The 414,112-nt window shown below is 40.6% G+C and overlaps 19 protein-coding genes and 1 long non-coding RNA gene across 37 annotated transcripts; 5 read left to right on the top strand and 15 right to left on the bottom strand.

Moving 5' to 3' along the window:
* Positions 1 to 55,896: 55,896 nt before the first annotated feature.
* stk33 (serine/threonine kinase 33) lies at positions 55,897 to 68,523 on the bottom strand. 4 transcript variants are annotated; one of them, XR_005097591.1, is made up of 16 exons: positions 68,424 to 68,523; positions 63,746 to 63,850; positions 63,205 to 63,318; positions 62,860 to 62,964; positions 62,624 to 62,762; positions 62,152 to 62,234; positions 61,201 to 61,288; positions 60,946 to 61,021; positions 60,386 to 60,498; positions 60,158 to 60,243; positions 60,000 to 60,072; positions 58,936 to 59,069; positions 58,311 to 58,394; positions 57,771 to 57,890; positions 57,206 to 57,304; positions 55,897 to 56,583 (listed from the first exon to the last, which is right to left on the bottom strand). XR_005097591.1 is itself a non-coding variant. In XM_037248198.1 (15 exons), exons 1-15 carry the CDS (start codon positions 68,472 to 68,474, stop codon positions 57,316 to 57,318), a joined length of 1,449 nt encoding a protein of 482 aa, XP_037104093.1. In that variant the 5' UTR covers positions 68,475 to 68,523; the 3' UTR covers positions 55,897 to 57,315. The 4 variants fall into 4 exon arrangements, 3 of the variants coding, with proteins under 3 accessions (XP_037104093.1, XP_037104094.1, XP_037104095.1); XM_037248198.1 differs by having other exon boundaries at positions 55,897 to 57,393; XM_037248199.1 differs by having other exon boundaries at positions 55,897 to 57,304.
* A 1,186-nt stretch (positions 68,524 to 69,709) lies between these two features.
* Positions 69,710 to 71,298, top strand: LOC119120200 (uncharacterized protein DDB_G0283697-like). Its single transcript, XM_037246860.1, has 3 exons — positions 69,710 to 69,819; positions 69,954 to 69,998; positions 70,164 to 71,298. Exons 2-3 carry the CDS (start codon positions 69,959 to 69,961, stop codon positions 70,895 to 70,897), a joined length of 774 nt encoding a protein of 257 aa, XP_037102755.1. The 5' UTR covers positions 69,710 to 69,819; positions 69,954 to 69,958; the 3' UTR covers positions 70,898 to 71,298.
* A 596-nt stretch (positions 71,299 to 71,894) lies between these two features.
* On the bottom strand, positions 71,895 to 88,197 carry trim66 (tripartite motif containing 66). 2 transcript variants are annotated; one of them, XM_037246856.1, is made up of 19 exons: positions 88,093 to 88,197; positions 87,011 to 87,321; positions 84,262 to 84,464; positions 83,471 to 83,654; positions 80,917 to 81,046; positions 80,518 to 80,634; positions 79,842 to 79,956; positions 79,477 to 79,623; positions 79,262 to 79,379; positions 77,918 to 78,735; positions 76,268 to 76,486; positions 76,039 to 76,168; positions 75,883 to 75,958; positions 75,634 to 75,802; positions 74,714 to 75,558; positions 74,503 to 74,626; positions 74,341 to 74,415; positions 73,746 to 73,898; positions 71,895 to 73,655 (listed from the first exon to the last, which is right to left on the bottom strand). In XM_037246856.1, exons 3-19 carry the CDS (start codon positions 84,268 to 84,270, stop codon positions 73,419 to 73,421), a joined length of 3,666 nt encoding a protein of 1,221 aa, XP_037102751.1. In that variant the 5' UTR covers positions 84,271 to 84,464; positions 87,011 to 87,321; positions 88,093 to 88,197; the 3' UTR covers positions 71,895 to 73,418. The 2 variants fall into 2 exon arrangements, with proteins under 2 accessions (XP_037102751.1, XP_037102752.1); XM_037246857.1 differs by having other exon boundaries at positions 75,634 to 75,799.
* A 30-nt stretch (positions 88,198 to 88,227) lies between these two features.
* On the bottom strand, positions 88,228 to 120,292 carry dennd2b (DENN domain containing 2B). Of its 2 annotated transcripts, none has more exons than XM_037246859.1 (20): positions 120,153 to 120,292; positions 109,533 to 109,631; positions 104,986 to 106,260; positions 104,509 to 104,654; positions 101,020 to 101,141; positions 100,662 to 100,877; positions 100,132 to 100,228; positions 99,966 to 100,010; positions 99,488 to 99,672; positions 97,983 to 98,092; positions 97,602 to 97,671; positions 95,808 to 95,885; positions 95,409 to 95,549; positions 95,098 to 95,246; positions 90,749 to 90,926; positions 90,418 to 90,459; positions 90,181 to 90,292; positions 89,293 to 89,532; positions 88,908 to 88,994; positions 88,228 to 88,594 (listed from the first exon to the last, which is right to left on the bottom strand). In XM_037246859.1, exons 2-20 carry the CDS (start codon positions 109,604 to 109,606, stop codon positions 88,560 to 88,562), a joined length of 3,402 nt encoding a protein of 1,133 aa, XP_037102754.1. In that variant the 5' UTR covers positions 109,607 to 109,631; positions 120,153 to 120,292; the 3' UTR covers positions 88,228 to 88,559. The 2 variants fall into 2 exon arrangements, with proteins under 2 accessions (XP_037102754.1, XP_037102753.1); XM_037246858.1 differs by lacking the exon at positions 120,153 to 120,292 and adding an exon at positions 117,458 to 117,666.
* A 1,450-nt stretch (positions 120,293 to 121,742) lies between these two features.
* On the bottom strand, positions 121,743 to 127,373 carry tmem9b (TMEM9 domain family, member B). 2 transcript variants are annotated; one of them, XM_037246854.1, is made up of 5 exons: positions 127,140 to 127,373; positions 126,232 to 126,323; positions 126,044 to 126,152; positions 125,425 to 125,559; positions 121,743 to 122,731 (listed from the first exon to the last, which is right to left on the bottom strand). In XM_037246854.1, exons 1-5 carry the CDS (start codon positions 127,209 to 127,211, stop codon positions 122,576 to 122,578), a joined length of 564 nt encoding a protein of 187 aa, XP_037102749.1. In that variant the 5' UTR covers positions 127,212 to 127,373; the 3' UTR covers positions 121,743 to 122,575. The 2 variants fall into 2 exon arrangements, with proteins under 2 accessions (XP_037102749.1, XP_037102750.1); XM_037246855.1 differs by having other exon boundaries at positions 127,227 to 127,371.
* Positions 127,374 to 128,075: 702 nt separating this feature from the next.
* On the bottom strand, positions 128,076 to 149,708 carry scube2 (signal peptide, CUB domain, EGF-like 2). Of its 6 annotated transcripts, none has more exons than XM_037247890.1 (23): positions 149,437 to 149,708; positions 148,962 to 149,081; positions 147,848 to 147,973; positions 146,804 to 146,938; positions 144,848 to 144,973; positions 144,622 to 144,738; positions 142,854 to 142,943; positions 140,139 to 140,255; positions 139,877 to 139,999; positions 139,391 to 139,507; positions 139,080 to 139,202; positions 138,688 to 138,804; positions 137,421 to 137,510; positions 137,181 to 137,303; positions 136,267 to 136,434; positions 135,718 to 135,921; positions 132,620 to 132,790; positions 131,598 to 131,765; positions 131,319 to 131,480; positions 131,045 to 131,242; positions 130,705 to 130,857; positions 130,478 to 130,557; positions 128,076 to 129,244 (listed from the first exon to the last, which is right to left on the bottom strand). In XM_037247890.1, the coding sequence occupies exons 1-23, from the start codon at positions 149,522 to 149,524 to the stop codon at positions 129,098 to 129,100; spliced, it is 3,063 nt and encodes a 1,020-aa protein (XP_037103785.1). In that variant the 5' UTR covers positions 149,525 to 149,708; the 3' UTR covers positions 128,076 to 129,097. The 6 variants fall into 6 exon arrangements, with proteins under 6 accessions (XP_037103785.1, XP_037103783.1, XP_037103784.1 ...); XM_037247888.1 differs by having other exon boundaries at positions 135,718 to 135,924; positions 149,437 to 149,707; XM_037247889.1 differs by having other exon boundaries at positions 135,718 to 135,924; positions 148,962 to 149,078; positions 149,437 to 149,707.
* A 1,023-nt stretch (positions 149,709 to 150,731) lies between these two features.
* On the bottom strand, positions 150,732 to 156,038 carry sinhcafl (SIN3-HDAC complex associated factor, like). 2 transcript variants are annotated; one of them, XM_037248147.1, is made up of 6 exons: positions 155,915 to 156,038; positions 154,870 to 155,038; positions 153,771 to 153,870; positions 153,163 to 153,277; positions 152,638 to 152,806; positions 150,732 to 152,469 (listed from the first exon to the last, which is right to left on the bottom strand). In XM_037248147.1, the coding sequence occupies exons 2-6, from the start codon at positions 154,995 to 154,997 to the stop codon at positions 152,277 to 152,279; spliced, it is 705 nt and encodes a 234-aa protein (XP_037104042.1). In that variant the 5' UTR covers positions 154,998 to 155,038; positions 155,915 to 156,038; the 3' UTR covers positions 150,732 to 152,276. The 2 variants fall into 2 exon arrangements, with proteins under 2 accessions (XP_037104042.1, XP_037104043.1); XM_037248148.1 differs by having other exon boundaries at positions 152,638 to 152,788; positions 155,915 to 156,037.
* Positions 156,039 to 156,577: 539 nt separating this feature from the next.
* Positions 156,578 to 180,215, bottom strand: dennd5a (DENN/MADD domain containing 5A). 3 transcript variants are annotated; one of them, XM_037247395.1, is made up of 24 exons: positions 179,968 to 180,215; positions 173,108 to 173,179; positions 172,194 to 172,303; positions 171,455 to 172,130; positions 168,148 to 168,335; positions 166,982 to 167,293; positions 165,986 to 166,201; positions 165,656 to 165,890; positions 165,187 to 165,337; positions 165,011 to 165,104; positions 164,741 to 164,845; positions 163,649 to 163,780; positions 163,372 to 163,524; positions 163,162 to 163,249; positions 163,002 to 163,089; positions 161,031 to 161,159; positions 160,031 to 160,152; positions 159,808 to 159,953; positions 159,442 to 159,560; positions 159,177 to 159,358; positions 158,988 to 159,070; positions 158,618 to 158,741; positions 158,363 to 158,531; positions 156,578 to 157,958 (listed from the first exon to the last, which is right to left on the bottom strand). In XM_037247395.1, the coding sequence occupies exons 1-24, from the start codon at positions 180,065 to 180,067 to the stop codon at positions 157,775 to 157,777; spliced, it is 3,978 nt and encodes a 1,325-aa protein (XP_037103290.1). In that variant the 5' UTR covers positions 180,068 to 180,215; the 3' UTR covers positions 156,578 to 157,774. The 3 variants fall into 3 exon arrangements, with proteins under 3 accessions (XP_037103290.1, XP_037103288.1, XP_037103289.1); XM_037247393.1 differs by lacking the exon at positions 164,741 to 164,845; XM_037247394.1 differs by lacking the exons at positions 164,741 to 164,845; positions 173,108 to 173,179 and having other exon boundaries at positions 157,775 to 157,958; positions 179,968 to 180,214.
* A 1,156-nt stretch (positions 180,216 to 181,371) lies between these two features.
* Positions 181,372 to 186,537, bottom strand: tmem41b (transmembrane protein 41B). The gene is given in 8 exon segments (XM_037247953.1): positions 181,372 to 183,339; positions 183,414 to 183,455; positions 183,458 to 183,551; positions 183,913 to 184,017; positions 184,575 to 184,668; positions 184,975 to 185,103; positions 185,533 to 185,644; positions 186,289 to 186,537. Coding segments are annotated over 8 exon segments (840 nt in total). The 5' UTR covers positions 186,386 to 186,537; the 3' UTR covers positions 181,372 to 183,172.
* A 1,009-nt stretch (positions 186,538 to 187,546) lies between these two features.
* ipo7 (importin 7) lies at positions 187,547 to 202,101 on the top strand. The gene is made up of 25 exons (XM_037247302.1): positions 187,547 to 187,793; positions 190,023 to 190,104; positions 190,866 to 191,019; positions 191,719 to 191,877; positions 191,946 to 192,102; positions 192,618 to 192,707; positions 192,803 to 192,897; positions 192,972 to 193,056; positions 193,131 to 193,265; positions 193,545 to 193,644; positions 193,726 to 193,802; positions 193,948 to 194,064; positions 194,947 to 195,036; positions 195,185 to 195,350; positions 195,454 to 195,614; positions 195,887 to 196,015; positions 196,961 to 197,027; positions 197,135 to 197,260; positions 197,389 to 197,486; positions 197,577 to 197,672; positions 197,780 to 198,000; positions 198,732 to 198,940; positions 200,546 to 200,752; positions 200,840 to 200,956; positions 201,046 to 202,101. Exons 1-25 carry the CDS (start codon positions 187,710 to 187,712, stop codon positions 201,141 to 201,143), a joined length of 3,120 nt encoding a protein of 1,039 aa, XP_037103197.1. The 5' UTR covers positions 187,547 to 187,709; the 3' UTR covers positions 201,144 to 202,101.
* An 816-nt stretch (positions 202,102 to 202,917) lies between these two features.
* swap70a (switching B cell complex subunit SWAP70a) lies at positions 202,918 to 208,941 on the top strand. Its single transcript, XM_037248187.1, has 12 exons — positions 202,918 to 203,079; positions 203,953 to 204,093; positions 204,671 to 204,844; positions 204,927 to 205,151; positions 205,782 to 205,928; positions 206,162 to 206,270; positions 206,343 to 206,524; positions 206,971 to 207,078; positions 207,706 to 207,872; positions 207,971 to 208,169; positions 208,321 to 208,417; positions 208,613 to 208,941. Exons 1-12 carry the CDS (start codon positions 202,984 to 202,986, stop codon positions 208,729 to 208,731), a joined length of 1,764 nt encoding a protein of 587 aa, XP_037104082.1. The 5' UTR covers positions 202,918 to 202,983; the 3' UTR covers positions 208,732 to 208,941.
* On the bottom strand, positions 204,582 to 206,454 carry LOC119120927. The gene is made up of 2 exons (XR_005097590.1): positions 206,321 to 206,454; positions 204,582 to 205,177 (listed from the first exon to the last, which is right to left on the bottom strand). It is a non-coding gene; the product is annotated as an uncharacterized LOC119120927 (long non-coding RNA).
* A 5,758-nt stretch (positions 208,942 to 214,699) lies between the features above and the next one.
* Positions 214,700 to 275,982, bottom strand: sbf2 (SET binding factor 2). Of its 2 annotated transcripts, XM_037246873.1 has the most exons (42): positions 275,827 to 275,982; positions 271,388 to 271,473; positions 255,792 to 255,929; positions 252,501 to 252,635; positions 252,303 to 252,413; positions 250,904 to 251,009; positions 247,799 to 247,931; positions 247,439 to 247,547; positions 247,136 to 247,249; positions 246,789 to 246,866; positions 246,442 to 246,555; positions 245,878 to 246,006; positions 245,652 to 245,750; positions 244,851 to 245,055; positions 244,653 to 244,762; positions 243,458 to 243,607; positions 237,354 to 237,422; positions 231,834 to 232,004; positions 231,350 to 231,615; positions 230,102 to 230,274; positions 229,779 to 229,852; positions 228,026 to 228,221; positions 227,741 to 227,868; positions 227,115 to 227,290; positions 226,798 to 226,931; positions 226,505 to 226,706; positions 225,918 to 226,114; positions 225,608 to 225,748; positions 224,858 to 224,941; positions 223,748 to 223,822; positions 222,339 to 222,517; positions 221,942 to 222,118; positions 221,655 to 221,756; positions 218,993 to 219,178; positions 217,891 to 218,017; positions 217,536 to 217,663; positions 217,044 to 217,268; positions 216,863 to 216,970; positions 216,514 to 216,704; positions 215,960 to 216,047; positions 215,758 to 215,889; positions 214,700 to 215,662 (listed from the first exon to the last, which is right to left on the bottom strand). In XM_037246873.1, exons 1-42 carry the CDS (start codon positions 275,879 to 275,881, stop codon positions 215,564 to 215,566), a joined length of 5,700 nt encoding a protein of 1,899 aa, XP_037102768.1. In that variant the 5' UTR covers positions 275,882 to 275,982; the 3' UTR covers positions 214,700 to 215,563. The 2 variants fall into 2 exon arrangements, with proteins under 2 accessions (XP_037102768.1, XP_037102769.1); XM_037246874.1 differs by lacking the exon at positions 223,748 to 223,822.
* A 2,723-nt stretch (positions 275,983 to 278,705) lies between these two features.
* On the top strand, positions 278,706 to 281,022 carry adma (adrenomedullin a). The gene is made up of 4 exons (XM_037248215.1): positions 278,706 to 278,830; positions 279,447 to 279,549; positions 279,671 to 279,784; positions 279,881 to 281,022. Exons 2-4 carry the CDS (start codon positions 279,455 to 279,457, stop codon positions 280,182 to 280,184), a joined length of 513 nt encoding a protein of 170 aa, XP_037104110.1. The 5' UTR covers positions 278,706 to 278,830; positions 279,447 to 279,454; the 3' UTR covers positions 280,185 to 281,022.
* Positions 281,023 to 284,325: 3,303 nt separating this feature from the next.
* ampd3a (adenosine monophosphate deaminase 3a) lies at positions 284,326 to 290,896 on the top strand. The gene is made up of 15 exons (XM_037247836.1): positions 284,326 to 284,383; positions 285,654 to 285,876; positions 286,294 to 286,480; positions 286,721 to 286,886; positions 286,959 to 287,178; positions 287,393 to 287,522; positions 287,607 to 287,801; positions 287,866 to 287,997; positions 288,155 to 288,318; positions 288,393 to 288,519; positions 288,697 to 288,860; positions 288,931 to 289,051; positions 290,044 to 290,217; positions 290,352 to 290,462; positions 290,720 to 290,896. The coding sequence occupies exons 2-15, from the start codon at positions 285,656 to 285,658 to the stop codon at positions 290,870 to 290,872; spliced, it is 2,265 nt and encodes a 754-aa protein (XP_037103731.1). The 5' UTR covers positions 284,326 to 284,383; positions 285,654 to 285,655; the 3' UTR covers positions 290,873 to 290,896.
* A 71-nt stretch (positions 290,897 to 290,967) lies between these two features.
* Positions 290,968 to 293,448, bottom strand: lyve1a (lymphatic vessel endothelial hyaluronic receptor 1a). Its single transcript, XM_037247837.1, has 6 exons — positions 293,263 to 293,448; positions 293,018 to 293,195; positions 292,800 to 292,939; positions 291,710 to 291,853; positions 291,555 to 291,627; positions 290,968 to 291,463 (listed from the first exon to the last, which is right to left on the bottom strand). Exons 1-6 carry the CDS (start codon positions 293,345 to 293,347, stop codon positions 291,397 to 291,399), a joined length of 687 nt encoding a protein of 228 aa, XP_037103732.1. The 5' UTR covers positions 293,348 to 293,448; the 3' UTR covers positions 290,968 to 291,396.
* Positions 293,449 to 295,883: 2,435 nt separating this feature from the next.
* On the bottom strand, positions 295,884 to 313,323 carry mrvi1 (murine retrovirus integration site 1 homolog). Its single transcript, XM_037247556.1, has 38 exons — positions 313,229 to 313,323; positions 312,817 to 312,905; positions 312,200 to 312,319; positions 311,939 to 312,122; positions 311,353 to 311,414; positions 311,219 to 311,279; positions 310,993 to 311,151; positions 310,748 to 310,865; positions 310,619 to 310,669; positions 310,352 to 310,429; positions 310,223 to 310,279; positions 310,079 to 310,138; positions 309,952 to 310,007; positions 309,706 to 309,799; positions 309,498 to 309,626; positions 309,339 to 309,424; positions 308,356 to 309,064; positions 307,834 to 307,969; positions 307,272 to 307,300; positions 303,979 to 304,185; positions 302,916 to 303,022; positions 302,651 to 302,712; positions 302,291 to 302,464; positions 301,985 to 302,016; positions 301,821 to 301,862; positions 301,270 to 301,671; positions 301,100 to 301,178; positions 300,799 to 300,916; positions 300,685 to 300,715; positions 299,814 to 299,954; positions 299,217 to 299,348; positions 298,373 to 298,526; positions 298,195 to 298,244; positions 297,979 to 298,113; positions 297,537 to 297,601; positions 296,593 to 296,718; positions 296,273 to 296,401; positions 295,884 to 296,152 (listed from the first exon to the last, which is right to left on the bottom strand). Exons 2-38 carry the CDS (start codon positions 312,833 to 312,835, stop codon positions 295,996 to 295,998), a joined length of 4,551 nt encoding a protein of 1,516 aa, XP_037103451.1. The 5' UTR covers positions 312,836 to 312,905; positions 313,229 to 313,323; the 3' UTR covers positions 295,884 to 295,995.
* A 223-nt stretch (positions 313,324 to 313,546) lies between these two features.
* Positions 313,547 to 321,748, bottom strand: ctr9 (CTR9 homolog, Paf1/RNA polymerase II complex component). 2 transcript variants are annotated; one of them, XM_037247559.1, is made up of 24 exons: positions 321,592 to 321,748; positions 321,139 to 321,237; positions 320,817 to 321,056; positions 320,617 to 320,734; positions 319,940 to 320,029; positions 319,608 to 319,864; positions 319,421 to 319,528; positions 319,066 to 319,302; positions 318,565 to 318,783; positions 318,196 to 318,379; positions 318,022 to 318,110; positions 317,756 to 317,941; positions 317,106 to 317,193; positions 316,879 to 317,027; positions 316,685 to 316,801; positions 316,239 to 316,384; positions 316,070 to 316,141; positions 315,683 to 315,818; positions 315,465 to 315,611; positions 315,227 to 315,378; positions 314,927 to 315,005; positions 314,307 to 314,416; positions 314,123 to 314,234; positions 313,547 to 314,083 (listed from the first exon to the last, which is right to left on the bottom strand). In XM_037247559.1, exons 1-24 carry the CDS (start codon positions 321,634 to 321,636, stop codon positions 313,724 to 313,726), a joined length of 3,540 nt encoding a protein of 1,179 aa, XP_037103454.1. In that variant the 5' UTR covers positions 321,637 to 321,748; the 3' UTR covers positions 313,547 to 313,723. The 2 variants fall into 2 exon arrangements, with proteins under 2 accessions (XP_037103454.1, XP_037103453.1); XM_037247558.1 differs by having other exon boundaries at positions 313,547 to 314,234.
* A 741-nt stretch (positions 321,749 to 322,489) lies between these two features.
* On the bottom strand, positions 322,490 to 328,564 carry eif4g2a (eukaryotic translation initiation factor 4, gamma 2a). Its single transcript, XM_037247466.1, has 20 exons — positions 328,457 to 328,564; positions 328,306 to 328,362; positions 328,079 to 328,204; positions 327,885 to 327,987; positions 327,650 to 327,781; positions 327,494 to 327,560; positions 327,261 to 327,412; positions 326,783 to 326,893; positions 326,508 to 326,690; positions 326,268 to 326,421; positions 326,022 to 326,188; positions 325,832 to 325,939; positions 325,607 to 325,714; positions 325,424 to 325,528; positions 325,098 to 325,313; positions 324,748 to 325,006; positions 324,230 to 324,434; positions 323,948 to 324,156; positions 323,753 to 323,874; positions 322,490 to 323,597 (listed from the first exon to the last, which is right to left on the bottom strand). The coding sequence occupies exons 7-20, from the start codon at positions 327,342 to 327,344 to the stop codon at positions 323,532 to 323,534; spliced, it is 2,097 nt and encodes a 698-aa protein (XP_037103361.1). The 5' UTR covers positions 327,345 to 327,412; positions 327,494 to 327,560; positions 327,650 to 327,781; positions 327,885 to 327,987; positions 328,079 to 328,204; positions 328,306 to 328,362; positions 328,457 to 328,564; the 3' UTR covers positions 322,490 to 323,531.
* A 4,680-nt stretch (positions 328,565 to 333,244) lies between these two features.
* Positions 333,245 to 378,124, bottom strand: galnt18b (UDP-N-acetyl-alpha-D-galactosamine:polypeptide N-acetylgalactosaminyltransferase 18b). Of its 2 annotated transcripts, none has more exons than XM_037247722.1 (11): positions 377,609 to 378,124; positions 357,516 to 357,711; positions 356,468 to 356,634; positions 350,862 to 351,045; positions 350,332 to 350,529; positions 349,941 to 350,055; positions 340,294 to 340,479; positions 338,558 to 338,695; positions 335,526 to 335,621; positions 334,125 to 334,289; positions 333,245 to 333,984 (listed from the first exon to the last, which is right to left on the bottom strand). In XM_037247722.1, the coding sequence occupies exons 1-11, from the start codon at positions 377,850 to 377,852 to the stop codon at positions 333,838 to 333,840; spliced, it is 1,836 nt and encodes a 611-aa protein (XP_037103617.1). In that variant the 5' UTR covers positions 377,853 to 378,124; the 3' UTR covers positions 333,245 to 333,837. The 2 variants fall into 2 exon arrangements, with proteins under 2 accessions (XP_037103617.1, XP_037103619.1); XM_037247724.1 differs by lacking the exon at positions 377,609 to 378,124 and adding an exon at positions 374,036 to 374,276.
* Positions 378,125 to 414,112: the final 35,988 nt, after the last annotated feature.

Raw genomic sequence — 414,112 nt, 5'->3', positions numbered from 1 at the left:
TGTTTCAGATTTACAGCCATCATTCTCTTCATCGAGGTGTGAGTCCATGACTGTAGTGTGGTGATATTCCGAGGTGGGCGAGGCTACGGCGCACGGGGCTCATATCACACCTCTCGGAGCTGTCTGCACAGGCACCACTGGGCCATGACCTCCAGTCTGCAGTGTTAACTGGTTTAGCCAGGTGGCAATAGCAGGGGGGGGGGGGGTACAGGATTTGGTGGGCTGTGCATTAAAATCACCTCCTGTGAGCTGATGAACCTGGGACAACACTTTCTCCTTAGTGAGATATCACACATACACACTTGTTCAAATGCCAAATATACAGTGCGTACTGTATACTAATAGAAATCTTTTGCGTCTGTGGTGTGTTACTGGACTGTTTTTGGCAGTACACGCCCTACAGTAAAATTGGCATTGGGAATCCTGGTATTACATGATCAGATATATTATTTTAGTCCATGATATATGATGAAGATTGCTTGATATACATACATTGCTACATTTTCAAACTGGGGGGAAAATTGTTCACAATTAGATATGATTCCAAATGTGTTTTAAAGTTACAAGGTATATCAGACCCTTGCCAAAACCACCCAAAAATGAGTTGTTGTATACAAAACAAGGTGACTGGATCTGCACAACTTCACTTGTTTGTTTTCAGTTTGAAATTAATTTACATTAGTGACAGAAAAATTTCAAAAGAATGGTTTGGTTGTGGCGTAGAGTTGAAATCTCAGCATCGTTGCTATTTTGCTTTATTTAAAAAAATATGCTTCTTATGTAACTAAAAGACATGGTATCTCTGATATTTATCCATGCTACTAACTACAAAATGTGCCGTCTACAATTTTCTGTTTACATTTTGGCTTCTCTTTTTGCTGCATAGCTGTTGGGTGGAATCCTCATGTTCAAAATCATTACTTTTTAGTTTTTGTTTAATCCGTCTTGCTTGAGTTAGCACCACGTGGTTACTATCAGGGGCGCGGTGACCATCGGGAATTTCGTGAAGATGTCAATTTTGGGCCGGTCCGGGTGCATCATGGCTGCCATCCAATTTGAGGAAAACTATTGAATGGACCACATTTGAAAAATGCCCAATCTCAGCCTGACAGTGACAATATGATAAAATAAAATAAAATGAACGTAAACATTTGAGAATGGGCCTCAAAGTGGATAATTTTGCAAATGCCCACATAATCATTACAAGCACTCTAAATAGAATAGAAACATTGCGCGAGTACATCACAATCAGCATAACAATGGGCAAATGCAGGTCAGTTGTTGCGCATGTTCTGCTCAAAATAATAAACTTAATGGCCCTTCTCCAGTGAAGTGCCCATGACTCAAATGTATTCATCCACTATTGGAAATGCACTTTTAGGTAAGACCAAGTGCACAAGCAATTGGTGCACATGCACATGATACTCATAAGGCACAGCCAGTGTTTTGACAGCTCAGTGTGAATGTGAATTGTTTTGACAATTCAAAGAAACAAACACTAGAGGCTCTACTTTCGTAGACAGGCACACATAAAAACTGGCACATCTTTATTTTCTTCCCGGGGCAAGTATAGCTTACCATGTTTGGGAATTATGGCAGACTAGATTTTACCATGCTGGGTCTTCCAGCAGACTGAGGCTGTTTCAATCACATGCTCCTGGTGCACACCTGCCAATTTGGTGTTGTGACGGACGTGGATTTGGTGGTTTTGGTCAAAGTACTGGCAGACAGATTGTGCGCTCCACTGATATGTGAGATTTAAGTCATCACATCTCATTCATATACTATGTGACAACATCGTACAGGGTGGAGGGACAACTGTCTCTGGTAGAATACGTTTCGTTTGCAAGTAATGAATTCACTGTCGTATTCAATAGGACCCGCCCTATATACATTTTTGTGGTGGCGGATGCCAATTCCAATAGTGTTGTGATAACTGATAAATCGATTATTTGAAAATGTGTGCATAAAATTGGACGCTGAATGCTAACACCCAAGATATGAATTAACAGGCACAATATTTGTATTGTTTTACAGTACTTTAGTATTTTTATAACTCAACAGTAATGCTATAAACGTATATGTACTAACAGTGTCCCAATGGACATATGAGATGTATACAAGTATATAAGATGGAGAAGGATGAAATTCACATGGAATAACATCGTGTCAGCCATGTATGTCCTTTTCTTCCTGCCCTTACCTACTGAACTGATTTTACGGTTTTATTAAAAAGTAAGATTCTATCAGTATGTAGTCAGCAACACTGGCTGATTTTTTTTTTTGGATTTTTTGAAAAGGCCTGGTATCAGCCAAAACAACCGGCCAGGTGATTAATGTTTGGCACTGAGGAAAGCCTGAAGAGACTCCACCTTAGCCAAATGTAGCGTAATTGTGTTTAAAGATGTTCAATTTAAAACAATAAGTTGAAATGCGGAGCCCCGTGGCACCTGGGGCATGCCTCCGAGAGCTTTTTATGAAATCTCACGTGTTAGTTTAGTCCTGCAAAGGATCCTCCACTGCACTCTGAGGCATAAGTGGATACAACTTATTGATTTTCTTTCAAGCCAGATTGCATTGATTGCCTCGGATATGGCAGACGAATCCAGCTGGTTGCGCGTCCACCGGGACAAAGTGGGGAGGCCGACACGGAGCAGCGAGTGAGCACGCCACTGTGGGGGGCCAGGCTTCATTACACCAACTAAGAGCCCACTGGCCCAGTGTAACCCCCGCCCAACTCTCTCCATCCTCTACTTAGCTCAAAATTAAACAGAGAGCTTTTTAATTATTTATCAATACCATGCACTCATCGCAGATCAATCAGCGTGAATGGTTTTCAAGCATAATGAAGGACACCGCCTCAATGAACTTGTGAACATTGATCGTGATCTTTGCCTCTGCGCCCTTAGTAAAGATGAGCGGTGGCGACAACAGCGGTGTTGGTAATTTGGGGTTTGGGCGAGGATGAAGTGGAGCACGCCAGGAGCTCTCTCCTGCCTGAGCACACGAGTGTGCTTCAGTAAAGGCAAACAGTATCCGCGTTGAGAGGCCCTCTCGTCCGCCGCCATTAATCAAGTCCTTAAAGAGGACACCTCATCTTATCATCACCTCACACCGCAGTCACAGAAGAAGAGGAGAGGCTCCTCCCGGAGCATCACGCGTCTCCTCGGAGGACACTTCTCGCAGCAAATTACGCAGCTTCCCATCCCTCTCAAGCTTTCGTAAAGTTTGATTCATTGTGTTTTTCGGGCCTCGGGATGAACTGAGCAACCTTAACTTTCCCTCTCCGACGCCATATTTTCTGCACGGGTGCATGGTGTCAAGCTGAGTGAGGGGCTATTCCACGTGGAGTTATTAGAGACACACAATGCAATCTAATTTCATTCCGCCACATTCAAGCGCTGTGAAGTCAATGTGGCAGGCCGGTAAATAAGGCATAGGCTTCGGGCTTCAATATGAATTAACCCTTTGAGATGACTCTTTCGTGATATTCGAATAATCTCATCGCCGTTTGCTCACATTTCTGTCCATTGAAGAGCTTCCGGTAAATGTAAGTGATATTGAATTTGGAACAAGGCAGCGTAAAGCAAGAGACTATAATGAGATTCTTATTTCATCCTTATTTGATACGTGGTGGGGGTGGAATTGGATTATGGAGGACTTATTTGTATGTGATATTGAGCACTGCAAAATAAATTCACAGCTATTCAAATTGAAATCAAAGCTAGGTGCATCAGATAATCCTATTCAAGATAGTAGGAATTGACGGTCCAAACCCACACATGCACACACTGTGGAAAAAATATATATATTTTTTTCCTCGCAATACATACATAGCCAAGAGCATCTCAAGACTTTGTTGTTTTTTTTTGTTGTTTTTTTAAATATTTACCACTCAAATATTCTTGATTTTTCTTCCCCTTTCCTGGCAGCATAAATAGTTGCATCCATATTCATAGGAAATTTGAGTCAGTGTCTCTGACTCATCTTGTCACAAAGAGTCTTAGCTAAAGCGCCTTCCCAATGGCTCAGTTTGTCGCTAGATCAGGAAACCAGAATTTGTTTTGAAAGCCAGAGCCTTTTGAGACGTCAGGCTGAAGGAGCCTGTGACGACGACGTTGCTACGCCACCGTGGCTCCAGCTGCTCATAAATCTTTTTGAAATAGCTTATTTGCGAAGGAATGCTGCGACGTAAGCCTGAAAGAGGGACACGGTTTTAGTGTGAAGATGAGTGGCGGGGAGCTGCCATGGAAGATGTGATGGTGTCACTGGTGAGGTTGTGAGAGGCTCTAATGTGAGAAAGGATGAAGAAGAAACAGTGGAAGGTGCTGTTGATGCTATGTAACCTTTATGTGAACCGAAAATAGATGAGACATTTCCTTTGCAATGCAGGTGGCAACTTGGCTACAAACAAGATGTCCACTCTGGGGCCGTGTGAGTGCAGAGGTGAGCTCTCAAATTTGGTGGCCCGTCTTTCATTTCCACCATTTGTGTGGCACTGGAGTGCTTAATCCATTCATGTGTTACAACTGGGAGCAAGTATTTTGGAACAAGGGGACCTTTATGAGAGCATCACCTTTTGCTGCCATGACAAACCTTTGTACATTATGCAGTGTGTTGAATTTTTTAGAGTAGCCCCAACACTTACTCTTCGTCCACCAAGAGCAGGCCCATAGACTCGGGAGGACAGGCAGGAGGATGTTGTCCGAGAGTTTAAACATCACAGCATTCACCTGCATTAAAATTTCAGCTCCTGTTTGTTTATTACAAGTCCACACAGTCGTCAGCAACATGTTGTACCCCTGGTCAGTGTTTTACTTTGATATCTCTTCTTCCTATAAATATAATGATTTGTATTCATAACAGTAAAGTAAATTGTACTTTAAAGGTGTAGGGAAAGCTTTTCAATTATTCCTTACTCTGAAGCACAATGTAGCATTTTGTTGAGGTTAAAGAAATAAATGAGATCTTGGCATAGACACAACTTTGTTACCAAAGGCCTGCATTCAAGAAACAACACAGGCTGCAGAAAGTCGGGGATGCAAGCCACATCCACATGAAGAGAAAATAGGGTGAGAAAGTGAGCGAGAATGAGTTCATCTCATCAGAGACGAGGCAACAATTGGAATCCTCAGGAGCCCTCTGCTCAAACTTTGTTCCGTCTCCCAGTGTGAAGTAGCCGGCAACACTTTGAGCAGCCCACACCAACAAAACGGGGGGAAAAAAGTTATTTGGGTTATAACGAGTGACCTTTCCGCGAAGCAGCCAAACATGCATTTTTATGCCAGGGCATAAATAGCTGAGCTACATAACAATTAAGGTAACCTTTCTGTTTAAATAAGAGGCCATTGCTCAGAGAAGTGAAACAACATGAATGATAAATTATTTCTGCAAACCGGTGGAAAGAATAAGAAGAAAAAGGAGGGATGAAGTGGGGGAGGGAGCACAAGTGTCTTGTCTCAATTGTAAATCCCAGTTATAATGCCTCGTTAAAAAGATTTGGGAAGGCGAAACAGAAGCAGACTCAGTCTCTTTTTCTTAAAGGTAGACAGGTCTCAGTGGGATTCATTAATGTGTGTCCCGGCGGTAGTCTTCCTCTTACAGCACAATCGCCTGGGTTAGCACCAATCCCGGAATTACACCTAATTGGACAATTACTCAAACTCAGAAACCTCCTGCAATAAGCCAACAAGGCCGCTAATAAACACCTTGTCTTCTAATAAAAACAAGGAAGTCATTTGCGTCGCCCAAGAGGCCCAATTCTTTTTCTCTACGCTACATTTATTTTCAAAAATAATTGCATGTGCTATGAATGAGAGTATAAAAACAGAGCCAAGAAAGTGGTGTCTACCTTAGGCCCTGTGCTGAATTCTGCACCTGGGGGACAGCTCATTTGTTCCAAAGATAAGCTCACTGCACACCGTACGACTGTAATATTATTACTGTCCTGCTATAATAAAATAATTACACTTTTGTCTTACTTTTCAACCAACCCCGCAGATTAGACCGATGCTCTAAATACAATGGCTAGAGATAAACATGGGTGAAACACTAATTAAAGACAACACTTGTCATAGAGTTTGTCCTTATCCATTTTCGGTCCCTGTTTTGACAGGCGGACATTAAAAGGCTGGAGATAATCCTTTGAAAATAAATGAATTACAGATGACACATGTCAAATATCTTCATCTTTGTGCTATAAAAGTCATTCCATTTTTACATTTGACCACACGGTGACCTCGCGACAATATTCACCGCAGAGTAAAGTTAGCAGCCATTTACACATCTTGCTACGGACACTCAAACAGACAAATGAATAAATAATCACGGGTGACCTTGCGCAAGTGGGCACAGCAGTGTCACGCCTTTGCTCGCAAGTGATCACCAAAATGGGAAAATGAGGGAAAACAGGAGGAAACAGACGATTCACAATCGGTGGACAGTGACAAATGGTGTGGAAAATACAACACAGGCAGCCGAGGGAAGAAAAGAGTAATACTCACAAATAATTAACTGGATAAATATTGGAGAGCAGGCTGACTAATTACTTCACACGTCTCACTGCGCTCACATTATTGTTACTGTTGCCGTTAACCCTTTCCCATGCGGTGCAGCTCCGCAGGGAGCCGGAGTTGGTGTAATAGCTTCATTTAGGTGTTCTGTGCAAGCGCATGGTTGGAAACAACTTATCTTTAGACATGATTCTGAAGAATTATATCACTTTACAGTGTTCCAAAAAATGGGTCTTGTTCATCAACTGCTACTTTTTTCTAATTATATCCTAACTACACACGTTTGGCAAGGCACATAGCATTTACCTACAAACAAATTATTAAAATATATTAAAAAATATTCCTGCTCATTCCTTCTCTCTAAGCATCTGCCCCGCCCGACCAAGGAAAACTTTCAGGCAACACGCACCCGGTTTCTCAGAGCAGCTGTCCCTGCAACTTGAGTCGAGTTGGCTGTTCTGATTTGGGTGAATGAAATAAATTATATTATGTTTCCAGTAGCTTCTGCCATATGCTCAATTACTAGTCATTGCTGTGTGGTGCACTGAATTAGTATTTGACTTGCGTGTTATTAAACTAGCAACCAGAATAACTCGTATTTCATAAGACATTGGATCGCCATTATGCCAAAGGTAATACAGTACATAATCATATATGCCTACAATTAACTGAGGAAAGCTTAAAATACAATGATGCAGCTCCTTAAAAGTATCGGTACGACTTGGCGGTGGCCCACTGGACCTGAAGTCATCTCCAGAATGTAATTTTTGTTGCGAAAGGTTGCATGCATTTCAGCGACTCGGAGACTCTCCACGCTTTGCTTTTTGACCATGAAATCTAGTTTCAGAACCCAGCAGACTGCAGTCAGCTCAGTGATGTTTGGCCGCGTTGTTTGGTGTGCAGTAGGCCAATATCTTGTGAAATGCAATGCTGTACCTGAGTACAAGAGTGATATGGATATCTTTTCAAACAAGCCTGAGAAAAACATACAGTTGGTGAATAGAGCCCATTATTTCACAATTTTTGTTTTACATGTAGCTCACAGAGTGTAACTGGTTGTTATCAGATGGGTTCCAGACGTATCAGAGCAAGAAAATTCATGGTTATGAGTACGCTGCACAAGTGCAAACAGTTGTGGGGTAAAATGTCACTTGCTTTAGAATGAGGAGGACCGCTTGTTCCTTTCTGCCAGTGCGCTTTGTGACAGGCGCTCCTCGGGAAAAGTGGCAAATCTGTTCGCACAAGGACGTTTCTCCAATAATCTGCAAGGCGGTGGTTAATAACAGCAACTGTGAGGCAGGCATGCACCACTTCCAAGCTGATTTAAGTTTAACGAGCCACTCCAGAGTGCTATTGATTCAAATCTATTTTTGACAGGATACACTGTGAGCATATATTAAATGGATAAGAACACCTCTTCGACACTCGGATAGTATTGCCATCTGGAGGAGAAGACATTAAGGAAAGAGATGGGGTGTCTTTTCTTCGTGATGCGACTTGATTTTTGACACTGTCTTTCAACCAAGAAACACTCACAATAGAGTATTTGTTCCAGATGCTTTGCATTAACAGACTTGCATACAAACAGGCGTCTTTTGAACATTGGATATTTTGAAACTCTTTTTAATCAGGTAAAAAAAAAAAAAAAAAGTGTTGTGATGACACATGGAAAATGAATGTCTTTCTCTTTTATTCTTCTTCTACAAAAGATTTTTTTCAACAATTAAAGTAATTAAAGCTCACAATAATTACATAATTTGTGTTTGAAGATTGCTTTCTTCTAAAACAGCATAAATAAGCAAGTTGTAATTGTAAAAGCATTAGTAAGACAGATGGTTATGATGATTGAATTGGAGTGTAAAAATTAAAGTAATTGTTTTCATTGGTAATAAAAACAGTTATCAAACAGCCTTGTTCCTCTTAAAAATAATTTCTTATGTTTTTTTTAAAGATATTAAAGAAAGGACAAAATGTTTCGATGTTATGGCTTAACTTTAAGGCTATAATTTCACTTTAGAAAAGGTGGAATGAATTGTGCTGTGATTTATGATGGGATTTTTTTCTTTAGAAATAGGTACAATGATTTGATTGCGATATTAGTCATTTTATTTCCTCAATTGGCCTTGTCATGTTATTCTTGTTTCAAAACATAAGGAAAGCCTCTGTCAGATAACACACCTTTAAAGTGAACTTTTCACTAATGTAATACACAAACACATGCACTCAACAGTAGCTGAATCCTAACAAGAGTAAACATGATAAAATAACAACCCACTGCATGACATGAGCTCCGTGATCCTCATGGCTGAGCGAGGCAGCAGAGGGTTATTGCAAAGAGCAGATGGCGCATGCTAAATTTCGGTTCCGTACTGTCACTTTTATGATCTTTAAATATTTTTTCCTCATGGTAGGTTGTGTGAAATTAAATTTCAAAATTTCGGTTCCGTACTGTCACTTTTATGATCTTTAAATATTTTTTCCTCATGGTAGGTTGTGTGAAATTAAATTTCAAATGCCTGCTTGATTATATGCATCTATTTTTTTTTCTTTGAAGAGGACGATGACAAATGTTTTGAAAATTTGGAATCTGTTTTCTCCACCAAGCCAACTGACAGCTTCCTAATGCTGCCACATTAAAGTGGTTTTCTAGTGCGTGTGATGCAGCTTTAACTAGGTCCCCAGGGCATTGTTAGTTATCATTGCTTACTGCTGGAGTGAGCCCCGGTGAAAGCAATTTTAGCTTTCCCCCGAATCAGTGGTGCAACATGAGAGATGGCCAACGAGAACAAACGGCTCACTACTTTCCTCCGCCGATCTTATCTGTAATGCGGATCTCGTCCCGAAAGAGGCGCAAACGCAACCCCCACCCTTTAAAAAAAAAAAAAAAAAAAAAACGTGAGACGGTTGGCCCCAGGCCCTCCCAATTCATGCAGATATCCTTAAATTAGACTCATACTGATGCACCAAAACATCCTCTCAGGGCATTAGACGTGAGCACTTATGCCACAGAGTGTGTGGGAGGCTTTCTGGATGCGAGCAGATCAAAATACATGAGAATGCCATCATCAAGTCCCAACACTGCCAAGTTTCCCTTCTTTGCCATCAATGCACTCAATCCCAAAGGCAATAGGCAAGGTTATTTACATTCAAGGAGTGTAACGAAAACCGATTTGAATTGGAAAATCGGTTTTGATTGAAAAGATGCGAAATGATTTTTTTTTTAACCTGCTGTCTGCAATGCACTCACGGGTCACTTCTATTTAGCTAATAATTAGAAGTGCCTTTGAGATTTCCTCATTTCCCTTCCAAATAGATTATCATCAAGCAGCATATTCAGTCAATTAAGTAGATGCTACATTGTGAGGTATGAATATTGGTCAAGCTCTCACAGCAGACAACATGCATGTAAACAGCAAAATATGTAAACTTCATAACAGGGTGGACATTTTTCACCAAAATTATCACATTTTATGAGATATATATAATTGTACTGCTGGTATGTGTGCAAATGTTTGGCGTAAGACCTCTGGGTTTCATTTTTCGGCTACATTTTCATGAATGGATGATACCAAAGGCACTTTATAGTGTTGTTCAATCTAAAATGCATTATGTGAAATATTCATGTAAGTCCTCAGTATCATACTAACAATCATCAAAATGAATGTATTGATTAACAAGAATGGCAATGAGTAGAGCACAGACCTCCACCACGGCAACCAAGAGCCAGGAAAAAAATGAGACGATAAAAGCCCTGGAGCTGACGTCAAGCTTGTGTCTTTAAAGGTTTCGTATACGTTACATCTGGAATCGTCGTACGGACACTAAAGTTTTTGCGAAAACGATGTAGAGAGATTTTTTAAAGCTCTGTGTACTCAGCAAACGCGGCACCTTTTGTGTGTTTTAGGCCGCGAGTGGCTGAGTGAATACGAGCCATGCCTCAGTCAAAACAACCAATTTCTCTGCTTCTCTGAACTGAATCCAAATGTGAAGGAATCAATTAATCTCGGTGAGGACAGTCCTTTATGTGTTTTATCCACCAGCAAGCAGGAAGCACCTCTGGTGTCCTAGACTTTACAAAGAACACACACACTAGCAGAAGCCACAAATGACGATGCCTATTTTCATATTATAGCCTAACTATAAATCGCGGGTGCTTAATTGCTCATCATTTCCTAAAGCCGTAACATTTAGATGGGTGCACTGGTCTCAGTCAGGAGGCCCTACATTATGTAAATCAATGTATGTTATCATTTTGTGCCGCTGCAGCTGTAGACAAGACACTTTAACCCGTGCCAACGTGCTAATGGGAAGAACATCTCAGATGGCGAAGCTTGATTGGCCCTGTCAAGAGTCAGGTACTGACACTTTTAATCACGGGCTAAACAACTCAAGGTTTTGTCTCTGGGGTTTTCATTTCTACAAAGGTTTTGCCTTTGTTTTGCACCACTTTAAAGATCAAGGATTGACAAAGAGGCTCTCACATGTAGCTAAATGAAATAAGCAACATAAAATAGCTTTTAGTATAATGCAGCACATTTGTATACTACAAAAACAATACCAGTATTGAAAGACAGATGGACTGTGTTGAAATGACTGTGTAAAGCATAAACCACAACAGTTAATTTGGTGCAGTCGTAGCTGCCATCTAATACATTTCTGTGTAAAGGTGAGAAAATTCTGAAATCACAGCTATCTCTATTTTAAAAAGGGAAAAAATACAATGCATTCTAAAGTCTACTTCTTTATGAACACCGGGATCTGGTTCAAATTTGCGCAGGGGTGAGCTACACTGAGTTTTGAAATGACAATTACATGCTGTGTATTTAAAACAACCACATATTTGTCTTCAGAAACTTAACATGGACTCTTAACATGGATATTGGTGACTGTTCGACTTGCTGAACATTTTCCTACAACTTCTACTACCTTAGTCTTACTACTTTAGTCACCATTATGTTATTTCCAGCAGTCCTTCCACCAGTATCATATGTCAGATAGTCCACTCGGATGAAAACAAGAGTGAGAAAGTGTCTTATTACCACTACACTGCCTACAGGCATTCTTGCCATTAGGGATTACACCAAGCATCGCTCATACATTAACTCAATTTAAACAGCTGATCAATACAGGATATATTGGCGTGCTCTCCCAAATCAGAATCACAACATGACAATAACTATGTGGTTCACCCTGTTCTTTCTTTTACGTACCTTGTTTCTCCATTGCCCTGCTCTGATAAAGTCACTGCTGCATGTACGGTGGGTGTACCAGATATTTTCCATGTTTTTTAATGGTTGTATTGGACAGGTGTGTATATATGTATATATATACTATATATATATATATATATATATATATATATATATATAGTATATATATTTTTTTTTCATTATTATTTTTTATATCACTGGACTGCCAAACCTCTCACCACAATATCACACCGATGTGAGCAACACTTCATTGTCTTGCTGATATCAGATCTTTAAATGCGAAACATGTGCCGCCGCATGTGCCAGCATCTCATATGCAGAGCATTTAAACTTTAATTTTGTAGCACTGCTTAAAACAGCTGGTGGTTTCGGTATGCATATCCGTGTTTACTGCTGATTATGTGCACCAGAAAAAATAATCATTCTTGGCACAGCGGGTCACGAGTGAGCTTGTGGAGGTGGATGATTAAGATGAAAACACATTGTGTTGGATGGAGGTAAGTGACCTGCCACTCTGTTCAGATAAGACTCCAATTAATCCAGAGTGAATTGCAGTAATGTAAAATACAGATAATTACTAAATCACCAGGCTGCATAGCTTTGATAGATTTTTGTTACTCAGTGTTATTGCTGCGAGGAATAAGAAATTAAATGGGTTATATCACAGCATTTTCAGATGGATTACAACTGCTTTTAAATAACCGCAAGAGCAATTTCATCAGCCCTGCAATTCGAGAAGCCACTGACAGGCGCTGCATGATTCAAATTGAACTTGCTCTCATCATTTTAATAAAGCGCTTCAGTCTTCACCCCCAGCGGGCACACACGCGCACAAGCACACATTGGCGCATAGACTACACAAACAACTTACGCTAAAGGAACACATAATATCAACACAACATTTATAAACCCAACAGAGTGTTGCTCCTGTTTTGGAAATGTGTTTAAATCCTCTTAATAAGTAATCTGGGATTTCATTTTATTAGATTTTTTTATACTCCCAAAGAGTGAGTAGTAAGTAAATTGATGAGACAGAAACCTCAAGTTCATTTAATTTATATAAGTAAGTATGTCAGTCAATGCACTATCTCACCGTCTTGAGACTTGCTTGAAATCGACTGATTCACCTTTCGGTTTACCAGTTTAACAAGTGTGACCTTTGATCTAAAGTTCCCCAATGGCCCTACAATGAATTATCACATTGGAACTGAATGACATTATTGTTATTATTCATCTTGTTTGTTTATACATTTTTAATAGGAACTAACAGGATGTCATATGTAAATTGATTTTAAAATACAAACACTCTCATTACAGTAAAATAAATGTCTTTCAGGATATGTAAGTAAACCGGGGTGTGGACCCTTTCGCCAAATGTCCCTATGAAGAAGACAATGTCAAACAAATCATGCATTTTGCCACATTTGAAGCAAACCGAGCCGACAACAGAAACCAGTGGACAAGTAATCAAAGGCACGTGATGAGAGATTTCATGGGTGGTTATCTCAAGGTCCTTGCTGCACACTTTTGTGTGAGATTGTGAGCAAGTGGCGGTGCCAAGCGCCAAGGGCTGCTGCAGAGATTGCTCTCCTTTAAAAAGCATCCTGGCACCGAGCCCCCGATCCAAGCCAAGGCCCGACTCTGTGAGCATTCATTATTGCGTCAATTAGAACAAACATCTCAACCTCCCCCAGCTCTCATGCTTTTAGCACAATTTGGCAAGGCTGCATCCAGCCAGTAAGATGAGACATGCCCAAATTTGATGTCGTTATTCAGTTCACTATCTAGACTTTTTTCCAAAGTTCTCCCAGGGCTATTGCATGAAAAGCTTTTAAATGTGCGTAGGGAGAAACTGGCAGCAGTATCAACAAAAAGTGGAGGAGGTTGCTAATCTGTGCTCTTCTTAAGCACAGTGTTTGAGTTGATGCCTGACAAATGTCTAAAAAATATACACAAATGTATAAAAAAAAAATAAACACAAGTGTTGCATTCATGCATGACATGGGGAATCCAATACTTTGCTGATACCAAGCCACATAACTTGTTCAACTAATTTAAAAGGGTCCAGAAAGTCTTTGTTCTAATCTGAAGGACATATCTACTCACTAATTTTATTCAGAGTAGGCTCCAGAATGCCATTATCTTATTGATGAAGCACACAAAAGGAATCGATACAGGCGAGCTGATGGTAAATATTCCACAAAACCGTGTGAAAAGAGCCTGCCAGTTTACAGGAATCAAAGTCAAGTGATTTATTGGAGTGGAGACTCAGACAAAGATACACGGGAAACACTGCGGGAGGCGTGTCAGCGCACTTATGAGGTGTGTCAGACAAGGTTCAGGACACGTCTAATTAAAGATATATTTCAAGTCTAATCTACAAATTGTAAGGTTGCCCTCATAAATCAATCAGTACATCGACAAAGAGATACTAAGACGTTTTCCTCGTTCAGAGCGCGAGAAGAAATGAGAAATGAGGGCCCTTTAATTCCAAAGGGATTCTCAGGAAGGGGAAAATTGTTTCGATTTGAACTAGAGTATCTTTAAAGCCATTCTTTTGTGATGGCAGTTCTGGAAGTTTTCTGACACATCTTGCATGAGTTCACAAAAGATAAGATGTTCGTAATTCCTCCACAAATCTACAGTACTCCCTAATTACTGAAATACTTAATTTTAGATATGGAAGAACTTTCGTATGATTTATTACAGGAAAAAACTGACATACAATACAGAACCTTAAAACTACTAACCAGTACTAACCAGTAGCAGGGTGTGGATTACTTTACCTTACATAATTCATCTCCTAATACCAATTCTAACTTTTGTGACTTCTGTGCATCTGTTTGACAAGACAGAGTTGTGAGTATATATGTGGACTGCTGAATTAGCTTCCTAATTACACTAGCCACAACTAGATAAAGAAATAGCCAGCAAAGATGACCGAAATAAGTTTGCCATTGTTTCATTGTGGTTCAGATTGACTTTTTTGTCCAGTTTAGCAGCTCAGTCACTTATTCTACTGCTGCTCCGAACAAATGGGCTCTACGCATTTTGCATAGCAGGGTGCAAAATCTTATAACTAGGAATGAAGAGCAGAGACATGTTTTGCAGAGGAAAGCTTTGAATCTCCCACCACATCCACAGCAGGGTGTGCATAAAAAGATGCCACTTGTGTTTTTTTAAAGACACATATACTCAAGAGGTGCATTTTGTGTCCTATGTTTGGTTCAAAGAAGTTCGTGAATGACAAAGAGTGATGGATTTGCACACACTCCAGGTTAAACAACAAAAAAGAAAGAACAGAGTAACTACTGAAAGAAAACATTATTGCCACCATTATTGACCAAAAAAACAACAGAGTCTCTTGTCATATTAGTGTTCACATTTGTTGTATGGAACAAAGCATAATATGGCTGCCTTTCCACTTTCATTTTTAGTGCTTGAGTTGTCAACTGGGCTCGGACGTGATGGTTTTCATCAGCTCCTTTTTTTAACTTCACTTTCAACCTAAGTAGGCCAACAGAGTTGACACTTGGAGTAGAGAAGCCCAACATCACATAAGCAAAATTCAGATGATTGGTAAAATGATATGCTACACTAAAGCAACTATCATCAGTCTGTCATGTCTGCGTCCTTTGGTGTGTAGTGGCACGCCTTGGGCCATGTGGACTTTCCAACAGCGACTGTAGATGACTGACAGGCACCAGGGATGGTGACAAAAAAGAAATAAAGAGAGAGTACAAGTCAACAGCTTTAAGTTGATGCCTTCAGAAGTCAACTCACACCACCGCTGTGAATCTAAGACTTTCAGGGGAAGGATGGAGTTTTTGGACAGTGAGTTGGAGTTTGGAAAACTACTTTCTACTTGTTTCAGTTATGTGATTTTTCTTTTAACAGAATCATACAAGTTCCATTGAGTCAACTCATCTTTTTGCATATGTTTAAGTATTGTACAGTGGTTCCTTGACATACAGGTGTAAATTCCCGAACCCTACACCTCTGAACTGTGCTGGACGTGCTAACCAGTAGGTCGCCCTAATCATCGATACATAACCTCCAAAGTGCTCATCCTCTGCTTGTTTCGCTTGACAAACAATAGAGGGAGCAGTAACAGTAGAGTGCTGGTTGTGTTTGTTGGAAATTAAGCTAATTGGTTCATTTGCTGCTTGGATGCAGCACAATGATGTTCTTCCTCTTCAAATTTACAAGTAAAGCAGCCAGTAATGCCAAGCAATTAGAAAGGCCTGCCACCACACAACATGGACTGGAGTGATTGCTAATGTGGATTAGGCTGAATTATCTAGCCAGTGGAAAGAGATGGGGCAGCACTGAAAAATACTGTAATACAAGCGCCAAGGACAATGTCCTAAATGCCACACTTGAGCAGCTATGAGGGATTTGTCTTTGAATAAAATTCAAATATTCAATCCTCCAAGTGCCATCTGATGAAAAGTCAATGTCAGTAAAGGCAATATCAAGTGCATCTTCCTTCTTATTCCACGATGGACACTCAGAAATATTAGCTCTTAAACAAGGATCCAGAACGTTGATGGGGAAGAAAAGTCCCTCTTTCCCCGCCTCTTAAAAGCTTTTCTTTGAACGCATAACCTTATGCAATGTATCAGTGAGAGCAAACCAATAAGGAAAATGATAAAGTATCTATCTATCTATCTATCTATCTATCTATCTATCTATCTATCTATCTATCTATCTATCTATCTATCTATCTATCTATCTATCTATCTATCTATCTATCTATCTATCTATCTATCTATCTATCTATCTATCTATCTATCTATCTATCTATCGCTCTATCTATCGCTCTATCTATCGCTCTATCTATCTATCGCTCTATCTGTCGCTCTATCTGTCGCTCTATCTATCGCTCTATATCTATCGCTCTATCTCTCTATCTATCGCTCTATCTATCTATCGCTCTCTCGCTTTCGCTCTCTCTCTCTCTCAGAAGAAGAACTATTAGAAATTAAATTATATCCTCACCATGGCACAAGTTCCTCCAAGTCACATTTTCTGCTCAATACAGCACTGAAATTGTAACCCCCTTTTTCAAAACAACCAATAGTTTGTCAACTCCAGTCAGTGTTAGTTGATACGCTTGAGTGGTTGCTTTCATAAAGGATTCTTGGTTGCTTTCAAATCCCATGTATCCATTAAAACGTGTAAACTACAACTGGGTGAAAAGTGATTGGATTGTCTATTTACCATTTATATTGTCTGTTTACAAATATTCAAGTAATTGTGCATTTAATTTAAAGGGTTAATTGTGAATATGTCTCCTTCCCTATCCAAGGCAAAAGGAACTGAAGTTGGTTTATGCATGTTCAAGGTAAATATCTCAAATATGTGTTTAGTACTTTGTGAAATGTTAACACAAAATTGATTTTCCTCTCTTCTTGTACTTTATATTTTCTTTCACTGTGAGTCAAACATTTTACTGCCAACATTGGTTGGCTTCACTTCTTGATTTACTTCACGAGAGCAGGCATAAAAGTAAATATGGTCAGCTGTGATACACTCAGCTTTAAAGTCCTGTATGCCAGGTTAGACGAGTGTGATGCTCAGGCCAACAACAGAGCGGAGCCGAAACATTTCCACACAAAGCACAGAGTGGAGCCTGAAGAGCCACATTCTCATTTTTGTGTAGTCGCAGCCTGCTGGTCCGTAGTTACATAGGCATTTGGGCCAGTGGCTGGGAGAAGCGCAGTGTGAATGATAACAGCCAGGACAAATTACATGACGAAAGAGCAGGCCTCTCTCCCCCACTCAGCCATGGTGGCATCACAGGGGTGGAAAATGACAATTCCTTGAAAAGGTCATACATGACGCCTGCTCTGTGATATGAGCTTACAGGCAATCTGACAATCTTAATTCAAATCATGACATTCGGCACCAAAAAGTGGGATGTTTTCATCCTGCCATGTCGGAACAGAAGTCTGACCTTTTCCATGTAGGAGTTTTAACAAATGCTAATCATCTCTTTATTAATAGGTCTCACAGGTCAGACCTCCCGTAATGTGTGCACCTCACACAGACTCTTAAAATGTTGCTCGTGTTACTCTAATATTTCCTACTAAATTAGCACATTTAAATGTATAGTAAATTAGTCATGGTACAATCGGGATTTTATTTCATTCTTATATTTCAAAACGTAATCAATTACTTTGTATATCTTCTTTTTTATATTGTGTTTCTTTTTTGGGGGGGTGTAAAAAACCCTTAAATCAACCTTGAAATCAATTTCATGCTTCAACCAACCACCAACCCATACCTGTCGTCCCACACACAAGATACCACAGGAAATAAAATGTCTTTCAACAACTCTGCAGCAAAATGAATGCCATTTATTTCAATGATTGAATGATGTTCCTACCTGCTGGTTTACCCATGCTGAATACCGTCTATGTGCAGGAATGGAAATTGGATGACATCTATTCCTCTTTAGTATTTGGGCATTTCATTTCTAACGCCTTGAGCAGAAGTTAATTGAGCCTTAGTTTGAACGGTCCCCTGTGCAGCCGCATATATTGCACATACCAGGAACCGCCAGGACCTGGGTTTTTGTCTTGCTGTAAAATGTCTGGGTTGCCATTTTAGTAAAACAGGACAGGATTGAGTTTCTGCTCAACATAACAGAATATAGATGCAAATCTTTTGCAATGAAAGTTGGAATCGAGCATTTGCTCTCTGCAAGTTGTCTGGAAGCTGTATCTTGGTCCCAAAGTCGACTCGAACGCCATCGGCATAAAGTTGAAATATTTTATTGGCCTTTCTTCGAAAGTTGATAACTGAAATGCCTGTTTCCTTCCTACCTTGTGCAAAAAAAGCAAAAGCATATTAACTTCAGTTGACTTCCCACTTTCTATTGAATGTGCTTAGTGTCACATTTTGATGGTAAGCGGTCTCATTTCATCATTTCATCTACGTCTCCGTCTGTCTCTCCATCATCTTTTACAGGCTTAAAGGTTAAGATGCTCATGTATCCAGATCTACAAGAAAAGCTGTCAGCTTCAAAATATTCAACAAAACAGCCACTTTCATTGGGCTCTGATCTGTGCTTCCTTTGCAAAAACCATCCCGGGTTCTCAATAAAATCCAAACAGGAGGCGACACCGACGGGCCGCTATGTGGACCGACGCAGATATGGCCGCTAAGCCTTCCTCACAGTTGGCTGCTCAGATTAATAGGCAAGATAGACATAGCGTATGTGTTTACTCATCACTCTGATTGCACCTGCCTGCTACAAAGCCTTTATTTGAACTGGTCAAGATTATAGGCGACGGGATGAGATGCTTTAGAAATTAAGATAGGCGGTAAGGCGTGTGGTGACAACGTAATGATGTCATAGCTCACATCAGCCCACCTCCATTTTGTGTGTGTTTTGGGGATTTTACATTTATTTTACTCCTCAGTCAGCTTCCAAATATTACAAGCTACCAATGACTGATTTAATTGATGGGTGCCTTGGCATATACTGTACATGTTTATTCCATATGAACAAAAATCACCTCCTTTTGATATTTAAAAATAATTTACAGCATAATGGATGACTCCCCATTGTCCTCTCATCCCACCGGCCTTGGACAAAAAGGGCTAATATAAGAAATGCCAGCGGTGCTGTGTCAGTAGCTGAGTTCAGCTTTGACAAGGAGCTGCTCTTCAGGATGCGATCCGATGCCACGCATATCTTCTGGTTTCTTGTAGCGTCTCTTTTGCCGAGGTTAATGAGCTTGACTTGGAGTATCTTTGCGCAGCGCTACCTTGCACCCTCATTCTCTTTAAGCGTGCGCCGCCGGTCCTATCGTTGCTATGGCTGAAAACAGCAATTTCATTCAGTCCGTGCAGTCAAGGGAAAAGTTATCAAGTAGCAGAGTGGTCAGTGTTCAGCAAAGGTCATACTCTCGCCAATTAGCTGCGTCCACCAGGTTTGTCAGCATTCAAGGGATTAATTGTCCTCATTTTGCTTCACTCATGGTCTTTGGCAGACTAATCCATGACCGCTCTCTCCCTCAAAATGGGACCTCGGAGAAACATTTGCAAGACAGCGCTTGTATTTTGTAACAATCCTATTACTTTCATGGTGATTTGAATCTGTAGCTTCATACATTTTTAATTGAACATGGTTGTCGCATTAACAGCTGGATATGCAGCCAGTCTTTTCTCACATTCTCAAACCAGCCTTAAGTGAGAAAGCCTTAAATTAAAAAGCCCATAGAAATCAATAAAAGAGTGAGCACGTATCGTCTCCTAATGCATCCCTCACGACATGCGCTGCCTGCTCTTGTGTCTAAAAGCACTTAATGTGCAATAAGAATCAGTCCACCTCAGATGTTGCCAAACATTAGAGATAGCTTGCCTGAAGAAGCTTGAAAGTTTGCTCTTTGTGAAAAAAGTGTACCATTAAGCAAAAGTATTTTATCCCGTTGTTTGTACGATTATATTATGTGAGCCAACTCTAGGATATGTGCAAGATATGTTTTATAAATATACAACATCCAGCCACGCCTATTCTGTAGCGCTTGCCAGTTAATCGCTGGTCATCAAATCGCCACAATACAAATATACATTAAGGGTAGTGTTGACAAAAATAGGTCTTTTGTGTCATATATGTAAAATCTGTCTGCGTGAATGTTTTTCAAATGAACTGTTGGAAAATCAGTCTCAGCCACGCCCTTTTAAGGCTCGCATCGTGGTATAGTTGTTGCAATTTTTTGACGCAATTATACGTTATACTTTTATATTATACTTTGTTTTCATTATTATTTTCATTCATTATAGTGTTTAATCTGTTAATATAGCAGGCTGGAGCGGCTTTCATTATCAGTCAAGGTGCCGCTATGCATCCAGCCGCAACTCCCTTTAATACCTATGCAATGTTCCAAGCTTTGGAAATTCCATGGATTTTGCAAACCTCTTTTATCCTAAAAAAATGGACCCAAATTACCACATGCAGACAGCCTCCAAAATCTTTCACAGTGTAGAGTGGTGCCTATCCTTTTGCCCATCTAATGGCATTCTAACCATATCAAAAACACATTTGAGCAAAAAACAGAAGGGGTTATTTGGGAGACTCAGAAGTTAAGCTGTCTGACATGGACAGAAATGGAAATTTGAGCTGTCCACTCTTTGTAGGTCACTCCCCCAAAACTATTTTATACCCTATTTTGTCCTGCTTGAAGATTGTTTTCTTCCTCTTGAAAATGCTGTTGCTGTGTAAGTATGTATCCTTCCTTTTGCTGCAATTGGAGGCTTTATCCTACGCGCGAATGTACGAGCTACATGGTGAATCTCCAGCGCCAGCGAGCGAACCTTTGGAGGACTGCATGAAAAGAACTCGTTAAAAGTAAAACTCATACACAGGGGTGCGCAGCGTGTGTCGAGCTGAGATCATTTGCGAGTGGCCCGACAACATGCTTCTAATTGCCCCTGGTAACTCTCTCGTGCAGACACCTGTCCGCAAACACAGAGGCACATACCATTTCCCCCGTCAGACAGTGAGCGTCAAAACTAAAAAATGGATGAGATCTTTGTTCCTCAAATGGATGTAGGTTTCTTAAGTGCTGTCAGAGTAGCGAAGGGGCCAACATGCATTATGGAAGATGGTGGCTCGCTAAGCGTGTGGCTCCCTGCCTCTCCCTGGTACCAAAAAAAAAATCTAATGGAGTTGATGTCTGGTCACTTCAGTGGCATCTCATATTCTTTAATATACGTATAAAGTTGGAAGTTAATTAATCTCTGAGGTATACGGAAAGCTTACGGCTTCACATTTCTGTCTGGGGGAGCTAATTCCTTCCATCTCGGGTGTTCAAGAGCATAAATGGGAGTTTACCGGCTTAGCGCCCAACATAGGATCTTAAAACGGAACTGCTTGTTCTCCAAGATTGCAGCGCTGTCCTCCTTGCAAAGCATTGGGAGAGATGAGCTAACAAGCCCTAATTGTCTGCTTATGTGACTGCAGTACTAAAAATGGAACCCGTTGCACGATAGAAAGTCTTCTCTCTTAATGATATGTAAAGCAGGATGTGCGCTATCCACTTAAATCCACATTGCTTGCATGCCTTTCCAATTACTCCTATGCTAAACTTCGTTCCAGGATATACTTCCTTCAGTGGTAGATATTCATCTGTGTAGCACGCAATACATTCTGAGAAGACACTCATCTTAAATGTATTGTTGCAACAGATTAGATGGCAAAGATCTCTGACATCTCATTATCGATATCATACTGAGGGGGTTTATGTGGCCTAAATTGTGCCACAATGACAAATGAACAATGCGATTTGTCGGCTTGCAACAAATATATGGAAACGTAATGTCATGCTGCTTTCGCTTAGATCTCGAACCTATCATGATAAGCCCAAGGTCATCTTTTAGTTAGAAGTGTCTGCATAAGTAATGAGTGTTCCCTGTAGACTCAGCAGAATGGGTTAATCGTCACTGGCCAGGGTTTTAACTTCAGAGAAGTGGAAGTCAGAATTTTTTGTTACAAGCTTTAACATCAGAATAAGGAAGCCTGTTCATGTGGCACAGTCATCCGTTCCTTGCCTCTAATCAGTTTCAAGTCAAGGTTTTACACACGAGAAATTCAAATAAGTCAGCAGTGAGGACTGAATTCAGAGTTGACTACAGTAGTTAAGTGAATTTCTCCAAGTGCCATTTTGGGTGGGAGCGAGGAGCCGAATCACCCGCAGTTTGTGTCAGTCACGCGGGGTCTGCAAGTGACAAATTATTAAGGTGGAATTGACATGAAATGTAGGACGTAGTCACCCTCTACCTTTTCTCCAACCATTAGTAGTATGAACGGGGTGCTTGACAGGGTGCGCCATCAGCGAGCATCAGCTCAAGCAGGCCAGCTCTCCTCTCTCCTCCCCCGCAGATGCACCTTGGGCCCACAGTGGTCTCCTTCTCTTCTTTGTTCCATGCATCTGCTCAGCGTCACATGACAACATTGATTAGCCTCACCCGGGTTCTTAATAAGACAACGGAAGAGGAGGACAGACAAACACAACAGATCAGTCGTGTGTAATCACTTCATACACATGCCCGATGCTGCCTTGACCAGGACTTGTCCATATTGTGAGTTAAGGGTATTGTCGTTAGTCCTAATGAGGTCTGGAACATCTTCCTTACTGTATGAGAGGAGAGCCAGATCCTGTCTCCTGCATCTTGGCCTCAAGATCACTATGTTTCAACCAAGAGTGATAATGCAACTCTTTTTTCAATATGTCTCTGCAATATGTCAAATTTTAATGATGAGATAGTGAGTTCATACAACATGGAATGTAACGTTGGAAACGGGCATTCTGTAGTACTCAGCACAGACTGAAACAATCCTCAGCAAGTCCGTCTAACTTGATGACAATGAAGGCCATACTCTAGTGCTAAAGGTGTAACGCTATCTGCTAAGTGGACTGTAACAGCAACCAGGAATTACAGTCATCTCTTGCTATATCACGATTCAGTTTTTGTGGTCTCACTGCATAGCGGATGTGTTTTTATTATTGACTTTTATTATTCTAATATCAGAGATTGTTGCAATATCCCTGGTCCCCAATCAGTGGGCCGCGAACCGCAGTTTCACAATAACAAACGGTTCATGAGTGCTCAGCGTGGGATCGACATTTTTTTCTCTGATTGGCTCTGGTAAATAGTCTGCTTTCTTTACCCCTCTGATTTGGTTGTCAAATATTGATTCATGTGAAGGACATTAAAAATTCAAACTTCAGTTTCAAGACGCACTTTTCAAGAAAAATTGGACATTAGTTGTAACCTGTAGTCTCAGTAATTTGTAGGGAGTTTATCGTCCTGTAAGAACCAAGTGGTGTTTTTCTGTAAACAAGAGCATAGCAATTGTGTGCTGCTGTCAAATTAAAGGGCAAAGTCTGTGCAATGCCACTACAAATATTCAGAGGCAGCTTCATAACAGGCTTGCAAATTGTATCTCACCCTGCATTCGTATTCCGTTCCGTTCTAGAAGTTTGTTGACATGGATTTTAATCTGTAACAAAAACAAAATAGAAAAAATGACAACAAAAACAGGCAATTTATTGTGTAGGTGTTTGATTGCTAACTGGCCAACTGACACGTTTCCACAAATGAAACAAGTACCTCTGTGATTCATTAATTTGAAATAAATCACTCTGTTTCCCAAACATGTGCCTTTTAGAGCAGAGTTCAGGAGAAATAAACATGCTTGTGGTGTTCTTGGTGCTTGGGGCGAGATGGGTGTGAGCCCGAGTGGGTGGGCCGCTCTCTTTAGGGCCGCGTTCCTGCAGGGTGAACTTCAGCGTCTCTTCCCCTTCTGCATCCTGGCGGATGCTCCTCACTTTGATGTGTGTGTGTCCCAGCCCACCTGTTCAGGCCTCATTACTGTCAGGTCTGTGTTAATAAATATCCAGGTGTAGAGCGGTCCTCTGTGCCTGTACTTCATCACCAAGGAGCACCAGTCTACAGGGCGCCCCCTCCTCTCTTGCAGCAATGCTGACAGGAACCATGATTACACTGTAAGCACTGTAGTTATTCACCTTCTGCCCAAACTACGACACCGCACTCCATCTTACACCCCACCATGCGGCACACACACATACAGTGTGTGCACATCCATGCGGTGATGCACACTGACAAACAAACAGATATTTGTGTTTTCGTTCCCATTATTTTTACCTTCAGTTCATTCCCAGGCAACACGAGTGCATCCTTTTCATTTGCGCTGTAAGGAATATCCTGCCAGCAATGTGGACAATGTATGTCATCGGGGAAAGTTGCAGAAATCAACAGAGCAAAAGGCTGAAAATGTTGCCAACAAGTTTCTCTTTTTGTCCTCCACTTCTTTCACTGCATGGTTCCGTTTTGAAGGATAGTTTAATCAATGTAAAAAAGAAAATCCACCACATTGGTATTTGAGGAGGGGGAAATAGCAAAAGCAGAGTCCCGAAAGTCCCAAAATGTTCTTAAAACATTGATTGAATTAACATAGATGACAAAGATGACATACATTTAGATGATATCAAAATATAAATTAACAATAGGCACTAAGATAGCAGGATAATACTACAATGCAACCCCAAGAGAAACGAGAAAATATTTGGAATGCATGCCGATGTGACATGATAATTATTGTTTCATTTGACAAGCAATTTATTTACTGATGCTATCACTGAATTATGTGATTCCACCAGAGCAATGCACCTCATTAAGTCAAATAAGGTACCCTAAATATTTAACAGCACTATAAACCATGGGAAAATTCAAAGCCAGCGATACACATCTTGATAAATTAACACAAGCGAGATGGTGCAGGTGGTCAAAAGAGGTTTGTGCTATCAATACATGTGACTAATTATTTGGTTTTAGCTGCTTATTAACCTAAATAAGAAATGAAAATGACTGGTAGAAAAGTACACGGATTGGGGTCAAAAACTGTATTTCAAATCTAAATTCCAAACAGCCCTTTCTGTAAGATCTTCATGCACTCCGAGAAAGATCTTCTGACACCTCATAGCATAATGTGTTAGGCATGAACAATCAGTCAAATAAGAGTAGTATGTTTATTTCTTAACATAACTGAATGAAGACCAACAAAACTGTCCAATGGAAAATCAAGTGTTAAATTCGGCCGGTTATGGTTTTTGGACTTGGGAATCCTTTGTCTACGTATTTGCATTGTAGTCTATAAATGGGATCAAAGTGAATGGGTCGGAAGGGCCAGCGTGAGGGTCCTCATCTCGACGGCCCAGGAATGACAGAAGCACTTGACTCTGGAGCAGCAATCAGATGCTGAGGGCTTTAATGCACCGCCTTGGGTCTGAGCCACAACAATTGGGCTTGATAGGCCAGTGAGAGGAGGGCTGCTGGAGGTCTTCATTGGCCAGGGATTTGTGGACAAGGGTGAAGAATGTTGACACCGAACGGAGGGGATCTTACAGCGCGGGTGGTGCGTTTCTCTATGTTGGACGCACACCTTTGTCACCTCCTTGACTGGCTCCTTGTCACTCACTGATTTTAATGCCACAAGTGTCCAAGAGGCGACCTATGACAGGTCAATACCTGTGATCAATTTTAGTGCTCACACCATTTTTATATGTAGACCAATTACATAAGTGCCATCCAAAGGTTCTTTAACCGTTACTGAAACCATAGCGCCAAGTCCAAGATCCTAAACCTGAAAGGTAATCCTCACCATCCCTCTAGTCTAGATGTAATGGTCAAGTGTCAAAATCCACTAGGCTTCATAATGTACAGTATTTGAGATTAACCCTAAACATTATCCCTAAAAGCAACCCCACCTATAGCACGTAAACATAATCTCCAGTCTGAACCATAGATCCTAACCCTGGACATTATCAGTATATTGTATAATGTAACATATAATGTATGTGGATCAATCCATTGATCGTCATTGTTCATGTGAGATTATTCCTAATCATAACTACTAACCTCAATCCTCACCCCTAAACACCACCCAACCGTAACCCTAACTCTAAACCATAAACCGTAATCCTTGATCCTAACCCTTGAATAACATTCCTGTAGATATAATGGTTATGTGTCCCAATCCATTGGTCTACATTATGTATGTAAGATAAACTCCAACCAAAACCCTCATTTTAGCTCCAAAACTCAACCCCAAACAGGAATCACTAACCCTAAATCTGATCATTTAAAACAACAAAAATTCCCATGCATTAGCCTTTATTATGGATATAAGGTTAACCCTATGTCCACAATCTAACCCTCAATTTCTATAAATTGCAAAAGTCCTATCCTGTTCCTCTCAGATTACAATTGAGTGAGAGCTCATTGTGCAGTGTTAATGTGAGTGCAGGAGTCAATGCTAAATGCATGCCATGACAGATGCAGGGTGAAGAGCACTCATTAGCATTATGGCGATTTGTTGATGAGAGCCAGGTGCAAGGCCGATTTGACTGACTGTGGCTGTGCTGTTTGACACCGCACAGCTTTGATTAGCTCCTCCATGAAAATGTATGCCCCATGCTCAAAGAAAAGTGGGGGAGGAACTACCTGTCAGGGAATTCACAAACAAGGCTATACTCGGAGCACAGGGAACTGTATATTTTAAAGTGTAATATCCCTCGCCATTTCCTTTCATTTCATTGCAGGGGCGGTCCCTTCTGATACCCAACCGCACCCTTGAAAAACACACCCAAATGCTGAGGATTTACACTGCAACCCTGCCAACAAATAAGTGAGAGAACCTGCGCTCCATCCACACAACAAAGGCTCACTGACAGCTGCTGTGAATACCAAAATTACTTGGGGGGGGGAGAAGTATATAAATTAATCAGTGCAGGTAAATAAATAAATAATGCATATGAGGAGCTAATTAAACGTGTTTATTCCCGTTATCATATGCTGCCCTCATTTCCACCACTTGAAGCCATAAATCATTAAGCGGCTGCTAAATTGGTCTCTGGGGCCAACCCAATGGCAGGGGGCGGTCAAATCTTGTCTGGCAGAAGGCAGGTGTGCGGCGGACGGACGGATGGCCTCTGCTCTCGTGGTCCTTGGACAGTGGCATCTGACTGAGGGGAAGCAGGCGTCATGCTGGGAGGTGAGTGGCCGGAGGAGAGCTGGTAGCAGAGAGGCTGACAGCGCCGCCCGTCACTGGGCCAGACCCGCTTTGATTAATGAGGGCATTTGAAAGACAATTAGCGGGAGCAGATTTGCCTTCAACTACCTTATCAATCAGAACCTGTTTAATTCAACGTGTGGCGCCCTCTGCACCAAAATGAGATCGTGAGCACTGCGTACTATGGCAGGAACAGCCTGCACGTCCACAGGAGGTACAGTCGGGTTGCACATAGAACGAGTTGCTGTTGTTTTTTTCATATTAGAACATTTCTTGTTAAACTTGGAGCACACATCTCATAAATTGCATGAGAGTGAGACATCCGTAATGCTAATGTGTACGGCTGTTTCCATCGATCTGTATGCTTTTGTCCTTAGTTGCCAAGCTGTAGTGGCCGATTTAACCTGTAGTGGCCGATTTGGCTGGAGTTTGTTTTCGCTCCCTCTCCCCAACCTCCCTCCCCCCACCCCTCCCCGGCTGGGGAGGTGGTTAGGTGGCACCCAAGCTGACAGCGGGTATCTGGATTCTCGTGGACCAATTCAGGATGGGGGAACTGCAGCTCAACCTCCTCGAAGACACTGCCAGGACAATTGAGGGCACCTCCAGCAGCTCTTCGCTTTGACTTGGACATCCACTTTTTCATTGATTTTCATATTATGTATTATTTGTGCCCTCTCTGCATCCATTGCAGCCTGGTGATCCTGAAAGGGGGATCCTTCCATCTGTGGTCCCTTCTCAAGGTTTCTCATTTTCCCCTGGTAGGGTTTTTTTGAGTTCTTCCTTGCCCTTTTGGGAGCTTAAGATCAGGGGATGCTTTGAGAATAATTTTGTCTATGTGAAGCCCTTTAAGACTGCTTGTGATTTAGGGCTATACAAATAAACTTGACTTGACTGTGCAAAACTTTTTGAAATGTTTCAGGGGGGTGAAGATAGTTTAAAAAAATGGAACAACACATATTTTGATTGATACGTTTTCAAGTAATATCTGTCGTTAAAATGTTTTGGGCGATGTATGGTGTGGATAAGCACCATATAAGTCTGCTGCAATATGACAGATTTTATATATTTTCCAGGAAATATGATGTTAATTGTTAAAAATAATAATAATTTAAAAAAATACATGAACAAAGAGGAAAGCTTTATATGCTGCATCATAAAATGACATTCATGTCACTATTATTTTATCTGAACATACATGTCTGTGCCATTTGATCTTGTTCTAGCCTGCAACCTTCATGGCTTGTCAATCATTAGAAGTCAAATTGTTTGAACCACAAGAGAACCAGAGGTTGAAAGTTTTCATGAAGCTGTAAACACACAGGTGAGGAATAGTCTCTATTGATTCTGCTGCCTGTAAATAAAATAGAGGCAGTGGACAAAAAGCAACAAACAACTCCAGCAGAGTGAGCATGGGGAAACAAAAAAAAATCAATAGGGTCCCTTCACTGGTGGGTCTTCTCCGGTCAGACAATTCTCTCTGGGTTTTTCTGCAGCGAGTAAGGACGAAGAAAGCAAACAGTCAACAAGCTCTTGATTTACACAATATTTCTGTTGGTGGCTTCTATAGGCAATGTGCTCGGCGTAGTTAACCAGCACAGCCACCTGAGAAAAAAATAAGATAAATGTTTGCACTCCCTTTTTTTTTTCAAGACAGTGTTTCTAATTCTCATTAACTTCAACCTTGAACACATGGACTGTCAAAAGTACATATCTGAAAGAAAATTGGTCATTACAAAACATTATACCCTTACACACGACATATCCAGCTTGATGCATAAACCATTTGCCATTATCTGATATGAAAAGAGAAATTTACGGTCCAGGGTATTGATTGACCAAAAAATTAATAATTGTGGCAGGAAATTCTGTTGTTTTCACAGAGCAGTGCTGCCTGTTTAAGTACACATTTGATTGTATTTCTTTTGAAAAGGCTCCCAGACAGAGCTTGACTAACTGTTTTTATTAGAAGCACAGTGACCCACTAAAAAAACATTTTAGGGATTTATTTAGGGGTAAATTTAAGGATGCACATTGTGAATCAACTTGCAAAGTAAATGCTCACATACATTCATTTCCACTTAGTTACTGATACATAGGCTGGACGTTTTCCAGCGACAAATGATATTAAAGAAATCTGATAAATTTATGACTCACAGATATGCAAGTGCATGAAAACTTTACTTCCACTGTCCCTACCTGTGCTTTTCAATTGGTCAAGACAGATATCACCGTCTTAACGGCATCGGCGATTGGCTAGGCTGTGCGGTCAATTTATAAATCGAAACACAATATTGTAAAAGAATATGCACTTAACCAGCGAGTAAAAAGTCATAGATATAAAACAATGTTTTAATAAAGTTTTGACTCCCAACCCTTTAGTGGGTCATCAAACGACACGGTAAAACCAGTCGGCCGTCTGAATATGACTGAAACTTGTTCCCGGTTGATTATGAGTGTGATGAGCATTGTGCTGGTATGTGTGAATTCAATTTTATTATTTTATTTCTTCCTGGTCTTAAAAAAGACAAATGTCAAGAAAGTGAAAGATGGCATAGCCCACTGAGACAATGTGAATATAAAGCAGCATCATGACTAACTCTGGGTTCATTGTATTGTTCAAGGACAGGAACTCCAACACGTGTGGCCTTCAGTCCCTAATTCTATTTCCTTTAACCGCAGATTCAAAATAAAGACAGCAGCAGAAACATTAAATGCCTCATTCAAGCATGGACTGTAAATAACATCATAATGAGAACATATTAAGCACCCAGTTTTTCTGTGAAAAGCCATCTGAAAGTTCAACGAGTCTGCCTGACTCCCTTCCTTGTTCCACCTTAGTGGGCAAAAAGGAATGCTGCTTTTCGCCCTCCATTTCCCATTAGCTGTTTTATTTCACGGGAAATTTGCTTCCTGCTTGCTGTAATAGGTATGTAGGCACCTCTTGATGTGGACATTAGGAGTTTTGATACAATGTTTTATGCAGGAGAGAATATGCATGTATTACCCTTTTAGTAGGACTTCACAGTAACATATTATGTGACTATTTAGTAGCTCAATCATTTAACTCAAATGCGTTTTCTTTACATACTTGCTAATGATGTGGATGTTTGCTCAGCAACAGCAAAGAAACTGACCCAAAAACCCCAGCGAGTATGAGCACAGCTTGAAAACAAAAAAGAGCAATCAAGTCTTGTCAATTTTAAGGCAGGTCTTGACACCTCATAAATTGTATACAGCGGTGCTTTGAGGTATGAGTTACACGACTAACTGTACATTTATTTTAATTTTATTTTATTTTTGATTTAAGACCTTTGATTTTTTTTTTTATTGAATTAATTGCTACAATGCAACTTGTATATTAGCATCACATCCACATGACCTGGAAACACTAGCCATTGCAATTTGTAATGTTGCAAACCCAAGTCAATTGTATTCTCTAAATTGGATGATCAGCGTTGCCATGGCAATCATAAATGTATTCTGTTCTCGGTGCACTCATCTCAAGCCAATGTAGAATCAAAATGTTCTCAATAAGGTAAGATTGTGTTTGAAAAGGACACATAATTGTGAGTAAACAGAGCAAATGGCAGCCAAAAAACAACAAAAAAAGGAAGCTTGAACCTTGTAAGTGACTCCGACTGTGTCCTATTTTAATTCGTGGAATTTCTCCGTTTGCTTCCAGAAAATTGCTCATTAATTGCATGTTTGCAATTCAGGACATGCAGTATTGAATGGTGAAATTGCAGTAAGTCTTTCTCGAGCAGACACCAGAACCGGTTGCCATAATGACATTCATTTTCAAACAGGAGAACATTCTAATGGGCAATTAAGATGATCAAGCCTGCCAAGATACACGTGCAGAGCAGAGAGCAGGTGCCAGTGCTTGTGTGTCCTTCGCCCCTGCCTCCTTCCGGTGCTGGCCCAGTCTCAATCTTCTGCATGCACATAAGTAGCGGTGAAGGAAAGTCAGAGAGAGAAAAAAACGGCTCCAAAAGCACAATATAATTGAACTTTCCACATTATTTCTCACTAATATGTGCTGCCACTTGGTCTCATTAGTGGAATGATGTGCTCTGCCATTCTGGAATGAACTCTTTGCCCGAGTAATTAAGGCTCCTAAAGTTTCTAGTCCTTTGTTTAAAGAATTCGTCCTTGTGCTCTCCATGCCCCATCAGCTGCCTAATTAGCAGGGTCTTTGTGTGATTAAAAATTCTCACAGAGATTCCGTTGGATATTTTCCTCTGTTAATGAGTGTTTGTGGACAGCTGGGAACGAAGTGAGGATCCCTCCCCGTTGGACCTCCTGTGCGTTGGGTGGACCTCTGTCAGGGCCCAGGAGTGAGAGCTGTCATTTATGTCATGCGGATGGAAATTGGTCAAAACCTAGCAAGGCCCCCGCAGGAATGGAAGCTCTGAAATATGAATGAGAATGAATATTCATAATGAAGAAAGTGCTGAGTGTTAATATACGTACATGTCTGTCCAGCACTAAGAGCTGCTTGTGCTACAGATGTCCATAAATGCTCATGGCTGGACTGGTTATCCTTTCATTCCTAATGCTGGGGTGACCCACTCCAATGAGATAAAGAATATTGGAGCCATTCCTTTTGTTCGATTTTTCCCACTTGTAGTGAGTGTCCGTAAGCCTGCCATGCACCCAGCGACGCGGTCGAACCTGACTAAACCAATGTGCAGCATGCAGGGTTCTGCAGCGGGGTTGCAACTCGCTGTCCGTTGGCAACTGGATTTAATGTGATTCCAAATTTGAACAGCAAATGAATGTTTTTGCAACTTTGCAGACGTAACGGCCAATCAAAAATGCTTTCCCAACAGACATGTTTCATGGTACGAACAAGATTCAGTTAAGCGAGATAAAGCCGGCATCTACCAATCTTTAACAATATACAGTGTATTGTACAATTATATAGTGAGTTTTCCAATCATACGTAAAAAAGCGAAGTGAGTAGAGTCTCTGTTATATACAAATAAACTCAATTAAAGAAACCAATGTTTTTCATGATTTTCCAGTTCAGCCGCATTGCTCAGTGTGCGACGGGCCGCAGGAGAAAAATGCGGCTTTAAAAGCTGCACAGAGTTGTCAAATGATACGGGGTGCCTATTCAGATGGGAAAAGTACTACTTTGTTGTTTTGTGTGCGTTTCATTCTCAGCATGATGTCATACATGTCTTTCGAAATAAAAGTGTCCTTTCACCATTAACATATTCAAGGTTTTGTACCTGTCGATGTCACGCACAGGAATCATTCCACAGTTAAAAGCTCTGGGGGATTTGTTTGTTTTTAATTAAAATCTAATGTAGCTTTCTCAGAGCCTGGCAGCTCTGCCCAGTGACTGGGATATTTAATAAGCTGCAGTGCTGAAAGTTGTTTCATTAGTTGTGAAAAGGCCTGATAACTCAATAGCCAACAGCCAAACATCCTCTATGTGTCGGTTTCCTACCTCTTTAATCTGCTTTTCATTCTGCCTGGCATGCCGCAGCGGTACAGGGACTCCACAAAGAGGGGGGAAAAAAAACATCCATCACCATTGGGCCTCCAACCAACCAGAGGGTGACAGAGCGAGACAGCCAGTTTGCTTGAAGAGGGCAACAATCACTGGAGTGAATGCACCTTTTCAGCCTGCATGCACGGAACAACACGTACACTTCTAGGAGTGTTGCCATTAAAGCTTTTAATCGTCATCAATTTGTAACTATGTTTAGAGGATTAGTCCGCTTTCCCACCGCTAAAGTGCAAAATCACAGCTGCATTCAATGTATCGGTTGAAACAAGATCAAGGTAACAAATAACAGTAATGGAGTAGAATGAGAGTCTTGTAGTGATTTTTACTTTATGCTGCTATCATGAGCTGGTCCACTAGTCTTTCCATTTCATGCCAAGCTAATCCTAATGATCTCACCCTCCGACATGGACAAATACCAATTACATGATCAAAAAACAACTAGCCTATATACGAACCTTTCCTTATGAGACTAACAGGATTTTATTGAAAAGAGTACCTCGCATACCTGATTTTGAATAAGGTAATTTACTCACAAGAAGCTTGTTTATGAAACAAATTTTGGGGAGCAACTAAAAAAGTATTTATCTATTGAACAGTAAAACTTCTCCAATACTTTCTTGCGTTAACAAAGATGTTGTCTGACAAGGTGGCTTGAATGTCTCATCTTCTGTTTTAGATTGAACCCTGTGCTCATAATTTGTTCCTTCCTTTGCTGCTTTAACTTGTGAACTTTCCCACTGTGGGACTAATAAGGGATCATATCTTAGTTCCACCACCCACATGCGTAAGGATCTCGGAGTAATGTCAAATGAGAACCAGGCCATTAATTTCTTGGTATATTTAGAAATTTGTGACATAACAGATGAGTGACCATGTAAACTAAAGCTAAATAAGATTAGTGGGGCAAAATGTAATGACTGCACGATATTATTAGGAATATTTATTGCTTTTGTAGTCATAGGTTTAATACATTCTGTGCTTTTTGTACTCTGCTGCGCGCTTGGCTTATTACTTTTCCCCCGCGATGCCTTTGATTTGAGTTTGACAAAATAGTAGGAATTTATAAAACAGTGAAATGCATACCTCTAATAAAAAGTTGTCGCTTCTACACAAACCCGAACACACTTTAACACGCACGGCACTGCTTCCGTCGAGTTCTCTAGCGGCAGAGATGCGGTAATGATCATTAAAGTAAGACTCGGCTACCGAGTTATTTTCCCCCTCCTGAAAAATGTGACAAGACTCGTATCTCATGCCCCTTTTTTAACATATTGAATAGATAATACAGTACCTAATTTGTGGAGTAGCTGAGGGTCCCTCACACCTCCCGCTCTCCTTCAAGGAGGACATGAGAAGCTCTTAGGGTAATAAGGCGACATGTATTCCTTCATGTGTACTACATCAAGCCCATTAATCCTTGTAGATTGAAGCCGCCCACTGATTTAGATTGTCATTACGTGTTTCACAGGCGTTCCACTCTGAGGTTTTATATTCATAAAGTCTGAAGAGGTGGATGTGGGAATTGTTCTTTCATTACCCCATCTGTAGGCAGAGTTTCAAGTAGATGTGCTCACTCAACAGCCAGACATGAAAGGCTATTTACGTCCATCCATGGTGATGACAATGATGATGGCTGAGGGGGCAGCAAGGTTTCCAAGTGACTGGATTTCCCAGCTCGCCTCCATTTGATGAGCTCTGAGCACTCTGTTTAATCTCTGCAGACATTGTGACCATTGGGCCTAATTGAGCAGAAGAGCTGCGCCTTGAGTGACACGGTGCCCGAGGGCGCAACCAGAATTACGTCTACCAAACGCGCTGAATTGCCGTGCATTTTATTTTGCACCTCGTGGTAAGAGTATATGCAAATATGTGAATTTAGCATGCGTAATGTGATTGATCAAACCTGAGATGAATGGCGCTGGCTGATTTTGCGTCTATAGATAGGCAGCATAGCACAGGCACAACGAGAGGCCGTGAGAAGAACCTTTCGCCCCCTTGCAGACATTTTTGAAATATGATGCAATTTTAGAGATTTTGAAAGATCTAAGGCTGTGATTTACAAACATGGTGCCATGACGCATCGATGTGTCGTGTGAGATTTTAAGGTGTGCCGTGTGAAATTACCCAACCGCCAATCACTACGTCACAAATCTGAAGTTTGCAACAACTTGGTCTTTTAGTGACTCTGCCCGTGGAAATTCTAACAAAGTACAGAAAATGGCTCGATGGATACTTCTTATGTTTATGTACTTTGCATGTTTGAATCTCAAGGCTCTCACATGAATTTAAACCACACCTATTATGGAGCTCGTCTCTCGCCCTGCCTCACCACCGACACATGGATTTTGGCTTGTTTTATTCCCACTCCTCCAACTTTGGAGCAAGACACAAGGGCTCATGGAAAATCACTTATGATAAAGGACCTTTTGAGTGCATTTCTCTGTTTAAGCATCATTTCAGTGGAAGAAATTGACTTACCTTAGGTCCAAATGGGAAAGTAAGCCCCAAAGAGTATAAAATGAGTGGTGACATCTGATTCTTGGGTGTTTTGACCCAAACATGTCACAACGGTGTTAAGACACTTGAGAACTGTTTTACTGTTCTCCAGTTGTATGACTTCAGGGGCATTCAACTTCAGAGGTTGCAGCGACATTGAAATCAAACAGAAAGTTTGGGATGGTCATGTTCATTCTTGTTTTGTACAGCTTTGATAAGCTGATGGCTGATAAGTGCAATTATTTTTCAATGAGTATGCCAATTAAAAATTAAGTTTTATCTGCTGTTATGGTGAGGCATAATTTGCAAAAGTTTAGACTGAAATTATCCAGATAAGCACATTATTTAAATCAGCTAGTGTTCTACTTTTATTTATGTACCATTGGATTAAAACTGTTGAAGCTTTGTCTTTCTTACGACACAAATCTATTTGGTAATTTAATTAGACGTTTTTGCTGCTCAGACATGCGCATAAAGCCAAATCCCATACCCTACAAAATAAATGAATAATTAAAATAAATGTAGGCTTCAAGGCAATTATAGTGATAACTGCTTGAGCAGCACATTAATACCATTTGTCCTGCAAATTATCTGCGAGGGAGCATAAATGTGCACGCTGTTAGCACTTCAGGTGGAAAACGGTTCCACAGCAAATAAGAAGGAAATGGAACAAGTGAATCAAGCTCCTCCATTTTTCATGAATAAGGTCACTTATCAGTGAATGTAATGTCACCAAGTTCTCTTCATCAATTCAATAACAGTGCAAAAGTAGAAAAAAAAGTAGTCAGGTCATTTCTATATAATACACCCCTGGGCTTTTTTATTATGACTTCATTTCCCACTGTAATATTGGAACGTCTCTATAATTGTAAAAGTGTAATAGACTCTAATATAATTTCATTTTCAACCCAGAATGTTCTATGCCATCGCTGCTCAATTTGAGAAGAATAATGATTTTTAATGTCCACACATGGCTTCCTGTGACCTTATTCAATCTGCGGGCTGATCAGGAAATATATTGATTCAATTACATTGCTGATGACAAGCGAACAGCGGAGAGGAGGGAAAAAAGGTCAGCATATATTTGAAAATGTAAATCTTAACAATGTCTTTTGGGTGTCCTGAAAAAAAAAGCCATTACCAAATGCCATTCAGCTCCAGTGGCATCTCCTTCTTGCTGTCTTTTTTTCCCCCCATACCAGCGGGCGTACTTGGAATATTCAAGCTATCCGGGGCAGACTTTTTCTTTGTCAGCATTTGAGACATATTCAGAACATGTGTCTCTATTTGTGGAATATAACGGTTCACATCATTATTTTATTTTTTCTATTTTGCATAGCCTACCCACTGCTGGCCTTTGTGAGATTTTTTCCAATGACTTTGAGATAGTGACTTTCAAGTCATTTTTGTAAGTTGAGCATGGTTCTTCTGTAGCCAAAGCTAGTCAAGAAGTAAATTAGCCACTCTTTGTTCAAACACTGAACAAAGCTCTTAAATTCATTCCAGCCCAAATTACATGCACACCGGGCGCCTCTAATTATTTGTTTGGTCATTAAAAACTCATTAAATTTAAATTGTTCATTTGCATACCACTGAGTGTTGCATCATACATTATTAATTGAAGACAAATAAATGAATCCAATTATCCAAAGTAAGTAATGCAACATATGCAGCGACAGAGATGTCGCACTTGTCTTTCTTTTGACATTGAGGCTGTACTTCAGCCCGCATTAAAAGTGCAGACGTGAATAAACATGAATATTATTGTCGTTGCTGTGGTGTATGACTGCACTGTGCAAATGTGTTTATAATATTTTACCCCTCTATAGTACAGCAGACAGTAGAATTTAAAGTCACCACAATAAAAAGCCATTGGCGTCTTGAGAAAGGATCAAATCAAACTAGCATTTGAATAATAGGGTCTTGATAAAATCCTACAGTAATGACATAATTAAGTAGAATGCAGAAGAAATTAAACCACCTTTGAGTCCTTTGCTCCAGAGCACTGTAGCCCCACCCACTTTTTTTACCTCCAAACATGCATGCATTCAGTTGCCAGCACCGTGTTCTGATGAAATTACTTTAATTGGATTTATTTCATACAGTAATAATGAAGAAAGAAAAGCTCTTCAAATTGTAAGTGTCGCCAGAGTGTTGTACGTCATCACTGGCCGACGACACTATGTAAGGCCTTTTCAAATTTATAGTGTGCTTTATCGTTTTTTTTTTTATGGATTTCAACGACATTTATAAGTGAGAAAAAGTATACATTGTATGATTTCCATGCAGCCTCGGTTCTCAGTGAATCATGCCTCTCTGTTGTTTCACAAGTCTGAAAGTAAGAATATGGCCTTTAGTTGGGAAAGCAGATGGCGCTGTAGTGAAATAAGTTTTTTCATAATGCCCATTACTGTCACCCGCAGGACTGGAGTTGAAATGCACATTTTCAGGATTGTTCGACCTTAACTGAAGTCAAATAGAATTGAGATGTAATTGCTTTTTTGGGGGTTAGGGTTTTTGGTTGGATCACATTAGATTGTTTAGGTGAAGTTATATGGCTGGAGAGAAAATGTTCCATCATCTTCAATCTTAAGTGAGAGGCAATTCTTCTTATGACCTCTTTGTTTGTCTGTTGCTTGTGGTTGATCTTTTCTGAGAACTAAAGTTATGTTATTGTGAACAATTACCCAGCAACCCGGGTGGAAAGCACTCTTGCTCATTTACTTCTGACTGAGGCTGTTGTTCTTCTGGACGTCACAGTTATTTCTGTTAGTTTCTCTGCCCACTATTTTCCCAGTTGCAGAGATTGATAAACACTCACCTATTTAAAATCACTTCATTAATTAAACGGGATTGAGGAAGTTTCTGAGCTAATGGATTAGACTGGGGCTGGCTGGTTCAGGCCTTTTTAGCCGAGGTCACATTTCATTTGCTGCCTATGTCAAACGACCAGCATTGGGACCTCGGAGGCAATCTAATCAATGTCTGTGTGCCGGAGCCCTCGACTGAATTCATTAAAGTTATGCGGATGCGTCCTACGGCTGAAGAAAAAAAGCCTCTCGATACCGCTGATAGAAATTAGCCATGAATTAAGATGGAGGCTGTGCTCATTCTGGATGCTCGCCAAAGAAAGAATTAATTGGCCATTAGAGCTTCTTGTGCGTTGAATCCCCATTTGTTTGCCGGCATCTTATGAAAGCACCTCCTCTGGTGCACCTAGTACTGAGCGAGACCCCAAACAACCACCCAAAAACTTGTTTTGTTAAATTCGGTGCTAAATTAGGTGTTAGGGCAGGGCAGTCCAAGGATTAAAAAGACATTTTTTTAAACATAGTTTCCACCAGCAATTGAGTTTGCCATGGTACTCCTTTTTTTGTGGTTTTATTTTACTAGTAACCAGTGTGTGATGGTAAGAACTCAGACTTGTCTTGTGTGTGTCTTGTGTGTCTGCTATCTGGTTCTTGAAATTGTGAAGTTTTTTCGTTGACTTTAGGAAGTGATTCGTTCACTCTTCTTCATTGAAACGATTCGTTCTTTTGAACGAATCGTTCACTCACGAGCCAACACTGACGTCAATGTGCCCAACCGTTCGGCCATCGGTGCTTCGAAATAACTTCGTTCAATGGCTCCACATGTCCTCAGCACTGCAAACCTTTATGCCGGTACACCATATGAAGTAAATGACGGGATTTTTTATTTTTTTTTACCTCATCTAATATGTATCAAGCATACGAGCTGATGTTTTAGAACAGCCTAGACAAGTAAATAACAAAAAAGAAAAAAAGAAAAACCTTGCTAAACTTCTAAAAAGTTACTGTCTTACTTTTTTCCCTGTTGAGAGAAGCGCGCAATGCAATTCGGATAGTGCTGCGGGAAAAAGTTCGACAAGCGTTAGTATTTTCATGCTTATCATAATCCGCAGAGGTGGGGAGTCGAACGCCAATTCTGAGGTGTTCGAGCGCAGCGACGGAACCACTCGTCTATCGAGGGGAGCTCCGAGGATCTCTTGCTTTCACTTGGACTCATTCCGACCCGTTCAGTATTTCGTGCCCCGCGCGTTGGGTAAGTACAAAATAGTGTTGGCTCGTGAGTGAACGATTCGTTCAAACGAACGATTTCTATTCCGTGAACGAGCGTGAACGAATCACTTTCGTTATTTTTTCAGTTCATATGACTTCAACCAGTAGGTGTCGGTAATGCGCATTGAAGCTGGTGCCACCTCGCCGTAAAACAAAACGATGAAGAACATGACGTAACTTCGCGTTCACGAACGAGTCGTGAATTGCATTTCCCGTTCCTCAGCTGAACGGATCTGTGAGTGAACGAGTTAGTGATTTGCATTTCCAGTTCAACGCGAGAACGGATCAGTGAGGGAACGAATCCTGCCTTTCCCGTTCGCGAACGAGTTAATGGGTTAAATGCCTTCCCGTGCATCAACGGATCAGTCAGTGAACGTGTAGCGTCTCCTGGCGTGAATTATGTAAACCAGAATGTAGATTTATGATTTGCCAAGGAAAGAAAGAACAGTGCACTCACTGAAACACCACTTCTTTTATGCACGTTTTCTCCAAGCTAACGGCTAACTTTATTGCATGAAGGGATGCGCCGTCATGCAACAACGGGAAGATTATGCTTCTCTTTGGGTCATCTTGATTTTATAACACTTATAGTAGTTTTTAAATAACGTGTATGCATATATACGCCTGAATATTGTTATCCAATATATCTACTGCAATTTCACATTAGATTGCTGGTTTGAAATGTACTTTTATTATTATTATTTTAATAAACATTTATGTTCAAACTTGTCTGGTGTTATATTCCTTGTTTTTATATTCGCCAATTAAAACAAAAATCTGACATTTGGTTAACTGCTTTACATGACGATATGTATGTGTTTTACGTTGTTATATGAGTTGGAGTCCCCCTAAATAACAAATGTCGGCATAGCGGATTTTTTTTCAACCTTTTATTCAAACACAAACACATTCAGTATAATAACACCATCCACTACAATCCAACAAATACAAAATTAAAACATCAATGTCGGCATAATGTGTGTCGGCTGGCATAGTATCGCGAACAAACCTGAAAATGGTGGTGTACCTAATAGAGTGTCCGAGTGACGTCACAGATCAGACAGCCAATCAGGAAGTGGCCTGTTATTAGGTACACCTGAAAATGGTGGTGTACCTAATGGAGTGTCCAAGTGACGTCATAGATCCAACAGCCAATCAGGAGGTGGCCTGTTATTAGGTACACCTGAAAATGGCAGTGTACCTAATAAAATGTCCAAGTGACGTCACAGGTCAGACAGCCAATCAGGAAGTGGCCTGTTATTAGGTACACCTGAAAATGGCGGCGTACCTAATGGAGCGTCCGAGTGATGTCACAGATCAACCAGCCAATCAGAAAGTGGGGGTGAGGGCGGGTGTGGCACTTTTCACTTAAACCAGGGGTGTCAACCTCCAGTCCTCGAGAGGCCGCGTTCCAATATGTTTTCCAAGTTACCCTCGTTAAAAACACCTGCGCGAAAAGATTTAGCTCCTTTCACGTTCCGCAGTAGCTAAAACTTTTCACGCAGGTGCGCTTAACGAGGGAATCACACGGACACTCCATTAGGTACACCGCCATTTTCAAGTGTACCTAATAACAGGCCACTTTATTAGGGAAATATCATGGTCAAAGGTCACAGGTGTCAAGCTCTAGTCCTCAGGGCCGCGTTCCAATATGTTTTCCAAAGTTACCCTCGTTAAAAACACCTGCGTGAAAAGTTTTAGCCACTTTCACGTTCTGCAGGAGCTAAAACTTTTCACGCAGGTGCGCTTAACGAGGGAATCACACGGACACTCCATTAGGTACACCGCCATTTTCAAGTGTACCTAATAACAGGCCACTTTATTAGGGAAATATCATGGTCAAAGGTCACAGGTGTCAAACTCTAGTCCTCGGGGCCGCGTTCCAATATGTTTTCCAAAGTTACCCTCGTTAAAAACACCTGCGTGAAAAGTTTTAGCCACTTTCACGTTCTGCAGGAGCTAAAACTTTTCACGCAGGTGCGCTTAACGAGGGAATCACACGGACACTCCATTAGGTACACCGCCATTTTCAAGTGTACCTAATAACAGGCCACTTTATTAGGGAAATATCATGGTCAAAGGTCACAGGTGTCAAGCTCTAGTCCTCAGGGCCGCGTTCCAATATGTTTTCCAAAGTTACCCTCGTTAAAAACACCTGCGTGAAAAGTTTTAGCCACTTTCGCGTTCTGCAGGAGCTAAAACTTTTCACGCAGGTGCGCTTAACGAGGGAATCACACGGACACTCCATTAGGTACACCGCCATTTTCAAGTGTACCTCATAACAGGCCACTTTATTAGGGAAATATCATGGTCAAAGGTCACAGGTGTCAAACTCTAGTCCTCGGGGCCGCGTTCCAATATGTTTTCCAAAGTTACCCTCGTTAAAAACACCTGCGTGAAAAGTTTTAGCCACTTTCACGTTCTGCAGGAGCTAAAACTTTTCACGCAGGTGCGCTTAACGAGGGAATCACACGGACACTCCATTAGGTACACCGCCATTTTCAAGTGTACCTAATAATAGGCCACTTTATTAGGGAAATATCATGGTCAAAGGTCACAGGTGTCCAACTCTAGTCCTCGGGGCCGCGTTCCAATATGTTTTCCAAAGTTACCCTCGTTAAAAACACCTGCGTGAAAAGTTTTAGCCACTTTCACGTTCTGCAGGAGCTAAAACTTTTCACGCAGGTGCGCTTAACGAGGGAATCACACGGACACTCCATTAGGTACACCGCCATTTTCAAGTGTACCTAATAACAGGCCACTTTATTAGGGAAATATCATGGTCAAAGGTCGCAGGTGTCAAGCTCTAGTCCTCGGGGCCGCGTTCCAATATGTTTCCAAGTTACCCTCGTTAAACACACCTGCGTGAAAAGATTTAGCTATTTTCACGTTTTGCAGGAGCTAAAACTTTTCACGCAGGTGCACCTGTTATTAGGTACACTTGAAAGATGGTTAACTGGAATGCACATCACTGGTACAAAAGAGTGCAGACGGCCATTAGCCGCCAGGTCGAAATAGCCGACTGGTTAGTGACACGGGCTCTCACTTGGTGAGATCATGGTTCGATCCCAGGTGTGAGCATGTACCTCAATGTGCTTTTAGAATTGGAACCTCGCTTTGTATGCATTCAAATGCAAGTATTTATGTGTAAATCCATGAGGTGGCCCCGCCCCTAAATTGGCGGAGCAAACCAATGCATTACGCCCACTACCTCGGAAGCTGGGTGGAATTCAGCGTTGCTGCTATGCCAGCCGACACACGTTATGCCGACATTGATGTTTTAATTTTGTATTTGTTGGATTGTAGTTGATGGTGTTATTATACCGAATGTGTTTGTGTTTGAATAAAAGGTTGAAAAAAAAATCCGTTATGCCGACATTTGTTATTTTGAGGGACACCAACTCATATACGTATATGTAAAACACATATTGTCATATAAAGCAGTTAACCATTGATTTTTGTTTTAATTGGCGAATATAAAAACAAGGAATAAAACACCAGACAAGTTTTAACATAAATGTTTATTAAAAAAATATATATATATATTAAAAGTAAATTTCAAACCAGCAATCTAATGTGAACTTGCAGTAGATATATTGGATAACAGAATTTAGGCGTATATACGCATACACGTTATTGAAAAACTACTATAAGTGTTATAAAATCAAAGATTACCCAAAGAGAAGCATAATCTCCCCGTTGTTGCATAACGGCACATCCCTTCATGCAATAAAGTTAGCCGTTAGCTTGGAGAAAACGTGCATAAAAGAAGTGGTGTTTCAGTGAGTGCACTGGTCTTTCTTTCCTTGGCAAATCTACATTCTGGCTTACATAGTTCACGCCAGGAGGGAGACGCAACACGTTCACTGACTGATCCGTTGATGCACGGGAAGGCAGTTCACTCGGTCATTTTCTTCTTCGTTTTGTTTTGCGGCGAGGTGTCACCAGCTTCAATGTGCCTTACCGACACCTACTGGTTGAAGTCATATGAACTGAAAAAATAACGAATCACTTTAGGAAGTGATTCGTTCACTCTCGTTCATTGAAAAACAATTCGTTCTTTTGAACGAATCGTTCACTCACGAGCCAACACTACTGTAAAGCTCCAAGGTTGTTGGTCAGACATTGCCATTGTCATGAAGTTTCATGTTTTTTATCTACTAAGTAACATTTGCGGTTGTCAGTGTTAAGACTTGACAAATAGATTGCAATGAAATTTACTCCTGGCACTCGTGTCCTCCTCAGGCTACTGCTATAACTTTGCAATCCATTAAATTTTCCTTGAGCACCACCATCATTCAAAATGTTAATTTGCCAGCCTTTACTTTAGAGACCAAATACGTGAATGGCCTTCCCATGGGTCCTAACTACACTATACATTGATGTTAAATAAATTTTTGTTAAATCAATTTTTGGTAAATAAAGAAAATGTGATTAAATTACTGTAATATCTTCTTGGAAATTGCATTCATCTTCCTCTGCATTTTCATAACACAAATTGATTCTGAGTATCCATCCATCCATCCATCCAACCCCACCCTTCCATCCATCCATCCATCCATCCATCCATCCATCTTTCCATCCATCCATCTATTTTCCAAACAAACATTTTTAAATTTAAATACACAGTAGAGCAGCAACATATTATACACTTTTGTGGCAGCTAAGCGTGAAGTCGGCTGCCTTCTACAATCTGCATTCCGCCTTAAACGCAGCATCTCGCATCATTTACTTAATTTTTGAAGTTTGTAAAGCTTTAATAATTATTTCAATTTCTTTATTTACAAGTGTGAATATTTTTTAAATGTATCTATTAAATCCCCAGTCATTCAGCATTTCAGAAAAACTTGCTCAGTTAAGATCATTCAAACATTGCAAATGAAATCAAAGACACCTGCTAATACATGCCACAATAATGATGAACACGGACGCTCATGCTGCTCCATTTGAGCACAGACTCACCTTGACAAACTATGAGTACTAACAACTTCCAAAAGCGCCGGCTGCTCCCAAATCATGCAGTCAAGCAAAATAAAAGCGAGCTCAGAGGAGAGGCCTCAAAGTGCTGCGGCGTACAGAAGTTTGCATATTGAACCCACTGGAGGGCCATTACAGTTCAAACATTCTCTCCACTGCACTGATAAACAACAATTCCCACTTTGCATGAGGTTTGGAGGCTTCGGCTCATGTAAGTGCTGGAGGTCAGAGAAAGAGTGTGTGCACAAAACACACGCAAAACACACGCAAGTCCCAGAATGATGGCCATCAGTTCTTCCAAGGTGGTGTTGATGCTTGTCAAAGTTATTGTAATAGACGCAATCATTCTTTGACAATATTTTTTTCAACATACGTCCTATACTGAACAGCTTAGTTGTCTCAGTTTGATTTTTTTTGCAAGCACTCTACATAGATGCTTGATGGATAGAATGAATGCTATTAGTCTCAAGCCAGCGTGACTGTGCAGAGCAGAGTAGATAGGAAACAACATGAAAAGAAATGTCTAAAATAGAAGAACAAACCTGGATGCACAGTTATTATAATCATCCAATCAAGGATTTCTGTTACTTTCATGGAGCTCCACTCACACAATCTTGTACAGTATAGTATGTGGATGAGATCTCAAATGGCGCTCGTGCTTGCCCTCTTCCTCCGGTGCCAGAGTCACGCATCATTGTCAGCCAGCCAGCAAAACAAGATGAAATAAAATTCTAAGCCGTCCTGGCAGTCAAGGACACCATTCCCTCACCGTAATAGCCTGTATCGCCTAGCCACTCCATGTGTAGCTTTTCTTCATTGCTCTGGGCTTTTATTCCTGGCAATAAGCTCTTTATCACTCCTCAACACAATTCATTTAAAACCAGCGTCAAGAAGCAATCAAACCTTAAGTAAGCGGATTCAAAGTCAGTGTGTTATTGTTAAGCATAGGAGCGTTACTTCATTTCCATAACGCAGCTGGACGGCGATGCCAAAGAAGGTAATAATAATAATAGTGATAATCGCAATAATAATAATAACAACAGTATTTTGTGTCCCTAATTAAAATGGCACTATATTGGTGCTTCTGGGTTAGGGTTCACCTCTTCTCATACTGCAGAATGACTTTAGGCTTGGGCTTTGTTGTCTCCCCATCTTGGATGCCGATGATTTAGCAATTCTTGACATATCTATTACACCTCGCAGATTGGCTGCTCTCCTTTCCTGGGGTGAGTTGGTCACCTATAGAAATGACATGTACCTTTCCATTTTTTTCCCCTCAGACGTCCTCGATTCACAGGTGGCACATTTAGGAAAAAGTGGATTCTAATTTCAGCAGTGTTCCCTCACTATTAACCATAGCTACAGGAGACACATCAATCTTGACAAGGTCTTTTTGCACAACGTCTAAAACTGCAATACCACGGTGTGTTTTTCACCTGCTCGCCACAACGATGCCCCTGTATAGGCATTTCTGCTGCCGGGTTTATGATTAACTATCTGCATTATTTTGCTCTGGCTGTGTCCTCACTGTGGAGATTTACATGCGGGAATATAGTGGCAGAGATAAAATCACATAAACAATCATCTTTGTTCTGGTGGTCGGCTTCATGCGACCGCTCAGATGGATTGAGCTTCACCTGAATGTTTTTACAATTGTTTTCAATCTTGCCTCTGTATTGATGATGTCCATCAATCAAGTGAATAGGGAAGACCATCCGGAAGCTAATGTATGAGTGGAAGGATTTCGGCAAAACTGCAAGGTCACAGCAGCTCGGCCTTAGTCTGGAATAGTCACATGGTGTGACTTTAGTATTATTATTGCAAATGTGACCCAGTGATTATAGTGAGTCATATACGTACAATGGTAACTTGAACACCAAGTTTAAATAGTTCTGTGACCGAGCTTGTCAGTCAGTTTACTTGTATATCAAATCAACGTTCCCCATTCAAATGAATTGAAGATTTTAAGGTTACACTGTAAAGAATTTATCAGTAAAATAACTGTTATTATTGTTTACTGATATTATAGAATGCATTGAAAATAGTCAATACAAGCTATGAGAGCAATGTGATAATTTCATTCTTGCAATAGACATGCCATACATTAACCAGGCCAAATAATCAAACAAGTATTAAAAACAAGTCTTATTAGCCTGGTTATTAAATTAAATTAATTCGGCGTAGAGTGAGGTCAAACTGCACTGCAACATACTGAGAGCTGTTTGTAATATTTTGGTTAATATTTTGTTGATTTACCAACATAAAAAAAGGCACAAAAAGATTCAAAACGACAAGATGTTGCAGTACACTTCCACCACTGCAAACATAATTCTGTTATAACAGATTCCTCTCTCTAGTGTTTCCTAGTTAATACGCCTACTTCATTACCAGGGGAATAAAGGCTAATGCCAAAAGAAACACAGCCCCAAATTGAAAGGAATTAGTGTAATTAGCATGCTACCAAATGGCTAATGTGATTTCAATTGTAACATTTCATTAGACAACATGTAATCTTACTCTTGAGAACCTCATTTTTAAATCATGCCTGAAGATGTAGCTTCATTTCGCATGTGACCATACCCGCGGCTAAACAAGCAGGTAGTAAAAGGTCTGAGACCACCACCCAGAGTTGTATCAAGTACCCCAAAGCAATACTTGAGGAAAAGCACAAGTATCTTAAACTAAAAAACTGGTCATTTTGAATATTGTATCTGACATTAAGTCCAACCTGGTACCAAAATTATATTTTTGATATTAAATGTAACTAAGTATTGAAAGTGAAATATTAAAACAAGTGATTTGAATTTATTATTATTATTATTATTATTTTTCATGTCAGTCATTTGCTTTACGTTACTGGTGTGGTGGTCAAAGGCTTTGTTCATTGTTAACAGTTACTGAATGGAAATCAGTAAGGCAAAGCAATGGCATTTGGTTAAATACAAAACTTGAAATTCTCTTTGTTTTATGTTTAGTTTGGCAACAAACTTCAACTGGGAGTGGCAGTAAACAGATTGGAACCTCTTTCTGCTGCTTGTTGTGAAATGTGTTGATTTCATTACCACCATAAAGCGCTCATATTTCTTACCAACAATTCAAAGCAAATAATTGGTTGAATGACAGCTCTTATCCTGGCAAAAATAGTCGGTTAGCTCGAATCGTCTCTGCATTTGTGCTGCGTAACATTACAAGACTGCCACCACCACAGCAGGGAGCACAGCAAATAAAAAGCTGTGCTAACTGTTCTTTTGGCTCATAAACTCAGCTAATTAACACTAGCTTCAAGCTCTCTGTATTTTGCCAGCTCTCTGTATTGGTTTTTTTTTTTTCTCTCTCACAAGGCCGCAGGACGTAAGCTGTGCAAGGATCTGCGAGCCAATTGTCACCGAAAGAGAACGTGGGACGGTTACTCGTTTGTTGGCTGCGATCATGATTACATGCAGTGTTATTGTCCACTTTTCCCACCTTCTGCTCAATGCCGCCGTCGCTCTCATCTTTTTGCACCAGCCGGAATGAAAATAATAATAATAACGCTTAAGAATAGCACCACGTCAATCTCACTTTCAGTGATTACATTGTTCCAGCCGTTTCCTTTTCCGCTTAAATTATATTTAACTTCATCTGCTGCGCTTTGCAAACAGGATTACGGGTACTTATCTGAAATGAAAGTGCGTTTTTAACGCAGTTTAATAACGAGAGTGGAAAATCCAGTCCGTCGCAATAAAGCTGAAACTAATTCATTGCAATGGCTGTCAGCGGAGAGCGCTGGGAATCTCCCTCACAGGCTACATGCTACAAACAGTGAGAGAAAAGCGGCAGAGGGCCACTTGTGTAATCTGACATGAGCGTTGTGATCACAGCAACACTGAGGGATCTTCATCCCCCGTTTAAAAGCCTCTTCAAAGAGCCAATAAAAGGGACAAAGACAGCGATAATCAAAGTAGGCAACTTTTCTTAAGAGTCTGGAGGTGGCCGCTCGGCCTCATGCATCTCAAGTGGACAGCGGCTTGGAGCTCTCCGTGCGCGCCGTTCCATTATGGTAATAGTGTAGCGGGCGGCCTGTTTGTTCGCCAAACACAATTAACAAGGTTTCTGCTGCACATCAATAGTGCCATTTGCATAGGATATTGATCTGCAGTCCTTATAATCACAAAATGTTAATTGCACCAATTAATTCTCAATCTGTTTGTGCCCTTGTCTGGCCGCCTGGAGCCCTGAAGGTCAGCGTGAAAATGAACTGCTCTTTGATTCTCCTCCAGGAAAAGATTTTTTCCCCAAGACAACAGAGTTTGCTACTCCCGAATCAAAAGGCCTGACCATCCTTTATCGTTATTATCATTCCCTGTGAGTAGCAGCTAATGGGTTTGAAATCGTCTGATCTGATTTGTCCTTTTAAACAAGGTTTTTCTTGTCTGCTTCATTAAGTAGGGCTGCCTCCTCTCCTCTGCAGAGCGTATTTACACCTCAAACGCCCACTATCCGCAGCCTGTGGAGCTGCTGCTGCACCATGTTATTACAGTACATGCTGAAACATGACCTCCTGCTTTATTCTTTCTTTGAGATGATCACAATAATAGTGGTCAGAACTGTCTGCTTGGCTGCTCCTCATGTGACACAGAGGAGGGTTCTGCGAGACTCATCTTTTTAATGATGATACTATGTCGCCGTAATGATTGGAAAATACATGCACTGGCAGCACATACTGTATCTACGATATAACGAGATACAATGCAGGAGATGTGTGGGAATTCCTTTTGTTACAATTGGAACTGGAACAGCACTCAACGCACAGACCTCTGCCAAGGCTACATACTTCTTGTTAAATGTATTTTTGGGGTCAACAAAAGAAGACTCTATAGTCAGTGATGGTGTGGCCTAGTGTGTGATGTGAGGAGCTCTGACTTCAGCTCGGGTTGGCTATTTACCAAGTGGCGAGTTCATTGGTTGCATCTGCTCCATGCGCCTTGTAAATAATTTCAGTTTGTATTTGTGCATTTGATCATCCCGTTCAACAAATGGCACAAAATGTTGCATCACTTCACTTTTTTTTATTATTGGTTATTTGTTACTATTGATTACTATACATCTCTTGAATTATATGTACGAAGGATTGGGGCCTGATTTACTTTTTTAATACGATCAGTAACACTGATGGTATTGCACACCCCCACCCCATACCCCTCCCACCCCCATCATCAGTCCGTATCAGAGCAGGAGGACCTTTCCAGTGGCCGTCACCCATGCCTGAACAAAATGACAAATGAGGTGCACTGCGTGAAAGATGAATTTCAATCCACTACACCTGTGCAGCCCAACCAAATCAAAGGACTGATTGCCTCAAATTGCATATTTAGAATGCTTGATTCTTCCATTATGAAACCTATTTACATGAATTAGGGACAATTAGCATTTTCAGACCCACTTCAACTTTGTTCGCCCCCCATCCATTAACATTTGAAAGTGTCGACTGCCAGACATCAGAAAGCCTCGCCATCTGATTTGCGCTGACCCATATGTCGACTGCCTGGAAAGACATTTTATATTGTAACACCTTGCTAAATGAAGGGGCTGGCTCTTTACTGTGTAGGCATTGTGTTTGATTGACAAAAGTGTGGGAGCCAGAGGTGGGGAGAGAGTAGCCAAAATTTGCACTCAAGTATATGGTTGCTTTAGAATGATGACACAAGCAAAATTAAAAAATAGTCTCCAAATTATTACTTGAAATAACAGAAACTAAGGCATCTTCATCCACAATAATTTGTTTTAAATGAATGTCATCGGGACTCGTGCACATCTCGTGCACATAATAAACATTATGCAGCATTTGAGTGCATTTATGTCTGCATTGAAAGGATGACGCCCTCTTACTATCATAATTGTGCTATTGATTACACATAACTCACTTTGTCTTATTATGATTACATTTTAACATTGACTTTCTGCGTGAAAGGAATTATCTCCTCTGGTGTCAGTCTTGTTGACTTGTATGATCTATGATTCATCAATACCATTGATTTTCCTAAAGTTCATCCAAAACGTTCAATACAACCGCATCAGTATTTTACATAAAAAAAGATGGTAGGCAAGGCCAATCTGCATGTCAGCAAAATGTCACCATAATTGAGGCCGGCTGATGTTATTGTCCCTTAACGAAGTTCTGACTGTTTTATAAACAGGGTTGGGACAGGAGACATCAGTCACCAGGGAGCCTGTTAACATTACCAAGGACAGGAACATGTTGAATTAAGCATCTAGGCGCAGATGTACCTCGCTCAACTCTCATGTGGAATTTTAATGTTCAATCGTGCGACGGTGACCAACACTGAGTGCATGTGTGCTCAGTAACTGGTCACATTATTAGTAGGTATTTTTAGGCACTAATGTCAGATGTCATATATATAAAAGTAACTAAACCAGTTTTTATTTTTCCCAAAGGATAAAGAATATATGATTGTGTTATAATGTCTGTTCCACCATCATTTGTGTTCGAATATCCATAGTTTAAAGGTTTCTAACACCGAGACACTAATGTTACTCATTAGCTTGTCTATGGCAGTTTTGCATTGTTTGTTTAGCTTTAAGCTGAGCTGACTTTTATAAGCAAAGCGTCCACTGCCACTATGCACTGCTCGAATCTCAAGTTTTTGTTTGCAAGTATTAAAAAAAAAAAAAAAGAAGAAACGACATCTTGTAGCTCGAAAAATATGAGTCTGGTCATTGGTATCTCAAGGCACCACTGTAATTTGTTTTGCCAGCATTAAAGGATAGATTTAAATCACTTATCATTTTCAAAAAGTTTTTCATTAAGAAGTCTTTCAAGTTTAAATGGGCTCCCTTGAGCCAAGAACAGATTTGTATCTCCCGTAAACCAATCTTTGTGAATGAAGCACGTTCGGGGAGTCAACAACATTGTTGATCTACAGGATAAAGACACGGGGTTGACCCATGTGGAACCCCGTGCAGTTTTATCTAATGATTTTTGGCCTTTCACATTGTTCACTTATATTTAGGACGTTGCATTGATATCCAGACCACAATCTTTCCTCCTTGGCTGAGGTATGCCTTGATAGTTCTTATTGTTATGGTTGAATTTTTGACACAGCTTTTTTATCCCATCTAATTAGCTTGTGAAAGCGAATCCAGCTAATGAAATGGCCAGGGACCGTATAGTCACATCCCTGCTGTGTACTTTGCAGGGGTGCGAGACTATTTGGTGCACGCCCATCTGGATATCTATGGCTGTTGCTCTGCTGGTGGACACTGCGGTGGCAGCAGGCTGCCCTCTGAGGGCTCTGGATATCCAGTGTAAATCCAGCCCAGTGGAGCTGTGAAAAAAGCTAATAATATGTTATTGCAGTCCAGGTCCCCCTGTCGCCTCTCCATCAGAGCACCACTGTCACTTTACACATGGACCACGGTGTGATAATGGACAATAATGCCGAGTATAGCTGAGAGTGAGAACTCCAATCTGCCTCCTGAGTGGTAAAAGGGTTGAGAGAAAGTACAGCCCTCTGCTGTGTGAGAGCACGCCGTATGTCACACTAACACGTTCCTCTGGACATCAGTAAGCATACTTTTCATTGTCGTCTTATTCTATAAATCATGAAGTTTCCGTGTGAGCTGCATGGGGCTTTTCCCCATTCAAAACTCATAATTACCCTTTGTTGCAGTGTGGGAGCTCATTATTGTGCTTTGTTTTTGTTATTATTACAGTTTTAGGCCTCCATATAGCAGCTACTCTGAAGACCATTGGACAATTGTTTCATCATGTGTTTATTCATATTTAATGTAGATGCATTTTAGCCACAAAGAAACACGGTCATTAGTTGGAGCTTTGCAAGCATATAAACACAAAGATTAGTAGGGATAGAGTTTAAGTTTCTCAAAGAGAATTTTAAATTACGTGATCAGCAGTGACTGCAGGCGCTACCGGACGCACTGTGGGCACATTGTTCAATAATAGTTGTGAAGTAAAAAAACAAATGAAATCCAAAGCGAGAATAAAAACTCTGTTTTTAAACATAAACATGGTAAACAGGCGTGCTTTGAACCATGCATTGTTTCTCTACATAAGAACTGAGAATGGGGGAAAAGAAAAAAAACAACAACTCAATGGTGAGACATGAACATGACATGAGACTTGAGAGTTGCAAGTCCTCCTCTATTACTGTTAGCAAAGGTGACAAAAAGATTGCATGGGTAGCTAGTTTAGGCGTGATTGTTAAATGAGGTTATATATTGCTTGTGAGCATTTGGCCTCAGCAGGTGCAGCATTTACAAGCCCCTTTAAGAATGCTTCCAGTCCTCACACAAGCGTTTCTAAATTCATCAGCTCTGAGTAAATTGCAGCCCCCTTGTAATTATTGCAATGTTGAGAGGGCACTGGGGCCATTTTATTTTCTGTCCGATGATTGAATTTCTGCCCTTCCTCGACGGAAAGTTGCATTTGGTGCACGACACCAGCCTTTGTGCTTTTCTGAGCCTCATGGGTCCAATTCCCATTATTTACTTGACTGTGACCCCGTATCGTGAACCCTGAAGTCTCTCATTCTCGACAAGTCTACTTTTAAATTACCCGCCTAATGGCAACCTGCATTTTATACTGAACTGTAATGAACGCTCCAATTATGCTGAAGGTGATGGAGGTGATTTGGATATGAGAGACGGGGTGATTGGATCCCCCACACTTCATTTCACTATCTCTCTGCTCTTCTGGCATTCCCACAGACCTGTGGTCAGCACTTTCAGTTGGGAGGAAACTAAGCCTCCACTTGTGGTAATGCACCCACTCGGTGCGCTGCCAAGCCGTGCACCAATGAGGTGACTGCAGAATTAAGTGCTCGGAATAAATGAATTCATTCTGGCAGAAATGTGTCAAATGACCTTTCTGCTGCTCATTACACATGGCGCACATTACACCAGAGAAATGCTTCTGTTGTCGGCTCTCCTTTGTTTCCCTCATCCTCCCCCCTCCCCTTGTCAAAGGGGAGTGGTAATTAATTGAAATGATTTCCATGTGTTAGGTTGCGTGGATCCCTCCGCAAGGTGTGTCACAGGGGTCGATAGATATTTGTGTGTATGGGGAGTCAGGTGCTAAGTACTGCAGTCGCACAACACTAAATGACTGCCCAAGCTCTACAAAACCAATTGGAGTGCAGAGGCGTTTGAGGGCAGGAAGTACCCGCGCAGAGAAAGGGAGACGGTGCGCGGGAGGCGCTGAGGCGAGGGCACTGCCCCCGGCTGCTGCTGCTGACGACGGCGAGGGCAGTCGCCGTCTGAAGAAATTGAAATGTTTTGTACCATTCAAGGCCGGCCACATTTTTCATTTGCCGCCATTTTTCTCGATGATTAAAAGGCTGTTTATGAGAAGTGAACAGTCGCCTTGGAGGAGATATCCTCCAACCTGCCTGAGCGAATGCGCACAGTAGAGGCTGAGGAGAGCTTATCCTCATCCATAGGTTGCTTGGCAGGGAGCGCTGTGGCTTCATGAGGCCCATACATGCTGATGATGATTGCTTTTTACAGAGTGGCTATGCAGAGACCAATAAATTAAATATGAATAAATTAAAAATGTACTCTGGCAGAAAATTGCTTGGAAAACAACCATCCCGCCATTAAAATATGTAGAATGCTTTTATGTGAAGCAACGTGGGATTAGATATCACTGCAAATTAGCACACCATCCAACCATAGTCAAGAACTTTTCACTTTCTTTGCTGGATTTTAGTCAGTAAAGTCCCTGTAAAGCAAAAATGAATGCCATGTAAATGTGAGACACCACAGAGAAAATGCTGGTGATAACAATTCAAATTTGATATAAAAAATCTGGTTTATAAAATGAACTCTCAAATTCATGGGCGTTTTGGCATACAGAGCCGGTGCGCCCCCAGCTCCTGACAATTTGCTTGTTCAGTGCTAGTCTATTGCATCAATGTGGCTTACATTTCTGAGAAAATCATTTGCTCTTCATTGTATGACTTGATAATCATCTATACTGAGTAACGCTGATGAAAACCGGTTCAGCCGGTTCTTCCATCACCATGAGTCGCCTTTAAATAAAAATTCTTAGTTACATCCGTTAATTATTTGCAGAGGATGGACAGAAGCATATGAACGTGTTTGTCTCCGCTCGGAAGGCAACACAAACATGGAAGGGGATCAGGATCATCAGCATGTGTGATGAGCTCACACAGATAACGTGGCCACAACACTTCCATGACATTGTAGTTGTTTTACCTCATTACCGCAATGTCACAGCAGCAGCGTGGGGATGTTGTGTTTGGGGAAGTGGAGGGAGGGGGGATGAATGGGGGCATAATAAAGCCAAAGTACGAGGGGGTTGGGGGTCCGCTGCAGGTATCGGGCCTCTGCAGATGAGCTGATTAATTAAAAGGAGCTCAATTAAGGTTACTGAGCTGATCCCCTCCCCACCCCTCACTTTACTCATTGGAAAGAGGAGGATGGAGCAGAGGGGGGTTCAAGGGACGGGAAGCATCCTTGCTTCTTTTGACATTAACGTGCCTGCACTCACTACACGTGCACACATGGAAACACACACAAACACACACACACCACCTTGGCAGGAGTGACAGTCTTCAGGGTCTCAAATGGGGCCCACAGTGTTTTAATCCCTGCAGCCCATCAAGCCACCCACCCACCCACACTTCCATCTGTCAGGGTGGAAGCGTTTGGGGGAAGGGGCACATGGTCGCATCTCGTTCCATCCCGGCGAATTTCCTTCGCTTCCTTGCTTTAGCCAAAATTCACACCCCTAAACTAGTCACCATAGCCTCAAGTCACTGAAAGCCAACATTTTTACAAAATACAATTTGTAAGTACCAGTATACATCTGGACCCACTTCAAAGGTGCAGGTTCTTCCAGATTCCCTCGACATCATCTCAAGTTAGATATTTTTTTTTAGCATGTCAAAACGAAAACAATATGCTGATGTTGTAAGACGTAAACTTTAAAAGGGAAGTCAAGTGAAAACGTTTTACAATATTATGTTCTGCGCAGCCCCACTAGTTTAAACACAGCAATCTGATTAATATTGCGCTTGTGGAATATGAAATAAGCAGCAAAATCCAGCCATTTTCATCCATCTTGGGCCATTAAAGACAAGATCACGGTTCCTATAGGGCTCACCTGAGCAAACTCAGAATACAGGTGAGACGTGATTACCGTCGAACGTATTATTGTAAAGAACATTTCTGACTTGAGTTCGCCTTTAAAATCGGTAAAAAAAAACTTTAAATTATTTATATCAGTCTAATTTTTTATATTACAATAACCTGGCATTCAAACTAGGATGAATAGACATTTTATAGCCACTGTAAACTTTAAAAAGTACAATTGTTGGATTATATATCACTCAATATGTAGATAACGTGCAATTCATTGTACAGTAGCGTTTTACACTGCGCTCAAAGTGGCATAATCACTTTTATTACTGAATTTCAATGTGATTGGCTGTTGTAATAAGTCAAAGGCAGCTACTGCATATCTCAGCCATTTATTTCGTTTGAAGACCCAAAAGGCTTACCATTTGTGAGACAATGCACAGCATCACAGTTTTGATGAGCAATTTGTAATTAAACAATGTCCAAAAAAAAACAGGTCGTAAACTTAAGCAACATCTCCAGGAAAATTCAGCATCTTATAACAATCACAGCTTAGATGTGTTTAAACCAGTGAGAAAAAAACTGCTTCACAATTGCAGTACAATCTTATCTTCATATTTGATGGTTTACTTCCTCAAACCAGTGGGGAGAAAAAGACAGTTGAACTTTTGACGAACGTCTTAGTCATTTCTTGTGCGCAATACAAACAAATAGGTGGAAGAAAAGACGACAAGCAGCTTGTTTTTGAACACGGGAAAAAAAGGCCCCGTTGCTGGCACTCATTCACTTTCAAGATGCAAATGGGCGGATTTGAAATTCAGCCTCTGTGTGTTCTGCTTGGCTACTTTAATGTTGTATCTATGCGAGGGATTATTCTCTCTACGGCGTGAAAAAACTGTGCTTGAATGGAAGCGCCCTCAAAGTAGCTACGGCTGCATTCAATGGCCTCCAAACAAGATTAGAGTCGTGGTGCCCTCCGGTCCCAATCCTCTGCATTCACACAGAGCAGAACCAGCCTGTGTGACAGTCTTTCTGTTTTGACACTGAGTGGGAGCAGTCGCTGTATTTGAAATTGAGAGGTCACAGCGTCAGAAGGAAAATCCTCATCGCCCGCTGTAGTGTTGGGGTATCATCTCCATTCAGTATCTGAATAACTGGGCGAATATAGCTTAGAAAACTATTATTTCTTTTGATGTAATAAAAGTGAAATTGTTCAACATTTTGGCACTACCATGAGATAAGCACATCATATCTGCTACACAAAAAGTTGCTCTAAAGTCTATAGATAGAGGTAGCGATGGCGAACTTTGACCTCAACTAACTAGAGTGGCCTTGCTTTGAGAGGAAAAAAAAGGGGCTGAAAATTTGGTACAGTATAGCACTGCCATTGAACCACCAGACTGAAATAGGTCTCAAAGGCACTATATGGTGAAAATAACTCAACTAGCAGAACTCCATCATCACGTCCCTCAATATGTACATGACAACAGACATTTATGGAGACCGGGACAGAGTTGGATATAGCGGCCATTAACAGTAATATCTACTCATTTTGTAATCATTTCCCTACTTCCATAATATCAACACATTTCTAATAAATGGACTTTGCTGCTTTATAATGAAGAATTTGAAATGCCACCATTGATGTATATTTTCTGTATGTGCAAAGTGTGTTTGAATACCTTCAGCGAGCCTGTATTGTTCGGGCAGCCCGGCAACAGCTGGTGGTGAAAAAGTAAACATTTGCGCAGTCAATCTGCTCTGTCCCACAGACCGAGGTCCTTTGGCAAAATCAAGACAGGAGAGGAGAGATTCTGGATTCATACCGGGAGTTACAAAGTGCACACACCGGCCACATCATTAGGTACACCTGAAATGTTTACAGCGCTTAGTATGAGATAAAATGTCCTGTACAAACAACAATAGTAACATTAAAGTGACATTTTCAAAACAGAACATTTTAATCTTTGCAACAAAGGCAGAATTTGAGCAGGTGTACTTAATAAAGTGTCCACTGAGTGCATAGTACTATTTATTTGTCACTGTCATCACCAGTCTCTACTCATTACTGTCACATTGCACTATTTTTTCACTTCCCTGCTAAGACCTTATTATTAAATATAGGAAATCTCTTTCAAATCTTTTCTTCATCAAACACTAAATCTAGTTTTTGAGGTCCTTCTTTGTCCCGCGAGGCATCTCTGTGCCTTTAGTCTTGTTTTGACAGTCCCTGACAGTCAGTCATACTTTTAAAGGAGATGGAGATCTCTGTCCGTTTTCATGGGAGGCTGCTTTCTTCGGTGAGTTGACGTTTGTCTTGCATTGAGACTTGCGCGAACGTATACTTGGGCGGGGTTTCACGGCAGGCTGCAGGAATCACATTCATATTCATATTACATAAGACAATTGTCAATCATATTCATTTCAAAGGGGAAGAAAACAGCAACATGGTCCTGTCTTTAGTGCTTATCGGTGAAAGGCTATTTTGGCACCATCTAGTGGTGAAAACCAAAGTCTGCAACATGGGGACTACTTCAATCCTCCTCTAACATGGTTAAAAAAATTTAATGAGATCTTTTATATTGTTGGGGAGAAACGAACCTCAGCATGAATAAAATAGGTTAGAAAATCTGTGTCTGGTACACATGTATGCAATGTAGCACGGCAGCCTGATTCTGACCGTTGCTTGAAAACGGCCTTGGCCAGTCTAGCTGATCATGCTTGACTATCTTTGCACCTAAGTAATGCAGATGACAGCGGAGCTGAAAAAGACAAGTGACAACATACTTGTGGTATTCTGGGCTTAAGTGTCCCGGCAATCATTTTCTCCTTGTCCTGTTGATGGCCGCAGCCCTCTTTGGTCTCTTTGGGCTAAAAAAGGTAACAAAAAAAGATGACAACCATAAATTAAAAACAATCCATATTAAAAACTAAAATATAAGATTTAACACTGTTTTACCAAGTTGGCTGGTATGGTGTCATAGTTGAAATGTGTGTGTGTGTGCGTCAGGTTGTTTCTTTTTCAACATTTACCCGTATTCATCCAGCTTCTACGCTGCACAAACTCTTGTATGACATTTGCTTTGGTAGTTTAGTGCATACGCCTATGTAGAGACAAATAGACATATGCTTTAAGTGAACCCGAATAAAGTTTGTCTTCTCGTGTAGTTTTTCCACTTTCAGAGGAAACTTCAACGTTATCTGGTTATGTACTTTACCGCCAGTGGGAAAGTGACAAATTTTGTTTACGAATTGGAACTGCTAAGCACAGCGTCCTTTATCATCAGAATGTAAAATGTGTACACTCCCGACTGAAACGCAAATCCTTTTTTAATAGAATGTTTACATGAGTGCCATACAGATCGCCAGTAAGGAAATGCATATTCGGGTCTAGTGAATGAGTGTCAAGTACCAGTTTGTTGGATGTGGAGGGTGAGCCGCAGAGATCATCATGGTTCAAGCCATTGCTTTGGCGCTCGGGTGACACTGGTGAAGCTGCCCTGGGAACAAGGATGGGGTCCAGGGTTTTGTTTGGCTCCTGTGTACCTGTCATGGGCAGCAGCAGAACAAGGTCTTGAAACTGGCTGATTTGTTGGAGGCAAGATGGTGTGTGTGTGTGTGTGTCTGGCGATCCTCCTGTTGCTTTCAATTTATTTTCGGTTTTCAACCCCTTAATGGAAGTAATAACTTTTTGAATGACTATTTTTGACGCTTTTAGTGGGAGATTTTGACTCTTTCATTTCCGGTCCGTTCTCTGAGGCTTTCGATGGGGTGCGTATTCCTTCTTCAAACACAGAGGAACTCAGCTCTTGGTTCCACTCGTGCTGCCGTACTATCATGAATTTGGTGGCTCCATTAAAAAATTGTGCAGTCCAAAGTCACACCTGAGCCTCGGTTAAAGACAGAAATCATGCAGCTAAACACGAGTGCCACAAAGCTGAACGTATGTGGAAGAGAGACAGCTGCAGGTTTCTTATCACATTTTAACAGAAGCAGAAGAGAGAACGTCTGTCTGGTCAACCCTTATACAAGCTAACCAGCACAATCCACATGTACTATTCAAAACTATTGACTCTGTTCTCACCCCCCCTCCTCAGTCTATTTGCACAGAGTCTTCTCCTGAAATGTGCAATTTATTGGATTCCTTCACTTTTGCATTGATAAGGTTGCACAGCTTGGGCTCTTATTTCAAACAGCACATTTAACCCCTTTGTCCATATCCCTTGTTTGGCTGCTTGAAATATTTGGAGGGTGATTCCTCTTAAAAACGCTTCACAATGTAAAGTAAAGAAAAAGTTTGCACACCCCTGCTCAAATGCCAATGTTTTGATATATAAAAAAATTATCCAAAAGTAATTTCAATCATTATTAATTTTTTTCACAAAGAGCCGGCGATAATCTCCAAATAATATTCCCAAATTTGAAAAGGATTTGCAATGGATATTTTTGATTTACTTAAGAGTTAAAAGTTCTTACTCTTCTCCTGTTCATGGAAGTTGTGCATCATCTCCAGCGCATTGAGAGGCATCGCGGGTGTGTTGGTGTCACCCTGTAAACAAAACACCCAGTGAGCGCTCCTTGTTCCATTCACTTGGGTGCTTTGGGAATGCATTGACAAGAGGCGGGTTTCTTACTGTAACCCACGGGTTGTCTCGTAACTGATTAGCTGACATGCGGTAAGCGGGGTTTTCTTTCAGGAGGCACGTCACTACCGTTTTTGCTGTTGACAAAAGTCAAGTCATTCGGAGCATTTGTCATGTCTTTTGTCAATGACACAAATGTTTCCTTTTTATTTTAAGCCCAATGTATTGTACATTTAGCTTGTGGGTATTTTGGAAATGACATTTGCGATAAAATGTCACCTGCATCACTGACTGTGTCCCAGATGGCTGAAGAAAATTGGACTCCTATTGTTCTAATCTCCTTAAGTCGGTTTTCTTTTGATTTGGATACAAATGGAGGCTCCCCACACAGCCTGTTGGAGGACACAGATGAGGCTCATGGATTCATGGTGCATGGTGCAGGGTGCATGAATAGTTTATACGTGTGGATACAGTTAAGCTCATGATTGTTCATACTCAAAACAATTTGCGCATTGAAGACTGTTTTGATTAATTGAGCGGATGTCTCGATCATGGAAATGACACAAGAAAATAGTAAAAGTTGTGAAAGGTTCCCGTCTTTAGCACCATTCTACTGGATATCCACACATGGCGTTCTAGTCAACTGCACCATTGCAACATTGCCTGTAGCATGAATAATGTGCGACGCGACTTTTTATGCGCCTCATGAGTGCATGCATGTCCTAAACAAAAAACAAAAGGGTTGAGAGAAAAGAAATCAAGATGCCACAGCAGGGATGTCTACCAGGGCTTAATTCCAAATTTGGCCTGAGTATGCATAACAGGAAGTGTATACTTACAAAATATACATAATGACTCCTACGCTCCACATATCACACCAGTGTGTGTAACCACGTTGGCTTATCATTTCAGGAGCTATAATTAGAAACGTGGAATCATGTGAAAATGACAATGTCACATTTGCAACCCAAGCTAATTAAGTTCCAGCAAAGGCCCCCCGGCGGGAGAATCAAAGAAAGCCGACGACACACCGCAGCTCATACCACCCTTGCTATCCCATCATCTCGATGAGGGGATACAATTGTCATACCTACCCATGTACACGGGTGTCCCACAAACGTCTGACAGAATGCTTTCACTTCCAACACCCAAGGTTTTCACCGATAATCCGAAGTCTGCAACCTGGTTGGAGAAAAAAAAGCAAGTGACATCATCTCATTGTTCCAAAGGAAACTTGCATCGTGTAGTCCACCAAACTTGCATAATTTCTCACAGAAATGTGCCACTGCTGGTATGGAAACAGTCAAAAAGTAAAAGTGCATAAGAATGATTCTGGATAATTCACATAGTTTGATGGTAGATGTTTTTATCCCAAAAAAACAATGGTGGATAACAAAAAAAAAACCACCTTGCGCTGAAATATTGATTAGGGATTTATCCTCCTGAAAAGATCTGTCATTCAAAAATTGATACACACGAGCTACCAAGATACTATACTCGTCTCAAATCAAACCATGAGTGAGAAACGGTATAAATAACCAAATCACTGACCATACCTCAGCTACGAGGTGTCCAAGAAGGTGCAACATTAAACAGCAGCAACAACAGAGACCCGTAGCCTCAGAACTTTAAATACAAATCACTTAAATGCTATGTGTCGTCAAAAAAGATCACCATTCAAGCCATTTATTTACTGTGTTTGTTACGTTCACAAATCGGAGCATGCGACTCAAGTACACACGGATAACAAGTTTGACTCCCAAATTGGATCTGTTTAGAAAAGTAATGTAGCCAAGCTCCCTTTCAACCTGCACGGCACATATTGCAAAGCTGGCTTGTTATGAATACACAACATGCTGAGCTGAGCTGGTAGTTTGTTTTAAGTCACTGCAACTTTACTTTCGTTCAGGTGTTTGAGACCAGAGGGGGGCTGTCCTAATGAGATGTAGTTATTGCTAAATATAGTGGGAATGGTGGGTGCACCCCAATGCCACAGGAGGAGACAGAAACTTTGATGTAAAGTTTTGGAATAATTGTTACCTTACCTTGATGTCAAGCTTGCCATTGTAGTCATCAAGAGAATTTTTCACCAAAATGTTCTCAAGTTTCAAATCCCGATGCATGATATCTGCAAATAAAAAGAAGCCTATTATTACATGCAATATACCTTGCTGACCTAAAAGCACTACAACCTAACAACAGTGAGTGGCCATTGAGGTCAACAAACCAAATGGGACCACACTCAACTAAAGGGAGTCTCTTGACACTTGAATACAACATTGTTAGTATTTGTAGAGCACAGTTGGATTTGCTGTTCAGAAAAACCCACGTCCAGCCGGTAGCAATTTGGTCTCGAGGCACATCCAAATGTAATTAAATGCAATGTTTGTTTTCAAGGGGGTTGTTGTTTGCTGTTGGTCTTTAAGAATCCAAGCACTGGGGTGTCACAAAGCTTTATATCAACGCTTAAGAAGAGGCGCATTGCTTTCAAAGTAACAATATAGAGAAAGGTGGTACTTTTTTTGTGAAGGTAGGTGATGGCGTCAGCTAAGCAGCCGATGATGTGTCTTGCCTCCTCCTCAGGAAAGAACTGTTTTTGCTGTAACACCTGCTTCAACTCACCTCCCACACACAGCTCGGTGATCAGATATGTCATCTAGGGAAGAAGCATGGATACACCTCAGCACCCAAAGTGTAAATGTACCTGAACGTGCCCGTACACGATAATAAATGTGAATGACGGCGAGGCCTACCTGAGCTGTTTCGTAGATCTCCACCAGACGTAATATGTGAGGGTGGTCCACTTGCTTGAGTATTTTTATTTCTTGCTCCAGCATCTTGATCTTTGTACTTCCCGGCTAAAACAAAAAAAAAAAACAAAAAAAAAAAAACATTAAAATGGGATCTTGTTTTTTCTCCCAAAGCAATAAAAAAAAAAAACAGTAGCGTAGTAGGCTCAAGTGTACATAATCAAAATGAGCCAAAGGTATGGGACACTATAAGACGATGCTGAGTTTGATAAATTCATTGAGTTTGTCACATACTGCAGAATTACTGGATTAAACGTTTTATTCAAAAAAGTATTTATCAAAACTCACCTCTGCCTTGCAAACCGTCTTGATGGCCCACTTGGTCTGTGTCCTAATATGTGTTCCCTCATACACCACCCCATAAGTTCCGTGGCCCAGTTTCTTTCCAAATATGTATATATCCTTTAGGGATGAAAAAACATCAACATATCTAATGTTTAACCTCAAACAGGTCAAAGATAGCAAAGGACTTTTAATGAGATTATGTCTTGGGTTCATTTCAGATAAATCATTAACCAGAATTGTGTTGTGTATTGTCTCAATTTAAGATGCTGACAACGTACTGTTTTTCTCCCCCCTCAATCAGTGGAACTACAGAATATAGTAATTTCTATTCAAATGACAAATGATGAGTTTGCCTCTGCATTTGGTTTCAATCTCAGGTCTAATTAACTCACTCATTATCTGTGTGCACGCAAGGCTAGTCACTAGTGCTTTGTGTATTTGAGCTACTGTATACTGCCACAAAATGAACTTTTGATACATATGGTCTGTATTGCAGATGTAAAAAGTGCGTGACTGTGACTGAGAAAGAAAATTCCCACTTTACCTCCACGTCGCCATCACCAATCAGACGAATGTGAGGCACATCCCTCTCAGAGATGCTCTTGGTCCCTGTGTTTTTTCCTAAGGCACTAAATGCTGCTTCTGCCATCTAGAGACAAAAAAAAGTGTTGTTATATTTGTCATAATTGATCAACAATAACTGCTTGGTTGCAATTACAAACGTAACTGAAAAAATCAGTGGGATTGGTTTTCAAGCTACTTGTTGATTAAATAGAGTCCCTCCATAAAAATTGCAAAGACAATTGTTTTTGTTGTATACTGAAGATATTTGTGTTTCAGACCAAAACATAGAAGACAAAAGTCCAGAATTCCATCATTTACTTCATAGTATTTACAATTAGATGCGTTAAACAACTCAGGACACACCAGCTTTAAGCATCTTTTGAGAATCCAATACACAAAATTTTTATTGAGAATGCATTCATGATGGCAACCATGAATTCTGAAGTCGACAAAACCATTTTTGTCTGACATTTTTCAGAAAAACTCCTCCATGGTGTTAATTTAATTTCTACAATAGATCTTGATGGGTAGATGATTACCCATTATCCAATTTGTTGACTAACCTACTATAAAAAAAAAAAAAGGAACTGTTCGCCCCTATGCATGTAACTTATGCAGGTTTACTTTTACAGGGTTTTTTTTTATCATCTCAAGCAACATTCTTGTGTTAGCTATGTTAATTAAATGAGTAACTCTGACTCAATCTCACACTTAATACCTTTAGTGTAGCTTGTCATTTTTTAATCACTCGTCTATGACCAAACTGCTGTCTCTGTCTGAGCCCATATTAACTTCAAGCGCAATTTAACCACCTTGAAAAACAGTCTCTGTAGCCAAATTAAATGTAAAGCAATTATCAAGTGATGACTGGGCGCAATGAAGTGGATCCACCACACGCACAGCAATTAATTATTAACAAGGAAGCTGTGTCTTTAACCTCTTCACTCTGGTGCATCATTTTAGCCCTGACAGGGCTCTAATAACAGGCCTGTCTTTTCCATTATCTCCTGTCTATTTTCACATCAAAATGATTGTGACAGCCTTTGGAAATTGCAATCACCACAATCATATCTTATTTGTGGAAGGTAGATGTATGTAATGAGTGTATCAAGGGGAGGTGAAAGATAAGAAGAGGCAGGTTCTGGTTCTGGGTACTTCCGATGTCACTACAGACATAAGCTCTTTTAGACCCAGATTCTCATCAAAGGGGAGTAAATTGTCTATTCAGAATTTCCTGATTAAAATGACACCATCAGAAAAAATATATATAGAATGGTGTTCTAATCCAAAAGCATCTGCATCCAAACGACATTAATAATCCCATCCATCAGGTGACAAAAAGATGATTTGTTACAAGGACGAATCCACCTACCAGTCTTATTCCAGCTCGACTTTCCTCTAAAACAACAACAACCCCAACAGGAGAACACCAAAATGTTGGCATGTTTCACATTTCTTGGCCAGCCAAAACGGGTCTGGGAAAGGCGCTTCCCTCCCGAGCAGAGGCAGCTTTGGGTCGGCTTTAAAGAGCCGTGATCTACATGAGGAAGCAATGTGCTGCAATTGTCTTGTCTTCTGACGAGAAGATGAGATGCGAGCAAAATGAATAAATAAGAATTTTAAAAAAGCGCAAGAGAAAGACGGGCATGACGTCATAACCAGGTTGCGTCAACAAACTGCTTTTGTGATCGTTTTGCCCTTCATGAAATACATCAGGGCGGTGCAGCGACCGACTAAAACGAACATACCAGCTGACTTCAACACACATTAACCAGGTAAAGTTCGATTGGCGTTTATTATACACCCCACCTCCCTTGAAAAAAAAAAAAAAAAGTATACGAATAACTAAAGAGAAATTACTTTTTCCAAAATGAAACTAAAACAAAGATAAACACATCGTTGGCATTGTTACGTGTGCGAGGTATATGATCCGATAATTGATCATCCGAATTACGAGTTTAATTTGTTTTTAAGTCAAATCAATTTCCCGTATTGAAAGAAGTTTAATTGTTGCTTATTTTTAAGTCAAATGAATTTACCGCATTGAAAGACGTTAACATTGTTAATCCGTTCCAGCCACTGAAAAAAAACAATATTTTCTTACATGTTTTTAGAATCTGAATATTTATTGCGCAACAAAACTAGAAAATATATATTTAAAAACATTTGTTGGCTCAAATTTAGTTCAAGATGTGAAATGACAAACTATTTACCATTGATTTAGTGTTGAGCAAAAAGGGCCAGCAAGCTTTCTGTGCTGACCTACAAGTACAACCAAAATGTTGAGATTGTTTCCACGAAATTATATTAATTAATTCCCAAAAGCCTACTGTCTTAATTTCTTAGTGTTCTTGGCTGCACCTCTACTAGTGGTTTAAGTAGTGTCTCCTGTCTAATTATAAAAAGTAATAATGAAAATGAGCAAAAACCTCAATAATAAGGCAACACCTTACAATCCAACACAAAAAGTATTTCTTGTCGCCATTAAGTTTTGAACAACACCCTCCAAAATATGGTCAATCTTTAGTGTTAGTGCCAAATATTTAGGAATTACAGTGGGAAAAGTTTTGAAATGTTTTATCTTGGTCTAATGGAAAAAGAAAACAGGCATTTGATTGGTGAGTAGAATTTTCCTATCCAATGTAATTGATCAATCTCTGGCATATCTCTGATCCCATCTGGCATATGGAAATGAAACTTCAGTCTTGTACTGGCCACACCAACTGCATTTCAATCTCAGTCACGTTATTGAGCTAACACTTTAATTATTGCACAGACTCTCTGGAGGTTTGTTTTCTTTAATAGCTGAACACATTTGGCTCAAGCAGCACTTTGGCTGTAAAAAAGCAGCCACTAAAATACAGCGACATCAAACAAAGTCTCTCTTCCGAACTGCAATTAACGTGTAAGCTCAATCAATTTTGCTAGAGACCAAAAGTTACATTTTTCAAATGTGGAACTTAATCATTTATTGACAGCTTGGCTTTGATGACAAATGATAAACTTCACAGTCCTAATGAAGCGTGGAATTACATTACCTGATGAGGCAAGAAATTGCATGTTTAGAATGCAAATATAGCACTCATCTTCGTCACCAAGTGATGAGGTGAAACCTAATATCATGCAGGCAGATTATCAAAGCTTGCCGTCTAAATCTGATACAGCGAGGACGTCACGCCGAAGCGCAGAACACATCACTGAGGAAAATGTAGTGGACACTTCATTAGGTACACCAGCACAGTCAAATTCAATGGATTTCAATTTTTTTGCAACAAAAAGAAAATGGAATAATAGCAGTCTATAACGTTATACCATATATAAGGTAAGGCACAGGTGTCAAACTCAAGGCCCGGGGGCCAGATACGGCCCGCCACATCACTTTATGAGGCCCGCGAGGACAAATTGTGCATCAAATTCGTGTGTCAGTACTAGAATTGCAAATTGTCTTCACTTTTAATATCTTTTTTTTTTTAAATATTTGACCAGTTTTTAGTCGTCTGATTTGAAAACGAGTTATTTGTTTGTTTGTTTTGTAGCTTTTACTGTATATAATATGAGGTGCTCATACATTTATTTGGGTTGACAGTCATAATGGCAATCCGAAAGAAGCTAAGACGACAATGCGGCCCGCGAAAAAAATGAGTTTGACACCCCTGGTCTAGATGTTTCTCCACCCCGGGTGTTCAAATATCTGTTGCTTAAATGATTATTTTATAATATGACACTGATGCTATTCGCTAGCTCATCTATGCTTCCTTGTATTGTTTCCTTATGTTTTGTGGTTATTTTACATACACACGTGTAAATCTTGATTTAGATTGATAAACCTTTAGTAGGAATGGGAATAAACAGTTTCAAGCCTTTTCTTTGAAGAACTTTTGGATGCCATTATATCGTCAAAACCTAACTCATGTTTTGACTTGACTTTTAGACACCACTTGCCCACAATGCTAAGAAAATGAATATACATCACCACCCTGACCCCCGCCCCCTAAAAATTCCCTGTTTCTAGTGGCCTTGTTTGCTAAGTGTCATCTGGCATGAAAACACGCTTTGCCAAAAGGGAAGCGAAAGATCAACTTGTGCCATTTGCTCAGAGCCCTCCACATGTTGCTGGGAGATAAGGGCCAACAAATTCATTTTTTTTTCCTCATTGGTTTAATCCCGGTTAAAGCCAATCTGTGCCCTCAGCCTTTGGGACGCAACGCGGGCAGACGTCTGGAGAAATGTGGGCAGTGGCAGAAACAAGTCCAATTCCATTGCAATGACAAGCCAGAGAAGTCAGCACATTTCTAGATCAAGTCGACCGCACAGCAGCAACAACTTGGAGCTTTTATTAAAAATCATTCAAACTGACTAGCCCCTCATGTACCACAGCGAAAACACGTAAAACTCCATAGAGTAACGTTAATCGCACAGTTTGCAGACATTTTTCACCTTTTAACAACAGCCGAAAGAGAATAGACAATTTGATCGGATTTCCTAACGGGTGCGTTCGCTGGGAAACGTCGTCATGGCAACGACTGTGAAGCAGAACAAACGCTTGCTATGGACGCTTTTGCAGTGTCCCCAAAACACACATTTGCACGAATATTGATCTAAAAAGATCACAAAAGTGGCAATGGGTAATTCTAAACAATCCGATAAACGCGCCTTACCTTGTGGGAGTTCTCATTTTTGAAAGACTTCAAACGAGAAGTCGACAGCATACGGTAAGGGAAGAGGGACGAAAAATGTCGCGTTTAGCCCGTCTCAAGACGCGGTTTACAGCGTCCCGATGAGGTTATGTGTGTTACTACAAGAAATCACATCCATTAGAACCACATCCATCTTTACTTTTGTCCCGGTCAGTTGTCGCCCTCCCGCGGATACAATTGCTACTGCAGCTATTCAATTTAATGCCTTTTTCTCGGCTTGTTTGATCATTGGATTTATGTAAATTAAAAGCATTTTGATAGAGGTGACAAAATTACTCACAGGCTATTTAAGCACAAATTAAAAAAATAATAATTTAATGTCAGTTATATTCAATGACATTTTGATAACGTGGCACAATTGGGAAAACAAATCACTCAATGAGTAGTTTCCGTATTGTTTTTTCTGGAGCAGTGTGGTTTCAAGGTTGGCACATCTGCCTCACAGTCCTGAGGTTCTGGGTTTGAATCTGAGCTCTGGTTAGCATGTTAAGGCCGTGTTTCAAACAGCTTCCTCATTTCAAAACCATGAATACTACACATTAGGTTAAGATGAGCCGCCCCCCACAAAAAAAAATATAAAACTAAATTGTCCATGGAAATTGCATGGTTGTTATTATATATATGATATAAAACTGGCTGGATAGACATGTTCATGTTTTTCCAATACCCCAATGCAATCATCTCTTGCTTTTCAATCAACATTATTATTATTTTCAGATTTGAGTGACAGTCACAACAGCTACATTATTAAAAGAATAGGATTGTCAATATCAGATTAGCCGTTACCTTGGAAGTTTACTTCGCCCCCAGTATTGCTTTTCAGTTCAATGTTGGTTCCATTTCTCCACCCCCATCAAAAGTATATAATAATAACAATTTTTACAAGGCCAGCGCAAGAAGTTTGTGTATTCTTTTCTATTTATTTTGTAGCCTACACATAATGTCTTATACTTTAAGTTTCTAGGGTCAAATGTCATCCTGGGACATGAATTTAGGAAGTTAGACTCACTAGGTTGTGCCATGTCAATGTTATTGTAGCTGTTGTTATTGAATGACTACCCCGTGTGAAAAAAATGACTCATAGAATTTTATCATCATGATGATGACATCATGTGTGCTGTCCCAATATGCTTTAATCAAAGCATTTTGATTCAATGCTTACAAAGATTGTGTGATGTCACTGAGCATTTATGTCTCCACTGTATTAGTATGCGTTATATTGAACCATGTTCAGATTCAGTTCTGGGGCGCGAATTAAAAGTTCATGTTTTTAAAATGCCACAATTTGGAAACCCGTACCAAATTACCTCCGACTGCAGTCTGAAGTCATCTAATTGAGCAGTCTGCTGAGCTGAAGGTACATGTAGGGGACTACACATAATGCGGTGGGCAAACTTGTGCATGAGGGCTTATTGACTTTGCGTTTGTATAAGTATCAGTCTTATTTGATGTTTTACTTGCTTACTGAACCAAGTGTTTGATTCCTTTTAGATAAAATGGACGGCCAAGGAGACGGAGACCACAACGGTCCAAATCGTAAGTGGATGAATCCTGATTTCTAGAGCATTTTGTCTCAGCTACACTATATTTGCTGGTTTTGGTGTTGTGGGGCAGTCCCCAGCTCCGGCCGCATAGCAAGTGGCAAAGCTAACATGGATGGATGCGTGGAAGAATCATCTCCAAGTCTTAATTATCTTGCAGGCTATCGTACGTCCATACCACTAGGAGATCTACCGCCAACTGATAGTGACGATGATGTTGATGATGATAATGATGACCATGATGATGTTGGCGGTGATGAGGAAGACATGGATTCTGTTTTCCTCATGCATTTGTTTGTGAATCATTACATGAAATTCTTTGTACATCCGCAAGCGTCACTGCAGCAAGCTAACGCTGACAATGAAAACATTGTGCGTGATTTCAAGATTGAAAAGAGTAACGCTGATGATCTCATTGACCATGAAGATGAGTTGGACGTCACAGTCGAGGTCGAGGCCGAGTTGGAAGTCAGCCACACAATGGAGGAGGAAGAAGAGCCCCAGCCGGGACCATCGAGGAACAGAACCAGAGATGATGAGGAGGAAGAAGAAATGAGGAGCAGCAGCAGATATTTCCGCTGGTGGCACGAATTTGATAACAGTTCCGATGGCAGCACTGATTTAGATAATGACGAACAAGACCCCGTGCCTGGTGGAGCTAAGAAAAGGTCACGGGATGACTTGGACGGGAATTTGAGACTGCAGGGCGACCTGTCCCTGATGACTCTGAGTGGGCATCACATTCACAGTTTCAAGAATACCGTGAACGAGGAACGAGGAGCTGCCAAGGTGGGCGACTTTCATTTTGGTGCGCAAGAGACGATGGAAGACACGCAGTCCAGAGAAAACTATGATAAAGAAAATAAGAGCGGCAAGAAACGATTCAAAAGATGAGAAATGTTGTCAGAGGGGGGAAAAAAAAAAATGACTGCACATAAGGTTTTTACTTCATTTTAGAGCCACTTTTCATTGAGAGAATTGTTTTGAGTGAAGCAAATAAGTGATTTTTTTTGAGTAGTGATGCAAGGAAGACATTTGGTGCTTCAAATTATAGCCTACATATATCAAAGTCTAATATAAATCTGACTACAGCGGATATTTTGGTACACCATATTTGTAGCGAGCATGTACATATGTAACACTGAATGTCTACATGATGACTAAAATATGGGTTTATGTCATAATCTGGGAAATACTGTTTTTATGCTTTACAAATATACTGAAACTGGATGCCAACTTTGGTACTGTGGACATTTTGGTCTGCATCTGTTACAGGTCTGAAGATGGCATGCAAAATACACTTTGAGTCGAGTTATTAAATGTTTTTCACTTCATTTTGGAGCCACTTTTTTTCGTTTTGTATACGTGTCCACGCAGATGCTGGTACGTTTATCAACTGTCACCACTACTAAAATGTAAACAAATAATGGGACCACCTTAAGAAATAGCACAATCAGCACATCAAATAGAATAAATAATCATGTGATTTTTAAGCCACAATCTTATCTTGATTTCAGAGACTGCTGCACTTGTCAGGAATTGTTTTTCTCTTATTGCTTTCCTGTCCACCCTTTTCATTGTTTACCAAAGGCTACAGTTGTGTCTAATTAGCATTTGGCAGTATGACTCTGCTGACTGAAAGGTCACCAACCTTGTGCAACAATGAAACTTAGCAAGTTGCCTGCTGACCATAGCGGTGTGCCACTGCCTTGTTCCTGTGGCGCGTCTATAAAAGGAAACACAAGAATAGCATCATCATACCATGTTTGGGAACAATTATATAAAGCTTAAAAGATTGACATGTCTCCCCCAAAAAATTTTCTACTGAAAGGGAAACTGATCGAGTAATTTTTTTTTTTTATAACTTCATGCAAGCGCAAACTAAAATGAATGAATTTCATCATTGTAATAACTTTATTTCTAAAGCACTTTTCAAAATAGGTTACAAAGTGTTGTGCACACAATATTGTGAACATATACTGTAAAGGTCCAGCTACCATACATTGAAAAAAGCAAAACCTAATAGGAAATTGTGCTACAGCTAAAGAAAGTGGCTTAGAATAACACAAGAGCAGGTCTGATTATCAGGAATAAATAGTAATATTGTATCTTACACAGTTACTGCATGGGCCTGAGATACTTGGGCTTACTGGGTAAACCATTTCCTGCAAATCGGGTGAGACTGAAACATTAAGAACAGACAGAAACGTAATATGGCACTATTAAAATGCACCCAAAAATGCACCGATTAAATACTATTGGTAAGTGGCACTCATCGTTTCATCCAGATCTAAGTAAAGTCTCTGGCATCTATTGTTTTAGTGGACGAAACACCCAGCAATTATTTCGAGCAAAACATATACTGTGTCATTACGTGAAGAAATAAAGTACAGTATATACAATGTATGCCACTACTATATACGCCTTTATATGCCACGGGCTATAAATGACATTACAATTTGAATCAGGCAGGAAGCTTGACTGTCTCTTATATATAAATAGTATTTACATTAATCAAGTACAATCCTTTTAGCAACTATTATGAAATCTTAATATGACTTGTGTAAAGTTACACATGTACACGTTTACTCAGACAATCTCAAAAGACAAGATTTTCCAAACATAACAGATCAAGGTACTGCGTATAATACAATTTAGAAGTGGTTGTTAGTGCATAAAGGGTGGGGGAATCTTAATGAACAAAATATCATGTAATATTTATAGTACTATTATCTGCAACAGGTTACACAACCTAACCCTCAAAACACTGAATTCGTTTCAACATGTTATTATCACGTTTTCTGATTCTTCCAAGGATGCTCCCAGCACATTCCTTAACAACCCAAATGTTGAGCTAAAATATAATAAATCATTAAATAAATACAAATCAAAAAAATATGTACATTTTTGGTGAATCCAATTCAGTGTTGTTGGTTGGATCGTATCAGATCAGGTTTTGGTTTGTCCTTATGTATGATATTCATAGCTATAAGGAAGTGAAATTTGACCAAGATCCAAAATTCCTTCTCGCTGCCAGGGAACCAAACATCAATATCACAATCAAAGCCACTTAGTGATTTTGTTACTGGAAAAGGTTTTAACCTTAGCACTCTCAGAGTGCTTTTGTTGGATCCATCAATGCATTCATTTTCTACACCACTTGAAGGCTACCCCAGATAACCTTGCGTTAATGGCAGGGTACACCCTGGACTGACTCACGCAAAAACCGTTCATTCTCACGTTTTAGAGGCAATAACGACTCAACTTTACAGACATACCTTTGGACTGTAGAAGAAAGCCAAAATAACAAGGCAAATACCAGCTCCACAAAAAGTCCAAACCTGGATCCCAACCCAAAGCAGATGCCCGCTCGAGTTATTTAAAGAAAACTCAATCGAAATCCACCATTAACAGTTTACATGTGATGTCTCCTTGACTTAAGTGATTGCCTCCTCTTCCTCTTCCTGTGGCACTGCTCCCTCCGCTCGGGCCAGGAGCAACCACCCTCGGTTGCTCGGAAGGCCTCATCATACTCATCGCTGTCACTGTCCGCCTCAGCCAGTGGGAAAACTCTGCCTGGGAACACTTCTTCCAGCTTGGTCACGAAAAAGGCCTCGAGATCGCGGCCCGCTTGCGCCACCTCCGAATCGGGCTGAGGTTGGACAGGATGACAAAACGCTCACAGCAATCAGCAATAACCAGAACATAAAGCCAACAGATGGAAGTTAATCTATCAACTTACATAGTTGAACTTTGCACAGTTGTGGAACATGAGATAGACATCCGCCACAAACTGCTCAGGTGAGTTGTAATGTTGTGTGCTCCTCTTGTTGAGTCGTGCTCGGATGATGGACAAGTCGATTGGCCTCTTGATGATCTGATAGTAATGACGAGCCTGCAACAAGAAGTATCGACATTTGATATTTTGACTTCAACCCTCAACCCAGCACCACTGATTTCAGATTCATCAACATTCATCCATCCTCTGATTGGTTGGTGAGAGCAAAACTAATCGACTTCTACAAGCAAAACATGTCCGTGGTGATCTGCATGATTACGTTTCATAATCTCTATCTCTGTTTGACTTTTTTATGTTTTTGCCACATTAGCTAAATATTGATTAAGAATTGATTGTGTATGTGGCGCAGTTGCATATTGCCGATGCTATTTTGCAATCTGATAGCAATAGCTCCATTCACCTTGATAAGCGCAGCTAGATTCTCGGTGCCTCAAGGACAACATTGAAGACATAGCACAAATATTTCAAGAACTTCACTTTTTGCATGGAGGCTTTTGACTTGCATTAATTTTCATGAAAGAGGAAAAGCGGCACTCACAAGTGGACTGACAGGCTCGTGAAAGGGCGCACTCAGGATGTTATTGAGGATCAGGAGGGTCAAACGTTCACATTTCTAAAAGATAGTTTTTAAAAATAGAGCAAGAGCACAAGTGAGCGTGTGAATCATCAGCGATGGTTTGTAAAAGGATTTCCCACTTACTCTCTGATCACATGCAGACAAGCCATGCCCTGATGTGTGCTCCCCAGATGTTCTTCTATTTTCACAGTCATACTCAACTTCTGGTTGCACGACATCTCTGCACAAGCTGCAAAGCCAGTCACCTCTGAAAATCACAAGTAAACAGTTGCTTTGGAGGCTAGCACTGAATCGATGAAAACTTGTATTCTGAGCAAGAGAATTGGAAACTTACGAAGGGAAGCTTAGCAGAGGTGGGATGTGACACGACAAATGGTAAACCTTAGGACAGCGATCACAGCATAAAAGGTCCCCACCGATCAGACACACTCCACAGAAGTCCTCACTCTCAGTTTCCTCATTGTCCGCCTCAACTTCTTCTGTCCTCCTTGGCAGGCCAGGATTTGCAATTAGAAGTGGCCTCTGAGCAGGTCCAATGGTGAAGTCTTCCTCGAGGTCAGAACGCAGAGGCTGTGGGTCATCTGGAGTTTCATGCTCAGATTCTATGTCAAGTTCAGACTCCACAGAGTCCTGAGAATCCACATGCTGATCGGACAAATGCTCTGAATCTTTTTCTGCGTCCACCATGGCGTCAGCTTCTGGTTGGGCATCTGATTCGGTTTCTGCGGCACCTGAGTCTGCATCAGCACCTAGTTCTCCTTGCCCGTCTTCAGATCCTGCTCCTGAAGCTGATTCTGAAAATGCGTCACATTCAAGACTTGGATCAGAAGCCTCCATAGACTCGTTTCTGTTGCAGCTTTTCAGAACTTCATTATCTTGGCTTGGACCTTCCAGTTCTGTCTCTGAGGAGAACTCCGGTGATGTATCCGAGTCGAATTGTTCTTCGACTTGAGAGGCGACAGCCTCTTCTGACACTGACTTGGGGTCAGAGTCAGAGTCAAAGTCGAGTGCAGAGGCATTATCCAGAGGGTCATCAGGTGGCAATGTGGATGCTTTTGGAAAGCTGGCCCTTGGGCGAGTATCCCACTCACTGTCAACTGTGAGCCACTGATGATTTTCTGGAGACCGTGATGATGTGACTGCGTGGGTCTTTATGGTATCAGGACCTCTTGACACAGCCTATAAGAAAAAGGATGAGAAGAAATGTCAGTACTCTGTATAGCTTTAGACATCCTGATAATACTTGTATGTTACATTGTGCCAGGTTTGCTCCTGCAAATTATCCTTCTCCATCGTGCCTACAGGTAAGGGGTCGCTCTGCCTTCGTCCATGTGGGGGAAGTTGAGAGATAAGAACTTTCAGGCGTTCGAGGCAAACCACTGGAACTCTGGCTCTTTCGGAGTCTCTCTCAGAATCTCTGATGCTTCACAAGAACATGAGTGATAAAGTGTAAAAATTGTAAACACATCAGCTTATATAAATACCACGCTTGACTCTGCATACCCGTTATGACCGTTTCTTGACACACTGTGCCTTTCCTTGGCATCATGACGACCCTCGTCATTTAAGTATGGAGGATCTAACAAGGGGGTAAATACGGAGCTTAAATCGCATCATCAGTGATGTTAATAAGTTTAAGAATTTGTCACTTCCCATCACCTGGCTCAGTTTTATAGGAGAGTAATGGAGCCCGCCGACTCCTGGTCAGGATTACGTCGGCTGAGGTTTCCTTGACAATGCAAAGAACACCATCTGAAGCTCTTCTCTGCCTCGAGTCTGCACCGACATACTAAAAACAAAATAATCACCATTACAAATTGTTTCAAGACTTCACCAGACACTTGAACTTAAATCTGTATGTGTGGAATCCTATGTATGAAGTATCTACCTTCCTTGTTGTCATATTTGGAGCTCCCACATCAGGACTGTGAGTAGATCTGGTTGGCCTTTCAGAATAAGAGCCGCCGGCTGGCGCTGCTAGCTCTACAGGGATACTCTGTGAACGTATCTTCCCGCCTGTGCACGCTGAACTTGGGTTGAGTCTGCACTGCTCCACATTAGAGCCACAATTGTTGGCTGTCACCGACACCTCCAGAGACGTAGATCTCTGTGGGGAACACGCATGAGCATAACTCAACAGTGTTTCAAGCTGTGCCACATGCACAGGTGCACCTGTTTGTGTCATGAACAGCAGACAGAGCGAGGATGTGCAGACAACAAAAACATCAGTCAGAGCCTAGCCTGGCACTAATTCAAAGCAAGTGGTCCTTCAGAATCACAGCCGCATAGATTACTCTCATTGTTTATGCAATGAAAGGATTGTTTACAGCAATAACTACGGCATGTAAATACCTCATTTAGAAAGCAGTGTGTTCCTTTCATGAAAGTAGAAGCAAGGAATTGCCCTTAGGTTTTGGGGGTGTTTTTTCTTTGCTTTTGTTTCTTGCTGCAGAAGTAAAGTTGAAAGAAATCTGAACAACAAAGAATGTTTTTTTTTTTTTTTTGCTTTGACTTGAGGTGCTAGTATTGTATGGTGGCATCATGTATTGCATTTGTCTGACATCAAATCGAGCGTCTTCAAAAAATTGAGACGAGTCTTTAGCTGGTGCAAGTGGGAGGCTGGAAAATCATTTGCTTTTTATACACGCCCTTCTTTCCAAATTGAGGTCAGGACGATACAGAGCACCTGCTCCTGAGGATCATGCGATTAAAACAGTCACCTGCTCCGTACCTCCTCAGCAGATATAGTATGAAGGATTGTGACTGCTTCAGAACATACTTTAATCCTTCTCAGAAATGGTGGAGAAATTTGTCAGAGTGCTAACGGAAGCTGAAATGAGAGTTCCACTATTCCCTGAGTGGCTCATTATCATGGCAGGTTAAGTTACGGGAGTCATTACACTCAAGTGGTTTTATGTCATGTTCACAGGCTGTGAGACAGAAATAATGCATCTCGGTGCTTCTGTCGCTCTCTTTGTGATCAAGCATCCTGAGGATTTTTAGAGGGATCATTATTGTGGTTGTGTCAGTAAATTGTAACTGTGTTTTTGGATGCTTTGATGTGAAATACGAAAATTCTGTGTCGCTGTCATCCTTTTGTCATGAAAGCAGAAACTACTTTGTGTTGCACCATCTGTTATCAGGCAAGCTGTCAGCTGTGAGATGTGATCATTCTGGCAATAAATTAAACTGTGCGTTTTTAGTTAAAGGACTTTGTAGATTGTAATTAAAATAGACTAATCTTGCTCTCTCTTAAAATACAAGTAAATCAGTCACTGCCTGGGTGCCACCATCATATTTGGGTATTAGTTTAATAGAATTTCGTTTGTGCCAGTAAGTGAATGATATGAATAATAAGAAATGGTTTTGAATCTGTGCAGGTTTTTGAGAAGTATCTACGTACAGTAAGTATTTTATTCACTCACTGAACACATCATGTGCAGAACGTAATTCATTACTATTATGATTGTGCTGTGTTATTTAGTATTTTTTTAATTCCTTATTAAACAATGCAGTAGTTGGAAAAACTTTCTCTCACCCGGCCAGTCGTTGGTAGTAATAGGGCAGGAGTGATTCGCTGCTGTTCTTTCCTCAGATCTGCTGCTGAAGAAACCTGAACCTGTTGATGTTGGACAGAACTCTTCTCGCTTCTGTTGGGAAGTGGCCACTCATGTTCTGCCACAACTCTTTGTCCATGACTCTTCTCCACTCTGCATCGCTCATCCTGGCTTTCCTCAGCCACGACGTCTTGCTCCACAATCGTATCACAGAGTACCTCCTGCAGACTTGCGCTGCTCGATAACGTCTCCTGTGATGGGACGTGGCTTGGGTTTGATTGAGGTTGGTCTGCACTCTGCAGACCATTGCTGACTGGAAGCGACCCTCTCTGGTGATGGTGACGGAGATGAGATTCGGGAAGTGACTGGGGCTCGGAGGTGCTTGCATGTGGCTGGGATGTAGGCCTACGACTGCAATTACTCTGGATTGGTCCTCTGAGGGGGGCATGTGATGGAGGCGAAGGGCATTGGGAAGATGTTTGCAAGGCACAGGAATCACTTGAGTCCCAGCACCTCAGCAGCTGCTGGCTCTGCACCTGGCACCCCGGGCCAGTTGGAACATAGCTGGACTTGTAGAGTGGACCTCCGACCTGGCTCTTGTCCAGATCTGTCTGAGAAGGCATGCCATGCAGGCAACACACTTGGGGCTCATAGCACATCTGGCAGCCACAGGCAGGCTCTCGTCCTCTGTGGCAAACGGGTGGCAGAGCCAAGCATGGGATAGGCTGGGGCCTTAGAACGGTGGAGCATGCCAAGCCCTGAGGGTAGTGACAGTTTCCACCTTCAACAGTCAGCTGACCTGCGTAGTTACAGTTACAGTAAAACACATGCAGAAAAATGGCCCACTCAATCATTTATTGTCAGTAAAGAGTATGATTCAGAAGGGCTTGAAATGGTGCCCTGAAGTAAGGGGACTTTTGTAGTTAATAGCATTGAAATTAGTAGTATTAATTCTTACTTTATTTGTTTAATGTTTGTAACTTTTAAAAGAAAGTATTATTTTTGACAACTATTCAGTAAGACTCAGTCTTACTCAGACAAGTCTCAGCTGCGACTGTTATTCAAGGAGCATTTGAAATATGAGCCTGTGAGAAAGGTGACTCTCCTGTTTATGTTCACATTTATACTTTAGAGCTCAATCAGTCATTTTCTTGCAGTTAGCTCAGTAAAAAGAAAATATTTAGAAACTGGATCATTTATAGTAGGTGTTATTTTACATGAAAATTTTAGCAAAAATCTCATCTCATTCTTGTGGACTCAATCTCGTGAGACTTTTTGGATTTGTATCTCGTCCCATCCCTATCGCCGTCTTGTTAGTATCTTACCTAAAGAGGACATCTGTTTGGTCCAGTAGCTGGCATCCCAATTGAATTTGATTTTCACAGGATTCCAAGTTTCAGACTGCAGTAACGAGTCACGCAATTGTTGCATTTGCAGAGAAATCTGAAAGGAAAAATAAATCGTCACGTAAAGGGATTTTACCATTTCATTTCCTTCCGCTTTGCTGGAACAGATTAACATCAGGATCCTGTTGGCGTACCAGTCTCCTGCTGAAGAGCACTGGGCCCCGGCAATGGTGGGTCGTCGCCCAACTGATGAACTTCTGCAAATGGTTGAGTTGGGCACATGTCTCTATTGCCCCCTGCAGCTGGTCTTCCAGAGGCTGCTGTAAGTCCTCTGAAATTTTCTGCAGAGAAACAGTAACATCTCTTGTGGCCACTGGCACACAGGGACCAATCACCAAACGACTCTCCACTCAATTTCCGTACGTGTTGTCTTAAGATAATTTGATTGAGCACACTGGGTTTTCGTTTGCTTCCTTTAAGGACTGATAACTGATTCCTTACACGTACAAATGCTAACTGGCCGAGAGATAAGAAGGAAAGAAAAAGAAAAAGTAATTACCTCCAGTTGCTCTATTAATAGGTTAGCTCGTTTGTTAAGCTCGTTCATCATAATCATCTTTGCCATCTTAATCTGGTTCTCAGCCTTCCTGTGTGCAATCTTAACTCCATGAACTCTGCAAAAAGACAGAAAATGGGAAATAAAGCTCATTTGGTAGGTCAAAAAAAATCCCACTTGCATAAGATTGTAAAATAAATTCACAAAGCACAATGTTCAGTCTACAATGGATACAAAAGATCAGCAAAAGCGTGTGTTTTTGTGATGGAAAAAAATCAAGACACTTAAATGATTTCAAAACTTTTTTCCACCATTGATGTGACCTTATAACCTGTACAACTCCAATGAAGAAAAAAAAATCTTGTTTTTCTGACTATATTTTGCTTTCTACCAGAAGCCTAAAGATTGTGTTCTAACCCTGAGTGCTGAGTTGTTGTCAATGCCTTCACCTTGTGAAAATCCTGAGTTCCACCTGAAGAAAACAGCCCCAGAGCATACTTTGATTCCATCCCAGGGTCGAGGAACAACAACAGGAGATTCATTTATGCATGCCCTAGCCTTACCTAATAAAAACAGTACTTTGCCACCATTTAAAATGAGGGCATTTGTTATGTTAAATTCTTGCTGTCACAATATGACACACAAGTGAAGTCACTCATTTCTTTTGACCCGAACCAACCTGTCCTCTATCTGCTTTGCATTGTTCTCCACTGCAGACCTCCTCTCTTCCACTTGTACCATTAGGCTTTCAAAGAGCCATCGCTGATCCTGGAGAGCCTTCCCAATCTGCACCACCCTGCACACATTAGGTGTAGCATTCACAGCAGGCACCGCAGACGGGAAGTTCATGAATAAACAACGCCAGAAGGAAATGCGTTTCTCCCGGGATGCAGGTGACCTTAGAGCCGACTGCAACATCACCGAAAAACAAAAGCATATGAATACTGAATAGATATGAGGTGAGCCAAGGGGAGTGTTTATGCAGATAGTAATGATAAAAGTGGAACTTTTTAACCTGCACTAAGTCCTTCTTTGCCGTGTCCTTGTGCTATCTGAGCGTGCATGTGTGAGGACTGACCTGTGGGTTTTGTGGGAGGACAGGTGACAGCCGCTGCAGCAAAGGAGGTCACATGACTCACAAAGCAGCTCGAGGGGCTGCTGTCCATGGGAGTGGCACATAAGGAGGGAGCAAGGATATGACCCTGTACCTGACCAAAAAAAAAGACAATATAATATATAATTACAAAACAGGCAACTAGGGATGCACCAAGCAGGAGCATTTGCGCAACAGGTGGGGATGCATGCTAACTAACCACCTCATTAGGGACTATATGCACACAAATATCTGGAAAAATAGTTTTGAAGGACCTATTAATTTAACATTAGTGTATTGTTAACGGTGGCACGGTGGAGCACTGGTTAGCACGTCCGCCTCACAGTTAGAAGGGTGCGATTCAAACCTTGTGTGAAGTTTGCATGTTCTCCCCGTGGCCGCGTGGGTTTTCTCCGGGCACTCCGGTTTCCTCCCACATCCCCAAAATATGCTTGGTAGGCCGATTGAGCACTTCAAATTGCTCCTAGGTGCGAGTGTGGAAGATTGTTCGTCTCTGTGTGCCTTGCGATTGGCTGACAACCGGTTCAGGGTGTCCCCTGCCTACTGCCTGATGACTGTTAGGATAGGCTCCAGCATGCCCGCGACCCCCGTGGGGACAAGCGGTATAGAAAATGGATGGATGTATTGTTAACCTAGGAACATACTTGCCAAAGTTAGATTTGTCTCAATGTCACAACATCAATTAAAAAGAAGTTAATTCAGTTTTGTATTCTTTTCTTTGTTAATGTAGATTCTTAATAATCTAGGAGTTGGTAATCCACAAATATTGAATCAAGTCAACTGTCTTGCTTGTCAAACTGCTTTGTTTCTTGCATTGAAAAGAAAATATGCTATGAGGCTAACAATATGTTTATAATGGCTGGTGTAGTGTCATCGTAATATACCTTCACAAATGGGGCTGTAAACACAATATACATACAATACATCGTGCATATTTGCGATTGGACACTTGTGACTCACTTATTTGCAAATATTTGTATGCACCTATACTATTCTGTTTTTGTGTAATATAAATGTATTGTTTTGGTGCCACCCCGTTGGTATCTTTGTGCTTAGGAACTATGTTGAAGTAAACTGAGAAGCTTTACGTACTGCTTTGGTGCATCTACAATATGTCCTTACTATTCATTGCTACAGATCATCCAACTGCATGAATTCAGACAGTTATTTAAGTTTGCCACTACAAAACCAATCTGAGTGAGTCAGCGACATAGAAAGTGAACAATATCTCAAGCGATCCAATCAAGTGTTTGATGCCGCAGCCAACTGCACTCCAAAATAACTTTCATTCGCTTGGAAATAGGTCAGCATGGAGAGTGCCAAATACAGCCGTACTGCTCTTTGTTGGCCACCTCACCTCGGCTGACCCGCTCAGGCGCTTGCTCACACTTGCGTGGCTTATGAGCGCAACGTTGTTCGGCGTTCACAAACCTAATGTGACTGCCCACTTCCTGTCTGCCAGCTCTTCTCATACTGCACACGTACTAAGACGAAGGGCTCATCAAGAGCGAGCGCAGAGGACAAACGAGTGGTCTACAAAAGCTTCTACACCACTTGAGACTCTTTAAATAGCTGCAAGCTAATATTAGCAAATAATGAAACCTTACAGCCTCTTTACAAATCTGGGACACTTATTTAAATAAAAGTGTGATTAAAATAGCGATCTTCAGGAACCATTTACTACTTTTACTAAAAGGCATACCTTAAATAATGGCCTGTGGTGTATTTGAAGTACTGTATGCCTTTTGTGTTTTTAAAGAAGAAAAATAGGATCTCCATAATGTATTATTAAAAAGACTGTGAAGAATGAAACACCTTTTTTCAAGTCAGACATTGTAGGTGTGCTCATCTTGGCCACCTGAGACAGTAATAAAGGCAATAAAAGTTTGTCGTTGACGTTTGATGTTTACTAACGATAGTTTTCTTGGTAAATAAAGTGGACAGGAATTGGTAAACATAATTTTTTCGATGGGATGCAATATTTTAAATGAACAGCATTTCCTACTACAAATACTTTACTTACAAAGTATGTATACGATAGCTGATAAAAAAAATAGGCACATTTAAAGTATAACAGCAAGTTTTGATTGCGATTTCACTGAGAAATGATACTACTTTTACTTGAGTATTTTTTTCACTGAGTTGTTAAGTAATTATTTGGAGGACTTCTTTCCACAAGTAGTAAGTCATATTTTTGTAAATGTACAGTATTCTACCAACCTCCACTTGCTGAACCTTATTTTGCTGATTAGTTTTATACCATACACTTGAAAACATACTGTATCTGTATTTTCACTTCCTTACTTTGTCAAAAAAAGACAATGATAGTTTTCCCCAACCTCCACAAATCATGACACTATCTTAAAACACTTGAATAGGAAAAAAATGTGTATTCAACTAGACTTCTGATTGGGATCCGGGGCAGAAAACACAGGGACATGGAGGATCCGGAACACCAAACTGTCAGACGGGCCAGTAAAGAAAAGTAGAATAAAGGACTCAATGAAAGAAGGCTTGCCTGGTCCAGAGCCGGAGCCTCTCTGGTGCAATTCGGGCCTTTGCTGGTCGTGCAGGTCTGTGCACTGGGATGATGCTGTGGCTCTCTGATGCTGATGCACATCTGTGCACTGGTAACACAACCACTTGTTGCACAGTGTGCACAAGCTCTGTGCAAGTGTCATCTCTGAGCACTCTGAGCAACTCTGATTAAGGGGAACAGAAGAAAACAACACTTTTAGCAGATAGAACAAAAAGAGTTGAGATCTTTTTGCATACTCTCACTCGATTATAGATTTCTTGTCACCCTGTAGACATGTTTTATTTGGATCACATTCACGTGTGTCTATGTTCGTAATCAATGTTAGGGCTAAACAATTGACCAAATTCAAAACAACATTGCAAGTAGTAGAATGTAATTTTAAAATCGCAAAAGCTACAAGTTGGGAAAAAAAAATCAATTAGTCAATACACTTTATTTTTTTCTATTTGTGTTGTGTATTTTACTTATTTCCTTATTTATTTATTAAGAGTCAAGTTAGGTTTATTGCACAACTTTATTGTCTATGAGCATAACTTTTAAGTGTTTATTGTAATCCTGAAGGTTAACTTCAGTGAAGCTTTCACCAGAGAAGATTCATTGATTAGATCAGCATGAATAATAATTTTGAAGAATATAAAAATATTTCTGCATGCATTTAGGAGTGCAGACAGAAACATACTGTCAAAACCTTAGCAAAACCCCCGTATGTGGTACACCAAAGCAACAAACCACACAGCAAAACAAATTATCAATGCAGTCCAAAACCTTACCTTCTCCATTTCCGTGCCTTGGCAGAGTGGCGTCGCCTTTGCAAAGAAAAGCGTGTGCCGCCTGGCCCCTCCCTCGGCAGCGGGAACACTGAGAACGCTTCTACCTGAGGCTGGAAGCTCTGTACCCCGGAGGAGACCGCTTAGATGACAGCCTCACGGCACGCTCTCCTCCTCACTTCATCCGAGCGAAGGACCCCCCCTCGCTGCTGCGGAGGAGAGAGAGAGAGCGAGAGGGTGTCACACTTAAATTCATCCCCTGCTTGCACCGCACAAATTGGGAAAATGTCCCTTTTTAAATAAGACCATGCATAATAATTGGGAATTAGGGAGATGAGATAATTATGTTTTTTTTTTTTAATAGGGCAAAATTTCCCCGGAAGCTCTTTTCATGGAATGGAGGAGAGGACATTTGTTTGCCAGCAGGTAGGCAAGTCCAAAAGAAGGATGTTTGGGACAAGACAGAGGCAGCTGTGGCCTTCTTCCGCAGCCCTGTGTCAGCATGAGTGTGAGGGCATACAGGAGCTAATGTGGCTCATCAAAAGCAGGTCAGCCTCTGATAAACTCCAGATGGGACCGGGTTACATTCCTGCAACCCGTGCTAAAATTATGAAATCAATTAAGATTCTCGCGCAGACTGAATGAGATCATTACAATCTAGACCACGGCCCGGATGGGTGATTACATCAACCGATATTAGGGCTTCTCAAATTAATAATTATCATCCGGAGTTTTAACAATTTTAAGGTTGACATAATCTCAGGTTCTCATAAAAAGGGTAAATGCAACTCTGTCAAAGACGTGGCCTCTATGGTTTTTATATGGAAGTCATCACTTTATGGCAAAGCAAATGGAGCAGAAGATATGTGGTTCAAGGTTAAAGGAAATGAACCACAGATTCCGTTTTGACAGTAATTTCACTCTTTAGGTTTCTTATGTACTGCATACATTTATGGTCTAAATCTAAAGCAAAATTCATCATACACCCAAAGTTGGGTCAAATTATTTTGTTTTTTCTGAAACATTATGGTCACTGTATCAATTGAAACACAAGGTAAAATCTGCACTGTGCAAGCTTTTATAAGTAAAAAAAAATAATTATCTCAAACACCTGAATAAATTAAATACATATTTTCAGTTAGCTTCAAAAATATGTTTGGAAACACATAAGGCTATCTTAAATTTGCTGACCATCTTAATAAGCCAATTCAGTGGTTATCAGATTTTTTTTCACAAATTCCGATTGTGTTGCAAAAGCTCTCTGAAGGAGTTATTTGTCTGCCTGACAACAACCTCTGCAGCAGGCTGACCTACAAATGTGGTAAATTTCACATCCTTGGGTGCTTCAGTAGGGTGCTCAGAGCAAATCCCTTCCCCGCAGTGTGCCCATGGACCCAATTTGAAAACACAATTAGTCGGTCGTCATTCACTCGGCTTTTAATATGGGCACAATGGAACAAAAAGGGCACAGAGCTGTCTCCTGTTAGCTTCCATTGCACAAAGCTAGAATAACATGCCAAAGGCATCACAGTTTGTTGACTGCCTTTTACTAAAGACCCCTCACGAGAGATTAAAAATTTGCAGTCTAAATTGTGGAATGCACTTCCTTTTGAAACGAGAACTGTTTCTTCATGGAGTATTTTTCAAAAAGCAGATAAATGAATAAAATAAATACACAGGATGTTGAACTAGATTGGTGTGATTTATTTTGGAGTTTAATTCAATTTAATTGTATTTATTATTTTATTTGTATTTTTATTGAGTTATAAATGTAATTAACATTTTTTTATTCCAATGATTCAATTTGATTATTTTGATTGGAATTGTGTTTTACTATAAATGACTGTATTCCATAAGTAGATTGCTTTTTTTATTTCGTATTTTACTTTTAATGTAATTTCATTAGATTTCCAATGTTTTCATTTGTGTTTTCATTCTGATTTAGTTTTGCCTTTTTATCCTATTATTGGTATTATTTTCTACTTTTTAGTTATATTCCTACATTTATTTTTTATTTGATTACACTCATCTGCGTTTTTGGTTGTGTTAACTGTAAAATGTATGATTGATGATGTAAGACTGTATTACACAGCCAAATTGTTTTGATTCTTTTTGGATTTTATTTTATTGTTCCCAACTGACTTTGGGTGAGAAGTTGGCTACGACGTAGTAGCTCTAAGTGGTATTAATTGTACCAGTAGCGTGCAGGTATCAACTATTGGATGCACAACTTTGCCTCACCAGTAACATTGTTGTCCTACTAATATACCCAAGTTGTCCAACAACTGTGCAGAATTATCATACAAATGATCAGACAGTTGTAAAAGGAAGTAGAGCAGTGCAAAACTATACGAATAGGACATATATGTGACTAGCGCGCTGTGGACAAATGACGTTCTGTTCTCTAACTGTTCAAATGTGATAGTGAGAAAATACATTTCCCCCTCGTCTTGTGACAATGATCCACCTGAGCATTAAAATGTCTCAAATGCAAAATCAGGATAGTGAAGCGACACAAGCCCCGCCTCCCGCATCAAGCGCCTGCAGCTTCAGCATCGGAACACATTTTGGGAGATGACGCACCTATCTATCGTGGCAGCGTGGCGCAGTATAATAAAAAATAAATCAACATTACACAACAACCCCCGACAACGCCGATCACGAACATTAGGTTTATCACTAATGCTGGCAAAATAATGTTTGGAGTAGTCCGAATCTGTTAGTTAAGTGCACCCTGAAGTAAACATCCTACCAGGTGTGCGTCAATTCCCTGTGCGCAGCTCCAGTCCCGCCGAGACTTCCTTTCTTCTTCTTTCCTGAGTGTGTCACAGCTTCAATGTCAGCCTCCCAAATCTTGCTTCGTGCACCCTTCTTCGACTTGTTTGTTAGTTTGTGTTTTTGAACCTTGCTCTCATGCAGCATCTCAAGCGTCGGTCACCGCCAGCGGATGTCGCTCTTTGGGCCGGTCAAATTTGGGAGCTTCACATCTCGCGAATCTATCGCGAGACTCCGTAGTTCTCGTGGATTACTTCTGATGTCTTGTATAACGGGACATTTTCTTTCCTAATAAAAACAGAAATGTAGATCATTCACGGGTGATTATTTAGGCACTAATGTTGTAATACTGGCCACTTTGATCACTTCAACACATCATCATGGTCAACAGCAACACTCTCATCATGAGGTTGAAACTTTGTGCTTAATTTCTCACTTCCTTTCACCTTTTTTTCCACTAAACCACAGGTGTCAAACTCAAGGACCGGGGGCCAGATACGGCCCGCCACATCATTTTATGTGGCCCGCGGAGACAAATTGTGCATCAAATTCGTGTGTCATTATTAGAATTGCAAATTGTCTTCACTTTCAATAGTATCTTTTTTTTTAAATATTTTACCAGTTTTTACTCATCTGATTTGAAAAGGAGTTATTTGTCAGTTTGTTTTGTAGCTTTTACTGTATATAAAATGAGGTGCTCATACATTTATTTAGGTTGACAGTCATAATGGCCCTCCGAAAGTAGCTATGACTACAATGCGGCCCGCGAAAAAAAATGAGTTTGACACCCCTGCACTACACTGTGCTAATTCTGCTTCACTTAGGCAACTGCCTATAATAATTGCCCAATAGTAAGATTACCTCTGAGTTGATGGTACGGCTACCATAGTTGCACACAGTGATTTCATCTTACTTGGAGTGAAGAGTTAAGTGCAGACAAGCAGTGGAAAAGAAACATGTCAGCCCGAGTCAACAGGGAACTAATGAGAGCATGGCAGTGACAGCCACCAGTGATGAAACCAGACATAATTAGGTTAACATAGCTGCTGTTAGACTTACCAGGCCGTATGGGATTTCTGCAGAGGCCTCGGTGGATGCTGGGTGTAACCTGCTTCTCTTTGGGACACTTGAATGATTTAGAGGAGACAACCAAAGATAGTGATGAAGTTTAACATGTACAGCATGCATTCGGAGTTGTTTTAAAGAAGATTTTTATTGAAAGATTGCAAAATATCTTTACAGTTCACCTTCTTGATGCACTTTAGAATAGATTCCGATGCTTCTGCCTTGAACTGATGCAGCATGGAAGCATACAAACTGTACATTTCATGCCATTGTCGTGTCACATACACTCTTTACAAGTCTACCAGTGGTTTCAGTATGGCCAACCTGCTGTGTACCCTCCTGCCATGGTTATAGTTCATACTCTGACCAGTATCAAGGCCAGCTCACATTGAAATATGTACTGTACAAGTTTACATAAAATAACTGCAGAACGCCAGGCTTGAAATTGGGACGTGGCCACTTCAGTTCTTCTTGTGGAGAAACTTCATTTTGCTCCCTGGAAACGTCCAAACAAACCATAGTAATTAGTTTTTATGTAACGCGACTTAAATCATTTTGATAGCACACTTAGAATAAATAAATAAATGATTAACGGCTAGTCATAGTTTTACATTTCCCCATAATTAGGGTCGTGGCTGAGCTGGAGCCTATCCGAGGTGGCTTTGGGTTCCACAGTCAATTACAGGACACATATAAACAACCAACCACATTGAAAAACACACCTATGAACAATTCCGTCTTGAATTAAACTAATACTGCATGGATTTGAATTGCACTCATTCTTTTAAGAAGGCCTTCAGAAACCTCACCAAGGCCTTTGAGGAACTTGTTGACGCCACTCTGTTCCGTGTCTGGCAGCTCCTCCAGATACTGATCCACCCTCTGCTCGAACAGTCCTGTCACGGTATAGCCACAAGAGGTCAGTATTACTCCAGCGGTAAGCAGTACAGCTTGAACACAAAGGAGGTCAACACTCAAAACAGAGTGGGAATATGAAAAGCTGTTTGAACGTATTCCTTTGCTAACAACATGGAGCCAAAGTTGTCAAATATACAGAAGGGGAAAACTGTTACTGGTAAGACACAGTCATCCTACTAGCCAGCCCACTGGACTAGTATTATTATCTCAAGTAGGATACAAAAGATATCAAATAAATGGTCCAATTGCATTCCTTATGTGACAAATTGAGTCTACCTTTGGCACGATTCTTCCTGAGCTCTCGGTCTTGGATGAAGCCTGCGAACATCTGTGACTCCATAAAAACCCCCAGGAAACGGCGAATGCTCTTGGACGCCACCGACTTGCGGAAGGCGTCCCTCTGGAAAAGGCGCTCGCCGCGTTCGTTCTGGGTGATGAACAGAGAGTAGTGGCCGATTGTCTCCAGGAAGAAGCGAATGAAGGCCTCCGACACCAAACTGTTTAAAGAGTTGTACTCTGCAAACACACAAAAGGAGAAAATAACTTTGGATGGCAGGCTGACGTGTTTGAAAGGAAAGAAGAGGTCTTTTAGTTGCTCCTATTTTAAGGAGAAACAGAAGTTTGGCTCGACTGGGCAATAAAATGCACCCGCTGCTCTTGACAGCACAGTGCAGATTGAGCTACACGGCTCGTAAACTTTCCGTCCACTGGGCCTGAAATTAACGAACAAGTGATCCCAATTAATGGACACTGTAGGTTTATGACCTTCAAGTCATTCCCCCAGTATCTCATTGAGCTCACAAAATCACAAAGCCACACAGATGGTCAAAAAGACTCCTCTAGAAACTGCCTGAGGTCAACATTTGACATTTTGCTGCCTTTCAGAGACACTTTCCTGTTATGCGTACTGTCTTCTTATACTTACTGCATCACACTAACTGATGTGAAATCCTCCGAATAAATTAAGTGTTCTACAATAGTGTTTGAATTTATTAAAATGTGCCTTTATACTACTTAATGTCATTGGGTCATGGAAAGAACATGTCATCAAGCAGTGCAATTTCTTTTTAACTACGTATACATATTTGTATATAGAAGGTATTGTTGTACTAAACATGGAAGGCATGTTCAGTGTCACAGTGAGATAGTTTGTCGCTTCTTTACCTTCGTCCGACTCGCTGTCTGAGTCCTGACTGATGATATCGTTCCTCTGCTCCAGCGCTTGTTCCAGAGCTGCTTGAAGTTTCCGTGGCAACAGCGAGGCCTCGTCATCCATCTATAAACATACGTATAAAAAGACAAACAGCACAATCACTTGAGATAAACAACATTTTACGGGATGATTTTCAATGTGTTTTACAGCCTTGTTAAGGCTCTTGCGCCACACGTTAAAGGACAAACCTGTCTGATGAAACGGTCAGTTCCGAGGTCCACCATTAATGCCTGATGAGAAGAAGAAAAGTGTCAGAAAACAACATCATCGCATCGCTATTGTTTACACTCACTAAGGACAACGTGATGACAATAGTGGTATCAAAATATTTGTCTTTACAAAATAGGGGTAAAAAAATTGTTTGTGACATAACAGATAGAATAGAAAACCAATGGAAGTATAGAATTGTGAAAAATGGTTTGATACATGTGACAACTACAACATACAAATAAAACTGCTTTACCATCTAATCATTTTATGAAATTGGTAGTGAGGTGAGGACAAACACACTGTACTCACTTCTTCTACAGGCAATTCTTTGAGCTTGGGCAAGGAGTTGGACAGCAGCCCCACCAGGAAGGGAGTAGGACAGCAGACGATGTCCAACATGGACCCGGGCAGAACGGGGATGAAGGTGTGTTGCCAGGAGAAGGGGTAGAGTAGCGCGACCACGGCATGCATGCAGCTGGACAGCGTACTGGCGGAGGGATGGGACAAACACGCACAATTACATCACTGCATTGCAGTAAATGAATCTGCTATGAAAATGTTGCAATATGTGTTGTTCCCTATTGGGGCTTTGTGGTGACCACCATTGGACAAACAAGGGGAAAAAAAACTGAATTCTGTCACCACAGAATTTGTCAGATACTAAACTACAGTAAAATGATACTCGGAAGAGGTCAGACCTCTACCAAGGCTAGGGTTGCTAAATTCTGAAACTTTTCATGTGAAGAAAATTGCGCAATTGCATCTTAGTCGAAAACAAGTGTCTTAATTGGAGGACCTGTAGTTGAAAATAAATGCTGAACACTCAAGCAAATTTTTATACAAACCCAGTTGACCTTTTACATCCCAAAAGTGACTTGGGCAAATATTAAGCTATTAGTGTTATAAAGTTGCTGATCCTTTATACTTTGTCATTTTGTGGGAATTTTGTTTTATTTACATACAAATTTTCATGACATTTTTTAATCAAAAAATAAATACTTGTGATACCTTATAATACTAAACTTGTTTTAGTATACTATTAATTTAACAAAATGTTCCAATATTTTAATTTCTTTCTAGTAACTTTCTTATTCAAGCCATGCTTTTTGTTTTATTATTAAAATATGTGACAGGCCAAGACAAAAATGTGCAGTGGGCCGTACGTATAGCCACACACTTTATTGACTGCTATGATAAAACGAACTACATTTGTGTGTGAACCCATGTCGAGGCACATGGACACAGAGGAGTTAGCATGATGAATTATTGAGTCACAACCACTGAACATGCTGCAACAGTTAAATCGGAGCCCCGTTGACGCAAATAGCCCCAAAAATGCAGCAGTTCTGTTCCCTTTTGACAGCTGCGGTATAACATCCAGATCCCAAATAGCAGCCCGTCTTTCTCACGATCCGTCACTTGTTGACAGTGGCTGACCCTCCTCCTCTTCCTCCCTCCCCCTCGTCCGCTACGTACACTGCAGTGTGTTTCACAAGAGAGTGAAAATAAACTGCGGCCCGATCAGATACACACACACACACGCACACAACAGACGACCAACAAATCAGTATGGATCAAGAACAAGACCCGAGGATCAAACATGGTATGCAAACACGCCCCACTTGAGATACACTTTTAATGAGAAATGTTTATCTGTGCTGGCTGTCATCAACAGTCAGCATAAACAAAAGCTGCTCTATCCTATCTCACTTCACACACACACACACACACACACAGCCCAGTGAAACATAATCAATCTGCACTGATAGACTATGATAGCATGTTTGGTCATTTCGAGTGAAATGATCATTGCTAAAATATGTTTTCTTGACAGGGTAGAATTAAATTCCATTGGTTGATACCCACATTGCAGCATTTTCAGTCAATAAATAACAAGGAGCGCTGGTAGTTTTGTTTTGGCCGATGGAAAGCTTGATAATTCCAAACAGATCAGGTCCCAACAGGGGCAGATGGGGCACAGATCTCAAAGGAGCTTCCTCACAGGCTAAACACAGACACACAAATGGTGATACCAAAAAGATCACTTACATTGAACCGCCCCCATACCACCACCACCACCACACACACCACGGGAGAAGATGAACTTGCAGTGAAAACACTCGGCACTGCCTTTGCGGGCCACATAAAATGATGTGGCAGGCCGTATCTGCCCCCCGGGCCTTGAGTTTGACACCTATGCTCTAAGTGGTAGAAATATGAAGTATCTACAGGTTGTAAACAGTTCCGACTATTTCCGTATCAAACATGTTTAGGGCTTATAATTGGACTCCAAGTCAAACTGTTTGTATATTTGAAGAAAATGTTGGGAATGTTCCGAAGCTGTATAAGTCACATATCATGTGGGTAGAAAATCAGCTTCACTCCAGTGAGAAGCTATTGTCACTGGTGATTTAAAAAAAAAAAAAGTACTGTTTGCAGGTTGTACAGAATTCCAATTTCTGAAGTAATTGGGTGAGTTCAGTTAGAAGAAGGGTAAAAATAAATTGTACCCTTGTAACAACAAGCAGTTCTGACTCTCTGCTCTCAGGTTCCTAACACAACTACAGCCATCCTTAACATTCAAATAGCTTCCCAGTGCGCGCTCATCTGAAAGCAACCAGAGAATGGGACTCCCAAGAGGGAAGGAGGGGAGGAGGTGAATAGGCAAAGGTTGTCGTTAAGTGTGCGGGCGTAAACTGTGATGAGTGAGACCAACTGATGTGAAAATCAGCTGGTCCGCCTCCTCCCGTCTTGTCTCGTTTTTTGGACAACACCACATTTTTTTGAGTGTGTAGCTTTCAAAAAGATGTCTACAATATAAATAAACATTCAATCATACTACTAATCGTTAAATGCAGTAAAGTGCGGTGATCCCACTCAGAAAATCAAACACTATCAAACAAAGTGATCTGCTGCAATGGGTTTTATTACTAACACAAGGGAAGGCAAAGAAGTCTGAAGTAATAAAAATAAGCTGATAAATATGCTGACAGTTTGAGAAAAAAAATGTATAAGTAGGACGACTATTTTTTTGCACACAAGGCAAAAAAAGTCCATTACATTTATGGGGTGGGAGGAGCTTTATTTTGTCTCTATTTTGTGATGTGTTCTGTTGTATTGTTGTTTTACATTATACGTTCTGTCAAGTGCAAAGTAAAAAGTTCTGTTGTGTAAGCGCTCTATAAATAAACGTTTATTGTGTTGTATTGTATTTATTACGGAGCAATAATAATTTTACTATATACATTTATTATATAATTTTATTTCTTCATGAGTGTTTAGCATTATTAACTAATTGAACTTGACAACAGAGTGTTCACTCACAGTCTCTTCAGTTTACCGAGTCAAAGGTGGCATAGCCGATGGTGATGTCATCCAGTTAAACATTCGACATGTAAGAACAAACAATACGTTGGAAATAAATTACCCTTAAAGGAATGTAGGATAACAATGTCCTTGAAAGTGTGTGAAATTCCAGTACAATAGTAACATGCAGACTGAATGGCTACAAAACAAAGAACTATTGTCCAACAGCTTTTCCTCTCACTGTTTCTCTCTTTTTTTGGATGTAGATTTCTAGGGAAAGACGCATACATAATGTTCCACGGAGGAGCTATTTTGGGAATGAATAACGTGCCAAGAGCCCAGAGGGAGCAGCCCTTTTATCATGGCAGCCATTAATACGACATTGATGCAAGGAAATAAGGGCCCTGCACGTAAGCATGCTTACTAATCCAAACAGAGACCCGTTAGTCAGCAGCTCCACTGACTCTATCATTAAGTCTTGTAGATTTTGTAATTACAGACATGATGCACGTTTCGTGACTCACGATGTTATCTCCTCTGACATCGTCCGTTTGGTTTTGTGATTTCGTGTCAACACTTGCACACGTGGGCTGACGGGTACGGCGTCAGAAGACAAACGGTGACGGCCGAGCAGCACACAGGAAGTGCATTCTGTCCCCTGCGCAGTCACTGCCCTCGCTGATGTTTGTTTAAAGTGGCCTATTTTGTGTGGGGACTCTTTTGCATCTCCTCCCTCGCCGCCAGCGTTTGAAAAACGCCTCACTAGCTTGCGACATGTCGACATGCCGGGTCTCTTGAGACTCCTTGCGCCTGACTGAGAGAATATAATTGCCGTACTTATCTTCACTCATCTATTTGTTACTTACTCCTTCCCGGTTTGCAGTGGATGACGTAGGAAGTTACAAATGGATTCGAATGGCATTTGTTTCCGAGTGAATGCTGCATTTGTGTCACAATGACGTACGTGGCAAGCAGTCAAAATACATTGTGTAATCAAATCTTTTATCTGGAGCTCCACCTTAATCTAACAGCTTTTCCCTGGCCCCTCAAATAAGTTTCGTGGCAGTAACGTATGAATTTGTGTCACTGTGCCAATAACTATATTTCAGCCAAATCTGGGGTGAAAGGGAATTTGAGCCTTTTTTTTTTTATCATGGCTAGTTCAATGAGGTTCTCACAAATACTGTATCAATTGAAACTAACCCATACCAAATACTGCAAATATTTTCAAAGTAAATGCTTCTGATTATGTTTTTATTAAATATGGATAATAAGAAAACATTCCACCTTTTAAGCAACAATCAATCTGACATTGTTTTAGAGTGTTTGCGAACTATGGCAGGGAGCCTCACCTGAGTTTATCAGCCACAAAGATGACCCTGCGCTCCAGCAGAAGCGAGGCAAAGACCCGAACAACCTGCCGAACGCCCAGGCAACCAAACAGACTGTCAAAGTCCACGTGCTCCAGTCTGGAGTCGGTGGGCCGCCTAAGCTCGATGACCTGAACAACCACAGAGTTAACATCTAAGAGTGTAGAGTCAGATAATATCACGCATTAGAAACGAGAAGAGGCTTTCACCAACTTGCCGTTTCAATGACAATTACAATGGACATTTAATGTATGTGATGAAAGTGCTAAAACAAATGAGTTGACTGTTCTGACCTCATTTCCCGCACCGGGCAGAAAAGTCTTGACTTTGATGAGCTTTCCGGGCGCAGGAAAGGGAGACTCCATCAGGCTCCTCATGAAGGGATAGACCAGCGCTGCTGATACCCCTCGCCGCCGCTCGACCTCATCTAAGATCTAGACGGCAAGAGTGTGTAACATTAAAATGTATTTTTAACACTAAGCCTGTTGCACTTTGAATTATAACATTGTTGTCACCATACACCATAATCAAAAGTGGGCACATTTAATTTGTCTGAACAAAGAATAACTCTGGGAATTCTGAAACTAAAATAACTAAACAAGAACAAACATAGAGCTGTTTGAAATTGAACCAAAACCACCCACACCGCTTATCTAGGGTACATGTGCTTGAGTGTGTTTGCATGAACTCACAGTGGAGAACAAGTCAAAACAGCCTAGCCTGCTGATGACACAGTAAACTTCTGGAAGCCGAGGTCCTTTCCCACTCGGCTGCAAGAGAAAAGACCAAATTAAACAGCAGCGATGACAGACTTATCAGCTTAGGCTGTGTTTTTTTATGAGTGAAAAAAGGAAGGGGTAGCAGCAAAGGTTAAAAGGCGTGGAATTCACCTAAAAATAGAACCCTGGCTTTTTTTTTTCTAGATTCTCACTGACATCTCGAATCTATTTGAGGTGAGCCGCTTCCTAAACACAGGTGCTTTATCTACGCCTGCTGATGCTATCTACCTTCCAAACATACACTCATCGGATGAGACGTTCCTCGAGACACTCGCGCAAGGCCTCAAGAAACGCCAAACCTCTTGTCCATATTAGGTAGAGCATTTTCCCTTGTTTCTTCTCTGCCTTTCCAAATGGATGATTAAATCAACTGTGTGGAGCTTGATTCAAGTGCTCAGGAATGCTCGCTTGCTGCCAACTTGCTGGACAGACAGGAGGGAGGAAACAAAGCCACCGAAGGAGAGCGGCTAACCTCTTGTTCTACCTTCATTAAAGTCTTCGATCAACATTCACTTGGCTTCAAAGTACGAGTGAAGGAATTCACTAGATTGACCTTGCCAGTGACCCTTTGAAAATGTACATAAACATTCGTAGAATGACCAAATTGCAAATTCTGCATCATGAAGCTCAGTACCCACAAACTATAAACTGGGCAAGCAGCTCAATCAAAACGCTCAATCAAAAAAAAAAGTTCTGCGGTCTCATTATGCAGAAGAAATGTCCTAAAATTACTAAGTTAAAAACTTTTATGGTTTCAGTTGGTTTTGCCTTCGCTCCTTATATGCTTATGAATTTAAAAATCTCAGCAAATCTGTCCTGAAGAAACACTAGTGACAGCTTGTAAAAACTCCCCACGAACAAGACGAAGCCACGCAGACGGGATCAGATGGCCCATCTGACTTGATCAGAATGAAAATGGCAGGCCAACTCCAGCAGCATCTTTGACTTTGCTATTTTTATGACAAATACCACTATGGCAACTTCACTATTCAGACATTATGATGAGAAAGACAGCATGTGGTCCTGACCAAGCGTGTACTGACGTTTAGCTGTAGTTATTTTGGCCATCTTGGATCAAAATTTCTTTGGTAATTTCCTTGTTTGGGCACAAGAGCAACAATCCCTGAAAAAAAGCCAGAAAGCCATTTAAGCATTGAATTGAAAGTCTTGATATGCATTTTAAAGTTCAATGTAAAAGTACGCTCTCTGTTTGTTCTCACCAATAACAGAACCTTTGCCCCATTGTCTAACAAAGCACGTACTAGTACTTTTTTTTTAATCTTATTTCTAATCGTCCTATATCAGCTGTTGTAAAATCAGCTACACTTTCCACACTATTTGGAAAACGATTTTATAGTATTTCTTAACACACACACATTCGCGTGATGCCTGATTCAAAGTTTTTTTTAAATCCGATCTTTTTATGTACTCGTGCACATCACCTAAAAATACATCTTCTATTGTGGATGATGTGACACACATGCGCACAAAGCACGACATCACAAGGCATGGTGTTAACGAACGGAAGCAAATCTTTTTCATTGTGTTCGTACGTTTATCTTCCTCCAAGCCCTGAAATTCAACTATGACGTCACCACTGGAAAAGCCGAGCTCATGTGCAAATGAAAAGGTCTGTCACAACAAACAAGGCTCAGCAGGATGTGCACAGAAGCACAGAGAGGGAGGGGAAGGTGAACGGTAGCTGACCAGCAAGCGTCTGCAGTAGCCGAACCTCCTGCTGCCGTCTTCTCCGGTCAACATGAAGGAGAAGGTCTCGCTGTAGCATAGAACAATTCACACAGGGTAAGGCATGACAAAGAATATTTTCTAAAGGCTTCATATGAAATGCAATGTAAAAAACGGACAAATTCCAATCCTAAAAATAATAGGCCAGAATCCTGCAACCGTTTTGAAATTATGGTCAGAAATGCTTCTGGGTCAACATACAGCAGTTTCAGCTTGTTGCTTATAGTCAAGTTAGGAATAAAGGCTTACAAATATATATGTATTATTTATATATCCATCCACCCATCCATTTGATACTTTTTTATGTAATGCATGTGTTTCTAAACACACAGTCAGCCATACCTGGAAAACTCCGTGACAGGATTCCAGTCTTTGGCATCAGGGAAACAAAACTGAGGGATAGCTTTGAGCCTTTGTTCTGCCTCTCTCATCTGCTTGGTGAGCCTCCCCAGCTGCAGGTCCAGTGGACAAGAAAAGACATTTAGATGGTTCTACCCACAAAGATCTGTGTGACATCTGTGTTTAATACAACAACTAAACATGGGCATTGCCGTTTTGACAGACGGGTTGAAGTATGTAAGAAAACAATCCCTTATACTACTTTGGCACGACTGTATTGGTATAGTACTAGCGTGAGTCCAAGGGTGTTAAGCTGATTGTCTAAGGTTAATATAAACTATATCATTTCCTGTATCTTTGTAACTCTTTATTTTACCATTTTTCTTTATACCAAAAAGGATAATAATGCATCCATTTTTCAAACTGATTGTCCTACCCCAGCTGACTGACCTGAACTAGTTGCCAGCCAATCGCCGGGCACACTTAGACAAACAGCCATTTGCATTCACAATCACACCTACGGACAACTTGGAGTGCTCAATCTGCCTACCATGCATGGTTTTGGGATGTGGGAGGAAACCCACGCAGGCACGGGGAGAACATGCAAACTCCACACACGAAGGCTAGAGTTGAAATGAACCCAGGGGTGAACGTGCTAACCAGTGTGCTACCGTGCCGATAATAATAATTATAATATTAAAAAGAATAAAATAAAATAATTGAGTTTTTGTCTAGAAGCAATTCGGTAATATTTGGTGGGCTTTTTCGCCTTTATCGTGCACACGCACAAAAGCGCATAAGGCCCGCTACGCACCATGCGACACGGCCTACATGACTTAAGTGGAACGTCATGAAATAAAATTCCAGTTGCTGACTTTCCGCATCTAAAAAGACATGCCAGCATAATGCAGGCAAAATGAGAAGCAGCTGGAAGAACATTTCCGCTTGTGTAACCATTTGTTGAAATCCGAGAAACAAAAATTATCAAGGTCGTTTCAACACGCTTCGACAATTGGGGAAGGCCTCTCCCAGGCCACAGTTTTGGCAGTGCTGTCCCAAATTTCAAACCATCCTGGATGGGCACAAACTGTACAACCAATTGCCACCCATTTGGAACGAGATGAAACAATACAAAACAAAACAAAAAACATGACTTTCATGTGGTTGCTGGCTTCCCCAAATGTATTAACTGCGGGAGAGTTATTCCCAGTTACTGAGTAATGCTTGTTTGTATTCCATTAACATTCCCAATTTCACCCTTTTGAATTTCATTTTGCAGCCCTCCACTTTTACACCTGTTGCCAACACCATGTGCAATCACAATCAAGTGGCCAGTATTTGGGTTACATGTGAATCAGGCCTTAGGTGAGACGCTAGGTTGCTTTTTGTCGGACCGAGCATGAGAGAAAATAAATCACGTGACTTCAAATTCTTGTCACGTCAGATAAAAGTAAAATATGTCTGAGAGAACCAGCAGCAGGTTTTAGTTACGATGTTCATACCCTCACCTTGGGGAACTGGTAAGTGACCTCTGGGGAGTAAGAGTTCTTGCTCTGCTTCTTTTTCAAAGACACAACGACAAAATACTCAAAGAGTTCTCTCTCCTGCCACTCAATTAGTTGCAGCTCCAGCGTGCGGTAGCTGGGGGCCCGTCGAAGGATGGATTGCAATTTCAACAACCTCTGGGTGTGAGCTGAGGAGGCAATGAAAGAAAATACAAACAAAATATTGTTCGATCATTTATTAGTAAATTAACAAAGGCAATCTTATGGTACCTGCTGGAACGCACTAAAGATGCTCATGGCATATTGGAAACTTTCTGAAATCTTTGTCAAAGTTCTGTGAACTACTGAAATCCCATTCATTTGGAAGAATTTGTAAGGTCAAGACAGGTCCCATCATAAAAACAAAACTGACATGGGAAACTGCTCCACCCTCACACAAGTCTAGCACCTCAACCTGGAAACTGCCGATGTGGTCACTCACCTTTGAACCTGTCATCAGAATCGCTCTCACTCTCGCTGTTGTCATCTGGGGGGGCAGACATGAGACAGACAAGAAGCTTTTCTTTGGGCAATTTCACAAACACGTGTTAAGGCATTGGGAAAGACATAGCAAGTTGAGGCTGTTTTGATGACAACGTTCTCCCTACCTCTCAAAGATGAGGTGTCGAGATTGGTCATGGACAGCTTTTTAAGTCTCTTCTTTCCACGTTTACTGCAGTAAATGGAGTTGATTCTCTGGACCAACTGTAGACAGAATACACTGTAGCTTAATCTCAGCAAGAAAACAAAGCACTGGTGTCACAAGTTATAGTTTATAAAACTATCATTACTCCTGAAATGAATACCGTACTCTATGATTTACTCTAAACAAGCCCCATCGTTAGACATGCTCTACTCTCTCACTGAGGGAACTAAACAGCGACGCATTTTCCTTTCACACTAGTCAGGTTACAATTTTATATTGACACATTTAAAATGTTCTTTATTTGTATCACTTAAAATGTGCTTTATTTTCATCATGCTGCTGCACGTTACACTGAAATCATCTGGCACCCCTCACGGAAACCGCTGATCTGAACCAAAGCAATATAAGAATCCTAGAAGCGTGGAACGGAACACAAGTGGGGCTCTGCGAGGGCTAAGTGGAGATGTTTGTGTTGGATCCAGCGACGTGTACCTTGGGAATCCGCCAATGCCTGTGTGAGGCCAGGTTATCACCGGTCCCGCAAAGGCTATCATCCAGCAGGCCACAAGAGGAAGCTGATACACCCATCTGCGGGAGGAGCAACGCTTCATCATGACTGTGGCGTTTGGACAGCTCTGACACTCGGTGACTCTTCCGGTCGTTGGTGCTCAGAAGGCGAAGGGACTGACTGCTGGGTTTGGACGGCAACTAATGACAGAAAGTGGAATATGAAATGATTAGTATTTGGTCGAATGACAGCTCCTCTCTTGAAAACCTCAGGTCACTTGAACCCCATATCATAAAAGAAAAACAACATGTAGTATTCTGAAAAGTGAAGCCTTTGGTTTACCTGAGGTGGAGAGTTTTGCTTCCGATCCATGGCAGTCCAGGATCTGCTGCTCTCCAAATGACAAGTTTTCCGACCCAAGCTCCTTCGCTTTAGGTCAACATCCTCATATGGGTTCTCCTTCTCTGTGGACAGGAATATTTATATTCAGTAAACATTAAATTATAATGAATTTACTCAGGCATGAAGTCCAAAAGACAAATCAAACTGTGCGCTCAAAAAGGGCAGCTGAGGGTGTCAGGAGAACCAGAAGATCCTACTCTGGTTTGTGTGTAAGGTAAGAAATCAGGGAAGGTAAGTCAAAGGTCATTCTCAGCTGGATCATACTGTTTCAAAACAGTTGTTGGCACTGGGCCCCACAGAACCCAGTGAGCCGAGCTGAAGCAGATGAGTCACTGTCCAGGCATGCAAACTGTCTGCTCTACTGAGGAAGAGGAGGCTCATCTTCGAAAAGATTTTTTTTTGTGATGAAACTCCTGAGATAAATAATTTCCTTTCCTGGGAGCTGGGAAATCAGATTAGGTCTCGCAGTACAAATATAAAAAAGTCAAACAAGCTTCTACCCCATACTTTGTTGGTATTGCATTGCAACTTCAGAAAGGGCAGTATCTATCTATCTATCTATCTATCTATCTATCTATCTATCTATCTATCTATCTATCTATCTATCTATCTATCTATCTATCTATCTATCTATCTATCTATCTATCTATCGCTGTCCGTCCGTCCGCCCGGGCCAATGTCAGTTGCTTTCACCTCAAAGGGCCGTCAACAATGAGTCTTAGGTGTTCTGTTCTGGTCACAGTTTGTGATGTTCCACCACTGTTCTGTTATCTCATACTACGGCAAATCATAAGCCAACAAATTCCCAGTTTGACTTCCGAGCCGGAAAAAAAGCAGGCAAAACGCCAGCTTCCGTCTGCATGACCTCAAGTGATTAGAAAGTATAGGGCACTTTTTCTGACATGTCAAACGTGACACTGTATTAAAACTTTAATGTGCACACTGTACTTACTGTATGTCTCAGCAAGTAAATTATACGACAAATTATGCACATTATAGAGAAATGCAGCCTGACAGAAGGCCAACTTAAATAAAGGGAACATTTGTCATGAGTCCAGCTCAACTCGGCTGGTTACACTGAGAAAAACCTTTTGGCAGCATCTGACAACTGTGAGAAAGTAAGGGAGTCAAATCAACCAGATGGGAAAATGAGGACTGAATATACAGTAAGTCAGAGCCTATACTTCACACTCCAAAATAATAGGGCGCAACATTTCTGGCAGCTCATTGGACGTGTAATCATTCAGTGAGTCGCCTGACTTAACACAATGGCAAAGATGACAATCACTTCTTCCAAGTTGTGTGTGACATTTATTTTGGCGATGTGAGTAGCACAAACAACATGCAATCTCGTCTTTTCCGGGAACAATTTAGGATGCTTCAACATGTGGCCCCAAACGTGATATCTGTCTCACAATGCAACATCAGTCTGAACCATTCATACAGAAGCAAAACTTACAAATGGATATGATATGACAGGATGGGCTGGCCCCGGTTGCTAACACGTTTTAAATTTCATACACAGCATCCTTAAAAGAAATAAATGTAATTGTAACTTACAAAGGATAAGAAAAGAATGTTTTGCTACTTCCAGAGGGTGAACTCTCGTGTACTCAAGATGTCAAACAATGAGTGTACAGAGACTGTGTTAACCTGCAACCCGATATTTGTTTTGTTATTTTAAGGTTAATTTTTAAACTTTAAGGGTAGGACAGAGACAAAAAGATTAGTTTTCCTGAGTTACGTGTATCATCAGAGTTGAGCAAAATGAAAAAGACGTGCAAAGCTCCATGCTGGGCAGCAAGTCTATTAAAGTGAAGCAGTGCTGTAATGAGAGCCTGCTGGGAAAATTACACGTCTGGGAGGCAGCTAATGTACTGCGGGGTACAATTTACTCCTCTCCAACATAGTATAATGCAGAGGGTGGACACACCTCGACTCTACTCTGTGATTGAACATCTCTGTGTACACAATGGAATCTCCAGCCAGGGTGAGGCACTGAACAAACTACGTCTGTATCCGCTTACCCGGTGAAATGGACACACTACAGTATCGAGCCCTGATTATACGTGACAAATAAAGTACATTTGGCAGCACACAATTCCGTTTGTCTTTCCTGAAATCATTATGCCTCCAATCTCATAAGACAAACCACATTGAGCAACGGACAACTTTTCTTGAACATAACTAGCGAAATGATACAATTGCAACCTGATCCTGTGTATTCCAAAAACCTTTGGCAGATGTATTTACAAGAGTCTAAGCAGGAAACTACGTCAATGACGGTAACACATAAGACGTGTCGTTTAAATCAACAACACAGATGGCTGAATCATAGTATCAATGTTGTAAAGAGTGTGATTCATCCTTTGCTTCAACGATTCCCTCACTGACACATCATTAATACATTGCACTCGTCTGGCCGCTTTACCTCAGTGATGCAACTAAACAGTCACAGCAGGACAACAACTGACTTACAGTCGGATGTCTAAAAAATAGTAAGCGAAGACCAGAAGCTTGTACTTTTAAGATCATTTAAAGTGAAGTCAGAAATCTGTTACTACGTTTGATACGCTCTGGAAACAAATGCAAAGACCGAGACCTAAATTATTTCACCATTTCAGTTTCTCAAATTTTTGGGGTTGTGGCTACAAAAGGCCCAGTAACGCCCTTCCTTCATTTTAAAGTACTAGCTCAACTTCTACTTAATGTGGCAAACAATAAGCCCTTAGTTGTGATTTCAATGTTCTTATTATCTCTGGAAGATTCATCCTCATAGTCAATCATTCAAAAAGAACTTGAAAAAATAATATGATCATGTCCCAATATTTGGATTTTATTAGGAATGTATCATTCAATCATTTTCTTTTAAACCGAATCTCACACAATATCCATGCTATTCCAAGCCAGGCTTTACTCACGTTGACACTCATTTTCAGCACATTAAATACGCCCATGGGAGCTGACAACGGGAATTGGGCAGAAGGCCTGGGGGCATTTTCTTGTGGAAAGGAATTTGGGCTTCAACATGTCCAGCATTTCATGCGCACATGATCTCACAAGTAATGACTCAGTGCAGTTACAGTAAACTACTCAAGATCCATGTCAGAATGCCTTCAGCTTTACTTCTGTTTTTGTGGGCAGATGGAAAATCAAGATAACTGATTACAAAGTGTTATTCAGTTCTAGTTTGGTTTTAAAATGTAAACTGTAAAGAAATTCAAACAATCTGTTCAGTAGGCAAACTGATTAAGTGCTAATTTCATCAATTAAAGTCTCAGACTTCACGGACCAATTCCACTTTTGTTTGATTTTATATACTTACTCAACAACTGTCACTTAAATACACATATCAGCGACTTTAATCATTTACATCCAAAGGTGTAGTTAGTAGGAAAAGGAGGCTTTCCCTCCTTCAAGTATGCTTACCTATTATATCCTCATACGCATTCTCCTCTAAAGTGCTTTTGGAATTGGGTTGAATCAGCGTCTCTGTGGTTACTGTGCCATTCTCTGTCGGCAAAGAGGGTTGTGACGACAGCAGACTTGTCGATTCCGCTGATTCACAAGGCTCTCTAAAGGATAAGAAAGTAAAATTGAGCAGATAGCAATGGGGTGGATTGAGTATTGATAGAGAGCATATAAATTATAAAAATGTAATCATGCATAAAAGAAGTAAAAACTCAAAAGGTTGCCAGACATAATCGTATTTTAGTAGCGTGGATATTTACTTGTTTTTCTGACTACTCATTCCACATAGATGTACACATACCAGACATCTTGGGTATGTTTTTGGTGCATTAGCGCTAAGGTCGACATTATGTCACTGCTGAAAGCACGTGGCTTTTGTCCTTAGGACATAGATGAGTGAGTAGAAAAAGAAATGCTAGAAGATGCCCATCTCACCTGTTTTGTGATGGGCTGGAAGTGCCGCCCACCAACTTCACCGTCCGTGTGGTGCTTGGTGCAGGGGTCGAGGGAAGGGGGGGCGGAGACTCACAGTCTGGAGGTAGTCCGTTCATTGACAATGTGCCCTTCTCCTCACGTTTGGCGTCATACTCAAAAGTTCGCTTGGGTTTAGGTAGGGGATTGATGGGAGGTCCACCAGACATCTGTTGGCTGGCTGGTTCTGGGCTTATCGACCTGACTGAAGCCACGCTGAACCTTTGCCTGTGTTTTGCCAACTTATCAGGTACCGAAAGAGAATCCGGTTCCGTGGCTATGGAGCAAATACTACTACGCTTGCTGGTGCATGTGCTATCAAAGTCTTCACCAATCACAAAAGATTTTTGTCTTGTCTTGTCTGAAGCGTAGCATTTACTCAGATAACGAGGAGGGGGCGGGCTAGGATTTTCCTTCAGGGCTTGTTCTATTTTTTGTATCCTGTTGAGGACCGCCGAGGTCTCCTTACGAGCAGACGGTGAGCGTACAAATGCCCCGAATGATTCAGTCTTTGTTATCCGTTTCTGGAAGCGGCCTAAGCCATCTTTGTCGGAAGCTCCTTCCTCTTCCTCTGTCTCTGTGTAGGAGCATTCTGAGAAAGCTGTGCTCATCCTGCGAATCCCCTTAAAGTCAAAAGCCTTCTCGCTACAGGGAGAAGAGAGCAGACTTGGGCAGCCCTCACTGCCTCCGATGCGCTCTCGTCCTGACCTTTTATCCAGACACAAGCTCATCCTAGGCAAAGTGACCCTTCTGCACTCCCATTCTGAAATCTTTTTGCGGACTGTGGTGGGAAGAACACCCGTTAATGGCCTGTTAATAGAAAGGTTGCGCTTGTGATCTTGGTTAGAGAGAGACCCGAGTGAAAGGGTACTCCAACTCAGGGGTCTACCATTAAATCCCTCCGATGGAGAAACCCCCCCTTGGTTCTCTTTTTGCTCCTGAGCGTCTTGACTTTCGCAATACTCCTTAGCTTGAGGCTTATAGATGGAGAGACGGTTGTCCAGGCAGCTGATGCTCTTTGACTTTGTCAGACGGTGTCGTGACTCAAAATCACCCGTGAAGGACGATCCGCTGCCAAAGTTTGCGGTCTTGCTGTTCCAGCCAACACGTGCCAAAAAGCGTCCGTCTGTCCTGAGGTACTTGCTCTGTTTCTCGTAATGCTTCCCGTCACCGAGGAGAGGTGGCTCGCTCGGACCCTTGCCACTGGACACAGCAGGAGAGGGAGATGCAGACTGGCACCTAATAAGAGACATGAATGAATAAGCAATTCAAGTCTTGAAATATTTATTGACAGGAGTACTCAATAGAGCACCAACATTTGTCCACAAATTGGACTCTTTCTTCCTTCTACTTTAGGAAACAGTCCAAGACACAAACCATTTTCAAGAGTCAAGAGCTTTTTAAGTTTGAACTTCCTGAGGAAAAACTTTTTAATTGATTGTAAACAAACACTGGTGTCTTCTCATCTATCGAGGGACATCAATATCACACAATGATACTTTATGAGTTGCTTATTTCTGAGAATGTGTCTGTGATCAAACTATTGTGAATGTTGCCAGAGGGTGACGTAGTGTGGCAAACTTAATAACTAGTCAAGCGACAGCTCTAATGACTGAAACTCTCTGTGAAGTGGTTGACAACTACCAGGCCAATGATTTCATCCTACCATTTGAAGGCTGTCCCATATCAAAGCCTTCCTAAATGGAGCCCACGTTTCTTGCAGAATGCAAAAGATGGGTACATCTTCCATGCCCTCCCATCTAACAAGGGATGGCACAGCTACTGAAGGAGCATAGGCCAGATCCTCCAAAGAGTGGAGCTCCTAAATTGGGTCACAGCAAGTGACACATAAAACGCCATCTTTTGTGTCTATCCACAACTAAATTTAACGACTTCCTCTTCAGCCCATCCCACACCTTTCCATAAAGTTATGGAAACTGGTTTTGTAATTTGAGTTAGATTGGTGACGACATGCAGTGGATACAAATGCAGGCAGGTAATCAACCACAGATGTGGAAGAAGTCAAATGAGCGACAGAATTAGCGATTCTGACATTAGCAGTACATTTCCATTTCCTTTTTAGTATAATCACAGCAAACTATTCAGTATCTTGCATCAGGAGTGTAAAACTGTTGCCAAAACAAATCCCCCTGCATTACAATGTCAACATAGGTTTTTCCAAATCTCAATCTATCTGTAGACCTCACAGAATAAACGGTTTACAGATTTAATCAAATGTATAGCGTGTTTTACCTGTCAGTGTCTTCTCAATCCTCTACCGTCCAAAGCTGAGCTGTTTAGTGATACTAGATGCTTATCCTAATGCTGCCTGGACCTGTCGCTTTCTCATCATATTTCATTCTTCAGCTTTCTTCAGAACGGCAAACATTCCCTGTAGACTGTGACCGTACGTCACGCACCGTACGACTCATAAATGTCGAGTCGACATAATGACTTGGAAGCTGGGTTAGTATTGCAAAAGTGAAGCGTTATGAGATCTGATGTCACAGCTTTGGTTAGAATAACAAGCAACGTGGGAGGAGGAGGCTGGGAGCTGTGGGACTGCGATCCGACAATGCAGGTTGGGACAAATCTCTCCTCACACCTGTCTGCCCTTCCCTGGTTTCGATCCTCATGCTTCAGGGTGGGAGAACACTTTGAAACCTGTTTGCTCCTATGAGATGAAGCCTTTAAAAACATCTATGTTTACACAGACCAAAATCAATTCAGAATTATTCTATAAATTGGCTTTGGGTTGATTATTAATTAATGATAATACAAATTACGCATTACAAATTTGTTGATCCAACAGAGGACATGATGGATTGGAGTCAAAGGGGGATAAAAGAATGTATTCTGATGTCGCTCTGGGTTCTTGGAAAAGTTCCAAACTAAATGACCAAATCAAATGTCTACCATGGGAAGGCGACAGTGAAGTTAAATATTAATGAGAATGTTTAGGAAGTAACAGACACAAAAGTTCACTAACATATGTTAGTTGTTAATCATTCACTTTTTCACAAGTGAAGTTTACCTTTTGAGATGTTTCGTTAGTCATATGTCTCTTATTTGACTTCAGGAATGGGGTCAGTTTACATTTGTGCCCAGCAACACAGAGACTGATGTCTGATGACATCATCTTACAGGCATAAAAGAATATATGAGCAAAACAACAATCGATATGATATAGTAAATGCATCCATTTTTACACTGTTTAACCTCACTCGGGTGACAAGTCTGGTCACAGACTTCATGCTGTATACACTTCTATACAGTGTAGTTAGCTTCCATAAGGCTGTGAGGGTGCGCCTTCAACAAAGATCAATTCAAATCAATGATTTGGCCTAACTACAGTATTGAATTAAAACAAAATCAAAAGATATGAACTTTTTTTTCTTTATTCACAAAGTAATTTAAAATGGCCAATCTGTACCAACAAGGTACTACATGCACTTAAAACCATTTTGCTTAAATACAAGGTTGAAAAGCCATCCATCCATCCATCCATGGAGGTTGCAAAGCAATCCTAAAATATATCATGACTCAGCACGATATGACTGTGTAGCCATTCAGCAACCACATCCTATACAGTGCCATGTAATTACATTGAATGTGGTATGCCACCTAAAGTGGGCCAACTCTGTCATGCAAGTATAGTGAAAATCTTCAGGTCATTTGAGGTTGCGCTGTATGATAATCTACGGAAACATGCATTTTAAATTGAGTTAATTTTACCGTCAAGCACCAACGAGTGTTAAGACGAATATCTTCAATGATTCCTATTTACGGGTTGAGCGCAAGGCGCAGCCTAACTGTCTGCATGGGTGGAGTTTTCTTTGTTTTGATATATTGTTCTCTAAAAAGTGAAGCATGGAGAGTCTCTGTCACTTAAATATATGAATGGGGCAATCGCTGCAAAGAGGCTCTCATCATCTTTCTCTTTCACTTACTCTTTTTTTACTCTCGATTGTTTCCTCTCTGTATTATCACAGAATCACAGCGGTAAAAGGTATTGCAGTTTGCGAAGTGTTGCCTTGCGCATCAGGCCCAGACTTAAACCCACAGCTCGAGCACGATGGTGCCTACAACTGTGATATGTAACCCGTCAACAAGCATTCCAGCTTGAGTACTGGCTGATTTTTGCAAACCAAAAATCAGCCAGTCCTCAAGCTGGTATGCTTGTTGACATCATAGTTGTAGCCACCACTGCAAATTTATCTTTCTGTTTGAAGGAGTTTTCAGAGTCTGGAGCAAACAGATGACAGGATGACTGCCAAGCTAAGCAAGATATCCTGTATCATTCCTGGAGCTTGTTTCTCTCATCAGCTCATAACGTGCTCGCACAAGATGCAGCTCGCTACTGGTAATAGTTGGATAGGGCCCTTGTCCAAAATCTCGCAAAAGCTTTGGAAATTGTTTCCCAGGAGTAAAAACAAATACTCATTACATCCCAAGAAGCAGTTACGTAGTTTGGAGGCAGGACTGTAAGAAGATGCGGAGGTATCACTAACCTGTCAGGGGGATCCTGTGGAGCTTTACCCCCTCCTGCCTGAGGCACAGCCTTTGGACTCTTGTTGGCAGTCATACTTGCCTGCAAACCACCCACTCACCTAGTTAAAAAATACAAGCATTGTCATCAGTTTTGGAGTCGATTCACAGACCAAAACATAAATCATTATTAAATGCCAACTTAAATTGCCGTTTTTTTCAACAAGGTATACACAGTGGTTTAAAACTGTCAAATGGCAAGAATGTCAATTGATTAATACACTTCAGGGTGAGGGGAAAAAGCAGTTTCTCCTCCCCATGTGTTTGCCCTCAGACAAGAGGCCATTACTCATGAAAATCACATTTTCCAAAGTACAAATATGCAGAGCGCTGACAATAATTGCTCAACAGCACAATGAGGTCAAACGGAGATCCTCAGAGATCAGAGATGGAGGATGGGGAGGCGCTGAGTAGCATGTCATGTTTACAGGAAGTTGTTATATGAAGAAGCCAGCCAACCAGAAGTGCGGCTGAGTCCTATAGAGACAGATGAGAAGAAAGAGGGAGCATTCCCGCTGTCAGCGGAAATTTAAAGCATTTCCTGTGACTGTGCTGCGGGGATGCCATATGCATCATGATTAGATTGTTGTGAGAGAAACGATGCTCTCATGACACTGCAAAGGCGAAACAAAAATTGGACATGGGCAAGTGTGATGTTAAACAATGGAAAAAAATTACGAAATGTGGGTTATGTTATTGTAATGAATATTATAATAATATTTGTAATATGTGCACAAGGCCACGTTTACCTGTCATCTTTTTTAAGTCATGAAAAATATCTTGGATTGATTTTCTACTTCATTTTAAGAAATATAGTAACATGACAAACTGGAAAGAATTCTATCAAGTGTCATACAGATGTTTTTAATTGTGGCAGGATTCATTGTCTCATACCTGTTTTTTTTAATATTTAAAGTTAGACTATTGGTTTAACATTTATTTATTTATTTATTTATTCATTTATTTATTTATTTTCTGAACGCTACAATCAGCGAGTCACAGGGGCCCAGGATGGACCTTTCAGTGTAAACAACAAGGCGTTAGCCAACTGACTTCCTGAACTCTGATAGCATCTCCCCTCGCAAAATCCCAGCCAGAAAAACAACAAACCTTTGGAATACTAATGCACTCCATTGACACAGACCTACGGTGTTATTTGAATAATAACTGAATAATTCATATGCTTGTATGACCGAATGAACTTAACTACAAATGACACATTTTATCAGAAACACGTTAAAATTCTTACTGTCCACTTACAAAAAAATTATGCCTTGACTTACAAGTTTAAGACCTCTGGGAGTATGGGTGACGAGCTTTAAAGGTGATGGTTTTTTTAAACCAGCTCGGAGTTGGTTCGTGTGACTTGTCCCTTTAGAAAAAAACATCAAACGCAACTTGATGATAACAAAATTGCATTGTCTGAGATTGCAATTTCAATCCCAAAACAACACATCATTCGGCCACTACAACAGAACTTAGTGAATTGTATATTCGAAGATTTCCCAATGAGAAAATAGCCTGATGACATCAAAATATGCAGATCAAGGCCATATATACATGAGGTTCTCCTCAAAACGACACACCGACCAGCTTCTGGCGGACGTTCGATCGCTGGACATCAACATGCCTGCTGAGTTCTGCGGACCGGACAGTGCGTAGCTGCTGTGCGTCTGGAGCGGATGGCGCGCTATCGGGCGGACCGGGCCATTGTACGAGGGGGAACATCGCGTGGAGGTGGACTGTGCGTCTACATCCGTGACGAATGGTGCCGGGACTTTGTTGTGGGATGCCAGCACTGCTCGCCACTGGCGAAGTTTGTGATCTCCAGGCTGTTGGGGTCCTGAACTCTCTCCCCGTTGTTTTACTTGTGTGTTAATCGTGTGCTGTGTCTCGTCACCGTGGGATAGGGGGAACGGTATTTCGGTTTCTTTGTGTGTCCTAGCATGAAGGAATTGACAATAAAGCTGACTCTGACTCTGACTCTCTGACTCTGACAATAGAAATCATCAGCATCAAACAGTGTGAATGTAAAAAAAAGCCAGAAGAAATGTTCCTGTTTTCAGAAAAACACATCTCATTTGTCAAGAGCGACTGGGAAAAATCCCCCAATCAGTCATCATCACAATGACTTAGCAAAGCCATTTCGAGTTTTTTTCCCCAGGTCTTGCCATGCTCTTGTCTACAAGTGCTGGAGAGGCTAATGAATTTTCCCTTACACGGGAAAGAGGAGAACAACGACGTCTTTATGAAACAAACAGATATTGCATAGAAGAGCCCTTTGTGTCTTTGAAAGGGAGGCAGGGCAGGGAAAAAAATGTCTTATCAGCTTAGCTTATGTGCACATAAGTGTGTATAAGACAGAGACTTAATTAAGTTGACTGTCTTTCAAAAAAGGGCCAACGTGCCCTTGACCCTGTCACGTTTGACAGATCATCTGATATGCAGTTCGCCGCCCAACATGCAAGAATGTCCTAATATTTGCCCAATCCATCAAGCTGCCGCAGCTACACTGAAATGTATCAAAGACTGTTTTCATAGACTGGAAGCAACAAAAGAGAGAGATGAGAACACATCATCAACTGCACAAACAAACTCCATGAAAGGGCACTACGACTTTTTAATCGTTTAACAATGATATGATATCTCAACATTTCATTAATCAGTAGTTCTATTTTCATCCCAAAAGAAAAACAGAAGGACACAGCGGCGTCTCCAAAGGATTAAAATATTTTAAATTCCCCTCACTTGTCTCAAGCTACTCAACAGCTCAGGCTAATCTTGTCCACAGTTTCTGCTGATCAGCAACCTGCTTGTTAAAAACCACAATGAAGCTGTGCAAGGGAAGCCAAGAGTCAGTGGGAATTGGAAGAATTAAAATGCTCAGCTATTTCCAACTCTAACCATCCGCTCTCAAACTCATCTGCGCCATTGTTTAAGTTCCTTGGAGATAAATTAAAAAAACGACAGTAAATATTGGATTGGTACCATGCAGTGGAAATGGGGCATTAGTCAAATTTCCATCCAGTGACATGTTTAAGCATTGACAGTACACATCAACTTTGTATGACAGATTATTTATGACAGGAGCCTTGTTCCGTTCATAGCCTGCGTCTCGAGAGGACAGTTTAAAGCTTCTATAATGTCTAAACGTCAAAGAAAAAACAACCGCAGTTGACGTTACCGACCATATATAATCATACCTATATAATTATCCCGGTTGAACATATGCTTTGCCTTTTTATGTCCATTTTAGCTTTAGCAGTGCAGTCACGGTGTATTTTGGTAATCGCGGCGGGGGGGGGGACCCTCTGAGTAACCTAGATATGAGCATGCACAGCTGCAGAAGCAGGCATGTGGAAAACAGGCTTTTATCCATCTGTGCTGCAGGGGGTCAAAGAGTGTGTGTCATCTGACTTTTCCAAGGACATTAAGTGGATAAGATAAATTTGTGTTGCTGTCTGGAAGTCTGAGTTCAGATGGTTTACTGAAAAGAATGACAGACATTTTGACAGATGTTCTTTTGATGTTGATGGCCTGCTGTGTTTTAACCGTGTGACGGGTTAAATTATAATCAATTCACAGATTAAGAGATTGTTAGCCTTACAGCATAATTGACAAAGTCACAATATCAACAAAAAAATACTATTGTGCTTGCTCTAAAATTTGGTTTTGTTTGCAGACATTCTCAGTCATACAGGTCATGGTCATCCACAAATCAAGGCAACTTCATTCTTCTTTGTAGAATTTGTTGCTGTTCTATTGCTGTTTATTGTTCAAAAACATTCACAAATGACTTTGGCAATCATGCCATTAGGCTACTGAGATAAAGAAATTACCTAAGGCCTAAAACACATCAGAGCACAGCATAACAATCCATAAATGCCATACAAATAAATATGCAGTCTAAAGTCTGTGAAGAATGACATTAAAGCAATTTGATTGGAGGACGGGTAAACACTTGGATGCCATGCCGTGACTTATCTGCTGCATCAAAGCTTTTCTGTCCTTTATCAGTCTTGGATCTTGGACTTGAAAAGGTCCAATATATTTTAGAAGCGTTGGAGAAAAGTATTAGCGTGCCCTCAACAAATAAACTTCATATAATTATCTTTCAGTTCAAAAGCTATACTCATTCAATGCCACCGACAGCTCCAGTACAGTGGCCCTAATTTTGGAGGCAGGCGCACATGCGGACAGCGTAAAAACTGGTTGTCACACACACAGGCGCATGATGGATGGTGGAAGGTGGTCTCCGAGACCGCCTATCGCAGCATCTGCAAGTTGCCGTTTCTTATAAATGTACTTTGCATGCTCCAATGAATACTTGATACTGTCATGTAGACTACCCGTTTCTCCTGCGCTGAATTTAAAAGGAATGAGCTGAAGATAGTCCTCAGTGTTCACTCCCACAACGGCGTAGACACCCGTACTACATCCGTTGGCGAAAATACCCATAGAAAACTCCACCCATGCGCACCACTACACTGCACTTTGCATTAGACATGCACTGTGGGGAAAAAAGTAGCTAGGACGGCGAGCAGTGAATGAGCGACAAAAACAAGAAAATTGTATGACTGTGAAGGCTTGCATTCACACAGCTGTCCACCACAATTTGGATGAAAAAAAAATCAAATTTCACGCAACATCAAAGAGTTAATTTAAAAGTATGTTTTGACTGGCATTTTTGTACCATAATCCAACGGAAAGTCTAGAGGTGTTTAAAGAGGGTGTTTGCACTTGTTATTGTTGTTTTAAAGAAATCGCTACACCTGACAAGAACAACTTATCAGAACACGTGACCAACGAGGAGTCAATCATGGTGGACAGCATTCTCTGTGAGTATTTATGCACTTTCATAATAGCATGCCATGAACGGTCATGCTTGAGACTCATGCTCATACATGTCAGTGAAGGGGCACGGCTGGTCAGAGGTGCAACTACATCCAAATCTGCAAACTCCCCGTTCAAGAGAAAAATGAGAAGAAATAGTGGAACGTGAAGGAGAATATTTTGTGACCGGGATGCTACTATAAATGTGTTTCTTCAGCATTAAAGCGGGCATTGCACAAGAATCAGAGCTGTACTGCAAAGCTCACATTTCACTAGTCATTATGGGTTCTAACCTCGCCTGTGGTCAAGACCTTTGGGAAGTGACCAAAAGAATGAGACTGTGGATCCAAGCAGCTGACAGGAGTTTCCTCTGTGAGGTAGGTGGGCTTGCGTTTAGACATCTGGAGGGAGGCTTGGAGTCGAGCTACTTGAATTTCCATCCAGAGGATTACCGAGGTGGTTTGGGCACCTGATTGGGATGCCGTCTTACTACATGGTGCTAATGCTATAACATTAACAAAGTTCCTGCTTGGTTAGAGCGGTAAAGGGGAGCATTCCAGGAATTGAGAGCAGTATCAAAACATTTCACCACTTTCTTCCCTGACGTGCATGACACTCCCATTTTTACTTTTAGGCTTTCGTAACATTGTATGCATGTTTCAAACTTGCTGATTTGCACAAACTGCACATGGAATGTGGAACTGGCGATAATTTGCCATCCTTGTGAACATGAACAGCGCAAAAGTGCCAAAAGCCTTAACCATCCTTCCAAACATTCCCCTCAAAAGCCACCAATGTCAACCAGCGCCTATGAAAAATCCACAGGATTCCTCCTCTTGCAAACATCATTTTCAGCACATCATATCATATTTAGCTACTCATATTTAGTGATATGGTTATGTTTGGTGCAACCAACAAACGGAAAGAAAAAAAACAAGGATTCTTAGTGTGGTTTTTAAAAGGCTCCTTTCCGTGGAATTATTTGAAACCCAAAACAAGGCATTCTTTCTGAAGACTATAATGATCATGCACCTCATATTTTCACAAAATCAGATTTTAATTCGACAAATACATTTACTCAATGACTAAAAAATAAAGTCTGTCCCATTAAAGTGTCCTCTTCCATCAACAACTATATCAGCAATTATTTCAAATATGTATTAGTTAACAATCATATATTTCTTTAAGAAATTCTGCATGTAGTGTTTTGTTAAATGAATCACAATCTGGATTAGAACAAAAAAGAGCTGCATCATGCCCAAAAAGCATTTGACCCTTTTTGACACATTTGGCATATCTTTAGTATGGATAAGGAATCGCTTTGGGCCCAATACAGACCCCTTGTGGGACACCACAGTTTATTGGTGATTCATTGGCGTTTAGTGTTACTTATATCTAAATTGATCACCATCCTTACATAATGACCAAGGTATTTTTTTCCAGTTTTTACAAATAAATTATCGCTTGAACTAACGATATAGATGATCTTAGCAAAGGCGGCCACCATCTTGAGATGTTTATTAATTATTTTTTTTGGGGGGGGGGGGGGGCTAATGGGGGATGATTTTAATTCTTCAATCAATCTACACTAAAAATGTTCTTTCATTTCCACATCTACCGGAAAAAGAATCTATACATGCTACTTGTGAATTGGGAGTTTAAAAAAAGTATGACATGATTTACAGGTGTGCGTAGCCGGACACGCACGCCTCAGCCTTGGAAAGAGATCTTTTATTGTATTTTTTTGAATGAACAAGAGTCCCTTTCAGGGAAAATGGGGAAAGGCCAAATTCTCTCTTGAATTACTGAAAAGGGACCAGCAAAGAATCTTCTCAATAGATTTTGTTGTGGGTCCTTTCTAGCAACACGGGACAGTGTTCAGAGAAAATGCATTATCATTCCCTATAAAGAAAATTAATTAACTTCCTGTTACACATGTGAAAGGAAATGAACAATAATTACCAAAAGGAAGCAATTTTTTGTTTGTATTGCCGCAGCCACAAGGTTTAATTGTAAACAAAACATGAGTGACACGACAGTGAATTAATAAAGATGAGTTCAATTTTTTTTTATCAGTCACTGTACATATTCAAATGTATTGCACGTAAACAAACAATGTATTTTACTGTATTTAGAAGTTACAACTAATAAAGTAATTAAAACTGCACTGCTCTGGATTTAAAAGTTTAAACAAGATCATAGTTTCAGAAACATAGAACATAGAAACATAGTTTCAGAAATTATTCTCTTATGTGTGACTGGTTTTCCATGTTTTAAGTCATGAATGAATGATTTTTTTATTTTTAATTCAGTGATACTTTCATGCACCACTAGAGGGAGCCCGTGTACTAATAGTGCTCCTCATACTACACCTTGGCAGTCACCGTGACTGTGCTGCAATACTTTTAAACTACGTATAAAACAAAACTCCTATACATTACTACAACACATTAAGATATCAAACACACTCAACATAAGCAAAATGGCTTTTTTTAACTAAATACCATATCACACACAGAACATGCACTGCATTAAAAGAAGAGGAGCAATTTCTACGATCACAAATAACTTTCACAATAACAATCACTGGAGACAAAACAATGTGATTCACTCTGCTTTATCTTGCATGAAGGCTTAGGGGAAAAGAAACATTCCCATTTCCCTTGATCCAAATTCCCAAAAGTGACTCACAGTCGCCTTAAGTCACAGAGAACTTTGAGAACTGATTTTGGTTTTTGAGGACTTTTTATGAGGACAGACCTTTTGGGGGGGGACATGCAACTACCTCGACTTGTTAGTCAATGAAAACTCATTCCACTCACAGACATAAACAGAGCAGATAGATGCTATGTTTAGCCATTTAGCTCCACTTCATCGTTAAAGATGACCAAATATGGTCAAGTGGAGACCACTTTTTCAGACGCACCTTGAAACGTTTCACAGCACCTCTGCTAAATTCTGCAGCTACAACTTGTTTTAGCAACCGTGCAGCCTCGCGGATCGCTTTGAACTCCGGTGTGTGTATTGTGTTTAGTTTTTGTTTTGTTTTGTTTACCTCCGAGTAGTTCCTCGAGCGCATGACGGCTGACATTTTGAGATGTTAGTCCATTAAAGTTCTCCGGATACCTGTCCTTTGCAATAATGTCCCACTCATGTCTTTACAAGTAATACTGACCACAAAAAAAAAAGAGAAAGAGAGGAATGAAGCTCTCCAGCCTCTTCTTTGGAAGGCTGGACTTGTTGCCATGGAAACGGGTAGCTTGCCCCCACTTTTGTAGTGATTTGGCCCCGGCGTCTTCTTTCTCTTCCTCTTGCAGGCATTCACACTCGCTCGCTCTCTCGCCTTGTTTATTGTCACGGTGGATGAATGGCAGATTTCGGATGAATATTCACGAGTGGACGTACGTACGCCGGCAGGGAGCAAAAATCTCACGAGGACTTCAAGACGTCCACTCACTAAGTCTTTCATAAACACTCACTGAACACACTGAAGGCGTTTGTTTCAACTACGCGAACTATTAAGTTCACCGTCTTCTAGTCATTAACTGAGACACTTGCCTAAAAAAAAAAAACTATGTCCACCCCGTTGTGCAACTATTCAATATCCGTCATATCCAATTTGAAACTCCATGCATCCTTTTGTCCTCACTAGTAAGACCATTCAGCTACACTCATTGAACTCACTGAAGGCGTTTGTATTCAACAACGCGAACTATTAAGTTCACCGTCTTCTAGTCATTAGCTGTGACGCTTGCGTAAAAAAAAAGAAAAAAAACTTTGTCCACCCCGTTGAGCAACTATTCAAAATCCGTCATGTCCAATTCCATATCCCAAAATTTGTCCTCACTAGGAAGACCACTCAGCTACAGATCAGCAAGTGTTACAATGCCTTACTGTTTTTTTTTTTTACCCACTACTGGTGCTACTTTGAGCCTATTAGTACAAAATTGAATCTTACTTGCACTGTGCAGGGCCCTACTATTAGGCCCAAATAGTAGTTGCGTATTTAAATATGCGAGTAAAAAAGTAGTTTTGTTTTAAAAATTTGGCCCACATTATGCCAATATGTTAAAAAAAAAGATAAGTAAAATTGTTGATTCATAATTTTATGGTTGTAATAGGGCTGCAGTGCATGATTTTTGTTTGGCATTTTCGCCCCAAAATTCCATGGGGTATGCACATGTGAAAATAAATGGCCCGTTGCATTATGAGAAAAGAATTCCAAATGAAAATCATCCACTGCAGTCACAATAAAACAAAACTGCAAATAAACAATTTTACATACCGTACTTTTACTTCGGTGCTTCACTTGGAGTGCAAGTATTGACAATATAATCAGTACAAGTATTGACAATATAATGACACTATAAGAGCACCAAATTGTCTTACTAGTGAGGACAAGAAGCATCCCGGTAGTCTACATAATAATAATAATAATGATGACAGCTGCTGCTAGCCACATGTTCTCTGTTCTTCCCAGGCCTCATTTGAACTTAAAGGTTGTCCTCTGCGCGACTTCCCTCAGGAAATAAAACAGGAGCATCCCCCAATCAAATCCAAGCAAAACTCTTCAACACGTGGAGTGGCGCAGATTTAAAGACTTAACAAATGTGAATTTCAAAGTGAGCTGAGTTAACAGGCAATGCTTGCACACCTGCTCAATCCGCCATCACATTCATGATGTCAAATAAAACCGCTGAGCTCTACATGTGTTTGTTTAGGATTCAACACCAAGCCAAAATCCTCAAACATCTAAAGAGGATTATTCCACACAGCTCCGGGGATTTTGCCACCTTCTCTCCAAAAATTCATCACGGATGCTCTCGAAAAGTTGGAAACATTGAAGTCTTTGGCGAAAATGACTTTCTTAGCTGTCATAAATGCAGCATGCGCCTTTTTACAAAGAAAAGTTCATACATTCATGGTTGGACCACTGATCATAACCACACTCACTGTCAATTTTGCATTAGTAATGCAGAAAAATCTCTGGTCATTTGTTTGACCTCAAATGTGCCCCATTGTCATTAAAAATAACCAATCAAAATATGAGCAAAAGCTTTAATCTGGGCCTATTGTACAGCCGTCGATAGTCAAGCATCTGAAATGGGGGGGGCCTGGGAATTTAGAATGACATTATAAAATTCTACTACTTAACCTCTGACGCTTCACTGGTACCACAACGAGTGCTCACCAGTCGTTGTCATAAAAAGCCGTGCAGTAAAGTCATACATTGCTGGATGGCAGTATGTTGGTGAAAATTAAAACCCAGTCGAGTGTGGCCTTTTTGTTCTACTAGTATGCTCAATTGTCAAGTCTGAATTGTTTATTGTTCACAAACTGAATCCACCGAGTCATCAAATGCAATACAACTTGATGAGACAAACAGTGCTTGAAAAGAAGGAAACAAGCAAAGTATGCATCTATTTAACCGCGGGTGGTTAAATTGAGCCATTTCATAGGCTGAGGCGCCACCTGTAGGCCAATTGTTGTAATCGCAGCCCTCTACTAGAAGTTTTTCCTATGCGTTAGTTAATGTGACATTTTGTGATGGGAAGACAAATACAATGTTAACAGTGTTACGAGATCTTTAGTCGCTTTGATCGTGTACAATATGGAACAAACAAAGACATCCGAAATGTCTTTAGTCGGACACGCAATCACGGGTGGCTGACAAAGTTGGAGAAAAGTGTCAACTTTTCCAGTTGATGTTGACATTTACAGCATCAAGTGAAGAAATGATCAAGCCCTACCTGTTTGTTTGCGTGGTTGACGTGTTTACTCAGTGATCCATTCTCCAGCACAGTGTCGCTCTTCTTCGCGTGTGCAGCCCGAACACTTTTTTTTCTCTCCGGTGGAAAAAAAAATCGTCTCCTCCGTGGAACTGCAGGGACGTGAGAGGAAAAAAAGTGAAATGGACAGGAAACGGTGACGCAACGTTGTGTGGATCTCGTCTCTGGATGAAAAGATGCGAATGGTGATTACATAGTTGCTCAAGGATCCGCTAATTAGATGTGCCGCTTGAGTCCAGCGGGATGAAACGAGCTCTTGATTTTACCCTGTGCGCTTTTTCCAATAGTTTACTTTTTCCCCCTTCATCAGTTTAACATGGAGCTCCGAGATGATGATAGAGCGTGTCGCGCAACTTCAGCAAACACCGCACGGCTCATGTTGGTTCGACATTGTTGACTCAAAACTTGAACTCCTAAAACCTTCCCATAACTAGACGACATTTAGATTATATTTTGGCGCATATGCATAAGTCAATATATGCACATGTGGCCGCGGAACTGAAAGCAATTCAAGAGGGATTTTCCTGGAAGTCAAAGCCAAATGTGTTGTGGTAACGCGTGCTGAGTGAACAGTGTCATTATTATGGAGGAAACAAGAGGGAATATTAAAAGAAATCTAAAAAATATATATTTATTTCTACATTTATTTTGATATTTATTATTTTTGTTTTCACTTGTATTTTGTAATATATCATTTTTGTTGTTTTGCTTGAATTTCCTTCAAGATTAATAAAACAACCGCTGGCTGTTTTGTTCTCCCCCCACAATGGATGTAACATTATCATCTCCCTCTTCAATTCAAAAGGTCATAACAGTAAATTCAGAGTGACACGTTTAAGGATTAAAGCCAATCCAAGTACGTATCTGCACTTTTATGGCTCAAAAGTATTTGGCGTAATTGGCCAAGTGGAAAAGCGGCACACATCCCAACAAAGCACATTGCTCGTGCATATTGATGAGAAGTCTGTTGTTACAACATGCCGAAATCAACTTTTATGCGCCGCTCTCTGCTCGGATTGAAGCCAAATGCAGCAAAAAGTGGGGGTAGAAAACAGTGTTTCACAGTGCAGGAAGTCTGATGACCCAAAACACACACGCCAAAGCAAACCGAGGGCTTTTCAAGACAAACAAATGGAATATTCTTGGCCAAGCAAGTCACCTGACCTCAACCCAAATGAGTCCCACAAAACTGCAGTCGAGGCCTTGCGCAACAGCCGAAGGGAAGCCATGCAGCAGCTTGTGACGTCCGTCTGGGTTCAACTTATAAAAATCATCTGTATATAAATATCATTGGCTTTACAAATTTTAATATGGAAATGAAACATGGTTTTCATCCCAAAATACAATGAGGTGAGGTTCCACTTCAGAGTCACATGATTTTGTTTCCAATCTATTGTGGTGGTGCACAGGAAAACTCTCAAAATAGTAAGCGTGTGTCTGTTGCAGATCACAAACAGATGTGACTGGATGCATTCACTTGTGTACGGACTGCACCTGAAGGGAACGTTCATCGCGATTTGTAGTACGATTGACTAAATGGCGACGGCACACTTGCAAGAATCACAAATCTTCACATCCATTTATTTCAAAGTTGTAAGGTAGCACACGTGTACAATGGTTAAGAACACTTTCAGAGGTCTCCCAAAAGCAGGTAATAAAATAACTCTAGTGGGGGGGGGGGGGGGGTCCATCTTGACATTATTTAGGACCTTGACAAAACGTAGTCAATGTAACGGAATTAGAACGTTTGTACTGTACATCTTTTCTCCGTCTCTACATCAAGTTCACATTTGTCGTCACTCAGTAACTTTCTGTCCCAACGTGGAATCCATCTGGTGGATGTCAGGCGCATAAAGTTTAAAAAAAAAAAGAGTCAAAACGTCACTAAATATGTACTAATAAATAGCAAGAAATCACCTATACCAGAAACTAAGATTAGTCAAGTTGTCAAATATATTAATTAATTTCCAATATTAGCTGTCACAAAGGGAAACGCCTACATGAGATGTCTTCGGCCTGTGCATATCATATTCTGAAAGGCAGTTTAGTGCGTAGAATACACGAGCTGATTCAACATGGCGCTGGTCCAGCAGTAACAACAAATTATCGCCGCGTAAGGTTTTTACCTGCCATTTATTACTCACATTTTCATAATCGATTCCCCGGAGACTTGTTGCCTCTGTGCACAAGTTGGGATGGATCCTTAAACACAGTGCAACAATAGAAATACGAAAAAAAAAATCTCTTGCTGTCCCTTTTGATCTACTTTGTACTTCAGATTGACACTTACGGAGATACAAATCACAAAATGACAAAAGGGGAAGAGATACAAGTCACATACTCTGTCACAGTGAGTTGTTTTTTTTTTTGGTCCTCTACAACCTTTAACTGAGGACAACATGGCGATCAAACACAGACTTTCTCTGTTCCTGGACCTGCCTCCTCCAGCGCTGCTGAGCGTGCTCGACTTTGTTCAGCATGTTGGGCCGCGAGTGTGAGCGAGACAGGACGTTGTGAGCGTTAGCGAAAGGCTGCTGGTCCTGAAAACACAGATGAAAGAAAGGAAAATATAAAGGTTCTAATAATAGTTACTACACATATGACATTTCGTGCCTTATATTCCAAATACTTAGAATGTGGCACATTTAAATTTTTCAAAAATGCAGCACTTTGGTCCACACGAAAAAATACTAACCCTTGTTCATTTGCAAGGAATTATAAGTTAGCCTAACTACATAGTTGCCTCTGGCATCTTGGAACACACACAAAAAAAAAATCAAGAAAAAAGAAAAGTGTCAAACTACGATCAGTGGATAAAAAAAAAAAAAAAAAAAAAACTACGCACTGTCACACCTATGTTCAATTGCAAGGCATAATGAACAATTACAAATAGTTAGCATAATATCATAATCGCCCAGGGTAATTTTTGAACGGTTTTGGAAAATGGGGGGGAGACACTAACAAGAGTCTATTTGCACTCCAGGTGAAATAAAGTTGATATTTCCCTGTTCAAATGCAATAAATTATGAACAGCTTCAAATCATCAAGATTTTTGGGCTTCTGATCCAACTTCTTAAAGGTCTGCTCTTTCTGATACCGATCCGGCATCAATACCTCTCCCCTGCTTTTTTTTTTTTAATTCAACCTTAAAATGTGGAAAAATGAATCATATATGGATTAAAGGAAGAGTACAGTTGCTTCTGTTACAGTTAAATTCCCTTTCTATAATGTTTTTCCCCCAATTTAATTGTGCAGGTTGTAGGTCACATTAGGTTTAACGCTTTTAAAATAAGCTTTATTTTTTATTTTTTTATTCAGTATGTCCCAAAACAATGTCACTTTCAAAGGACATTGAACGCACGACAGCAAAGGAAGTCCAGGTCAAAGATTATATTAGTTCATGTTTACTGTTAGCATTTTTTCCATCAACTGAATTTTCCACCGTGCTAATTTGCAAGCTCTTTGAGTGCCAAAAACTCTCCTGAGGACAGTTTGTACTCACTGGAAGAGTTTCAATTTCTTCTCAGCACTTGTTTTTTCCTCTAATGGAAGTATTAGAGACTAGAAGAATTACACAAGTATAAAGAGCGCACAATTAAGGTTACAATGCAAAAAAATATAATGCAACAAGTTTAGGATTCATTTTACTAGAAAAAAAAAAAAGTTAGTATGATCTCCTCAAGGGACAAGTTGGAAGGAGGCTAATCCGGAACAGAATCTTGTTGAGATCCCCGTGAGCAGGTTTCATGTGTCACGAGGTTCATTCTCTTTTTCATTCCATTTGTGTTCCACATTTTTTCCACAAATACTCGGTTACCTCCACTAGATCACACATTTAAATCGTAACTTGAACACCACAACATAAAAAAGAAGCCTCCAATCCCCATCTTTTAGCTATGGACAAGGGGTTCAGAATTTGGTCAGTGAAGACATCCGAGGGTTCCACTCCCCTGGGTGGCATAGATTTGAGGGCTGGGGAGTGAATAAGTAATGGAGGTTTGTATATTGCTGAAAGACTTAATTAATTGCATGGCGAGAGATACAGCAGCACCTTGAACGACTAGTTTAATTTATTACATAATGGCAACACAATTCAATGTGTATTTCAAAATCATTTTTGCCCATTGAAAGGAATGAAAATGCATTCCAGCCCTGAAAAAAAAAACAATTAAAAAAGAAACAGCCCTAAAAATATTGTACTTTATAAAACCTTACAGTAATACTATAATAGAACGTAAACAATTAAACAGTTTGAACATAATTTCATGCACTAATTCAATGTGCATCGTGTCTTGTCTATGGCCCTTGGCCAGCAGGGGGCAGTGTAACATACAGGCATACTGCAGAAATTTGACGATGAAAGGCAGAAGAAGACTGCCATAGCTAAGGTGCAATAATAATGGCATTTTTTTGCAAAGGACAAAGGATATCTGTGAACATTGTTAGTTTGTCAGTTTGCCATTGTTGCTTCTATTTGTGTCCAACATAGATTGCTGTTTATGATTACAGCTATATCAACGCTAGTTTTGTTCCCTGTTGTTTCCCTTTATGTGTTAGCATTGTTCCACTCAAATTCTATGCAACAAAGTCTTTAAATGAATGAATAAATAAATAAATGAATGAATGAATGAATAAATGGCAGCACAAGTGCCGAGCTCCAATGAAAGAGCTGTCCATTATTTTTGTAGAGGCAGAATGTTTGACAACTCTTGTACAGACGTGGATTTCATTTGATTGTGCAAGTGTACCCAAAGTTGATTCCCATGTTGGTACGTAAGAAGAGGGATATGACTGCATTTCCAATCCATCTAAATAATGAATGTGTTATGAGCAGAAGAACTAGCGCACTCATGTGCATGGGCACTCAGATGGATCCTACAGTCACCTCACCCACACATTACATCTGATGCAGCTAGAGAATTATTTCAAATAACACATTAATCCTTTCCACTCACAATTTTTTGCTGCATCCCATTAAGAAAGCTACTCCCTTTGTTTCTTCTGAATCCTACTTCTATCATTTACATTTCAGTATTTCAGACCTACAATCTCGTTAAACTTGATTTAGAAGTTTGGTGAAGGGGAAAGATTTAGCTTAAACACACAAACCCTCACAGTTAGATGTTTGTTCAGTGAATGTTTGAATAAGAAAAATATTATTATAAGACAATGGCCAGTGGTTAGGGAGGGTTTAACTTTTAAGCCACAAATGTTGAGGATTATGATCACATACCCCGACATCATCGTCACTTTGAATGAGCTGTGAGTGACCAAAGAGACGTCTTTTCAAGATGGGCTCCAGGAGTGTCAGGTAGACCATGTAGAGAAGCAGCAGGCCCAAAATGGACAAGTAGATTATGATAGTGACCTTAGGTAGGAGGAAAATTATTGGTTAGAAGAAAAAAGGGCCAAGATAATTCCATCTCCCGTGGACCATTTTGGGTAATTTCCATGGGAATTAATGAGAAGAAAAAGCAATCAAGTAAAAATATGAACATTTACTGTACAAACAATATTCTATACAAATTATGTGACAAACAAAAACCCATTTCAAAAGTCATTATATGAGGAAAATTAATTCATTAAAAACATAATTTAACAGAATGTCTTAAAAAAAGAAACATCATGATTTCATGCTTCAAATAAATTGACATTGCGCTGCTCTTACTGGTGCGCACACTTCGGCCACCAGGAGGCAGTGGAACGCTTGCATATTAAAACAACATCAGAGATTTTACAAAACAAATCTTAGAATGAAGGTTTGAAATGTAGATTAATACTTCAGCCAGCAAAGAGGGACTGTATTTCTGGTTAAAACACTCAAACAGTAAATAGGAATGCAATGAACCTACCTTAATAGTGTCTGAACTTCTTTCCTCATATTTACACTCACAGCGTAAACAGTAAGCCTCCACGTCCTTTCCATCCACCGGCATTGTGTCCACTACATGCAGACAGTTACTGGAAAAGGCAAATACACATTAAAAGACATTTGTGCCAGGAAAACTTTCATCCCTAGCGAGAAAAACACTGTGCATACCAGTCTTTAAGTGACACATTCTGCTTGTAGATCTGTCCCTCGATTTCTTTGTATGGTGGACAGATGCATTTGCAACGGTTGTCTTCAGAATTCTGCGAGAGAATATAATTTGGTATTATATGATTTCAACCTACACATATATGTCTGTTATCATTACGCCCACTTTTTGACATTCGACTGCTTGCACAATCCTGAACTAATAACGGCTCACAAAATTCAAGACATTAAAGGAATCTAAGCTTATTATTCCCAAAATTCTCACTTTACCAGAAATTCACCTTTTCCACACAATGAGAAAATATTCCAGTGAGGGACAGCCAATATGTGGCATACTAGTCAGGAAAAACTGTGTACTAGTTGACAACTGCGTAATCCAGGCACTAACTAGTGACAACAACATTCTACTACTTAACTTCTAGTGCTTCACTAGTAGTGTGAAGTTGTCAACAATATCCTTCAAATATGTGTGTCATACAGTAGTGGAATCATAGGGGGGGGGGGGGGGGGGGGCATTACTAGTAGACAACCATTCTACTAGTACACCCTTGCTGTTTACTGCGCTGAATGTTGCTAGTTAAGGCCGACTGTATTAGTACTACATTGACATGACATCAATAATGTAGTGAATAAATCGTCTAACGCCTTTCTATAGTAGGATAACATTGACATAAAGCCACATTAAAGCGACGTAGTCATTGTACTAGTAACATCGGACCTTACACTGGATATCAAAAATAAAAGCCCAAAACGATTCACGCTGCTAAGACCTGCAAATAGCAAAATTGACTAGCGGCCCGTCATTTCATATTATTTATCTGACAGTCATTGAACGCGTAAATGAGTTGTATTACATCAATAAAACCTTTTATTTAAACCATTTCCCCTGTCCCGGCTAGTGTTAGCCTTACCGTCGCTGTCACTTCGCTTAACAGCAAAACACACGCAAAGACAAAAATCTGTAGAGAAAACACGGCCTTCATTTTAAAGATATTTACAGTGCACAAAGAAGTCGAGGAAAACGATTTCCACGCAGCACGACGGTAGAATTGTTTTCTCTTAACGTATGGCTAAGTTAGCCATGATGCTACTACACAGCGAGATAAACTGCCTCGAAGCCTCGCAGCAGCTGACTTGGAGCTTCCGGAATATGGCGGCCAATTTCTACATATCGCCCCCTACCCAGATATTTTTTCTTTTAATTATCCATTTTTGTAATTTTTCCTCTAAAGTAATTTAATATTATTTTAAGCTACTTTAACACTACGTAGTTTGAACAATGGTAAAAGGCGTTGAATAAAAAGTACCAAAGGAAAATAAATCTTTAAAAAATAAAACAGGTCTTAAAGATTAAATTATTTGAAAATTAAATCATTAAAAAGTTTAATTAAATCTCATTTAATTTAGATGCCAAGGTTATTAACTTAAATGCAACTGACATTTTCACAGGAAGTGATTCTTAGTCCATGTGCTGCACTTGGAAGATCTTTGTTACAGCTTAATGTGTAAATTGATTGTTAAAATTAAAAAATGTGTCTATCATAGAAATCAATGATACCACATGACTTTGACTGAGTGAAGCACATTGAGTTGCATTGTGTATTAACTGTGCTAAATAAATAAAAAAAAGCCTTGTCTTGCCTTTAACGACAATATTTTTATACTAGTCTAGTATAGTCCAGTGACTAAACATTCAAATGTTTTTTTTTATGTTAGTCTTGAAACGCTCACCCAAAAAAGAATGCAAAGCTTTGGCTTATACATCATTTAATACTGCATTTAAAATGTGAATTTGAGCAGATGAAAATCAGTTTTGAAAAAATTATAATAAATGAAGGAAAATACTATAAGGTTTCTATGTTTATTTACAGCGTAGTAGATGTACAAAACCATAAAAATACATGCGTGCACACACACACACACACACACACACACACACACACACACACACACACACACACACACACACACACACATCATTTATGACAGGTGAGTAGCTTCTGTTTTACCAGACTTTTCAATGACTTAACTCATTTTACTGTTACCCATAAACATATGCTCTTAATTGTTTAAAAGAGTTTACAGCTGTCTTTGGTTGTTGGTTTACAAAACAAAACAGTGGAGGAATTGAGATGCCCTATTTTCATTTATTCTCTCTCTCTTTTTGGAATTCAGGATATTTTTAAAGTGATTTTCCATCATGTGGAAACGTCTGAAATATGAGTACTATTTGTGAAACATTTTGTCGCTACGGTATACTTCACCTAAAACTTTTTACATCATGTACAAAACATTCTTAGGGATAATTGCTTTTTGTGGTTCCACTACTTCCTTTGTAGTGCTAAAGTTCCCAAGAACAACATTTGTGCTATCATTGTTTCTGTCATTGTGTATTTCTGTCACTTTTAAAAGTAGCCTATGTTAAAACTACATACACACTCTATTTACAATGTCACTGAGTTTCAGTATGTTTACTTTGCTACTCACTTCTCAACAGAACGGCATCAGCAAAAGTTTCCTAGTGTTATAATGAGCGGATTGAGCAATATTCAATTAGATGAATACAGATAAGATGAAAATACAGAAGGCTCGTCAAACATCATAATGAGACGTATACGTCTAAAAGTAGGTTATACAGTTAATGTAGTCGCTCTGTTTTATACCAACACAAAGTGGCAGAAATGATTCTGATGCTCTATCAAGGACAGAATGTGCCCCCGCTAAAAAGTCCAGTTCAAAAGTCTGCACCCTTCTTTCATTTCTTTTCAGCATTGCTTGCATCGGTTACGTGATCCACCTCAATAGTAAGCATATAACATTGGAACCGGACAAATACTGGGGGCTTCTTTAACTATTCATCAGCACTCCCTTACGGACGGAGGAACCTCAGGACTTTGGAGCGCAGGAAGCGAATGAAGGATTTGGGGAACATTTCTCGGGATTCTTGTGCCGTGTAGTTGAAGAAGTTTTGCGGGTGTGCCAAAACATCGAACAAGGCCTTCATGAGCTTCTTGTCCTAACATAGGATCACAGGGAAAAATCAAAGTTAATGCTGTGTGTGCTCTAGTGACACAAAGAATATGTAGCATTAGATGTATTTCACACAAAAAAAATATACATTTTGGATAATTCTTATAAAGTTATAAAAAGTCAATCAATCAGCGAAAGTTGAGATAACATAAAGTGAGATAATAGAAGAAAGAACCTAAGAAAATTAGTCGCAGGTTAGAAATCACTAGAAACCATTGGTGTCCAATGAGCTCAATGACTCAATTACGAATTTTATCACAACCACTAGGGGATTTATTTGCAAAGAATCCTGGGAATTGTTATGCTATGATGGAATATCAGCTATCAACAGCTTTCGTAATATTTTGACCTACTCACGTCACTAAATGAACATATATTGTCGAATGAATCCTTTCTGATCATAACCTTGCAATTTTTTATTTTATTTGGAAACAGTATTTTGTGTGTTGGCTGCTATTAGATACTTCACGTTGTGGTCAGTGTGTGTATTGTAATATTTCAGCTTCATGAGCGAACAAGAGGCTACTTCATCTTGAATTTGTGGTGGGCCTCTGGAGAAGCTGGCGGTGTGGTGCTGCTCCAAACCAAAACATATTTGTTCTTGTGGCTTGTACGGGAGGGCAGCTACAGTTTGCATGGATGTCTTCATCCTCATGAGAATAAGCACTAAAAAATTGCAAAAGCTAAACTGAAACATGATTTCTATATTATTATTATTATTATTATTATCATTATTATGACTTAAATTCTGACTAATTTTCTTTTCACTTTGCCCAAACCATTGGCACGAGCAGATGCTTCTTGTAGTTCTATCTGTTTCCAAGAGAGGGCAGTGCCCACTTAGACAAACAAACAAACAAACAAACAAACAAACAAACAAACAAACAAAAGAAGTATAGAAAAGTCTCTCGGTTCTCAAACTTAATACTGCCTCACACAAAGTGGAGGTTTTTAATTCCTAAAAAATGTTTTTAACATTTAGTTAGCCACATAAGACTGTGCAGTTTGAACATTAACACTGATTAAATATGTGAAAATGAAACACTGATTTTGTAATAACAATGATTCCATTAAAATTTACTGTATGTGCAAGTAAAAGTAAATATTGTCCCTAAATAAAATGAAATTTAAGTTCTCAAAAAACTAAAAATGTGAATGTACTGTACATAAAAATTCAATACAACTGAACTGTGAGGGGAAAAAATCTTTGTATGTATACCTTGAGAATCTCTTGATGGTTCTCAGATGCATATAACCTCCCGTCCCTTACGATGTCCTCTATCAATTCTTGATAATCCTCTAAAACGAAAAGTCCATTGAGAAAAGTCATAAAGAGCATCAAAGTATAGCAAGAATAATCTACATACATATAGAGTGGGACAAGAAATGCATTATTCTCTCTCTCTCTCCTCTCTCTCTCTCTCTCTCTCTCTCTCACTCTCTCACCATCATATGTAACATAGGGGACCTGGAAGCCTTTCCCGCTGTTCCCTTCATTGGATCGGAACTGAATCCAGAGCCTCTTGGAGCGAGAGGTGAACGCAATGGGACGCTCGTATGTCTGGCACGTTTCGTAGGTGGTCACAGAGTTTAACAGAGCTGTAAAATTCAACCATACGGCACATCAAGCACACATGCACAAGATAAACGCACTGTACACTATCATTCAAATGTCGTCAAGATGATAAAAACACTCTTTTCTGTAGTGTCAAATTTTCCTTCTTATTGTACTAGATTAAACAAAGTTTAAGACATTGTGGGAATAGACTGACACGAAATGGCTCACCGCTTTTTCTCATGACTAAGTAGTCTCCACACTCATCCTCAATTGGCAGGAAGATTTCCGGCACCACAATAAGAATCCTGCGTTTGGGAGGCGGATTGATGGTCCACGTGCACTCCACGTTAGCGGGGTAGTTGCCGGGATAGTTGGGCGACTCGATGTAGCCAGTGAAGTCTCCCAGCTCACCTCCACACTGTCTGTCTGCGAAACGACAAAGTTTGGTCAACTCCTTGGAATTGTTCCTACCGTCCCAATGCTTGATGGTGTACACACATACTTTTGCACTGCATGATGCCAGTGGAGCCATCAAAGTCAGTGGAGGTGTTTCCAGGGCAGGCAGTGCAGTAGTTCTGACCAAAGTCCACCTGAAAGGTGCCGGTCGGGCAGCGGATGCAGCGGTGTGTTGTTGTGTTGTAGTAATGGCCGGGAGAGCACTGAACTACAAAGAAAAGAACACGCATGTTAGTCAATCGAGTTGTATCATTGTCTTCAGAGGTGTCAAATGAAATAAATTGTCTCGCAAATGAGGAAAAGCATAGAATAAGAAGCAACACACCTTTGGTCTCACAGTCTTGAAAGGTGACGGCACCACTGCGCTTGGTGACCAGGTTACCTCCACAAGGGAAGCAGGTGGTACGTCCCACTTCTGGCTGGTACGATCCCAGGGGACACACCAGACAAGGGGTGAAGCCATCTTGGGAGAACTGACCCGGGGAGCACTGACCTGAACACATATACACTTCATAAGTTTAGCATGAACTTATTCCTGTTTTGGATTGATGTGTTGCAATTGCTTCTATGAAAACAAGAGAGCAGACGTTGGCGGGATAATCATGTTTTGTTTCGTTTTTTATCTCCAATCACATCACACGTAGTAGCTGACTAATACAAAGTAGGCGCCTCTGGGAGTATACAGATAAATCTTGTTATTTAGTCTGTCAGGGGAGATGTGGATTTAAGCTATGGCATCACGCCACACGCTGAGTGCGATAACGACTAGCAGGGAGACCAAAACATGGTGGCTCGCCCTCTGCGTTTATTCCCAAAGAAGATAATAAGTTCACCGCAAAACTCGACTTCTTTGGTCTCACACAAAGCAGAGACTTTTTGACAGCGCATCCTTATCGAGGCACCGTCGCATCCTGTGTGGTTTCTCATCATGAACAAGTTTGTTACAAGCTGCCTTTTGTATTGCCCGGTTTTATCGGTTTACTGTAAACTTCCATTCGTTCACATTATCAAGTTGTCGAAATGTTGAATGCACTTCTAGGCCAGAATTCTTATTTTGGGTTCTGTTCGAAAGTACATCATAAGTACTTTCAAGGAAAATGAAAAAAAGAATGTGATTTTCATAACTTTAATTTTACTAATGTGCAGAGCACTTCCAGTGGCGTCTTTTTTTGTTACGGCTATGACTGAGAGAACGAGTATTGTATTAAAATGTGTTCAACAATAACCTTCACCTGTTCACTTTTAATTTTAAAATATTTTTTAATAGCATTAACTCAGCCTGTAAGGACTTGGACTTTGGAGTCAGTTTTCGTTATTCACATTCTTTTACATATTCCACATTTGTACCTCCGCACTCTGAGATGTTTCGAGCTCCGGCCACTTTGGCGACGTCCCTTCCTTCCGGGGCGGGACACACCTCGCAGGACATCTGGCCCTCCTCGTCCTGATATGTACCAGCTGGACACGTCACACACCTCCCTTGCCCGCCATCAAAGTACGTGCCAACACTGCAGCTCACTATTGGACAGGTGGGAAGTGACATTGGTATTTTACACATCCGTGAAGAACCTTGCTAAAAAAAAAAATCTAACTTGTCATGCTTGTGTTTATTTGACAAGGTGAATGTTTTGTCTTGTGGGGGGGGGACACATCCCCTGAATAAAAATAGCCTTGTAATGTGGCATCTTGGTGCTTATGTACCCGAGCTGGTGTCATCACAAAACAAAAACAAATAATTAAAAGAGTCAATGCTAAATGTTGTCTATACTTGTAATTAACACCCATTTAAAAGCCAGATCAGTATGTGGCGTGTCATTAGAGCACCCCCGCCGCAAAAGCCATGAGAGGGCAAGCCAGACAACAAATAAACCAGTTTGCCCTGCGGCCTCACAAATCAAACGGGCCTGACAGCACTGCGGATTTACGCCATAAACGCAGCACTTCAAGTGTGGACCAAGAACATAAAATTAAAGCAAGCCAGACTTCATCAGCACAGCAGTCGCCTTAAACGGAACCTGACGCGTAGGTGACGAAGCCCGTTATCTTTAAATCGCACGCTAATTCCCAACAGATTTTCACATTTTAACACAGCAATGACGAAAGGAACATACGGGATGATAAGTGCGGGTTTATTTGAAAGCAGTCACAGCCTCTGTTTTCCAGCAACAAGTACGTTTTGCTTCTGGTATAACTTTGGGAACTTGATGTTCCAAGGAACCCGGCGCAGTCTCAAAACATTGGGGGAAAATAGCACACTTCAATTATCTCATCCTGACAAGTGACATTGTGGAAAGCCGCTTCAGCATTACAATACATCCTTGACATCCAGTTTAGGTTCCACGTATTGACTAGTAAGAAGATTTAAATAGTCACTGCTTCTAATCAATTTATTTTTGGGTGCATTTGGGATATAAATTGCCCCTAACATCTGTAATTTATCAGGGAAAACAATGACTAAGCGTGAGCCTACACATACAGACGTGAAGTGAACGTATGCATGCTCTCCTTCATATTAGCTAACGTATGATGCAAGACACTTCAGCCCATCCTGTAAACAACTGTCAAGGGCACATAAAAATGTACAAAATAGCGTCGTCGGGCCTTCAAGAGCCGACGCAAACCTGATGCCAAATGCATTCATGTAAAAAGCAGAGAGACAAAAGGGCTGCGGGCCTGGCCACAGCTGCCTCCCACTCCTTGATGGAGCTCGGCTGCTGTGCGTCGCCAAATGACGTTTAATGTCGCCGTAAGCGCCCCAAACACAGAAGCAAATCAAAGAGCGCCTTTCCCTCTTCTTATCTCTCTTAAAGCGCTTAATTAAAGGGACCCTTTGCTTGGGTTCCTCCCATTCAGATTGATGCCTGTAATTAATTTAGGAACCACTGTGTTTTATTCTTAAGAACCCGACTCGAGACGCTCCTTGGTCACAAAGGCATTAATTAATTACGTGTGGTTCAGCAAATTGTTCAATTTTCCCCTTTGAAAGAAAAAAGAAATATATCTATAATTCTCTCAAGAGCGGTTCAATTTTTGGAAGGCCCATTGTTTACTGTGAAAGAGCATGAGGAGCCATCATCGTATTGTCCGAACAGCTTTTATTTGACAGAGGAAAGCAGAAGAGACAGAGTGAGAGTGAAAGAAAGAAAAAACCTTGAAGCCTTTCAAATGCAAAGAGCGCTTCCATAGAGTCCTCCAATTGATGGCCCCAAAGAGGTTTAAAAGACCTTTCACCTCTATTCAAGCCCTCAGTCTTTGCCCACTTGATGACATAGGAAAACACTCGGGTATCACAGTGGTAAGGAGCTGAACCCAATAAAAGGGGTCAGCTTTCTGAATCCCCCCATTCTGCTCGGCCCAATCGCTGCTCGCGCCCATCAGGCCGGGGCCCAAACAGCTGATGCTAATTGATTCCCATGGTGTGGCTGAAGTCACTTCTCTTTAGCAGTTTAGTGGCTGGGGGTCATGCAAAGTGGCCCCAGCTGGGGGGCACTTTGGATGCAGGAGGAGAGCGGGGGGGCGACCAGCAACACTCAAACTGCCAGCTTGAATCAACAGGACTTCCTAAACAACTTAAAACAAACAAGGGGGAGCTCATTTTGTCATTTTTCGATACCGTATGTAATAGTTAACCCTAAACCTTCAAACGACGCCACGGTGATCACAACGAAACCAGCTCAAAGGATGAATGCAAATGAAGACGAGCACAACGAAAGTGAAAGTGCACCTCTACAAATTCACTGGAGGCCGCCTCGTGTTGGAGCGCCTCATCGCTCCGAGTGAGCTTTTCAATGAAAGGCACCAAACTGCGGAGCTAAGCCAAAGTGGAAGGGTGGGGGGGGAGTAGGAGGGGGAAATATAGCTCCTTTAAAGAGCTGGAGGTTAAGAATGCCTTTCACTCACCCCCACTCCACCTCCGCCACCACCTCTTTTCTCCTAAATTACAAGTCCACCCCTGCCATGGCCAATAGACTGCTTAATGTTGACCTGAAAACTTGAGAGCTGCCTAGCTCACAGAGATTAAGTAAACATCAATTATCAGCACCACAAATTAGAAAGTCATTGAAATAAATCGACACCTTTCCCGATAACACAAAGTATATAGGTAGGATTGTCGGGAAGGTGTCTAATACTGCTTTCTATGCGAAGTTTTTCATAAATGTGTTCTCTGCGCACACTCATGGTCAACAATGAGGCACTCTAAAGCATCCATGCCCAGCCTAAAGACATTATTTTTTTCAATTCTTCCTCACCTTTCCCTGCAGTCATACGTTCACAGACAAAAACAAAGCACTCTATCTGCAGTCAGCGGACCATCTGAAGTAAAGTTGTATTTTTTGGCTTATAAACAGGTTGGGCATCTGTTCCCCTTTCAGTCATGATGATGAATTTATAATAAACACAGTCGAAAGTAATTAAGTAGAAAATAAAGTAGAACGCTAACTCACCACACCTCCTGCCCATCAGCACCTGTCCGGCCACGCAGTGTCCTGCCGCTTCCGACGGCTGCGCCAGATTCTTGGCCAGCTCGTAGTCCGAGCCGGCAAAGTGCAGGTGGAACTGCTCCCGGTTGATGGACTTCCTCAGGGTACGGATGGTCTTCCTAAGCCTTTTCTCAGAGCGTCGTCTCACGCAGTTCAGGTCGCAGCCCTCTGCTGAGAGAAGAGCGAGATACCACAACTGTCTCCGGGAGGGGAGGAAAGGTGTCGCTTTTGTGATTGGTGACAACTGATCCCTTTTTGCATGCAAATATGGACATGCATGGAGACAAACACCCTCAGGATACAAACACACTCTTGGACAGGAATAGGTTGTGTCGTTAAACTCCAAACATGAGATGCTTGAGCCCCAAACTAGAGCCCACCACCAGTGCAACACACACAAAACAGGAGATACTTTAACAGACAGCAGTCGAAGGAGGAGACAAGGAAGCAAAGTCGGGCAGGCAGGCAGGCAGGCAGGCAGGCAAGCAGGCAGGCAGGCAGGCAGAGACCAACCTGTTACCTCCTCTAGGTTCACATCCAGTTCAAACTCGGCGGTGATGGACGAGCCGTCCTCTTCGCCCGCTTTCCTGCCGTGGCGGCTGCGCCCTCGGTGCGCCGACGAGGTGCAGCGCAAGCTCACGTAGCTGAACTGAACGTTCTCGGTGAAGAGAAACCTGCTGTCTGTAGACAGTGGGAGAGCACGGCCCCATCAATTGGCAGACAATCAATAAACGGGATACAAATTGAGGCGGAATGGGACGTCCTCGTCGCCATTATGTCACAACGCTCGGATAGGTTTAGTGGCACACAGAAGCCCTCTGCAAGAACTCAAATATTCATACCACGTGTTTTTAACGGCCTGGGCTCAGAGTGGCTTGTAAAGAAGTCTTGCGCTAATTCCACCCTCGCTTGTTAGTGGCTACGCAGAGACCGTCAGGACAAATCAAACCACATCACTTGGCCCACAAATTTCCTTCACATATGCCTCTGCTTTTCGGCTTTGTTTTGAAGCAGCCCGTGTGCTTGCTTGATCTTCTTTATAGAGGGAAGCTCACAAATGTTCTGACTTCTTGGTAGAACCAAATGTCTTTTGAAGCAACAAAGCTCTGAGTTGTTGTCATTTTAGCCGTCATATTTTATTTCACGGGGAGTCATTCGTATATACATATATTTTGTATTTTGGTTTATAGGAGATTTAGGCTGTTTGTTTGATTATTTGTAGGATACAAAATAGTGTGCACACAAGGTGCACAATGACTGCATCCCATTTTTTTACTCATGATTATCACTCTTTTTTTTGTCCGCTCATAATTTTGGAGGAATCCTGAATTTCTCCAGCCCCACTTTTGAAGGGCCAATTAGGTTACCAAAAGTCCTTCCTTGCCCAAGTTGAGTGCACTTGTGTTGTATTGTTGCACCGTGTGTACCTGAGCGTGCTGAGTTCAAGCTCTCCCTGAGTCGCTCCTGACTTCTTTTTAAGTTGCACTTGGTTGTGCCCGACTTGAATGTCGCTGTGGTCTTAATGCGAGGCACGCCGAACATCTCTGGAGCTACGGGGAGGGGGGCAAAAAAGAAACTCTTGTCATTTTGATCAAAGTAAACATCCAGTGAAAACACCCAAAGCCTGACAATCTTTGAATCGCCCACCGCCTGTGTTTTGTACTTGCCGAAGCATTGCAAGCCACTGTTGTTCTTTTGTGCGTCAGCCAAGCAGGGCAGGGGCATTCCACAGGTCACGGTGTAGGAATCCTCCGTCCCTGAAAAACACACACAAGAGGCCGCGGCACACACAAAAGTTAGGGCCACAAAGGCAAGTGAGCAGCATGTAGGAACACGATGCGTCTGTCTGCGGAAGGATGTTGACGTCTATTTGCACAGCGGATCCCACGCCGGGTTAATGTTTAAATCATGTTTTATAACAACACGACACCATTGAGGTCTTGTTCGCATTCTTGACTGCGGCAGCATGTCATTAAAATGAGGTTTCATTAAATGTACCAGACTTGTGGTGTTTATTATGATTTTCAAGCAGAAAAGCGTCGACGTGTACAGATTCGGTTATCTTGTGATTTGCTATCCTTGATATCTAGCTAATGGGCCATGCACTAGTATACTCTTGGTCCACACTAGTAGCACCACAGTGCATCTTCTAGAAACTCTTTCCAGAAAAGTGGAAACTGTAGATGTTGCAGGTGGAGCTTTTCACTTCCTGTCCATGCCAGGTGTCCCAATTCTTTTGTCCACATTGTGCGGTTAAATGTTTTTTTAGAGTGCAGCTTAGCCTCCCAGTTAACTTGAATGAATCAGTCAAAAGCAGGGTTGTGGATTTTGTGTGTGTATGCGTGCATGCGTGCGTGTGTGTGATCTTACATTTGTGGCATTATTAAAGGCTGTAGTGTGGTGGTGAATGGAAGAATGAGAAATCCTTTTGAACGGCATACAATATGAAACAGATGCAGGAAGTGTTGCGTGGGCTACAAAGGTTAAGCCATCAAGGGTGGCACTGAAGTCAAAAATTGGCATTTGAGTGCCTTTAGAAGCAGACATGTTTTTGTTTCAAGAAATTGGTCACAGCTTAGCAGTCATTACAGAATTGCAAGAGATTTTTTGTATAACACACACATATACAAGATGAAATTTCAAAAGATCTATGCATGCATGTAAGTTGTAACATACGTAATTGTGCCAAACCGCCATAAATGGAAACAAGTGATCTCAGAAAAAGTGTACCTACCATTGACGGTAGAGTTGGATGATTCAAATTAAATGATGATTTCAGTCTATTTTTTTTAACATAAGACAATAAATGTATTAAAAAAAGAAATCTGAGATTTTGGTGCTTGAATTTTTCTCCAATTCTGGAATGACCATTATACGAATAGCAGTGAAGAAAATGTGACCTCTTTACAAAGCGGTGGGCCTGATCCAACTCACCACTGCTGATATGAACTTGTGACTGGCACGTCAGGAAGCAGCGGTCCCCTCCCTCCTGCTTGCTACAGTTCAAAGTGGGCTTGGAGGCAGCTTTCACAGGTGGTAAACCCTCTGCCTCTAGATAGAAACCACAATAAAACTCCAAGGTAAAAGAGGACAAGGGGGCAAAGAGGAAGAGGAACCCAATTTCTGGACAGCGTCAGCAGCATGGCTCTGATTATTTTACAACCGCACATGAGAAACTGAGCGAGGGCGAACACAAGAGAAAAGAGAGCAGAATTCAAAGTATCTCCTGTTTTTGTCCCACACTCCCTCGGTCTTCCAAAAGTGTCATACCTACTTTGATTTGGTTAAAAATAGCAGCTTATCATGCAGAGGAGGCATTGACTCACCAATACAGTCCTTTTTGTTCCAGTGGAGCTTGTAGCCAGGGTTGCAGGAGCATTCAAACCCACCCTGGGTGTTCTCGCAACCCTGCTCACAACCGCCATTGTTCACGCTGCATTCATTGATATCTAAGAGGAAAGAGTGGAAGTAAGCTCAAATTGAGAGTTGCACAGAATATTTTGCATCCAACCGTTTAAAGATTTACAATTTAAGATCCCTTTGAGGGTCATTGTGCATTTCAGCGTACAATATCGCAAACATTTTGCGAATAGTGACTGTTCCCCTGCACGTTGACGTGCACCCAGCCTAATCTCACCTCCGCAGTGGGCCAGTCCGTACATGGTGTAGCCTTTGTTGCACAGACACTGGAAGCTACCGAGGGAGTTGACGCACGTGTGATCACACGTCCGCTCAAAGAAACACTCGTCTATATCTGTAATCATAAACCAATCACATGACATAAAAGCAGGGAACTGTTCATGAGGAGGGATTTCCCATCCGCGCAGACAAACAGGTGCATTCGAGTGAATGCTCAAATGGCTTTGGCGATAATTACAAGGGAGAAGAAAGTCAGATTTTACTGAGAGGCTGTGCAGTCTGGCATTACATGACACATCATAAACGTGCTGGGATGTAAAAGGTGATTTCGATTGCATCCTAACACAGAACGTGATAGAGAATGAAAGTGATAAGTGTTGTCTTACTTCAAAATGACTTCATCAGTCTGAATAGCATTGTATACTGCTGATATGTATTTTTTTCCCACACAAAGCAGCAAGGTGCAGCAAGGTGCAGGTGGTACCTTGACACGAGCGTTCATCAGTCAGCAGCTTGAAGCCTTTCCTGCAGTTGCACTCAAAGCTGCCGATGGTGTTCCTGCAGAAGTGATCACAGCCGCCATTTTGAAGCTCACACTCGTCGATGTCTGCCGACAAAAGTGGATGCAAAGCATTTGAGCATTTATTCCACAATCTTGAAGCTCACATGGCTTGTCCTAAGATCACACCATCTCAGCAAGATGACAAGAGTGGCAGCTGCGTGGCTGATCTGAGAGGCGGACAGACCTTTGCACGTTTTAGCATCCGGCTGCAGTGTGAAGCCAACGGGGCAACTGCAGCGAACGCCCGTCGATGTGTCTTTACAAGTGCAGTCGCAGCCGCCGTTGTTGACTGCGCAGGTCTCTGCAAGGACGACACATAAGATGCAAATGTATGGAAAAGATGAAATCCCGTAATAGACGCAACAGGTTTGATGATGGACAAGATGTGAGTATCCAAACAACAGTGGAAAGTTTTCCTATTTGTATTTATCAGTATGTAAGTTATTGTGCATGTGTTTTGTTGTACCCTGGATTCCATGACGAAGATTTTGATTCATGTTAACACTTCCATTCCAATTACTTTTCTACATTTAGTAGACTGGTTTCTTTGTTGATGACTATATCTTCTAACTTTCTTTCATTTTGACTTTTTTTTCTACTGCTGGTCATAATGGAGAGGCAAAATCACATGGAAAGCTTTTTGAGCATTTATTCCATATCCTTGAAATCCAGTTTAAGTTGAAGTAAAAGTTTGCGCTTTTTCCTCACTTATAAGACAATTTAACAAACTAGTAGGAACACAGTGTTACTAGTAAGGGCAAAACGGGGCACACTTCAAAATATGTGACTACGAGTGACATTCTAAATACTACTACTTAGTACGTACTTATTAGTATTGCACAAAAATCAACTAGTGCCTGCTTTTCCCTCTCTGGTAACACGTAGATGTTCTACTTGTATTTTAAAGTTGTCCTACTAATGAGGACACGGCGTGTACTGGTACATGGACCTTACATCATTTGAATATTTACCATTTTTTCCGGACTAAAAGCCGTTACTTTTTGCACAAGCGTTGAACCCTGCAGTTTATAGTCCAGTTTGCCTTATCTATGGATTTTTCATGGTTTTGATGATATTGTATAGTTTGTGGATATTCTCTTATATATGGAAATTAAGCATTAAAACATCTGCGCCTTATCGTCTAGTGCTCCCCGAATTTGCAGCTTATGTTTGGGTGCGGTTTATGGTCCAGAAATTACGGTACTCATACTGCATTATAATTCACAGCACTAGTAGAAAATTGCAAACATGCTCAAATTTGGTCCATGAATCTTAATATTGTACTAGTAGGCCAAATTTGGTATTCACCAGCATTGAAAAAAACAACAACTAGTAATTACCTAGACATTTTACTAGTGCACTTAGTTGTATTACTAGTGAGGATTAAGTGTATACCAGTACATAAAACTGAAGCTGGATATTAAGAATATAGAATAGATGCTCAAACGGCTTTCCAGGATAGCACTGTGGTTGTGGTTGACTAAAATGTTCATGTTACGCATTGTCAATGATCTTTGGAACCACTCGAAGTTGTCCTCGCAAAGAACACATTGTAGAGTCAGTGGACATAACATTAGGCATACCAGCGCAATCTGATAAGATTCAATGAGCTACAGAATGGTGAAAAAAAATCTGCCTTTACAAAGACAACCAAAAATGTATCCCGCCGGGTAATCTCCAAATAAGTCAATGTGACTGAGCGATTGAACAGTACTTACCAAATGTATTGTACTGGATTAATAATTGTATACATGGTACACGGTTTAAAAACGTATAAATTCACTCTTCGCATAGTACTAGAGGGAACCCGTACCACTAGGAGTAACACACTTTAAAAATCATGTGAATTATTATTTTGAGTGTCATGTTAATGACTCAAGGATTTAATTCATACGCACATGCTGGTTGTTATATGCCCTAATTTTTGTGTGATTTATTTTTTCCCCATCAAAATCTTGTCCCGGTATTCATACAACTGCTTGGTTTTACAAACAAACAAAAATAAAGTGCCACTCGTCCATTCATCTCCCAGAATTGATGCGCATTCATACGAAGCATTTGGTAAAGTACGTAAAAATGCAATCGCAAGAACCGAGGTTCTACTGTGCAGTATGACGGATTTCAACTATACGAACACAGGTGTCAAACTTAAGACTCGGGGGCCAGACCCGGCCATCCACATTTCCCATGGCCCACTAAAGCAAATCATATGTGTCCACTTCATATTTCTTTCTAAAAGCTGTACCAAAATTGCAAATTGTCTTTTGTTTATTTTGTGATATTGCATTTTTTTTATTTCTAAACCAGTTATGCATCAATTTGTTGTGTGTATACAGTATATATATATAATAATTCAGTGAGGCGATTATTCATTTATATGGTTTCAGTCGCAACAGCCCTCTAAAGGAAACCATAACTACAATGTGACCGGCAAAGCCCCCGACTTAGAGTGAGCAACAGCTACTAATTAAATGATTATTTGACAATAAACTCCGGATAGGGGGCATTTAATGAAGTGCTGCCGTTGGTTGATTTACAGTTGCTTATGAACTTGAAAGAGCTCATATGGCAGCCACACATTTAGCAAAGTTTTATGACTAACATGTAAGGAGTGACCTGAAAATCTGTCAAATCCAAAGTGTCGAGACAAGGCTTTCACACTCGAGCCTTCCCAAATGGAAGGAAAATGTGAAATGTACCACACTGTCACAAGTGCATATTTTTCAGGGGAGAAGCAGTGGGCGAGACGGTGAGTGTGCAGTCATTTCACAGTTTGCTCAAAAGGCTGAGGAATGCTCTGGTTTACTAGACATTTCGCCTCTTCAACGCCCAGCACTTCCTGGCAGCTCCGCATGCCATCGCACAAGCCAATGGACTGACGTTCAGACTGCTATATTACCCATCAGAAGCCTCCGCTTGACCCGTTTGTCCACCTCGGCGAAGGACGTGGCGTTGTGGTCCGACGACTCTGTGGTGGCCTCGTCTCGCTCTGCGACACAAAGCTCAAAGCTTAGGGCACACAGTCACTCGTCACACATACTGCTTGGGCATAAAAAAGCAAGTCACGATGAGCACTAATTGCCATTCCACTCACACTGCAAACATGGACTATGGATTGGAAAAGTCTACACACCCCTGTTGCCAGGCTTTTGTGAAAGAAATGTGGTTACATCCTCATAACTGTGGCAGGTAGTTGTGTTCCGATTCAACCCATCATATTTACGATTATGCTACTATTATTATGCTTTACATATACACACACACACACGCACACACACACTATAACAACACTGATGTCCGTGTTCATCACCCAGCATGTTTACACTTGCACTTTTTGGCTCTGTGTGTGCCGCTATCTCAGCACAGCGGGAGACCCAATTTGGAAACAAGTCTGCAAAGATGTATGCTTGGACCTCACACACACACACACACACACACACACACACACACACACACACACACACACACACACACACACACGCACGCATGCACACACACACATAGTACACGCATAACAGCCGCCACGGTGGAGCAAAGATATCAGCTGATATCTGCAGCCTGATCCTTATCCTTCATGGTCCACTCAGAGAGCTTTTCCCCGCTACCATGTTTTCATTCATTCATCAAAATAAGCTCTGCCTGACTAAAGAAACAAAGTTTGAAACTAAGCTGGCCCCCAGCCTGTGCCTTCGTCGACTTGCGGTAGAGTTTTCGTTCTATTTTGACAGGAAATATGACAAAACATACTAAAAACTATTTTAACAAGCAGTTTTGCCCTGTTACTTCTCCCCTGTGTAGGTCTGAGGTTGGAAAAGCTCCTTAGCCCCACTCGCAATATCTGTTTTTATAGCTGCACCATTCCACCAAATGGAAATGTTCTGGATGCCTTTTGTACAACTTCATACACATTTACCCAAAATAAATGTTGACATATTTGGTATCTTTGGAAAGTACTGTCTGTAATATCCAAAGAAAATCTACTCATTTGCATCTACATAGTCTGCATAGCATGAATTCACACTTTCAAGGAGGTCTGCGCGCTTTTTATAGCTTAAACGCCGACTTTAATGAAGTATTCATCTTTAGGGAGTCGTGTAGAAATTACAGCTTTGATGGTTTGTCGGCTCTTGGTTAAGTTTAGTTCACTGAAATATTCTAAACTTTAACCGCAGAAGGTTGTTATGACTTTTCTTTTAATATGCTGATTTTAAGTTTAAAACAAATGACCAGCATTGTTACGTTTGTCAAGGCAGATTTTTCAACAGCTTTTGTATTGGATAGAAGACTTTAGAAGAGGCAAGTGGTCAAAGTTATAGGTGGTATATAGTATAATGCAGTGTACTTGAAAACATAATTCTAATTCCTTATTCTAAGTTGTGGGGATCATATTAAACATTGGAACACTAAGGATCAAACTGTAGACACTTGGAAAGCCTTCTGAGCATTGATTAGCTATCCTTGACATCGTACTTAAGGCCCATGTACTGGTATAGTCTACAGTACAAAAGAGCTGCTTTGATTGGTCATGATTGAAGTCAGCTCTAACCACTCCTCCAGGTATGTGAGCGAGAACGTGGGTGTGTGTGTGCATGTGTGTGTGTGTGTGTGTGTGTGTGTGTGTGTGTGCATGACATACCCAAACATGAACATAAGGCTAAAAGACTTACCAACACAAGACCTCCTGTCAGGCTGCATGGTGTACCTGACGTGACATTTGCATATGGGGCCATTATCTGTGTCCTCACAGGTGTGCTGGCATCCCCCGTTGCCATGGTTACACGTCACTACGGGGTTCAACAAAAGCAACTATGAGCCACACAGTCAACGATTTGAAGCCCTGTAACGTTTTTACGTGTGTGTGTGTTTGTGGTGTAGCGAAAGCTTCACACGTACAGATGCAACCTTGCTGGTTGCGCGCCAGCTCGAACCCCGGGCGACACTCACAGGCCACGCCCCCCTTGGGTGTCTCTTTGCAGATGTGGGCGCAGCCGTGCTCCTTATTCATACAGTTGAGGCCCTCTGGGATGCACAGAGGAACACAATGAGACTCTCGAGATCCTACAGTGAGCGAGCAGCTCCACACACAAGGCACTCATACTGAGAAATTAGCACGGGTCTGAATGTTCTCACGTTTTGGAAATATCCAAAAGCATTAGCTGGCATGTTATTTTAAACTAAGAAAATACAGTGGTGATGCCTTAAACTAGATGTGTAGATCGTATTGTGATGCAAATCATCTTTTCCCATTGAAATGAATGGACATGACATTAATCAGTTCCTGTCAAAAGTTCAACAAATAATTCTTATGTGTAATAAAGAGATAAAGTAGCACTCCAAAATTATACTTATGTCTAATTTATATAAACATATTCATTAAAAGAAATTCAACACTTGCACACTTTGGCCACCTGAGGGCAGTATACAACCAGCAGACGAATATAAGCGCAAATATGGATCCCACTTGAAGTCGAAGTCATGCCTCTTAATAGTAGCCAATCATATTGCACACCCTTAAAATGCTGAGAACAACCTTATTTAGGTTAAAAATTGGACCGACCCAAGACGGGTTAATTTGACCCAACTTCCTGGGTCAGTCCAATATTTACCCTAGATAACATTGTTTTTAACTCAACATTTTAAGGGTGTGCAATATGATTGGCTACTCAACAATATGATTGGCTACTCAGTTTTAAGGGTGCAGCCGGGCGTCTCTTGCAATCAAGCGAAATTCATAGTAACGCTTCATTGCGACGTCTTAACTCTTCTTTCAGCTCATCAGTACAGCACTAATATAAGTGACTCTATGCAGAGGATAAAGAACATATGACTGGGAATACTGTCTGTCTCCATGTTGTGGTCATTGTGGTCTATTATACTGTAGAGGCAAATTAGTGTGAGTATTTAGTTAAAGGACTGAAGGCTTTTGTCAATGTATGGTTGGACAGTAAAATTACTCGTGATGAATTGTTTAATATTTGCCAAACTGCTGCTTAGTGTAAAGTGTGTTGAGTTGCATTCACTGCCACTGTAAAGGGTGAATAAGCCATTCCAGAGGACACAGTCAAACGGTCCTTGCGTGCGCTACCGGGCTCCCTTGATGCTTTCAGCTGGAAAATGAGGTATGGAGAATTTGTAAAGATGGGTCACAGCTGAGCGGCCAGGTCCTCGGGATTTAAAAGGCCTGTCGGGACCCGATGGAGTGGAGAGCACAAAGGCGCTCCAGTGTGATGTGTAACACAGAGCACACAGAGGCGAGTGTTGCACATATTAACTTGTTTTGTGATGCAGACATCCTTTTTCCCACAGCGTGTTGCCGCTGTGGATGAAAAGCGAAGGAGATGGAAGCCAGCTTGAAGCTGTCAGGCCGCATTGAACCCCCGAAGCTTCCAATGTGTATGTGAATTTGTTACTCAGAAGGGGACACAAGCATACTGAAATCTCACTTCAAAGTTTGAATGCTGACGGAAGTGCATGTGTGTACCGAAAGTCATTTAATGATCGTTTATTCAATAAACTTGATATAAATAACTTGTGTTTTGGTCCCTTGATGCTCACAAAGGCAACCATCTGACTGTTTTACAAATGTCTTTTAGCAGTTTTTATCTTTGCAAAAGAGATCAAAATTGGCAAATTGGCAGTTGATTTCGGTGGGGAATGCCTGAATATCATTATCTTTGCCTTACGCTGTGACATATGAAAAACAACAGCAACAACAACAACAACAATCAACAATTTTTGATCTGTTTCAGCCGATTTAAAGTATTTAATTTGAATATATTGAATATATCAATTTTAAAAATATGAAAGATATGGAGTAAGTGTTCAATTTGCCTCGTGTTGCACACTCACCAACAGAGCGGTGGATGCACGTGTGCTGGTTGTCACTGAGGAAGAAGCCATCCTTGCAGCGGCACTCGTAGCTGCCCATGGTGTTGACACAAGTGTGCTGGCAGCCGCCGTTGTTGAACTTACATTCGTCCACATCTGAAATTCAAAGTCAGAGCCATTCATGGGTGTCTGCAAACCACGAACCGGGCAGACATTTGTGGCTCGTCAACCGTTGTTTTAGCTGCCCACGGTGCATAAAAACTAAAATGAAAATTTGGCGCCACCAATATGCAGTAGAAATAAAAAGAAAGTGTACACACCCCTATAGAAATGCAGATCAAGTTACATCATTTCAAAGCTGCATCCACCATTTACCTACAACTGTCAAATTTACAAGACATTTTCCAGGGACTTTTCCAGGAGGGAATAAAAAAAAATAAACAACAAATGTAATGTGATTGCAAAAGTGTGCACACCCCCTTATAACAGGAAGTATGACTGGGATCAGAATCAACCAGAATCCCATTACAACTCATCTTAAATGTCAGTGAGCATAAAGTGCCTCTGGATAACCCCAAATAATGTTCAGTTGTTTTAGTAGACTTTTCCTGATTTTTTTTCCCGCATATGTATTTTGAATTTTTGAAATTTTTTATGTACATGAATAAATTATTAATTAAATTAAGGTGGAAAAATGTCAACCCTGGCATTGTTTAACGTTTCTATATGCAGCCCATTGGTATAAAAAATCTGGACACACCCTGGTTTAGATTCATTGGTTCAACTCAATCAACAAATGCAAATCCAGAACATCATTGTTTTGTTGAATACCCCAAACATACGGTTTTTCACCCCCTCTAGCTCATTTCATTTCAGACATAAATATTTATCTGACTTTTGAGACAGCGCATGAACAAAACCAAAACTATTTGTATTAGGTTACATTTTCTCTCTGAGTGTGAGTTTGAAAGCAAGAAAAGAACTCCAGCCTCAGTGTGAGAAAGCTCGCACAGAGCCAACACAAATGTGATGTGTGCCATCAAAATCGCCCCCAGCTGATCTTACCTAAACAGTTGTGACCATCGTGGGCCAAATTGAAGCCGTCGTAGCAAGTGCAGCGATAATTTCCAGGTATATTGTTGCATTCGTGTACACAGCCGCCATTGTACTCCAAGTCGCATTCATCAATGTCTGGAGAGTAAGCAGCACATAAATCATTGAGGTTGAGCAACAGGGGTACAAGCTAATGATGCTTTGCTATGAAGGGCCGTCAGGGACAAACTGTAATTCCCCAACTCGTGTACACAACTGAAAAGCTCACCCCTAATTGAAACACCCACATCCACACTACTGTAACACTTCCTCAAACACTACTGAAGCGCTCTCACACACAATCCTAAATGGCTCTCACACAGACAATTAAAATGATCTCATACAAGCTACTGAAATGGGCTCACGCACACAACTAAACGAAATGAACCACTGAGATATTTTTTTGCCAACACACACACAACTGAAATACACGCACACAATTTGCTCTTACATAAATGGTCCCATGACACAACCGAAGTGTTCTCACACTGATAACTGAAATGATCTCCCGCACACTACTGACATTCTATTGCTCATAGATACTACTGAATTGCTCTCTCACACATTACCGTAATCCACTCACGCATACCACTGAAACATCTCACACACTGCTGAAATGCTCTCATGCACATTCTGAAAGACTAATTCCACCATTGAAACGCTGTCATGCAGACTCCTGAAACACTGTCACCCCACAACAAACTTTCCACACACACTACTGAAACACTCTCATACACACCAGTGAGAGGCTCTAACACTAGCGAAATTCCCTCAAACACAAAACATTTTCACTACTGAAATTCTCATGCGCACTTTTAAACACACCACTGAAACAATTTACAGTAGGAAAACACTCTCATCCCTCTAAAGAATTTCACTCAAATTCACTCATATACACTAGTGAACCACTCTCATACACACTGCTGAAATGCTCCCTAGATATTTTCCACTTGAAATAGACTTAAAAAACGCTTATATAGGCTACACACTACTACTGTATTTTTTGAGTGTTTGAGTAGTACGTGTAAGAGGTCAACCTGACGCCCCCCCGCCCCCATAGTGATATGATGCTACGTGCACACATTACCTTCACAGTGTTGGCCGTCTCCTTTAAAGCCTGCTTTGCATGTGCACTTGTATGAGCTCTGAGTCGTCTGACAAATAGCATCTATGTGACAGCCATCACTGCCCTCTGCACATGGGTCTGCTTGGAATATCATACATACAGCACAGTCAATACGGATTTCAACAAGCATTGCCAGCCGCTGGATGCAAATACGGGGGGGGGGGGGGGGGGAGTATTGGCAAAGTAATCAGGTAAAAATACATGCATTAGAGAAAACGATATATACACATTAGCTTTGCATTCATAAAGTAAACATGGGCAAAGAGGAAAGAAGAGCGCACTCTTGAAAGCGTGCGTAAAGAAGCCGTCTCAAACACACGCACAAATATAAACACGCGTTCACATACGCGTGTGCGCGCGAGCACAGACACGCACACACATACATATACATATGCACACGCGCACGCACGGACACACACGCACGCCATAGTCCCACCTCGAATCTCTGGAAGCGCAGCACTTTGGCGACTATTTAACAAGAGCAAAAACAAACAAAAGTCCCTTGTAGCCCAAATAGCTCCCATGGTGATACGATCCAAGTTTAGAGGTCTGCTCAAAAGGACGCGTACGCACTGGAGTCGTGACCGAGCGTCCGCCTCATTTTCATTCTAGCCTGTCAATCTGCCTCACAAGGGCCTTTTGAAAAGAGAAAGGAGTGAGTAATAGTGAATGTGTGGGTCTGCCTCTGTCTGCGCGTGCGCGTGCGTGTATGTATACCCGAGGGAGCGAGAATGAGGGCGTGCGCGTGTGCGCGTACATGGGAGTGAGGAGAGAGAGGGAAAGGCTTTTGAAGCGGTGCAGAGTCAAGGTGAAGTATTAACTTGTACATTACCGGAAATAGTTTACACAAAATAAAAGCTATAAGTGCACGTTCAGCAAAAATGCTTTTAGTTATGAAAATAATCAATCCACTGTCGGACGTGTGTGTTGTGCCACTTGATAGGATTTGCCTTTGAAAAGCTCCGCAAACGTTTAATATGCTCACTGCTTTGTCAAATCAGCAATAATAAACTACGAAACTAAAAAAGCAAACATTTAGTGTTAGTGTAGCTAACACAGTAGCTTTCCACTGGCTAGCAGGTTGTTTGCTAATTTAGCTGCAAACATAAATATGGCAATAACGCTGACCTCACGACGCGGTTACTTAGCAACCGTTTTGTCACTCAACCGGAAACTTTAAGCAGTCACAATAAAAAGCCATACGTATATATTTGTGTTACAGAATAGTAAGAGGACGTTACTTTGGCTGTATGCGGTTACTTTTCCTATTTCAAGGTTAATGTTTATAGGGAAATACAAGGAAAGGCAACCAGTTTTCATCTTGATGATAAGAAACTATAAAATATATATAACATTTTACACGCAAATGACCACCTGGCTGATGTTTCAATACCTCTTGCAGATCTTGTTCTCTAACAAACGTTCAAAAGTTTAGGAAAGGTCAAATTAAGTTCTATTGTAACAGCTACGGTGTATGTTAGGTTAATCCTGAAAATACACTAAAAGTATCTGTGTGTCGTTTTAAATGCCAAAACCTGTTTGTCTCGGTGTGGATACTCAGTACGCAAATAAATCTGATTTGATTTTATTTTTTTTAAATGAAAATAATAATACCGACAACCAACTACCACTGTACAGTAAACCAAGAAATCACGTCTCAAATTTCTTGACTTTGTTTTGTCAAGATAGCTACCAGGCGCCATCCAGCGGTGAAGACAAATATCTCAATGACACCGTTTAATTTTTATTTTACCTTATTACAGTACAGCTCTACGCGGTGGTACAGTATACAAAAAGAATTGGAAAAACATTATAAGCTTGCATGTTCAACGGAAGTGCGCAAAAACATTTGGGAAAAACGCTTTACACCAGCTGTCAGTTAAAAAAAAAAGTTTTGCAATAAATAAATATAAATTACATGAGAAGATAAGGTTAGGTAATCCGTTAAGGCACATCTCAATTTCAAAAATGCACCTGCCAAAAAAAGCTTATTAAGCAATTTAAAAGGAGCCAGCCTCCTTTTAATGAGAACCTTAACAAAATAAAATAACCCTGCCACAGCAAAAACCAATTCTGATTGTTTAGAAAAAGAAAAAAAAAAAGGGGGGGGGGGGCAAGGACAGCATGCCATGGCTATCACAGTGCAACCTGAGCATCATGAACATTAGATATATTTGGGACAATAACAATGAATGGTGATTATGGGCTCTTTATACAATTCAATTTGGTAGATTCAGGACCATGGTCACTTAAAGCTGGAAAACAGCAAGTGACCGAAAGCCACACATTCAAAACGTCTGCATAGTTTTTGACAGTTGACATGACAAATCACATGGTCACCTACGCACACTATTTCGAACATATTACACTTCCCTGAATTTTGTAACAAATAAAAATACATGCACTTTAATTGATGTTTTAGCTTCATCGTCAATAGGAATAGTAAACTGGATTAGCATGAAAAGCCTATGTTGTGGTTCCCCATTCTTGCAAACAAAACTTGTTTCTGTGGACCACAACTGTACACATTTACCCCCCCCCCCCCCAAAAAAAAAAAATCATTTCATTGGTGGCTGTACAAAAGGAATAAATACACAATTTGTTCACCCCAAAAGGCGGAGAAACATACTGCATGTATTTTCTAATCACATCTATTCAAATCAATGTGCTCCAAGTATTGGGGGGAAAAAAAGGTTCCAAGTTGTGACATGCTTCATCTGCCCAAAACCTCACAATGGCTGTCTTCTACAAAAATATTAAAATCTAATTTAATTCAATTTTCTCCCTGCTTGTCACTAACATTCACCCTCGTATGTACTCTACTAAAAGGTCACATGTGAACCAGACAACAGGATAGATAAAGGTTTGCAGCATCATGTGAAGTAATAACTCCGAGGGTGGGCTGGTTCTAGAAATAGCTGGTGTTTTCCAAAATGCAAATTACGGAAAAATAGAACAGTTTTGATATGTATGAAAGTGACAAAATATTTACACATGAACCACACAAATAACCGAAAATATACAAATGAGTTTTAACAAAAATCTCTCCTCTTCCTATAAATAAAACTAATGCCCATAAGTTCATTTTTTTTAAATCATTTTTGTGTTTTGTATTAAAAAAAAATATATACAAAAGTTAAAATAATACCCATATGCAGGAGAAAAAAAAAAAAAAAACATCTAACCAAGTGATCTAATGAAAATGGAACAAGAAAAAGGGGAAGTCTGCCACTGGAGACAAATTCCGGGTGAGTTCCTTGGACAACTCTTGCGAGGTTAAACGAGAGCCATCACCAGGTTTCTTTCTTCCGGAAGTTGTGGCGGGAGTGCTTCCGGATGGAGGGCGGCAACTTGCGTGGATGTCAGCGTCTTCTGCGTTTTGGAATTGCAGCAGGGCTTGAAGATCCGGGGATCGATGATCACCTCTCCAAAGCGGCCCTTGTACACGATCCCGCAGCACACTTTTTGCCTGCACAAGACAAAGAAACAACATGAGAAAACTCATGACCTCAAGACTTTGTAAACAGAGAAGGCGTTTAGAGTGTAGCCGTTCACAGGATGCAGATACGTCTTAACAACTTGTCATGACTGACATTTAAAAATCATCACCCTTTCCAGTAGAAGTAAAAATCATCACCTTTTCCAGTAGGAGCGGTCCAAGAAAGAGAAAGTGGTAGGTGAAGAGCGCCTCTGTTTGGACTCTATGTCCGAGCCGTCATCGGACAGATTGCTGTAGCTGGGCGACTGGGCGGGAGACACGCTGGAGGTGGTGCTGTGAGCATCCGAATCTGCTCGCAAAACAAGACCTTTAGTCAAAAGGAGAGATCGGACGCAACGTGTGGTTATTTATTCAACAGTGGTTAGGTCAGCAAGGACTTGTTTTTTCTTTTATCCAATCAGATTTCAGCCTCATTGTGTTGCCATGTAAATTTAATCCACTAAGGTCCTCCAGAATCAGCAGTGCTGCCTGATGTAACAAACCACAAACAACTGGACAGTTTCTAAATTTGATAATCAGCATCACTGCTGGTGAGTATGATGACGAGTATATATGAATGCATAGTTATGCACATTTCGAACTACTGCCAAATACTTTCACTGCGATGCAGCAATTTGTTCTTCTCTCACACACAATTGTAGCCAAGTAGATGGATGGACTCACTTTGTCTCTTTAACTTGTGAAGCCTCTTCAGCTTGCTTTTCTTCTTGCCATCACTGTTCTTGATCTTTTTGGGTTTTGTCACTTTGAAGCCTGGTCCAGCTCTAGCATCCACCACCTGAATCATGTCAGACAAAACAACACATCTGATAACAGAACACAGTATTTGATCCGGCGAAAAGCAAAGGTGACAAGACACTGCATTCTCCACAAATCATTCTGGAAGCCGACACACACACACAAAAAAATATTTGAAAATGTATGGGAAAAATTTAATCCAAATCTATTTTCTCATTGTCCTTATCACATATCCATGTTGCTCCTGTCCATCTTCTTTGGTCTTATAAAGACCAAGATCTCAGCAGACGTTACCTCTACCTCCTCCCTAATATCTTTTTACATTGTGGAGCTCTCTGTAGCTGCACAAAAGTATAACAAGCCAATTTGAAAAAGGAGGGAGTTAAAATGACAGACATTCTCAAATATAGGGAACAAATTAAAACGTCACAAAACACATACTAAAGTAAAAGTACAGACACCTGAAAAGTCTTCAAAAGGCACAATAATGATTTTTTTCTACTTATTTTGTGAGGAGGGGAAATGTGACTTACATGGTTCCAGTTCTTCTTGGAGCCACTGGGAAGTTTCTTCCATCTCTTCACCAACAACACACAGGCATTGCAGATGTCTCCAACACGGTCCTCCGACAACCTATCAATGTACATATCAGTGATTCTTTGACTTCTAACATCAAGTGCGACAATCATGACAAACAGTTTTTGAAGCACTTACAGCAAATTATGTGAGTCTTGCGAACTTGGGGACTTCAATCTCTGTTCTCAACCAGCTAGCCGAACTGCTCACATGCTACAGACCTAAGTGAGCTTGGAGGGTCTACGGTTTTGAGGGTATTAGTCATACTGATCTTGTTTCTAACTCTCTTTTTCTATGCTTTCCTTATGTAGTTGGACTAGTGTTAGCCATAGTTTTGCTCACTCAAGTCAGATGACTGTGACCAGGGAGTACAGTAAACTAGTCACAGGACATGCAGTTGGAGGAAGCTTGCTGAAGACATTTTTTTTTAAACATGAAGTGACATACTAATAGTAGCAATAATATTTGGAAGCACTGTGAGGTCATATGGCTGAATCTAGTTTGGAAGCACAAAGTCTGGGAATAGGATATGTTCGTAAGTAAAGGTACGGACGGTAGTATTGCGATTTCTGTTTTCGATACTGCATCTTTACAGGTCAAGGGGCAACAATTGATAAAAAAATAAAATAATTTGTCATTATTAATGACTGACTTTTTTAGACATAATTAGTAATTGAATAATCCACAATAAACAATGTTCATTTCATCCACTCAATTTGAAATAATGCTAAATTTTTAATAAATGAATTGACTGAATTTAAAAAAAATTGCAATTCTAGTTACATTACTGAAAATAAACAATTGTAAGCCCCCAAAACATGCACAGTTTGAACGTGAACACTTGTGCATCAATTACATGGCAATAAAAAATCTTGAATGATTCAATTCAAATGTATTGCACACAAGTCAAATCCCAATTTATATATACATATGAGCATACCACCAAATGTAGAGAATAGTTGAAGACTAAAAAGTCGAGTCTTGCCACACTTTGACAATCACGAGCATGCCAAAACAACAAAAGAAAAATAAAGCAGCACAAGTGTGACATGTTACCCAAAACAGAGCCGGAACGTGTCTTCATATCGACTGCTGTCTGTGAAACGCGAGCTGGATGACTTGGTCTTGCAGATGCAACAGCCGTCGTTACTCCGGTAGATCTTTGACTTGTGAAAACCAAACATAGTCTTCCTTCTTTTGCAGCTCGTTGCACACGTAAAACAACCTGGACGACGAACACACAAATGAGCGCTCGTTCAACGAGTCGTGCACAAGAAACATACGCTCTGCGCTGCACATACACACACTGGCGCTCTCCACCATTGTGCAGGGGGGCGGTCCCCGCACCGAGCACACGTTAAAAGATTAAAGTAGCGTTTTTAACTTAGATGCGTGAGACTTAAATTGAGATTTTTAGACAACTGAACGTAAACACTTGTGCTTGACTGGGCCACTTTTTTGCAAAAATCGAGCATTTGATATCGATTTAAATACAGCTCAACTATGGCTTCACAGGAAACCAAACATGACTTTTAAACTCAAAATGCAAGGCGACGTCCAGCAACTGACAACGACGGCGCTTCTGCACACCGTTGTTAGCACGCGACATACTTGAGTGTAAAAAGTGCAAATATCATTTTTAAAGTCTGCAGGGCTCCTTCGACAACCGAGTGCAAAGACAAGCAGGTCGCGTCAATCGGAGAAACAAAAAGCTACTCGGGACGATTTGTTGAAGCATCAAATACTTGGTTCCAACACGGACAACTTTGTTTCACTTTGGGTTATTTACTTCAGTTGGATGTGTTGGTCAAAAGGCGAAACGTCGCGCGAAGATCGGTGTTCCCTTTAAATTTAAACTTTTGCCCGCTTGAGCGCCAAATGTGGCTCGTTGTTGTTAGCTGTTAGCATGCTGGCTCGCCCGCACCACGCCATGCTGCCATTCACTTCCATTGTCGGCGGCTCTTTGTGCACCCCACACGCCACTAGAAACGACAACTACACAGTCCACATTAAACAACATTCCCAGTTCACTTCACCCTAAACACATTAGCACCATTTTACGAATGTCAACACGACCTAAAGGAAATAAACGGCGACTTACCGATGAAAAACTTTGAATCTTCGCCGTTTTCTTGTCACGCACTGCGCATGCTCCTTACTACGACTGCATACAGCTGGACATTAAAATACGATTAGCATAAAAAGACCGAATGAAGCGACGCGCGGGAGCGCACGATGACCAAATAAGGCGTGCAGGCATTGGGTTTGAACTGGGCTCGACCAATCGGAGACGAGCAAAGACTAGTAGAATGCTGGGAGTTGTGGTGAACGGCTCGGCAGGAGCGTTGTTGATTGCTTACGTAAAACTACATTACCAACAAGTCACCTGGGGCACGACTTTAAAGATAAACAGCCATTTGACATGGCGCGAACGAGTTTGTTTACATATTCTGTCGAGAAAGACTTCGCGTCGACCATTATTAAAAGAAAAACACTCATCGAGAAATGTATGAATGGGGGCTTTAGTGAAAAAAAAATTGGATCTTCCATATTAATTCGATCTTATATATACAAACAAACCACGTATGAGCCTGGATTTGTGCATACTTACTGACTTTATCATCCTAACAGCAATCACGTTGGTATTTTATTTTATTGACGACTACATTGAGTTAAAAATAACGGGCAATTACTGTATTTTGTTCCGAACTCTATTTAAATATGCATGGAAAAGCAAACTCATAATTTGCACATTTCACCCAGATGACATTACAGATGCTTTTATTCTTGATATATTTTACACTGTACATGGCCTCTCACTTAATAAACACTACATTACACAGCTATTTCTTAAATGTACAATGTTTTTTTGGGAACCAAAAATATATATCTTGCAAGATGCTCATGTATAAGTCATACAGAGAGGAGTTCATTCCAGACACTGTTGGCACAGAAAAAGGAGTCCTTCAATTATCAAATCTCTTTACTCTATACACACGTTTAAATGAGAGGTGACCTCAGGCGACCCTGACACAGGCTTTGTTAGGGGGGCACATTTTCTGCTGTGGAAATTGCATAGCAAGAAACCATGACAAGAAAATCAGGTGTAGGGCAAAAAATGCATTTTTTGCTCCAGTTATGAATGGCTGCAGAGGAGTAGCAGGCGATCAAGGATATTTTCTTCCAAGTTGCTGACAGGGATTGGATGACTGTTGAAGATGGGCTGATTGGAGCTATTTATAAAGGCTGTCATTGTGCAGAAAATTGGGAATCGGGACCAAACGTCTCTTGTTGAATTGAAGCACAAACCAATAACGCACTGACGTTCTGGTGTCTTCCGTTAGGGATAGAGTCTCTATTTCATGCATGGAGCATCCCTTTTCTGCACAAAGGTACGAAGGTATTTCACATAAAAAAAGGTCTGCATACATTTCCCAAGAAAAGGCTGCAATTGAAGTGGCCTTTATCTTCTTTTGTAGGTTCCACAGTTCAACTTCCCAGTCTTCATCATATACATACTTATAAAGCATACCTCTACATTTGCTTTAAGCTCTGTATTATGACATTGGAATCAGAGTGGACAACAGAGCAAGCAACTTGAGTGATTTTACAAAATAACACTGTTTCTCTCTGATAAAATATATTAACAGTTTTGAATCCCGCATCCCCTTTAAATACAGCTATAGTCAGTCAGCAGTTCACTCCAACAATGAAAATATTAAAACTTTTCATAAAACGTAGCACAAGGTCATTTGCCAATAATATGGAAAACATGGTTCATAAAAGAAAATGTTTAAAATATGACCACATTTTGCAGATAAAAACACAGATTTCAAAAGGCTCATTGCACTTAATACATATATGGCATATGTAACAGTATCTGAACACTGAAGCCAAAGTAGTCGCCTCGTTAAGCGTCGTCCTGCATCGGTACAACCAGAGCGTAAGCTGGTTTGGTTTCTTAAATGCCGACACCTTTAATGAGCGAGGCCTCCAGGGTGATGTTGAACTCCTGCAGAGTTTGAAGGACTCGAATCAGAGAGTTGACCAGCGAGCGATCTTTGATCAGCGCAGTGTCCTCGTACATCTGCACCGTGACTGGGCAGTCTGCGAGAAGCGCAATCCAGTGATGTAGCAAATGGTCCCTGAGAGACAAACACAAGGAGCAGATCGAACACCTTTACCATGTATATTAAAAGGTAAAAGTACATTTTAAACAATGACAGCAGGAAATGTTGTTTAATCAAGACCATCTCTTGATGTTGGCTTCTAGACTGGTGACAAGATTCTTTTGTTCTTTTTTTGGTTTACACATGGAGATCAAATGCCATCGTTACAGCATCCATTGAGCAATGCTCTTTTTTTTTTTTAGTAACACGTGACATCTTGAACATGATTAATTAGGAAATATAAAATGCAAAGTAACATTTGTATTGGTTCATGTTCAAAGTGAGGGTTTAATGTAATCTTCTCTAAGGAAGTTAACATATGTCATTGAATTTTTTTTGGGGGGGGGGATGTTTACCACAAATAAACGTTTCCTGCCTACCTTGCACCCAAACAAATGAGCATCTGGAACTTTCCATCCTTGCCAATGTTTCTCGACGTGTTGTTGATGGCGCGCATGAAGCGGCAGAAGTGGCGCACGCGGCTTTGCCAGTTCTCATCCGGATTCACCTCACGTTGCTCAGCGCTTTCAAAGTACACTTGTGCCTTTTCTGTTTGATTCGCACCAAGATTCAAAATAATAGGTCAAATACACAGTTGAACAAATATGTTATTTAGAGGAAAAGGTGGCTCTTACCCAAGAAGTCCCAGATGAAAACATTTTTAAAGAGTCGAGGTGATTTAAAACCATGCTGGAAAGCCTGCTCCAGAGCCCAGACGAGACCAAACTCCCCACAGAGGAGAAGCGTCAAACTGCCTCTCTGTAAATAGCAGAAACAACAGATATGATTTCAATTTCCCGCCAAGTCAATGTTAACAAGAGCATTGCATTTAAAAAAAGAACTGTGTGGGATTCAAAACAGCGATATTATTTAAACTTTAATATGTTTTTAACAGTCTGAAAGAGACCACGGAGCAGCTTGAGAATCCCAAAGAGGGTGCTGCTTCTCAAGGCGAGTGATGAATAATGGAAGGACATGAGGCTTGTCTAGACGACTGTCTCCCACCTCCTTTTCGGGTTTGTGGAAGTGCTTCACAATGCCGTTGATGGCTTCTCCCACTCCCTCCTGGATCTGACCTGTGTTTAGCTCTGCCAGAAGAGAAAGATGATAGGGCTGATGAGTGAAGTCACACGGAGGGAAAAATATGACCTGATTGTTTGAGGTTTGGCAAAGTTGTGTGGAGCTGTTTCTTACTTGGCTTGCTATTTGGTGAGATGGTCACAAATCTCCTCATCATCCCCGGCGACTGCTGCATTGGCGGCGTCCGACACAACCTTTCGTCATTCTCCGTGCTGGGCGTCATCAGCTCCCCGACGAGGATCCTCTCCAGGCTGCCATCGTCCACGCCCTTGCCCAGCCACCGGCCGCACGGAAACCTGTGCGGCAAGCGCGATTGTTTACCTCGGACTTTTGGTCAAAGCAATGTTAAGGCAAATTTTCCTTGACAAGCTGAGCTTACTTGTACGTGTGACCTGTGATCTCATTCCGGACCAAAACACATTCCACCAACCACTTTGCGTAGAGACCCGTGTTATCATGACCCATCTGCACTGTGGTCAGCTTCCCCAGGTTCTGGCACTGGAAGAGAAGAAATATGCTCTCTTCAAACTTTGGGTCAACACATGAGGTGAATAGTCAAACAATGTATTCAAGTATGACTTCAGTTTCTTTAGAATAATATGACCCAAGTTAGTGCATAAAGGTATTACAGTAAATGTAAAAACGGAGGGAAATGTAACAGTTACTACCAACCTACCAATTCAAGAGTTGGAAATTTATTTTCAAGAATTGGTGTCAGCATATAAAACTTAAATCCGAGACAAACCTCAAATGTGATTTCCTGAGTGTTCCTGGGGACCTGCAGGACGCCCGTTTCGGCCAGTTCACCTGACACGCACACCCAAGGATTGGCTGTAAACATGGAGCCACCCAGCTTCTTACTGGGAACCACCACCACGTGATAGGGAATCACTGGGAAGCAAAGGGGACAAATGTCAGTAATTTCAAGCTGAACCAAAACCAAACCAGAGTTTATAAGGCGAACTCACTGATAGTGGTGAAGACATTGGTGAAACAGAAGTAGTCCACTGCGTTGAATGACAGGAGATGGTAGAGAAACTGCTCTTTCTCATCATCACAGCGCAGGAAGGCGTATCGCTTGTATAGTTTTCTAAATTAAGGTGGGTTGGGTAAAAAAATATTCAGAGATGGGCATGAATTGTAAAATCACAAAAAAAGGTGGAAAGGTTTACACTCGACCAGGTTATAGACGACTTTCAACTTGCCCGTCTGACTCCCACTAATTACAACAATAATTTCTGTAATGGTCAATTACATTTTTAATGATCTTTTTTTTCATTTGTGTATGTGCTTACTTGTCAAAATAAGACATATTGCTCTTTACATGAAGCCGGTCTGTGGCGCAAAAAAAGGTTTCACCTCATTCAAGCAGCATAAGGCCGCACAAACGTAAATCAACCTAGTGATGGCTCGTGACGCAAAACACTCCCAAGTCGGGGACCTTCTGAGTCAAGGATAAAATCGGACCTCCCTGTAAATTGCCTATCGAGAAGCAAACTTTAATTTTGGAAATTGCTGGTTTATTGCTGTTATTTCCCATTGAATATTTCCAAATTTAAACTTTTCTGGAATGTTGCAACCTCTAATATCACATGTACAGTTTATCCCATTTGATTTACCAAAGTTTACTCAGAGCAAATTGGTAGAAAACAAAACCCCACTGTTGCCTAGAAAGTACAAAAGTGACATGAGGTCAGAAAGGCAGACAGATAGCCACCTGACCTAGTTCACTACCCGCCATATCTATTATGAAGTGATGTGGATGTGAATTATTTATGCAATGGTAGACTACAGTGTGTTGTTTTGCAGTTTCAGAGAGTTAATTCATTATATATGAATGGATCACATCTTGGTTTCTTGGGAGTAAGACTTTTTTTTTTTTTTACAAACATGAAGTAGGATCTGCTCTTTCAATGCCAGAGAAAGACTGCACTGGGCAGGCAGCCCTTGGTGTTTTGTTCCCCTCACTTTGTTAGCTCGAGATCGGACAGCAGCTGCTTCAGATGTCTGGAGAGCAGCTTCTTCTCCATGGAGAGACGAACCCAAGCTCTGGCCTTGCCCACATCAGTCTTGATCTCACTTATATTTTGAATGTGTCTGTGGGGGAGGAAAAACCCGTCATGTTACAAAATCCTTGTAGAAAAGGAGATATTGATTAAGATGATATTAATCTCATATCTATTATCAACATTAAACAAATACAGTAAATTAAAACATATTTGCGATCCAGCATTCGCTAAATTCTTCATTTTCTTTTAGGGCATTAATGCAATCTTTGCTAAGGAATGATGTTGAAGTGACTTGGCAGAGCTTCAATAAGACAAATGTGGTGCTTTGCCACCATCTTGGTGCCAAGGAGATATGGTGTTAGTTGAGGAATTTCATTGAGAAAAAGGTGTGACTTTGGTACCATCTTGGTGCCAAGGAAGTATGTTTTACTCAATTGACTTGCACAAAAGTAGTGTTTTGATACCATCATGTGGAAAGTTGTGAGTTGAGGATTATTATTATTATTACATGATGGTATTATAGTATTGGTGCAAAAGATTTACGTTGAAGTGAATCGGGCTACTTCATTTGGACAAACGTGTTGCTCAGTGGTTTTTTTTTTTTGGCTCCAAGACACTTCAAGTTTCATCTAAATACAAGTGGTGCTTTGCATTTTGTGGGGGCATCACTTAATTAATTTTTTTGCAATTTGTGGCAGGGTTCATTTCCTAAACCCTGCGATTAACATAATACTGCATACTACACTCAAGGCATGAAGATTCATTGAATACTCGATGAAGCACATTCAGTGTATTTACATTAGCGACCTAAGGAGACATGCTATGGATGAGGATTTTAGCTTTCATTAAATTCCTTTCTAGTTTTTGAAGTCTGTTGTGACTAAAAACGTTTCCTCTGCAATGGAACTGTATCAGTCGACATTTGTTTGTGTCATTGCTGCAAGCCACTATCATGACTGGAATGTCCAGACAGATTCTCTTCCACTCCACCTGTGCCATAAGCGTGTCTGCTCTCCTCTGCCTTCGACAGCTCCCCCACCCTTCCCCATGTCTCCACCCTTCACATCCAGTGAGTAACCCACTTTCTCTGCACGGCATCTCCATGGCGACGGAAGTAACATTTATATATCAGTCAAATATTACAGTGACCTACTGCCTGGTAATAAGACTAGGCATATTTACTTAAACATTATCTATCAATCTGCTGTGCATAAATATCAACTCCATGTTATGATAAAGGGAAGAATTATTAAAATGTGCTAAAGGATTAATGATTGTTTTGGTATTGTCAACACTGACTTTAGGGTGTAGGGGGTGTGTGTGAACTGACTTAACCCGGCGGGCGTGTGTGTTAATTAGGCTGGAAGTAATGTTATGTACCAATACACACGCACACACACTTCTTGGTGCAACACAAATGCAGATGCCTCCTGGTGACAATTCTGCAGCCAAAGTATGAGTATCATCACACTTGCAAACACATACATGTATAGACACAACAAACAGAAACAAATTCACCTGTTAAGTTTCTAATTTCATAGCATCAAATTTAAGGAGTTAAAACACACACATCGTTTGTGACTTAACCACTTCCACATTGAAAAAGAGTTGAAATGCAATTTGGATGACCCATTGTTTTTGTTATAATTTTATCTTTGTTTGTATTTAATGAAGAAAATGCACTGCATTATATAAAAACGATATAAAATGAAAAAAAAAAAAAAAACAAGTTTTCATTAAGTGTAAAGTGAAGTAGCATTGTTTGTGTGTCTTTCAGGGACACGGCTTAATGAGTGACGTCAGGAACTTGGCCGGTTAGTCTGCATCAAGGTACAACTGGACTGTATTTCAAACTTTGCAGAGATCAAGTCAGATTCTGTTTAATTAAAAAATGAACCCTATTGTTCTTTACTAAAGTCTTCTTCCTCACCTCATATCCTGGATCAGGGACACCTTCAGGGGGGGCATGGCAGATCCACCACCATCTGATTTCCGTCTTTCGGTGTCGTGAATAAAACCTGGGATAAAAACATCCATGTTATGTTTGTATGTCTTCTTTGTTTTCGCGTATATATCAAGATTGTCTCTACCTGGAGGTCCCAAACCAGCTGGGGTTGCACTTTTCTTTTCTTTGCTTTCCTGGTAATGGAGCAAATGCGACCAGAGAGCAGACTTACCCTGAAATAGAAAACAGGAGAGAGGGAAATGGTATCAAATATTCTGCTTTCAACACCTGCAGGGACCGAATTGAGTGCTGTGCCGAGCAGCCTGGTAAATACGAAATATGTCGTTTGCCTGACCTGTTTAACCTGCAGCCCGTGGCTCCAGATCCTCTCCAACAAGTCACACAGACTGGCAATCAGAGTGTTCTCTTCCACACCAGTGATGCTGACCTCAACATGACCCAACTCCACTGCCTCTCGACCCATCTTCTCAACAAGCATGCGTTTGGTCTGCATTTAAAAGCACGTATTAAGACCGATGGCGGGAGGGTATTTTTTATTTATTTATTTTTACTTGAGAATTTATTTTTTGCTACAATGGCAATCAGAAGAGTAAACAGTGACATGAGCAAACCTTGATCCGGCACTCTTTTAGTAACCCCTCGACAAACTTCCAGTTGGTCTGAGCGATGACAGAAGGTGACAGGTTGGACAGTTTGGGCTGTCTGATGGTGGTGCCCAAGTTCCGTGCTTCTTGGATGTATTTCTGTTGAAAAATAAGACTACTTTCAACAACTAAAAATGAAACTGTCTGAGTCACCTTTAAATTACACGATCTGTCATTACACACAACAAAGAGCTGTCATCACACCTTCAAACATTAACAAGAAAATGGGGGAAAAAAATGCTACCCTTTAGGGAGGGGGGAAAAACACAGTCTAAATTATTGTAGTATACACAAGGACGATCACAATACTCAGTAAGCTGCAATAATGTTGGTTGTTTTTGCAGATAATGAAAGAAAATGTGCCTGTGAGTATTGTTATATTGTCTCTGCATCATCAATGTTACTTTTGTTAGCCCATCAATGGCATTTTGCACAGTGCATTAGCATTAAGCTATCAGATTTTTGTCAGACAAGGTTGGGTGGTGCTTGGTTAAATACACATGTAATTTTCTTTGTTCAGTTTTGTGATAAAAGAAAACTTTGCCTCCGTTTTGAGTATCTGACTAACCGTTGCTTTTAAGTCAGGATTCTGTAGACATGTAACAAGAACATTTGTAAACCCAAACTAAATGTTTGAATCAGGTCACATTGTTACAAACTGTTAACTATCTTGTCATATTTAATGTATAAAAGAGGAGAAATCAGATGTACATCCAAATGTCATTTTCTATTGGGATACAAATTCATTGTTTCAATATAGTATACCTCTTAAGTAGTGTTATCCAAAACTGAGGATTATTATCCTTCACAAAAAAAGGACCACATTGGATGTTGTACCTATTGAGGTGGCCGTTGAAAAAATTCTTGTCATCATTCTATCTGGACAATCCACATTCATAAGACTACAAATTGCTTTGTAAGGATTGCACTGGTGCCAATTAATGGGATGTGAAAAAAGAAAATCATCACTTGAAATACTTTTGGGGAGATGGGGGGAAAAATAACATGAGCAGCTCATGTGGTCCGAGCATGAAGGCCTCAGCAAAGGCCAGCACATACCACATCCACAGACACCGACTTTAGACAGGGCTTGAAGGACTGCAAGTGCCAGTAGTGGTCAAGAAACAGCAGGAGCTGCAGCTCCGGAAACAAACACTCGACATGCTGAGTGTGCAAGCATGAGTGCAAACAAAGAGAAAAAGACATGGTGACTAAAGAGACTATGAAAAGACAGAACAAAAATATGAAGAAGCCAAAGTAAAAGAATCATGCAGAGAGAATGCAAAGCTGAAGCCGTAGGTGCGCAGAACACACAAGCGGAACACTAACCTCTCTCTGGTCGTTATCTAAATAAAGGTGTTCGGCGTGCTGCTTCTGGCGGTCCCGCCGCCTCCACTGGGCAGGAGCGCTTCTCTTAGCCCACCTGGAACATAAAACATGGAATAAATGGCAAGCGAAGAGGAGGGAAGCATCGGTTGAACATGCGGGTGATGCAAAGCAGTCACTTGTTGCTGGTGGGCCCAGAGGAGAGCACATCAGACTGCAGTCGCGGGAAGAATCCTTGCTCGTAACGGCCTTGGCCGATCTTCATGTCCAGGAGGTGGGGATGTAGGGCTGTGTGGTCGATCTTCATCACTCTCCTTTCAATGGCCTTCTCTGTGAGGAAAAAAATCAGCTCATCATTTCCTCTAAATAAGGTGGCAAAACATTGGAAACGTTCCACGACAATTTATGGGATTTCATAGTAGTATCTGGGAGAAAATTGGGAATTTACCTAATTGAAGGTTGTCCCTTGATTGAATGATTATATTAATAATTGATTATTTTGTTATCAATTAGTTATGATTAATCAATTCATCAAAACAGACCAAACAAAATGTCTGTATTTATCAACCTCAATTGCCAATTTGGAATATTTGTTAAATGCCCTAACTCAACCACTTGTGCAAACTTTCCAGCCCCGTTCAAACTTACCCGCCTCTTCAATGTTTGTACACTTCTGGTACATAGAGGTGCGCAGGGTGGGTGTGCGGACGTTCAGCATGCGGACCTTATCGACACGCGTGTCAAACACCCTCAGTGTGTGCTCCTTCTCCTCGTCATCATGGCAGAGGATCTTGCTGTCGATGAAGGAGGCAAACATCTGCGTCTCCAGGAAACGAGACAGAAAAGGTAGGTAGGGCTCCGGCTGGTCGGACAGGAAGGAGGCCTACAAAAACAGGAGCACAAACGATGCACCGCGATAAAGCAGGAGTTCACTATACAATTATTGTCGTTGAAGAAAAAAAATCTGCAACAGCTCACCTTATCAAAGTTCTGCATCTGGTCTCGATTGGTGAACCAGGACTCCTTATCTTGGCTCGGCTGGATAACAAACACCTCGTAGTCAGCAAACATCTGCGTGAAGCGGTTGGCAAAGACCTCGCGCACGTGGATGTTGAGCTGGTGCATCTTGAGCTCCTCTTCATCACAATGAAATCGTGCGTCTTTATTGCCGCCAGTGTCCTCTCTCACCTCGAGCTGATGTGCACACATGCATTTGTGAGAAGCAGATCAACTGCAGTGAAATTCTCAAAAACAATTAAAAGATGTAAACACAGCAGAGCACTCAGCACTAAGTACTTGAGCTTCAGTGAAGATATGACTGTCTATTGAAAATGAGCTGACAAAGCTGCCTGGGTTATCCTTTACGCCACAAAAGAGCCTTCTATTTATCTTTATATGAATGATTTCAAACAAAAGATGATTAATATGGACAAAGATCCAAATATAAGCATTACGCAGAATTTTGGGGGGAAAAACATTGTGGTCCATTCACCTAATACATAACATCCTAAATATATATTTTTTTGCACCTGGCATTTCCACGGACACCTGTTTTATTACAAATAAATACAATACAACAAGTAACACTTAATGATTGCATTGGAAACTCTTCCATGAAGGTAACGCTTCATCAGAAGTTTAATATGTAACATGAAGTGTGTAAAGGGCACCCTCTTGTGCTTAGCCACGGTTACTGCAGTCCGTTTATTTAGTAACTCACCTATACCAGTATTGCAGATACTAAATTCATATTAAACGTGAAAAACATCTTCACTAGTCTAGGTATGTTCTGAACAGAGCATAGTTATGACGAATTTGACATTCTAGTATGATAGAAATGACCTATTATTATTTAAGGACTTTACATTATTTCTTTTAGATACAATAGCTTGAATGTCATTAAATATAAATAAATATAATAAACCATACTAATGTGATCGCTTTGCTTTAGCACTTCAAAAGATAATGTCCAACCTTTTCCAAACTGACGCCGGTCCGCTTGACCAGAGCCTGTAGTCTGGCGATGGTCACGTTCTCCCTCAGCAGGTAGGAGTTGAGAGGCGACGCCAGGTTACCGTTGCGTTTGTCGGAGACCGCGTCGGCCGATCTCAAGCCTTTCTGTTTCACCTGGGTGTCAGTTGAGTGGATGTTTCCCTCCGGCGTCAGGCCAAAAGACATGAGCACCTCGGAAATCTCTTGTATGAACTCGAGCTTGTTGGGAAACTGTGGCAACTCTTCCGGAAGTTCTATAAAATGGTTGTCGATGTCCACAAAACATAGGTTGGCCTGCAGAGACACAGGATGCAAAAGAGAGATGCTGATCACAGGTACAGAAATGTCAGTCACTATCTGAATCCAAGTGAAAATATAGTCGTTCCTTCATGTGGCATAAAACAAGTAGGACAATAGATTGGGGAAACAATGCTAAGAGCAATAGCTGACCTTGAAAATACCCCGGTTGACTGAGAGCACTTTGCATGTTTTAAAGCAAAAGCCCAAGGGATAAATAAACATCTGGAGGAATTTTTCAAGAGCTCAACAGGCAGGAATGTGAAGGATGAAACTTTCATACCACTGCTTGTAAAGCAAAGAGCCTATAATGTGATGTTACAATGTAACTTGCACATTGACTGTGCAGTTTATTAATAAACACTTTAGGGGCGGGAAGTTTTGAAATTAATTTAAATCAGCGGTAGGACACCATTTTTTTTTTAGGGTTTGCTTTCTGATTTGATTTTACTAGCAGAGCAAAAGTACTGCTATCAATCTACAGTAGAGACGCAAAATAAAAAAATGGCACCGCAGTTCTTTTTCCACAAAAGAAAAATAAACAGTTTTTGCACAGACAGGTCAAGCAAGCAACACTGCATTTTTAACACTGTGCTGAGATGACGTGTGGGACAAAATCTCCTATCACGTCCATTGAGTTAGTCACACAACTAAAGTCAAGGATATGCATGAGGACAGCTGGAACAAGTGGACACAATCAGAGTGGACGCTGATGCGGTCATGTTATGTCACACATGATTATGAGATATGCAGTCATGGGTTATGCAAAGCTGATCCAAGCTGGCTTTGTATGGTTCTGACCACCAGAGTGACACGGGCATACAGCAATGGGGTGTGGTGTGAGGCTGTACCTCCTGTGGCAGCTCTAGTTTGGTGCGGTCATCCTGTCCGTTAGAATGCAGGCCCATGAGATATGGAACGGGGGCGTCGAGGAAGTGGAGGAGAGAAGCGGGCAGAATGGGAACATACACGTGTTGCCACTGGAAGGGGAACATTAAGGCTGTGATGCTCTCTGCAACTGTCATCAGCCTTTGGTAATCTGTTTGACGCAGAAAAAAAAAAACAGAAGAGTGAGAAACAATTTGTCATTTGTGTCACTAGAATGGCAACCCGAGTGACAATCGTCCTTCATCAAATGTTCATGAATGTCTTCTTGGTAGAAGCAGTTTTATTGATTAACATGAGGGGGAAAAAAAAAAACTAAGGTCAGATGCTGAATTAGTTTTCTCCAGGGCTAGTGTCCTTGGGAGTTCCCGGTCTCTGAAGTGTGACAGCCAAATTCAGCTGACCCTCTAAGCTCATAACAAATTCCCTTTTCGTGACTTCACACATCAGCACTGCTTTATATTCATGGTTTCACTCCAGTGAAGTGGTCCACATATAAATCCGTGTGCGCTCCCGCTCATTGACATTCCTGCTCTGTCCCGTTGACAGCTACTCCGCAGCGCTGCTTTTCCTCTTATGGTACCAGACTTTGTACCCTTCCTTCATTTGGTCATGTGCTGGCAGTACACAAGACAGGACTGCTACTTCAAAACCAGATTCTACTCTCGGGAGGGAGACTAGAATACTAATATGACCCCCCCTTCTCTTTTGACAAGGCCTCAATGACAAGAACCATCTCACCTCCCGTGCTAAATGCGCTAAGTGTTATTTGCAAGACGCAAACTCATCGGCCACACAATTGCGCAATCCAATACAATCATGCTCAGTTTTGACTAACCTACTAGAGATTCTATCAAGTCACAAGGCAGGGGCGAAATCGTAGAATCAACTCTCGGTATGACACGGCGCAGTTCTACCAACGCATGTCCTTTTAGGCGCAACTTCCCCCGTACATTTTTTTTTCTTGATGTGTCAACCTGGAAATTTTACGAGTGGGTATTCTTTCAGGGTTGTCCCGATTAAATTGTGGGGACAACCCATACAGTTACATCATAAAATGATGTATGTAAAACTGAGAAAACCTTTATCAAAAAAAAACAAAACATTGAATCATATGTCATTTAAGTTTGTCAGAAGCTGTGGTGTCAAATCGGGTTTCGCTGTGTCGCGGGGGCTTTTATGTCTGTCACTCATTCGCATCGTGTAATTTTCTAGCCCAATTGACATTTAAGCACCATTGCAAAATTCCTGCCTGAAAAGACAAAAAATATCCAATTTAGTGCCGGTTTGAGAAGCTTTAAGCCATCAACCCGCGTCAATACAACAGTAAAATGAAATCTACAGTAAACAGAACAGAAACACTTTTTGCCAGCTTCTTGCGCTGCTGCCCCAAAGTCGATTGAAATTGCTTAAAACTAAACTGTAAAGCCAAAGTTGTCAAATGCTGATGGCATCACATCTGTACCTGATACGAAATAGAAAAAGAAAATGTATAGTACTTTTGGGACACTCTGTATTGATTTCTCCCAGCGCTTCCCCATCACTCTCTTTTTGGCTAAAACAAAAAAAGCAGAAATAAGCAATAATGTGACAACTGCAACACAGCACAATGCCTGACGCATGACCGACAAAGGACAATGCACCCGAAGTAATTGAGTAAACGGATCACGAGAAAGATGCTGACCACAACATTTTAACCAGTTATGAATCCTAATATCCTTGTTTTGTTGTAATCATCCATCTCATCAGCGTGTATGTACAGTACGTTGATGCGCAGCGCTTCCCTCCGTGGAGTACTGCCAGTCGACATATACTGCGGCTCTCTCATGGGAGAGAGGGCATGATGTCACCTCAAACCAATGATAATCATCCTCCATCCTGGCTATCCTCCCTGTCTACAGGTTGCCTAGCAACACCACGGCTTGCCCCTTTAACGCTTCTCATCCAGCTCACGGGGTTTTATAAAACGTTTGCCCTCCTCTTACTATTGTAATGGATCTAAACACCACTGCACATCGAGCACAGACTCTGTAAAGGCCTTCTTTGCTCAGCAAGTCATTAATTTACTCTCGCAGGAGGAAACTACCCACCGACAAGGTTTATGGGATAAAATAATTGCTAAAACGTATTTTAAGCACACACATGCAGTGTCATCACGTAACCTCAGACTAAAAAGGCCCATGGTATTATACAAGCTCAAACTGCATTACTTGAATGGACACTTAGTATATTACGTAACCAGAACCCACAATAGTACCAACATGTATATCATAGATTTGCAAGCGCCTCAGGTCTTTCTTTTTGACAGTAAAATTTTACATCACTTCATATAAAAAAAAAATAAAAAAATACAACCACACTGTCAATCATTACCTCTCACAGTGTCAATGAAACTCAAAGACTACCACCATTATGCTTTAGAAATTGTTGATAATTGGCTTAATAACACTCAATAGGCCATTTAAATGGCTTTAAACTTTCTTAACAATACTTGGTTTTTTTGGGTTCAGCTTACTTTTTTTCAGATATTCTGTTAACCTGCAGTTACTGTTGGCTGGTAATAGCAATAAAAAAAAAAATCATCTTAGCCGTAAAAAGTGTGAAAAACAAGGCTGCAAAAAAGGTTAAAACAAAATCACAGTTAATATGATGTTTTCTTCAAATTAAAATGGTAAGTACTGTAAAAAAAATAATCTTCGCAGCTGCTCCATTCAGAGACTCTGTCAGTTAGGTATTCAATTAACAGTGTTTATTATTGTGGTTCTCGTTGGCAGTGGCGCAAAGTTTTATCATCTGAATGAAACTAAACTATATTTTATGCAAAGCTACGCTAATACAGTGGTGCCTTGAGATATGTGCGACCAGACTTGCAGGTTCGCAGGATACAAGATGTCGCTAGGTTGTTTTGGTTGGGTTTTTTTTGCATTGAATTGCGGGCCAAAATTTGCGATAAGGGCACACATTACAAACATTTTCTTGCTTTGGGGGAAGACAGTCCAGAACAGATTAAATACATTTCCCTTTGATTCAATGGGGAGAGATGATTTACGATACAACCGTTTAGACTTGAGTAACTGGCGAAATAATTCAACTCAAATCTCAAGGCACAACGGAATCATAAAGTACTAAATCTCTGATACAGCTCTATGTGATCTCATCTGATTATATCAAAGTGCCTAGTGCGGCTGTTGAGTGCATCGGACATTAGTCACACGTGACGTTACGCTGGAAGAAAGCCTGAGAGAGTGCACATACAGCCGCTGTATTACTTACGCTGTGAGTAGAGCAGAATCTGCATCTCGAGCAGGGCGCAGGTGAACAACTGAAGAACGTTCTCCACCCCCAACAGGTCAAACACTTCGCCAATGGCAAAGTCAAAAAGCGGCAGTTCAGATGTGCTCGGCCTCTGGCACACCACAGGACCGTAGACACCTGAGAACTTTAGGGATCGCCCGGAAGGTGGCAGGGGTACCTCATAGAGGATGTTGAAGACGTAGCTCTCCAGAGGGAGAGGTGGGGGATGGGGAGCGCTGACGGCTTGGTAAAGTTGCTGCAGCACCTTCTGGCACGCTTGGGCAAAAGCCATGGGCGTTATCAAGCAAATGCACTTTGACACGAAGAGCGTGTCTCGACTGATGTCATACGAATTGAAACGTTGCAGGCGAGAGATGGCCGGTGCGGCGTGAAGGATGGGCCGAGGGTGGAGACGTTGCTCCTCGGGTCCACGAGGGGAGGTTGGGGTATGCAAGATGTCGTACTGCTCTGCGTTGTGCATGTGGTAAAGCGTCTGCATGGCGCTGCAGATTTGCTTACTGGTCACCTCCTCGAAGAAGGTTAGAGCAAAGCCGTACGTCCGAGAGCCGTCTTCCCTGGTGATGATGAACGAGTGGAAGTGCGGCTCCCGGGAATCCACCTGCGTCCTGAAGGCCAGACCTTTTGGCATACAGAGCTGCAAGAGGACAGAGAAATCTATAAAACCCACGAGAAGCTTTTGGCTGATTTGTGATCTTACCATGCCAACTGCATCCTGGTCAAACGGATTCCACTCAACATTGTCCGGGTAATGTGCAAGAACTTTGGATTTAAAGGTTCTCCGTAGGGGACTCTGCTCAAAATTCTCACCTGAAAAAGCAAGCCGGAAAAAACAGGAAGTGAGAATAAAAAGGAGAGAAAGACTCTGCACTAAATAATAGGCAGAGGTGCACAGGAAGTGGTTGATCAGTAGCAGGCGCAACTGTGGAGGGGAGAGAGTCAGTCAGCAAATTGGCCTACAGAGGAAGAATGTATTGCATCATATAAAGCTGCCATCCGCATTCTCCGCTTTCCAAAAAAAAAAAAAAGCCAGATAGGTCCACCCGATGATGTTCACCGGGTAAAATCGACAAATGAATGCTTCCCGGCAGCTTTAATGGCAATACATAGAAACACACAAAACACTCCGTCAAGAAAAGCTCAAATTGAGTTTGATTTGAACCTAGAATGAAGCAAAAGTGATGCACACACCAAGGCAGTACTGAAACGTTCATTCAGAGTTGGAGGGGGAGAGTAAACATTGACCAGGCAATACCAGCGCAGGCAGCACTGGATTCACCAGTGAGTGAGCGCAATGAGTGCAGTGAGTGCGCGAGCCCGCACAGGAAACAAGAGCAGTGATTTTCAAACATAAGCTCATTGTTCAGCCGCCGCTTAGGGACGTGAGGAAGGAAGGACAAGCCAGGAGAAGAAAACGGAACTCAAGGGTGTGCGGGAAAAAAAAAAAAAAAAGGGCAAATCCCCCAAACCTTTGAAAATAACATACCAAAATGGGGAAAAAAAATTAAGAAAAGAAACAAAAGGGGTCTAACGAAGTAACCGGGTTACAGGTCGAGGGGTTAAAGCTTAGCAAAGGTTAAAATGGGGAAGGAGTGTGTGTGGTGGGAGGGTTACCTTCATTTGCCCCTGCCAAATTTCCTCTGGCCCCATCTCTGAATTTAGTAGCTTCTATATACTGGCATAAAGCTACACAGCAAATAAAACAAAAATATCATTACAAGCCTGGTGGCGAAAATGGAGGACATCACTTCTCACAGACGTGAGCTTTTCATTTTTCGGGTGGTGACAACCTGGTAATGTTTTTATTTCAATTCGTGCACATATACATTATATGATAATATACTACCTTTTTTTAATTTCCGATATGACATGTGGCCATCGGTGTGTGACAGCTTAGTATTTGCATTTTTTTTTTTGTTGCATATATTTTTCTGGTGGGTGGCCATGACTCACCAATTGACAGCAGCGTTGCAAAATTGACGCCTGACAAGCCCTTTCTTCTGTCCGAGACAGCGCCGGTTTGAGAAGCTACATACTTCAATTTAAACTATCCATAGCATATTTAGAGAAACCCCTGATGAAAACAGCAGACATTCAGGCAAAACCCCAAAAAATATTTCCATTGGATTGCAATGGAACAAAAGCTTGATTCAGTGGATGCTTTGAGAAATGATAATGTCAGGTTATTCAAAAGCTTCAAGCATAACATTATGATAATCAATAACCAAAAATTGATTTCGTGGATAAGGACTTTTGGACACCCTGTATGCATTTGTTTCATACTCTTGGGTTTTTCTGTGGACCACGAGATTGAATTCCCTGAATAAGGACGGTCGAACGCATTGCACACGTATTTGTTGAGAAATGATGTAACATTGGCAAGCCTATTTTAGTCACTGTGACCTCAAGCTAAAACATGTCAAGGTGGAGAGAACTGTCACGAATATGGGCATCCAGTCAAGGCTTTGACTTTCGTGAATGGATCTTGTATAACCAGCCCTGGAGCAGTTGGACCTGAGTGAGGTTATCTGAACAGAAAAATAAAAACAAGTCTCACTGGAGCGAGTCAAAGCTTTTCGCCCCTCCATGCACAAGATTTGCTGTTTCAGATGAAACCATTGGGATTTCCGCAAAAGTTGCTTATGCAAATACATTTTTATAAAACTCCAACTTCCTACATTCACCACTGCACATTTATAGCAGCAATTGGTTCTCTTATCCCTAAAGAACCAAACAACCCTGATGAACAGTGCAATAAATGTTCACTGATCACCAAAACAGCCATTTTTCTTTTCAATTCTACCTTTATTCGTCGATTTAGGATTAGGGCGGAATTTGACCCATTGGGATTTAGGTGTATTGATTTGAATTATAAATTATATAAGATTTATAAAAACCAATGTCAATGCAAACTATTTTGAATTTAGGAAATTAATCAACTACACTTAATGTTTTTGTCTTAATTTGTTGCATGCTGAAACTGGATTTGAAATACACACACACTTTGGCCAATGCAGTATTGACGCATTCTGGACTCATAATCCACCCGCATTCCAATCACCAATGACACAAGAGCACAAGGGGATGACCACTCTGTGGAGTTAACCCTTGTGATTGGATTTATTCCTTCTTTTCTAATCCTAAATGGACAGAAATCTTGCAGTTATTCTGACCACTAGGTGACACCGCATAGAGAAGTGTGTGTGGGATTACGCCCACTGTCTAATCTTCTTTCAATGCTGCAGTGCAAGAGATGTTGAGCGGAAAGAGGAAGGAGTGAGTGGATACTCGCGATTGATTCATTATACTAACTCTTAACCTTAACTCTTTAGGATTAAGAGAATTAATCTGTTGGGTTTTTTTTCACCTCTACATTGGCCACATGGACCAAACATTCAAATTTGCCATTATATAATGAAAATCTGTTCTCACAGCCTCAGTGTATGCTACACACTGTAAAAACAAAATTAGGAAGTAATCAAAGCACACACTGACAGAAATTTATAGTTGCACTATAAAAAAAAAATCACATTCATAAGCAAACACAAAGCAGGTGGATATGAGCAAATAGTGATGTTCACAAACTTCCCTCTGACAAGGTGCTTGTTGAAACATGACACACACTGTCGCCGAGCTTCTGTTTTCATTTATTCATATCAAGACTGCACAGGTGTCACCTGTCTGAAACTCTCGGTTTCCGTTTACTGTGTACTTATTTCCACAATGTTATGCAAAAATACAAACTCAAGTAGATTTGATTACAGACCACAAAATCAACCAGCGGTTTGGTGTTGAGTAATCTGGCAGGTGCACATTATGTCAATAATATGAGGTTGGAATTGAGTCGTTGTCGCGACTCACCCTGGGGTCAGAGTTCGCAACAATCCTCACGACATTAACATTTGTATATAAATATATTGATGACAATGGCAGGATGTACTGGTAGCAGTGGGAGTAAAGCATCACCATGTTCTCAGTTTCACACCATCCATAATCCAGGAACCACCCACTCTTTGAATAAGTGCACCCTCATGATGTGGCATCCTCCAACATTTGCGACTTGAGCAGTGTATTCAATCAAGACTTCTTTCTGCCCACATTCATCTGCCTGGAGTACACATTTTTTTGTATTAGAAGGAATACTAATAATATTTCAAATTCTGTCCATTGCTAGCACAATGGAGAACAGCTCCAAAACAGCTCACCAAATTCGACAGCTAATCACCACCCCAAAACAAAAACATACTAACAAGTTTTATTAAAGCACATTCACTCGACATAAGAGATTAGCATGGTTGCTTTTGTTCAAAATGTCTTTGTGACTAGAAAAACTGTTTGCAACTATTAAGTGTCAATGTCTTTTGACGTTTTGCGACTTTGAACAAAACCTAAGGGGGGAAAAAAATCTTCATGATCGGGCTGTAATAAGAAACGATAAATGCACATTGAGAAAAGGTGTCCAATCACTGCCTGCCCTTTACTCAACACTTCCTATAAATCTTCCCCACAAGCATGTACGAAACAAACTATGTGACATGAATTCTAAACTATACAGCACTCAGTGGATTTTTAGGTATTAAAAAAAAAGAAATATGAAATCCCATGTTTGCTTTCTAGTCCTCTGCTCATTTGTTTGCTGAGGAGGACTGGGCGGGGAGGTTTGTCTGTGAAATTCTAAAGGTTATTTAGCATTTGAATGAGCAGTGCCTGCGTTTGAACACACTTATGTCCCTGAGCGCCCCATTTTTCAGTGTTCAGCCTGTGAGCCAGCAGGGTGATACATATGCTAATCAAGGTCATCGTGCGCCAGAAAGAACACTCTGGTCACTTCTTTTTGTTTTACTGTATGTTAAATCCATGTACTGTGCACATGTGAAAAAATACACACCATTGTTCAAAGGCTAGGTTTATGTGATATAAAAACGAGAATTCCCCCCCTAAAAAAACTGGAATAATGTAGTTGCACAAGTGTGCACACCCTCTTACACCTGGAGAAGTGGCTGTGAATTAAGAATTCAGAATTAACTGATCAGCCCGGGGGGCTCTTGAGGTTAAGCTGTTTGGAAGATTAATTGAATCAAATCATTATTTAATCAATCACATTCAATCTTATGCAAATAGGAGACAGCACACATCTGCCACTACGTCAAGTGCCTCCAGCACGCCGTTCTGCACATAAATGTTTTTTTCTTCCATAATAGCGTTTTCAAGATCGAGAGAAACCAAAATCGAATTAATGATTAAAATTTCAATTCATTTTCATAGTAAAAATGTTAACCTTGGTCTCATTAGTCCGTAACAAAATCTCCCTAACACATTCGAGAAAATGTGTTTTACTACCAACTGTGCCTTGTTCCCGTACATGAGAAAAGAAAAAACTCTGTGGTATTTTAAAACTTTCACTTTGAGAACTGTTTTGAAATGTAAATCAAATGCATCAAATGTGATGCTCTAACCCAGCTGAGTACCTGTGGGAGGTTTCGGTTAGATAGCAGTGTACAACTAACAGGAATTTCCACACCATTTCCTCCCTTCGACTCAAAGTGAAAGAATTGACAAGCGTAAGCCACCTGTTTTTGGCATGCAGTAAGTAGGGCAATGTAAGTGATGAGAATCCCGGATCGCACTCTTATGTGTGCATAACATAGTTCACCAGCAAAACCTTATTTGTATTTTAAAATCAAATCTGCAGCCAGGTATACCCCTCTTTCTATTTTCTCAAATCAGCCTTCCTGTCTCTCCATATAAAGAATCTGGAGTTGATATTTGTTGCCCTCAAGCACAGCTACATAATGAAAACACAAATGGCAATCACACGCCAGCATTTCAACAGACTGCAAATGCAAGCTCGGCACTCTGAAATGCACCCGCTGCGTGTTCAAAAGGCCTCGCAAGAGGACAATGGTTGGTCTCAGGTAATACAGGTTTCAATGCAGATGAGACCAGAGTAGCTAGAAAGAGTTCTTTTATTTTTATTTTACATGAATTCAAAGAGGAAACTCATTGTAGAAGTGGCAACAGGAAGTGTGTCTATTGAGGATGGTGTGAGTCTTTGAAAACCAACTGTTTGGGGTTAAGCGATAGTGCTTCGGAAGAAACACTTTCACCAAGACTTTGAACTCCGACGCACTGACTCAACACGCCGTTCGCGGTCTTATTGGACTCGTTGGAGTGGCGGAGATAACAAGACTGAATATTTCTCAATTGTTGACTCTCGGTATAGAGTCCATGGTCATAATTTAAATTTAAAAAAAAAAGCATCCTGTACAGATCGATTTAAATGAAGGTAACTTTGACACATTTCCTTATTTAATGAGATATGCACCTACGTCTCTTGTACATTATTCAGATGATATTTAATGGGCCCATACCTTTGCTGTAGTTTAGATTTACCGCAGACATTTGTGGTGTTTATGTACACTACATCATCGATCGGCACACACAGTGGTGTGTTCGATCGACATGCAGTGGCGCCTAACTCAAAACAGTGGACATCAAATAATCTCTTTTGAAATGAAGAGAATAAAATCCGATCAATATCCTCATCACCCCCCCCCCCTCACAGAAATGTAATGGGGTCTATAGTAAGTAAAAAAAACACATACACTAATAACAATTAAATAAAGATAATTGTGTTAATAACGATGGGCAATAAGCTTAATTGAAGCACTTGGCTTCTTTTTTGAAAAATGGTTCACTATCACAGCCCAACTCCTGCTGGTTTTGAAGTTTGCTAGCACCGTCTAGCCAAATAACTTTTTTCTTTTTAATTACAACTCAAGACATTGACTGAGCGATACCCCGTTATGCTGAGGAACTCGTAAGTTGGCTCATTTGTAAGTCAAAATACTGCTGTACTGAAATGACATCTAATGTGCTCTTACTAAAAAAGGATTGCCAGCCTGTCACACTGGAAGTTCTGATTCAACGCAGATATTTATCCAAATTTGAAAGAAGCCTCACTTTGATCGCAAGATAGTGAGGTCCATGCTTTTTCCTCTAACGCCGACATATCCAAATTTTATCAAATGGGATGAAAACAATAGAACTGTGTCACTTGAACTACGTTGCATGAATCCACCCTGAAAGGTCTTCAAGACAAATTACGGTAATATCACCTCTTCTCACTAAGCAGCATTAATTCGATGAGAAGGCCATGAATCATTACTCAAGCCCAATTAGGTACACCAGAATTGACAGCACGGTTTGCAGGGAATCAAATAGGAGTTTCTTGTTTATGGTAAACTTTGTGCTGTCCTGTGGCATGTTCAACTTAGTAAAATTGCCTACAACAACATCACATTATGTAGTACGTTATCGGCATCAAACCTACAGTTGCAAAATTAGGCTGCACGCCTTCTCAATGTGTCATGGGTCCAAGCGTTAATGATGAGAGTCAGCCAAACACCTTTTAATGGCCAAGGAAAGATGAACAGTCCTTACTCCTTTATTAACTTCCACACGTTGACAACATTGAAGTGGAGCTTGGCTGCTTTTCTGCCGTGCCTCAGCTTTATGCTTACTACTTCGAAGCAGTAACAAAAAATACAACTATTAAATAGAACTCAGCTCATGAATAATGGGAGCCAAAGTGTTGCGTTTACATTTTTCTACTTCTACGTATCTTAACTGTAATTGAATATTCGTATGCTGGATAAGTAGACATTTTTTTCGTAATACGTACAACATACTTGCGCATGATGCTTTGTACTTTGGCCAACCCCTTATCAGGTGGAACTGCTGCTATTAAAATAAACTGACCAGATCATTGACACAAACACAAAGAAAAAATGTCATCACCTTTTGGGCTAATAGAGGAATTGACTCATGAAGTTTACAAGGTTGAAATCAGTTTTCCATGTTGCTCATCGAAAAAAAACATTCAGAGAAAACCCCATGCGTGGTGAATGATGCTAGAAATAGATGTATTATTAAAAAGACTGATGTTATTATATCCACTATCCAGGATTACTGTGTTCTGGAAAAGACGGAGCGTGTGCTTAAAAGCACGGGGCCAGTGTTTCTGAATGATTACACACTTAATAATGGGAAGAACATCCATGTGTTTGCTTATTGTTTTCATCTGATGAAGACAATGTCATCTTCTTCTCAATTTCATATTACAGACTAAATATTATGTAACGGTGTGTATATAACGGATTCGAATGGTTTTGACATAAAGACATTTTGACGCTTTGAAATGGAAATGTACATAACAAGTCCGTAATCCCTCGCTCTGTGCCGAGCATTGCAAACAAACAAGGCAGGAAAAGGACCAGAGCCAGGCCTAGCTTTAACATGAACAACACATACGCTACATTACACACGCTGGGTTCGAGGAGGGGAAAATATTAAAGAGTGATCAAATTTGTCTTACAACGCTCTGGGCTGACCGAGTAGTATTCTTTGACTTTCCTTCTGAGATCCAGGCAGCATCGGCCCAAAGAAAATGTCCTCGATGCTAATGTGCTTACCGGAGAGTTCGTCTGGTTCCAGCCCGCTTTCGGTGTCCAGTCCGCAGATCACGAAATAATCTGCGAACCGACGGGAGACGGGGCTGATCCCGGTGGTCATTTTGAGACTGGTCCGGTGGCTCCCTAATCCTCGCGACAGGGAGCATATTAGGTGCAAGCGGAGAAGTGATTTGAGTCTGCCATCACAGATGCCTTGTATGCAACCTGGTACGCACAGCTCGACTCGATAGAAGCCAGAAAATCACAACCTTCACCTAATCACTCATTTAGCCCAGCACCTTTCCGGTTAGTGCCCTTCACAATAAAACTACTATTTCTTATGCGAGACGGGTTTTGTTGTCACATGATGAAGTAGGCGGCACGGTGGCACACTGGTTAGTTAGCACGTCCCCTCACGGTTCAGAGGTTGCGTGCCCAATTTCGGGTGCGGCCTTTCTGTGTGGAGTTTGCATGTTGTCCCCGTGCCTGCGTGGCTTTTCTCCAGGTTTACTCCCACTTTCCAAAAACATGCATGGTGAATTGAGCACTTGAAATTTTGAGTGTGAATGCTTGTTTGGATGGATAGGTGAGGATGGATGTTGCTACGATAACAGCGAAAGAAAGAAAGAAAGAAAGAAAGAAAGAAAGAAAGAAAGAATTACTTTATTTTGTTAACATTCTCTACTCTTCCGGTATTACACACCTACGTAGACTTCACTTGCAAACCAGCATGCGTTTTGATGGACCGCAATGATTATCTGTCTTGTCAAGTTATAAAATGAAATTAATAAACCTGACAGTTACGTTAGGGGGGTTTTAACGACGGAATCTACAATTCCCTATGCATTATTAATTTCAACAAAATGTGGCCTAGTACTATACATCTTTTCCAGAGGATTTTGACAAAAACTTGGCAGAAGAATGAATTCAATTTCAATGTTTCATTGTACATGGTTTGTAGCAGGGGTTACCGACGTGGTGTCTGTGTGCACCAGGAAGCCCCCAAGGACCACACGAATAGCATGCCGGCCCATTAAAGTGATGGGACATTGTGATTTCCTCAATGTTGCAGAAGTGACCACCAGATGACAAACTTCAAAAGCAGCATTTTGGAAGATAAAAAGTACGTAATGCTTAATGCTAATGAAATTTTAACTCTTTAAAGTGTTAACTGAGAAAGATATTTGAACAGGTTTTTTTTTCCATTAAAAACACGTTACATAAAATTTGTTGGTGTTTTATGCAGTGGAGCTGGAATAGATTCATTTGGTTGGACTGCAGTTCAGATCACTGACTACTGTTGTAGTGTGGCCACCTAGTGGCAAAAATCTATTAAAAAAAACTAACGGGAAAAATACATATGTACAAAGGCTTCATTTAATCTCACTATTGATAGACTTTAGATAACATAATACTAGAAACAGATACAAGTGTTGCCATATTGAGGCAGAATTTATTTGAAGACATTTCATTCACCAATTGAATTACCCTGTAAAATAGAGCTTTCTTCTTAAGCCAGTGAGAAACAAAACATCCCAAAACTCAGATGAGGAACTCAGATGAGGAACACAGATGATAAATGTTCATACTTTACATTTAAACACAATAGTTTGATTTAACAACTTGCGTTTTTGTGTAAACATTCAAATTCCGTTTTGGGACGCTCTTACAGTAGCTAGTATTAGTTAGTAGAAATCTGTTGTATTAAGACATCTCATTTGACAAAAGCGATCAAGCAACACGTGACAATGCTATAAATAAAAAATCTTGAAAAAGGGTCAACAAATTATTTCACATAAAAATGGGTCGTCTGCATGTTTACTTCATCAATGCTCATAGGAGCAAAAAAAAATAAAAAATACTAACTGAAGTTTTGTCAGCCTTGAGATGGAGAAAATTCTAGGCCACCCAAAATACTACACTAATCAGTCGTTCTATACCAAGGAGAATGCAAACTTTAATCAATTGGCACTGTACAGGAGCATTGTAGCGATTTGACATTCAATCCTCCAGATTGGAATTAAGTGAGCAAGAAATGCTTCCGCAGTCTGTTAAAATAATAATTTTTAAAAAAGTAGTACATGTCCATGAATCTAGGCGCATTTAGAGGTAGAATTTCATGAACAAGATGCACTTGCGCAGTGCATCTCGATCAAGTTTATTTTTGTATTTTTTTGTTTTTGATTTTAAATTCCCTCCGCTGCACCATACATTCCATAAAGCAAGCACTTACTATGACGCATAAAACAGAAAATCACTTTCAACGCAGCGGTGACAGTGCAGCAGTTATTGCTTCCTTAAACACAGAAATAAAACAGGGGGGGAACACTAAGACATGAAAGGAAGTGAACGTTGAGGTGCTACAAATAGGATGTTGATGTCATTCACTGGAGGTGGGGAATTCCAGTGGTGGATTTTGCTCTTAAATTGTGTTATTTTTAGCAAGCAGAAACACTACCCCAAATTAAGGAGACCAATTACATATAATTGCAATCCCCCGCCCCCCAGTCCTCACATCCTATAAGAAGTGCCTTAAAATCACTCTTTAAAAAAACATTTTCTCCTACATGTTATAGAGCCCCTTAAGGATTTTGGGGGTTGCAGGTATGTTTCTTGTACACATTAGAGAATTTGTGGTCTGCTACTATCTGTTGCGTACCTGGAAAAAAAATCTTGTGAGCATGACAAAGGTTCATGAGTGCACTACAAATTTCATTGTGCACACCAGAAAGTTTCCTTGCGTGCATCAGAAGTTCAACAAGTGCACTAGAAAGTTACTGTGTACGCACCAGAAAGCAGCGGACCACAATTCTTTTTTTGTGCGTGGTAGGTTATTGACCATGGCAGAAACGTTTTCATAGTATGTGCCAGACAGTTTTCTAGCAAAGGTTTTGCCAGGTGCATTTTTTTTTTTTTTTTTATATGCACCAGAATCTTTCTTATGCTCTCCAAAGACTTTCTTAAGCGTACTGACACCAGAAACATGTTGTGCCTTTAAAAGGCTCTGCGGGATTGCCATGATGAACTCCAGGAAAAAAAAAACACCATTGTGCAGCCCATGCAATGCAGCCATGTTTGTCATGTTATCGGCGAGGGAGAACCTCACACTAGGACTTCACGTAGCTGCAACGGATGCAGAGCAACAAGGACAGGCGCACGTTCCTGAGGCGAAAGGATTGGGGGGGCTGTCACAGTTGGGGGATCAGATACTGAGGTCTTTTGTGCTCTACTCTAGTTCTGGCAGCTTTTTCTGGAAGCAGACAGGCAAGATGGAGAGCCCAGCGAGGACGGCAAGTATAGCCAGAGAGTTCCAGGACACCGCCTCGCCGGCGGTGGTCAATTTGTACAGCGTTGTACCTGCGTTGATGGCTACAAATGATGGTGGCGCCACACCTGTGAATTCATGAAAAGAAAAAAAAAGATGTTATTCAGCACGACAATAAAGAGAAAGAATTAAAAGACCCCACCCAAAAAGGTTCCAATGAAGAAAACCCCCAAGGGCACATTAAGACAGGTGAGGTGATGTTGATGAACCAGTTGGGTAGAAAGGGAGTTATCCTCAAGAAAATGATGTAATTGATTAAATGGTCTCTGTGTTTATCCACCTGCCAGAGGAAAAACAAAATGTTGAATGTGAGACGTCTCAGCAACGGCTTTTTTAAGTTGAATTTGATAGAGCATTTTACACCAAGTACCACTTCAAAAAACTCTGACATCCAAGTACCACCAACACAACAAACATTAAAAAAATGGAACAAAAAGAGCAAATGTAAAAACAAAAAGTTCTTACATATTAAATGCAGATATGTTGTGCTAGAAACTTTAAACATAGCGGTGCTTTGACCCACGAGTTTAATTCTTTTCATGACCATGCTCATTACGCTATCGTCAGATCCAAAACCACAAGACGGGAGCCCACATGCCACCACCCTTTCTTTATTCCCCTTCAATCACAATTGATCTTACCTGCTGTGACCACTTTTGGGCTTTTTCCGTGAGATATCTGTACACTATTGGTCGGCCCACTAAGTAGGAGAGCATGTAGCAAAAGGAAGCCCCCAAACCGGAACACTGCCATGACACAAACAGGACAGAGTAACCTATCATACACAACTTTTGAAAAAGCAACTGGAATAAATCACATATTATACAAAATTGAACCAAACAAGTATTTCTCTGAAGGAATTCTGCAGGTCTGGCGGCCAAGGCTTCACTTAAATTATTCCAACAGAATTCTGCTTCATTCTATCATTTAAATTAACACTATGCACTATAACAAAACACAAAAATTTCAATTCTGAAGTTTGATTTTTACCTTACATAACATTATCTTCCCAAACAACCCCAATGTTTCAGTTTGTAATTTTGCCAATAATATAAATTTAAATGAATGCTACAGTGCCTTGATTTTTGTACCCCCCCCCCCCCACACACACACACGAGGATTATAATGTCTGTACTGTATTTACACACAATATACCCAACCAGACATTTTCTAGATTTTGTCATACATTCTAATACTACAGGAGCGTTGGAACGAGTAAACCGAACCATACAGGTCCTAAATGAGAATGGGTAACTATAAATCCAATGTGATGCTAAGAATACAGTTGGTTTTTATTACTCACCAAGCAGACTAAGAAGAGAGCCAGGGGAAAAGGGTAAAGATATCCAGACAAGATGCTGAGGAAAATCGATCCAGGAATTGCGAAGGTTTGAAGGCTAATGGAAGGTGTCAAGGTATATATTTTGGGGGGGGGAAAAAAGACATTAAACATCATGGAAAGTAAATGAAATGCAGTGGTGCTTTGAGATACGAGTTTTGTTCATCCCATGACCACACTCTTAAGTCAAAACGTTTGCGGCGAAAATCACCTTCCAGATTGAATGGAATTAATCAGCTCCACAAAACCCCTGGAATTTTGTGATGAGTTTTTCTTCTGAATAATGGAATAATGTAGTGTAGCAAAACAAAGTAATAAAATAATGACTGTTGCAATCGTGTAATTTTGCTCACTCTGAGGATACAATACATAAGTTGCAAAGTAGGCCACCAACACCTGGCTGTAGTAGGTGTCTTTGTATTTGGACAATACGGTTCCCAAAGCTTTGGCATCGTCCATGTCTTTAGGTATCTTGATTTTCCCCATTTCCTCACTGGAAGAAAAATGAACAATTAGCATTTTTGCCAGTCCTTTAAATGGATCATTGATTCTATTTTAGAACTCGTATGAAACACGTATTCAACCACGGCAATTGTCTATGTACTACAAGTGTATTGTTTGATAAAAATCAGAAAACTCAAATGGCAAATATGCAGACTGCACTGGATTAAAAAGAATTTTTAAAAAAATCAGTGAGCATGCTTTGATAATATCCCATTTATAATTCCGATAATTACATGACTTTATCTAGAGTTCTCACAAAAAGAGCATTTGCTTAAGAGGAAACTACACAAGACATTGTGTGGACATGTAACAACACACAATCAATGTGTTACCACAGTAAACACAAAGGCATCACCACAAATTCACAGAACTGCATGCGTAACTGCTTGGGTTACCATGGTAACCAAAAGGTACTTACTCTGTAAGTTCTGGGAAGTTCCTATAGACCAGGTACATAAGTGAGGCTGAGCAGGTGAAGATGGCAAGAAGAATTAAGAGAGACATGCGTGTCGAGCTCGCATGATTGCTGTCTGTGAAGAAAGGATAAGAACAGTTTTGTCAATGAAATTAATATACTTGCTAATTTTGTGATTGATGTGCTAGAGAAAACATTCTTTTCAGATTCACATCATCTTTAATCAACAAAAGCAGACGGACATGCAAAGTCAAATGCAGTGTTCATGTCCATGTTCTATTTTCTTGTTCTTAAGGAAACATTGGAAAACAAATTAATTCTCTGCATATTTTAAAATATATTTTAAGATTAATGAGATTCGATGTTGAAATAATATCAATCGTAAAAATACGATCACGAGTCGTAACCTAAGATGCAAAGGGACTTGCGCTAATCATTTCAATGAATGTCATTAAAGCCTTTGGCGTTCAAATTCCAAGTTTTTCTCGCTGTGATCGTCAAGTGAAAACGTCACCGGTACGCTAATGGTCACGTGACAATGACAGGCAACTGCACCATGACAGCAGTCCTGGTTTTGCCCTGATGCTAAGCTAACAGAGCATTAAATGATCGTTAGCTGCATTCAACAAGCCAAACGAAGCCGAAAGTAAATCATTTACTTCAGAGTTAATGGGGCAAACGACAAATCCGGGGCGGATTAATGTTTGACCCTATAATCCTAGATTTAATTCGTCAAATCAGCCACTACTACAAGCCTACCTGTCAATGTTACATGGTCCGTAGCATTAGCGTTCACTTCTCCCTGTGACAAATCCAAGCCGCCGGTGTCTCGTCTTTCTTTCCGCTTAGTGGCCATGTTCTGAGATAACGCCAATCCGTCCCTCGAGGGCCGATTTGTGTATGAGCCGGCAGGCAGAAGACTAGATAGCGATACACTATCGGTGGGTGACACGTTCACCGGATGAGTTTTCCCTGTAACGCATACAATCGACAACAGCGCCTCCGGGTGTAGGACATTGTTATTGCACCCATTGACATACGATCACTGAGATGATCCACAATCCAGTTTCTGGTCGACGTGCCAGTACGCTTTGTCCTCACTACTAGGACAATTTGGCGTACTGGTAAATCCCGGTTATTTATACCCAGTCATCTTTCAATATTTTTTTTACCGGTATTGTAACAAAAACTTTAGATGAATAAAGTAAGCAAAAGGAGAAACCCCCAATAATATTCCAATGCATATTCTAAAATATAAAATACTCAAAAACGATTTGCAATGTGTAAGATGATTCGTTTTTAATGGCAATTATGTTGATTTTTGTTGGTGGGGGGGGGGGGGGGGGAGAGAATATCTTATTCACATTGATATTTTTTTGGAGTGAAAGTCATTTCGAATGTGGACAATAATAACAGGTGATGTCCTGAATATTCAGAATGTTAATGATTTCATTCGATTGAGACGTGTAAGTAGTTGAATGTCATTACAATAGAAAGTATGGGTAAAGAACTGAATAATGTGTGAATTTTTTTTCATTTTCATTATTATTTCACATTTCCCGAGAGTTAGCGCTACATAATACATGAAGCCCTACGACTAGAGCCAATCCAGCCTCTGACTTCCCCGCTGTTCTTTGCTTCAAGGTGTCATCTAATGTTTTCACAAGACACTTTACAATGGCATCATGAAGGATATTACATCACTTACTTTGAAATTTGTCATCCTTTTTTGTGCCATCGCCCATTTTCCAACAGCAGTCTACTCACCGTGACAAGCAGTTAGTTATCCGGTAGAAAACTACAACATTTGCAGGATCATGGGCTACTGATACACATACACGGAACAAATATGTTTTCAGCTTGCCAAAACGTAACTATAGGTTCATTCAATAGTTGGTTGGTTTTGTGGGGAAATCATGTAAAACTTGGGTTATTTGACAAATTTGTTGAAATTTGACCAAAAACTACAAGTCCCAGAGGCCTGCGGGGGCAGCCGGAAATTGGTTGCACACATTTGGCGCTGTTCTATCCGGGTACTTCTTTCGCTGCTTCCTTTCGCGCCGGGTAACCGGAGAGCTGTGCGTCCATGTGCGCAGTGCTTGGGAGCTGATAAGACATCTAAAACAGCCTCTATCCTAACCAAGCAAGCAAGATTTTCTTTCTCCCCCCCCTCCCCAGCGATGGATCCTGAGGTTTTGGTCGAGGCCCTGCGGGGCACCATGGACCCCAATCTGCGAGAAGCGGCGGAGAGACAACTCAGCGAGGTAAAGGTTTACAACTTGGGCTTTTTCGTGGCTGATGATGGCGCGGTCTCACATCGGGCCTCGGCTCACAACATCAAGATCGTTCGATCGCGCAAGCAGGATCACCGTTTGTCACCGTGATCGTCCCACTGTTACATTTGGACATTTCACTTTTTTGTAACACCACACCACGTAATGGCGGGTAACCTTCGTCCCATATTGTATTGTTTTGCGTTCTTCGGTCATCACCAGCGTAATCATGAGCCAGCTGTGTGGCTAATATTGCTAAGCTAGCTACCTCGTTGTGTGTAACCAACCCTACCGCTCCCAAATGGAGACACGTTATCTAAACACGTACACGTTTAGTGATAAGTAAACCGTATGTATAGAATCTCAAAAGACGTGGGGCATAGTCGCCATTTAACGCATTGAAGACAAACGGGAGCTTTTCGGCTAACGATGAGCTAAATTAGCAAGGGGTTCCTTAGCTGCTGCTGCTGCTCACGTGTCACAGACAAGCCTAGAAGCAATGACATGTCGATTCAACGTCGAAATAGTTTGTCTTCACTATATACCACCAGAATTTTCGCTATTCTTTCTGCACGATGACATGTTAAAATAAGGATTTCCTGTGAATCTCTTGGTACGTGTTTGAATACGCGAGTTTGACCGAAGTTGACTAACGTCGTCTTCGGTTCGTGCGGCGGCTATGTTGGCTCTTCTGTCGTTTTAAATCGTATGTTTTCTTCCCACACTGGCGCAGGTTTTGGCTTATAAACTAACGTCGTTTACTTGGTTAGTCCCATATGGTGACTTGTTGACTTTTTGGAGTTGCGTAACGAAAGTGAATAATGTACACTTTGGTCACGATATTAAAATTCCCATTTTTAAATACCCGTATAAAGTACTTCACAGAAGACAGATTGTCTCGAAACGTAGACGTGTTATAGTCGCTACTTTGATAACCAAATTCTGATTTCACTACCAAAACGCATCAAAAATATAAAACAAAAGTAAAATCAATGGAATCTTTCATTCATTTGGGAAATCAGGGAGTGTCCAGATTCATTGTCATTATGGAAAACTATTTGATTAGCATAGAAAATTGCTTCACAGATTAAAGATCTTTCTCACAAAATGTAGAAGTGTAAAAACAGGAAATGGTTTATTGTCTAGGCAGTTAATACAGTTGTGGATGAGTTAAAGCCATGTGCTGGAAAGCACAAAGGTGTGTTGAGTTAATTGTTTTAAGTCCTGTGTAAAGTTTGTCACTTTAATTTCATTTCACGCGATAATGACACTTTCTTTTTCAACACGTACATCATCTTTACTGTAAAGTTCAGCTGGAATGACAATACTGCACACATCACGTTCAGTGTGGTCTCTTAAAAATACAGGTAGTAAAAAAACACATGGCATCGCATCATTGTTGATGGTGAGATTTCACAATACTTTGTAATACCGGTACATCATATAACTCTAAGCTGTTTTGCTGACGTCAGGGTAATACAATCTTACTTGACCTGACGGATGTCCTAATGTGATTTTTGTAATCAAATATGAGTTGTCTTATTCCCTGATAATTAAACTACCAATTTTTTTCCTAGTTGTGATTCGCTATAGCTGTGATTTTTTTATTTTTTCCCATAATGCGGCTGGCGGCAGGTCCGAATTTGTCATTAGAAATTCTATGCTTGTCATCAAGTTGTGCAGCTAGCAAAAGCACGTCTGGGGGAGGATAGAGTCCTGCTCAAGTGCACAGTTTCTAAATACAGACCTCTGCTTAGTCATGGGCTTTTTTTTTTTGTTGTTGTTAAGGAAGATGGCCAAGTAGTGATTGAACGAGTAGTGCGATATGTTAGAATGTAGAACATGAGTTTGATCATGTTGGAGCGTGATTGTAGCAAAAGGAATGCATTTAGATAAATTATATTTACAAATCAATTTGAGCTGTTTCATCATGTCACTGACAGAAATTCAATTAATCAGGGAGTGTTTTTTTTTTTGTTTTTTTTTATTAAATGGCAGCCAATCTCAGGCTACATATAGACAAGGCTGGGCCGTCTTGTCCTGTATGTACTCTGCATTTTGTCTGCTGAAATAAAATCCAGCTGGAATAAGATCCAGCACACCTGCGATCCTAATAACAATAAGCAGCACAAAAGATGGATGAATAGATAGGTGATGGGGACAATATTGTTTTTTCTCTGTGTACAAATGATGAGTTATGTATTTATTTCCAATTTACAGGGTCACACCCAGGTGAACTTCTTATCCACACTGCTGCGCATCACCATGACTGATCAGCTGGATTTGCCAGTCAGGCAAGCAGGTGAGTCTCTGGTGTCATAATATGTATCCTCTCTTTCAACTGTGTTTAATGTAACGCAATGGATTAAATCTATCGTAAAAATCACAAAGGTCAGTGAAAAAGAATAAGTTGAAGCATTACCACTCAGTCAAACTCTGCTACTTAATGTGGGAAGATTTTAAAAGCTCTTTACTGGCACTTGAATGCAGTATGGATCAGTAGAGCCTCTGAAATCAAAATGAAATCTGGGAGCGCAAGTTGTGCGCAGCTTTTAAAGTAGTTTTTCCCCATTACAATTTATGTATAAATTATAGCTTGAAACTGTCATGAATTGATACAACTATCAATGAGGTGGTTGCCAAAATTTCTGTGGTATGTACAGCAATTTTGGGCAGGGTTGTTTTGCTTAATACAGCAGTGGCATGGCAACAGGAGTGGCCAGGACAAGGAAGCGTATACTACTCGTTTCATACTGACTGTTATTTTTGATAATCAGTCGTGCAAAATTAGCTTGTCTAATTGGATCATTTTTAATCCCCATTATCACTACGCAAAATATATATTTTCCAAATTGATGAATTTGTCAATATTGAAATAAAGTAGAGACAAGATTACCACCATCACTATTTTTTGTAATTTTTAGTTTTCCATTTTGTCAGTATTAAAAGGCTGAATTTTCATTGCCTAGCCAACTTGGGTACTTGCACACAGTTGACCATTGTCAATTGTCCTGTTGTCTAACATGTTTTTTTTTTGTTTTTTTTAATTCTCTTTCAACATAGGTGTTATTTACCTTAAGAACATGGTAACTCAGCACTGGTGTAGTGGAGATGGCTCTTCCACGGAGACGACTGTCAACAACATCCCTGATGAAGACAGACAATTCATTCGGGACACCATAGTGGAGGCTATAATCCACTCACCTGAGCGCATCAGGTGACTACACACTCATCTGCTATCTTGGTATTTACACTGAATACCAATCACCGGTCATAGCAATGGGTACTGGGCTGCACTGAGAAACATGCACAACCCCCACCTACTCATTTCTATCTATGATTGATGAGCCTATTATTTCTCATGCAGGGCTGGATCACAAATCCTCTCTAATACAATCAAATAAAAAAAAAATCAGCCAAAGGTTTCCTTTATTTACGTTGGTTTGCAAATTGAAAAATTAAACAGTAAGACTAAGCAATAGTAGATCGTGACCGAACTTGCAGCTAAGTGCACAGTTGTAGGGAATCCATGACTTGGTGGTATCTTCCAAAGATGAAGCTATTTTGACAAGAGAAGTTCCACACCATTGCTTGTGTGACGGTATCTCCAAACCAACATGCCAATTTATAAGACCAAAATAGTATTTGCACCTCATGCATGTTATAAACTGCAATTATATTAGTCAATTAGGTCATTGTTATTATTTGATAGCTGCAGCCCTGGTGTACCTTTTACTGCTACATTTAGGAAATCTTTTAGTTGGACTACTGCATGTCTGTGGAGGGTTAGATGCATTTGCTTGCCCCAACATCAGAAGTAGGAACTCCTTGTGTCATTTCCTACTTGGAGGTCTGAAGATTCAAATGTCCAATTCTCTGTTACACAGCATTAAACCAATCAATTTTTTATTGACAGGGTCCAATTGACAACATGCATCCACCACATGATCAAGCACGACTACCCCAATAAGTGGACCACCATTGTCGACAAAATTGGCTTTTACCTTCAGTCGGAAAACAGGGCAGGATGGCTGGGCATCTTGCTTTGCCTTTACCAGCTGGTGAAAAACTACGAGTGAGTCAGTGCATCATCAGACAGGTAGCCACTGTCATACTCGAGGCTGAACTGTCCATGTCATACAGATACAAGAAGCCTGAGGAACGTCAGCCTTTGGTGGCTGCCATGCACATCTTCATGCCCATGTTGAAAGACCGTTTCATCCAACTTCTCCCAGACCACTCCACCGACTCTGTACTCGTACAGAAACAGATCTTCAAAATCCTCTATGCCCTGTTTCAGGTAATAACATCTCTACGCCAGGGCTATTTGAAAATGATTGAGAGCTTGAGTTTAGATTCTATTGTAACTACAAACACAAGGCCCAGCAAGGGTGTTATTTTTGAAACGCGTAAGAATCATGTGGGCCACCATTATCGCAATAGGAAATAAATAACGGCGATAGGATGTGTTGAAAATGATGGATATTTTATATTATGGGGTAAGTGTAAAGTTGATTTGTGTCTGTCTATAAATGTGTAAATTGTCCACGGTGTACGTATACTGAATGTTTGAATATATGTAGGTACAGTGTGTACCGGTACTTAAAGGTGACTGTATTGTATTGCGTCCTTGTTTTGTATTTTCTGTATATATTTTCTGTTTGTTTTTGTTCACATAACACAATCTAAACTCTTACATTGCATGTTGGGCAGAATATCAAGACCCATACACAGAAATTAAAGAGTGTGTTCTGTGTTGAAGTTAGTAAAAATCTGGGTGAGGATTATTAGTGACTTCTCTCCTCTGTGTCACAGTATAACCTCCCCCTGGAACTCATCAACAGACAAAACTTGACAGAATGGATGGAGATTCTTAAGACCGTGGTGGATAGAGACGTCCCCCCGGTGAGCGCCCGAGTATTCATGTCGCATTAAAATCTCAAATGATCTCTTGCCTCGAATTTCCACATTATGCACCGGCTTGGCCATTTTTGCTTTAGGAGACGATGCAGGTTGATGAAGAGGAGCGTCCCGAGCTGCCTTGGTGGAAGTGTAAGAAGTGGGCCCTTCACATCTTAACTCGGCTATTTGAAAGGTACAGATCTCATTACAGTTTTAACCATGTCATGGGAGTCACTTTCAAACACTAAGAGTTAATCTAATTTGTAGATACGGAAGCCCGGGCAACACGACCAAAGAGTACACAGAGTTTGCTGATCTTTTCCTCAAGGAATATGCAGTGGCAGCACAGCAGGTATGGACCAGGCACTGTGACAGGCTAAATGCTGGACTGCAAATGATATTGAAGTTCATTTGTTTTAATTTTAGGTGCTGCTGAAAGTCTTATATCAGTTCAAGGAAAAGCAATATGTGGCTCCCCGAGTACTCCAGCAAACGCTCAACTACGTCAACCAGGGGATAGCTCATGCTCTTACGTGGAAAAACCTCAAACCACACATTCAGGTACGCGATCAATGTGAATTACTGTCAGGATCCTGAGGCAAAAATGTTCAGCCAACAGATTAACAATTTTGAATTGGCGTTGGAAGAAAGTATGAATTTCATAGATGACACTTTTGATTATAAAGTGGTTGCTTTGGTCATTTATTTGAGTGATCAAGTTTGCCTCCCCCTGCTGAACCATATTTTTAATGCACAGTAAGAAATATGTAAGACCCTAAACAGTGATGTTTGCGTATTTTCTGTTACACTACCATCATTCTGTCTGTCTTTGTCCTCTAGGGCGTCATTCAGGACGTGGTTTTCCCCCTCATGTGTTATACAGACGCTGATGAGGAGCGCTGGAAAGATGACCCCTATGAGTACATTCGCATGAAGTTTGGTAAGCAAAGAGCTCCAGGCAGTGTTCTTTGAAGAATTTAGTGACTCACTGATGAGTAATTTGTTCGCTTCACCACTTCAGATGTATTCGAGGACTTCATTTCTCCTACAACAGCCGCCCAGACGCTCCTTTTCACAGCCTGCAATAAACGAAAGGAGGTCAGTTTATCTGGCTTTATTTTTTCCCCCTGATTTGAGTTGTTAGTGAGTGTTCTGTACTTGGTAAAATCTTCTGAATGGCTAAATGAAACCCATTTAAACCCTCTTTTGGCACTAATACGAGTATTTGTCTTGCTCTATTAAGGTGCTGCAAAAGACAATGGGCTTCTGCTACCAGATTCTCACTGATCCTGTCATTGATCCCAGGAAAAAAGACGGTGCCCTCCACATGATAGGCTCTCTGGCTGAGATCCTGCTCAAGGTAATTTGCATCCCAACCCACCTTTAAAAGCGACATGGTCTCTAGATCTTGGGGAAACGTCCTCCCTCTGACGCAGCTAATTTCACGCTATTTTAAATTAAGGTTCCAAACTGGAAATGTGAGTGGCTAGGTAATTAATAATTTCTGAAGGCGTGTACTGACCTAGAAGGATCTTGCAGTTTAAGTTTTCATTCATAATCATTTTTACTTTGTCAACTCCCCCTTTGAACTGAATCCTTATCATTTAACCATTTATTTCTATGGTTCTAGAGGTCACTGACTGCGTTTACATGTAGCCAATAACCCTTTTAAAAGCCGAATATTGGTAGTATTGGGGTTTTAAAGGCAATGTAAACTCTTGCAAAAAAAAAAAAAAAAAACAGAACATGCCATTACTCTGATTTTTCGAACGAGATTGCCAGGTCACCCCTTTTCTAACCCAAATATTTGAGCATGTATGGGCCATCGCGTTATCAGTGAGTGACGAGGTATTGGTTTGTGTTCTGCGCAGGAAGGAATACTTGTCTTTGTTGAGCTGGTAGTACTTGTATGTGCCGTTTCCTTGAGCCTACTAACTTGAATGCATTGATTTCTCCACTGCATTTTTGTTATTTTCTGCCCCCACGCTGAAAATAAGTGTGTACACGCATACACGTATGTTTTAAGTCCGTACGTCTGTTGTGCAACTCGCCGGCAATGTAAGCCGGTTTATTCCTCATGTTCCAGAAACCGCATGTAGTCGATGTAATTTAGGGTTTCATTTTTATGATAAGCACGGCCAGTAAAATCAGAAGTTTCGCATCTTAACCATGCAGGAAACCTCTGTTAAAGCATTTTACTTTGCGTACCATGACAGTATGATTCCCACCTCCCATTCCACAGAAAAAGGTTTATAAGGACCAGATGGAGTTCATGCTGCAGAGTTACGTCTTCCCCCTGTTTCGCAGTGAACTGGGCTACATGAGAGCCAGAGTAAGTGATTAATGTAATTGATGCTGTGATTAATTCTAAATTAAATCAATACTATCTTGCTGGATTTCCTATATGACATTTTGTGTAAGTCCCTTTTTTTTTTTTTTTTTTTTAACATGGTATACCTGCCTTCTAAACCTTACTATAGGCCTGCTGGGTGATTCAATATTTCTGTGAGGTGAAGTTCAAAAGTGACCAGAACCTACAAAATGCTCTGGAGCTGACCCGCCTCTGTCTAATCAATGACAATGAGATGCCAGTGAAGGTGGAGGCTGCCATTGCCCTGCAGGTTCTTATCAGTAACCAGGACAAAGGTAATCAAAGATGCTGCTTCTATGAGTCTTGTACAGAATATACTTTAGGAGTCATTTCTGTTCTGATCTTTTTGTATTTGCTGTATTTTTTTTCTTCCCCCAGCCAAAGAATATATAACCCCTTTCATTCGGCCGGTGATGCAGGCATTGCTGCATATTGTCAGGGAGACGGAAAATGACGACCTCACCACCGTCATACAGAAGATGATCTGTGAATACAGCGAAGAGGTCACACCGATTGCAGTAGAGATGACTCAGCACCTGGTAAGCACGTGCTTTTATTTTTTAAGCTATAAGACATGGTTTCTCAGGTTGTGTTTAGAATAAGGCAGCACTCTGAATTGACTAAAAACAAAAAAAGACATGAATTCTCCAACTTTGGAATGAAACGATTAATACATATATATTAATTAACATATATTGTAATGTCCTCAAGATACTCAACAGTACCTTCACTGGCGAACGGTAAAATATTTGATATCTTTAACCGTACTTAGAACAAACAGTCACAAATATCTCTGTTTGCTGTCTGGCAGGCTATGACATTCAACCAGGTAATTCAGACTGGGCCTGATGAAGAGGGAGGAGATGACAAGGCTGTGACAGCTATGGGCATCCTCAACACCATTGACACCTTGTTGAGTGTGGTGGAGGACCACAAAGAGGTGAGCAGAAAAGCCTCTGAGCAGGTTGCCTACACATTGTCGCAAGCACACGCTAGGCTTATCTTGGTGCCACTTCCTCTGGTTTGCTGTCGCCTTTCTGCCAAACACACTTAAGCCGCCCACCAACTCTCGGAACACGCTGTGTTCTCACAATGTCCTGAATCACTCATTCAGACAGTCGCTACAAAGCGTTCCAGGGTCCACTGCCAATGTGTCTGCGCAAGCTCATGCGCACACAAAGCCAAAATACTGTTAGATGTTACAAAGCCTTAACCTCCAGAAAAGACTTGACTGTTTCATCAAGACTTCATTCCCCAAGTGTTCATCTGTGTTTGCACAAGCAGTAGTACGAATATTCCGATACAATAAATGCACGAATGTTTGTTTAAACTGGTGGCTCCCATCCTTTAGTGTTCCACCCCAGAGATTGAAACGTTCTCACACAGACTTCAAATATCTGATGTGCAGATGAGTGTAATGTTCCCCATACTGACAGCTGTTCGAAAGCATTTTGACTGATCGAGTCTCACAGAATATCATGTTCTGTGATAAAATAAGTGCGAAACATACTAAAACAGTACTATTTACCAATGGAACAAAAACGTCATCAGTGAATGGATTCAGTAAAACATTTTTTGTTCCCTTGATAAGAACTCAAAATTCAATTGATTGATTCTGAATTACTGATACATGATTTTATTGCCTACACAATTTTTAGATGTATTGCTTTGTATATATTTTTATTTTGTATCTTTTTTTAATGAAACCTAGGTTAATACACGAAAGACTTTGACCCTTTTTAATGTTGCATGGCCAGAATTTACAGAAAAGGCCTTTCCCGTATGGTCTGATGCAAGCTTATTATGTGACAATAAAATGTCAGTGTGACTTTCAAGACCTCTCACATCTTGATTTGACTCTCAACTGCCTTTTAACCTTGTGCAGATCACACAGCAACTGGAAGGCATCTGTCTGCAGGTGATTGCCACCGTTCTGCAACAACATGTAATGGGTAAGTTCGTGCATGGCCAGTCCTTCCTGTTCAGCCACATTCTGTCTTCTCCTTGCTTCGACACTTATTCGCATGTTTCATGCTTGGTTTTGTTGGACTTTTTCCAGAGTTTTACGAGGAGATTCTGTCATTGGCTCACAGCCTGACTTGCCAGCAGGTGTCACCGCAAATGTGGCAGCTCCTTCCACTGGTGTATGAAGTCTTCCAACAGGATGGATTTGACTATTTCACAGGTTCTCACCCTTCAACATTCACCTGTCAATGGTCACAAATAAACCACATTCACACTGGGTGTCTCCTGTTTTCAATATCACGGCGATTGCAACCAGTTTTGTCTGACTAAGGCTTGTTTCCATTCCAGACATGATGCCTCTCCTCCACAACTATGTAACAGTTGATACAGACACCCTTCTCTCAGACACCAAATACCTGGAAATCATGTATGACATGTGCAAAAAGGTGAACTGCTGCAAAGTGATTAATCTTAAGAAGCAATTTGCGTCATGAACACAACTTTTAACTTTTTTTTTTTTTTTTTACCCCAACAAGATCCTGACAGGTGATCCAGGCGAAGATCCCGAGTGCCATGCGGCCAAGCTTCTGGAAGTAATCATTCTGCAGTGCAAAGGTCGAGGCATTGACCAGGTCGGTTTATGTACATTTCAAGAGTGCGCTTGACGTTTACCGTCCCAAAGTTGAGTCAACACAATGCATATACCATCCCTAAGTATTTTCTTTTGGTGTAATTTCAGGTTGTACCCTTGTTTGTTGCTGCTGCGCTGGAGCGTTTGACACGGGAGGTGAAGACCAGTGAGCTGAGGACTATGTGCTTGCAGGTGGCAATTGCCGCCCTTTACTATAGCCCTCCTTTGCTCCTCAACACTTTGGAGAATCTGCGCTTCCCCAATAATACGGAGCCAATCACAAACCACTTTATCACCCAGTGGCTCAAAGATGTCGACTGCTTCCTTGGGTAGGCCTTCTTTCAACATCAAGAATTACTCAATACATCTAGCATAGCTGACGGATTGTAACATCTTTCAAGGGAAGAATATAATCAATCCCATTAAATTGAATACAAATATGACGTTTACCGGCTATCAGTGCCAATACCAAACTAATTTCACAGTATCGGCTGGCCTATTGTGGCAGTTTACGATCAACTAGAAATTATACATTGCTGTGAATTTCATGCAATTTTAAGGAAACGGCTATATTGGCATATAATTATTTTTTTTTTTTTTGGATGTTTTGGGAGGAGGGTGGTATTGGTGCATAGTGTCTGTATCTGACGACTAAACGGCGTACTGGTATCTGTCTGGGGGAAAAAAAATTGGCATTGAACATCCCTAATATTGTGTTAGCTTGTACTGTTCATTCGATTCAAATGTTGCTGTGTCACACTAATTATCATTCTCCACTCGTTCAGACTGGCGCATTTAATCCCGCTGTTTTTAAAAAAACAAACAAACAAAGGGTTCAAATCTCTGAAACATTTTTTATGCATGTGATCTAGTGCTCGCCTTTCACCAGGTTTTCTGTTTTCCTCCCACATCGCAAAAACATGCTTCACTGGCATCCAGTTAACTGTCACCTAATTAGTGCTCGTGATTGGTTGGGTATGTCATAAGCATTTGGAGGATGTTCTGTGAGACACATTGGTCTTAGTGATGTCCAGATCATCTTTTCTGTTTCTGCAAACAGCCTCCATGACAGGAAGATGTGCATCCTGGGCCTTTGTGCTCTCATTGACCTGGAACACAGACCCCAAGTCATCAACCAGGTTGGCGGTCAGCTCCTTCCAGCAGCCATTTTGCTCTTTAATGGCCTGAAGCGGGCATATGCCTGCCGAGCAGAGCACGAGAATGAGGATGACGACGATGATGATGACGGGGATGATGACGATGATAATGGTACGTTTGAGCGTTTTCATTGGCTTATTGTTAGGGATGGACTGATACCACTGTTTTCAGACAGCCAGGGTCCAAATACTTACCCTTAAGGACTTGGTGAGGCCATTACATCTTATTTTGATCACAATCTGTATTATTTTACTGAATATTGTTCAGAAACAAACATTTTGTGAACAATAAGAAATTTATTTAAAAGTGGGTGAATTTATATAAGGAACATGCGTATGTATTAAAATTTTCAGGATAAGCGAGATGGCTGAAGCTGAGAACATCATGCACTTTTTCTTTTTGTTTGATCTTAAATGGAAGGTTCATGAAATATTAACATTTCAGTTACATTGACATTTTGGAATGCCATTTTACTGGTGAAAACCTGTTTTAAGTTGACACTGTACAGGTTGTCATTTCATTTTATCATATGATGCAAATGTGAAAAGTTATTAAATGAACATGCATGAAGGTAATTAAACAAAGTTACGTTTTAGAATTTATATCAATCACAATCTTGCGGCAGACATGACTCACAGGAAATCAAACAATGCTGGGTTTCAGTTCGGAAGCCCGTCTTTCTGAGCGGTGACCGTGTGAGTCGATAGACCAGTTGGTGATTTTCAACGCCGCACTTGAGCACAGCACTACACGCACATGAGTGTAATTATACCACTCACTCACACAGGCTCCCCCACACTAAAAATAGCAAGAATCGACCAAGCATGTTGCTGCCCACTGCCAAGCCACACAAATAAATTCACAATATGAGGTTTACTGCAACAATGGCAGCCTGCTTTGAGCGTGGGGAGATACTTCTTTCCGCTGGTGCCAGGCAGTGGCTGGCGATGTACCCAGGTTCCCCGCTCCGATGGATGAAATAAAAGACACCTCCGACCGGGAAGACCTTTCTGGACCATCTGTGCGAGGAACCGGGCACGTCGCCTGACACTGCCCAGCGCCAGCAATGAGAAGTCCGTCTTTCCCCTTCCTAATCAAATCACGTTACCATCATTAAAATATCCAACATTGTTTCAAAACTTTATTTATAATTTCATATGTATTGAGGAAAGCGTATTTCCAAATCCCGTAATCTGTTGGGTACATTCAGATGATTAATTGATCCCAATGTTTTGTAATAGTGTTTGAACTCATCGTTTTGAAAGAAAAAGTGCACAAGGGATGCTCATAAACGCTAAGATAATTATTTATCTTTGTTCTTTCTACCACCGTTTTAACGTTGCTCTTTGGACAAACACCTTGGCTTCGCACTAAATGTTTTGTAATTTGTATTTGGACTTTACTACTTGTAAAATGATATACTTATAATTTTACGATATCCTCTTTGGCTCATCTGTTTTAACTTCATGTTTATATTTTGAAAAAAGTTAAATAAAAATATTTTGTACTTAAATAATCTGAGTACCAAAAGTTGAGTTACCGGTATCAATTTTTTGAGTACCGTACCAGATATGAGAACAGAATCGGCTCAAATACGGAAGGTTAAGGACCCATCCCTAATATGTATTTCAGTTGCACGACTACTGGTATCAGTACCTCTGCGAGGAAGCTTTGCGGTGTTTCGACTGATGGTTTAAACCTTTGCTCTGTTTGTAGCTGAGCTGGGCAGTGATGAGGACGACATTGACGAGGAAAGTCAGGAATACCTGGAGATGCTTGCAAAGCAAGCAGGTGAGGACGGAGACGACGAAGACTGGGAGGAAGATGATGCGGAGGAGACCGCACTCGAGGGCTACACTACAGCTGTGGACGACGAAGACAACTTGGTGGACGAGTATCAGATCTTTAAAGCCATACTACAGAGTAAGGCGGTCACACAAATCCAAACAGTCGTATCACTTTCAATCCCTATAGTTGCACGGCTCACAATCGGTCCTCCCTCTTGTGCAGGTATCCAGACGCGCGACCCTGCGTGGTATCAGGCACTAACTCAAGTACTCGATGAAGAACAAGGCAAACAGCTTCTTGACATTGGCACACTTGCAGACCAGAGACGGGCAGCACACGGTGAGTGCACTGTCAGATTTCAAGAGGTAAAGGGGACACATGAATCAATCCGCAGAGTTGTCACCAAGCTTTCTATTCTCAACTTGCAGAATCCAAGATGATCGAGAAACATGGTGGATACAGGTTCACAGCGCCAGTGGTGCCACCTAGTTTTGACTTTGGAGGCACTACTCCCGGAATGAATTGAGTCACCCTCTCTACTTTTTATTACTCTGTGACTGATTGTAGTGAAGTGAAAAAAAAAGCTTGTGTTGTTCCCTTAAGTAGTGGTTCCAGAACTGGTTCTTCTCAGTCATTCTTCAATCTTATCAAATGGGGGAAATAGCACGAGAAGATGCGCGAGAGCAACCAAAATGCAACCAATGGCTGGGGAAAACAAACCAAGAACTTGAGCACGATACAAGAGGAAATGCTCTGAACAACACTGTCTTCTGGAGTCCAGTGAAGAGAGTTGTCAAGAAGACAACTCTCCAGGCTTTCCCCCCCACTAAAACAAAATTGAAAGGTTAACCTTTAAATTGAGACTGGGACTAAATATTACATTATCACTCTCTTGGCCACATGGCCATAATAAGAATATACCTCTGGTAGTGGTGGTCTGTTGTTTTCATCATAAGCCGGTCCGGTTTATTACCAATGTTTATAAACAAGTTAAAGGTTATTGATTTTTCAAGTAGCCTTGAAAAAGCAACCAGAGGCATTTCTAAGGTGTCAACAGCTGTATTCATATGTAGCATATTGGATACTTCATAGCGCTATGTGTGATGCCTGATCTCTGTAAATTAATGACTAGCACTTTCATATTGTTCAGGTCTCCTAGCCTTCTGTATCAGACTGCATTTTTTTTAAGAAATTGAAGACTATTTAAAATGAAATCAGCTGTAAGTTTGTCTCGACAGCTACTTGTCTGCATACAGAGCGGATCGGGGGGGAGGCAACTCGGAAACCTTAGATATTTCTGCAAGAGGAAAATGTTCTTGGTGTACAGTATGGTTACAGGACTAGTGTTTGAGCACTGAAAAGTACAATTGATTACATTACTGAAGCATGTACAATTGGACTTATCGTGAAGGTCTCAAGCTTTTGGTTGGTGTATGGATGAACCATCTATATAACAACATATTAAAAACAAAAAGCTAAGGGAATGTGTGTCCAAGCGTGCTTTTTTTTTTTTTTTTTGTATTATACACTCATTGGCACACGTATAGCCACATCAGTTTGACTTTAGAAAAATTTTCACTAGTACTTGAAATAAAAGAACGATCGCTTTTGATTATCCCACTGCATCTGTTTTTCATCGATGGAGACCTCAGCATGAACACAAACAAAATGTCCATTCTATGGTGGCCAACTGACAATCCTGTCCCCAAACTCGTTTTCGAACTTGATGTACATTGATGTTTCATAGACTGGCAAAAAAATCAAAAGATTGGCACTTTTTTATTTGTAAAACACCACAGTGCTGTTCTTCAACAAAATGGAATACATACAGGTGCATCTCAAAAATATTTTGGAAAATATTTAGGTTACATGAACTAAAGGCTATATCAATTAGCTTTTTGTTTTCTTTAAAGCTTTACAGACCTAAGCCAAAAATAAGAATAAAAGTAGCCACTTTTCATGTAGGAATCAAGTAGCAATTGGCTTCATCAAAAGTGTTTTCCTGTTTAGTGGATTTAATTTTTTTTAGCGATTTCATGTCATTTTCTGAATTGAACTACAAAGTCACTCAGAATTGAAAGATTTTATGCTTCAAGGGCATTTCAAATAGCATTAATTACAAAAGGACGCACTTGTGTAAATCCGTTGCGTTGAGAAAAAATGTTATGGCAAACTACTTTGTCAATATGTGAGTTGACTGCAAAATAAAAAAACAATTGCTTCAAATGTACCACAAGATGGCGCCATCACCAGGCTTTATTGGACAGGAGGCGCGACAGGAAAACTTCAACACAAGTGGACTCGCACATGCATAAACAGCCAAGAGGCTCTAACAGACACTCCAACAAATAGTTAAGAGAGTAGAAATGTGGCTTCGCGAAGACTTGTTGAAGGCCATATGGCACGCTTTCACAGCCTTGGACGTGGACCAACGTGGCAAAGTGTCCAAGTCGCAGTTAAAGGTGAGTGCCATTGCTTGAGTTGGCTTTAATTTGTGGAACATGTTGATAATGTATTGATCAGGGCTTATCAAAAAACGGATACATATACAATGCAGTAGATATAAAAAGTTGACACACCCTTGTTCAAATGTATTTTTTATGTGATGTAAAAAAAAAATTAGACAAAATAGTTTCCAAACTTTTTTTCCACCATTACACCTGTACACATTCGAGGAAAAAAAAGCCCGAAATTTTTAGAGAGGGGAAATAAAGTTTTACATTTTAAATATTGTGGTTGTACAAGTGTACACACCTAATGACGGGATGCGGCTGTGTTCAGAATTAACTAAATGCATTCAACCTCATTTTAAATGGGCATAAAAACACAACAGCCAGCTTTTAAAGTATCTCAAATGTTCTAGTAGGCTTTTCCAAACATTTTTGTGCAGCATTTGGAACTGTTCATAATTCACTCCACCTTGACCAAGGCCACAATGAAGGAAAAACTCCATATGATGATGCTTTTTATTTTTTTATTTTGTTATTTTTTGCCAAGAATAAAGCTAAAACATATAGCATATTCCAAAGCATTGTAGACGTTGGACGAGGATAGTTGGTATCTTCAAATAATCATTGTAGGATTTCCTGAGAAATATTTACTGATGTTCAACGTGCCACCAACTGTCAACTATAACTGCAAATGCTAAGCTGCACCATTATCATACTTTATGTAGCAACTCGGTACCAACGTTTCTTTCTGAGAATGGAGTTCTTGTTTGGTCAGTCATGCTTGTCAAAGTCCTCCCTTTTTGCATTTGCATAAACTCACACATTTGTAGTTTGGGCACTTTTGTGTTCACATTCAGGATGAATATGTTATTTGTGCTTGTTTAGGTGCTGTCTCATAGCCTGTGCACTGTCATGAAGATCCCCCATGACCCCTTGACACTTGAGGAGCATTTTAAAGATGATGATAAAGGCCCTCTTTCCAACCAGGGCTATATGCCCTACCTCAATATGTTCATTCTTGACAAGGTGGGGGGACAGTTCTGACTAAACTCACTATCTTAACAAGTAACACTTTCTTTTTTTTAAATACATCTTGATATGAACCTACTGAAATGTACTCTCAGCTTCAGGGAAGTGTTTATTTATTTATTTATTTATTTATTTATTTAAGCTAAATTTGTAGGAGGTGCTTCTAATACTGGTTTGTTAGTCTCCTCTTTAATTCTGATAAAAAGGAGCAAGCAAGTCAGTAAGTTATAGCTGGAAGTTTGGCCCTCTACAGATTTCTTATTCACACTTTTTTTTTTTAGGTGAAATATGTTGTAGTTTCTCGGTTTCTACTTGGAGGTTGTTTACTTGCTTCTCTCCGCTGGGTTCTGACTTGAATTCAAATGAGGTCTCTAACTACTTTGGCTAGTTGCACAAACAAACACTGGACACGTCATTAGGTACACTTGCATAAGCTTTGCAAGAGTTGTAGCTGTCTTTACAGAGATACAAATGCTCAATTTTGATTGGTTCTGTATTATTAATATCTCAAAATGTTTATTTGTTGAATGTCACGCCGAGTGTTAGTAGTTGAATGCTGCTTTTTCAAGTGCAGGTCCAAGAGGATTTCGATGTGCTGGAGTTCAACAAGATGTGCTGGACACTGTCTCATAAGAAAAACATCAGCACCAATAATCTACTCATCTCAAACTACGATGCTTTTAAAATCTGGTGCATTTTCAACTTCCTGTCTGAAGACAAGTACCCGCTTGTCATTGTGACTGAGGAGGTGAGAAGCTCTTGCTTCTACTTGTTTCCTTTGTCTTATTGTATTAGTATTTTAGCTCTGAGAGTTGTTTGTGTGTGTTTAGTTGGAATACTTTCTGCAAAAGCTGATTGAGGCCGTGGCGAGCGGGTGGACCGAGGGCAATCTTTGGGATTCCGAGCTCCAGCTGAGCAGGAGAGGCTGCCTGACTGTTTGGGAGATGATCCAACTGGTGGGAACAGGTGCCTTCAGCAAAGGCGTGGACCAACAAAGTCTCTCTATGGGCATCAATGAGGTCTTTCAGGAGCTCATACTGGACGTGCTGAAGCAGGTCAGTACCGGGTGGTTCATGATGACCTGTCAGTGCAGAGAATCATATCTTCTATCTGATGCAGTGGTTCTCAAATTTATTACACCAATTGCCACTTGTGCAAATACGTTCACATATATGACCAACGTGAAAATATGCAAATCAGAAGGTCGAAATATTAATAAAAAAATGAAGATGTTTTATTCCTAAAAACCCATTGCAACATTTAGCAGTTCTACCGTTAAAATTGTGCTTTACTGTCGAAAAATTAAAAATCTGTAATCAAATAATGACATTGAATTATAGTGTATTGAACGTAGAAGTGAAATAAACATTGTACCTAAATATTTAAAAAGAAACAGCACTTAAAGTGGAACAAATGCATTTTTAACTTAAATTTGACTGAATTCTACTGAGGCAGAATATGTTCCTCGTATTTACTCATCATAGGAAATTGTTTGTTTTCTCCCCCTCCTTCTCCCTTTTTCTCATGTAACAAGTTTTCACACGGAAACTAATGCAATATAAATAACAAATTCAATAAGAAGAACATAACATAGAAGATGGATGGATAATAATAATAAAAATGAAAGTGAATCATGACATTTTAATCTAGTTTAATTCTGAATAACACTGCCTATGTCTTTAAAGGGCTACATGATGAAAAAAGGCCACAAGAGGAAGAACTGGACAGAGCGCTGGTTTGTGCTGCGACCCACCTCAATGTCGTACTACGTTTGTGAGGATCTTACTGATATGAAAGGTCACATCACTCTGGACCAAAACTGTTGTGTGGAGGTAAATCATTTAGCGCATCGTACGTTTTATATTGTGCAGTGGAAGAAGAAGCACTGACCACCTAAATACAAACATTCCTTGAAACTATGATCATTTATTCCTAGTAGTCTTTTCTCAGCATCTGTGGTGAGCATGATGTTTTTGATTTAAATTGGAAAAAATGTTTTTGTCAGATAAATGTGTCGATAATTCTGCACTGCTCTAGATAATAGAAATATCATTCTCCTCCAAAGTCTCTCCCAGACAAAGAAACAAAGAAGTGTCTGTTCATCATCAAGTGCCCCAATAAAAGCTTTGAGATCAGCGCTTCCGATAAAAAGAAGAAGCTGGAATGGATTCAAGGTACTAGATGTTCGCTCCACGCTGCTCTTTCTCTGCATTTTTGACTCGACCCCAGTCTTTGTCACCTGGCAGCCATTCAAAACTGCATCCAACTGCTGAGGTTGGGGCTGCCGTCGCCTCATCGCGAGGCCAGGCTGAGACGCCGCCAGCTCCGGCAGAGGCAGCAGGAGAAGGACGACGAGCTGGCCGAGAGAATGAGGCAGCTCCAGGTGGCCAATGACAGCAACCAGATGCAGCTGGACGCTATGAGGAAGGTGCTGCTTTGATGACACACTGACAAACAAGTAGAAGTTTGTAACAAATTCCATTCCTAACTGGAGCGTGAATGTCACTCACAAGTGTGATGGCAGTGCTGCACTGAAAACGCGATGCATATTTCTTGTAATAGTCAATCAAGTCATCAGTGCAGTCAACCAAACGGAAATGAAATCAGATTTCTTGTCCGTTAAGTCTGCTACACGGTCAACTTAGCACACACATGCTAAAGAGGGAAGTGAAACCTCAAATGCAAATAGCATCTTGTACCACAGCCACCTGCATCTTGGAGTTTATCGGTTACACATCACTTCACACTTTGTTCAAATACGTCAATATCTAATTTACTCATCAATGTGGTGTGTGTTTTTACTGCGTGCCATTCCCCACAAAGCACCCACTCAACATGTGCCACCATTTGCCCTATTGCAACTCTGCTGACTAGAAAATGGAGGCGGTCACAGCTGAAGCAGCAACAGAAGAAGAGAGGAGGAAGAAGACTCAATTGGATCTGCAGGATCACTTCAGACTGGACCTGGAAAGAGAGAAAATGGTGAACAAACAGACCCGGTTTATTTCTGACGTGTGGCTCTATTCTTCCAGGAAGGACAAGCGTAAAGATGATGTTGACTCATCTGCGTGTGTGTGTCACATCCATGAGCTCTCGAATATCACAGACTACACACAAACATTTAAAGGGATCCTGTTTCTGTTTTGGAGTCCCTGACAAATTGAAGTCAATTAATCATTTGACAGTTGATTTGTTGTTAATTAATTATTGTGCCTCCATTCCATATGATTACATTTTTTTCATAGGAAATAATGCAAGGTCAATGAATTACTTCCTGGCGCCGTTTGATATCATTAAACCTTGACTGTCATTAATCGTTTCAGTAACATCATAACCATTACACAAGTTTAAAGAGACGGACGGGTAATACAATTAAATACAACTTGGCAGCCACAAAGTATAGAAGGGAATGTTGTGTTTGCAGAGGGATACTGCTTCCCTGTGGTCATTTGTATGTACTACGTTGGTAGAAATGACAAAGTCTTGCACAACTGCGCTTAAAATAATCGCTTTTTGGAGCCAAATGAAAACCCCCTAAATGCACAACGGGAACAATACAGAATTAGTATTATCGTGTGTGTGTGTGTGTGTGTGTGTGTGTGTGTGTAGGTGCGTCAGCAGATGGAGGAGCAGGTGGCCCAAAAGTCCAGTGAACTGGAGCAGTACCTGCAACGTGTCCGCGTGATGGAGGACATGTACCGTCAACTGGAGGAAGCCTTGGAGGATGAGAGGCAGGCCAAGCAAGATGAAGAAGCCATGCGCAAACTTCAGGCCAGGTCTCTCTCTCTCTCGTTTGCTCTCGCTCTCTCTCTCACACACACGCACGCACGCACACCTGTCATACTAAAGAGAACCAAGTGCATTGCTGTGACAGGCTGCTGGAGGAGGAGACTGCCAGAAGGGCGGAGCTGGAGCGCCTCCACCTGCAGCAGAAGCAAGCGCTGTACCAAACGCAGGCCGAGAAGCAGGAGCTGGAGGCCGAGCGGCTTGCCAAGGACCAGGAGCTGCAGGCCGCCATGCTGCAGCTCGAGCAAGTGGAGACGGAGCGACAAGGCGTGCTGGAGAAGTATGAGGTCAGCACACGTGCGGACATGAGTGGCATTGTGTACTTGAGCTGAACAAAAGCACCATATTTTTTTTATATATGATATGCACCGATCATTTCGCCGATCATACGCCGAGCATTGTGAAATCAAACTGCACACCTGTCTTCTCACCACACAGGAGGTGTCGAGAAATGTGCGGCGAGCCACTAACAAGACCAAGAAGTGGAAAGATCAAGTGGCCAAACATGAAGGTCTTGTGCGTCTCATCCAGCCAGGTACAAACTGTCTTTTATTGCCACCAGACCCATTACACTTGCACAAAGCAATAGAGACGTGAGAAAAGTACAACCCACTTTGTAGTTTGATCCGACCTATCAAATATTTACAGTGAAAGAGAATTTGTTGCATTAAGGTAAGTGATGAACACTTTCTCACTGTCTTGTTGAAATACTTCACTGTGTGGTTTGTAGGCCACAAGGGTCCCCAGAGGGTGACCAACTGGGGGCCTGCTTCGGTGACCGACGTGGAGCTTGAGCTGAAGAAGAAGTTCTGGCAGGAGAGCAAAAACCAAAAAGGCTCAAGTCCATGAAGGAACAATGAAAACATCCTTAATCGCGTGGTTGTTTTTGTTTTCAACACACATTCCATTTGTTGATTAAGACAGTGGTACCTTAACTCTGTCAACCGCAAGAGTGCTCCACCGTCTAGTACTACTAAAACAGACTAATTCTACACACTTGTCACGTCCCAACCTGCGATAGTCTGTTGAAGAAATAATAAAAGGAGAGCGAAAAAAACCTTCTGCACGTGTCTATTTCCACGGATCTCCTGAACGTAGCTTTATCCACCAGGTGGCAGCACAAGACCTCTTACTCAATCTGTCATGAGCCGTGTCAAAGGTTAAGCACGTCGAAACATTTTGACGCGATATTTTTATTGTACATGATTGTGTTTTTACATTTACACAAAATGTAAGTCAGATATTAGTAATATTTAATGAAACACAATGTACTTGATTATTACTAGGTGTCAATTTGTTTTATTTATATTTTGTAATGATAAATCATGCAACAGATTAAAAGAGCTGTATCTGTACTGTTTTAAGCTTTATATGGCTATTTATAGGCATCTACATGATTGCATATCACCACTGACACAATGGCGATCTAATTTTTTATGAAATATGAGTAATTGCCGTGGCTTTTTTTTATGGAAGGAAGACACCTTGTTCACAAGAACCACGCCTTCTCTCACACACGTTCATCGGTAGACTCGAAGTGTGTTAAAGACTACACACAAAATCGGACATTTCACAAGCTCATTTAACGCACCAAACAGCAATGACTCGTACTCGAGCACATCCTGAGAATTTATTTGATGCACCAAAATCAGCACAGCCCAATTTCAATTGAATTTGCAGGGACAGCTGCTGTGACAAATTGGGCGTGTGTTTAGGCGATACAGAGGTGGCTACTCATGAAGGGTTAAGGATGTATTAGTTCTTCAATGCAAAGTATTTTATATCTCAGCAAAAAAAAAGAAAAAAAGTGGGGGCTTTTTCTCTCCCCTGCATGTCCAACTTTCACAATCACACAAGCATTCCAGCGCGGAGAACATCTCCAGTTGTCTCGCCTCATGTTTCCCCCCCCAAATCACCCGCAACGAATTCATTTGGATTCATCTTCAACATCTCATCCAATCTGATTGGGAACATTCTTCTGCAAAAAAAAAAAAAAAAATTGACAGATGCATCTTTGCCGGGTGACCTCACGGGCCAAAAGTTTCACCCACAGAGTCCACAGCAACGCATCAACAAGACACACGAGCATGAACCCTCTCAGGCCTTGTTCTAGTTTACGACCCATTCGCGGCAATGTACAGACGCCAGAAATGTATTTTATGATATTTGCTGCTTTTACTGCATTTTTGAAAAAACTTTGTTTTATGCAGGTGCATACGATATTATCAAAAGTTGTGAATGAAGTCGGCCAAGTAAGTTACAAATAAGTCAGTCATATTGAAGAAAAGAAGATCCAACCATTTTCTGAATCGCTTATGATCCTCACAACTGACTTGGGGTACTTGGGGGACACCTTGAACTGGTTGCCAGCCATAAACAAATTTGCTCTCACAATCACACTTACGGGCAGTTTGGAGTGCTCCATCGGCCTACCATGCATGCATTTTTGGGATGTGGGAGGAAACCGGGCTACCCAGAGGAAACCCACACAGGAACATGAAGACATGCAAACTCCACACAAAAAGGCCAACGCCGGAATCGAACCCGCACGCTCTGTTCTGTGAGGCAAACTTGCTAACCAGTGCTCACTGTGCCACCCTGAAGAGAAGAAGATATACCACATAAACAAATACAAAGCAGTTTTTAACTCAGGTTTTGTCTATCCATTTTTTATTTTCCAAACCTTTAAGTTCCACTGCACAATGCAAGGAGTTAAACAAATGTGTGCGTGCGTGCATGTGAGTGAGGCATAATGATAGCTGAGATCATCCCAGAATACTGGATAGGTTCCTTTGCCCAATTTACAAGCCACATGGGGGGCTGTGTTTGCCGTACGAGAAGTATTCTTGGCCATGTTGTACTTACATAACATCATTGATGCGTGCTTGTCCAAGTGGATTACAGCAAATATTTGCATCCTCCTCATGGGCTCACATTGCGGGAATGCAACAGTGAGGAAAAGGTCTGTGGCCATGGCATGTTTCCACATTTCCTGCTGGAAGGCCTTCAATTAAATATGGTGAGATGGCTTCTCCCCATATCAGGGGTCAGTCAGTAGGGGCGTGCAGATGGTGGGGCCAATGGGGCATCAGTCAAACCTCGGTTTTCAGTTCATATGACTTCAACCAGTAGGTGTCGGTAATGCCCATTGAAGCTGGTGCCACCTCGCCGTAAAACAAAACGAAGAAGAAAATGACGTAACTTCCCGTGCACGAATGAGTCGTGAATTGCATTTCCCGTTCACTGTGAGGGAACGAGTCAGTGAGTGAGTGATTTGCATTTCCAGTTCATCGCGAGAATGGATCAGTGAGGGAATGAATCCTGACTTTCCCGTTCGCGAACGAGTTAATGGGTGAAATGCCTTCCCGTGCATCAACGGATCAGTCAGTGAACGTGTTGCGTCTCCCTCCTGGCGTGAACTATGTAAGCCAGAATGTCGATTTACGATTTGCCAAGGAAAGAAAGAACAGTGCACTCACTGAAACACCACTTCTTTTATGCACGTTTTCTCCAAGCTAAAGGCTAACTTTATTGCATGAAGGGATGTGCCGTTATGCAACAACGGGGAGAGTATGCTTCTCTTTGGGTAATCTTGATTTTATAACACTTATAGTAGTTTTTCAATAACGTGTATGCATATATACGCCTAAATTTTGTTATCCAATATATCTACTGCAATTTCACATTAGATTGCTGGTTTGAAATGTACTTTTAATATGATTATTATTATTATTTTTAAATAAACATTTATGTTTACTTACTTGTCTGGTGTTTTATTCCTTGTTTTTATATTCGCCAATTAAAACATAAAAATCAGACATTTTGGTTAATTGCTTTATATGACTATGTGTTTAACGTTGTTATATGAGTTGGTGTCCCCCAAAATAACAACCTATTTTCTTTCAACCCTTTATTCAAACAGAAACACATTCGGTATAATAACACCATCAACTACAGTCCAACAAATACAAAATTAAAACATCAACGTCGGCATAACGTGTGTCGGCTGGCATAGCAGCAACGCTGAATTCCACCCAGCTTCCGAGGTAGTGGGCGTAATCCATTGGTTTGCTCCGCCAATTTAGGGGCGGGGCCACCTCATGGATTTACACATAAATACTTGCATTTGATTGCGTATATGCATACAAAGCGAGGTTCCAATTCTAAAAGCACATTGAGGTACATGCTCACACCTGGGATCGAACCATGATCTCACCAAGTGAGACCCCGTGTCACTAACCAGTCGGCTATTTCAACCTGGCGACTAATGGCCGTCTGCACTCTTTTGTACCAGTGATGTGCATTCCACTTAAGCATCTTTCAAGTGTACCTAATAACAGGCCATTTTATTAGGGAAATATCATGGTCAAAAGGTCACAGGTGTCAAGCTCTAGTCCTTGGGGCCGCATTCCAACATGTTTTCCAAGATTCCCTCGTTAAGTGCACCTGCGTGAAAAGTTTTAGCTCCTGCAGAACATGAACATAGCTAAATCTTTTCACGCAGGTGTGTTTAACGAGGGTAACTTGGAAAACATATTGGAACGCGGCCCCTCGAGGGCTGGAGGTCGACACCCCTGGTTTAAGTGAAAAGTGCCACACCCGCCCTCACCCCCACTTTCTGATTGGCTGTTTGATCTGTGACGTCACTTGGACACTCCATTAGGTACACCGCCATTTTCAAGTGTACCTAATAACAGGCCACTTTATTAGGGAAATATCATGGTCAAAGGTCACAGGTGTCAAGCTCTAGTCCTCAGGGCCGCATTCCAACATGTTTTCCAAGAGTCCCTCGTTAAGTGCACCTGCGTGAAAAGTTTTAGCTCCTGCAGAACGTGAAAATAGCTAAATCTTTTCACGCAGGTGTGTTTAACGAGGGTAACTTGGAAAACATATTGGAACGCGGCCCCTCGAGGACTGGAGGTCGACACCCCTGGTTTAAGTGAAAAGTGCCACACCCGCCCTCACCCCCACTTTCTGATTGGCTGTTTGATCTGTGACGTCACTCGGACACTCCATTAGGTACACCGCCATTTTCAAGTGTACCTAATAACAGGCCACTTTATTAGGGAAATATCATGGTCAAAGGTCACAGGTGTCAAGCTCTAGTCCTCGGGGCCGCATTCCAACATGTTTTCCAAGAGTCCCTCGTTAAGTGCACCTGCGTGAAAAGTTTTAGCTCCTGCAGAACGTGAAAATAGCTAAATCTTTTCACGCAGGTGTGTTTAACGAGGGTAACTTGGAAAACATATTGGAATGCGGCCCCTCGAGGACTGGAGGTCGACACCCCTGGTTTAAGTGAAAAGTGCCACACCCGCCCTCACCCCCACTTTCTGATTGGCTGTTTGATCTGTGACGTCACTCGGACACTCCATTAGGTACACCGCCATTTTCAGGTGTTCCTAATAACAGGCCAATTCATTAGGGAAAAATCATGGTCAAAGCTTAAATGAAAGTGAAAAGTGCCACACCCGCCCTCACCCCCACTTTCTGATTGGCTGGTTGATCTGTGACGTCATTCGGACACTCTATTAGGTACACCACGATTTTCAGGTTCGTTCGCGAAGATTCACGAGTGAGTGACAGACAGCGTTGCTGCTATGCCAGCCGACACACGTTATGCCGACATTGAATTTTTAATTTTGTATTTGTTGGATTGTAGTTGATGGTGTTATTATACCGAATGTGTTTGTGTTTGAATAAAAGGTTGAAAAAAAAATACGTTATGCCGACATTTGTTATGTTGGGGGACACCAACTCATATAACAACGTTTAACATATATTGTCATATAAAGCAGTTAACCAAATATCAAATTTTATGTTTTAATTGGCAAATATAAAAACAAGGAATAAAACACCAGACAAGTTTTAACGTAAATGTTTATTTAAAAAAATAAAATAATAATAATAATATTAAAAGTAAATTTCAAACCAGCAATCTAATGTGAAATTGCAGTAGATATATCGGATAACAATATTTATGCGTATATATCCATACACGTTATTGAAGAACTACTATAAATGTTATAAAATCAAGATTACTCCATCCATCATCGGCATCACAGTCTCGAAAGACCATAGATTTCTTGTGTCTGGAGGTTAGGTGTTCTTTGCACAGCGTCTGCTGTGGCTGGTGAGTCCTATCCGTGAGAGGCAGACACGGCCACAGATGTTACAGATGTGGGCCAGACCCGGTGGAGGTGGGGGCATGGTGGCTTGCTGCTTCCTCAATTTCCTTTTCGTTTCTCGATGTTGAGCCAGGGTGATTTCGTAGGTCTGCAGCCCGTTTCGGAGAGCCTGTTGCCATTTGTGGCGATCCTGGGCGACGGCTCTGTCACCATAATGCGACCAGCGCTGTGCAGTTGCGCGGTCGGCGGCGCGCTATGGTTGCGCGTTCTGCGGTGCGTGCGCTGCAGTTGCGCGATCGGACAAAATGGCGCAAATGAAAACAATGCTTAAAAATGCGTTTTGTTTAGTCTCGGAACGGATTAAAACATTTTCCATTATTTGTAATGGGAAAATAGATTCGGAATCCGACCGATTCACTTCTCGAACCGCCTTCTGGAACGGATTTGACTTTACTAGGGTTAGTTATGATTTCAAAGAAATGTATTAAAAAATATTTTTTGGGTAGCTAGTTATCTATCAGCATTTACTCACAGCCAACTGCAAAGTGCTCTAAAGCGGACACGCCAGTGCAATATCTGAAAGGAAGCTAGCTAGCTGGCTAACTGCATGTCACAACTGTTCCTGATAAGCGCTGATGCAAACTAAGATGCTCAGGTTCTTCTATTGTGAAAGCACCAGTAAGAATACAATGTGCATTTCAAGTATAGTTGATTTATTTCCCAAAGAAAAAAACAATTAGTGTCTGCACAAGTACACAGTAAAAATATACCGTAACAACGCTTCTGATATCTTTGAATAGCTTCATTTTCTTTTGATGCAATAGTGAAAGACATATTTGTTTCATTAAAAGCTTTAAAAAGACAAAAACTCATCTTTGACAAAGAGGAACAGGCCACATTGGTATTTGCACCAGTAACTTTTAAAAAACAAAAAAACATTATTAGTCACATCAGGAAAGTTAGAAAGTGTTTGCTTTACAAGAGAGAAAGGCTTCACAAATATTTACACAAATAAGTACACAGAATTGGTTCCTAAAAAAATAATTTACAAGCCACGCAAACGACGTCATTCGGCCTGATGGACACTTAACAAAAACATTTAAATACAAAACGAACATCAGGTAACTTTTGAACTGGCTGTGCAAATTGTTGTTTGTCTTTCATCTTTAATTGAACATGTAACCTGGCTGCAGGTCAACTTACATGTAGTGTGAATGGAAAAGCTAACAAAATGGCTTTTGCCTCACTTCGGGAGTGCATACGGTTCCTAAGTGCAACTAATTGCCTTGCATGTTGTGCATTAAACACGAAGCAGCAGTAACTTCTCCTGGTAGGGAAATAGAACTTCTTCTCTTACAAAAAGGCGCCCACAATTTTGTTGGCCAGCGAATCATATTGCTTGGAGGTGGTACAGGGGAGAGTTGTGCTGGCGGCTGCGGTCCCTAAAAAGAAAAATGTCTGAAAGAGGGGATGATGAGCCATCTCTGATGTTGCCCGCTGGCCCACCCGGCACGGCGTGGCACGGATAACCTCGCTTGACCTCTTGGCGGTGCGGCTCATGCGTCAGAGATGCAGTTCTGGATCTTGTCCATCCACAGCTGAGCGCTGGCTGCGTCTGGTGCACAGAAATTGTACACTCTCTTGGTGGTCTTCAACTAAGGAAAAAAACACACACACAGACAGCATAATTGAAAAAATGTATTGATGTATTCTATATATGTGAAACACGCAAAGCACCGGCATGACTCACGTCAAAAAAAGCCTTTTCACTGATGTGTTTGGGAGCGCCTGTGGTCGGGGCAGCGAAGAGCACCGACTCCACCTCCGCCAGCTCGATGTGACCTCGACAGTTGTTGTCCTCGCCAGTGTCGTAGTACCTCATCTGCCAAGACAAAATAACTGCGTCACAAACGTCGGCCTCTCCGGCACCCCCTAGGGGAGGGTTTCTTCACCTGGTGCTTGGTGATGTCCAGCACGAACCAGCGAGGCTTCCAACCTTTCAGCAGGGCTCCACGTTTGTACAGGACACCCTCGTACGACCTGCGCGTACGGAAAGCTGTTTGAGCATTTACTGGTAACCGATAGCCTTGATATGCAGCTAAAGCTTCATGTACTAGTATGATCTTTGTCCTCACAGACAGCTTTCCATATGTGGTGGATGCTATTAGCATGATGTAGCGCACACGAACATAGTGTGACCCCACACAGCACTCCGTACATTGCGTTCCTGCTGTGATGGGAGGGGGCCAGCTGCGAGTTCCTTGAAGAGTTCCACACATGTTCTTTGGAGATTTACATCCGGGTTTGAACGTTCTAACAAAGCTATTCAAACAGTCACACATGTTGTGCACATGAAAGTAAATCAATTAGAATGATCAGGTATCAACACTGAGGGTGTGAAGTTCTCATGTACGATTTCTACAATTTAAGGTCAATGCAGCATGCGGACACACTGGAATACAGACACTACTGTACTTTGTTGTAAGCCATCTGTGAAACGACCCACCTGTTCTCCTCACTCTTGGGGGTGAACTGGTTGTAAAGCGTGGCAGCGCGGCGGTTGATCCCGTTGGACGTGGCCGTGCCGTGGTCCTCCGCAAGGCTGCTGTCAGGCAGGTGCAGCATGGAGCGGCGCTGGAGAGCCTGCAGGCTGGATGTGGGAATGAGGCCAGAAATGGACAGCGACTGCTTGCAGAGCTACAAAATGGGACAAAGACGGCAACATGTGATGTGGATGTACCATATTTTTAGGCCTTTGAGGGGAATGGAATCAGAGATTGGTGGGATCGTTTTTTTACTTCTAACTCAAATCAGGATGTGCTATAAAATCTGGATGCATAGACAGTCTGCCTTACACTTGCTTCTTGTTTAAGGTCTTCCTGGATACTAATGAGGACTCGGTCCAGAGTGGTTTGCCATCTCTCGGGGGTCTGGTTAAGCTCTCCCTCCAGCTTCTCAATGTCCTGCAGTATATGAAAACGACGGGTTAATAAAAACTGGCCGACGAGAAACCAGTGCGACCTTTGCGAGTCTTACAGCGAGCAGCTTGGTGATGGCGTCGGGCTGAGCACGGCTCACGCTACTGTAGCAAGGCCACACGATTCTCCTCTTGCTGCTGGAGATGGTGTGGGGCTCCTCAGAGCTGTCGGACCTCGTCGCCATCAGTCTCCAGTCGTAACACGGCCCCGTCGAAAGCGTCTCGTCAGTGAAGAAGTCCCATTTAGTTAGGGTGGGGATGGCCACCGAAGGTTTGAGGATGCTCTACGAGATCAAAAAGGCATTACATATATACGTGCATTTTCTTCTTCTCTTGAAGAGAAGCATGAAAGTAAGAATTTCATTGCATTCTAACATCTGTTCTTTCTCCCCAATTGAATAAGCGGTTAGAAATGGACATTTGGGAACCATCAAGTGTTAGTGTTATGGTACAAAGGCAGAGAACACAGACCCAAAGCATCCAAAGTGATCATCTCGAGTGAGGATGAAAAAGCACCGTGACAAATTGCAGCCCTAGAGAGAGAAACTCACTTCGCTCTCTGATGCATTGTAGAGATAGTTGAAGAAGATTGGACTGCGCCGATGCATCCTGTTGATGCACTCCCAGATGCAGATGCCTTTCCTCGCCTGCTTGTCACCCTTATCGTCAAATAACAACCCTGTCAGGCCAGACATTTTGGAGAAATAAGAATGACTGATACCACAGATTGCTTTCTTTGCGTTGAAACAAAAGGAACTCTTTTATCTGGCTGGGGAGTGTGAATGAGAAACGGGCGGGATGATAAAGCCAATAACAATGTGTCTATTTAACATACATATTAATCAAAATACATTGAAGAAAAAAAAAATCAATCTCTGCTTGTTTAAACAGCAAAAGAACACCAACCATGTTCCAAGCGCTCGTAGTCAGAGTCCAACAGGAAGTTCTTGAAGCGGTTGGAGATGTGGTGATAGGCCAGGAACTTGAGATAGTACTGATTAAACTCAAACTCCGCAGGATGCTGCATTAAAATCTGATACACACAAATAGACACAAGCAGTTCATACAGTGTTGGGAATAACGTTACAAACCCAACATCTCTCATTTTTTTCTTACAGTTGTGACTGAAGCAGGACGTTAACCAACTTGCAGATCACCAGTGAGATCCGAAAGAGGGCACGGGCTAGTAATGCATTTCTTTTACATTTGCAGAGTACTGGCTAGACCGGATGAAGGAAGCTAGTAGGACAGCTGGATCATGTCATAGTGGCTTGGTGCCACTGCAGAGCCTGAATGAGCAATTTTGAACTGGAAAGAACTGCTGATGGTCTTTTGAGGGCAAACTATGTCATGACTGCACGATCCAAAGCTAGCCAGCCGGCGTCCGGCGCCATTCTTCCCACCCAGTAGTGTGAAGTGGCCATTGAACGTTTGAGGCCACCTGGGTCTACTGGCGAAAACAACAGCTGTTTTGGACATGAGGCACTTCTATTTGCAGCTCTTATCTGAAATCGCGTTGTTTAGAATGCTCCAGAGACCCCCCGCGGGCCCCCTCCCCTGCCTCCCCCGCCCGCAATCAAAACTACACTTTCAGAAGACAAATGCAGAAAGTATGTGTTGATGTAAGTGGGGGTGCACATTCATATTGTCTAAAGGAAGCATTTGAGTGTGATCCTCATGTGTTTGCACTTGATTCTTAAAGTCGCCTCCAAAAACCTCACACGCACATACGAGCCTTCCTCTCAATCCCCCAAACGGTACTCTTTCACGTGTAGCTGCAAATGCAAAGAGACGCCGCAACACGCGAGCACTGACGATGAGCGGGTTCACGGCGCAGCAGCATCTGGGCCACAGCCTCGCACAGCTGACATCACACATTCATTCTTGGCGATTGAGAATGCAAAACTAAAGCAAATGGATGGTTTGGCGCTAGCTAGTTGCCTTCTTCACCTGGGGAATGCAATGAGTTCATCAAGAAGATATGAAAGAGTTGGTATAAAGAGCTCACCTGGTGCACACAGTCCAGGAACTGCAGAAAGATGGGCGTGACGCCGCTGCCCTGACTGCTGGGACTCAGATTGCTTCGTTGGCTAAACTTGTGGCCAAAGGAGAGCCACTCTTTGTCCAGCAGCACCTGGAAGCCCTCCAGAGTGCGGTAGAAAGGGTCGCTCAGTAGCTGCACTAAAGACACCACCTGCACATGTGACACAAAAAAGTTAAATGCCAATTAAAAGGTGGATTTGCCTGAACATTGCACAGTGACTTTATATCATTAAAATGTGGCAGGATAATCAAACTCTGCGCTCGTGGATAAAAATGTTTCCGTCATTTTAAACCTTTGTTTCATTGGATGGACATGTACATGATTTTGGTATGTCCCACATATGTAATAAATGTTGAAATGATACACGGTTTAATGCTCACAAGATATTTCATACAATCGTTTTGATCAGGTTCTTCTATTTCGATAAGACCATTTTACTGTCTTTAAGACCCCTTAAAAATCCCTGGTTTGCAATGGAAGCAGAAACAAGTCCATCTATTCTTGCAAATATGCCGTTTAAGCATTTTGCCACTGAAGGGAAGAGGCGGCCTGCTCAAAGAGCAGCCACATAGCAGCGCTCGGCATATTTGTCATGGCACACATGCACCCCCTGGCCTTTGAAGCTGATCCTGATGTCAAACCATCTGATCATCTGTTATCAATAACACTTATATAACAGGCCAGTTAAATTCAGGCTCCTTACACTTGCCCACGCATACAATATGTTTGGCTGGCCTTCCTGCCCGTGTCACCTCCAACGCTTCTAATGAGCCCTGACATAGATGGAATGAGAGGGGTGATTGGGGTTCATGGCTTGCCTGCGGGCTGCACTCTAACATCCAACCCTGAGCGATGGAGAAAGCCGCTGGCGCCCTGGCACAGATACGAGACACTTAAATTACAGGCAGACCACAGAGACAAAAATGAGGACGAACGGCAGAGAAGAAAGTTGCGCTCCGTGTCTGCTGGGTGTCGCTGGCCCGCCGAGAGCAGCCAGAGCATATGGATGCCATTTGGCTGCGCCGGCCTGACCGGGACCTTTGCGAGATGAAGCCGGTGGCCCGTAAATAGAGAATGCCCCAGGACCAACATCAACCTGGCATAGAGGGCCCTCAAAGTTTGCTTTAAAAAGCAGCCTGCGGGCTTAGACACCCCATAAACACTTTGATGGCCACGCGCTTGCAGTACAAACACGGAAAACATGAGCAATGAGCATGATGAAACATGGACCCCCAAAGGACCCTGACAAGTGTTTACATGCCTGGAACCGCAATCAAAAACCATTCGGATTGAATTCAGCACAAATCGGTGACATCAGGCTTTAAGAACCTCAAGCCTTCTCATAATTCATCTTTGCACGATCAGTTCAACGGTGACACAATCAACTGGAAAGATGAGCAAGGAAAACACATTTATGATTCATACAGCCACGGTTCCAGAGTGGCGTCGAACCCTCCGTACTTGGAATATTTTGACTCCTTTTGTACCGTGTTTGGGAATGGGATACTCAAAAGAAAGCTAACCATGGCATGAAAAACAAAAGCAATATCATGGAGCTCTATCGCTTTTGACACGGCCCGTAAGGTTTCACGTTGCGCTTACCCAATCTATTAGAGCGCCCGTCATGAAAAGCAAGAAGAGGTCACGAAGTGTCACATTAAGTGCTTTAAGAGATTCTTTGAAATTCAGAGAGCGTGTGTTAGAATGGAAATGATGGATTAGACCCGTTTATATCGTTAGCTGTACAGCGGAATTGCTCGAGTAATTTTTGCATTTAGAGTGAGAAAAGCAAATTCAAGAGTCCTATTGCATTGACTGAAATTTTGCAGACTATCATAACCTGGTTGACGCAGAACCTACACCATGCAGATTTGAACCAGAGCGGTGGGCCTCTCCGAAAAGTGTCAGATTAACTCCGCAGGTACGTTTTGCAGTGCTAAGAAAGCGATGCTCAAAGAACCAAAATCAGAATGAATGAAAACATGAGCAGTTATGTGCTGATAAAAGTGGGACACGTCTGCCTCTGCCCAAGTGACATCAATAAAAACAGCTGACTTGTTAACGTACATTCCATTCTTATTCTGTGTGTAATTTTAATGTGAAGAGACTCCGCTTCCGGGCAAATACGGTAATCTGCATCTACACATTCATCATGGGAGTTACTGTATGACGGTTAGGAATGAAGCATACTTGAATTCCATCAAGGCTAAACCGTCGTTGAAGGCTAAGTCATTTTGGCACAGTGGCTTTAGCACACTAGGCCATGTGCTTAACACGTCTACAGCCACAGCCAAAGGTCCTGTGTTTCAACTCTCTCGACCCTTTCGGGGAAACTTTGCATGATTTCCTCATGCATGTGATTTACTGCATACAAAAAAATACAATTGGGCTAATTTTCCCGTAGGTGTGAATATAATTTTTACATTTGTATGGCTGCTTTAATGCTTTTTGGAAAAGACAAAATGTGTGTTTTGGTTTCTCAAAGTGCCAACTTTCCAATTTCAGGAAAGTTTAAGAGAAACTGTCTCACTTTTCTTTCACTGGAATTCGTATGCATCTTTGGCTTCTTTTCTGCTTTTTTCTTCAAGAGGAAAAAAAATAGGGACTACTTGTGCAATATTCTCACTTGTGTGGTGATGTCCCAGCCGTCCTCCAGACTGAGAAGCACAGATGAGCCGCTGTCCAGAAGCTCCACTAGAATGAGAGCCAGCTGCAGGATCTTGTGAAGCTGTGACAAATGAACATATGAACAATTAATCTCAGCAGTAAATCCCTTATAAATGTTGCTTTGTTACTTGTCTCGTTTTCGACCGTGAAGAATATTTATCCGGGAAAGGGACAAAGTCTACAGAGGGCCAGGCCGATGACCGACATGACATCACACAAAAAGCATCCTGGAAAAGAGGGTGTCACCTGCAGGATCCATTCCGAGTCCTCCAAGACTTTGAGGAAAGAGTCTTCAGAGTCGGAGGAGTTGGCACTGGGAGCGCACGCCCTCAACAGCTTCTTAAAGGAGCTTTTCACTTGCCGCATGTCCGCAAAGTCCACCGGCACCAGTTCACAGTTCAGAGAGGTGTCAACCCTGAGGCCCTGCACAAGGTTGTAACACACAGCAAAGGTTTATCATGTCATTTATTTACTATGTGGGTTGCATTTTTGCAAATATATTTTTGGACCATCTTCTTCTTCCTGCGACACACCTCCTCATCTTGCACAGTGGTACGGAATTATTGTTCTAGGGCAACTGGTCTATTTTTTTTATTTTGTGTCAAAATAAAGTGTGTTACACAACAAACTACTGGTTTCTTACCCTCAAATGTGACTTTTCACCGAACACATAAAACGCGGCTTGCTGTTTGAGTAGCTGTGCTTGTAGACTGTTACTCCCTGCAGGGGGCGCCAAATCCTTCCCTGCTAGTCTGGCGCCCACATCCACTGCGGGTGGGTGCTGGCTGAGCCTACTGCTGGAGCGCAGACTGGCCCACATGCCTGCAGACAGAGAAACACACACATAAATCACAACACACGCGCACGCACACAGGTTCATTCAAACACATGGGAGCGTTCCATTGCCTCTGATGTACACATGCTGTCAAACAAACTAAGACTGAGTGATGAACAACACATGCAGATGGAGTTTACATGCACAGCAGCACAAGGGATGATGTAAACACCTTCATTTTTTACATCTACCAGAAAAACAGTTTGTACCTTGAGCACCAGGCAGTGAGATATTAGATGCAGGAGGTGATGGATTGTTTTCTAGCGTGTCAACAAATTGACAAGCAGTTCCTCGGGGAAAAACTAGCATGCAAGATCATCCAAACATCACAGTAATCCCTTCTAACTATTTCAAGTTGAGTTTCTGTTTGCTACCATAACCATCAAAACAAACCATCAAGCTGAGCAGAGAGGGTTGCATCCGGTTATTTCAGATGAGCATTTTGATGAAAGGGGCATAACTCAAAATCTTTGTTCTAGTTCATTTCAAAGTGATTTCGTGGCCTCGAGGTCAGGGTTCTACTGTTCTCCCACACTAAACTCTCCAAAGTTGTAAATATGGAATGGTCCAAAATGTCTGGGTGTGATTAAGAAGGAACAAAAATAAACTAAGGTCCACCCTACCAAAATAAACAAATAAACGCTTGTAATGCCAACCTTTGACTCCAGCTAAATGAAACATCTTCATCTGAAATAGACATTCTCCCAGACAGTTTGAAGTCACGAATGATGGAGAAATCCTACAACCAATTGGTGTTTATTGTCTTGTTGCTTCGCTGGGACTAGAATGACTTATTCCTTTTGAATTACACTTACACTTTATCTGGGCTGTCTTTGTTGAACTACGTGCACGGTCAGAGGTGCCTCATTTCATTTGATTCATGACAGTCTGCCAGGATAAACTGCTTCCTTCCCTCAGCAGTCGGCTTCCAACTGACCACAGTGGGCCTTGCTGAGCCAACATATTAGCCGTGGAATAGGCCAGATCAGAGCGGCCACTTGGGTTTGTGAAAAACCGCAGCTCCCAAAGGTGCACTTATTTCACTCCAGTGATGATTAGTCATTAGTGGCTCAGAGGGAGTTTGGAGAATAGCGATACGCCTGGTGTCTGGTTTGTTTGTGGGAGGAAAGAGGAGGTGTTAGAATGAAACGCAGCCCTGAAAGAGGAACGAGAGAGCGAGAGAGGGGGGGGGGGGGGGGGGTGCAATTGCACTCTACCTTGGTTGTGGATTCTCTCCTTATTGGTAGGTTTTGGGTTTGCGTGAGTGAATAGTTTATCTCTGTACTCAAGCACTGCGCGGTGGTTGTGGGGAGGAGGTCAAGATGAACATGAAAAATAATGTCAATGTCATCAAAACATTGCAGCTTGACATATCGCGTACGGGCGGGCATGCGTGGTCAGAATGAAGAGTCAGCTAAAGGTCAAAAGACTGCATGACCCAGTTAAGAACCTTCACATTTGGAAAATGAATGATACGGGTAGCATGCACAATATTGATACTGTAGTTATGTTTGGTAGTGAGATGATGTATGAAATGTTTCACTCTCCACTAACATTTATGCATTTATGGAAATCTTGCAAACAAGCTGCAATGTAATCACAAAAATGTATCCTTGTTCCATTTATTCCATCATTGCTATGACAGATTGCTCTGGAATGTGGATACATTTTTTGGAAAGGTCAGGCTGGCAATGTACAAGGAACTAATGTGGGAGCGCGGCGATTAATTGGAGGTGGATTACGTGTGCCGCCCACTGCGGCGATTAAGGTTACGGCCACTTTTGGAGCGGTCAGTTTGGATTCAAAGAAGAACGTGCTGCAAGACTGAAGCAATATAATCCCCTATTTCATAAGTTTGCAAATGCCAGATGAATGGAACCAATTAGTTTTTGACATTTTCTTGGCACTCCTCTCCCTCTTCCTTTGCGGACAAACACATTGTTAGCATCTATTTGAGTTATAACTGTCTGAATAGACAAACTTGTGTAGTCTGTTCCAAGATGAAGAGTAAGCCTGAACGTGTTTTCGCCTTTGACCTTGATCTAAAGTAATGACTAACTCCTCCGACATGCACCGACGCCAAGCACAATGCCACTAGGTCAAAACAAAACATTCAGTGCTAATGGACTCTGAATGCTTTACATTCTTATGTGACTACATTTACAGAAATATTTATCTAACAACGTGCTAATACAAGTCATTGGACAGTCAACTCGGCACATTTCACAATCTGTACATCATGATGTCATATTCCGTAAAGTCGGTGGATGTGAATACAACAAATTGGCATCTTTGCCTTTTAAGTTAGAACATTGTATGACACTCACCTCCTCTGGTAAAGCTGCTTGAAAAGGGAATGTCTAAATGGACGGGAGCCATCTTTGGCATTCTGGATGTTCTCCTTTCGCTCCCTGAGGGGACAACATTCACACATGATGCAAGAAGGGTAAGACAAACACACGCCAGGATTGTTATTTTGCCTGAGGCAGAAGAACAAGACAAAACGTCAACTGTGCACTCTTTTGTCAACAAGTGAAAAACAATTAAGCCTTACATGTTTAGGCAAAAATAGCTCAGAAAATTTGGTTCTATATCTGCAGCAGTAAGAACACTTTACATGGAGGAACAATACAGCATTTGCTTGTTTGTGAGAGGGGGGGAAAAAAAGAAGCAGTTTGAGAGGAGGATACAAACAAGTCTGAGGAGATGGATGGGCCGGGCAGTGACCTGTGCTTTTTGTATAACCTTTTATTGTACGAGTTTCCTTCCAAATGGTACCAAATATCAGCTACAGTGCTTCATTGTCATACAAAACACACGCACACACAGTAAACAGGTATAAAATAAGCAATGACCCGGGAAAACACACTCGGGAGATTTATGGCGAAGCAGAATAGACCAGGAATGAACCAAAATAATACTAAAATGTGCAAGCTTGCAGTTTCTCCGTGTCAAAACAATTCAGTTGGCCTCTTTTTCCGAACAATTGAAGTTGATGAAGTTAAGAAACAACAAACACAGCTTTTCATCTCTACATGGTCCCAGAGGGAGGCCGTAAATCGTGATCATCCACATACCTGGCGAGAGGCCTACGATGGAGCGGTTCGACAGGGTGCTATGGCCGTTCATCTTGAAGTGAATGGGAATGGAGTCAAGGATGGCTTGCAGATACTTTTCTTGTTCAAGGCTACTGGATGACTCGGAGGACGATGCAGGCGCTAGATCAGAACACATTTCTCTTAAACCAAAATTTCTTGAGAATGGTCACATGAAATTTATTTCTGGATCCGATTTACTGGTTGGGAGATATGCCTCAAACAAATTAGGTTGGATTCCTTCGATATAAACACAGGTCGTGGAAAAGTAAATGCTTATAATGAGACTCACTTGTTGAAGAGGGATTCTGTGACTTAAACAATCCCACCACACTTTTGCCGTGGAAGCCTCCTGAGCGCAGCAGCACAGCTTTAGTGCGAGGATGTTTCCAACACACAACAGGAAGACGGTTGTGCCGGTAACATCGCGCCACTTTGTGTAAACTGCTGTCTTGAATGGCCTGGGGAACCACCAGTAGACCCGGATAACTGAAGTTGAGACAAATAAATATATCTTAGGCAAACATACAATGTGTAGGTGTCACTGTGGGCTGAATTGTATTGAATCAATTCACCCTTCATCTTTTGAGCAAAAATGTTTTCCTGTTTTCACTTTTCATCTTCAAATTTACAGTTTTATACACAAAAGTCTGCTGTCATCTAATGGCTGAAAGTGGAATTACACTTAAAAGAAACATTAAAACTTAAGTTATAACTGGACAAAAAAATTCTACAAAATAACCGCACAGCAGATCTAGAATCCGCAATTGATGGGGGTTGATTATCGTCGTCTCTGAGCTCTAACAATCACTGAGGGGTTGCAAAGTCGACACGTCAACTCCTCAAGTCTAACGTGTCGTTTGCTGAGATATGGCGTACCTGCGGCAAAGTGAATAAAGCCTATTCACAGCCGTGATCCTAAACTGGTCGCCCGACTTGGAGCGAGATGAGCTGGCTGTGATAGTACCGAGGCCCATCCGCTGGTAGTCACGGAAACAGGACTGCTCCACCAGTTGCTCCATGGTGGACTTCTCAGATGCTCTTAAAGTGCTGCAAGGTGGTGGTTCCCCATCATCTGATACTGTAGCACACATACAGAGGTGAAGTTTGACATTTAGCCTATGATTACAAGTTGGGCTCAAATAAGGACTTCATTTTGTTCCCCCGCTCACTTGATACATCATCATCTTCGTGCCAAGTCATTCTGCTGCCTCTGTCATTCCTCTTCAGTGTGGTCTGGCTACCACGGCCCATTGTGATCTTACTGGCTCTTTTGGCTCCCTTGACAATAGTTTTGGATAGTGTTCTGAAGCGACAACAAAGCAGAGCGCAAGTCAACTTGCATGTTTTTTCCCCCCCACGTGAAAATTGTCCACCACTTCCAGCTGCATTCAAAGGATAACAAATTGTTGGATCTTATTATCTCCAGATAGCGAAATTCAGTTTTGTAAAATAATTGAAACTACTCTAATAGAGGTCAACCACCAACCTAAAGCCAGTGTTCCTTTCTTTTTGCTTTGGAAGGATAAGTTGAAGTTGAGTTTGCCCTGCAGCAAATGCAAAGGAGCTGAAGATGGATTGTGGGTAGCGGATCCGCTGTATGTGCTTCCTGAACATCTCCACCATCTCCGAGCTCACCTCTTCGTCGAAAGCCACCTTTATCAACTGCAAAATAATAACATTAATAATATAAACAAATACTGAAACAAATACAAATGACATATGTACAGTGATGTTAGACCTGTCGTAAAAATACAGCGGTGCCTTCAGATACAGGTTGAATTTATTCTTAGACGTGCGTATCTCAAGTCAGCTCAATTCATGATTGAAATGAATGGAAAGGCCATTCATGCATATCTCAAGTCATCTCAATTCATGATTGAAATGAATGGAAATGCCATTCATCTATTCAACCCCCTACTTCTAACAACAAACCAAAAGCATAAAATAATATTATAAGAATAGAAATTCACTCAAAGAGCGCTCATGTCTCAAGTTTGTGCTCACAAATCAAAGCCCCCCAAATTGCCTGAATGCCAGCTCATATCTCGCAAAAAAGACTGGTCACTCGTATCTCAAGACACCACTGTATGGAGAAACCTTCTGTGTAATCACCTGAAAGGATGCAGAACGGAGCTGGAGCCCCTCCTGCATGTTCTGCTGCAGCTGGTTCTGGATGCTGATCTTCTTCTCCTTAGTCAAGGTTGACATTGGGAAAGCTCGGATCACTGCTTGCTCCCCCACTGCACGGACGATCAATGACACATGCAGAAGAAGTATGGCCAGGGCAGCTGTGATGCAATTCAATGGCCTATCAACTTGAATTGGTTGATAGCACACGGCCATGACAGTGTATTTCCGTTATCTTTGAAAGCTTCATTTGGTGCAGAGTGAACTTACCCAGGGGGTCGTGTGGAATGCCTTTGAAGATGATGCGGTATGTGGTGAGGAAGAGTGCTCCCTCTGCTGGTAGGATATGTGGGCCTCCCAGCAGCCCCCCAGTAGCTTCTTCTCTGCCATCAGGATCCAAAAGCACCCTCAGCCCCTCGGTCACAAACTCCTCCCCAGGAAGCAGTGCTGGGCGTAGAATTTTTGGCTGACGGGACACGACATGTTGAAAATTAAAGCCAGAAAGATCGCAAAATGTGAAATTTTTCATTTTGTATTCTGGGAGTCCAACTCTCGACGCATATCGGTATGAGATGATTAAAACATTTTTCAAATCACAGCGCTTGGATAGACATTCGAGCTCCACATGCATGCCACTTTCAAAAACAGGCACGCATACATCTTATTTTTGAAGCAATAAGTCGCACTGATGGTAAATACCACATTGGAATAGAATTCATCAATATGAGAAAATGGATTCAATGAAATGAAATAAGAAATGTCACTCATTAAAATGGGCCATGATTAATTTGATTAGGAACCGACAAAATAAGCGACTTCTTCAACAAGTCAGCTTCAGATATTTACCAAATTTTGCACTCCAGTTAAATTGAGGCTAATCCACATAGGGCTGCAACACCTTAGCAATCAAAAAGGGTACGGCCTCAATCAAAATCACCAACACTGAAGCATATGAAGTCCTTGGTAGGTCATGAATTACATGCAAGCATGTCACATTGACAATATACGCAGCTCGCACTGGGATCACAGCAGCCGTGGAACCAGTCTCATAACGCTGTTGTCCGTTTGACCTCAGCTGTTTGTTTTTTTTGCTACCTGAAAAAAACTATGATATTATGCTAAATATTCTGGGGGAATTTTAACCATAATAATTAAAGCCAACTTCAATCGCTCTCAGCAAGTTAACGGGGACCCTTTCAGAATGGTCCAGGTTTAACTAATAACTCGGAATCTTGCAAAAGAAGAGATAAACATTGGTTCAATAATCTGATTTGACCCAGGTCAAAAGTTTAAAAGAAGTATTGGATTGCATCTTTAATGTTTTCCCGTTATTCCTTCCAGGAACAAGTGGTGCTATTACCAATACTAATCTGACTCGTCATGAGGCCGGTGCCACTGTTGTTTAGACACTTTTTAGTATTTGGCATGCGTCTTGCAGCTTGCAATCCAGCTTGGAATGAGCCACAAAGTTCATCAGACAGCTCACCACAACTTCCAGGTTGGTCTCAAGGCAGTACTGGGATGCTGTTTGTCTGTGTGTATGAGTGCGTGTAACAAGGATTACCAAGTGTTGGCAGACACAATAAAAACACAGCAGGGTTCAAAATACCAAGTAAAATATTTAAAAGTGCACTTGAAAACATTGGAAATCTTCCACTTGCTACACATAAGCAGGGAAGAGAATACAAACTGTGGCGGTCGATAAAAAAGGCCATATATTATCAATTTAAGTTTCGACTTTCTTTTGTTGTTGTTTCTCTCATTCGGCAAAAGTGGTTCTGAAACAAACACAAAGTTTGAAACCACTCGCCAAGAAAATTAGATCACTTCCAATGTCACAATGTGAATGTGAGCATGAATATTTATAAAATCTGTATAAAATGTCACTTTTGTTGTTTTGCCTTAATTGTGTCCATATATGGATAACAGTGAACTTTTTTGTGGACAGTCTTGGGAAGAGTGATTCATATGGACATTTCAATACTGATGTTCCAAGCATGTCACCATGTAGAGCATCACGCACCTTCTGAATGGGCGGTAATCTCCTGCTCTCCCTGTGAACTGCTTCCAGAGCCTCCATCTGCATGGCGACGATGCCTGTAGGTCGCAAGATGAGGTTACCTGGTGTCCACATGCAAACTCAGCCCGTACAAAGACACACATGTGCATGCACACATTTGCACAAACAGTGTGTGTATTAGGAGGTTTTAAGGCCATTTAACGTGTCAGGAGTTAATCAGATCAGAGGCCGGCCTTGCTGAGAATAAACACCAGCAGGAGTTACTCTGCACAAAGCTGAGTGAATTAGGACAGCATCTACGTGAATGAACAGTGTCTGTGACGTACCAGGGATCATGCTGTGGAGGTTCTTGATGTGTTCCTGGGTTACTCCGCTCTCGGTGCACACCTTGTCAATGAAGCGAGCCACAAACCTGACCACCGAGTTGGCCACGTCGCTATTCTCCGAATCCTCAAAACCGCTTTCTGTGTCGAAGCTCTCAGCAACGCTGCCGGCGATGCTATGAATGATAAATGGCATGGTGAAAAGCAAGAACGTGTAACGGGTCAAGCTGCTGCGCCCATTGGGAGATGTGAGAGCTGTGTGCTGACAGAAGTGGTCAGAAAACAGTGAGCAAGGCACAGGCAATGTGCAAAGGCAACGAGGATTAATATATGAGCCATAGAGAATGTTTCATATCAAGAAATCAGCTTTCTGCAATCCTGACTAGTGAGTGGCGGGATTGAAATATCTCCTCTAAAAACGTCAGAGACTACAATAGAAAAAAAACAACAATGAAAGAAAATGACTACACAAATGTTGTCTCAAATAATTACATACAAAGAATAAAGTTACGTTTTGAATTTTGAAGATGTTTTGAGAATACAACTCCAAAATTTTGTTATATACCGCAAACAAAATTAGAACACTGTGTTCATCTGAGGGATTTTGGCAACAAGCTAGCCATTTTGAAGTAATTTATTTCACAGTGCTCAGCGAGAGAAATCACTGCTATTTTGTTTGGGTTCAGTTGAGTGGGCCCATTAATGACACCCAAAGGGTTGAAAGACTCACTATTTTGTGCAGTAACAACATCCTGAATGCATCTAGGGCTGGATGCGAAACAAACATAGGAGACCTATTTCATTCCGTTTAGCAACATGGCAAGCAACATGCGAGCGACAACCACCCACATAACTTTAAGTTATGTAAGTAAGTTATGCATACATACAGTAATTACTAATCTTTGTCAACACGTGAACACCCCCAAATCATGAAACCTTATTGATAATAAAATGTACCTTATATAGCGGCCAGTTAAATTGGTCCATATTTTTAGGATAATTCTGTATGTGGCCATATGTTGCGTCAATTTCATAAATGAAAATGAAGACAAAATGATTATTGATCATCATTACTCATCATTTAATCGAGGAGATTCCGCCACCCCATGTAATGCGTGCTGCTGGTTTTTGAAATAGGAAAATGTTGCATCATATAAGCAGGTACAATCTTACTTTCCTTTTCAAGAGTAATGCAATAAAAAAAAATGCCCTGCCTTAAGAAAGTGAAGCCCCTTTCCTTTCCCCGCTGACCTGTTGGTGACGATGCTGTTGCTGCCGCTCTCCCAGTCAGCTGCGGGCGTGTTGCGAAGCAGTTTGTTCTTGCTGGTATCCAAAGGAACTAGCAGATATACCATGAGGCTGGCGTAATGGATGGCCTGACTGAAAATGGTACTCTCCTCGTTCTTCACCAGCTCCTGCTGCTTCTCTTTATTCAGGCTTGGCCACAAGCGCAGCTGCTCGGCAGCTAGGTCCATTGCTGTCTGCTCCTCGCCTTTTGCAGGCGCTATGCCCACATCCTGGAAAGAGATGGCGGTAGGAGAGGAAATGTTGGAGCGGATTGAGAGCCACTGAAAGTTCACAAAAAACTCTGACTTAACAGGTTTTAAAAAGATTGCAGGCAACACAGAACTGCTCAGCGGATATCAATTAAAGGCCAGGTCTCAATTGGCTGTGAATATAACCAGATATTCATTTTTTAAATGCAATTATACTTAATCCTATTCTATCCTTTTACCTTTAGTCTGGCAAGGAAGCCCCACTTCTCCTCTGGGCTGTTGAGATACAAGGCTCGGATCTGGCTCTGGACTTCGCTGTAGAAAGTGGCCTCCCAAAACTGCTGGCTGGTCCAGATGGAGTGGTCCTGGATGCAGGTATAGGCAAATTGGTTCACCCCAGCAACCAGTTTCTGAAAGACAAAAAAAAAACAATCTGTATATTTGTTTTGTTTTATTCTGGCGTTAAGGAAAAATGATGTTTACAGTGGCATATGAAGTGAAGTGATATGAAACAGAAAAAGATAAATAATGGAAACTTCTTGTCATGCACACTCAGCCACTACAAACACATTCAGTAAAGTCACATATTTTTGATAACCACTGAACAATTATTTTTTATTCTCGCACAAATTAGTGAAGTAAAATGTGTGTTGTGCAATGCGGAAACTCAAGTAGCCTTTTGGGATTGCATCAAATTTTACAGCCTGAAACCAGAAAATGAACGGATGATGAGAGTCATCCTCGTATCTAATTTATGTTCAATGTGATGACACTGACAGCTGCACTTGTTTTTCCACTTTGCACAAAAACAAGAGTCAAACTAGCCCGGACTTCAAGGGAAAGCAATCCAGTTTCCAAATTGTAATCTGTGAAGCTAAAAGGTCATTTAAAGCAGTGACATCTTGATTTTTGTTCTGAGTATTTTCAAACAGTAAATGTTTTGTTTTGACGTTTAACTAGAGGGGGGTGAAGAGTAGGCACGTGCAAAAACAATCCAGGAAGGGAATGTGAAATGCTCGGCATCTGCTTACGACCGGAATTTCTGGACTATAAGGCGCAACCGAATATAAGCCGCACCAGCTAAAATTCAGGAAAAATCCCATTTTGTTTATATATAAACCGCACTGGATTATAAACTGCAGGTGTGCTAATGTTTAATTTCCTTATACAAGAGAATAGAGGCTTTGCAGCTGACGTCATCAAGCTACCCACATTAGCTTGGCGGCCATCATGGCGGTCAACTTTTCAGTGCCGGTCAACGACTCACACACGCTTTCTTGTTATATCTGCTGCTATTTGAGCTTAAAAATGCCGGATACCTGCTGTGCTGTTGGATGTAGCAATAGACGAGGCGATAAACCAAATCTTAGCTTCTATAGATTTCCGGCGAACATGAAAAAACGTGATAAATGGATCGCGGATATTCGTCGTGAACGATGGAAACCTACGATTTACACAAGGATATGCAATGAGGACTTCATATCAGGTATGTAAACAAACTATTCACCCCTGATTTGTTTCACAAAATGTGAAATAATACAATATGGGATGATACAAATATGATTGTTGAAAATGCTGGGTGCATTTTTAGAAAGGCAGCAAGAGCAGCAAGGCAGGGAATGGGATGATTTCTTCAGTTCACCCCCCCGTTTTTATTTTGTGTTTATTTTTTCATGATGCTTGAAAACGTTATCAATGTAAATATTGAATTATATTTATTGGTTAAGTTTTCAAGCCAATCAGATGTGGCATCATGCAAAAATAAACAAATAATAAAAATGGTAGCAACTTGAACAGACAGGTACAGTATCTGAATGATTTCACTCTATTCAGTTTTTTAATATGTCAAGTTATGAAATGCCATTACAAAACAAATCGACGAGGTAATTATAAATATCTGGATATGAGCGTTCAGGCAGGTCGGCTGTTGCAAAATGCTCGGGCGATTTTAGCATGCTTCTCGGTAAAAGGTACGGATCCGTTGTGCCAACAAGGTTCAACTTCTCTCTGTGACGATTCTTGGAGTCTTCATCCAAATGCCTAACTTCGTTGGATAGCAAATCAGCCATAATTCGGAAGAAATCGGTGAAAACGTAGCGCAGAAATCAGACAATCCATACAAACACGTAGGAACGAGCTGACTAGTTGACCGCCAAGATGGCGGCATAACACAAAATCACGTGATAAAACCACGTGACTGCAAAGCCTCTATATGCACAAATCATACAATATCATAAAAATAATGAAAAATCCATAGATAAACCACAAAAATAGCGGCTTATAGTCTGGAAAATATGGTACTTTGGAACACTCCAATGTAAGCTATGACAAAGTGTAAATAAAATATCGCACTTTATCTTCATACTGAGTGAAGAACATATTGGAAGGCCCAGCGCTGTTTTTAGACCAGCTTTTGATTCCCCCCCCACCAAGAATTGACACTAAGCAGTTTTTAATCGGCACTTTATTGTTTATCCTCAAGTATGAGAATTGGAGATGGTTGCTATAATTAGAACCAGCACAAACAGCTTTAATCCCTCGATGATAAGCCCAAAGCCACGAGATGGACTGCCTGACATAATGTTCCTCACATGGCCTGTCCTGGAGCCAAGTTCTTTCAATTCATTAATAACACTAATATTGTAATTAAGCTACGAACAAAATTATGACCAAAATTCAGCAGATGACCACAAACATCACGAGCCTCTTACGAGAAAACCCCCCCCACACCCACTTCTCTTGTGTTACATTACAAAACAGAGGAAATGTTCTTTGGGAATCATACACAAAGGTGAGAACTTTTGTGATTTTTTTTGAAAGAAGGTGTAAAATCACCTGTGATTTATAATGTCAGTCAAAAGTTGGGACTCATTTTCTAGTGCTACAATGTGAAAGCGTGTCCAAACAGGCAAATTACTGGGTCAAGGTCACCCCCACACGCACACACAACAACATCAATACCTTACAAACAGGAAAGCAAGCAAGACAGGAGACAGTGTCAGGAGGAGTTCAAAATGTTGAGCTCATAGAACTTTTTCCGTCTCTGGAATATTTTGTCCCTTACAGGAATACACCGGCACCCACTGTTCTTTCATATAGTAATTTATATCGCCTTAAATAAATACACTATGAGTAATGTGACTTGTTTTCCATTACGCAACACTGATGGCAACAAAGATATCCTGTCATCAGTCTAACTAATACAATATATCATTAGGAAGTTCTTTCCAAAAAAGAGAGCTCAAATTGTGAGGTCAAAAATAATTTGAGGGAACCACAGCTGAGAAATGCGTCATAGTCTAGACTCTACACAGACAAGCTGAATTCAAGCGATAAGGATGGAAGAAACAGTATTTCAAACAAACAGGTGAACAGCTTTCAAAAGCTCTGTAACACCTCTCTGCTATATGCTGTGTCTAAATGCAGATGTGTGAGCATGTTTGTGCGCGGGGGTGTTTGTAGTCTACACTCAGCTTGGCTGTGTTTTTCTGACTCTTCAGATATGTGCAGGTCATTTCGACCTAGGTCAATTCTTCTTAATACAGCGAGCCGCTCACAAGACAGATGGTAAAGAACGAGATGGCGAAAGGGAGAATAATAGAGAGGGAGGAGGAAAGGAAATAAGGAAATCCAAGTGAAAAGGAGGAGGATAGTATTATCAGACCCATTTGGCTGAGACGCTCGACTCGTGAAGGGTGGAATGTAAGTTTGAGAAAGAGGTGAAAACAAGCCCCATAAAAACACCAAAAAAAAGCTAAGGAGGGACACATTGTGTGTGGGTAAGAGGTAAAGGGGCTATCAGGATCTGGGATCTTGTCGTGATGTTCAAGCAGTAAGTAGCCTGACTGGACATCACTGAAAATGTTGAGTCAAAACGAATATGTTGCTAGCCTGGAGGCAGAAAAGTATTTTAAACAAATTGCTCCCAAACTGGAGCAAAAGTTAAAGTATTTTTCTTTTCTTTTGTCGGAATGCATAATTACCTTGCACACAATCAATCTCCTGCAGTGTACAAAAAAAAAACCTCATAGAAACACGATGCAGAAAGTCAGAATCATAAACAAAGCCATCGACAGAACATATCTGCGAAATAGTAATGACACAATGTACAAGTAACGTAAATGTTCCAAAATAAGGCAAACAGATTAAATAAACCAGAAGTTGAACATTTTTGGAGTTACACAAGAGTCAACAAGTACATCACTTTCCTCATGACAGGAAAATGGCCAGCCCACTGCCCCATCTAACAGCAGAGTGTGTAGGTCACCAAATTTCTTTTATCCCACTATTAGGATAAAGACTTGTACTGTGGCACATTCAAATAGATTGAATATTATGCAAAAGAAAAAAATTCAGACGTCAGTGATCCCCATCCATCTCCCGATAAACACTCATATTCAGATAACAAAGGTCAGAGGAACTGTGCAGCTCAACAATGCAGCTAACAAAAGGCCACTGCGGTTGTATGAAACCTAGATGAACTTTACCAACTGGTACCATGCATGCAAAATACAACGGCAGATTTGGGACATTGGTTCGTCCTTACTTCTGTTGCAAATATTAACAAGCGTGTGCAACATACAGTATGTTAGATGAGTCTGGGGGGAAAGCAGAGGCGTTTAAGGAATGAACGGAGAATGTGGGTCAATAAGATCATCTGTTAAGCGTCAACATATGGAAACAAAGCAAACACTGAACGGTCTCTAGTAGTGACAATTATGTGGTAGGAGGCGACTGCAGTGAGACAGAAACGCAAAGCAAAATTCTTTTGCAACCAGGTCAATGTACATTGTGAACACATCCAAGTAAAGTTGAGGAGACAGTGAGTCATTAACAAATATATTGTGACAAAAGTACATTCTTTTTTTCAAATTAAAGGTTTGTCATTCAATATTATCGGTGAACGTGCCTGGCCATAATGCACTGCACCGCATTTTGCTGCCACCCAGGAATGCGTCATTTAGTCAACCACTTCTTGTGTGTCTTTCAGATTCAAACAAAATTAAAAGAGAATGGCTTGGGGGACAAGTATGCTTTAAGGGTCCAGTCAAAGTCCAGAAATGAGCCTGAGTCAAAAGCTTCAGAATTGAATGCTTGTGAAGTTAAAGAAATGTTGCTGATTTACTGTATGAGGAAGATGTCGAAGGACCAGAAAGCAGCAGTTCTCACAGCGGATAGAAAACGGGCACTATAACCTGCTAATTCTGTGCTTTAACTTGGGAGGAAAAATTGGAGATATGAGCACTACAGTAGATGGAGGCAGCAAACTTCACCACGAGTGTAGTGTTTTGGGAGATAGTAAAGAATTCTTCAAAAAAGAGGCCTTGGCTACTCTCAGTTGGAGTTTACCACCCAACTGAACAGAGAGACATACACGTTGTGCAAATGGCCATAGATGGGATAATGTAAACTGCAGTGCAGCGCTATAACCATCTAAGCAGCTGATATTTCAAAATAAACGCTGCAACAATGAAGTCCACTTAGATATAGTATGTATACTTTATCCTTCACACCAGAAGAAGCCACACATTGAATTAATCACAATGCAGTTACAATTCTTAAGAGTGCTATTTATCTTTATCTCTAATACTATGGTGACAATGAAATATTGTTGTGTGTCTAAAAGGTTCAAACACTATATCATGTAAAGGGCTGGAAGTGGTTTTAGCGCAACAGGCCTCCCTAGCACTTTGTATGCATTATCCGTGAAACAGAAGCCTTACGCAGAACACACATCTGTGTTGAATGAACCTACTTACTCTGTAAAAAGCTGTTGACAGTGGCAGCAGTGCGGCAGCCACAGTGTACTCCTCTGAGCTGGAACAGTCCTGTGGGTCAAACAACAGGAGACAAGTGAGAGTGGGGCAAGACGCAGCAGGTCACAGGTTACGCATTTCTGTTGCAGCTCCCAACACACACCAGGACCACTAAGGGGGACGTATGCCTGTTTGGGTAAATGAGACATTGCGTTCTTGCCGGTAGGCGTTCCTCAGCTATATCTTAAGAAACGTTCCGTCTAAATGGACATCAAGCATGCATGTAACACATGGGAATGATCGATGAGATGAACACAAAGGGGTAAGCCGTCCAATTACTTTTTACATAAAGACAGTCATGTCCTGTTAAATGTCAGTGCCAAGCCAAAAAAAAAAAAAACTGCCAAAACCGTTCACTTCACCATGTTCCATAGTCGAGACAGACACATGCTTCCAATATCCTTATATAATCTGTACTCGAACACACTTGTTTAAGCAAGTCTTGAATTTATTTGCAACATATTTTTGTCTCTTGCAATTTTGACCAGATCACACTAAGGCTTATCACAAACATTCACATGTTGCATAAAATCGTCCAATTTTTCAACCCCATCTGGTCATGCCGAGACACAGAACCAATCCTTTTTCTTTCCTGCTTTTGAATCAAGAAATGCTTGGAAAGATCTCCTCAGTGACATATAACTGTTACACCTGTCAGCAGTTTTTCTTTTGTCATCTCCCTGTGCAGCTTGTCCATCTGTCTTGGAAACTCAGTAGGTTTTATGATCTTTTTAATTGGCCTTTAATGAGAAGCATTGGAAATTAACAAACTGTTGAAATAAAGGAGCCAACTGAAAATAATTAACAAGAGATTTTCTATCCTGGCCAAATTTATGAATTCGTATTGACACATACACTATTCAATGAATAGAATGTGTGTTAACACCAATGTTTTTATTATCTACAGTATAATCATACCTCTGAATTTGGACTCATTCCTCATATATCGGGATATTAACAATCAGTTCACTCTTACAGTAATTCTAATACACTATAGAAATAAAAACAAATACATGTAAATTTTTTACATGGAACCTTTTGTCATAAAAGTGGATTGCTTCTTCTAGAGATTTTGGCGTTAAGTCCCAAGATAACCATTCCACAAAGAAACCCATTAAAACTCATTCACAAATTAAAGGGAATAGATAATTTTAGGCTCAACTATATTTTGAGTTTTTTTTCTAAATCAGCATTTTAAAAGAACTAGTATGGGAAGTACATTAAGAATCATCAAGCAGGAGCCTAAGCGGCTCAAAAAAACTGATGAGAACAGGAGAAAGGATGCAAGTCGGACTCCAAAAGTACTTAATTCACAGGAAATTGGTACTTATTGGTGCTAAGCTAACCAACTGGACTTAAGGAGAATATAGCCAGAGGAAACAAAAGTAATACCATGCGCAAACAGCAGCACTGATTTTGACCTGGTGGCATACCTCATAACCCTCAATTGGACTTGTTTCATACAGAAAAGCATATCTTTAGTAATCTGATTCACTTCAAAATCATGAAAAAGAATGTGCGCATACAGTCACACGTTGAGATATCAATAGTTCACAACATAAGGTAAAGAATGCCGAATTCGCTGATTGTGGTCTGTAATGGAGCCCCCCTGTTGCCACCATTGCTCAAGAGAAAAAGAGTGAGAAAAAAAATCCAAGAATGTACAGAGGAGCGAAAATGCAAAACACAAGTGCCGCAGCTACACATGAAAGCAAACACAGTTTCTGTTTTATTTTGCTTGTCACTTGTGTTTGTCTTTTCTGCCATTTGGGCTGCGATAAAAAGTTCCACCTTGCAGTGGCACCAGAGCATTGCTTACCAACCGTGAACAATGCTGCGGGTGACGGAAGTTCATGATGAGAAATGCATAAGTGATGAGGGATATAACACAATAACTTTCAAAAGTTTGGGGTCACCCAGACAATTTTGTGTTTTCCATGAAAACTAACACAATTAGCAAACACAATGGACCATTAGAACACTGGCGGGATAGTTGCTGAAAATGGGCCTTTATACACCTATGTAGATATTGCATTAAAAACCAGTTTAAACCTAGTTCAATGTTATCCTCATTGAAAAAAAATTCAATTTTATTTAAAAAAATGACGACATTCCTAAGTGACCCCAAACTTTTGAACGGTAGTGTATATAGTATATTGCAACAGAATTTTTCAGATGATGAAATCGCCACGAGACAAGGAGGTTGTTGGGAGGTTGTAATGTCTTCTAAGATTTATAAACCAGCTGCACATAAAATGGTTGTCTACTATTGACGAATAGAAGACCAAATTCCACAATGTTTGGAAATCATAAGTACTGTAAAAAGTATTTTTTCCTTCTAACGTACATATATACAAATGATACGTACAAGGTTAAGTCAACTTCATTATCACCTATAATCTCTAAACAGACTGGATGAGTGGCGACACCACATATTATTTCGAGATAAACTCACAAGGAGATAAGCACAACGCTCTAAAGAGGGCCTGAAAATAAATGCAAAATGATTTTCCAATGGCATGGAGAAAATGAGCAAGCTCCACATGCAGGGTTGGGAGTACTTGCAATTTTAATTCTGGAACTCAAAAATGGATAGAAAATAACTTGTTCTGATGTGTCGCCTCACATTTCTGGCCACTACGACACCCCGCTGTCTTCTTTTCCTCCCATTATTTACTGTGTTTCTCATCAGTCTTTTCCTCCCCCTTGAAGGTGCGGAAATTCTTAACGGCTACGATGACTAACGTAGCTATTCGGCATCAGACACGTACACGTTACGGTGAGCCCAAAACTCAAGTATGTGACAGAAATGATGTAGGAAGTGAACAAAAGGAAAACTTCCTGAAAAACTATCCAGGAAATCTGCCGGTGATGCATTTGGAATGCACACGTAAATGGCACTTTTACGCACATAAGCATACTTTGGTTCATTGCAGTAAGGTTGAGCAAAAGGAAGAGAAGGTCACATAGTTGACCTCTGTGGTGTATTGAGAGTCCTGAAACCTGATTTCAGCAGATGTTTACCTGGCCGCACTAGACATCTAAAGGAATGAGTTGAAAATGGAAAGGCTACCCGGTTTCAATTCCTATCGACCATTGCTACGTTAAACAGCCCATCAATGTTACTGAGGCACACAGAGGCCATGTTTCCTCAGCAAGAAACAAATTTATGTGCTAAGTAATGTCAAAAGTAATGAAGTCCTACACTGAAACTGTTTGAACCTTATAGTGGCCTTCAGGCTCACCAAAGAGGTGCAGTATGTCAGCACCAAGACAACGCTGAGATCAATTTTCTCCAAACAACATCTGTGTGGAACATGTGCTCTGTCTTGCCCACTTCTCACCTCAGCACATCAAACTCACCATCATGTGGGACATATGGCTTCGGCGGCACCGTGGCCACTTGAACCTCCCGACGTAATCCCCTCTCCTAGTAAACTGCAATTCAGAGTGTGTTTTTTAACTAAGATGAGGCCCTGGGCTATGAGAGAGCAGAGCACAGAGGACTAATAATCCTATCTGACAGGAAATGGTTGAGATGCCAGGATACATCCACAGCAGGCCTGATTCCCCCCACATGGCTTGTGTACTGCAGGGAGCAGGAGCACTGACCGGCGTGCGTGCGTGCGTGCACACAACGAGATGGGCAATTAGCTCAAATGCGTCAGTGGGGCTTGTTACTTGGTGTGATTCATGGCAGAAACACCGATAAGAATAATAACCTTTGTTTAAACAGGAAAAAATATTGTAAAATCTTATTGGCGGCGGCAACACATTCCTGAGAACGCAACATTTTTTTCTAATACATTACAGGCTTTGGAAATTTACTTCTTGGAAAAACACATAACTAGGCCTGTGGCTAACGATTATTCGAATGACTCAATTAATTTTATTACAAAGAAATGAGGATGTAAAACCTTTGCCTCAAAGCTTCACAGAATTAGTTACTGCGCATCCGGAAAGTTTTCACTGTGATTTTTCTGTTACCGCCTTTTCTCAAAATGGACTAAGTTATTTTTTTCTCTCAAAATTCTACATATAACCCCACATATTGACAGCACGAAGTTTTTTCTTCTTCAATTTTTTTATTTTATTAAATTTAATTATTTGTATTTATTTATTAAAACATCACCTGTACACAAGTATCAATACTATGTACAGCCTAAAGTCGTTTTGATTAAGATGTCACTAGCTTGGCTCGCTTTGCCCGTTCCTCTTTGATGCACAGCCATTTTCAGATCTTGCCAGACATTCAAAGATTCAAATCTGGGCTGTCGGGGCCATTTGAGGACATTCACAGAGTTGTCCTCAAGCCACTCCTTCATTGTCTTGGCAGTGTGCTTGAAGTCATTGTCCTGTTGGAAGGTAAACCTTCAACACAGTCTGAGGTCTTGACCACTCTGCAGAAGGTTTTCAACCAGGATATCTCGGTACATTTCTATCTTTCAAAAACACTTCATTATGGGGTGTGTAGGATTTTGCGAGTAAAAAATGAATATAGTCTATTCCGGAATGAGGCTGTAACATAAAATACGGGAAAAGTACCACGCTGTGACTACAGCTGCATACGTTTTGTGTCACACTCCACCTCCACCACCTTATCCTCAAAAACCTTTCGGAAGGTGATTACAACCAGAAAACAAAATTGTTATTTACCCCAAGGGAGAGGCAGTTAAATGATCAATGTCATGATTGGACTCTTAATGATGATGTCATTGTGAATTAACATGTCACATACATGTGGCCGCCAGAAATCCTAATGAGGCATTTTGCTATCGTTCTACAATAGCATGCAACATTTTTTACAGGATAGGTCACTGATCCCTCTCTCCCCTTTGTTCCTCTCGCTCGCACGCGGAACTGAAATATCACTGCGAGTCTGTTATGAGGCAGCGTGTCGCAAGAATGGGTGTGAAGAACTAATAATGCGACTGCCAATTTTCTATTTATATTACTTTATCGGTTCGTCTCTAAGAAATCCATCAAATCTGAGCTCAGAACATTTGCTTGGATCCAATAAAAAAAAAAGACAGTAAAATCTGAATGTGTGTCAGTATTAGTGGCACGCCAAAAGTGGGATTCTCCAAGAATCTTTGTCCACGTACACTTGGTAGCTATATGTCAGTAAAGTATGTGAAAGTCAGTTGGTCAGTAATTTAAGACCAGTTCAATTTGGTCCAGTCAAGCCAATGAGACTGCTAGTGCCAACCAACAGCTTTGTCACATGGTGACAACTTCAACATTGTATTCATGCCCTGAGTAGCTGCCAAGATTTATTGGCTTTGTAATGAAAAAATGACTGGAATCCAAAGTCACTCCATGAAATCTGCACACTTGGGACTGCTTACGACGATTAAACTCGAAAGAAAGAGCAGATTCGAGGCAGTAAAAAATGAAGAACTAGCAATAAAGACCTGGCTGCTTTTGTTGAGTGAATCCTCAGATTCTCTCAGGACTACGCAAAACAGACGGCTTACTGATTTGGATACTTGTTCCAACTACGTGGGCACCAGGAAGAGACAAACAAGTTGTCTGATAAACAATGAGCAACATTACTGTGCTCATTCTTACAACATGTTGTAAACAAGTGGAGAATACAGGAAAGCTAAAACCAGGAGGAAGGGTAACCGTGGACAGTAGAGGTCTTATGTACAATTGTGCTTCTCTGACATTGCTTTTGCTTAAAAGCTGAGGACAATGTAAGTATTTTCCTGTTTTGATTTCCGTTCTGGATGGATCCACGACCATAAATCGTGGTTATTTTTACCTCAAAATGATTTTATGTAAGAGGTCGGAAAAGAAATGTGGGGTAGCTGCAGTTTTTCATTTCTTCAGCATTGTCAAATAGCTGAATGATTATTAGCTTCTATTTCTGTTTACTTTTTGTTGCAAAAATTGCAATTGCCTATTCTAAAAGAAGAAAAAGATTTAAGCACTTGATTGCTGACAATCTTAGGTTACTATTTTCTTTTGAAACATGATAGGGACCAAATTTTCGTAACAAAACAGTTTTTTTTTTTTCATGGTTTTCAAATTTGGGGAATTACCTGCAGGGCACAATTCATCATCCGAATGATGTAGTCAAACTGTTGGTGGTCCAGTATGGCCCGATTTTGCTGGACGTGAAGACTTAGCTCCTCAGTCAGACACTGGCGAGCGGCTTTGCCTTTGAGTGCCCGCAGAGCAGCAGGGAGAGTCTGTGAAGAGGGTGAAGACAGCGTTAGGGAAGAACTTAGTGAGCCTGTAACTAATGAAGATGGACTACATTTGACGAGCCATAACATAGGAACATAAGAATAACAATGACGCTCCAAAAAAAAAAAAGAAAACATTTACTGTGGTGTTTAATTTTATGAATAGATCTGTGGTCTCTGGACAGAATTTTTGTCATTTTATTTTGATGAGCGGGATGAAACGTTACAACTTTACGATAGTCAGTGATTGCAACAGTAGTATTTACATTCCCTTGAGTAGAGCCCCGTGTTTATTCCGACCATATGTCAAAGCAGGTTTTATAGGCTTCTTGATGGTTCACAGGATAAATGGCATGCATTCTCAAATAAGCAGCAAGACCAGTGCTTTAATTATAAAACAAATATATGAAGTTAGTAGGCTACGAAGCAAACTGGCTGTTGGCCATTGTAAGAACAAAAATGTGCTCTATCTTGATACGCTCTGATACCCCGTGTTGTACACAGAACCTTCGTGAAGGAAAAGGTGAGACAACCTCCACGTCTGTTAAAAGCTTAGGATGCCAACACACAGGATGGACTAATTTACCTAAATAGTGAAATAATTGGTTGCTCAAGTAGGCAACAAAACACTAACTACCTGACTCTGAAAAAGTACATAAAATCTAGGACAGTAATTCTCAAAATGCGGTACACATACCACCAGTATTAGTACATGGGCTTCCTCTAATGCACAGGCCCGCGAAGACAAATTGTGCATCAAATTCGTGTGTCCTTACTAGAATTGCAAATTGTCTTCACTTTTAATAATATCTTTTTTTTTTTTTAAATATTTGACCAGTTTTTACTCGTCTGATTTGAAAACGAGTTATTTGTCAGTTTGTTTTGTAGCTTTTACTGTATATAATATGAGGTGCTCATACATTTATTTATTACAGTCATAATGGCCCTCTGAAAGAAGCTGACTACAATGCGGCCCGCGAAAAAAATGAGTTTGACACCCCTGATCTAATACATCTCGTGAAGCAAATTGAATGATTGTGCACTGAACCTTTTCAGTCTCGAGGATCTTGTTTTCAAAGATGAAGGCTATGCAACTCCTCACTACCTCAAGCCTGCGAGCACTGTTAAACACAGAGCCTGTCTTTCCCATAATGGATACTGAAAAACAAAGATAAGGAATCACTCCACATATTAATAGTGCATTAAGGATGAGTTGTGATATGGTGATAGTAACAGGTGGTCATACCGACAGGAGGACCAGCAGGTACAACACACTTCTTCTCAGGCCGTGTTGATGGAGGGGCATTGATGCTTTTGGCCACACCCTCCTGCAGCAGCTTCTCCACTTGATCGTCACACAACAGGGGGAAGGGTACCTGGTGCACCCGAAGATGTGATCCCTCTGATGGCCTAGGCACTTTCTGGAATGCCAAGTGGGGGTTCGGAATCTCCTAGTGATAACAAATGCAAGAGTATTAAGTATTAAGATGACCAATGAATTAAAATCACATACAGAAGCGCCTTGAGATAGAAGTTAAATTTGATCCATGAGCATAAAATGTTTCCACATACGCCCTGCAATGTGCTCAAGTACTAGTCATTGCTGTTTGGTGCATTCAATTAGTTTTTTTCCTGTGTAATTATGAAATGATCTACTTTATGAGCGGTCATTGAACGTGCGTGAGAATAACGGAGGCGGGGTTTTAATGAACCAGGCATCATACTTCCAGTTTAGATAAATAGCCACCAAAATAACACATACTTCTAAGAAATTAGATTTCCACATACCCCCTCCCTGCAATGTGCTCAAGTACTAGTCATTGACGTTTGGTGCATTAGTTTTTTTCCTGTGTAATTTTGTGATGTTGTACTTTATGAGCGGTCATTGAACGCAACTCAATTCTACCAACGAACGTGTGCGAGTACAGCAGTGGCGGGGTTTTACTGTATATGCCAATGATTAATTGTGGAAAGCTTGTGATACGCTCTTAACGTTAAACATATTCATGCTTCATATTCATTACAACAATAAATTTGTCAGTCTCACATTTCTGTAAAGCTGCTCCGAGAGTTCCCTGATGCGTCTCTGCAGCTTCGGAGCGTTGAGATCTTCTTCCCTAAATTTCTCAATGTCTAAGGCCACCAGCTATGAACACACAGAATAAAAGTAAAATATAAACTGCAAAATGCTCCCGAAAAACCCCGTAGAAACAAGGATGGGTTATATGAGCGTACTATTTAGGAGGTTTCTATGTTAAATTGAGTGGGCTAACCTCATCAAAGAGATCACAAGCTCGATAAGGCGGCCCACGCTCAGAGACAAACCCAGCGAAGGCCATGCCATCCAAGACCTTGGTGATGAAATCGTTCTCAATGAGGCCTCGCTGGCCTAGAAAGGCAGTCTGCACAATGTCAGAATTACAATAGTTACAATATTGCACATATGTGAACAATGTGATACATTTTTGTCACAGTCATAGTATAATTAAAGGATATTTGCCCTATCTTTCAAGTAATCTCCGCAAGGTTGTGTGTACCTAAGAACGCATGTCACTGAGGCAACATCAATTGTTTGTGGGTTGACGGAAACATTACTTGCTGATTTCAGGAAAACACACTGAACAAGATTATAACATGATGATCTGCTCTGAAGTTACAATGGAAACAACGTCCGGCAAACAAAATAAATACCAAGCAATAAGGGACAATCATGCTAATAGTCTGTTGATTCCTGGATGTTTACAAGTACATTTGCTTTATGGGAAGCTTCGGCTAAAAATATCGGTGATTAACAGGAAAACTTCGTTTTGCACGGGAATCGGTACTTGTTATCTTACCTTGTGAAAGTGAATCACAGTTTCAGAATGGATACGAATGAGCTGCAGGCAGGACCTGTAGCCCTGGAAGAGTTGTGCAAACAGCCTGAGAAAGACAGCCCTCACCTCTTTGTCCTGTCACACATTCAGACACAAACAACATACGCATCTCAAAACTATGAAGCAACATCACTGTGATTATCAATTAATCATCAAGTTTAGATAACAGTCAGTTGATGTAGAATCTCAATAGTGTGGCCTTTTTGGCATAAGGGCCTTTTGTTGAAAGCAGAAGCATTCTCCTCATGGGGGAAGAAGACGTCAAACTATGGGCAAAGGGAGGCCATGTGACAGTGATGCTGACTTACCAACAATTTGAGGTTGGAGGGTGCAGCGCGAGGTGGAGGGAACGCATTGTCTGCAATCTCTAGATCAGGATGCAATACCTAGAAGAGGCAGGCTTTGCACATCACGATTTTCCACAAACAGCAGCAGAACATACCATTCATAAAAGGGATATTATTGCGAGATAGGCATGTTTTGTGTTGAGTTCAAATGTTTTATTTGTTTTTGCCCCTTGACACTGTTTATTAAGTGTCTTACTGCCAAGTTTTACAACATTTTCCTTAGTAAATCTGGACAGTCGAAACAGAGTTAAAGTTAGATGCTGGGAAAAAAAAAAAAGAAATGAACGAAGAAGCATTGACATGCTTACCAGTGACAAAGCCGCCTGTGTTTGGCTGAGCAGAGGTTCCGGAAGTAGAGACAAGTGGATACACTCTGGGATTTTGATTGTGCCTCCATCAAGGTCCGCGATAATGACATCCAACTGGTGACACATGAAATACTGACATATCAGGTGCTTTTATTGCACCTGGCGGGAAGTCCGCAAGAAGCAACACGTGGCACAGGCAGCTAAATCAAAACTCTACAAGGACAGATGAATTTATGTGCGCTAAACGTTGCATCATCACATTTTACAAACTATTTAGATTAGGAGATTTCATTCTGCACTCACCAGATCCTGGATTTCACTCTGAAACATGGAGTGCACGCCAATGATAAAGGGTGTCGGCGAGCTCAGCACCTCCAGTAGGCGTGAAGGCAGGATAGGGATGTAGGGATAACTATGAAGATAATATATACACACACATAGATAAACACACATTATATGTCAAGCAAAACCAGGAAAAAGGAAATAAAAAATGAACTAAATGATTGAGCGTCATAAAGCACATTTCCCGGCACATTGTTAAAAACATAAACAAACCACAATACAACCCTTCAACAGGAGGATAATAAAATTATTAAAATGTCTTTAGATAGTGCTGACTGTGAAACTGAAAACAATGATCAAAGTGTCAATGCGCACACTGACCTGTACTTGAGGGGAAACATAAGAGCTTCCAATGCGCGACACGCCTCCCCAAGCCTCTGGTAACTTGTGGAGTGGAACAAAACTTTGTGCTCAGTCAGAATCGCACAAAACAGACTCAAAACATTTTGAATTCCTGGAACAGGGAAACAATTAAAGAAAACAAAGAAAGCACAATTAACGAGGTGTTTGGAGGAAGGAATGTTGAATGTAATGGCCGCGTTGTTCCAAATTGGTTATGTAACGTAATCGACTACTAGTTATTTACAATTTCAGGAACTGAGAAAATAGGACCAATTAATGGCCTCTGAGGAAAAACTGGATGAAATTCAACAAATATGCACGGTGCCAGCGATGGGTGTAAGACTGGTTATTTGGGTTCATCGACTAGTAGCTTAATTGGATGACAGGTTGGACTAGAGTCAAATACTAACGATCAACTTTATCAAGGGGATCTTAAATTACTGTGCTACACTGTTAACTTTGGTAGAAAAAATATATATATTCCAATGATAACCAAGTAACCACCACAATACAGTGCTTAAGTATACAGTATCACTATGCTGGCAGCATCAACTATTTAAAGGCCTTTAAATAGCTGACTTGTGAAGACAGTCTTAATGTCTGGTCAAAGAACGGAAATGAAAAACTCTCATACATTAATTATAAATAACGTTTCAAATACCAGTGTGACAATCAGGAAGAATTCTAAGTTCACAGTTCCTGTTATTGTTTCCTATCAAGCATCTGACAGCTTAATTCATCACACATTGGAATGACAAAAGAGAGAGGAACACCAGCAGACATGTCTGGTCCACTGGGGGCGCTGGGGCTGAATGTTCGACACCCCGGGTGCAGCTCAACACTGACAAACAAGAACCCGAGAACATTTCAAATGTTGAAGATGTGCAAATTCTTCCTTCTGAGTAGATTTCAAACACACGCTAATGGTCTACAGTACATATATGACGAACTCTCCTTACAGAGACGAGGCCGAGGCTTAATGTCAGAGCCAGGTGTTTACTCATCTTGTGAAAACAGTGACACATTTCCGAGCCTTAAATAAAAAGAGACAGCAGCAGCGCCTGATAACAGCCGAGACAAAGGCAACAAACAAATAAACAGCAACACTCTTGTTGGCCAGTTTTATCTCACTCCCGGGGGGGCTCAGAGGGGCTGTACTTCCTCCACAGTGTGACATGTTGAACACACATTCCTCTCCTCTGACTTCAGTGACCTGTGCACACCGAAAGATGTCTGTACGTCTTTTTCTGCGATCCTTATTTGGGTAGGAGGGCGGACAAAATAGTGGAAATGCTACGTTTCTCCCCTTTGCGGATCAGATGCCAATAAATTACTGACAGCACCGGAGAGGAATCTGAGAAATGATTAACACAAGTCATACTTTGACACGCTTTGAGAACGATCAAAAACAAATACTGCGTGAGCAGCCAATCAAAGAGGGATTAAGGACTCAGGCACAGTTATAAAACGTCACTAGTTGCTATAACAGCAGCACTGGCAGATGAGGGATATAGAGACTGTACTTTGTGTTTTCGGAATTTAGGAGGGATTTGACCAAATTTAGAATTAGCATACTCAAATTGCTCAGTCATATCTTACTACATGAAATCCCTCCAGGCATCCATTAATGACAGTACATAGACTGAACTAAAACATATATGAATCATGCCAATTGCACGTTCCCTCAAAACTATTCATATTACCCCTGGGGTATGAAAAATTTTGGGTTTGACTGTTGGTCTATCCCTGTTGCAAATACACTAGATAGAGTTACGTGCTTGACTCTGCATTTGCTTGATTAGCAGGTTTTACATGTCAGAGTCAGTCAGAAGGAAATTGCTGGTTTGGCTTGGTTACAAAGTTTGTCCGACTAACAAATCTAGCTTGCTTAACGAAGCAGATGTCATTGGGGGAGGGATACTGATTTCAATAAAAAATAAAGTTGGATGATTTTAGTGAAGCCCTTTGAGACTGCTTGTGATTTAGGGCTATACAAATAAACTTGACTTGACTTGACTTGATGATTTTAGTCAGGATTGAGCATCACATATAAACCAACACACTGCAATGAATTTGCACCTTCCCAACACACCCACAATTTCCATGTTAAGGACCAACAGAATTGTTTGCAGATAAATAAAAACAGACGTGTGTAAAAACTGGAGTGGTTTGCTTTTCTGTCAAAATGCTTTTGTTTCCTTAACAGAGAATGGCCACAAACACAATGGCTTCCTCACGACCTTGTAAAGTGTATCACGTAAATAGCCCCTCACAAACACTCACAAAATAAAATAAAATCTGATCACAAGCACATTCTTGTCCCCAAATGAGGCTAGACGAATGCCAATTTTCCATCGTAAATCAGATTTTGTAATTAATTCACTCCAAGATCACAGATACTAGTCGGTTTACTTCAAAAGTAAGGTCTAAGTCTAAAAACACAGCATACATCATGTACATTAGTGGCCTATGTGGAATTGTAATTCTGTGATGGATAATCATCCTAAAAGCTGCGCAAGTCTTAGTGAACTCGGCACATACTGTACTGGCCGCACAAATGGCTTACGCTCTATTGTGCAAATGGAGCCCAACATCAAAATCGTCATCAAATCTCCATCAAATCTTCATCATGTGCTTGCTCTAGCTTGGAGCAAATTGCAGAATCACTAATGGGAGGTCAAACCCTTCTAATCTTGCCTCAGACACGTTTACAATTCAATAAATCCAAATGTCTCCTGACTCTAAGGTCTGCACTTGTGATTTAGCCAAAAGAATTGGGGCTCCAAAATCTGATAAGACTGACTTAACTTATACCACGTCATGTCAAAGATATTAAGCTGCTGAGTTAAATCAACTAAGATGCGGATTATGAGTAATGATTTACAATATTATTTCAAGAGATTAAGAACAAATAAAAGGTGCAAGATTCCAGGCAATCTAAAGTGTAAAATATTTTTTGGTACGCTATTAAAGCCACACCATCCTGACGATGTTATGACTTAATGACAGGGCAGACATGTACATACATGATGTAGGCTTCGTGTCAAAGGATCACTAACTGGGTAGTCAGTGTTGGGAACGCACCTAGCTGCTGGAAGAGCAGAGCAACACTCTTGCATGTGACAGGTAATGTGTCATTCAGAGGAGTTTGGATTAGCTGCCGGTCGCCTGCTCCCAGGCTAAACAGCTTCTGTAGAGTAAAAACAAGGGAGAAAAAGGCAGAAAACGTGACACTCCTTCATTTAAGTGAAAGCAAGGTGAGCAGAGAAGCTTTTGGCGTGACATCCCAACAATGCACATTGCACACACTTTTTTTAATGATCATGTTTTTATGCGACCGGTGGACGTTTTTTTTTTTTTTTATTATAAAACTAACGTTACAACACAGTGCTGAGCGATGGCATTTGTTATTCAACGATGGATGAAGTTGTCATTAGCACACAATTGTGCGTCAATATTCCTCTGCCAAGGAAGCTTCGCTTTGTGCGGCTGCCCTTGTTTGTCACGACTGATATGAATCTATTAAAAAGAGCAGCGACTGGGGCCAAGTCAAGTCCTTAGCATTCAATGTATTTAGGATTTATTCATCTGGTAGTGTCCATAGCGATGTCACTGGTGTCACCCACAGAAGGGGCAGCATTCGTCAAACAGATCGCAGTTATCTACTAAATCAAATCATTAGCTTACGTCAGAGACACCGGTGTATTTTTTTATTTTATTTGCGGAACACCACGTTCAGGCTGTGACAAGGTAACGTTCAGAGATTTTTGGAATAAATTACAGACAATCCGGAGCGTTCTAGCGAGTGCTGAATGGGCCCACAGTTACAACTCAAAAGTCAACGATCAACCTGAAAAAATGTAATTTTAACGATTTGCTTGTGAATGCATGTGTCTTCATGATGTGTGCAACACAGATGGATAAGAGTGCTGATGCAACAGCCATCATAGTTTGCAGGAGACTTTTAAAGATGTAGCAACAATAGCGAAAATTAAAGTCTTGAGAAAATCAAGTTTTTTTCATCCGTACAATTCCTCACATACCAGAAAGATTTTACTATGTGCTAATTAGACTAATGTGTCTGTTCCCTTGCCGAAAGGCACACTTACGTGTTGAGAACGCACCAATTTATTTACTCTTACTACTGTTTGAAAAGAAACTGAACTCATAAATCCTGAGAATTGTTAAAAGACGGTTCATGAGTTCCAAATCCTGAGTGAGAATAAATTCCTAAACAACACACAATAAATAGCACAAGCCTCAGATAGGAGGATCCTTTTTTTGTAAGATATTTGTTCTGACGATGACATTGCGACAGTAGGGGGAAAAAACGGTACATTCACTATTTCGACGTTCGACTTTGGTGACTCAATGTGGAAATCCGGCCAGTCACTGTTGTAAAATGTCATCATCAAGCCATGACCACTTCCGACGGTAAATAATCAAAATCAACAAAAAATACTCTGGTTTGAAGAAGACATACCTGGGATCCACCAGCCAGAGGAACCTGGAATATAAACAGATTGGCCACCAAACCCTCTAAAGGGAATGTAAGGCTATCGATGTGCACGGTGTAGATCAGTCCCAAACAACCCTGGTAGGACGACACATACGGAGACATACAAAATGCAGGTTTTCTGAACAAGACAGAATATAAATCGATCACATCGTGTCTTAATACCCTGAATATTTCTGGATGATCCAATCTGGACACAAGGATGAGACTTTTTGGTGCAAACACTTGAGCTGGCTGGATCAAGCAATCTTCTTCCACCTCTTCATCTTCATCTTCGTCAACCTCAATACTTTTAGATCCCTGGGATTTAAAAAACAAAGGCATTTTAATCAAATACTTTAACACAGTGGTTCCCAAAGTGGGCGGTACCGCCCCCCTGGGGGCGGTGGAAAGATCTGGGGGGGCGGTGAGGAAGAAAGGGGCGGTAGGGGGGCGGTAGGGGGGCGGCAGTCGATTTGTACACAACACGCCGCTCTGGCCCAGTCAGATCCGACAGCATAGACTACAAAAGCAAAAGCTCAGGTTTGTAATTTCAAGCTTGTAATGTTCAGAATTTTATCTTATAATAAAAACCGCATTCTGGCGGTCAACATCATCTTGAGTTCAAGTCAACATGAAATTGGGGACTCGCCAGAACGCGCCGTGTTGTGTTGTGTTGAGCTGGTTAGGGCAGTGGTCCCCAACCACCGGGCCGCGGACCGGTACCGGTCCGTGGGTCACTTGGTACCGGGCCGCCAAGCCGCACAGAATTTTTTTTTTATCGACGGTCAATTAATTCAGGTCAAGACACTCGTCCCGGTCACGTGACATGTTTCCCCAGTCGAGCCCGCAAAGCTAATATGTGGCGACAGGCTAACTAACCAGGCAGTGAAGCATTCAAAACTGCTTCAACACATGGAGACCAAGCATCCTGCAATAAAAGACAAACCTTAAATCACATCGGGTGTCATTGTCTCCGATTACGTCTAGATGGGAACAAACTCAGTGCTCCCACTAATTCAACGTAATGGTAATGATATTATAAATTTATTATTTATTTATTTATATAAATGTATTATTTATTTATATAAATGCCTTGGGGGGGGGGGGCGCTAGGAATTCACTGGGGAGCCAAAGGGGGCGCCAGCCTGCAAAAGTTTGGGAACCACTGCTTTAACACAATGCCTTGGACTTTAACCACATAAAGTGGAACATGGTAGCACAATTTACATCCTAGTTTAACATTCCTTTTTTGGGGTACTCTGAACAGCCGACTGGCACATTTGAGTTTAAGGATGCTGGGTCCCACAAACAGAAAAAATGTAAGACATCAGAAATAGGAGTGGAATACAGCATGTGATCCATTGCACAATGTTGGAAGTTAAATTACGTCTTTATTCTAATGTTGGCAAACATCCTTTACAAATCCAGCAAATTATGATTCATGAATTTAGACATTATAACTGTAATGTCAGCTGCGACCAAAAATGCAACAAGCTCAATGGACAAGTAATCTTCGTTCAAGCCTCAGCCAGGATACTTCATTCCTGACTAAAGCCCTTATCAAAATCTAGTATATTTCCTCATGCAATGAAAACATGCCATAAGAATCTGAAAATATCTCATTCAGACGGGGGTCCCACTTCACCATTATTTTTAGGATTTGGTTCAATTATTAGACGCAAAACATTCCTCTGCCACCTGTCTGGACTCTCGGAAATTTGATTAGGCAGATAAAGATTCATTTAGACGAAAGACTGTTCAAACAATGTCACGTTTCAAGAAGATCTTCAGTGCCTTATGTAGAACTGAGGAATGTGTGTTTGTTTTGCTGGAGTATAATGTCGGGACGAGGCCAAATATAGTCCCAGTTCCTTATCAGGCTGAGATTGATTGAGTCAAAGAAAAAGTGGTACAATGCAGTTGCATTTAATTTACAGTCAAGTGACAAGAGAACAATTCCAGCAGATAAAATTTGCAACAGGGACATTTTCACACAGCAAATCTGCTTAGGGAAAATAAAAACATTCTGTTTTTAGCGAATTAGGCCTCGGACTTTTTCATAAGCGAGTTGACTACAATCAAATGTCTGCGGAGGACTGAGACCCAACAGAAAAAAGATGCCGTGGCCTGCAGTGAGTTATGCAGCTGAAGAACTAGTGACAAACAGCTAGTGACAAACAACAACGGATGTCATTTGCCTCCTCCGCAAAACAGCGAGGCTATTTTTGGTTATTTTTTATGTGGTAATTTGCCCCATGTTTCTTTTACACCACTGGGGAAATGTATTCTTTGTTGTACACCAGGAGGGATGAAAATAATTATGGTCTGATTCACAGAACACAGTTTAATTGTGAGTTTAAAAAAAAGAACAGAACATTAACAATTGTTTATTTGGAAGATTCCGATGTAGTGACTTGTCCACCTTTTGACACATGACAGACTTTTATGAGGTTCCACCTCAACTAAATAAGACTTGCTGATCAAACTGGAATGTGATTGACGACTGCCGTGCACATGTTAAAGGATGTGAAATCACAATGGGCAAAATGACAGGACCCATTGGAGGTCTCTCGCAAAGACAAACATAGTGAAACAATTACTTTGGTACTGTGTGGGCTTTTGTCAGCGAGAGACGAGGTCATTCGTAATCATACACTAATCAAGTCCAAATCAAACTGTTGGTAATGATAGATGGGGATGTCGACTTGCACGCGTGAGTGAATAAAAAAACAAGGGTGAGCAAAGGTTCATTATATATCTCCCATAAACATCCAGCATGCCTTTTAATAGTCCGCATTTATGCTGACGTTTGTTTTGTCATAACAATGGACGATGTCACGCATATGCGTTTCTACAACTGAAAACAAAGTGCAGAAGAGCATTAAAAAAAAAAAAACTAAATTAGAATCCAATAATGGAAAACAGAATATGAGAAGCATCATCTTGCTCAACCAAAATACCCCTGGTGGCTTTTAAGCATCATGAAGGTGACAAACTGAAGGTACTTCACACACAACAAAATTAATTTTAGTATCGTGGCAATCTAAAAGAGGATGAGGAGCCTGAGATTTCAGATTTCATTACATCAGGATTAATGAGGCTCGTGCAGCACTTCTGGGATAAGTGGGGGGGGCTGGTGATGCTCATAGTTAATCAGAAACCTCACAAACTGACGTACCCAGAGGTCCAAAGGAATTTGGAATAGAACAGAGATTCTATCAACTAAAACATTTGAAGTCCAATGAGATCTGAAGGCACGTGAAGGAGGACATCATGAGATTGCAAAAACAAGATAAACAAAGGACAACTTTAGTATGAAAAACTTAAGTCATCATCCAAGTCATTTACTCAGTTTTCTAGTTTGCTCTTCCTTGGTCGAAGGTTTGTTTACTTGTGGTGCAATGGGAGTTTCTGTTACCTAGTAGTATGTGTGACATCACGGTGAAAAGGTTTACAGCTGGTATGCAATCTTACCTGTAGATTGACCTCAGCCTCATAAAAAGTGAGGCAGGAGCAGTAGTGTCTGTCTGATTCAATATCCGTCAGCACGACAGTGAAGAAAGTGGGTGCTTTTCTCTCTCTGGACAGCTTCCAACCTCCCGGCTGGCAGAACTGTAAAAATAATAAGATACTAAGACCATCATGTACAAAATATGTTAACAGCAGCAAGACATATTTGTACAAGGTAATACCGATAAATTCCTGTTTTTCAAGACTGATAATAAATAATTCATTAAAGTTAATTGTAGTTTGTGCACACCAGAAGAAAATGAATATTCAAAAGATTTGCCCTCACTAATTACGACATCGCAATTCTCATCCAGGCACTGTAGGGTCAGACCTGCTAGCAGGGCTAACATCACACGTCCATAAATCAGTAGTGAAGCTTGTGTCCTTATTACTATTTATCAGCGTACACAACAGTGTGTCACATCGTATTTCACCGGCAAACATATTGTAAGTCCAAAAATAGCGACGGCTTCGAAGAACAAAACGTCATTAGCCATCAAAAGAGAAGCCGGTGTTCTCGGCGACAGTAAAGGGGGAGTCATCGAGCCCCCATCATTTCCGTGATAAAATCGCAGATCATTTTAGCCCTTGGGTCATCTCTGGAAAAATTTTTGCAAAGGCAGGGGCAATGTGAACAAGCCCCCCAGGCTGACTTGGGGGAGTTTCTTTACCCATGCACTCACAGCAAAGTCTGGCTTCACTGGGTTTTCAATAGTTCTATAATTATCGGGTTGATAATTATCTTTTGGGACTTTCTGCTAGGGCTCATTCAATTACTTTATTGGACCAGGCAGTAGCATAATCATTCCTAATGGCCCTGTAAAGAACGCAAACAGGATGTGTTGCAATTACGTTTACTCATTAAAGCTGGAAGTGATATGGTCATACGAAGAAGAATGCCTTGGCTAACTAACCGTGAGTGTCCCATCATAAAAATAAAAAGCCAAATAAAAGATGGCATTCCAATGACACCTTTTGAGACATTGACACAAATTGCAGGAACTCGCTTTATAGGAGCAAATAAAAAAGCTGGATAAATAAGGCAAAAAATGCATACAACATCTTTCTATCATACAAGTTTCTTTTCATACAATTTGATCGTTTAGGTACGGTACGGCACGGTAGGATGACAATGCCATCCTCATTGAGAGTTAACTCAAATATGATCTTGTCAATATCTTCCAGAATAGTTCTGGAATTTATTTTTCATTTTCCACACACAGAAGATAAATTATAAGTTTTACAACTGTCATTAGAGTCATTTGCAGACAATGGAACTCGGACAGACTTTGAAATGGCATTAAAGGAAATTTAAGTCCGCAAACAACATAATATGTTTATATGTAGTATGGATTTACAGGACAGACAGTAAATCAACTAACCTCTGTTGTTCACAAGTGACAAAGGTAAACAAATAACTGAGGTTGGTCAAACTTTGAAGAAGTGTGGGAGAGGCGGTGCCAAAATATGTTAGGCAGACACGCATTTGCAGTTAAGTGTTTGTGTCTGCTCTTGTTGTGTTTTTGCTGGAGGCTAAACTGGCCCGCTCTGAAACCATGTTTTGACTGCTCTCTGGAGAAAGCTGGACAGCACGAAGAAGACAGTGGATTAGTTCGGATGAGTGAGCGAGTGAACCAATGGGCAAGTGAGTGAGTGACATCTGGATTGACAAATTGATGTCGCAATGTACAATAACAAACACCATAGAGACTTTTGAAGGAAGAAAAACAGTCCTGGGACAAATAATTTATGTAGACGTTGGACTAGACTCCTTCGAGTGAAATTTCAATCCCCGCACGCCTGAATGCTGGTAAAATCTTTGAATTGGACAAAAGTATGAGGGAAAAATGTTCGAGGTCATAACGCGTGACAGTCTCACGCGAGTCAACAGAGCGCCTCACATGACCTGATTTCAGACAGCATCAAATGATTAACTTGACCTTTACTTTTTGACTTTTCTAATTTTTCAAGGAACTACAGTTATAGGAGGAAAAGAAGAAGGACGTCTTAGTGCTACACCTGTCAGACGCTCAGTGGTAGACTTGTTGATGTCTAAGTGATAGTTCTGGTTGGTGTTTGTTAATACACTTTGTTTCGACAGATACTATATACATTTGAGTACTTGCTGATACAGAGTAATCATACCTGATGTGATTACAATTGTGATGAAAAGGTGTTGGCTTTTAATCAAATATTTCTCTCGGACGTGCTATATGTTTGACTAAATTGTCACTCTATTTCGAGTAACAACTTGACATTACTTACAAAGGAAAAGGGGAGCGTGGAATGGTAGGAGCGTATGTAAAAAGGAAGGAACAGGAATTGAGAGCGGAAATTGCTGAGGAGACCGCGAGCTTCTTCAACGTGAAGGTTTTAACCAGGAAGCCACCATATTCAAGCGGATACAATGGCTTACAGGAAATCTGTTTAACCCGTATTGTGGTGCTGTGGGGGTAGGTGTGCGAGCAAGCGCCCACTCACGCCAAAAGCATCCCGAGGATGACAACTGTAATCCTGTCCAAAACTATTCCAACTATGCCATTCATTGTTGTCAAAAAAAGAGAGATCAACACTGCGCAGACCAAATACCTCAGACGATCACAGTTGATATAATATCCTGTGTGCGTAACAGAGTGTTTATGTATGGATGGATGGATGGATGGATGGATGGATGGATGGGCGACAGAGACACAAATACTGTACACATTGATAGAGCCATGCGGGGCCAGTTACATTGAAAAGATGAGTCCAGCTCTGTGATATCATTCCAGTGTTTTGCCGTAAAAACTGGCCAGAGGGTCTACAAAGAAGCACTTGAGGTCTGGCGCATGTTAAACAAATATTTTACACTTGCAATCATTTTAATCAGGAGCCACTTAGAACTGCCTCACCAAATGACATGACTTGAAGAACTTCAAATGTATACAAACAGGTGGTGATGAGGACATATTGCAATGAACTGAAGCAAGAATTATAAATGGCCTCTTATTTGAAATAAGTGATAAACTGTTTAGCTTGAGCTCTAGCGACATAAAAGTGCTGACTGAGTTGCTTGCTCACAAAATGCAAATGGTGTTTATCGTGAACATTTATGACGCACAAGTGCCTGTAAACTGGGAAAAAATGCTTGTGTAATTTCTTCAAACCAGCAACTTGAACATTTCTCACATACTGACTTGTGTGCGAAAACAAATACACACTTTTGGAGCTATTCATATTAAGTAAAATGATGTTTAGGAACTTAAAAAAAACCAATGAGGGCAATGACACAGAAGGGGACAAACTCTAGGTGCTGAATTGTGAGTATGCAGGGGTCTACCGTATCTCTAAATATATTAAGTGTTCCATCAATAGTCTCAATCAAAGCCTCGATTTTGTTGTTATATAATTTAGGCGTCACAAAAGCAAAACATTAGCAACAAAGTCAATGTTCTCGACATGCTTGACAGGTTTATTTCCACAAAAGCCTTGTTTTCTCAGCTTTTTAGTCAGAAACATCTGTTTTTGGTGGTATCACCCCATGATCTCCTGGTGATTATATAACAGAAAACCTTTCTGGTGAAAGAACGTTTGATTCTTTTTTGTAGCTTCAGTGCTTATATTGTCACAGATCACAATGTTATTCTATGGATTTTGAAAGATCAGTCAAAATACTCGGCTAAAACGGCTGGCAATACGGAAAACTCTGCTGGCAGTGAATGAGTTACAAGCAGATATATGATGGTTAAAGTGAACCAGGTCTCTATCATCCTAAGGCAGTAAAACAAATGCACATCTGGAAGCCCACCAACATAAGCAAAGACCGATCGGTTCCATGTTCAGAGAAGCGGAGATTAAGGGCTTTGCTCAGGGGTACATCTGATGTCTCATTTACAACTCTATCCACCTGAGGCTGGGAAATTTATTACAGAACGAATGACGGAGACGATCAAAGAGGAGTTGTACTGTAAATTAGCTCAGCGAAGGCAACAAAAATCCTTCCCAGCACAACAGGTGCAAAGATCAACACATAGAACATAGCCTTCATACGGCGCACGCCACACAAACCGACACGAGAGCAAAAGCCAACAAGACGGGGCATCTCCGGTTCTCAAATTAGCCTGCAGTCAAGTGACAATGGAACTCTGGGACACGCTTGCTGTATTGATGTCAAAGTGGAGAAAACGCATGCCCTCCAGCTAAACCTGCCGCATCGCATCATGTGCTGCAGCCGAGCATGACTGACTCCCACCCCACTGCACTATTCACCACCTCCGCCCGTGACACAAGATCTGCAGTCTGACCTGCTAAGCATCGTGACGCTGAGGTACGAGAGGGGCAGTGCTGATTGAAAATAAAAATGCACCAGGGGGAGCGACATTCTCCTGTTGTGACGGCACCCCTACTGGTAAGTAAGGGTGACCCAGCCCAAATATAACCGGGGTGGGGATGACTAGTGGCAAAGAGTGCTGTCACAAGGCTTTGACTTTTTCGACAGCGATGGAGCTTTAACAGGGAAGGAAATAGATTTGTCCTTATACTCGCAAGTATATCTATTAGGGGGATGAATAAAGATCACGTTTCAACCACACAAGGTCCTTAGACACAGTGTCCTTTAAAGTATAGGACAGTGTTCCCTCGCTATATCACGTTTCATCCTTTGTGCCAATGCTATATTACAGATTATTATTGGCACTAGTGAACTTCGGGGGGAGAGATTAGTCCTACTGACCCCAGTAATATTTATTGTGTCCATGAAGCAAAAATATATACCTTTGAGTAATGTGTGCTTTTTGCTCTGCCGTTCTGTGTGTGTTAAAGTGGTTGATTAAAGATACTGTAGCATCCATGCTAATTTACGTTAGCCGGTTTAACTTTATACGCAAAATACATTTGACAAAATAACAATTTGGTCTTGACGTTTGAATATAATATACAATGTTTAGCTCTCTTCTGGCTTTTTTTGTGTACTAAGTAAATATGCCAAGAAGAGTTGTCTTTTCTTTTCCAAAATGATATTATATCAAAGTTTCTCATTTCTTGACAGAGTGAGAACACATGATAGGGAATACAAGAATCTCAGTCTCCCTCCGCTTAGCTCACCAATCAGACGTAGCCTAAGCATGCAAGAGAGAACAGAAAAAAAACATCGAGTGAGGAATGGTAATGAGTACTTTTGAGCGATCATTCTTTATGATGTAATGAACATAAATGCAGCTCTAATATACAGCAATATAGGAGACAATACTGTCAGGAAAATATTCTTTCCACGATGTACTCCCCTCATCCTCTTCTTTCTACCTTGTACTTTTCCCCATTCATTTGAAGAGTCGCATGGCAGGAAGACAAACACAATGACGGAAAGTGGAGTCCGAAGTGTCAAAGGCCAGAAGGGAGTGAGAAGGTCAACGGCGCGCTGCCTGTCCAGAAGCGTCATATTATCAGGTCTACAGGATGAGCAGCAAACAAAACAACCCCAGAGCTCCGGCTCAAGCTGACCCAAATTTCATCTCTCACCTCCCTCACCTAACTCCATTGCTCATGATCAACAAGATAAAATATAAGAAACAAACAAGGCAGTAAACTTGGTGAGAAACATTGCGTGCAGTCAGTTAGGTAGGCTTAGCTCCATCATGAATTGTTTCCCCAAATTGGCACTGCTGTTGTTCATCTTAGCTTCCCGCTGTTACCAACAATCCTTGTTCCGCTTTGCTAATCTGTTATGCAATGGTAGGCACATATGGTTCATTTTAGGGGTGCTGTAGATATTTTTAGATGGCCATGGTGGTCATGATGAATCACTGAAATAAGAACAAAAAAAAATGACAGAATAGGAAGAATAGTCTATGAAAGTTTACGAACTCTCCTGCATGCAATTTGGGCTTCATAAATGCCATATGTGTAGGAACTGCAATGTCAGAATAAATACTTTGCGTGTTGTAGTGTAAATGCATAGCAGCCAAGAATTGCAGAAACAAGATCAATATGTGGATTTGCCTCAGATCGAAAACATGCAACGAGTTAACCGCGTACAACTTGAAAGCAGAAATTGTGTCCAAACAAGAAACAAACACCATTCTATTTCAAAATAAAAATGAAGAATCAATTGTCAGATGAAGCTTATTTTTTTGCTCTTGTTAACCTAACACAATCTGAACTACACTCGGGATGTACAAAAAAAGACTTTGGTTGTTATGACGCAAAGTTTAATCACAATTCAGGTAAGCAGTTGAAATACAGCACACATATAGCCTGCAGCTGGCAGCACAAAAAAAACATTTAAAAAAATCTTCACACTCAGAATCCAAAGAATGTTATGGAACTGTTACCGTAAACTGCAGATTGGCTAGATATTGAAACACTCCTAATCTGGTAAATTTGCTCATCTCTGTTTTGCAACATTTAATGGGAAAAAAAAAACGTGAAATGATATGAAGCAACATGGGAATGTCAAACATATTTTGCATGATTAGATCTGCCTGCCTGCAAAGTGTCAAAAGTAGACGTGAGAGCACAGCCAATGCCTTCCCAGATCGCGTACATACAGTGGATATAAAAAGTCTCAACATGTTGCCAAGTTTTATGATATAAAAAAAGGGCAAAATAAATATTTTTCCACTTTTAAAGTGATGTAAAATCTGTACAACAGTTGAAGTTTAGTGTATTTGTGACTAAACACAGTCCCCCCCCACACACACACACATATGCCACATAAGGCTACGAAAATTTCGGGCAAAAGAGAGGAGAGTACGTCACATTTCTCCTCCAATACAATGAAAATGTGTGTTTTATGCAATCTATTTATGTATTATCTTTAGTTACAGCAAGGCAAACTTGCGGTTAGTTGCACTAATTAATGAGATGGCATACAATGTTGTTTAACAATGTATAATGACAATGAAAATTCAGATTCTACAGCAGATGACTGTTACCATCGCAAGTCTTCTCAACAGAGTGTAAATTAACATATTTTTATAGATTTATTTCATGAGTAAAATCTAAACACAAAACATCAAAAACACAGTGCCGACCTCAAAGAGTGACGAATGAAAAGAGTAGGGTAAACAGCTTTATCCTGAGCTTGCAGAAGAGTACAATGAAACCCTGCGTCAGACTGCTGAGCGCCGGCCTTTAGAACGCACCAAGATAATGGCTGATATTGACCCTGCCTTGGAACAGGTGCTTCCTCCGCTGCCTAGAGAGGCCCCGTTTAATTTATTCACTACAGTAATAGGCTACAGGAACGCTTCTGCTCATCATCAACTCAACTTATAAAACATCAATGTTATGTCAGAAGTATAAATAAACCTGTGCATCCAAATCTAGGCGGTGAATGACATTCCATTAAGCAGACAATAAACGAATGGTGGCCCATCTTAAACTGACATTTTTAAGATGAACAACTCTTTTTTTTTTCCCCCCTCCTAAAATATGTGGCTGTGATTAGTCTGGACAGGAGAAACTTTTCCTCTGAGAGGAAAGGAAATACGACTACTTGTGGAACAACTGCGGCACGTGTCCACGGGAGTTTTAAAACAATAACAAAAGGATGTCACTTGCGATGTACCAAACACATGAAGTCTGTCCTCAGCTTTCATCTGCAGAGTCGACACATGTTAGATTCCTGGTTTATTGTTCAACGGAAACTACATTAGGACAACTGATATGGAGTGGACCCTTCTAATAAAGCTAAGGCACACAAAGGCTGCAGCTATCTAATATTTTAAGAATCGATTATGCTACAGATTATCTCTTCGATTAATCGAATAAAAATGGACTCAAATGTGCATGTGAGGTGCAGGGATTCTCATTTCCATCGTCACAATCTCCATTATATTATTCGTGAGAGTGTATGTGGTCGTCAAAAGGTGGTGCCTGACCGGGTGAGTGATGTGGGAGTCAGCATATCAGAGAGTAAATAAAGATGGCTGTTGTGAGCTCAGATAAGTGGCAGGTTGTTACAATTGTGACAATTTGTGGGGGCACAATGATTGGTTGTAGCTAGAAGTGGTAAGCCACTACCGATAATAAATTAGTTAGCATCGACACTTGGTTTTCCAAAATATTTGTTGTCCTTTCAACAGAACATTTCATGGGTCATTTTACGCCTTTAATTATTTGACAGCTGTTCCGTGCTTCCCAGATGAACAACCGTATGGTCTGCACATGCGGAACACGTAGTAATGGCTTAAAATAACACAACGCAGACACCATCCATATAACAAGTTGTGTAACAGTTTTGCCATGAGGTTGAACGTTTTTGTCTTTAAATTCTTCTAAAGCAAAATCTAATGTATTCCTTTACCCGTGCTGTTCATCACTCCACAAAGTTTTACTCTTCAAAGGCATGCGCTCCATCTGGTGTCACGTGTTTTACAGTTATTTTTATTGTGCTTGCAGCTTCCCAGTCAGAAACTAATATCTCAAAGGTTTGGATGGAAAGTCAGGCCCCTTTTTCTTGGTAATCTTGGTCGCCATATGATAGCATATACTGTCTATGCCAAGTGGGACGCATCTGGTTCCACACCAACTGCCCGAACATGTTTGATGGGATCATTTGATACAAGTGGTTCAATCTTGTGCTGATATGACAGAGTGAGGGTATTGCAACAGCGGCAGCATTTGGCAAACAAGAAAACGTATTTCATCATATAGCTAAAAGGAAGCCAATGAAAGGTCATCAATTTCTTTGCTGTTTGTCAAAGGTTTGACAACCCCATGACACTGCCATCCTAAGAGCCCTACAGTCGAACCAAGAGAACTAAAAATGTCAACAATGGATATAATTTATTGCTAACCCATGTTATTATGCTGTCAGAAACTAAGGCTGCACCAAAAGGATCTCGATTTTTTTCTCCTCCAAAAGAATTTGAAACATCTCACCCAGGTCAACATTAATACTTTTTGAACTCCATCTTTCGGAATTAGAGATGTATGCCAAAAAGTCAAAAGAGCTCGTTGGTGACAATGTTGGCAGTAGGAATAAAATGCGGCACCGATGCACAAATACAGGGATTCCTTGTGAAGCCATTTCTATTCACAAAGGCAAATCAGAATGAACACGCCTGCTTCAGAAGATTTATACGGTGTTTTGAACATACGATAGCTTTCATGCATGGAAGCCTGTTCAGTAATACAGATATACAGCGTCTAGGGCTGTCACAAAATCGATTAGCTTGTCGATGATTTTCATTGATTACTTTGGGAATCGCGCCCCCTCCCCTTCCCTTGACGAGTATATTGAATGTTGGATTCTAGTGGACAAATACAAACATCCACAGCAGTGAATGAGTTGATATTTTTCATAAATATTTGAATGGCAATGTTTCTCCGAGATGGTTCTGTACGCCAGTGTTGTATTGTGGTGAATAAGGCTGCCCTGAGGAGTTGCCTTTGCTGATATCGTCTACCTCAAATTGACAATATCACAAGTTCTTCTTTAGGCCTTGACACCAAATTGAGGGTGAATCAACATTGCCCCTGGTGGTTGTAGCCAGGAAGTGGCTCAATTGCTTCAAGATGGCTTTTACAGAAATACTATGCGCGCTCCTCAGTGTCCTGTGACTTGAATTCATCCTGTCCCATTTCCGGGTGATCTCATAGCACTTTTCAGCATGGAAAGTCCTGCCTCCTTGACAGCTCTAGCTTGGTTTCCTGGTGTGTTTAGCATCACTGGGACACATAAAGCATTGATTACTCATGAGTTGGTCTTCCTGACAAACACATGATCCCGTTCCCCCACTGGCCAGGACAGCATCCTGCTATGTGGAATGCACTGTTTAGATTTTCTCGGAATGTTTTACAAACACCATGAGACAGACGTGCAGTGCAACATGTCAAACGATGGTGACGTGACTCTAAGCATCAAGTGATAAAATTTTACGACATTCTTTCTTGAGTCGACGACATGAGGGGGGGGGAATAAGTGACTAATGTGGCTGAGGATGAACAATGCCATTAAGGTTTGTCATGATGAATCTGCAAGAACAAGGCCAGAAGAATGATTGCTTGCAGTACTCTGGGAGATTCCTTCCCTGCTGAACTGACCCTGACCTTCACCAAGTCAAACTGAAACCAAATCTTGAAATATAATTTACCTAACTCGCATAACCATGACCAAATGTGAGGAATCTGCTTCATTAGCTATTGGCTGTATTCAGCCATCAGCGTGCAAGTTATGTGGATAACATCAGCGTCCTTCCTGGATGTTGCCGCCATGGTCCTTATTAGAGGAGGTCAACATTTTAGATGACAGAAATTACACAAGTGTTTACAGGCTGGTCAAGTGAAGTCAAATTCCTTCATTATAGGAAGTTGGCCTTCCAGAAGAATTGAGAACACTTTCATAATCATACTTTTTGCATTAAATGGACAAGGCAGGTTCTGTGCTAGCTGAGTTTACTTGCAGTTGATATGCTGCAGAGAATATAATGAAGGTCACACAATTTCAAGGGGTGTGTTATTTTAAAAGGATGATGAATATTTTCTTTTCTTTCGATCTACCTATACAGACATTAATATAAGTCATGGAGAGCAAAACATGCCTCGGAGACAGAGGCAAAGGCATTTGTCTTTTCTTAAACTGCCTTTCAACTGTATTTCTTTCATCATTGTAAGAAATGATAAAATTAATAAATTTTAAAATGATAAAATCAATCAATTATTTTTTAATCACCCTCGTTTTTATTTCAAGGAACACCCCAGCTCAGTTTTTGACTTATTACGGAATTCTTTTTCAAATTGCAGTTAGTTCAGGTGGTTTTAGGGAGTATCTGGAGTTGTACCTAGTAATTGAGGGGAATAGTTCTATATTTTTTCTTGCTCTCAGTAATATAAAAAATGGGCATTGTCAATTCTTCAGTGAGCTCATAATTTCTGTCTGACCCACATGAGCCCAGCCAATCTCTTGAAAGGTCGATATTTCTGAATCAACAAGTCCCTTTAGTTATGAAATGTCAATGTCAAACACCTGATCACTGATTTTGCTTCTGCCAAATGCTGTGACAAGATGTAACAATTAAAAAGGTAGAGCTAAGAAATGCCATGACAAAAGTAAAAAAAAAATACATGCATCAATCAAAGTAACTAGAGATATTTTTCCCTTTCCTTTTTCCCTGTATCCCTTTCTGTTCAAAATGTGTACTTTTCCATATATTCTCCTGCAGGTAAACATGACCCCGGTGTAGACAGCAGGAATGAGTCTGCTGATCGAATAATGCCTGCAGGCTACATGCAAAAGACTTACCCTCGTGTTTAACACTGAATTATGTGGCATTTGAACCTCACAGGTGTCGTTTCTACGACAACACTGATAAAACATACACAAACACGAGCAGAAGGCCAGCCGAGCATAAATATAAACAGCTTTCTAGTTCAACGATAGAGTATGTGGTAGATGCAGTGCCATGCCACTTGCAAAGCAAACTAAGTTTGTTATAACAGAATAAACCACTTAACGATAAAATGAAGCTCATATGGAGAAGTGTTTGGACATGTTTTAGTGTTTCTTCACTTCAAGTTTGCAGGTACCGAATATTTTTAAAACGGGGTATTCCACCCATTATTCTTATTGATTAATCAGGCAAAAAAAAAGATTCTACATTATGAAATAACCTTATTTTGATCCGCTTGGTTTCCAGCTTTGTGTTCGACTGTCGACTTTTAATGCCATCCTGGGGTGTTGAGTGACGTGGGTATCAGAGAATTAGAATGTAAAGTTGTCTGGCTGTCAAGTGGCAAACTCATTAGCAAGTAGAGTTACTCGGCGTGAATTACAGCCATTGGCAGCTCGTGTCAAAATGTGCTAATTTTTTTCTTAGCATGCGTTCAACAAAGCTATCAAAAGTGTACTGGTTGCCACTTGAGGATATATGGCAACATATTCTAAATAGCAATGGAGGGCAATAGTAAATTAGAAAATATTGTGTAGGCGAGCATTAGAGTGCTTGTGCACGACGTATTTAATCTCCCTGTCAAATGATCCCAAACACTGAACATATTTTGAAACGTACTGAGAGTAGTGTATTAGTTAATACGGACATAATTCCTACAAAGTAGAAATTTTTGCTTCCATCTTTTTGGAAATTGAATTGATTAATTGCCCAATATTTTTGGTTTGTTGAACGTCCGACAACCTCGCGAAAATCCTTTTTCAGCACCCAACGAGATCTCTATACGAGAGTACGATGTGATGGAAATATACTGACCTCCATCGCAAGACATGGCTCATCCAGAACAGATGAGGATTTGAGCTGGTTCCTATCATCATCACTTGCCTGAAAAGATTAGAAACACATTTTTGCGCGCACGCGTTGTAAACGCTTTTTCTTGGTGCATTCCTCATCTGTGGTTATTTAGTTTGCTGGGGGCCGGTTATGACCACAAAATGCTTTTCGTGCTCAACTCCATGCACTGTTTTCACCAGATGTGTTTCTTGTTTGTAAATGACTCATTTTCTTTTTCATGGAGCGGAGACAATCTGCAACTAATAATGGTCAACATACCAGCGCAGCATAAAGCCAAAATGCAAATTGCTGAGTGGGTCTGCTAAACACTATGGTCGATCTTCATAAAGCTTCAAAGATGGAATGCCTGTCATTTGGCACCACTCCACCAAACATTGTCACACATGAGCAAATAGTACGAGGGAAGAATTTATGGACGAAACCCTATTTTCTGTCCTTGATGCTTGGACTCGGTGGGAAATAATGACAAAACCACATGAATCCCATTTAGCCTGTTATCCAACCATTTCACTCTGTTCGTGCAAGAATATGTGCACTATTATACTAGTACAATATTTGGTACTAGTACAATTTTGAAAACCTGCGCTCCTAGCTCCCTCCATTTGAAGTGAATGCTAAAGAATAACGAAGAGGCAAAAGCAAGGTCACCCTACTGAAACAGAAAGCTAAATAAATTAACACACCCACAGGGATGCAACAACAATGTGCACGTCCTCAAGTGACATCTGGAAACAATAAACTAATAGATTTTGCAAAACATGTGGCCGTGTTTCTATATTTAAACGTGACGAAACCTCCCTAGAATATTGAGAGATGATTCTCAGAAAGGAGCGCCAACATGGTTTATCACCCAGAGTGACTTAAAGGCCAGCGCTGGACTTTGAATTTGGACAAAGTAAATCCAAACCTAAAATGAAACGTTTTTGTGGAAACCTGCATATTTGAAAGGGATGAACCGATACCAATCCAATACGACTAATCAAGTCATGCTGTGCAAAATAGATGACGATTCAGGCATTCAGGTGACACCAAAGCCATCACCTTGCACGTTGTGGTGGCGTGCTTTTCAGTAAGCACAGCATAAACCATTACAACTATTGTTTCAGACCTCAACCTTGGGAATTTCTCGACTTAGCTTGACCCTGCACGCAGCTCAACTCACCCACTCACAACTTGTCTATTTATGTTAAAATAACTGTGTCACTTGTCCTCGATCGCCATATAAATCCTGCTGCATAAACAAGGGTCAAGCTATCTCCGACCACATTGACACAGAGGCAGCAACTCAATTCAATTCAGCAACAGCCATAACTGTCGGCCATCTCGTCTATTGTTGATTGAAGGCTCCATTCAGGCAACCAGTGTATGGCTACAATTAGCCTCATTTAGTGAGAATGCCTCTTGGCTTAGATGACTGACTCACATTATGCAACTCGTTGGCCTCAACACCTGCTGTTCTCTACATCACTTAGCTCTTGAACCTAATACCACAGGTTGTGATCTCTGACATTCCCCAAACTCAAAACACCCGCCGCATGAGGCAGGGTAAGGAGGGGGGGTAGCAAAAGACAGCAACAGGACTCCAGACATGAGTCGGCGGTAAAAACCTCAAGTGTTTCTGTTAAGAATCTTTTAATAGATTTACCAAATCAACAAATAGTGCTCATAAAGGCATCTGAAATTGAATCGCTTCAAGGGACATGTGTGCCAATCTGACTTGTAGTTTTGCTTAGTTCCATCCATCCTGCACGGTTGCATGGAGTACCCTGTCATTGCAAAGAAAATGTTCTTTTTCTAGGGCCAAATATTGAATACAAATGTTTAGAAAAAAGAAGAGACTAAAAGAAGTAGGCTATTTTTAAAATTTTTATTTCAACACTGTGATTAGTATAATTTCTAAGTAGTTATTTTGCCGTGGCTTTCTTGTTAAAGACCATCAAAGTATAAAAATTAAATGTCACACCTGAGAAGTTTGTTGGTTTATTAAGCATACTGACTTTAACTACATTCACAGATGCTGACTGTGTTGCAACTAACCAAACAAGTCTTCAGCCTATTTTCCCCCAGACAACATGTGCACTTTGATTTGTGAATAAATGGCCAAGAGTGGAAAATATGTATGCATAAATTATACACTGAATCTGAACAACTCAAGAATCCTCTCTGAAGCCCGAAGCAAGGTCAAGCTTTGACATTTTTTACTCTACAACTAGCAGATTTTACGCTGACATTTACAGACTTGTGACTTCTTTGTTCTTCAAGTATAAGTAACCAAGTGTACATACCACGGTGTTAAAGAGTAAATTTAACACAACCACATTGTGGGTCGTGATATAAAGAATCACACAAATCAAAACACTACGGGACTATATCATGATCAGTTCTTCCAAGAGCTGGACTGCGTTGAGAAGTCATCATGTGGTTTTCACTCCTTCACTGCCAAGACCACTGAGTTTACCAGAATGCCGCAGCCAAGACAAATGAACAAAATTGATATGAGACACGCCAACATCCTTTACAGAAAGATGGTTTACAGATATTTTTATGAAGAAGACTGAGAGGTTTATGTCCATTCAGATAAGCAAGCACGTGTTGCTCCACTGGAATGTCCTGGCAATACGGTTAATAGACCCCCTGTCACAGACCCCCAGTGGCCTTCCAGAAATGCAAGAAGCAACTAAGACAAGCTTAGTATCACCAAAGGCAAGACCAAGAGGGTCAATTATTCAGAAAATTTGAAAAGCTTGCTAATTAGCGAGCACAGGAAGAACTTTTGCGTAAACAGTTCATGATGAATGTGGCAGGAAATTCTGTTGTCCATTAGATGTGAATTCACTGGGGGTGGGTTGGTCTCACCAATGTAGAAATGGCTCGATTCAAATAATGGGAAAGCCAATCCAAAATTATGAATTTGCTTAATTCCCTAAAGTCTTCTCTGGGATTGACTAATGCTATTTTGCCTTAAATCTCGTAGATTCTCAATCACTCTTCTCTGGGATTGACAAATGTGCAAATGCAGCAAAAACTCGAAGGACAATCACAATCTGTTTAAAAAACTTGTATCAATTTTGAGAGACATTTTTTAAACTAAAATAATGCGTTTAATAATGAGTTCAAGTTCAAAATAAATGAACCATCATTATTAGTAAAATGTACTCTTTTCAATACAGACCTCTGCACTGCAGCCTAATAACAAAATAAGACAGCGGTTCAAAGACTGTAACATTCACAAACAGTGGCACACATATTTCAGCATAGATTTTTTCTTTTAATAACTAGACAAAAAAATTCCCCATCCAAAAAAATCTATTAGGTCATGAATGTGTTATCACTTACCATCTCCACCCCCTGAGGGAAGGCTGTCCCCTCCCAGTCCTTCTTGGGGAATCGCTGAATGATCTTGCCACATCCCTCTCCTGAACCTGCCAATTCAAATGGACAAAGAGTGCAATATAATATTAAAGACTCAAATAAATCATCATTCGTCTGACATCCATCCGTCCGTCTATCCATCCGTCCGTCTATCCGTCCATCCGTCCATCCATCCGTCCATCCATCCATCCATCCATCCATCCATCCATCCATCCATCCATCCATCCATCCATCCATCCATCCATCCATCCATCCATCCATCCATCCACTTGCCGAAAGCACTGCGATATTATTCTATATGTAAAAGAACACAAAATATTTACTATTTGACATTGGAAATGTGGCCAAACAGAACACAATCTGAGCTTTCTGTCCTTGCTTATAGCCAAGATGTATTTTTACTAGGGCAAAATGGATTGGCTAATTGTCTCAAATTTTAAAACACCAACGACATACTTTTGGCTTTTTGAAATCTTAGAAAGTGTTGATGTGGTCAAAAAAAAAATTGCCGATGTCTTCATCAACTGCCAAACTTCCCCAATGCTCAGATATAAGTTCCCTTACTAGAGTCCCTTTTTCCGAGGCGAAATGGCACCACCCCAAAATTCAGTGGCTTCCTCTTGTCCAACGTTATTTGAAAGCTGCACTAAAACCACCCTCTTAAGTAAGACGGCCAAACAAAAACCTGACAAACTCATGTGGAAAAACTCTTTTCTCCTGTGATCGCCCCCCGTCTTTGCTGCAAGTCAGTTTGGGCCAAATAAACTCTGTCTCTCTACTATTAAGCGGAGTGACACGATTTATGGGCAACATTTTGGCACTTGCCTAAGTTAGCCCAGAGATGGAATTTATTTACACAAAATTCTACATATTTTATTAATTAGACCGAACTGCTGTTAAACTGGAAAGGCCTCGACGTAGCTCAATTACAGCTTGTACACAAAGTACATTATTAATATAAAAATGTTACCTGCAACAACACAACACTACTCAACAACACAAATGGCTTTTTATTTGTTTTGCAGTTACATGACATGTCAAGATGAGTTTGGTTTTGTAGCCCCAGTTTCCGTAATTAATGCATTTCACAAGGTTAATTCAGCCTCCGTGTGACCGTATTGGAACAATTGCCTTCATTTTTGCCACACTGTGTTAAAGAGAGCAAAAATCAGTATAAGGCTTTGGGGCATTGCTGAATTGAGTACCGTGTGTTGGCTTAATCACACGAGCTGGAGTACCTTTATTCCCGTATACAGGAAGTACAGGAATAGTAGTAATGCTAGTAAAACAGCAGACTGCATGACAGTTACGTGTGTTTCGGATTTACAGTTCTTCTAATCAAAATCGTATGCTCGGAACGTTCTGAGTCCCAATTTTCGAGCGAGGATGAAAATAAATGACGGAATTCCTCACATTCCATGAGGCGACTCTCTCGTATTAAAACAAGCTGCGCTCTCCAATGCTACCTCCCTGATATAAAAAGAACACCATCCGAAAGAATAATAGAAGCCAGGCGGAGAAGACACATGCTATTTTTAACAGCCGCTCCCAAGATGGAAGGATGAAGTCTTAAAAAACAAAAAAGCTATTTAAATCCTTCACTAGAAGTTTGTATGCAGTGTACAGTGTATTTTCTAAGAGTGTACAAACAACATGAAAAAAATCTGTAGTTCCTGCATGCTAACGCAAAGGAAGTTCTTGTAAATTTCACTTAGAAAACATTTTAATTCGTTCTTCATTATATTCTTATTTTACTTGTTTCTTTTACGTACAGCACTTTTTTTTTTTTAACAGCTACGGTTGTGGTTAAAGTGCTTGTGAAATTGTTGAGTATACATTATTTATTGTCTTTTCATATGTGGGCAAAACAAAAAGTGGTCTGATTTTTTATGTAGTTAATTGTACAATTTGTCTAATACCAATGATAAAACCTCAGCGATTTAAGCAATCCTTAAAAGTTGAACCTGTATTTATTTAGTCAAAACAAAGTGCGAAAATGTTTTGCCAACTGGCCAAGCTTCCCCCTATGTTCAGATGTAGTTACATTCCCACATGTGGTTGCTTTCACTATTTCCTATTTCCAAGGCTGAAGGGCACTGCCCCATATTATCAATATATTCTCAAGTGATGCGTCAATCTGACCTTATGTTTAAATTTATCACATGCCAAATAAATGTCATATTTGACTAAATGGTTGCACGTTCGCTGCCTTAAATTTGAGTATAATTTGCATAGTCAAAGAAAAACAAAGGTCTGGCTGTTCAATCTTATCAACAGGCGTCATGTCGTGCTGCGGTCATAATTGTCAGTGGAGTTTCCTTTGTAGGTTTCGGTTATCAGTTTTTACCTTTACAACTCTAAAGGAAGGAACTCTTCCATTGTGGTCAGGGTCAATACCCAGTCTGGAACGGACCAGAAAATGTCAAATGCGGAAAGAAAGGAGCAATAGCAAAATGTACTCGTGAATATTCATGATTCATCTTCCGAGCCGCTTATCCACACGAGAGTTGCGGGCAAACTCAAATATTTAGTAGACACGCTGCAAACAGGAAATTGTTGATTGTTAAAAAGACTAAAAGACAATACAAAAGCGGAATATTTGTAGTCCATTTGTGAATAGCTCGCCAGTCATGCCAAGCCATTATTTCAACATTTCTTTGTCTCGGTGCCTATAAAACAAACCGGATTATGGGATTAAAATAACATATTTTCATAAAATAAACCACAACACGTGAAAGCACTTCAAAGAATGGCAGTCACAAGAAAAAAAAAAATCTAAATGAAATCTCCTGTTGTTAGTTGACAGTTATAATGTGATCAGAATGACAATTTCAAAGTTATGAAATGGTTTGAGTCACAGCCTTAGATGATCTCTATCAAATATAATCTTAACCAAATAAACAACAACTAAGCACGACAGAGAGGGATGTTCTACAATCCACACAACATTTTTCAAATAAACAACAATTTAGTACGAGACATTTTCAACATTTTTGAAAATGAGAGCTATTTCTGGGTACTAATTTGATATGCACTTGAGAGGCTACTTTAAGTTTAATGTCGATTACATCTTATTCAAACCACAACTGCCAATATTTATTATTTTTTGTAATAGAATAAACCGACTAATTTTATTAATAAACCATTTATTGACAGGACTTTTTATATATAGGGTATATAAAGTATAAAGTCATACAATAATTCACACCAAGGGGCAACTTCAAGCCTACATATCTGATATCAGTGAACCCAGGTTGCCCACATTTCATTGATATCAGTGTGAATAAGTAGTTGATGCAGACAAAAAAAAACGATAAAAGGTCAAATTCTTTTTTTTTTTAATGAAAGCACTTGTTTGTGGGTGTACCGAGTGAGCCAGCAACACAAAACAAACACTCTTTGAGATTTTGCAACAAAGATCCAATTCATGATGCTTTCAGATGATAAAGACAAGCACAGATGCTGCAACAACTTGCTGCAGTTCATGCTAGAGATTCATTAAGTTCTTCATGATTTCACATTGGAATTTTCTTCCGTTGATTGTGTTCAACAATTCTGTCAACAAGTTTATTTCCCCATGATACAACGGTGCATAAGAGTACTCGCTGATATGACACACAATGTTCAAGTTCTTATACTGCAAAACTTCACAAAGGTTGTCCTTGGATACTGTAGTTGAATATCTTTTCTCTGACACAAAGAAGGAACAAGTGGAGCTGAACTTGGGGCACAACAAGTGGAAGCAGAGGAAACTTCCTGTCCAAACACAGATCAACATTTGAGAGAGGGTAAAAAGAGGGAAGAGGACTGAATGCCTTTATTCACAGCTGCATATTGCAGCTATCGTGGAAAAAACGTGCAGCTGTCTTCCGCAAAAACAAACACATGACAACAAATCATCAAGCCCTTTTGCAGCAGAGTGTAAATATAGAGAGCAGAGTGGGCAGGACTAAACCGAGCAGCCAATACTTAATAAAACATGCATGCACAGCTTGACGATCATGGAATGCTGAACTCGCTCATGTCAACAAAGTGTTTTGGTGGCAATCGGTTCCGATTAGTATGCAGCTCCTAAACTGCTGTGAGCATAGTCAGTGGTTGCAGTCCCTTTTTCCTGGAGTGACACCCAACAAGCACAACCGCCGCGGACAGGATGTGCCTCATTTTGGATTCGTGAAGATTCCATTGGTTTGCAACCACATCAGTACATCGAATCGTGTTACTCTGAACAACACTGGGGCCCCGAGAGAGTACGCGGCATTGATTAATGAAAAAAACGAGTGTCCCTAAACTCTCCTGTTAGCAATGCGGCTAATCAGAGGCTAGTCGCCAAGCTATGTAGCATCAACATCATCCCACAGTGGGTGTCGATCTGACCACAAAGCATGATCTTACACACTTACCGGCTTTTTCCTGATCGTATCCCACAACAACAAAGTAATCAGCCAATCTTGCCATGTCTGCCGCTTTTCCCGAGCTGTGCCAACACAATTCAGCATTTTTCCTGCTTCCAAAGCACAGCCATTTTTGACAGTAGGGCTGTCAGTGCGCATGCGTAAACCACAGCGCTAGCTCCATGGGCGTGGACCCCAAATATACAGTGAATGCCGCTTTGGCCCTCAGACTGGGGGACCTGCCGAACATCCTATACCAGGGATCATCACCCTTTTTGAAACTGAGAGCTACTTCTTAGCATTTGATTAATGCAAAGGGATTTCCCTTTTCTATTAGTTTATGATCATCATCTATGTGAAGTTGGGTAACAAAGAAATGACAATATGTAATACCATCTCTCCAAGTGTTCACAGTTTCAAATTAAAACTTCTACAATATTATAGCAAATCATAATGTCCCATCGCCGGTAGCTATTTTGTGAGCGCTCCTGCGGGTGAATCGTGGTCATTGCTGGTGACCAGTGTGCTATAAAGCAACTGTGGTTCAGCGGAAATCTAATAGATCAAGCACCTGATATAATCAATAAAAGAGCAATTATTAAATTGATCTCCAGATTACTCTTTGTCCTTGCTCGTAGCACAATGCACAGACCTTGAGATGGTTATCGTAATGCCATTGGAACGTTTAAGTTAGTTTTAAGTTCCTTGTAGTGTGCACGCTTAGTCCTTACTAGTGGGACACTTTTGGCATTCTAAAAGGACAACTACATTTTAGTGAGACAAAGCTGTACAGTAGTTAGCGTCTGTGCTTTAGAAGTACTACAAGTGAAGTGATAGATGTTAACTTATGAGTACTAGTAGAAGCGCACAACTAGTTTCCCAGGTTGCCCCCCACCTATACAATAATTATAACAGACTCAAATGACACTATACAGGGGCATAATGGGGGCCAGTATTTTCATTTTGCACATGCAAGTGGTTAGTAAGTAGTATTAAATGACAGAAAACAGTGCCTCAAACTAAATTGAGGGTGTTAAAATTAGAAATAACAGGAACACAATAAAGGACAACATGTACTACCATCATCATGTACTGTACTATCTTCATCAGCCCCTCTCTGCAGCCACCCTGAAGTCCAGCAAAAACAAAAAAACATAAACAAAAATGTTTTAACTGGAGCCAGAAGATGAGGAAATGCACAGTGGGTGTTTCATGTACTTCTGATCGTTACACAAGAATTAAACAAAAATTACTACGTATAACATGTGTTTGACAATTAATCAATTAAAATTGTGAGTCATCAAAAGCATGCCCTCGGGCTCCACGCGCTCTTTTTCCTGACATCCACGGGTGTAATTACACACGTTTCCTGCCACACGCACTTACAGTAAGAACTGGCAAGCCATGTCACTCATCCTCTGATTGCCCAGAAAAAAATCTATATAAGGAGCCAAAGAGAAAGATGGTGCTTCACTCTCGTCATTTCACAATTCCAATTGTTGTCTTCCTGTAAGTGGATCACTTGGGGGCAATTGTCACTACTGGTTTACAACATGTGTTTGGCATTTCTGTGTTGTCCTGATTTTGCAAAGAGGTGAATCTAGTCATGAATATAAAATTCACAATTACTAGCAGAGGGTTCCCCTTTTCAGATACTAAAATGAAGAAGATTTATTACTGTATTTATTTATAGAACTGTGGGATGCTGATGGAATGTCCATTGCTACGTTTGTGTCAAATTAAGAAAACATGTTGCAACACATTTCCCCTTCCCTTATAAACTGAAAGGAAAATCCAAAACAATCACTCTGTTGTGTTTGATAAAAAATAAAAAAAAATAAAAACTTATAGTTCTAAGGACCTTGGGGAATTACTATTCCGGAATTTAAAACTAACAATAATCAACAGCCGTGTGCGGTGCTGTATTTTCTACAAAAGTAGTAAAGAATGTCCACGAGATGACCATTTCACAGACACACACACACACACACACACACACACACACACACACACACACACACACACACACACACACACACACACACACACACACACACACACACACACACACACACACAGGCACACGCAGGCACACACACCCACGCACACACACACAAGCACACACACACACACACGCACACACACGCACGCCTGCACACACGCACACGGACAGACAGACAGACACACACACACACACACACACACTCGTCAATATCATTATTTTCTATTCTATTCATTGATAAATTCTTGTGTATGCATTCCTAAGAGGAAACGTGGCTAAATGATTTGCCAAGTCTTTCCTGAAAGCAACAAATCATCCAAATTATTCAAACATGTCTGGACCAATATTGTTCAAGTAGATTTTTTTTAACTCTAGATTTATTCTTAGATCATTGTAAAATTCCACCTCACTCGGCAAGGTAAAATAAATCAAGGCATAAGGCGAGTTATTTACCTTGTACAAACAAGTGCCTTGAATATATTGGATTACAGTCGGGCATATTTACCTTGTTTATTGACTTGACCAATTCTTTTCTTATAGAAAAAAATCTCACCTTCATCAAGGAGACATGGAACTTCACTGTGTCAGGGAGTGGCGTGAAAAAGACAAAATGGAAACATTCCTTAAACTTGACATGCACAATTATGGAACAGTATGAAATCACCATTATGGTTCCAATATGAAATTTTCCATTTAAGAATGCATAACAAAAACGGAGCTGTCAATGTCTTTTTTTATTAATTATGCTTTTTCTGTATTGAATAAACGTTCTACAACTATTCATAGTGTTTTTTTGCACCACTGGGAGCAGGAGGGGGGTAGAGGATGAGAGTCAGTCAATGAGCCCCTCCCACCTTCTGTATAAAAGGCTCCCAGTCTGGTGTGTAGCTATTAGCAGAGTGACACAGCTGCCTAACAGGACCAGTGGCAATATTCCCCAAACCTGTGGAATACTCGTCTGTCTATCTGACCAGAAAAAGAAGAGCTTTCACATCCAAGTGAGAATTACAGGTATGTTTTACTTCCCTTTCCTCTTCTTCTTTTGCTATTTCTTTCTGAGCACCTTCCTATGATTGCGGCTCTCTCAGCTGATGGCTTTATCCTTGCTTTTTTGAGGTCAGGGCACAAGTGTATAGACAAGGACAGGTTATCTGTCTGCTTATATAAGCAGTTCAGCTCTTAATGTTTGTGCCGTCTGTGGCAGAATCTCTTTCGAGGTGTTGCACAGCTAAAAAAAAAAAGCATTTCAGTTGCTATTAATTACAGAAGATTACAAGGGGGAGTAAAATTGCATTCTTTATCGCAGTTTTTTTTACTGTTATTTTGGCAAGTCTATTTTGGTAGCTTCTAGTAGACAGTGTCCTTCACATTATTGGCCAGGGGCCCAAAGCATGGTTGTAGGTTTACTTAACTGAGGAAAATGTGACCCTAGCTTAACTTCTCAAATAAATGAATGATAAGTGCAAATAACTTGGCTTTTGGACTCTTGTGTAAGCATTACTAGTTTACAGGCATACTGTACTAGAGGCATCAATACACATAGCGGCACAGTAGGGAGTTTGAAATGTTCAATTGTAATAAATGCCTGATTGCAAATGACTAACTGGATCTTTTCTTGCTTTGACAGGAGGAAAAATGAAACTCATCTTCCAGGCCTTCCTCTATTGCTGCCTGGTGGCCACGGCAGCACACTGTGCGCAACCTGAAGTGAATCCCAAGTTAAAAAAGAGGTGAGCTGATTCAACTGCCTTTAACAAGCACTCAAAAAAAAAAAAGCTGGGGATGATTGTGGAGAAGAATGAATGGATCATCTGCCTTAAGACTAATGGATTTCTGCCCTCCCTGATTCAGGCTAAGCATATGGCTCGGGAGCAGACTCAGACGGGATCTAGAGAGCAAGACGGCAAACTCTGAGCACATTGTCCGACAAGAGGACATCAGGGATACCATGCTGCCACATTCCAGGTATGTACCTTCAAGCAAAGCCATCATTTGCCACTTAAATGCATCTGTCCCGGAAACAAGCATCTGGACTCAACCTCCTTCTCTTTTGTCCTCCAGCACTGAACCCCATGTGCGAACCAAGAGGTCCAAAAATTCTGCCAACCAGTCAAGAAGACAGGGTTGTTATCTGGGGACCTGCTCAGTGCACGACCTGGCGCACCGTCTGCACACTCTCAACAACACGCTAAGGTTTGGCACCGCCCCCCCTGTCAAGATCAGCCCCCAAGGATATGGCCGCAGACGTCGCTCACTACCAGACCATAGAGTCGCGCTGAGGATGGAGCAGGGCAGGCTCAGGCCTGTGTGGAGAACCACTGCCTCCCAGGTCCATAAGCTTGAGGCTCTGCTCAGGCAAACATGAATGGGACTTTGCAAGAAAGAAGAATAAAAGCCAAGGGGGACTAAGAGTTAGCGTACTCTCGGCTCTGTTCTCAAATTCTCTGAATGCCTCCGATTTGCCAAGTATTCTCCAGCGTTTTTCCAGGTCTGGGGACCAGGTCAGAGTGAGACTGGCTGCACTGAGTTTCTTAAAGCGCTGCACCTCGTTGTTCGGTGATGTGGAGCGAGCGAACAACTGTAAAACACTGGATAGAACAGCGTGGAGCAACTACAGGTGCTGCTCTCCGCTTGGCAGGGGGTGACTCCAAGAGTGTTGATTTCTAGCCAAGTGAGTGGACTGACCCTCTGGTGTAAAAGAGTGAACACTCACAATTCCTCCTCCACTTTGATAAGTGCTATCCTGCAAGGATAAAAAAGCTGTGAGCGCTTTTCCATTTGGACTCTGATGAACGATCTGGAGAAGATGATGTGCGTCACAATGCCAAACGAGGGGATGAACACTCTCAGCCTATATTAAGTTTTGGGCACTGTATAAAGGAAAATAAATGCCTTCAATTCTGTGAGTTATGTGCCAGTCCACAATGGATTGAAATATACTTGAAGTTGTTATTTGTACAAAAAGAAAAAACACACCCCTGTGCAATCTTTACATATTTTTTTATTGGAGATACTGTATATGTATATAGGAATTCATTTATTTAATATTATATAGAACGTTCATCTAAATACGCATAAAACTATTTTTGTACAGAAAGAAATATACGGTATATGGGCATTATATTCTTTTGCAGACTGTGGTAATAGGATAACTGTTTTGTTTGGTATATTATACTATATTTGTAACTGTTCTTTATTTTATTTGTGTTAAAGCAATAATATTGTCACGTAATAAACATTTTGCAAACAAAACCTTGACCTTGTCCAGACTTCCTTTTGCTCCCAGCCGCCGTAAATTCCAGCACAAGTGGCGCGGTCTATTGTCTAGAGTATAGCAAGACAGGCAGCACCTGGTCTCTGTTAAGTGATCACAGGCTCTCATTAGAGTTTCCCCTCATCTTACTACATTCCCTCAGTTATGACCTCCCACCTCTCCAGCCACTTCTTTAAGAAAGGGCAGACAGGGTGCGAGGCGCATTCCTGCTTGATTCAGCTCATATTTGTCGACTAAGCCATCTCAGAGCCGACTTGAGATGCTGCGGCTTTAGCTTTATCTGTCTTCATTGGTAAAAGATGGCTGGAATTGAGGTTGAAGGATGTGGTGGTGTGATGGGGGGGGGTCTTCAAACATTCCCGCAGGAGTAAACTGCTGGTCGTTGCGTTCATATACAAGCAGCCAAAGAAGGACTATGGCTGCGGATCTCATTTATTATCAGCGGTGTTGTCCAAAAATTTTCCACTGGGGGCCTCATGCAAAAAAATGGAATGAAGAAGGGTCACGTTACCCAGTGCTTAGGAAACATGCTCAAACCAATCCAATACTGTACACATCATTAGCCTAATGGCAAAATAGTTGCAGAGGTCATTTCTGCAAGCAATTTTTGTGCGTGACTGAATTGAAAGAATAAAAATGGTTTAATTTAGTTTTTAAGGAAAAAGCATAAAGTTGTCAGCAACAACATTTGAAAATTATTTAGCCTTGATTTGTTTAATATTCAAAATTGTGTGCTGTGTATTTGGAAAAAATATTTTTCTTAATGCACAAAAACGTTTTTTTCTATTACATTTTTATTTTAAAAAAATCAGAGTGATTTATTTTTGAAAATTCTCTTGTGGGCCATGTTTCATGTTATTACTAGAAGATCAGCGAGCAAAAAAAAAAAGCAATTAGGTTTCTGGGCCAGACCTTGGACATCAAGTAAAACAAATACACAACATTGAGTTTAAATGAATAATCATTCATCCATTCTCTAGTGTACACCACTTATTTTGTCAGGGTAGCGGGGGAGTTGTGAATTAGTCAGGTCAATGAACCACTACACTTCATATAAATGATGTTTCCTTTTTTTTAAATGTAATTTTGTTTATGAAAGTAATCCGAGCATGACCATGTTAATGGACCATGACAACCCCTCTGAGATCATCCAGAAGGTAGGAACGTGCTATCAGAAATGAACACAATAATTTAATCTTTTAATCATAGCATATCATTTTTCAGATTTGTTTTTGTATGGTTACAAATTTCATTATCCTATTCAAGACCATGCAGAATCTGGAGCCCATCCCAACCTCAGTGGTCACCAAACAACAACTCTAGGTCAAATTTTGAATAGTCAGTGATTTTAACATTCAAGTTCAGGACTGTGGGAGTAGGATGGAGTTACAAGTAAAAGGAAAATCTGAAAATTGTGTAACAAAAAAAAAAAATCTATATTTGAGCCTAAATCCTAACCTAAACCTTCTTGCATGGGAGCTGGGCTAATCATGCTTCCACTATGATGTTGGAAGCTCTGCATATTTGTTTAAATTATAACCACAGTTGCATCGCTGTTGATTTAAAAAACTGGAGATGTTGCTGGAGATGTTCTTTGATTTAGTTTCATTTGTACAAAACCAAAAATGAATGTACGGAATACGAAAGTGACATTAAGTGACCTATTTAGAATTTCAATTATGCATTCTCTATTGCCATCTAGTGTGTAAAAATAGTTACAACTTCATATTGTGAAGTTTATTTTCTTGCTATTTTGCTCAAATCTATTTATTAGATGGAATTAAAACAAATTTGATTTGGCAAACAATATGTACAGTACATTCAGAATCCATTCTGAACGTCATATGCAATGGTGGCTTTTCAATGACATGACATTCATCTTCACTACAACCATTTATAGAACTCCAAAGTAGACTGCACAATCTATTAAGCACCTCTACAAAAATGTTTCTCTTCAGATATATGTGATCAAATGTGATTGAAAAGACTTGTTAATTTAACATGTTTGCCACTGTGGTAGATTTCGGCAAGGTCAGTGCAACATACTGAGAGTCGTTATTAAAATTGTAAGCCTACTGTTATTTTTGCAAAATGAAAGCACAAGATGCTTCTCAATTTTATGCTGTGAGTGCATGTTCTATACTACTGCACATCACAAACCGCTATCATTTTTATGAAGTCATTTCATTCGATAAGCAAAATCTTTCCCTGCCAAGTCATACTTTCAAATAAAACAGCATCAGGATCTCATTATATCGTAAATATCTTGTCTTGTGAAGCCATACACAGTATTACATACGATCCTGGAAAAACAGAAAAATCTAAAACTGGCAAACGAATTACGCAACACAATAAACATGACAAGCATTTAAGTCTTCTATAATCTAATTCCACACTTAAAATGTGAATTAATTGCAGTTTCAAGGATGTGAATGTGTGACAAATATATGTGTAAAGTTGCGTCATGATAAGACTCAATTAACCAGGAGTTGGCCCAGTCACTGTACTCTCATTATGTGCGGTACTCACCACTTCAGTAAGCCAATGAGCTGATGACGCTCGTTGGCGTGATCACAGCACAGAGACACTCATCAGTGCAGCTCAACGTGCATGTTAAGTTAAAAAGAATGAAAGTCTTCAGATAACTGATGTGTTAGATGAGTGTGCACGACTAAAATGAGGAGATAGGGCGTGTGTATCATCAGTTGTGCAAACTCTGATGTCCATTAAGGCGATACAGGCGGCTCATTGTCAGTACTCTAAAGCCAACTCTAAAAGTACACTGATAACCTGGGTTGAGAGGATTAGCCTCATAATCTAAACTCTGCCTGGCTAAATTAGGGACTGCGGGCTTTTGGCTGCTTATGGTGCCCAGTAGGAACTCAATGGAGTCTCCAGGGATTCCACGAGGAGAAAAGAACTTCATCTCGCAATGTTTCATCAGCCCTATTCAGACATTATAGCAGCCTAAATTGATTGACATAAAGGACCGTAAAGATGGTTTGGCAGCACTCATGTCGTTGACCTTTTCCAGTCATTTTTTTAAATAAAATCGGTGGGCGATGGCTGAACATTTTACATTGAAACAAAAACTCGAATGCTGTTATCGAATGACTATTTGTTCATCCCATTTGTCAGGCAGATGTTTTTGTGGCAATGAAGGAGTTAAGGATGGAGTGATGTGGGTGCAGGGAGGTGGATGAGGTATCAAATACTTGAATGAGGCATGAGTCGCTGTTTCTCCAAAGGAAACATGTCCACTATTTACAAACACTTCAAACTCTGAAGCGGTGAGTGAATTTATTTGAAAATGCGTAATCATGCTGGCGGGTTGCACATATATATATATATAAATGTCCTGCTAACTGCATGCAGAGTTCACATTATAATGAAAACATGATGTCATTTAGAAAATGAATAGATGGATGGATGGATCTAGTTTTGTGTTTCTAATTTGCAGCAGTATAGACAACATAATGAGCATGGTTTTTAATTGACTATCATGTGAAGTGACGTTAAGGAAAAATATTAGAAAATGATTATGTGATAATGATAATGATAGTGATAATCTTTGATACAGCACTTGTATTGAAGCTAAATTCATTGTTCATTCAGCTTTAACTAGTATTTTAAGATGAATTGTGGTATTTTGCTGCCACCTGCTGACCTAAAACCAGAATACAGCTGTCAAACAATTTTCACACTCTGAGCTAACAACCAACAATACCAAAAATAAACAGATCTCATTATGATGTTGCACCGTATATCACCACTGCAAACTAATGAAAATAAAAATGAAAATAATGCAATCGTGAACAAACGGGTTTGTAATAAAGCATTGTTTATGTATGGTCTATGTTTGATTTGTTTTTTTTTGTTTTTTTTTAAATCACATCAAAGAGGCTGTGATGTATATACATCATGACCGAGCGCACTTTACTGTATTTGAGCCTCATCGATCCGAATGTCTTCTGGGAAAGAAAAGAGGAAATAAGAATCCGTGCTATTTCAACAAGTTGTGCCTTAGGAAATAACTAGACGAGTCCTCTCTACAGCTTACTTACTGCATGTTTACTATCCATTTGTCTCAAGTCGGTAAGCAAGATGAACCAATGCCATTACCAAAAGCTAGCAGGCAAAAGAGATTGCTTGTGAAAGTAAGTATAAATCTCATTCGAGTTACTGAATAATTGAAAAGGTCGCTTTTTGCAGGTCAATATAACAGTACGAGCCGATCATATTTCTTGATAATGTGCTACATCAATAATACTTCATGTCTGGATTGCAAGCTTCCTGGAAGCACTCTCACAAACGATGGCTTAAATAACAACTTTCAACTCAGCTTGTCTGCAGAGCTCCAGACTGCCCCTAAATAGAGGCTCCCTAAAATGTAAGGCAGAGCACATAATGTCCCACAAACTGTCTTGTGTGCGGATTCTCTTGTTTACAAAACAGTAAACCTAGTCAACTCCTGTTCTGGTAAGAAGGGCGAGTCCTCCCCTACTGTACATGCAAGTTTATGTTACAACTCACTTTACTCTGGCTTCTTCTCACATGCAGACATGCCTCGCCAATTCCCCAAGGTAACTCTGAGTGAGGCTGATGAGGAGAACCAACTGCTGGCGGAAAAGGTGTATGCATCGGCCCTGAAAGAAGAGGACAATAAAGATGCATTATCCATTTTCACCGTTCCAGAGGACTGCCCCATTGGCCTCCAGCAAGCCAAAGAGCACGAACTGCTTAAGGAGCTTGCGGAACTGCAGTCTGAGGAGAGCACCAAAAGGTAGGCCTCGCTTATATCACTGACCAAAAGTGTAGCTTTACGGGGGAAACAAAAAAGAAACGGACCCAATTTGGACATAGGAGCCTTCCACTCAGCACGAGTTTATAGTTCCCTATAAAAGCCACAAGATGGCACCAAAGCACTACCTGTTTGGATAAAGCTCCTTAATTTACTTCAACATAGTTCCGTGTCACCAAGACGCCACCAAAGTAATACTTTTGTTGTTTTGACTTAAGCACATATACAGGTGAAGCGAACAAGTTAACAAGTAAAAAAACAATTCCAAACTGTGAATAAGCAAGCTTTAGTTTTGATGGAATTCCCAAGTGCATGGCCTCATATGCATTTCGAAGTTCCTCAGACATCAAATCAGACTGACCTCGATAGTATTTTAATTAATTGTTGCTCGTTTTACAGGCGCAAAAGCTTGAAGATGATTCGTTCCCAGTCCATGTCCATGCAGATCTCAGGGAATCTGGACTGGACATGGCCAAGGGCTCCTACGCCATACCTGTCTCCAAGCTCCAGCTCGCTGTGCTCATCCATCACTGAATATTGCCCTGATTACCAAAGGGTTACGATAAGTGGTGATTACTGTGCAGGAGTGAGTATACAAAACAGGAAAAATGAGGATTGGCTCACAATCACACATGCACACACTAACATATCTGTGATACACTCCTCAGTGATGATAGTAGATTGACTTCATTACTCATTGAAATGATGGAAAGCATTAATCCATTCCAGCACATCCAGAATGTTTGTAAATATATATTCAAATAAATATGAATTTATACGACTAGCAACTCTTTGCTAATTAATTGTGTCTTCATTTTTGATTCAGATTACAGTGGAAGACTATGAACAGGCAGCCAAAAGTCTTCTAAAGGCTCTGCTGATTCGTGAGAAATATTCCAAACTGGCCTACCACAGATTCTGCAGAACCACAACGCAGTTCCTTCGCAGGGCTGAAAATGTCAGATGGAGTGAAGAGGAGGAAGTTCAACCAGGTTTTAGGATATACGTATGTGAGAAAATAAATACTGATTGGTGTAAAATTAAATTTGCCGTGGTCTCTCCAGATATGTGCCCATGTCCAACGGAGAATGAGGACCCGTACAGTATGGAAAACATCCCGGAGAACTTGACCTATGAACTACGACTCGTGGATGGAATAGTGAACGTGTATGATAGCGCTGAGGATCTCCGAGAAAAGCGTCCGCATGACCTTCCTTATCCAAACCTGGAGACTTTTGCGATTGATCTTAGTCATGTACTGGCAATGATTGCAGATGGACCCACGTAAGTTGCCACAACAAAGTGTCAGCTATTATTTATGCTGGTTGTGTAGATGCTGTCGTGTCACAAGAGGGGAAACGGGTTCTCACAAACCTGTTGAGTCTGAAGCAGTTTCAGTTTGTATGTGTGTGTGAGGTAATTTATGACTTGATTTTAGTTTTATCTTATATGTCACCTTTATACAAAATGTTAACTATGCATTTTGTGATTTTTTTAGAAAAACCTACTGCCACAGGCGACTCAATTTCTTGAGCTCCAAGTTCCACCTCCATGAAATGCTCAATGAGATGGCTGAGCTCAAGGAACTAAAAAGTGTTCCACACCGAGATTTCTACAACGTGAGAAAGGTTGACATACTTCCTCGCACATGAGTCCGTTAATCATGAAAAGAAAAAAACCCAAATAATCTGAGCCAGTGTTTCTCCACACAGGTGGATACACACATTCATGCAGCAGCATGCATGTCTCAGAAGCACCTTCTTACGTTCATTCAGAAAACATACAACACCGATTCGGACCGCGTGGTCATGGAATCCGCTGGGCAGGAATTGACTCTTGAGCAGGTGTTCCACAACCTCAACATGGACCCCTATGACCTTACTGTGGACTCTCTAGACGTACATGCTGTAAGCAAGCGCATATATATCCAAAACCTGGATAATTTGCTCATTGTGTGTATAATCTCCACAGGGAAGGCTTACGTTCCATCGCTTTGATAAATTCAACTCAAAGTATAATCCCGTTGGAGCCAGTGAACTCAGAGAAATATTTCTCAAAACAGACAACCATCTCAATGGCGAGTATTTCGCTCACATAATAAAGGTAAATATAGTCATAGTTGGCAGTTTTGAGTTATTTTATGTTTTTATGAAGTGCAATATAGAGTTCTAAATATTTTATAAAAAAAATGGTCTGATGGATCACATTCAAATGGCACCACTGCATTAGTAAAGAGCAGTTCCATTTCTACCTTGAGCAGGAAGTGGCCCACGACTTGGAGGAGAGTAAATATCAGCACGCAGAGCCACGCTTGTCCATCTACGGACGCGCCCCAGAGGAGTGGCACAACCTGGCTAAGTGGTTCATTCTGCACAAAGTATACTCTCCAAATATGAGGTGGATGATTCAAGTGCCAAGAATATAGTGAGTCTTCTTCATTTGTCTGATATATTCCTGAAGTTTTTAACATTTCCTTGATGAGAAAATATTGTGTTTAGTGACATTTTTAAGGCGAAGAATTTGGTGCCTAATTTTGCCAAGATGCTGGAGAATGTGTTCGTTCCCCTCTTTGAGGCAACCATTCACCCGCAAAGTCATAAAGAACTTCATGTTTTCCTCAAATATGTAAGTTGTATCACATGTACAGATTTCTTCAAACTAAACAATCAGATTTCAAATTCGCCCCCACGATGATCAGACTCTTGATTATGTCAGCATTTTCATATTCTGTGATAAGTCTGTCAGCGAAAAACTTGTTACCTTTCATTTCTACCTTGTGATTCTTTTGTTTTCCTTCCACAGGTATCGGGCTTTGACAGCGTCGATGACGAGTCCAAACATAGCGATCACATGTTCTCGTTTAGGAGCCCAAAGCCAGAAGAGTGGACCGGAGATGACAACCCTCCATACAGCTACTACCTTTTCCACATGTATGCAAACATCATGGTGCTCAACAATCTCAGAAGGTAAGAGCTCATCTTGTCTTCTAAATATGGGTTGTTGAAAGCATTTAGATTTCACCTCTTGGGTCCGCAGGGAACGTGGGCTGAGCACCTTCCAGTTTCGCCCTCATTGCGGAGAAGCGGGCTCCATCACTCATCTGGTATCCGCATTCCTCACAGCCGACAACATCTCACATGGGCTCAATTTGAAGAAGGTACTTCAACTGTCAGCTGGGTTGTTGGCTGCGGCACGAACCACTTGGCAAAACACACATGATGACAATTCAGTGGCCAATGACCCTCTTGAGGGAGCTGGAAAGCGAGCCGGACATGCTTTTGCATAGCGCATGCAACAACTTCATGTTTGCTTCACACTAAAGAACTTTTGAGCAGTGCAGAATTTCAAATTTATCTACAGTCGTTAAGCAGGAGAGATTAATGAAGTCTTGGCTATACTATGTCTGCAATATGACTGAGTAAGCACAACCACACCAAGTCATCAGTCATGGTAGGATGAAGTGTAAAATTTGAAAAAAATAAATCGTAATCCTGGCAGGGAATGCACAAACGCCAATTAAAAAGATTAAAGATTAAAAAGATTAAAGTCCCAATGATCGTCACACACACACCTGGGTGCGGTGAAATTTGTCCTCTGCATTTAACCCATCCCCGTGTGATTTTAATCCATCCCCTGGGGGAGAGGGGAGCAGTGAGCAGCAGCGGTGCCGCGCTCGGGAATCAGTTGGTGACAATTAAGGTGCTGCGTGCACAAAAAACAAGTTAGAATGTTACCTCGGGGCGGTGGACTTCAGAATCCCTCTTTGCAATGAAGAGGCACTACTGTGCATGTCAAGCACAACAAACATGAGACCTAGTGGGCAAAAATATGTGCACCCGAGACTGGGAGAGCGTCATTATTTCAAACAACTTTACTCATCACTCATGATGTACTTGTTATCCTACCCATCTTAAAATAGACATCCATAATCCAAAATATTATTTTATTATGTGTATTTTATTTCATTTGAAAAGTAAACTGGTGACCTAGCACCCTCTATTGACCACTGCAACACAGCAAGTTTACAATCTCGAGGGATTTACCAACGTCTATCAATACAAACTATGTTGTCCCATTTTGTATTTCATACAACATTTTTTCATTATCCATAAAATATAAAAGAGCATGTATTTTACTCCCCACTTCTAGAGCCCCGTGCTTCAGTATTTGTACTACTTGGCCCAAGTGCCTATTGCAATGTCCCCATTGAGCAACAACAGCCTGTTCTTGGAATACTCCAAAAACCCTCTGCGAGAGTTCCTACACAAAGGCCTCTGCGTGTCCTTGTCTACAGATGACCCAATGCAGTTCCACTACACCAAGGTAAGTATCACTGCAGTAATTGTTCGTGTGGTTTCAGACCTGCATTTCAGTGCACGGTGATAGTAGAATTGAATCATGTCACTAGTTCTAGTTCTCATGTCTAAAACAACAAATACTGAGCTTCTTGTTGACAGGAGCCACTGATGGAGGAATACGCTATTGCAGCTCAGCTGTGGAAGCTCAGCACGTGTGATGTGTGTGAAATAGCGAGAAACAGCGTGCTGCAATGTGGACTTTCTGACCAGGTTATCTATCTATCTATCTATCTATCTATCTATCTATCTATCTATCTATCTATCTATCTATCTATCTATCTATCTATCTATCTATCTATCTATCTATCTATCTATCTATCTATCTATCTATCTATCTAATAGTAATTTATTTTACTTTAAAATCTTTATTGATTTACTACTACTTTGCCATAGTTTGTAGGGTGCTGACTTGGAAGCCAGAGGAGTGATCATCCAAGAACAGACATTTTGGTATTTTTGATTTCCAGGACAAGAAGCACTTTTTGGGGGTGAACTACCTGAAAGACGGACCCGAGGGAAATGACATTCGCCGCACCAATGTGGCTCAGATCCGCATGGCCTACCGACATGAAACTTTGTGCAATGAACTCAGTTTCCTTGTAGACGCTGTCAAGGAATGAGGGACATTGGTCATGATTACTCCAACTCTCATACTACATTACTGGAAAAGCACATTACTACTTTTTGCTCAGACAGTACTTTAAAACTCTAACACTTATTTCAGATTTTATTCCTACACACAATTGAAAAACCCATGTTCAACCAAAGCCACGTTATATAAACATTTGCACTCCAGATTGTGTTGTGTGTTGGGGATCCACGAAGCGTGAGAGCCGTTTACAGAAGACTCAAGAAACATGTCAGAGAGCTTTGCACATACTTTAGTTTGAACCATTACACACAGATAAATGATATATAGTCAAATTCTTTAAAGTCTCATTTACTTGCACGTACTTGCAATATCGAAACAATAAAAACAAGGAATCAATCTTCAAAACGATTGTGATTGTGATGTAGAGGTTATATACATCCTTACAAGCTGCTGCCTTTAAGAATAGACACAAAACAATCGGCACGGTGCAAAATCAGATGTGCAAACTCATTAAAGGTGAAATCAAACCGGGCAATATTTTGAAGTCATCGTTCAACTTGCAATCTCAATGACGTCTCCACACTCTTGAATCACGTCAGCTCTCTGGGATCGCCTCTTCCTGTTCACAAATACATATTGTCGCATTGAATGGCATTGCAAAGTCATTGCAAATAGACAAAAAAGGATTGTTCCAAGATAAAGCAACTTACACTTTCATGTATGCAAAGACGGCTATTGCAACAAGGAGAACAACACACACTGAGGAGATGAGCACCACTTTTCCTGGAACAGTCAAACATGACAGGTATATTGGTCCCATGTGGGAGTTAACAATCGTGTGTTTTACTGGAGATATTTGGCGAACCTTTCCCGGAGCTCTGTTCATTGCTGGCTAAACGGGCGAACTGAGACACGTCCAGGCTCTCCAGCACAGACAGGTCGGAGGTCAAAGAAAGGTTGAAAATGAGGAGGGAGGGGGTAGGGCTGATGGGGTCTTGATCTGTGTATTCTGCACATGGCAAAAACACAAGGAGAGATTTATTACGCCACAAGTACATTAGTATTATGTATAATATTAAGGTGCAAGTCTAGTACTGCCTCAACTACTTGTTCATTAAAAACGAGACAGACATTTTATTTCTAAAATGGACATTTCAACTTACTTGAAACCATAGTTTATAGGAAATAAAGGAAATCACAAAAGTTTAAAAAAAATGAACATTCCTTAAAGATTAAATGCAAATATATTCAACTTAAAAGTTAAATACAATAGAACTGTACTTCTATGGTGATTCAATTGCTTACATGTTCCATTTTGTTGCAATCATTGAATAATATGGAAAGATCTTGTGCTAGCAGTTTGCGCTGTTGTGGGATTGTGCTGTTTCATATTGAAACCTCATTTTGGTTACCAAATTTCTAGTAACATGCAGAGTACTGCCAACTATTTTTTTTTTCCTTCTGTTTTTTTTTGCACAACTATTTTCTAAGAACTTGTAAAATTAATGAAGTAATCTTCATTTAAAAAAAACATGTACTGGAATAGGACTGGGTGACAATATTAATGTGAAAGGTCAACTTTTTGTTTGTTTGTTTAATTTTATATTGTTGTCAACCACTTGCATGCAATTGCATGAAACATGATCATATTGCAATTTTTGTGTAAACAAAGGGAAAAGCCCGTTAATATATATTGATTAAGATGTCAACTTGTAGTTACAGTATTTCCATACATTCTTGAAAAGATAAAAATGTAATTGATCAAAGAAAATCCTAGAAATATTTAGCCATATTTGGGTATAAAAAATGTATTCAGTTCCACTGTCCAGTTGGTAAAATGTAAAAAGATTAGTACAATGAAAGGAATCCTTTCATGATGCTGATTTCTCATTTTTTTGACGGATAAATGTTTTAAACGCTGCCGATGTTACATCATGACAACTATATCTTCTTACCTGATTGGATAAAGCAAAACACATCAAACTTTTTGTCCAGCGCGGCTCTCCATGGGAGCAAGCCGACTTGGTTTTGGCCGCAGTTCTTAAGTGCCTTGATACGGGGGATGACTGCATAATGCTCATCAATCCAGCCAAACCTTAAGAAAAAAAATGGAAAAAAACCATTCATTTTTTTGGGGGGGTTAAATTACACTTTGTGTTTGATTCAGTCTTACCTGCAAGTTTCTAAACCCCTGTTGAGGGCTTCGTTGACTTGGTCTTTGGTGGCAAAGCTGAATCCAAGATTAGTGCAGATGTCTCGCGCTTCAGTGACATTGAAGGCATATTCTGTCTGGTTTTGGTCATTGATAAGGCTTAGCTGGACCACTCCAGCGATGCTCTTTGCTGGGAACACTGTCAAGAACATGCACAATGTCATTTCTGGAAGCACAAAGAAGCTATGAAACAGACAGAGCTTTACCTCGCAGGTTGATTGTGATATTCTGCTGAGAGAAGACTGCAGTGGCAAACAGCGCCACAGTGAGAGAAAGGAAAAGGCTCTTCATGGCTTCTGCTGATGGAGACAAATGAGTGCGGGCAAATTGTTGAGCTCTCTGTGTGCGTCGCAGCCAAATAGGCAGGGTTAAATAGAGGTGATATGCTCTCATCGGGCTGTGTGGACACTTTGCCCGTTGCCAGAACGGAAAGGAAGGGGAAGAGGGAAGTCGGGTCAAAGGACTAAGCGCAAGGCTCGTGAAGACAGCAGATAAAACACATGGAGAGGATACTAAACTTCAACAGTAGGCAAAATTGGAGTCACAAAAAAAAAAAAAAATCATATGTGAGGATAACATTTTTTATTATTATTTAATTAGTAGAAAGGTATTGCATTACTCACCAAAAAAGTTATGAATGTTTGGCTTTTGGCTAAATTTTATGATAAACTAACCTTTATTTCACCTCTTAACTTTTGAATGCATGTGCTTAACTGTTTATTGTTTCAGTACTTTTTCTGCACAACTTGCTGACCCAGCAAAACTGTACTCAGCAATACTTGTGCAAAATACACAACGTGTATTAGACAATGAAGTTGCAGTATTTCACAGCCTGCCATGCAATAACACATTTTGCACGAGTGACACTTGACGTCATGCATATGATCCAACTGATTTCCTCCCATGAGAGCTCGCAAAGTCATGAACATTGATCCCGCTTCCACAAAAAACACCTCCCTGCATGTCACGGCAGCTCGGGAAATGACGCAGGCACAGAACTCGTGTTGTTGATCATTCATCAACAACATTTTCTCTTCAGGTCTTCCAGTGCTTCACTGTATTTGTCATTAAACACTGGAAACTAAGTAAAAAGGGAACATAACGTTATTTTCCAAAATCAGGACTAAATAAAGTGAAGCACAACATTGTCTTATAAGACATCGTCTTGAGATTCAGGATGTGTTTTCCTTTTTTGTGTCCTCTTTCCAAAGTCCCGGAGAGAGCTAGTTACTGTTAACATTCAAACAATTTTGCAATTGCAATCTCCAAACTGTGAGACGGACATGCTAACCAGTGCGTCACCATACCACCGTTTCTTATCTTTGTATCAAAACAAAATAAATGAAGTTAAGACCTCCTAGCTTGGACCACGATTTACAAGTCTGCAAAATTTTCGCCCGAGTTTGCTTATTAGGTCACTATTTACAGTATAAATGAACTCCACCTTTTTCCTCCCCTCTCATCTTATTTTCCCCGACAGTCGTCAGTTCTGTATTGTTTGTGACATGAATTCATCAAGTGACCCTGCCATGCTACAGAATGTTATCTGTCACATGATTTCATGGCCTGCAAGCACAATAACATCCTGCAGCTCCAGCTGCTTGCCTGCTTATTCCTCGAACAATACACCATGTGTGAGCTGCAAGCAGTCTCTTCACATCATAAGCCCATTACGCAACAAGAAAGGACGGTGTAATTGATGGAATTGGTAAACCTTTATTTCAAGGTGAAGTGGCAGAGCAAGTCCCCGCAGAGTTGGCAACACAAGTAGGCACACGTGTAAAGACGATCAAAAATAAACAGTGTGCAACATTTTTTAGTGCCCTGAAGACACAATTCAAAATGGCACAAATGACTAATTGGTTGCAAAACGTATTGCACGCTGGAAATTACAGTGGAACATGCAAAGTCTCAAACAATCCCTTCCTGAATTACTTCTAATTTCACATCTTTTGTTGAAGGCATCACAAAACCTTCATTCGCATTAGCAACTTTTATGAAATACTGATTGATTTGATGATGGATGTGCGGACTGAGACCACTATAGAAGATGATTTCTTTTCTTTCCTTTTAGGCAAATTAGATGATAATATCCAGGCTCAAACCTATGAAACTGTAGAAAGGTCTCTCTATATTTTATCCAAATTATAATATTTGGAAAAATGTCAAAATCTGAGGAAAAATGCTATGTTTGTAAATTCAAGTGTCTGGAAGTCTTTTGCCATCACTGAGCCCTGGGCTTTTAGTTTGACACCTGTGACTTTGCAGGTCTACTGTATCTGAAAATGTGTTTTGAATTAAAAATCTTTATATAAATAATTACCACAAAACATATCATCTCTCTAAGTATCAGCTGGTACTCCAAAAAATCTATTGGACCAGAAACATACATTTCTATGTTTACATGGTACTTTATATCAGAAGTGCCATATTTCAGAGGTCCCCAACCACCGGGCCATGGACCGGTACCAGTCCGTGGGTCATTTGGTACCGGGCCACACGGAAAAAAAAGATATATATTTTTATCGACGATCGATTAATTCAGGTCAAGACGCTCGTCCCGGTCACGTAACATGTTTCCCCAGTCGAGCCCGCAAAGCTACGGAGCAGATACTTAATGGTGAGTTTTATTTTTATGTGTTTTTCATTATAAATGTATTATTTCTTTATATAAATATACAAAGGCTGGTCCGTGAAAATATTGTCTGACATGTAACTGGTCCGTGGCGCAAAAAAGGTTGGGAACCGCTGCCATATTTCATATTCACATGTACCATAATTGTATTTGGTCCCTAAGTAGAAGTGAACAAGTAGTAACTGTAACAAACTTTATACATAAGGCTTCTGTAAAAATTCTGTTATGAACTAAATTGAGTGGGACAGAAGGGTGTCAGTGAAAAAAATGATTTGGTTCCACCCTGAATGAAGTGCTCGTGTTCTTATGTGTCATCACGCTTGTTGTAGTAGCCAGAGAAGAATGTAAAAATGCTGATAATCAGACACATCACCAGAAAAACCATCAGTGACAGAAGCCGCTTGCTCCACGAAATCTTCGGGCAAATGCGGCTAAGAAGAACCAAGACCTCCTCCATCCTCCTGTGGAGAAGAATAAAAAAGCCAACTCACCTGCATGAGCTTTATATTGTGATTGATTGTGTGTCTTCAATGTGTTTGTGAACCTTTTTGAAAACAATATAATTGTACTGTGTGTCATACCGGCTTGCTTTGATTTTCTTTCCGCTTTCTTCATCCCTTATCTTTGATTCCAGCAACTTGTCTGCAGCTTCATCCTCTTCACGCTTTTCCTCCTGGATTGCTTTGTTTTGCTTCAGTCCTTCTTGGTAGCTTCAGTGAACATATTATACAGTCTTATTCATCAGTAAGTTCAAACAGCACAATGTTACCGAAGAAAAAGTCATCACATGTGCAGTATGATATGTCGCAATACATTAACTTCAACTTTAATGTGATGATCGGCCATAATGGCTGTGTTTATCTATCACAGAAAGTGCATGTGCAAAGAGAGAAGGTCTCACCCTTTATTGTACGCCACTTCCTCAATCTTTGCCTTGAGCTCTGCCCTGATTTCTGCTCTGATCTCCTCCAAGTTGACGGCGGGCTTGGCAGGCTCCGCTTCCTGCTGCTCCGTCACACTCTTTCCACTGCATTGTTTTGCATAGGAAAGCACAGTTAGTCCTCGGCCACATCGCGGCAATCATTTTGTGAGTGCGTCCATCACAACATCAACCTGATGAACTGAAACAGCGGCAGTGCAAAAACAAAAAAATTGAAAATACCAAGGGCATAGAAAGCTAAATTGTATGTGTTTGGTGTTTTTATATCGCTCATCCTGTCCAACCATGCGCTTAAAACTCTTGAGGAAACTCCCCTGTAAGATGCCATAGAAATAAGGCAGACACAAAGAAATGCAAACAATTCTATTGATGAATTGGCAACATGTGTCACAATATTTTTTTGGGGTTCCACAAACTCAACAGTATTTATACAGAATTAAAAAAAAAAAAAAACTACCTTTAGGGTACACAAATTAAAGATGCTAAATCAATCACTGCAATTGATTCATCACATTGTGCATGCTAAACTACAAGTAAATTAGGCCACAGAAGTAGCGAGATGTTTGTTATTGCTCCTCTCTGGCTATTGGCAACACTCAACTCTCTCCGTGACCAGGATACGACTGCAGCACTGAGTCTGGACTTGGTCAAAAACGAATGTTTAGATTATGAGCCTGGAGAGCAACTTCAGTGACATTGAATGATATTCTTCCATACATTTCCCCATTTCTCAAGCTTCTAACACATCCTCTAGGTCACACAAACAAGATAAAAGTTCCCACTGCCACATAAAATGCTTTTTCAGGCGTTTTTGGGCCATTGTTTGGAAGACGGCTCGTGACCTCGGGAATCAACCGGTCTTGTGTGCACGTACAAGTGTGTGTGTGTGGGTTTACAAAACCTACCACTCTGTTGTCGCCTGTTGTGTCGATTCTTGTGAGGAGTTTCCTTTCACATCACCGGCTTCACTCTGCCAGGACGGGCGTGGTCATAAAATTATTAAAACATCCTGTACGCTAAAGTCGACACACTTTCGCACGATTTCTAGATGGCCGATGCAGATTGTCAAAATAGACATCTACGTTTAAACCAGTGATTTTTTTTTCCAGTGGGAGAACCCATAAAAAGTTATAAAATAGACTGAAATACAAAATTAATAACTGTTGTTTTGCATTCATAGCCTTAAAAATGTGTCTGTCGGATTTTGTCTAACATTGGTGAATTTACCCATCCTTTCTTTGTAGCATTATTTCCCCAACAAACTGACAACCATAAAAATCTTCCTGGCAAAAACAATAGTTGTGTGAATCCAAGTTGCTGGAGGTCAGAAAAGGACATTAGACTCACCAAGGCAGGAAGAGCCGCAGCAGGCGTGGAAGCTGTTGGCGCATTGGGGGCGGCAGTGGGAGGCATCTGACCTGGAATGTTCAGGAGATTAAACTTGGGGACCACAGCAACACTCACTCTGCGTCTGGGCAGCGCCTAAGCGAAAGAGGACATCGTTGTTAATGTTATGTACAAAAAAAACAAGTTTGAGATTATTGGGCAGGGATTGTTGCGCACCTTTCCGAGAGTGAGCGACATGGATCTTGAAGCACGAGAAACGCCATCATCTGGATGGAAAAGATATTCAGTGTTACATTTGGAAGCACTATTACGACTGCATTTTCGATTGTTGTCGGAATAAAACATGGACTATCAAAGTGACCAATTTTGCCTGATACTCGTTCTTTTGTCTCACCTCCAGTTTCTACGGAGCCTCCATAGCAGCGATTAGAGTTCTGGTTGGCGAGCTTTTTAAATTCCGTCAGTTCGGCGTGGTCTTTCTCATATGTCCTCTTGAGGTTTTCAACGTATTGCATCATGACCTCTGTGGCTTTGCTCATGCGTTTCTCCTGTGGCCAAAATAGGAAAAACTTTCAGACTGAATGTCAGTTTGTGTCGACTCTACCCACCTCAAATAAAACATCTGTCGTGTAGACGTGAAAGCTGCATCATAAAGTCGAGTTACTGTGCATGTTTTTGGAACACCAAATTTGCTAAGACACGTTGGTGTATTAATGTGTCAAAGATCTAACCAAATAGCTTTTTTTTTTTTCAGTAACTGACACCCAGACTTGCTTCTCGCTGACACTGGAATTTCGAGGGAAAATAAATGACTTGGCTGATAAAGTCTCATTGAGATTCCCATGAAGAAATGAGCAGCTGTACAACAGCACAGGAAGTAAATTCACTTCGAAGTTTACGCTCATAAATAGCAACAGTAAATGTTTGCTTTGGCCGTACTCATGTCTGCCATGTCGAATTCAATCCTTCACCGTGAAACATACTATAACCATTCCCAAAAGCACATTTCTTAAAAAGGAAGTGACGGACACTTCGATAAACATTTTGCCTTTTCAAAGCTACGAGTATAAATTTAAAATGATGTATTATTTGGAATGCAGTTTGTGGTCATGAAGACACATGATTGTGTCTCAATCTTCTGAGCATTCCTATTTTTTGTAAAGATAGATTTTTTTGTAATGTTTTAGTTGTAAGGTACCTAAGGGTGTACAGCAGACAAAAGGTTCATGCGAATGTACCTGTCGAACGGCTCCAACTATCTCGGATCTGCTCGAGAGGCGAGTGGCCAGCCGATGGAGCACTGCCAGCGTCTCTATGAGCCTCTGGTAGGCCTCACGCTGCTCCAGGTTCTGCCACTGTGGGGCAGTCATCTGAAAGTTTCCAACAAAAAAAAAAAAAATCACAATCTTCTTTTAGGAAAACAGTGCAGAGTACAAATGTGACTAAAATACTCTGTTCTGAAGTAGAATTACAAATACTAAAAAATATGGTTTGAGCAGAAGTACTGATTCAACTCTGGTAATAAATAAAGTAAAAAGTAGAGATTTTGAAATGTACTTAAAGGGAAAGTCAACTCAAAATGTTTCTTTCCAATATGTTGCATGCGGCCCCACATTAGTCGAAACACGAGATTCTGATTAATATTGCGTTTGTGGAAAGTGAATAAAGCAGCTGAATCCACTCAAAGTCAAAAGAAAAATGAATACTGAATAAAATTACAGAAAAACCGACTTTTTTTTTCACCCGCAACTGACATCACCAAAAACAACACGATTCCTAACCTGACAGGATACATATTAACAGTGTCCAGGAAGCACTTTTTTAAAAGTACTAACCTTCAGTGCAACTTTGAATTCTTCAAGTTCCTTTTGTGTATCTTCCTCAGTTAAGTTCCTCTCCCTCTCTGCCTGTTTGAGGCGGGTCTCCAGGGTGTAGTTGTCATTACGAAAGGCCAATGACAGCTGGACAAACGCATTCTGGTGGAAGGAAGTGACAACAATTAACTTCATATTCCACATAAAAAGCACAGACGAGATGGAGAACAAAGGAAGTCTCTCATGGTAAAGGGAACGTTGAGTGTTATTGTTTACTGTCTGCATTAAATGTTACTGGTAACATGCGGGGGACCCGCTGTGACCTTTCACCTTACGCTGTGAATCCATCAAAGCTAGGCTGCACATTTTCCAACACACTACAGAGGAAACACATGACCTCCGACTTTTCTGATGCACACACAGCCCAGCGGGACCAACCGCACGGACTGATGCCCGAACCAGACGTCACTCGTGTTTTGCATCTTGGCCACAGGAAATCACCTCGAGTCTCTTTTGGGTGATTGTGACCACAAAATCACTTTCCTGTTGACAAAACACACCGCCATATCCAAGCAGATGTGTTTGTGACCGTAATTAACTACTATGGTAACAAAACAGGGTTTTGCAAGCTGTAGGATGCATCTGGAATATGTATTGGGAAAATCTGAACTGCTTCATCCTCATGGGGGTTGCGGGCATACTGGAGCCTATGCCAGCAGTCTTTTGGGCGGCAGGCAGGCAGGGTCGCCATCCAATTGCAGGGCACGTACAGACAAACAACCATTTGCACTAAGGCTCACACCTACGGACAATTTAGAGTGCTCAATTGGCCTACCGTGCAGGAAAAAACTCTTCAAGTAAATTGTGTTGCAAACCTGGAAAGATTACAAACCTCAACTTCTTTTTCTGTGAGTGGAGGTGGACTGGAATGAAATCAAAACAAACAGGTGGTTAGACAAGTTGTGCAGCAAAAAATGTTGATTAGCTGTTGCTTTGGGACACACACCAGCCGGGAAGGCCCCGATGAAGTTTGAGTTTTCTCAGCATGATGTCGGAGATGTTTGGCATGGCGTCCGACTTGGTCTCCTCGCTGCTTGGTGAGGAATTTGGAGAAGAAGCGGTCCCTGGAAACCCATTTCAGCATATATCTTTGAAATCCAGCTCATACACTCTTTGTTTCATCGTCATCATCAACATCATAATCATCATGATCATATTTTCCCAGAGATTCAGGAAGTGCACACCCTCGGCTACATTCTGTTCTGAAAGCACATTTCAGTCTTGCGCGGATAAACAAAGAGAGTCACCTTTTTCCTGTTCAGCAGCTTCACTCAAATCCGGTAACTTGGAGCCGACTATGGTTTGGTTACGCATCAGCTTGTGGTCCTGTACATGCATCAGACGAACACACCAGCTGAATACATTTCATGGTAAATGAGCTCAAATGGTACATGAAATCGCAAGAGCAATGTTTTACCTCTCTGAATTTGGACAGTTTGGGTGCAGGGAGCTCTCTGAGCACCGAGGATTTCAAAATGCCATCCCGGGTTTTGTCCGAGCTTGCGTCTTCTGCTCCATTTCTGGAGTTAATACCCCCGATGGCATCCCAGGAAACAGCCCTCATTAGTGGTGGGAAAGCACCAATGGTCTTAATTTCAGCAGTACAGGGGGCCTGTTGCGTTGGGGGTCGAGGGACGGGCTTGGCGACCCCTGTGGCCGGGGCCTGGTTGGAATTTCGTCCTCCGTCGTCACTTTTATTGGCTCCCGGGGGACTTTTGGCTTCACAGTTTTCCTTTGGAATGGCAAAACGGGGCGTTAGGGTCCCAGAAGACACTTTCCTCTTCTCTGTGGGCTTCCAGTCCACAGCTAGTCTGTTGCCCTGAGGGAGCCCATGACATTTAAGTTAATTCGAGGACCACTCTATTTCAACGCTAAGTACAAAAAAAACATTGTGACCATGTCCGATTGATATCTCAAAGCATCACTGCGTTTGGTTTGAGCAATTTGGTAAATAAAAGGAAAGCTGACCTCCACATCCCTTTGTCCCCTCACTGAGGCAACGTCCAGATGCTGCAGGAGAGGGCGACACAGACAATGACATGTATGAGTTGACCTACTTTCCAATACAAAGAGAAAATGACAAGACAGCTTTGAAGAGAGAACGAGAGGAAAATAATATGTAGTATGTTTACCTGGCTGATCGACTGTGGACTGCAAGTCACCTCTGGGGAACCCACAAATGGACCAAGAGAAATAAAAAATAGGTGAATAACAGCAATGTCACACAATTATTTAGCAATTTTGTCTTAAAGATTTCCTGTATTAACTAAATCTTGAAAAGAGTTTAATGGAAAATAATCGAGTGTTTATTGCATAACAAAATACCCATTTAAGGTACCTAACAGTGCATTCAATTTTACTTTGGATTCGATGAGAACGGAATTCCAGAGAGAATGGTAGTATTTGGTAGCCGTACTTTGACCAATGATGTGTGTCACCTGTGGTCGAGTCAGAAAGGCTGCTGGTAGAACGGCGGCCCCGTCGCATCAGGAAGCGGTCGCTGACCTTTTTGGCTTGTTCCAGCAGCTCCAGATTCTTCTGGCGATCTTCCTCTGAGAGCTGCAACTCCGGCAGCTTGTCCTTCACCAGGTCGATCACATGACCTGTGCTGTCTAAGAAAACCACGCATACACTTCAGTCCTGAAGTATTTTTATCCAATATTTCTGGTTACGTGTATCGAAATCATAAAATAAACAATTGCTCTACTTAGACAGCATGCGTCCGTCCATCTATCTGTACGTCCGTCCGTCTGTCCACAATCTGTACATCCATCCGTACATGTGTGTGTTTTATCTACCGACTGTGGTGATGGATCCTGTCGAGAAGTTTCTTGCCAGATGAGCTCTTGGGCTGTGTGGCCTACAATATCATACACAAATTACCATGGACTCTTGGATAGATGCTGTTATCAAACCAATACATTCATCCGGACTACATTTCAGACTGGTTGCTAGTCAGTCACAAGGCACATTACAGAGACAGTCACACTTTCCCGCTCACATTCGCATTGTAACTGACCAGGCGGCGCAATACAAATGGAACCATACTTTGACTGCGCTCACCTAGCGTGCTCCAGAGGACGTCCATCTTGCTGGACAACGGAGGCCTGTTGTGGGTAGATGATAGTGGGGCCAGTCATGACAGCAGCTCTGCTCTCAGCAGGTGCACACTGTGCAAACAAACACCACAAAGGCAACATGTGATCATTATGAGGACGTCATTCAGTGTTGTATTAAATACACATGGAGTATCTGTAAATGCTCAAATGCATTGAATAAAGGGGGCTATGGAGGAACATTACCATTGCAATGGCAAAAATGAATCACTTTGGGAATTCGGGAGCGCAGTGAAAGCTAAAATAAGTGACGATTATACTTGTTGATATCTTGCATTTATAAATCTGTGAAAAGAATTGCGTGAGTGAGAAAATTATGCTGGTTGTCCCTAATCTCTGCAGCGTGAGACCCGACATGTTTCAGCTTTTCTTCATTTTAGTAAGGCTCATAAATATTCCGTTTCATAGATACAAGCATAAAATGAATAAAGTAATCCATTCTTACATTTTGGATTTGAATGCAAGTAAAGGATAGCCAAAAGACGGTGTATTACTAGTACCTAGTATAGTTATTGGTTTAGTTAAATCTAATCTAATCCTATAAACCTGATGTTTATACTGTACAATGGCGATAGTGATAGCATAGCATCATCAAAAGTTGGCCGCCCAACATCTCAAGGAGGAAATTTAGGTTTGTGTATTTAGAAGCAATAATAGTTTCTTGTCCTGTTGGAATGTGGTGCATTCCACAGCCTTCTACAAGGTTTTGCAGAAAATAATTCTTTTTGAGGTATGATGGCAATAAACAAGACACACGCGGGCCCAAGCATGACTGCCTCCATCACTTCTAAAGAGAATGCTAGGATTTTATCCACATTCCTCAAGGCATTCCTCAATGCTTTAAATGTCTTAAAAGTATACCTTGTTTGGAGGAGGAAGCCTGGAGTGGTAACGCTGACAGCGATTCCTCACCACGGCCAATTTGATTACACACGAGCAGCTTTTATGGACTCACATGCTTTGGCCTAATATGTGCTTCTTCGTAGGAAGACACTATGCTTTGTACTCACCGTACTGGGCGAGCTTGAAGAACTGTCCAAATCCTCGGGGGAGTCCTCTTCTTCCTCAGGCACCGTGGGCATGGCAGGGGGTAGACACCGCCGGGAGCGGGTGAGAGGGAAAAAGAAGGGGCCCTCAGCAGTGGAATTCTTGCTGGACTCCTTGGTGTTGTTGTGAGGGACAGATGACTGAAGAAAGTCCTTCGCCTCTTCCTCGACCTGAATAAAAGTAGAAAATACCTCAGATTATTTGGACAGTACTGGATGTATTCCTATAAGGGCAACATTGGGCAAAGAAGTCATGTTTGTTATGAGAAAGCAAAGTGTGGAGAGTCTCTGTCGTGAGAATGCACAGGTGCAGTCACTGAAAAAATATCCGCACCTCTTGTTGTGGCAATCCACAAAACAAAGCAGTATACATGTGGGATCCTAATAATCACCTTATCATATCACAACTATTTGTTTACTATAATTTTTGTGGCTATAGTTTTGAAAAATTGCGACAAGGTATTGCGGACCGCACATACAAAGTTGTCGGATGAACTCACTGGACAAATTCTTTAGCAATACAATAATGCAGTGATTATGCAATAATCCACATTAAATAAATAACAGCGTTGACATTTGGTGCAGGAGAATTGTGAGCGTCAGTGTGACAAATGATGATACAATATCACCTCTTTATAACGATGTCCTAAAATTGCCCAAGTGCGACAGTGATTAAAATTGATTCGACTCGAAAAAACCTGCGAATGAACAGACCTAAGGCTAAACCAAAATGAACACAGTGTACTCTTGTAAACATTGAACTCATCAGGCGCCAGTGGAGTTGCTGCCTTCTAAAGAAAAAAAAAAAAGTAATAATATGTAAAGCGTCTTTGGTTCCTTGAAATTGAATGAATTATTATTATTATTATACTTATATGGTAAGAAAAGTCCAAAGTTATTCCTATTAGCATTCTTAACTGTTGGGGTGAGAAAATTGGAGAGTCTCTGAGACGACTGACTCTCGCAGGCTGGCTGTGGCGATGAGTCTCCGAGGGACATTGTAAAATAAACACAGGGGCTTTTACATACACAATATAATAAGAACATCCTGAGTGGGAATCACACATTCAGCAACAGAGGGGGAAATTACATAACTCCAGCTGTGTTGTCTTTATTTGTGGGTGGTGGTGGTGGTAAAATTAATACAGTAAATAAAATTGACAGAAACACAAGAGTATATTGGGTATAAGGACATCCTGTGATACTGTATTCATTTATAATAGCATTGATTTTAAAGTAAGAACTAATTGGGTTATTTTGCTCCCGGGCTAGTCTATTTTTAATCCATCGCGATGAATACAGATGGCGAGTGGTAAACACGCATTTTATAATCTGCAATCATGGCTGAAATCTAAACAAGTCAATCGAAAGGAATGGACATGCATTGCACATCTTACGTTATAATGAAATGTCATTTTTGGTAGATGTTAATGAAAAATGTTGGTACAGTCCAACCACGGCAGAGTTAGCACAGAAACATCAACGTTTATTGTACATTTGAAATTTCAAGCAGTTATTTGAGCTCCAAATGTAGATTGTTTCTTGATGATAAAAAGTAGTATGATCATACAAATGTAAATGATCTGATTTGTAAGTATATCCTTTCAAGTTGAATGACTATCTAAATCTTCCTTTGAACTCTCTTCCCTGTTTTGAAGCAAATATATGCAAATCACCACACGGTGCCAGGCCACTGCATTGGTACAGGAACATTTGCATAAGGTGCTGTCTGCCTTTGCCCCACAAAACGTGTCTCTGTCAAATGGAAAGTATATCAATACTATACAATAGTATTTAAATAAACAAACCATTAATAAATAACCATATATAAAATCATGTTTCTTTCAGACACACTTGACAAATGTTCAGTCAGCTTCACCGCATAAGCCGTCAGCTAAACCAAATGGGAAGTATCAAGGAGTATACCTTCAATCCAGACTAATTTACAGAAAAAGATGGTACTGTCTCGGACAAAACCAGGTACTAACACGTAAACAAAAATAATATTCTTCTTCACATCAGCAAATAATATTCTTTCTCCTCCACTGCCCAACACAGTGGAAAAATGACAGGGAGAAATGCAGTATGAAAGTCCTGCACAAAATTATTTTACAACGTAAACATGCAGCATTGTAGATTTCCGCCAACTCTGCATGAGGCTGCAGACGTGACCATGAGACAGAAATAAATAAGCGCTTTGATTATTTCCTGTGGGACACAGGGACTGACACACATTTCTGTGCACACACAGTCCAAATGCAGTATTTGTTTTCTCATGCTATCATTTTAGCCACAGTGCTTTTAACAAGCAAAGGACAGAGACATGGGGACTGTCACCTTTGTTCCCCTCATCGGCACGTTACATAAGACAGACCCCTCCTGTCACATTTGTGTAAAATGTGGCTGAGCTGAGTCAAGCGTGGGGCCCACAGAGGAAGTGCTCAGCTCGAGAACCTCATGTGACATAACGGGCCAAAAATGTCAGAGCCATTGAACAAAGATGGACAATTAATATCTCTGCTGAATTTCAGATGCATCACAAGATCAACAGTTATTTGCATTAAAACAGTTTCAAGTTCAAGTAAGATCCTCTAAAAGACACAGCGTGCCACTCATCCTGCTCACATCTCAAACAAAAGACCCCCCACGACAGAAGCCCCCCATCTGAACCTGTCCAGCCAAATTGGAGCGCTACCTGTGTCCACCTCCAGTTCCCAGCGGACCTCCCGTCTCAGGCGACTTCCCACCGACTGTCACTGCATGCTGCCTTTTCTCAGAAAAGGTCTCCAGCCTCTTGGTCTCCGCTTCCTTCTCCCATCCCCTCGCTTCCCTGTCTTTTTTCAGCAGCAGCCTCTCTTTGACTCCTGGGAGCTTTGACCATTTAAGGAGAGAGCTGTATGCCTCTTTGAGCTACTTCAGACTGAGTGTGTGTGTGTGCGTGTATGTGTATGTGTGTGTCTGTGTGTATGTGGTGGTAAAGTTAGTGAGTGAGTTGGTTCTCTGCCCGCTCAGGGGAAACCACATTTCTTTTGCTAACTTAGAAGAATTGGTCATGCGTAATAAATAGCTTTTTTCTAAAACAGTTTTTTTTTTTTTTTTTATGCTGATCACGCAGTCATCACACGGAGCACAATTGATGGTCAATGCAATTTGCAAGAGCAATCTAATTGGACGCTGTTTCTGTCCATGAACAAGTTTTGGAACAAATTGATTTTAAGGAACGCATTCTTATGAAAGCTGCTCATTACAAACCTTACCTTATTGCATCTGTCTTGTTCTGTGTCACCTGTGGGAGCCAAAGAGATAGAATTGATTTGCATTTAAAGGGAAATAACATGCAATGCAAATGCGACAGGACAACAGAGGGAGAGACAGTGTGCCATAAAATGGACTGGAAAGAAATCGAGCGTCCCATCCAGGCAGGTGTTGGCAGGGGCGAAGTTAAGCTGGCAAGTCGAACTGCTCTAATTCCGTCATCTTCATCACTAGGGGCAACGACAACCTGGCAACCAAATCCAGAGACATGACTAAGTCATCTGCTCGGGTTGCTAGCACTGGCACTGGCCAGTATCTGACCCCGGCTGAAGTTCCGCGCCACTTTATGAAGCTTTATGGTTGTCACATAATACAATTAATGCTCTCCATTGCGTTTCTCAAAACAGGATCTGTCTGGTCTGGATATGCGTAATGGACAGTAAGCTACCATTAACATCAAACTCCTAGTGCAGGTGGGGAAGGCCAGGGAAAGTTAAAATGGAGGGCTGTACTGAAACGTAACATTCACAAAAAATACATTTGAAGCAGTATTACGATACATACCATTCATGGGAAGCTGCGGAGCCTCACTGACGTCTGAGATTACATGAGGCGGAGGCGGGGGACTCGCAACTGGGTCTTCATGTGGTGTAACACGCTCAGTTAAGTGGTCTGGATCACCTGACAGCTCGGGACAGGACTGCCTCCGAAAAGTGCAAAGAGAACATTTGATTAATCTTAACACGTTATAATGCTTTCCAAATAAGATGGTGGAAAAGTACATTTGTTGCTTTCTTGTTTGTATTTTCTCGACAAAATTGGCAAATCTAAATGAAACCAAACACTGCAACAATAGCATGATATGAATGCAAATAAATTACGTTGCTGTTATGGTGTATCATTGTGTGTACGGTTGCACAATGTACAGTTAAATAAAAGTACTGCGATACCTTGTTATCAATATGTATACGATATTTGGTCTAAATCTACATCTGTGGATACTGCTTTCAATTAAGGGGCATACATCAAATCCATTTAGTCTTTGCTACTCTTTACACAATGTTATTTCTCTCCCCTGGAACCAACCTGTTTATTTTTTTCCACGATCTGAGCTTCAAGTGAGTTCAGTTGCAAATCCGTGTCGGCTGTCCGTCCCAGTGCGGCCTCCACCCTCTGAGTGATGCTCTCCATCCTCACCCTCACTTGGCTCACCCTCTTCTCGCTCTCCTTCACAAGCTTGGCCGACTCCAATGCGCTGTTGAGCATGGCCTCCATTCTTCTGAGGGCCGACAGCAGCGCGTCTGCCGTCACCCCAAGTTGGACTTGTCGCCGCTGTGAGGCTGCTCCACCTGGGCTGCGAACAGGTTCTGTGGCCACCGACGCATCCCTCCGCTCCGTCACGCGTTTGCCCTCAGCTCCGTGTGTATCCTGGCTCTCAGTGTTGGTTTCCTTGTGTACGAGAACAACTCTGCTACTGCTTTTTTGCTCGCCTACACTCTTAAGAGAAGCTTGCAGGTGGCAAACCTGCTCCCTCATATCAGTGATAGTCTGCTCCGCTTGATGGAGCCGAGCTTTCTCGGCGAGCTCTCTGAAGGTCTTGCTTTCGCCAGTGCGGGGCTTTGCTCCCTCGACGCTAAGCGCTTTCCACCACTTCACGATGGCCACTTTCTTGGACTGTGGTACCGACTTCCCGGTCTGGTTTGGTTTTTGCTCCTTCTCACAAGTTTTCCACTGCTCGTCCACCTTCACCCCTTTATCCTCCCACACAGACTTCTGGAGCTCGAGGTCCTGCAGCCTGAAACCACCAGCACAGCTTTATAAACATCTCCTTCACACGCTGTTATGTCTGTAGTCACCAAAGGGGCACTAAAACTGCACTTAGCCTCAATACTGTCTTGCATACAGAGGATGGTAAAGCCTGTGTGTTGCGTAATGAGGTGCCCATAAATCTTTCTGTCAAAAGCAGACATTTTATTAGCAGGAGGAAGCTGCTCAGAGTAGATTTTAACATCAACCAAAAGCGCTCTGTTACCATAAGAGGGAAAAAAGGAAGGCAAAAAGTCACATACACATTGACAAGCCGCTGCTTGATGCTTGCCTGTTGCTGCTGGTGCTGAGGAAAAGGCTTTTCCTGGGTTTCAAATGAGGAAGAGACCTATGTCGGAGAAACAATATTGATTAATGGGCTTTTGTGTTTAATCGCTGTCTCTTGAGAGATTTGAACCCACCCTTTCTGGGTACTTGTTGCGCCAAAGATGAGCTTTTTCCGCAGATTTGATCTTATGGATGATGCTCTGAATGTCCTCACATTCTGTATGGAGAGGAGGGAGGCTTCTTTCGTCCACAGCTCTGCGATTCTGCCGGCGAAAGGAACGAAGCACGGCCACGCGTCACTGACTTGATTCAGAAAAAGATGATGACGATTTTTAATAGTACCTGCTGCAGGTCTTGCATTTCACTTTGCAGGGAGCGGCGGTTTGGAGGCTCTCGGCCGTACAGTGATTGAGAACTGATGCAGAATCTGTCATACCTATCCGGTGAAAATAAACAGCAGTTAGGCAAAGTGGATATAAAGTTTTTTCTCTTTCTGTACTCTAACATGGAGCTGAGGTGTAAAATTCTCAACTCAAAATTCTCATGTATGATTCATGAATGGACCAATAAATGTCTTTGCAGAAATACCTGGACAGAACTTGATGTGAATGTTCATGTAACCTCGTCAGCTCGGCCTGCACGCCCTGTGACATGACACCATGGAAAATAATTATTCCCATATAATATTTATGCTGATAACCGTATTGAAACAAACCTCAATGATGTTATGATTCTCCGCATGAGAACTCTTCATCTTATCCATGAGAATGTCTTTCTACACAGGAGATGTGGAAAAGATGCCTAAGGTCATTTTGAAATGAAATAAAACAAAATGGATTCAAGGGGTCAATGAACCAACCTTGGTCATTTCTCTGTCTTTCATAGTCAGCATGACCAAAGTTTCTTGAAGTTCAGCCTGTCAATATTTGAATGCTCAACAAAACAAAAGTAGAGCACAGAAACTGGTGTTTGACTGTTATGATCCTACCGTCAAGTCAGCATTGACTTTGCGGAGTTTGTTCGAGCCTTCTTCTGAACATGTCTTTTCAAAGGAGAGTCTTTCATTCTGCGACCGATTTTAAAGGAGACACATTATGCAGAACACAAATTAAAACAGTTCCCAAATGTCGGACAATACATCCAAATAATATCTAAAAGAAAATAGAAAGTAAGGTGGAAGTAAAGTGACTTTTGGGACATCTTGGAATACCTGTGAAATGAGTGTAAACCATGAAAAAAATATATTTTGCATTACCTTGTCTTCAAGCCTCCTGATGTGAACTTTCAGGTATTCAACCTCATTGCTCTGCAATTGGCCCAAAAGTCTTACTTTCTTTTATTCTATTCATAGCTTCCTGGTTAATATGTCAAGTGTATGAGATACCAGCTTGGTGCAATTGGCTTGCGTACGGCTGGCTCTTTCCTGAGCTTCTTTAAAGGCTCTTCGGGTCTCCTCCAGTTCCTCTGTTACGGATCGCGCTCGAACTGCTGACCGCTGGGAACTACTCATGCCAAAATAAAGAAAGACATCCATCGCCACCATAAATCTCCCAAGAAATGCAAGTGATAAGCTCACACTTGGGTCATTCATAAAAAAAGATTTTAATATTCTCAAATGAAATATTTTACCTGGCCAGCTTTGCTCTCAGCTCAGTGATCTCCAGGGTGAGCTGCAGGTTGACATCTTCACACTGAGCCACCGTCCTCAGCAAGCTGCTGTTCTGCTCGCTCAGCTTGCGATGGGCTTGCTTCAGTTCGGACACTGTTGCCGACAGCTCTTTTGCTTCACTTCAACCGAATGAGTAGTTTAGTTGTAAATTAAGACAACATTATATGAAGAGAGGCAGAAACTAACCAGTCACATTGTTGGCTGTCGCCTGGAGCAGCCTTTGAAGGAGTAGTTGAAAATTCCAGACCTGAAAGAGTATTTGGTAAAATCAAATTTCTCTGATCAATATAATTTTAAAACTAATAATAAGAGTAGCTTACCATTTATGGGCAGTACTGAAGCATCTGGGTAAGGTACATCATCACCACTGTCCACGTCAGCACTAAACAACAGGGAGAATAACAAGTTCCAAAAACAGTTCTAGTTTCTGCAAAAACTACCAACACACACTTAACTTATCAACGAAATGATACAACGCAAACAAATTGACTGATGTTAACGGGTATGCTTGAGTCCATGTGCTTCTTCAAAATATATTCAGCAATGGTGGGCCAGCAAGGTTTTTCTCTGCAGGCCGAAACACTACCAGAAGCCCTGAGCTACATTTCCAACCTGAAATGTAACATTTGTTCTGTATTCATTTATTCCCAACAATCTATTCTCCACATTTGGTAGCATTTCTAGCAGTAGCAGTTCTGGCCCTCGATGTTGTGAGCATTTTTCCATCCTCTGATCGGTTGGTCAAAGTAAGCCACACCCGAGTTGCGGTCAATACACATTAGTAGGCTACATTTAATAATTAACTATCAAAAGCATGATGTATTTTATTGAGATATTTTGTGTTTTTGTCTTATTAGATAAATATGGAATTTGAACTACAGGCAATGCTGCAGTATCATTTTGTACCTGTCCTGGCTGCACTGGGCAATCCACTCCTTCATAGTCAGGTGGAACATCTCTCTGCTCACAACAGGGTCCTGACACTCGGGGTCCAGCAGCTGCTGCAAGGATGTCAGGCGGCCCTGCTGCTGCTGACTCCGGGCCGTCACCTTCTGCAGGTATTGTAAGATGCTTGATGCTGACACGTCTCCTGATAGGGATCGACAAGACGGTGCCCAATTTTAAAATAAGCGTTTTACAGTATTCATCTTTCAACAGTCGACATACCTGTGCTGGAAGCTTTACATGCATTGTACATGATGTCAAGGAGTTCATGTTCAGAGAATTCATTTGTGTCGCTTGAGTCCTCCAGTTCGTCCCTCATCACACTGTCAGGAAACTCCAACACTAAACAACCATAGACATGTTAGACAGATTAGAGAATTACCAAAAATTGAATCAAGTAATCCCGTAAATGGAAAAACTAGTCCTATGAACAATTATGTGGGAAAAAAAACCCTCAAGTAAACGGTGAGAAACTGAATTGAAATATTCTTTTAATCAGAGCATGAATGTCAGATATGCCCTACAATTGGTTTGGTTAGCAGCCAGTTCCATTTTTAGGTGGACAAAGGGGGATATTGTACATGGCATGCTGTAGCTGTTCTTTTTATCTCATCTCAAAGATAAACTCAAAACAGATCGAATATGAGGCCAGGGTTGTTGTTGGGTCGTCATACATTGTTTCTGCCAGGCTTCACGTAAATTAGTCACCTTGCTTCTGTGTGTGGTGAAATGACTTGCGAAGTACAAAAAGGAATCAAATGTAACGGATGAAATGTATTCCCACCTCTGGCAAAGACAATTCATTGCAGAAAGGATAATGGTGCACAATCATCACTTACCATCATTGCTGTCAGACATTGTGGCAACTGGCTGGATTCCCGTACAGGAAAGAGAGTGATGGATTGTCACATTTCTACATATGCTGTAACTGAAATTGAGAAAAGAAGCAGCTACTTTAAGTTGAGGATTCGAACACACAAAATGACCACAAATGGGATATCTCGATGAAAAAAAGCAGTTCATTGTCTCAGTCAGAAAACCTGATGTTTGCAGGTTTGATTAAGTAAAATATAAGGAACATCAAATAGTAAAATGGATTATACATATATAAAAAGGCCTGAAAAAAAACAAGTGTTTTCATGGTGCTGAAAAAAAACAATATTAAATAACACATCAATCAATCTTGTGGTCAATAAGATATTTTATAAATATATATAAAAAGACATTTCAATTGTAATTATAAATTCTTACCTCTCAAGCCAGTGCAGCTCTTCTGAAAGAGAAACAAATGCTTAAATATATATTATTGTCATTGTTATTTGGCCAATGGTCTGATTCACGTAAGAAGCCTTCAAGATGCTCTTGTGCTTATATTCACTTCACATCAAAACCAGCTGACAACCCCCCACCCCCGCCCCCACCCAGCACCCTCCATAAGCCCCCTTTTCCTCCGCTTCTCTACTGCCGAATTGACTGCCTGTGACAATTGTGCATTTACTGTTTGTTTCCAAGTTGCCTGTTTGAGCACACCAAAAATACAGTACCAATCAAAACTTTGGAAACACTGTGAAAAAAGTGAAGAACATTTTTTAATGTCATTTGTCTTTAGGTTGACATAAAATACAGTATTTCCCACTTTTCAAACATTCATCTTTTGGGACAGAACTAAATAAGACGGTACATGGTAATGCTGTTCTAAAAAAGAAAAACTAAGTATTGGCATAAATGAGGCACGTCTGTCAAAACCTAATCACTGTCATCGTCATTGTTGGAGCCCTCGGGTTCTGATGCATTGTCAGAGCGGCGAGGGGACCCTTCGTTGTCAGAGCGGCGAGGGGACCCTTCGTTGTCAGACCCCGGTTCTGATTCTCGCTCTGATGCCGCGACAGGTGAACCGGGTCGGGACTCGTCGTCCGATCCCGACCTCTTGCTCTCGTTGTCTGACTGGTCCGAGTCAGACTGTTGCTGCGCCCTCCTCTTCTTCACCGGACGGTCGCTGCCAGAGTCATCGTCGTCGGAGCCTGCCGAGCGCTGGGGGCTGCCCACGGATCGTTGAGGGCTGCCCGCTTCACTGCCCGAGCGGTTCCTTCTCTGAGGGCTGCCCGCCTCGCTGCCGGAGCGGTTCCTTCTCTGAGGGCTGCCCGCCTCGCTGCCGGAGCGGTTCCTACCGGCGTCGGAGTCGCTTTCCGATACGATGCGCTTCCTGTGGTCGTCGTCGTCATCATCGTCGGATCCGGAACCGCTGTCTCTTTGGTTCCTGAAGAGGAGAAAAGTGGATTCGTGAGAGACATTATTTCTGCGGCGCCATCTCCATCCACTTGTCTTTTACCTGTCCTCTGCTATTTTCAGGCCATCCTCGTCTGAAGACTCAGAAGACGAGATAATTGCCTTTGACTTGATCTTGCCTTTGAGAGAAGGCGGGGGACGCTCAAGCTGAAACTGAAAAAGGACATCAGAAAATTTGGAAAAAGAAAATCAATCTAGCCGTACAGTATTACAGTATTAGACTCAATGTTTTTCACTCATTGCATCTTTTTTTCCTTACAGTAAGTACCACCTAAAAATTCTACTTCATATTATTGTAAGCCACTGTAACATTAGAGGTTGAAAATTAACATATGAAAATCAGAACAAATGAAAATGCATTAAAATAAAAACTGAGCCAAAATACTGTTCTTCAAAATGAAATCCAAACCCATGAAAAGTACTTAGTGGTTCATTCCTGTACCACTAGAGGGAACCAGCAAAAACAGTTGTAATGTGCTAATATGTATGAAACAACAAATTGAGGAAAGAAAAAAAAAAAGTTTTACTATTTTGAAAGAGCTAATCAGTTAAATCAAAACTAGTTAATTTGTACGGCTCTAATATTTTTGCACGCCTTCTCTGGATTTGGAAGAAGCAATTTTCGGGCTTTGTTAAGTGTCATCTACATCAGTTAGAGGGTACCTTTTCGATCCTCTTGCGCTCTTTGGTTTTGCGCTGCTTCTTGGATTGCGCTCCTTCTTCATCGCTGTCTTCTCTACCTCTGCGACAGCAAAAAAAATAAAGACTCAGTTCCACAAAATGAATGGTTGAAAACTGGTCTAGAATATCTGGTGTGAATGCATTTCAAATGTTACAGACAACTGTAACATTAAATGTTCTGTATTCCATAAAAAAAAAGCTTCAACCATTAAGATTATGCTTAGTTTTAACATTCAATTTAGTGACTGTTCAATCAGTGACAGATGACACTAGCACACTCACTTCTTTCTCTTCCGGCGGGCCTTCCTTTCTCCGTCTTCACCCTCGTCCTGCTCGCTCCCGCTGGCTGCCTTCTTCTTCTTCTTTTTCTTTATGGGCAGATCTTCGTCGGAGTCGTCATTGACAAACTCGTCCATGTCGCCTCCCTTCTTGCGCTAGGAGTGGACAGAGAGAAGTCATGTTATTTATTTTGGGCTACATTCGCCGACTCTGTGTGTGGTCATATGTGTGCGTCACTCACACGTCCGCCACCTCCACCACCGCCCTTTTTCTTCTCCTTGGAGACGCCCTCGGTGAAGTTGAGCAAGTTCTTGGTCTTCTCTACATACAAAGCTCTCTGTTCCAACAGCTTCTTCGTCTCCTCAGCTTCCCGGCTCTTCTTCTCCTCCTTTATTTTGAGGAGCACAATGTCAGCAGATCACACCCCCAACCCTGAAATGTTGGCTGTGATTTACGTACCTGCTCCTTCATCAACTGCTGGCGTAACAGGTCGCGCTCTTGCTCTTGTTTGGCCCGGAGTTCCTTCTCCTCCTCGTCCTGTTTTCTGGCGCGTGCCACGTGGTACTGAGCCTGACTCAGCAGATCGGAGCACTGCCTGCCAACACACAACACACATGGTCAAATTAGGACACGAGAAGGAATCCGATCCAACACGATTATTATAATTTAGCAGACGCATAAAAAAATAATAATTGGAGCAGAATGAGACCAAACTTTAAATCGACAATATGGAGAAGGAACAAGTGAGAAAAACACCACAACTGCAGTAATTGGTGCAGTAAGCCCAAATACACAGGTGGCTTGAGAGACAACAAAACAAACACTTGTTTGCGTTTCCAAACATACCTAGCTTCAGAAGCTGCATGTGCAAGGTCAAATCTCATCTTGTCTCCAGCTTTGCTGAGGTAACTGAAATACCTGAGAGTAGACAAGCATGTGAGGAACAATCGTTTTTACAAATGGCCCGCTCCGCACCGTCTAACTTTCAATCAAAGTGGAAAGTGACCACTGCTACCTGTGAGCGAGTTCCAGCTCTTTGACAGAGCTCAGCACAGCCTTCAGGTTACTCTTCTCATCCTTGAGCACCAGAGTGGCGAGCCGCTGAAGCACCAGGGCCACGTTGAACATGAGGACCGTATCATTGGGTGCCACGTGGCGGGCCTGATTGCAACACGACAAGCCATTACAACAGCTCATAGAGCAAAATGACAAAAGAAAGACCTTGCAGAGGTTCTCAAAGCTTTTGAGGTTCAGGGACCACCACCCAATTCAACATAACTATCCCTAAATGCCAGAGAAACTGGACTTATTTTTTAAACTATTTTATTAAATAGTTCAATACTACAGAGTTCTATATTTAAAAAAAAAAAACATGGTCACGGAATAAATAAAAAATAAAAAAATTGGTATGATCTAACAGACACCCAAGTTACAGTTTGAGAAGCGCATCTCTGATTTTACCTTCAGCAGCATCTGCTTGCACTCCTGGAGTTTGCCACATTTAAAGAGTGCTCGCGCCAAGTAGAGCAACACTTCCGTGTTCTGGTGTTTGTAAAACTTCTTGAGGCAGTTCTCATACTGCACAGCAGAAATTCACAATTTAGTGCTCTCATTGATGCGCAGACACAATAGTTGTCAATATATAGTCCTCTTACCATCTGCACAGCGCTGATGTACTGCTTCTGCTCCACGTAGATGTGAGCCAGATTCAACCACACGTCGCTGATGTCGGCCGTAGCCTCCCTTACTTGTGCAAACACATCCCGGGCCTCTCTGAAGTAGCCCTTATGGGCTAGGACGGCACCTGGATACGAGATATTCCGGCTGAGATCAACATCTGGCACTGGTGTTTGTTTTTAACAACACAGGAAGCTCAACACACCAATTCCGTTGGCCGCATAGAGGTTCTTGGCATCATTTCGCAGGACCTGTTTGTAAATAGCCAAGGCGCGATCCTGGTGTCTCTTTTCCTGAACACATGAGAACATTGACAAGGAAAGGTCAGTAAAATGCAGAGTTCCACAAATAATGAACAGTGAATTAAATAATGCATATAAATGTAAACGCCATGCACACCTAAATTAAAGGGCATCTTCTTTGGCCTGAACCTTACACAAATGTACAACTTTTGCATACTCTGCTAACCAACAAACTAACTTACAGCTCAGGAGAGACCACTGTCTGTGTTTAGAAAATAAAAATATTTTAAAATAAATGCATACTGTATCTCAAGACCAGCAGGATTATGCAAAAAAGTTATTAAATGAAATAAATAAATTAAATGCTAAATTCCTCATATATTTCCTCCTTGGACACACAAAATTGTAGCCAGACTCTCTTTAAAAATTGGCTCATTTCAATACAATAGACGAGGCTAAAGTAGGGGACTGCATTCCAGCGCCCCATGTTGGTCGACGTCACACCCCGGCACATGTTTTAGGAGACAAAGTCCTGCTTGGCCCATGTCCTCCACCAAAATGTCTGCATAACCCTCTTGAGAAAGAAGAGACATATATTCTTTTGTGACTGCACCTTCTCGCGGTCTCTTGTGGGCTGGTGGAGGGTCTGCAGCCACACGTTGCCCAGAGCCAACATGGAGTAGGTGTCATTCTGCGTGGACGGCTGCTTCAGAATACGCTCAAACTTCTTTTGACCGGGCCCCCATTCCTGTTTGGCCAAGTGGAGGTTCCCTATGAGGGACCAGGCATCCGGGTGATCCTGCAACAAACAGTAAGAGAGAATGGTGACGACGGTCTGGAATGACAAAACATTACCAGATTCTTTGACCGAATATATACCTGATTAATCTGAAGGGCCTCTTTGAACCAATCAGAAGCCTCGTAGAAATTGCCTTTGTCGCGTGCCATCGCGCCGAGTCGCAAATAGCCTGCAAGCCAAAAAGAAATGTTACACAATCGCCTTTCGTCATACTTCAGCTGCGTGATGTATAGTTGTAGATTTGGTGTACTTACAGTCCACATAGTTGGGATGCTCCCTCAGAATATTTTTGTAGAGCTTCTCCGCCTCGTGGAATTCACACATGGCCTCGTACAGACGCGCCAGATTGTAGGAGGTGGTGACGGAAATGGCGTTATAGTAGTGCTCGTCGTGCTCTCCCTCGGCTTTGGCCCGCTCCAGAGAGGCAAGGAAGTATTTCTGGAGGAGGAGAAACTTTTGTTTTAATGTCTATAATTTACAACACAATGCTATTGTCCCTTAAAAACATGGAGGTGGTTTTTGTGACATTAACATAGCAGCTACCAGCTCGTTGCTTTGTGAACTGGACTCTCTGCGGTTACGCAACAGTCAAAACGTGATGCAATTTAGAGTCATGGACCTACCTTGGCCTCTTCCAGGTTACCCAGCCGGAAATGAAGCGCCCCCAGGTTGTTGAGGATCTCCGGCGGCACGTCCGCCTGCACTTTCTCCTGCAGGATGCGGGTGGCTGTGCCGTACGCAGACAGCGCGCCTTGGATGTCGGTTTGCTCCAGGATCTGAGCCAGCTCGATCCAGGCTTCCACGTCGTCGGGGTACTGCTCGGTTACCTTCTTCAGGTGACCCTACGAAGCAAAGATGAAGATTTCTTGAAATATTAATGGCCACTTTTTTTTTTGATTGACCATTTTTTTCAAAATACTTTAAATTTAATTGGACCATCCAATCTATGATAATGGAATCAGTGGTAACTGAAGAGCTGAGTATTTCTAGGTACTGTTTTGTTGAGTTTCTTTTTTCATTAGGGCGAGAGGTATGCCACACTCTAGACTCGTCATCAATAGTATGGCACAGTGGCAACATTGCACAAATATGACAGATCTGTTGAGTATTTGGGACATACGTACTTTGGCAATGTCTCGTTTTTCCTGGTCGTCAGATGTTGCATACAGGGAGCCCAGAATTTTGATGGTCTCATAGTTGTTGGGGTAGGCCTTCAAAACCTTTTCGAAGCACTGGGCTGCATTCTCTTTGTCTCTTCGATAAACATACATCTGTCCCAGGCCGAAGAAGGGCAACACGAAGGTGGACGAAGCAAACTGGGTGGCCTGGTAGTAATACTGAAAGGCTTGGTCGTAATCCTCCTGAGGTCAGAGGAGGAAAGATGAATGACATGTAGTATGTCTGTTTAGAGTCCAATAGAAAGAACAACTTCTGTATTAAATCAGATGGAAGCTACGTCACAATTGCCATGGATGCTACCTGCACATGAAAAGATCGAGCCAACTGGTAGCAGCTCTCCGCCTGCATGGCCTCCACCTCCGTGTTGTGGAAAGCATGCAATGCCAGGTGCTGAACTTTGCTGTAGTCCTGAAGGCAGATAACGGCGAACAATGGGAACGAAATTCAAAAGGACGTTGAGCGAGCGGGTGTGATGAAACTTGCCTACCTTTTTGAAGAAGAAGTGGTTGGCGAGGTGGTTGAGCACCATTGGGTTGCTGGGGTCGATGGTGTAGGCGCGCGACAGGAGTTGCACTCCGTTCTTGATGGAGTCGGCCTCCTTGCTGTTGAGCTCCAGCACAGCCAGGCCCACGAGGGCTCCCACGCATTTGGGGTTGAGCTCCAGGGCCCGACCGAACGCCAGGCGAGCTTTCTCCAGTTTGTTGAGCTTGACGAAGCAGTGGCCCATACCCAGCCTTACCTCGGCTGGTCGCATCCAAAAATCAATGCGATACAGCATGTCATGTATGCATGACTAGAGAAGTGAAGGCAACAGTTTACCTGGACAGCCGGGGTTTGTGCGCAGAGCCTTTTTGTAGTACGCCAGTGCTCCTCTGTAATCTTTTTTATTGAAGGAGATGCAAGCCTTTCCTGATAAACAACAAAAAGATGAGCTCTATCAGTGGGTTAAGTCTCATTATTTGCACAATTGTATTGTTAAACGTGGTTTATGATCATCCAGAGTTTTTCATTTTTTTTGATGGACAAGCTCCTGTTCTTTTTTTCATATTAATATTACTTCTCTTCTTCAGTGGCTGGTGCTGCAACAATGCTTCTACATTATTGTTCTTTTTCTATCATTTGATTAAAATAACATTGTAAACTCCTCTAATGATAAAAAAATAACAAATCCAAAACAAAGTTGTACGAAACAAATCAATCAGTTGATGTTTTTTTGCAGGTTTTTGTGCTTTGAAACTCCTTTGAGTTGTAAAGTCAAATAAATAAACAAAAATAAATAAATGAAAACAAATGCACAAAACGCAAACAAACAAATCGGTTCAATAATCGTTTCTCTGAAATTTTTCCTACAAAATATCAAGATGGGCATCTAAACAGTGCAGTAATGTATTGTACTGAAAATAAATATGACCGGACAAAGTTGTAACCCTCATCCATAACAACAGTAAAGTGTTGCGAGATTCCTAAAAACCTTAATTTGATAGTGTTCAACTTGCCAAGTAACGCAGGGATGTTATTGGTGGACTGGTTGAGGACAAATTGGAACTGAGCGTCAGCCTGGTCCATCTTGTCTCCTTCCAGTAGGCAAAAACAAGCTCGACCCAGCAAATGGTTCTGAACGAGACAAGACGAGTTGCATTCATTCAACATAAACGCTTCTTTTTTTTTGTCACCTGCTCTGAGATATTGATCTCACCTGATCATACATAATGATCTTGTCTGCCATTGTGTACAAGAGTGTGGCCTGTGTGATGAGCTCTTTTTTGGCATCTTTGTTCTTTTCCTTGCGTGCCTGCTGCACGTAGTAAGCTGCCAGAGTGTCTAGACATGTCATCTGATCCTTTTCGTGGTCGCTGTAATCCAGGTTCCCATCGATACGTGCCGCCTCCAGGAGTTTGACAAAGTCCTCTGTTTTGCCCTGCTTGTAGTACTCCAGCTGAGAGAAGAAAACATGGTAATGTCATTGTTTCATTGCTTATTTGACGAGCTTTACTTCTGCAAAAAGTATATATGCTCACCGCCAAGGCAATCCATATGTGGAGCTGTGTGTGCTCCTGCTTCAGGATACTGATGACCTCATCACCTTCAGGCAGTTGATCAAAATCAAGCTCGATGACCTGCAGGATGAAATGTATTACATTTAAATCGATTTGATGATTAGATAAATATACATAAATAAGACAATCGCAATCCGTCTGCAGGAATATGACTTCAGTTCCGTTTGGCGGACAGTGAAAGGTAGTTTGTGTGTGTCTGATTAGCAACACTACATCGATTTACTCAGGTTTATCACAATATTTTCCCAGTGTATATTAAAATACAGAAACGCTATTGGACATACAGTAAGTGCCTCTATGTCACAGATGAAGCACTAATGCAGTGCAGAACAATTCTGAGGTTAGCAATAGCACACACTGCTAATAACACAGCAGCGGCCGTTTGAGAACCAGCATAAAAACAAAAAGATTTACCTCATCGGTGTCCCGCAGAGGGATCTCGATAGACCCTCGAGACATCTTGGAGGAAAAAACAAACAAATGCAGTTGACAGAAACTTTAATGCCAGTGCAGCCAAATAGCCTGGTCGTAAATTGATGCCTTGCACCGGAAGTCAGCACGTAGATTGTGCAACCGAAAACTCCGTCCGATCGGACAAATGACTACATTTTCATTTTTACGACTTCGCTGATTTAGTGATGGAAATTCGCAATGCCAGGCCTGAGTTTCATGAGTTGTCACCTCGGTTTAAATAATCAAAAACAGTATCCGTTTTCCTTGCAAATGGTGCATTACCGCATTACAGGTGTGCATTATCAAGAATTAATAGCTTGAATTTCTTGACCACTTAATAATGCTACATTAGGGTCGCAAAACAGGCCAAAATACCAAAATCCTGGTGTGGCAAGACGCATTGCATATCTGGCTTTATAAAATTTCTGGAGATTTGATTCGTTTTTATTTCATTTTAATTTGGTTAATTTTAAATTGTTCTAGAGAATAAGCGGTAGGCATGAGGAAATGGATTGATAAACACCACCAGTGTCATAACCAATTTTAAAATATAACCTCCTTGGACTGTATCACATCCTCTGTATCGATGTACACATCCAATCCTTTATTAAAAGGGATGACAATATAAGCCATCTTTTGAAAATAAATGTGCATTACTGGCCAAGTTCATATTGTGAAATGACAATTCATTGCATTATACCCTCTGAAACCAGAGTTGGTACTACAGAGTCAAAAACCCCAGAGTTGAATTGCTCCACTTTAGAATGAACCAACCTCCTTGCACTCCACCCCATTTAACAAGACATGCATGAAAGTGACTGGAGATGCATACCCCTAATAAAGATTAACATAAAACATCTTGAAATGCTGATCTTTTATTGTAGCCGTTTCCAAAATCCATTTTCAGCACCAGTATATAATCAATTTTGATAACAGGAATTAAGATGAGTTACACTGCACAAGGCACCACTGAATTGGCTGTCCAAGCAACACACAAACCAGCGACCATGAAATGTATTTTATTCAAGGATGATCTGCAGATGCCCACTCAACCGTTACTTACCCAAAAGAAAGCGCAGGTGGTCACATGCAAGAAGATTAAAGAGACCACTTAAAAACCCCGACTATATGGCAAACTGGAAACTAAACTTTGGCTGTCTCGATGATAAAACACTTTCAAGTATAGTCAGATACAGAGGTATATTTATAAAAAGTGATAAATTAAAAAAGGCAACACAGATTTATTTTACAGCACATTAATATCCACACTCCAAAATACATGATTTATTAAAAAAAAAAAAAAAACTACCCATCAAGCTATTTTGAAAGCATTAGAAACCCTAGAAGCAAAATGAATTCATTGCTTAGAGGAAAAAAACAAAAACATAAATGGCAACTTATTGGCGCTCTCGTCATTCGTTACTTGTGCCGTATGCCAAACATACGAAATGGCAGCCTGGTGTCAAATTCAACACAAGAAAACAAAATGATCAGAAGAGCTTCCACAGCTGTCAAACACAAAAATCTGCAATTTAGGATTGTTCTTAATATCAAAATTAAGAACATGTATGATACTATTGCAACAACTCGTGATGTGCAGCAAAGTGCATCTAAAAACAGATAAAAATGAGCCTCTTGATAATGTATGTTCTCATTTGTAAACAGCAGCACATGATGACTGCAACCTGATTATGAAACCGTGTGTATGTTCGGCAAAACACTTCCTGTTATCCTAAATGTAAATCAATTCCAAAATATACTTGGGACAAATTACGTCTTTAAATAGAACCATTACATGTTGACGCTGGCTGTAGTCTATTAGTAACAGTAGCGTTGTTGCTGACTGAGGCAAAGTAGTAAAAAGAGGACTCAAATTCCAACACTGCGGGCAGGAGGGGATTTTAGTAATCTTCATCCTCTGACTCCTCATCTTCAGCAGTTTCCAGCCAGGTGAGCCACTGGTTCACCTGCATGGCAAACAAATCACGCCGGTTATTTTCAGGATCACTCAAAATGGCAAGTGGACTTTTGTTTGATGAAATTTGAACATTTGGGCATTTAATTTCTGTTGTGATGCAGCTCCATGTGCACGCATCAAGTTGTTTGTGGGGAGAGAACGTACGTGAAACAAGGCTTTTCCTTTTCCCGGATACTCTTGGGTGACGTCTTCTTTCCATGTTAGGAAGGCTTCTTCTTCAATGATTTCCATGTCATAAAAATAGGCAAAGAAGCGCAGCAGCATGCCTGGAAACAGAGAGCACGTTTAGCATTTCTACTTGCATGTGGGCGCACGTGTGCGTGTGGTGGTGGTGGTCACCTTTGGGGAATTGTTTAGCGTTACAGTGGACCTGCAGCGCATAGAGTGCGCTGACTTGCAAGTCAGCGTGATCGTGCAAGAACTTCTGCATGACGGGCTTGAAAGAAAGCAGCAGCTGCTTCTCCTCATCGAGCTGCTCTTTGCTAGGCGCTGCCAGCTGCTCTTCGTCGTCATCTGGGTTGATCTCATAGGCAATGTACTGCAAAAAACTATCAGGGAAAACAATTACAATGAGAGCAAGCTGAGTAAAAGCCTGTGTGCACGAAGGAGGGTGTAGTGTACCTGGTGGTGAGGATGTTGACAAAGCCTTTGTCGGTGTGCAGTTTGGGAGAGATGTTATCTTTAATCCACTTGTAGATGGACTGCGGAGAGGGGTCCACTTTGATTTGCTTCAGAAGCTCCTTCTCCAGCTTCATCAGTGGGAACAAAAAGCTCAGGCCTTTGCCCTCCAGAATCTCCAACATGCGGTCCTTGTTCTGGTCCATTTCTAAGGAAGGGAGATAAAATACAGTGTAAAGAGTAAAGTGAGTCTACCCCAATAAAAACTGGAGCTTTGATTGCATGATTATTAACGCTACAGAGTCATTAACAATTTGAGTGCGCCAAACTTTGAAGAGATTTGGGGTAGAAAATCCCCAAAAAACAAACTGTTGGCTAAAAGGTTTCGGGTTGCCCACTCTTGGATAACCAAGCCAGATATTTATCTAGTGGTGAAGAGATTTGATTGTGGAACAACATTCCTAAACAAAAGCAAATGAGTCTAAAATGATGGCTTAGAAGTGAGCTGGTGTCCGCCATACCAGGTAGCATCTTCTGCATGTTGACTTTGCTCTTCTGGAAAACATCGGCAAGCCACTCGCAATCCTTGAGCTTGACCATCTGTTGCAGACAGAGCAGGAAGAGCGGGAAATGGGCACCGTTCTCCAGCTGGTGAGCCAAATCAGTCATGCTGATGAGGTCAACGACGGCCGCCCGGGCCGCAAACTGAGCCAGGTACGATTTCACCAATGGGACTTCTTCCTCAATCTTGGGACACTGGTCCAGGACACCAAGAATGGCCTTTTCATGGAGCAAAAGGTGGGAAGATGATTTAATGCTCTTTTGTTGTGTGCTGCATGAGTGTGTTGCGGCTGCAGTTGTTTACGCTCACCTGCAGAAGGTTCTCCCTTGTGACAAGGCCCTCTGTACAGAGTTCGTGAATCAGGGTGCTCGCAAGCTCCTTATCATCGTCGGAGCGACTGAGCGAAGACACCACAATCTTGTTTAACATCTCAGATAAGAAGTGTTTTGGAGCCTTCATCTCCTTGACAGCGGCCACAGCCTCGCAAACGTTCTTGCTGTTCATATAGTCTGCAACCAGCGCCTCCTAAAACATGGCAATGGCCAAATGTGTTAAGCTGCATCTCATACACATTTTGAGGTACAAGGCCGTGGATATAAAAAAAAAAAATAAAATAAAAAAAAAAAGAACATTACCGTCATTTTGTGCAGCTCTTCCTTAGTCGGAGGTAGTTTTTTGCTGGACTTTGCAGGTTTTTCCTGAATTGGTGGAGGGTTGCTTTTAAGACCAAGCTGTGGGGACTACAAAAAGAAAAAAACATTAACCATGCAAGTTTCTAAAAGCCATTTTTAAAAATAAAATAAATAACATTTAATTACCTGTCCTATTAGGGAACCTTGGGCACTTGGCGGCATCATAGTCATCTGTGGCTGCAGCTTTGGCACTTTTTTGTTTAAGATGAATGACTGTGCTGGCCTCAGGCTGATCTAATGGCATAAAAAATAAAGTTCAAACTATCACCAAAGTCATCTGCTTACAAGATGAATTAATGTCATATTAGAACCTAGCGAGGGGCTTCCCACCATCTTAAGAAAACTAAGTACCTCATCAACATTGAGTATCCCTTTCTTGCTAAAGCGCGGGCCGATATCCTTAGACTGCATCTGAACCGAGCCATTCTGTTTATGGCTGAAAACCGGTGAACTCTGACCCTGGGGTGACAGACAGTTCAAGATTTGTAATGTTGAGAATAGACAGGATGGAAGCAAGATGAAAACACGCAGCGGCAATCACCTGCATTGGCTTGATAAAAGGCTTGCTCCCTGTGTCGAACTGGGGCTGATGCGAGTTGTTGCTGTTAATCCCAATATGGCCATTGAAAATTGGGTTAGAGCGGTGGCGACCCAAAGTCGGAGAGTAGTGGTCTTGAATAACTCCAGGACCCGTTCCGATACCAATCCCTGCACAAATTATAAGCAAAACCAAATATTGCAATTGTGTTGCACTGTGGCTCATGCAGACAACCTTACTGTGGCATACCGGGCATTTGTCCAAACATGTCAGCGAGGCCCCCGAGCCCTTCTTTGTCAAATCTGACCCTGGCCTGTAGGAAAGCGCTATCCAGGAAGGTATTGTCCATGAAAAAGTCAGCCCTCAAGCAGTCAGACTGAGGTGGAATGAACACACCCAAGTCCTGCAAAACACATTCAGGTTAGCATCGGCCCAGAATGATGAGTGAACTGCTAATGAATAAGCAAGGGATTGAAAATGCAGACAAACCTTTACGGCATCCTGGCGAACTTGGCCGATGGTCTTTGGTCCGTTGTCAAAATACGCTTTCCGAGGCACCCAGTTGTTCTGCCGCAGCTCCGTTGTATTCTGCAACAGGAAGCGAATCCTTGCAGGTAATTCCTTGTTGTTTGTCAAGGCCTGCATGCGGTCAAAGTACTGATTCATCAGGGACTGGAGGATAAACAAAAAGAAAAGGTGAGTTACATAAATCGCAAGCATTAAAAGTGTCTGCTTGGTCGCAACAGCGCTTCCGGCAATCGTACCCGAGCCTTCTCGTGATCAAGTTTGGGTCCCACCGTCCTCATTATCTGACAGAGGCATTCCAGGTCTTCTCCCATATCCTTAATTTGGACTCTCTTCTTCTTTTCCAGAAGCTTCAAGTAAAAATGCATGTCAGGAAATTTCCATTTCTGCCCGACACCTTTTTTTAACCATACATGGGTGCCCAGACTTAATATTTTATTGTGTGACCAGATTCAAAAATACTCACGCCTTTCTCCATTTAAAAGAACAGAAATGTGGACTGAGTCCTTCCGGCGCCATAACATAGTTTGTTGTTACATTTATTCATTATAAGAATGGAAGCATTGTGCAGTCATGTAACATGTTAGCCACCTGACATTTAGCACTGTGGTGTGTAATTCACGACTATTTTACATCCTCAAAACGTTTTTTAAAAAATAATAATTCTGGTCACTACTAAGTCAAGGTACCAATGTATGTTGCCTAAATGGAACCTACAGTTTTGATGCATTTATGGAGGATGGATTCATGGATAAGGTGGAGTTTCCCAAGTTCTCCAATGAATTTGATGTTGCCAAGCATTTTAATCTTTGCAACAGCACGCTGTTCCTCCTCTTCAGAGGTGAGAGGGCAGTCTTGTTTGTCAAAGACTATTGAGGGAGAATAACAACCAAAGTTAAACGGGACCTTGACAAAAAACACGTAGTGTAAAAGAAATATATGCTGCACACCCTCAACATTTCTGGCGCGATTTTCAAATTCATCTTGAAGCTTGGATATGAGAAGCCTTCTGAAGGTCTGCAACAAAGAAAAGAAAAAAAATCTGAATAATGAAGGGTCACAAAAAAAAAACAGCAAATGCAACTTCAAAATATTTTGGCATTTACGGTATTTTGCTTTTTTGTTCCGGGATTTTCTGTTGCTGGATCTTCAAAGTTTGGTGCGTCTTCTGCCAAGCGTAGACATAGCTGAGCATACAACTGACTGTACTTGGGCTCTTCAAGGGCTTTGTCAACAATCTAAAAAGGGCAAAAGTCAAAAATAAAAATGTGCATTGAAGCACATAATGAACGAGTGCCTCAATGCGCTATACAAATGGATGCTAGAATTATAGACACTGACCAACAAGATGATTCCTTTCAGGACATGCTTTGAATCCACACCCACATTGAGGAGCTCCAGGCACAGTTTGTCAAACTTCTCAGGTGTCAGCTTATTAAGTATGCTAAAAAAAAAAAAAGCAGAGTGCCACAATAAAGTGGGAGCAAAATGCAAAACCACTGCAGCAATGTGGAGACGTTCCTGCCAAAACTCACCCTCTCACTTTTCGGAAGATTGCATCGTGTTGGCCTTTCTCAGCAGAGAAGCTGGCTTCCCGTCTAGTGCTTCGAGAAGGTATCCATCTCTGAGCGGCAGAACCTGGGGCCTTCCCCAGGAACTCGCTGGAACAAATTTAAAATTAATTATTACGTTGAAGCCAGCAGAGATTTCCTACACATGCAACTGACTGACATCATAAAGGAAGAATGAAAATAAAAATCACCTGTTGCTTTCAGCCTTGGGAAAGTGCTGAGGTGCACCCCCACCTGCTCCCCCTACTCTGTGATACAAACAGAAAAAAACACATTGAAATGCGATATGTTTCGGGAGTGCTCCCAATGAAAGTAAGCAACGCGTCTCGTGTTATTGGCTACCTGAAATGAGAAGGAACCCCTGGTGCAACAACACTCTCCACTTTGGCGGCTTGACTACAAATATTTGGTAAAGAATTGTGTTCTGGGAAGGAATCAGGGAAAAACAAGCTACAAGTAGAGAAGAGAATAACAGTTACTCAACAAGCTTGTTCAGATTTCAACTATTCAGAAATCAGTTTCACACAACGACGACGACGGGAGCATGAACTTGTCCTATTATTGCTATGCCAAAAAATTCTGAGAACGAACATTCTTGTTGATGGATCTTAAACTGGATACAAAGAAAATCAAATAAATGCTCAAAAGGCTCTCTGGTTTTAAGTCTTGTATGACCTAATGCCAGAAGCAGCACCATAGTGAAGGAAAAAAGGATTTATAACATGACAACATTTCTCTAAAATGACAGTCTGCCAAATTGTTTAGTATGGTTTGAATGGCCACTTTAACTTTAGAAAATTATTTCTCTCTGCTACAATGACAAGGTTGAGGAAATAGTCCATCAATAAACTCATATGGGTCAGTCAAAATTCAAAGGGGTTTTCAAAGTGTCAAAATGACCATGACATTTGAATCCCCTGTCTTAAAACCCTAACTTAAATCATGCAAATGGTACTTCATTTGTGAGACGCACAATGTTAGCGGTAGAAAATGTCAAGTCATTTAGTCATTCATTAATCTGGGCAAATTTTGTTATGAAGGGATTTTTTTTAGGCTCATGAAGTGATCATTTCAGTTTTGTAGATCATTCCCAAAGATAGTAACCACTTGTCATGTTACTAATAAGACAGTGGAGGATATATAGTTGTGGGCTAGTTGTCCTACAGTTTTCCTACTCGTAGTAGCCAAACCTGTCCTCCAAGGACGTCCTAGTACATGGACCTTAGACCAGATACCAAGGACATAGAATACATTTTCAAACTGCTTCCCGTAGTTTTGATTTTAGGAGATACATTTTTTAACAGTTAGATCCTAGCGCGCTCTAAATTGTTATACTAAATTTTAAAAAATTGGAATGGTACAGGACCCTTCATCTGGACCAATTTCATTCTCAAACGGCTTTCGATCGTTCCAAGTACGTTCTCATTTGACCTGAAACTCGATTTAATCAAAAGGACCACCGAGCACATGACCGCTCCACGTGCCGGTGGAGCAAAATTCTTCAGTGGTACACACAGGCGGTGCTAACCTGGCACGAGGCATTAGCTTAGCAAACATCGACGTCTCCATTTCGTTTCCATAACATTGTCTGAGACGCGTCGGCTGAATACGTCATTTACTGGAAATGTACCTGTGATAAAGTCGATTGATTAAAGTCTCTGTGACAGGGCAATCATCTGATCGACAGAGGCCCGGAACCAAGTCTAGATTTTATGGCAATTCAAACAAATATATTTCTACATTACAACTATAACATTTATGGAAATCTCTTATATGTTCAATTAATTATGCTTTACAGTAACGATCGAGGTAATATTACCGTCAGAATTTGGTGATTCAATTAAAAGTGTGGAAGGGCGATTTTGTTGTTAACTGAGGATACCGCGTTAGTTAAGATCTTGGTAGAATCGTACTAAATTAGACTTGAATAAGAATTCAAACAGAGCAGGAAAAGCGAATCCAGACGTCGTTTTTCCTCAAGTCTTTGTTAAGAAACCGGATGTTAGCACATAGCCACCACCAGTACGTCGCTATCTTTTCACAACGGCCATTAAGCCGACATCGTCAGATGATAACTTATGATCGAAACTATTTCAATACATTTTATTTATTCAGTTGACATCAGATAAAGACAACAATCAAATCTCCGCAAACCCACAAACTAGGTCAAGTAGCTGACATTGGCCAAGCCGTGAAATACCGAAAGCGCTTACCTTTTACAAAAAGAACGTCAGCTTAAATGTTCACTTTTCGACAAGTATAAAAAAAAAAGTAGATAAATGAGGGGAAATTGATGATAATTTGACGTAATTATCACCAGAAAGCTTCGGCTTCCAATAAATAAGAGGACGGCCTTGTCGTATAGGCTTGCGGCTGCTGAGAAGAAAGACTGCTGACTGGCTGCGTGCGTCATGAGGGAGGTAGTCGCTTTTGAATGGGGGCTGTTAGAAACGTCATCAGCTTGCCCCGCTGACGTCACGTACTAAAAACTCATCGTTTCGCAATCAGTTCAATTCCGGAACTGATTCGGTGGCAAGCCCTATTAGTTTAAGAACTCGCCTTAAACCTTACCGAGAAATACGATGAGTCAGAAGCAACTTGCTGTCGTTATCTATGGCGAGTGGATCTTTCCAATTTATCGTAATTATATTCAGTTAAGTTATTATTATGTTTGGCACGCTCAAACATGGCGAATAAAAACTCTTGAATCATTATTATCATTATTATTATTATTATTATTATTAATGGTAGTAGTAGTAGTAGTAGTAGTAGTAGCTGACCACGGCCACACTCTGAGTGGCCCCTTGAAAAAGAAAAAAAAAAAGAAAGAAAAAGAAAACTTCTACAAACCCTTAAAAATCTTAAAACCAAACAAAAACAAAGTTAAACATTTTCCATGAAAAGCGAGGGAAAATTGGGGTGAGGATCCCAGCAAAAACTGGAAAAATCCAAAATGTGAATAGAATACACACATATCTGTGAAATTGCTATTTGAACAGAATTGTTTTTTATTTTCAAAATAATTGAGTCTTTCCAAAAAGTACTCTCTATTGACTTTCTCTTATCTCGCTGCTCCAATTTGTATGTTTTCAGTAGACCAGTAGATGTCACTATAGCCATTACAATACAATGGTATTGGAGCAGATGCCTAACCAAAGCCATTTAAACTCTGTTCCTGATACTCAGTCACCTAAAAGACGCAATATTTCTTTTTTTTTTCTCACAGTAATAAGGTTGAAAAACAATACATCCAAAGCCTGTAATCCAAACTACTGGGATGCTACATACACACATATATACAGTCATATGCAAATCATCAAACCTGACTGAACTGGAGATATTTTGTCAGGAAGAATGGTCAAAATACCTTCAACCAGAATCCAGACTCTCATTGGAAGCTATAGGAGGCGTTTAGAGACTGTTATTTATGCAAAAAAGGATTTTCTCTGTTGGGGTGCCCAAATTTATGATAAATTAAGATAAGATAAATTGAAAAAATCATATGTAAAGTTAATTTAAATGTACTTTATCTGTTATAGTTGATATTTAAATTGGATATCAATAGGAAAGGTAAAAAAACACTAAGGCAGGGGTTTCAAACTTAATTTTTTCATGGGTCACATTGTAGTCATAGCTTCTTTTGGAGGGCCATTATGACTGTCAACCCAAATAAATGTATGAGCACCATATTATATACAGTAAAAGCTACAAAACAAATAACTAGTTTTCAAATCAGACGAGTAAAAACTGGTCAGATATATAAATAAAAAGGTATTAAAAGTGAAGACGATTTGCAATTCTAGTAATGACACACGAATTTGATGCACAATTTGGCTTCGCGGGCCACATAAAATGATGCGGCGGGCCGTACCTGGCCCCGGGCCTTGAGTTTGACACCTGTGCCCTAATTTATTTAAGTCTAACTCAGCAAGTTGATGTGCGTAATTTTCTGCTGGGTCTGCTTGAGCATACAGAGGGGCTCTTGTTGCATCTATATTAAGAACAAGCGAAGGAGGTCTTTTTGATGAAAGTGGGTTTCCATGTATATTTAACGCAATGGTCTGTTGAGCCCTGCTCGAATACAGTTTCTAATGAGGACTGACATTTTGAAAACAGGCTGGGCCACCAGTCGCCTCCTCAGGTGCACAAAACAGTGGGAGCAGAGAGCGGACCTATTTTTCATCCTCCGCATTCGTCGTGACTCACTGACATCCTTTACATGCTGTGTACTTTTTGAGATGCAGCATGTGTGCAAGAATATCTTTTACTTTGTATAGACTCACGCCAACAAAAAGCAAGAAGCACCTTATTTTCCAAATGATGATTCATATTTCATTTTCAATGTGCAAAGTAGTAGTTTTTGTCAAGAATTTTGTCGGCTTCCCTTTGGAGCGCTCAAGGTTGCAATGTAGTGGTACATACTTCCCAAACAGACTCACTTTTTTCATTGTCCTGCAAAAGCTATTATCCTTTGGTTTTCTTAAGTCTCTGCTTGTATTGACTTTAGTGGCTTTTGTAGTGTTTATTGCATTTTAAATAGTTGATGGGCATTGAGATTGTCTTTGTTAAAAAGGCACATGAATGTAGGAGTTTAAATGTTCTTTTTATTTACTTATTAAAAATATTCAGGTTATTAACAAACAAAATATAATCAACATATATACAGCTAATTCACAAAATAAACCTGAGACCATGAAATAAAAGAGTTACAACAGGAAACGATTGCTACGTGGTAGCCGTAAGAAAGCTTCAAAACACAGACACCAGTACCCTTTTTCATCCAATGAAAATATGACTGTACTGCTTTAACCAGAAAATATACAAAGTATTTTTACCTTGTGGTAAAAATACCAATATAAATATCAGCGAGCTCATCTTTGCATGGGCATATTTAAATGATGTAACGTTCGCAATACGATTTAGCATTAATGACATCATGGAATCCTTTCCCCACCTCCATTTGGGTTTTTGAGATTTGAAGACATGTGACGACAAATGAATTGAACGGCGCTTAAAGGGCATATCAACCCCAAAATTTTATTTAGAGTAATATGCTGTATGTGCCCCCAATAGTTTAAACAGGGTATTCTAATCAACATTGCGTTTGTCGAATATAAGTTAAGCAGCAAAATTAATCCGTTTTTATTCATCTCGTGACGCGACCATTTTGCATCGTACTGCCAGTTACCGTCGACCGAAAATGACATCACACCTGCAGTCTCAGGTCACAACCAATCACAGCTCAGTTTCAGAAAACTGGTGAGACCTGGTAACAGTGGATTTTGCTGGTTTAACTCATACTCCACAAACAAAACAATCAGATCACTGTGTATTGATGAGTTGGGCTGCACAGAACATATTATTACAAAGAGAATTTTGGGGTTTACTTTCATTTTAATGTCAGAGTACATACTCGAGTTTGTCCATTTCACATTTCTGGAATTATTTCAATTTTCATTACTGTTTTTTTTAAATAGCAAGTTAAACGATATGAAAGTCAATCAGAGTCATGGATTGTTTTTGGAGGTTGGAGCTCGAATGCTCATGACGCACTGATCAAGGTCATCAGCCATGTGTTTCTTATGTTTATCTTTGATTAGAATGTATGGAAGGCTGACGTTAGAATTTCCAAGTGTGATGTTTTCTACTTTCCAAGCATTTGGAATGCAGATATAGACACAAACTCCCTATGCAGTCACTCAGTCAAAGTCAGTCGGATGTGCTCATGGGGAATTGCTATACAACACGTTTGTGATGAACCATTTCTGTCCAGTGCATTTCTGTAGAGCGAGTTGGTAACCAAACTCGTTGTCACTATTTGCTACAAGCTCCAAGCATCTTCTTGATTTTCTGTTCTGAATAGATCCTCCCTGAAAAAGATGAAAATGTTTAGAAGTGCTCTGGCTCCACAAGAACATTATCTTTAAACTTTATTTTTGACACACGCTGCTGTATAACAAAAGGCCCTTAGTTTTGTTATCTAAAGCGCTGACTGAACATTTGCTGTCACCTGAGTGAAGAACCAGTGTAGTTTCATGCGTTTGGCTGTGGCATAGCCACACTCGATGAGGCGTGGTCTGCTGTTCACGTCCACTAGGCACTTGTTGTCATCATCGTCAACAGTGGGACTAAGGAGACCCACCAGAAGCTGCTGAGTTCTGGTGTAGTACACATTCTGTAAGAAGATAAAAAATTGGTTTTGATGTCAGAGGATTCAAGATTCAGGAATTTTTATTGGCCATGTTGAAAGGGTTAGATTTGCTATTAACTAGTTTTTCATTGAACTTTTTAGGCCATTTCTGATGACTCCCTAAACTTTTGGTTAGAATTTTAAAAAGATGACTATTGTCTAACAAAAGAAAAGAAAAGTTGTTTGATAAACATGTGCTTACAGACAGCAAAGTTAAGAGTATGAGATTTTAATTTTTCATTTTTTATGTCAATAGTTTCTCGGCTCCAATGGTCAATTACCAGGCTCCTTGACTACTAATAATCAGTATCGACTTAAAAAAAAAAAACGGTCGGTCCATCTGTAATTCTGAACGAGGAGTTCTTAACTGTATTTTCAATGTTTTTGTGTCAAAGGGTTGTAACATTAGAAAATCTTTGGAAGAATCAAATCTACTTATTTACTTGATTTAAATTCACTGCTGACTGGAGGAATATGTCGACAGCAGACAACACACACGATGGATTCAGAGCAAGCATAAATATATAATCCTTACAAACAGCCTTTTTTCAAGGGAATCGGCTTTCCTGTATTTAGCTGGGATACTGATCATTTGGTGGAGGAATAATCTCCGTACAAAAAACAAAAAGGCTTTGCATTTAAATATGGGAAAGAAGGAGAAAAAATTTCATAATGTCATGAGTACAGTCGTACTTGCAGTAGAAGGACATGGACAGCAAGGACATTGAATAAATAGTCAAACGGCTTTCCATAGGGGACACTAAAATGATTAGACAACATTTTGCTTTAACTATTGCATGCCTCCGTGGCTGAAAAGTAAATTACACAACATAATTGAGCCCTGAGCAAAAGTAAATTGTCCATAGCCCACTATCATAATTACAGATTTAGAAGAAAGAAAAATAATGATGCAATATCTTAATTGGGTATCATTTGTGAAATAGAAAGCCAGACTATATAAGACCCAAAAAGTGTCTCAGCAAGGTGAAAACAATCTGCTCAGCCAAAGAAGGATGAAGGGATCAATAGCAGTTTGATGAGGTTGGCAAACACAGATGCGAATAAAGCTGTGTTAACATTTGAGGACATTTAAAGTCGCTGTTATTTCGGCTGACCTACGCTGAACAAACAGTTCAATTAGGTTTTAAACTTGTGAGGCAACAGCCGAGCGACATGCTTTGAAATGCAGCTCTGGCTGTAAAATAAGAGAAGAGCTCAAACCTGTGGTGTCATTCCATGACAGAGGTACATAATGGGAACGTTGTCATTTTCAGGCCCTTGATCCAGACACACATCATTCTTCAGAGAGTTTTTCAGCTGTAAGACCCGAAAAACACAAAATGAGCGAATAGGACTGGTGTCAGTTAAGTCAGTAAAATGAGTCGATTGAGTCGAGAAGCCAAAAATTCAAAGTAAAAAATATAAACATGAAAGAGTCAAAAATACAAAATTGGAACATTCAAGAGGATATACTCTAAATGAATAAAGTAAATGTCATAATTTTGGAATATGGACTCCATTTTCGCTTCATAAAAATGCAAATTTTGCAGCATTACCTCTGCTCTTGTCAAAAAGTTATTAGAGCATGCTTTGCCTGATTGGCGCACCACAAGGTGCTCCAGGAATGCTGCTTGCTTTGAGAGTGCACGGCGGTGGAACACTGCCAGGGACGATTCCACTCCCCACTGGCTCCGTAGACGTTTACTTTATGTGCTAATCAGTAAAGCCACAGGCAGCGCTAGGTCTTTTCCGAGAGCTTAAATGTAAACCTTTCAAGTTTTGTTTGGCAAAAAAAAAAAGAAGCTATTTTTTGCGATACCTGTGGAGACGAACTTGGAAAATATGTCAAGTGGCAGTAGAAGCCTTAAAGTAATCATTGATTTGCAATGGCAATTTTAAAAACATCCATTCATGACTCACAATCGACGGGCAGACTATTTCCAAAAACGGCTTAGGATGGAACAATACACTTGAATACAGCTATTGTGTAACAGCATTCTACTAATTAAAAACTTTCCACAAGTTTTTGGTGTGTCTGTGGGAATCTTAGTCTATTTTCACAGACGATTTGTATAGTCAGAGGTCACTGGCAGAGCGGCCAGCATCGTCAAAGACGCATTCCACCCCAGCAAACACCTGTTTGACCTATTACCCTCAGGTCTACGCTATAGGTCACACAAAACCCGGATAAATAGGCTCAGGGATAGCTTCTTCATGGTACTGAATAGACCTCTGAAATCCCGGGTCAAATAACTGTGTGTAAGATCAAACGTGCAATATTTTCCAGTGCAATACAAACACGTGCAATATTGTATAATATCAACGTGCAACAATCTTCTAGTGCAATAACTAAACATGTGCAACATTTTCTAGTTTGTAAAACCCTTGCTCACACATATTTTTTTCTTATTTATATTGTTTAGATATGTACTGCATTGCACAATTTTACATTTTGTCTATTTTTTTTTAATGTCATTTTTATGCACTTTGCAAAGCACCTCTTGGAGTGGCAACCAAATTTGGTTATAATGTAAATTTTGATCCCAAAGGTTTTAATTGAATTTGAGGTGTGTCTCAATAGTTGTGGCTCTACGAGACTGTGTAAATAAATTGCAGGGCCTCCCTCAAGGATACACCAGGGATGGCACTAAACCGGGGCGAGCCCCATCAGAAATCTGTGCAGCGCAGTAAAGCGCCTCCAGCATTTTATTTGATATCCTATAACATATTCATAAATTATTTTCTCAGTCCTGTGTATCAGTCAAGTCGATCTTTAGCCTCCGGAGGGGAAACAAAAATCATGAATCCCGTCCCTGGGATACATGTACAATGATTTGAACCCATTGACCAGGAAGTATGCTGCTTTCTCAGCTCACCATTTTATTTGATTTTTGATCATTTGAAAAAGAGTTTAACGCTAGTTGTTTGCTTAGGTGACGCGTTTGACTGGTTAAGGTATCGCCATGAGTGGAAACTTTAATGTGGACATCAGATGCTGGTGACATTTCTACTATTGTAACAAAGATCATTTTATTGTATTAAAATAGCAATTAAATATGAGGACGCTCTGTTTGGTAACTAAAGCAAGATGGTGTTTTTTTTTCTTTTGAAAGGTCGTGATTTTGGAGATGCGAGGATTACTCTCGACAGCATCTTATTTGAATATCCATCCATTTCCTGAACCGCTTTATCCTCACAAGGGTCCAGAGAACGCCGGAGCCTATCCCTGCATTCTTTGGGCGGTAGGCAGGGTACGCCCTGAACTGGTCGCCAGCCAATTGCAGGGCACACAAAGACAAACAACCATTCACAATCACACCTACGGACAATAATACATAAAAAAAAAAATCCTTGAAAGTTTGAAGACTACTAAAAAATGAATGCATGCAGAAAATGTGTTGTTGGTTTTATTTTTGCGTGCCGCTGTAGCGCCTCGTGAAACCAATGCCACTGGGTAGCACATCAAATGCATGCCGCAAACACAGAATAATGAGGTCTACAGACATGAATTAATGTAATAAGGCTGGCCTGCTTCCTTGGTTTCCAGCTGCCATTTGTCAGTTTGTACAAGACAAATCACCCATACAACAGGGGGCCATAATAGTGCAGTCTGACTGTCATTGTGCATTAGGGAGCATCTCAGATGAGATGTGGGCGGAAAGGGACATTCCAGCCTGGGCCAGTAAAAACAGTGCCAGCATTTGCCTAGGCAGCCGTCCGTGTGTGTTCTCCTGACTGATATAATTCTGCTGCAAAGTCCTCCAGTTGGATTAGCATTATCTACAGTTTAAATGAGGATGTCACTCTGCTGACCTCCATTAACGGTGAACAGTAATCAAAAGGAGCTTCTTGGTTCTTATTAGGGTCCAAAGCATATGGATTTTTTTTTTTTTTAGGCAGATGCTTTGAGACCAGCAGTAGCTGGGCATTGGGGCACTTGCCGGGAATTGGATCTGCATCGTCTGCATGAATGGGAGCAGCATGGTACCACCTGGTACCTTTGTGAACCAGAATAAAAATGGGACTGATTAATTGGCACATTTCTATTTGCTGCATAGTAGCTGTTTTAAAATCTATTTTTGTTGGGGGGGGCGCGTCATTATTTTTGGCTCATGTGTTCATGTTTTTTTTTAAAAAAAAAACAGCAAAGGATTTTAGGAGCACTAATGAATTGGTCATGTTGGTTATGTTCTTATGTCGCAGGTGACTTCCTGGTTTACAGAAATATTACATGCTGCTGCTGAAGTGCTTACTACGCCATATGCAACAGTTTCGCTGTACATCCTCATCTCAGGGTAGATGTTGACCAGGTACCATCTGAAGGTTTTACACTGCAGCCTCTTCCTCAGAGCCTTCCTTTCCGAGATGTCGCCAATGTCAATGCCCGAGTCCTGGATTCACGCAACAAGTGCATACAAAATATAACATTGATTAGATACAATTAACAGGAGTGTAAATCACTGCATTGTTGCAATTGCAAAAGGACCTTATAGATGTACATTTCTTGTTCAGACTTGAAAAACATCTATTGAAACCATGCCACATCACATTTGCAGACTCAGCAATATTAGGCGCTCAGACTATGGTCGATCTCATTTCATCACGATGCTCATGATGCTTGTCTTTATGTCTCATTCAGAAATGATTCAAAGCGCAGTGCCACTGCAGTTCTTCTCTGGTGGCCAGAAAACATCTAGAAGTGATTCATGCAGTTGATTTTCATTCCCCCAGAGGTAAACCAAAAGTGGCATTTGCCCTGCGTGCTTAATTCTTTGGGCTGCGGCTAAATTTCATGCTTAGTGAGTACAGCCTAAGTTAAATGCCTCATTATTGACTGAATAAATTGCCTGCAGATGTTTATCTATTCAACAGAATATACAGAGGCCCCGAAGGGATAATACAATTAACATAAAAAGACATAGTGCACCCATCTAATTATTCATCAAATTCAGTTCACGAGAAGAACAACATTTATCTGTTAAGTCCCTCTGAAGACAATCCTATCCCTGTAAGACCTAAATACAGTTCAGTGAAAACCACTTAAGTCAGAGACAATCAATCACAGGAAGCTGATTGAATTTTTCTTGTCCTGTTCAGCTACACGATCATGCAGAAAGGTAGATCTGTTTGCCTCTTTATGCTAGAACAGTTTTCTCTGCAGTTTGAAAAATTTCCTCTGTGGTTGTTTGTGTCATGATATTTATTGGAAATGAGCATTACAGAAAAAAGTTTGTGAAGTTTGACTCACAGAGAGAAACGTACATTTCCAGTTCAATTATCATCACAAAATGTCTTCACATGACACGTAGTATATTACCAAAAGGTTAGAAATTGGCAACCAATAGCGGAAATTAAATTGTACCTTGAGGAATCCTCTGGAAACCACCTCAGTGTAGATTAGATCAACATGTATAAGAAATTATCAAGTGTTTCAATTTGTAAGGTCAATAGGGATGTATTATGTTTCAAGTGTGGAACCAATGTGCATGGATAAGTAAAGTGGTAAGTAAGTAAAGTGGAGTTTAATTTGTTTCATGGCTAAACCCAATTTACTTGAAGAGCAAATTAGTATTCCCCATGGAAATTAATTTTAATGCCATTACTATATAGTACAGCGACCAAACCCCACCTCACCATTTTTGTTACATGTATATAATAAAGAAAAAAAAAAACACAGATATATAATAAAATATAATGAACGAGAATGTAAAGAAACACCCTGGTTTTATGACGTTTAGTAAGAATATATTTGTAGGAATATATTTACTGATGTAAAAATGAAATTATTGACACTCACTTCAACAAAATTTCTTGACAGAAAGGTGCCACCATATGAACATAACAAAAACTGGATAGGAGCTTTTGGGTGAAGAGTTTCCCCAACAACAAAAATTCACTCATAGACCAATTTGTGAATGCCAAACCACGAATATGCAGGGAGTGTTGCCTTATTGCACTTGGGGATGTGAAAACTCACTCACTCACTCACCTCCTGAGGAATATTCCAGGCCATGTAAACATGACTCTTAAACTCATCCATCCAGACTTCTGCGACTCTGAGGGCATTACGTCGCACGTGAGATGTCAGGTCCTCCGTGTACGGTTTGTGAGCTCGTTCAATGTGGGCGATGCGAGCGCAAGGAAGGACCTCCACACTGCCGCCACATTGCCACACCTGGTATTGCGCAAAATACAAATACACAAGAAGAATGCCGTGCCATCAATAGGTTGCAACGGAGATACTGGAAGAGTCACAGAAAAGCAGTTATGTCGCTGCTGCAGTCTTGATGTTCAAACCTAAAAATACAGAATGAGAGAAAACCTGAAAGACTAACTGCAATGCACCACTCCCATACTTTGACATTTTATTGTTGTAATGAAAAGGCTATTTTGTCTGCGCATAAGAGGGAACCCAATTCATTATGCTGCAATTTGCTGGTGCTTTTGCCTCTTTTCAAGTGTGCGAGCAGCTGAGGAGCCTCTTCACAGTGAGCGCCACTGTTCACAAGCAATCTTTTTTTTTTCTGTCACCCTTCTTGCCTTCTGCGGCCTCAACTATCATGAGGAGGCTCCCCAGATGGTAAGTGTTCAAAAAGGGGGGAGGCAAGAATCCATGTTGATTAAAAACTAATGATGCTATATTATGACTTAATGACGATTGCTAGGAGGTTTGGGACTGTTTGATGACTTTGCACTCAACCATTAGTGAAGGACTACTATGGAGAAGAATATTTAGGATATTCCAACTTGCTTTGCGGTGAAGTAGGGCATTATCTTGCTGAATCCAGCAGATGTAGCTGCATTGCATGTGCACGACTCATGTAAGTATTCGTGCCTTGAGATATGACTTACCCAACTTTTTAGTCTTTTGAGATAAAAGCATTTTTTTTCAAGTTTACTGTCATATAGAAATACACCCTGTATATTTAAAATGACAAAACATTAGTAAAGTCTCTAGCTTAATGCTAACGAACAATGCAAATTGCCACAAACAGATTTATAACAACAGATAGTATTTGAAGACTAATGGTGGAGCAACACATGTAGACTGTTAATATGACAATATTGATTGGCACATATCCTCTGCTAAGAATGAATAATTTAACTGTTGCTTACAGAAAAGCCATTTTATCCGCAAATATCCGTATGTCAGGATTATACAGTAGGTGGCGACACAACAGAAGGAGCAGCGCAATAACTTTTGGATAAAAGAAGAAAATGGTTCTTTGCAAAATATTTGTTTAATTGTGTATTGTATGCCCTTCGAAAGTATAGAGTGCTATTTCCTTTATTAAAAACACAATTCACATACATTTTTTTATTTTGGAACAAATGAATGGCATTTCTATTCATTTCAAGAAGGAAAGTTGATTTGAGTTTCATGTTTTCATTCAATTAAACTCATCACAAGGCACCATAGCATATTATTTAATGAATTAATGAATATATTTTCATTCCAATTGCATATAATGCAATACTGTGGAGTCATACTAGTCATCACACAATACTGCTGCTGCTTTTTCTTGCTGTTTGTTCACACTCACATCTGTACTGTATATAACTATAAACATCAATATTGTTCAAACAATCACATGTTTATGATTGTTCAGCCTTGGCAGAAGTGCTCTATTGAGTGACAACATAATTGGAGTTAGGTTCTGCATGGTTCAGTATATTGGAGGGCAAATTGGAGGGAAACAAAGACAGATGTCTGTTCTGTATTTTTTCCTGTGTGGAGTAAGTGCTTGATGCCGTTAGATTAACTTCACCTGATTGCAATACACTATTCATCTTTTTCAAACGTGCGCATGCGCTGCATGTAGTAAAATCCTTTGAATTATTGTGCAGTCTTCTAATCAGGTACGACTGCTGCTGTTGCACACCTCACTCACAGACTACACTTTATTTAGATTACGGTTTCATTTCGTATCTCCTCATGACAGCTTGTAATCTGTTGTGTTTATAGCAAAAATGTGATAAAGCTTGCAGTCGAGAATCTCAAATCACTTCTGATTCCAAGGGAATGAAAAGCCACACCACGATCAATACGTTCATACATAAATTTTACAGGTGACAAAGGTTAATTCAAAAAACTTTCAATCCAGATCCGCAATTTCTTCTGATTCCAAGGGAATAAAGTGCTATATGTATCAAATCAATATCATTCACAAGCTATAATTTAAAGGCAGCAAAGATTAATTCAAAAGGAGGATCTTCTTAGACTTATAGTGAGATCAATAAGAAAACGTATTATACAATTTCAGCTTATTTTGTAGCTTGTGAAATGCGAAAAACTTTCATCAACTGATTATTAAAAGACAACAATTCAAAGTGTTGAACTAATTGAAGTAGATAAATGGTCTTTCATATTAATTTCTCATTTGCCTTTATTTACGTGTAAGCTTAACCTTTAAAATTAAAACATCTACCGTAATTTTCGGACTATAAGGTACGTATAATTAATGTGCTATTTTTATTGTAAAACAGATTTATCTATTAGTTGTGTTTGTTCAAATATACATATAAGAGAACCTTGAATAAATAATTATCAAATCGCAATAGTAACTTTGGGGGAAAAAGAAAATCACAATTAGTAGATTTTTTTTTATATTCGTTCAACCTAAAATCAAAATAACACATTGTACCATGTATAATCATAGTTTTTATTCCTTGCAAAGCGCTCAGTGATTTTTAGTCATGCCTTTGCACAGACTACACTTTTGTCATCTGCCACAGCTTTCAAGTTTTAGCTCATTACAGTCAAATAAGCTCCTATTTGAAATCGACTTCCTATCTTCACAGACCTAAAAGTGCTTTATCGTGTTGCCTTATTCACCCTGGAATCTGGAGAAGCTTGGGTTCACCCATCAGTCATGCCATGACTCATCACTGGAGGCCTGAGGTAGAGAAGTGGTTGAAGTAGGCTGTATTTTACTGATAAACATCATCAGTCTGACGTATCATTTAATGGAATAGCATCCATCAGAGCATTTCTTTTGGAATAGAGTGAGGGCATCTAGACAGCAGATACAGCAGATGCTTTGGGAAAAAAATTCTCTTTAATGCCACACAACTAAAGAGTTAAAACTGTCATCAGGAATGACGAGCCATGAGATGGCAGTATAACACGAAAGACCTCAGTTCAGCAAGCATCAAAGGATGCTTTTGCATACGTTTTACTATTTATTTGGGTCACTAGGACTATAAAGTGCTGTTGGTATCCTCATCAGAGTCCCTTAGTCATCATGAAAATATGAAACTCTGAGGTCTTGTTATGAGAGGCAAAGCATTTGTGGATATTTGAATATACTAAGGATCTCTGTATTGTTAATGGAATAATTCTGAATTATGAACACATTGGAGGTTCGACTGGATCTCTGCCGTGGCTTAAAGTATGTCACCTGAACGACTGACACAAAGTCAAAACGTCAACTTGACCATACTCAAAAAATGATGACAGCACAATTTGGAGTTTGCTTAATAATAAATAAGATGAACACAAAGCCACATCATCTCAGTTATTTGTTTTTCTTCCTCCTGAAAAGGTTCAAATAAAGTAAATTTGAATGGCTTTTAAGCGACATTAGTGGAGCAAGAAAAGTTTTGAAAAGATTTCTATTGGTCTAATTTTTCATAATACCAAAAGATTGCATTTGAACAGAAATGTGAATACTTTTTAAAACCAATAATATTTTGCACTATTCTGCAAAAGTTCAAGTATACCTTTTGCATAACCCTGAAAGGCCTCTAAATGGCCTCTTGACAAGAAAGGAAACAAACTGGGAACTTTTCAATGCACATGTGATTAAGAATATTTCTTTAGAAATTTGATTTTCCATTTCATACTTTCTGAAGCATTCTACTTTCATCTCACCGAACCCAATCTCTCATCCTTCAACACCAAGACTGCCAGCCTCTCTCTCAAAAAAAACCCCACCCCAAATATTTCCCACTGCAATCATTTCACATTTCCTCTGCAAAGCCATGAAAACTCTTCACATCAAAGCACATGCAAGGTAAGGCTGCTCCTCCTCCTCTGCTGCCCAGAGCAGTGCAAATAATTGGCATCGACTTGCTGCTTGTATGCATCATCTCACACTGCCTGCTATCAGTACATTTACCGGCTGCACCACTCTATTTTCACATTATAGCGTTTCTCACAAAAACCATGTGATCTGCCAAAATACTTGTAGTAGTGTTAGACCGTGCCTCACTGCTTACTAACAATTCATATAAGAACATCCGTCTTTTCATCTGATGAAAGACTAATTCACTGCCAGTCATTTTCAAAGATGTGTTCACCATACTGCCAAGCGTTTTAGAGGATGTTCTGTGACAATGGGAGAAAGGAACCCCCCCCCCAAATAATCCACTCTTTCAAAGGGAAAAAAACATTCTAACAGTAGAACATTGGTATATGAATACTCACACGGCAGCTTTGTGCACACGCTAATGCTACTGTATTCTCATTTGTTATGAGCCAAGCCTCACTGCTTTAACAGCATGGCCTCCTTGCATAAAAAAATGCCCCCCCCCCTTCCCCTGTAACATAGGAGCATTGGGAAACTTAAATTGTAGTTACTGATGCTGTTCAAAGGAGGTTGTAATAAAGAAAGTTTGCACATCTTGTTCACTGCTGCTCTGCTGAAATAAACGACTCTTGCACCAAGGGCTTGCGGGTCATTGCTCCGACCTTATCAAGCAGATGGAACTGTGGTGGCGTTTTCTTCCCCCTCCATCCAACCAACCATTTTTTAAGCTTACCCTGTTCTGCGTCACTGCAGGGGTTGGATCTCATCTTACATTGGACACGTTAAGTGGGAAGTGATCCGAAGATAACAGCCCTAAAGTCAGCTATGTAAAATACTACACAACCATTTTCTTGAATTTGTAGTTTAGAGTGTTTATAGAAGCAGTCTTAAAGAGAATATATTCAGGATAATTGACGATTAGACTATTTTAATTGGGGGCACAAATGATTGCTCGCACAAAACATTGCCTGGAAACAAGTAGCCAGACTAAAGTGTGATATGACTGCAAAAAAGAATTTAATTGCTCTGCCTTCTAGCTAGCTAAAGTTTTACCTCCCCTACATTGTTGTTATTTGTTGGCATGTCTTATTCTTACCGACGTACTCCCAATTTCCTGTGTGTGGATGGAAAAGCAACCACCCCAAACCGAAGTGAGCAGAGCTGAGATGAGCCAAGATAAGGCTACAAATCCCCAGCGGTACTCCTGTTACTACCACAAAGTCCTTTTAACAGATTGGGAAATGTTTTAGCTAAGCATGAGTAAAGGAAAAGAAATGACTAACCTTTGACAAGCTTTTGACTCACTTAAAGAAAAGCCTTTGAGGTACGTGCACAGTTGATGGCTTCTAAACATAGTGTCCAGGAAAACGTCAGACCAAGTCAAGTAGGTCATTGTGCACAACACTGCAATCAAAGCAGCCGTCCATGAAATTTGGAGCGCGTCCATTTTTCCTCTTCTGGTAACGCAAGCCAAAGAACAGCCAAAGGCAATTTGCAGATCCAGCGTATAATGGAAAAAATGTAATATCTATTTTTTCTTTAAATGCTCTACACTCTCCTCAGAGCTTTACCGATATACCTGTAGCAATGCATTGTTAAAGGGAATTAAATATACACCATAAAATGCGTACAGTTAACCTTCAAGGAGCCACTTGAATATTGGCTCAGCAATCAAGGCTGCCGGAATTGAAGCTGCAACTTTCCAGATGAGAGATGACAGCCTGAGCCCAGCTGCCCCTTTTCCAAGTACAAACAGATGTTTGGACTTCTAATGTAGTCAATGCACAAAATGTATTTGACCACTTTACCACTGAGTATTGACCTCATCAACTGAAAATAATCTGTACATCCCCATCTACCACCTGTGCCATTCTGGCCTGCTTTACCTCCACTGACCTTTATCTGAGGAATAAATAGAGCTAAAGCCAAGTTTGCATATGTTCCCAACACCCACAGCGACCTTGTTTCAAGCCACTGACACAGCAAGCAGAAGGATAGCACTGCATGAATCTTGTTTGACTGTGTCGCAGACATTGGGCAGAAGATGAAGTTTGAGAGGAAATGTTGCAAAGCAGACACTGTGCATTTTCTCCACGGGGATTCCACGATTAGGCTTTGGTATTCTCTCGACTCAATCCCCCCCAGCAGGTGTGTTGAAGAGCACCGTGGCTTCAGCATGTGCGTAATGCTGCAGTCACGTTGCCTTTAATGTCTTCACTCAATGGTCACAACATTGGCTAAACTTGCACAAGCTTATGATACTCTCTGTTAGTAATGCTGTATTTTAAAAATGTGCCTTTACAAAGATCATTATGGTTAGTCTGGATTGACAATATTACTGTGCACAGGTATTAAAGGACCCGCTATGTTCATTTTGAAATTGTGTCGAGCTGTTTTCATATCTTGTCCCAATTTTGTAGCTATATAAGGCAAGCAAAATATTCGTTTTTTTATTTGTCTCATCAGAATAATACGCTGTCTGTTTGTTCAAACTTATGAGCTCATTTTGAAATGTAATATTACTTGAGCAAGAGACTTCTTGATTTGAAACTGTATTTGTGTGTCACATGAATCCAAACCCAAACAGTGCTTTATATTGTCAAACTAGTGTTTATGATCTTTATGCCAATTTTAGTGTTTTATTGCACTTCCACAGTGTTTTGATGCTTTCATTTGTTAGTAAACATTTCAAGGGAATAGTTGAGACTAGTGATGATGGCTGCTTAGGTCTTCTGCTTCGGGCAGGCTGCATTGGCACAATGTCTGCTACTCACTGGTGTTTTGTTACTATAATGTTCTGTGAGTTATCGCTCTGTAGTAAAAAAATTCTAAAGCCGTGCAGGATGGGGAGCCATTTAAGAGGAAAGGTGACAAGTCCCTAAGCTGTTTGGAAGTTAATTCATGCCTTGCTCAAGGATGCATCTGGCCAGCAAGTTACAACTCATACCAATCTTTCAATTTCAGCTTGAAAATGGATTAAAACCTGATGTCCTTTGGTTCTCAATGCAGTAAAGCTGTGGAAAAGGTCCAACCCACGACCAACCTTGAGCATTAAAGTGAAAAATGATCCACAATTTCCAGAATTACTTGCGAGAGACCATGATGGCATTTACATTTAGATTAAATTAAACTGTAGAACGAGGAGGAATAAAACGGCTGTCTCTTGCATAATTTCTTAATCCAATTCCTTTTAGAAATATTGTCATATCCATATATCATATTCTCCCCCTCCTCTATAGCTAATAGTAGACAGCCCTCAGTTTAATCCTATACAGATCCAAAAGACTGGAAAATCATATTTTTGAATTATTAATCAAAACAGACTATCTTAATAAAGACCACATTTCCCATGCACATCTTTTGATGAATTCACAAACATTGCTAAAATATTTACTTCACCTGAGATATTAAAATCGTTCAAGCGAGAACAAGGAAATACCCATCCCAACTATAAAAGAGTTGCGAGACATGATTTAGGGCATCCTTCTCTCACGAGATCTCACATAAAATAAACATTTGTGTCAGTCTACCTAATTAGAGTGCAGTCAGTGATTGACAACAGACAGCGCGGGTAAATCTCCCCCTTTCATTTTACCCAGGACACCACTTTAAAGCTCCCGCCAAAGACTGTAGCTGTCCGCCTAGTTTCTCTCTGAGGATCCTTCAGCTGCCAGTCATGCTCGCAGCTGGTATGAAGGCATGAGCGGCACATAGCTGACAAGCCAGCCTCCGTGAGTTCTGCGTTTCCAAACCATAGCTGAACTGTCAGCCTGGAGGCCAGTAGAGGCTGGTCTCAAACAGTGCAAGTAAACAACACGCTGTTTGAGTCTGAAGGACAATGTCATTCCTGGAAAAAGATCACTCACAGCATGGACTTGGCCTCTTCTGGCCATCTTTGTCACTGGTGACCTTTCTGCATTCAGCATCCTTTCATAAGATTTAGAGCAATGCAGTCAGAGTCTAACAAAGATGTATTGTACATGGACGACATCATTATATCTGGTGCAGTGTTGCTTAAAGCACATCCAATCGTGGGGCTGGATGAGCTGCTGCCTGCCAGAACCTTTATTTTATTTTTTTTAAATAAGTTGTTATCCCAATGCATTATTGGTAGTATTTCAGAGATTTTCACACAAGTTAAAAATATAGTCCCAGTACACATGGTTGCTGTCAAAAACAAACTGTATAATATCACATTAGTCACTCTAAAGGTTAATAATTGTCAAATGTTTTCATTAAAGGATCCCAACCATCAACAAACCTGTGCTCTGTAAGAATAAGTTCAACTATAAAATCACACTGAACAGGAGTATTACTCATACCCCACACATTCAATTTTGATGCTCTGTGCTTCGTGATGATGCGCAAGGTGAGCCCAGAGCGGCAGTCTTGTGAAATGAAAATGGTTATTACGGCCATATCGTCGGACCACTTTGGAAGGCCTATTCAACAGAGGGCTAATGCAGGCATACGCTACAGCTCTTTGTCTTTGGAAAATGCTGACAAGGAAAAAAGAAGCACCAGCAATTTAAAGCATGGATGTGTCTCAGAAGAAACAAGAAGACTTAAGACACATTTCAATCATATATTATCAAACCATTAGTTGCATGGTATGCTTCTATTTATGTCCCATGTGGCAGTGTTGCTGTCACATATGGATTACAAGAAATAAAGATTGTTCACAATTAATACAAACCCTTCACCTAAAAAGGCAGGAAAAGCCTACTTGCATATCTGAAATTTATTTGGGAATCATTAGAGGCACTTAAGAAGGTAGCAGTGTGTGCAATAACTCCCATTTTTCACAAGTTAATTCTGTACACAGATATATCTCCAGGGTGTCCACACTTGTGCAACCACATTACCTCAGCCGTTTATTTTTACTTCTCAATTTTTTTTCCCGATTGAGTTGTTCATGTTATAGGTCACATTAAATGGTAAGAAAAAAGTAAAAAAAATATTGCTTTTGGTCTCATTTTTTGGTATCACAAAAACCTGGCATTTGAGCGGGGGGGTGTCGACTTTTAAGATCCCCAGTGGAAAACATAATCGATACTGTATATGTGTCGCTATAGTTGAGGGATGGTGCGTTTTCCTGTTAGATTGTTGCACACTCCAAAACATTTGCTGTTCTTAGCACCACAAATAAAACACCATTGAATGGCACATGATCAAAATTGTTGCTGACCCAAAAAAAAACAGACTGCACGACTCCACACTTTTGAGAAGCTGACAAATGGACTCAGATAATGGCGAGACGGGAAACCTAATAATGTGTGACGCATACTGAGTCAACCACAATGCAAAAGCAATTATGATGCACAATGCAAATCTTTTATCAGACCTCCCTGATGTATTAATCATAGCATTCTGAACCACAAACCGCAGTTCTTAACGTCCAATGGGAGAGGGGTTTTGTTTTGGCCAATGACGAAAAAACCACTCACCTGATCGATATTTCTTAAGAGACTGTGGGTACTGAAAGTGAAATGTGAGTCCTGGCGTGACCTTGCTCCACAAACAACAATAAAATGCCATTCCCTTCCTTAATTTTACACATATTTCATGGATGAACATGGCCACACAAGGTCGTTACATTACTCACCCTGATGCCCAGCTCCACATTCTCTCCCCCGTACACCTCCATGCCTTCATCCAGCAGACCTATCTCCTCAAAGTACAGCCTGTCCACCACAAAGCAGCCAATCAGGGCGGGGCTCCTGTGGGAGGAAGTGGGATACGGATCAGAATTGTTGGCTAATGGCAGTGAACTCAGCTCAACTCAATTGCCTTCACAACTAAGTGGTTTGGCAGATAATAATGATTCAAAAAAGACGCTTTGAGCTTTTTAATGCCACTCCCTCTTGAAGTTTACTGTCAAACGAAACATAAAAGAAAGACAATTTGTGCACCGCAGTCCCCGCAACGCATCCATCCCGCAGTCATTGTGAATTAGCCAGTGAGACGTAATTGATCAAGATGTGACGTTCACTTACTGGATGGGAGCACTTTTGTTCCCCTCGTGCCACCAAGACTTGGGGGGGTTGAGGTAGCGACACCACAGCTCCCAGTCAAAGCCCTGGGCAGACAGCGGATACTCCTCAATCTCAAACGTGTCGTACTTGATGTTATCAAACGAAGGGGAGATTATGCGAGTTCTGTCCTCTTTAATTCTCTGAAGAATGGGTTCAGACCTATAAATGAGACGGAGAGAGCGCAGACTTAATTGGAGCATTTGTGTGTGCTGGCTTCTTATCACCCTCATTATCATGCTCGTGCTTATGAGAGGGTACGGAGATGAATCCATTTATTGCACATCTGATAAACTAATGGGAAGTGCCCTTGTGTGATGTGCGCAAAGATGAAAATGCTCAATGACAACAATTTGAAAACACATTTAAATGCACTTTGCGGTTGAATACAAATGATCATCGTGCTGAATTTGTTTACAGGCACATTAAGCAGAGGCCGGGAAGTCATTACCATGCATTGCCGGCAAATCCACTCAGAGCCACGAGAGACTCACCAGCCAACGTTGAACTCCACGTGGGCATCGAAAAGGGCAACGACTGGAGCAGCGGCGGCTCGCCACCCGCTCACTCTGGACCGGATCAGGCCCTCCTGCTTGGCGTGCCGCACCAGCTTGATGAATCCGGGACGCTCGCTGTTGGTCTTTGACACAAAGTCCTCCAGCTTCTCCTTCAGCTCTTCTGCAAAACATAAACACATTTTCCGTATCTCAAAAAGTTCTTGGAGATGACGAATGAAGTCAAGCGAAAAGTGTTGGTGAATAAACTTCCACCCACGTTCTCCTTCAGTGGGCATCAGAAATCCAACAGCGTATTCTCTCACCACTGGACCGGAAAGGCTTCTGCAAATGTGAAGTCTATGCGGATTTTGGGAGGCTGATGCCAACTTTGATATTTGGCAGAATAAAATTCCAATAACTGATTAATCAGCTGATTGATAAACAACTTTGGACCCATAACATTTTTGGTGGCATATCAAAAAATAAAGATATGAATTACAGGCAGGCAACAGCAAGCGTTTTCATTGCATGATACAAATAAGTTGGTCACACATAAATTTCTCTCATTTAGCACACGACCACTGACCACAGCGTTGGTGCCGCCTAGTGATTGACAATTATGGTGAGAGATTGAAGCGGTCAAAAGTGTAATTACATTTCTCAAAGGTTGACGGCGGTGACAACAATGCACATTGCCACAAGTGCAATCAATCATTAAAATGTTAGGTGGAAACACAAGGAAAGCTTAGCAAACAAATAAACATAGACAAACAAATAAAATATAGAAAGAATTGCAAGAACATCAGCCTTGTTGCTCTATATACCGGTTTATATTTCCACTAAATAATTGTTGATGTATAGTTTAACAGTGTCATAGTCAAATCATTTCTTTTTCTTTATATTGTTTTCATTTATTTTATATTGTCATTGTAATTGTTAATTTAAAAAAAAAAAAGAAAAAAAAGCAATAGGTAATTCAAATACATTTATTTTGTTTTTTTGTAAAGACAAAAAAATACCAATAAAAATATTGCAAAAGCACCGGATCGATAAGTAGAATTATTAAGAATAGTATTGTTAAAATCTTTAAGATACCAAACCCTATTGTTGATTTTATCATATGCCATGGGCGGCGAACATATGGACGGTAGTTCACAAATTGCTCATGGCCGTTGTTTGGACACCCTTGACATAAAATATTGAAGAGGTAACGCAAATAGGCAAAATAATCCGGTGCAAGAGAGCTTCGAATGCCATTTCAAATGTTATTTCCTATTCCAGAGCCAAGTGGCTCACCCGCCCAGCAAGGATGTTGTTATCCAGCAATGCGGCGGCAGAAGCACTGCAGACCCGTGAAGTGCGCTAATGGTTCCCCTCGGCGGGCTTGCAGTTGTTGGCAAGTCTCAGTAAAGCTATTAGGGAGAGACTCAACTTGTATGTTGGGTTGCATTAAAGGGCCAACCCAATACGAACTGGAAGGTGAATCGTGCAAGTAATCTGTATTGGAATGGTGGATGTGGCTTCCCACCACAATCTCTGCGATTATCTATACCTGAATAGTGACCTGCTTGGGAGGGACAAGCACGTCTTCCATATTGTGTTACATACAATGTCGGATCTTGGATCAAGCTAACTACACTAAAGCCTGCCTTATAAGGATTCGCCTTTCCATCTCTTGTATCTGATCAATGTCAAAAAGCCGCAGCCAATTGCACACGTTTGGCTCTATGATGGTTTTCTGCTCGGAAATCGTTAATAGCTGGGAGGAAGATAGAGTCTAATGGCTCAAATGCCTTGATTGGGCCTTTCTTTACCTATGCACTCTCTCGCTCACTGAAAAAAAGCCCAATAGCATTCACAGGCTGATGTTAAAATGGAAATGCCCAGTAGCTACAGTGATTACTTGAATTACTCGAATAATATGATGAACAAAAAGGTCCCGTCGGGGATTCTTTTTCCATATGGACTAATGTTACTGTGCATCGTCGTACTTGCCACTACGTCAAGAAATAATTTGGCGCAATGGCGATGAGCCACGACTAAAGCGGCTGTAAAAAAAATGAGAATGTCCAATGTTTTGATAATGTGGATTGTGTACCATAGGTTTTCGATCGCCAATACAAGATAACAAAATGGATGTTAGCTAATTTAAAATAGCTGTTGCAATGCCCCCACAAAGGTCCAAGGATAACGTGTTAAATACTCAACATTAAATGTATTTGATGGCTGCAGCCCTAATTTATGTTTTATATTTCTTTCTTTCATAGTTTTATGCTTTACTAGGTGCAGGTGCCAGGAAGGTGTAGCTGACTTTTGGATTGTTTGTCGTGATTACTGCTGCAAAGAATATTGAGTCAGTGTTTTGTCTGTTTGGAAACACAACAAACACATTATTAAAAAAAAGAAAGAACACAGCCTTGTGTTTCTCCCTTCTAACCTATTATGCATAAACAGGGAGTTATAAAACAATACCTCTCGCGTTCAAGCTTAGCGGACTCAAGTCTGAACTGCAAATTGAATGAAAGTGCAAGGCTGATGTCATTAAATTCCCTTTTGCATTGTTTTTTTTTTTTTTAAAGAGCATTATTAGCCTTTCATTTGTGCAATTTGCCTATGGCAAATCTACTAGTGTTGTTCATTTCTACTAGTGTGCCAACAGATTTGCGGACTTCTAATCAATCTAGATCTGTCAGTAATGAAGGTATTCTGTGTGAGTGTGAATGGAAAATAAGAATGATGGTGTGTTATGCCTCACAACAAATCATAATAAGGAACAGTTCATTAAAGCAGGAGTGACTGCTGGCCAAGAGCAATCCATCTTTCACTAATGATAAACTGGTGTCACTGTGATGGAAAGCAATGGGCTGTGGGACGGAGCTGAGCAGGAGCAACAGGCACTTGCATTCATGTGGTAAATCCAATAATACATTTTAGATGCAGCGACAGTGAACAACATTGGTTGGGCTGGCCCAGTGTCATCTTTACGCATATCCATAACACACAGTTGACGTTTTTTTATTTTTATTTTTTTATTTAAGAGTAAGTGGAGAGAGTTACAAATGCGGTTGTATTGATATTTAAGAAAAGAGCAATTGCAGAGTAGTAATGATTCATTTTCCCTCTCTTGTTGCTCCGTTGTTTTGTTGCTCTTGTCTGTTCAACTTATTTATTTTTATTTTGACATTCCTATTCCCACTGCACATCAATTTCCCCTACAGCCTTTTAGACCCATGCGATACTATTCTAATATACTCCACAATGTTGATCATTTGACCTGAAGTTGTCAATTTAGACTTTTTCTAGGGCAGACAGTGTTTCTTAACCATCTTTGTCCTTGACACGGCACAATGTATACTCTGGACTTTTAAAGTTACCAAAGAGTCCCAAATGGTTTAACGCTGCTCTGATTTTCATGTTTGACTTGTCATTTTGGCGTCATAGGGCTTCTCTGACGCCAAATCGTTGATCACGATTACAACATAAGGGGTTTTGTTTTTGTTGACTAAATATGTTGGGTCACATCTGGAAAATTGCTCATGATAGCAGATCGGGCCAATACCGGGGCTAAAATCTAGTCTGATTCAGGGATTAGCTGTGTGGCTCATGAGAGCCTTCCATAATGGCAGCAACATTGCAGGTCAATAGGCTAATGGCGTTTTTGGGAGATATCATCAACAAGTTTTGTCATAACAACACCACCAGTGGTAAACAGGGCGGAACGCCACCCGCAAAATGTCAGATCGTGACTTGGCTTCCTGTAGGAATTAAAGCCCCCAGGCTGCCAATTAAAACATGCACAATGCTCGTTTTTGAAATGGAGTGTGATAATGTAGGGCTAGTAAAGAGCTCTGGGTTTTCCCACAATAACTGAAGATCTAGAACACTCTGGTCATCATGAGCCCTGGGGGAGTGTGATCATTGTCATCACAGCGTGTTAAGATAACATAACACTGATCTACATTCTGCTCCAGCAAGCTGCAGGCCAAACTGCATGTTTTGCATTATTGACTTGGGTAAACAAACTTGCTCTCGGCCAGTAGTTGCCGCCTTGATAACATCTAATAGCTGTCTAACTTGGGTTGCAGGCAGAGACTTTTAAAAACAGTTATCTTAAAAAATGCATGACCTTGACAGTGACACTGTATTACGCACTAAACTTGGTTTACATGGTGCAAGTGCTGAACTAGCCTCATTGGCCATTATGTTAAGTACCTGCATCACATAATGTTGGCTTTCCTGAACCAAATCAGGACCTAAAATGGGACGCAGGACAGCATCAGCTGGAACTGGGATAGAACCCAGCTTCCCACAATTCCAAACGGAAAAATGGCAGGCTGGCTATTCTATTGATTGTTCTTGGCAAAGAGCTTCTTGATTGATGCCTGTTGTGTTCTTTAGCTTTAGATTATGTAAAGTATACTATGTTGATGTTATAGTCATACATTATGCATACTTTTAGGCATACTTCCAGGAAGGCAAAAAAAAATAAATTTGGGTCGTCAGCCAAAAAAAAAGTCAAATGGGACACGGTCCATGCAAGAGCTGTATCAAAAATGCTTCTTCCAATAATAACAGCGGAATTAATCTATCAATGTGATTATGCTTATGCAATTCTGATGCAGGGGTTGCTTGGTTTAACATGGTCATGAATGTTGATTTGCAATTTTCTAAATAAGGTTTTGAAAAAAAAAGTACTTGAATTCAGCAAATGCGTGGAGAAACAAAAAAAATGCAAGTAATCGCCTTGGCAGTTCGAGGCGCATTCCTTGACCACTTACACAGTAAGGAATAACACACCCACCGGTCACCAGTTTGACCGGCAATTCAATTAGCTATAAATGGTTCCTGGTGAAAATTTTGATTTTCAGCAAAAACGTAGTATCTCAGTTTTTTGGAACATCTGGTCACGCTAGTTACAGAACACATCTGTATCATAGGAACCGAGCTGTGTAGTAAATCAAGGGCCACCTCTATGGAGGAACATTTGCGGTAAAGCTACTTATGAGCCACAAGGCAATTATCCTAATCAGGGGCTAGTCAGACATGAAACATTTTAAATTGACAACATTAAAAACACCACAGGAGCAGTGCTGATTACCTTGCATAGGAGGTGAAACTCTTTATGCTTCCATAAATGACCGCCAACCAATTTCTATAATCAGTCTTGCACAATTATTAGCTCAGGCGTCAAACAATGGGCATCCAGCAACTGTGCAATAGTGGAGCATTCTAAGGCCTACTTATTCTAAGTGCAGTGACAAGCAACGTACCCACCAACTCTAAGGTTATAAAATTTGGAATGAGTCCAACATTGATGGTGACTCATAAACGACAGAAGTGCCATGGTTTTAAAAATACAATTGTAAAACTGAAGTCGTGAAAAACAGTTCAACGCTGTAGCTTCACAATGTATTCAGAAATAATTGTCTGAATTCACTTTATAGGGGCTTCCACTATTTAGATGAAAGACAATGGAGCCACTATTTAGTGAGACTGTTTCAGGCTGTAAAAGCTAGTAAAGAAAAGTACATTTTGTGTTCATAGCTGCTCGGCTTAAGAGTGGACACTGTGCCACTGTACTCAGGTAAAAGGTCGGTGATTACCGTTATTGCTGTTGTCGTCCACCAGAACGATCTCTTTGAGAAGATGGGAGGGCGTCCTGCTAATGGCGGAGTGAATGGACCGCAGGATGACAGACAAGGCTTCATTCACAAAAATGAAAACGATGCTCACTTGTGGGAGGTCTAGAGCATAAGTGATGTTTCGGCACCTGCAGAGGACAAATAAACAGCTGGTGAGGTCGAAAGCTGTCGTGGAAGGAAAACAATTGAAATTTTACCAACATTAAGACAAAGGAAACATTTAGTGTAGTGTGCTGCATTGTGGTGAAATTGATTACACGGAGATGTTGTCATGTAATGTTGTCACATCTGTCTTCCGGCACTGAAGTGATCACATGCCACTGCCACGTTGGACAAAATCACATCATGTTGTTCATCCAAGCAAGCAGTCTGAGCTTGAGCATGTCTTTAAAGATATGTTAGAACAGCACCAAGGCCAAATGTGTGATTAATATGCCACCTCCCTGAAAAATACTTTTGAATATATCTAAAGAGCTTTTACTGGTAGGAATGCAGAAGAGAAAACAACCCACGGAACTTTTAACTGTGCCAGAATTAGCACCAGGACATCCCCTTGTAGGCTCCTTCAACCTTGATGTCACTACAAAAAGTGAGTCACGCTCATTAATTATGTCCCGTTTGAGGTCTTTTTTTGTCTCTGAGGCTTACAAGCAACATCTAGAATAAACCATAAAATGTGTTTTTTTTGGTAGTTGGACAATGGCTCTAATAATTCTGGTCTGTCAGTGAATAATATGAAGCAGTGGTTGCAAGTAAAAAAGTACACCGATACTCTACTGTACTGTAGGTACATATTTCTGGTATTTAGTACTTCAAGTATTTAATTTTTGGTGACTTTTTATTCCCCCTTGTACTTGGGTACAGGAGTTGAATCAGTACTTCTTGTTTTTACACACGTATTTGTAGCTCTATGTAGTTAAAGTCCCAGTAAAGTCAATTTGGAGATTTCTTTCTAAATATATGTTAATTACATTCTATATATTGTGCAAAACATTGTAATCTATCTTACCCCGTAGGTCTGAGATCTGCTATGGGCCTGTCTAATGGGAGCCGGTCGCTGAGGTAGCTGTTGTAGCCGTAGTACTGGAACATCTTGAGCGCTGCTCTTCGATTGTCGGCACTCAGCTCCTGACCCCAGTGAGCGAAGAGAGACGAGTCGGAGAAAGACGTGTCGGCCTGCTCATCCTCACCTCGACTCGGAGCCTCTGCGACACAAGAAAAGAAATAGCATCAAGGATTGTCTAGAGTCTAGACTTGAGACCACAGGTGCTCCAAATATGCACAAAGAGACACCAAAGGAATAGAGTGCTGTGATAATACATTCACTGTGATAAATGATCTTCCTGTGATCAGATCAAGCATGAGGCATAGTTGTCTTAAAACAGACCAAGAGTTCATACTCTTGACAGAAAGCCCAAGTGTCCTTGAACAAAAGATCCAATCACAAAAAGCAGCCGGTGGTTGCGTCTGCAGACGCTCTCACTCTTTGACCTCCAGGGAAGTAAATGAAAAAATCCCAGCACGTCCACACATTGCTTGGAGCAGCCTTTAGAGCTTTAAAGTAACAGCTAGCCAAAGAGCACAGCTATCTTGTATTTTAGGCCATATGGTTGGAAATTTGAAAAGAATACGTTCACGCATTTTTTATGCATCTTGGCCTTTTTCAACTAATTTCCTCAAAAAACTGAATCCAGTAGAACAGGCGCTATCTAAATCCATACACATACAAAGTCACAGATGCTACATTAGAAGCTGAGAACATTGATCGCAAGGGAAAAAAAAAAAAAAACTGTGCCACTAGAGGGAGCCAATGTCTCACTACATACTACATAATAATAGCAATAGTGGAATAGCAGGCAAACGTGAAACAGCAGTGCATTTTTCAGGTGCGAAAAAACAAAAACACTCGCAGCCCGTGCTGATAGACACAATTTCCATAAAACATCGGCGGCATCTGCTCAAGATTCTACGCTGCCTCCGAGAGCTTTGTAAATGCATGTCAGAGGTGTTTAACAGTCAAGACGATAACCTCCCGGCAAATAGGTTGGAATGCCAATAAAAAGGACGCAGAAATATGCACGCTTTTTGTGAATTCCACAGGTTGCTCATGTAAAAGTGGCATTCCTTTGACTCTTGCTGCCTGTTGAGACATTAGCCCAGGAATGTTCACATTCAAGTGTGAATATTCATCCATCCATTATCCGAACCGCTTATCCTCACAAAGGGTCGTGGGCTTGCTGGGGCCTATCCCAGCTGACTGGGTGATACCCTGAACTGGTTGCCAGCCAATCGCAGGGCACACATAGACAAACAACTCAGAATCACACCTAAAGAATATTTCGAGTCTTCAATCAGCCTACTAGGCATGTTTTTGGCATGTGGGAAGAGTACTTGGAGGAAACCCACGCAGCCACAGGGAGAACATGCAAACTCCACACACGAAGGCCGGAGCCAGAATTGAAAGCTGCACCTCTTTACTGTGAGGCAAACAGGTGTGAATATTGAAGCACTAAACTGTTAAGTGCACCCTAAACTGGTCGCCAGGGCATGAAAGAGAAATTTCTCGCTAGACAAAAAGTGGAAACGCTAGTGAATATAAATTCGCAGCAAGGCGACATATCTTGTTAACATTTGTATTTTTTAGAAAACACGCGTGTTTCCGTGGCTCAAAGAAATAAAGAACAGAAGCTTATTGAAGATCATGGTATACTGTATATTGTTCTTTTGTCATTGTTCATGTCCCGATTAGAAAGAAATGAAATGAAAAGTCGCTTTGGTATCATCTGTTAATCCCCGTGCCTTATTGAGTCTATAAAGGAGCAATTTTATGGCACAGCTTTAGCGGCCTACAATACTGCTGACAGATTGAGGTTATGCGGAGGAATAATTCACCGCCTGACACAACTAATAAACACCTTTTAACTGCAGGTGGAAGCAATTTCTTCCTTTACTTGTTTTTCTCTTAATCCTCTTAAAACAGAGAGCAGCTTTAAGTGTACATGAAAGTGAAGGTCTACTGTAGCATCTCTGATGTATTTTATTTTAAGTTTTGATATTAAGAAATGTTGCACTGCTACACTTTGGTGTAGAAGTGTTCAGGTGATGTTTTGGAAGAGGAAGGTAACTTTTGCTTTAATAATGGTATTCATCCTCAAAGAGGCTTGGAGCCCCAGGTGGGACACCAAGAAACGAATGACAAGGTTATACAAGATGTTTGTGTGTGTTTGTTTGTATTAGGCAGACTAGACATGTAATATTTATGAGCAGATTGTCTAACTAATATATGAGTGACAACTTTGTCAGTGCAGTTACAATATGGATGTCGGTGGCGAGGGAACACTCGCACAAAACAAAGAAATGATTCAATGATGCTTTGCATACGCAATGTGTGTTAGAAAGGTTTTAGGACTTGGATCACAAAAGCTAGATTTCAAATCAAAGTTCTCCCCTCTGGAGTAATCCCTATGGAGTATAAAACACGTTCCCAGCGTCTTCCTCTGCAGCCTGAAAGAAATCTTCTAGGATCGTCATCTTGATGTTGTCCAGGTCTTCAAACAGGCTGATGACACCTTGACCTTGTAAAAGAAGTCAGGGGTCCATCCATCCATCCATCCATCCATCCATCCATCCATCCATCCATCCATCCATCCATCCATCCATCCATCCATCCATCCATCCATCCATCCATCCATCCATCCATCCATCCATCCATCCATCCATCCATCCATCCATCCATCCACCCACCCACCCACCCACCCACCTACCTACCTACCTACCTACCTACCTACCTACCTACCTACCTACCTACCTACCTACCTACCTATCTATCTATCTATCTATCTATCTATCTATCTATCTATCTATCTATCTATCTATCTATCTATCTATCTATCTATCTATCCATCATCTATCCTTCTACCTTAAGGCATTTATTTGAATGATTTCGACAAAATGTCATCCTCTTTAAAATTAATACGGTGCTTTTCACAGATGTTATCACTTTGTTTATTGAACTCAAATGCAAATGTATTTTAAATGAGCTGCTCCACTACTCCAGCTGTTCCACTGAAAAAGACGAAGAGTAACACGCTACAGTTGCTGCCACCAGCTATGTTACCAACTGCCATCATTGAGCGCTGTACTGTGCAATAATGTGTGGAAACAGCATTCTTTTTGGGTGGGGGTGCTGTGGTGCAGCACAAAGTAACAAGACATAAAATCTTGAACAAACAAACTAAACTCTAAAGAATAAAATACCAGAAATTCCATTTGATGCGGTCACAAAATAATGATCCTCTTAAATGGTCAGTCAATCACAGTACAACATGGTTGAAGTAAAAAAACTTAATTCCGCTTCCATTGTTTTCTGCTTCCATTTGTATCCGCCAACTTTAAGTTAGGATGCATTGACTGGATTCTAGACGTGCTGAATTCGACTGAGTAGACTTTAGAAAGTCACCTCCCATCTCCATAAGCTTTGTAGCAAAGCGCAAACCTTGGCAAGGTTACAGAAAATGCAAGAACACAGTGGCCTCCACAAATGTAAAATGGTCACTCTGGCTCAGCTCCAAGTATAGAGACGAAAAGAAAAATCCTGAAGAACCACCATGCAAGAAACTAAAATGTACATGCATTTCTTGAAATGCGCATTGATTGTTACACTACTGCTGCTGCATGCTGACAACAAAGTCACATGGATGAGAAGAGATAAAAAGATCTCAGGATCAACTTGACATCAGACAGGCGTTTTAAACAAATCTGCTCCAGCAGTCCAAACACAGGCAGACATTTTACAATTTATCCTCAGCCACGGTGTCATTTTGCATATAAAGTACAGACATCAGACACTTAGTTGCTGTCACAATGTGAATTAAATTTTCCTTCAGATGGCAACTAATAGGCAGGATAAGACCTTGATGCTGGCTACAGTCTGATCTCATCATTCTTGTGAATCACAATTGAATATTTATTCGTTGGTAAGGAAAAAGCTACCGTACAAAAAGTGATCAAGTATTTTAGAAACTATTTGACGTCAGTCGTTCTCATGCAGAAAATCCACCACATGCTGTCAGTAATATTTTTCCAGATGCATCTCTGCAGTGCAGACGAATTTAATTCTGCACATTGTGTTTTTCCTTTTAGTGACAATGTCATGGGGAGCTACTTTCAGACGTTTTCAATGACTTGCAATCCAACAGGAACATTTGTTTCATTTAAGACGGGATAAAACAGGGGTGACGCATTTCTCATGGCCTTGTCAGGTACCACCAAGCGGTGTGTCATGCTTGAATGAATGGCAAATGCCACGTAGAAAAGTTATACATTGAGCAAAGTGGGGAGGCGGAGCTCATGAACAAGGGTGTGGTGTTCATTGGGAATTTCTGGAAAATGAAATCATTTTCCCGAACGGCCGGTCCGTATCAGGGCCAGTTGAATTATGTGACAGTTGTCTCACCCCACTCCCACGTTGATGTCTAACCTTCATCGCATCACGTTAGTTGCATCTCACGTTCCCACGCCTTACCACGCCGCCACCACCCCGGTCGACGATTACGTTTCAGTGCTAGTCAGCATTCTTCGACTCGGGAAGACAAGTTCAATGTCGCCTCAAAAATTCACAACAAGTGATAAGTGATGTTTGGTCCAACTCTGGCAGGTGCTCTGCAGCTAGAGACGAGTCAGGGGTGGGGGGGGGGGGATTGGATTGGGTGGGTTTACATTCCCTCATTAGGATGCATCAGAGGCTGGCACATCACATTGACATTTTCCTTTTCAAAGAGGAGAGGTTGTGTGCTGCTTTGTCTTTCTCTTTGTTTATTCCCTAAAGGGGATATACAGCGGCAGAATTTAGTAGGAGGGTCATGTTTACTTGCGGCATCCTTTGTCATCTCTTCCCCTTTTGTGCAACTCTCCTCATTAAACCCAGAAATTGCTCCTGCCCTTCAAAAGGATAGAAAGGTCCGCTTTTGTGCTCTTTCATCTTTGGAAGAAGCATTGTCGTTTTGAAATTCTTTGTCGTTAGTGTAAAGAGTTAGCCACTACACGCTGCTTCTGAAAGAATGGGGCGATTTTACTGTCAGACCATGTTGTGTCCTGCTCTTTATACTTTACACCTGTGTCACAGATTGCCACTGTTAAATACTACGTTATCTTCTAAAATATTTATTTAGATATTTATATTTAAATACTTTATAACGTCTTTACTTATACTGGTTCTAAGTAGTTAATTGGGAAAAGTTGTCGATTAATTTAATCATCAACAGTTGCTTAAGCAATTCATTTTGACAGTTCTAATCAGAACTGTTGCTTAAATGTCTTGATAATTTGTGTTTTTTCCATCTTCACTCCATTCTAAAATGAATTGTCTCATCCTCTGTATAAAGCCCAAGTTGAACAAATGTTTTACGTGACAGAAAAAAAAAAATCAGCTTGATAACTCACTGTTCTTTAGTTGGAAATATTTTTCAAATGTTTTAATTTTGACTGAGGTCTTTCTGGGTAGAATTTGCATGTTCTACAATTGCTTGCGCTGGTTTTCCCTGGTGTCCTCCCACATTCCAAAAAAGTGCATATTCGGTTCAAATGATTGTGAAATGTTGTATGTCTGTATGTGCCTTGTCGTCTGGATAAGTGCGAGAAAATGAATGGAATGACAATAACTGAGAGTTTGTCTTTTTCTCCCATCATACAGTATAGTATGGTATCTCTCAAAAGAATGACATCTACAGGCAAGGCCAGACTTTTGATAAAAAGGAAAAGTGTGCTTTCAAAGTGGGAACCCTTTAGAGCGCCAAAGGCATTTGGAAATCTTTCAGAGATAAATGCAGAACCTCACAAAATTCATATCTACTGGGAATCACTGACTCACCATTTTATGGCTGGGGTAGTTCTTAATAAAGTGGAGTGTCAGTGAAAGCCTCTTGAAGCACCCGTGTGGGATATAAAATCAGAAATATATTTCTGACAAGAGATAAGATAATGTCGCCTATGAACCAGCAATGTGAAGACATCTGTCCATCCACTCATCTTTCTGAGCCAATATTCTGACGGTTTTACTGTAAGATATGATAACCCTTCACAAAACTCATCATCTCTTTATGTCCAAAGAAGAAAAATGTTTATCAGAAGATACGTAAAGTAAACAAGCTCATATTCAGTAGTGCTTGAGTATACTTTTAGTCATCACTAAATACTAGGACTATGTTTTACTTTTACTTGAATTCCGATATCGATACCAGGTGATACGATTCAAACAAAGAACAATATCACCAACAGTAGACATGAGAAAGAAAACAGTAGGCATGAGAAGAGCAGGAGGAGGAATGGACGGCTAATATGTAAATGCTAAAATCAGAAATTTTGGATGTAGACTGATATAATCCGAGACTGATATAATCCGATACTGTTTTTTTGGGCTGATATCTTGTGAGAAAATTAGAGTTGCATACTATAATTCTCACTTAAGCTACTGTCGTGCCAGCGGGATATTTGCATTGCTTTGAATGCATTCCCAGTATGCTTTTTTTTTTTTAGGCTGACTGGTATCCTCTTGGAATATCTGTAGTCTGGTAAATTAGTTTTTTACATCAATTCTTACACCACCACTTTTTGGCCAAATGCAAGAGTGTATCTCGCGTAGCATTTGTAATTCTGTTGGGTCAATAGAAACAGAAATGCAATATCAGATGTATTATTTGCTCTTGCCATATCAGTGATTGTGATGAAAAAAATGGAAGTCGTGCATGCTCCCCATCTAATTGGGACAGGGTGGTGGCAGCAGTAGCTCCAGTCTGCATGACCTGATTCTTTAGTTTCCTTTTGAAAAAGCAGCTTTTATTTGGTTACATTTACTTGTCATTTCAGAGCTGATGAAGGCAAAATAACATGTCACACTCGGCTCTTTTAGGGGATCCTTATTTGTAGCTTGCCCTTGATTTCATGGAGGAGACTTTTAATGAGTCCTTTGAGGTTTTTGTCTGTTTTTATCACGCAGCATCTTTTGAATTCCTGGTATCAAACCACAGGATCTTTTTTTTTTGTCTTGTTCAACACAACAAAGTTAAATATGAGGTACGGTGTTGGTGAAGTGTCAGCACATCATGCGTGATAAGAGATTGGCTGCTGAAAAGCAACTTTTTACACAGCAACCAGTTCAAAGTTTTCCCGGAATTGCACTCTCGCTGTGATTGAAGGTATATGGATCAATATGTTCAATGGTGCAGTCATTGGCTGAAGAGGAAATGTTGTTGGAGGTGTTGAAGTGTAACGTCATCTGCTTGAGGACAACATCATAACGGACGGAAATAAATGCAGAGGATGGAAGAAAATGGGTCACTTGCAGGCTTATAATGTAATAGACTGCAAATATATTTTTTTACTGTAGGAATAGTCACATATCTGTACTTTACTTTGGTATTTATATTTCTGACAACTCCACTACATGTCTTAAATAAAATGCATACTTTTACTTTGATACGTTTACACTAACCATCTTCATTATTCGTAACTACAAGATATTGCAATTTCAAATCAGTTCACAGTATCATTTACAAACATGACATGGAAATTACTTCATACCATCAAAACACTAAAGGTTATCACTCTAATAATGCACAGACACTAAAGAAGCTATATGAGAGTCAGTCCTTGCTTAAAGTTTCTCAAAATGTGGTTGTTTTAAATATCTTTGTTGTATGTTTAGTTTGACAGAATGCTTCAGCCAAGTGGCAATAAACAGCCTGAATTCTAATATGAATTGTATCTATTGGCTGCTTGTTATTAGCGTATTGTGTAAGCTCAATTTCAGGGTTATTTCAACCCCAAAGAACCTGCAGATAGATTATCTTTTAGAAAGTGGAGAAAAACATTCTCTGTTGGGAAAGCATCACCTTACGTACACAGTCATTAAGGATTATAATAAGATGAAAGACAGGAAGATGACATACAGGGAAATAGTGCAACAGTCAAAGTCTCCAAAGCTGGAGTTCGCCAAAATTTTGTAGGGAAATATGCAAGCATAAACCTTGAAACTACCTAATATTTTCCAACAGCAAAACACTCCCCAACATGCTAGAATATGTATAAGCTGCCACATTAAAACATTCCATTAAACCAGAGGTTGACTGCAATACATGATGGACTCACCCAATCTCCAAAAAAGGAAATTTAATGCGAACAGGTTCCATTGTATTTCACAATAAGCGCTATGAAATCTAGAAACAGCCTTGCTAATTTGAAAACATCATGTAGAACACAAAAGTGTAAGAGTTGACGGATATTTTTGGCACATCTCACTTGAAAATGTGACAGACATGCCTTCGGGTTAGCGCATTTTTTTTATACACTCCTCAACATCTTTTGAGTGCTGGCTTCCTTTTCCAAAACCACCTTCTCACTGTCTGATGGTGAAACAATGAGACGTATAATGAGCTCCAAATCACTGCTGTGATGCAAAAATGGGAACCAGCACAGCGCTTATCAGACAACGGCACACGATGCTCGACTTTTCCACTGTCTATTTGAAAGACTGGCCGGTCGGACCGAATCGCTTCTGGCTAGTGGCTGATGGCGGCCTTCAGAAGAACGCTTCCAAAATGTTGCCTCACTGCTGGACCCGTCATGTTTTGTTAGAAAACTGCAAATGCTTGCAGAGAGTCGGGTGAGAGAAACAGTACACAGATAGCCATGGGGTAATATTGTTATGTTATTATTTATCAGGAGAACATTCTGCCTGGTCCCACGAACTCAAGGAGCACAAACACAACCAGTAGTGGGCACAGGTGGATTGCCATCATAATGAGGAGTCACAAGACCCTGAAGCAATAATAGATTGGACTATTTGGCGCTGCACTTGGTTTGCTGCCTAATCAGCGTGAAGCCGCATCTAACGCCAAGGGTAAATAAACCGTTTGGAAAATAAAGTTGACTGCAAATATTGCACACCGTCCAATTTATATACGCTATACAAAACAAATTTGTGGGAAGTTGGTGTATTAATACATACATGTTTGACCTTTAGGCGGGTGTTATCTGCAGGACTAAAAAAAATCGAATTCTCAAATGATCACCCTTGAAAATCAAGCTCAACCGTCAATCAAATATTCCCTCCACCATCTCAGGAAATGGATGCCACATTGTCAAGCATGTTACACAATAAAGATGAAGATGTTATTGTGCCTTCTGTCTTGTAAAAGAGAAAACGTAAAATTCTTCGAAAGCCCCTCTTTTCAGGTGATGCTTTTTGTTTCCTGGAAGAAAAAAAAAGCTCTAAAAAATGCAACACATGCAAGACACTGTTCCATTTCTTTCTACAATCCAGCAGAGACATCCCTGAGCAAATACCATCTGAGTTCTTCAGGGAGATTTGATACTGACTTTGCTTCAGCACTGTATCACCTCCTCAAAATGGATGGAATCTATTTTTATGCTAAGCATTTGCATTCTGGAGGAATTTGTGAATATTTGATGGCTCCAGCTCTCAACAGGAGGAGGGAGACACAGACAGCTGGAGGATGCTGGCAAACCGCTTCAGGCATCAAATGCTCTTTCATGTGCCACCTAAATCTGTTGTGTGCTCATAGTGCAGTTCATTTGAACCAGTAGGGGACTGAGGAACAAGACAAATATTAGAGCCAATGCAAATCAAACATCTTGGAATGTCAACTAAAAAGCAAAGAGTCATTAGGTTCAGTAAGGTTCATAATTAACATACTTTTTGCTGTGTTCAGTTTAAAATGGTTATGACTTTTTCCGTTCTTACAAAATCCATGCTCCAATATTTAGCGAACGTACCTCAGCAGTTGGTTGACAGAACAGCAGAATTAAAATAAACACGCTGAGACAACTGCAAGAAGTTGCATTGAAGGAAAATACGGAATTCTTCCAAAGTGCATCTCAAAAGTTTTCTTCAAAGGAATTTTGCTTTAAATAGAATTATCTGCAATCTTGACTTGAAAAAACAAATTATATTTAACGACTAATTATATTATTAGCGTGTTGATATCATTCAGTGATTAGTAAACATTCGATGTCGATGCTGAGTGATAAGTCCGACTCGTCAAACAGCTAATTGGGGCTGTGGTGTGTAAATTGATTCCCTTTTATTTGATTGTGTTTTAAACTTACAAGTTGTCTCAAAGCAAAACACACCATAGAAACAAAATATAGTGGTTACCCCCAGATTGCATCATGTGGATTCCAGAAGGGTCCACAAGGTAAATCCAACAATGTAGAAGGCGAAGGAAAGGGGAAGGCACCGAGGTGACGCCAAAGATTTCATACAAAAACATAGTATCCCCAGGGCACCTTCTTGTGTTGTAACGTTGTAACATCTTTACAACATCTGCTGTCAAACACCATTTGGAGGCACTTTGCTGTGAAATGGAATAACGTGGGCTATAAATTCAACCTGACACTTCCTCACATTCTACCTGTTTCCTTCTTCAATATTTAAAGGGAATGATTGTAAAGGAGCCTCCCCTGATATCTTGCTTGAGGTCAACTGGAAAAATCTCGATGGTTCAGCTATACAAGCAATTTCGAAGGTGTTATTTCAAGACATTTGACTCATCACAAACTCCAAATCTATGTGAGCCGTCTCTTGGTTGTATTTTTTGTCTTGAGAGCAGTAGTGCTTAAAAGATTTCTTTGTTTCTTGTTTGAATAGTTGCTTCTGTTTTCGGTCGAATTAATATCCAAATACAAACTGCATGACTTCTAAAGAAAAACATGTCTGCCTCTGCACAACATCCTATCAAAACCTGCTTATGAATTTTAAAAACATCTTTTTGGCAGACGAACAAAGAAACGAGTGTAGGAACATGCTGGAGAGCAGAAGGCAACTTCAGGGAGAGGAATTTCAAACCACCTGCATGTCATACATCTCGGTGTTCCTGAAGAAAAGGAGAGTTAGTGGCTGTCAGTGCTGTGGGAAATAAAAAGTAGGCCATGAGGACTGTAATTATTAGTGTGGGCGGAGACAGATCACACATCAGTGAACTCTCCATGAACTTATAATCACTGTTTAGCGCATGTAATATTATCAATTCAGAAGGCGGCACAATCTTGCCCAAGAGCACTTTAGTATGCTGTTTTAAAGGTTGGTAGATTTGTGCAGGATTAACTCAAGTCATATGTACAGTGCGGTACGTAAAGGAATCCCTGCTTGAGTACAATTTAGTTGTATTTAACTTTGATGTGAAACCCATTTACATTTAAGATTTAAGAACTGTTTGGTTTTAAAGTGCCTGTAAAGTGAAAACAAATATGTCTTGTGATTTTAGCATCCCTGCCAAATCGGAATGACTAAAGAGATAGCATATAAATATATAGCATATAAGTATATAAAATGGGGCTTGAAAATCATTAAAAATCAAGCTGTTGTCTCTGCTCTCCAATACTGCCACATTGTAAAAAAAATCTTGAAAACTGAAATGGTGAAAAAAACTGTTCGATGCTATTATCTCGACAAGTGACTACTACAAGGTTCTCAGTCTTTGCACACGCTTTGAGCAATTATCTTCAAACCTTTAATTTACTCTGAGTGCGTCCACTGACGTGTAGTATACTCTAAGTAGACTCAGCCAAAGAAAGCTTTTAAATGGAGCAAAAAGATTGAGATGATCATCATCATCATAGCATCAATGTTTGCTTGTGGATTTGCGAGGACGCGGCTCATCACTGCTTGGCCGCACTTCCACTTTTATCACGTTCACTGATGAATTCATAATGAGCCAACGGTGGAAGCGTGCACTTTGATGGAAAATCTCAATTATAAGTAGCTTTGATGAATATTGTTTCTGGAGCCACAGTAAATCACGTCTACCCTGTCTGGCCTCACGCTCAAATCCACCCCACCGGCCCCCACCTCCATCATAACCTCCATCTGGAAGTGCTGACTCAATAAAAGTGAAGGATACACAATATAAAAATGACAGCTCGAGCCCACAGACTTAAACTGGAGGTTTGTGCTGAGCGGAGAAGACGCAGCCTCACTTTATTTTTGGATGCTTTAAATATACCGCGATAAAATGAGGCAAAGCAGTTACTCAGCAGGTTACCTCATTAGATCAATTACGTTTAAGGGATTAGCTTCGCACACTGACAGCTTTATACGTACATTGGGTGCTCATTATTGATTTGTCAGGTCTGTTCACCTCGCGTCAAAGGACTGAGCCAAGCAAGTGGTGACGGGCTTTCTTCACCGTTTAAATAGACCGCCCTGGTAAATGTCATAATGTCAAGATTGCATAAATTGTGAACATGCTCTGAATATATTTATGACCAATGTTGTGCAGCTAAATGCAACACTAATCAACCTGAAAATGCCAACAGCCTACTTTGTATTCATAATTAAAAAATGAAAAACACAAACTTGTCATCGGCATTTACTGTGCTACTGCTACAGTGAAACATTCCCCAGAAACTGCTTGGACCTGGAGAACCAAGTTTCTAAATAAGGTTTTAAAATGTATAACTGTCAAAAAATGGTGATTTGAGATGCAAGTTTAATGTGTGCTGTGAATATGGTCAGAACTCGGAACAAGAGCACGTTACTTTTAGCATAAGTCTTCTGTCTTTCTACTGAGTTGAATGTTCATTAAACAAAACACATAAATGAAAAATAAATAAATGAGCGGTCATCATTTTCTGGCATTATTCAGCCAACAAATTCCCCAGGTTCGACGTATCCGTTTGCAGGTTTAGCATCAAATTAACCTTTGCTCATGATCTGGTTGCGTGTGCGACAAATTGCATCGGACATTCAAGTTTCAACTCAGAGAGACGTCTTGAGTGCTGCGCGGCGTGAGGAAAAGACAGCGTACACTTGTTCATGCAGAAGATGAAAAGGTTGAACATAATTGCTAGGGGTTGCTGGAGATGTAGCCCACTTACACATTTTGCGACATTAATAATAAAAACATGGGCAGAGGAGGAATGTGAACGAAAATCACTGATGACAAATACTGAAAACATTTGGACAAAAGCAGATAATCACTCACCAATTGCGTTAGACATGGCTTTTCAAAACTGTCAAATATTCCTCCAAATTAATTTAATTATACCATCACATGCCCTGAAAACACACGTCAACGCATGATTTGAGTACAAAGATACAACAAACACCAATGAATGTCTTTTTTAAAAGATAAATTACAAAATAGTTAAGCCGATATAGTGGAAGCAAAATGAATGCCAAAGCATGAAGGTAATTTTTGCTGCGAGGCCTTGATTAATTGTTGGTCTGTAAAGATAACTAAAACTAGAAGAATTACACAATATGTATTTAAAAAACCCACGTAACTGCTTTTAAATTTTATTTATTCGATAGAAACAAAGGAAAAATAATGAAAATAGCACATTTCTGTCTAACAACTGAATTCATATTCTTGTTGCTTGTAGAAAAGGAGAAAAGCAAATTGAGCATATGTGCACTGGGGAACTTTATCTATTTAGTAGAATTTGCCAAGGGACATTTGCTGAATTGCTACTTTATGCCTGATTTGCACTCATGATTTTCTCGGCTGGATTCAATGTAATTAATTGTTTTCATTAGCAAACATCCTCCGGTGCATCCATATTCCTGTAGCTTCAATTTAAGCGAATTTCTACCCCGCTTTGCACTTATCACTCCAGACGCTCTCCGTCACAGCATTACCGCCGATAGGCGCTGTACTGGAATATGATTCAGACTCTTAATAAATTGAGAGCACAATCTTTGTAGCAACCAGTGGAATGAATTTCAAACACGGAGAAAGCTGAAGAAAAATCTTGAGGTGACAATTGACACCCTATTGATCTCAACAATACGACTTCATTCACATAAGGACGATAACATCAAGCGATTAACAAGTCACATTCACCCATGGATTTTATCAAAGCTGAAGTACTTTTATTGGGATGCCGCTATGGATTCTTTCCAATTGTACGTGAATTTCTCCTGGATATTCTCCACAACTATACTGACACTCTTTTTTTGGTTCTTCGTATCGCCAAGGCAGCAGTCAGTCTTAAACCTGCAGTTTAGAATCTACAGAAAAACTTACAGCACAAATAAAGTTGAAAAGGTTGGAAACATAACCAGAATAAACCATTGTTAAATAAATAACAAATCATTGAGTAAAAATGCTTGAAATAAATTCATTGGTTTGCTATGGTCCAAAGCTTTCTACATTTTTAGAAAGTTTTTAAATACGTATATTGTCCTGTTAGAAATAATAGATAAATAAATAAATTGAGGTGGAAATGAGGCTTTTATTGATTTAAATACTTGAAGGGATACTTTACTTATTTGGCAATTTTCAGCTGTTGCAGGCTATTATTTTATCTGTGATGAATTTAATAACTTCATTATTTTTTTATATATAATTAAAACCTTTAAAAACCCATTTGGCCATTAAAAATGAAATCACATGCGCCCAGGGCTCACCAATGACGTTTCCAATCTGAGCCATCCTTTCTTATTTCTTGAATCGGAATACAGTGTTTAGACTAGTGGGGGCAGGCACATACAAGATAGCAGTACTGAGAAGATTTTGGCCCTGTGTTGAGTTTAACAGGGTAGCTGTGAAGTTGTTCTCATCATAATAATCCCATCCTGGAGAGCTGTGCCACAGCGGAAGGAAATCTTTGTGGGTGTGCTGTAGCTCAAACTTCCCATAATTTACGTCTTGTATAACAGTATATTAGTTGATGCTGAATCATCCGGCTGAAGGTCAATCAAGCAGTGCAGTATTTTTATTCACATCCCTTCTTTTCAAACTGCAACTAAGTGAGCCCAAAGCATTGATTTAAGAATGGAAAAAAAAAAAAGTGGTAACTGGAAGAAACACGATTGTGTGTCTTTCCAAAGAAACAAATGAGTCTTTGGGCGATACTCTTTCAGGACTGAGCACTTCAAGGATCTTACTTGACCAAGTTGCATATCAAATCGTGCACAACACCAAGCCCGCCGCATACTGAACAATACACAAGCGCACATTCCCTGCTCTGATTCCTCACATTTATTCTGCCGCTTTATCCCATTGTCATTCTTAAAAATGGCATCAGATAAATGCCCAGATATAAATGTCGTCCAAACATGAGTGGAAGTGCTGATTAACTGAGCTTCTCTACTGATGTGATGGGCGGATTTGCTGGAAGCGTCACAATCATTTGGGGATAAATCATAGTTGTGGTAATCACAAGCTCCCGCAAGCCTCCTGGCCATTCTCTCTGGCGACACAATGGAAGACAAATCCGGAGAGGTCAAAGCAAACCTTCAAACAAACTGCTATTTAATGAACCTCCCCATTGTGAAGCCTTTTGCTGAATAAAAATGTCTGTCATGCCACCACACAGTGAATCTTCTACATCACAATCACTAGTTGTGCTTTGGAAAGAGGTGTGGGAATATTTGAAACCAACGAGTATTGAAGGGAAAGTTAACCATGGGAAATCTCTTCAATTCACAATAATGACCCCATCAGGAGCAACTTGGGGGTTTGATATCCGTCTCAAGGATAGTGAGACCGGGGTCATTTTCCAGGTGCATGAAAATCCCCCCCCAGGGCTGACCATGAATCCCAAGTCTTCATCTTGGCCGGAGACTTAGAACAACTTTGCGAGAAGTGTTCTGGCTCGGCCCCGTCTGTTCATTCAGCTTATGTCAGGTTGAACAAGGACAAAGTTGATGCGCAAGCAGAGCCTCTCCCTGGTTCTTCTGGATGAATGAACAGAAATTCCCACAGATGCATTTCAACATCTTGTAGAGAAGAATGGAAGACATCATGGATGCAAAAGGCCGACCGGCTCAATCACTCCCTCCTTCCATTTTCACTTCCTGTTGACCTAATGGCCAGCTATATCATTACTTTTATTGATACAGTAATCTCATAATCCAAAAAAGCATTTAGAACAGTTTTTTGGAGCTCGGATGACGTCATCTTTGGATTGGAAAGAACAAATGTTCCATTAGTGCCAAAGTGTATTAAAAGTGGGAAATGCTGTTCCGGTCTGGTTTTCCCAAACCAATTAGATACTCAACAGGGGATGTCACTTGCCTCAAGTCCACTGCATCACCTGATCAGCTATGATGCAACTGCGCCGACAGCGGAAACATGGATTCAAGACACGCTCCACTGGAGCATCTGTGTGATGACAGCATTTCGAAATTGCATTTGGGTTACAGATTGCAGTAAAACACCTGAATGCAAATACATACGATGTACAAGCGCATGATGACATGACATGCGATAATTGCTAAAAACATAGACAAGGACGTGTATCAAGTCAAGTCAAGTCAAGTCAAGTTTATTTGTATAGCCCTAAATCACAAGCAGTCTCAAAGGGCTTCACATAGACAAAAATTGACAATTATTCTCAAAGCATCCCCTGATCTTAAGCTCCCAATTCAGTTCATTCAGTTAGTTGAGAATATATAGCAACATTTGCCTACTGCAGACTGGATTGACGTTCGGTCGTCACAATCGGATTCACTTTGAAATACACATAAAAGCAGAAGACGTCACAGCGCAAAAGTAAACAAATTACCTCAGTCAAAGGAAGCAGCAAGGACCTGCTGAAATTTGAGAGGTGTTTGCTCACACCTCCAGGTTTCCTAAATCAGTGCTGCCAGGCCGTGTCCTTCACTAAACGAATACATTTCCCCGCATGCAAACTGACATTTACTCACTCTTTATTCCAAAGAAAGCCAAAAGCATCAACAGGCACAAAGGACACAGTGTTCACTTTTCTCTGGAGTGTGAGCAAAGTGCCGACACAGAGCTGCTAAATTTTTCCAGGACTTTTGCTCGCAGTACAGTCGAAGGCAACGGGCACAGTGTCACAGCTCTCGTAGTGGGCGTGTGCAAACCTGCTAGCCAATAAATCCCCCCAGGCTGACTACAATGTGATAAAAGACGGAGTTCAAATAGCTTATGGGCTGTTGCCATGTTGCTTTGTCGTGGCAACGGCACACTTCGCAATGTCACACTCCTCCCACACTGCACATCTGACACCACAAACCCATTTCTTGACAGGCCGCAGCAAATAAATGTTCCTTACATGCTCTTTAGTCCGGAACCATATATCGGCCCACTAAAACTAAGTGGTACCTCGGTAGATATGTTAATCGTACATCTGTGTAGAAGTCACATCTCCTGCAAAATGCCAAGGTCGGAAACCATAAAATGAGAACATGGCTTCTATACTTGTCCCAGTACGCAATACAAGTAGGAAATATATTTTAAGGCTGACTTGTGAACGTGCACTAATGACCGTCTCTGCAGCCAGCTGACTGTTGATGCCGCTGGCATGATTAGTAATAGACTAACAGCTTCAATACATGCTCTTGGGGCAATTAAATGGGAGCTCCAAACAGTGGCGTGTCCTCAAAGTGACATGTAATAATGCAATGACCGTTGAAAATACTACAAGGGAGCCTGAGTCATCCCACCCATAGTTCATGTCAACAAACAAACTGAAAAACGGGAGCTAATATATATAGTGGCTATTAGTGTGATGCATGTTGTTGCCCCTGGACTTTGCTTGGCATTTATGAAATACAAAAGTTCCAAAGGCGCCTTCCACAACAGCCATAATGACGCCGGTGCCTGCGCACGTGCATCCGAGATCGTTTGATATACAAAAGGAATGGACCAAACTAATTACAGGATGTCTGTCCTACTTTTAAAAGTAGCACAAAAAGACAATGACGCTCCAACCAGCTGACAAACAGGTGCTTATTGTCTCATGCAAAGAAATGGGAGAAAAGGAGCTAAATGAAAGATGTAAATGAAATCAGGTGAATTTTCGCACATGAATGGAACCGTGATTAAATGAGAGGATTAAATGTAGTGAACTCGGAAGAACACTTAGGCCTGAGGATCCCAATTAACGAGCGCTAAATTGCACGTTCGCTCAAACAGATTGTTGGCGCCCAGATTGCGTATGACAATATTGCATTGAACTTGACATCTATGTAATGGTGGCAACCACCGTACCTAACTGAGGATTTTGTATAAGTAGAGCTGATATTTTTTACAATGCAATATTTGAGAGAGCGTCGCAGGTGCAAAATGAAATCTGAGATGATGGAATTGGAAGTGTCAGTGGAAGAGGCAAACAAACATATGCCGAAAACAAAACGTGCTGAAAAGACGCCCTACGACCTTGTTGCATGTGGCCAAAGGTACAATCCTGGTGGAATGCAGTGCTTCCTAAAACCCTCACCAAATCCCCAAGAATGAATTCAATGAAAGCCGAAGTCAACTGGGGCACCAACATAACATTTCACCTGACAGGAACATTTTCGGTGGCAAACAAAATGGAGACATGGCTCCATTAGGAATGTTTAGCTGAGCTTAGCTTTAAACGTCAGCTCTGAACACCATGAATAGATTCTTGTTTGCGTCTCACTTTGCCACTATTGACGCTATTTCTATGACATGATGACAAAATGAGCTTTTTTAAAACACCCCAACAGATAGAAATTAGCTGTGTGTAATCAAGCATACAATAACAGTAGACCAGAAGTGACTGAAAGGCTGGAAGGAAGCAGAAAAGGAATTCCAGGCATTTCTATCACTCAGGAACATGTCAGAGGTGATAAATCTCCAAGGTCAGCTATTTTTAAACTGTTGGTTTCATAAAATTATGAAGAAGGTGGAGGTTAATGGAGTTGTGACACTTTAACACACACAGTACATGATAAAGTGTTATGAGAACATTTTCCTGCCAGTGATATGTTATGATGTCATACTGCATTTTTTTCCTTCCACTAAAACCAGACTGCTGCTTTGAGCTGAGGTATTATGTAAATAACTTGAAAAGTGCAACCATTGAAAATCAGAGGAGCCATTTTAAAATGCACAACATAATCAGTGGAAAATCAACGCAGAAAGAAGTCATTTACAAAATCAGCTTCTGGCTCCCAAATGTTGCACTTTGTTGTTGTAATTGATTTTGAGGCTGTTACGCAGACATGATGAACAATTAGCATTTCAGCCTTTAATGCACGAGTGCCATTACACTCACACCTCCCTTTGCATCCTCTTTTATGATTCAATTCAAAACACACAGGTGCCTTGAGGTTCAAGTTTAAATCACCCCAAAAACCAAAACACTTTTGTAACGCATTTTTCTCAACACAACAAATAGAGTGCTGTAATATCATACTTTAAAAACACAGAGTAATGACACAATTCTATCCGATTTAAAAAAAACTTTAGCAGTTTTTGCCTCTGTCTTCTTCAATACATACACACTGTGCGTCATTCTCGCGCCTGCACCATGGCTACCTGAGGGCAGTATAAATAAACATACGGGTACAGTGGAGACTCAGCTCCTCTCTCAGCTACTCGGTACGACAATAGTATTTGTCGTTCTTTGCAAAGGATAAAGAATGTATATTTCTGTAACTATTGTTACTATATTATCTGTCAATGTGTTTTGCTGCACTTTTTGTGCTCAGACATCCAATGTTAAAAGGTAACAACATCGCCACATAGATGCAAATTGTTGTGCGCCTCTGGAAAAGAATTTTCAGACTAGAATCGGGTTTGAATTTCCCACGCTCTTTCTGCGGATGTGTTAACTCGTTCTCAGAGTCACGACAAGAAACGATTATTTTGCCGTAATGGATTTATACATCTCCGCAGGGAGACCACCATCCAGCACCCCCCAAGACACCCACAATTTGTCCGTGGTCGGCTAGAAAAAAGGAAAGAAAGGAGTGTGCAATTTCTTTTTCCGGCCCCTGATGGCAGTAGCGATTAGACACTCCAAATCCTATAGAGTGCAGCTTTAAGGTAATTGAGGTTATGTGGATGTTTTAAAGAAACTTAATGCTTTTTGTTTATATTACGTACGTAGGTGTCAAACGATTCAAAAACCACCTTCAGTGTGATGCACTGCACTTCTAGAGCCATTTAGATATTGGTAAATTGACAATGTCAATCAAAACTGAGCAAAGCATTTATTTAAAGGCATATTATATCATGTACATTAGGTTGTTCGCGCACACCCGAGTGCTGGAAAAAAAAGCCTTCACAACTTTCCTCTGCAGGTGAAGTCGCGCATGAGAATAAAAAACAAGGCGGCTGTTGGTGATCGGATTTGATTTACCTTGTATGTGTTGGTTGACCACATTCTCCAGGCGATCAAGTCGCTCCATGAGCCGGAGAGTGTCTCCGGATCTTTTGTCCCCCTCCACGAACTTTCTCTCGGGGAAAGGCATGGGCACTTTGATGTAAATATTGGCAATGTAATTAGTCACCCATCCGACGTAGAGCAGGCACACAATATTGGTCATGCCGCTCAAGATTACGCATGTCGACACCAAAGTTTTGGTTCTTCTCGTGCAAGCCATGCCAACATCCCTCCATGCAGGTTAAAATTCTTGCACAAAAAATACGTCAATTTCAACAATGAAAAAAAAAAATGTGATAAAGTGAATTTAATCCCAGCGGTTAATCAAAATTTGGGGGTGCGCAATCTACAGGTGAACGCTACCTCTGTCGACCCATCGCAAAGATCAGCACCGGCAGGTCCAAGAACATTTGACGAAGAGGGAGCGAAAGAAACAGAGAGACGGCCAGCGTCTCGCTGCAGCCAATGGGAGGCGTCAACATTTCGGGCTCCGTGCAGCACGACCCCCTCCGCTCGCGCGCGCGCGCTTCACAGTTGCTCACTGGCCGCTCTTGGACCTCCAGCATCAACTACCGTTACCGTCTCATAAATAAATCCTCACTCACTCTTACATTATTCTTTTAGCTCATATGTATATTTAAAAACAACAACAACAACAGCATTATATACTGTGATGTTTTTTCTTTGTTTCCCAGAATGAGCTCAATGCAATTTGCAAATTACTAAAACAGCTACTGGCAATACTATCTAAACAATACATAGAATTGACAAAAAAATTGTTCTTAAACATATTTCAACTCTGTATCTTTCATTTTTCTTGAGTAGAGAATTTGAATCTCTTCTGCTACTGTAGGCATCCCACCCACCCCCATACACACACAGTTTTGGTCAGATGCAGTGCATTGCTTTACATACGTATCATAATAATGATAATGGGTGAGGTGCAGGGTTCAATTCCGGCTTGGGCTTTGCTGTGTGGCGTTTGCATGTTCTCCCTGTGCCTGCTTGGATCTCCTCCTGGTAGTCTGGTTTCCTCCCTCATTGCAAAACCATGTATGGCAGGCTGATTGAGCACTCCAAGTTGCCGTAAGTGTGATTGTGAGTGTGAATGGTTGTTTGTCTATGTGTGCCCTGCGATTGGCTGGCGACCAGTTCAGGGTGGACCCCGCCGACTGCCCAATGACTGCTGTGATAGGCTCCAGCACACCCGTGTCCCCCATGAGGATAAGTGGTTCGGATGATGAATTGAATGAATAATAATAATGGAAATAATAGAAGAAGCTGCACGCTTGTGATACACTGTACTCTAAAAATTGTCATGAGACTGATTATTTTTATACTTCCTAAAGATTTCAGCGAGTACTCGGACTGCCAGATCAGACAGTGGTTTTCCACCCACGGGCTTTAATGAGGACATCGACATTACTAATGTTCGCTTGGTTCATGTTACAGCTCCAGTCAGTCTGGAAGCAGAGGATGCTGAACTTCACAGAGCAGCACAAAGGACTTAAAATGTTGAACAGCTATTCAGAAGCGAGCAGCATTTTACCTGACTAAAAAGTTGGCTCAGCTCACGGCCACCATGCCAAAACAATACAATATAGAGTACATCATATAAATATTAAAAAAATCTGTAATTTGATCAATAATGATCGAGACACATTGTTTTAAAAATCAGTTAATTTTACTGACAGAAGTGTTTGAAATATTGGTAGGTATTATCATTCAAATTGTAACTGAATGATGATAATATAATTGTTTCAAAAAATGTATTGTGAATGATAATTATATAAATATACAACTTTAGGGCTGGTGTACGGGTCTGAGCCGACAACATCTCTGGCCTTCATCTGTGCCGCTCGGTGTGCAGTTGACCCAAGGCACATCTTTGCATTCATTCACTGTACTACGCTGTTGTTTGGCTCCTTGAATAAAAGAGTTGTTTCATGTTGGCCTGTTCAAAAATAAACAAATAAAATCCAAATCAATGAAGTGGAGCAAAACTATCATTAGAGTGCCAATTCTCATTTTGTCTTGTTGTCAATCACAAGGCATAGTTTTACATGAGTGCACCAGACTGTAATTTAGTGGGATGAGCACAAATTCATTTGTTTGTCTGTGAAATGTGAATCGAGATGAAAGAGACACTTTCACACTTTATTTCCATAGCATGATGGACTGAAATTATTTGAACTCAAATCCATACATCATAATAGCTGATACTTCATCTGAGCATTCATCTTGGAAAACAGGATGAGAAAGGCGTTTCTTCTATTTGCGAGTTGGACATGATGAAAGTTCGTTATTCGATTTTCTCGCTGGTCTAATGACTTCCCGTAACCCAAGAGGTTGTGGTGAAAGTCAATAAATTGTCGGATTTCAGCGCCCCTGCAGTACAAATGATGCTCTTATGTGCCATTAAGCTTCGGATGCTGACTTGGACTGAAGTCATTTACAACAATGGAGGTCTAATAATGTGAGGATTAACTGATCAGATGGATTGTACAAAAATAATTGTCTCTTCTCACAACCAAGACAAGCAAGTAAGAGAAAACTTCTTGCAAAAATGTCAAGTCACACAAATGCATTGCTTTTAGTGATTACAGTATTGTGATTCATTTTTTTAAGGTTATCATTTGACTGATTATGCATTATAATAATGCGCTGTCATATTCATATTGTTAACATGACAGCTTCAAGTTGCCAAACAATTTTGTTTTTGAAAAAGGCCTTCACACACACTCATCACAAATACCAATAATACTGCAATGTGTTTTGGCAAAAAAAGGTTTCGCTAGATATGTAAAATGAAATATACAAACGTTTGGAAATTCAAAGAGGGCTCTATCTTTTTCATAGATTTGAATACCTTGGTTGTCAAGGAAACATGCCACCACTGTATGGCCATATTCTTTTCAAACATACACACACGATAGAAGTCTGGACAGGAGAATAAATAAAGATTAAATGAAAGCAAGCAAGCTCAGGCGATTAAAAGGGAATTTTTGCGCCAACAGGAGAATATGGCTCTGACATGACACATACTGTAACTGTATGGTGTTTTGAAATATACCTTTTGGGGAATGGAAGGAATTATACATTTACATCAGCATTGTAATAATTACTGTAGTAGCACATAATAATAAGAAAAATATGCATATCCAATATATCAAGATTATACACAGTACGTATGTATGTATTCATCAAAACATTGTATAAGCAGCATCAGCAAAAGTGTCTGTGGAAACTGTACATGAATAAATAAATACGATATACAGGTAGCATGCATGTGTGATGCTAAATGAACAGAAGGCAACAAGAAAAAAAGAATAAGTGCTGGGGTGATATGCATGTACAACTTCTTTGTAAACTATACTATTTTCTGTACATGAGTTTAGTATTGTGAGGAGATGATTTAGCACTGTGTTGGAAGATTACACTTCCTAATTGTTCGATGAAATTGCTTCGATGTCATCCTCAGTGCAGTTCAGTCTCTGTAGGGGGCATGGCATGTTTGTGGAGGTTGCTATAAAACGCACTCAGGTATTAAACAGCTCTTATAGTCCTCAGTGTATTAATTTGTTTGTCTTTTTGCCTAGTAAAGTTATTTGCGTTGTGTTCATACAGAGTTTGTTGGAAATGGTAGGTCTGAAACGATGAGCAAATTGGATTTCCACAGGATGGTACATAAAAATGTATTTATGTAGTTTTGACCCGCAATAGCAGTGCAACCCGTTGCTAATTACAGCCGACACCCATTTACTGTATATATAGGGTTATATGGGTTTGAGAGTGTGGGTGTTGTCAAGGGGAAAAAAAATACATAAATAAGAAAAATAGGATTTGCTCGAGCAAGGCATGATGTTCCCCAGACTGTAAGGCTGCCACAGTTGTCAGCAGAAATGTAAGATAGGTTCCAAACTAAAACAAACCACCCTGCAGGGTGTAAATAACGTTTTTGCAGAAGGTAGTTTACTTGCAGTTCTCCTGTTTTTTTAGTCCTGGAAGCCAGTGCCAGATTTAGTCTGAGCATGATTAATTAGAGTCTGGGAAAGGTTATCCTGTAATCATTGATTCAAGGTCTATAAGACGAGGACACGGCAACTGAAGGTTATCAAGCTTTGGAGACAGCAACCATTAATCAGAATAGCAAAAACACATGAGGAAAAATATTACATTATATCCTGGACAATTGTTTTGTACGCTACAATTTAGTGCGTCATCAAATTATAGGAAAAACGATATTAATAAAACTTTGATTGACATCAATTGCCCACACCAACTACCTCCTCCCCACCAAGCTGACCCCTTATTACAGAGTCACAGTGGGTGGGGTGCCAGCAGGAGAAAGAAAATTCCCTTTGACACAAATGATCATTTCATTTCTGTTTGACTGCAAGAGCCAGTCACTGAATTTAAATTGAGAAGAAATAATTCATTCAATCTCCTTGTAGGATTACCAACAAAATCCTCTTGTCCTATTAATATTGTTTGAATATAATAGAATTAAATGAGTCCTTTAAAATGATGGAACTCACGGTCACTTGGCAATCTTATGATCATTGGAGAGTCGCAGCACTCTTGCAAGTCAGCAATTGAATCTCAAATGCAATGTATTTCCTTCTACTTAATTGATGAAACTTGTTATAAAAGGGCAATTAGCATTTTTTTTTATTTTGACTGATTTGCATGCACGGACAATGGAAAGCACTATGTGACTCAATTCACACTTTAAACAAGGCACATTGCATAAGGTAAATAACAACCACTATTGTGAACACCAGGCTTCTGAGATGAGAACCAAATTGAGCTGAAGCTTGTTTATTTATAGTGCCCTTCATCAGCACGTCTCCACAGAATTAACAAGATGAAAGTGAGAACCTATTTTGGTTCCTTTTAATCATAATCAATCACTAGACAAAATGAAGCGCTTTATAATATTGTACATAATGAAACTGGGCAAATTCAAGGTGGTAAAAAGGACAGGGGGATGGGTTTTTTTCTTCTCACCCCGGTACTTAAAAATCTACAGCAATCCAATTCATTGATGCTACAATAAATCTAGCCTTTGTAAAGCACGTTAACAATGCTTTTGTTGAGACTGTGAAAGAGGAGCTGACTCTTGGAATTCGATCTTTACTGTTAGGGAACACCTTGCATTTGGCAACTGTGTGACCCTTGTGCAAGGTTACATTACAGCTGATTCATGACATTCACACACACAAACACACACACGCACACACACACTTTTTTTTTTTTTTAAATGGTCCTTGGTTCCAACTACTGTACCTTAAGACAGCATAAAAAGCCAATTAGAAGGGTATTACTCTCACAAGAAGCTGTGAAGGCTCGAGCATTCAGTAAACTGGTTTGAAATAGCACTATAATTCCAACCACTGGTTTACTGTGAGTTTACTCGGAGTGTTCTCCGAAAGCGATGGAGCAACTGAACCTTGCAAATACAATTAGCAAATATAAAACGACTATAGCAGATAGCTGTGTTTAGGTCCTGTGTAGCAAGTGTTAATTTGCAGTGGGGAAAATTGGTTGAAAGTTGCAACGAATTACAATATTGTGCAAAAGTAGCTACTTATTTCATGGTGTATTCTCCTCTAATGTGCATTATTTTGATGATATAGTGATGCCTTGAGATATAATTAATTTGTTCCATTAATCTTTCACCATTGAATGGAAGTATAATCAATTAACGATTTAATGGCCTCATTAGGGCAATATAAAATTTTACGGCAAATAGTGTCCAGCTGAGAACTCAAGAACTCACAAAAACTCTTCATTGAGATGTCTCAAATCGGCTCTCAGTCGTCAGTATGACACGAATATTATATATTCTACAAAGAGGACAAAGAATATATGACTTTGAGTGCATTAGATTGTCTGTCCATTTGTGTTTTTAAAGGGTTAAGGCACCACATTATTTGGATGTGGAATGACTTGCGTGGTCAGGGCATGGATCAGAAGCTTCTGTCATAGAATATCGAGGGAAAATAAAAAATGGGCAATCACTTCCGTTTTGGGAGCATTGCAAGTTTGAGACAGCGCATTTCTTCAAGTATGTTGGCAGAGAAAGTCAAGGAAAGCTATCGGCATTTGCCCAAGGTAGAAGATTATAGACCGCACTTGAGTTGAACTTGCTCAAGGAAAGATAAAGGAAGGGAAAAGACAGAAAAAGACTAAGTGGATCCAGAAAGTGGAACTTTGACAAGACAGCGGGCCACTGTTGTCAGTGATTAGCTGGCAAATAGGCTGTTCTAACAGCCACTCGCATCACTAAGCGCGCCTCGTATTGTTTGAATTCAAAGTCATCTCATCTGTGTGAAAATCATCCACACTTGTGTTGAACTCTAATATGCCTTTGTGGCTCACTGACTTCAAGATGGAGATGACGTTCATGTTAACATTCCCACATTTTCATCCTTTTCACTTTACCTGTAACTTGAAACAAAATGTGAATCATCCAGAAAATATCAAGTACATATATATAAAACACAAACACAAAGGGAGCATGTGACGAGCACATTCCACATCCCCAAAAACATACATGTTAAGTTAATTGAAGATTCTAAAATTGTTCATTGAAGATTCTAAAATTGTCTTTAGGGGTGAATACTAATATAAATGATTGTTAGTCTATATGGGTGGGCGACCAGTCCAGGGTGTACCTCAAAGTCAGCTGAGATAGGCTCCAGCTCAATCATGACCTTGTGAGAATAAGCAGTTTAGAAAATGGATGGTTGGATAAAAAGGAGTAATTATGGTCCCTGGTCCCTCCAGTCTTAAACATGTCAGACACGAGCTAAAGACTTAATGCAGCCCTGCACATACTGTACAGTGCAGCATGCTGACTGCATGCTTTACAATAAATCAAATTCCTTTGTAAATCACCAATTGTGAAGCACATTGAGGAGCTGCTGGAGACAAAACCCATGACAGATGAAATGCCCTGCTGAATATTTAATGGGCAAGTGTCAGACACCTATAAACTGAGGAGCGACTTTTCATATGTCTGTTTTTTATTGTTTGGAAATGTTGCAGGCAATAGACAGCTTGTGAATAATGGATAATCGCATTAAACCCGTAATTTACAATATGTATCTAAAAGCAATCTGCTGACCTGTGATTTTTGTTTGTTTTTGTTTGGAGGGGGCAATACATTAGAATTACCATCTCCTTATCATTTTTTTTATTTCTAATAATACTTGTCGGGATTAAATGAAGAAAATGGTACAGTAATTGATTTCCTATTGGCATCATAAAATAGAAATCATTATTGGAACACAAATGGCGGTCTCACAAAAGACACCATTGGCTGTATCATAATACAGTATTATTGGTAAAACATTGTGATACATTGTCCTATGCTGACTATTATGTACTTCCTTGGTGTTTGAACTGAAGTTCAATGAGAACATTTTAGTAGCAACATAACGAGTAGGAGGAGGGGTCAGAAAAATGGTGAGCCCCCCGGCTTTTAGTTTTACTTTCATTAGGATGGCAAGCACAAAGGTAAAGAGGATAAAAGAGCAAGTCTTTGTCCCCTTCAGGTCATTGCAAGTGTCGCAGAGTTGTCTGAATTTCAGATCCAAGTTGATTAGCGACTCAAACTCCAGGCTCCGCTTTCCTCTGCTGCTTTTACTTCTTTCAAATTTTTTTCCCTGAGGCCGTGTGAGTCGCTAACCCGAAACGCTGCTCAAGCTGTAAAATGAGAACATGCTTCCTTTATTAGACACGCCTCTGACATCAGACATAGGAGCCGCATGTTCGCGGATATAAAACACGACTGCAAGCTCACATTTCAGGTGTCGCTTGTTAGGCTTAAAATAACTCAAACCGGCAGGCAACATTCAGGGTATACGTGAGTCGTGAGCTATATAGATGTTTTTTTGTTTTTTTTTATGTTTACATGGCATTAGAACCTTTGCTCCCAAAGTTGTATTGTGAACACTTGAAGCTGTGTTGCAGTGAATCAAGTCAATGTCACTTGTTTTGAGTCCAAGCGGCATTCACAAAGGTCAGAAAGAAAGAGCACCAATGAAAAAGTTACATTATTGAAAGTGTCACCTGACTATTGGTCAGACACCTGGCAGTTACAACGTCATCCATCATGGAGCATCACAAAACAGATAATAAATAATGTATGCATTGACATTTTTTCTTGACATTTCAATCCTCACCTCTTTTTGAGTTTAGGTTTGCACTTTTTAATGAGCGCACTAAATATTTATCAGGCATTTAAAGGAGAACAGGAAAAAAATGTAATGCAGTAAATGCTTGGGAAAGTCTGTAATGAACAACATAATTTTAGTACAGTATTCTGCTCTTTTGTTTGCCTATTCAGACTCATACAGTAACACAAAGCACCTTTTCTACTCCTCTTTGTTTCCCAAGTATAACATCAGTTGACACACCGTCTCCCGGGTGAGTCGTTCTTTGCATTACAAGTGCAAAATTAACATTGTGAAGGTATTTTCAGCTCAAGTAGAACCTGCATGACTACCTGATGAGTTCTCATGAGAGTTTTTGTGGAAAAACAAAACATGCCGCATTTCATTAGATTTGAACTACAACATGTGTGCCCAACTCTATAAATGGCCGCACTAATAAATAAATAAAGTACTTTCAAAGGCAGAATCACATTAACAAAGTGCTTTTAGTGTCCTCATCAGGATCACGCAGTCTTCATAAAAATGTATCATATTAATAAAACTCTGAGGTCTTTTTCTAAGTGTATACCAAACAAACCAAACAGCTCAAAAAAAGTCTTTTTATGGTGATAAGGAAAGGTTTTTTTTGGATTTCTGTAGGATGAATGGTCCTTCAGGTAGCTTCTATTCTGTGCAAAGCCAACAAAGAGGGCTTGAAAAGATGTTTACTGGTGAGATGTAAGGTTCTTTCCGCCTCAACCTGTGAACTCCCTTGACTCTCAGCTACGTTGCAACTCCAGTCAAAACAACTTCTATCATAGATATAAAGCACAAGGAGAAGGAAAAAGAATCCTGTTGTACATATCATGTTCTCTATGTGACCTACTTACACTCTGAAAACTAACTTCAGTTTGCTTTTCTAAGTTTTCCAGATAAGTCTGAATGATGGTTTTGAAATGTGCCCTAGTTTGCCAGTATGTGGATCATCTTAATGAAGGCTGATATATTCAGATTTTTTTTTTTTTTTTTTTTACATTTGTCATTTTCTTTATGTAATTATGGGAAGTTACATGTCTTGTCTATTCTGGGAAAAATCTGCTACAGGCCTGTTAAAGGTTATGGATCAAGTTTGTACAGGTTCTCCTTTTAAAGAGTAAAAAATAATCTAATTTTGAATTTAGATTTTAATGTTTTAGTCTAATTCTAAATTGTCTTAATATCTAATTGCCATCAATCTGATACTGCAGTAGGTGTTGTCACCTCAAACTGGCTACGAAACAAAAACGTGTTTTTACAGAAAGCGGCATAGGGAGAATTAAATCAACATATTTGTACCTAAAGGCATACTCTGGGGTGAAATTGAATCAGCTGTCATACAGCAGCAAGGAATACCAATGAGTTCTATTTGCAAACACTCTATACTGGAAACACGGGAGAAGAGTGGTTAGCACATCTGCCACACACTTCTGACGGTCTGGGTTTAAATCTCAGCTCTGTGCGGGATTTTGCATCTTCTCATCTACTCCAGCTACCTCCCGTATTCTAATTGGTGTTAATATATGAGGAATACAACCCGCCAAATGTTTTAGGTGTTTTATTGAAGTGGAGGGACACGTTACAATTTTCATCATTGGCCTTAGTAAAAGGCAGGAAGCGGCAACTCTAAAAGTCATTTGAGCCTGTTCCATCCAGAAAAAGCCACGGAACCCTTGAGTCATCTAAAACGTCCGTTGATCTTTTCCTTTTATTGCTATAAGCTGCCGACACCACCTTGAGAGAGTGGCCCCTTGAAACGTCAGCGTGTCCGTCATATTGGATGTGGCCATAACATTAACCACAAAATCTGCAAATTATATTTTTAAAATGGTGTTGAAATAAGTTAAAATAGCCTCATGTAATGGTTTCATCTCAATCATCTGAATTAATGAGCTCTGCCTTTGCGTCTAAAACGGTTGATACATCTCCAAGCGTACTGAGCTAGTTTAAAATAAAAATGTGTATTCCCCAGTGCTCCCTGCTGGGCCTCTGGAAGTGTTTTTAAGTCCACATCTATTAAAACGCTTTATATTTGCTGAACTCTGTTTGTCTTAACACCTTCTGATCAGAGAGCTAATGGCCTCGACAGGAGCAGTCTGAGACATTTTGCCCAGCAAAGTTGAAGTTGTTAGGTTGCTGCAGCCAATCAATAGAAGTACTACATATAGCATCTGGGGAAATTGGAAGTGAGTACTACATGGGAAGAATTCAATTTTGTTTACATTACGCCAAGTCACAACAGGAGTCATTTCAAGGCGCTTTACACATTGAGCAGGTCAAGATGGCAACACTTCATACATTATATATAGTGCATGAACACACTTGGTGGCAGAGGCAAGGAAAAAAAAAAAATCCCTTTTTGGAACCATCCTCAAATAGAAGCCAGTCAATGTGTGGTTACAATCTGCCTCGGCCAGTTGGGTTGACATGGAAAGATATTTACTTAAATTTCCATTGGATCCGATGGTTAACAGTTCTAAAATAGAAGCCTTGGTGGAAATGTGAAGCCTATTGAACATAGTATTTACCGTTCTAGTTTGAAATGAATTGCCCAATAAACCCCATATATATTTGAAAATGTCATGTAATTGCTGTACATTTGGGTTTATGCTTTTCACCTATTAAATGAAGATTTTAAGCACAAATGAGCATTTATTTAAATGTGCAGCATGCGGTCATTTAAAGAATTCACCGGGGATTCTCGATAATGCTTAAATAAGGTCTAAAGCTGAAGTTCATTCATGCTATAATCTGATTTCCAGTCAATAATTGGATAGGTATGAGAATCACTTGACCTCAAGGAGTGCATCTTTTAACCTACCTATTGACTAACTCTTCAAGATCCATAAATCAACCTGTCATTATTCTACCGGCCACCAATGTTAACATGTAACGGCCGATACAAACAGCATCGTGCTGTTGTGGGTCCGAGGGGAGAGCTCGATAAGAAGAGAAGCGGGTTGTTCTGCTGAGAGAAAATTAAATATTGATTTACACTCTTGCCCAAAATGTCTCATGTTAAACACATTATCTGAAAAGTGTGGTGAGGAGGAAGAAAAAAAAAAACGAATTACAGATTAAAAGTTATCACCACTGCCACAGGTGCAATCCACAAAAGATTGTATTTCAAAATGAACTATAAATAAGTATAAATATATAGCTCAGCCAACTCGTTCACCTGTCAGTTGATAGGAACCACCTGTGGCTGGCTTTTTACTTTCAGGACCTGGATTCCACGCCTCTGCAGGTAAAATGGCAACAAATATAGTCATAAGTATGCATACTAAAAAAAATGATCTTGTTTAAAATTTGTCACAAATTGACTTGCGTAATGCCAAATCTGGGATTGTTTAATTGAAAACAAAGTTGATATATTTGCCGGGAGCCTCATTTGTCTAATTTGATATTTTGTCATCCAATGAAAGAACATTATATTTTGTCACTGTACAGTGCTGGCATTTAAAGAGATATACGTCTATTTCTGATGACTAAAATTCATTAGAAAAAAACTTCACACACTCACCGATAATAAGGATGATCAAAATAATGCTGCTATGAACATACTTCTTTCTCTTTGAACCTTAAAATTGCAGACGAGATATGCGGTGGAAATTGTCTTAAAAAATATATATATAATATTTCGCAAACAACTTTGTTCAATCAATTCTCACTTCTCCAATCTGTAGATATTTTTGACGGCTTGGACGTGTCTTGGTCTCGCCTGACCGATGCTTGCACCCTGTGTACACAACACCTAGGAGAAAACATCTTGGTGCAGTTGTCTGCACACTTCCTCACTTTCCGGTTCATCAAATGCTTTGCATAAGTACAGCCACTACTGAAGATTAACTTGTTGTGATTATATATATATGTCTAACTTAGCCTTTAATAAAATATGTTTGCAAGCTGCCAAAAAGCACATTTTCCTTTAAAGTGTAATTATTTTTATTATTTTCATTTTCTTTTTGGGGTATTTTATTGTCCTACATTTTAAATGCGGGCTTATTCAATATCCTTGATTATAGAAAAATATTTGTACTATATTTGATTATTTTTGCTCCAACAATTACAAGATCAGTGGCATGAAAAACAACAACACTATTGTTTATTGTGATAGTGTTTGGGAGAATATATCGTCTAGAAAAATGTTATGGTGACAGGTCTAGTTGTGTCAAACGGCATCTCACTGGATCTTATTCATATATGTGAGTTTTTGTGGGCTCCTCCCAATACATTACTGTGTAGAGTATCAGTGTTCCTTCTGTGTCTATGTCTTTTGTGTGAATCCTCTGGTGACCAAACCGGCTTTTTTTTTTTTTCAATTGTAGACCTCTTTGACCTCCCCAGTCTAACATACCTGGCTGTCTTACCCCACAAAACCCCTGGTGGTAATCATCTTGGAGTTGAGTATTAATGCCCACGCCTGTCCCTGAAGCTTTATGTGCAATGAATAAATTTAAGGTATGAATTTCATTCTTTTTTTTTTTTTTTTTGCCTCTAGCGAGTTCAGTGTCTCCCACCAGACTACACTGTTGGTTTTAGCATTGTTAGATACTGAGCTTCACAATCGTGCAAACACATTCCAAACATGTCCTCAGCACAATTCAGTAATGTTGTTTGCTAGGTTGACGCTTATTAAGAGTCACGCAATGCTTTTGAATGTGAACAGCATAAATCGAAATTTGATTAAGGGGGTCGGTCGGACAGGGCCAAGAGAGAAACCCTTTAAATTTGAGCTTAAGTGTGGATGTCGGATACTGGAACTGTTCCTTATCGCTGCCATAGAATCAGGTTGACTAGACATTTCCTTTTTCAGTTCTCACTTGACAGTGGTCGACTGCTATTGGCACCAGCTACACGACCACAGTGCAAACTCATCGACTACTGTAAAACCTTCCACACTTCAGATTTACACCCGAACTTGGTATCTTGTGTGTAGTCAGCGCTTTCCGGCTCCATTTTTCTTATCCCACTATATTATACCAACTAAACTCACGGCTAATGAAATGGGGGATAATCTACCACTAGCGTCAGCAGTCGGCCTTTGTGGAGATCTCTGTGGAGGTTTATTGTTACGTTTACATTTCAGTGGAATGCAAAGTGCAGTTAAGTGTCGACAGAAGGACCAGATAATTATAGCTCATGTCAATCAATGCATTACTTTTCATTGTGTTGCTTCTTGTTGCACATCCTTGCTGATGTTTGAGCTGCACTTTGTGCATTTGCAATTGAGTGCACTAAATTTGCCTGCTTAGGAAATACAAAAGGCAAAAAGTATTTGTCCCGAAAGGGAACACAAGACAAAAATATAGTGTTGTTAGAGTGTACTGATCCCAGAGTGTATTTACAGCAGACAAATGCTGTTTTTTTCCAAAGTAATAAACTCCGTCAATGATCACACCCAAATATTTCCATTATACAATGAACCTACAGCCATCACTCTTTTTAGGCATACAAAAACTGGATTAAAGAGGATTTAAAATTCAATAAAGTCATTCAAAAGTAGGTTGAGCTTGAAATAGGCCTAGTTTATCCGATAATTCAATAACGTAATAAAAAGTAGTTTGAGCTTAAAATAGGCCTAGTTTCCGTTTATAATCTTCTTTTTTCTACAGAGTGAAACAAAATAGGATGTCCCCACCTACTGGACAACATGGAATTACTCCCAAAATAAACGTAGTGGGAAACCAATGAGTTATAAACTGTGCAAACTGTATGACTATTCTAAAGTATGGGCATTTTACACCTTCTTACTGTAGCTACTAAGCTCATCGCTGAAGCAGCCTCCTCAAAGTAATGTCATCTTTCATTATGTCTGTAACTCAGAATGAAACTTTGCCAATTAAACTGACATAATCTACAAGTTAAAACGAAGGTTAAAAAAAGTAATCAAGAAGTCAAGTCATCTTGACATCTGTCTTGCACCCGCTTGCTAATGGTGTAAAACTCTCTGATTAAATGCTATATGCAGCACAGGCTTCTGTTCGACAAATCGCATCAATCTACATCTGCCTCCCTGCTTGAAATGCATCATCTTCTACGTGAGAAATAAAGATGAATTATGATCCAGCTTCTCACAATCTCACAAAGCAAATCAGGGAGGTGTTAAAGAAGTTATGTAAATCATTTCACTTCCTTCAATCCTGTAATGTATCCTGTACAATCTTTTATTTTTTTAAATCTATAAACGTTTCGGTCCCAAGTGCCTGTCTGTAACACATAACTCTCTTTTGTAATTGACTATTAGCAAACCTTGTGAGTTAAAATTGTTTGAGAACTTTTGGTGCGGTAGTTCTGATTTGCACATGTACAGTCTTGTTTGATATGAAAGACATGGATCAACAGAATTGTTTTCTCTGAGGCAGAATTCTTTGTGTGCAAATATTTGTCCCAAAGCCCAAATACTTCAGTTCAACTCCCTTCTCAACAAGCATCAGTTTGACAAATGGTGAACATTTCTTCTAAAGGGAGCCCCCGAGCTGTTTATTGCCACTTCCTGTGGAAATGGACTGTCAAACTGAGCATAAAATAAAGACAATTACACATTGTGTACACTCTCATAGCATAGCTTCTGCTTCAGTCAGGGCCGTTTAACTTGATACTAACAAAGCAAAATGCTTCATGTATTTGTGCAAGTCTTGTAGCCCTTTAAGTTTAAGCGATTGATATTTGAACACAAACGGTGGAGCAGCACATGCAGACTGATGGTATGACAATACTACACATACATAAGATGAAATAGAAATAAATAAAAAAACATGACTTCCCTGCAGTTGAATGACTGTCAGCATTGTTGTGATCATTTATTAGAAATTTTATAAGCATCAAGGAGAAGAAAATACAAGATCTCAACAGCACACCTGTCTTGGAGCAAAATGGACAGTGCTTTGAAAATGATACTTGACGCATTTTAGTCACAGCCTGGTGATAATGTTTATTCACTGCGCGACCTTCACATGACAATGGATGAATATGGAATTACGATTTCACGAAAGAGACACAGTCTAGTTTGGCAACTGTGTGTATAGAAGACTTCTGGAAATGGTTGAATAAGCATGTAAGTGAGCACAAAGGGGTGAATTCCTACTGTCAGCTATTTTGCCAGGAAAAAAATGCAAGATTCCAATTTGATAGCATTCACAAGTGAAGCGCTGTTAAAATCTTACATGCTGTGTTCACCGCAATCAAGTCTGATACTCTGCTGCATTTCTCGACATGGGGAGCACGAGGAAGAAACGTTATCACTCCAATTCTTCTCTCTGCATGCACTAAAGGCTAGACTGAGGCTCTTTCCTTGTGCTATAGAGACTTCACATTTCTTTTGCTTAATTGGATTCAGGGACCCTTTGTTCTGTTTTTGTTCTGACCTGCAAGCCTTTTTCCTCTCAAAGCACCACCACAGCGACTAAGGCAATTTACCTCCGGCTAATTAATTTAGGTAAGCAAGTGAGAGGGACAGAAAAAGTGCACAAATTAGCAGTATTTGCAGTCATAAGGAGAAAATGATTATGCTTTTGGAGAAGGTGTTATGATGGTTACAGCCGGAGGTTTGAATATGAACTGGAATCACTTTTAAGAGGTAATGTTTCCAAGAGGTTGTGGGAAAAGCTTGAAGGGTCTTGGTTGTTTGATTGACGGCAGTTGGTAAACTAGCCACTGGCAACAGCAAACAGCGTAAAAAGACAAAGGAATGATGAAAAATTGAATGGATCGGCTCGATATTGTTGCTTTCTACTGAATTATTCACTTTTGAAATGCAATATGCATGTTAAGAGCTTCACTATGCGACGTTTGTATAGGGTTGCATGCCTTTGCCTTTGAACAGGAGACTTCAAATTACATTCAGTTGTTCTGGTAGGCTTTTCCGGACATTTTTTTCTGGATGAATCTTGGAGGTTTTGTGCTTATACTGACTACCTTTTTTTTTAGCTGTTTAGAACTTTCTCCCCTTTGACCCCAGTTCCAGCTTAATTAAAATAGTCCCACGGCTAGGATGAATGAATAAAACTACTATTTCAAGTATAACTGTATTTTCTGACTAAATAATATGTCACTTAAAAATGAGGTAACTAACTGGATACAGGTTTGCCATTAGATGTGATCTTACCATAGTCAACAAATTGGAAAAAAATATTATGTCCTGTCCAAACATGATGGATGGAAGCACGAGTACAGTGTATTCACCACTTGCTTTTCCCTTAAAATGAAGAGCTGCCTCCATTAAAGCCTGAATCATATTATGACCAGTGCAGGAGCTGAATTTTTAGTATATGACCATAAAATGTTCACGACAAAAGCCAAACCAATTTCACCTCATTTGACCTGCTGTAGTTCTAAATTGAGTTCACTTTCTCACTGTGGATGAAGTCACATCGTGCGCTGACACTGTGACTCACTATTGCGAAGTACTGTTTTCCCTCCCCAACTCAACTCTCAACTCCCACACAGAGATTTTACAGAACCATAATATTGCAGAACCACTTTAAAAGTGAAGCTTGTATTTAACAGATTGAATTGCAGCAACTATAGAATGGCGTATGGTTTGAAAATAAAATAAGTAAGTGGCAGTGAGGCCCAAGTAATTTCTAGTCTTTCACCAACATCTGGTCTGCTGTGTAGTTTTTTCTCTTGTTGAAATTACTGTGGCATGAACCAAAGTATTATCACTGATACTCATGGGATATTATATTATAGTTATCTTCAAACAAAGATTTAACAAGCATGGCCACACAGCGCAGTGGGTGGACGTCGACTTTTTTTATTTAATAGAGCACAGAGAAAGTAGCATCGCAATAAAGATAGGAGAGAAAATATTCTGCAAGGACATGAGGGTCATTGCTCATTTTAAGGACCCACACAGCTACAATTTTTTTTTTTCTCTTAGGGTAGTAGTTGAGGAGGGACAGCTTCATGCAATTCAAATAAGTAAATGGTTCCAAACTGAGGTGCAAACATGCAAATGTATGTCTGACTTAAGGAAATGAATGGCGTCTCCACATTTTGTAATACAGAGCAGTGGTTAACACATTTTTCTTTACATCACCACCTAAAATCTTTTTTATAAAGTATAAGCATCATGACTAACATTAAAATACGGTAGTGTGGTGTGCCACGTGAAACCTTTTCATGGCAATATTATGATTCATTAAATTGATTTAACCCAGAGAACCCCCAAAAATATTTCACTGATTGTTTGACTGAAATGCATGTTACTTTATCCTGTGCAGCTGAACGTAGAAGTGCTAATGTGCTGTGATTAAATAGCATGAGTCCATTAAATCAGGCCAATATTGTGGGAGGCAGAGGTCATGAATTCAGCCTCAGGCCCGACTCCCTAATAATCTCCCCAATTATAATTCATAATGAAGCCTTGGATAAAGCAGGTGCCTTGATGCTGTTATGTCCGCCTCTGCATCCTGTTGGTTGAGCACACTTTTGTTGCACACATACTATACTGCATACTGTGAATTTTAATCATGGTATGATTCTCCTTAGAGAAATTCTGTTTCTAGAAAGCCAGGATTGCATGACGAGCACTTTACAAACTCAGTGTCTCCACATGACTGCGATAGCTCCTACCCGGGAGGCATAAGATGGTTAAGATGCATCAATGTGGTAGTATTGGAGCATTTTTACAAGTATGGGCTGGGGGTGGGGGGGTGCGGGGGTGAAAGTTATTATTTTTGCTATGGCAGAATAGTTGATATATTGGATTTCATTTTTGTGATCGAATTTAAAAATGTGAAGGTGCACCAAAGGTTATGGTCACTTGTGGCGTCCATAATATTATTTTACACCAATGCCAATCAAAATATACAGTATGTTCTTTGTCAAAGACATCAAAAATTCAAACGACTGTGTATTATCAAGCACATAGAAGTCAAGGTGTTCTGCGATGGAGGAAAGCAACAAAGACTTAATGAACACACACACACACACACACACATAATACACCAAAGAATTCCGTGGTGTGACCTTCACAGAGCTTGGGGCAAGGGACGTGAATAGAGTGCAATCCCATGAAACTAATGCTGGACCACACATCAACTAAGTTATGAAAGCACTTGGCTTGCATGCTGAGCTTTAAAAGTATAACTGGTCTCTTTTCTTAAATACGTTGGTACTCTAAATCAGGACTCATCTTTGTCATATTCCAGCTGGTCATTATTATCTAGTAACTATATCAGTGCAGACGGACAGGCGCTAACAAGTCCACTCTAATTACTGATGATGACATTTTAGCCGTGTTGCATTACACCGTCAGAGTAATCTAAAATCTTGTGTGCTACGAACATGTTCCACCGATCCTCATTAAGTTTTCCAAATGATAAGAATCATAATGTCTTCTAATTGCAAACCTACTCGCATCTAATAATAGGCTGTGCGATGGCGGGTTACGGTAATCCTACTGTGCTCAGAAATGATCTAATATAACATGTAATAATCTCCTGGCACTGTGGAATTGTAGACATCTTAATCCCATAGGCCAGTGAACATACACCTTCCATGGAATGGCGTAATGAGATATTTCCATACTGGGTGATCAGCAACATGAAACATCATTGATCGATTTATGGTTCAAGTCGGGCGAGTGAACAGGTTCATCAACCTCTGCCAGTCTATGTATTCCCTGTCTACAGTTTGCAATGTTTACAGCAAATTTCATTTACTTGATCAAAACTGTTTGTCACATTGCGAACTTCACTCCACCCCACTTTATTTTCGTTAGAGTATTTCCGCCAGCAAACTAACTGGCCCTCAGTGAATTGTTCAGTTGGTGGCTACCAAGTGATGATTTCCAATTACACCCCCAGTGATTTACCGTGTAGAATCTATACAACATACAGGAACTGTAGCAGACACAGTTAGTAGTCCCCCTTGGGCACAAACATTGACTTGAGTTAACGCCCAATCATTTCTGAATATTTTGAGGACTATGTAAAGTCTCAGTATTGATTTTAGAATGTTGCCAAGTGAATTGTATACTTAAGGAGAATGTGGAAAACATTTCTTAAGATATCCTGAATGAGCTAAATATTTGGAATTTTTAATTGATGGATAAATTACTTTGTATCATGAATACATGTAAAAGCCTAATGTGAAAAATGTATTAATTTAATTTTGTCAAGTGGTAGCACAAAATAAATTCACCTGCATTCAGGTACATTTTATAAGTAAACTCTACCGAAAGACGCTTTTATTTCGTGCAACCACTTCCTGAAATGAAATTGCGTGAATTCAATACATCATTTTTGTCATTGTGGTCACCGGTCAATCTCACATAAAAGCCCCCTGAATGTGACAGGTTTCAGGGGATTATAGTGTCCTTTTTCATAACCACCTTGACTTGACACCACATCTTAAAAATGTCCCACTCATGAGAAGCCAATGGTCCAGTGATGGCTTGGAGAAGCAGACTGACAGCAAAGTGATATTAAAGATCAGACGGCATCCTCCCTCTCCCTCTTGGCTTTCCAGGTCAGCATAGGACACAAACACCGGGAGCCGAGCCACCTAAAGACAGCCGACGTAGGGTGGGAAAGCTTGTCCTGTCTTATCCCGAGCTCAGCGGGCAGATAACAGCGTTGGCGCTGTGAACGCACATCCTCACTGAGGTACCACTTGAATTGCAAACAGCAAATCCCACCAGCAGGAAGGAAAAAAAAAACATTTTCTAGCTTTCAAGTGCATAAATTAACATAACATTTGAACATTTCCAACCCTTTCTCACTATTTTTTTCAGCTGTGAAATTGACTAATCATATGCAAGCTTACACAATGTAATACTTCATCTAATAAGACCTTGCTCACACTGACATCAGTGTTGAAGCATAGAGGAATCGGTACTTTGAGGTAAAAAATTCTTTGCGCTCTATCCAGCTAAGCAGGTATGTCCCTAAATGTTAACCGCAGGCAAAATAGTGAATGAGGCTTTGAAATGAATTACGAGAACATTTTAACAGGTGTTAGGTTGTAGCTACTGTGCCTGCATACCAAATACTTAGGTTCAAATTGAGTGTGAGACTCAGTTTACTACTTATGGTTAGTAACGCAATAGCTGTGATTAAAATAATACTCATTGTACGTCCAAGCTTTTCTAAAACAAAGATGATCCAACTTTCCGCTGGTATCACCACAGCAAGCCATTCATGTTCATGAGTGGAATGTGAAATGTTGCTTGTCCAACATCAATTATTATGGAAGCTGTTGTGCCAATTAACTGGAAAGTAGGTAGGCAATTTACAGTATGACTTGATGAAGAACCACACTGAGAATGGAACAATTGAAATGCATAAATTCTGAATCTCCAAGTCCACTTCTGGAATTGTTCAGGGATTGTGAACGATATCTCCCTTTTGGGTGCTGTGAAAATTTAATGTGAAAGATGGGTAAAGCCAAATGACAAGCCAATAAATGTTTAAAAATGTGCCATTCTCAATATGTGTGACACAAAGGCACAGTCTGGTAAAATACATATATGTACTACAAACGTCACGGTGCACTCGGAGACTTGATTAAACACACAATGAACCAAAATACAATCCAGGGGTTGTATAAAAAAATGTTGCCTTTCCGAAGATAATATTACATTGTGAATTAAACTGTAAGTGAGATATTAATTCAATATTTATTATTATGGTTGTAGTTTGCATTGAAGTGGAACAATACTCTGTAGCTTTTTCTTGTACGGTGGTGTCTGTCAATGTATTCTAAATGAACGTCTCTTAAAACGACTCCAAATAAGGCCAAGCTGAGAAATGTGAGCTTTGACTGCACATTTGATTTGGCCAAATATTAGAAGCCCCTCTCAATCTGATCCACAGCAAACAATCACCTCATATTATATTAACACGCTCCCATTCCTGTGTTCCTCATCTTTAGTACACAAAACTGACATTCAGTAAGCTGTACAAAGACCACGCCTGTGTTAAGCCTGTAAGATGTTGGGAATTGATGGGCATTGTGTTTCCACACCTGTGCTGAGATTCGAAAAGAGCAGGTGTATCTAGCATGCCTTGGGGAAATGTGCTAGATGTGGGAAACTCTGATCAGATGATGAAAAAGGATCAACTTTGCACGGTACAGCAGGCTAAGTTGGAACCCAGATGTCGAATTATATTTGGAGCTCTATGACAGCTGGGATGGGGTTTGGAAATGTATTCAATCCCAAAATGTAATGGGTTGGTATTCAAAATTGTTTGGCTCATTAGGTTGTTTTCAAATGTTGGACTGAGCATACATTTTGTCAATGTGTTTGTTAGGCAGGTTGGTTGGTTGATTTTGGGGGTTTCTTTCCATTCCGGTCAAGTAGGCTAGCACGCAACATTTGTCAGAATTTGAGGGGCCAGATTGTCAGATGACTTTCTAATGTCCGACTGCATATTTTTATGTCGTCATGGATCCACGGGCTGTGTGATTGTGACATGAAACAGAAAAGGAAGTTTACCTCTCCAGATGAAGAAATGCCACTGGTTTGGATAATTAACGTGGCACCCAAGTCACTCACCGCAGGTACTTTGTATATAGAAGTCGACAGTCACTTTAAAACGCTTACGGCTTAGAAATAACTCTCACATTCTCTCACATTGCAAAGATTAAGGATGTGGAGGTGGAAGCCTCGAGGATGAGAAGTGACATAAAAATTTTATGTCTTATACCCTTTCTCAGAAAGACGAGTGAAAACGTTTCCAATCTTAAATCAGGCTTAGCCATCAGTAACAATGACTCCACTGGAAGTTAACCTCCTCCTGCTTTGTGACTCAAACTAGTCAAATGTGCATTCTGTGGTATGTAGCAAATGTGGGCGTCTGCGGCACTCATCCCCATGCAGAAACACAAAGACGTTCGTGTCATGGACTAGGAAGGAGAGCAATAAGCCTCTAGTCATTTCATTTGTTGGCAGAAATTTACTGTTCCATATTCAGTGTTTGTAAATTCCTCCACTCAGGTCTCAAGAGGGATTGGAAACGTATTCATCACAGGCTTGGAAAAAATGATAGACATCTAACCGCATTTATGAAAATTGAGTGATATAATGATCTGGCAATGATACATCAATACACAACGGCTTTTGCCGTCACAAAGCGTTTTAGAAAAACATAAAATAACAATACAAGAGATAATATCATCCATGTATTTATTTACACATGTGCCCCCTCCCCTCTGGCTAGCTTTTAGATCTTGGTAGAAAGATTACTTTACTTATTCATTACTTACTTTATTTATTCATTCTAATTGTATTATTTGCTCCTATGTTCAGTCAAATACACAAATGATGTTTCTAGAATAATTTCTTGGGAGAAGTGGATGAAGGAAATCGTAAATGGGTGTGCTTTGCAGCAGCACCGTAAATGGACTCTAATCCACAACACTGTAGGCAGCAAGGAAAAAGTAAAACACAACCAAATACATCACATGATCTGAAAAACAGCCAAATCCAAGAAAAGGCTTATCCCCACAACATCCGTCATTATCCATCTGCTTGTCTTCATTTGGATCGGAGTAGCTGTAGCTCATCCCGAGTGACTTTGGTTGAGTGGTCGACCCTCGCATTCAAACAGATGGTTGATAATTATGGTTCTTTCATTATTTTACCCAAGTAACCTAATTACCCGAATAAACCTGTTTTTTTTTTCGCGTGATACCCAAAGAAAAATGATCCGACCATGAAGAGAACACAACAGATTTTCCAGAAGAGATTCAAACTCAAATCTGGGAAGCAGTCGTGACAATTTGAAGCACTTAAGACATGTTCTCAAAAGATCTCTTCAACAACAAAAATGAAAGACTCGCACCACAATCACAGCATTTTTTTCACCTGTCTAAAAATATACTGTATCCAATTCACACTTGCTTTTGTTTCGCACCGTTGGTTGCTGTAGTAACCATTTATCTGCTAACCCTTCCTCAACTGTCTTAGTTGACTAATATATTTGGCATGTCTTCCTTCTCACATTTTCTTTCTGTCTCAGCCGTCATTTCGTTCGAATGTCTAATTCATCACACACACAAAAAAAGTTCACAGTCCTTTCCCCAAATGTATCCCTCTCAGACATGGTCTGCTCACTGCATTCATTTCTATCGAAAGCATCATTACTGCTTCCTGCTGTCAGCACTTACATAATGCTCCTTAAAGTCTCGCTTGTGGCCATGTGAGCTCTTCTGTGTGCAACGCCTCGCTTTTAGGCTCCTGCAGCAGTTGACCCTGCTTTACCTTCCACCTCATAATGTGACTGGCCCTGAAAATTTAATACCAAAATTGCTGAAGCATATATCTCTTGAGACAAAGATGTCTGCCATGCTTCACCTGATGCCCTTGTAGAAGTTGGGAAAATAAGAGCAGACAACCAAAGGATCAGGTGAGGTATGTTTACAAATGAGACTTTTTGGCAAAGCTCTTTGGATACAACTGATAACAAAGTCATTCTGACAAGATAAAGTGAAACAAATGAGTCTATAGTGTCTGGAGTAGGATGATTTCCGGTGTCTGGATTCTCCCTGATAGTCTTAAGGGAGTTCAATAAAAATACACACAGAAATGGAGTGTGGGTTGTTAGCTTCCAGGGCTCTAGACAAGTATGGACCATCATCTGTGAATGATGTGAATCTGCAGCACTTCCCACGAGGCCAGTATTGAGCTTTTTTTTTTTTTACCTATTAAGGCCACCATCATTTTTGCCTGCTTAAGTGAGACGAACAAATCCAAGTTCATTGCATTGCAAATCAATGTGCTGCTCTAACTTGTGTCAAGATAAGAAAGTGTCAATCCTTTGGCCGACAAGAAAAGCATTTGGAGAACGAGAAATTAATACTAGCATAAACCACTTGTATAAAATGTAATGAACAAATTGCAAGATTAATGTGCATAAATACGCAAAAATTGATTTGAATTAGAAAATTAGCTTTCTGATTTAAAATCTGAGAGTGCGTGCATGCACAAACTAATGAATCGCTTCGATGTTGCTGATGATTTATTGCATTTAATTAACCTGAATCATTTTGGCTTTGGTTGTCACACGTTATATTTTTACATTTCAGTAAAAACTAAAAAACAGGACAGCAGCTACAAATTACATTTCTTTGGGAAATTCAAATGATTGTCTCCTTTCAATAAGAAACTTCTTGCATCATAAGCTCTCGAACTGATACTTATGATACAGAACTGATTATTTAAACAAATGTAGTGTCACGTTTGTTTTCCAGTTAACATTAAAGTACTAACCATCCTAACACTCGTCATGTACACGTGAAATCAAATTGCGTTAATATCCGTTGTGCTTGCAGCTTCACTTAACATTAATGAGCGACCCTCACAGCCTTCATCCTGCTCATTATCCAATCCATCATGGAAATTCAAACATTGCCCACACATATGCAGCTGCAATCATCTCCATCCCTGTCAGCCACTCTGCTCACAGAAAAGGCACGAGGCTCCAAACGGTTTCACGATTTTAACGACGATCGGTGTATGGTGTATCTGCGTGCACACAGCTGCTACAGTCCAATAATATTCCTTCAACCAGATCAATTGCTGTGAAAGCGATGTAAGAGCAAACGGCTAAGAATGCGTGATTAAGCCTTTTGAACCTGTATAGGGCACATGGAACTCATTTGAAATGATGAAAATGTGGATTTCATAGTCTTGATTGAAGCACTGATGCCCTTCACTTCGCGTTTAAATAAATCACATGGGAATGATTTTTTGCAGCATTTGAGTTGAAAAAAAAAAAAATCGGTCCTGTTGTGTATTTCAGGGTTGTTGAAAAAATGCCATACGCCAATGTGACCTCGCGCAATAAAAGACCAAGACCGACAAAGCACAGGTGTATTCATCATTTTGTCTGTGGGTATCCAAACTGTCCGTGCTCCAATCGTCAGTGAAGTTCACTTTTTAGCAGGCAGCTCCTCCACCTGGAGGCGTCACTTTTGTGTGCCACGCTGCATAACAATGTTCATCTGCTCATTATCTCCATCCTTAGCTCAGTGTTTGTGTCAGTGTCCTCAGGCAAAGATCTCATCAAAAGATACGAACCAGCCATTCATTCTGGAAAATTTTCAGTGGCATACGTGGGCATGTTTTTCATGTGTTGTCTTATTTAAAACCGGCAACCTTGATGTTTTGTCCACTCTCCAAGCGTCATTTAAGGACATATTTACACAATGAAATGAGGCCATTTTTGCATAAACGTGTTTTTCGATGCCCTTATTCGCTTGCACTAGTCTATTCTTAACACCATGTTACTTTCTCTCAGACTGATGGCCAAAGAGCTCAAAGTTTATGAAACAGCACATTATATTTTACCAAAAGAAATCTCCCAGTAGACCTGGGCCAGGCTCAGCGTGAACCATTTTGACAGTGCAATGAATAAGAAACGTTTGACTGTGGTTCCCTAATGGATGTCTCGCAGGAATCCATTGTAAATTGAAAACCAGAATTAAATAGCTCAAGCTATAGAGTGCTTTGAGTCCTCTCATAATTTGATATCTTGCCATCCTGAATATTGAGATGTATTACATGCAATAATAGCTGCTTGGTTCCTGTTCTTTCCATTGTTTTTGTCGATTGGATGATAGGGCTGCAACTAATGATTTCCTTAATCGACTAATTTGTCTTTTATTTTTTAGTTATTCAGTGAATGGGTAAAGAATACTTTTTTTAAATTTGAAAATAACAACAGCTTTTAGCAAAAGTCTTATTTTGATTTAACACAAAGATAGTCGGTTTGGTTTCATGGAAGACGACAGAAAAAGTAGAACACTGGTGAGAGGCTGAAATTCCATTGATTTGGACATTTTGAAATAAAACAATGTCTAAATAATTACTTGTTGCTCCTTCAGTGATATATAAGAAGTGACACATTCTAGTTTCCATATATAGTCAATTCTTCTGTAAATGGCTGATTTTCACCTTCCCCCTTTCTTTTGGCAAAAGATTTGGAAGATACCATTTTTTTCTAATCTCGTTTCCTACGGCTGGCAAAGTGTCAAAAACATGCCAACTGCTCCAGGAATGACAGTTAACGTTAAAAATTGCACTCGGGCAGTGAACTGTGAATGACCCAGTAACAGCCCGTCTGGTTATGGTTGGCATGGAGACAAGTCCTGGTGGACACATGCTGACCCAACCCCCCAAAAAGAATCACAGAGTGAAGAAATGTATTACACCCTACGCTTGATTTTTACAGCACTTACCTCGTGCACGAATACTTCCCCTGTTACATGTTTTATCTCATACATCTCTTGTTTCTTTGAAACTTAGCTTTTGAAAGGATGATGACAAGCTGAATGTCAAGATGAATTTCAGGTCAGGTGTTGATCTCCACTCCTGCAGAGTCTGTCTGATGCAGTGCGATTCCTGAAGATGCATGACGAACCTGTAAGCTCACACTGTTTGGTCACTTTTGTGTCCGCAAGACACAAGAAAAGATAACAGAATGTCTTCATATTTGTGACTTTGGCTCTAAAAAGCTAAAAGCAGAAGAGCCCAAGGCCATTTATCAACTTGCACTCTATTATGCATGAAATGGTAAATAAAACTGCACTTTTGCTGACATGAACAACTAAAGGGCAGGATAACAGACTAGGAGCATTGCAATACGGTATTTTTTCACAATATTTTGCAAACCGTATCGATACGAGAACAAGACAGTAATTAGGTGCTAATTGATAGAGCACATTTGTATATGGTACATTACACGCTTGGGCTGTGTAATCGAAATTGTGATTCAATTTTTTGGGCTTTTGACAATTAGGTTTCAAACAAGGGTTTCAAACTAGGGTTAGGATTTCAAATTAGGGTAAGGATTTCAAACTAGGGTTTCAAACAAATGTTTCAAACTAGGGTTAGGGTTTCAAACTAGGGTTTGAGTTTCAAACTAGGGTTAGGGATTCAAACTAAGGTTTAAAACTCAGGTTAGGGTTTCAAACTAGGGTTAGGGTTTCAATTTAGGGTTTCAAACTAGGGTTAGGGTTTTAATCAGGAGGTGGCAGGTTGGTTTGGGAGTTTTAGGATGTCACTTGTTGAAAATCGGCACCAGGTACATTCACACAAAGGTAACTAATGATCTTTAGAAAGCATTACATTGATATTTCATCATAACCTCCCAAGATAGAAATCAGCATACTTGATTTATTTACTCTTGCAGTTTTAAGCTGACGTTAGCCAGATTTAGTTCAGTGTGTAACTAAACATTAGCTAAAATGCATGTTAAAGAAACCTGCATTTGTACATAACATTTTCTATCACCGTCTTTGTGAGCGACTGACAATTGAAGTTTTTTTTCTTTGTTTAGAACAGTCAAAACAGTCTTATACAAGAGGAGCCTTTTTAAAGTGCTCATCTTCTTCCTCTTTGCTTCCAAAAGACAAGAAAGCGTCTTGTACAATTTTCCAGTCTTTATCTCCCTTTTCAAAGAGGCCAATTTTCATCGAGCGCTGGCAGCCACCAAGTGAGACAACACAATGAAATGGTCGCTGCAAGTCAACACATTTGACTTTCCACCAGATGTTCCCTTGCTTTTCACTCAAGAAGCTGTACCAAGAAATGTTATCAGCACTTTGCTTTCGAGAACACTTGTTTTACTTCAAGTGCTTTGCTGAATCAACCACATCCACTAAGCTTGTCCTAATTAGAGAGGCGCGATTTACTCGTTCATTTGAAATTTCGAAAGGACTACAAAAGGGAATTGAGACAAAATGAAGCAGTGGCTCATACTTTCAAAACACTCGCTAAATTTTGCTTGTTCTTTTGTATGTTTTCCTTTAGCAGAACTCTACATTTGTTCATGTTGAATTCCAGTTGTGGCTTTCACGTCCGGACATAAAGGCACTCAATTTAGAGGAGCCACTTTAAAATTCTGTTTGTGCAATCCCAGCTATTAGTGGCAATTCTTCACTTCCAGTCTTTGACGATAAATCAAGCCCAGCTCGTGTAAGTAATCTAATTACGCAATGTCGGTGGGTTGCAAAAGGTCAACCATTCATTTTTAAGATTTTTTGCAGCGTGTGTATCTGCAAGTGAATTATCATACAACAACAAAATGTCTCTTTTTTTCTGTTTTAATTAAGTCTGTGGTCATTAGAATGCCGTTGATCAACCAGATGCTGAATCCTCTGCCGCAATTCTTCTCACGTGTGACATTTGCTTTGAATGCCACTCAGGTGCTGGCTTTGTTTACGTGCACTGCAAACGTCTTTGGGGAATCCACAAAGCTCCCTGATGTCGATGCCAGAGAGCAAGCTCATTCTAAACACTGGGAGGAAGTTTGAGAGGATGTCACGGAAGACTATGGCAGTCACCTGAGAATAGATTTGTGGCAGGAGCTCGCCTTCAGGCACCTGAAGGTTGACGCAAGATGACGAAGGTTAAGAAGCTTATAGTGAAAATTCATTTTTTTGACTGTAGAAGTCTTAATCCCTGCAAAGTCATCAAAAGCATATTCTGAATATATATACAATTCTTATAGTGTTGCTTAACTTGCACCCACTAGACACTTTATTAGGTACACTACTCTCAGTGTTGGTTGATACTGTCATAAAAGTTTTTATAATTAATGTTGTGGCTGTTGAGTGTATACAGTGGAAATAATATTTATATTTTACAATCCTTTGCGATAATTATTTTAAAATTATGCAACCCACCTAATGGTTTTCTAGGGCCCCTGTCAGTCACAGTAATCATAAAATAACAGTGCTCCAATTTATTTTTTTACCACAAGCCATAATTCTTGAACAGACAAAAATGACTGCAGTCATACTGTTGGCTGGTGATTTTTATTCAAGTTGACAGCACCGCAAGTTATAGCGGCACCTGTCACCTATGAACGTCCACACATCCCGAAAAGTTTATTTTAAATACCAGGCTTTCCAAAATGATTTTTAAAACCCTGTTACATGAAATAACTTAACTGGATTATGTGCAGTACATTGAACTCCTCATCCCATGATGTTTGTTGTTGTTTTTTTTGTTTTGATTAAATTTTGTCTCATGTTTGTCATGTCGCATGCCCTTTTTATCATGTCATATGTATATATTTGGTAGTTTTTTTTGTTTCAGCCCTGTTCTTTTATCTACCAATCAACTCATTCCAGCCTCTACACTTCATTGAATTGCTTAAAAAAAAATTCCCGGGATCCTTTCAGCACATCCATCTTCCTTTTTGCCTGCATGTCACATAACTGTGACACCGCAGTTGTTGAAACCGATCAAAACATTTAGGACACCTGCACAATCCAGTAAGATCTAAATTCGAAGTATTTTTTGTAGCCTCTCGTCGAGATGAACAGGTAAGCCAAAATATCTGAAAGCACTTTCAGTATGCAGTGTCACCTTAGCAAATCACAGCAATCAAAAGAATAAACATTTTGTTAAATTAATCAAGCCACTTAGTGCTGATATTGTCCGTCTGCTCCATTTTACTCTAAAAAATATATATATATCAAATTATTCTGCTTCTTTCCTACCACTGTACCTTGAGTGGACTCTGCAGTCACTGTAGCAAATAAGATTAGCTCGCAAAAGCAAGTAAACAGTTCTTTGCCTTGTGAGTTAATAATTCAAGAATGTTAACCGAGTGAAAACTTGCAAAAGATACTTAAGTGCTGTTCACACTTTAGGAGACATGTGACAAGCAGACAGAAATGCTCCAGTGCACCGCACGCACAGAGCTTTGGCCAGCTTCTGCCTCTCCTTCCTTCCTTCCATGCTTTCTTCAGACCTTGAGAAGGTCATCCATCCATGCATCTCATCCTTTGGACTCCACAACTTGCTTTTAGTTGAGCCAAAGCAGCAGCTGTAAGGCTCCCAGCAATTTGTAAAATTAATGAAACAATGAGCGGCATCACTTCTTTGATTGAATGCCATAGTGTTTTCTTTTTTTATCTGTCACATGGAAAAGGTGGGAAAACAGTTGTGCGTGCCTGCGTTTGATTAAACTCGGCGGCAGGAGAGAGTTGTTTTATATGGAACCCACTGGAGAGTAAAGTGACTGCTTTCCTTGCAAACCCACAATCTGTGTAATGCACTTTTTTTTTTTTTAAATAGTTCATGGGTGTCCTTAAAACGGCCTCTGTCTTGTGTCAAAATGCACAAAGAATAAAGACTTACAATGTTTTTGTTAGCATGACGACTCACAATTTAGCAAACGGCTACTGTCCAGACTTCAAAGAGAAAAGACATTTTCACTCATGGCGACAGCACTTCATCACCAAGCCAACTATGTAACAGTCACTTGGAAGTGGCAGGTGTTCACCCAGCTGAGCTACCAATATATTACATTTCCGAACGGCTCACTTACACACATCATTTCCTAATTAGAAAGCAAGCAAATGATTTATGTTGTTGTGTAATTACAAATTTCAATAAATTTCAATTTTCTGTGATTCTGCTATCGTTCTTTCATCTATCTCTCTTTTGTTCCTTTTTTAAAATGGGCAGTTTTGTATCACAGAAGAAACAGAAGCTCTACAAATACTCTCAGAGTCTCAGTGAGTCTCTTTATTTGACTGGGCCTCATGCTGTTTTGTGAAGTCACCTTTCTCTACATTAATATATATTGGATAGAAATGAGTTTTCATTCTTTTGTCAAATAGTTTTCTTGTACCTCGGAGCCCAAAATTGGATGTAAATTCATTTTACAAAGGTTACAAACATTGCATCACATTATATTACGTTAAATTAAACTGGATTTGTAGTTGTTTATGTGGAACATATTTGCATTTCATTTGTTTTATCGCAGTGTGACGATTTTATGCTTTTTCACATCGCACACAGCTACCTAATGAGGACAGAAAATCGAAATATAAAATAGTATGATTGTGATTATTTTCCGTGCAGTTTCTGACTATGTATATAAAAAAAATCCCATTTGAGTTGAAGATGGCAATTTACTCGACCTAAATCATACCTGGAGTAATCATCATACCACACAAGCAGGTTTCTCCTGTTCAACTTTCTCCATAAGAGCTGTGAGTCACTTTTGTACCTCTGTGCATTAAAGAAATAGAGATTGGATTTCACAGTGGTCTGTACGCTGTCATTATCATGATAACAACCTCAGACATGAAATGACTTGCTGGAAAATTGGCATCTTTCAAGGCTCCCTTCTGCTATCTGTTCTACATCAGTATTGCACAAAACACTGGGAGACTTGCAACACTTACATGATCTAATAAATAATTCAGCAGCGACGGCTACCTCCTATACTATTTGCTCTGAAATATCCTGAATGCATTTGTAATTCATTCCTATCATACCATATGGATTTGGCGTGCAATCCCATCTGTTGCATACATTACATACTGTAAGTCATAAAAGAATGTCAGTTAATTGACTGTATATGATGGATAAGCATGTCAGTCAAATGCAAATTGGTTGGTACTAACCATCAATTTTGTACAAAAATAATCATCGCTACCTGCTCAGAAAACTTCAGAAGACTTCAAGTATGACCAGTATATGAACCTTTTGTTTTTACTGTAAATGTTAGTCTTCTAAATTCCCCAGTACTGTCTTCTGAAAAAACTGTCGTCAGTCTGGACATGGCAAAGAAAATATAATATAAATATAATATAGAAAATGCGCGATAAAAAAAGAATACATTTACTGAAATTAATTTTCTAAAACAGATGATTGTTTGTGTTCATTTGAAAAGTGAAAGATTTACCGAGAGAACTTCATTCTGATAATGTATTTCATGTTTTTCTTATCAAGCTGCCCAAATTATTTTCTGGTTTTAACTAGTTAATATTTCGAGGAAATGAAAAATGATGAAAATTCACGCAGAAGCCATCATGGTGTTCCTCTTCAAACTTTTTAGAGGATGCTTATCTCTTTAATACGGTTGTCCCACAGTGACCTCCTGTGGTCAAATCCTAAATTCCTTCCTGTGTGGTGTATCATTCTGTGCTTTCCTTGTGGTTTCTTCTTGTACTGTGGCTTTTGTCCATGTTCCAATGACATGTATGTTTATGCAAACTGACATTGGCCCTTGATGTAATTATCTTCTTCTGTCTTCTTCTGTTACATAATATATGGTATATTATTATAATATTCTCAAAGTGTAAGTACAAATCAGTTTTATGATCTACAATATATATTTTATACTGAACAGGGGTTTGGGTTCAAATTTGTAACTTTAAGGCTGAATAAGAAATTCCATGGTCTAAAGTTTTTTAGGCAGAAAACATGGAGCTGAAATTGTGTGAGAAAGTACAAGGCAATGTCACATTTTTCTCAAGGGCTTTGGTCTTTATGTGGCAGCTGCAAAAAGAAAATCATATATTGACAGTGAATTGGATGTGTGGATGCTTGTCCTTCACCTTCCCTCTTCACGCAATAGCCAAGATTATATAAAATAAAAAAAATTAAAATCTAACATAGAAAAGGTTGAACTGCCGGTCATATCTCTGGTGGGCCCCAACGTGCAACTCAGTGATGAGATTCTAACTTCTAACTTGACACCAGCAACACCTGTGCCGGGTAGTCAGACGCTCATATCAAGAGTATGTGATGGATTGATGTGCGAGTATTCACATAAAACCTCACTGACAAGACTTGCATGTCTTTGCAAGCCTTTGTAACGGCGGGATAAAGCCCAGACTTTGTCAGCCAAACGGTGGCAATGCCACAAAGATGAAGCCGCATCGCCATTTGAATGATTTATTACCTGCTGGATTGTAACGCCCTTCACAAGCAATAAGAGGTGGTGATCCAAACGGTATGACTTAGATGATCTGTCTGTTTGTTTTCACAGGCAAAGGTGGGATGATGTCACGTCTAAATATACACCTTGTCGCGTCATATGATATCTTCGAGTGAGGTGACCTCGTTTCATGAAAAAAAATACACCATATATAGCGTCCAAGGGAAGCATCCATACATTCAAATATTCACCACAAAAGGAAAAAAATATATAATATACCGTATTTTCCGGACTAAAAACCTAAAATTTTCTCAAAAGCCGACAGTGCGCCTTATAGTCCGGTGCGCCTTATATATGGACCAAATTCCTAAATTTAAACTGGCCCGAAGCATTGTGTCATGAAATCAATCATAAGTGGCCCGCTGAAGACAATGAATCATGAATCAAAAAGACTATGGATCATTATTTTGTGATTATAACGTAATTTGTTGCGTCTGAAGTTGAAATAAAAAAGATCAAATGGAGAATGATTTGATTTGGATTAAAAATCTGACATGATGCATTAATGGTGCGCTTTATAGTCCGGTGCGCCTTATATAAGGATAAAGTTTTAAAATGGGCCATTCATTGAAGGTGCGCCTTATAGTCCGGTGCGCCTTATAGTCCGGAAAATACGGTATGTATAGGACTTTATTAAACACAAACACATTTCCAGTCAAATTATTTGATGCAAATGTCCATGTGAAAATCAACTGGTGCTTGAACTTCATTAATTGCATGCGTTTACGTTGACAATCTGTTTGGTCAGTGCAACCATTTGCAGTTCAAAGAGACTTTTTTATGGCCATTACTTTCTTTGTGACAACATGGCGGGCTAATGATTTGCATGCAATTCCGTAATTCCTCACATCCTTCACTGTCAATTCCTCCTGCACACCAGCAGCATACCATTACTGACATGGCTCACATTGGGACTGCATGAGCTAACCAAAGTGGCTTGGTTGTTTTAAAAGAAAAATTCAAGGCCACAGATGGTCAAGACACAGGCCAGATGGAGATTTTGGGGTTCTTCATAATTCTTACAAGCAAAATTGTAGTTTTTATAGCCAATCTATGAGACTCTCAAAAACGCTACAACAAAATCCCCAAACTGTTAAAAAAACACAAGACTTAACTGTAAATTAGATTCATGAATCTTAGAGATGATTCATTATATTGTTTTAAATCTTTAAATCTTCTAAACACCTGTTTTTAACTCCTGTTCATTCTTTTCAATTCTTTGACATTATGGCTCCTAAATACTGGAAGTTTCCCATGTGGGGCAAATAAAGGAATATCTGATTTTTAAGACCTTGCATTAAACTGCAGTGCTTCTCAACCTACTTTTTTAATGGCCTCTGAAAACCCGTTATTATGTGTTGTAATGTATGATAAATGAACCGCACTTCAAGTACATTTTGGAGTGGTCGATCAGTCTGCCATGCATGTTTTTGGAATGTGGGAGGAAACCAGAGCACTTGGAGGGACTCCCACGCAGGCACGGGGAGAACATGCAAAATCCACACAGGAAGGCTAGACCCCGAATCGAACCGTGCACCTCAGAACAAATTAATGCCACGACCGACACTTGTCAAATTATACATAAAGCAAAATGAATTACACATTGTATAATTAAAACAACCATGTCGCTTTGCTGTTGATAAATCCATAATGCTAATAAACAATGCAAAACACCAGAGGCGGGCTGACAAAAAGCATTGGTGTCAGTCTTGCTTGACTAGATCATTCTTATAAAAGTTTTAAACTCAATGATGCTCATGTGGTTGAATACAATTTTTTAATCTAATTCGAGTTTGCCGCAGTGTTATAACCCAATGAATATTTCATCCTGAACACATACTACATAAAGAGATAAAATGGTAAATGTATCGCTGCCGTCAGTCAGAATCCTTGTGCCTCCCAAATCCTTTTCAGAACCCCCCCACACACACACACAAAGAAATAATACCCACAAGTGTGGATGGACCAATTGTATATATGCAAAAAAAAAAATGAAATTTACTAAATTGTGACATGTAATCATCCCCTTCAAAGAAACACAAAACATTATTGCAGCTAACTAAGATGTTTTGACTAGCTACATGTGTCTGAATTATTTTGTTCCCAGGTTGCCAAGACACTCACAAAAGAAGGAGCAGCACAATGTCCATTGAATTGAAACAAAAATATGAGTCAAAAACTGGAATTTATTATTCAAATTACATTTGAAATTTCCTATCGACGAAAACATTCTGAAATTTGAAACCAAGCAGCATCACAAGACAAAATGTGTTTATCCGTATGATTGAAAAATATACATTCTAGCATATCATACTAAACATATTACTGATGAACGTGTTGTTCCTGGAGTCTCATAGTGTACTACAACAATGTTCCAGGGTTACAATTTTGAGTGCCCTGTAAAGGGTTAGGTGAAGTGAGTTACTAGCGGATTAGTCACAGTGGATTGTCTGACTCGCCTGTTCTTTCACCCCTGTCACGACCTTTACATGCGTAGAGTATGCAGAATGAAATAACCACGGAATAAATTGTGTTGCTAAAAAATTCAAGTGACAGTCGTTGCCATTTCAGAGAGTATACTTCTTCACCAGAGTATGACATTAACAGTACAACTACGCCACAGGCCACTGAATGTATTGTATAAGTATTTGATGTCCTAATGAGGGAGCATTATTTCAAATGAACGGTGAAACTGGAGTTAAAGCAAAAGCTGGCACGTGGCGCAGGTGTCGAAAGCTGAGTTGATAGTGAGCGACCGTGTCACAAGGACGGATGCCTGCCTTGTCCCTATCAATGATGAAGTGACATCAACTGTGAAATTGTCCATTGATGACCAGGGGTGGGCTTGTCCATGTGTATATAAAGGCCAGACACCCACTCCCACCACCAAGACTGATCAACAAGTTTGACTCCTCTGTCCATGTATTTGTAGGCCGAGCACAACAACAACAAATCAAAAGCCATTTTCTGGATATAAGGACAACACTGGTAAGATATTGGCTTGACAGGTTTTTTTCCCCCTTTAGAAACCGTGTTGTTTGACTGAAATAATCCAGAATTATTTTATTTCAATATAGTTTAAAATCTATATCTGATTTATTTTCAGCTCATCATCAGCATGTTTGTGCTACGCTGCTTTGAAACAACCATTTTAGTGCTCCTCTTTTCAAGTTTGCGCACAGATGCGAAACCGCTGAGGTAAATTCTGTTCCAATGTGTGGAATATCATGGCTGTCTTTTGCAGTCAAGGATATAGTGCAAAAGTCACTCATTGCTCATTAATCATATTTTCCTCACAGTGACTATGATGTTTTTTTTGTCTTCAGAAAGAGAACCATCAGCGAGGTACAGTTAATGCACAATGTGCAGGAGCACAAACAAGTGGGAAACAGACAAGAATGGCTCCAGGGAAGGTTAAATGACATTATTGTTACCAGTGCTGACCCTCAACATGGACAACCCAAAATATACTCCCAAAAGAGGTTCTTGTGGGAATACTGAACTGACCATTACTCTCTACTGAGCATTTGCTGTCTGTTTTTATTTATTAATTTATTGAATTCAGTGTTTCTTGTATTTAT

Source organism: Syngnathus acus, chromosome 3 (genome assembly GCF_901709675.1).
Source record: "Syngnathus acus chromosome 3, fSynAcu1.2, whole genome shotgun sequence".
In the NCBI taxonomy this organism is placed as follows: Eukaryota; Metazoa; Chordata; class Actinopteri; order Syngnathiformes; family Syngnathidae; genus Syngnathus; species Syngnathus acus.
This window is presented reverse-complemented; position numbering and strand designations above follow the sequence as displayed.

Excerpts from the sequence above, each read along its gene's own strand:
- sbf2 (XM_037246873.1), bottom strand. The coding sequence starts at position 275,881 with ATGGCAAGATTGGCTGATTACTTTGTTGTTGTGGGATACGATCAGGAA. Across the intron at positions 245,056-245,651 it reads CGGAGCAGCTTTACAGAAAT|GAGATTCCGAACCCCCACTT; the intron begins GTGAGACTGACA and ends TGTTATCACTAG. Across the intron at positions 226,932-227,114 it reads GAAAGGAACACTGGCTTTAG|AACACTATCCAAAACTATTG; the intron begins GTTGGTGGTTGA and ends TTGTCGCTTCAG.
- LOC119120200 (XM_037246860.1), top strand. The coding sequence starts at position 69,959 with ATGGACGGCCAAGGAGACGGAGACCACAACGGTCCAAATC. Across the intron at positions 69,999-70,163 it reads AGACCACAACGGTCCAAATC|GCTATCGTACGTCCATACCA; the intron begins GTAAGTGGATGA and ends ATTATCTTGCAG.
- ctr9 (XM_037247558.1), bottom strand. The coding sequence starts at position 321,636 with ATGTCTCGAGGGTCTATCGAGATCCCTCTGCGGGACACCGATGAG. Across the intron at positions 318,784-319,065 it reads AAAAACGAGACATTGCCAAA|GGTCACCTGAAGAAGGTAAC; the intron begins GTACGTATGTCC and ends TTTGCTTCGTAG. Across the intron at positions 318,380-318,564 it reads GTAACCTGGAAGAGGCCAAG|AAATACTTCCTTGCCTCTCT; the intron begins GTAGGTCCATGA and ends CTCCTCCTCCAG.
- ampd3a (XM_037247836.1), top strand. The coding sequence starts at position 285,656 with ATGCCTCGCCAATTCCCCAAGGTAACTCTGAGTGAGGCTGATGAGGAG. Across the intron at positions 288,520-288,696 it reads TTCATGTTTTCCTCAAATAT|GTATCGGGCTTTGACAGCGT; the intron begins GTAAGTTGTATC and ends TTCCTTCCACAG. Across the intron at positions 290,463-290,719 it reads AATGTGGACTTTCTGACCAG|GACAAGAAGCACTTTTTGGG; the intron begins GTTATCTATCTA and ends TTTGATTTCCAG.
- ipo7 (XM_037247302.1), top strand. The coding sequence starts at position 187,710 with ATGGATCCTGAGGTTTTGGTCGAGGCCCTGCGGGGCACCATGGACCCC. Across the intron at positions 196,016-196,960 it reads TGGTGGAGGACCACAAAGAG|ATCACACAGCAACTGGAAGG; the intron begins GTGAGCAGAAAA and ends AACCTTGTGCAG. Across the intron at positions 197,261-197,388 it reads TGGATTTGACTATTTCACAG|ACATGATGCCTCTCCTCCAC; the intron begins GTTCTCACCCTT and ends TTTCCATTCCAG.
- scube2 (XM_037247888.1), bottom strand. The coding sequence starts at position 149,524 with ATGGGAGCTATTTGGGCTACAAGGGACTTTTGTTTGTTTTTGCTCTTG. Across the intron at positions 137,304-137,420 it reads CAGTGGCTTGCAATGCTTCG|CTCCAGAGATGTTCGGCGTG; the intron begins GCAAGTACAAAA and ends CCCTCCCCGTAG. Across the intron at positions 129,245-130,477 it reads ACCATCAAGAGATTCTCAAG|GACAAGAAGCTCATGAAGGC; the intron begins GTATACATACAA and ends ATCCTATGTTAG.
- mrvi1 (XM_037247556.1), bottom strand. Across the intron at positions 310,866-310,992 it reads CTGAGAGCAAAGCTGGCCAG|TTCCCAGCGGTCAGCAGTTC; the intron begins GTAAAATATTTC and ends TGGCATGAGTAG. Across the intron at positions 309,065-309,338 it reads AAGCAGCGGCTTGTCAATGT|GCTGCAGGACCTCGAGCTCC; the intron begins GTATGTGACTTT and ends TGGTGGTTTCAG.
- lyve1a (XM_037247837.1), bottom strand. The coding sequence starts at position 293,347 with ATGAAGAGCCTTTTCCTTTCTCTCACTGTGGCGCTGTTTGCCACTGCA. Across the intron at positions 293,196-293,262 it reads TATCACAATCAACCTGCGAG|TGTTCCCAGCAAAGAGCATC; the intron begins GTAAAGCTCTGT and ends TGTTCTTGACAG. Across the intron at positions 291,628-291,709 it reads TGAACAGAGCTCCGGGAAAG|GAAAAGTGGTGCTCATCTCC; the intron begins GTTCGCCAAATA and ends TGACTGTTCCAG.
- tmem9b (XM_037246854.1), bottom strand. The coding sequence starts at position 127,211 with ATGAAGGCCGTGTTTTCTCTACAGATTTTTGTCTTTGCGTGTGTTTTG. Across the intron at positions 126,324-127,139 it reads TAAGCGAAGTGACAGCGACG|AATTCTGAAGACAACCGTTG; the intron begins GTAAGGCTAACA and ends ATTCTCTCGCAG. Across the intron at positions 125,560-126,043 it reads GAAGTTCAGACACTATTAAG|GTCACTATCATAATCTACTT; the intron begins GTAGGTTCATTG and ends CTCCTACCTAAG.
- eif4g2a (XM_037247466.1), bottom strand. The coding sequence starts at position 327,344 with ATGCTTGGCAACATCAAATTCATTGGAGAACTTGGGAAACTCCACCTT. Across the intron at positions 325,529-325,606 it reads AAGGTTCCCTAATAGGACAG|TCCCCACAGCTTGGTCTTAA; the intron begins GTAATTAAATGT and ends TTCTTTTTGTAG. Across the intron at positions 323,598-323,752 it reads AAGGAAAAGCCTTGTTTCAC|GTGAACCAGTGGCTCACCTG; the intron begins GTACGTTCTCTC and ends TTTGCCATGCAG.
- trim66 (XM_037246856.1), bottom strand. Across the intron at positions 76,169-76,267 it reads CAAATATGACAACAAGGAAG|TATGTCGGTGCAGACTCGAG; the intron begins GTAGATACTTCA and ends TTTTGTTTTTAG. Across the intron at positions 74,416-74,502 it reads TGTCTGCATGTGATCAGAGA|AAATGTGAACGTTTGACCCT; the intron begins GTAAGTGGGAAA and ends ACTATCTTTTAG.
- swap70a (XM_037248187.1), top strand. The coding sequence starts at position 202,984 with ATGTGGCTTCGCGAAGACTTGTTGAAGGCCATATGGCACGCTTTCACA. Across the intron at positions 203,080-203,952 it reads TGTCCAAGTCGCAGTTAAAG|GTGCTGTCTCATAGCCTGTG; the intron begins GTGAGTGCCATT and ends GTGCTTGTTTAG. Across the intron at positions 208,170-208,320 it reads GCGTGCTGGAGAAGTATGAG|GAGGTGTCGAGAAATGTGCG; the intron begins GTCAGCACACGT and ends CTCACCACACAG.
- galnt18b (XM_037247722.1), bottom strand. The coding sequence starts at position 377,852 with ATGGCTTGCACGAGAAGAACCAAAACTTTGGTGTCGACATGCGTAATC. Across the intron at positions 357,712-377,608 it reads GGTCAACCAACACATACAAG|AGGCTCCGAGTCGAGGTGAG; the intron begins GTAAATCAAATC and ends CTTGTGTCGCAG. Across the intron at positions 350,530-350,861 it reads GTGGAGTTCAACGTTGGCTG|GTCTGAACCCATTCTTCAGA; the intron begins GTGAGTCTCTCG and ends TCTCATTTATAG.
- dennd2b (XM_037246859.1), bottom strand. The coding sequence starts at position 109,606 with ATGACTGCCAACAAGAGTCCAAAGGCTGTGCCTCAGGCAGGAGGGGGT. Across the intron at positions 106,261-109,532 it reads CCACAGGATCCCCCTGACAG|GTGCCAGTCTGCATCTCCCT; the intron begins GTTAGTGATACC and ends GTCTCTTATTAG. Across the intron at positions 104,655-104,985 it reads TCCAGCCCATCACAAAACAG|AGAGCCTTGTGAATCAGCGG; the intron begins GTGAGATGGGCA and ends CTTATCCTTTAG.
- dennd5a (XM_037247395.1), bottom strand. The coding sequence starts at position 180,067 with ATGACCACCGGGATCAGCCCCGTCTCCCGTCGGTTCGCAGATTATTTC. Across the intron at positions 163,781-164,740 it reads AGTCGGTGTCTGTGGATGTG|AAATACATCCAAGAAGCACG; the intron begins GTATGTGCTGGC and ends ATTTTTCAACAG. Across the intron at positions 159,071-159,176 it reads CTCACCAAATAGCAAGCCAA|AGCTAAACACAGGTCAGATC; the intron begins GTAAGAAACAGC and ends CTCTTCTGGCAG.
- adma (XM_037248215.1), top strand. The coding sequence starts at position 279,455 with ATGAAACTCATCTTCCAGGCCTTCCTCTATTGCTGCCTGGTGGCCACG. Across the intron at positions 279,550-279,670 it reads AATCCCAAGTTAAAAAAGAG|GCTAAGCATATGGCTCGGGA; the intron begins GTGAGCTGATTC and ends TCCCTGATTCAG. Across the intron at positions 279,785-279,880 it reads ACCATGCTGCCACATTCCAG|CACTGAACCCCATGTGCGAA; the intron begins GTATGTACCTTC and ends TTTGTCCTCCAG.
- stk33 (XM_037248198.1), bottom strand. The coding sequence starts at position 68,474 with ATGCTGTCGACTTCTCGTTTGAAGTCTTTCAAAAATGAGAACTCCCAC. Across the intron at positions 63,319-63,745 it reads TTGGTGATGGCGACGTGGAG|GATATATACATATTTGGAAA; the intron begins GTAAAGTGGGAA and ends TCATCCCTAAAG. Across the intron at positions 60,499-60,945 it reads GGAGTCATTATGTATATTTT|GCTGTGTGGGGAGCCTCCAT; the intron begins GTAAGTATACAC and ends GTCCTCCAACAG.
- sinhcafl (XM_037248147.1), bottom strand. The coding sequence starts at position 154,997 with ATGTTTGGTTTTCACAAGTCAAAGATCTACCGGAGTAACGACGGCTGT. Across the intron at positions 153,278-153,770 it reads CCAAGAAGAACTGGAACCAT|GTGGTGGATGCTAGAGCTGG; the intron begins GTAAGTCACATT and ends GACATGATTCAG. Across the intron at positions 152,470-152,637 it reads GACCGCTCCTACTGGAAAAG|GCAAAAAGTGTGCTGCGGGA; the intron begins GTGATGATTTTT and ends TGTCTTGTGCAG.